This window comes from Dryas octopetala, chromosome 2, assembly GCF_963921425.1.
Source record: "Dryas octopetala chromosome 2, drDryOcto1.1, whole genome shotgun sequence".
NCBI classification, from domain to species: domain Eukaryota; kingdom Viridiplantae; phylum Streptophyta; class Magnoliopsida; order Rosales; family Rosaceae; genus Dryas; species Dryas octopetala.
The window spans coordinates 28,369,007-28,824,137 of NC_141367.1; the positions used below are offsets into that span (position 1 = coordinate 28,369,007).

A 455,131-nucleotide genomic window follows, 5' to 3' on the forward strand; every position below is an offset into this window, starting at 1 on the left:
TATAAGGTGGTGCCTGAAGCACTATTCTTGTTTTAATAATCAGCAAAGAATTGGTACAATTTGGTTTTACAGCATGTTAATTAAAATTCAGCATGTTGTTAATATCTTTTTTTGGTGAATAACATGTTGTTAATATCTTTAATCAGGTGACTGCAATCCTATTTTGTATTTATTTAGAGAATATTCAAATCTTTAAAAAAAAAAAAAAAAATGTAAGCCTGACCAAGCCCAGCCCAAGAACCTAGAGCCAGGTAGTTTTCGGGCCCATCTTCAAGGCCCAAAAACTAGAAATCTACTGACATCCTTCATCTTCTTGAAGACTTGGTTCTTTGCTTCCTTCTCCTGCAAGCTATTCCCAAATCCCAATCCGCCATGGCAACTCCATCGCCACCTCTGCACCTGTTCTCATTGCTCTCCGGATCGAACCGCATAATAAAAGCCCACTCCCGCCACTTCTTAGCCCTCTCAGTCCTCTTCCTTCTCCCTCTCTCTTTCTCCTTCATCGTCTTCCCAACCCTCCAAACCCTCCTCATCGCTCCATTTCCAAACAACTCCCAGGCTTTTGTCAAGCTCTTAACTTTTTCCCCTCGTCAACACCAACCCACCATCCCCACCAAAATCTTTGTTCTCGCTCTCGCTTTCGCCCTCTTCGTTTTCGTCTTGGCTCTCTGCGCCCTCGCCTCAATCACCTACAGTGTCTTTCACGGCTTCTATGGTCGACCCGTCAAGCTCATATCTGCTATCAAGTCCATTTCCGCTTCCTTCTTGCGCCTATTGGGTACCTTTCTTGCTACCCAGATCGTTGGTTTACTGGTTTTCCTTGCCTGGGGGCTACTCGTGGCTTTGGTAGGTGGAGGGCTTAAGCTGATGGGGGTTAATATGGAGTCCTCTTCGCCTTTTTTAATTGGGTTTATTGTTATTTTTATGATTCCTTTGGTGCTGGTTGTGCTGTATCTTCAAGTGAACTGGTTCCTGGCTTCTGTGGTTGTTGTGGTGGAATCGACTTGGGGGTTCCAGGCCTTGACCCGAAGTGCGAATTTGATTAAGGGAATGAGAGGGGTGGCCTTGTCTTTGGTGTTGTTTTTCTTGTTTTTATGGGCGATTTTGGCTGTCTGTAGTTCCGACTTGGGTTTGGATGGGGATACTGATGGGTGGAAGAGTTGGTTATTTGTAGCGCGAATTGTGGTGTCTTCGATTTTTCTTATGAATATTCTGCTCTATAATGCCGCGGCGAATACTGTGTTGTATATGTACTGTAAGGCTATGCATGGAGAGCTTGCCATGGAAATTGCTGAGGAGTTTGCTAGGGAGTATGTTAGCTTGCCTTTCGATGATGGAAAAGTTCCTCATGTTGTTTCAGTTGGCTATCCTTGATAGGAGGTCAGTCACCATTGTTATGGCCATAACAAATACCCCTTTTCTTTCCCTTTAGTGATTGCGATCCTTGTTAGTCTCGTTTATTTCATCCGAATTTGTGCATAGAAGAACAAAATCAAAGATATGTGAATACTGCAAATAATATGAGACTTGTAAATACAATGATGTAGTTTGATGTGTTTATGATGGTGTGAAATGGATGGCTATATTGTTTTCAAATTGGGATGTGAAGTGAAGCCATCATGCTTTTTGTTGCATTAGAATCACTAGCCATGTTTAATGTAAATCCACTTTAGGATTTCAGCAAGATGGTATGGTGTTTTAGTTTAGTAATTATGGTGGTGCCTCCTTGTCACATGATCAGTTCTATCTAATCATGATGCCGAATACATTGGTGCAATTTTCAGTTTTGATATTATGACGCTTCAAACTAAACATGTTAACTGGTCCTCATCTTTTTGTAGATCTTACTTGCTGTTTCTTTATCTAACATCAACCTATGAAGGAGGTGATACCGTGATACCATTTAATGATTTATCGATTTCACTTAAGCATACATAAAATGAGAACCTGCAACCCTATTCTCTGATGCAGAGTAGAGGAATGGAACCCTGCTATGCAAATGATATCAGCCTCTAAGTACTTCCGAAAACAGCTTGAATATATGATAGATAATCTCTGAAAGTGACTGTTTTAGGTTTCCAAGATTGGTCTCAAAGGCATGAGGGTTTTAACCTTTTGGGCAAGCTACTATCAAGTAACCCTCGCAACTAATATAATTCCCATAATTTGTTGCAATAAAAAAGTTGCTTGCTCATTTGGCTCTGTTGATCTTAAAGTTAGTAGGTACAAGATCCTTCACTAGCCTGGTTCAATCTGGGTTTAGGAGAGTTCTCTAGTTCTTGGAGTGGGGGGTTTGTAGCTTTGTTTAGGGATTTGGTATTTACACTATTACCAGCTTAAGCCAGGCGAGAGTGACCAGTTACTCAAGGAAGAGCAGCATGAATTTTGAGTGTCCAGCAAAGTTCTTACATTGAATTGAAAAAGCATTGTTTTGAATTTGACTTGTCTGATCTAATTGAAAGTGCATGTATGTTGCCTCCTTTAGTTGTTGCTATTCTGAACGGTGCCTATGATCTAGTGACTTGAATACAGGGGAGAGCAAGTGCCTTGGCATAGAACAATTGAAATCTTATCACAATGTATATGTTTGGTTGCACTAGTAAAAAAAAAGAAACATTCTCAATCCAGTGAATCATTGATGTAACCATTAGCCAGCTTTTTATGGACTTGGATGCTCTCTCTTTCCTCTTCCTAAAATGCTAGCAGTCCAAGTTGGACAAAGAAAAATCTGCTGCCTTTTTCCAAGAGGAGAAACCCTCCTCTTTCTAAACTGGGATCATGGTTGCAAACTGGATGGGACACTCCAATCCATTTAGATTCAGCTAGTGATGGCTTTTAGAATTTCGACTTGTCTATGACTCTATGTAGGAATTGGGTGGGTCATTTGGAGGAGCAATTGATTGCTAACGTTTACTCACTTTGAAAAAAATAAAAGACTGACACTGGTAGATGAACCTATGCAGGTAACACCTGATTTTCGATGGCTCTAGTAGTCTCTGAAAAGTTCCCATACACAATGCGTTGATGCTGCTACTATTATTGCCCACTAATACATTCTCAGCGGCAAACAATCCCCTCTCTGACCACGAGATGATCCCCTCAAAACCTGTCATTTTCCGCTATTAACTTTTTTATTTTTCCATCCAATAAACCTGAAAATAATGTTCTTCGGTGGCGATTGAGCTCGTTGGTTGAATGATTTTGTTATAATAATAACGTTGAATGATTAGGATATAAAGGAGAGGAGAGAAAAGGAAGGAGAGCGAGCACTTAGGTCCGCCTTTTATTAACCAATATGCTCGGAAAGAATTCTTTCACATTTTCAAAATCATTGACCATAACATAAGCCATCTATTTGGGTTGGGTTGGGAACCTTGTTAACAAAAGCCCACACGGGGACAAAATTGAGAATTAAGGCAGCATACAAGCCATTTCAGACAATACCATCACCAAGTATGTGCATCTCGGTTGAAACCAAATTATAAAATTTCTATACAGCGCATGTCATGCCCCCATGAAGCCCTGAAACTAACATCTCTCAAGGCCTATTACGACCCACAAATGAAAGAATATTGAACTGTTCCCCTTAATTAAATCAAAATGGCCTAAGTTTCATTAACTCACAATTGATCAGAGCTTTCTAGTGTTAGCCTGGCTAGAAGATGATGCTTTCAGTTTGACTACCCTTTCATCCTGATCAGATCCAAAAAGAAGGTTACTCCAGTTTGTTGACCTTTGGATGATTCTTGAAGGAACCCTGTCACTATCTTCTCCACCAGACGCTTCATACCCATCACTGGTTGACCTTGATAGTGGGATTCCCATCTGAGATGCTGCAACAGGTAGACCTGTCAGCCGCCTTGCCTCTTCAGCTCCTGATGAGGACACCCGAAAGGGATGGATGTCAGGTGAGTCTAAACTGCTCTCAGGAGAAGAAGCCACAATCCCTGTGGAGCTTGACATAGCTCGGCTTGTTTGGAAAGCACTCCGGGCTTCAAGCTGAAGAGGGGCCAAACTAGTTGATGTCTCGGTAAAACCTTTCTCAACAGCTTTAGCTGAACCCTTTGTTAAAGCCTCCACGGGAAGCTCAGCTGGGAGGCGCACCCGCTTGGTAGCTCGCCTTCTATTATTGTCAGGCCTTGGAACCATTCGGCGACCACTGCTGCCAAAGCTGCTGTCTCTTTCTAGTCCAAAAGGAGCATCACGTCTCACAGGCTGAAGGATCTTGGACTTGTTTCTTGCCTCTGCCGCGGCTTTTGATACCTTTTCTGCATTTAATCTTGCCAGAGTCCATGGACTGATCTTTACTGCTGTATTCTTCTTCTTAATTGGTTCCTCTCCCACCATTTTTTTTCCATACGAACTAACAGATCCAGTCTCAGGGGGTACAACATCAAACTGGAAGAAAAACAAAACAGCAAAACGGACTAATCAGCCCATTTAGTTTACATTCCTTATTTTAGTCTCTCAATTGTCACTGACTCACTGCAATTTTCAGTCTATTACTATAGCGACAAACTAGTGCAATGTGCCAATTTGCATACTTAATCAAAAAGTGAGGTCGCGAATAATGTCAAAATATAACACCCTGAACTTTCAGTAACAGAACAGCTATAGATAACGCAAATGCCACAGTTATCGACACATTGCAATAAAATAAACCCAGATAAAAGACTTCCTATACAAATTATTCAGGCAAAACTGTGTATTTTCCTTTTACTACTGCTTACTGTGCATTTTCCTTCTACTGCTAAGAACTGGGATAAACACAGATTGGGAAGCATTATAAGTTCTACTGTAGCAAAAGGGTGGGCTGGTCAAATTACCTGATCTTCGAGGAACAGTCGTGGAGGTGTACACCAAGCACCTCGATGGAAAGTAGTAAAGGAGCTTGCACTGCTTAATCCAGTAAGTGAGCTTGCAGGAGACATTTGGGGACTCTGCTGACCTCCAACTCCTTGTTGCTCTTGCTCCTGCTCCCTCAAAGCGATGATGTAATCATATGTGCTGATTCCCTATATCACATTCAGGTTAACATTATTAGCTCATTAATTTATTATATTCACCTAAAATAATATGCTGTGTGAAAAAGATAAGGTAGGGTGTCTAAGTGATACCCATTAGACAAGAAAATTGAGGTGAAACATACAAAGATATTCAATTGACAATCATTTCCTTGTCTAACAATGATTACTTTTTTTTTTTCACTATGAGAAGGAAGACTATAAATAAAAACACATTGAAGGCATTAAAAATGGATCCCAAAACTGCAATGATAAGCATGAACCCAGATGATTATAATCAAGATTTGATTCACTTGAGTAATATAAAAGAAAAAATTGACATGATTATAAAGGAAGCAATTGCAAAGCTAACCTTCTTTATAAGGAGGATGTGAAAAAAGAAAAGTTGTGCAAGTGGCAGGGTTGCAATCATAGCCAAGAGGGTGCACACTGCCTGCAAAGTTTCAAGCTTAGATTATATTAGTTCTAGAACAGAAGGTCAAATCAAATAAACTAATTCTCTAGATATAGAATTCATTCAGCTAAAACTAGCAATAGCCAAGAATTTAAGAAGGTTGATTAGGTATTGCAGCTTAATTAGAAAACAGAGACAATGGCAGAAGACTAACCACCACAATGATGAAAGGAGCCAGAGAGAAACTGCTTCCCAACTTAGAAGAGATATCCACAGAGTACTGCTTCTTCTCAATAATACAGCAGATAAGCACGAAGATTCCAGTTGTCCATTGTAAAATAAGCTGCAATCTCAACCCCAAGGTGCACAAACCATGTATATACCTGTCAATAATTAATTAAAATGATAATGATTTGAAAATAAAATGCTTACTCTGAGGTGATCTTCAGGTTCTGGCTTGTTGCTTTTGGGAATAATGACAGAAAAAACAGGATGAAGTATCCATATAAGACCAGGAATGGTTCAATATTTTTGACAATGATTAGAAGACTACTGAGTTGACAGTTAGGAAGGCCAATGGTGAAAATGAATAGGAAGAGCTCTAGGATAAATGAGAGAACGCACCACTGCCTTAAAGTCCTCTAAAGACCCCAATGAGTCAAAGTCGAGGCTTACTTGATTCAATACCATGTCATGAAATTTGACTGTAAACATTGCATACCATCTAGAATTTCTTTTTCGTTCACAACAAAGGGGACCAGAGATGTTTGTAGATGGCTAGAGTGAATGAGGCTATGAGGATCCTAGGGCCTAGTTTACCTGGAATCAGGGCAATCTCAAAGGACTAGTAAGGTTCACAAGATATACAAGAGACAACGTGTGAGTGATTGTAGGTTTGAGTCATCTGACCACATGAAATATCCCAAGGAAGGAAAAGGATGGAGGCTTATGCTTACCAAGAGGAGAGAAGTAACCATAAGGGTGAAAAATTGTCGGTAATTCTTTTTGCCAATACAATTGTTAAGCCACTACAAAAATCAAAATGAAAATTGCATTAGAGGAATTACACTGCAGAAAAAGAAAATATATTCAACAATTCAAGATCCTGTATACCCTGCAGTGATGATCAAAACGGTCAACACATTTGTCACAAACTCTGCAGTGCTTGCTATACTTGAAAACCTGCATGGGAACAATTATTTGAATCACGTAAACTTTATACACTATCAAAGCAAAAGCCATGCAATAATTTTGAGAGTGGCTAGTAAAATGGGATGCAAGCCATGTGAGCTTGAGAAGATGTTAAGACTACAATGATCCCCTAACAGGTTACTTTTACTCGAGCTTTTCTCTCTTTTTTTTAAAGGAAAATAAGAGGGATTAGTCAATCATAAAACAAAACCACTCTCATTTTTCAGTAGGACACGTCCTAGGTGAAAACAAAAACTAGCATGCAGAGTCGACACCCCCAATGAATCCTTCCCACTGTTTGTTATAGATTGTAGAACACAATTGTAACACTTGTATGGAGAAAAGCATGAACCTTGGTAGAATTCAAGTGCATTACCCACCTCAACTTCACACAAACTGCAATAGAACATGCCTTCTTCACTCATTTGTTGCACAGAAGATTCCTGACTTGAACTGGAGCAATTGCATATATAAGCACATGGAGAGCAAGCCAACAGGAAGCATGACGAATGCTCTGACGATGCATTCTTGTTTGCAATATCACTGGTGGACATTTTTGGAGTCGCATCTTTGCCCAGCACATCCTTATCCAGAGGTTTTCCTCCAACTGTTACAGAATTAGCATCATGCATTGATGATGTTGATTCCCCACATAGTTTAGAATCTTTTGTACTAGTATGCTTTTCATTGGCAGGAATGTTGAGATACTTCTTTGACCTAAACACTCCCGGATCAGCGGGATCAGCAGCTGCACACCAAATATATAGGCTGAAGACACATGTAATCTGAAAAGAACAGAGATGTTACTTTTTATTGACAAGAGAATATATGTAATATTTAATATAATGGACGTAATTCATGACAAGTGTACATGTACAACTTTATTAACTGGCACATCAAACACACTATTCAGAGCCTCTAGATTTCATGAATAAACACAGACAATCATCCAATTTAAATGTTTTCCTTAGTAACATCTTTATTTTTCCTTGAGCCTTTTGTCTAACTACTTCTTTGAATAAAAAAAATACAACAGCAATGCGAAATTAAAGTTTGGAATTTATTGCTTAAAAAAATGTTGGTGTGGATTTGAATGGTTGATTGACGCCTTGAAATTCAAATTACCTATCTACAAAATCACACAAGTGGTTTGATATTAAAGCAATGGCTGCACAGACTAAAAATATTCTCGGTTGAGCTTGTTTGTTCATCTATAGAGGGACTTGCAACAGTTGCAGCAATTACTTCAAACTTCCAAAGGACCTCAGAAATCGGGAGTCCCTACAAAGTACATATACAGGCTAAAAGACAAGAATCCCATTTCCCTTATCAGCTAAAGTGACAAGTTCATTACATAGTTGAAAGAATCCACGGGTAAAATTACCAAAATAAATTGAAACACACTGGAACGGGCAAGAACCCAGATTGGAGAATAATGTTTCAGATATATAAAACCACACGCATAAATCATAAGCCAACGAGTAGAGAAAGCACGGATCTCAGTTCTGAACCCACCAAAAATGAGTAGAGAAATCGAATAAAAGTATGGGATTTAAGGGAAATGGCTTACAAGAGGGGTGTAGAGGCCCATCACTATATACTGAAAAATCTTCCTTCCAACAAAAGGAGCAAAGAACACATAGAAAGCAAAGGCCAACGCCATAAACACAGCTACAGCCACCACCTTCAGAGACACAAATCAAAAACACAAACAAAATTAAGACATTGAAGTGGCTGAGCCATAACCAGAATGCTAAGATTTTTGAGACGATACCTGGAGAGGATGGTACGGAAGTTGCCACCCATGCTTCCTCATTTTCTGCTTGAGTGCTGAAGACCCAGATAGAGAAGAAGACAATACAATGTATGTAGCAAGAAAAAGAATGAGTGACTTGGGTATCTACCTATCTCTGTCACTTGTTTGTCTTTATTTTATTTTCTTCCTCCACTTTCCCTCATTTTCCGGGAGAAAAAAAGATAATTGATTCACTGTGGAACCAACCCAGCAGAGATTGCATGAACATTTTCCAGGAGGGTGTCTAATCAGAGAGAGAAAAGAGCTCTGAAAGGTGTGGAGGAGATATGACAGGTATGAGGTAGTGGGTTTTGGGAGGAATGGACAACAATGAGGAAAAGCTTTGTCTGGTTCACTCAATCATCATAACCTTAAGTTATGGAAGGTGAGAAAATGAAAAAGAGGGCCTAGCTGGTTTTGGGTTTTCTCTTGTTTCTTGCACCAGGGCTTTTTTACTTGAGCAAAGATCTATGACTGATTGACTGTAAACAAAGAAACAATGAGAGAGAGAGAGAGAGAGAGAGAGAGAGAGAGAGAGAGGTCTCCCTTGGTTTTCTTTCCTTGCCTATAATTACCTACAACACACCTTTTACTTTTCTCTTGTATCCTAGCGTTACCTTTTTTCCCTGGCCAAACCATGTGTCACAGCCTCACAGGCCAGTGTTGCAACAGACAGTTGTTTGCTTCTTCTTTTTGTAATTTGCCCACAACCCCCATAAAAAAGTGTTTTTTACAACCCCTTCTACTCTTATCTCTCTCACTCTCTTCTTTTTTGGTTTTTTTAATGTATTTTATATATGGTGATTTTCATGGATAATCTTCTCCTTGTAGAAAGGAATAGCACAGTTGTAGAATTTCTCCTTTTGAGCTCCTCCTCTATGTCCATCTTGTATTACCTGATGGGAATACTTTTTAGCTAATAACTCATTTGTAGGCATTGGACAAATACCTACTTGTATTAAATGCTGTTTTTTGTTTTATCAAGTTGTATGAATTATAAGGGGTGGTTGGAAATGGTCGATGCCTAGAAGAAGACCAAGCTTGGATCTAGTGGTCAAGCCAAGCCAAGCCATGTGTTAAGATTTAAGAATATGTGCTTATAAGTTGAGCAATTTGCAAGAAAGCAAAAGAACCCATGTTGGTCCTACTTTTCTTCTTTGTCTCTGCTGCTTTGATGAATGCTTAATATTCACGTTTGCCGTTTTGCACGCCATTAAAACCAATTAAGAGCTTAATGGTTCTATGCTGTCATAATGTCATATACTTGGACCGTTACCATATAGAATCAGTCTTGAAAAGTGCTGATGCGTGGTTGTCACTATATCATTTAATTTTGGGCTCAACTTGAACCATTATAATCAAAATGACTACATTTATATCTTTAGCTCAAGTGGTTAAAGACGAGCTTACTTAAATAACTGAGATATTCAAACATTAATTTGGTGAACAGAGTACAAAACCAGTGTTTTTTGGCCCACTTTCAATTGCCTGAATTGAAATTTGAATGTGCCATGTGCTGCCGCTAGGCTACAAATCAATTAGAGTTTCACGGGTTTTCGTATGTGACTAGCAGCCACAGCTGATGAGAAACTTGAAGAAAAGGCCAATACCAATTACCACATTCACAATGGAATGTCAGCTTCTTTTTTTTATCTAACATTAGAATGTCAACTTGTGTGTGTGTTTCTTTTTTTCTTTTCTTATTTTTTCTGGGTTTGTAGATTAAAGTGTTAAACCCAAAAGAAAAAAACAAAGGCATTCAATGCATGTCATTGCAAAAGAAATGCATTACATAAAGTTTTTAAACCCATTATATTTAAACAAAAAAAAAACATTATGAAAATTTCATATTATAAGGTAAGCTAATTAAGTCCATTCTTAACTAAATGTATAAGTCTATAAATTTACAATCCGAGGGTATAATATTGTTATGTTATGTTATGTTTGGTAAACTTGTTGATAACAGTTTGAGCTTGTTGGGTGTGTGGGGTTGGATTGGATATTAACAATTTCGGGAGGCCAGAGTCCAGAGGCAGAGAGACTGACATAACAGTGAGAAAAAGGGCAAGGAAGAGAGTGGTGCAGATTGCGAAGTGTTGTATGCTACAGAGTTTTTAAATCCTCCTTTGTCAATTTGCATTTGGCATTTTCTTGTCAGATTTTGGACTTGATGACACAAAAATGGAAAAATTTATAAAATATCATCCCATGCACCCCCCTCACTTCTCCTTGAGATCCACACAATGAGAAATCAATGGTGAGTACCAAACAGATGGGATCTCTAGCATGCACTTTACCACAGCAAATCCTAACTGGGTTGTAAAAAAAAATTTAATTGCCTTGTTTGGGTTAAAACTTAAAACTTAAAAGAGAAGGTAAATTGAATTAAATAATATGGGGGTTTACGTATGGAGCCTGACAGGGTTGTTGGGCTGCATTGAATTCTTTGGATCTCTATCTGTCTGTCTGTCTCGGGCCTCAAAACTCAAAAAGGGTTTGGTCAGGATATATGCCTCTCTACTCTCACGTATTCCAAGCCCCACCTCCTGATCCCCACTACGTTGACCTCAGAGATGCTTGGGACCGTTGATGTTCAACAGCACTGCATGGTCGCCTAGATTGTTGACCAATCGGACGGTCAGAAAAAATTCACACCGCCTTGTACTTTGCACGAGCTGTACTAGATAATCAATTGACACGTTCTTGGCTTCTTGCTCTTGTTTCTTTCCACGATAGGACCATTTGCAGAGATGATTTTTTCTATAAAAAAAAAATTTTTATTTTGCACAAAATCAATATACTTAATTCAAGGCAATTTTTTTCAGCGAATACTGAACTAGATTATTAAAGAGAATTTTCTATGAACCCATATTTAAATTGAGGGAAAAATATATTTTTAGTCACTGTGTTTTATCTTATAATCAATTTTAATTTTTGTATTTTTAAAATTGTCAATTTAGTTCATATATTTATGTTTGCAAGCAATTTTAGTCCACTACTACTAAAATCATCCATCTATTTTCTTCCATCACCGAGAGCAACACACCACCATCATCCTCACCTTTTTTTCATCCCTCTCTCCCCTATTAGCTTTCTCTCTTTCTCTCTCTATTAGGCATAATAGGTAAAATTCACTACAAATTCGCCGCCACAATTGGTGATGGTAGATTAAAATTACTTGCAAACATAAACACATAGACCAAATTGGTAATTTTGAAAATACAATGACTAAAATTAATTGCAAGATAAAACACATGGACTAAAAATGCATTTGTCCCTTAAATTAATGGAAGAACCAAAGAAATTTGAGCATATATTTTCTATGATATTTATTATTAAAAATAAATGAATCTCATAATGTGCCCATATTTAAATCAACGAAATACTCATCTATAAATTGGTGAATTTTTTTTATGATTTTAGCAATTTATTTTACTCATATTTTTGCATTTTTTTATAGCCACTGACTGTTGTTTTACCTCAGTCCAATATTCACATATCATATATTCATATGAACTCCACAAAAAAAAAAAAAAAATTGCAGTCAAATGTGTGTCTCAATCTTGATAAGCAAAAAAGGAGTTGTTGCTTTAGTGGAAAAATAAGTCAAAATTCAACAACCAGCTGTTACGAAGAAATTGCTGCTGCTTTCTTAATTCTTAGCAAATAACCAACCAATAAGATGAGGATTAAGGAGAGAATAACAAGGTGGTATAACCGTATAAGAGAACAAGAAAAGAAAACAGAGGGAATGGTACAAAAATTGCGTTTATAATAATAATATGGTCATTAATTTTTTTTTTTGGCCAAGTATATGGTCATTTATTTAGTTATCAAGAATTCACAAGTCACAACTTGATGTCAAACATGAACCAAAGCAAGAGGAGGATTTGACCCGTGACGACCCTACCCGCTTTTATCTTTTCCTTTTTCTAGTTGTTTAGGGGGCACGTGATTGGTGAAACCCGTGACATAGCTTCCCTATTGTTGGACTTTCAATCAATAATGGAATTTTTAATCAATTAGGAACTACCTTTCTTCTTAGATTTTGGCAAACACTTTATCCCTCCAATTAGACTAAGCTTCAATGTTTGCACTTGCTAACATACGTTCGAGCGTTTGCACTTTGCACTTACAAATATATATTTGTAAAGTGTTCGAATGCTCAATTACAATTGAAGTCATCTCACTCGCCTGTCCAATTTAGGTGTCACAAAACAACACCTACCCAACTCCGGTTTTTTTTTTTTTTTTGCTTCTACCATTGGTAATTGGGAATGTTACAAGACTTAATTTCATAGCTTTTCTTTTCTAGTAAATATTAATTTATCATATATTAAAAAAAAGTGTTGTACTTGGACCAATGAAAGTAATGAATCCATGTTATAGGGACCCAACTCCTCTATAGTCTATACAAGCATGGACAATAATATGAAAACTTTTTGTATGTAAAATGTGTGCGAGCTTGCAATTTGGATTAGCCAAATTTGGAAACCTTCTCAATTTTCCGCAACAATGAAAAGTAGCTTGCTTCATTTTAAGAGTGCAATTCGATGCAAAAATGTGCATTTATATGTAATTTTGGGGAAAAGTTTTCCTTAACGTTTTCACCTTTGTTAGCACAACTCTCTCTCTCTCTCTCTCTCTCTCTCTCTCTCTCTCTCTCTCTCTCTCTCTCTCTCTCTCTCTCTCTCTCTCTCTCTCTCTCATAAGTAGTAGGGCACTAGGGCCATCACACATTTAAAGCTCAGGGTCATTCCTCACTCTTTACTCGATGGTAAATTAAAGAAGGTGTGGGTGGTTGTCCTTTTGCTTTTGTTATATTATTACATTAATTACTTTATTACAAAGTTACAAACATGTGGTGCATTCAATCATGGCTAAGCCCCTCGCTATGGCTATGAGCCTATGACCCACCTCTTACATGCTCCCTCTGCCCATATGTCTCTTACCAAGTTTGGTCCCTGCGAAAATGAAATCCGGCCCAATTCAGGCCCTGATCTTGAGCCTAATTGCTTGTGCCCAGGCTTCTTACCAATCTAGCAAGATGACTGTGGGCTGAGCCCAGAAAAGTTCTAAGAGTTGTTGTGCACAAGTTTTATCCAATTGAATATTTTTTCACAATAGTTTAATTTGAATTTAATTCTCTCCCATGTGCTGCTTTACATTTTACAAGCAAGCTATAAATTTCAAGAACATGGGGATTTTAATGGTTGCAGCCACCGATGAAGCTCATGTTGTGTCTCTAAATTTTTATATTCTCTAGTCTAAGCCATTTATAACCTTTGTCCCCAAAGCACTGTACACGATAAGGTTATGGTTTCAAATTAAGGTCAAGGATCTGAATCCACAAAGTCCATATATTACATGCATTTCATCAAATATTACATAAACTAAACTGAGGTATAATGATTCTGTAAATGTAGCTATGGATTCTCTTACTTTTATTGGCCAAAAAAACTTGGTCCTCCTGCTAAAATGGGTTGAGTATTGTTCTATTTCCCTGAGTTTGTTAAAGTGGGTGTAGCCGTGTAGGTTTGGGCTGCAGGGAACAAATCAAACTAGAGGTGTCAAACGGGCCGGCCCGGCCCGGCCCGACCCGTTTAAGTTGAGTCCATCGTGCTTTCGTGCCGTGCTCGGGCCGGCCCATATAGTTAAGATCTAAGCCCAGCACGGCCCATGGCCCGCGGGCCATTCGTGCTCGTGTCGTGCCTTAAACGGGCCGGCCCACGGACCTATTTTTATTTTTATTTTTTATGGTGATAAAACTAATCTTATGATATTTTTTCTTATTTATAATTAAATATTAACATTATTTTTCATGAAAATTGAATATTTTTGTTGAAAAGTTCTTTAAAAATAGAAAAAACAATGTTAAAATAGTCGTGCCTAATTCGGGCCCATTTCGTGCCCGTGCTCGTGCCGTGCTTGGCCCGTGTCGTGCTCGTGCCGTGCCGTGCCCGATGGGCTAAAAACTTCGGCCCAGCCCGGCCCATTTAATCGTGCCGTGCCGTGCCTATTTTAATCGTGCCGTGCCGTGTCGTGCTCGGGCCGGCCCGACCCGTTTGACACCTCTAAATCAAACAGTGTAGCTAGTGCTATTGTAGCTGTCTACCACAACATAATAATTGGGTTGGTGATTTGGAAAAATAATATATATCTTGTTCTTGTACCTTGTTTTGTTGGGTTCCCTTTATTTCTTTTTTGTTCCTACATATAATCCAAGTAATTAAACTAATGTTTTTGCTGCAGATAATTAAACAAGTAATTAATGTTAGTTTATGGGTTATGATCAGTACTTCCCAGATGACCATCCACCAATTTTCCTAACTCAACAACATTAATGGCTGGGGGCAGGAAGTCTTTGGAGTGGGTCTAGAACTCAACAAAAATTGTTGACACCAAGAATAAAGAATTAGCTAAGTATCAGATCATCCTTCTGATTTTAATGTAGTTGTTAGATATTCTCTGTCCTCCTCCTCCTCAGTCCTGAGCATTGAGTGTGATTGCACCTAACTAGGATATTATTTGCTTCTTGATTATTTTTTTCTGGTACTTTATTGAATATATATCAGATAATGACATAAACTTATACAAAGGTGCATGGGAATTAGAAAATGCATACAAGAACTTAATAGAGCATCAATCAATTAATCTCTAAAATCTCATTACTACCTAGTTTTGTTCTTATAAGACATCAAAGTCTAGTTTTTCGTTTGATTATTTCTTCATTTGGTAGGTGGAAATAAGCCTTGACCCGAATTAAGTATCTTTTCTTTACGGCTTAACTAACTTTTAACACGGCCACACAGGTGGACTCGCTAGCTAGTCCATTTCAACTATATTAAGACAAATGCCTAATCAAAGACAAAAGCAACTAATTATTGTTTTTAAGATATGGGTTGCTTGAGTATCCCATTGTGATTAAGGACTTCCACTTACAACATTAATTGCATTATTTATGTTAATAAACTATTATTTTTACTCATACTCAATTTTTTTAATGCGCACAAGTTTAGCAATCATTAATTATGGAACATGATTTTCATGCATTAGAATTTTAGGACTACATATTTTGAAATTTAAATGCTTTTTTTCTTTATTTTATTTAAAAATAGACAGACTTCAAATCATTTTATAGATATGAGTTACCATAAAGATTAAGCTATTAAATTTTGCCATTAAATTTGTTTATAAGTCATACAATATAATGAATATATGTACTATAGACTAACTGAATTAATAACAAGCATGCGAAATTCACCATAGAATACCAAACTCTACTTAATTTTATTTTTTGCATTGATGCAGCCATGTAAGCTGCTAGTTCTATTAAGAATTCCAGAAAAAAAAAAAAAAAAAGAGCAGGTGGTTGTATTTGAAATAAGAGGTTGGTGGTGACTTTATGTGGTGGTGGAAAGACACGAGTGTTTTATTTAGAAAGGAGTCATGGTCAGTTGGCCACTTCACTTGTCCGCCGACTGATTCGCATGGACGTGCACAAAAAAATTAAACTCAGAGAGAGTCTCTGCCTTTGCCACTCTGCCATGATGGTGACCTTCCGCAGTACATGTAAAATATTCATCCAAAGGTGAGCATCACCACCTTACTAAATGCTTGACATCTGTCATTATTGTAGTTAACTATGGTCAATTATTTAAAATTAATATTTTAAAGAGTTTGATTATGACGAGAGATAAAAATAATTTAAAAATAAAAATCCATCAGCCTCAATCGATGTCATGAATTGATTGAGGCTCAAATTTTCCAGACGGGGTTGGGTAGGTGTCGCCGGCGTTGAAGGAGGGCTGCCGGAAAAGATGGAAGGGGAAGGGGTGGGCTCTTGCACATCGATTGGGGCTGAAGGGTTTTTTATTTTTTCATTTTTTATTCTTAATTTTTTTTTATCTCTCATCATAATTAACAATTTAACACTTAAGATATTAGTTTTAAAAAAATTGACTATAGTTAACTACAATAACCACATATGACAGATGTCAAACATTTAATAAGGTGATAGAGCAAATTTGCTCACAATATTCATTTATATTTTTTATCTTTTTTATCTTAATTTCATGAATAGCAAATTATATTTAAATTAATAAAATATTTTAAGATTACATGATGGTTAATATAAATTTTATTTTCTCACAAAATTGATGAATTTTGAAATTATATCTTATTTTAGTTACTAAGTTTAATCTACTTAATGATGTCATGTATTTTGGTTAATTAAAATATATTAATTTGACCATTTTTTTTTTCATTACTTATGAAGTTGTCCTTACTTTTGTTTAGGTTATAGAAATGAGGTGCATGGTACTTGAATGATGTTTAGGGTTTAAAAATGGGTTTAGGGTTTAGATTTAGGGTTATGGAACTTATGGTTTAGGTTTTAGATCTCGAATTTTGGATTCTAATCTTAAGTCATTTTGCTACATAGTAGTTAAACACAAATCTAATATAAATATAAACTTGAATAATAATATATGTTTATTAATATATTATAATTTATTTATTTTAGTCAATAATAACTAAAATAAATTTATTAAAATATAATTGTAAAAAATTTTATTCATTTATTTGTAATTAGCCTTTTTATGAATTTGTAACTATAGTTTATATAATAAAAAGAAGTTGGAGTAAATACCATGGAATCAAGTGCATTAGTAATGGCACGCAGACATAGTTGCAGTCACTTTATGTATAAATAAGCCAGCAATTAATTAAGTGGATCCAAAATAGTACTTAAACTAATCTATTATTAGAATATTGATTTGGTTGAAGATGGATATTTGGAGAGGCCAATGCATGCCATCGAATCAAGTGCTTTGAAATAGCCGAATTTGTAGTGAAATATATGGTTTCCTAAGTGCCAACTAATACAAACCCACCCACAAAAAGAAAGGCAAGAACGAAACCATCCGAATACAAAGGTGGTGGTGTTGAATCTGCGTGCATTTCCTGTGTTGATATATTTTCATTTGGAAGCAGAGCAGTTGGGTTGAAAAACAGGGGAGGGAGACGAGACCAAGTACAGGGAGGAAGAGGAGGCCGAGTTCCTCACAGGGAACGACGGTTGTCCTCATTTACATGCCCCAGTTCTAATCGTTTCTAAACCCTCAGGTCTCTCTCTCTCTCTCTCTCTCTCTCTCTCTCTCTCTCACCTTCTGCAATGATCTGCATGTTTCTTCTCTTCTGGGTTGTTTTAATTTAACATCATGTCTTTGTTGATGATGATAGTGTTTTCGATGTTCCTCTTTCTATCGTAGTTTACAATCATGCCTGTTGTTCTTTTTTGTGTCCTTTTTCTCTTCTTTAATCCACCCAATTCCTCTCTCTTTTTTTATTTTCTTTTTTAACTTTTATATACATGCTGTATCTATCTATTGAAGTTTATTAAGGATTTACTGTTTCTTTAATGTTTCATTACACATTGCAACTACTCTCTTTGTACCCACCATAAAGAAAACGAAGAAAAAAGAACTGATTAATTTATATTCATTTCTTTAACAATTAACATCATTACTGGTTCCCAATTTATCAGCCTCTCTTTGTCTTTTGCTTGCACAACTGATGGGGACTGGCGCAGGCCTTTTCTCCTATATATATATATATATATCCTACTTTCCCAATATTTCGTGTTCCATTTATCCTTGGTTTTTTATTTCTATTCACAATCAGTTAAAGCATATTGGGTAGTTTTGAGTTTGGGGTGGTTGTATTCAAAATTTGCACAGTTCCTTTCGTAACTATCAACTTTTTATTGATGGTTCTTCATTTTTCTTGTTGGGGTTATTTCTTCAGGTACTTTTTTCAAAGGTGGAGTTTCAAGTATGGCAATGTGAATTATTCTCTTGTAGTGTTAAATATCTACAGTAGAGAGGCAGGGGTCCTCTGTGGAGTGCATTTGAATTGAAGGTACGTCTGTTGGGTCTGTTACCTGTCTAATGAATATGTACACATGTCCTGAAAAAGCTTGTATAATGTACGTTTATAATTGTTTGGACTGTGTTTGTGTCCATGCCAACTTGAAAATATTTAGAAGGAAAATGTTGAATTCGGTCATATTTTCCCTTGCTAGTGTATAATTTGTTATTGAACTCCATATGACTGATTATAATGAATTGGGATGATGAAGCTTGCTCTTATTGTTGTATATCATATTTTCTTCAACTCTGTAATTTTATTGCCTTGCAGGCTAAATATATCTGTAGGTCTACATCCACTGTGCCTTCTTTTTTTTTTCCAAAGTTGGCTCATTACTTGTAGTGGTTTGTAGAAAGTAATTGTGATGGGTTCCTGTGCCTCAAAACCACATGCAACTATTAAAACCACACAGAAAAAGAACCACAGATCCAGCAAAGGCAGACGCCGGGGAAAGAAGAAGGTTTCCGCCGCCAATCCTGATGCACCTACAAGACGGTCTGTCAGTGAGTACGTACAAATTGACTTTGAGAAAGGTGCTGCAACCACCTGCAAGAGATCTGAGGTTTCTAATGGGACATTTCATCTCACTCAGCTTCAATGGAACCACAGTCAGATTGATGCAAATAATGGTGGTAAGATTCAAATGTTAATTGTAAGAATGTTTAGGACTTAGGAATTGGTTTCATGAATAAAGTTACAAATGAATAAGTGGATGTTCAAATCATGATTGAAGTGATTTCTGACCATAACATTTCAACTATGCACAGGGAAATGCCAAGGGGAAGCATGGTTTGACTCACTTAGTATGATGGAATCTGATTCAGACGATGACTTCTGCAGTGTACATGGAGGTGATGTACTCAAATCTCATCACAACCAAGTGAAAAATTCTTTTTGTTGTGGCTTTGTGAATGTTAGCCAACTGTAGTTCTTTCTTTTTTGGGTGTCAGATGGCTTTCCTTCAGTAGGTAATCCAATTGGGACTATCCCAAATGCTCAATTGGTTCAGTATGAAAAGGCATCATGCTTTGTTGATAAGGGATGTAAATATGAGGGGTTCTATGAAAGTTATCTGAAAATAGATGGAGGTGGACGCCATTCCGTAGAGAAAACCCAAGTCATTTGTAATGACAAGAATAAGCCTAAGATCATGCTTTCTTACAAGAGGAAATCCATGGACGACAGTGAAAGGAGTGAATTTTGTAAGTAACTAATTTAGTATCGGCTTTAAAATTTCAAATATCACTAATTTCTGATGAAAGTTGAGGTAGAATCTAAGTTCATGCAGAATTTATGTTAGTTTTCTGATTAGCATGTGATGCTGCCTTCTATTATCAAGTAACTCTGCTTCAATTTGAATTTAAGCATGCAATATATGCGGATATGCCTACATGCACACTGCTAGTCTGCTACAACACTGAATTTAACAAGTGGATGCACAGGTGCGCCTGAGAAATACATATTTCGTCCAAAAGCAGGACTTCGTATTCCTTGTTCAACCGAAGAGATGCCAACTCCAGGATCCTGGTCTGTAGTTGCACCTTCAGTTTTTAAGCTCCGCGGCGAAAATTATTTCAAGTATGTTAGCTGTTTTCTTTATTTTTTTTTGTTTTTTTTTTTTCTCATTGACTTTGATTGTCTAAACATGAAACAATTTATTATGCAGAGATAAACAGAAGTACCCTGCTCCAAACTACAGCTCATATGTACCAATCGGTGCTGATTTGTTTATCTGCCCACGAAAGAGAGATCACATTGCTCAGCATCTTGAGCTTCCTTCTGTAAAACCACATGATAAAGTTCCTTCCCTACTGATTGTTAATATACAGGTTCATTCTCTCTCTCTCCCTCTAATATATATGTGTGCGTGTGTGTGTTAGAGGTGCAATGTGATTACATTCATCATACATATCCTGACTCTGGTGGTGTTGTTGCAGTTGCCTACTTATCCTGCTTCAATGTTCCTTGGTGATGGTGATGGGGAAGGCATGAGTCTTGTACTATATTTTAAAGTTAATGAAAATTTTGACAAAGAGATATCTCCTCATTTCCAAGAAAGCATCAAGGTATTTATTTCTACACCAATTTTTTAAATTTTCACATCTCTGATTTGGGTGGTGAATAGAATATGATCTTATTTTGCCTTTTGTTTTCTGTCACAGAAATTTATTGATGATGAGACAGAAATAGTTAAAGGGTTTGCAAAGGATAGTGCAGTTCCTTTCAGGGAAAGGCTAAAAATTCTGGCTGGATTGGTCAATCCAGAGGAACTCCAGTTGAGTGGTGCTGAAAAGAAGCTTATAACTGCTTATAATGATAAACCAGTGCTCTCACGCCCTCAACACAAATTCTTCAAGGTAAAAAAATAGAATAAAATAAAATTCTTTTTAGTTCTCATATAAACCAGTGCTTTCATGACCTCAAGTTGAGCTTTAAACTAACTGGACCTATGCAATTTTATTTGACAGGGACCTAATTACTTTGAGATTGACCTAGATATACATAGGTTCAGCTACATATCCAGGAAAGGACTTGAATCCTTCAGAGACCGTTTGAAGAATGGGGTAGTTGATCTGGGATTGACAATCCAGGTACATTCACTCTGTTACCACTCACTTGAGTAACGCTAAAGGACTATATGTTTGGACCGTATTAGCTTACCACATTGGTCCCTGGACCTGCATTTCTATTTGAACAAACTAATTTACAGTGACTTGGGTTTTCTTTGGCAGGCACAAAAACAAGAGGAATTGCCGGAGAAAGTGTTGTGCTGTATGCGTTTGAATAAGATAGATTTTGTAAATCATGGTCAAATACCTACACTTGTAACCAGGGATGACTGATTTGAACAGGTGCCTGGATCCCTGGAGGGTTTGCATTTTAAAGGCCTATAGTTCTCCGGCCACAGAAAGAAAACACCATTCAACAGACTTGTTTTGTAAACATTAGATTACTGAGACCAATTGGTGCACAGAGGAATAAAAGAAAAATGAAAAAAAAAAAAAAAAAACAGCTTCAATATCTGTACCCATAAACTTTCTGTCCTCTGTGCCATTATATCTGTAAACCATACTATGGTAATCATGGCCACAAAGCTTATCAGAATGAACACCAATGTTGTAGGGTTTGGCCATTCAATCTAAAGTGCAAGATAGTTAGAGCCTCAAGGGGAAGTGCTCATGTTGTATAATTGGCCCAAGACCTTCAATTAATCCATGTAACTTTTTTAATGAGGAAAACCCTTATAACCCACTTCTCATCGGTCACAAAGACTTAAGTTAAACCTCGAATATGGGTAATCACCCGCAATTCAAATTCTGGTTTTAGCAACCTGATTAGTATTCTTCCGCAAGGTTGATTAGTCAAAGGTCACTAAAATTTTTGCTTTTCAACAAAGTCAGTATAGGTAGTTCTGTTATTGCTGTGTCAAACACACTGATCTTTTCCCAGCTAAGTTCTTGTCCAAAAAGGACTACCAAGAAAGAACGAAAAAGTGAAGTAGAAATAGGCAAACCAAAAGTAGTAATTATTCCTGAATGTTCAAACATCAATAAAATATTACCAAATGAAACAGTAAATAATCATATAAAACAACATTGATGTATTCCCATATACAAAAGAATGCACAGAAGTTATAAATTTTAATACAGTATGCTTCTTAACTAGTTTACATACAAGAAAAATTTGAACTAATTTCTTCCTTTCTTCTTTCCATATTACCTGTTTCCTTTGTACATTAGCAATTCCGTAATTGGGCCTTGATCAAAACTGTGGCCTGTAGTGAAAATGGGCAACCATCGCTTAAAGCTTTCTTCCGATTCGTGGAAATTCCAAGTTCTCCTACCCCTTTTGCTTGTTTTCCTGACTGAAACTTGTAGAAACTATGTTATTTGTTCTTCTTTTAATTGTAAACTTGCTATAGGCTGTTGGTCATTGTTTCTGATATCCATCTTGTTAATCAAGGCAGGCTTCTCAGTTCCTGGATTGACTGATCTTAGATTTGATGTATTGTTGTTGGCTGCGTAGTGGCTGCTAGTTTTAGAAGCCGGTACATCATGATTATGTTTGCCCTCATATGTTGTTATGACGGCTTTAGGGTCTGTCGAGGCTCTTTCTACATGCTTACGGACATTGCATCCCGGGAATGTGCATTTATAATAGCTCCTGTAGAATGCAGTAAGGACAGTTCAGAAGTTTTTTAAACCAAGCAACAAGGAATACACTCCTATTATTGAATGCCTTATCAGGCAACATAATTAACATCATGGGAATAGGCAATAGAAACTAGAAATTCAGCTCTATGGGAGGCTACCATCAGATAGAATATTTCTGGTCACATTGGTATAAACAAAGGAAAATCTTACTATATCATCAAACTCAAACCACTGATCAGCACCAACCTCCTTGGAAAACTCTAATATATTGTCTTAGCAGAAACAGCATATAAACCAAGTTTAGAAATTAGGATAAGCAATATTACCTAGGGTAAGGATTGCCTTTGACGACTTTCTGTCCATACTTTCGCCACCTGTAGCCATCATCTAAGAGATCGACTTCACTGGTTGTCTGCACTATGATTCTAGGCTCTGTCACAGTTCGATGTGAAGAAGCTGGCTCTGAATGCTTGACCTCTGTATTTCTGCAAAATTATAAGAAAGTTGTTAAGAAAGACAAGAAAAACAAGTAACATTATTAACTGCCCCACAAGCATGTACACATCAATATCTGCATAAAAGATGTACCGTCTCTTGGGGTCGGGTTCATCTTCATCTTTTTCGTCTACTCGGATTTCAGCATCTCCTACTTCCTCACTGTCACTCGTCCCAGATAAATGATCATGTGTTGCTTGGCTAGAATCCTGACCCTTCTTAGATATTGAATGAGGAGCTGTCCCTTGTTTTGATATGTTCAAATGCCCACCGTGAACTTGAGAAGCTAAATCAGGACTCACCTGAATATTTCCATTTTGATTTCCAGAATCCTTTGCACGTTTGGACTGAGGACGCTGATGGTTATGTTCGCCCTTGTAAATAATTTCAGTTATTTGGCCATCAATTGAGCGCTCAACCTTTTTCTTGACAGGACAATTCGGATGCGTGCATTTGTAATAACTTCGAGGAAACTCACTGCCCTTCACCTGCTTCTGCCCGTATTTCCGCCAATTGTAACCATCATCATTAGGCTTATCGACAGGAAACGAAGATGGTTGGGGTCTTTGATCAGAATGAGAAATATCGGATGATTCTTTTTTAGGAACCCCGGAGTTGGGCACTCCGGACGGCATCTCCTGGGGTGCCGTTGTATTGGAAGAAAAGGCTGAAAGCTGTGACAGAGATGTAGCAGGCGCTGCTGATGAAGAAGATGAATACTCAGTAGGGATATGCATATAGGATTGGGCTTGTGCAGCCTGAGCTGTGACCTGTGCTAGGGCCTGCTGGTGTGTCATTCCAAAGGGTCTCTACATGATTCACAAATCACAACAATAAGAAACCAATACAAGTTCATTGAATGCCAAACTCAAATTAATTTGCACTTTCCAAACAGGGAAATGTATTCTTGAAATCTTGGAGAATGATATGCTCATTCCTTAGCTTGGATTTGGAAAAACAAACACACCCTAAATGGTGGTACTTGAAAATAAATTAGATTCCAAGAAAGTGGCCAAGGATAAAGAAATGTAACATTATCTTGGTGTCTTTTCACTCAGTCTACCCCATGGGTATATGTACCACTTCTACAAGTACAAGTGGGCAAAGCAGATTGGTCAGAATGTACTCTATGCATAATAGGAGTACCTTATCCCCTTTTCCAAACAAACAAGTGAATCACTTCTAAGAACCCAGAATCATTGCCAGATTCCTCATTAAGCAAAATAATCCTTAAACATCCGAAAAAGAAAAAGTTTACTAAATTTTGAATCTTAAATCTGTAGCGCTTTAAATTCAAGCGAACAAAGCCTTAATTGCAACTACTTGTCGCCATTTAAAAAGGACTCAATCTATCTAAAATAATTTAACGTCTAGAACACTTCACTTTTACAACTTTCTTAAAATGTACTCCGGAAAAATCTACCAAGAACAAAAAAAACTGAAACTTTTAAAAAATGCCTAACTCTCTAATAAGCAAATAAGCGACGCTAACAGTAACTAAATAGAAGCAGTGAACGAGTCGAGTACCTGACCCGGCGAGTCAAGCAAGCCGGAAGACATCGGCGACTGGCCAATCACCAAACCGGCCGGTCTGTTCTGCTTGAACTGGAAATCGGAGCCGTCTTCTCCGTCGCCAGAGTTTCTCTCCTCCAGGTGCGGGAAGCTGGGCCTGGCGGCCGGAGACGACATGGCTCCGGCGAGGAGCTGAGAGAAGGACTTGCACTCGTCGCCGTCGGAGAAGAAGCTGGAGACGAGAGTCATGGGGCCTGGGCTGAAGCCCATGCCCCCCAAGCCCGGCCCACTAGTCCCGCCGCCGTCGGTGCTGCTGAAGAGTGTTTCGAAAGAAGAGCGCGGTGGGAGGGTGATCGAAGGCCGCGGAGGAGCTGCGGATTTCAACGGTGGCGGTGGCTTCTCTTCGTTCTCAGCCATGCGATCAAAATTAAAGAACCCAAAACCAAAGCGAAAAGCTTCAAGTAACTCTCGCTCTCTTGTACAGGTCGATGTTGTGTTTTTTTTTTTCGGCTTTGTGGATCTGAAATTCAGCTAAAAGTCCACGCTGCAGATACGAAAAAGCTCTTTCTTTGCGATTTTTTTTTTTTTTTTCTCTTTTTGTCCTTTTATTTTCGAGGGGTTCATTATTATGATTTCAGAGCTTGGTGTTGGTTGCTAACTGCCACCTTCAGACTCTAGCTTGAATGCGAAATGACGATATTGTCCCGAAGACTTTACGTAATTGTTTTGTTGGAGAATGCTCCAACTTTCAACTTTCAAGTCTTAAAATGAGAAGACATGAGCTAATTAAGTAAAACAGTGATTTACTGGACAACTACTTACTGGATATCAGGATTTTGGTCCTATTATAACAATCTTCGCTCCATTCCCTCCCACCTTCAATTACAAAAGTATATTTTCCTTTTATTTTTCATTCAACGTAGAAATTATAACTTTATTTATTATTTATTAAAGTATAAAAAATAAAGTAAAATATACTTTTTTGAAAGAAGATCGGAGGAGCTCCTCCTTCAAGTGATGGAGCCAAATATTATTGAATCAGTAAGAATATAGAAGGTGAAAATAACACAAAAATGTATACACGGGATCTCACTCGATCCTCATGTTCTTAATTAAGTGCACGTTTAATTAGGTTGTCACGAATAATCAATATAAATTTACATCTTTTTGCGCTTGTGACTTGTGTCGTGGTCTTAATCTTGATGTAATTATACATGTGGATGTGGGAGATGGCCGGGCCAAGTGAGTCATGTCCATATATTGCTGGTTTCAGTTTTGTTTTGGGGTTGCAACTTGCAAATATATTTGGAGAGTTGTCCAAAGTCCAAGAATAGGAATAATAACTGAATATATATATATATGTTATAAAAATATGAATACGATAATGGTAAATAGTAAATGATCGTGTAGATTATTATTGCACATGCATGTTTGACTGTTTGAGAGTAGCAAAGCAAATATTGCCAAAAATATGAAAGATGTTGTTGCGTTGTTGGGTATTGAAAGGATGATGAAATGGAAGGCTGTCACTGTTGTCTGCTGGGACAGTCGCAATCAGAAACTGGAAATACATGATACATGGAAGTAATATGTAACATATTGCAACTTGAGTTCAGAAAATTATAGTTTGTCGGTGTTGTCGCAAGGTTGTGCAGGTGCTTAGATTGGTAGTGGCCTTTGCTGTAATAAATAATAATAATAATAATCAACAAGCCAAGGCCCAAGGCCCAAGGTCCAAGGCCCAAGGCCCAACCAAGGTCACAAAAGTTAACAAGTACTCCCGACACTAGCTAGCTGGCTGGTGCAGGTGTGCAACCCAGACTGTATAAAATTAAGTAATTAATTGATGCTCTTTTATTTATTAATTTTTCAGACAACGTGCATTATATAATTTATATTATTTGCTACAAGAAGAGTTGGTGGCCACACATATTGTGGCGGAGGACTTGTTGTCCAATGAAGGCCTCCATGACCAGCCTCCACAGCCATGTCCACCACTACTCCAATGAATACGTGTATCCCTTCACTTACATACCCGCCACAAGGTCCGGAAGAGAAATCAACTCATTGTTTTTTTAGACAAGTGCTAGATGACAATCATGACACACATTTTTGTACAAAATCTTCAAAAATCATTATTAAATAAATAAATAATATATCTTATTATTATCAAAATTGTATATTCATTTTATAATAATAAAAAATTAAATAATTTTTAATTTGATTAATTTTTTAAAAGATATAATTTTTGAAGGGGGATCATGAATGATTTCCATTATGAGTCACTAAACTAATTATAATTAAATTTTCTTCTTCTTCATAAATTTAATTCTTTTGTAACCATGGTATATTATGGTGAAGAATGTTATCCACCTTCTCTATCGACTTTATTCTTTATTATTTTCATCATACAATGTAAATTTATGATCATAACCGTTCATTTTTTAGCTCTAACTATAAAGATCATTTCTGTAAAAAATTAACCAAATTGAAATCGTTTGGTTATATAATTGTAATCAAATAAACAGACGATTTTGGTAACAATTTTATTCACTGTTTGTTTATTTAATAACAATTATATGATCGACCAAACGATTTCCGATTTAGTTGATTTTTTATAGAGATAATCTTCAAATAATTATCTAAAAAATGAACGATTCTAATTATGAAAATAACTGTAGAATGAGAATAATAAATCAGAAGGTCAATGGAGAAAGTTGATAGCATTCCCCTATTGTGGTTATCCATTTATATTTATATATAGGTTGTGTTACGGTGTTAGGATCTACATTGATTATATGTTAGGCTAAGTAATTGATTATTGGAAGATTTGTTATGGTTAGGGGTGGGACTCAGGTCGATTTTAATTGAAAATCGACCCATTTTATAAGGTCGGTTGCAACCGACAACCGACCCAAAATTGTTGGTTTGATTTTTCTAACCGACCCATGGTAGCTAGTTCGAATGTCGATTTCGCTGGGAAGAATAGGCCCATCGCCCATGTTTGATTGAGGTTAGCTATGTGTGTGTGAGTTTGGCAAAAGCCCAAGCCCAACCTCCTCACTCTATCTGATCATACCACCTCCTCCCCCATCAGACTTTCTCACTTTCTCACTTTCTTAGACTCAGTCTCTAAGTCTCTCTCATCTTCTTTCCTCTCTATTTGGAAATCGTCGTAACAATCACCTCGCTCATCGTCTCTCCTCTCTCTCTTATCTTCTCATCTTCTCATTGAGGCTTGGGGAGCCTGAGTATAATTTGCTCTCCAGGCCCAAGATTTGTCATTTTTTTGGTTTTTGTTTTTAGGTGTACCATATAAGAATTGTTTGTGTTTTTAGTGAGGGTTTGTTGGGAAAAAACAAATTTGGGTCGATTGTCAGTTGCACCAACTTACAAAGTCGCATGCCTAACTATTAACCGACCCACAATATTGGATTAGTTGTCAATTTTAACAATTTACTAAAATCAATTGGTCGGGTGAGTCAGTTGTTTGGCCGATGTAGGCCCGACCCGATTCATTCTCACCCTTAATTAAGGTTGGCCTTTTGTGATAAACACAATTTGGCATGACAAAGACAATCATCTCCCTACACCAAATTTAAAAATAAAAAAATAAAAAATAAAAAAACATGGAAGGAGGAGTCTCTGAGTAAAGCAGTAACAGTGTTGACTGCGAGTCTGCAACCCAACTAGCACAGCATCTAAGACATTTGGGACGCGTACAGAACTCAGTGAAATCTCAGAGCCTCGGATCCAAACCCACACAGCCGCACCATGGAGAAGGGAAACAAAACTTTGCACCAAAGCGCTTCTGTCGATCCCACGAAATCGATTCGTTGCATCGTCAAACTCGGTCTGTATCTTCTACCCCTTCTTTTTTTATTCCTCTGTTAGAATTCATTTGCTATAGAATTTTATCATTTCGTGCTTGAGTCTTTTTCTCTTTAGCCTTTATCTGCCATCATTGATAGCTTTTCCACGGACCCAAAAAATTGGCTTGCCCAAATAAGGTTTATATGATTGTAGAAGTCCATTTGGGGGTACTAGATTAATGGGTAGCTGATAAACTTTAAGCCCTTGTTATATTTATTCCCTGCTTCAATAATGGAACTTGATGCAATATTGGAATCAATGTAAAGTTGAGCAAACACAGTTCGTTTCAACTTGGGTAATTCTTATGGTATGAGACGTAGTATTAAATAAGCTACTATGGATGAATTGGTTGTTCATCATAATCATGAAAGTGACAGATATTTTACTTTAAGCAGATGAAAAACAGTATTTTATAGATTGTTACAATATGATTTTTTGCGTAGTCAAGGAGGTGCAGCAATTACTTGCAAGAATGAATTAGAGACCATTAATGAAGAAAATCTGAAGACGGTTTCTTCGCAGCTGAGGCAATCAATGATTAAGGGGTCGTCTTCTGGGACGGTTCTTGGGATGGATTGGAGCAAGCAATCCGGAGAATCAGAAATTTCGTCTACTGTAGATGATTTTGAAGATCGACCAGCCGTGGACTCCAGCCCTTTTATAGTTGTTCATGGAGCAGGTTAGTTGCTTGGCTAAATTCATGAATTTAAACTTATTTGGATCAAAGAGTGAAAAACATTGTATGGCTTAATAGTAGATCTTAGCCATTTGAACTACAATGGAAAGAGCGGTCTAAGTGGATTGTGTCTTCACAGGACTTAATCTTTGAGGTAGCCTTTTCAATTCTAGTTTCTAGAGATATGCAATGGTCCAATATATAGTCTACAATGGTGGCTGCAGGTTCTTTTGGGCATTTTCAAGCTAGTAAATCTGGGGTTCATAAAGGAGGTTTGCACCGACCCCTTGTCAAGGCTGGTTTCGTTGCCACACGCATTTCTGTAAGATATACTGCCTTGTTGTTTTTGTCTCTTGCATATTATATGTGGAATACAAAATTTCCCCCATTTCCATGTTTATCGTGTTTGTTTCAATTATTTCAGGTTACGAACCTCAATCTTGAAATTGTTAGAGCTCTAGCCAGAGGTACTTATCTACCTATTACACTGCAACTTTGGAGCGAGTTTTTTATCTTTAGGAACTATTTCACCTCACCTAATGAATTTTTTTATGTTCTTTCTTTCAGAGGGTATTCCTTCCATTGGAATGTCTCCATTTTCATGTGGATGGTCAACCCGTGAAAGAAATGTCAGTATTTTGATTATGTTATATGCTTTGATTCTGAATTTATTTATGGTCTCTTTCCTTTGTATTATTTATTTGGGGCAGTTAACTATTTTTCTTTTTTCTAACCTAACTTTCCTGTTTCTGCAGATAGCCTCAGCTGATTTATCTGCAGTGGCTAAGGCTATTGAATCTGGTTTAGTACCTGTAAGTTTGTATTCTTTAATCAACAATGATAGTTTTAAGGATAGCATTACTATCACTTTTCCTGTAAGAGACAAATCTTCTGATTGAATATTGTTGTGTTATGACTGATTTATACTTAGTGTTGGTTTGTATTTTCTTTTCTTATTTTCCTTTGTGATTAATGTTGATTGTTATCTGTTTCCTAGGTTCTGCATGGAGATGCTGTGCTTGATGAATTACTGGTCTGGTCTCTCTTATAGAAGTTGATTTTCTTATATGCTTATAGTTAGCTTATACTGATGCCTTGTTAATTGCTTTTCCTAATCAGGATTGTACCATATTGAGTGGAGATGTCATCATAAGTCATCTTGCAGCCCACTTGAAGCCCGACTACGTTGTTTTTCTTGTATCCACTATCTGTGAAATGGGAAATTTTCATGCATTTATATTTTGGAAATTGACATCTGAAGACAATGGATAACTAGATAGCCCAAGAAATTGTTTCCTTGGTATTAGTCCTTGAAAAAGAGGCAATGCTTGAGAACTTCCTCTAGTAAACTTTGCAGGTCAAAGTGAACTTTAAGTTGTCTGTCCACTGACCCAAACTCTACACCTGTACCAGGAGAGTAAGAACGCCTCGTCCTTTCCTAATCCTAGACCTTTGATATTGAGATATCTTAAGTAAACCAAATCCTAACAAATTAAGGTCAGCTATGTAACTTCGTTTAACTTTTACCCCTCTTCACAGCCTTATCTTGAACCTGTTCTAATAAGTTGGGCATTACCATTTGATACTAGTGAATAAACATTCTATGCTTGTTTTCTTATTAATGTGGATTCAAGACTGATGTTTTAGGGGTATATGATCGTCCACCATCTGAACCCAATGCAGTACTCTTGAGAGAAATTGGTACGCAGTCAATTATAACCCTGGATTTTTACAAAAATGAATCTCTCTATTGATTTCTCATTTTGCATTGGCTTATCCAAAAGTTTTACCTGCAGCTATAGCTGAAGATGGGAGCTGGTCCATTGTGAGGCCAACACTTCAGAACATGAATACACAAGGTGAGCAAAAAAGAGGTATTTGAGTTTTCATATCACAGTAAAATTGAGTCAATGAAGGGATAATGTCAATCTGCCAAGTTGTACAAGGATTTATTTTAACTTTGGAGCGGGATTTTCTGTGGTGGCACTCTTTCTGAAGACTTATTTTCACATTTGATGTTACAGACTGAAGAGACTAAGGGCCCGTTTGGCACTGCTTCTTAGAAGCACTTTTATTTAGTAGCGCTTTTATCAGAAGCGCTTATGTTAAGAAGCACATATAAATTTTTATAAAACTTCTAAATTATTTATGCAAAAGCACTTGAAAGTGCTTCTTGAGAAAGCACCTGTCAGGTGCTTCTCAAAAAACCCCTTAGAAGTGCTTTTATAACTCAAAAGCACTTCTAATTATTTTTGCCAAACGCTATCAAAAGTGCTTTTATTAATTTTAAAGCGCTTTTAACAATTTTAAAAGCAGTGCCAAACGAGCCCTAAAACTAAGTGGTTCATGGCATATTTTGTTTCTGGGAGACTGATTTTCTTGTAGTGGAATAGCTATGACCAGTTGGTCAGAATCTGAACAAGAATTTGGTTCCCAATTACATATCTATGTTCAGTTCTAGATTGAAATAGGCAGAATATTGGATCTTAGAAAGAGAGATGGGATGCCGGCAGTGGGTGAGAAGGGGTGGGGTTGCTGGGTAGTGGGATGGGATTCTTGATTTATTTTTATTTTTCATTTTTTCAGTTTTTTATTCAAGGATAAAATGGGAAAATTGGGGGGTATGAATAGAAGCGCTCTTATGTATTTATGGTTTTCATTTCAACAGTTGAAATAACGGTAGCAGCGCATGATACAACTGGTGGAATGATGACCAAGATATCAGAGGCTGCAATGATTGCAAAGCTTGGAATCGATGTATATATTGTGAAGGTAATAATTAATACCTCACCTTGCACTCCTTCCCCACTTTAATGCCTGTTATCTGAGATACTTAGCTGCTGGGTACTACAGGCAGCCACAAGACATTCATTGCGGGCTTTGAGTGGTGAATTGAAAGGCAACATTCCTGATGACTGGCTTGGAACAGCCATCCGGTTTTCGAATAAATGATTACTCACTCACTCCATCTTTTTTTTTTTTTTGGTTGGATCACTCACTTAATCTGGAATGCTGGAGGTTTTAAACAGTCAACATTTGCAAAAGACGACAACTGCCTGTAATGAGCCTTACCGTACGAATTGTCCCAACACTAGATTAGAAATCTGATTTTCAGAAATTAGAACGAATTTTTCAGTTGTTGTTATACAAGTCGAGGAAACCGAGTTTTTTTAAGTAGGAAATACATCCAGGGATAGAAAGTGCTCAAATATTATGGGCTACCAAAAGTATTCGATGAGAGACAAATGAAGGATTAACATATTCATGGTCGAATATACAAATATATTATTAATAAATCTGTTATTCCTGAATATTACCTTGCAACACTATCACATTGCCAATTCTCAAGAAGCCAGAACCAACAACCACAAATTAGACACCACGAAAGCATGTATTCATGTTTATCTCCCAAGTTCCATTTGTTTGGCTTCCGAAAATCAAGATACATAATTGCTGCACTATTGCAATAATAACTAAACCGGAGAAGGAATGAATTAATCATAATTTTATTAAACCAGCACAGCCCTACTCTAGCCACAACCCGGTTTGAATCACACAGCCAAGTTCAAATATTGCTTTACCATGGGTTAACTGTAAGTAAATAGACTAGTAAGTTGCTAAAGATTAGTTTATCAACAAAAAAAAAACAATTAAACCCTAACAATTAACGTGATCAACAGACAAGAAACGATACGCAACCAAGAAAAGATAGGGTATTGGGGGAAGCCAAGAATAAATTGCAAGTCGGAAACAAGTAAAGGTACTATACAGTCTTAATATAACTTTACCAATACCATCAAATTGGGCATGGTTCAGCCAGTAAACAGAACAAAAATATTGATAATGACACGCTAATTAATGGCAACATCAACTTAAAGACAAGGCCACCTCTACTCAAGAATAGTTCCTGAATGGTGGTTACCCCAAGATACTATTAACCGTCCCCCATTTTAAATATCAAAACTAAAACATTCCAGAACAAAGTGCAACTACTTTGGTCCAATGTCCTTGAGAGCGCAAATCTGCTCCTCTCCCATGGCAGACATGACAGAAACAACCAGATCTTTCCCCTCACCAAAACCATCCTTGATCTGCATCAAATCCAGAAAAAAAAAAGAAAAAAAAAAGCAATTAAAACTACAGGGATAAAAGGCAGAAACATGTTAAGAAAGGTAGTAAACAGGGGGATTTTCACAGTAAAACATAGTGCTCAAGTTGCCCCAAGCCATTATTGACACTACCACATGCAAAATAAAAAATGAGTAATTATGTCAAAACTATTTCTAATTCAACTGACCCTACAATACAAATTTATACTCCACACACAGATTTTAGAGTCACTCTTTTATAAAGCAGACCTAGCAGTGTGGACAACACTGGTACAACTAAGCCCTAGATGAGACATACAATCACACCCGAACACAGTCAAAGAACGAGGAAGAGGCTGGTGTATCAGGAGACATTTCAAAACAACTAACCTGCGTAAGCAGATTGTCATCGGTTGGAAGCCTCAGGTCATCCTTGGTGTTGCCATTTTCAGTCAGCAGACTCACCTGAAATATGTAGCAGACAAATGTTTAATCTAATCATTCAACATATTGGGAATATCTAAACAACTCAGGCAATAATAAAACAAGGGAAAGTATGTCTTTGATATGAAATAGCGAAAGTATAATCTTACAAATCCATCCTCAGAGATATCAATCAGCTGGTAGTCAGTACGGTTGACATGGGGAACCTATGACACATAAAATACAAACATTAGTATATTGCAAGAAATAAAAGATACACTTAAATATCAGCCAAAATAAATATTAAGAGGTTTATACATCACAGTTGTGGGAGGAGGGAACAATATCCTCAAGCTTCTTGGCAGTGAAGATGTCAATACCAACAAAGTGACATTTAGCATGACCGTGCTTTCCAGTCTTGGAAGTGGAAACCTCCACAACCTGTAGCGAATGATAGGAAATTAGAATATGTACAAACAAAACCACACAAAAAATACAGACCAACAAACATATCCATTAGTTAATATTGTATTTGTGACAATACTAGCACAAACATTATGACAGAGATGAGAAACAACAACATAAAACAGTCAATTCAACACATAAAGTATCAGCAATAAATTGGACAACTACTACAATAAACATCTTATTCATAAAAATCCAGTGAATAATAAAACAAGAGGAAGTCAATTTCCATGGGCGATGAAACACACTCAAATTATATCTAGAAAGATCAGTTTCCACATGGTCCTATATTCTGATGTCTGATTGTTTTGACCAACTTAAAAAAAACGAATTAAATGATATCTACCTATGGCAAAGATCACAATTTTAAGCTGAAAAAAAATACCAACTACATTTACTGGTTATCAATTATATATACACCGCATACTTATGAAGGTAGAATGTTTTCAGATCGAAACATGCACATCACCAAACACATCACTACCAAGTCATTATCAAAAAGAAGTGTAAAAGGGAGTCACATCAAACAAATCAAATTGAAGAATTTCATACAACTTCATCGATCAGCTAAATACTACCAAATCACTCAAAAGAAAAGAAATCGAAAACCCAAAAAACAAATCCTACAATTAAATCAAACAAAAATCAAATCCGATCCCAATCAAACGATATTGAGCTCGTTATGATAAAAAACGAGATGCAGTAGAAAACATAGACGAAAGACCGAATAGAGAGGGCGAAGATCTGAAGACAAAGCCTAGATCGGAAGAGAATCGGCGAGAGAAGAAAGAGATCGAACCTTGCAGGGCCTGCCTTTGATGACAATGTATCCGTTCTTGCGGATAGTGCCGGCCTGCTGAGGATAGGTCTTGGAAGCTCCGGCGTCTCCCTTAGACTCGAAGTGGTGCTCCTCGTCCGACATGGCTGCCTGCTTGATTCTGACTATGAAGAGAGAGAGAGACTGAGAGAGGGAGAGAAGAGGAGGAGCGTGGGTTGGTGGAGAGAGGATATTTATATAGAGAGGGGAGGGCTTATTAGGAAGAAAAGGGGAGGAGGAAGAGGTGAGCGGAGTGAGTGTGAGAAAGCTTTTTAGGGTTTCAGGTGTCAACAAATATTTTTTTTTTTTTTTTTTTTCGGGTTTGTGGGAGGCGGTCAGGGACGATGCCCACCGTTGGATGGCTTGACTATGCTGTATGCAACTAATGCACCAAAGGATCTGATTTAATATTTTATATTGCGTTACCTTAACGCTACAATGTGGGTTTGGCACGTGGGCTGCTCATATACAAAGACTCTACTGAGATATTAGATAATGGACATAATTGCTGTTCGCTCTTTTGGCCTCACTACTCAAAGTGTTATTATAATCCTAATTTTAGGTTCTATTTATAGGTTATATTTAAAGATTATTTATGTAAAAAATATTCAAATTTGAAATTATCTAGCTATTGATAATCATTACTATCATTTTAATGTTTTATAAAAAAAATTGTGTTTGTTGATTTAGTTGGACACAATTCACTTATTAATAATTGATTAAACCATTTTTGATTTAATTATTTTTTGTAAGAATGATATTTAAACGAGAATTACAAAAAAACAATTCGAATTAAGTTGTGTATGGGCCCAAAATGGTGATAATGTAGTATTTTATTAACCGGTTAACTCTAAAACACTACTGATTACTGTAATATGCTTAGTATTTTGTTTTTCTAAAATATTGTTTTTCTTCTTATTATTATGGGCTATGCAATGTAAAACTTTGTGTTTGATCATAAAATTTCCATATTTTGTGATAAAACTAAAATTTTTTGTAAATTAACCAACTACTTAGGGGCCGTTTGGGATTGTAGTTGGACAACAAAAAATTGTTGTAAATGACAATTCTAAGTCACTCACAACAGTTTTAGTGTTTGGTAATAAAAACAAAAGTTATAGTGCCTCATAATTCTTGGTCACTCATTATAGTTTTGAAAAGCAGTTATTTACATGCTTTTCAAAACTGTTGTGAATGAAAATTGTTGGCCTCATTAATAAAATTTTTGAGTTGCCTAATATATCCTCAATTTTTATTCAAAATGACAAGATTATCCCTCATTTCATACAATTTCAATATCATGCCTATTTTAGTAATTATACACAACCACAACAATTTTACATTAAAATTTACCAAACACTTTTTGCACTTACAGTACTTTTAAAAATATAATTTACCAAACACTCAACTACTTTACTTTACAGCTAATTTACTTTACTTTAGAATTGTTTTACTTCATAGTTATTTTTTCTCACAGTAATACCAAACTAAGCCCTAATTTGTTAAATATCGTCCCAAATTCAAATTTTCCTTATTCGAATGCAAACGAAATACATTGATGGTATATTAGGAATTATATTCTTCATACCCAGTCTTGATTTTACTTTAGGTCTGGAAAACGGGTCGGTTACATCTTTCGGCTATGGTTCGAAATTGTTCAATGTTATGGACTGATTTGGTCCAACCCGTTTATGCAAGGATAAGGCCTGGAGTCTGGACTTTATATGATTTAAAGCCAACAGTTTATGTTATAGTTTTTCATTTAAGCTAAAGTAATCTGAAATAGATATTATGCCAACAAAGTGAAACCAGAATTAAATTTCATGGTCGAATGTGAAACAAAACTAAACCACAAGAACAAAAATATAAATTTGATGATGACAATAGCTTTAAAAAGATTGACAATGACGATGTTGTTTTATTTTCTTGTCTTTGTTCTTTAAAACCCATTTAGATATAACCTATGGATTATTTCACATATAATTGGCACCTAATTGAATGAGAAACCTAAGGACTTGACAACAATGCAATAATGTTGACAGGAGTAACAGAACTTAATCCAAGAGATACTCAACTCAAGCACAATGGTTTGAGAACTTTTCAGGATAATGTGTCAAGATGAATTTTACATAAGTTAAACATAACATTCTACAACATGTGCAATTCCTAAAATTCTAGCTTTGTAGTTTGACTGTTGTTCATCCAGTTCAGTCTGCATATCAAACACAATTTTGGTGGGATATCATAAAGCATTTCTTCGGTTCATAAAGGACAATACTTCCTATACAAGGATGCCACCAACACCATAAAGTTACACATGATCTTGAAAAGTTAGGCAGAAGTTTGATACATTTAGTAGTCTTGGTTCCATGGTCATAAGATCAGAAGTGACTTTTGCTTGAACAACTACCTGGACTACTATCTTGTGGTTCATTAATTACCTTCATCTCACTATGTATGGTTAGTTACTGCTTGAACTTCCAACTGAAATTGATCTCATGTTGCCATCGCCAATTTCATGTATGAATAACTGAGGAAGCTCTTCTCTGTCAAAGGGAAGTGCACAAGAAAAATAATAAAACAGACAGTAATGGAACAACGAGAACAAAATAGACAACAGTAGAAAAATTACTAACGTTTCATTAGCTTCCTGATATGTGTAGCTTGATGCAACAGCCAGAAGTTGTCCCCTGTGGTTGTATGATAAGGATGCCACACTATTAGGGTATGTGGGCAACTGAAAATATGTAAAAGTTAGAGAAGTTAAAGAAAAAGATTAGGAATCGAACTTGCTTCAACAATTACATAAACCATGTCAAGAAATTAAGGAAAAATACATTCACTTTGATAGCAGAATAAGCAAAGTCCACGTAAATTTAATGAAAAATACCTGAAATAGCCTCTTTCTGCTTTTAGCATCCCATCCAATAACATGACCCTCATTGTCACCAGTAACAAAGACGCCATAGATGCTAGATCAGAAACATCAAACAAAAGTAAGTTTTCATAATCAATGTTGGTCAATAGCGGATATAATTACACATACAGTGGATTGAATACAATGTCATTCACCGATGCCAGATGATATCTCCTATCAGTTGACTTCGGATGACATCGGAACATATATCTGTAACAAATGTTTAGAGCATTTATGAGAAAAATCCATAGAAAAAGTGTGACTCAACCCCCCAAAAGGCATTGAAACAATTGATTTTCTGTGTAACAATTGAGATATAGAAATAGAACCGAAAAGAAAAGGCATAAGGCTTAAGCACATATAACCCAAAATTTGACCTGATGTCATCTGAATTGGATGGACAGGAAATCTCCAATGCTACCCGTCCATCTACTGAGCCAACTGCAAATCCTGCAAAGACAATTCAAAGACTTCTGTAAGATACAAGTCAAGTAAATTTATTGTGATTGCAATGCAAAATAACAAGCAGACCTGGAGTTGATATAAAGTAGCCAATTTAAGAATGTAAACAAGTTCAACAACATTTTTATGATATTCTCCTGAGCTACTATAATTGCACATGGCTTAAACATGCGGAGCTACAAGGCGTAGTGTGATAATACCTTTAGCATAAGGAATCGAACTGACACACATTATCTGAACATCCATATGTGAATCTTTTGATTTAATTGGTCTTTCTAGGTTGCGCAAATCATACACATGTATTGATGCTCCAATGGCTACCATCATATCAAGACCTGAGAGTGACATGGACATCACCTCCGAATCCAGATTTCTTACACACACAAGACCCTTCACCATACGTGTGTCCCAGGACAATATCTTCTTGTCCAAACCAGCAGTAATTACTTGCGCTACAAAAATTTTAAGAGAATTTATTAACTATTATGTTCAGTGATGAAATCATAATTCATAACAGAAGACTGATCTATAGATAGCACTCTCAGCTTCTTGTACACTAAGTTTATTTGTTCAAATGTTTTCCAATAGACATGCCATAATGACCAAAATGCAGTTATGGCAATCCCTAAGATTTATGAAACTTTATGCATAAAGATCTTATAGTTGTCATTTAACGGCCGGGTAACAAAAATACAACCAGTATATCATATTATCATGTAGATATCTTCCTAAAATACCATATTTTTTTTTCATGATCACTGCAATATATATTTCCTAACAAGAAAGTGAATTTTAATGTCTGTCCCAATATCTACAGAAAGATTAAAATCAGAAACCAACACTTGCATAAAGTTTAACAGCTATATTTAGAAGGTAAATTAGAATCCAATAACAATCAGAATGAGATAGTAATAGTAGCTTACAGGATTCATCAGAATATCCAACGCATGTTGATATGTCATCATGATTTCCAATTGTGTCATGAATTCCAGAATGTAAGTCATACCTGAAAAACAGATAAAAGAATCCCAAAAAGGAGTCAGCACGTATTGTATTAATAATCAGAAAATATAGCCTCATCAAATGTTGCAAGAAAATATAAGAAACCTATATTTGTCCCATTGAAACATTCAGTTGCAAACAAAGAAAGAAGGGTTGTGTTTTTCAAGCCATCTAACAGCCACACAACTTTTTCTGCTAAATATTTCTATAAAAAAAAAAACCACAAAAACTGACAAACATGGAAAATAAATTATACTCTAAGAAATCACCCCTATGATCAAGAATGAAGCATACAATTCAGCTAAAAGAACATATAGAATCTTATAGGAACAGATTAGGATTGCATATATCTATGAAAGCCATTATTACCCATTTGTTAAAGCTACTACTAAACACAAGATTAAGACTGTGATTTAAGTTCATCTTAACTGCATCCCACTACAAAATGAAAGAAAACTCAATGTCTCACCTTCTAATGAAGCCGTCAGAACCAGAACTAAAAGCGACGGACTCGTTTTGGAAACAGCAATCGAGAAGCGCAGCTTCCGACGGAGCTTCTAACCTGAGCTGTGAGCTTTCCACGTCGTACAACCGCAGGCTCTGCACAAAGAATCAATTTTTATGTTTGAAAAAGCCAAAAGCGCGATGCACACACCAAATTGCTGAGCCCAAAAGGTAGAGTATCACTCACAGAGTCCCAAGAAGAGATGAGAAGGTTGTCTGATTGCGGAGCGAATCGGATTCTGGAAATTGAATCTTGGATCGGGTTTTCAAATTTCAAAGGAGCTCCGCTCATTTTGGTGCCTCAGAGTTAGAGACCTAACTCAATGCACCAAAACGGAGTATGAGCAAGGAATTGGACCGAAAATAAACTGATTTCTTCGCAGTTGATGAGAAATTTAGACTTCGATTGACCAGCAAACCCTAACCTGGCCAGTGCCCAGTGGAGATTTGGGAGCGAGGGAGAACTGAAAAGTTCCCGCTCAATGTGAAATAATATCAGGCGAATTTAAATTCAGGTCGACTGGTTATTATGCGCTTTTGGCTTTTTTGGTAAATATGATACGATTTGGTTTAATAAAGGTTTAACTAGTTGAACAAACAACAAGTGGATCCGTGGCGCAATGGTAGCGCGTCTGACTCCAGATCAGAAGGTTGCGTGTTCGATTCACGTCGGGTTCAATCCCCGTTTTAGACATTTGGGTAATTTCGGGTTGTGGGGTCCCACCTATGTTCCAATTTGGTTTTCATCTTTTTGTTTTGTTTCTGTAGATGGTTTTCATCTTTTGACAATATGACAAGGAATTGTCAACACAATTTTTGAAGAAGAACTTGCATGTACCGGCCCATCCTCTCTCTCTCTCTCTCTCTCTCTCTCTCTCTCTCTCTCTCTCTCTCCGTGACACCAGCCTGTCCCTATGATAGGGACAAGCAAGTTATTTTCCAATTTTTGTTCAAATATCTAGATTGCTGAGTCTCTTGGACTAACACATAGGTTACGCATGATTCCTGCTCTGCATGAGAGAATATCTTAATAAATGTCACAAAACACAAAGCATCAAGTGAATATCATAAACAGGCATGGATACCATAGGTCTATACCAGTACAGTAGTACACACACCCCGTATTATAACCAAAGCCAAAATAAAATCAAACCACGAATTCAACGGAACAAAAAACAAATCCCTAATCGCCTTACAGGTGATTTTCATATATATACAGAAAAACAAATCTGTCTCACTGGCTACGATCCACACATCTAAAAGAGAAACTTCTTGGTCTTGGCCAAACGCAATGTATTTCTTGAACATAGAAATCATTGGATTCTTTAGTCAGGAATGAAGAAATCAAACTTGACATCAACAGAACCGGAAGTTTCTCCAGTATCTATGTATTCAATGTTTGTTATTGTTCCAGTCTCATCTGCAACTTGATATTCTGGCTTAACCCGTCTTACAGGTACTGTGACAGAGTAAATAGTTCCGAGATCAGTATCAGTAGACACACTCAGCTGAACTTTGTCCCGTGATTCTATCTCGACAAAATCTGATAGAGCATGCACAATGTTGTTGACAATCTTCCGTTTAGCCTCATCACTAACTGCACATCGATCAGAGAAGAGGATCATCTTCAAGCGCTGCTTGGCAATACTTGCGTTAGAGCTCCTTCGGGATGTTGGTGATGGGAATATTATCTTCCAAGCCAAGTTTAAACGCTCAAAGAAACTCATATTGATGGCATTTAGGAGGAAGCTCTCGGCATCTTGGCCAATGGACTTTGGTGACAACTGAAAATCTCCAGTGAGTCGCTTGGAATGTAGACGAATATCACGTCTATCAAATGCCATATTGGGCCGATTTGGTGTAAATGCAGAAATGCTAGACCCTCCATTCAAAAAACTAGCAAAATCTACCTATAACACAGCACAAAACTTGGAAGTTGAGCACAGGAAGACATTTGCATATCTTATTAAGCCATCAGATGATATTTGACAATCAGGAGGGAACGAAATATTTCCACTTTCAACTAGGTAGGTTTTCAATAATAAAATGAAAGTGAGGTTTTCTTTCCCTTCATGAATAAGGAAAAAAAGTTTGGGACACTATCACTGCAACCATACAGATCACTGCAAATAAGTAACCATCCATAAAAAAACTAAACACTTTACCTAGAAACACTATGGAAGTTTTAAAGATAAATTAAGTAACAATGCACTATATGAAACCATAGCTCAATTGACAACTCATCGTACCCTCATCCCTGTTTCATTGACATCATGTAACTACAAAGAAGCAACACATGAATCTAGACTCGATCACCTACAGGGAAAACCCAATCCAATACAAGCAAATGAACAAAACATGCAGGTATTTCTAATAAACATGACCAACACCATAGTCGTCAAAATGACTATCACAACAAGTCAACAAGCACAATGTCAAGACTGCTTTCAGGTTTACCTTAAAAGCCATGCTCCACTTAGACTTTACTCAGTCTGCATAGCTGCATAGCACTTTCCATGACTCAACACACCCAGACTGGGAACTCAGAACATAGACAATTTTAAGTGAATCTGAACTAGATGAGCCACAAGTAAGAATCACAAGGACCCTCATTCTACCACCAAGTTATCATTCTCCTTTAGCTATCAGTCCAACAGACAAAACTCTCAAGTTAATGCGCATAAATAACTGAATTGCACCATTTTCTGTAAACTTAAGCTACTAAGACAGATAAGAACGTCAATATAATATTTCAAATTTTCTTTTTAAAACACACAAGAAATTTAACATAGAAATGAAGATTTATGTGCTTAGGCCCCAATTCTTAAATGATCCGTCTGCCAATTAAGAAAAAGTTGTACAGTCAGATATAAATTCAACATAATATATCCGTCTGCCAATTGTTAAATCTCACAGTAGCCCTCAACCAAAACCCAAATTTTCAGTTCATTTCTCACGCTTTCCCGAGAATCAAACAGCCCAGCAAGCGAGATACGAAGAAATGCATGAAACCCAGATAAATTTAGAGACAAAATGACATAAATACACCAGAATTAACACTGGGGAACAAAAGGGTAACAAAACATTTCAGACCTTTGAAGAGGGCAAAGAGCTCCGGAGAGAGTGCGTTGGATGAGAAGCCAGTGTGGCTGAGACCCTCAAATCCCCAAAAACAGCCATATTTCCTTTTGAAGTCCCTCTGTCTCTCACTCTGTTCCGATAATTGTCACTCCGCAGTCCTCACGCTTTTCTTTTGCTCAAAGGGACCGGCTTTCAGCCTTTCAAGGGTTCAGCTACAGACAACGGTAGTGTCGCTAATGACAGAAGACTTCACGTCGTTTATTTTAAGATATAAAACGACATGTCGTCCTTACCGAAACTTTGGAAACAAGCAGTGACGTACCAAAAAACCAAAACTTTGCTTCCCTTGAAAACCTTAACTTCCAAACACACTGTAACTAAAACTTCCAAAACCTTAAACTTTCAGTTAATGGGGAGGTGGAGAGCAGCTTCTCTTCTCCTCAACCACATAGCCTCCACAGCATCCAAATCTTCTCTTGCTGCCAAGCCTCTCCATCTCCCACCTCCTTCTTCAAGCTCCTCCTTCCCCACCTTCCACTTCAACTTCCTCAATTCAAGACCTTTCTCTGCAATCCCATCTCGGGTCTCCATTGACCCCAATGATTTTGACTCTGGGCCTTCCTCTTATTCTCAGAGCCAAGCCAAGGAAGACGAGGAAACCGGAAAAATTTCTATTAAAGCCTACTTTCTTTGTACCAGGTTAGCCGTTACAGTTCTTAATTATGTTGATTCTCATGTGGGTTTTGATTGTTCCGTCATAAATTTATGTGGCTCTGCCTCCATATGTGTTTATGGTTTGTTCAAGCTAATGACATCTCTTAAAGAACATGCCTTTAAGCTTTGGTTTTGAAATGAGGCCTTTAAGCATTGTTACTTTTGTTTTTTGGTTTAATGTCTCTATGCTTTTCTTTTTCATATTTTGATCTGTGATTCTGAATTTCGTTTCTGGGTTGGTTTCATCTGTCGTTCTCTCGCACGTTTCTCTGTTGTTCTGCCTATGTTCTTTATGATTTGGCTTTCTCAGATTCATGGTTTTCGCAGTATCAATTTGAAGAGCATGCAAGCCGAGCATTTAAGCAATGTCATTCCTGCTACTTCTCGTTCATCAAATTATATTGCCCTCAGATTTTGCGATTTCCCTTCAGAAAAAACTGTAAGATGATTCGTTAAACAATCAAATACTTGCCGGTTGAAGTTCTTGCTGTAACTAAATTTTTTTCTTGGGACCATTCCTCATGATATATATATAAACAACTCATTTTGGGGGCATTAAATTTGCTTTGGTGCTATGCAATGCATCGATTTTTCTTCGTTGGGCAATAACAAGAGGGAATTTGGAAACATCTTTATGCAATCCACGAGCAAGAGAAGTGTGGTTTAGGCTGCTTAGCCTAATTTGCTTTGACCAATTTTAAATATCTTATCCTAAATAAGTATGGAGTTGCAATCGCATATCTAATACAACATTTAGTATAATCAATATGACAGTTCTTCTGGTATCTTGTTGCTTTCATTTAGGGACTAGGACTCTGGGGGGATCCAAGTTACTGGCGTTACATGGTCATTTTCCAGTATGGATCTGCTGTTTTGTTTAATGTTGAGGATCATGAAGTTGAAGCTTACCTGAAACTAGTTACAAGACATGCTTCAGGATTGCTTCCAGAGATGAGGAAAGACGGTAAATTTCTTTATGAAGATCCTACTTCATTTGACTTCTAGCTGTGATCTGACACTTGATTTTAGTTCTGCTCAGTTTCACTGAGTTGTCAAATACTAATATTTTTACGGATAGTAGTGTGTTCCAAATTTGTAAATAGCATGAGGGTTTCATAAAATATGTTTTTCCTTACATATTAGCATCTAAGATGACCCGTAAATAGTCTGGATGAAGATAAAAAGTGTTGATCACAACTAGTAGTTTGACTTTATCATTAAATTTGGAACTTAATCTTACCATATCAGGCATCTCACATTTTACTTACATGCAATGGGTACTTCCATTGGGCTTAACCTTTAGATTGTACTGGATGATTGGGGTCTTGGAATTTCCCTGGAGAAGTGGCAGAAATTTTTTTTCCTTAAGAAGAGTAGGTCATAAAACAATGCTCTGATACCGTGTTGAGAAAGTAGGTAGAGAACAAAATTCATTAATTGTAACCCTAAAAGGGTTAAACAGAGTACAATTCTAATCACAATAAGAAACTAAAAAACAACCAAATCACTTAATTTAGAAAACTAGATTACCCCTAAACAAATAGGAAACTAAATATTGTAACTAAATTAGAATCCTTATTACAAATTTACAATGTACTTTTATTCTCAAACAGTCCAAAAATAATCTGCCTTTGCATGTTACCACATTCTTCAAATGGTGCAGTTGGAATTGTAAAACTACCTTGAATAGTTCAGTCATATAATTAATTTATACTAGTGTGCTCATTGCTTTTGTTTCCCATATTCTTCTCAGTTGTTCAGCTTTGGTATACTTATATTTATCCACATTTGTGTCTAAACAATTTTTCCTTGGCTTTTTAAATAAGATGATAATTCACTGTTTGGCTCTCCATGTGTCCTTGCATTAGATTATGCTGTAAAAGAGAAACCACAGCTGGTTGAGGATATGCAGGGTGGCCCAGACTACATAGTTCTTAAAACTCTGGACACTGATGGTATCCGCATTATTGGAAGTGTGCTTGGCCAAAGCATTGCTTTAGATTATTTTGTTTCACAGGTAATTCCTATCCAGTATTCAGTTTTATGTTTCCCCTAGCTCCGTTGTAGAAAAGGCAGCATTGTGGTGCTATCTTGCTTTCTTTGTAAACTAGAATTGGTGCATTAAAAATCTCTGGAGAACCTTCTGTCATGCTTGTAATGACATATAAACATCTCTGATATTTCTTGAAACAGAATCACATGTTGCAATGAGTCTTGGTCGAATCTAAACTTTAGATTTATGACAGTCTAAATCTTTCTCTATACCTCCCGGGGTGTGGCTCTCTCTCTCTCTCTCTCTCTCCAGATTGATGGTATGCTTGAAGAGTTTACAGATATAAATCGTGGCATGGAAAAGACTGGAACTTTCACAATGGATAAAAAGAAGCTCCTTCAACTTGTTGGGAAGGCTAACTCAACCCTAGCTGATGTAATTCTCAAAGTTGGTCTTTTTGAGAGGTAATACCATCGTACCTCTCATTGGTTGTTTTAAGTGATACTTCAGAATCTTGCCATATACTCTTTGCAATTGATAAGTGCCAAATTGTTCCTTCTGCATGCTGGATGATCAAGTTTTCTTACTGACCTTGAATATGGTTGTTTCTGCTCATTGGTTTCAACTTCTTCCCTGTTTATAAATCTTGGTACAAACTTATGTGAAATTTCAGCATATATACTACTGTCGTGGCTGAACAAACATCAGAATGACCCCCAATTTATTTCCTGAAGACAATTACTATGATTTAATTGACATCTTTCCTTATCTTTAGGCAGCAAAAATTTGGATATATAAGTTTGGTTCATAACCTAGCATTTGTCTCATATTCATTTGGTCTTCATCTATCAGATCAGAAATTGCTTGGAGGGATGCAAAGTATGCTAAAATATATGAGTACCTACGGGAGGAGTATGAGGTTACACAGCGCTTTGGAAATTTGGATTTCAAGTTGAAATTTGTAGAGGTAGTTTTTCCCTTCACTCACTCTAACTAAATATCGAAAATGCTATATATACATCTTAAATTCATATGTTCTTTTGAACTAAATCATTCTTTCCATGCAGCACAATATTCATTTCTTGCAAGAAGTCCTTCAAAACAGAAAGTCAGATTTTCTTGAATGGTGCATTATCTTCCTGTTGACTATAGAGAATGTTATATCACTATACGAGATTCTTCGCGATTCAAATGTGGTTCCTTTGTGATTTGGGACGCAGATGAGAAGAGTTGCAGTAGCAAAATTCACCATAGAAAATTCATTCGGTCTACAGAGAAAAGTGATTTTGTATTAATATTCTTTCAATGTAAGAAATTCTCTGATTTGCTCCTAATTAAATTGCATTTATCAAAATAGAGAAGAAGGTTTCAAGTTTCTGAAATCACTCCAGCAGAAATATAGAATGCGAATAGACTATATAACTATCTAGTATCTACTGACTCAACTTTTGCCCAAAATGGAATGCACATCAAAAGCAAAAGAAGAAGCAATTTGCATTATCCATCCCGACATTGATATTTATCCAACACCCAAAAAATGAGATTTTCAATAACCACATAACAGTGCTGCATTTGACATTGTCAAAAAGAAATGGCCAAAACAAAAAGAAAGCAGCCATATAAAGGCCTACTAAGTAAAAAACTAGCAAGAATTCAGCTCATCTTCCCACTAATGACAATGGTGATGCCCAATATACTCTGAATTCAGAATTCTTCCACTCTAACAGAGTCCCGTGGTGTTATGTAGACATCCTTGGGTCTCGACTTCTTTACGCCGGCCGTAAACCACACCTTATCGGACTTGGAACTTTCGACTACCACACTAGTCACCTTAACCCATACTACAACCTTTGTCTTCATCCCCTCTATCCCTGTGAGCTTTCCCCTCAGTAGAATTGCCTTTACCCGGGTTGCATACCTCACAACAGAGGAATCCTTGAAGCTAACTTCACATGCAGAGGGCAAGTACACAATCAGCTTTGAGTTTGATTCATTAAATTCATAACAGGTTATGTTCTGCGGAAAGAGCCCCGGTGGCAAGTTATAGTCTCGAAGGAGTTCCGGTAAGCTTTTTGGTGGCTTTCCTGTAGAAGAATCATCAAAGAAAGAAAGGTCATCTTTTGATCAATAAACATTATCATTTTTATGGTAGATGTTCATTTTGGCTTAAAGGAAAAAGGACTAAATGGCATTGTGTGGACTAGAAAGAGGTCTAACATGAAATGAATTTGACAAGTAATATCTTGCAAGAGAAAAAAGATGAATACTCATTTCAAAATATTGCCTCATCTGCACTTAAGCAAAACTATGGTAAATATGGTTCCACACCTTTTAGTTTGTTGAAAACCCATTTTGCCTTCTCCTCAACAGTATTTGAGAAAGTCTGCAACAACAAACAATCTAATCAATAATGCGCAAATACTTGCACAATTACTGCAGTCAGGATGTTTTTATAAAGTTCTGTCCTTTTTCATCTTTTCCTTTAAATCTTGGTTTTCCTTTTAATTGACTATTTTCCAGAGATGCCAACCATAATGGATCAACCAGAGAAATAGGAAAGTGCAAATATCATAAATCATAAGAACACATATAACCCTGAGATTAATCACTCATCTGTAAAATAAAAACCCTTAAATCTTTATTGCACAGAAAGGAACACAGCAATAGAATCAACCAAGATTAAAAAAACCCATCTTCCAATCTACTCTTTTTCAGCCAAAAACCTAACAGATCAGATCTCATCCACCGGTAATTACAAATGATGAAAAGCAAGATTAGAAAAAGTATGAACTGGGTACAGTTAGATTCAAGCCACATTACAGAAATCATCACCAGAAAAGGAAACAGAAACAATGACAAGAATATAATCAAAGCAAAAGCAAAAAGGGTACAAGATTAAACAAAAAGAGTGATGTCTAGACCATGAACACAAAATCTATACTCACAGTGAAATCCTCAGTGATGTTAGAGAACTCTTCTTTGGCTTTCTTTGAGATCCATAAGCTCCCAACTTTTAAGCTATTCACTTTTGTGAGAGCTTTCTCCATTCTCTTTCGTATGACTGTATGAGTACACACACTACTGAGTGAACAGTGAGTACATAAAAAGAGCCTCACTCACTGTCGCCAAATCTGAAGGTGGCGGATGAAGACAAACACGCGCGCTCACACTTATCAACAAAACAGGAACAGGAATAGAGTAAAGTCGCGATGTATCGTGCGGTGTTTCTGGAAACCCGCAACAGACAATCCCCCGAGTTAAACACTCTAGTCTGTAGAGGGTATTTCTGTACTTGCGCGTGAGTGGGCCACTGAATTTACTGCGCTTCGCATGCGATTTTTCACGATCTTCTAACTTTGCATGGTTCCAAGTTTCAAACTTTCGGTGTTGGATGAGGCTATTTATCAAATTTCCTCTTATCATATTCATACTAATAAAATTTGAAATATTTCTCAATTCATTAGTCAAAACTGAAGTTATTAAAAAGATTGTGGTCATTTTTTCTAGTAATTAACTATCATCCATAATATTCGAACTCAGAATTAACTCGGACAAAAAAAAATAAATGTCATACACTACATCAAATCAAATGTTCATTCCTTTTTTGTCATTTTTTTAAAGAAATTTGAAAATATAACTCTAGCATTATAAATGCCTCTTTCTTTTTAAGACCTCTCTAAACTATTCTTGGTTCAGACTTCAGAGAGACATTCATAATGCCTCTCAATAGCTGCACGGACGGGGCAGGTCGTCACAGCCTCACAGGTGTAAGATAAAAATACTGATGAGGAATAGTAAATCAATATCACCAACAAATAATTAAGAAACTAACTAAAGCGAATATAGGATCAAATTAACTTCTTTTTTTCTCACTCCTTTTTAGTCTTTTTTGGCTTTTCGGTTGAGCAAAGGTGCTAGGTGCACATGGTAGGGTCAAGGTCGCTTAATTTCCAGGCCATTTGACAATGACAAGTGTCTTTGGAGATATGCAGAATGAATCCTCCATGGCCTATATGAGTTGAGTTTAGCATCCAAGGACTAATTCAGAGAAAAGCCAAATAGATGACAAGGATGCTGCACATATAAATATTAAAAATTCTACTAATTAACAAGTTTGAATCATAAACTCGAAGTCATTCACATTTGCAACAAAATTATAAAATCCCAGCATGGGCTCAACTCTAAAATAGAAAACTGGCCAACTAGCTAACTGTGTTTTCTCATTTTATTCAATCCAATCTTCTCAATAGGTATTCAACCTGAACTTCCTTTGTCAGAGGCATGATCCATTCCCCATACAGATTGGCAACTAAAGGTGGCTTGATTTTATATACAGTGTCGGCTGCATCTTCCTCTTGGTTGATTTTCACCTCCTGCCCATATGTTTTAGTCTTCATCGCTACTCTCCTCTTGATGACTGCTTCCACTGATTCAAATGTCAGCAAGGCCATCAACTGAACCCTGTCCTGCAAGAACCACATACCAGCACAAGAAACAAGGACTTCTAATGTGAGGTAATGAATCACAAGCAAAACATGAAATAACCCACAAACCTAAGGATGATTGGATGAATAAGGGAGAAACTTTACTTGTGCTCTAATTGCATCCTCATATTCAGCAGGGGATTGACGAAATTTTGCCTCTGCAACAAATTTGCCGTAGTGGATTCTCTTCGAGAGTGCCTGTGGCAAATATCCAATATTGGAAGGAGAAGCTTCACTAATACCCCTTAAAATTTAACCCACCTCTCATTGGTCTATGAACTTTAAAATGCGACACGCAACTATTTATTTGTGTTTTTAGTTAGTTTTTATTGCAACTTACTGTTAAATTTTTCTTAAAAGAAGTGGTCACATGAGAATCATAACATCTATACAATTCACTTAAAAGTGGTTCAGTGGCTTACCTGCAAACAAAGTGTATCACAAACAGCAGCTGATCCACAATTACCATCATCTCCTGCTTTCACTAATCTGGGGAGAAGATCTCTAAAATACATATTCCAAACCTTCTTGTTTATATTAATTGAATCAGCATAAGGATGCAGAACCTAGTTGATATCAGAGAAAGGGCAAATCAGGAAAGAAATAACTCAGCAACAGCATCAATAAAAAGTTACTTAAACTTGTCAAATGAGGTCTTTGGGATATTTGAAAAATAGCCAGGTGGTTTTAGAAATTATATAAACTGATAAACATAGGTAAGTATCATGTTCTGTGTATAGCAATTACCTGTGGGTACTGCAAAGGAGGAAGCATTGGCTCAGGTAAGTATGCTGGGAAGAAAGGATGTTCATCTGGGCCCTTGTATCTGCCCACCTGGCTTGCAAAGTGAAAGGCAATTAAGAAAATTTATGGCGTCATGATTGAGGCTCCCTTCTAGCTTGCTACTTAACATTCATGAACAATAGGATTATAGTAGTTATATTAATCTTTTTTATCTCCTTTAGATTACCTGGGCATGGAGCTTTTCAGTTTCGCTGACCATAAATTCCACCAGTGACCCACGAAATCCTTCCATTGAGAATGCATCATGGTCATATGTGTCATAATTATAACAATACTGGGCCCTCTCCAAAAGGCTAAATATTATGCTATCCTCTTGTCGAATTAAAGAGTGTCTTATACTGTCTAGAGTTAAGATTTCACTCTCATCCACCCTTTTCTTTGAATATCTATACAAAAAAGGTGTAATATCAGTAGTTATGCCCAAAATGGCTAGATAAAATGAGGCAACATAAACCTCCTGATACATAGTTTTCATATTGAACTAGTTATGATATATCGAGTATAATATTGCAACAGAAATAAGTTCCCATGGATAAATTTCTGGCTGCCTGAATAAACATAACATGATTTTACAACATATACAGCATTTGGTTGGTAGACCCCAAGTTATTTTATTTGGAACAATAGCTCAATCGTCACGCTCAATCTCAAGCACAATAAGAGAGCAATATAAGTTGCAAATTAATAAGAACAAACAACAAAAGCAGCTCATATGTCATATGAACAGTAAAAAATGAGTCAGCTGATCATTTTTAAATCATTGTAAGATCACCCAAGAGGCCAAGACTGAACTTAACTAGCAGGTAAAATTGTAAATAGCTGCTGGACCACATTGGTAACCTCAATGGGTTGCTTTTGGAAAAGCTACCATGCCTGGAGTACAGTTCTTTGCAAGTACACTATTGTGGTAAAACTTTGACTAATCCAACTGAAAATCAGTGAATATAACCTCACAACCCTTTGAATTTTGAAAGCTATCTAAGATGGAATTAGATTGGTAAAATCCTCATGGGCATGCTGCTCCAAAACATTGCTGAAATTTATCCGAAACTTTAAGCGAATAGCTTAAAATGGAAATACAATCCCAATTTACTCTCTTTCAGACACACGTATCTTTTTCACTTAGAATATGCGGATATGCCCAATTCTTTGCTATTTATGATCCAAATATATGTATTATTCTCAAAGGTTCAGAACAATTAAAAGGAACAACACCACCACCAACAGTCAACAATGAAAGATGAGCTTAATCAGCAATAACATAGCACTTACCGATCAATGTAAAACAAACAAGAAACTGATCCATATAACGCACAGAAAATTTTCAGTACCTGATCGGAAAGGTTGAAGAAGAAGAAGAATAAATTCGGAGAGGATGGTACTGTTTTCCTCCGAGATTTGGTCCAAAAACATTGTGGGTGGTTCTGGAAATGGTCCGGGAGACCAAATGGGAAATGGGTCTGGGCGATCTTGAGGTATGGTGGGCTGAAGCGGTGGGCATTGAAGCTTTGAACAGCTTCGCGTCCATGGTGGTGGAATTGGGAGTGAGAGAGAAGGTGAGCAGGAGAGGAGTCGGTGGATGGCCGATCAGCGGTGGTGGGGTCGGAGAGTGTGGCGTAAAGTTATACGTATGCGTATCCCAAGAAGAAAAGTAGAGGAGTGTCGTATCGTACAATTGTCCAAGAAAAAAATATTTAATAAAAGGCATTGCGTATGAAGAGGAGTGTCGTTTCTGTCGTATCACGTAGGAGACGATCCGGATTTTATTAATAAAATGTTTTCGTACATCGAATTACACCCGTGATTACGTATCACTAACTGTCGTTTTGGGTAGGCTTACGTATCACTATTTAAACAGTAGTCCTTTTGTTGTCCGTTTTCAAATTTTATAATCCCTTTTCATCCCTAAAAATTTGTGACAAACAATACATTTTTAAAAAAATTAATAATATTTGTTCATCTTCCTTATTGGAAATGAGTTCATTTTTGCTTTTTGTGTTGATAAGCATTACCACTATGATGAATGGGTGACACGTGTCACAAAAATGTGGTTATGTAATACGTGCCATCTATCCACCATAATGGTAATGTTTACCATAATGAATAAAAATGAATTCATTATAATATTGTGACAAAAATTAATCAAAACTGTCAAATTAAAATTTACCAATATTTAACACGAACACACTATGAATAAGAACACGAACATCTATTACTAAGTACTAACGATGCCACTTTTCTTTCCTTTTTTCACTTTGAATATATGAAAAATAAAAAATAGGGAATAAGCCACCGTTGGAACCAATGCTTTCGTTTTAGCAATTTCTTTCACCCCCAATTTTGAAAAAGCTCGATTTTGAATCCAAAGATTACTTGGTGAATGGAACACATATGTCTCACCAGAAGAAGTATAGTGAAAGAGACTCCATAATAACATAACATATAATGATAAATCTAAAACAAACAAGAAATTGATGCACATGCATGTAACACAACAATTTCAATACATAATGGGAAAGGTTGAAGAAGAATAAGAAACTCGGAGAGCATGATATTGTTTTCTTATAGGATTGATCGAAAACATTATGGGTGGTTTTAAAAATGGTCCGAGAGACCAAATAGGAAATGGGTCTGGGAGATCTTGAGGTATGGTGGGCTGAAGCAGTGGGCATTGAAGCTTTGAAACAGCTTCACATCCATGGTGGTGGAATTGGGAGTGAAAGAGAAGGAGAGCCAAAAATGAGTGTGTCGTATATGTTATACGTATGGAGTATCCCAAGAAGAAAAGTAGAGGAGTGTCGTATCGCCTATAGGTATCCAACAAAAAAAGTATAGTGAAAGGGACTCCGTACATAACACCTAATGATAAATGTAAAACAAACAAGAAATTGATGCATATGCACGTACACAAAAATTTCAATACCTAATGGGAAAGGTTAAAGAAGAATAAGAAACTTGGAGAGCATGGTACTGTTTTCCTGAAGGATTTGATCGAAAACATTATGGGTGGTTTTAAAAATGGTCCGGGAGACCAAATAGGAAATGGGTTTGGGAGATCTTAAGGTATGATGGGTAGAAGCAGTGGGCATTGAAGCTTTGAAACAGCTTCACGTCCATGGTGGTGGAATTGGGAGTGCAAGAGAAGGAGAGCCAGAAAGGAGTGTGTCGTATACATTATACGTATGGGGTATCCCAAAAAGAAAAGTAGATGAGTGTCGAATATTTAATAAAACGCATTGTGTATGGAGAGGAGTGTCGTATTACGTATGGGTTATCTCATGAAAACGTATTTAATAAAACGCATTGCGTATGAAAGAAGTGTCATTTATCGTAGGAGACGATCTAGACCTTAATAATAAAACAATTTTGTCCATCGAATTACACTCATGATTACATATTGTCATTTTTTTGTAAGCTTATGTATCACTATTTGAACAATAATTAAACAAGTTCGTGTCATAATGGGTTCGTGTCATATTGTGTTCGTGTTCATTAAACATGAACGTGAATACGTATTACCACATGTACTGCTAAGTACTAACAATGCCTCTTCTTTTCTTCTTTCACTTTAAAAGTTTGAAAAAGAATAAAAAATAGCAAATAACAAAATTTAATGAGGGAAGTTAATGTAATTTCACATGTTAAAATTTTAGTTGGAAGATTAATTGAGCAAATTTGGACTTCAAATAGCAACGCTCCTATACTCATCCTTTCAAATCTCACCTATATAATCTTTACATTTATGGCAAAAACATACTTAATCTTCACATTTATCGTAAAAACGTGGCCTATTAAAAATATTCATCCTTCTCCTTTCAAAAATATAAAGAGATTCATTAGAAAATCTTTTTTATATCTTATAAATATTATATAAATTGTCTTTGGCATCTTCACATAAATACGGGCTGTCGTGTGTAAAATAAAATTGAGAACTTCTCTTAGAACGTTTCTATCAACTTAATATCCATACGGGATCAACAAGGTATAGAATCCTATTCTTAGCATTCTTGATCTAGAGAATCAAGAGGCTTATGGTTTTGTGCACGTGTTCGTGTGTATCTTTACTTACGCTATGCCACTATTGGTCTAGTGATATTTTTATTTTCAATTTTAAAAAATATCTCAAGTTCAATTCGATTCTCCCTCTACGAAATAAAAAAAAAAAACAAAAATTAAATTAAATATAAGTCCTTAATTACACTTGGAAATGATAAAGTGGGCAATGACTTTATAAATAACAAATTCTGTAAATTGTGTTCATGGATTCCGATTAAAAAATAAACACATTAACATTCTTTTTCCATAAATTTCTCTGCCTTCTTATAAGCTTTCCTCAAATATCCCCTAAATCTGACCAAATCAAGTTTGACATTCTGTTCCTTCAAGTAAATGTTCATAATCTCAGTGGGCCAACCTTTCTTCTGAAGAGCAAATGGGTTCTTTACTATCATATTATATTTTCCATACTTGTCCACTAAGCTACTCTCTTCCCCTTTAATCCTATACTCAAAATACTCCAAATTTAATCCCCTCCCTATCCTCGCATAAAACGCATCTGCAGCCCATTCCACCCCAATTGGAACCACCTGCACAAACACCGAACCTGGCCGAAGAAATAAGGCATGTGTAAGTGCTGCCCCGTGCACTCCCACCATCGCATGGCTTGAATTCAATAGTTCATAAGATTCATGCATTGATGTGTTGGCTGTGGGCTCAAACACAATTACCATCAAAACCCACATTCTTCATCACCTGAGCCACTTGGTCCTGGTTCATAATCATGCGTCCGCTTACATTGTTATGGCTTACTAGCACAAGTCGTGGTCGATATTTTGGATAATTAAAGGTGGGAATAAATCTTTTTTGTAACGGATATACATACCTATTTTGTCCAACTCTCTCATCATACGTTAAGTTATGTGATGAGAGATAAAAACATTGAATGTCGGACTTGTTGGATATAGGCTTTTTCTAGGAGCCCACGAAAATGTAAATATGTTTTTGAATTGGTTATTAGTGTTTGATTTATGGTCATGAAACCATGTGACATAAGGCCTATGTGAGCTGAAGGAAAACAATGGGTGGTGGTATCATTTCCTAGGGTAATGATAGGGTGCTTCGTGAACATGTCTAGTAACTCTGCATACTTACTAAGCCACCAATCAGAAGCTTCCGAAACCACAATCACAAGGTCTTGATCAAGGAGGAGTGTGTTGATAGTAATAAAGAGAGGGATGTTCCATCATTGAAATCATGAAAGAAGTTTCCTGTGTACCCACCAGCACTGAACACTAGGGCCGGGGCCTTGTGCTGGACTTTACACGATGGGCCTCGTGGGCTGGAAGTGAGTGTGATGTCCTTTATATGGCCCATTATGTAGTCCTCAAATTTTCGAGGGTAGGGTCGCACTCTTTCCACCAATGAGGATTGGGCCGAACTCATAGTGAATAATGTAGAGGTGGTTGGATCCAGAACAACTGGGCCGTTAATTGAGCAAAGATCATATCTTGGATGTGTGCGACCACATATAATTGAGCTTTCGGGTGTTCTTCCTGAAATCAATATTTAGTAAAAATACAGAAAAAAAAAAAAGTACTATGAAAAAACGAAAAAGCATACAGAGAGACTGGTAGTACAAGTAGTGACAAATTGCATGTAAGATCACTAAATCAATCTTAATCAGTTAGGCATTATATATGTTCTAGAAAAATAAAAAATCATATTATGTTAGTGGGAAAGTATACGTAATTAAAAAAAGTCAATGGTTTAATATATGCGTCCAATATTTTGTTATTGGGAATGGGAATTACAGCTAGATCTCCACGAGTTAAGTTGAGTAATAGTGTAATACCAATGTAATATGTATAAGAACAGCAAATGCTATTGGAAAAAAGTTGCACTCACACCTATTGAACAAAATATAATAAAGATCATTGTGCACGTATCCACGTAATTAGTTTTTTTAGTACTTTTGCGAATCCATAGGTAACATAACTGTAATCAGCCTTTTACATTTAGATTATAACCTTTTTTTCTGAACCAATGCATGTGTATATGAAAGTAATACTTAATATTATTTAAACTTCTTTTAAAATATATGCAAAAAAATAATAATTGAGAAGGCCAGAGAGGCGAGATTTAACTCTTGGCATGGCTCTTGATGTGGGAAGCAAAAATAATAGCAAAGCATACAATAATTAGAAGCATAAATAATAGCTGATTGATAGGAATTACATAACTGAAGGGAACATATATGTATATAATTAACCATGGAATTGGAGGATTAATTAAGATGTTATTGATTAAGCCTGTAATTAATATCATACCTTGAGTTTTTGTTGAATGGGTTGCAGTAAGAAATCTGGAGGATTGTAAGATGGTGATCTGGAATACAATAAAACAGAAGCAGAAAGCCAGACCCAGCAGCATAGTCGTTGAAACCCCTCTTCTTCATGTCCTTGCCTAGCTAAAGCTATCATCTCCCAAGTCCCAAGTGATCACTTCACTTCTAGTATATAACTAGATCGAGGAAGATGGAAGATCAATGGAACAAGTTGCTAATGGCTTTCAAGGAATTGGGGTTGTGCTTTCATTCACATTGAGAGACACAGAGATTTAAAACGTGGGATATATCATGTATGGAGCGATGAATTAAAAAAAAAAAAAAAAGGGTTTGATTCATTGGTCACATAATCATCCACATGGTTCCCTTATTTTAAGTGATCGGAGTTGGCTACTTGGTTAAATAATTTAAATTCAAATTTAAAAATATTACTTAATTACAAATTGCTTTAATTAATTGAAACCGTACAAATATTCTTATTTTTTCTCTATATTCCAAGAGATTAATCTTTTCTTTTTCTACACACCAAGTCACCAACCATGACTCATTATTATTAAAAAAACAAAAAATCAAACGTTCGTGCCTCTTTTTAACCAATTAACTCATAAGCTACATGCAAATTTGAGCTTTATGTGAAAAGATTCTCTAGTCATTTTTTATTCGTAATGTATAATTAATATCTGAACTTCTAATTTGGATGAAATTTTGGAAAATTTGATCGAAATTGCCCAGGAAAGAGAAACAGAAAAAGAGTGAAACAAAAACTGTTCTATCTCTAATTCTCTATCATGGCCTTTTCCATCAAAATCAAACTGAAGCCACCTGATCATCTCGAATATGCCCTATTTAGCTAGAACAACAAATGATCATTTCTCGTTAAAAATAAAAAAAATAAAAGACTTCAATTGTAAACAGAGTGCATATATATTCTTTTTTCCACTACATATACGCATATATAATAACTCTATATATAAATTGCATTAATTTGTTGCTTCCATTATTTCATTGCAACCAAAATACTAACCATCCCTGTCCATGAATTTCCTAGCCTTCTTATAAGCTTTCTTCAAACATCCCCTAAATTTGACCAAATCAAGTTTGACATTTTGCTCCTTTAAATAAATGTCCATAACCTTAGTGGGCCAACCTTTCTTCTGAAGAGCAAATGGGTTCCTTACCAATAAACTATCATTCCCATACTTGTCCACCAAGCTACTCTCTTCCACTCCAATCCTATACTCAAAATACTCCAAATTCAACCCCCTTGCCACCCTCCCGAAAAACGCATTCGCGGCCCACTCCACCCCAATCGGAACCACCTGCATGAACACCGAGCCTGGCCGGAGGAACAAGGAGTGTGTGAGTGCAGCACCGTGAACCCCAACCATAGCATGGCTTGAATTGAGCAATGCATAAGATTCATGCAAAGAGGTGTGGGTTGTGGGCTCAAACACTATTACATCGAAACCCACTTTCTTTATCAACCTGATCAATTGGGCCTGGTTCATGATCATGCGTCCAGTAGCATTTTTGCGGCTGGCTAGAACAAGGCGTGGCCGAGATTTTGTTGGGTCAGGAGCCCAAGAGATTTTGAAGGATTTGTGTTGGGCTTGTTGGTTATACACTTTTCCAAGGAGCCCACGAAAATGCATGAACGTTTTGGAGTTGGGCATTAATGTTTGATTTATAGTCATGAAACCATGTGATATGAGGCCTATATTGGCAGAAGGGAAACAATGGGTGGTTGTATCATTTCCAAGGGCAATGATAGGGTGCTTCGTGAACATGTGTAGTAAATCTGCATACTTACTAGGCCACCAATCAGGAGCTTCGGAAACCACAATCACGAAGTCTTGATCAAGAAGGATGGTGTTGACGGTGATAAAGAGAGGGATGAATCCGTCATTGAAATCATGGAAGAAGTTTCCCGTGTACCCGCCAGCACTAAATACTAGGGCCGGGACATTGTGTTCGACTTTACACATTGGGCTTTGTGGGCCGGAAGTGAGTTTGAGGTCCTTGATTTGAGCCATTACGAGGTCTTCGAATTTTCGAGGGTAGGGCCGAACTCTTTCTGCCAATTGGGGTTGGGCCGAGCTCGTTGTGAAGAATGTGGATGTGGTTGGGTCCAAAACAGTTGGGCTGTTGATTGAGCAGAGATCATAACGTAGAGGAGTACGATCACATTTGATTGGGCTTTCCACAGGAAGTTGCAAAAGTTTAGGAGAGAATGGCTCCGATTTACTAATCAACTTCATTCTCTCACGTCTTCTTCCTGCAATAAAGATTTAATAATTGTTAAATTAAATATATTATTGAAAGAGAAATACTTGGGTCCTCAAGTTTGAAGATCAAATGAGTCTATAAAATGATCCACCATAAGAGAGAATGACCAAATGCTGATATTAATATAGTTAGGTAGGTAGTAGTAGTGGACCAACTAAAATGTTGACGGAAAATCAATTACACAATTATTGTAATTACTAATTAGTTGGCGACGACGTATATGCAAATGAACACAGAATTTAATTGGGTCTGATGAAGAAATAAATAATAAATAAAAAAGGGAGAGGGGAGAGGGGAGAGGGGAGAGGGGCATATTTGATATTTCATACCTTGACGAGTGTTTGGTGATGAATATGCCGTTGCATTGAGAAATGTAGAGGTTGACGAGACAGTGAACTGAAAATCGATGAAGAACAAGCACAAAGCTACTGCTAGTGCCACCCCCACCAGCGCAACCCTTGAAACCTTCTTCTTCATCTCCTTAATTAATTAAGTGATATGATGAATTGATGATATATATGATCAGTTCCAGTACGTATGGATCATGAACTTGATAATAGTCTATATAGAGATGATGAAGATGGAGGGTGGCTCACAATCTTGGGCTGTACTATTTCTTGGGACAACGTACTGGAATATTATTTATGTATTTGAATCTGCTTTTAGAACAAAATTACCAGAGAGAGAGAGAGAGAGAGAGAGGGGCTAGAATTAGTCCTGGACTACTGTTGAAGTGTAGGACAAGATTAATATATGCGAACAACTTTGGACAGAGATCGAGCCATAAAAAAAGAAAAGATGAGGCCACAGTCGATCGCATAAGTAAACACGTTGTCCACTAAAACACTGAAAATAAAAAGTGAGTTATTGCTAGCTATAGGGACTGGTGACTTGAAGGAAGGGCGACATCTTATGCTAATGATTTTTGACAGCTTTTTTTTTTTGGGCCATGGAAGGAATATATATGAGCACTTAATTGATTACTTGGACTTGAAGAAATTAATTACTTTAAAATTAAAGTCATTTTCTTTAAGCACCATCCGATCAGATTCTTATACTTAAATGAAAAATCTTTAATTTTATTGAAAGTATGCATATATCAGTTATATCCAAGGTCCGTAGTGCCAGCTGTCATCATCTCCCTGCTCTTTGTTTAATTGCTTGGCTGTACAAAATGACTACGTACTGATTCAGTTACACATCTTGATCATAAAGGTGAGCAAGAAAAAAAATTAAAGTTAAAACTAACAAATTAAATTTTAAATAATTTAAACTTGCAATTGCAATAATCAATATATATATTCCATCCATCTCAATTCTCATATCTGACATATCTAGCTTGTTAATTAAAACAAAAAACAAAAAACTGGTCCTAATCAAGGTCATTCGCAATTCTGTGTTGGAAACAATTAATTTTGAATTCATCCAATCAATAACTGTAAAATGATTTCTTGAACCATAAATTTGTAATTGATTATCCGAAATTAATTAAAAGGCTGTAAAGCAGTCGCTCCTATCCTTCTCTGTCCATGAATATCTTGGCCTTGTGATAAGCGTTGTTCAAATACCAAGAAAACCTCTCCAAATCCAACCTCACATTTTGGTCCTTGAGATAAATCTTCATAATCTCCATCGACCAAGTGGACCCCATTTGAGCCAGAGGGTCCTTGACCACAATGTGATCCTTGCCATACTTGTCTACCAAGCTGCTTTCCTCTTCATGAATCCTATAGTCAATGTACTCCAACCCCATAGCCCTAGCCGGCTCTTCATAGCACACCTTTGACAGCCAATTGGTCCCTAGCGGCACAACCTGCATGAACACCGCGCCTGGCCGGAGAAACAAAAAGTGGGTAAGCGCCGCCCCATGCACACCCACCATTGCATGGCTCTTGCTAATCACCTCATAAGCTACGTGCATGTCGGTCCTAGATGATGGCACAAAAACAATCACATCAAAACCCACATTCTCCGCCGCTTGCTTCACTTCTTCTTCGTTCAATATCGCCCGTCCGACCCCAATGGTTCGACGGATCAAGACGAGGCGCGGCCGAGGGTTGGAAGACCCAAAATTGTGGTGGCGGCCACCGTGGTATTGGTGGTTGTGGTTGTGGTTTTTGCCAAAGGCTTTGTCTAGGACATAATGGAAATGGATCAATGTTTTTGGGTTGGGTAATAACTTTGGGTTTATGGTCATAAGCCCATGAGAAATAAGGCCCACACTGGCAGAAGGAAAACAGTAAGTGGCATTATCATTGTCAAGGTATATGATCGGGTGCTTGCTAAAACTCTGTAGTAAATCTGCATACCTGCGAACCCACCAATCACGTGCTTTGGATATCACGAGGATGGGCTCCAGGTTGTGAAAGATCGAGTGGGTCATGATGTAGAGAGGGATGAACCCATCATTGAAATCATGGAAAAAGTTTCCGGTGTACCCGCCTGCACTGAATACAAGGGCCGGGGCATTGTGTTGGAACTGGCATTGTGGGCCTAGTGGGCCTGAGGTGAGTGTGAGCTCTTTGATTCCCGCCATTGTAGAATTCTCGTGTTTTCGAGGGTAGGGCTTTATTTTTTCCACCAAGGTTGGGCCGCTTGATCCCGTTACGAAGAATGTGGAGGTGTTGGCGTCCAGAATTGCTGGACCGTTGATGAAGCAGAAATCGTAGTGCTTGTGAGAACGGGTGCATTGGATCTTCGTGGATGGAGGGGAGTGCAATGGTCTCGAATGGGTCGGGTCGTGCCCGCTAATTGAGTTGAATCTGACTGCAACCATTTTTTTTTTGGTGAAAAAAAAACCCATTAATCGCATTAGGTTTTAAAGATGGTACTCAAACAGTGAATGAAATATGTAACAAATGTACTGATGGTCCTCCCAATCATCAAAATATTTTAAATATTCATCAATCAATTTTTGGGTTTTCAGAAAAATGGACTGCATGGTAGAGATATACATAAAAAAAAAAAAATCGAATTGGGCCAGCAAGAAAATATTGATGGTTTGATTAGCACCAAGAAAATTAAAGAATGTGGAAGGTTTAATTGTGAGAGGGGGTTGATTGGCATACCTGGAGTGGCTGTGCGTGAATGAGTAGCAGTAGCACTGAGTTGGAAGTTGAACCTCAATTTGGATGAGACGAAATTGATATGGAAAACAAAGAAGAAGACCAAAAGCGCCAGCCAAAAAATGAGTACTGGTATTGAATCTCTCTTGTTCATATTGTTACGATTTCTTCCGTCCTCTTTTCCTCTGAATCTGATTCCAACTTTCTTGAAAAAACAGAGAATTATGAAGTAGTCTAAGAATTTGGTGATCTTGTGCTTGCAATTAGGACCAAGGTCAGCTTTCTTCACTGATCAATTAATCTCTCTCTCTCTCTCTCTCTCTCTCTCTCTCTCTCTCTCTCTCTCTCTCACGAAACCAAGACAGAAAGATTGAGAGGATGGGAGACAATTGCTGCTGGGATTTTTTTTGGCCTTCCTAATGCCGGGCTTCATAATAGTTAAGGGTCTGTTTGGTAATGGCCAAAAAAAAGAGGGTCTGTTTGGTAACCTTTTATATATTCTTTTGTTTTTTGGTTGTAAAGTAAGAGAGAAAATCTATGAGACAAGGACAGAGAAATGAGAATGGTGGAGACAAAAAGAAAAGAATATGATAATGATACGTGAAATTGAAACTATAAATGTTAAAGTTATTTAGAATTTTAGTTTTAAATTTATAAATCATTTTTATATATTTTCTCACTAATTAATTTAGTTAATTAAACTACCAAATCACTAATGCATTATGATTTATGTAGTCAACATACGCCATAATGCCAATATATGGTTGACACGCATGAAACAGCCTCTTAGGCTCTCAATATATAATGACAGCATCTAAGATTCTAAGGTTTGAATTCTATGGACGCCTTGGAAGGTAACTGACAGCCTCACTAATTGACTATCTGAGCATATGATGTAGCCATATTGCACATATGTAATCAAATTATATTTTAGATTTCCTAATAAATTTGTTTTCCATTCTGAATCTCTTTGAATAATAAATATGTATGAATTTCTATATAAGTTAAGGTCTACCTAGTTAATATTTTAATCATTAATCACTTTCTATGTACGGGTGCATTTGATATGGAAGGTTGGTCTCCCATAGTTATTCCCTCAATAAGAGGTGCTTGCATCTGTTTGGTCATAATTTCCTAATTCGATAGCCTCCTTTAAAGAACTTGTTTTAAAAAGTTCAAAAATGGATTTAGGAATTTTTGGTAAGATTTCAAAATTAAATTGCAGAGTTCAACATCTCATTTTAAGAACTCCAAAATGTGTTATTATTGTGAAAAGAAAGAAAGTATCATTATGCTAAGACGCAACATATAAATGATGGTCTTGCCTAAAAAAAACCTAAAAAATGGTGATAAGTAGGAGGGATATAAAACGTTATGGTTGATCTATGCAAATATCTTCAGGTGTACGGTGTACCCACCTGTAGTGGATAACAGGATTTGTACATTACATCATTGATTTAGGTCTCACTCGGACACATTGAGATATTGAATCGATACGGTGAACCCCACGTCATAGCAAAGAGATAAAGATGGAGGGCCCGCAAACGTAGAATGATTATTCTGACGCGGAGGGCGGTTATTGGACAATAATAAATTTTAGATTCGGGGTGGGTCCCACGAGTTTCAGTTTCGTCTGTTTTTGTTTCTGCCATAGAAAAATGACCATCAAATCAGTGATCAGTCAATCCATCAAATACGTAGTGATAGTGTAACAATCCACGGTACCTTGACATCAAAATTACCAAAGCATCCTTGCGTCACTTACAAAAATAAATAACTACGAATTACAATAAAGTTTTTATACCGTTGTAATAAAATAATTTATTATGTGTTATGAATTCATTTAAAATATAATAGATAACATTTCTTATTTGTTTTTTTTGTTGCCATTAACATTTACCATTTATGATATGAATATTGTTAGTGTTTGTAGATGTATTATAAATTAAGTGAATTTATTATACCAAATCAGCGTATCACGTAACTTTATCATTACATGTTAATATTTCTCAATACCACACTTTTACTCCATTGTAAAAAATGCATCTTTAAGACACAACGCCACTACATTACGTAAAACTTGGATTTTGACCAAACAAGTGATCATGAATCCTTTTTTTTTTTAATGAAACTTGAAAATAATTATTTAGTGTATTTAAATTAATAAGAAACTAATTAGCTATTAGTCTAATAGTATTTTTCTTCACAATATTTGAAAGGTTTTGAGTTTGACCACCCATCCTCCATTTTAAAAAAAACACAGAACTATGTATTTTTATGATAAAAATGATATATTAACACATTTTCTTTCAAGTATCTGGCATAGCTTGTTTATTAAAAAATCAAATATATATATAGACTTTTTGAACTTAAAAAATTAGGAATTTTTAAGAATAGTTAAACAATTTACACTAAGAACTAAAATCAAATTTACTTATCCAACATCCTTCCATCCAAATAAACCTTTCAATTTAGAATCCATAGCCTAGACAATGAGATACATCTCCCATAAGAATGATATAAAAATCTTAGAACAACATGATTTCCTTGAGAGATTAAGTCTTATCGATTAATGAGGATTGGTTGAATCACTAATAATGTAAGCACTAAGCAACAGAGAAAAGCCCACGTAGCTTTGAAGTGATTTTCTTAATGTGGCCTCACAGCACAAATGTCCATTAAATACCAAATTTGAAGACTTTATAACATGAAGCTGGAATAGCTCAGTTGGTTAGAGCGTGTGGCTGTTAACCACAAGGTCGGAGGTTCGACCCCTCCTTCTAGCGCCGAGATATGCTTTTTCTCATGATATTTTGTTATTATGGATCTGGGCCTGGATTAGGCCTTGACTCTTGAGCTTCCACATCCTTATTTTTTTGCGTGTTATTGGGGCTTTGCCTCCTCTTAATAAAAAATTAGATCTATTTATTTCTGGATGAATATCGAATAAACTGACAAAATTGAAATGGTTGATTGAATGCACTCGTACAGCCCAAACCAAAGAACCCAGCCTCTGCTGAGAAGACAAGTTTTGGTGGCTTCATCCCCAACTCAGCCTCAAATTACCTTGAGAGGTCCATTGACTTGGAGGCCAAAGTCCTTACCAAGCAACTTTGTATTATTAGAAGACCATGGTCCATATAATAAATGATCAAGTGGAAATGTTGGGAGTAGAAGCCAATCAAATGATTTGCATTGCATAGTGTACCAAACCAAGTTTGTAAAATGTGTAGTTCACCTTATAATGACTTTTGTGTCCATCAAACTTAAACATCATATCTTGCTTAGTTGTCCTATACCTTAAGTGACCATTCAATCAAGGGAATAAAATCCTATACCTACCAATTACCTTTTATCAATATACAAATAAATGAGTTAATTACACTTACACTCCTTGAGATTTATCGTCTTTTCATATATACTCCTGAGGTTTCAAAAATTACACATACACCTCCTGATCTTTCAAAACTATTGCATATAACCCCCTACAAAAGAAAAAAATAAATAAATAAAAAAGAAAATATTTGTATTGAGGTTGTACCTTACACCTTAAGTAATTTTATTAGGCTATTTCACTCCTTAGTATGTTTTTTTTGCATAATTTCTTATCATTTTTTGTCTCACTATAGGGGGTTATATGTAACAGTTTTGAAACCTCAGGGGGTGTATGTGTAATTATTAAAATCTCATGAGAAGTATGTGAAAAAATGATAAACCTCATAGGGTGTAAGTAGAATTAACTCATAAATAAATACATAAAACCTTGCAAATGACAGACATGACCTCTTAAACCTTGCATGGTAACTGGAAAATTTCACAGAGACACTACTCAAAGTGTGTAATGAATCCAGCCCATTTTTTTTTATCCTTGCACAACAATACATGGTAACCGATATCAATTTTGGGTCTGGCAGACATAAATGTTGTTGTTTAGGCAAAGCACACAGATTTAGGCAATTGTGAAAATGGAAAAGAGAAGATATATAAGACAAGGGAAGAGCTAATATTTTTGTTCATGTTTTGTGCTCATTCAAAGTCTTACATACAAAAAGATTAAGACCAATATTCTGCTGTAATAACTTACTAATAATTTTTGCTTGCAAATTAATTATAATCTGACATTTGTTTATTCTTTTATAATTGATTATAATAAAATATGAATTGTTTTTGGTACAAAGAGGCCAGGAATGACGATTGCTGAAAATGAATGTGAGAGACTGAGAGTGGATTGGAGCAGAAAATTGCGTAGTTTTATTCATAAAAGGACAATTATGGTAAATGCTGGGGCAGTGTTTTGACTAACTTTCTCGAAAAAGCCGGTGGAAAGTAGATGCTTTGCTCTCGCTTCTCAGATAATCAGATTCTTGGGAGTTGTGATAGGGAGACACAAAGAAGAGTGAGGGAGCTGAGATGCCATGAATGTGGGGACCCATCACTCATCAAGGGTATCTTCGTCAGACCATTAAAATAATGGCGTTTCCGTTATTTTCACTGAAAAATGAGGGCTGTTCTTTCCAGGGGCAATTCGTTTAGGAGCCCAAGAATCGTGGACACAGATCGACATAGGGATTTGAGAGAGAGAGAGAGTTATTGAGTTTGGAGATTGAGTGGAATTTTTCGCCGCAAGATCTCGGATGCGTGAAAGACATGTACGGATGGTGTTAGAATCTCCGTATTGTCCCTGTAGTATTACCCAAGTTTTTTTAAGAATCCCTTGTATGACGGTTGTATCCTTTCAGTAAATGACTGTTTGCCACATTCTATTATTCTCTTGTTGGATTTTATAGATTTTCTTCTTTCTTCTTAAATTGAATTATTGAATTTTTTTTTTCTAAAGTAAGGGTATCTTTGGATATACAAGGCAAATACGGCCGTTCGAACTATACTATTTTAACAACTGCAAATTATTAAGATAGATGTTAAAAAAATTAAATTAAATTTTATCTTCTCAAATATGTTGATAAATACCTCAAAATTTATATTTAACACAATTATAAAACAAATATTTCATTTGCATAAATCAAATTTTTAGATGTATTGTTTCTCACATTTTGTCTATCATACTAACCAGACTATTCAACTAACAATCGGTCTATTTTGGCCCTAGTCTATTAATATTTCTCTTTACTAATAAACATAAAGTAAAACTTGAATAATTTCTCCTTTTAAACAATAGAATTCGTTTCTCCGATGATGATATGTGTATATCCCTTTTCTTTCATACATATATGTTCACATGGTTCATACCTTTTCTTGTTTTAAAATATCTATATGCAATGGGACACATACACCCATTGAATTATAGATCTAGGAAACAAAGAGTTTGTGAATAATCAAAGTTGGTGACATCAAATATGCTAGCATTAATAATTTCCATCAAATTTATGCCTCTTTTGGTGATCCATTTGGCCACAACCTTATTTTGAGTGTCACAATTTCCTTGTGACATGCACTAACTACTATGTGGCATGCTTCATACCATGACAGCTATTTGATTGCAATAATTGACATGCCTAATTGTTGATAATGACCATTTATGCAACAAACGTCACCTACTTGTTTAATTTTTGGTACAAATAAATATGTAATGGGATTTTTTTTTACGGTCCAAAGCCTAAATTTCCATAACTTTGCCATAAAAAAGCCCACTGACTTGTCTATTTGATTGTTTTGGCCATCCTATTCTTGTTGCAGATATGCTTTTCACAAGGCTGGGGTTTCTGTTTCAAATCCTTTTCGGTCCAGGCACATGCAACAAATGGTGGGATAACAAATTGGGCAATTCTCAAAAAAGTCCAGGCTTGGTTTTGTATAAGTCTGATGAGCCTGTTGGTTAAGATTCAACATCAAAGTTATTTATCCAGAAAAAGACAAGTAATTAGACAAAAAGCCTGGGTTACAGTGTTGGTGGTTGTAAAATATTAAATATTTTAAGATCAAATTTAGGAGGATCTTCAGAAAAAGAAAAGAGAAAAAAGATCTTTGGCCAAAAAAAAAAATATAAGAGAAAAAAGGTCAGATTTTTATGAACCCTAGTAGGGTTTAAATTCAAGGGGTTCAAAAGAATGGGCCCAACGTGCTTCTCAGACCAAACCCCCCCTCCTCCAACCCAAAAAAAAAAGGAAAAGAAAAAAGATGTAACACTATTGCATACTAATACTTTCAAATATATATTCTTTTGGTAAGTCTTTGCCAAAATTATTACCAGCCAAACTAAACTGGCTATTGAAGTTGATTTGGTTGATTTGACAGACACTGCACTGGCGTATAAACTAAATTCATTGACTAAAACCTCCCATCCAGCTATCAAAATTTACCGTCAATAGGTTGAGAGCAGCAGTCTCGCATCGATTGGGTTAAATATCTAACATATATATTAATTGAATCTCCCTCATTTAATCTTAAATTTTAGAATTAATTGTCCAATATGATATTATGTAGGGGTGGGCGCGGTGCGGTTCGATTCACTTTTTTTTTGGAACCGTGCACCGTGCCAGACATGAATAGACGGTGCGGTTCGGTGCTTAAAACCGTGAAAAAAATAAAAAAACCGAACCAAACAAAACCATCTTGAATGCGGTGCGGTGCGGTTCTAACCACGGTTCTGGGCCTAATGGGGTCTCACACTTGTTTTTTTAAGCCTAAGTCCAATTATTTAATGATGCAAACCCATCCTAATTAACAAGTTTTGGGACTTTGGGGTTTGGTTGGGCAAACTAGTTTATGTAACTAGACTATTAGAGTATATAGAATATATAAAATTTTAAACTTTATGGTTTATGGTTTAGAGAATTAGAGATGAGTTGCAACCAAACCCTATACCATAAGTTTTAAATCCTTATACTATAAACCCTAATATCTTAAACCTTATACTATAAATTTTAAATCCTATACCTTATTACCTTATATGGCATATACCCTATATACACTTATATAGTATATAACTATATATTATACCCTATAACTATAAACAATTAAAAATTTTAGTATATAGAGTATAAACTATAAATAATATACTAATTTTTTTTTTTATATAGAATATAAAGAATATACTAATTTTATTATATAGGGTAATGGGTATAACTAAAATTATATACTAAAACATTATTAATTTATTATTATATTATATATCTATAAAATAGGTCATAGGGTTATATAAAATATATTTTAGGGTTTAAACCCTAAAATATAGCTATGTTAATATTAATTTCAATATTTTATTAGGGTTTAAGGTTTAGGGTCTAAAGTGTATAAAAATGTGTACAAAAAGTGTATAAAAAGTATATAAAAATGGTATAAATATATATAAAAAAAATATATAAAATGGTGTATATGACAATATGTGTATAAAAATATTTTAAAAAATATTTTTTGCAAGTATGCGGTGCGGTTAAATAAGGTGTAGAACCGGAACCGAAACCGGAGAGAAGCGGTGCGGTTCGATTTTTTTGGCGGTGTTGACTTTTTTTTATCAACGCGGTTTTTTGCGGTTTTTTTGCGGTGCAGTTCGGCCGGTTTTGGTTGTCCGCGGTTAATATGCCCACCCCTTATTATTATGATATTAAAAACCCTAAAACTAAGATATCATTAACAAGTTCGACACGTAAAAATTCTTAATTTTTTTAAAAATAAATAACTATTATGTGTGCTTATTAAACACTCAAAAGATAAATTTCACATGAAAGAGAGTGTTAACCATTTGGTATGTGTTGATTGATTTAAGTGTTTAATAAAATTATATTTACTTATTAGATTTATCGATCTTTTTTATTAACAACTGTGGTCTATAAGTTTTAGTTTTAGACTTATAATCATTTTTAACAAAATAAATATTAAGTATCATCATTCATCTATTACACTAAATGATTAGTAGAAAGTGCCATTTAATACAAAATATAATAAATTTGTGCAATTTCATTGTTGAAAGTTAGAAACTTATCCTCCATCCCTCAGTCAAATCACGGATAACTTTGCCTTTTTATCAATCTAGAAATTGGATAATTACGTCCTGTTGTTTTCACCCTAAACCCTAATGCAATAATGTACCTCCAAGATCTCAGTTCATAGGATCCATATACAAACGGCTCAACACAATATTAAACCGACCCGACCCGATCTCTTCACATAAAGGTACTAGAATTAATGGGGTTGGGTTTGTGTTAAAAGCTCTCCATTTAAAAAAATTATAATAATAAAGTGAAAATAATTGCTAATCTTTTCTGTTGGTCGACAGAAAAACTTGAACAATTTCCTATGTTTCCTTGATTTGATGCAAAGATTGGCATGCTGTAATTAATTAATTAATTTGTACAATGACCATGTTGTTTTAAATTCGTCTAGTTGAAGCCAATTTAAGATGGGGTTTCTATTCAAAGGAATAAATTAAAAACATTGAGTTGGCCCTGCAACTGTTTCTGAAAATAGTGTAGAGTAGATCTGAAGAATTCATAACCATTTATGAGTCCTGGATTTAATTGTTCCTAACAAAATGGTTCAAGTAATCCAAACCCTGCCTTCTATGATCTATCTTTAGAGCCACTCACAAAATCACCCAAAAAGTGGAAAATGAAAAAATGCATTAATTGACCAAAAATCAAACCATTAATAAAGGGCTTGAGTCAATCAAATTTGTGGGACCCAATCATTTCACCATAAAACCCTTTTGTGGGGCCCCTCCCATCTAGTTTAGCCAAATCTTCACTAGTTGGAAAGCTTCACACATTTTCCATGAAAGTGACCATGGGAATTAAAGGACCGCATTTTAGGTCTAAGGTTAGGAAAAGATGGGAAAATATCTAAGGATGATTAAACAATTACTTAGACTCGCAAGTCGCAACCAGTTATTTGCTCAACTTAATAATGATATGTGGACATAGTAGGTTGGCTGGAATAGGAAGTTTGTCTCCATGCTTAATTACTTAAGTTAAAAACTAATCTCTTACTTGCATTTAATAGTTGTTAGAAATTTTTTAACACTCTCAAGTTTGTCTTATATTCATTTTACACTTCAAATTTAATATTTTATTATACAGTAATAAACTGAAAGGGTAAATAATATTGTCTAAAAAAAATGAATGTTTGACTGATGACGCAATCGTCACAAGGGCCACATTTAGGGGTCCCCTAAAGTCATGAAATAAAATATTAATATTGCAATTAAGATTTGCAATGCAACCTGGTTTTGATTTTATTTTTGCATGCCGTAGGGCTTTGACAATGGACACCTCAACCTCCACATCTCTGTTACTCAGATCCAGTTTAGTTTGATGTCTAAAATTGGGATGCACTGTTTGCTTGCCCAGCTAGATATCCTTGTGCCCGCATGATCGATTGAGTTGTGCTTTTGTAAACCACTATGTTTTCGAACCCAGACACTATCAACTCCCCTATATATGGTCCAGACCCGACCATCAAGTCTCAACTCTTGTTGGGTTGCATTTTGCGGTCCCATACTATTTTCCCGGTTTATATTTCGCTTTTCTCTATGTGTTTTATTTACATTTGAATCTACTTTTAGGTTCATTTTTCATTTCCATTTATGATATTATCTGTCATTTTTTGCCCACATTTTGGATCTTGTTCATGGTCCCTCTAGCTGAGTTCAAAGGAAATGAGACCTCTGTGGCTCTGTGAGTCTTTGACAAGTGTTGATCAGTTTCATCCAATCCAAATTGGAATTGATCAACTGAAACCAAATTTCGTACATACTTACATTATTACCAAGCTAGCCTTGGTGCCTTTGCTAATTTGACCCCCTTTTGCATGGGTGGCCCAGGGCTTGCGAGTGAGGCAATTATTTCGAGCTGCAAAATATTAAGGACTCTCAAATTTTATGAATCTCTTATTTACTTATATAGTTATATACTAATAATGTACAATACAAATTAATGATCTTATTCTTATTGTTCGTCTCGGATCCTCAATCTCAAGATCGATTCAACTTTTGCTTTACATATATATGTATGATGCACATGGACATCATATTTATATTTTTCTAACATACACATGCATCATTGTGGGAAAAACTTATATATCCCCATGTTATAGTGATATGACATCCCTTGAAGAGAGAGATAAAGACAAAAGATAAGAGAAATAAAAAAAGAGTGAGAGAAGAGAGATAGAAGAGAGGGTAGAGATACCATATGATATCACATGGGGGATAAATAATTTCTTTTCCATCATTGTTCATAGTCAAAAAAATGGCACAGTTGTTACGCTAATATAGTAATATGTCTTAATTTCATCTACTTGAATAACTGATTTAACATGTTTACATGTATATAAATTGAATCCAAACATTAAAACATCATTTTATTTTTAATGAGAAACATTAAATCATTAAGTCACTTTTGTGAGTATGACTATTGTTTACATTAGTATTATTATTAATATTATAGTAAGTACTTTGTTGACGAAGGGTAGGTTAATGATAGATAAGGAAGGCAAGAATCTGATTTAAAGTGATAATAAAATTCTATTTTTCTGTTGGGAGCATTCACATGTCACTGTGTGCATAATGAGTGTTACACTCATAATTTACAAGGAAACAAGTTATATACAGCATAGCCATAAAACTGAAATTGAAATTTATAAGGTAAAATTCGCCATTTGAATTGAAATGTTTGAATGCTGCATTTTGCAAAAACAACTTTGGGATACCTCAGCAGAAAAAGATAAAAGAAACTCTAAGATAATTTAAACAATAATCGAGTTTGCAAATTTAGATCCATTTATTTTAATGCTTAATCTAATTAATTAACTTTGTCTCCTAATAGAAATATTATGCTCATTTTTTCTACATATAATATAGTGCTAGATATACCACATTTTTATACCATAATTTCATACCACCTTATGTGGCAACTTACATGGCATTCATACATTGGATACTAAATAATAAAAAGAAAAACCCAAAAAGAAAAATAAAAATTCTGTCCAATAAAGTAATGACACGTGAGATGGTATAAGAATGTGGTATAAGAAATGTGGTAAGTATAGCATTATTCTATCCTAAATATATAGTTATTTATTGCAAAAGATGCCATTAATGCATCAAGAGAAGTAAAAGTAATTTTGTCGAAACCCACAAGGTGGTTCTAGGTGCACAAAAAGGTATGAATTTGCTTGTAATAAAGTGCTAAACATTCTAATTGACATGGCACCCATCGTGTGATCTAAGCTGTCCTGTAAAATGAGCCACGTGTCGCAGGGTATTATCTGCTTTTTTTTTTTTAACGTGGTACAGTTTCTCAGTCCTCTCTCTCTCTCACTCACAAATGACAAATAGACTCGCTGTTACAAAAATCAGAGGATCCGCCAATCAACACCCAACAGAAGAAGCATCAAATCCCATTTCTCGTAAATAAAAGCAACCCAGAAGGGCATTTTATTTCCTGTCCCAAAACCTCAAGAAACCTCATCCTTACCACAGTATCAGGGGACCCACCTTTTGTCTGCTGTATTAACCAATTAAACACATCTTAAAATGGAAAAAAATTGAGTGCTTTGTACTAAATAATTAGACTTTTTAACAACCGGGCTCAGAAAGATTGTATTGTCAAGCTTTTGTTGTGCCTGTTGTTGCAGTAATATATGCAGGCGTTGTATATATTACTGTTTAATGCAATAATAATATATTAATGTTTTTTTTAGTATCTGATATCAGAGTCTATTTGGCTTATTTAAATGGTTTTAATGTTATTTTTTAATATCTGTACCAAAAGCAAGGAAGGTGGAGAGAATCTAGAAATGCCCATTTCTTTTCATTTCCTCAAAAACCCCATAAATAAATTATTCATATAATTGAATGGGAAAAATAAATATAAGGGAGAGAGAGAAGTGAAGAAAAAGCAGAGAATAAAAAGAGACCGGATGTTGACAAATTTCATGTCACTGTTCTTAGAAGGTCGTTTGTTTGTGTGAAGATTTCTTATCTGGGATCTCTCTCTAAAAAATAAATAAACTCATTCTCTCTCTAAAGCTCTATTCTTTCTTCCTTTTTTTTCTTAGAGAAAGAGAGAGAAAGAGAGAGAGTGGCCCAGCAGATCGAAATCTTCTCCTTTTCTTCAACCTGATGACGATCTAAGCTTCTTGAATGGTGTTGCAAAAGCACCCACTTTGTTGTTTCTTGTATAATTTTAGATATACAATTTAGCTTTAGCTGCTTTGCTCTTTTCATAGTGTGTGAGCCTCGGACTCTGAAGTCTGAATTTTCATGATGTGAAGCTTCTGCTGAATGATTTAATCTTTGGGAGATGTTGAGGAGAGCTGATAACAGGATGTGGGTCTGAGGTAAAATTCTTATCTGCTTTCTGGGTAAATTGATTTTTAGATACTTTTTTTTGGTGATTTGATTAATTGGGTTTTCAAATTATTAGCAAGTTCGGATAAATTGTTGGTTTTTTTTGGCTTGAACGTTTGGGTTTTGGCTTTATGCATTTGTTTCCTCATTGGAACTTGTCGACTTGAAGAAAAAATAATAATTTGCGGTTCTTTTCTTTTATGGATTGGTTTGTTGGATATTAAATTTTTTATGGGTAATTTTAGTCTTTGTTACTGTAGGCTCTGGATTTTAATAGTAGCTAATATATGCTAGTTTTGTTTGTAACAGGCGAGATCTGCTTTATAAACTTTTATTACTATGTAGATTTATTTCATCTGAAAGTTCATTCTCGATCATGAGGTTTCTAAAAGTCCCAGTACGTTGGTCTTCCTCCCTCAAATTTCGCTAAATACTGTTGATTTTATAAAATCATGTCTGGAATTGAAACAACTATGTTTTTCTTTTCACCTTTGCTGGCCTTTTTGAGTCTGCTTCCAATTGCATTAGTTAAGGATATTTCTACTCGCATTGTGAATAAAATAAGGAACTTTCTTATTTTCTCAAAACTCGCATTCATTAGGCTTAAAATTTGAGGGAATGGTTATTGAGTTTTAATTGTTGCTGATTCATGGAGGTTTCTATTGACGGGCTGATGATTTCATACCCATTGAGCCTAATGTCTTCTAGTTAATTATATGGTTGCCCATTCCTAATGCTCACTTTTAGATTGTAGAGGACATTCACAGATTTGGAAATCATAATTGAAGTGTTCACTTGTGTGCCTTTTGTCATAATTACGTGTTCACACATTTCCAATCAAGCTATGAACTCTTCTATTTTGGCATAATTCCTTCAGTTGTTGCTGGCTTCCCCAAGTAAAGATGTTCTTTTACACATTACCAATATCTGGGACATATGAATGAGTTTCAGGGAACAGATGTTCTCTCACAGGAAACAAGTTTCTTGGTGCCTAACTGCCTATATATGGGATAGCTTTGACTAACCTTCCATGTTCGCACAGTTACTGCTCAGTGTTTGTTCAGTGTTCCTGACCAGAAAAAACAACCATAGCTTGCTTTGTTAACTGTTAGTTGTCCCTTATGCAAGATTTAAGTTAGTCTAAGCAGATTCCTTATTCAGGCTAGTGTGTCATTGCATAAGAGATTTTTGTTTCTTGTATATATGTAACTATAATCCATTTCCTTCTTCAGTCATATTGAGAGCCGGGATGAGAAGTTCTGCTAAATAGAATTCTCTTACATGTACTTGATATTAGTTGCCCTTCTATGGTCCACCTATTTTCTGTTTATTATGTTTTAATTTTGGCACTTGAATTCTGCTTCATGGTTTTCCAGGAATGGGAACAAAAATGCAGTGTAAAAGCTACCTGCCAGGGTATTACTCAGTGAGGGATCTTAATGAGGATCCTAACAATTGTAGCTGGCCCTTGTATTATGGAGATAAAACCTTGTCAAACTGTCAGTATTACAATGGTTTCTTGCCAAGGGCCATTGCTGATGCTTATCCAGGGTATGATAAGGATGTAGTAAAGCAGACAATGCTTGAGCATGAGGCCATATTCAAGGATCAGGTACATTTGTTCTCAAATTTCTTATTTTCTGTGTGAGTATAGTTTGTTGTAAATATTGACATGCATATTATATAACCTAATTCATGTCAATATTTCTCAGCCCTTAACAAATGCTTCGTGATTTTATCAATTGGGTATCTTTGTATATTAATTCAATTCTATATTTAGAGGACCTTAATTTGCTAGAGGCTGATTGAACACTCAAGTTTAGCTTTGTTTGCTTATGTATCATTCCACTCGATATGTAGACACTTGAACATTTTTGGATTTTCATGTCATCCAGGTGTTTGAACTTCACCGTTTGTACAGAATTCAAAGGGACTTGATGGACGAAATCAAAAGGAAAGAACTACATAGAAATCAGATACCCTTGGAAACATCGATTTCATCAAGTCCCTTAGCATCTCAAATTACATCTGAAGATGCTCGGAAATGGCATGATTCCGGCTTTCCGTTGGTAAACTCTGTTTATGCTGGACCATCAATTTCAGGTGTTGAAGGCATTCATTCTCAATCTAGTGCCATTAAAGGAAACAGCCCCAAAACGGGTCTGTTTCCATGTCAAAATGGGGTTAGTTCAAAAGATATTGAGGTGATAGAGTCAAGACCCACAAAAGTGAGGAAGAAAATGTTTGATCTTCAACTTCCAGCTGATGTGTACATCGATACTGAAGAAGGGGAACAGTTCAGTGATGAGAAAGTTTCTGGCATGCCTAGTTGTCTGCCAAATACAAAAAATTGTAAAAATGCACCTGAGGGTGGTGCAAAGCTCTTTTTTGGTGATGGTGGGAAGATTGATTGCGAAGGAGATACTTTGAGATCTGATTCTTGTTCGAGGAAAACAAATGGTTTGGCTGACTTGAATGAGCCTATTCAACTTGATGAAACAAATGCTTCAGCATATGTTGATCCTCTGGGACCTGAGCCTATGCAAGGCCCTGATCTGGCTGCTAAGTCAAGGTCACAGCTTATAGGTTTGCAAAAGGAAATACCATTCAACTCTCATCATGTAGGTGATGGTATCCAGAACAATGGAAGTGGAAAAGGGTGGTTCTCCCAAGTTCTCGAAGCAGGTATTGCTTATTAAATAGGCCCCTTTTGATATTTTCATTCAGTGGAAGGCTTTTTGGATTCATATGTTCAATTTAGTATGTTCTTGCTTGTTTAAGAAGAAAAAATTATAAATATGAATATGCTACAAAACAACAAAATTTATTAGAAATATAAAAGAAATACAGGGATAAATTTGAACAACTTAAATTTGAGTGTTCAGAGCTGCAGGATCATCTCATTATTTCATAATTGACCATGCATGTAGTTGGTAAATCTGGCTGCCATTTGGTTGGCTTGATAGAATTTCAGGGTCTGTCCTGAAGTTGGAAGGCCATAAATTTAGAATTCTATATATGAGCATGCAGTATTTCTTGTTATAGAACTGTTCCATTGTAAAAATTCATTTCAGCTAGCTGCTACTGTTTTACAGGGCAAAGTAAAAGCAACCTTAAAACTGTTTCGCAATGTCTCCAAACAGAAAGGGTTCCTATAGCATCCCAGCCAATGCAGGTTTCTATTAACAATGCTCATGAACCCACTTTCTATCTGACTGATAAGAGCAAGGTGGATTTGTGGAGAGAGAGGTCAGTTTGTGGTGTGGAGAATTCTGAAATAAGCCATGAATTCTCCAATTATAAGCATCCGAGTACCTTTGTGGCTTCTCATATGCCCAGTCCATATGCCATACTTCCTTCCTCTGATTTGGCCAAGTCCTGGAGTCACTCAGTTTCATCTTGGGAAAAGCCAGGGAGTAGCTTAAGCCAGAAGTCAATATCAGTTCAAGTTCACCCATGTTTTAACTCATCTGCTACCTTGACTAAGAGTTCCCAGTCATCAGTTCAGAGCAATGGGATTTTTGGAGATAGGTGGCATCTCAACAACAGTTCTAGACCTAACCAAGGTTCTGGGAGTGAATTGCCATACCAAAATGGGTTTCACCATGGTTCCTCTTCAGGGTCTAAGGATAGACTAGTTCGCTTCCCTTCTCTCAGCTGTGACTATCAGAGCAGCAGTAACGATCATAATGGAGGCACTGAACACTTCACAAGTCATGGTTCAGCAACATACTTCAAGGGTTCAAATTGCATGGATGTGAAGTCTGCAAAGGAAGTAAACTTGAATGTGGCACTTTCAAACAGTTCATCTAATGAAGAAATACCCCATCAAGGTCTTAAGATTATAGGGGGAGAACAAAAGCATGAGGACCATCTTGCAGCTTTGCCATGGCTAAGAGCTAAGCCTGGTTGTAAGAATGAGTTCGCTAGTGTAGGCAGAATTTCAAACACTGGGGACCTGGGTTTTGTTCAATCTTCTATGAATAATTTATCCAACAAAGTTGAAGTTTCAAAGGATTCTAATCCTTTTTTTTCTCAGAATATAAAATCAGTTTCATACGGGAATGATGTTGAGGCCAGGAGGACTGAACAAGGTGACAACCCAAGTAATAGAAAACTTCTTGGATTTCCTATTTTTGAAAAGTCTCATATTTCTAAGAACGAGTCCTATTCTCTTACCTCCCCTTCAGTGTCTATTCCTCACCCATCCGAGAGTGAAGTGGAAAATAAGAGGAGAAACAGAGAACTGGATATCAACTTGCCTTGTGTTCCTGCAGCTCCTGACTTGGCTAGAAATAATGCAGCAGAAATTTTAGTTGTTGAAGAGGGAATGGATACAAAGGTTGCCCGTTTCAGACATCACATTGATTTGAACTCGTGTATCAGCGATGATGAAACGTCTTTGAAACCTTCTGCTGCAAGCACTAGTGTGAAGATTACAATAGAGATAGATTTGGAAGCCCCTATTGTTCCTGAGACTGTTGATGATGTCATTCCTGGGGAAGCACAAGCACCTACTGAAAAGCCACAAGAAATTTCTTTGGCATCACCACAACACACAGCTGAACCTCCTCAAGATGAACTTGTGAGAGTAGCAGCAGAGGCAATAGTTGCCATCTCATCAGCTGGTCCCCAGAATCATACGGATGAATCCTATTGCAATCCATCAGAAGCTTCTTCAACCGACCCGCTTCTGTGGTTTGTGGATATAGTTTCTACATGTGGGAATGATCTTGAGAGCAAGCTTGAAAATGTTTTGAGAGGCAAGGATGGTGAAGATATTGAAGAATCTTTATCAGAAGGGTATGATTACTTTGAATCCATGACTTTGAAACTGATAGAAACCAAGGAAGAGGATTACATGCCTAAGCCTCTAGTTCCTGAAAACTTAAAGCTGGAAGAAACAGGAAACATTTTACCATCAAATCCGCCCAGGAAAGGCCAGTCAAGGAGAGGGAGGCAGCGGAGGGACTTCCAAAGGGATATCCTTCCTGGTCTTGCTTCTTTGTCAAGGCATGAGGTAACTGAAGATCTTCAGACATTTGGAGGGTTGATGAGGGCAACAGGTCATTCATGGCATTCAGGATTGGCAAGGAGAAACTCAACAAGAAACGGTTGTGGTAGGGGTAGGCGACGAGCAGTGGCGAGCCCCTCTCCTCCTGTGGCAACTAGCCCAGCTTGCACTCCGCTGATACAGCAGCTTAACAATACTGAAATGGGACTGGAAGATAGAAGCCTAACAGGGTGGGGTAAAACTACCAGAAGGCCCCGCAGGCAAAGATGTCCGGCAGGTAATCCTCCATCTCTTCCTTTAACCCAAACTTAGGGAGAGGCTTTAACTTATTGATTGAGTTTTATAGAGGAAATTAGGGTGTTGTATCTTTGGCTTCAGGGGTTGAGGTTGCCATGGGGATTCCCCTCTGTACATTTCTTAGCCCAAAGTCTGGGTTGGCTTGATTTTCTGTCCTTGGGTGTCATCATCTTTGTATTGTTCATGAATAATGTTGCATGATTTATTCCCGAATAGATACCCCGTGTTCTTTTATTTGCGTATGCATTGCTTCACTATTCTGGGAATTCTGATTGTGTTTTTTCCATATTTCATATATGACTATATGAGTATGCCTCTTCTGGATTGAAACACCCCCCTCCTTTGATAAGTTGGTTTTCAAAAAACAAGTACAAACAATACATCCATAATGCAGTGAACATGTACTGTGGAAACAGCAGACAGCCAAGAATAACCAAGCACAGAGGAGAAAGAATAACCAAGCACTGAACTAATAAACGTTACTTAGAGAACAAAAGATGCTCATCAAGTAAAGAATAATGGAACTTGTTGCAAATGGCAAGAAAGTCCAATTGTCATGTCATATACTCATATGTATTGTTATTCAAATCTACATATAAATTATTTTCATTTTTATTTTTGAGAATATTTTGATAATTAAAAACTCAAACCATTTGTTAAAACTTCATGACCAGTGCGTGAAGTGTAATCCTTTTGTACAGATCAACCCTACAGAGAGAATGGTTGTCAAATGATTTAATATTTGAGCGTAGGATAGATCAGTTTGGTGCCACATAAGAATATAAAACAGGCCACACGCACCCACATGATCTGCCTTGTTTGTTTGTGATAAAGCGGTTTTAGTTCATTGTCTATCTTTTTGCAGAAATTTGGGAAGGTTTTTGGCTCAACATGTCCCACCAATACTTGCATTGACAAAGGCAATATTCTGACCCAATGAATCAAAAAATAAAAGGACAAAAGAAAGGGAACAAGAAGCTGTATTGGCATTGTTGTGTTCTATGCAATCTTGCCAACCTATTACTTTATCTAACCCCACCTTCTTAAATCTTAAATGATCGACTTTTTTAGAGAAAAAAGTTGATGTAAAGTTAATTTTTACAATTTTTAAATGCATGATACACAGTCCATTCTATTGACTTTCTCAAAAGCTATATGATACAAATTATAATGACCTGCAAAATCTCTTATTCCATTCCCCAATTGATTTCGTTTTCTTAATCACAATTGGCTTACAAAAAGTTCCAGTTCTCTGTCCATCTTAATGTCACTTAAATTAAAATTTTAAATAAATTATTATATGATGATATTTATTAGTAATATCAATCAGATACTTTTTTATTTTATTTTATCAAATCAGATACTTAAATTACATGTGCTTGATTGAAAAAATTAAAACTTCAAAGACCTAATTAAAAAAAACACCTAAATTACATGGACCAAATTATAGGTCATTTCCTAAAGATGGGGCCCTGGATTAATCACTTTCTTGATTTTCATCCCCTATATGTCTAATAAATCCATTTCATACCTTGATACAAATTTAATTAATTTTAAAAAACTATATATTTTGATATTACATATTTTCATTGTTTATGTTGAAAAATGAGAGGAAGGAACGTACGCGAGTTGGGGGCGCGTGGAGATGAGATGTGACAGATGGGAGTGCGGAGAATGAGAAGGAGGAGATCTTGCTCTCCTGTTGGTCCTGTTCCTGTACGCCGCGCGGCAGCAATCAGCATTCAGCAATATGGGGGCTGTCTGTCGGTGTCTGAGACTTTGATTCGGTAGTACGATTTTTGTGTGTCTGAGACTCTGTGTGTGTGTGTCGTAGTCAAAACTGTCAAACAAAAAACCAAGTCTGATGAGAGCGTTGGTAGATTAGATAGATACTCTTCCAGCTTCCCACCAATCACTTTCCACACCAACTCCCACTCTCACAGTCTCACTCACTTATTTTTTTTATTTTTTTTATTTTTTTTTATTGCATGCAAAGAGAATACCCGCCCCCACAACCACAGCCACAAATTTGAGTGGTGCTACTACTTATCTGTCTTTTTCACATTTTCTAGGCCCTGCACATATTTTACATTTTTAAGAATTCTTTTAAACAAAATTGAAAAACTGTCCTTGAGCTTTAAATTAATGATTAACTTTTTACCGAAAAAAAAAATATAATAATTAACTTCACTAAAAGCCATTCTTTTTACTTACGGTTGATGTTAAAAATTGGATCAAAGAAAATAAGTGTAAATGCCCACAAATACATAAGAACACAAAAGTTTATCAGAATTTACTTTATTTATAATTTAGAGTTTTCAGACTATGTATACATAGTTGGCGGCCGGTTTTCACTATAGTGGGAAGAGTGCTGCCAGGAATTTTAAATTTGTATATTAAATTTAGATCTCAAATACATATGATAGTGTGTCATAAATTCATATTAAGACCCACTCTAGACTTATTATTTACAATAAATAAAATACTTACACATGCACTATCACATCATTTAAGAATAAAATTTGAGATCTATAGCAAGCATTATTGTAATGAGAAAAATATTACATTTTACATAATGAGCTTTGTAAAAGTAGAGAGTGAAAATGAAATGCAATAGAAATGTGGGCTGGGGGCTGGGGGCCGTTTTTATAGAGAATTAAGGGCCTTCTACTTTACATTTGGGCCTACGTGGGCTATTTGTGGCGATAAGGCCATCACACAAACAATTATGAAGACTACACGCTACACAGTGATGACTTGTAATAAAGTCGATGTTGATTTTTGACATAATGCTCTCTACACAGTGATGAATTGTAATCAAGTCCTATTGATCCCTTACACAGTTACACCCTATTTATAAAATATATATATATATATATGCATGTAAGCATTACAGGTTATAACCATGTTAATTTTTATTAATTCTATCCTTTATTAAATTTTACAATAAAAAAAAAACTTAAACGAATAAACTGCACTGACTGTTTCAAAACAATCACCCTATACGTTGTGAGTCAGACTTATTGTGAGATGATGTCCTATGAAAAACTCTCTCAACCCATCGTTGTATCTTGTAAAACATAAATTATTATGGGTAATCAATAATTTTTCCTGGTTAAAAAGTAGTGGCCACTAGATATTTTTGTAATCTCTTGTGTTGGGTAGAATGTATGTTTTGTCTTAGATTAGTCATGTCCATTGTCTTGCCCATGAAACGGGACGGAATGGGATGTTAGGACATCGTTTTCATGATGCAGCAATCACCCCTATTCTATGTTTCCAATTATTGTATAGGAATAGTCAACCCTCTCTTTCTTATTTATAATTCATCAAAATGAAAAAAATTATAATTTGAAGATTCTCCATCGACAATCTTAGTTTATTTGTTTTGTTCTGTTGTTTTTTTTTTTAAAATATACATTTAGGCTTGGCCGTGATGGGCTTTACAAAAAGCCCGAAAATTAATCAGGCCTCAAGTTTCAGAACCCGTCCAAACTTATGGGCCTGAATAAGGACCCAAAACCACCTAAGTAAAGCTCCGTTTGGGACGGGCCGCGATAACACCTTTCGGCTAACTGCTAGGCTGCTACACATGTAAGACATAAATTAACTGCTATTCAAAAACTGAAAATTTCGCCGAGAAATTAAAAGAAAATGGGAAATTGATGATGATGATGGCTATGAAAATCATCTCTACATTGCATAGGCAAATATTCAAAAAGCCTTTACTTCAATGGAGGAATGTAACCCATTCCATATACCAATTGCCACCTTCAGAACCAACTGAACTTTCTCAAACCATAGCATCCACGCGCTCAATTCTTACAAACCCATGCTTCAATCTTCTGGTTTTGTGCAGAAACATCGATTCCCTCAAGAAAGTCCATAGTTTGCTCCTCGTACACGGCCTCTCCGATGATATTCTTTGTCGTACTAAGTTGATTAGTTTATATGGGTCATTTGGGTATGTCAAGTGTGCCCGGCTGTTATTCGATCAAATGACAAACCCAGATTTTTATTCGTGGAAAGTGATGCTGAGGTGGTACTTCATGCACAATTTGTATGGGGATGTTATGGGGTTGTATACCCGTATGAGAATATGCGTCAGAGAGCATGACGACGTTGTTTTTTCGATTGTGTTGAAGGCGTGTAGTGAATTAAGGGATGTCAATGGAGGGAGGAAGGTGCACTGCCATATTGTTAAGGTGGCATGTCTTGATAGCTTTGTGTTGACGGGTTTGGTGGATGTGTATGCAAAGTGTGGATGGATTGAGTGTTCTCGTGCGGTTTTTGATGGAATTCTTGACAGAAATGTGGTTTGTTGGACTTCAATGATTGTAGGGTATGTGCAAAATGATTGTCCGGAAGATGGGTTGGTTTTGTTCAATAGGATGAGAGAGGGGTTGGTTGAAGGGAACCACTTCACATTAGTGAGTGTACTTACAGCTTGTACAAAGTTAAGAGCTTTACATCAGGGAAAGTGGCTTCATGGATACTTGATTAAGAATGGTGTTGAACTTAACTCTTTCCTGGTGACATCTCTTCTGGATATGTATGTCAAGTGTGAGGACATCAGAGATGCTCGTTCCGTATTTGATGAGAATTGGACAGTCGATCTTGTTTCATGGACAGCAATGATTGTTGGGTTCACTCAAAGTGGTTACCCGATTGAGGCTTTGAAGTTGTTTACTGGTGAGAAATGGGTTGGTCTCTTGCCCAATTCTATTACCACTGCAAGTGTGCTTTCATCTTGTGCACAGTCAGGAAATTTGGAAATGGGAAGGTCAGTCCATGGTCTTGGGATTAAACTTGGGTTGGAAGAATCTACTGTGAGAAGTGCTCTTGTGGACATGTATGCAAAATGCCATATGATTGGTGATGCTCGCTATATCTTTGAAACAATCTCAGACAAGAATGTGATTGCTTGGAATTCAATTATTTCTGGGTGTTCCCAAAATGGGTCTGCATATGAAGCCCTCCAACTGTTTCATCAAATGAAATCAGAATTGTTCTCACTTGATGCTTTCACATTGGCAAGTGTCCTCTCAGCTTGCGCTTCCCTTGGTTTTCTTCAGGTTGGTTCATCCCTTCATGCTTACTCTATAAAGGATGGTCTATTAACTTCAAGCATCTATGTTGGTACTGCACTTTTAAACTTCTATGCCAAATGTGGGGATGCTGAATCTGCTCGTCTAGTTTTTGATGGGATGGGAGAGAAGAACACTATCACGTGGAGTGCAATGATTGGTGGTTATGGAATTCAAGGTGACAGTAGAGGTTCCCAAGCACTTTTCAGTGATATGTTGAAGAAGCACGTAGAGCCCAACGAAGTAATCTTCACCACCTTATTATCAGCTTGTAGCCATACAGGAATGGTTGCAGAAGGGTGGAAGTATTTTAATTCATTGTGCCAAGACTATAACTTTGTGCCCTCTTTGAAGCACTATGCATGTATGGTCGATCTATTGGCTCGTGCCGGAAAACTTGAAGAAGCCTTGGAATTTATAGAGAAAATGCCGGTTCAACCAGATGTTAGATTGTTTGGGGCTTTTCTCCATGGTTGTGGACTCTATTCAAGGTTTGATCTTGGAGAAGTGGCAATAAAAAGAATGCTAGAGTTGCATCCTGATGAAGCTTGCTACTATGTGCTAATGTCTAACCTGTATGCTTCAGATGGTAGATGGAGCCAGGTTAATGAGGTTAGAGAGTTAATGAAGCAGAGACGATTGAGCAAGTCCCTTGGATATAGCCAAGTGGAGACGGATATCAGAAATGACATTACACCGGTTACAGTGGCATGCTTTGCCTAGTTACATGGTTCATTAGGCATGTCTATACAATACAGAAAGTCAAGGTGATGACGAGCTGCAGAAATATTGCTTCGCCATTTTGGGTGCTTAAAAATGAAACATATTTGTGGGCGGATTATCAGTTCATGCATAGAAACTCACATCCATGATCTGGACGAATGGATAAAAATTTTGAAGTCCCAAGTGTAAGGCTCTTTTTCTGCAACCTCATTTAGTGGTAGTCTGGATGTAATTTTCACGAGTATGCTTCTTCAAACATGACAATGAAGAGTTATGGCATGCAATAAGACCATCCACAATGAGACTTCACAGCAGTGCATTTACCAGCTCATCCGTGAAGCTCCCTGTTGTTGAAGCAAGACTTCAAAGCTCCACGATGAGTGCTAAGAAAAGGTTGTGATGTGTATACAAGTGGGCTGCTTTTTATGGTTCTATAATAGTTTCTTTTAATCCAAAAGTATATTCTCAGCCTCAAAAAAAGAAGAGAAAATTCCAAAAGTACGTTACATGTTCTGTTTGCTACTCTTGAAAACTTACCTACACAATCTACATACAAAAAGTTAGGGTGCTTCTGCTCACATCAAATTCTAAGTTATCCCTTGGTTCGTGAGTTAGACTCTGGAAATTTTCCAAAAACCTGTAAGCCTCCCCCATTTGGGGATGAGAGGTATCTCCAGCAACAAATCTGTAAACTCGTTTATCAAGCTCAATGATACTGTATCCTGGGACCTTCCTTAGACCAATACGTTTCATCTTTCGTCTCACATTCCCAAATTGATCCCAGTTCCCTCCTTCAGCATATATGTTAGAGAATAAGGTGTAGTATCCAGTGTCATCTGTGCTAACATCTTTAAGGTCAATTTTAATGCTTTTAATCATGTCCATCCTGTGGTGGATTCGACATCCATTAAGCAGGGCGCCCCATATGCTAGCATCTACAGGGAATGGCATTGATTTGATAATTTCATATGCTCCGTTGAGATCACCAGCTCGACTTAGAAGGTCAGCTATACAAGCAAAATGTTCTGCATTGGGCTCAATACCGAAATCCCTCATTGATCTAAAATACAACCATCCTTTCTCAAGAGCTCCTGTATGACTGCAAGCTGAAAGAATATTCGTGAAGGTAACCTCATTCGGTTCCATTCCCGTTTCTACCATTTGAGTAAAGAGTGATATGGCAGCACCAACCTGGCCATGCATGCCATACCCTGCAATCATGACACTCCATGACACCACGCTTCTTTCTGCCATCATATCAAAAATTGCTTGAGCTGATCGAAGGTCTCCACATTTGGCATACATGTCAGTTAGAGCTGTATCAATATAGAGATCTTTCCTCACACCAAATGTTATGAGCTTGTGGTGAACCCATTTTCCCTTTTCAAGATAACCTATTTCGGAGCAAGCTTGAATAACACTTAAAATGGTGACTTCATCAATCTCAAGACAGTTCAAGTACATTTGATAAAAAAGACTGAATGCCATGACACACTGACCATTTTGAGAAAATCCAGAAATCATAGAATTCCATGTTTTGACACCACGGTGTTCGATCTTATCAAATATCATGTATGCTGAATGCACAAACCCACATTTTGAGTACATATCAATTAGTGAATTCAGAACAAACTCATGTAAATATCCTCTTTTTATTATATGACCATGTATCTGATGTCCAAGCTCTAAAAACCCCACCTTTCCACAAGCTGAGAGAGTACTTGACATGCTGAATGAATCTGGCATTAGTCCTTGGGTTTGCATCTGCACAAAGAGGAACAATGCCTCTCTGAACATACCTTTATGAGAATAAACCGAAATAAGTGTGTTCCATGACTCAACATTTCTCTCTCCAATTATATTAAGAACCCTTTGAGAATAGCTTAGTCCCCTAATTTCAGAGTATAATTCTAATAATGCTGATCCTAAAAAATCAAGGTCAGGGTCTACAGCGTTTCTAATAACAAAGCAATGAACAGACTTCCCTTCTTTGAGCAAGCCTAACCTAAAACAAGACAGTAGAACACACATCAAGGTTACTGAATTGGGTTCCACTTTAGACTCTTGCATCTCAATGAAAACGTCTAGTGCTTCCCGGAAAGAACCAGTTTGATTGTAGCAGGAAATCATTGTAGTCCAAGATGCAGTATGCCCACAAGTAACATTACGAAAAATCCTTTCCGCACTTTGCAAGTCACCACATTTAGTGTACATTGCAGCAAGAGAATTATTCAAAGGCCCATCACTTTTAATTTCCCTTCTAACAACATGACCATGTACTGACCTTGCTACTCTCAACAACACCAACTCCCCACAAGCCTCAGCTACACTAAGCATTATGACCGAATCCGGTTCAACACCTTCGGAGACCATCCAACGGAACACCTCCAACGCTTCACTCGCCTCTCCATTCTCCACAAAACACGAAATAACCGAACTCCACGACACCACATCTCTCATTGGCATTGCGTTAAACACCTTCCAGGCATCGTCTAAGCAACCCAGTTCCCTGTACAAACCAAGCAATGAGGTCTCAACCACAGCATCAGAGTCAAACCCACATTTTATTATCCTCCCATGGACTTTTCCACCAACACCCAGATCACCATAACCGGAACAAGCTCTCAAAATGGAAGGGAATATAAACCTATTCATGCATATTGCATGGTGCAACATTTTGTTGTAGAGCGAAATGGCTTCTTGAAAGTAGTGATTCCACACAAAACACTTCATAAGTACACCCCACATGAAAGAATCTGGGTTTGGGAAGGTTTCAAAGACTTGGGTTGATGATTGGAGGGAACCCATTTGGGCATAGGATTGTATGAGTTTGGTGGAGGCTTGTGGGTCTTTGTGGAGACCTGAGACTACGAGGTGGGCATGGAGTTGGGTGAGTGTTCTTAAGATGGTGCACGACCTGAATAAGGGTATGTATAAGGTCATAGCTAAGTGACATGGGAGATATCATATAGCCAAAGTGAGTTTAAGAATGAATACGAAGAATGAGAGTGTCCGACTCTCTTTCCCTGAGCTTTGGGTCAGAGAGAGAGAGAGGGTCGGTGGCCTTCAATAAAGGGTGGGCGTATAATTTACAAGGTAATATTTTTATTTTTTAATTGTTTTCGGTGCTCTTGGGGCCAAAGCCCAAAAGAAAACAAACTACACTACACTACTACAAATGTTATGGAAGGAAGAGATTCGAATTTGTCAATTTTTCAACAAAATTAAAAAAATATTAATAAACCAACAATAAGTAATTGGTATTTGCTGTGTCTTTTTTAAACAGCATAAATATGCAAATTTTCTTTGCCCATGCAAGTGACTTTTCAAGGATGCTTAGCCAAAAAAGTGATTGATCCCAGGATATCTATCCTCTTCATCAGGAGTTGACCATAATTGATTGTTTTGCAAGTAACACTATTTAATGATTAAGAATAGATCCCGGGGAACCTAGAGGTTACCATGGAACTGAAATAATAGCGCAAGGATTCCAAAGAACAGTATATGTACAAATGAAGGCAAAATGCCAGAAGAAAATTTCACAACTTCTTAATCTTAGTAGCTGCTTTAAGGCTTCAGTGAGATGGGTACAAACACAATAGAAACGGTCTCTCTCTTGATTTCTGCTACCTGTTTAATGATATATCCACATTCTAATTAGTTGGGAACCTATTCTCCACGTAGGGAGAGAAAAGGAGAGAACATATAAATTGGGTTCTTTGTAAATCGGGGTCTTATAGGTCTGTTGCTTTTGTCTAAGCATCACCATCATGCCCTTCATCTTCTGGATCAAAGGGTATTTCATGTCGGGGCCTGTTGTTCTTCTCTCGCAGTTGCTTGATGGGGATGAAATCCCCAGCTGCATCCATCCCATAGAATAAAAAGGAAATATATGGATGATCAAATCGATCCTGTACATAGTTAACAGCAGAACAGACCCAATTAACAGTGGAATTTCTCATTCTTCAAGGGAAATCCAATTCAATAAGAGAAAATGAATGTTAAAAAATAAATAAATGCAAAATCAAAAGAAGGGGAGACTACTACTCACCTTGTCTGGTTCGTCAGGGGCTAATAAATTTTCCTCAGGAACTGCAGCATAGGAAAACCAGCAAAAGCTTACAAATCAAATATATCTGACACAAGACATTAGAAATCCAGGCACTTGTACAATAATGTTTCAGCAGCTGAGATAACGTACAATTATTACAAATTTATATGAAATAAACTATGTGGTAACATAGTAAGAGAAACTGATTACAATGCCCAGAAAGCAGCTTTATGAAGGAATTGGGTCAAACAGTTAAACATTACCATATGCCACCAGAAGGTTGGGGTCCGCATGTACATCAACCAAAATCTGGCAAAAAATAAAGAAGTGACAATTGAAGATAGTATTTCATGCAAGGTTTGCTCACTCGGGGAAAGGGAGAGAAAAAGATAATCATTCAAATAAGAAACTATACACCACAGTAACTATATCATTACTGTTGTTATTATTCTTATTCTAATTCATTTTAATAGATCATATCAGAAACATATGTCAAGGTCTAATCAGGAAGGGTATAGACCAAGTTTCAAACCTGATAAAATGGCTGATTAGAACCCCGAGACAACTTTTCAACCTGTGCAGTTTCCATCCATGAACCTGATTCACAGCATACTGGATCCATTCCACAAACCACGGCTCGGTAGCCTGAAAACATAACATAAGACTTATGTAACAGAAACAAGCAGGAAAGGAAGAAACGAAACACATAAAATCCAATTCTACTTATTCACAGATTCTGTAAGGCTTTTAAAATGAATTGCCTAAATGCTCCCAACATGACTCTTAAGAAGCATTCCATTTGTAAACACAACTTACGTCGGAATTAGATAAATGAAAGATGAAAATTACATACCAAAAACTTTATGCCTCACTCTCTGTCCCAAACGAAATGAATATTTTGCATTTTCATGTACCAAAGCTTTTGCAGATGCGGCCAATGACTCTGCCTCCAGTTTGGAAATTTCATCTCGTAGCTTGGCTGCCAATGCATAATTCTCACGTTCAATTGCACTCTGCAGGTCTGCACTGTAAGAAAGGACAGAGAGGCAGTCTAATTTAATGTTTAGTCTATCCCATATGCCAATATAATTGGACCAAAAGAAAAGTAGAAAGAAAAACATATAGATTAAACCTTTCTAACTGAAACAAAACCTTAATCAGATACAAGATACCAAAAACTGGGACGTACCGTAGGCGAATGATACTTATAGTCTTATCTTGAGCCTCACTCTTTGGAGATGACCCCCTTTTTGCCTCTTGCTGCCTAATCACCTCTGCTTCAACCTTCCAAGAAGAATGCCTATTAGGCAAAGCTGCATATCTATTTGATTTGTAAATGAGGCTTATACATATGGGATGGGACATTTATGCAGACGTGCATCATGCATTCAGGTGTTAACTTAAACACCAAAAGATTACATTCCAACAATTCTTTTAAAAGTCCCAACATAGAGGCTGGCATAGATCACGTTAACAACACCTTTTGTTTCTTGTAATATTTGAGAATAATCCAAAGTTTCATCATCCGTTGTTCATAGAAAAGCTTGAAACACAATCTGTATTAATACTTCATACTGCTTCTCATGATTTTACTAAGCAAGTTGGAAATATGCATCCTTTATAGAAGCCTATAAGGGTGTCCCTTGTACTCTTTGCTTTGTGTTATAAGAGTTCATAGTTTGTTATATTAAAAGAAAACGCAAAGATATTTCAAACAAGCCATGCCCACCTGGTTAGCATTTCACTTATAATCAGGATGAGAGATCTAACCTCAGTCAGCTTGTTTCTCAGTTGTTGTGCAATATCATACTCTTCCATATTCAAAGCGTACTGCCAATGCATCCCAAAACAGAAAAGCTTGTTAGACTAACAAAATTGAGGCATATGTCACACGACATACCCTATATAAGATTAAAACCATAAAAGGAGCTCCATCAAACCTGTACTCGAGTTGCCAGGTCCAGCTGGAAAAAGAATATCAAAATATCTTCATTAGCACTCTCGCTTCGCTCTGAGCTTGCATCCAACCCCCGATCTCCCCCTTTAAACAGCCATCCAGCTTCCACCCTTACTTTCCTTTGTCTTAACACATTGGGGTTACCTTTTAAGAATACGCTTTGATCGCACAGATGCCAGATACAATGCCTTTCAATAGCAGAGCTTATCTGGGTTTTCCTCAGTAGCTTGAATTGCTTCCTCCACAAAGGCATTGATCCACAGACCCCACTATTTCGGGACGTAGTCATAGTGCTCAATGACAGACCTTGCACCATTTTCTTGCTGAGCAATGAGATACCCTTTTACAGTTAACTACCCTTCTTCTTCTTTTGCACTTTTGTACAGCAATATCAGCATATACAAGTGTACAGTAAGTCCTATAAAAAGACACATCCAATTAACATGGGAAACACTATATTTGAAGCAAATTCCACTAATGCCACCTAACAAAAAATCATTCAAGCATACAATACCAAGAAATAAACCACTGGAATGTGAAAAAAAGACAATGGAAAATTGAATTTCTCAAACGAATACACTTTAGTCCAACTTTCTAGCATGCCAAATTGAAAGTAAACAAAATCACATATACCCAATTGAGGACTCTTATCAAAACCTTATCTTTCTGTGCCATGTGTCATAATGTTCCTGATGTAAATTAACCCATTAAATCCTCAGTAATTGTGTTCTAAACATTACCAGAGTAATTCCAAAGCAATCCAAATCGACTAGCTTAAGTATTTGCTAATTGCTATCAAATGGAGAATACAAAGTGAAGAAAATGAGAGTATGTAAAAGGTGACCTCACCGGAGAGTTGCCGGAGCAAGCGAAGAGGCCAAGTTGGTTGGGTTCGCCTTGGTCTTCAAGATTTTCTAAAACTTAAATTTCCAAAATATATAAATTAGTGTGTGGAACACCCTCTAGACTTCTAGTTCTAGCTTGAGACCCACTGGGTAATTATCGCCAGCATCGTGGATTAGGATATGAACTGTGTTTATCTGGAAAATATTTTGACAAGTTGTATTAGAGAGCGAAAAGAAGAATTGAAGAAATATCTAAACACCTTTTTTTTTTTTTAATAATAATAAGAATAATCTAAACATTTTTGTTAGAAAAAAAAATACTAAGCACTTTACACAAGGAGATGTATTTTAAAACCTTTTATGAAATAAAAATAATTTTATAATACTTTTGGCATATAACTATATAAGTAGGAGAGAAGTTAATATTTGCTTCTGATAAAGGGAGAGGGATATAGTGGTAGTAGGATAGGAGAAAGAGTGTGAATTGAACTTTTTCATTAATAGATATCAGGCTTGTGAAATTATTGAAATTTTTATTTGTTACCGAAAAAATGACAAAATAATTTAAAATAAGGTGTTCCTTGTTAATTCGAGACAAAAACTAAAATGAGAGAGAATTATTAGTTAGGAATGAGATAATTGGGAACATGAAGTACTAAAGTAAAAATAATTTTGTTTCCCTTTTTTCCCTTCTTTTGGCATCTCCTTTTGAAATGAGCACGACCTAGGAAAGCCTCTCGCATCATGTACAAAGATTGCATGTTCTTGTGGTTGGTTTGCACGACATGAGCAAATCTCATCCATGGATTTATAAATGCAAGTTGATATATAGTGTCAATGACTCTTGCTTTCACAAAGCTCAAAACAACGAACTTGTATTTTATTGATGGCTCGTTCAAGATAATACAAGAAAGAATATTATTAATTTCCATCTTTAAACAATAAGCAGATCATTGCTGATTTGCTTCAAAAATAACATTAAAAAAATTGACATTTTTTTCTACACAATTAACAGACAAACTCAACCATCTACCTATAACATATAATAAAAGACAATAAAATCGAGAAATCACAATCCATGGACCTCCTTCATTGCCTGATGGAACTGTGTATCTGATGCTATGGTCGATGATAAACGTACTTTGTTCTGGGGTCCACAATAAGACCCTTCCCACCATTCACTTCCAAATCGTGCCTGCATTGATCATGGTCATCAAAATCATCAGATATCTGGTTACCTTCTATTATAGTCATTACATACAAAGTATTTATGCAAGGAAACTCAACTGGAACACAAAGTCAGGGATGGTCAACTGCTCACGAGGAACGTATCTGAAGAGCTGCAGCAATCTATCTACATATACCACTTTCTTCCATACCTACAAACAAAAGTTCCAAAACATTCACAAACAATTCACAACATCACTCTTTAAGTGATGGGAAGTCTTAATAACTAAGCCCTCACAAACAAAATTAGACATACCAGATTGTCCACAAACAATTGCAGTGCAAATATAGCAGCCTTCAGTCCAAAAGTTGGGTGAAGTACATATATTGCCTATACAAAGAAAACAAAGATCAGATACAGGATGGCAGATGGTAGATATATAATTGCTAAAGTAGATGCAAAAATTCAGTGGTGCCGGTGCCTACATGCAGATTACGTTGGTGTTTACGACCAAGTATTTGTTGTAATCTTCTCATCCATCCCAAGTCTGGCTGACTGCCATACATTCAGAAAAGCAAAACTCAATGAATTAGAAAGAAGCTCTGCATATAAATATAAACTATTCAGATACAGTTTACCACTTATATATCCCCAAGGAGTAATAATCAGTGATTGAAGCTCCACCAAACAATTTATTTCATCCTACTAATTAGTTCTACAATTCTTGTGAGAGTTAAAAATCTTTTTCATCTTCCAAGGAAATGGAACTGTCCCGTGGTGCAGAAGTATACAATAGAATTAAAAGCTTAAATTCACCCTAGAATTGTTTCAAGTGTTGAATTAAAAGCTATGAAGAACTTACAGCTGTAAAGATGCTGCAGAGTGGAAGTAAACAATAGTATAAGGCTTCTGTATCACGGGCTCAAACTCCTGTAAATCAATAAACAAGATACATATGTTATTAACAACAACAAACACTCCATAATATATGACATAATTATGCAACAAGCACCACAAAGTGAAGTTTATGCAGCTTATATATTTGCAGTTAGCATCAACTTGAATACTTCACTACCTTAACAACATAATGCACAAATCGTTCTAGATCAAGACATCGCAGCAGAAAATGTGCCCCCACAACTACCATTACAGGACGACCCTCACTGTCAACCCCGCCCCGGTAACTGAAATATAGAGAAAAAAATATACATTTAATTTAATATCAAATTGCAACACAAGGCACTCAATCCAAACTTATTCCTAAAATATTAATATGCTCTACAACAAAATAAGAACCTCCCTGCGGGTCATTCATTCATACACTTGCCTTTTCAGGATTATGGGAAACTGTTCTGCATAGTTTTGTCACAATAAATTGGAACTCAAAATTTATATATCCCACAAAAAGATTCATAAATTTTGATATTCAACCTCCATTTGCAAGGTATCTTGAATGAAAGATTAAAAGCTTACACAATTTTCATTTCTGCAATTTCAGAAAGATTAAGAGAATTTGCTTTAGCAAGGTATCTTGAATGAAGCGAGTATTCTTCTGCAGCAGACAATGGAGGCCCACCAAGGTCACCAAATCCAAGCATTTTAGCACAATTCCATCCACTTTGTGCTTGAGCAGTTTTTTCCCACTGTTCCTTGCGTCTCTGATCTGGATCTTTTATTAAGGACATGAAGGCAGGATCCAGATATGAATCCAGATATGATGAGCTCCTATATAAAAATCCTTCCATAAGTCAATTGGTGATTTAAACCAAAACAGCTAATGATAATTTTATATCTAGCAAACGGAAGCATAGGCTTGATAACCCACCAAAGCAAAGAACATAAATACACAGACATCTATGAACATTCATGTATAAAACATGGAGTTCTTCAATGGCATTCTGCAGTAAGCATCATGTAAACTACTCTTGATATTACTTAAAACACTGCTCTTCATTTTTCTGTTTAAAGCAAACTACTTCTAATTAACTGACCTTCGTACCAAGCCGACATCACTCACAGGAAGATCAACTGGAGCTTGGGGAGGCTTTGGAATATTCTTTTTAGGCAAAGGCTTTATCCTGATTTTACGTTCATCTATAATTGTCTCACCATTTTCATCACCTACATCAGCAGGAAGCTTTGACATGGCAACCTCCTCCTCAAGTTTATCTCGAGGAAAGTAAAGCGGAAGCAATCTACATTGGGAAAAGTTGGGGGATTATGAGTTCTCAAAATTTTCTAACATTCAAAATAATTGTAAATTTTTACAAGTCACATATATCATGATTTGCAGCACAATTTACACCTTTTGTATATCTCAGTATCAGTTGATGTGGTAGTACAAAAAACAACAGCTGCGATTTTATCTTTCTGCTTCTCAAGAAACCGCCGCACAGTCCCTGAACATAAGAAGACAATAGATGAAAGAAATATAATCAATCTTCTGTCAACATAATTATACATAAACAATTAAAATGTGGATGTATATACACAAATATAAATTTGAGTAATTCAGCATTTATATCGATAGGTACGTAAATTATATGTATCATGCATGCAAAAGACATGTATTTCACAAGATGGTGATCTTTTTGTCCCACAAATCTGAATGGCTCCACTGTAATTGCTACTATATCATTTCAAGCTACAACTCATAAGCAAAGAGGGCAAATATAAGAGATAGCAGGAGCCATCACCACATTGTACAGTATATAATCTGTTTTAGGCCTTCATAGTATTTGAAACTTTAGTTTTATTTATTTATTTATTTTATTTTATTTTTTTCAACTTTTCTTTGTCCCCAGTAAGATTAGTTTGGATATCTGATGATTGTTATCCTTTTCAGACCATGTGACATTTACGATGATGATGATGATTCTGTATATATAATCCTGCATAGGACAGTATTAGGCTGGGAATTTCTATTTCCTATGGATGCCCAAATATGCCCAATGTACTTATGCACTTCAAGTGATACATCATTACAAAGAACTTAAATACTGAAACATGTAAGAAAAAAACTCACTTATAGCGACATGGGCAGCTGGCTCACGAGGATAGTTCTTAGCCTCTGTATATATACACCCCATTGCAATGCTGCAATTATGTTTGTCAAACAAAGTGAGTTCCATAATTTTTTATTTAAAAAAAAAAGGAGAGAGAGAGAGAGAGAAGCACGGTAGATGAAAAGACTAAGAAAGAAAATAGCGTAGCCATCAGCTGCCAAGCACCTTTGCAGCCCATTTTCAATGAGAAGTTCAAGGCAAGAACGGTAGCAATGACTCAGAGCATTTTCTGCAGCAGTATGGTATTTCACTGCATACTTGGGGCCAACGGTATGGATAACCCTCCTGGAATAATATACAAGGAAAAAACATCTTTTTTTTATCCAAGAATGTTGTGAGCAGCATGAATACTAGGGCAAACACTCCTAACATATAAAAAAATGTTAATAAAAAATTAAAGTTCAGGATGCTAGAGCATAATATGCAACACATAAATTAAGCTAGCTCACTAAAACAAGCCTTATGCAGAATAAACACAAATTGACATATTCAAGATCCAGATCAAAGGATTTCTCTTTAAAATATATTCTGGCAGCCAAAACAGAATGGCAAAAAAAGTTTCTATAACCTCAACTAATGAAATTAAGAACAGACAAAAGCTAATAATAATCAACATATCCTACAAACTAACAATGTCTCTTAATTCCAGCCAGTAGAAACATACATGAAGAGTGCTTGGGTGCATAAATGAGCTTTCTGATATAATACTACATAGATTTCAGCTTCCTTTGTCTATATATATATGAAAAGTGTACCAATATACCCACCTAGCTGGAAGGTCATACGCCTTAGTAACCTTTGCCATCCCTGTTCGGCATCCACCCTGTCAAGAAACAAAGGTATACCAAATCAGTTGAGTCTGATATTAATTAATTTAAACAGAACACCAGTGAGAAAGCTTTAAAAAAAGACATATTTCAAGTATCAAGGATTGTATGACCAGTGTCTGAAGACAACATTCTACTGCAACTGAGTATAAAAAATATATATATTTCAATATAAAATAGCTAAAAAACAATCAATAATTAGAATACCAGTGCTGCACATTCTTCTGCAAGACCAGGTCCAGCTGCGGCATGCAAACCAGGGCTGCAGTGTGCTTCATCCATGTTCTGTAAATGATCAAATTGAAAAGCATGTCAGGAATAGTACAATTTGTTAGCCACATGCATCTATTAGTGGTTCAATCCGAATATGCTTGATGGTGTTTCCTGATTAAAGGCAACCTTATTGGCCCAAGGGTGGATTGATTTGAAAACTAAAAAGTCCTTAGAGGCCCAAGCATGCTTATTTTCAGGCCTGAGCATGCTCATAGTCAATGTGAAGCATTTTCCTCTCCCCACAAAGATATAATACACCCACAATGTCACGAGGAAAATACCGCGACCTTTCGCATTGCCCATAGTAGACACATTTTCACTGTTCTAACAAGAATTTATCATCATAGATTCACAAGCCAGTGCTCACCTCATTTGTAGAATTCACTACAGCATCAACTTCGAGATTCCATGGGTTCCCCCTCCACAGATATATCTTCGAATTAATTTCATGATCAACCGGAAATCTTGAAACTATCCCATTGCTGCCACTCTCCGCCCCAGATTGAGAAGTTAAGGGGTCAGGAAAATATGAATTCGAAAACGAAGGATCTTCATTGTCATATTCCAAAGAAGAACGATGCTCAGCATTGCTCCACCGTGGAACTTGATCTAAAGTGACCACATAATCCCCACTATCAGTTGGAGATCCACCCCGGTTTGCAGTCGTGGCTGCAGCCACAGTCCGGTACATTTTTGTGACTCCGAAATACAGTCACTCCCCTAGCCAAAAGCACTACTATACACCAGAACTTTCAAAATTCAAGCTTCAACTGCCACATGAATTCAACAATTCTAACCCAAACTAATCACAGAATTCCCCTGAAAAACAACAAAATGAACCATGTGACAATCAAAATAATCACATTCATATAAAAATAAGATCATGATTTTCATCTAAAAGTTTTACAATTTAACCAAAAAAAATTGAACTTTTATATAACCCACGAAAACCCATACCTAAGTTTACCAATTACAATTCCACGTAATCTCAAGTTAAGAATCACCTCTTTTTCTTGGCTGAGAAGCCCAAATTCAAATTCAAATTCAAACTCAGACAGAGCAAATTTATGTAAATCACAACAGGGACAAATTAAGAGCCACTCAATTTTTTAGCAATTCTCGTTTGGCTGTTGAGGAACTGCAGGAAAATGAAATTAATTCAATTTTCCATTACATATGACCAAACGGACTCTGTATGTAACCCTAGCCTGAAATTTTCAGAGAAAATCAAAGTTAAAATCGATTGAATAAAAAATTTGAAGAAATCGTAGAAGTCGTTCGGGAAGAGAAAGAGGAGAAGTACCTGTCGTGATTATACAGCTATTTTTGCTGAGTCGATGAGCTTGCAGAGCTCGTTTGGGCTTTGGCCAGAAATAGATTACGCGCAAATAATATAAAAATAAATAAATTAAATTATTAGCTATTTATTATTTTTAACTGGACTTTCTGTTATATTTGTATTTGTTGTCGTTTGTGTTGATTGGCTCAGAAATATCAGATTCCCCCTTTCATCTTTCTTAAATTCCTTGTAAGACCATTCCATTCTGATGTCTAGCTAAGAGTCTAAGACCAAATATTAAATCTGTGTTTAGAAAGGAAAACAGATTTTGAAGATTTTTTTTTTTTGTTGGTAAATAATGTTTTTTATAAATAGTAATGTGATGTGATGTATATTATTTTCATCTTTTGTTAACGTTTCAGGTGTGCTATTTTGATGCAAAAGTAGCACTCCACATCACCATGAAAGAAACCATAGATTTCATTTTAAGTCTGCTAAAACTCCCTTTGAAGCTTTGTTAACTAAGAAGGTAACCCTTAACTCCTTAAGTTACTTTTCAAATTGTTTTTCATTTTCCTACACCACTTTGTGAAATGGGAAACATGGGAATTGCATATTTTTGGGCCATAAGAAACTCACTCCATAAAAGTATGAATGTTTTAGAATATAATGTGCAATATTTCATTTATTTAAATATAAATTCACTTTAAACTTCATTTATTTTTAATTCGTATAATGATACGAATATTGTCATATCATTCGCTAAAAAAATATAGTCACTTTAGCATTATTGAAATTATATACATATATATATACATACAAACACTAATTTGTTTTGTTTCAAAACTTCTCTTTTTTAAATGTGAATATATATATATATATGTATCTTACTAATGAGAAGGAAATGACATTAACAATATTACCAATGAAGAAATCAATAGGAAACCATTACAATCAAATATTACAAATGGCTTCTAGTACCATGGTGCCATAAGAAACTCTTCGAAATTTGATTCTAATTACTTGGCAGAGTTGGCTGTGCTGCAAATCTAAGGACTAAGGAACAAAGCATGACACAAGCCTGCAGCATCAATGCAATAATCACTTGATACCAGCCTTCTCCTTCAACATTGCAATGAACTTATCTTTTTCATCTGGTGTCATTCCCTCTGCTGAGCAATCTCCAACACCCCATTCTGCCCCGCGTATGCAGTACTTGTCTTGAATTTCTTGACGGTTCCTGCACATTTTCAAGTTGAAATATGCCATAAGCAATTTACATATCAAAACGATACCAAGACACCTACAATAATTGTTATTTCGATATACATTGTCGGCTCATTAATTACTTTTCTTTGTTCAGCTTGGATTTTTCTAGTAGCCCTTGGAGTAATGGAGATGATTTGAATCTTGCATCATTTTCTGCATACTTTTTCTGGTTTTCTTCTGCAAAAGAATTGAATAACATTTTGTCATATATATCTCAAGCTTGTTCATTAGTGCTTTGTGGTTGAAAAATGAATGTGATATATCAGGTAGGAACAAACCATTGAAGCGATTAAGAAAGTCAATTTGAGGCAACTTAGGACCAGGAATTGATTCTATCCCAGTCGACCCTGATAGAAATCCAGCTTTAGCTGCAACACCAAATTGCTCACACAATAAGTTATGTATGTACTCTAAATGATTGATTGCCAAGAATATTCATAGTTTAATTTTCTTAATATCTCCCCATTTGTTATATATAGCTTCTGCTCTAATGATATAAACATCAATGATATATATTCTACTGAAATCTAAAAAATAAAAGGCATAGCTTATATAATCTGGGATGTTTCCAATTATATACCTGGATTTGAGCAGAGAAGAATGGCTGCTGTAGCAGCCAAAGAAACAGACCCATGAAGAAGAACTCGGCGAGATGGTGGTAAAGGAGAAGACAGCTGACGAGAGCTAGAGCTACAAACTGTGAGTCTTTTATAGATGCTTTGAGTTTGGACTCTCTTATGATTGTTACTGGGTTTTTCACAGATATCCAAATTGGTATATGAAATATGAAGCAGAGGATGGGAGAGAGCCGAGACTGTAGAGGAAACCATGGTTGGTCTGGTCTGGTCCCCCTCACTATTCCACAGCCCAAACAAGGGATAACAAGGAGGGATAAATAAATATTCACGCTTTTTTATCAACCACATAAAACACATAAAGTTGTCGTTTGGGGCATGTATGCCGAATTGGTAAAAAACGACATAGAAATTGCAGAAAACACATTGCTTTTATTCCTGAAACATACAATTACAAACAGAGAAAGCTTCAAATATTACTCATAGTCTCATACTAAACTATTGTTCTTCTTCTTCCATTCCTTAATGAGTCCCTTGAACATTTTCTCACGGCACCCACCAACTCCAGCAGCCTTCTTAGCCTCTTCCCCAACTCTTGCAGCTTTCACTCTCAGAGCTTCACTATGCATCAGTTCTCTAATCTTATCAGCAATCTCATCACCACTCACCACCACCTGATGATCATCACCACCCCAGGCCCAACTCTTGGCCCAAATCCCAAGCCCACTCCTCTCAACCACCTCGGCATTAATCTTTTGGTCACCGTGCTGTGGCCAAGCCAGGACTCTAACACCATGCCAAGCAGCCTCAACCACTGAGTTCCAGCCACTGTGGCTCACAAACCCACCCACTGCTCTGTAACCCAAGATTTCTCCTTGGTCCACCCAGCTCTTCACCACCAACCCCTTCCCCTTCATCTTCTCCATAATTTTATGTCCGATTACCTCATCATCTAAACCCTCTGCTTCCTCTCTGTCAACTAGCTTCTCCTTCACCACCCACAAGAACTTAAACCCACTCTTCACCAACCCATCACCCACCTCTCTGATTTGGGCTCGTGACAGAGCCGTCCTGCTTCCAAAGCTCACATACACAACTGACCCATCAGGCTGATCATCAAGCCACTTCAATGGTGATACTACACCCAATTGATCATCATCATCATCAACCTTTTCAAAGTCACATGGCATGAAGGGTCCAACAGCGAAAACCGGAGGCAACTCTTTGATTACTTTCCCACCATTGATTGCATCCAATGCCTCTGCTTCTACACCTTCAAACGTATTGACCAAAACCCCATTTAGTTTTGCGAGCTTTGGACCGTCCTCCATGAATATATTGGCGAAAAGAGAGTTGGGTAGAAGAAGCAATGGAGGCATTGACGATGTGGGTACTGGTGGATTAATCCCTGGGATTTGAAGAACATCACCCAATTGGGTAGCGACCGTGTGGTAATAAGAAAACAGAGAGAACATTCTGGCCGAGGAGGGGAAGAGAACGTAAGCAGGGAGATGATGATGGAGGGTTTCAAGAATGGGAATGAAAGGGGAGATCAAGCTGACGTCATAGATGATAGCAGAGGGAGGTGGCGATGATGGAGATGAGAAGAGAGAAGAAAGCAGAGGAGCGAGGAGGTGAAGAGAGCGACGAGCGGCTTCGAAGTGGAGCCAAAATGGGTCGGTGGAATTGACTGTGGTGGGGTCCAGGGGAAGGAGGTGGAACTCCAGTTGGGTGACTTGACGTTGAGGGAAGGCAGAGAGGAAGCGAGAGATGAGAGCGGACTCGGCGAGTGAGACGGTGGGTTGGGCGGTGATGAGAGTGAGCTGGCAGTGGTTCTGGGCGAGCAATGCGGCGAGTCGTAGAAAGGGGGTCAAGTGGCCCATGCCAGCGCTGGGGAAGAGAACGACGTGCGTTTTGGGGTGGAGGAAGAGGAGGCTGCCGGAGTCTGACATTTTTAAATAGAAATGAAGGTTGATGGGTTAGACAGGAAGTGCCTATGCATGCAGGAAGGGCTAAAGTAATTAAAGGCTTTCATTGTAATCCACAGAGATTTCATGAGTTAAGACAAAAGTGGGACCCACCAAATGCTTCAGTTCCTGTGGACCGTCAACCCCACCTACCCCTTTACTTTTGATCTTATTATTTTCCTTCTTCTTCTTTCTCAGGTAAACGAGGTCTGTAACTAATAAATTTATGTTCTTATTAAAAGAGGGCTGCTATTTGCACACTCTTTTCTTCTCTTTGTACACCTTTTTTTAAAATTAAAAATAAAAACTCAAGGGAAAAGACCATTTGGCCCTCCCCTCACCCACACACCCCATCCCCATCTCCCACCCCGTACACACCCCATCCCCATCTTCCCCCCCCCCCCCCCCGGTACACACCCCATCCATCCCCATCTCTCCGGCACACACCCCACCGTTGAAGCCCACCCCCACCCTTTCTATTTGGCCCGCCCCACTTTCTCTCCTTCCCTCTTACCCCGCCGACCACCGCACCCCCTTCCTTCTTGCCACCTCCCCCTCCTCCCCGCATGCACAACCCACTCTCTTTCCTTCCCTCTTACCCTGCCGACCACCGCATCCCCTTCCCTCTTGCCACCTCCCAATCTCTCCTCCCCCTCCTCCCCGCATGCACCACTGCCCAAGCAGACAGCACCACCGCCCAAGCAGACAGCCAAAAATTAAAAAAAAAAAAAATTGCAGCGGGTTCGGCGGACCAGTGCCGAACCCGATGGTTTCGTTTGACAGGTACCCGCTGAATAGAATAGGATTGTTCGGTGAGTACCTACCGAACCCGGTGCTTTCGTTCGCCGAACCCCCTGCAATTTTTTTGTGGGTGTGGGTGGCTGGCCGGTAAGGGGTGTTTTGGGGAGTGATGGCCGGCATCTGGGGAGTGTTTTCCGACCGGTGGGGTGACTGGTGGTGGCCGGAGGAGGGAGAGGGAAAGAGAGAGAGTGGAGCGGGCCAGGGCCGGGGTTGGGTTTCGGGGAGAGAGAAAGATGAGGGGATGGGGGTGCGGTGGTCGGCGGGGTAAGAGGGAAGGAGAGAGAGTGGGGTGGGCCGGGGCTGGGGTGGTCGACGGGGGTGGGGTGTGTGCCGGAGAGAGGAGAGGTGGTCGACGGGGGTGGGGTGTGTGCCGGAGAGAGGAGAGGTGGGGATGGGGTGTGTGGGTGAGGGGGTGTGTACGGGGGGGGGGGGGAGATGGGGATGGGGTATGTGTGTGTTTTTTTTTTTCTGTTTAGAAAGGGTGTGCAAAAAGAAAAATGGATGGGGTGTGTGGGTGAGGGGAGGGCCAAATGGTCTTAACCCTTGAGTTTTTTTTTTTTTTTTAAGAAAGGGTGTGCAAAGAGAAAAAAAAGGTGTTCAAATAGCAGCTCTCTATTAAAATAGGTTGACGCTGAAAAACCAACTTCACTGCTGTGGAGATGGCCGAGTTGGTCTAAGGCGCCAGATTAAGGTTCTGGTCCTTTCGACCAAAAAAAAAAAAGGTTCTGGTCCGAAAGGGCGTAGGTTCAAATCCCACTCTCCACAATTTATTACTTTTCTAATTAATTTTTTTGAACTGATTTTTGAGAAATTTTATACCTTGAGCAGTTGTTATAAAAATGGGTATTCCAAATTTCCCCATTTTTTTCTCATTAAAGAAAAACAAAAAGTTAAAAACTTTAGTGTTACTGACTTCAATTAACTTTCTTGATTTTTCTCTACTTTTATTCTAACTTTAATATCAATTTCCTTCAAGTTATGAGAGAAATAAAATCACTAATGACTTTTTCTAAAATTAATGGTAGCAAAATATTTGTTCATATACTCGTATAATAGTAGACTCTGAACAATTGTAAAAAAAAAAAATTTAAGTAATTGGTGAAGGCTAAACTCTGCATACTTTCACTAAAGCTAAAATTGAGGACAGGCAGCAACAAAGTCTTGGTTGAACAGTTAAAAGGAAAACTGCTATTTTCTCTTTGTTTCTATTGGTCATCAACATTACAATGACAATTTAAACATCACTTATGCAGTTCCTATTATCTTTTTCATACTGCAACTGGAATATCTCCACACAAACGCAGATTTCCAACAAGGCACACCTCAGTAGTCAGTACTTAGAATTTCCCCTAAACAAAGTTGGTCCAAAACAATCATCCTTCAAGCATGGCCTTAGCAGCATCAATCAATAATGGTCTAAAATCATTTGAAGCTCGACCAAGCACCGTGTATCCTTCCTTGTCTTCCACATCCACGTCTGCTCCATGCCTTATTAGAAGGAGTGAAACCTGTCAACAACACAAAAGAGCAGAGATTTGAGAAAACCTTGAATTCTGCTGCTTTCTGCTAGACTAGACTAGACTAGAAGTTATTACAAAGTTCTCCCTTGGCAACTGGTAACATAAAAGTACATTAGTTTCTAGCACATTGGAAAGGATAAAAACATAACATAAGGTCTCTCATTAGAGAAGGAGGGAAGCTATGCGAATGGTTCAAACCCTTCTATCTTTTTCAGAAATCCTCTTCATTCAACAAGTAAACAATAAATTTGAACATTTCTTTATCTTCCCATTTATAAACCAAAAGACATAGATGATGAATGAACAAAAGTAAAATTTATTTTGCTTTTACAATGGGCCTATTTGTCTGGTAATAAAAAAAAAAAAAAAGATGTATGGAATGCAGAGAATTTGGATGAAGGATTAAACACCACATGCGACATGCTTCATATTTCACAGGCCATCCAGCTTTACTGAACAGGTTAAGCACTCATCAACAGGCTCTAAAAAGCCAGGACCAAGCTCAATGTTTAAGAACAATAGCTCAAGAGGTCAATGTGAGGAGCATCCTAGTTTGGCTAGGCTTACAAACTGTTTACATACGCGTAATGCAGCTGGCAGCTAGATACTTTTGAAGTTGACATACTCCATAATTCAGTGAATTCAAAAATTAAAAAGTATTCAGATAACACTGCGTTCATAAGAGGAGTCTCACCAAATCCTATGTACATACATCCATGCATTTATATGTATTCATATTCATATGTATATGGTGAAAATTGTCAACGTCAACTAATGAGGAATCCACTCAATCCTACCTCTTTGTTATGGCAAATCACTGCACTCATAAGGGGAGTCTGACCCAATTTATCAACAGCATCAACCTCTGCCCCTTCCTCAATTAAAAATTCACAAACTTGTGATTTCCCAGTACTAGCTGCCCGGTGCAATGGGGTGCAACCAACCTGAGCGCAATGCATACCATATAATTAACAATTACGAGAAATCTCTAGAACATGTAAGCATGTTATTAGCACCTAATATGCTCATGTAAATGGATGTATAATGAAAGTAAAGCTCCTCAGATAAAACACTATAGTGTGAAGTTACAAACCTTGTCTTCCAGATTAATGTTTGCCCCATGTGAGATCAAAGCTTCAGCAATCTCCAACCATCCCTTGCTGGCAGCATAATGAAGGGCAGAGCGACCACCACCATTCTTTGCATTAACATCAGCTCCTGTTAAGTACAATGAATCAGAACACTGAGAATGCGCAATTAGCCATGTTCAGGCCCTTTCTGCTATAAATTAAACCCTATTCAAAGCTTAGCCCAATATTGTGTGGGTTTCTTCTGTAGCCAAACACACAGTGCCAAAATTGACAAGAAAAGCAGAAACTATGAAATCTGTCACCTCTACCTTTGGTTAGCAAAAGCTCCACTATTTCTGAGTTCCCAATGCTGGCCGCAGAATGAAGCGGTGCCCATCCATCTTCATCCGCACTGTCTATCACACTTTTTGATTCATCAGCAGCTAATAGTACCTTCACCACCTGACTCCGCAAAAAATCACAAAGTCATCAACTTTGAAGCAGACAGTATCAAAATTGAAGGCAACTGAGAATAATTTACAACATTATTTTTTGATTTTTCGATCTGAAGCGAAGCCAAGAAAATTTGAGGAATGTGGGAGAAGACGGACCTCGGGGTGACCGGAAGAGACGGCAACGTGGAGGAGGGACCGGCTGTCCTCGTTCCTGAGAGATGAAGCTTTGGCGAGCTGTGTTTGAGAGAGAGATTTGAACGCCGAGGAATCGCCGGACTCGGCGGCTTTGAAGAGGTCTTCGGGTTTGGTTTGCTGCTCCGATGGCTTTGGAGGATCGATCTCCATGTCCATGGCGAACTGTACGGACCAAGGCGGGGTTAGGGTTTTTGGGGGATTTTGACGCTCGCGCGTTTTGGAGTTCAGGTGTTCGGTTAACTTCCGGTGTACAACCGTGTACGAAATTTATAGTTTGTCCGGTAATTTTCGTGTGACAATTGGTCTTGTACAACAAGTTTTGGGGACTTGCGACTTTGCGAGTGATTTTGGACGCCCAGACTACTTAGGCAACTTTAGTGACAAGAAATTAATTTGGGTAATGATAAGGAGTTATTATACTACATTTGTGCCACATAATATGACTTTCTAGCTATCCTTGATTTATTTCACTTTCTCTCTCTTTAAATTAAAAAATTACATCATATAATATCATAAATGTAGTACAATAACATGATTTTCTAACATTTTCTAATTAATAAAAATTGCTTATCTCGTATGCAAATTAGCTTGTCAGAGAATTAGTCATAACTTATTTAGAATAATAGTTGATATTTATAATAATGTTATATTTTTTTCACTCGCAACATATTATTTCCTGAATTTAGAGTGTTTATAGTCATGTTATATTCTCATCACTTGCAAGTTGCAACATATTATTTCCTGAATTTAAAGAATTTTCTTGGAACATGTTAGGTATACATGATTTTGTTAATGTAATTTGAGCTTCCAGTAATAAAGTATATAATTTTCATACCCATACAAAAGTATATAATTTTCGTCTTTTTTCTTAAAAAAAAAAAAACTTAAATGTCCCCTAATTATTGAACATTGTTGAAATACTTTCCTAGTCCTGCCAAGCCATATGTTTAGGAGCTTCCAACATTATCCATAAGACTATAATGCAATAAATAAAAAATTATATAATAGAAGATGAATTTCAGAAAAAAAAAAAAAAAAATCTATAATGAAGAACAGGCAATGTAAGATAACAGCAACATTATGGTGTCACATGATGAAGAAATCTGCTTCAATTTCATGGCAACCTGTCAACATCGACACCGGCCAGCGTCTTGTACCCTTGTAGGACCATGAGCGTTAGCAATAATGATCAGATTAAGCAGACCTGCACTTTCTCATGCAAAACATACATATATATATAAGCTAATTAATAGTTAATAAACTTGAGCTAAGAATTAATAAGATGGTGTATGCAAGTGAACACGAAACAGGGTATTCCAAAGGGGTGACCTGAGAACACGAGGTGCATTAGCCGTGCCAAGCCAACACCACCTTGTGTTCTCAGTGTCACTCCTCTGGAGTGAACCATGCATCTGCTCTATGATTATATGAACTGGGATTGATGATGAGCATGAACAATATTGAACAAGGTTCAGATCCAGAAGGACCTCAGGTCCCACTTTTGCCACTTGGTAGTCCCAATTTTTAATTTATAAGGGTAGTGTGAAGAAGGCTAGAGAGACCTACCTAGCTAGTGTCACTATGTGGTCATTCTACCGACATCCATCATTGAATGTGATCATCCCCTACCTTAAATCATGGTTGCTAAATCACTATGTAATTACTAATTAAATAGAAATAATTATTCTATACTACATCTTTGCTATGAGTTTTTATTTCTAATACCATAATTATTAATATATAACAATCAAGTTAGTTTTATTAACAATCAGGTTAGTTTGACTACATGTTATTCCGTTGACTCCACCTGAGTGGGCTGCAATTACCATTTTTTTCTTATTTTTTGGTATTTCTCTTTCCTCTTTCTTTCTCATCGAGTCTCTCTCTTCTCTTTCCTCTGCTCTCTCTCTTCCCGCGATGTCTCTGAAGATCGAATTCTCGTCGTCCGACGAGAGTAGCTAGTGGTGTGGGTCTCATCCCCTTCTTCTCTCTTCCCTTTCCCTTCCCCAGCCTCTGATGTCTAGCTCCAAGTAGATCTAGCAAATGGTGAGGTTCATTCGATCTTCTCCTTCTGGAGCTTCAGCGCGTTTCAATGGCAACGTTAATTTATGGCTTGGCCGCGTGGGCAGCTTTGAGAGCCCGAACCTAGTTACCTTGGCTCTCCACCTCCGAGAGCTTATGGGCAAGGGATCTGCGGTTGGATGGAGGATTGGGCATGACCACAGCCCAAGGTATACTCTTACTTTGATTTATTATCAGTAGCAGGATCTTGATTTTTTTTTTTTTTTGAACTCAGTTTCTGAAACTGCAAGTAAAAATGTGAAACTGTAATTTTTAGAACTGCAAGTGAACTGAAACTGCAATTTATTAGAGTTACAAACTTGCACTTGCAATTACTAACTGCAAGTGAAATTGTAGTTTATTGAAGTTGCAGACTTGCAGTTGCAGTTACTATAGATAGAACTGTAGAATTGAACCTCTTTTTTTCGCTGTTTCTATAGCAGTTGCAGAATGATGCTTGAGAGTGAAGATGAACAATTGTCGATTTGGCAAAATTGAAGAAAGAGATCGATTTGGCCAAGAAAAGAAGGAGATCAGTTTTGAATTGTTTGTATAGTTGGTTTAGTTGTGATGCGTTGATTTTGATATTTTGGAAGGTATCCGCATGTTTTGGGTTAGTAAAAAATGTCCGCAAGTTAATAGAAATAAATTGAATATTTTTTATTAATATTTTTATTTATTAGTACCTTATAATTAATAAACTCAATAATTAATAAACTCAATTAAATACCGAGACAGAATCTGATTCTGGATGACGGTGGTGCGGTTAAACATGGGTGTGTCGGTGAACAGCAAGAGCCACATAAAAATGTGTGGCCAGCAGAGCATTTAGCTTGATTACACTCTTTATGACCACTGAAGAAATGAAAGCAACATCAGTGGCCAAAAAAAAAAAGAAATGAAGAAATGAAAGGAATATACACGCTCACAACATCGAAAAATAAGGCAAACTCACCTCTTACATATTTCACAACAAATCCATTTTCTCATCATCTTCAACCATCGGACCCGAGAGAAAATCCAGAACCCAGAAAAAAAAAAAACCCGCGAGCAGGGTCATGGCTTCAGATGCTTATGATGAGGATGGTCGCGATCGATATCAAAATCGCGAGAGAAAAGCCCCCAGCTATTCCGATGCTTATGAGGAGGATGATCAGGATCAATATCGCGAGAGAAAGGCCAAAAGCGGGTACCACCCGGAATCTCGCGAGAAGAAGGCCCCCAGCTATTCCGATGCTTATGAGGAGGACGATCAGGATCAATATCGCGAGAGAAAGGCCAAAAGCGGGTACCACCCGGAATCTCGCGAGAAGAAGGCCCCCAGCTATTCCGATGCTTATGAGGAGGACGATCAGGATCAATATCGCGAGAGAAAGGCCAAAAGCGGGTACGACCCGGAATCTCGCGAGAAAAAGGGTGGCAGCTCCTCGGAGAGTTATGATGAGGATGATCGCGGGAGAAAAGCGAGCAGCAAGACCGAGGCGGAGAAAAAGAAATTAGCGCCGTCGACGAGTGAGCTGATGGAGAGCGTGAAGGTGATCGCGGGGGCGGCGAAGGGTGATTTTGACAAGGCCAAGGTTTGTGACGCCGCCAACAACCTTCTAGATGCGGCCAGCCATTACGGGAACCTCGAGGAAAAAGGCTACGCCGGCTACATCGACAAGGCCGAGGGGCTTCTCCAGAAATACGGCGGCGAATCTGGATCCGGCGCCGCCGCGGCTCATTCTGCAGGAAAGGAGGATCGTGAGAAGAAAAAACATGAGTCAGCTGAAGGTGCAAAAAAGAAAGAGGACGATGATGAAGGTGGTGGCGTTGGAGATTACTTTAAGATGGCTCAGGGTTTCATGAAGGGTTGATTGTAGTTAATACATGCATTATCATAATTAATGCGTGGGATTAACTGCTTAATTGCTTCGTACGTGTTTAATTTAAATTATTTAATTGTGTGTGTACTGCGTCTAGTTTGTGTCATGGTGTGGATTGTAATTCTGATTGTGGATTGTAATCTATCTGTCTGCCGCTTCTGATGTGTCAAATCAATAATGTAATCATGTATCTCTTCTTAGCTAAATTAATTTCAAATTGCGAGTTTGGATTTTGTTTGGATATATTCTACTTTTGTACTATGGACATATTTCATTTCTTGAAAGCTCTTACATATTCATTGATTTCATATAATTAACTTGGGGTTTCTTGTGGATAAAATAAAGTCAAAAAGACTATAGTCCAATGTCATTAAGCTGTCTCTCAACATAATTTATGATGTGTATAGGAGGAGGATGTGAGATTCAAATGATTCACATCTTCTCTTCATAGTTCGTTATTTGATTTTTTTAAATATGAATTTCCATCTAATTTTCTTGAAAAACAAATTCTAGATCTTCAAGCATGAGCCCTACATGGTGATCAACTTTACCCTTTTTTATTATTTATTATTATTCTTTAAATGCATTACCCACTCACATTCACCATTCATGGATAATGACTGTGGGACATAATTAGGATTTTAAAGTAGAGTGGAATGGGTACTATATATTATGGACTTTCAAACTAATGGAGAGATGGGTTAGGTTGGAGAAGAGGTAGGGATATACATGTAGCTAATATAGCGAAAATACTAATCAATTATATAATATAAAGATTGAATACAATTTATAAGTCACGTTGGAATATTCTTTAACTAAAATAATGAATCATGTGCTCATTCAACACAAAACAAACAATTTTAGGAAGTAATTCTATTACTCTCTCTCTTGGTTAGCAGATAAATTAAGAAAAATTAGGTTAGGGTCATTAGGCTTTGGTCCAAACAACCTTTCGTAACGGTCTTTTTTTTTTTTTGGTCAATAGAATTTTCATTCAAAGAGAGCCACAAAGGCAGCCAGAGACAAACAACAAAGAACCAAATAAGCAAAGCTACAGAGACAGCAACAAAGAAACAAACAAGTAACGCTACAGGCCTAGGAGTCAACGAACAAAAGAGGGATTGAGTCACCCAACAAGAAAACACGAAGATGACACAGAGACCCCCCTCCGGTCCCGCGCCTTCAGTTGGGAGACCACCCAAGGTTCAGTTAAAACAAGGAGGGCAGGGGAGGCCATCTCTGGAGAGAACACCGACCAGGGAGGATGGGGGTCGAATGACCCAGTTGTCCGGGCACATCCTCCTTCTAGCAAGAGCGGCAATATGGTCTGCCGCAGAGTTGGAACTCCTAGGGGCCCAAGACCAGGAACAAGGGAAGCTAGACAAGCAGTTTTTGATGGCTGTGAGAAGCGGATAAATCCTCCATCTTCCTCTCGGGATTTTGCCATTGATACTTTGGATGAGCTCTTTGTTGTCAGATTCAAATAAGACTTGGGTGAATCCATTGTTCACCGCCAACTGGGCTGCTTCGAGGGCCGCCGAAGCTTCGACTTCGAGAGCAGAGTTGGCCATGAAAGAACGCGAGGACCCATCAATAATGTTGCCCAGATGATCCCGAGCTATTACTGCACTTCCTCCCCAGGATGAGATAGGATCCCATGAGCCATCAAGGTTTATCTTAATAATTCCCGGAGTTGGTGGAGTCCATGAAACAGAGGTGCTGCTATTTTGCTCTTGGGCATCCAAATTAAGAGGAGGGGTCCTTTTGGAAGAAGCTTCCTGGAATTCCATTGCTGCCCCCTCCGCTGAATTAGCGACCACAACTGGAGATAGAGGGGATCCCTCAAACACATAGGAACATCTAGCTTTCCAGATACCCCAGCACAGAAAGGAAGCCAGCGAGAGGCCCGAGTCGCGATCGTCATGGGGAAAATCTGCATTGTTAGAAAAAGTAGAGAGCCAATTTGCCATAGAAGAGAAAGTCATAAGGTCATACTTGAGAGCCAGCTTACTCACAAACCAGACCCCTCTTGACCAGGGGCAAAGGAATAAGACATGTTCTACAGTTTCTGGGTATGTTTCACAAATCGGGCATAATTGGGAATTCATAAGCCTTCTCTTGAAAAGAGAGTAGAACGTGGGTAGAGCATTGTGGAGGCATTTCCAGAGGAAAATTCTGATCTTGGGGAGGGTCTTAATCTTCCATAGAAGTTTCCAAATAGAATTGTCAACTCGAGCAGAGGGGCCCGGTCTAACAGGGAGGTAGCGGAAAGAGTTCAACCGAGAAAACTTATACCCCGAGCGAACCGAGTAGACCCCTGAAGGGGTAGCCTCCCAAATGAGTCTATCATCAGCATCTTCATCCCCAAGCAGGATAGACTGAATGGCACCAAGGGAGATCTCATTCACCACTCCCTGTAAAGGCCGAAGATCCCAGGATCTTGTTGACCAATCAATAAGGGAAGAAACATTAGTTGGAGCATGAGGAGGGATAGAAACTGAGCACGATAAAGGACCCCCTGGGAACCAACGATCTTCCCAAATGTTTATTTGTGATCCATTTCCCACTTGCCACAGAGCACCTTCAAGCAATAAATCTCTACCCACCAACATACTGGTCCAGGCCCAGGAGGCTCTAGCTCCTTTCGTTGCTTTAATAAAGTCACCATGAGGGAAATAAAGTCCCTTTAACACCTGGGCCCACAACGCATTGGGCTGTTGGATGAGCCTCCATGACTGTTTGGCAAGCAGAGCCTTGTTGAAGTCCAGCAAATTACGAAACCCAAGCCCCCCATGGTCTTTAGCCAGGCACAAAAAGTCCCAAGATTTCCAATGAATCTTGAATTCATCTTCCTGTTGCCCCCACCAGAAATTGGAGATACAGGAGTCAATCTCATCGCACAACCCTTTGGGGAATAAGAAACAATGCATAGGGTAATTGGGGATTGCATAGGCTATTGATTTGATCAAAACTTCTCTGCCTGCTTGGGATAGCACCTTTTGTTTCCACCCATGGATACGGGCCAGGATCTTTTCTCTGACAAAAGCCAGGGCAAGTTTTTTGGAGCGACCCCAAATTGTTGGAAGCCCAAGGTATAGGCCTGGGTTCTCTGTATGCCCCACGTTCAGAAGAGAGCATAGGACATTCCTTAAAAACGAAGGTGTGTTTGGGGAAAAGAATAAGTTGGACTTCTGAAAATTGACTTGTTGCCCCGAGGCTTTGCAATAAAGATCAAGAATTTCTTTTAATCTCACACAATTTGGGACCGAAGCCTTTAGGAAGAAGAGGGAGTCATCCGCAAAGAAGAGGTGGGATAGAGTTGGACCAAATCGGCTGAGATTAATCCCAAGAAGACGATTTGCAGCAATTTCATTGGAGATATAGCAAGATAGGACTTCCGAGACCAAGAGGAATAAATAAGGAGATAAAGGGTCCCCTTGACGGAGGCCTCTGCTCGGGTCGAAGGAGGAGCCAACTTTCCCATTGAAAATGACTGAGAAAGAAACAGTCCTTACGCATTCCATGATCAAATTTACCCATCTGCAATCAAACCCCATGCGGAGCATTACAAGCTCAAGGAAATCCCATTCCACCCGGTCGTACGCCTTATTCATGTCAAGTTTGAGGCCTAGTTCAAAATTCCCCCCACACTTCTTGAGTTTCAGGTGGTGAAACACCTCATGAGCAATCAAAATGTTGTCTTGGATTTGCCTCCCAAGCACAAAAGCACATTGGTGAGGGGATATGATTTCTGGTAAAAGGCATTTGAGTCTATTGGCTAAAACTTTGGCCAAGATTTTGTAAGAAAAGTTGCATAGACTTATGGGCCGAAATTGAGACACACTTTCGGGGTTAGGGACCTTTGGAATGAGGACAATGTTTGTTTGGTTTAACTGAGAAATAATAGGGCCCCCATTGAAGAAATCGATCGTTGCCCCCGTAACAATTTCCTTGATGATAGGCCAAGATTGTTGGTAGAACACGCCTTGGAACCCATCTGGACCAGCGGACTTGAAAGGACCCATTTGGGTTACTGCATCATGAATTTCATCTGGATTGAGGGGCTTTAGGAGATCGGCATTCATCTGAGCATTGACCACTGGTTGAATACAATGAAGAGCAGGGTCCATATCTCTAGAACCGCTGGATGTAAAAATTGATTTAAAGTGCCCTTCAAACTCGTTCCTTATAGAGTTTTCTCGATCAAGCCAGCAACCCGAAGCAGCCTTAATCTTCAAAACTTTGTTCCTTTGTCTATGTTGGAGCGTAGTGAGGTGAAAGAACTTGGAGTTTGAGTCACCCTCTTGGAGCCAGGTAACACGGGAACGTTGTTTCCAAAAAGCCTCTTCCCTGCCCCATAACGTTGAGATTTCCTTTTGGAGGAAGGAGCAACGATCGTTCATCAAAGGATTATCTTGAATTTCCTGTAGTTCAGACAGGTGGCAATCAATCAACAATTTTGAGTTCCCAAACTTCAGTTTACTCCAAGGAACAAGCTCTTTTTTGCAAGACTTCAGCTTTTGAACCCACTGCCAAGCTATGGACCCCGAAAAATTTTTTGCCCATCCCTTCTCTATTACACGACAGCACTCCTCGTCCTTCAACCAGAAGGATTCAAAGCGAAAAGGACGAGGTCCTTTCTTCACCTGGGGCTCGGTATGAAAGATTAGGGGGGCGTGATCGGACCCAATAATTGGGCCATGCAAAACAGAGGATTCAGGCCAAGCCTCAACCCACGCCATATTGACCAGTACCCTGTCGAGGCGGCAGCAAATCAATCCCCACTCGGGCCAAAAGCGCTTCCAGGTGAATTTCGGGCCCTTAAAACCAATATCTATAAGCTCATTATTGGAGATGAAGTCACGTAGGAACCTCCTCTTACCGAAATCCCACTGTCGCCCCCCAACTTTTTCCTGGGGACTAATGGTTTCATTCATATCTCCAATGCAGCACCATGGCCCATTAAAGGAGGATCCCATCAAGTTCAAGGAGTCCCAGAACTGAAGTTTTTCAGCGTCACGACAAGGTCCATATATCCACGATACTCGGGCTGCTTCCCCGCCGAGGGGGATAATAATAGAGTCAATCAAGTGTTTCTCTGATGAAAGAATTTCCACAGTGAGAGAAGACTTCCACCAGAGGGCTAAGCCACCACCTCTACCGCTCGTGTCAACATACCAACTTTTATCAAACTTACAACTCCTACGAAGCTTTTCCAATCTACTCCCTTTTGTCCAAGTTTCAGACAGAAAGAGAATAGAGGGGTGATATTTCCGGATGAGATTCCGGAGAGCTTGAACTGTCGAGTCTTGCCCCAACCCTCGGCAGTTCCAAGCGATGGCGATCATGACGACCCCGTGGCTGATTTTGGCCAGCCACCACAGCCCTTTCCATCATCGGTGTTGAATGTGTTTCGGTTGTCATGAGGTGAGGACACATTCACTTGCTTCTTTGCGAGGGTGTTGTCCAGCTTTATTGGGACCTCCACCAACTCGTCAGCTTCACCCTGAGAGGGAGTCCAAAAAACTCCAGAATTCTTCCTACCACCACTGCTTCGGCCTCGGCCTCGGCCTCGACCTCGACCACGTCCACGGGGTTGGGGGGGAAGACCAAGATTCTTTTGTGTTGGGGGTTTGGAGTCGGTGAGGGGGGTGAAGTCGGTCTTTGCCTGGTTTCGAGAAAAACAAAAACTGCGAGGAGGGGGAGGGGGTTGTGGGGTAGTGGCGGGAAAAGAGGGGGGGGGTTCATTTTTGGCTTTTTTTGTGTTGGAGGCAAAAGGTGTGGAGGCATCTTGTAGAGGGGTCTGGCGTTTTCTGTTGACAGCACTACTAGTTGGAAAAGGGATCTCCACCCCAGTGGGAGAGGAGCTTGGACTCGAAATTTTTGTGAGTGTAAGGGTAGAGGAGGTGTGATTGGGCTCTGTGGCAGGTGACTCCAACAGCAGAGGGCCATTAAACAGGGGAGAGACCGCTGCAAAGTCCTCTAACACAGAGGGGGTGACGATTAAGGGGGAGGGGAAGGGAGTAGGAAAAATGGAACTTAATGGGATGTAGTCAAAGGGTGGAGGCAGATTATCAGAGTAGTTCAAGGTAAAGAAAGGAGGAGGGTTGGTTTTCTCAGGGGGGTTTGAGGCTACCGAAGGTTTTTGTTTAGGTACGTGGGTAGAGTTGGCCGTCCAGGGGGTAGAGTTGGCCGTCACTTGGAAGGAGTTTGTGGGGGTTAAGGTTTGTGTCACGTGCCCCGAGGAGTTGTCAGCCGTTGACTTAGCAAAATGGATTGAGGAGTTGTCCCACTCGATCACTTCATGGGACCTAGGGATTTGATGAGAGGAGGTGGCGACAGGAAGGGTATAGCTAGGTCCAGCTTGATGACTTTTTGAAAAAGATTGAAATTTGAAATGTGTAGCAGAGAGGTTTGTAACCCCTTGGGATGATAATACTTGGCAGTGCACGCCACTACCTTCCAAATTTGCGCTGCACAGACTGCTGCGGCTCTGCTCCACAGTGCAGTCTGTCACACCAACGTTGTTTGACTGCATGTGACCCAAAGGAGCCGTTGTGCTCGGCCCGGCGATGCTGAGTGGCTCCATTATGTCGCCTGGGCGACGCCGGTTTGGTGGTTCACGCCTTTTGGGTTGTTGTGCAGACCCATACCCCCGTCGTGGCCGGCGGCGAACTGCTGGAACTGAGAGCCACTCACCATAAGCAACTCCTTGGGGGAGAGGGGTTGGTTCGAATGAGCAGCCTGAGCTATGGCCCAGCCTCCCACATCTAAAGCAAAACTTTGCTAGATTCTCGTAATTAAACTCCACCCAAGAAGCACAACCAATTTCACTCCTTGGTAAACTGAAGCCCGGAGGTAAGGGTAGTCTGCTGTCCATGAGGATCTGTGCACGGACAAAACTGCAAGCTCCATCTTCACTCAGGAGAGGGTCCTCAACACTTAGGACTTTCCCGACATGGTTTGCTATCAACCTGATATTACCCACGGATTGTTTATTCGGGGGGATTCCCCGCATTTGTACCCAGAAGCTAATGAGGTGGGTGGGGATTTCCTCCAGTGCCAGAGTGGAGGGCCATGGTTGCACATGGAAGTTGAACCCCATCACCTTCCAGGGAGACCCGTTGAGCAGTTTTTGGGTGGTTGTTTCGTCTTCCGCAGTGACAGTGAAGACGGGATCGTCTTTGTCGTCCCTGGTGGCTAGGCGGAACTGACCGCATGAGGAGAGGGCGTTCCGTATCAGCCCTTTTGCCACTCCTTTGTTTGGCATCCGAGATGCAAAGAGGGTACCAACCAGTCGAAACCCACAAGTTATATCATCAAGATCCAGAGATTCGTTCAGCTGGATTACTAGTTGCTGGGCACTTCTATCTTCTTCCATTAGGACTTTGAGATTTCTGAGGTGAGAGGGTGAGAGAGATCAGGAAGACTGAGACTAGCTCAGGGGTGGATAACCACAGGACAGTAAGCTCTCACAGGGAGAGAGAACGCTGAGACATAGCTCAGGAACCGTGTGTCAGTCCGAAATCTTATTAGGTGCAACAAAAATGAGGTTGGATAAAAGGGACAGAGATTGGGTTGTAAAACATTTTGCAACATCAAATGTAACCCGGATTTATTAGAAGTGAGGTATCAATTTCCCCCTAAATATCCTTTTCTTCTATGTTCGTCTACATTGTTGACCATGAAGTGGGTTGATCAATTTACCTGATGCAAAGACAAGGAGAAGAAGCTGAGCGCAGCATGTGAATGTTCTCGGGGATAGCTTGGTGTTCTTCATTCTTAAGACCAATAACTGTTTTTATTTGTTCTGTATTTCAGCTGAAATTCTGATAACCTTTCGTAACGGTCTAAACAACTATTACACCAAAACATCTACTCATAGTTGACAAAACCGATATAAAATTGATATTTATGTTATTGTATCCCACAAATAATTTTCAAATTTTTAATAATGTGATTTGTAAGAGGATATTAATATATTGTATATTCAAGTAGTCATTATCCAATAATATTTCTTTTCAAAATATTGGAGTGGTACTACACTACTACATTCAGAATTCAGATCCCCAAACAAAAAGAAAATTCGGCACGTCCTCATTCCTCACAACACAAAAATTACTAAAAAAACACAAGAAAATGCAAAATATTTATATGTCTTATCCCCAATTCGGGACTCTTCTTTTTCTCTTCCAACAAGACCCAACTAGAATCCTTGTGACACGGACTTCGCCACCTGGCACCCGGCATTTTTTAACAGCCCCGAATTCCAACGGCGCCGTTTTCACTTTCTTTGTCATTCCTGACAGTTGTATATATAATACATATCACGCTACGGCGATCGGAGAGACAGACAGAGGAAGCGAGCGAGCTGATCACCATCTTGGCTCTCTCCTCTTGTTCCCAAATCCCCCTGCAATTTCAATTTTCGATTTTTGTTTTTTTTAGAAGACAATTTTCGATTTAAAGTGATTAAGGTAAAGCTCTCACCTCGAATTCCGCTCCTTTTTTTTAATAAAAAATTTATAATCAGTTCGATGTTTGAATATACGTATTAACGCATATATATATATCCCAAATTTAAATGGTGAATTGCCCCTTATAAGAATTCTTAATTTCCATTGTCATCGTGCAAATTACTTGCACCCCAAATCATATGTCACTCAATTCTTTGCTGGGTAGTTCAATTCATAGCTCTTTATTGTTGACGTAAATGTTTGTTATTCAATTGGGTTTGGTGGGTACTTGTGGTAAAGTTCGGTTGCATGGTGAAGAAGGTAAGTTTCAATATAATAAAATTAGAGAATTGTAGAATATTTCATGTTCCAGATTGTTGTAATTTATGCTGCTTTTTCTAGGCATATTCAAATTACAAGGTGTCTAGCTGGAATGGAGTTTAGGACTCTCCTATCTGTAATAATTGGGGTGTATCTGGTGTAATTGGGTTGTCTGCTTGATGTATTTGATTCTGTATTTGTTGAATGAATTACTTATTCACAAGATAAGGGATATTCAAACTAAATTTACTTTTTCTATGTGTTATTTTATTCTAGAATTTGTTCCATAAACTAGCTTGTTGTTCACAGTGTACAGTAGAAGAATTTTTGAAGATTCAATTTTGTGGCTGAATGGTGTTTTGTGTTTTATGGTTTTACAGGTTAACCCCTTGTTTTGTATCACCCTTTTTTATTTGTTATGATGTGGGGTTTTGCTTCTAATGCGATCACAAGCATTGGACTTAGAAGAAGCTCATCAGAGCCAAGTCGAGTTTGTTTGGACTCCTCAGACGATGAAGTTTGCTCAAATTCAAGCCGAGAGGAAGGGTTAGAATGTCCTATATGCTTGGAATCTTTCAACATTGTCGAGAATGTGCCCCATGTCTTATGGTGCGGTCATACCCTGTGCAGAAATTGTGTCTTGGGGCTTCAATGGGCTCTCTTGAAATTCTCCTCTCAAAAATTTAAGATCCCATTTTTCATTTCTTGCCCCTGGTGCCACTTGTTGTCCTTACGGCTTGTTTATAAGGGTAATCTGAAGTTTCCTCGCAAGAATTTCTTTCTTCTCTGGATGGTTGAGAGCTATAATGGTGATAGGGTAAAGTTTGGTTCGGGCTTCAGTGGAGAAAATCAACAAACTTGTTCCCCAAGAGCCAATTTAGCTATTGGAAATCAAGCTGGAAATAGTAACCTGAGGAGGACCCATGCTAGTTGTCCTTCGCTGTCAAGGTATGATGGTGATAGTGGTGGTGGCCGTGTGGAGCGGAATCATTTCTCCCTTCACAAGTCATTGGATTGCTTCATTCACATTACATCCAAGTTCCCATTAGTCATCATGTTTCTTTTGATTGTCTTTTTTGCAATACCTGGTAGTGCTATAATTTTGGCACTCTACTTGCTACTCACAGTTCTTTTTGCAATCCCATCTTTCTTGATATTGTACTTCACATACCCTACTTTGGAGAGGCTGGTGAGGGAGATAACCTCGTGAGGCATCATCCGCTCCTCACTTTAGGGAACCTGAGAAACTTGTGGCTCCAGTTATTCACTTCCAGTTGTCACCCCACTATCTCGTCAAAATAGGGTCCATATCTGCGTACTTGACTCTTTGATATCCAGAGGCTTCTTAGATTATGTGGTATGTATACAGAGTGGAAGTTTCAAGAGTTTATGAAGCATGTTTTCTTGTGTATTTTGAAAGTTGTGACTTCCAATGATTGTCATTAATGTAACTACCATTGTTTGTTGGAAGTGGCTGATTTCCTATTGTAAAGCTTGAGTACTCTCAAGATCACTGCTCAAGTGATTTTGGAGGTGATATTGAAAATTGTGTTAGTGGATTTACATGCAGGCTTATTTGAAGTCCGGAAAAAATGACTATACGACTTTGATGTCTAATTTGTTGTCTCTTGATACTGAGCAATATCAAATTCTAAATTATTCATGAAGTCAGTGCCTTTTAATTGGTTTGTGACACGCAGGCTATACTTCATATATTCAACAATTCAAGGGTTGGATTTCAACTGGTTTCTTGACCAAGGCCCTGCATTTTTATTCTTAACTTCATTTATGGTCTTAACACCATTTGGATTTGTAATGATCTTTGACTTATTATCATATTATGCACTCACTATACTGATACTCTCCCGCCGTTCATAGAGAACTTTAAACGCGGTTTCCCCCTTTGGTTTGGCTAGTCTGTCTAATTATAGAGAACTTTAAACGCGGTTTCCCCCTTTGGTTTGGCTAGTCTGTCTAATTATTTCACTTTGTATGTGTTTTTAATATGGCATGGATAACCTTATGATAGAACTTCCATCTTATTGTGATTGCGCTCTGAATCGAATACAGAATCATGAAAGAAATATTTACATTTTCGAAAGTAGGGAGTATCTATAATTGTCATATATAGAAGCAGCAGCATGTCGTAGGAACTTTCCCTGTTCTTCTAATTGTATTTGCCTTTTCTTTCACCTTATATACTTCATTCCTGTGCCTCTCCTCTGCCTGTGCCCTAGCACCTTCTGCAATCTGTCTAATATATTCCATATCGCTGTTGTACTTTCGAAAGGCTTTTGCTCTTTTTTGATCTAGTTGACTCTGCAATTCTAATAAGTTGGTCATTGGTCCCTGATACATGATCAGATTATTAATTATTTGATAATTTGAAAAGAAAATAAAACAAAACCTCTGTTCTATCCAGCCGTTGTTTTGCTTTCTTCTTCTTCTTGGTCTCCCAGGAAAGTATTGTGGCGTTTTGCTTCTCATGCCTGACAATCATGACTGTTAGTTGGAAACTCTTGAGAATATATATTTCAGTTAATTTGTAAATAAGAGGAAGAACATCATATGATCTTTGATTTCTAGGAGGAAAGCCATACAATATTATTTTCTGTCAGTACCTCAAAAAGTTCAAATTTTTAGTTTTGGCTATATGTAACATGATAAAGAACCTAGATGACTTAATATAATGGCCAATGTTGAGTAGCTACCTTTCTTTGAGTTTAGCCATCTCAGCCTCCTCCCAAACATCTGCTTTTGTTTTTCCCATGCCAGGTCCTGTTAAACTCTGCCCCCAGCTTTCATTTGAAGGGACTGTAGGTTTCGTAGTGGTGGACAAATCGGGTTTTGGTGCTGTAGTTCCAGGTCTTATGCTGCCAGTGTTGTTCAATTGCTGATCAAAAGTTGGAGTTTTTGGTGCTGTAGTTCCAGGTCTTATATTGCCAGTGTTGTTCATCGGCTTATCAAAAGTTGGAGTTTTTTTGATAGATGGGGCTGGAAGGATGGCCTTTTCAGGGATCTTTTCGTTTGTGGCAGTACTTATTGGCACCTTACCATCTTGGTCTTCTGGATGAGCACTTTTAGTTGACCCTGCACCTAATACAGACCAAATATTGGTTCTAGTTTGAAAAGAATAACTGGGAACTCCATTTTAGTTTTCATAAAAATGTTATGCACATAACATATTATACCTGAGAATCGTTTGGAAACTCCTCCAGGTTCCGGCTTCAAAAGTGTTATTTCTTCCTTTTTGCTCTTGATCTTCCCCAAAGAGGTTTCAGGCTCACTGCCCGTCCTCTTTTTATCAGAGATAGCCGATTTTTCAATTGACTTAATGGCAAATGCAGCAGCTGCCACTGCGGTTGCGTGCTCTATTCCATCGGTAGAATCATAATCTTGACTCATCTGCCCAGAAAACTGTCTCTGGAACCAGTTCTGGGTTTTCCTTTTCTCTGCAAGAAACAACAACAATGTGTCTTATTCTACATCAGAAATTTGTATTGTCTTTTCATGGTTTGATAGAACCTGCATTCTTCTGTCTTGGAGATGTGATATTTTCTGGAGAAATACACTACCTTTAAAAGATTGAGTTTTCTGTGGTGGTATTCTTTGATCATTGACACTGCCAGACTGTTCCGTCTTCTTCTGTCCTACACCAGAAAATCTCACCCTAACAATGATGCTTAGTCATATATACGAATGGCTGAACAATGGAGATAATGTCAAATGCACACAAATAAATCGACCCAATACAACTGATACCGTAAATGTATGTATGTTGGAGTTGCGGACAAAAAAGAAAAAAGAAAAAGAAAAAAGAAGATAACATGCAAAGCAATGCTTATTTGTGTTGAATATTTAACAGAGTCAAGGACCAGAATACCTCATTTGCTTAAGTAGAGGCTCCATTCTTTCAGATGAAACTGGTCCAGAAATTTATTGTTTCTGAATAATGATGATTTGGTACCTATAGGGGGTGGTGTTTATTTGAAGGACAAGCTTAGGGAATTAAAGGAGAGCTTGTTTAAACTTGTTAATAGGCTCTTGTTAGGAGAAAGGCGGCAAGAAAGATTGTGTATACTTTGCATGTACGCAAGGCCTGGTTTGGATCTTAAAGGTCATTTTGGTGAAGGAAAGTATTCCTTCTTTCCCTTGATTCTTAGCTTTCAGACCTTAAAAAAAGAAGCATAAGTGGTCTCAGCTGGTAACACTTTTTAAGGTTTCTTTTATGAGACTTTGAGTTAAGGATGGTTAAGTTATTGCTTTTTGATTCCTTATATATATGCTCGAATGAATGCACCCTCAACCCTGAATATGGATTTTCTGCTTGTCTTGGCATTGTTTGAAAATATGGACTTATTAGTCTTTGTAAAATATATTCACTTCATCGAATAGAATTTTAGAGTTGCAATGCTAGTAAAATTCCAAGAAAGGTTATGCTAAACTTCTATTTCAGGAGAGTACTTAAAATTACGTACATAGCAAGACTGCAAGCCTCAGCTTACAGATTACACCTCTACCAATATCCTAGAGACCTTTATTCTAACAACAAACAAAAGAAAAAAGACTAAGAAAAAAATTTCTTCTAATTTTCACAGGCAGGGGCATCAAAGTCCTTGATAGATACAAAGACAAATGAATCAGGTGCAACACTGATGGCTTTGAAGGAATCTACAAGTTTTGGTTTCATCTCAGGTATGTCTAATGAACTTGTGAGATTCAAAGGAGCTCCATTGAGTAGCAACACATCACTTTGAATATTGCCACCTTCTGGTGTCAAATGATACTCTTCTCTTTTTGGAGCCACAGATTTTCTTTGAAATCTTCCCGGATAAAGATTCAAGTCAGAGAGAACCCTGACATCAAAGTTAGTAGAGTTGGACATGTTGATCAAAAGTACAGTGATCCCAGCCTGAAACAAAACATGTTCAGAATGTAAATATATTTGCTGAGATATATCATTTAAATGCCATGAAAAAGTAGAGGCTTGAGAATATTCGAGGTCTGAAACATTGACTAATTACCTGATGCTTTGAACAATGAGCATATGCACGCAAATATTTAGAGCCAGAATGATTGGTTTCCATCACTTTAGTTCCCATTAGGCGATCCCATAAAAGAGCACTGGTGCAAGAGAAAGAAAAAGTTTAGAAACAATATCTGATGATCAAACATCTCAAGATAATAACTTGATCACTTTATGTATCTACTTGAGCCAGAGATTCAAACCCGTAATAATCCGGATTAGGGATGAATGTTGTGGTGTTAAGCAGACCATAGTTCCCTCCAATTAAGGATTGTCTGCAGTAAACCTTATGGTTGAAGAATGATGACATGCCAAGCTGGTCCAAATACCTGTATATATTTCACTCAAAGTTAGTCACTCACATTTTGCTCAATGTTTGTGTGTGTGTGTGTAAATTTTTGAAGACAGAAAAAGGTCCTAAGTTCCTAACCAGAAGCCATCAGCAAAGGTATGTGAAACATATTTGCCACCACTATTATAAGCTCCACCTGATTCCCCGACCCAGACGTCTGACCATGGCCCAAACTCCTCGGTTGTCTTTGAGGCATCCTGAAATGTCTGAGCACAACTTTCCAGGAAAATTGGGTCTTGAACCTTATTGATAAGATTGGAATCAACACCTGCAATCATTTTCCTCAAATCAAATACACATCAAATCAAACCCTGAGTCCTCACAATTAATATAAAGTGATATATGGATTCTTTATACTTGTACCTGCACCAAGATTGTAGATGTGATGAGTTACTGCATCGATGACATCAGGTCCTGCTGCCATAAGGAAGGAGCCAAACCATTTTCTGTCGTAAAAGCCACCGGGGCCTAAAACCTTAGGTCGCTTAGAGGCATCTGGGTACAATTCTGTCACAAGTTGTTTGAGCTTCTTCATGTCTTTCCCATATTGCTCACTGTCCACTCTTGCAGAAACCCCACTTCCAGATAGCTCATTTCCTGTTAATCAAGCATTTGCACTCAATAAGTGACACAATAGAATTACATGATATGAAAGTGAAAATAAAAAGTAAATTCCTTTTACCAAGCTCATATGAATCAATCGGGTATTTCATTGCAGCAGTGTAAGCCATGAGTTCACGAGCGTTTTGGGAGTCCCAATCACCAACCCAATGACCTTTGTCTTGGGGAGACTCTTTCCTCCCATAGAGGGCATTCAACCCAAATGTGATCTTAGCACTATCAAGAATGAACAAAAGTGTGAGTTACTTGCAAATGCTTCTTCAACAAGCGCTTTTGAGTGAAAATTCAGTAAAAATGCAGTAACTTACTAAGCATACGTACTTTGATGCATTAAAGAAGTAATTGAGCTCATCCCATCTTTTCATGTCAAGGCAGCCCCCGCTGAACCCAAACATGCCAGGATTTTCTTTCTTGAACCTGTTGCAACTTGGAAATCCATACCCAAAATTATAAACGAGCTGATCTTGCAAGGAACCTCCAAGTCTGATTCTCATTGATTTGAATGCTGAAATTTTTATTTTATCAACTGTTAGTAGTTCTTCTTCGACACTTGAAAATCAGTGAGTGAGGAATGTAAATGGACTTTTTAGCTCTAGTACTCCAACTATAATAGTATTTTTTATTCTGAAACTTACCCTTGATAGCATTGAACAAGATTGTGTTATTCAAATCCTGCAAATGGACCCCAATTCCCAAGTAAGTTAAGTTCCTCATCAACTTTTTTTTATAAAGAAGATGACAAATTAAGTAAACAGTTAAAAATAAAGAAAGAAAAAAAAAAACGATATGTAACTACCAAATTGAAAAGGCCAGCCTTCTCCCAAGGACACTGATTGTAGTCACATTTGTCAGAGGGCCACCAGTCCAAAGTTGCACATATGAAATTATCATCTATGGTGGCTATTGAAGTTGCTGTTCTAATTTTGACTTTAACAGTATCAGCTGCTGAAGCTAATGAAAACAATGACACAAAGATACAACACACAACTACTCTCAAATAATACTCCATCTTTGCACAAATGATCAAAAAGCTAAACAACATTCAGAGATCTCACTCTTTTATAGAAATGATTGGATTGGATTTGTTTTGTTTTTTTGAAAGCATGATAATTATCTTCTTCAGTTGAATATTGATAAGATACATAGATTTGTTTATCTTTCGAATCATAACCATTTCCAATATTTGACAAAATTCATTTTTAGTTATTTGGGAGGGATAGAATTATCGACTTATCTTAATCTTAATCCATTACTTCACATTTCCTTATCATTTGACTTAGTATTTGTTCTTAACTTTCTATATATTATTTTAAATAATTCCGATGCTTATCTACTAACTACCACAACTGAGCACAAAAAAAAAACACCATAGCACCACCAAACAAGATTAAGGGTTGTAGTGATCGTCGACTCATCTTGTTAACCAAAACATTATTTTTGTTGGGTTTGAATGACTGTATTTGGGATGAATTATCAGTAAAGCCTTGAAAGTTTATTCTAGTAGGTAGGCCCAACACCCAAAAAAAAAAAAATTGCTAGCAGAGACGAGATCCATAGCCAGAAAAAAAAAAAAACAAAAAATGTATTGCTCTCATTGAGAGTCGAACTCAAGACCTCCCGCTTACTAAACGGGTGCTCTAACCAACTGAGCTATGAGAGCAACCGTGGTAAGGTACATCGAACTCCATAATTTATTCTAATTCGAGGCCCATCAATAAACAAGAGAGACCAACTCAACTGAGCCCAAACCACTCATATGAGGTGCTTCTCATTTTCTAAGATCCAATTTTTCTTTATAAAGCAGAATAGTCATTCCTCCCAGGCTTCCACAGTCCCACCTTTATTTTTATCAATCAATTATCAAACAAATGGTTTTGTCTCTACTTTCTATTAGTTAAAAGTGAGTGCCCATGTCATATATTAGCAGTAGTAGTAGATGCCTCCAACTATTAGAGAAGTGCAAGAACATGAAACACCTGCGGCAAGCTCATGCCCAAGTAGTCACATGTGGGCTTGGCAATAGTAGCTTTGCTTTAAGCAGGGTCTTGGCCTTCTGCTCAGACCCGCATCATGGAAGTCTTTCCCATGCATGGAAACTCTTCCAACACATTCCACAACCTACCATTTGCATCTACAACACCATGTTAAAAGCTTCCTTGCTAAAAAATGATCTCATCATAACCATAAATATGTACACCAAGATGTTACACAATGGGATGCTCCCTGATAATTACACCATCCCTTATGTGCTAAAGGCTTGTGCTAGGCTGCAGAGCTGTTGCCTCGGGGAATTGGTTCATGGGTGTAGTTTGAAATTGGGTTTTGTTTCTGATATCTTTGTGGGTAACTCTTTGATTGTTATGTACTGTGCATTTGATAATATGAAAGCTGCAAGGTACGTATTTGATGAAATTCCCAGCTTAAGTGTTGTTTCATGGACGGTCATGATTTCTGGGCATGCAAAAGTGGGTGATCTTGACACAGCAAGACTGTTCTTTGATGAAGCTCCTGTGAGAGATAGAGGCATATGGGGTGCCATGATTTCTGGGTATGTGCAGAACAATTGTTTCAAGGAGGGTCTTTATATGTTCAGGTTAATGCAGTTTACAGATACAGAGCCTGATGAGGCTATTTTTGTTAGCGTTCTATGTGCTTGTGCTCATTTGGGAGCTCTAGATATTGGGGTTTGGATTCACTCGTATTTGAATTGGCTTGGGTTGCCCTTGAGTGTTCGTTTGAGCACTGGCCTCATTGACATGTATGCTAAGTGTGGGAAATTGGATTTAGCTAAGAGACTGTTTTATGAGATGCCACAAAGGGACACAGTTTGCTGGAATGCTATGATTTCAGGAATGGCAATGCATGGAGATGGAGAAGGTGCACGTGAGCTGTTTAGAGAGATGGAGGCAGCTGGGGTCAGGCCTGATGATATCACCTTCATTGCTATTTTTACTGCTTGTAGTTATTCTGGCATGGCATATGAAGGTGTGAGGGTGTTAGATAGAATGTGTAGGGTATACAACATTGTGCCTAAAAGTGAACACTATGGATGCATAGTTGACCTTCTAAGCCGTGCTGGGCTCTTTGAAGAAGCAAAGGAAATAATTCAAAGAATACCTAGTTCAAGTAACCCCTCTGAAGAAGCAGTAGCTTGGAGGGCATTTCTTAGTGCTTGTTGCAACCATGGACAAGCTCAACTAGCTGAGGTTGCTGCAGAGAAACTCTTTCAGTTAGAATGGCACAGCGGCGTCTATGTGTTACTCTCAAATTTGTATGCAGCTTCAGGGAAGCACGGTGATGCCAGAAGAATGAGGAATTTGATGAGAAACAGGGGAGTAGAGAAGGCACCAGGTTGCAGTTCGGTCGAGATCAATAGAGCAGTTCACGAGTTCATTGCGGGGGAGAAAACACACCCACACATGGAAGAAATACAATCAGTTTTGGAGACCATAAACAAGCAGTTGGATTTTTCAGGCAGTGATCCATATTTATTTCTAGTTAACAATACATGATACAAATAATTTTTAAAGGTTCACTGCTGAATTCCTAACTCTGTAATTCATTGGAATAATTGATTAAGAGAATCAGGGAAACATCATCTTGAACATCCATACAGAATCCAACAAAACTTGTATCATTGAGATTTTGCTTAGCAAAAATTATCCATGTTTAGCACTGACAAAAGAAACACCAGGAATGGGTATGGAATGTTCAATTTGGTGCTCTGACAATTCCCGCTGTTAATCTGGATATTCTAATACTATGGGTTTAAGACATCCATCAATTCTGAGAACAAATAGGAAGCTCTGCTACTATTTACGATATAAGCAACTCCTTGGCGAGTTGGCAACATGGGGACTCATCAATGACTGCGAAAAAATTTATCAATACAGATTTCCATTTCTTTCGGAGAATATATGAACCCTTGTTTGGGCAGTACATAAACACAATTGGTAACAAATAAAAAATAGGTTGATTTCTTGACTAAACGAGAAATTCCGTGTCAGTGAGCTCAAGAATTTTGTGTATGCCTATTGGTTTTACACCTGGCCGGAATGCATTCCCTTCAATATACCTATGAAAAACATTCAACCAAGATATCAAACAATTTTCTGCATAATTTCAGGAATTAGAACTTTCCAAGTTCAAGAGGCAAGGAAACTCACATGTCTTTCAAGAATGGGTGTTTATAGAAGGCATCAGGAATTCTCCCTGAAAATTGATTGTGATCCAAGTACCTAAAATTGAATCAATGAACCATAAGCATGCAGGTGAAATCCATACAAAAAGCAGTGATATACATAAGAATGTAACAATAATAAACTGATAAATGCACCCTGATATTTCATTAGTGAATGTGCATGTGTGTTGCTAATAGATGCCAATAAAGACACATGCCAACCAGAAATGTGGGAGCAATTAAACTTGAAAATCTCTTGATGTAAGTACCCCTAAATACCAACTATTCTAGCACACATGTTAAGAGTGGAAATTTCATAAGAAGAAACTCACAAGTAAGTCAATCTAGGAATATGGGAAAGTCCTAATGGAACTACCCCAGACATCTTGTTGTAAGATAGGTACCTGTAACCAAAAAGGGGATTAACTCAACAAACTCTATTGCATGAGAAAATGTAATTAAATCTATCTAGAGACAGAGAGAGAGGCGTACAAGATTTCCAAGTTGGTCAAGTTTGCAAGCTGTGCTGGAATTCCTCCCGTAAGATAGTTGTTGTTTAGGTAACTACATATCGCAGTTGCAAAAAGAATCGCTTAATTTATCACTTAATTTATACTAGAGATGGAAGTAACTATTTATTTACCAACTTGGATTCACTTACAGGTTACGCAAAGCTGGAAAGCAGCCCTCAATGCGTATGAGTTCCCTAATAGTACCCACCAAATGATTATTACCAACGTCCCTATGAACAAATGGAATAACAATGACACGAATCAGTAATCAGATAAGATGCAATAACATTAACAATATGTGCAGAATCATGTGAATTTACAAGTGCCGAAGATTTTGCAGAGTTCCTAGTTCTGACGGAATTCGCCCGATAAGACGGTTTTCTTGCAGATATAGATAACGAAGATCTGGAAGATTAGCAAGATCCTTTGGAATTTCCCCTTTAAAATTATTGAAGCTTAGATACCTGCAGAATTTATTAGTTAATAATTTTTTGAATAGTAAATAGGTAAATCATAGTAAAACTCTTCAAGGTATCTAAATTCACTTACAGATGAGTTAAACTCTTCAGTTCCCCAATTTCCGGAGGAATGACATCTTGGAGCTTATTCCATCTCAAGTTACTGAGAAGCAGCAAAAATTAGTTAAGGACCTCAAAAAATCAAGATTCTAGTAGAAATAAGATCAAGATAATAAATTCAAGCTTGTGCACACGTGTTGGAAAAGGGTTGGGAGAAGAAATTTGATGCTCATGATTTAACTTCTGGCATCAGCCTATATGAAAAACTAGAATGAATTTTGTCAAATCTGTTCACCATGCATAAAATTTGCATAAAATCCCATCTCTAACTGTGAATCTGTGAGGCTATGCGCATGAGTTCAATGAAAAACAAACCAATCTCTAGCTGGGAGAAGAAATTTGATGCTCATGATTTAACTTCTGGTATCAGCCTATATGAAAAACTAGAATGAATTTTGTCAAATCTGGTCACCATGCATAAAATTTGCATAAAATCCCATCTCTAACTGTGAATCTGTGAGGTTATGCGCATGAGTTCAATGAAAAACAAACCAATCTCTAGCTGGGAGAAGAAATTTGATGCTCATGATTTAACTTCTGGCATCAGCCTATATGAAAAACTAGTTTGAATTTTGTCAAATCTGTTCACCATGCATAAAATTTGCATAAAATCCAATCTCTAACAGTGAATCTGTGAGGCTATGCGCATGAGTTCAATGAAAAGGAGTAAAGTACAAGGGCTGTACAGTATTTTGAGACGCTTCAATCGTCCAATCTGGGGAGGAATAGGCCCCGTCAACTTGTTGTTATGGAGATCCCTGTGACACAGACACAGTCACATACAGAAGATATAGCACATTCTTCAAAACAAAGATTAAAACTTTATGAAACTGAAACAACTGGGGGTTATTAAATGAGCATTTGCAGCTCATAAATTTGAGGTTTAGCAACGTCAATGAGTGATTAATGAGCACTGAAACATAAATTTATGTTAATTGTGATAATTGCGGATAAATTAAAGAGGTCTTACAGCCTAGTGAGATCCAAGAGATTGGTGACAGCAGTAGGGAAAGGCCCAACAATTGACACTGCATAAACCTCCCTGCAAATGTGCAAAGCAAAACCCAAAATTACTTTTTGTTTGTTTAAATTGAGTAGTATCGGTAATCGAATCCGAATCGAATGGCTTACAACTCGGTGACGACTCGGTAATCGCCTTGAGTAGAGCAAGTGACGCCGGACCACGGCGGAAGGTCGCCGTCTCCGCAGGGATCGTCTCCGACCCACGCGTAGACCACTCTCCAGCCGAGCGAGGCCTTGATCTCGTTCAGTGCTTTCACTGCCCAAAAAAACCAAATTCCAAATCAGAGAGAGAGAGAGAGAGAGAGAGATGAATGCGAGTGAAGGAGGGAGCGAGTCGAGGCCTTACTGTCTCGTTTGAGGGTTTTGGCGTTGAGAAGCACAGGGAGTAGGAGGAGGATCAGAGATGACGTGGCGAATGAAAAACGAAGCGCCATTTTCATAGATTGGTGAGATTCTAGATCTCTCTGAATCTGATCTCACACTTGACAGCACTTGAGAGTTGTATTCACTCGCATTTAACTCTTTGATACTCAATTCTGGTTTCTGAAAGCTTCAATTGAATAGTGTTTTTGTCAACTCTTTCACAAACACAAACAGACAAACTTGAATCTGAGCTTCTTCGATCTTCACTGAGTTTCGCCAAACGCGGAAAGAGAAACTACTCTGCTTTCGTCCGTCGGTGACCGTTTTTTTATTTATTTTTATTTTTTCTGATTCTCATTGGTTGGCCTCCTCTTATTTACCTACGGTTCGGTATGTACGGTTCGTTTTCCTGACGCATAATACTTGGTCTTCTTCGTGACTTTTTCATTGCGGACCTAATTAGATTATTACATGTGTCTTTTTCTTTTAAATTCTTCCATGTCACTAAAGTACGTATCTAATAATCTAGTTAGACCATATTAATAGAGGCATCCCAACTGTTTGAATTTGATGATTCACTGATTAATTTTCTTCTGCCTCATATGGGTTCAACCAAATATATTTGGCAACCATGGCTCATAAAATTACATATGGATTGAGCTTATTCGAATTCAATTATGTTGAACCCTATTGGCCTGTTGCAATCAAAACATTTTTTACTTCATAGGAATATGGAAATTAAGCAATTAAGTAGTGGATTTTACTTGTTGTAAATAAACTAATCCTAAAATGAACTTAGATATAATTCTATGAAACACTAGCCTATAATTTGGAATCTCTAATAGCCTAAACATCTTACAGTACTCTAGTTGACAATTAATGACATTTGTGTAAAAAACAACAGATATTGTTTAATCTATGTTATGTGAATATGGTACGAAAACATCCATTAATTACAAAGGTCGTGTACTCGTGTGTCACGGGATTTACCTCTGCATGCAGTTGTCTAAGTTCATAACTCTGCAATTGGTTACTCCTAATTTTGTATTTCAGAATAAAATTATTAATTTGAATATATTTATGACAGATAGAATACACTGTCATGAGACTCATGACTTTGAACATGTACTAACTATTTGGGGACATACAGAAAGTTGAAAGAAGAAGCTAAAGGAGTTGCATGCATAAAAGTTAACTAAAGAGGCAAAAGTAAAAAAATTGAGAAATTAAAGAGTAGAAAAACATGACAATATATAGTAAATTAAATTCATTCATATTCTGATCATATAGAACCAAATAAAGCATCAACCATATATACACGAAAACATTAAATGTGGACCTACATGGCACTTGGGAAAAGTCCATTACATGGTGCTAGGTAGCTAGCTTGAAATTTATGTAGCTCATGGGTTTCTTATGAATTCCACCCCCACCCAAATTGGAGCTAATTGGAACAAACCTCCAATCCGTGAAAGAACGTACACCATGTCACCTGGGCCATTTCCATGCTTGTTTTTTTCTGCTAGCTTCCACAAAATTGTGTGTCTTCTCAAACATAATTAGTAATGGCCGGAGTACTTAATTACTAAACAAATATAGAACAAGCATGGAAAATAGCAAAATAGGTAGCTAACGTATCTATATGAAAACAAATTAACTAGTACTAAGTAGCTAGTAATTAACGAGATACATATATATGGATCGACGACCAGAAAGAAGTTGATCGATCCTTGGATAGCAATGACTGATATATGATGATCAACTCGATCGATGGCGTGCTTGCTGCTTCTTAATTGAATCTTGAATCTTGAATCTTGATCATGATATATCATTCACCAGTCCCTTCCTTCATGTGTGTTGAAGAAATGGAAAGATAGGTAGCAAGAAATGCAAAGAAACGATAAAGAAGCTAATTAAGATAAATAATTATGGTAATTAATTAAGGAGCTAGGATCAGTTGTGAAGAGGGTTGGGTCCGGAGGGGACGAGTCTCTTCTCCACACCGTATCTTGGATCAATCTCATGATCAGCGGGGCCCGGTGGCGGCGGTGGGAGGGGTTGGTAGCTGTGGAGTTGAATGCACAAAGAACGTTGGGACGACGAATCACAAGGGTGCAGACGATGATGATGGTGGTGGTGGTGGTGGTTGTAATTATGGGGGTTTCTTGGGATACTACTGGTTGGGTCAGAGATGAGTCTGGTCGCAGATGCGAGGAACAGTAAAAGAAAGAGCGTGAATGCCAACACCAAACTAGTACTGGAGGTTGAAGAAGAGAGAGAGCTCTTCATTTTTGGGCCGGGACTGAGAGAGAGAGAGAGAGGGAGAGAGCTAGCTAGCGATTGATGAAGGTGAAGGTGATGGTGATGGTGATGGTGATGGTATAGTCAAGAGTTTAATACAGAGCAGCAAGAGACACATGAAGGACTATAATTGCTAATCACAAAATATATATATATATATATATCGGAGAGAGGTCACAGTTCACCATTGCCATTGGCCACTCCTGGAATATATATGTAGCATTGTTGGAGTCGGCAATTACATTACATTAGCCATCTCTCTCTCTCTCTCTCTCTCTCTCTCTCTCTTCACATGACTCGCGTAAATATGTATGTGCCCTTATTCAATCACATGCTTTTTATTCAAAATAATTACGATGCAAAACAAAATTTCAATTAAATTAAACCACCTACAGAGAAAAATAACATGGACAAAAACTAAAATGTGTAGGGGGCACATGGACTGGCGCACTGGGCTTTTTTGTTAGTTACAAACTTAGGATTGGGATGGGTTTCGATATATATGTCTTGGCTTCATCTCCAAACTATTCTCATTGGGTTCCAATCTCCCATTTCTTCACGACCCTGAAAAGACACAAAATAGCCCAATACTTTTTTTTCGTTTGTTTCCTCGCTGCCTGCACCTCTTATCTAATATTTGGCTATTCACCAATGACCAATCGCTGCTCGTAAATAAAGCTTCATATTACTGTCTATTTTGTTTTTAATTTATTTGTCTTTTTTGCGGCAATATCATTTTTCATAACAAAATACGTATGAAAAAATTTAGGAAAAATAGACCCCTCGTCTTGACTCTTGATTGATTGTGCATCATTCGATTTTTTTCTTCTTTACATTAATTGCTTATTTCCGGTTCACACCTGAATAACACATATTAATACATAATAACATTACAAAATACCTAACAAGAATATGCGTAAGAATAAGATATCAAACATTAAAAATTATAAAAACATTATAATATTAACATTATTTGGATAAATAGCACACCCAATTCCACATTAGCACAATGATCAATCATCGATCATTCGATCCTCATTAGCACAATGACCATTTCTCGAACACCCGTCGTCTTCCTCCTCCACCTCTTCACCGTCTTCACCATCTTCACCCCAACCCATGAAAAGGTCTCACTTTCTCTATCCCCAACCACCCTCTCCAACTCCGGCGACTCAGTCCACATCCAATGGTCCGGCCTCGACTCCCCCTCCAGCCTCGACTGGCTCGGCATCTACTCACCCCCCTCCTCCCACCATGACAACTTCATCGGCTACAAGTTCCTCTCCTCCAGCTCCACCTGGAAATCCGGGTCGGGCTCCATTTCTCTCCCTCTAGTCAACCTCCGATCCAACTACTCCTTCCGGATCTTCCGCTGGACCGAGTCCGAGGTCGATCCTAAACACCTCGACCACGACCACAACCCCCTCCCCGGCACCGCCCACTTGCTCGCCACGTCGGACGAGCTTCGCTTTCAATCGGATCGGGTCCCGGAGCAGATCCACCTCGCTTACACGGATCGCGAAGACGAGATGCGGGTCATGTTTTTAACCGCGGACGGTGGGAAGAGGACGGTTTTGTATGGGCTGAAAAAGGACGCGCTTGACGACGTGGCGGTGGCACGTGTGAGCAGGTACGAGAGGGAGGACATGTGCGACTCGCCCGCCAATGAGAGTATCGGGTGGAGAGACCCGGGTTTTATCCACAAAGGTGTCATGACCCATTTGAAAAAAGGTCTCAGATATTATTACAAGGTATAAATATAATTCAGTTCTGATAGTTCTTAACGAAATTGAATTTTTGAGAGGCTGAGATGTTGGTTATGTTTTCAGGTTGGTAGTGATAATGGAGGTTGGAGTGAAACGCACAGTTTTGTTTCACGTAATGGGGACTCAGATGAAACCATAGCCTTCATGTTTGGTGACATGGGCACTGCAACACCCTATGCAACATTTTCTCGTACCCAAGACGAAAGCATAGCCACTATGAAGTGGATTCTGCGCGACATTGAAGCTCTTGGTGACAAGCCTGCGTTTGTGTCCCACATCGGAGACATCAGCTATGCAAGAGGCTACTCATGGTTGTGGGATCACTTCTTCACTCAAATCGAACCCGTTGCATCCAAGCTTCCTTACCATGTTTGCATTGGTAATCATGAGTATGACTGGCCCTTGCAACCTTGGAAGCCTGAGTGGTCGAGTAAATTGTATGGGACAGATGGTGGTGGTGAATGTGGGGTACCCTACAGTCTCAAGTTCAACATGCCCGGGAACTCGTGGGAGGCAACCGGAACCCGGGCTCCGGCTACTCGGAACCTTTACTATTCGTTTGACATGGGGTCGGTCCATTTTGTGTACATATCAACTGAGACCAATTTTCTTCCGGGGAGCAAGCAATATAAGTTTATAAAGCATGATTTGGAGAATGTGGACCGGAACAAGACCCCTTTTGTGGTGGTTCAAGGGCACAGGCCAATGTACACAACAAGCAATGAGAGAGGAGATGCTCCTTTGAGGGAGAGAATGCTGGAGCACTTGGAACCTTTGCTTGTGAAAAACAAGGTGACTCTTGTGTTATGGGGCCATGTCCACAGATACGAGAGGTTTTGTCCTATGAATAACTTTACTTGTGGGAGCATGGGAGTGAATGGGGAGGAATGGGAGGCATTGCCTGTTCATGTTGTGATTGGGATGGCAGGACAAGACTGGCAACCCACTTGGGAACCTAGACCGGATCACCTGACTGACCCGGTTTACCCACAGCCACCGCGGTCTATGTACCGCGGTGGTGAATTTGGGTACACTAGATTGGTTGCTAACAAGGAGAAGCTTACATTTTCTTATGTTGGAAACCATGATGGAAAGGTGCATGATGCGGTGGAGATTCTGGCATCGGGACAAGTTCTTGGCAGTGCAGCCGGTATCAAATCAGTTGATAGTGGCAGTGCTGGTGCTGCTGGAGTTAGGAGCAGTGTGGAGTCCTCCTATACATTCTCATGGTTTGTTAAGGGAGCAAGTGTGTTGGTGCTTGGGGCTTTCATGGGGTATGTTGTCGGTTTCATTTCCCATGCCGGGAAAAGGCCTGTCACCGGAAATAGCTGGATTCCAGTGAAGAGGGAGGATGTGTGAGTTTCAGCTTGCATTAAAGCAGATATTAGCTATTGGCCTTGGCATAAAGGTTTGGTTTGGTGTTGGGGAACAAGGCCTTACCATCCCTGCAGTCTTGTAAATATTCAACTTTCTTCACATATAAGTATGATATAGAGCTGTATGGAGAAATTTATGCCCTTGGAACACGTATAACTGATAACCCCATGTGCCTTCTTAATATACTTAAAAGTTTCTGCTGCGAAGATAGTGAATTGGAGAAATCATTTGCAACAGAACAGAGTAAATGAAATATATGAACAGACTCATTTTATTGCATGCATATATTCCCAATGGGGGAAAAATTCAATGATGACATACAAATGTACAATCCAAATGGGGAAAAATTGAAAATTTACAGTAACTAAAGTTAAGTGGAAATTTTCTGTAGGTTGGTATTATAAGCCTCTTGATTTTTACTTCCCAAGCAAACGGCGTGTACGTTGATTGGCACCTTTCACTCGAGAGTTAAGCTCATCCACATCGTCAGAGAGATGATCAATAGCCTTGTTTTGCCTGCATAACAACCAGAAAAGGTATTATGGAATGAGCTGATCAAGAAACCACTTTTTCCCATTTAGAGAAATATATGCAACCATGAAGAGATGCACAGAGTAGAACAATAATATTGACCTGTTAAGTTCAGTTCCCATGTCCACAGCCATACCCTTCAAATCACCCAATATGTTACTCAAATCCGAAAGAGCATCATCTTGCTTTGCCTTCTCCAACTGGTATTGAAAATCAATCCAATATAAGTAAATCCTAAGAACATGTATGTAGCCATATTCTTGATAATCACAAAGGCTTACCTCGACTTGCTGTATGGCACCTGATCCTTCAGGAGGAGGTGTCCTAGAAGCTGACTGTCCTTTGGGATGAGGAGCTAAACCCAACTTTTCCCTCTCCATTGGGTTGTTTTCACTTTTTTTGGATGAAGCTGAAGCTGAAGCTGAACATGACCACCAATTACAGCATACAATACATTTTATCATGTTTTCAAGTTGTATAGAATATAAAGCACGTAAATTATAACAGAACCAAACCTGCTGTCAAATCCGGCCCTGAAATATCCCGGGTCTTCTTTGGTTTCCAAGGCATCGAGAACATGCCCCCAAGACCGTTTAAAAGTTTCTCACCCTGATTTACAAAATGTATGATTAGGTAAAATGGTAAACTGAGCAAAAGAAATGCTGCTCCTATTCCTATAGCACATACAACCTTACAAGGATTTCATAAAAAAATGAAAGCATGTACACTACAGATAACAAAATCAGAGAAGACAATACAAAAACTAGCACTTGATAAAATGACAGCATAGACAACAATGAGCTTACCCGACTCAAATCCTTATCTATATCGACAGCCATCATGTGAGTCCTTGTGATTTGGTCACCCTGCTGATGCAACATGTCAAGTGTCTTTGTAGCATCCTCTCTGATGTTCTCAGCAATCCTCCGGCAGTTATTAACACTCTTTGTTGTCTCCTCAGCCTTGTACACAGCATAATTCTCCAACTCTTGCGTACTCTGGTTCTCTAGTCCTCCCGAGTCACGAAAATCATTCTCGTAAGAAGCCGGAGGAGCCCCTCTTTTACCTGTTTTCTGATTGCTCATATCCGGCGTAATAAGCATCGGTTCAGAAGAAGTTCGTCTAGCAGTCATAAGAGCGTTCTTAGGGTCAGATTCTGAAGCAAGAGAAGCTTGAAATTCTGGCTCTACAGAGCTTTGCTTAGCAATCTTTGCAGGTGATTTCTTAAACCCAAACATTTTGACAACAGCAATACTTGTGGATAGATATCAAGTGGTTACTATTGAGTCACTAAATCAAAGGAATGGTACCTAAAAGCACACAAAAGGAAAATCAATGAGAATGTACTTATAATTTATTTCCAGTAAAGTAATGACACATCATGTGGGATACAAAAATGGAGGAAAAAAAATGTGGAACAACTAGCATTATTATTTATTTCAACTTCATGTTCTTAACATAATGCAATTGATTTAAAATTTGATCAAAACCATAACGGCCACCCAAACACAAGTACCATTGTGTGACTCCCAGATGGCAATCACAGAAGCTTAACACAATTCATGATCATCAAGATGTGAAAGTGAATAGCTATAAAGATCATTATTTCATAGAGAGAAAAAGAGAAATTCTAGCATATGGAGTAATGAAAATTACTGTAAATTATGCATAACCAACAAAAGATATTAGAACAATAAATGGAAATTCAAAACTAGGATATCCCAAAAGAACAAGAATTAAAGAAATTGGAATCCCAGAAAATACAATAACGAGAAAAAGAAAAAAGGTTGAGAATGATATCACAAACATGCCCACCAAAAAGCACAACATGGGTTATAATAAAGATCCAGAATGTACCTAGTAATTTCGATAAAAAATCGAAATTTTGCGAGTGTTTCACACACAAACCACCTCGTTTGGGTTTGGGATTGGGTTTGTGCTTGACAAAAAAATGGAGAGAAGCCAATGGTTTTCTTGACAAGTATTTATTTTCTCAGTCTGTGGCTGCGAGAAAAATCAGAGAAGAGGCGCCGCGCAAAAGCAGACAACTGTACGGCTCTCCTCAATGTCTCCTACTGCAAGTCCAACTTTGACTTCTTTTTTTGAGACCGTTGCCGTTGAGTTTCCATCTTTTTTTTTTTTTAAAGGATCATTATCTACACGTGGATTGAGGACCTCCACCTGGCAATAAATCCCAGATGGGCTTTTATTTGGGCCTGTAGGCGGAGGGGGTGATTAGCCCAAACCTGTTTCATTCTCCAATTGTAACTACGGACCAGTTTCTTGCCTGGAAGGCTGGAAGGATGGAAAAGAACAAAACAAAAAAAAACTTTTGTAGAAGGGTAATTTGGGAAATGTTTCAATATCTATAAATAAAAGAAAAAGTGTCTCTTTGCAATTTGAAAGGGTAACAAGCGAAGAGAAGGTGGTTGCAACTTTGTATTCATGGTAGATGGTAGAGAGAGTAGCTGACGATGGCAGGCCCACTTGTGTTGGCCCCAAGTGGGAAGAGAGCCAAGCAATCAAATATGTTTCATAGAATTTCAAGTAAAAGGATACCAAAAGATTGATAAATCGTTATCAACTTATCATGGCATTTCATTGGCTCCCTTCGCCCCAATTGAGTTTACTTTTTCTTCAGCATATCTTGTCAGTCCCTCTGGTCCCCAAACTACAAATTTCCCATTAACAAAAAAAAGAAAAAAAAGAAGCGTATTTGCACTTTATACGCTCTAAAGATTCGGAAACTATTTAACATTGAATATGTCTAGGATAGTAGGATAGAGTTGTAGTTGATTTTTTCGTTGTAGTATTCTTTGATCCTATAAAAAAGAACAAAGACTTTATACATTGGGTGTAAATAACAACACCATTATGCAATAGAATGTATAAAAACTTGTATAAAACGGGTATATATATTATATGTTTCTCTCATTATTTAACCTAGTAAAAAGAGTAGTCACATGTTCTTTCAAAGTTTTTCTCCTTCTAGAGAGTGGGAATAGCACTACCCACAGCATGATAAGTAAAATCTAAAATTGTGTGCGGGAAAACGACAAATCAATATATTTTCCCTCGTTTCTAACTTTCTAACATGGGGAAGAAGTTTACGTTTGTGATGAAACAGTGCAGAGCTGTACTTGCCCCTAAGAAAAAGAAGATAAGCAGACAAAACACAACACACTCTCTTTCACTCATTCTCTCAGTACTCTCTGAGACAGATACAGAGAGAGGAAGAGAGCAATGGCGACTTTACCATTCTCAGCAACATCCACACCATCAAAGTCAGCTGTTCATTCCAAGTTCATCTCAAGCTTCATAGACTCCAGCCACATACAGAGAAATTCAAGGCTCTTCTTGTTGATCAGAACCTCTGGTTCTGGCCCAGCAAGGAGAAAGCTCTGTGTGAAGAGCGTGGCTACTGATCATAAGCAAGAACCCAAAGATGTTGTCACCACCCAACAAGGTTTCTTTTCTCAATACCTTTCTTCTAAAGTTTTGTTTCCTTTTTTTTTTTTTTTTTCTTTTTTTTTTCAGATTTTTGGCTGCAATTTGGTAAATTTGCCATGTGCTTCTTTTACAAAGTGAAAAGGGTGATGCTTTCCAAGCCAAGCACAAAAGTACTAGTTTCCCATTTCAGCTGAAGTGGGAATTCACTTTGCTTCATCATTTTAAGCCCATCATAGTCTCATTCACTTTCAGAATTTCACTGCCCCATGGGTTGGATTTTATGGTCACCAGCAGAATTTTCAATCTAGTAGTCCCAACTTCGAATGTTATAAAATTGTTGCATTTATGCTTTTCTGGTACTTTGGTTAATTGGAATGCTACATATGAGTACTATGAAAAGCTGAATGTAAAGCAGGCATATTGCCTCTCAATGGAGTATCTACAGGTTTGCAATGGGTCTCTCTCTTTCTCCTGTCTCTCAAAATTACTTTTATTGTATATATTACTTGCTAATGGGTATTATACTATTATGCATCTGTTATGTTTCAAATTTTGTAGGGTAGAGCGTTGCTAAACGCAATTGGTAATTTAGAGCTTTCAGGGGCTTATGCAGAGGCTTTGAAAAAGCTAGGGCACAATCTAGAGGATGTAGCTAGCCAGGTCAGATTCACTGACCATTTCCTTAACTTATGATTTTATCATATGGTGGATCACTTATACATAAGTTTATCATAGTTTTTGTTCCACATTCTATGAATGGACTTGCCTAAATTATATGTTGCTAATTGACAGGAACCAGATGCTGCACTTGGAAATGGGGGATTAGGGAGGCTCGCTTCCTGCTTTTTGGACTCCCTGGCGACCCAAAATTACCCTGCATGGGGATATGGGCTCAGATATAAGTATGGCTTGTTTAAGCAACACATTACAAAAGATGGGCAGGAGGAAGTTGCTGAAAATTGGCTGGAGGTTTGATATGCTTTGCAATTTTATGAAAGAGCCTTACTTAATTTTCTCATGCTCTTAAGGCCTTAAGGGTGATTCATTGGCTTTAAAGGGTTACCATGGTATATGATTTCTATGTTATTTGTAATCTGTTATTTGATTGAAGTAACCCTTATCACTTATCAGATGGGCAGTCCTTGGGAAATTCCAAGAAATGGTGTTACCTATCCTGTGAAGTTCTACGGCAAAGTTATTTCAAGGCCAGGTGGAAATAGACTATGGGTTGGAGGAGAAAATGTCACAGCGGTCGCCTATGATGTCCCCATACCAGGATACAAAACTAAAACCACCATAAACCTTCGACTATGGTCCACAAAAGTTGCACCAGAAGAATTTGATTTACATGCTTTCAACACTGGAGAGCATGCCAAGGCATATGCAGCTCTAAAGAATGCTGAAAAGGTTCGGATTAGTTCATAATTATTAAACTTCACTTTTATATGATTGACTCACTAACTGCCATAACGAGCTAACAATGTATATTTTAATGTTTTATGCTGATTAGATATGTTATATATTGTACCCTGGGGATGAATCTGTGGAGGGGAAATCACTTCGGTTGAAGCAACAATATGCATTGTGTTCTGCTTCTCTCCAAGATATAATTGCACGTTTTGAAAGGAGATCAGGGGAGCCTGTGAAATGGGAAAAGTTTCCTGAAAAGATTGCAGTGCAGATGAATGATACTCATCCAACTTTCTGCATTCCGGAGTTGATAAGAATATTGATGGATGTGAAGGGCTTGAGCTGGAAGGAAGCCTAGGATATTACTCGAAGGTACTTCCTTTGATGGTATTTGTTAATTTGCTCAACTAATACGCACAGACACTATGTATTCAATGCTCATGCAAAGCTTCAAGACACTTAGATCAGATGCTTAGTAGATGAGCATCAATTTATTAGTTCTTTTGCTTCTAGTTGGTGCATTCCTTATGATTTGAGGTGCTCTCCTTACTTATACTGTTACTTATCTTTGAATTGCACTCGTTTATATATTTATTTTCATTCAATAACTGTTCTGCCAGAACTGTTGCGTACACAAACCATACAGTTCTACCTGAGGCATTGGAGAAATGGAGTTTAAAGCTTATAGAGGAATTGCTTCCTCGACATGTTGAGATCATAAAAATGATTGATGAGGAGGTAATTATATTCAAGATCATACAATTTTAATCAGAAATCAAATCTTCATCAATTATTCTTAATGTTGGATACGTATAAATGTGCTGAGGCACCTTCACATATCGTATTCATCATTCTGCAGTATTTTTCTTTGAAACAATAAATCATTTATTCTTTGTTATCTACTATAATGTAACATATGATGTCTTGACCAGCTAATTCATACCATTATTACTGAGTATGGCACGGAGGATCTTGACTTGTTGCTACAAAAACTGAAAGAAATGAGAATTCTAGATAATGTCGAGTTTCCAGACTCTGTCCTAGAAATGCTCCTTAAACCAGAAGAAAGTTCTGTGGTTGATCACATTGAGGAAGTTGATATTTCTGATAAAGAAACTAAAACCACTGATGAAGAAGGTCAACCTGAAGGACTGGTGGACACTGAGAAGAAAAAAGAGGTTACATTTGAACCAGATCCTAAACTGCCAAAGATGGTCCGCATGGCTAATCTATGTGTTGCTGGTGGATATGCAGTAAATGGGGTCGCAGAGATTCATAGTGAAATAGTGAAGGCTGAAGTATTTAATGAGTTCTATAAGGTATAAACATCAAATGACTACTTTTCATTCTTTGTTTCACCATTGACCATCCTATTCCTATACTAACTTGAAGTGTTACTGTTATCCTGTTACTAATTGCAATCTTTTCCCTTCACTAGTTTAATTTCACATACATTACTTCTGGCAGTTGTGGCCTGAGAAATTTCAAAATAAGACAAATGGGGTGACACCAAGAAGATGGATTCGTTTCCGCAACCCAGAACTAAGTAAAATTATAACCAAGTGGATTGGAACAGAAGACTGGGTGAAAAATACTGAGATGTTGGTGACCCTTCGAAAGGTAAAATGTCATATCCAAACTTGTAATTCATTGAATTAAATCAATTACCTTTGTGCTGAAACAATGATCAGTTTTGTCCATGTCATTTACTAATAGGATTAGTGCCACTTCTCAACAGTTTGCTGATAATGAAGATCTCCAATTCGAATGGAAGGAATCAAAAAGGAGAAACAAGATTAAGGTTGCATCCTTCCTCAAGGAAAAAACTGGTTATCTAGTCAACCCCGATGCAATGTTTGATATACAGGTCCTTCTCTGCCTATCAATTACTGCTTAGTTTCCTCTAGTCCTGTTTTCAATTAAATATTATACCAAGGAAGAAGGGGAAGGAACTTAAACAGAAGAATCAATGTTGGTACATGTAATATGCAGTTTAATTATAACTGTATATCCTAAATTAGTTTTTGGGCCATAAGGACTTTGCGTATATTGTATATAAGGAACTGTGCTTCTGAGTTTTCAGTAAAAGGCTGGTATCCAAGTCAAACTGTTGGCAAAGATGAAGCAATTTCTTTGTGCAATGAGATTGCCTCATCCTTGCTTTGCTCATACAACTCATGTTGATAATATACATACAGTAAAATATGTCTATCTAATTTCAGGTGAAGCGCATTCATGAGTATAAGCGGCAGCTTTTGAACATCCTGGGAATCGTTTATCGCTACAAAAAAATGAAGGAGATGAGTCCTGAGGAAAGAAAAACAAGATTTGTTCCAAGGGTATGCATATTTGGAGGCCGGAAAGGCATTCGCTACATATGTCCAAGCCAAAAGGATCGTGAAATTTATCACAGATGTAGGAGCCACTGTAAATCATGATGAAGAGATAGGTGATCTTTTGAAGGTAATTAAGTTTGGCTGATAAACATTGTTAATCAGTACGTCAAAGACACATCTCAACATATATATTTTGGATGAGTTGCTGAACTATGTATACATATATTTGATGTTGCAAGTATAGGTACGTTGTATTTGTTCCTGATTACAATGTGAGTGTTGCTGAAGTGCTTATTCCTGGTAGTGAGCTGTCCCAGCATATCAGGTTTCTAGATATCATTCCAATATTGCACAATTGCTTCATTAATTAATGTTATAATCAAATAATGGTTATGGTACTAATAATTGTGTCTTTGTCTGTCACTCTCAGCACTGCTGGAATGGAGGCCCGTGGAACCAGCAATATGAAGTTTGCAATGAACGGCTGCATACAAATCGGAACTCTGGACGGGGCTAATGTTGAAATAAGGCAAGAGGTTGGAGAGGACAACTTCTTCCTGTTTGGTGCTCAGGCTCATGAAATCGCCGGGCTAAGGAAAGAAAGAACTGAAGGAAAGGTGTGCATTGTATTTGCATATGCATGCTGTACGTGGATTGGAAATTAGGCCGGCCTATATATGAATCACTTAACCATAGATGCATAAGTTGTTTGATAAATGTTTTATTATTTTGGTCATATCTTAAACACATGAATACATGCAGTTCGTGCCCGATCCAAGGTTTGAAGAAGTGAAGGCTTTTGTGAGAAGCGGTGTTTTTGGTCCCTACAACTACCAAGAACTTATGGGATCTTTGGAAGGAAATGAAGGTTATGGGCGTGCTGATTATTTTCTTGTTGGCTACGACTTCCCCAGTTATTTAGAGTGCCAAGACAAGGTTGACCAAGCATATCGAGACCAAAAGGTGACTACTGCACACACACACATATATATAAGATAATTTTGGTGTTAATCGATACAATTTGATATGTTATTTTCTTTGATTTTAGATGTTATTCTTAATTGTTATATATTAATTCTATAATTATTATGGTACGTACGCAGAGATGGACAAAGATGTCGATCTTGGAACACAGCTGGTTCATACAAGTTCAGCAGTGACCGTACAATTCATGAATACGCAAGAGACATATGGCAGATTGAACCTGCTGCGTTACCATAAAATGATCGATCCATATATGCATGTATGTTTTATATAAAATTAATTATATTCTGTGGGGAATGCTAGTTTTTATTAGAGAATGCACTTCCCTCACCCTTTTAATTATTGGTTTTGTAAATCATCAATTCCATATCTAGGTAGGCAGCTATATATAGCTAGGACAAGAGTTGGAGATGGAGTTGAAATTAATCTCCTAATACAGTATGTGGAAACAGTTTAAACAAATAATGATAATGGGGGCCTTAAATTAGTTTGTAAATACTGTACAACCTGAGTAAGCTTCTGAAATCTGAATATATTCAGGGAAGGGTCTGTCCATTAATTCTGATTAACCTTCGGAGAATGGAGCAACCAAATCTAACCTTCCAACCTAGTTAGGTTGTGTGTTATAGGCATATTCATTCACCGAATCACCAACAGTATGCCTATCTAGCTAAACCCTATATATATAGAAATAGTTCTGTTTTTCTAACTATAAGTCACTAAGATATAGTGGCTTCTCTTAACAACTTTAGAAAAGCTAGCTAGATGGGGCCTATTAAGTGCTATTCTTTGAAAGAAATTGATCACTTTTGAATCCAATCCAATTAAGCACATTAGATTGCAGACAAGACGGCACAGATTGTTCTATAGCCGAAAGACTCGAGAGAGCTACATGTTTGGGGTAGTCCTTGTTAATTTGGCTCGCATTTGAAGATTTCATGGTTCATGGGGGATTTCCATGGTATTCTAGGATGAAGTTAGGAGTCCAAATAGGTGTTGGAAGGTTATTAATTCCTGGTGCGTTTTGGACTTCATTTTAGGCAAGTTTTGAGGTTTTCCTTGTGTATAAAGGAAACTTATTTCCTACTCAAAGTTAACTTTCTTCCTACTTTATCTAGGATTGTAATATAAGGCCTATGGTTATAAATAGGACCTTAGGGGCTTAGAAAAACGTGAGAGAATCAGATTAGAGTGAGCAAGTCCTTAGGATTCTTGGGAGGCACACAATCTAGAATTGGTGAGATCAAGATTAGGTAATTAATCTTGGGGGAGAGATCTAGGGTTTTGGGAAACACTTTGTGAAAGGGTGTACAAGGGATTTTGGGATTGGGTTATGTGATTTAGTCCAATTGTAATCTTAATACTTATTATTCTCATAGTGAAGAACGAAGATCTCTCCCGGGGACGTAGGCAGGAATTTTGCCGAACCTCGTAACAAATCTCGGTGTGATTGTGTGTGCTTGTTGGTTTATTATTTTCTGTTTTCTTGGCTGTGTTTGTTATTTATCTTTCATCGAATTATTGCTTGTACGCCGTGACGGTGGGAATTAGGATTTAATTCTCAAACTACATCAACAAGTGGTATCAGAGCCAGGTTTCGTGTTCATCGATCGTGGTTCCGTGTTTATCGATCGAGGGTAGTTTGTCATGGCAGCGGGAAGTAGTGGTGTTTCATCCTTTAAGGTGGAGCAATTTGATGGAAGAGGTAACTTTACTCTATGGCAAAAGAGAGTGAAGGATGTCCTAGTTTCGCAAGGCTTGGCACGCGCCTTGAAGGGAAAGGAAGAAGGAAAGCCGGCAAAGATGACAGATGATGACTGGGAAGACTTGGAGTGCAGGTGTGTGAGCACGATTCGGCTTTATATTGCTGATAATATTATCAACAATATAGATGAAGATTCTGCCCCGGAATTGTGGAAGAAACTAGAAAAGCTGTATTTAGCTCAGAAGTCTATGGCCACAAAGTTGAATCTGAAGCGGGACATATATAAGCTGAAGATGGAAGCGGGTGCAAATCTCATGGATCATATGAACGTGTTCAAAGGACTGCTAAATCAACTCGAAAGAGTTGGGGTAAAGATTGAGGAAGAAGATCGAGCCCTCTTACTTCTAACCTCACTTCCTGATACATATGACAACATAGTGGATATCTTCTTGTATGGTAAGGATACACTGAAGATGGAGGAGGTCGAGTCAACTCTCTTGTCTAGTGAAAGGAGAAAGAAAGTTGAGGATAAAGATTCCTTGTTTGTTGCTCATGGTCAAGGAGGAAGGCAAACTACCAAGGGTTCTAGTGATAGCAAGGCTAGATCAAAGGGTAGTGGTAAGGGCTGGCAGTGCTACAAGTGCAAAGAGTGGGGACACATAAAGAAGGACTGTCCGACTTGGAATAAGAAGGATGGTCATGGCTCTACAGCGGTAGCAGACTATAATGAATCTGGAGAACTTCTCACAATCTCTATAGGTAACACTTCTTCTCATGGTGATTGGATATTGGATTCGGGTTCTACTCACCATATATGCTCTAGGAAAGAATATTTTGAAAAGTTTCAAGAATCAAAGGGAGGATCTTTCTCTTTGCCTGACGGGTCCAAAGTTGACGTCATGGGGGTTGGAACGGTGAAGATCAAGATGTTCAATGGGGTGGAGCATACTTTGGGTGGAGTCGCTTATGTCCCAAAGCTACAAAGGAATTTGATATCCTTGAGTAGGTTGGATTCCAAGGGCTACCTGGTTTTGATAGCAGGTGGAGTCATGAAAATTACTCATGGAAGCATGGTCCTAATGAAGGGAGAGAAGTGTGGTGGTTTATATCGTTTGATAGGAACTCAAACCTCGATGGTTGGTTGGAAACGAAATGCACAAGAAATCAAGCGCTTGAGGAAGGTCTCGTTTGCGGGTACAGCAGAGACGGTTGTGACATGTTTCCAAGGTTCAAATGATGGTGAGAAAGGAGATCCTACTGGAAGAGGGGGTGAATCGAGGCCCCTCTTCGGTGCTAACCGGTAATTGGTTACACGATGCAGCTGCACATAGGTATTGGCCGTGCGAATCAAGGGTGGACCATAGTTTCTTGATTCGGGTTATGTGTAGTTGGTACAAGGTCAAGGCCAATGGTATTTGGTGCAAGGTAATTTGCATGATATGCTCGCCAAGGTGGAGATTGTTGTTAATTTGGCTCGCATTTGAAGATTTCCTGGTTCATGGGGGATTTCCATGGTATTCTAGGATGAAGTTAGGAGTCCAAATAGGTGTTGGAAGGTTATTAATTCCTGGTGCGTTTTGGACTTCATTTTGGGCAAGTTTTGAGGTTTTCCTTGTGTATAAAGGAAACTTATTTCCTACTCAAAGTTAACTTTCTTCCTACTTTATCTAGGATTGTAATATAAGGCCTATGGTTATAAATAGGACCTTAGGGGCTTAGAAAAACGTGAGAGAATCAGATTAGAGTGAGCAAGTCCTTAGGATTCTTGGGAGGCACACAATCTAGAATTGGTGAGATCAAGATTAGGTAATTAATCTTGGGGGAGAGATCTAGGGTTTTGGGAAACACTTTGTGAAAGGGTGTACAAGGGATTTTGGGATTGGGTTATGTGATTTAGTCCAATTGTAATCTTAATACTTATTATTCTCATAGTGAAGAACGAAGATCTCTCCCGGGGACGTAGGCAGGAATTTTGCCGAACCTCGTAACAAATCTCGGTGTGATTGTGTGTGCTTGTTGGTTTATTATTTTCTGTTTTCTTGGCTGTGTTTGTTATTTATCTTTCATCGAATTATTGCTTGTACGCCGTGACGGTGGGAATTAGGATTTAATTCTCAAACTACATCAACAGTCCTAAGATGTTTCGATCCGAACCGTTCAATTTTTACATCTTCATTGATAGATCATCCTTGCAAAAAATTAGTCAAATCCAAAATCATTTGCCTATCTAACTTTGATCAAATAAATGAACGAATCAAATATTTTCGATGAAACCATCCATTTGTTTTATCAAAGTTAGATAGGCAAATGATTTCGGATTTGACTAATTTTTTGCAAGGATGATCTATCAATGAAGATGTAAAAATTGAACGGTTCGGATCGACACAAAACGACTCGTGTGGGCCCCAACAAGGTCATACCTCAACATAAATAAGTTGAGGTATACCTCAACAGAAGGAGCCTGTATATATATATATATATATATATGAAGTGGATATTAATTTGCTCGAGGTAGCTTGCCATTTTCAACTGATTGATTAAGTTCAAAAGTACTTCAGGAGAAGCTACCCCTTTCCTCATTCATTAACTATATTTAAAAAAAAAAAAATATTGAAACTTAAGTTATTCTAACGATCCCCTTCAAAGTTCTCTTGAGATTCCTAAAGATAAACGTATAATCACCATTTAAAGTGGACTACCTAAAGATAAATGTATAATCACCATTTAAAGTGGACTAAAACTGGCCGCCTAACATTTGGAGATAATATTATAAATATAGAAAAATGCCTGGGAATATGATTCCTTTAATTATATATAAAAGTGATTTTGGAACTCATTAGTCTTGATTTCTTTCTTCGTGTCACATTGACAGCATATATAGCTCACCTATGATCATCATGATTCATGACCTAGAGTTCCTAACTAGACCAACAACATCACTTTTAAACAGATCGAAATTTAAAGTAACATATATTACTCATTGCTAGCTTAAGCTACCTAGCTAGATACTGTAATAATTTTTATTTTTTTGGTCGGAAGATACTTTAATAATTCGATGGCTTGCAATTGATGTAATTTACACTGAAAAACTAAAGCTCATAAAGTGTAAATGTCATGATATTGATATAATTAAGCTAGTTAGCCACTTATACATATATTATATATACGAGCGATTAACATAGACATGACTAAAAGAGCCTAAGCATGAGAAATCATAGTGGTACGTACCCTAGCTATATATACAAGAATGCTCTAAAATTAACTGGCTAGTAAGTTAATACAAAACTAACCACCTTGTTGAGTCCACCGCACAATATATAATATAGATTTTATGATCGTCATGTTCAGCTTCTCCTGATCGATTGTCAATTGACCAATTTGTATTTTTTTTTATCTTCTTTCAATTACCAGTTTGTGTTTCTTAAATCAGAACCATATCACTTACTATATGCATATAATAATTAAGCTTATGATGTGATTGAACTAGTTAATCACTACGCAGGCTCTATCTTTAAAAGGTGTGAAGCCTTTTTGAAACAAGTGGAACCTGCTATATAGCCGATGGCTGATGCCAATGGCATCGAACTTATGCCTTGTGATCGAGAAAGAAAAAAAGAAAATTTAATTAAAAATACAAGTTTTGCCGGGTGGTCCATATATATCCTTAATTTCATAGCCAGGACATAAACAAAATTATCATAAAGCAACCCCACTTAATTATTTAAATTGATTCTATGATATAAAGTTAAAGTTAAAGAGATCGAGAGGTATAGTGTACTCCAACAATTATTTGTGCATGAAATAAAGCTTGCATATTTTGGTTCATGCATATACATATATATTTAGTATATTTCACTTCTTGACATGCACATATTGGTGTGAGCAGTTGAGATTCTACAAAACACGATATCTTTTGGTGTGGATCCGATGGTTTTGTATGCATGTCACTTTCAATTAGGGTTTTCCCAAGGGAACACAAAATGGTTGTTCAAGCTATAATCATGGCCCAAAAAAAGCTAGAATCATGGCACTTGCCTCCACCATGTATAAGTGTAATGATGATATTTTACTGACTATATATAGAAAACTTAATTATGATGGTGAATTGGTGATTATGACATTAACATCAAGGTTCAATGCTTCTGATCGATTAATGGGTATAAATTGTATAATACATTTCACCCACTTTTGCTTATTTGCAATTATAATTTGTCGGTGTCGGCGACACAAATACACACACACATATATATATAAGGAGGTTTTCGCACTCCTTTTTTTTCCATTTGCACTTTTTTTTATTTTTTTAAATGTTTATATATATTTTTATTATTTATTTTCCACATATACCCTTAGGCTTTAATTATAGAATGTCACCTATGCAACATTAAATCCTACACATTTAATTTTTTAAAATTGTCATAATAATATATCTATTTCTATAAATCTTTTTTTAAAAGGAAGAAAAACTTATGTAATTCTCTACACTTCTGTCTGTCTTCATGATATATAGTACATTTCTCTTTTCTTATTAAGCTGTCATGTGACATTCATTTTAAAAAAAAATCAAATATGCTACAAATAAATAGTGGTTGCTTGGCATGGGAACATTTTTCTTGGCAGTGTCAAAAAACCCAAAAATAAGGAAGTGGACTAATTGAAATCCCCGATTAATTTCATATTACAAAACCCACCATCAAAAGAAGAAGATACATAAATCATGACCCTCATGAAGAAAAGGAAAAAAATATGACAAGCTAAATATTTTTCTAATAAAGTATAGAATGATGATTGAAAACACGTACAAGACTGGTTCACAAAAGAAAAAAAAAATGGCATAGAAGACAAAGAGATGCAATATGAAGAAAATACGACGAGGGAGAGAGAAAATTACTTATTTTTATTTTTTTTTAATAAGTATAAGAGAATTTAGGAAAAAATAATCATTACTGAAAGATAATTAAACTAAAAATTCAACAGCCATAAAAGGTAAATTTGGAAAAATATACAAAATACATTAAAAAAGGAGATGGAGTGCAAAGGGAGAAAAAATGAGTGCGAAAATCGCCTCACTATATATATATATATTCTTAATCGTTCCCTCGTTTTTTTCACTTTGCTTACCAAGAATATTCAAGCGAAGATTTATGTTGTATTGATCAAATCATACTTCATGCCGCTCGAGTTCAAGTTCATAAATCTTAACCATTCGATCTCAAATTTTAGTATTACAAATTCAATCAAATTATACATGTTTATAACTTTTAAGAGTATTTTTCTCTTTGGATAACAAAAAAAGTAAAAAAAAAAAAACTTTTAAGAGTATTTTTAGGTTAGTGAAAAATTATGTGTGATTATAACACCACATGGAATATGCTGATGTGGTGTTATTAATCTACTCAAATTATAACATGTATATAATTTTTAAGGGTATTATTTAGGGTTTACGGTTTTAGATATTAATAATTGTACATGTATTATAATTTAAGTGAATGAATAACACCACATCAGTATGTCACATGGTATTAGAGTCACACACAATAACTTTTCAATTTTAATTAAAATTTTAAATAATAATAATTCTATACGTATTATAATGAGTGCTACTATTCCCACCCTCGTGTCCTATTTTTCACCCACCCTATAATTTCACCCCCTTTTAAATTTTAAGAAATAATAATCTTTTTTCACCCCTCAATGTCCCTAAAATACCCTTACTAATAAACACTATTTCCGCCCCCTTTCTTCCTCTACATTTTAGTTTTTCCATAAACCCTAAACTCTATTCACCCACCAAATTTTGAACCTATGTACAACCTCATACATACTCCTAGATCATATAGGAAGAGAGTGAGAGAGAAGGGGGTAAGGTTAAATTAACCCATAAATATATTGTAACTTTGTAATGTGTCCAAGAACTTTTATGTTAGGGTGGGACGCTACTCTGAATAAGAGAAGAAATCAAACAAAACCATTAAAAAACAAGGGTGGTTTGGGAATATATATGAATGATCACTACAACTAGGGGTGTGTTTCGACCGGATCGGATCGGAAATAGGGTGTTCCAATTCCAATCCAAAAAATTTTGGAATGGAATTTATGTTCCAATTTCCATTCCAAAAAATCAGAATTTCAACATCTCATTCCGATTCGGAATTTTCGGAATTTTTCGGAATATAACATTTTCGGAACTTTCGGATAAACATTTGAAATTTTCGAATAAAAAATCAGAATTTTCACATTTTCATAATATTTTTTAGACCATGTTCGGATTTTTTTTTTAGAATAATGATGAAATTAACAAACAAAAAAAATTAAAAGACAATAGATTATGATGCATTTCAATATATATTTATATTAAAATGTAATTAAAATATATGTCCAATTTAAAAAGAAAATTCAAAATATTAATTTAAATAACATTTAGAACCATACCATCCCATACCATTACCATAAAAAAAAATCTAGAAAAGAAGGGGGAAAAAAAAAGATGCAATCTAGCAAGGTTTTCATTGCTAGATTATGTATGATATATATTGTGTATGTTTAATAGTATATATTATATATTATAACATACATAATATATAAGAGAAATAAATGTCATTATGAATGTATAATAGGCTTAATAGCACATATCTTAGAGGTGGGGGATTAATCTTTAGAGCTCATCCAACATTGTTAGAATAAATGTCACTAGTAGATACATGTTACTCACACACACACATATATATATATCATGTTACTCATATATATATGTGTATATAAATACATGTTACTCAAATAATATATATATATCATGTTTGAAATTTTGAATATAATAAGCTTAAATATTTAGTAATTAGTCATTACAATTGGTGGGATATTCCAGTTGGAACAACTGTAAAATTGCCTCATATCTTCAATTCCCCTCCCTAATAAAAAAAAATAGTAATTACATGTACGGAAAAATGTGGGTGTTTGTGTTACCAACTTACCATTTATGTTATTATGATACACATATATTTATAATGTACATATGTTTATATTAATATATAGTATTAGTCATCTTTTTAAAAATATATGTTATATGTATCATACTAAATAAATGATAAAATATATAATATGGAATAAATTGGCATAATTTCAGAAATATCGGATCGGAATGCCTTCGGAACATTTCGGAATTTTTTGGATCGGAATTCGGATCGGAATCGGAATTTTCATAAACATTCCAATTCCAATCCAATTTTTTTCGGAATTTTCGGATTTCGGCATTTTCGGATTCGGCATTTTCGGATTCGAAATAAAAATGGAAATTTTCGGATAGGAATCGGTCGGATTCGGATTTTCCAATCCAAATCACACCCCTAACTACAATAAAAAGGGGCTTATACCACAGTTGTATTTGCCACTGCCTAAATCCAATGGAAAATAACATGTCATAACCCACAGGTAAATAGTTAGCTATGGTGATTAAGTTAAAAACCACAGACTAACTATAGCAAATAGCTATAAAGCCACTGCCGCGTGTGGTTTTTACAATATTGACTACAGTGCCAGTGGTATTTAATCCATTGTGTCAATCATAAGTTCAGCTTTATGACCGAAACACTGTTGCATAGAGAAATTCCCACGCCTTTTGTCACAGACCCAGTTGCAAATGAGTTCCAAATCAATCCTTTTGTCAAATAATATCCAATGTTCTGACAAAAAATTTTGTATAGAAAATACCCAACGCTTAACTCACTATCCCGATGGGACCTCAAATAATTACTTTCAATAAAAAATTCAAGTTAAAAATAATATTAACCAAAATACACTAAAAATTCAAGTTTTCCCCCCATAAAAATTCAACCATCTCCATATCCAACCGTAGATCTCCTTGTAGACTCATTTCTCTCTCTCCTCAAATCCTATTCTTTCTGTACAAATTGTCACTCCCATCTTTCTCTGAGTCTCCCCCTTCTCTCACGCAACTTAGCAGAACCAATGAAAAATATATGGGCTTTACCATTTCCAAAACTCAACAGGCGCCAGAGAGCTTCAAGAAAGAAAGAGCATACATCTTGAAGAAAGACAAGGGGTTGAGGAAATGAGAATCCCAGAGGCAGTGCATTGCCACCGCTCTGCTGGATATATTCCATGGAGACAGCGCTGGTCCCTATGGGACCAGAATGCTTCTATCTCCAAAACCCCAGTGGAATCGCCGCCACCTGACGCTGGGAACTAGGAGAACGCGTGTCACGCGCCTCCCTCTAAAAGACTTTCTGGCGCTACTCTGTCACTTATGGCCGGTGACCTATCGCCCCTCTCTGCGCGCCTTGAACCATCACTTGTTGTTGGTTTTGTTTATGTATAGTATTGTGGCGGTACAAGTTTTCTCATAGTTTTTTTTTTTTCATTTATGTATTACCTCCTAGATTTACTTGTGTCCACTGCCTACTTATCTTTGGGTCGTTGTAAATCTTCCAGTTTCCCCCCTTAATTTGATTGTTTTATTCAAATATTTTGTGTTTTTTTTTTTGTGAGAAATCTCTTTTGTGTGTTGGTGAATGGGTTGTTGATTGAAACATATTGAAGCTTGAACATCGTGAGAAATCTCTTTTATGTTTTGGTGAAAGGGTTGTTGATTGAAACATATTGAAGCTTGAATAGTGAAACTAGTTTGGTTATGTGTTTTATTATGTGTGTATTATATGATTGTAATGATGCTTTTGACCATAGATAGAGATCATGGAGTTTTAAGTGGTGTTGGTGAAGGGGTTGTTGGGCCTGGTGTTGTTAGGAAGAAATTGATCTGAGGAAGATGATTGAAGAACATGACTTATCTGATCGAGTTCCAAATTTCCAATTAATTTTAAAATGTAAGATCTATATGGAAATATATAGATCCATGGGATAAAAACTAAAAAGCAATAAGGAGCAATATATCACTGGGTATGGGCTGTGGTATATAAAGCTAACATGACTACTGTTGTGCATTTAATGCACAAATGCCAGCAAATTCGCAAGGAAGTTGTGTCAGGCGAGAAGCAGTGGGTATGTGTGCATAACAAATACCACAGTCAATTTCTGGTGGTATTTGACTTTTCGATACACCCGCAAGGACCACTGATGTCCTTTATGTGGCATGTCTGTGGTAAATACTCAAAATATCACAGGGGCTCAGTGGTTTTTGTGCAAATACACCACTGATACTGGGGAGTGGTATAAGACCAATTTTCTTGTAGTGGATGGAGACAAGATCAGATTTTGGAAACAATATCTTAGAGTCAGATTGTGAATAAATCTCTGCAGAAGAAAAAGAAATAAAAAGAAATTATTGTTCATAAATCCAAAGTGATTTTCCTTGTATATTAAAGTGTGAAAGATGAAGAGAAGATAAAATGAGTTTAGGCGGGTGTAGGAATTGGGTGGGTAGAATATCTTAAGTCTTTAGAGGTCATTTTGCAAAAATTAAACAAGCTAGTGATCTATCAATATTGTTATGAAGTGATGAATGAGAACAAAAAAATATATATATATAGGGATGGAAGCACTCATTATAGTTTGAGTGAATATTAATTAGGATGACCTAAAAAACATTTTTATTTTAGGATAAACAATTTCAGTCATATCTTGAAAGCGAACGTAGGCCAAGAGTCGAGAAACACAAGGCAGAATGGTCCCCTTGCAATATTACTCGCAAATTCTTGAGTCCTCATTATTAATTTGCTAGAAGTACAATCAAACAGCTAATTAACACGCATATTTATTGTAATAAAGTGAGAATCTGATGACATGATCTCAAATCACGATTAGCGCTAATTAATTAATTAATCACCAACATGAACAGTAATGTAGGTCGAGAATAGTGCAGTAATATATCGATCCCATTTAAATTGTTTTTGGTGTAAATAAATATTTCTTGGAACTGCTTGGCCAAAAAAAAATATATATATTTCTTGGAACTGTACGTACGTATGTACAAACATATATTTAATTAATAATTACATGTATACGATATGCAAATTAATAAGCAACAAAAGCGAGTTGGCGTAGGTTTGTCATGAGGGAGTGCATGAGTCATGAGTCATGAGACAAAAGCTCCAGGCCACGCAGTATCATGTTTCTTTGAATTAATTTCCAAATTGCTTCTAATCTGGAAGTTTTTTGTTTTTCTATTTTCTACCAAAATTTTCTCGTCATATATACATAGTTGATTTGATGATGTTACTTATCAAACAATCGAGGTGATTCTGGATTTTCGAGAAATATCCATGTTTTAAGCTTTTAGCGAGTCACTTTAGTTTTCTTCTTTTCCTTAAAGTTCAACATATTAGTGATATACATTCATTATTTTATTGGGAACTATCCATCTTTTTCACCGACTTTATACTTTATTATTTTTATTTTACAGTGTAAATTTATAATCGAAACCGTTCATTTTTTAGATCTAACTGAAAATCATCTCTAAAACAAAAATTAACCAAATCGGAAATTGTTTGGTTATGTAACTGTGATCAAATAAACAAACGGTTTTAGTAACAATTTGATTCACCGTTAATTTATTTATAACAATTAAATAATCAAACGATTTCTGATTTAGTTAATCTTTTACAGAAAAGATTTTCAAATAATTATTTAAAAGATAAACAGTTCTGATTATAAAAATACATTATAGAATGAGAATAATAAGATAAAATGTCGGTGGAGAAGGTGTATATCATTCCTTTTATTTCATTTAGGATTGCTAGGAATCCAAATCAAAAGAAAATTCTAAACAAATGATTCATGTTTTAGAATTACAAATATAACTCTCCAATAGCATTTGAATTCTTCCCAAATAGTGGTAGTGTTCGAGTATCTCTAAAAGTATACAAGCATTATTCAAGAATTATATTTATAATTCTAAAAAAAAGAATAAATGTCTTAAAAGTACTAAAATTTTGATTAATTTAAAAAATTTCTCCACCCAAAAAACCTCTAAGCTAGTCTATTTTCAGATGATCCAACCTCCATCATTCGGCCCGATTTTAGCAAGGGGTCTATGGATATATATATATATAAATTATAATTACTTGTGTAATAGATTTTCCTCGAAAATTAACTTGTATAATTTAATGTTCGATCATACGCATAGCCTAGCTAGGTTGGCAAAGACCAAAGAACGAGCCAACTCCACCGCTTGTTCTTGGGATATGATGAGCTTGGACAGTTGAACCCATCTTGGCCTATAGCCTATATATGCTAATATAGACAACACATAAACCGGTCTTTTTTGTTTGGCCAAGTCCAACACATAAACCGCTCTATATATGAAAGATTTGCACGGTGTTGGGCCTGTTGGCGATGTTTTTGTCGTGCATTTAATTATTAATAAAAAGATTATTATTTATAACAAGATAATATATAATTGTCTCAAAAAGTAACAAATCATCAAATAATAGAATCGGTGGAGCCAATTCAACCATGAAATCATTCGATCAGATTCTTTCTTCACAACAAATAATTCAAACTACTTTGAGGCTAGTTTGTACTATTAATTAATTAAACTTTCATTACTAATCAGCCTGAGTATAAAAAGTTAAGCAAAAAACATAAAATTCGGAACAACCCATTTCACTATATATGTGCTCTAAATCTAGTCTTCAATATTGTAGGTCAAGAATTATTAAGGCAACGAGTCCAACAGGGTTACTACTTACTAGGATCCCCAATATTGTAGGGCAGGGGATTCGACCCACCAAACCAGTCAATAGCTAGAGCCCTACATGATATATAATCAAAGTCCCACAATCCCACAAGTGGACGATTCAAAAGATTTTAAAAGCCTTCATGGGTGATTGTAACCATCGATCCCAATGCCCGACGTACCCGATTGTTTATCTCTACAAAATCTTCTGAAATAACGTTGTGGGTCTCCCCACCCCTCTAGTAATACACGTGCGATTAATTCAAAATAAAAGCAGGTACATTGTGCAACAATGGAACATGAAGCAGGCAATCCTTGCACTTTAGTTAACAGTAAATAATCCCATAATTAAATAAACAATTTGTAAAGTTGAGTTGAAACTTGAAAATGATGTATTGATGTGCTTGCTTGAGGCTCAAGTAGTTTATTAGCAAATTAAGATCGAGATCGATTTTTATATCTTATCAATCTATCTCTCTCTCTCTCCCTCTCCCTCTCCCTCTCTAAAAATACTTTGGCCTTTCGGGATGAATTAACTAATGAGGAAATAGCAAGCTGAACTTTTATTACAGGTAAGAAAATGTGTCATGCACTTTTGATTTTGTTTAATTTACTGTTAATTAGGGCTTTTTTTTTTTCGCTGGATAATTTACCATTAGGTTCGGTACTGTTACGTACTTGGTTGTCTTCAGTATATATAACTAAATTCAGATAATCGTGGCAAAAAAAAAAAAAAAAGTTCAGTATATCCTCCAAAAAATATGACTTTCTACCTCATAGCATAGGTCAATTAAGGAAAAACAGTTGGGACGAGGTATAGCCGCCCATTTACCCTTTCTCTGCTCTTCTTCCGCTTATGCTGGGAAGAAAGTGAAAGCCAAGGTCCTCTTCTTCTCCCTGACCCGTCAGGGGGGAAGGGCCTTCTCCCTCATTTCTTTAATCAGTTTCAGATCCAGATTTATCTTCAGATTCGGTGAAAACATGTGACTTATTTATTAGTGAAGTAAGATAATTATATGACCATCGTGTACTTGATGAGTTTGGAAGGACAAAAGACTTCCACGTCAAAGGTTTTCAATATGGACCATGTTTTTGCTTGGACCAGGAGATATTTCAACACATAGATTATGGCTTCCAAATTACTACTGTATTCATCGATATATCGAAGACTAGCTATAAACCACGGTAGGGTAGGCCAGCTACTAATTAAACTGCTTCACCACTATTAATTAATACTCTATTACTTGGTATCATTAATTAAACTGCATAAAACTTTCATCCAAGGAGTAATATATAATTAAATTATGAGGGGGCTATTCCGACCATCCAAGCATGCTGAGTTGATCACTTTTTTTTTTTTTTTTAATTTCAATTTTATCCTTAAAATGAAAAAAAAAAAAATTGTAAAAACCCAGTCCACCGGCCCCACCTACTAGCCACCACCCAGCCCACTTGCGAACGCCACAGCCGTGGCGGCCCCACCTACCGGCGCCAACCCTCTCATCTCTCTCTCTCTCTTTCTTTTTCTCTTTTTTCTCTTTGCCTATATCCCTCATCGGACCACCATGGTGGCCGGCAACTCCATGAACCTCTAGATCGGAGGTCGGCGGTGCAAGGGGGTGGAGAGAAGGAAAGAGATGGAGGGGGAAGAAGAGAGAGAGATGGTCGGCAGTGTGCAGAGGGTGAGGCTAGGGTTGGGTTGGGCTGGGCTGGGCTGGGTGGGTGGGTGGGTCGGCTGGGGCTGGGTGGTGGGTCCGTCGAGGAAGATGGAAGATTGGGTGGTGGGGTGTGTCCAAAATTTTAATTTTAATTTTTGGGATTATTGAGTAAGGGTAAGATTGGAAGATTTAAGAAAAAATAGAGATGGGTGGTCTGAATAGCCCCACTCTTAAATTATTTTGCATTCTTAAATGATTGAAGAAAGTGGCTCGCACTCTTAATTTGAGTAACTGTGAAAAGACTTACATTTAATTGGCTCCTACATTCTATTTATAAGAAAAATAAAAAAGAATTCCAAACTCAAGTTGAATTAGTTAACCACATATATATATATAAGAGACTTGAATTCTTGCCTTGCTTCCTGTAAGGCTGGTATTAGGCTCAAATCTAAGTTTTTGAAGACAATCTCTCTATCTCTCCCTAGCTACTCTTTTTCTCTCTATTTTATTTTCAAAGACTCAGATTTAAGTGTGATAACAACTTTATAGAGAAGCAAGACACATATATGTCCATATATAAGAATGAACAAGTTCCAATGATTTACTCGTGTTACCGTTAATATTATGACAATTATTAGTATAGATGGGTGATGTAAAAATGAATGAAACATGATTAATTATTGATGTCCAAACAATTTGGTCACGTTTCATGGGACTATTGGAGCATTGGCCATAATATAATATAATATTAGTATTGCAATAAATAGTACAAAATATTAAATTATTTTTGATAGTAAAAGTATATACATGAATGAGATGAACGGTATCTGTTGGATGAGTGTTTAGCGTAGTACTGTGCGCGTGGGGGCCACTTGCCCCGCTCCTGTCCCGGTCGATGAGTGATGATCGAGTCCGTAATGGTGATCCATAGTCCATGCTTAAATATCAGCCTCGCGTACTATTAGAGGTTGACGCCCATTTTTCTAACTTATCTTTTTTCTATTCCTCCTCTGTCTTTCTCTCTTTGATTCCTTTAATCCTTCCCTTTCTCTCTCTATCTCTATCTGTATGCAACTCACCCCATCAACTGTGCCTTGACGAGACTAAGCTTTCCGAGCCCCTTCAAAAAGTTGTAAACACTACGCGTCCTTTCCAACACCCCAAAACCCTAACCCTCTCTCTCTCTCTCTCTCTCTCTCTCTCTCTCCTTCCTTCCTTCTTCAAATTCATGCTCAATCCTCACCGTCGATTCACTCAATTCCAATTCACTCCACCACCACGGATCATCCTGCACCACAGTTCTCATGGACGACAACGCCAAACGCCGCGATCCACCCACCGACTTCACCACTCACTCCACCTGGACACTCGACTCGGCCGACAGCGTCTACTTCTTCGCCACCGATAGAGACACCACCATACTCAACGAGTTCGGATGGAATTTCAACCCCGACGCTTTCGCCGGGGACGAGAGCTCCGATTTGGCGGGAAACGATCTCGTGGAGCGCTTTCCGCCCGAGAACAGCAGCGCCGCCGCCATACGGAGCTCCGAACCGGCCCCTGCCGTTGGATCCACTTCGACAAACCCGTCGATTTCTTCGAGCTCCAGCGAGGATCCGCCGGAGAGGTCTACGGACTCCGGCGGCAAACCACCGCCCGAGATACCGTGAGTAGTAGTGGGTTCCATGATCATCATATTCATATCCATGTTAATGGCTTAATACGTAATTAACTTTCTTTTTCGTGGGCTAAAAGTGACAGGTTATCTTACAAAATAAATGCGAAAATGAAACTCGCGCAAACTCCTCGTCCAGTCGTCCGTACGCTCTAGAAAGTAGAGAGTAGAAAGTAGAAACTCATGAGCATATTAAATACAGTAAGTTCATGCAAGTTGGGCTGTTAGGGAGGCATTTTCGTAATTTCGGAGAGAACAGTGGGTACGGTAATGCAAATTGATCAAAATAAAGGGGCTTTTCCCGATTCTGATTTTTCTGTACTCGAACAACGCCGTTATTGCGGCGGGAATGGCGTGCTATAGCTTTTCACGCTTTCGGGGAATCATTTTGTGTGTCTCGTAAATTACGTAAATCGGTAAATGTGTGTGGAAAAAAGTGAGAATATGGCGGAAATAAAGGAAGTATATGATACTCAAATTTTTGAGCATCGATCAAGATACTAATCACCTTTTTAATCACTATTTAAATAATTGGGGGTTGCTTTTATATTATTTTTTAAATTAGGAACAAAAATATAATTACAGTCCTTAATTTCATGTTCCTTGTGAGTTGTGAGTGCTAGGGGTTTCTAGCATTTTGAGTCATTATGTGAGCAAATGCAAGTGACATATTTGTCCCTAGGTTGCATGACATGATGCCTCTTGAAAAAAGTGTGTTGGGTGATCATACTTCTGCTATGGGATTCCTCTCTTTATTTTGTGGTCCATATTTTTGCATTATATATATATATATTTCTTCCTAATAATGTTGGCTTACAATTATTACATGTACGATATTACTTTTAGTCGCCGAATATGGTGATCAAGCACGGGTTCATGTTTGGAAATGATTTGAGCTTGTTTGTATGGATTTAGTCCAAGTTCAACACTTCTTACATTTACATTTTGATGGTCCTAAATAAGCTATTGGTATCTCTTCACATCAGCATTAATTTTATATACCAAGTAAATTAATTATAAGTGTAGTTCACTTTACTAACACATTAATCAAGTCATTGCTAAACAAAAAGCTGTCATATATATACATATTAAGTTGATATACATTAATGTTTGATTCATTTTCTAATAGTTTATACAAGTTTTAGAGTTTGGTGGTTATCTAATATAATATTAAGTTGATTCTCATCCTCTTTCCCTTGTATTTTTGTTAATTTATAAGGTGCCTATATATATGTATGTTATAATTATTGTATCTCTGCTTTCGTTTGCATAATGCAATTATATATAACGAATTATTCTCTAATTGTTTAAATGAGAAAAACATTTATGGTTACGTTTCCAGAAATTTTAACAAGGATTATATATAATACAAATTACATTAATTTTAGATTATTTATATGTAAAATATAATGAAGTCATCGTATATTCCTAAACATTTGGTTTTAAAAACTTTTTTGATGAATTTTGTCTGGTATTTGATACATTAATATAGCTAGCTAGATTGCTACACTTCCATTGGAATTAATTGTACTTCGTTCATATATATATATATATATATATATATTTCTTTGCTTATGTACTCTGAATTATAATGATATATTTAATTTGGTTCTCTCACTCTAAGTTAACATTATCAACTAGATCAGTGCGATCGACTTCACAGTTTTTATCAATCTTTTTAGCAGCAGTTTATGGATCATCTAAATGTTAAGCCTCAGTGACTGTTACTCTTCTTTGGTGGCTGTTACTCTTGTTTAGAAAGTAACATATTGTCATTTAGTATGTAACTTATTGTTTTAGTCCATGACTATTGAGGCTCATGTATTTACTTGTATATAAAGGGTATTTACCCAGGTAATAAGAATCACGGGAATTCTAAAACTCACTTCCCGGGATGCGTATTAATCCATTTCATCATGGATAACAAAACATTATCAACATCACCCGGCCGGTTTGCTAGCTAAACAATTTTCCTACTTCCCTAATTAAGGGAGTAATATATATATATAGTACTGGAGGTCAGTAGTATTAATGGATCCTCTAATTATAAATAGCTTCTGTTGTGTTGAATAGATTCAATATTTGGTCACATAAATGTAATTCCATGAGCTACACTTTAAAGTCTAACTCTTCAACTTATCACAACAACAATAAGATAAGAAATCCCTATACTCTTCTATTCTATTCCGTTAATTTGTGTAAGAGAAAAAAAAAAAAAAAAACTTAATTTGAAACACTTTTAATTGTACTTTTTTGAATGGTTGGTTTGTTCTTTGAGATTTTCAAGATCGATATTGTTTTTATTGTGACAATTGTAGGTAAAATAAATATTTTGTAGGAGTAAGGTTATAAAAAAGAAGGGGCAGAAGCGGATCCGGCAGCCAAGATTTGCATTTATGACAAAGAGTGAAGTCGATCATCTTGAGGATGGCTACCGTTGGCGGAAATATGGACAAAAGGCTGTTAAAAATAGTCCATTCCCAAGGTGTGTGCCTATTTATATATCATCAATTAATTAATCTCTAATTTAATTCCTGATATTTAATTAATTAATTTGTTATATATGCGTACGTACGCATGCAGGAGCTACTATCGGTGCACAAATAGCAAATGCACAGTGAAGAAGAGGGTAGAACGTTCGTGTGAAGATTCGAGTATTGTGATTACTACATATGAAGGCCAACACTGTCATCACACTGTTGCCTTCCCCCGAGGGGGAGTCATTAGTCATGAATCTGCGTTTCCTGCAGGGCCCGCAGCTGATCCGCCCTCACAATTCATGTATTATCCCACAATTATTCAACCCCGACAAAGTATTAATAATCATCCGCCTAATATTCATCATCATTTGACACCAACAACAACAGGAGGAGGAGGAGGATCCCACTGCAATCTCAATAATAATCCAGATCAACTCAATATTCCTACAGATGAAGGCCTTCTTGGGGACATTGTACCTCCTGGGATGCGTATTAATCCATTTCATCATGGATAACAAAACAAAAATGGTAATCGATCTCACCAATATTCATTAATTACTTAATTTAACTAATTAATTAATGCATATATGAATGAAGATCGATCATGCTACTCTTTTGTAATGCATATATGCCTAGCTACGTCTATTTTTGTATGACTCTTGTTGTGACATGTGTACGTACGTACATGTTAGAGATATATATATATATATATATATATGCAAATATTAAACTGTATAGAAGAGAGAGAGAGAGAGAGAGAGAGAGAGAGAGAGAGAGAGAGAGAGAGAGAGAGAGAGAGAGAGAGAGAGAGAGAGAGAGAGAGAGAGCTGTTGGTTTAGAAACCCTAATTCAAATCATGATGAAGCCTAGCTAGCCTACGAAACATATATCAGTACATTAGAGAGAGAGAGAGAGAGATCAGCCCATGCATATTGTTATTTTGGGGACATGAATTAAAGCTACAATTAATCTAGCTATTAAATTCTGGAATCTGGGCATGCCAGGATCACCTCTTTTTAATTAAAGAAGTAAAAGAAAGAAAAATAAAAGCGTGAAGTATGAGTGGTTTTTGATCTCTATATGACTAGCGCTATATATTAGAACGAAAATATATCCACCACCAACATATAATCTGTATATAGTAATAGTAACGGGATACTATATATATGGTACTGGTAGGCCAGTATGTTGCTTGTGATAGTTCCTTACTGTTTCTTTGTGGCTATAATTGATATGCATGCACCACTACTATCAACATCATGTACTTCTCATTGGCTACTACACTTAATTGGGATGTACGTAGTACCTAGTGTCTGTTTGGTTATATAATTATCCCATCTTTAATCACTGTCCACTTTAATTGTGATGCTTCTTATTTCCACTTTTGTGAATGTGGAAGATGACAGAGAAACGTACCATCTAATTATTATATGTGCGAAGTTCATTATTACTTTTTTTTTGGCCAAGTCAGTGTGAAGTTCATTTTTAACTTAATTGATATATAGTCATCGAATTTTCATCTTTTTTATATTAAATCTCCCTTAACTGAAACAATATGATATATTACATAATTAATCCATACAAATGAGCTGACCCGAGTTAGTACTTTTTAATCATCTACGCCAAAAGTGAATAGAAGAAAATGAAAGGAAAAAGAACTCATAGATAGAAACTTATGATGCCATTCATATATATATGACCTCATTCTCATTCACCATATATGGCACTGAAGAATATTTGCAAAGCTTGATAACCCTAACTAGCTAGTGTGTAGAATACATGTGACATGCCATGCCATTTATCACACACACACACACACACACATATATATATATATGCTATGCTATGCTATTGATTAATCCGTACGTTATATATCATCTACAGGCCAAGCATGCATGCGGTGGCAGTGCAGTGCGCCAGGCGCAGTATATTTGTCAGCTTAGTATTTATAAAGGGACCATGCAACATGCATCTTCGATCCAATTAAGCTCCAACTGATCATCATTCATGAATCATGCATGAGGCATATATATATATATATATATATGCATGATTCAATATCACAATTAATCGGAAGTGAAAAGTGTGCCGTACAGATCGATTCTCTTATTAATTCATGTCTACTTTCCCAGCCGCACGCCGGTATATATCGATCAGTGATCACGTACGTTGGCGGCCGGTCCACCCAACCCTTAATTAATTAGTTAATTGCACTTAATGTCCATGTATTTTAACAAATGGCTAAGATCTGATCATTAATTCAGACTAACTTTTTTATGATGATGATATTATGTACATATTAATATTATTATTGAACAGATTTTGAAATTAATTAAGTTGTTGTTTACATATATGTATCATGTACCTGTCTCCAGTTGGATATATAACTAGGTTTATCCATCAATTAATTTTCTACTAATGAGTTCAGACTTTAATTGTTCACCAGATTTAATTAATTTGTTTGATGGATCCACTTCGAAAATAGTTGTAATTCGTCATTACTCATTACCTAGGAAGGTGACTGTAAATTGCCCTAGTAATTAAGTTGTAAGTTTGTAACTAGATCGAGGTTGTCTAAGTTAAGTTTGGTGGACTTGCATTCATGTTGCTTCAAATTCAGAGCTAGTTATAATTAATAAATATATTGCCGACACTGTTTTTCCCAGTTCCTTTTCACTTTAATTACCAATTTATATACATGTTTACCTTAATCTTCGGCAATTACGGATGGTTTCCAGAAATAGTTTGTTGTCGCCTGTAAAGCCAGAGACATATATATATATATATATATGTTGGCAGAGTCACAGTCACACCGACTGTACGGCTCCTCCAATTTGGCAGTGACAGCTAAAGAGCGCCGTTTTACCCGCCACTATGGACGGGAGGAAATTCCATTACACCCCTGACCTCACTCTTCTCCATTATTATCATATAATGCTCATCATTTTCCGGTGGCACTCACTCACACAGTTATGTGGGTCCCGTCAATTATATATATAGTTATGCAAGTTCTTCTATTGAGGTATATTTTATTTATGTTGAGGTATGACTTTATTGGGGCCCATATAAGTCATTTTGTGTCGATCCGAACAGTTCGCAATAATCATCTTCATTGATAAATCATTCTTGCAAAAAATTAGTTAAATCGGAAATTATTTGCCTATTTAACTTTGATAAAACAAATGGACGGTTTCATCAAAAATATTTGATTCGTTCATTTATTTGATCAAAGTTAGATAGACAAATGATTTTCAATTTAGCTAATTTTTTGCAAGGATGATTTATCAATTGAGATGTAAAAAATAAACGGTTCGAATCGACACAAAAAGACTCGTGTGGGCTCTAATAGGGTATACCTCAACATAAATAAGTTGAGGTATACCTCAATAGAAGGAGCCTGTATAGTTATATACTCTTATTTATTTATCTATTATTTAACACTATTTATGTTTATTGAGGAAATTACAGATTTGGTCTACTTATTTTATAGCTAGTTCAATTTTGATCCACGATCTTTTTTAAGTTTTGTTTTGGTCCACTAATTGTTCTACTTGTTCAATAAAGGTCCAGATTTGTTTTCTCAAATTTATCACGCCTTTTACCCTCTTAAATCTCAGCCAAATTCAGCAAACATATACTTATTTTAAAGCTATGCATCTTCTATTTACAACCATATAAATATTATTCAAATCGGAGTTTTAAAACTCAAGATAATTGGCCCCAAAGTAGGGGCCCCAAAAATACCAATTTTTCATAGAAAATTTTTCATATTTTTCAAACTTCACCAAACTTTAGTTATCTTTTATTATAATACTCCAAATTAGTTCCTATGACTAAAACATAATGAAATATAACTTATACTTCAATTATAATTAAAGAAAATACAACTAAAAAAATTTAAAATCATAATTTAAAAAATATTGTAAATCAAAATTAAATAAGGTATATAATAAGTTAACCAAAATTGAACTTCAAAAAAATCGTATACCAAAATTGAATTAAGCATAAAATAAGTAGACCAAATTTATAATTTTTTCTTATATAATTTAATCTTATTACAGTATTAGTGGGATAATTTGTCAAACAATGTAACAACATAACACAATATAATCGATAATATATTTAGATTTATAATCTAGCTAGTAATTAATACACCAAAAGTGTACACATATATATATATTTTTTTTTGCAATATATGCAATACAAAGATTCAGCCTGCATATATTATTAAACAGACGTCATATTTGCGTTTGTTGTGAAGGAGGTTGAAACGGTCTAGTAAATCGATCTTGCTTTGAAGTAGAAGGAGTGGGGGAGCCAATTAAGAATCTGATGGCCTCTGAAAATGGACAACAAAAGAAGTGGGGCCATCAGACCATGCCCATATATACTACTACTGTACGTTACTGTGCACCTGCGCTTCCAATATTAATCTATATCCATACATTATTCTTGAGCCATCTCCATCTCCATCTCCATTAAAGCAAAAGTAGCAATTGACTCTGACTCGCACAACAAAATAATATATAATTATATATATATGTCCTATTTTAGGTGATAGAGGAAACATAATGATTTCTTTACTCGACTCGGTGATACTCTTTTTTGTTTTTGCTAAAATATTTTTCGGTCAATTGCTAAAAGATTGAAGTGACAATTTTTTATGTGTTTAATTTTTAGAATTAGCTTAATTGGTGAGAACGCGTAAAGTAACGAGTCATGATTAAGATGGATCAAGAGTTGGACTCTCTCTAATGTAACCAAGATAAATTTTTTTTTTTTTTTGGCCAATTAATGTAACCAAGATACTTAACGCGTCAACAAATTTCTTTTAATTTGGGCCTTCCTAAGTTCTTGGGATTAGTCTGATTATTGTCTACAAGTTTGAGCTTGAACGTAAGCCCATCTAGGCAAGACCCAGCCCCTACAGTGTGCATAGGCCCAAAGAGAGGATCCAATGGTTTCCTTTCAAAATGAATTTTCTCATTTTAAATAAAGATCATGAAAACTATGAAAGACTAGAGTCTTTTATCTTCATTTTCTTTTTTGTTCAACAGAAGATTTTATAAATTTGTTAAGATTTTAGCATCATTACCTGTTAAAAAACATAATATATACTCTTTGATGTATCCACGTTGTAGGATCAGAAAGAGCATGACAGAGATGCCCACCAAACAAATCAGAAACACAAAGATATACCCTACCTTAACTGTTAGGTAATACATTAACATCATCTTTTGAAAAGATAAAAATGGACCAAGAGCTATTACCTAGCACTCATTCTTGGATTTCTCGGATTAAATGCAATTAACCCCTCTATTACCAAAAGAATAAAGTATAACACTGTAGAACATAGATGTAATATGCCCATTTAAATCAGGAAATAAACCACCCATAGTAATAATGGACTATACCCTTAGTTTAAGAAAAACAATGGGTTTGAAAATTTGGATAAAATCATATCAAAGTAGTCAGCGTGGTTGTTTTTGGTCCATAAAGTAAATTGAGGATGACAAATGAAAAGCTTACCTTAGAGAATGCAATGTGTATTTGGAAGACTTGGTGTTTTCCAAAAGTGGTGGTTGAATACATTAAGCGTTCAATTTAATCCTCAAGCTAGTGGTTGAATACATGATGCACAATCCCATACGAGTTCATGATTCAATTTACATAAAGCGTTGTACGTTGATACTCCTCAAGTGGTTCTTTGATTCGAGTTGATGCAATATTGCAAGCTGACTGGAGCTTTTATGGGACAAAAAGGGTGGTCCTGAGGCTGATGAGGTCCTCTACAGAATACACACTCACTGGGATAATGGAAGGAAACAGAGTTGGAAAGAAGGAAATAATACACAAAAAAGACATGGTGTGCTGTGTGCATGAGAATAAAGGTAAAGTCTCTCATCACGTACTAGGTAAGGATATAGGGTACATTTATAAAATGAGAGAGATAGACACGTAAAGCCTATAAGTCCAAAAAAAAAAAAAACAGAGGATATAAATAAATATACATATCTCATATCACTGAGATGAATTGTAGTGCTTAGGTGCCTTAGTGGGTAGGTGCTATGCAACCACCTTTGAACCACATTACTTCTTCAATAATGAAAAGTGGCATGGTCTTTGATTCCTCATGAATCCACAAACTAATTATCCCTATCCAACCTTCATGCTTAAAATTTATCCCAATCCACAAAGTAACAACCCCTCATGCTCAATTCTATTGCAGAGAATGTCTAAAGCAAAACTACAAGGAAGAATGGCTTCAAAAAATCTCATCTGTAATCATAATACAGAGGTGAAAATATAAATCTGAAGGAAACTTCTCTCCCAACATTTGAAGTAGCACTTTTTAGCATTTCCCCATAAAAGCCGGTGGTCCTTGGTGCTTTTGGGAAAAACACTTTCAACAGTGAACTGGTCCTAAGTAATTACAACCCGAATAGGCTACAATTAGAAGTGGAATTGATTATTAAAGTTAAGAAGCAATTAGTCCTTATTTCAGTTTTGTCTTTTAATTTTTGGGGTCAAAGACTTAAAGCCATTGGTCCTTGGTTATGGAAAGCGACACTTTATCAGTAAGTGGTTTTCATAAAAGATAGGTAAATTACAAGAGCACATAATCTCTCCTGCATTCACACTAAAATTGTTGTTAATATGGTTTTCAACTTTTACCCTTTACTTTTTTGTTTTTGCTTAATGATTAAACTTTATAATAGAGGCTATAAAGCCTATAATTAACAATTTGATAAATAAAATAACATTTTGAGACATTCCAAAACAGTACGGAGAATATATAATATTTAAAATGGGAAGAGAGAGAAATTTAGTTCCTATATGGCTAAACGGCTATACCTATAAGTCTCGGAAAAAAACAGATCAGTGCACTAAAAATGAGACAATGCAATAAATTATTAGAAGTTTAGAACAAACAAAAACCTAAAGAAAATGAAAAATGCAAGAATAACTAATTCTTCCAGTCCATGAAAAATAAATGGAACCATTACCTCTGCAAGGCATCTTTTTGAATCTGGGGCCCAAGGGAAAACAAAAATTTCACCACATTGTCTATAGACTCTATACTTTCCTGCATTTGCATCATTACAGAAAAATGGCAAAAGTACTTATAAGCAACAGATAAGACCCACCAAAAATTGATGCTTGTTAGTTTGTAGCTTCTTCAAACCTACCATGACATGAACCCAAAATGCTGATCATTTGCTTCTTCCTCCATTGGAGCTGGTAGATTAAGATCAAATAGAGCAGTAATTTCAGCCTCATGAGGGGCTTCAGGTTCTTGCCCAAGTACCACAGTTTTGACTTCACAGCCTCCAACAAAATGGGACCTCTTGTGACCCCCTAAAGCTTGGCCTGACCTGAAAACCTTGAAGCAGAATGGGCACTCATGCCCCTTGCTCTTCTTAGACCCTGAATTTCTCAGAGCACTGCCAGATGGGTTTTGATCAATTGGGTTTTTGCCCCTGCAAAGCTCAACATGCTTAGTAGTACTCTCAGGTGTTGGAACAGGGGAGACATCAGTGTCTATGCTGTTTTCCCCACTCTCATACATGGACGCAGAGTAGACATTGGTCTTTGTATGACTGGCTCTGTGTCCCCCAAGAGCCCTGTGAGAGTGGAAGGTCTTGTTACAAGTCAAGCATTCATATTTGCTGCTCTTTCGACCATTTTTGCAGACTTCAACATTGGAAGAAGAGCCATTCAAGTTTTTTCCATAGGAGCCCCCCAAGAATGGTCTGTGAAAACCATTCTTGGTTGTCTTTCTCAATGCATACCTTAAAGAACCTCTGTCTACTTGACCATAAGCTTCTTCAGTTGACAAATCCTTACCTATTTGAGATTTAATATGAAACCCCTTTCTTAATTTAACATCATGGGTTTCATAACCCTCAAACCCAGATCCAAATTCTGCTTTAACTTTCTGAAATTCACCATTCCTAAGAAACCCATCAACAGAAACATCTGAGTCAACCTTCTTGGGTTCATGTCTAAAATACCCAGAATCAGAATTGTCAGAAGCAGTAAACTCCTCAGACTTCTTCAACTTTTTGTCTCTTGCTCTCTTGATGCCCATAATATCATTCACTTTAGAGGCACAATTCAGACCTCCCTTAGTACTAACCCTCATATCAATAGATGATGATTTAGCCTCTAAAACCACTGAGTTGTTATCTGAAGACTCAGCAAATGAATTCAAACCCCCTTTATGACCAGTATCCCTAGACAACATCATCAAACTAATAGCGACATCTTGTTGTTCTTGCTCAATCCTAGAACCAGAAGAAGAACCGCCATTCTCCATAGAAGAGTAAACATCAAGATTCTCATACCTCAATCTCTTGAAGATCCTTCTCTGCCTTGGAGCAGAGGTGGTCTCAGTATCTGACTGACTATCCATTACCAGTTTCTGCTTCTCACTAGTGTCTGAGATTTCTTCTTCAAGCTTGTCAATCAGCTTCTCTTTCTCTGAGTGACAAGCCATGTGACCACACAGAGCTTTCAATGATTGAAACCCTTTACCGCATTCTTTACACACCTTCCCTTGCTGTAATTGAAAACCAGTGCCTGAATCCACAAACCTCCAAGTTTTCTTGGGATTCTCTCTGAGACGATAACCAGAATGCCCACCAGCTTCAGACCCTGAATCTCCTTTGCTCTTTCTCACACCATCTGGAGTTGAAAGCTTCACTATCCTAGCTTTAACCACTTCATGATCATCATCTTTTTCTTTTTCCCGAGTTGGTTTCTTGTTCAAATGGGTCCTGATGTGACCACCCAAGGACTTCCCACATGGGAACCTCTTGCTGCAAAACTTGCACACGAATTTCTTTTTCTGATTCTGATCTTCTTCCATAGTTAGGTTCCAATTTCGATCACTCAAAATCAAAAGATACCAAGTAAACAATACAAAATCAGTAAACCATGCCTTACCTCGAATGAGCTTCAGTGCAGCATTCCATTCAATGATCTTATTCTACCAAGACTAAGAGGACCCAAATGGCAGAGAAACAGAGGAACTGAGGGGCTATCCCAGATCGAAGAGCTGAAGAACAGATCACGAAGTTTCGTGCTTTTTTGCAGGTGAAGAACAGATGAGAATCCAAGTGTTGAGATGTGACAGTTTTGTGAAGTACGAGATCCGACCAACAAAAAGGGACCCTTTTAATTCCATATCAAAGTACTCTCACTCACAAAACAAAATCCCTTTTCAATGTTCAAAAAATTTATTGGGTTCAAATTGAAAAAATAAAAAATTTGAGAAATGGGTCGGTAATGATGGCGATGAACAGGCCTGTAAAAGCCAATCAAAGCTAAACCATGACTGTTTCTTCTAATATATATCTCTCTCTCTCTAATATCTCTCTCTCTCTCTCTATACTTTGTGTTGTAGTTGGAGGAGAATTCCATGCATGGAAGCAAAAGATAAAAAAGGGAAGAAAAGATTGGCAGCACGTGTAGTCAAGCGAGGAGAGTTCGCTGTTGAAATGGACGGCCAAGATTGGTGGCTATGTTTTGAGTATCCCAAGGTTCAAGGACTAATATTAATATGTATGCCACTACTAGTCCTACTGGATATGGCACAGTGAAAAAAACTGAAACATCCAAACTATGCCTTAATTTTGTCTTTTGCTTGTAAACTAGCACAAGCGAAAGGTCAGATCTTTCAACCGTTATTGGCTCTTATAAGCTCCCTCCTCTCCCCACATTGAAAATGAAATTTATTTGCATAGAGGGACATGTCAGCATTTTTTGGTTTTTCTTTGTTCATTGCCTTCCTTCCCCACTATGTATGAGCATATGACTACTAATTTGTAAACTGTTCATCATGGACTGGTATGTCTATATATCCACACTTCCATATATATTTGTTTGTTTGTTGTTAGTCCACATTTTCATATTATGTTATGAAAAATCTATGTGCGAAATCAAATTGTAAATCTAGATCATCAATCAATTAAGTTAATTATTAACTAAATATGTGGTTTATATTCACAGTTAGATAACATAAGTATATATATGGCAATATATAATTACCATATGTGTGACAATATAACTAGGTGATTATATCGAGAATCAGCCTATCAAACATGCCTTTTAAACCGATAAGAAAAATGTACAAGAGCTTTAGTAAGGCTCGCATAGGCTATGGCTTTGAGCTCATCTGGATTTGATAACGTCAATCCGCTTACTCTGGCTCTGCTGGTGCAATTGGGAATATCTCTCTCACCTAGCTAGTCAACATTACCTCATTCATTCCTCTAATTTATCCCATGTCTGGAAGTGGCAACAAAGGAAGATAAAAGAGGATAGGCGAACAGAGGTGGAGGCGGGTCACGATTTGTGGTCAAGACGGATAATGTGGCGACGAGTGACTTCCTGACCCAGAAAAAACTCAAGCAGGACGATGGCAAACAAGATAAACTTGCCAAGTTTGATTGATATATGGTACTAGAGTATAAGCTTGAAAAAGGACCTGTGAGAAGCCTTTTGCACCAAGCTAAGGAATGCAAAACTCGGCTTAGATCAGAAGGTCCATTTTCCCACGTAGTTCGTCGGTCCGCCTGAAACAAGAACTCAACTCCCCGATTCACCGAACCGACAGGAAACTCCCTTGACTTCTTGAAACAGGAACTCGAACTCATTGACCTAAGACTGTTCATTGAACTCGTTCTGCTTCATCAACGAAAGTATGCTATGGGTTGTTGCTTAGTCACGAGAGCTCTGCTGCCCATGCCCGATATATACACTAATTATAGTACTAAGACTTTTATCTTTCTCGATCATTAATTAGGTTGATTATTAATTGAATGTATGGTCTAGATTCATCCTAATAAGAGAACACCACTCACTATAATATAATGGTTAATACAAAAAGTATTATATTATGCAAAATTTCATTCTAAAAAACAAAAGTATTTTGTTATAGAAAAAAAAGATAATTAGACTTGGGTCCTTTAGAAAAATAATTTTTAGATGAAGACTGGAGGTGTTTTAAAAATTATAAAAAAATCTTTTTAATTCATAATAAAGTCTTCTCCCGATTTGAAGGTATTTTCCCTCCATAGAGTGAGATTTGTAGAGACTACATATTATGTTTTAATCTAAGAAAGATTCATAAAATGAACTAAACTCTAAGTCTCGCTTAGTTATTTCTAGTGCAGTTCCTTTGATCAAGTCAAATGTGCGTTGTAGATATTCACTTTTGTAGTGATCTTCTTGTCAAATATGCATTGCAGATATCCATTATTTAAAAAAAAAAAAAAAAAAAATTCCTGCTTGGCATCTTGCAAAATACATTATTCTTTCGTGGATCTTAATTTCTGTATAAAATATAGATCTTCAATTGAATAAAAAATTACAGCTGTGAGAGAGAAAATTAAGAGAATATGAAATTCAAATTTTAGCCGATCTTAATGAATCTCAACATTTTTTACCCAATATTGCTCTCTTTACATATAAGCTTACAATACATAAACCATGATTTTTAAATATTTTCAGGATTGTTTGATATATTATCTTGTAGTTTACCAAAAGGTGCCAAACTACCTAAGGATTTCCACCCATTTTTTAAAACCATTGACTTGGAAGATAAAGGCAGGAGTCTCGCATTAGCAAAATAGCAAGTAGTCTAGTCACGTTGAATATGGGGTCACCCAATGCCCCACTCTCTGTTGATCTATGAGTCTATGACATGCCTTTCTTATAAGTTATAACCCCATTGAAATTTGAAACCCTGCAATTCTGCAACTGTTACAAGAATTTTGTATGGTCAGAACCACCTCATATGACATACAAATAGTTGTATATGCTTATATGTAATACGGAGAATTTCTTTAGACCCTCCACCAGTTATCTATGTATCAAATGTTGTGGTCTACAGTTTTACTTTTCTGTCTAGAATTTTTCTATTCGTCGTATCAAATATGATTACCTCATAAGAGGTAGGTGCTCCACAAAATACAAATGACGGGAATATTCCACTGAGAGAACTTTAGTATACACATGTACATTAGATTCGATGGATTTTGTACAAAAAGAAACACTGGATATCAAAATCTCATGTGCTTCAGAAAAAAAAAAGTTCCCTTGCATAGAAACTTAGATGCTAACTTCAAAACTTAGCCACCTCACAATTGAGGCTGTACTGAAATTACATAACTACTACTGGGTTAAAAGAATTATTTCGTAGAGCCACTGGCCACTAGCCACTAGCCACTAGGTGGTGCCTTTTGGTCATCCCTCATCTTGTAATCCCCCATGCCTTTATCAAATATGTCTTCAATCATACTCCATGTGGGTAGAAGATCAGCACCTTTCATGGGGTCCATTGGGAACCTGGCATCCCAAACTTTAGCATCACAAGGCTCCAAAAAATACGCATGACCCACTCCATCATTAGATGCATCAGGTTGGCTATGCAAGCATTTACTACCATCACTCTTAAATCCAGTGACTTGTAAAGCAGCACTGGCATCAATTTGACCACAAGAGTCATGCATATTGGGCTGGAACTCAAAAGACACGCACGAGTCATCTTGGAAATCAAATTCCTCCCTGGTACACCCTGGAATCTTTTCCCCATTCTGAACTACAGTATCAAATTTGCCCTCATCAATCGACTTCAGCATGTATGATTCTGCTATCTGATCTATCCCACCATCTTCTTCACTGGCATCTCCTCTACCATGTCCCATACCACTATCACCATCACCATCACCATCACCATCATCATCATCACTATCATCTCCTTCAGAATACTCCTCTTCATGGCCCACATGATCATCTTGATAATCAGGAGACTCAATAACAGAGTCTTCATCATCTTCTGCAACTCTACTATCATTTCCATGCCACTCATCATCATCACTGTCTATTTCTAGTATATTTGATCTGTTCTGAGCAGCCCTCTTACGAAGCATGAACACATTAAAATAATAGCTGACCAATTCCCTTTTACTCCGAGAAGGGAACACAGCAGACAAGTGCTTCCAAAAATTCCTCCCCAAGGATGCAGGATTGGAGTAAACAACCTCAAGAAAGGACCGCTCTTCTTCTTCACTCCATTTTCGTGCCAATTCCTCCCCCATGTCATAAAACCCCAACTTCACAAATTTTTCATTTCCAAGGGTTCTTCTAAGTTTTTCACGTGCTTCCATGACATGCTGCTCCACACACCTAACCATACCTGGGTCCAGGCAGCTACAATCTATTCGGCCAAGTCCAACTTCATCACACTCATTTGCTGACAGGTTTGAATCAGGCATTGGAATGACACAAGTCCCCAACAGCTTTTCCTCACTATCATTATTAACAACTTTTTCTGATTCCAAAGAATGCACGGAAAAGCAGTTGGGATTACTCACATCTTTCTGATCCAAATCTTTTATGCGTTTGCATCCACTCCATGTTGGAATACTGGCTTGATGATTTGGTCCAACAGGAACTTGTTTTCTTGGAGAGCGATCCAACAAAGAGGAACCAACATCCTTGAAAGGAACAAATGTTCTCCGTGGGAAGTCAAATTCGAAGTACTCAGCAGGAGCTGTATTATAATCTTCTCCAGAACCAACATCTTCTTCACCACAACTTCGGGTGACCAATGAGAAGGGAGCACCGATCACATAACCCTTGTCAACAGATATTGAATTTTCAGCAACCGTATATTTTTCAAGCACCTCAAGCCACTGAGATTTACAAGTACCACCCCCATCCACGCCTGTTATACCATTTATGCAAAATAAGATCAGAGTTCAATGTGAATCAGTCAAAACAGCTATGTTCAGTCAGTTAAAAAGCACACCAAATTAGCTGCACAAAGTAAGACATGAAAATCACTTAACACAAGAATTTCCTAACCTGAAACATAAGTTTTTCGGGGTGCACTATAACAGGAAACTTCAGAAAATGGAGCAAGCTTATCACTGAACTCAAGCTGTCTTGGGTGCTTAAAAGGAAGCTCCTGGAACTCCGCATCATCAAAGGGCCTTTTGAATCCCATATTAAACCTGAAGGAAAAAAAATTCAGATCTATGACACATTTGAAAAATGCATGCTAACACCTACAACAATACTGCCTATGTCACTAGCGAAAGTACTTTTTGTGTCATAAGACTCATAACAGATTTTCTAAAGCCAAGAAGTGCACCCATGCATGCTGCTAATCTACAACAGCATAACTTGCTTTCAGTTGTTAACTCACTTAAACCAGAAACCAAAAAGCTTCATTGAACAGAGACCATTTAAACCATTTATATTATTTCACTGGAGCACAAACAGCAATGTAAGCTAACCAAAACACTAACAAAATACTTTGAACAATATCAATACTTAAGCTTAATAATACTTTCCATTCATTAAATTTATTTTTCAGAATAAGAGTAATAATGATAACTGATGGGGCAAATAATAACAACAGAAACAAGAATAAGATTGTACCTCCACAAATTCTTCAAAATGCAGATGAGCTGGGAACAACAAATGAAGGCTGGACGATCGAAAGAAAACGCTAGATGCCTTAATTCATACAATTGAACAATGAAATATAGACAAAAATAAATTTATCAATCTTAGGAATCGTAACCCCAATCCAATTTGACCAAATAAAGAAGCTGAAAAAAATTCCAGAAACCCTAACCCTAGGTTCGCAATTCACGAGCGCAACCGATAAATCGTTCAAAAAAATATACGAAATAGCTACACAGCGGTGAAAGGAACAAAACCCCTATACGAATTTACACAACGAACAAATCCTAACGAATCGAACTCTACGAAACCCTAGAAATTCGAATCGGCCAAAAAAACTGCAAAATTAGGACCGAATTAGAGAGGGTAAATAAAGAATACCGAAATTCGATTCCAAAAACGTAAGGTATTGGAATATTAGAGGGCAAAAGGGGCGGATTCAAAATCGAAACCCTAGAATTGTGCGAGAACAACGGCTTGGCTTAAAATTGGGATTAATCAACAGAAAAGATTGGGAATTAAACAGATGATTGTCCGATTCTAAGATTAAGAGAAGAAATTAGGTGAAATCTGAAAATAAAATTAGGTTGATCTGCGAGGATCGAAGGAGGTAGACGATGAAAGATAAAAGCGTACGGTTCGTGCTTTTTTTTTTTTTTAAACGAGGCGGTCCGAAAGAGAAAAACCGGGTTAATCTGATACCGAAAGGGAGGGTTGGTATGGGCTGGAGCCTATATAGCCTAAAGGGCCGAAACCGGCTCTTGTGTAGCCTTGTTTTTTTTTAGTGCTGCTATTTGTACACCTTTTTCTTCTTTTTACACACCATTTCTTAAAAAAAAAAAAAAAAAAAACTCAAAGGAAAATACCTTATACCCCATCAATTTTTCTTTTTGCACACCCTTCCTAAACAGAAAAAAAAAAAACACACACACCCAAAAATCACACACCCCATCCCCATCTCCCCCCTCCCCCCCGTACACACCCCCTCACCCACACACCTCCTCCCCACCTCTCCTCTCTCCGGCACACACCCATCCCCGAGCAGCCTACCACCACCGGCGACCACCTCACCCTCTCTTCTTTTTCTTCCCCTTACTCGGACCACCTCCCTTCCTCCAACAAGCTCACCGTCGCGCGCCGGAGAAGAAAACATAAAAAAAAAAAAAAATTGGATCGGGTTCGGTGGACCAGTGCCGAACCCAATTGTTTCGTTCGGTAGGTACCCACCGAACAATCCTATTCTATTCGGCGGGTACCTGTCGAACGAAACCACCGAGTTCGGCACTGGTCCGCCGAACTCGCTGCAATATTTTTTTTTTAACTTGTTTGGTTGTCTGCTTGGGTGAGAGGAGAGAGGGAAGGAGATAGAGAGAGAGAGAGAGATAGAGAGAGAGAGAGAGAGGGAGGAGCCGAGGAGGGGCTGCCGGGCTGGTTATGGTGGCTGTTTTGGGTGGTGCTGCGCGCGGTGGTGGTGCTGCGAGGAAGGTGGTGGTGCTGGTGCGAGGAAGGTGGTGGTGGTGCTAGTGCGAGGAAGGTGGTGATCGGGCGGAGGGAAAAAAAACAGAGCAAGGGGGTGTGTACGGGGGGGAGATGGGGATGGGGGTGTGTGGGTGAGGGAAGGGCCCAATGGTCTTTTCTCTTGAATTTTTTTTTTTTTTTTTTTTTCAGAAAGGGTGTGCAAAAAGAAATTTAGGGGTGTGCAAATAGCAACCCTCTTTTTTTTTTGTCAAACTAGTGTAGCTAATTACGATAAGGTCCCTACTTAATACCCGGATCCGAATTGCAAATGGGCCCCTTCCTAACCGAGTTTCTATATTTTAGCTCATCGCCAAATAGTTAAAAACTAGGGTGGACATTAATACCGGAAATACCGTCCCGTTCCGTCTAATTCCGTCCCGATCAGTCCTATCCAAGACACAAGAAACCATGAAACCTGGAGAGCAGCATTTATGAAATCCTTTTGGGGATAAGTATAGAAGCAGCATTTCTTTGGTCACCTTTGCCATTTTACCTAATCATGCATTTTTAAAACAGGGTGAGAAGATTTTAACTAAACTTATTCTATAGAACTTGAAAACATCATGAAAATTTATTGTATACTATAAATAATTGGGTTTTCATCTGGTGATCATCCAGAAAAATTGAAAACAACCCAATGCAGAGGGAAAAGTATGGTTTACCTCCTCGAAGGCTCAACCCAAAGGACTAGGACACCTCCTCCTGAAGCATCAAGTGCCTTGCAGCAAGTCTTTGTGATGATCAAGAATATGGCTACATACAAGTTTTTAGGATTTACTTATATGAAATTGATGATGGGTACCAGTTTGAGAAGGCAAGCAAGATGATTCTCTTTTAGATCCAAGTAACATTTTGGGTAATTTGAAGAGTATGGCTGTGGTTCGAAAAGTCGATTAAACTTGAACCAGCACATCTTTAATAAATCTATTGAACAAGCACATCTGTACTATTATAAAGCCAAGGCATCACTTATTTAATTTGCATCTACTCAAAGTGATGATCTTCCAATCGAATGCCCATGAAGGCGATCTGCACCAACTCATGAGGCTGACAAGCAACCAATTAGTTTTCTATTTTAGTTCACTGAGTATAGGGTGCAAATATTGAATGTCTACTCACGAAGAAATTACTAACATAATTAGGCAAAATAGGAAGATCAATAGAATTATAATTTCTTGGTTTCTGATATTATTACATTAAACTAGAGAATAACAAATTCAGATATTCCACTAAGCTAATGACAAACTCAGTCACTGTATTATGGATCCTATTACAAGTAAAATAAGCACAACATAACCCCAAGTGTCTCGGAGTAGGGGAATAACAGATAATAAAATAAAATAAAGGACAATGCACCCACTCAGTAACAAACTTCAGTTCTAAGAACTGAAGACTGAAGACTGAACCCTCCAGGGGATCTTCAGATAATGTGCTTCTCAACACTTTATGCCACTGCAGGCATATCCTTGAGCCACTCATCCAGTGGCTTTCCAATTGAATAAACAATAAACCCAATTTGCCTCAGCTTCTCCATATCCACAACGTTCCGTCCATCAAAGACAAATGCAGGCTTCTGCATCTGATCATAAATCCTCTGGTAATCAAGACTTTTAAATTCATCCCACTCAGTCAGGATGCAAATCCCGTGAGCATCCTTTGTTGCCTCATAAGCATCCCATACTACACTAACTTGCTTCACAGCAGTGGGGCTCAAAGGTTGCAGATGAATAGGATGGTCCCAATCAAACTTCTTCATAGCAAGATCCCTCTGGATCTGCTCCTCATTAACCTGTGGGTCATATATGCTCAACCGGGCCTTGTCACCCAACAGCCCTTTACACACATCAATGGCTGGGGTCTCCCTAGTGTCACCAGTGTCCTTCTTGAAGGCAAATCCCAGAACTGCAATCTTCTTTCCTGAGACTGTGTTGAACATTGAGGAAACCACTCGGTTAACAAACCGGGACTTCTGGTAGTCATTAATCTTAATGACCTGTTTCCAGTAATTTGCTACCTCAGGAAGGCCATTGCACTCGCAGATATATACTAAGTTCAAGATGTCCTTCTGGAAGCAAGACCCACCAAAACCAACGCTGGCATTCAAAAACTTAGGTCCAATTCTAGTGTCCTTGCCAACAGCATGTGCCACTTCAGTGACATTTGCACCAGTTGCCTCACAGAGTGCTGATATGGCATTAACAGAAGATATCCTTTGTGCCAGGAAGGCATTGGCAGCAAGCTTTGAAAGCTCAGCAGACCACAGATTAGAGCAAATAATTCGTTCTTCAGGGACCCAATGGGCATAAACTGATTTGAGAGCTTGAATTGCCTTTTGACCTGCTGGGGTTTCCCTACCTCCAATGAGGACCCGGTCTGGATTAAAAAGGTCTTGGATTGCAGTTCCCTCAGCAAGGAATTCGGGATTGGAAAGAATTTGGAAGTTGATGCCTTTGCTGTTGTGAGTCAGAATCTTTTCAATTGCCTCAGCTGTTTTCACAGGGACTGTTGATTTCTCGACCACAATTTTGTCAGACTTTGACACATCTGCAATCATACGAGCAGCACTCTCCCAATAGGTAAGATCAGCTGCTTTGCCAGCTCCAAGACCCTGGGTTTTGGTAGGTGTGTTAACTGAAACAAACACAATGTCTGCCTCCATAACATGTTTTTCAACATCGGTGCTGAAGAACAGGTTCTTTCCTCTGCGCTGTTTCACCACATCCTCAAGGCCTGGCTCATATATGGGGAGCTGATCACTATTCCAGGCACTGATTCGTGGCACAGAAATGTCAACAACGGCTACTTCAATATCTGGGCACTTAAGGGCAATCACAGCCATAGTAGGCCCACCGACATATCCAGCTCCAATGCAACAGATCTTCACCATCTTTTTAAGCTATTAACAGCCTGAAAGAAGAGTAGATCGCAATAATGGGATAAGCTACATTATTTTCAAGCACTAAAATAGTAAATCATTGCCTTATTATAGATGGATCTTGAAAGACAAAATGTTTCTGACCAGCGATTACTTTTTATTAAAAAATAAATAAACAACCAGACACATTAATTGGTCAGTTAATCTCATGCTTCCTCAGGATGTGAAAGATAGAAACTACAATCTTTACACTAGGAAAGAACTAGCCAAAACAAAACAAGACAAATTGAACTGACAAACAAACAAACAAATTAATTAATTAATATAAAGATGTCAAGCTTTATTGCTGACCAAGCTTCATAAATTCTATGGAGGAAGCAGTATGATATCTACAAATAACCGGGAAATAAATTGGTCAGTCATAGAAAAAGGCTTATTCAAGGAGAACAAGGACCTCTTCAGCTAGTTAGTTAAACAAATTGAATGAATCAAGGTTCTATTACTCACAAACATACTGTCACAAAAGCTTAAAACTATCTCCATTTCAAAGAATACTATTGATTCAAGTTGGTAAGGTGGCTAGCATGATTTTCATTTTGAGTTACAACTAAAACAGAGCATCATAGCAAAGTGCTTGAGAGGAAAAAATAAGATCTATAAGTTAACTCGAGGAAAAGCGCCTTAAATTTGCAGATCCACGAGTTTAAGTGGCAGTGAAGAAAATTCTCAAACCCAATAACCCAAATCTAGAATGATAAGATTCACAATCCCACTAAGACAATTGAGGTCAGTCATATTCAGATCTACATCAAACGGTGAGAGAAAACACAAGGATCTGCAAGATCCAGCCCACCACCGACAATATAACAAAACAAGTAAAAAAGCTGCCTCAAAAAGGAGCCTGAATTACACAAACCTCCCACATAGAAAACCCAACTCATACAAATCACGAAAACCATCATGAAATCAAATCAAAGACCCAAATGAACAAGAATGACAAAGCTCAAAGTGCCCAAACGAACAAGGAATGAAACAAGCAATGGGCAAAAAGAACCTGAATTGCGTTACCTCGTGAATGTGATGGTGAAGAAATTGGTGGAGTGTGTAGAGAAAGTGAGAGATCTGATGCAGAAGAATGGGGTAGAAGGAGAGGAAGAAGGAGGTTGTTTTTCGTTGCTGGCGAAGAATGAAGGAGATCTAAGGGCTATATATACGCGGACACGGTCCCATTCCTCAGCAGTAGCCTTTTTAGATCCAACCACCGAGATCTTCGTGACGCACAGCACTAATACTTCTATACCCCTGCTACTTTTGTCTCACACGTTTTTCACTTCCACACATCATCATCATTTGCTAACCCAAAAGGGCAATAACAACAACACCGAAAAAACCACGCGGTAAAAATAAATTGTAACTTTGTACCCAAAACAACAAAAATTCTAAGTAGATAATTCATCTATTTTTCATCTTTTTTAATAGAATAGTAGACAAAATTTTCATTTGACCCTGATACCGTACTTTAGTGTGAATAAAAAAAATTTATTACACGCGTACTCTAAAGTCTTATATTTTAAAACTTATATATGTATTATAATTTAAATAAATTAACAGCACTGTAATATTTTCATCACACCCAAAAGTCTTTTCTAGAATATCAACATGTCTTTGATTTAAAGCTATACTTTCAACTCATTTATATGTTATAGGGATATTTACCTATTACTTGTAAAAGTAAGTATTCAAAAATTGCATGAATTACCTATAACTGGAATGATAATTTTAATATTTTTTACTTTGCAGTTTTTTTCTAAAAACGTACATCTTGCAAGCCATATATCATTTTGGAGGTGCCGAGCTCGATAAAGACACCTTTAATTTAATTAAAAGAAACATAACTCACAATGAATTGAAAATTAGTTTTTACGTAACGTGATTAATTATTAAAAAAAAAAATAGAAAGGAGAGAGTGAACCTAACCATTAGAACTTTGGTGGGACTGGGACCATGATCAAGAACGAAAAGATCGAGTAAGATGGAAGGCATATAATCAAAACATGTATATCGACGTCGTAAGAAGTTGCAATATTTGTAGGTACAGATCCGAATAGGAAGGAAATTATTATGTACTGAATAATTAATATAAATGTTTGTTGATGTTGGGTCGATCAACATAATAAAACTATTTAATTAATATTAATATTAATGTGGGAAGATTAGAAAACCTTTGGAGTTTGGAGGGTATTTTTAATGCAGACGTGTAGGACACTTCGAGGTATTACCTATTAATTAAGAGAGAGTGACCTAGACGAGGAAGAGGAACTGTCCTAAAATTTAGGGTCCACCTCGTCCACCCTACCCATATGATTTTAGATTCCAACAATTATAAGTTCAATTATTTATTTAAAAAACTTAAATGTTGCAATAATATGTCCCCTCCAGTCTAATAATGGAGTTGCGGGTACTTTTCATGTACAGAATTGAATGCCATATTAGTGTCTTGAGACTCATGTTGTTGATTAATTACTGACGTCAATACCTTTCAATGTGCGGTCACAATTAATTGCATTTAGTATTGTTTGCATTTAGATTTGGCAAAAAATTGTTTGCCCAAATTTCAGAAACAAAACAGGGGTTGAATATCTGTACCACGTTATACCAATTTAAAACATGTTTTCCGACATTATAATAAAAAATATAATTAGTTCAAACGTCTAGGGTGGTGCTATCTCAACTGACTATGTTGATTGTTGCACCAGCCGACTGGTAATTCGATCAAACCTATCAGGGCAAATTCTTTACACATTAAAGCGTAGTGAGCAAATATCAGGAACTTGTTTCCATTAAAGTCATGTTTTTCTTTTCATAGAACCATAATGTTGTTTTTTATTCAAAATATTTACACAGAAAAATGATCTCAAATGAACACACTAAAAGTACACATGGTCTATGATAGCTTGTTCCCACAACAACATGAACTGCAACAAAGGAGAACCCTTGTGTATTTGTTGACTTGGGGTGTAAATGCAGAATTTCAATATTATCAGTTCATCACCTTATGTTAAGTAGAAGTCAAGAAGTTCCGGAACCATTGAACAGAGTTCTTAGGGTATCTCTTGAGCTTGTCCTTATAATCAATGAAGTAGAGACCGAATCTAGAAGTGTATCCAGCAGCCCACTCCCAATTATCCAGTAGAGACCATACAAAATAACCTTTCACATTGCAGCCATCCTCTCTGCATTCAACAAAAACAGAATAATATTAGCTTCTAGACATCGTAATATGGACATGGAGAGACTCATAGCTTGACAACCACATTCAGGAAAAAGATTGTCAGTACTTGATTGAAGCTAGCAAGTTTGCTAGATAGTCATGGTGGTATTTAATCCTTTTCTCATCCTTCAGAGCATCCTTAAGGGAAATGAATGGGCTATTTGGGTCATCCATGCCTGTCAAAGAATGAAACGAAGAAGATTAGTTCATGATTTTCCCAGGAAATGAAAAGGAAAATCAGGTAAGCACGAAATGTCCCAGCAAATGAACACTCTTCTTTTTCAGTCCTTTCTATTTGGCTCTCAAAAGATTACCATTTTCAGTGATAATGACTGGAGGGTTGTCATACTTTTGCTTGATGTGGTTCATTAATTTTCTCATCCCCTTAGGCACTATGTATAACCATATAGAATTTGCCTGCAATTTTACATGAGCAATAATGTACAATCAGTTCAAAACATCAAACAATAAGAACTGCACTTACGAGATTTATCTGTTATATCAGTTTCCACTGAGTCGTTAAAAAAAAGGTGGAAAGGACATACTTGCATGTGTAACTCTACTACATACCTTGTCTCCAATAGCCTTCCCATTTTTGAATGCTGAAAACAAGACAAAAAGAAAATAAGATTACAGAATTCTAAAAATTGGAATTTGAATTCCCTGTCTGTGAGTTGGTGGTTCCAATAACTTAAGAAATAACTGGAACGTAGAACAGTTAATTTAAGAGAAATAGGTAGTGTGCTCAATTTGAACTTACGAAGGGTAATGGCACCAGCGTCTGCAATGCTGTCATTGAGTAGAACTCCAATTAAACCAGTAGAATTGTGTCTAGCATAGAAGGTAGTATAGTGATTAATGCCCACAAAATCCAATGACCCCTTGATTACAGTAGACTGAGATTTGGAAAAGGTTGGCAGCCGGTTTCCAACTCTACTTCTCATAGAGCTTGGATATTCCCCAAAGATAAAAGGCTCAAGAAACCTGTGATTACATCAAAGTGATTACATTCTAGGACACTTTCTCTTCAAAATATGACTTTGGGAGTATGCACCTCAATAAAAAATTTAGTCTTATTCATTCTAAATTAAAGAATAATCCAAAAAAGGTTTGCTCTTTCTTCTGTTTAGATGATTTTCTAACCAAAACGCCATAAGTGATTTAAGGTTACCAGCCAAGCTGAAAATCTTGGGCTCTTTTAGCTGCTTCAATGTCTTCTGTGGAGTTTGTTTGTGGTTCAAACCAAATAACATCAAATGATGCCCCAACTGATCCTTGCTGTTTTGACTGCAAAGGAACCAAGTAGTGTTAGTAACCGACTTTATGCACACACAGGTAAGTGCTTAAACGGGACATGTGTGACAGGCCCTTGAATAAAAGATTGGTTCAATAACTTGCTTTGGGTTGCTGCATTACATATATTTGACTTCCCTCACCTCTCTTCCCAGTTCCCAGTTCTGGTTTAGTTGGAGAGAATGAGGTGGTATTTGATTACTTCAATATTCCATCTTCTTACCTTATACTTTCTCCTGTAAATATCAGCCACAGTTGCATGAGAGAGGATGACATTGTGAGCAACTATGTAAGGTTCAGTCGCAGAGTTTCCAGCCCTGCAGAAAACGTGAAGTAATATAGAGCACCTTCCAGGTGCCTGGAGGCCTACATCATATCCTTGTATGGCAAATGTATGTGGTTCGTTGAATGTGATCCAGTGCTTCACTCTGTCACCAAATTTTTGAAAGCATGTCTCCGCGTATATTGCAAAGTCCTTTCTGTAATTGACTGAGGTCATATGTATCACTTGAATCCAAAAAACATCATTAATCAAACTTAGAGAAAGTAGAGGTACAAAATTGTGAACATTGTTTACATAATTTCAGGGCTGAGCCATGCCTTGTATCTGTCTTCCAAGGCTTGAGGAAGGTCCCAATGATAGAGGGTCACATATGGTTCAATTCCTGCACATGTAACAGCGCATGTAACATCTTGTAGAATAAGGGGGAAAAAGAAGAAAATTTATGCAATATGATTCCATCCTGATAAGAACTGGTGCTTGAAATCAACTGCATATTTTGAATTGGTGCTAGCCCAACAGATTAGATGGCAGAGCTTATTCATGGATCAATATCAAATTCATGTCTAATGCACAAGACTCAGAAATTATACATGAAATTTTGAGAATATTGATTAATGAATGTGTAAAAGGTGGTACCTTTGGCTAGCAAAGAATCGATGAGATTATTGTAGTGATCAATGCCTGCCTGATTGATTTGCCCAGTTCCATCTGATATGTTAAAAGCTCACACTTCAAATTTTTAATCTTGTATATTCCAAAAACTATCCAAATCTTGTTTGTATAATAAACAGTAACTCTTAGAACTGCTATAGCTTACTGGGGAAGATCCGAGACCAAGATATCGAAAACCTATAAGCATCCATTCCCATGTCCTTCATAAGTTGTACATCTCCCTGCAAATAATTTTCCATTTATATATAACAGACTTAATTAAGATGTCATTATTTCTCTTTAACCTAAAAAAAAACTGAGAATAGTTTGAGTAGACTTGCATTATACAGGTGATACTGATCCACAGCAACATCTGCATTACTGAAATCAGTTATTTTACCTGCAGCAGAATGTAAGGGATTAGGGGCCACAACAATAATCAATGCATTAAGAAACTTAAATTTGTGCAATATATAGGCAGAGAAATTTGACAATGGATTTGAATCCTATTAAGCTTCTGCTAAATTCCTAGATGATTTTCATTTTTCAATATAATTCATCACTCAAGTTCAAATATAAAAAGGAGTTCCAGGATATATGGTAACATCCAAAGTATAGTATAGCCTCCAAAGTGTGGCAAAAATAATGAAAACAAACAATAAAACAATAAATCATTACCAAAAGAATGTGAAAAGGTGTCCCAGATAGAAGGCCCCCTTCCGCCCTCTTTGACTGCACCTTCATACTGACAAAACAGAAGAAATGTAAATAATTTGTATTCTAGTTAATTTCAGAGGATACAAACTATGGTCACTCCTTTCCGGACTCCATGACTTTGTGGCCTCAGGCCCTCAACCGTCATTTCCTAAGTGTTTTTGTTATTTTACCTAAAAATTACTATGATTCAGATGACACAAATATATGTACTATTTTAATTTTCTTTGACTTTTCAACAATTACATTCCATTCCATTCTATCTTCACGTGTGGTTCACAGTGAATCTGCAGTGACCTTACAGTTCTTAAGTCAATGAAGAAAAGATCGAATAAAAGTATCACATGCAAGCCCAGAAATCCAACCAATGAATGGAAATAACAGAAATGAATTTATTCAGAAGAGACCATTAATACCTGGAAAGCAGAAGAGGCAGTCCCGAAAACAAAACCCTTTGGAAAGCTACCCCTGTTAATATCCGACTCTGACAAACATGTTGGCAACCCAGTAACCAATACAAAAGCTATAGCCAAGGCAATGCCTCTTTCCCACACCATAACTTCTCAATGGGTTTATAAAGATACAGAGAAAGAAAGAGATCAGCTTCTAAGTGAGATTGGGAATTTGGGATTTAAAATATGCATGGAACAGACAGAGACCCCAAGAGCGATTTCAAATGTGTACAAATACTGAGAGAAAGAGATATATGCGAAGAGAAGTTAGGAAAAGATTAGAGATTTGTAATTAAGGAGACAAATGTGAAATACTGAAATGGGTTGTTGAGAAAAGGCAAAAAGATGGTGGTAGCCAATGGCCAAAGTGGTGCTATATATATGGGCGTGGTGGTGGATCCAGAGAGAGAATAGAGAGAGAGAGTGGGTGTTATGGGGAAGAGTGGCAATGAATGAAATTTGAAAGTCTGTGAGTTCACACGTATTCATACTTGAAAAGTCATGCTCATTGCTGCACCATCAGAATTGAGATTACTTTTCTATATTCCCCTTTTCTGTGTCTTGGTCCTTTTCCTTGCCCTTTGCTTTTATCAATCGGGAATGGATTTATTGGATTGGATTGGATTGCTTTCCACCCTTTCCTTGTTCCGGAATGTATAACATATGTCTAATCAATATGTCTTTTCCTCTGTTTTTATTATTAACTCACTATGATCTGATTGGCATTCCCACCTAGTTCTAGGGATTGCATATTAATATTAAAATATATCTATAAGGAGATAATTTTATATAAATCTAAAAAAAAAAAACGAAAAAGAGATGATTTTATATTAATAAAAGAGTTATTAAGTTCGAATCTCCCGTCCAAGTTTAATATCATTTTGATCCATTAATGAAATATAAAGAATATTCTAGTTATTCGGAAATTTACTAGTCTAGTGAGATTTTCTTTATTTTTATTTATAGATGTTATATATCTATCCTCCTAGTCCTAGCTAAGATAAAAAAATGCCACTTTCTATTATTTTTAATTTTACTTTTGTTTTTACATTAACAATCTATACGTATGTTGTATGTTGTGCTTGATAATCTCTAATCAACCTTATTAAAATCATTCTTAATCAATCAATAAGCTTAAATACTTGAGAAGTGCAACTTTTTTTTTTTTGGTAACAAATTAGATCAAAGGGGGATGAGAGGTTAAATTGAACTTTGGCCTTGGTGTGAACTTTAAGTATAATACACAATGTAGAGATGAGACAAATAAAAACAACCAAAACTATCCAACATCAAACTGGAGATGGTGGAAACTGATCCCTCAAGCATGTCTCAAGATAGAGACAATTAAGCAATCGAAGCATAGTGGAGCATGCAATATAATTATATCCTCCAGAAAATATGTGAATCCACGTACCAAACCACCCATTAATAAAGATATATAATGAAGTATTGGAAAGCCAACCGTGCACTCTGCACATATAATGAAGTCTTCGTTGGTTTCCCATTACTGCATGCATGTTAATTTGATCTCACACTCACATAGTCACATAGAACCAGTCCCTAGCTCTTCAACATATATGAGATTTGATTAATTAAAATTAATTTTTCTTAACTTGTACATATCGTATTACATATATTTTACCAAGTATGACATCCTTTTTGGATCGAGGTCGTGTAAGAACACTTTTTAACTGATCCATTGCGTGAGTTGATCAAGATCAAAAAGGTTTTTGCCTTTATGATGCCATTTCGTGCTTGGGTGATTGATTTAGGACAGTATGGGATTATGGGATCATGACCTTGATCGAATCTTTGGTTCTAGCTTGCTTGTGTGATGCATCTTCTTAATTAAAGATTAATTAAAGTAATTAGTTTGCCTGTTGTCTATGAAACGCTGTAGCTTGAAACTGCTGGAAAGTTGTTTCGAAAGCAACCACTAAACCTAGAGTGTTAACGAAGGGACACATGGATAACATGTACATGCTAGCATGCATGTGATGTGTCTCCTATTCATGGCCTTCAAAAGTGATTATCGGTTCCACAATAAGTCCAAAGCATGTGATTATGTGAAAGTTAATGAATTAAATTATAATAACGTACGTACCTCTGACAGTCTCACTAATCACTAATGGCTAATGCCATGCATATATTTCCATGCTGCCCAATGTCATTATTGCTCTGGACATCCCTTACCTATATATATATATATATATATATATATATAATGCCAATTACGTACATTGCATATTTTGCTCCTCGCAGGGTTAATACATGTATATATAATACATTTTTTTAGGGACTTTGATTCACCAAAGAGCCACTTTGGCCTTAATTAGTTTAGAAAAAGATGTCACGTCAGAAGCACTGACAAATTCTCTCACATCGATCACTTGGATATAAAACATAGGTGAGAAGAAGAATTAGGATATGCTTAAGACGTACGACATTAATCTAGCTAGGTAAATTTACGTTTAATCCACTTCGATCACTTAATTTGCATTTTGTACTTTTCTATATTTGTATAGTAGCTTCACCAAGTTTTCACATCATGCATGGCATATTAAGGGCTTACAATTGTGTTGCTTAACAAAATGAAGTTGGGACGTCAATTTTAGAATATTTGTGAAATTTAATAATCGCAAAGGTGATTTAAACTTCGAAGCAATGGAATACCGAATACGTATTGTAGTGGTAATGATTGTACCACAATATGATGAGTAGTTGAGTACCTTACATCATCAGTATGGTGTGCTAAAACTGACCAAATTTTTTATTTTTTTTGTCAATTAAAACTGACCAAATTGATGTCCTCATTTAATTTTCTATACAATATATGTTTTTACAATAACAGCAAATTAAGGCAATAATTCGATTTCATATTCTCTTCAAATCTTTTGCAATTGACAAAAAGTGGTACTTTATCAGTAAAGTTGATCCAAATATATGGTCTTAAGTCTTAACCAAACAGGGGCGCTAATGTTTTCAGATTATTATTTTTTGGGAGCTTTTTATTTTACCCATTAAATTGTTCAGCACACTCATCTACTCTTCTCACCCGCGTGAAGATTTAATTTTGCTTAAAGCACCTCCACTACAACAAATATGGCCTAAAGCCACCATGAAAATAAACTATATTAGAGTTAGTGACAATTGATTCATGTCATTGCCACTAATTAATAATTTGGAGGAAGTAAACATTATCCACTAGCCCAAAAAGTTGCTACTGTCCAACTATTAACAATATAAGTTGATTAATGGGTATCAAACCTCAAAAGGGAAACCATATAGTAACCAAACTAGAAAATTGGTGGGAGATTTATTCCTTTCCCACAATAATTCCAACTAAGAGGCAAATGTGGGATTAAAAAGTTGTCTTAATTATCCATTTTTTTTTTTTTTTTGTAAGAGACTTAATTATCCTTTGCCACTTAAGGTTTAAAACTAATTTTAGAATGGTGATTGGAAAACGCCACCAGCTACCCTTGATAGACATTTTCCAGCTCAACTGTATCAGGGTTTTAAGGGTAATTTAGTAACTTTCATCCTAGGGTTTACTTTCAACTTCAAGACTTCAGATATTTTTCTTATTTTCTCTCAACCCGCCTCTCTCTCTCTCTCTCTCTCTCTCTCTCTCTCTCTCGATCGAACTGGTCCGAGCAGAATGTCGTCCGGCGACTTTGCCAGCGACACCACCCTCAAACTGATCGTCTCCTTCTCTTCTTCGACTTGGTGGTGTCTGATTTTCAAAAAATACAACAAAAGAAGATGGTTGAATTTCAACAGATCCGATCGTGACGATTTGCCGATTTCGATGACGCCGTGATGTCATACCACCACCATCTTCTTCTCCTCGTCATGGTGATTAACCTAATGACCTCCGATCATTCACCCGATCACCGTAGCCGGCCGATCGAAACTCTAGAAAGCGTGACTTTTCAGTGCCGATTTTCGGAGAGTCCGGCGAAGGATGGTGGCGATTTCAGATTGGGTTTTATCTCCATTCCATTTTCTTTCCATTTATTTTATCTTTTATAAATCCATAATTTGTTAATGTGTTATTTATTTCTTGAGTTGTATCCGATTTAGTGATTTTGATGTTAATTTGCTCCAATTTTGTGTCTCATATTTTGGGGTTGTTATTCGAACCGACTTTGCCTCCCTCTTTTCAGGTATGTTCTCAGCTCAACCACCATTATTAATAGTTATTAGGCTGGTTCTTCATTTTTTATGAAAATTATTAAAAGTTATTAGGCTGGTTCTTCATTATTAAAACTTGCGAACTAGAAAAAGAAATTTAGGAAGCAGCTATGTGTGCAATAGAGCATTTAAATTATAGGTAGTGACTGCTATTCTCTTAAGTCATATATATTGGATATCATATTGCTCCAATGTAACAATCTTCATGTTTTGACTTTTAAATAGCTAGTAGTCAGTGGCTAGTTTGTCTGTGATTTCAGTTTTCTTCTATCAATGACTCTGCCCGGTGAAATTGATACACAATTTATGAAAACTATAATGTGAGAATAGTATATGTGATGGACCAATATTCTGATCTACTTGGTGTAAATTAAGTTTGTTATGAACAATATTCTCTGTGAACTGTAGGATTAAATTTTGGAAGGCTGTTATGAAGGCAGCGGGATCTAGTACTCTAAACAACAAAAAATGCAAATGTCAGTGAGTTGGTGATAGTTCTAGTGTACATTAGATTATTTTTTTTCTCTGTATACATTAGATCTTTATGATTTTGGCAATGTGGGGGTTCTCTATTTATGAGGGTCACATGGTGGTAGTTTTACTCTTTTGGTTGTATTATTTTGTAATTGGTGTAAAGAAAACTTATGAATTCCTGCATGGAATGAGTTGTAATGTAAGATTCAATTGACATATTGTTCTGTGGTCTGATTTTTTGCATAATTCTTGCTGCAATGCAAGTATCAGCAAGCACCATTTGAAAATAATAGGATTGGAAAAGGGTCGATCTGCAAATAGCCCAGAACTAAAAAAATGCAATTCAAATAGCTGCAATTTTATTTTGGTGGGAAAATGCATTTTGAATTCTAATTAATTAGTCACCAAAGTCCATGAGGCTTTCTTTTAATTCAAGTTGCTCTTCACCAATAAAGCAGGTATTGCAACAATGGTGAGTCTCTATTTGCAACTACCTACAGTATTGGTGGAGGCAAAAACTGTCAGTAGTGTTGGACAGTTCTTGTCTCAAAATTCCACCATTCCAAAAATTTAGTTTGGGTAGCCACATTGCCACCCCTTTCTCTGCAACAAACAGCTTAAGAGTGACTTCAGGGTGGTTATTGATTATTCAAACCAATCTTTAGTTGCAAATGCATCAATAGATAATATAAAACAATAGTGGATTTAAGAGAATAATGGTGTAGTGCTCTATAATCCAACAATTATCCCGATAAACCCACTTTTGACCCCCGCACCAAACGCCCACAATTTTCTACCAACACTCCGCGTAACCAGTCTTGACTCTTGAGTCTGAGGCTGGGATTGGGCCTTCATGCTTAGTGTCTCTTGGCCCAGTTCTCTTGGTGTCACTTGCCCCAGGTCTTTCCTTTTTGTTTCAGCCTTGGGTCTTTCCCTATATTACGAAAAAAAATGCTGAACCATCATCACCCATATACAGTAAAACTTTCATTAACCGGGTATAAATGCTCTGCGTTTATCTATCTCACACGTTATATAAACATAAAAGAATGTATTCACTGTGTTAGGTAATTTCTTTCCTAGCCCCAGCTAATTGTTACCGCACCATCCCACCGTCCATAACTACTTTATGTTTTTTCTTAATGATTTTGATGAGGAGAAAAATTGTTTTTGCAGTGTAGCATGGCTTTCTATTGGAGATGAATTGATGCTTTTTAACATGAGGTTCAGGGTTTTTTCTTTTAACTTTTTTTTTTTTTTTTACATTGGTGAATTCTTTGACTCTCAAGGTATGATATGTGACATATGTCCTATACTTTATTCTTGTTTCTTTAACTAAGGGTTTAAATTTTGAAGTTTTCAGTGAAATTTTGCCGAAAATTTCGATTTTTCGGAGGTCCGAAATTTTAATACTAATTCGACCAAATTTCGGTAAATTTTGACGAAATATTCGAAATTTCGGATATCCTAAATGCAAACTTTTTTGAATTTGAGAGAAATTTTCACAAAATTTCGCTTAAATTTCGTCGAAATTTAGAGAAACTTCGACGAAATTTCCCTCAAATACCCAGCAAACTGCAAACCCCAGCCCCCAGCGCACCAAATTTTCCTCAGTCCCTCAGTCCCTCAAATACCCAGCCTCACAATCTCACCTGCATAGTCGTCTGCATAGTCGTCGGCGCACACCTCCATCGATCTGAAACCCGATCTGCAGCGCCTCCTCTCTCCTTCGTCTTCTCGGCTCTGTCTCTTCTCTCTCTCTCGCCTCTCTCCTCCATCTTCTCGGCCTGCAGCGCCGTTCTTGGGCGTCGCTATCTTCTCGGCGCCGTTCTCGGCTTGCAGCGCCGTGAAAATATTACTGATTGAGCAATGAATTTGTGGGCGCCGTTCTCACTTGCAGCGCCGTTCTCGGCTTGGTGGGGATTTTGGAACGTGAAAATATTAATACCCAAAATGGAAGATTGAGAAAGATTTTTGAGGTGACTTTTGCGTGAGTAAAGTTAAAGTTGGTGAACCAAATTTACTGCATACACTGACTGCTCCTTCTCATAGTCTCTGAGGCTGAGATATGAATAGTGGCATCGGCCATACTTTTAATTGCAACCCACTCACTGCCACTGCCAAGTCATACGTATGTATTATCAGTATGTGTGCTTTCCATTTAGATTGAAATAAAAGTATAAAACTCAGCCTAAATTCATTTATTTTGTCACATATATACTACAAATTTCGTAACTCTAAAATTATTGATAATTTAGAGATTCCTTTATTAATTCTGTTTATGAGAGTAGCCAGATAGAAAAAAATATAAATATTTTATGTGTAGTTTTAGGAATGCCTACCAATTGTTGGGCATATAAAATAATAATATTTTTGTTACAAATAAATAAATTACAAAATGGTTCTAAATGAAAAAAAATTAATAGTTGGTGCCATTATTGTAATTCTTAGCCAACCAAGTTTTTTATTTTTTATTTTAGAGAAAGCCACCCAAGTATTATATAATGCACGATTCAGATAAAAAAAGAGAGTATATAATGCCTGATTACCATTAAAAAAGAGAATATATAAATTGTATGTGAGAGATTCCCGGATTCCTTCTATTTTATGCGTCATCAGAGCTTTGCGTTTTGGTTCACAATTACAACACATACATCTTTAAATTCATATCATTAACTAAATGTCTATTCTACTGACATGTCTACAGATTGTTTTATTTGGTAACTGATGGATTGGCTTCATTTTGAGATTTCTCTTGAGTTGGGTTTTTGTCTATTCAAGCTGTGATCAGATTCTACTGGATGATCTTACTGTGTTTTACAGTGCCATCAACCCGTGACTGTAAGTAATAGTGTAATAGACTAATCTAAAGTTCTAAACTCTAAACTGTTTAATAGACTTAACGAAAAGTATAAATGTCTAAATTAATGTATCATGTATTGATGTATATGAGTATATCTGTATGTATGAGGTTGAGTATATCATTTACCCATTTTTAAATATTATCTAACATCAATTGATCAATATCATATTTTGGGTTTACATGTAAATTATATTGATCTTGGGTTGATTTATATAAGATAAATTATATTGATATTGGGTTGATTTATGGGCAAAACCCTCCAATATTCTACCCACCACATCTGCCTTACTTGGTTGAGTCTGATAGTAACTCATTGGCACAACAAGAAACAAACTCTTCAAATGAGTATGCTTATGGGCAAATTCAACCACAACAGGTTCCTGATCCATATAGTTGGCATGTTGGCAATTACATGCAAAATTATGCTGGAGAAGTATCTTGGGATGATTATTCTTCACATTACACCTACTCTGGACATGATGATACTGAAGACAGCAGAAATTTTGAACCTCCTAGAAACTCTATGTGGTATTGATTACTTTTGTAATTCATGTGGCAATATTATAGTAAAAATAAAATTGAGGTGTTATTGAAGTAATTATTAATTAGTGAAGCATTTTTTTAACAGTATTTGCCTCCAGCGCGCATTATATTAATCACATATCACATGAAACCTACCATATAATTTGGTTTTTTTCAATGTTTTTTATCAATGTAGTAGATAATATGTTAAATAAACATATGGTGAAGTTTCATTAAAAATTTCCGTATTTTGATAATAATTTCCGTCGTTTCCGTCGAATTTTTGTCGAAATTTAAAAATCTTCGAAATTTCCGTCGAAATTTCCTCGAAATCCGAAATTTTATTCCTTGACTTTAACTATCTCACACATTTTATAAACATAAAAGAATGTATTCCTGTGTTAGGTAATTTCTTTCCCTACCCCCAGCTAATTGTTACCACACCATCCCACCGTCCATAACTACTTTATGTTTTTTCTTAATGATTTTGATGAGGAGAAAAATTGTTTTTGCAGTGTAGCATGACTTTCTATTGGAGATGAATTGATGCTTTTCAACACGAGGTTCAGGGTTTTTTCTTTTAACTTTTTTTTATTTTTACATTGGTGAATTTTTTGACTCTCAAGGTATGATATGTCCTATACTTTATTCTTGTTTAACAAAGTCTTGCCATCCATGTCCAAAATTTTTTAATCTATATTTTCTTTTGGAACCATGAGTTTGTATTTAAAAATTCCAATCCAACCTCCAAATTTATGTCGAAGAGATACTCTATGACTAGAATATTTGCAAATGATGTTTTTTTCTTTTTGTTTGCATTACTTGTTGATAGTATAGTTTTAAGGTTTATAATTTTTCTTTTGTTTAGTTGAAATAGGTTTTAGAGTTTAGATAGTATGGTAATATGATTTTGTACAAGACTCTTATAGGATACCATAAGATTATAAGATTTTTTATTAGAATGGTAGTGTGATTTTGTGTAAGACTCTTATAAACTACTATAAGATTATAAGATTTTGTGCAACTACTCATATTTCAATGTTAGAATAAGTTTTATGTTTGAATTTTATTCTTGTAGATAAAAAAATTACTGGTAGTTAGGATTTATTGCATGTTGGTAGATGATCCAAAGTATCTAAAAAAACAAGATGATCAAAGTATATTTAATTTGTGTACAAAAAAAAAAGTATATTTATTTATTTTGAATCTATTTTGTTTTTATAGGTAATTTTATTGAAAGGTAAAATTGTAACAAAATTTACATTTTTATTTTTGGTGAAGGTAAAATTTACATTTAAATTTACAAGAATATTTTGAAGCTATTTGGTTAATAAATTAATAAGAAATTAATTAGTTATTTTTGTATTAATTTATTAATTAGTTAGTTTAGACTTTAGAGCGCTCTCTTAAATTTAAGGCATAAATTCAATTTAGACACATAACTATACATGCTATTTCAATGGGGTCCACGAACTTTCAAATATTTCAAATATACACATGATTTATTATGTAAATTGAAAAATAAAATTTCGTCCATCAATTTATTAAGAGATCAGTTAAATGTCAGCATGGCTTTTGCTAACGAGGATTAATTGGCGACGTGACACCAACTCAGCATACATTTCCCGCCAAATGAGCAACACATGTCCACTTGACACGGGTCCACACACCCATCACCTCATTCCCGCTCGTCGAACGCTCTCTTGACCATTTAGTCTCCAAAAACCATCACGTTTTCCCCCAAATTAGAATATAAATATCTCACTTGTGTTCAACAAATGAGAAAGAGATGATGAGTTTGTGGACCCGTGTCAGGGGTTAGGTGGACCTGTGTCGCTCATTTGGCGGGAAATGAGCGACACGGGTCCACCTAACCCCTGACACGGGCCCACAAACTCTCACTCTCACTCTCTCTATTATTATTAAATTGTGGGCCCGTGTCGCTCATTCGGCGGGAAATATTTGCTGAGATAGCGCTACATCGTCAAGTAATTCCGGTCAGTAAAAGCCAAGCTGTCATTTAACTGATCTTTCAACGAATCAATGGACAAAAATTCATTTTTCAATTTAGATAATAGATCGGATGTATATTTGAAATATTTTAAAGTTCATGGACCCAGTTGAAATAGTTTATATAGTTATGTGTCTAAATTGAATTTATGCCTAAATTTAAATATTAATTTTCTTAATTTTTTTTTTTCCATAAAATTACGGTTTAATCTATTTAGGGGAAAAATCTCAAACCCCATTCGTAATTCCTTGCAGCTCTTGTGAAAAAATGGAGGACGAAGAAGAAGCTCCACCTCTCGCAGTTGAAATTGACCAACTAGTTGAACCCAACTCTAACCAGCAATCCAATTCAACTGGTCCCAAAGACGACGACGTTTCGGTTGGTGTCACCGTCATCACTGGCTATCTCGGTGCGGGCAAATCCACTGTAAGCTCAATTCTTGTTTAGCTTATATTTTTCATTTAGATTTTAAATTTCCATTTTTTTTTCAAAGAAAGATAACAGCTTTGAGTATGTTTTATTGGTTTGTAATACTCAGCTGGTTAATCATATAATAAATTCTCAACACGGGAAGAGAATTGCTGTGATATTAAACGAGTTTGGTGAGGAAATTGGTGTTGAAAGAGCAATGATAAACGAAGGAGATGGGGGTGCGCTTGTTGAAGAGTGGGTTGAGTTGGCAAATGGGTGTATATGTTGCACTGTCAAGCACAGTTTAGTGCAAGCACTAGAGCAACTTGTACAAAGAAAAGAAAGGTTTATTTAAAAACTATAATGAATTTTGGCTGTTTCTTTTGAAAATCTTTTTATAGTGATGATGATGATAATACGCGGGTTCTTGGTTTTCTTTGGCTGTAGACTTGATCATATATTGCTGGAGACTACTGGGTTAGCCAACCCAGCTCCGCTTGCATCTGTTTTGTGGTTGGATGATCAGCTAGAATCTTCTGTCAAGCTTGATTCAATTATCACTGTGAGTTCAGATATGATGTTATAATTTGTTTTGCTAATTCTGTCTAATCTGATGTTTGGCTTTTGTTATTATGTTAGTGTTCAAATTTTGTGTCATTGCCTCTGATTTATCTGTTCAAGTGTAATATGATAGGACACATTACATGCCACTGATATTAGATATTCAGAGTACTATTAGCCGTTAAAACTTGACTTGGTAAATGCTTACTTAACTGCATGAAGTGTAGGTACACGTCTTATGACTTTTCCATGGTATGTTAGTTATGTTTCTTTGGTTATACTGTTTTATGTATTTTTTAAGAGCTGCTCTTGTGTTCTGTCTTTTCTTTAGAGTAATTATACAATTTATATGTTACTTTGTGAGTAGCAACTGTTTCTTCTTCAATGCTTTTAACAGGTTGTGGATGCCAAGAACCTCCGTTTTCAGCTCAGCGAGAATCAAAGTTCGTCTTCATTTCCTGAAGCATACCTTCAGATTGCATTTGCGGTATTGTCACATTATCCCTCTTATGAAGACGATTTGTTTAATCACATTAGAAAACCTGATTTATGGTACTGGTAGTTGTACTTTCATCTGTTTTGTCCATGTGTGTGTGTATCTGTGCATGTGCATATTTCAATATTTTTTTTTATATTTATATGCTGGATTGTATTGTGCTTGCACTTCATATCTTATGAGTTTGGCTGTTTGTTGTAGGATGTTGTAATTCTTAACAAGGTTGATTTGGTTTCTCCAGAGGGCTCTGCCGATGTTCTGGAGGAATTGGAGAAGGAAATACATAGTATTAACTCACTTGCTAAAATCATTCGTTCTGTTCGTAGTCAAGTTGACTTGTCTAAGATATTGGACTGCCAGGCCTATGATGCTAAGGTTAGTCGTGCAGATCAATGTTCATCGTTTGCTTATTTTTGTAGTTCATACTGATGTTTAAATAATATTCCTCAATTTTTTCCTTCTCAGCACGCTACTCATTTAGAATCATTATTGGAAGAAAGTCGCGCTTTATCTACCCGGGATCTCCATGATAGTGGTGTGCGGACCTTATGCATTTGTGAGCCACGGCAGGTTGATCTTGAGAAGGTATTCTTGTGCAATAGTTATAATATGAATTGTTTGAAATCAAATACCGTTGACTAGTTGGTGCTGTATTAACAAATTTTCAGAAAGGTTACCATTCATCACATCTTAGAAGTGTAGACGTCTTTGTTAGTTGGATTTTGTCTTTATCTAAGAAATTTGATTAGCTGACTAAGTTCTGGGAATTAACATCAGTTATGTTTAAACTAAGTCACTAGGCTGAGAGCACCAACAGTTATGACCTATTTATGGATTTCTGCGGCTAAAACTGTGGTAGAAAGAAATGTGTCACTGACCTTATACATTTTGGATATGAATCTGTTCAGTTCAGTTCAATTACAACAGAAATATCATCTGCTTATTTTTGTTAACGTCTCGTTGATGGAATTTTTTGAAAATTTCTATATCACTCTATAATGTCTGATGGTCTTGGTTTTAAAGGTTCGTTTATGGCTTGAGGAGATTCTTTGGGAGAAGAAATATGGCATGGATGTATATCGCTGCAAAGGGGTGTTGAGTGTTCACACTTCCAATCAGCTACATACTTTGCAGGTACTGTTTAATGTTAAATTATGTGACTGCTTTCTCTTAAAAAGTTTAGTCTTATGCTGCATTTGATCTGGAGGTTGTGCACTTGATGCTCTAGCTTAGTTCCTCCAGAGTAATTGACTGGTGAAGAATGGGAATTTTGCATGGAGAAAATTATTAATTTCCTTTTAAATCAAATCCCATTTGTTCACTGAGAAATCCTAATTTCAGCCAGGGCATGTCCTGATTTGATAATCCTGTACTTATAAAGTACGCTCTTTTCAATTTTCATTAGTATTGAGTGCAGTTAAGGAGTTGCTCTGTTTTAGTGGCCAAAAAAAAAAAAGAGTTGCTCTGTTTTGCTAGAGCCAAGATATTGTCTGTTATTTACATATTACATAAAACTTTTTTCATCAATATTTGGCAGGCAGTGAAGGAGATATATGAGATCGTTCCAACTCGTGATTGGAAAAAGGAAGAAAATCCGATGAACAAGATAGTGTTTATAGGTAAGCCTCTACTCCCTCTACGTTTTCTCAAACAACTCCATTTCAATTTATTATATTTATTCCTTTTTTTTTTCCAACTTGCAGGCCATAACCTAAATGAGGATGTTCTTACCGGGTCCCTTAAAGCTTGCGTTGTTTGTTGATTTAAACGGTAGAGATATGGATACCATTATGTTAGTTTGTTGATTTAAACGGTAGAGATATGGATACCATTATGTTAAAGGTTACGGAAAAGCTCTTAATGGTGACTTGGTAGAATCAGAATACTGAACTCATGCTGCTTCCAACAAGAAAGCACTATTTTGTAATTGTTTTCTAATGGGAAAATATGGAATAAAATGAAATAGATATACCTTTTGTTGGTTAAAATTACTTCCCATTTGGAAGCCATTACACATCTATTTTGAAGTACGAATCAGCTTCAATTAAATCAACATTCAAGGGGTAATATCCCTTGAAGGCTTGAATCAAACAAAACTGGGTCTGAATGTTTACAATGGATAAAAAAAAAAAGACATCGGCAGGACTAAAGTCGATTTATTATTTCTATATGTCTATAATAAAAGACTAGACAACTTGATTGTCTATTTCCACGATATCAATTTGGTTCTCCATCTTCTACGCAGCCAAGTGATTCATGTTTTATGCGGCTAAGTAATTCTGGTGGAAGTTCAAATGTGCGACGAGGGACTGCATTTTTGTTTATAATTCGGCATAGCACATACCTCTCAATCTGAAGCAAACAAAACGTTATTAGCCAAACAAATTAGAAATTCACAAGTTAAAACAAAAACATTAAAATAAGTATTCTATATAATTTGTGGTTCTAACCTTTGCCCTTATGCTGTCATTGAGGATATGAACAGGGACTATACTGGGATGAAGTCGGTATTCATACATTTTAAAGCTGCTTTCGATCCCATTTGGTGGCTGTCCTTGATAGAAGACCAAAGTTTTTTCAAACCCAACAATTATGTCACTTTTGCGATCTGGAATCTCTACTTCCTCACCAATTACCTTCCAATAACCACCCCTTGTAGTCCTTTTAGTTATCTTTCCCTTCTTACTGTATATCTGCTTTATATAGGTGAAGTAGAATGCCTCGTTACCGTTATCCCCATGCCTGAAATCGTCTACGAAACACACAATAATATGCAATTAGAGTTTTTACAAAGGAAAGGTTTTCCAAATCACATAAACAAAACAAGGATTGAATTCTCTAACTGTGCAACAATAACATTAAGAATAGAGTAATTTATCATTCAATGAATTTGGATATGTTAACAAGGAAATAAAAAGCTAGAGTAACTACACTATTAGCATATCCAAAAGGGCATCCTAGCACAACTTTCAGGGGACAAAGCTTTTGTCTACTCTTTGCAAGCATAAGAAGTAATGGTGAAGACAAAGAATTTTCAATCAAACAAGAAGAGTTATGATTAATGAACTAGAAATCCTTCTTACCAATAGGTAGCTGAGTCGGATCATGCTCATAAAGATCAACTTCTTTTACGACGTTGGTAATAGGTAGCACACGACCCAGAATTTTATTAGACAGATAGAAGACAACTTGCTCGTATTCGTCTGGAGAAAACCGATATCCCATTGGTAAGTTGAGATCTTCTTCTTTCACGCCCACTTCCACCTCCGAAGACTGCAGCAAATCAAATACTTGGTCTTCTTTTTTCTCAGTGAAGGCCATGAGGACAATGACAACAAGCCAGCTGAACATTGAGAATCTGACTACTGTTTGGTTGTCACTGTGTGAATTATGAGAGCCTTTCGTCTTGTGAACCTACATATATAGGGAAGACATAAGAGTGTTTTAGAAAGGTTACTTCACTACGTTACATGAACCTTCAAGGTATGTAGGTGGCTTAGGAACCCATAAGAATACAACTCCTAAAAGACCGACTTCTAAATTTTTAAGACAACCTCGTACCTTAGTATTTTCTAGATCCTATATTCCTATCTATGGTCGGAAGCTAACACAAACCCATATATAAGACACAATCCACCCCAAAATCAAATCCACATCAAACCTAAGAAGTTAGAACTCTCCTTTATAACACAATCAAAAGCCCTACAAAGCCAGTATGAAGCATTCATAGTGAAAATAATCATAATAACAACAACAATAAATAATTATAATTATAATTATAATAGTAAAAACAACATGTCAACAACAAATCAGTGCCAAAAACGATGGAAAAAGTTTGAATATCAAGAAATTTGGCTCACCGGATTTGAGTATCAGTGAGAGTGAGGAGGGCACAGAGAAGATGGGTAGGCCTTTTGAAGATGTATGCGATACTTTTGAGGAAAGGACGGACGGTATTTTTTTGGTAATTAATTAAAGATTTTGATGATTTTGCGCATTTATGAGTCGTTGTAGGCCGTGCCAATTCGAATTCTCACGGCTTGGTTCTCAAGTAATGAAACCGCCGAAACTCATTCCAAAATTTCAGATGTGTGGGTGGGTCGACCAAATTTGGGTTTTCGGACACGACCCATACCATTCATGTCGGTCCACAAGCCCATTTTTTAAAAACTTTTTTAGACTTAAAAAAATTCTCTTGTTTTACTTTTTTATATAATAATCAAATATTAAGATATTTTGTTTTTTTAACTGAATTAAGATATTTTCGTTAAAACATTGAATTTTTTTAGAAACGAAAAGGACAATAGTAAATGAATTCTTTAATAACAAAAATAAACAAGTGGTGCATAGTATATTTATAATTTATATTCGTATCGTATCATGTTTGATAGATTATTTGGTTTGGCCAACTCATTTACATCTATCATGTTTTTGTGAGTGCTACCACTTCGTGATGTTATGTTTGTGCTTATTAGTAGATAAGTTATTATATGTGACATTAACATTATATGGTGCATTAATATAGTATTATAAATATATTCAAAGTATAATTAAAAGGTATATAATTATTAAAGGTAAAAGTTTAGCGAGTCAAAAAAATAAAAAGAATAATAGTTTAGAATTTAAAAATAATACTTCTACGTGTTATAATTTAAATGAATAAATAATACGAAATTAACATGACATATGATATTATCTCATTAAAGTTAATTTGTAAATGTTTTTCTAAAAACGAATATGAATAAAATCGAATGTGAATTCGAATAAAAATCCTCCTCTATCTAAAAGCTTAATTAATTATTATTATTTATAACTTTAAAAGTTTTACTAAAAGCGAGCATCAATAAAATCCCTCCTCTTTATTCGACCGGCGTCGTTTTGCCTGGCCCCAAACCCTTGTATTGTTGCAGCAGAGCAACCTCTGTGTCGCCAATTTCAAACCAAAAAGCATGAGTCTTTGATCTTCTCTTTCACTGTTTCAGCTAAAAGCAGCTTCCGCTTCTCGCCGAAGAGGTACTTCTCAAGCTCTGGCTTTCTCATTTTCTTTGATTTCCCTTCTTATGCATGAATATTTTGATAAATCAATTTCTTATTCTCGTTTTGATTGAGTTCATTTTGTCGTTCTTAAGTCTCTAGGGTTTTCTTTTCATATAATTTTCCATACAGAGTTTGTATATGGTCGCTGTAATCATTAATTAGGGTTCTCTGTCGTCAAAGACTTTGTTTGTTTAACAGAAAATACTGCTTAAAATTTATTAGGACTTGGTTTGTTTAGCAGAAAATACTGAAAGATTATTCAGAGATTTCTTTTCCTTCTCATTCTCTAATAACAATATTCGATACTAGCTTTGAGAGTGCAGAGTGAAATTCTTGACATATGAACTTTACTACAGTGGAATTTTTCAATGTAACAAACAAGGCATCACATCTGAATATGATATCCCTGTTCAATTTTGATTTATAGCTTTGGTAGTTGGAGTAGGGACTATCGTAATATCCGATTAAAGAATTCAATATACACATGCTCGCTTGCCTATACTTACTACATACTATGTCATTCATACTGATGGATAATTCTGTGTATGTGGACTAGCAGCTATTGTAACATTGCTTTTGAGTCCCAAGCTGTTCACATTTTATTTTTGGTGGAGCATATCAGACCCATTGAATTGTCTAATTAAAAGAAGCCAGATTCTTCTGCAAATGGCATTAGTTGTAATTTGTGGTCAACCCTGCAGTGGGAAGTCAACTGCTGCACTCTGCCTAGCCGAGGCTCTCAAAGAATCAGGATCAACACAAATAGTCAGGGTTATCGATGAAACTTCCTTTCATCTTGACCGCAATCAGAGCTATGCCAATATGCCTGCAGAGAAGAATTTAAGAGGGGTGCTAAGATCTGAAGTTGATAGATCAGTGTCAAAAGACAATATCATAATAGTAGATTCTTTGAATAGTATCAAGGGTTATAGGTACGAGTTGTGGTGTTTGGCTCGTGCTGCAGGAATAAGATATTGTGTGTTATATTGTGATGCTGATGAAACCCATTGTAGAAAATGGAATGAAGAGCGCAGGGAGAAGGGAGAAGCTGCTTATGATGATAAGATATTTGAAGATTTGATAAGAAGATTTGAGAAACCGGATAGAAGAAATCGGTGGGATTCTCCTTTGTTTGAGTTATGGCCACATAAAGAGGGAATAGAAGCATCTTCTGCTGCCATTCTAGATGCTATTTCGTATTTGACAAAGAAAGCGGACTCAAAGTCACGGGATGTTAAAACTTTACAGCCAACTATCGCAACACAGAATACACGGTTTTCTGAGGCAAATTCTCTGTATGAGTTGGATAGAGCAACACAGGAGGTGATCAATGCTATTGTGGAAGCACAATCCCAGGCACTTGGAGGACCTTTAAATGGAGTTGCTGTCGGTCAGGGGTTACCACCTGTCAATATTTCAAGATCAGTAGGGCTTCCAGAGCTTCGTAGATTGCGGCGAACTTTCATAAAATTGACGGGGCAAACGAGTTTAAGCGGGCCCCCACCACCTTCTGATGCAGACAATGCGAAGAGGATGTTTGTTGATTACTTGAACAGGGAACTGGAAACTGCCTGAAGGACAAAAACAAGGGTGGTGCTAGAGTTTTTGGGAGGTGTCTCTCAGTTGTCTTTGTACTGCCAATCTAAGTTGCGCCATGTTCTTGGGCATGGATGAATGGTTCCTGCTTCGACGGGAATTGGTATGTGTTTTGCCTAGCACTATACCATTGTCTCTTGTTCACCACTGTACTACCAAACCTACAGTGTATTAATTTTTTGGCCGAACTACAATGTATTATTTTGAAAGTGCTTTTTTCTCGCTCTCAAATTTTCCTTGTAGAATTCTCAAGTTGTGTTTTCGTAGTTAATAACTTAAAGATATGGTCCTGAAATCCGATCGCTTAACTCTATCTCCATTTTCGAGAGGGACTTATTCTGTCTTGTAGATGACCAAGTAGATTTTGTTTACTTGATGCAGTTGCTGATTAATTCTTTGCAAATCAAGGGATTCCATTTTCTTGCAAAAGAAAATGGTTTGATATGGTTGTGGTTGAGTTTGGGTTTAGGTTGATAAATTCTGTGATTCCATTTGGTTTTGCATTTGCAACCCATTTAGCCATATTGAATCAAAACCTTTGGACAAGGGATGATCAGAGAATATTGGGGATGTGTATACAGATTTCCTTTTTCAAGAAACAAAAAACCCACTGTACAGGCAGAGAAAGCCTGAGCGGCACATGCTTGATGTTAAGGAATTAAACCATGGGCTATAATTGGCACAGCTCACACTCTAGTAGTCCCACTCTGGATCTGCCAAAGGCTCCAATTGGCAAAAGTATAATCAAAAGTGTTTATAATAAGTAAAAAAAAACGATGGTGAGCGTAACTACCAGCTGGGACCAACCTTATTCATATAATTTTCTGTTCTTATAATATTTTAATGGGATTTGGCAATTTGTGTTTTGTCCAAACTCCAAACACAATTCTTTTCATTTTTAAACAGCACCAAACAAATGTGACCGGCGCGGCTGCACTTTCTTTGGTTTTCCGGGAATGAAAAGGAAAAGTAAAAGAAAAAATAAAATAAAAAGCAAACATTTTTGACAATGACGTGCTTGCAATGGTATACAAATACAATACAATTGTAATTATTGGAGAAGGGTAGACAGGAGAGGAAGATAAAGATTAGCCAAACGCTGTCTTAACTAATAAATCTACATATCAATGACGGCTAAATCACAGCCATCGATTCTGTTTCTACACAAATCGGAAGGCTAGGATCGTTGGCATACGTCATAACGTAGACATAAAAGTATAAAACAACCAAACCAAAACATTAATTCGGAAAGTAAATAAAGTTCAAAACACAATAAATAACAATGATTCTCGTTAATTAATTTTGGTTTTTATATTATAAAATTAAATGATTGTTTTTGTCTAAATTTGCGAGCCTCTGGATCTGATTAACACTGACATATAAATAAAGCTGAACACGAACACAACACACAGACTCAAATAACTAGAATTCCTATAAATTTGGACTTACATTAAAGTTAGACTCTTTCTATGTTTTGAGGCTTTGAATCTCACTCTTCAACGACCCATAATCGGTAAGCATTCCCAAAAACCCTAATTCACATTATATTTTTGACATGAGTTTTTTCCGTTGCTAAATTCGAATCAATTTGGGTTTGTTACTTTTTGGTTATATATGGGATGGTAGTGATTTGTTCTGCTTTTGATTGGATCTGAGTTGAAACTTCTTTTTTCTTTTTTTCTTTTTTTCCATTTCGAGATCTGGGATTTGGCTCACTGTTATGTGAAAATGGAAAGTGATGCATTTGTTTTGTGCTTATTATTATGCTCTGTTTGGTTGCTGGGAAGCGTGGAAAAATGAAATGGGAATTTTGGGATCTTGTGAGTGGAATCTGCTGTAAGAGTCAGTTGTAGTTTTATCCGCAACCAAATGGGACTTTTTCAGGACATTTAGAGCTAAATTGATTTGGTGGATCTTTGGCTTTTGTTGCAGGTTGGTCTTGGTTGAACACTTGTGGTAGTCCGTTTCTTTCAGAAGTTGGCATGAATTGGTGGTGCTCAGTTTGAAATTTGCCAATCCGTAATTGAGTACTGAATTGTGTTGGGCCGTGATCTTAATTTTGTGTCTGAGTTAGGCTCACGATGGGTTTACAGGTTAATCTAAGAGTCTGATGGCACAATCACTTAGCGAAGATTTGCATATGTTATTGGGGAAGAAGTGGAAAGTATTGTTTCAATGCTTGTAGGAATTATCCGGATTCACGGTAATATATATAGATGCTTGTATGTTATGATAGGTTATGGTTTCCGCTGTTCTTGGAGATTTAAGCTGAAGGACTTGGTTATTTAGTGGGGTTATTTGGAATTCTTAAGACGGGGTTGCACGATTTGGACATGAGAAGCTCCTGGTTCAATAAACTCTCTCTCATTTTTGGCCCTAGACCGCCACTCAACTGGTTACTCTTGTGCCTCGTTAGTGTACTTGCACTAATTGCAGTGTTGGGATCATCTTCTTCAAATGTGTTTGACTCTTTAACTCCCACTTCAGTACCCGACATCTATACAAACTATAGGAGGCTAAAGGAGCAAGCAGCAGTTGATTATCTGGAGCTGAGGTCTCTCTCACTGGGGGCTAGTCGACAAAGAGAGCTTCGCCTTTGTGGCAAAGAAAGAGAAAATTATGTGCCTTGTTACAATGTTTCAGCAAATCTTTTAGCTGGGTTTAAACATGGGGAGGAGTTTGACAGGCATTGTGAGGTATCAAGAGGCACAGAACGGTGTCTGATTCGCCCTCCTAAGGACTATAAGATCCCCCTGAGGTGGCCAGCTGGTAGGGATGTGATATGGAGTGGAAATGTGAAGATAACCAAAGACCAATTTCTTTCATCTGGCAGCATGACCAAAAGGTGCTTCTCAGTTAAAGCTCTATATTTGATGGCTTTAAAAAAATTGATAACCTTTTTTTAGAATCAGTGGTTTAAAACATTTAGATCTCTCAAATCTATGCAAATTCTATCAGTGGTTTGTGAGTGAATAATTATTTCTGTGCATCTTCATTCTTCAACTTTTCAACAAACTATCCAGGTTGATGTTACTAGAAGAAAATCAAATTGCCTTTCACTCTGAGGACGGTTTGATATTTGATGGTGTCAAGGATTATTCTCATCAAATTGCAAAGTTGATAGGTTTAAAAAGTGACTATGAATTTCTTCAAGCCGGTGTAAGTCTTCTTTCTGAATTACAGTTTAATCTGTTTTTACTTTCTAGGGCAGTGTCACTGTTGGATTTCAAAGAGGCCAGAATTTATTGAACAAATGCCTGTATTGTTTTGTTATAGTCCAAAATCTAAGTTTATGCTGGAAGCAAAATACCATGCAACTTTTGCTTCTTGCTTGTGATAAATATAAAGCCTGATCTATCTTTTGCATCATTTATTTTATTTTTCTCTATGTAAACTACAGGTGCATACTGTTCTAGATATTGGCTGCGGTTTTGGTAGCTTTGGAGCTCATTTAGTTTCACTAAAGGTAATGGCTATTTGTATTGCGGCATATGAGGCAACTGGCAGTCAAGTTCAGTTGGCCCTTGAGAGAGGTCTTCCAGCAATGATTGGCAACTTCATTACAAGACAGCTTCCATATCCATCACTGTCATTTGAAATGGTTCATTGTGCTCAATGTGGTATTGTTTGGGACAAAAAAGGTAATTTGGGGATACATTAGGCATTTTTTCTTATATTACGGCTTAGGGGTTGAGTATCCCCTCTCTCTAATTACCTTGGAGGATGGGTTTGCTTTGCTTTTGTTGAATATCATTCCCTCTCTTCTGTAACCATAATTAATTCATGAATCAGATGGGATATTGCTTTTAGAAGTTGACCGGGTACTCAAGCCTGGAGGATACTTTGTTTTAACCTCATCCACAAGCCAGCCATATGAAAGTTCATTGGGTACAAAGAATAGCTTGTTTACACCAGCGGAGGAACTGACTGAGAAAATCTGTTGGAATCTAATTGGTCAGCAATATGAAACTTTTATCTGGCAGAAAACTGTGGATTCTAATTGCTATACATCTCGGTGAGGATAGTAACAAGATCACATGGTCTCTTGTGAATTAATTTTAGTTTCACAATTGGAATTTAAGTACTGTTTAAAGCTTTGTACTGAGCCCTTGAGTTAGTGTATCGGAAGAGCTCCACTTATTTTTCTCTTGAACTGAAAAGGAACCTTAGTAATGCTTTTCTTTTTGTTCTGTATTTGTAGCAAGCAGGGTGCTATACCACTTTGCAAAGAAGTGCACGAGGTTCGATCATATTATAAGCCCCTCACATCATGCATAAGCGGGAGTATGAGCAAACGCTGGACTCCAATCAGAAATAGGTCCTCTAGTTCCCAATTGAGCTCAGCTGAGCTTGAAGTTCATGGAAAGTATTGTTCCATCAACTTCTTTTTTTTTTTTTTTTTTTTCTTCTTCTCTCTCTCTCTCTCTCTCTCTCTCTCTCTCTCTCTCTCTCTCTCTCGGGGTGGTTGGTTTCCAATTGCATTACCATTTTTACGTTTGTTATATCTGCTGAGAACAGTCAATTCTTTGCTCATTCATGGTTCTGTGCCAGCATATTGATACCCTTTTATCTTTGCAGATGTTCAGCCTGAAGATTTCTTTGAAGACTTGCAGGTTTGGAGATCAGCTCTAAAAAACTATTGGTCTTTGCTCACACCCTTGATTTTCTCTGACCACCCGAAGAGACCAGGTGATGAAGATCCATTACCTCCATTCAACATGGTACGCAATGTAATGGACATGAATGCTCATTATGGGGGTTTAAATGCTGCTTTGCTCGAAGAAAAAAAATCAGTGTGGGTGATGAATGTCGTGCCTGTCAATGCTCCTTATACCCTTCCTCTCATACTAGATCAAGGTTTTGCTGGTGTTTTGCATGACTGGTAAGTTGTTGGTGTCAGTTACTTTATAAGCTCTGTTGGCTAAGTTGATATTAGAAGCTTCTTTCAGGGAAAATTCGTCTAGCTGTTTGTGTCTGTGTCAGTGTAGCTCAAACGCACTTTTATTTATTTGTTTTTCTTTTGAAAATGCTCAACTAAAAATAAGGTTGACACACTGTGAATGTTAAGAAGCTAGGATTCATTTGCGCTCTTATATCCTATTTTCTTCTCCTTTCTATCAATTCCCCTGCAATTCTATGTTCACTGCCATCTAAGTTCCTTGAGGTAGAGTCATAGTTGTGATCAATCTGTTGATACAGGTGTGAACCGTTCCCCACATATCCTCGGACATATGATTTACTGCATGCAAATGGGCTGCTCTCACATCTCTCTTCAGAGAGGTGCAGCATGATGGACTTATTCTTGGAGATGGACCGAATTCTGCGACCCGAGGTATTTTTTATTTCTTTATTTCTTTAGTATTGCTTGCCATATTGGCATGTGATATGTCCCTCAAGGCCTCAACAAGTCGATTTTGTGATATTTTCTGATGCTTTAGTTATAACTTTCTTCAATATTTTCATGTTATGTGATGAAATTGACCATTTTGAGACATGAAATTATGACTGGTTGCCAGGGATGGGTTGTTCTCTGTGATAAAGTGGGAGCTATAGAGATGGCCCGCATGTTTGCTACACAAATACGTTGGGAAGCAAGGGTGATTGACCTTCAGAATGGCAGTGACCAACGTCTACTTGTTTGCCAAAAACCATTCGTGAAAAAATGATTGTTTTACCTCAGGAGGTCTCATCATTGCGGAAGTGTACAATTTTGTTTCTTTTCTTTTTACTCTGGTAATTTCTCTCATCTTTCAAGAATCCAATTTTACATTATGACCTGATTTAGCTGTATTGAGTTATCAGCCCTATGACATAGGAGCTTAGAACACTAGCAGGGTATTTTCCTTGAGCCGTGACTTGTAAGGAGCGATATGGGGTTTGGGTTAGTCTGTTTTCTGATTCCTTGGAGAGTGTCAAATGCACCCAGCCCTGCAATGTTCAAATAGGTATGAGCTGTTTACTTTGCTTCCCTATTAAACTTAAATCAGCTTTTCAATCTTTGTTTTCTTCTTTTCCAAGGAAAGCATGGAACCTAACACTTGTCCCCCCCCCCCCCCCACACTGTTTCCACCCAAACAAAGAGAGGGTGTGCTTTGGTATTTAACTGTCATTTTTGTGTTTTAAGATACTAATTCAGCTTTCTTTGCTATGAAACAAAGAAGGTAGGTTGCCTTTTGGTATTTAACTATGTCGTTTTTGTGTTCATTACCAGATTATGATCAATTTGGCAACAAATATATAATACATGCTCAGAATCGGAAGGACCTTGAAGATGCTCATGAGTCATGGCTGATGTGGGAGCATGTGGAAACTGTAGATTAGAAGGCTTGGCACAGAAGTAGCTGCAACTCATTTTTTGTTAAGGCATTTGTAGCAATTCATTCATCCATTTTTTTTTTAAATTTCTTTATTCATTATGATATTGGATTCACTTTTTTGTAAGAACAAATCACACTCTTTGAGTAAAGAATGTCATATGTCCACGAAATGTAAGATTTTAGATTATTTGGTAACTTTCTCTCTCTTTGTTGGATTAAATAAGTAACATTGGTCATCATACAAAAGTAGATGGATGCATGGTAGAAAAGTCTCTTGACACAGCTAGTTATTCTCTAGAACTTAATTGCCATAGCCCATTTCACTCGTGTTTTGTGCTAGCTTCTGGTTCATCTTACATTATTACTTTGTACCTGGGTATGGATGTTCTTAAATTTTATTTTTAATTAAAAATGAGCAAGGATAAAAGGGAAATTATGAAATAATAAAATTGGTTTTGTTAAATAAATAAATAAGGATACACGTGGTCAAACTGAACTGAAAACTAAACTGCAGAGATAGAACTGAAAAACCAAACGGCGTGGTTAGATATCGGGTTTCCTCCTCCATGGGATGGCATTAACTGGTTTTCCGCATTTTATTTTGTTAGGGTAGACAAAAGTGTCTCATTTGTAATATTGAAAAGTTAAATTACAAATTTTGTTATTTATTTTTCCCAGTGAGATTAGGATTTCCGTTTTCTTAAGCCACTACTTTTAATGTCTCGCATCGATTACTATCAAAGCATCCTTTCCTTGAATTGTTCTTTGCTTCTTAGTTTCCTTTTTGATTCTGGATAAATTGTCGAAACTCATCGACCATATTGCTGCCGTTTGCAAGTTATGGCATTCTTTTGCACGAGACTATCATCACCAAGTGCCCCCCGCTCACTTAATGCACTTCCCATGCTCTTGATCCCAAATGAATGCCAAGAAAAGAGTAGCCTAACAAACCGAAAAGTAGTATACAAGGAAAAATCTGCAGCATTCAGCTACGAGTGCCTTATAGTAAAAGGTGTTGTGGCTCTAGCCATGGTTGGTTGGCCACAATAGATATTCCAACTTCAACAGACCGAGGTCTGATTATAGCACTCCGAAAAAAAAAAGGAGAAGTAGGTCAGCGAAGGCTCTAAGTAGAGACCTGGGTTGGTCGCTTGTTTAGGTCTTCTTTGTTTATGTTGGCTGTGTAATATGTTCATTACGACTAAACTTTGTTTCGAGACAAACTGATTTATGACTTGTGCTTTGTGTTGTGTTTGCTACTCAAAAGTTCACTAAGCCCGTTTGGGATTGCTTTTCAGGCCCTTAAAAGCACTTTTTTAAAATTTTACGCACAATTGTGTTTGGTAAACTAAAATAAACCCGCTTATCTTGACAGCAATAGGTCTCATACAGCAGCTATTACGTGAATATTAATGTGTTTATTTGATACTATTACGTGTCCTAATCCTTTACCCGACCCACCATCAGCACTTAGGCTAATCAAAATGACTTCATCTTATAATAAAATTTGCTTACTATTCCTGGATTAAAAAAAAAAAAAAATCCATTCTTGCCCAAACTTTGTGCACAAATTTTGAGGTCCACCATTAACTGTCAAATGGATAAGTTAGATACCGATCTGTTCTTCAAGGCAGAAGTTCATCTTTGTTTCACTATGAAAATGACAAGTTCAGTAACATCATCATAGTCACCAGGATGAACACCCAAACCTTGGATTCCATTCAAAAGAGTACCAAGAGAAAACATGAAATACTGAAAGGGAAGCACGCTGGCAACTTATCTAATGAAACGACGGCTTTAATAAATCAAGGCATACAAAAAAAAGAAGAAAAGCGTGGAGATCAGATTGATTTTATTTACTCTTCCTTGTCTTTCAAAATGGTTGGGTGTTTCTATGGAAAAACTATAATAATGAATCCAAAAAGAAAAGAATACCATCGTCTTGTTTGGATGGTGGTAAATGTTGACAGGCTTGCTCCTACACCACCAGCAAGCCTGTCAACATTTATGCACATGCTCGAAGATGGGACAGGTTCTTTCGTAGTTATGCACATGTTTGTAGATGTCAATGTCAACCTTGTACTTCTGCCAAAGTTTTTGGAGGCTCTCCCTCCCCATTGGTTCCTCAAATGACACTTACAAGAAGAACATCCCATGTTGCTTCTGCCTATCGACTGATACTAAGCAGTGCTCAATAAACTTGTCTTGCTCCGTTCCCTCACTCCAATCGTGCTCTGTGCCTGCTATGCAGAAGTGAAACATGCCATAGTCAGTGGAGTACCTGGATTAAGAAACATCATGATCAGAACATAATATTTCCTGAGCATCTAGAACAAGTGAAAGTAGATGATGTAAATAAAGGTTACTATTGAATAATATGCATATAGATAGGTATACCAAAACTTAGCCCTGTTCTCAGTGGGAACATAGAACATATTTTCAGCCAACACACCACATTCTCCTCCAGTAACCATGTTCCCATTCCCATAGAAAGAACCTGACCCTGGCCAGTCACGTTCATGGTTGCCACTGAAAGATAAAATCGAAAATCACCGAAATTACAGAAAGATGAACTCTTTCTGAAACAAGTTGTGTGATTCAACAATGACAAACCTTGCAATCATGTAAAGAACAGTTGATGCTATTGGCTCAAACTGTGCAGTAAATTGGTCCCATTGTGAAAGGTAACCATTTGCGTAACATATATTCCCAATATGGAAGACAATATCAATGCTTTTCAAGTCTCGAATAAGCTGCTTAGTAGTGTTAAGAGAGCCTCTCTGGTAATTGTTATATTCATTGGAGCCATCAACTTCATCCTGCATAGTGAAAAGTTAGAGTGAGCAAAACAGAAACTACATGAAAGTGTTTGGCCTCCATAACCTTACCATAAGAAGGTAATAACATTTTGGGCATCCACAATTGCATTGAATGAAACAGAAATTATTTAAAGAACAGGTAAACAAAATCCTAGTTTACTATGGATCATTGTTTACTATAATGTGCACAAATGTTCCAAGATAGTTCAAACCTTTCCCACGTCACCAAAAATGACTACATTGTAAAGAATTTTGACCAGGATAAGGAGATGCTTTAAACTGATACTCTTGACTCCAAATATATGTACCATTGAACAATCTATGCCCGGCTTGTATGTATACCTGCAAAAACTTAAGCTTCACATTAAGTGGTGACTTATCATAAAATCCAACTTCTGATGGTGAAACTTTTAACATTGTTCTCATCTAATAGTTCATGGTTGTATCTTAAAAGTTAAAACTCATGTCGTAGGCAAATTAGCATCAAATTCACTCCTCTTTCAAGAGAATCATATGCATAAGTTTAACAAACACTCTGTTTGGCCACAACTCCTTCATAAAACTAATGTGTATGAATCCAGGGTCACGCCATCCAACCGTTCTTGCAGGTGCACCTGTGCATGTACATTGACAAGATAAGCTGTAAACCCACAAGTTTTAAGAGGTTTTAACCATACAAAAATTTACCTTTGAGTCTTCATAAACCCTTACATGCTATGAACATTGAGACATGTTGGCAGAGGAGATGGTAAGCATGCAGCTGCTTTTACTATTATGAAAATGTAATGAATTGAAAGAAATATACTTACCACACATGCTATTACGATCAAAAGTTTGCGTCCCAGCTGGGGAACAAATATATTTTCCTCTTGAACCCCATTCAACAAAAGGTTCTAGCTCATGGATCCCATAGCCGCTTGTCCATGTTGCAGTCATCTGAGTTTGAGTACAGAACCATATTATCACCTGAATAACTGTTATCTTAAATATATTTTCTTGGAAAAGTGTTAGTAGTCATAAAATGTGGGTAGGATAAAGAAAAAGGGTCAACACAAACTTGTGCATACATGAACATTTTCAGTGGGAAGGAAAAGAAATAGGGTGTTATGAAAACCTCTCCTTAAAAATGCATGCAATAAGATAACCTCTTTGTTCTTCTCATGTGCTTTGTGTTTTGAGGATTGCAACAAGGGGAAATTGAACTTACTTCATTCCATGCGTTTACTTCATCTTAAATAAAATTTGCTTATTATTCCTGGATTAAAAAAAAAAGAAATTTCCATTCTTGCCCAGACTTTGATGTCCTCCATTAACTGTCAAATGGATTTATTAGATACCGATCTGTTGTTCAAAGCAGAAGTTCATCTTTGTTTCACTATGAAAATGACAAGTTTGGTAACATCATCATAGTCACCAGGATGAACACCCAAACCTTAGGTTCTATTCAAAAGAGAACCAGATCATACATAATTAGAATGAGAGGTATTGCAGAAGATTCTGCATGGTACTAGCTAGCACTCCATCTATTGATCAACTCCACCGCCATCCATCCCACTAGCACAATTCATAGTACTACATATGGATAAGACACTTAGGCCTCGTTTGGTGCATATGATTATATAGGATAGGATAGGATAGGATAGGATAAATAGCAAAATCATGTGTATTAAAGGAAGAAGATTCTAACTTAAAGGAAGAAGATGGAAAGGAGATGGACTAATCATAGGGGAAAACTTATCCCTTCCAATCCCCCCAAAATGGTGGGATTAGGGGGGATAAGTTTCCCCTCATAGCTAATCCATCTTCTTCTTTTAAGTTAAAAAACATCGTTCATTTTCTTCCTTAAACACACATGATTTTGCCATTTATCCTATCCTATCTAATCCTATGCACTAAACGAGGCCTTAGTTGATCTCATTGCCGGTACACTTGGTCTGCATAAGAGACTTAGTTGATCTCAGTAGCCTTTTTCAATATGCCATGCTTCTTTTTATCATAAGTTGCTTAACGCCCATTTGTATTCTCCAACCTTTTATCTTCAGCTTTACCCTTCCCATCGGTCCATCCTGAACCTTCACCAACCGCGACCTTACCCTGAGATGAATCACTCATATGAAAACTATTAAAGCCCTGAATATTTATTCCATGGAAAGGGGCACAACAATAGAATCAATCAAAACTTCCAAAAATGCTATAACAGTAAAATCTACCAAAAAAAGAAAATAAAATATGCCACAACTTACTTCCAACCTTTCCATTAAGCATCCCTAAACCCCCATTCCTCCATTTTCATATACATCCAAAACCCATCTTCCAACTCGCTGTTTTTCAGCTAGGAACCTACCTAACAGATCAGATCCCATCTAAAGGTAATTAGAAATGACTAATGCAAGATTAGCAGAAAATCATGATCTGGGTACACTTTATTTAATCCGCAATACACAAACCCCTTACAAGTCAGGGCTCAAGGAAAATGCCCTACTGGTGTCATAGGGCTGATAACTCAATACAGCTAAAATCAGGTCATTGCACTACATTTCATAATCTAAAATTGGATTCTTGAAAGATGAGAGATATTACAAGAGCATAAAGAAAAGAAACAAAATTGTACACTTCCGAAATGATGAGACCTCCTTACAAGAACCCCAAATCACTCCTTACAAGTCAATGATCATGAACTAGGAACACTGCATTCAAGCCGCAATACACAAACCCTCTATCACTCCTTACAAGTCAATGATCAAGAAAATATCCTTGATCAAATTAGCTAAACTAATAGAGCCAATAACTCAATACAGCTAAATCATATTAGCTAAACCAAAGAGTAGAGAGGTGGACAAGAAAAGAAACCAAGAACCGAAGAACGATATTTCATGACATGGTTTTAATGTTGTGGCTGCCTCCATAGTCTAGAACATGCCAACACGAAAGAACAATCAAATTAGCCAGGCTGAGGAGGCTTACCTCCATGAAATAAAAGGGTTTGCTGGCAATTTTGAGATTCTGCAACTATGTGCCCACTTATACATGATACGAGGGGCATAAAAGAAAAGGGAGTTAAGAGAAAAGAGTCAAAATGTATATTATATATTTGGTAGAGCCTTAGAGGTGTGCAAAAATACTGAAAGATTGAGTTTCGAACCGAACCAAATCGATCCGGTCGATTTGGTCTGGTTTTTTTTTTTTTTTTTTTTGGGATATCAAACCAAATCAATCCGAATTTTGTGATTTGGTTTTGATTCTCAATATTGAAATTTTTGGTTTTAACCGAACTGAACTATTACTGATAATATATATTTATTTTTATATATTAATTAGTTTATATATGATTTTAATACCTATTATAGAGTAAACAAAATTCCCTATTATAGTTTATATGTGTTTGTATATGTTTATTATAGTTTATAATTTATAGTTTATATACTTTATAGTTTATACTACTATATAATTATATTATATAATTTTAATACCTGTTATAGAGTAAACCAAATTCCCTATTATAGTTTATATATGTTTATTATAGTTTTTAGTATAGTTTTTTTATAGGCTTATAGTATATGTTTATAGTATAGTTTATACTTTATAGGATTAGTCTATAATTTATAGTTTGTATATACTATATTACTAGGGTATATATATATATATATACTAAAACAATTATAGTTAAGAGGAAATTACAAATTTAGTCCACTTATTTTATACCTAGTTTAATTTTGGTTCACAATCTTTTTTAAGTTATGTTTTGGTCCACTAATTGTTTCACTTGTTCAATAAAGGTCCAGATTTTTTTTTTTAATTTGGTATATCTTTCACTCTATCAAATTTAACCCAAATTCATCAAATATATACTTGTTTTAAAGCTATACATTTCTTCTTTACAACCATAGAAAGATCATTCAAATTAGAGTTCTAAAACTCAAGATAATTGACCTCAAAGTAGGGTACCCGAAACTGCTAATTTTTCAAACTTCACCCAATCTCAATTCTCTTGGATTCTAATACTCCAAATTTGTTTTTATGACTAAGAAATGATGAATAACTTATACTTCACTTATAATTGAAGAAAACACAACCCAAAGGAATTAAAGTCACAAATCTAGACCTTTATTGAACAAATGAAATAATTAGTAGACCAAAACATAACTTAAAAAAGATTGTGGACTAAAATTGAAATAAGTATAAAATATGTTAACCAAATATGTAATTTCCTCTTATAGTTAAAGTTATATATATGGTTTAGGGTATTAGGTATAGGTTGAGTATAATAGTATTGGTAATTGGTATAGAGTATACTAGTATAGGGTATATGAGTATATGAGATAAGGTATAAGGTATAGGATATGGGGTTTGGAGTATACAAGTTTTTATCTGGTTTCCGGATAACCGAACCAACCGAATCAACCGAACTAATATTCTCGGTTAATCAAACTAGTCGGTTTAGGCTAGATTTGGTTTGATTTTGGTTCTCGAATTGGCCATTTTGAAAATGTTAGTTTGGTTACAGTTATGCCTTTGTGGTTCGGTTTTTCGAATCATGCACACCCCTAGTATTTAGATAAGATGATCCCAAAACTACAATTAGTGCGAGTAACCAGATGAGTGGCGGGAGAGGGTTTATTGAACCAGGAGCTTCCATCAGGCATCAGTAGACTAGTATAGTGTAGAATGTGATGAGCTTCATTTTTAATTTTTAGCAAGTTTTTCGAATCATTTTTGTTTTTTTAGCAATTTTAAATTTTGCATCTCAAAAAGAAATATAAAATTAAATTTTGAGCATTAAAGTTTTAAATAATTGGACTTTAGACCCACTATTTTAACAAATCAAATATTTATACTAGGACTTTTTTAGCCAAGCTCTCATAATTCTCATTGAATGCAATGATCTTCTTTTTTAATTTTGAGCTTTTTCTTTTTTGGGTTGAAAGTTTTGACTTTTGAGCATTAAGGCCTTGCGGTGTACATAATAGCATTTATGCCTCATATGTTCTAACAGAAAATTTACAATTTATCCCCAACATTTTAACCAATCAAATATTTTTAACAAAAAATATGTCTAATAATTTTGGGTTACAAATTGTACACGTGCTTTCCGTAATCCGTATAGGCCTATACATTACCCCCAAAAATTAGGGTAGAGGGTAGTCTATCGGTCCTAGAATTGAGAACCCAGAATCAGATCTCGCTTGCTCCACACTCACGGCCCAGCTCAGGTACTTTGGGTACTCTGACTTTTTTTTTTTTTTTTTTCTTTTGTAAGAGAATCTTCCAAATAATCACAGTGTATTCATTCTCTGATATGTGTTTTTCTGGGTTTTTTTTTTTTTTTTGTACATTCATGCTTGGAATTTATTTGAATCACAGTAAACTTTGATGGATGCTTTTTTTTTTTTTTTTTTTTTTTTCATTTTCACCAATTTTACAGATAGAGATGTGTTTGGTTGAAATAACAAGTAATAGAACTCGATTCTTATTTATCAATTATAGCACATAAAAAATGTCACAAACACCTTCATGTTTAAGTTTTTAACATAAAACCTAACATCAGAGGGAAAATCCACATGAAAATGATACCAAAACAGGGCATTTGAAAAATAGAGGTTCCCTTCTTCTCCCCACCAAATCTCAAATCAAAGGGTTTGCACTTCTTCATTGGGTGCTGGTGTACACGTAAGCAACCCTGCCATTGGAGCCATAGGACAACCTTCTTTGCAGTTTTTCACATCTTGTGGAACACTGATTTGGTCCGAGCCGTCAAACCTCCATAGCAAGAACATTCGTGATAAAGACTATTAGAAGTCTAACCTCAATTCCCAACTAAGCAGAAAAAAAACCAAAGAAAAAAAAAATTGTTAGAAACACCACCTTGATGTTTAACATAAGAGCTAACATAAGAAGAAAAAGAAGCACAGAAATAGCTAACATAAGAAGAAAAAGAAGCATAGAAATAAAATCAAAGCAGTGCATTTAGCAGAGAGAGAAGTTCCCTTCCCCTTCTTCCCCATGTTCCAAGAAATCTGCAGACAAATACAGATGGCCCAAAAGGTCATATGAAAATCTACAATATACCTGCTGTAATTCTTATTGCTTGTAGTTTTGATGTATGCTTTTCCCTTGTTAGTTAATTGTTTGGAAGGTGAGGGGCTAAATGGTCAGTGCATCATTATTCATTAAAGATATCAAAATTTTCAAGTCTAAATGTCTAATTAGTCTAAATTATCAGTAGCGTTATTATACAATTAATACTACTTGCACCAGACAGACTAATACTTCTGGGTTCCTAGGCAAACTTCATACCTTTAAGGTTAATGCAATGCAACATCAATGAAGGAGGGTTGATATTGACTTCTTTTCTTTTCCCTGTATCTGTAGGGATTCACAATGGCATCGCCGTCTCAGGTTCAGAAGGAAGAAGACACAGGAAATTTTTTTGATTTGCTGCAGATTTCGAAAGTTCCACACTCCTGCACAGAAGAAGAATGGCAGGCACAAATAGTACCAGGATACCGCTGGGATCCTACACCATATGATCTGATTGTCTTTTATCTGGCAAACACGCTCCTCAACCGCACACTACCTATAACCAACCTTGTGAAGGAGGTTGAAGTATTTAAGATCAACCCAAACATGCTCTCGAATGGTAATTTCAGACCTATTTCTGTTCATTAAATCAACGTGTTGTTGTTTCTTTAAAAAAATATCCACTTTTTTTGTTTTGTTTCATAGGGGATTTCAAGCATGGGAACAATCATAATGAAGCATTCTACTTTGTAGTACTTGAAAAAATGTAGTCGTTTTCGGACTATACATAGGGCTACAAATGGGGGTCGATGGATAGTCGTGAGCAATGAGGAAGAGAAGGTAACTCGTCCCGACACTGGAAAAGTTGTTGGCTACGGCCAGTCCTTGGAGTTCTACCAAGGAGAGCCACCGAACATGAACTGAAGCGATTTTTCTGCCCAGGAATACAGGATAAATCCTGATATAATTCCTGAGCATCTGGTGGCAGCAAATGCTGTTCTAAAGAAAATGGTTAGAACTAAAAATTCTGTAGAAGACATCTTGAAAGCCTTTGTTTTTAAACTGCAAATTTATAATTTGTTTGGTTAATTTTCTTTCTTTCAGATGAATGAGTTGGTCATAGTTCACATGCGCCCCGCCCCAACCCCTCCCTCCTCCCCCTCGGTTGCCGGCTCGGACACGGATGCAGATGAGGATACGGAATTGGACGTGAATGCAGATGCAAATGCAGACCCGAACACCGAGTCGGAGTAGGACTCAGCCACCCTCCTCTCCGCATCAACTTGAATAACATTTGAATTAGATTAGCTTATGAAAATGTTGGACCACTACTTTTGACTGAGTTATGCATTCTCCTACCAAGTCCAATTACACCATTTTATTACCGTCGAGTGTTATTTCTTTTATTTTGTCTGTACTGCTTGTCCTTTCAAGAATAGTAATAGGTTGGATCTTCGATATGTGTTTGTGTGAGATTCTTTCTTATTTAGCAGCAGCCTATAAAGATATCCTTTTGTAAAACCCTACGGTATGAATGAAATCAATCTGTCTTTTACTTCAAATATCTTTCTTTACTTTTCTAGTCCCAACATCTTGGTATCAGAGCCTGGTCAAATCATGGGCGACAAACGGATTTGACTAGGCTCTGATTTGACTAAGATGTTGGGACTAGAAAAGTAAAGAAAGATATTTGAAGTAAAAGACAGATTGATTTCATTCATACCGTAGGGTTTTACAAAAAGATACCTTTATAGGTTGCTGCTAAATAAGAAAGAATCTCACACAAACACATGTCGAAGATCCAACCTATTACTATTCTTGAAAGAACAAGCAGTACAGACAAAATAAAGGAAATAACACTCGACGGTAATAAAATGGTGTAATTGGACTTGGTAGGAGAATGCATAACTCAGTCACAAGTAGTGGTCCAACATTTTCATAAGCTAATCTAATTCACATGTTATTCAAGTTGATGCGGAGAGGAGGGTGGATGAGTCCTACTCAACTCTTCGACACTTTCTGACTCAGTATTCTCAGGGAGAGAGAGGAGAGTGAGAGGAAGAAGATAATGGTCTCGAGTCGCCGAGAAGTGGCCGGAAAAAAAAAAAACCAGTGAGGGCAGGGGATATGGTCGCACGCGAGGAGGAAGAAAAGAGAAACATAGGGGGGGTGAAGATGGAATAGATATTTTTGTCCTTAATTTTTTTTATATTTTTTTTTTAGTTTTTAACATTTTAAAATGTTTTGGATTTTTAAATTATTTTTAGTCTACGTGGCATTCACGTCATTAAAAAAAGTTTAGTTAGCAAAAGACACATAGGCACTTAATTAACAGACATCTATTTTTCAATTTAGATCATAATTAGGGTAGTAATGTGAAATATTAATTTGTTTATGAATCTAATTAAAATGACCTATACAGTTAAGTGATTATATTGAACTTTTATCATGATTTTAATTCCATGCATCCAAGCAAAAAAAATAAATAATAAATTTAAATTTTAGGCAAAATAGTTTTGTGATTTTATGATTGTATCATTATATTTTTTAATTGCAAAAAACAAATTAGAAAATATTATACGGTGCTCTGCTCACCTACCAAGTTCCCAACTTTTCAAGAAAATATTATGGTTTTATAACTATTCACTCTCTTTAAGGTAATATTTTACTATAGGTATTAGTGATGATGCCCTCAGGAGAGGGAGGACAAGGAGGGAAGATTTTTGAAAGACATGCCCTCACTTTATTTTGGGTAAGAAAATTTATTGAGAAAATTAAATTAAATTGAATAGGTGATGCTTACATGTGGCGATTTATTACTGGACTGTGACACCAGATTCGCAAGCTGACCCGGGGTCACTGTTTCGTGTAAGTTTCTCCCTTAAGTAAACAAACGAAAGTACAAAGCCCTTCACAACATCAGAAGACAAAAAGAAGAGGACCAAGAGACCAAACACAAACACCCCCAAAACTAAAACTGAAGATCAGATCTAACAAGATGGAGAAACTCTCTCTCTAGTGGATCGAAGACGAAGAAGGATGGATGGTGATCGAATCCAGTTGGAAAGCTCAGAAAGCAAGCTTGGAACACCTGCCTTACAGGTAGGATATTCTTTTTTTTTTTTTTTTTAACTGACTAAGGATAAGCGGAAAGTATGTTCATATATATATATATTGTTTATCAATTTCGCATTTGTTTTATTGAAAAGTTCAATTAAAAATTTTGTTATTTCCTTTTCACTTTGAGATTAGGAAATCCATGTTCTTAAAGGATTTGTTTTCAATTGTTTATATAAAGAGGCCACTTCTTTTAATGTCTCGCATCAATTACTATCAAAGCATCCTTTCCTTGAATTGTTTTTGCTTCGTAGTTTCTTTTATTGTCGATCTCTATTTACTGTTTCTTAAATAGGATTAATTAGAATTCATGTACTTAGGTCTGAAGAAGAAGTCCTGCATGTCGTAGAAAAAATAACAATATGGATATAGTTCGCTTCAGCAGTGGTTACCTATCAGATTCAGAATGGGCAGGCCTTCCTTTACCAGTTGTGTTTTTAATTTTGGATAAGTTGTCCGAACTCGTTGATCATATTCGTTTTGCTGCCGTTTGCAAGTTATGGCATTCTTTTGCAAGAGACTATAAGCATGCAGTACCCCGCTCACTTAAGGCACTTCCCATGCTCTTGATCCCAAATGAATGCCAAGAAAAGAATAGCCTAACAAACCGAAAATTAGTATACAGCATTTCTCAAGGAAAAATCTGCAACAATAGTATTCAGCTACAAGTGCCTTATAGTAAGAGGTGTTGTGGCTCTAGCCATGGTTGGTTGGCCACAATAGATATTCCAACTTCAACAGACCGAGGTCTGATTATAGCACTCCGAAACCCCTTGAGAGAAGCATGCCCAATTCGTCTCCCTCCCTTGAATGTCAAGATCAAAAAACATCACGCATGCTACTATGAGTATTATGTCCGAAAGGTTATCTTGTCTGCTGATCCCACTCTGAATTCAGATAATTATGTGGTTGTAGCACTCTACGGTCAGGACTTCTGTTTGGCTTTCATCAAAAGTGGCCAAAAAGATTGGACTTATGCCAACCCACGGAGGTGTTTCCTTGCTGATGCTATATTTTATAAAACTCGAATCTTTGCAGTTGGAAGAAGGGGAGATATCATGTCATGGGATTTTAATACGAGTAATAATCCTTCACAGCCGCCAATAGCAACGCTACATAAATTTCCGCAGCCCAACACACATTATGATGTTCAGGTATATCTTGTGGAATCTAGTAAGGGAGACCTATTGTGTATCCAAAGATTATATGAATGGCCGAAGCATGCCTCCCAGAAGTTACGGACTAAGAGCTTCATGGTTTACAAGTTGGTGTTCGACAATAACTGTTTGTGGGTGGACGAGATTGAGGTAACAAGCATTGGAGATGAGGCTCTGTTTGTGGGTGACAATCATTCGGTCTCTGTTTTGACTTCAAACTTTCCTGGATGCCAGCCAAATTCCATATATTTCACGGATGATTTGTTATCATATTATCATGAATTGCAATTTTTTGATAATAGACCATTTTATGATATGGGTATCTTTAACTTAGAGGACGGAAGCATCACACAGCATTACTCTCTAAATCTTAATTCGCAGAGGTACATACCACCAGCGATTTGGGTTGAGCTGCCATTGTTTCTGGACTCTGCTAGCTCCTAATGCGCTCAATCAACTGATGGTCGTCAATACTTTCCTGGTTGGAAGAGTTTCAACTTTGAACATGGACCAAGTTTTGTCAAACGGTTATTGCATATCATCCCACTGACATTGTCGTAACAGTTTCTACTTAAAACATTTTTTCCAGTAGACGCAATGCCCAGATTCATTGTCCCATGCCAGCTCCCAAAGCCTGCCCGTTGTGGACTAGTATTGCATAAATTTTTATTTTTCGGCCATAAGACTTGTATTGTATAAAATAAACACTAGAGATTTCACTATTTATTTTATATATGATTTTATTTGTTTGTGCCTTTGTGGGCTTGTATTGTACAGGTACTTGACAGGCCTTTTTTTTTTTCAGTTGAGTCTTTTTTTTTTTTTTGTTGTCTGAAGGCGGAAGCTATTCCGACCACACTTCATTGCTGAATTGACCGGTCTAACATATTTTGAACAAATTTATTTTATTTTACCCTTTCTTGCAAAAAATTATGGAATCATCAAAATCCATTCAGTAGCATACCACCGAAATATATTAAGGAATTTAGCAACATACGTCCAAATATAATGATAATATTCGATATAATACTACTAAATGTCTTTTCATTTCTATTCGGTGGTTACTTATTAAAAACTCCGCCAATGTTCGGCAGTTAAGTACCGAATAACCACAAACATTTTCACAGACAATTATCAAATGAGATATTATTGGTGTTAAGTTATTAGGACTTTATTTGTTATTGGGCTTGTGTTTCGGTTAAGTTTGTCAACTCACAATCAGAGAAGAGCTTCTTCACAGCCCTCACCCGATGATCCTGGTATGTTTCACTTGTATTTGCTTATCCCAATGATAAACATTAGAGTATGGATATGCCAGTGACAATCATACAAACACCTTTCAACACGTACCTGTACATCCATCTCATCTCATATTCTCATCAATGAAGATGTTCTTAGTATAATCATCACTCATAGTCATTCAGCCAAATAAAATCAACTCAAAATAAGATAAACTTGTTCTAAACATGCAAATCAATTGAAACACATCCCTTCAGGTATCCAATTGTAAAAGGGGTAACAAAATCTGTTAACAAACTGGCAGCAAAATTCAGTTTTCATAAGCTATCTAATTCAAATTATTAAAGCACTTTGTAGGGAAGCAGATCAAAAGCATTTATAGCCTTGACAAACCCACACAATCCTTCTGTAACACTAGATGTTATGGTGTATTAATCTCAAATTCATACATCTAGTGTTTCAGAAGAATTGTGTAATTTGTGTGGGTTTGTCAAAGCTATAAATCCTTCTGATTCCCTACAAACTGCTTTAATAATTTGAATTAGATAGCTTATGAAAACTGAATTCTGCTGCTAGTTTGTTAACAGATTTTGTTAACCCTTCTACAAATTTGGAATGTGTTTCAATTGATTTGCATGTTTAGAATAAATTTATCTTATTTTGAGTTGATTTTATTTGGCTGAATAACTATGGGTGATGATTTACTAAGAACATCTTCATTGATGATAATATGAGATGAGATGGATGTACAGGGTTCGTGTTGAAAGGTGTTTGTATGATTGCCATTGGCATATCCATGCTCTAATGTCTATCATTGGGATAAGCAAATACAAGTGAAACATACTAAGATCATCGGTGAGGGCTGTGAAGAAGCTCCTCCTCTGATGTGATGGGTGATGGGTGATGGCTGAACCAGGCTCATGCAGACCGGCTGAGGCTGTGTATCATGAAATTTCCATCTTCCAAATTTTAGCTGACTAAACACCAACCACAGAAAGTAAGAGGAATTAAGTAAGAGGAATTGGGCAAAATCAAGAAGATCTACTTTGCTGTTCTCCATAACTTAAGAAGGTCCTACAACACCAACCTTGTAAGTTGTAAGGAAGGCACTTGTTCGAAGCTTGCTTTCTCCATCTTCCCAGATCTCATCTGATCTTTCTTAGAGTTTTGGGGGTGGGTGTGTTTCCTTCTTTTTGTCTTCAGATTCAGATGTTGTGGCGAAAGGGTTTGTTTTGTACTTTAGTTTTGGTAGTGTCCTGCTGTCAGTCAGCTTTTTTTTTTTTTTTCTTTTTTCTTTCTTTCGTTTTCGCGATAAGCTAACCAAAAGCATGTGCTCTGCCGTATGTGTACAGTGTACTGTACGACGTCGCACTTTTGCAGGTCTTTTACATGACCAAAATTTGCCAAGGGGGTCTTTGATTTTGTTGAGGATTCTTTCTTCCTTTCGTGCTATTTGACTGGATTTTGTTGAGTACTTTCAATCAATTTAATACTAATTTTAAATTTTTCTCAAAGAATAAAAAATCATACCTTATTTAAATTGATTCAAGACAACAACAACATAACTTATCTCACATTAAGTGTAATCGATCAATAACCAAAACTTCTCAAGTGTGAGATAAAAGGGTTTGGTGTAAGTTTTGTTTTAGAAATTTGGGAATAAAGGGATTTTTGGGTTCTAGGTTCTTTTTCATGTTGGGGGTTTTATAACTCTTTTTTTTTTCCTTTAATTTACTTAGTGTTCGTATGACTAATCATCTCGGCATAACGACAAGTCACACAAGGCCTAACACCATGCTGTTTGGGCCTAGACCCAAAAGACTAAGCCCTTCCTGGGCTCCTAACCCATGACCTACTAGGCTCCGGCCTCATGGGCTCCGGCCCCCTGGGCCCCGGCCTCTTAGGCTCCGGCCTCCCAAGCTCAAGCCTCCCGGGCCCCCGGCCCGTGTCAACTCACTCGAATCCTCGAGACCGGGGCCACGTGGCGCTCCTACAGTGCAAGTCACCACAAAGGACACGTGTCGTCACCGGATTGGTTGACACTCCTCCAAAGGTACTATAAAAGAGGTACCTTCTGTTCACAAAAAGACAACTGAAATCATTATTATACTATTCACTCACTCTGCTCTCAGATCTCTCTGAACACTGACTTGAGCGTCGGAGGAGCTTTGGCCGGCACCACACCGGTGTCCTTCCCGCTCACTTTTGTGTACCTGTGCAGGGTGCTCTGGATATCATTCTCTCTCATTACTCACCAGTCGGACCCAGCTACCCGTTCCTGCCCCACTTCGACGTGTCATCCGCTCAGTGGTGGGTCAACGGGCCTACGTGGTTCGACTCGACGTTGACTGCTTTACCATTTTTGAGCATCAACACTTAGTTAAATTAAATAGGTAAATATTTAGTTAATGAGTTTAACAAATTAATGACCTATATATTTTAATTGGACTATTTTTACTTTTGAATTGAAACTTTTTTTTTAATATATATATATATATATATATTATTTGGGGGCCTAGGCGACCGCCTACTCGGCCTATCCTTATGGCCAGCCCTATGAGCATGGATGTCTAATGGGCAAAACCATATATTTCTAAAACATGAGCAGAACAGCCTACAATCTACATGTGCAGAAGCAGTCACTCACACCATATACAAGAAATTAAGTTGAAACTTAAAAGTCTAAAGTATACCCAAAAACATTACTAAAAATCTTATCTTGATTCTATTATCATTGAATAGCTTGGTCCATGTTGAAATTAAGTTGAAACTTGTCCAACCAGAAAATCAATTAAGTGTTAATGATCAGCTAGCAAAGAGGTCCACTAAAGTACTAAACAGCGTCGGCTGAACCCAAATCGCGGGTGGTATGTACCTCTGCCAATTAGGATTTGTTGAGTAATGATGTGTGATGCTTCCGTCCTCTAAGTTAAAGATACCCATATCATCGCATGGTCTATTATCGTAAACTGGGAACTTACCAAATAATAACATATCATCCGTGTAATATATAGAATTTGAGTGACATCCAGGAAAGTTTGAAGCCAAAACAGAGACTGAATGATTGTCACCCAGGAATAGAGCCTCATCTCCAATGCTTTTTACCTCAACCTCTTCCACAATAGATCCATTTTTGTCGTCAAACACCAACTTGTAAACCATGAAGCTCCTAGTCCGTAACCTGCCTTGTGTATGTTTATAAATTCTTCGAATACGCAATAGATCTCCTTTAGTTGATTCCACAAGATAAGCCTTAAGATCTTCACATGGGCGGGGCTTCCGAGGTGTAAGTAGCTTTGCTTTTGGCGGCTGTGAAGGTTATTACTCGTATTAACATCCCATGAAACAATCTCTCCCATTGTTCCAGTTCCAGTTGCGTAGATTTTATTTTTATGAAAAATAACATCAGTTAACAAACAACGCCGTCGCCCAACGTAAGTCCAATTTTTTTGGCCTCTTTTGATGAAAGCCAAGTTGCAATCTGCACTGTAGAGTGCTATAACCACATAATTATCTGGATTCAAAGTGGGATCAGCAGACAAGATAACTTTCGGGACGTAGTGTTCATAGTAGCCAACCAAGGTATAACCTTCTCGAATCTTGACATTCAAGGGAGGGAGACGAATCGGCCATGCTTTTCTAAAAGGGTTTCGGAGTGCTATAATTAGACCTTGGTCCGTTGGAGTTGGAATATCTATTGTGGCCAACCAACCATGGCTAGAGCCACAACACCTCTTACTATAAGGCACTCGTAGCTGGATATTATTGCTGCATATTTTTTCTTGAGAAACGTTGTATACTAATTTTCGGTTTGTTAGGCTACTCTTTTCTTGGCATTCATTTGGGATCAATAGCATGGGAAGTGCCTTAAGCGAGCGGGGGTTTGCATGATGATAGTCTTTTGCAAAAGAATGCCATAACTTGCAAACGGCAGCAAAACGAATATGGTCGATGAGTTTCAACAAATTATCCAGAATCAAAAAGACAACTGGATGAGGAAGACTTGCCCATTCTGAATCTGATAGGTAACCATCGCTGAAGCAGCTAACAATATCCATATCGTTTCTACGACATGGCTTCTTATTTAGACCTAAGCACATGTCGACAATAATATTTAGTATTTACTAACCTAGCTAAAAGTTATAAAGAGTAGAGCTCCACAATAAAAGAAAATAAGAACAAAAGAATCAAATATACCAAGGATAAGAAAATAAGTAAAGAAGAACAGAAGGATGCTCTTTGATAGTACGTGATCGATGCAAGACATTAAAAGAAGTGGCCTCTTTATATAAACAATTGAAAATAAATCCTGTGAGAACATGGAAATCCTAATCTCACAGGAACAAGGAAATAACAAATTAAGTATATATATATAACCAATTTTGGTCTCTTATTAAGGGATCGAATCCCTTAAACTATTATAATGTGGGAAACCAATTAGAACTATCCCATATTGGCTCCAGATAATAAAGAAGATTACAACGCACACGTCACTAAATTCACATGTACAATTGAAAAGTGACTAGAACTAGAAGCTATCAAAGTCCATTGAACGTAGGCACAACCCAAATCGCCTGGTATACACCTCTGCCAATTAGGAAATGATGCTCTCTTCGTGGGTGACAAACTGACAATCATTCAGTCTCTGTTTTGGCTTCAATTTTTCCTGGATGCCAGCCAAACTCCATATATTACAAGGATGATATGATATCAGATATTCAGATCATAATAATTTCAAAGCTTATGATAATAGACCATTTAATGATATGGGTATCCTTAACTTGGAGGACGTAATTAAGCATCACACATCATTACTCTTTAAATCCTAATTGGCAGGGGTACATATGGTCATCAATACTTTCCTGGTTGGAAGAGTTTCAACTTTAAACACGGACCAAGCTTAGTCAAAAGGCTATTGCATGTCAACGCACTCACATTGTTATTTGACTAGAGTTCAGCAATTAACGAATGTTTTAAGACACTAATTATGCTTTCTTTGCTATGAAATAAAAGAGTTAGTTTGTGTTTTGAAATTTAACTATGTCGTTTTTGTGTTCATCAAAGCCTGTTCGTCGTGGGTTTGTATTATATAAACAGTAGAGATTTAATATTTATTATATATGATTTTATTTGTTTTTGGTTTAATAGCTGCCCTATATTGCAAATCACCCCACTCCATCTTTACTTGTTCAAGCCTAAAACCCTGCCATTGTATTGCGTTATAATTATAGTCATATAAACATACCTAACCTAATGATACTTGTATTTTCTGATAATGCCATTCGAAAACAATCAGTTCAAACTTCAAACACACCATAAGGTCCATAACCGAAGCACATATTTCTACAAACAGAGCATATAAAAGCTCTCCTCATGGATTGACTGCTCGATTTCTTCTTCTGTCTCTCGTGGCCATTTTCTCGCCGTACCTCTGAAATATATCTGCCAAATCAACCAACCCGACCTCCCTCAATTTCTTCCCCACCTCCTCAAACATTTTCACCCCTTCCTCATTTGAGTAGTAATGCAAAAATCGATTATAATCAAATCTAGGCACCTCAACTCCTCTTTGAATCCCTCTCTCTACATACTTGGTCGCTTCTAATGACTTGCCTGCCTTAACCAAACCACCAACAAAAATGGTATCAAAATTCACTAGAGGATCCGATCCCTTCCTCCCTCTCTTCCCCAAATGCCCCTGCAGTAACATGATATAAGTGTGCATGTTAGGCTCACACCCCTTTGCTATCATCTCCCTAAACACTTGGGTTGCTTCGCGCAGCTTTCTCAACTTCAAAAGCCCCTTCATCAACCCATGGTACACGCTAATATCCGGTTTCTCGATCCCTTCCACAATCTTATATCCCAAGCTAACTCTACCTCTTGCTAAAAGCCCGTAAACAAGTGACGCCAATGTCAAATTATCTGCGTGCATCCCTCTCTTGTGCATTTCCTCGAACACCTCATGAGCTTGCTCAATCTTACCCCTTTTACACATCCATTCAATCACAAGCCTATAAGTTGAAAGACCCAGATCATCCAATCTGTTCAACCTCATCATCTGAAAAACCTTCATAGCCTCAACATAGCGATTCATCTTGAAAAGGGTCTCCATCATTCTCTCAACAGCAGCAACATCCGGGCCGAACCCTTCATCCACCATCAAATTCCAAATCTTTGAAGCCTCAATCAAATCACCCACATCACAAAACCCCTCAATCAATCCCCTATGAGTAACCCCATTAGGTCTAATCGACTCCTTCAACTTAAAAACCACATGCTTAGCCTCAACTACAAGCTTAGACCCACAAAGACTCTCGACCACCTTATTCAAAGTTTCCAAACTATACACAAACCCATACCCATTCATCACATGAAAAAACTCGACACACTTGTTCAGCTCCCTGGCCTTGGCCAGAGTCTTTAAAGCAATAATAAAAGTTTTGTCATTGACCAAACGACGTCGTCCCATCTCATGGAGCATGTCCCAGAAGAGTTGGATGTTCCGGGACTTGCCGATGACGTCGACCATTTTGTTGAAAGAGACGGTGGTGTGAGTGAAATGGGGGTGGTGGGTTTGGGTGTAGAGGAAGAAGAGGTAGACGGGTCGCCATGAAAAGGGGAAGGTGTTGCAGACCTGGAGGAAGAACTCGTGGGTGAGGTTGAAGTTGAAGGAGTTGAGGTTTGAGTGGAGGCGTGGCTCGGGCGAGTTCTGTTGCTGGTAGAGGATGGTGCAGACTCGGACGAGGTGGGCAGGGTTGACTGGGGATGGGGTGGCGAGTTGTGGCTGCTGGGTTGACTCGGTTGTTATGAAGCGGAAGAGGTTTACGAGAGGTTTTGCGAGGCTTCTTCTTTGTCTGATTATCATTACGATGGTCAATGATTTCTCGTGTGTGTTGGACTGTTGGTTATGACTTATGAGTTCTCACTTGTTGCCAAGTGGGCCTCTAATGGGCTGAGTTGTGGTCCTTGGAAAGTGGGCCAACTAGCAGGCCCATGACTTGACTTAAAAAAACATTTATAAAAAATATTTATATTAAACTGTTAAAATTGTCAAATAAATTGCAATTAAAATATGCTGTTCTGAGCATCAATGAGTCTTCTTGTTGCTTCGCGGCAGATGGGGTTTTAGTTGAAGATGCCAAGTTTCATTTGTTGGGTTTTGAATCAGTGGTCTATTGCTACAGCAGACGAGAGAGCAATAAGGCAAAGCACCTTCTTGCTCAACATGCTGTGTCACATGTTGGTTTCAACATTTGTTTTGATTATTTGCCAAGTTGGCTTGCAATAATTATTCATACCGATGCTATTTGAATAAAGTTACAGCTTTTTCTATAAAAAAAAATGAACATATGCTAACAAAATTTTAACAGAGCTTTTATGAATGGTAGTATAAGTTAAAAGGGAAAAGATTGATAGAAATTGGGGGAGAAAGAATAAAACAAGCCAACACCATACCATTATAAGGAATTACAAAATTGGAAATAAAACATTATTTATTTATTTTCATCTAGTATTGGGAATTTAAATTTAAGACATCTTTTAACATTGTATACAAAAATACTATTAACCCAATAAGTATTCATATTATAAAGCTTTTTTTTTGTTACATTGAAGGTAATCCAACCTAAATCTAGTCTAATTATAACCTTTTCTCCATTTACATTCACCACTTAGACTTAGGGGGGTGTATTCAATTAAGATTTTAATGGACTTTTGTAGAGTTTTTAAAAGTCATTGACTTTGGTAGAGTTGATGGATTTTTAATGACTTTCATAAACTCCACATAGACTTTGACAGAATTCTATTTAGAGTTTCTCTGACTTTTTTCATAGATTTTGAAGGATTTTTATAGACTTCTAATAACTTTGATATAATTTTTTATTATTTATTTTAAGATTTCTCTAATATGTTTTTTATTTTTTTGTCCTCCGTGAGTGAATGAAATGGGGATGAGCTTCAAGACCGAGATGCATGTGTTATAAATTGTCCTAATATTGCAAACAATATAAAAAGTTGGGACTAAAATTGTAGGGACCAAAATTATTTTGTTCCATAATTTATTATAAGTGTTCTGAATTTTATGTTTTTATGTTGTTAGACTGTCAAATATTGTGTTTTAACGAGTTGTTAGAATTTGTCTAATTGAATTGACAGGTTAAAAACATTATATGATGTGGTGGTAACATTATTTCTCAAATTATGAATTTATAATCTTGTGATTTTGTTGAGAACTTAAAGACTATGAAGTGGTTGGTTTGAATATCTTGCTGTTACATTGTATTGTGGCAACGCTGTTGGTTCCAACCCAAGATGAGGAGTCAATTAAATATAAGAGAAAAAGAAAATTAATATAAGAGGATATAGTAAGTAGAAAAAAATAAATTAAGAGGTGGGTGAAAAATAAGATTAGGGGGTTTAGCATCACTCTTTAAAAAATAAATAAATACAACTTTTTTAATATTTGAAATCCTTTGAAATCTGCAGGAGGAACCCTGGAGAATTATTGACTTTGATATAACATAATTTACACTACAAAGTTCATGAAAGTCTTTTAAAGTCTATCATTTAAAAAAGTCAATGACTTTTTGAATACCATGTCACTTTATAAACTCTTTAAGGCCTCGTTTGTTTCACAGGACTGTCTTGGCTTGGACTAGCTATAGGGACTGGCATGGACTGGCTTGGCATGGATTAAGCTAGCTAAGAACTGCCTTTATGTTTGGTGCAGTGCAGGACTAACAACCTGGATAATGAAAATAGTCATGTCCTATGTTTGGTGCAGTGCATGACTAACAAGTTGGAAAATTAATTTTTGAAACAAAATCATAAATCCCCATATTTATTTATTTAGAATAAAAATGACATTTTTGTAAGAATAGATAAGAGGCAATTCCTATATCATAGAGGCTATCCAATCCAAAAACTAGAGAGCATTTCCAAAACCATGTTGGATGCAGAACCTAGATCCCTGAATTTCAAATGACATGTCAGCAAGCAATTGTAGAACTGCCGAAATTGGATATCACTCATGTTATGGGCTTCATCGACATATCTTTGAAGTTTTCTAAGCTCATCTCTTCGTCCATTTCTCTCATATATTTGTGCCATTAATATCAAAAGGTTAGCATCAGTTTTCACACCAACTCGAGGCATCATGTCAAGGAGCTGCTCTGCTTTCCTAGTTGTCCCAGACAAGAGACAACCAGCCAAAGCAATGTTGAAAGCAGTAGCATTAGGCTTCATAGCAATTAAAGGCACATTACACTTCTTACGTGGGTCAATCCTATTATCTTGGAACAAGTAACCTATCTCAAGAATCAGCTCGGCAGCAAGGTAAGCCCCTTGAGCTGTTCGAGACATATGGGCCAAGATAGCAGACCAAGCAGAAACAGGGGGAAATTGTTCCATTTCTACCATCCTTCTCAAAACTGTTGATGCAGGAATGGGTAATCCAGCTTTGGCAAGACCAAAAGAGAGATAAATGAGTGTCTCCTTCTCCAACAAGTTCTGTTTGCTTTCCTCAACAGCCTGTTCTACCAACCCATAAGCCTTCTCAAGCCACTCGACTTCAAAGCTTTCTGAAAAACTAGTTAAAAGCTTATTCACAACAGATTTCCTAGGAAACCCATCCATCTGCATATGTTGCTCATGCAACTTCCATGCATCATCTAGTCTATGCTCATCAATTGCATTCTGTATCTCCTCATTTAATTTAGCCGGGTCTCGAGCCTGAACCAAGATTGTTCCCGCCGCAATTGAAAAGAAATTCACTTGAAGAGTAAATTTATACCCTATTCTCAAAACAACATCTTGTACATTTGAGTTTGCCAAAGAATAAGAGCCAACAAACCCAGAAACAGATCCGGAATTTGAATAAGCTCGAAGCTGGAACCCCAAGACCCGAGATACACTATAACTAGCATCACCAAGTAAAAGATATAAAGCAGATGGGCAAACTGAAGCTGTTCGATGGCTGACTATCCTCATGGACAGCATCTTAATTCTTAACCACACAGAAAAGTTTAACACTCAGCTCACTACCAACAAAACCACCCTTCAATTTTGCCGATAAATATATTTTTTATAGCACAACTTCGCATGCCCAAAACTGGGTTGAATAAGTATTCAATGAACAACTTGGGGGTATCAAGATTGACGAATAAAAAAGCTTATCGCTTCAAAATTGTGACAGACTGCATGTAAAATATTAATCACATTGTCAATTAAGAGAGAGACCCTTAGTTGAAAATAGACAGAATATTCACAAACAGACTGAAATACAATTCCATTTTCAGTGCAAATCAATCAGGAAGGGAGAGAGAGAGGTACTGACATGGTTTGAAGTCCAGGGAAAAACAAGAGTGAGAGAGAACTAGAGAGCTGCGTGAGGTACTTTCTATTGAGGTAGAAGAAATGGGTTGGGTTGCTGTAGAAGATGAAAGAGCCAAATTACCAGTCGCTTCTGCCCAGTTCTTCTCGCCGGTCGCCGCTGCCCAGTTCTTCTCCTCGGTCGCCGCTGCCCAGTCCTTCTCGCCGGTCGCCGCTGCCTAGTTCTTCTCGTCGGTCGCCGCTGCCCACAGTGATGAAGTCGCCGCTGCCCACTTTCTCCTTCAGTTTGTTGTCGATATGAAATTGATAGAAGTGTGTTTTGGTCTTAGGTAGACCCAGCTAAGGAGGTTCTTAGCTAAGAAGGCTGATTTTCACGGGTTTCATTAAGCTCAGCTAAGAAGGCTGATTTAAGTTGGACAGGATTCACTAAGCCCTGTGTTTTTTAATCCTAAGCTCACCAAACATGGGCTTAAAGTCTTAACTAAGACTGTCCCTGTTAAGAAGGTGAAACAAACAAGGCCTAAAAGTCTTAATTGAATACCATAGACTTTTTAAAAGTCTTGATTGAATACCACCAGACTTTTATAAACTCTTTAAAAGTTTTGATTGAATACCACCAAACTTTTTAATTCCACCAAAGTCATTTAAAATCCTAATTGAATACACCCTCCTTAGTGTTATACCCTTTCACAAAACTATCAGGAGTGATAAAAAGCATTTACCATCACATCTATAATTAGAGTTCTATTCTCTCCCTTTTCCTTTGACTTTTTTTTTTTGATAAAAAACTTTTTCTTATAAATAAAAAAGCTAGTGGAATAATTTGGTTGGTGATTGAAATATCAAATATGGGACTGATTAGTAATTTGGTACTTGCACAATGAGTAAAGCATGTAGAAATTGCAGATGGAATAAAATTCCCAAAAAGCCACTCCGACATAAGGGATAAGGGCAAGCATGCAAAGGCCTCCTCCTCACAGAAAATCACAAATTGCGCGCTTCGCTTCCTCATTCAAACATCCCAATTCCCAAACGGACGGTCGAGATCTGGTCATCACCACCCCACAAGTTGCTCGATCTTTAACACCGCGTCCTTCCCTTATTTAAACCCACCCTCCCCATTTTCGTCGCATCTCAACCCCCTCCCCTATTTCTAGTTTTACCCATTCATCGTCCTCCTCCTCCCAAACCCGAAACGATCTGCTGCGACTCTTTCCGCCTGTCGTTTTCGCTGACTATCTCTCTCTGAAACGATGTCGTCGCCCGAGAAGGAGAGAGAGACCCAGGTTTACATGGCCAAGCTCGCCGAGCAGGCCGAACGTTACGAAGGTCACACACACTCTCATATCTTTGCTCTTTTGTTTCCTGATCTATTTGATTTATGGTTGCGTTTTTTGAATAAATGTATTGATATGTCAAAGCTGGCATTGATCGGATTGTTGAGTGCTTCAGCATTGTATCGGATCTTACAGTGTTAGTATGAGATTACGAATGCTTTTTTCTTCGTTTGATATGTGATTTTTGTTGCAGTGGATTTAGTTCAAAGTTTTCATTTACTGTTGCGTTTATAGATTTGATTAATATGTTGATTTTATCAATTAAAATCTAAAGGAATATACTGTTTGGACAAGTACTGATGGTGGTGGTGGTATGGTTTTATGCGTTTGATGTACAATTGCTTCCAAAATAGTCAATTATGTTTTTAGTGTTTGGCTGTGTGGGGATTTTTGTAGTTTCAATTGACATATACATGGGTGAAAAATTATGGAAAATTGTTTATGTATTATGTTGAAGAAGATGGAAACTGTTTCGTTAGAATTAATAGTCGGGGAAATGAGTGAGTGACTATCTTTGGAGACGAATGTCTCTGAAATATCGCGTTTAATTAATGATGCAGAAATGGTTGAGTGCATGAAGAAAGTTGCAAAACTTGATCTTGAGCTGACTGTGGAGGAGAGGAATCTTCTGTCTGTGGGATACAAAAATGTGATAGGTGCTCGACGGGCCTCTTGGCGCATCATGTCTTCCATTGAGCAAAAGGAAGAGTCTAAGGGGAATGAGAACAATGTCAAACTGATCAAGGGTTACCGCCAGAAGGTGGAGGAGGAGCTCTCCAAGATTTGCAATGACATTCTGTCTATCATAGACAAGCACTTGATCCCCTCTTCCACCTCTGGAGAGGCCACTGTTTTCTACTACAAGATGTGAGTCACATTGTTCCAGTTAATTTGCTCTATCTTGTTTATTTATTTGTATGCATGGAATATATTCCCTAAGATAAAAATTGCAAAGAGATATGGTGATAAGTATTTTTGCTGCCTTGAATGCAAGTGGTGCACATGTTATGGGATCAGGGGATTTTCTCCTTTTCTTCCTTTAAAGATTACTGTGTCCTGTGGTTCTGTCACGTTATTTTCTTCCATGTTTGTACTGACATTCATAACAGTGTATTTGGAATTGATAATTTTTTTTTTTTACTAATATGTTATGGCATGCGTGTTTCAGGAAAGGTGACTATTACCGGTATCTGGCAGAGTTCAAGACCGACCAGGACAGAAAAGAGGCTGCTGAACAGTCACTCAAGGGATATGAGGTATGTTAACTCAACACTCTTAAGTTCACACAAATGATTAATCAATGCTTACATTGTTTCATTCTTTACTCTCACTATCATCTGATATGCTCTCTTATTGTCATCTCTCTGACAGGCTGCTTCAGCTACTGCAAACACAGATCTCCCATCAACCCACCCAATCCGTCTTGGTCTAGCACTAAACTTTTCTGTGTTCTACTATGAGATTATGAATTCTCCTGAGAGGTACTACTTTACATTCATTGTTATCTTTTGCTTATTTCCATTTAAATAATTCCTGATATGTTGTTGTTATTAAAAACTTGTAGGGCTTGCCATTTGGCTAAACAAGCTTTTGATGAGGCAATTGCAGAGTTGGACACCTTGAGTGAGGAGTCATACAAGGACAGCACCCTTATCATGCAATTGTTGAGAGACAACCTCACTCTCTGGACCTCTGATTTGCCTGAAGATGGAGGTATAGTATAGCTGGATACCGGATTAACATGCTTTTATATTTTGAGGAAATTACGTATTTTAAATTGTCAAGTAGCATGCATTTATAAGATTAATCATTCCAAATAATTGGAGTTCCTTTCGTTTTTAACTTACTGTACAATTAGAAAAGACTTGTATTTATCTTCAGCTCTTCTTTTTGTGAAACGGACTTGCTGTTGCTGAATGGATGCAGGTATAAAAAGCTGTATGAATTCATAACACTTTTGGATAGTATGTAGGCAAAAGTGTGTGCTACACACTCCAAGGTGCCTGTATCTATACAGGCACTGATATTGTAATAGTGTACAACTTTCCGTTGCGAAACATAATAATTCAGAAACAAGTGTATAAACAGTGTAAGTTCTTTTATGCAGGTGACGACAATTTCAAAGGTGAAGAGTCCAAACCTGCTGAACCTGCGACTGCGGTAAGTACTTAACATGTTTTCTTTGGGGTTGCTTGGTATTATGGAGTTATCAGTCAGCAATTTTAACCTTTCACTTCCACGTTACTGAAAATGAAATAAAACAAAATAAATGGATTTGCTTGCAGACTTGATGGGGGAATCTGAAATAACCCCGGCACATGGCAAGTGGAAATTCTGCTTTGCAAAAGACGACCTTTTAGCTTTTCTCACTCAGTTTTCACGAGGGGATTGACTCAAGGACTTATACATTTTCTTATGATATTCATCCTTCTAGGTTTCGAAGAAGATAGGATTTGATCAATTGTCTGCCCTTTTTTATTTATAATTTATTTTTGGTTTACTTGCTTTTGCTACTTGTTCTTTTATATAAATTTATGTTAAGCAATGGATGCATTTAATTTTTTTTCGTCTTTATATCTTTATAAAACCTTCCATACTTTGTGCCACATCCTTTTTTTTTTTTTTTTGGGTCTGGTGCCACATCTTTTGCTGTGCTTCAATATATTTCAGGTCCATTTTGAAAAGTAGCCAGAAAAGGACCAATTGTCTTTTTGTTGGTGCTTGCAAAGTTGCAAGTCTTCTGGAAAAAAAAGAAATTAATTTCTTTTAGTTGGGAGTGGGCAACAGTCAGCATTTAGAATTTTACTAATCTCCTATGCCTATGCGGACCCACAAAAAATAAACTATGCTAATATCTCTCTTGATCAATTGATGGTTAATTAAGATATAAGGACTTTCCTTTCATTCTTAAAAAAATTACACAAACCTTTAAAAAATAGAATAATTTTTAGTTACTGAACACAGTGTTATAATTTTCAGATGAGTTTCAATATTGAAAGTAAAAGTTTCACTTTTCTTGTGAGTTTTTACATTGATAGTAGTGAGTGATAATCGAGAGGAGCCAATGAGCCATTAACACTCCATGTGAGGAGTAACTGAGTAAGTTTTTTTTTTTGGCCACTAAGTAACTGAGTAAGTTAAGTTAAGGGAAGCCTTGTGAGCAGACTCCCCTTAACAATATTCATACATGTCATAAATTTTCAAACTTATATATAAAATGGATTGAGAAGCTATAAAGAAGATAACTGCGACAATTTTTTGATGAGTGTAAGAGGGAAAAGTAGATAACATTTCTCTTTCAAAAATATTTTTGAATTTGGCTTTATTACACTTTACTTATTTGAACTTTAAGTTCAATTTTACTTTACCATCTAAAAAAAATTGCGTCAATTTACTATTTAAATTAAAAATTTGTTGCAATGTACCACTTCTTGCTTATTTTGTCTAAAATTTTGTTAAAACTAAAGGTGTTTTGATTTTTTCAAGTTAGTTTTTTAATGTATTAAAGCAGCTAAAGTATGAAAAAACCATTTTTTCTAACAATAGGAACTAAAAAAAGACCAAAACATTCTTATTTTAAAAAAAAAGTTTAGACAAAGTTAGTCAGAGGTGGTATATTGCAACAAATTTTTAATTCAAGTAGTAAATTAACACAATTTTTTTTCCAGGTAGTGAAGTGAGATTGAGCTAAAAGTTCAGATGGATAAAATATAAAAAAGCCTTTGAATTTTGCTAGAACATGGGAGAGAGATTAGTGTAACTTTTAAACATAAGAAAGAGACTTTGTCATTTAATTAAACCTCACATATCTTTCTAATACACTCAGAAACAAAAATTGAAAAAGATCTTTTTAAAGAGCTGTCAGGAATGCGACCATTTGAAAAGCTACCCTTATGGGCCTTATCTATTTTTTTTTTTTGGCAAAAATAAAACAATTAACCGCAACTTTGAAGTCAATTAATTCTCATTACATCTTGTCTACAAACCAAGGAAGGAAAATTTGTGACAATATATAAAGACTATTTAAAAGACCCGCTAACTTGGAGAAATTTTTTTATGTGACAATAACAACATCTGGGATCATGTGTATAATCATATTCTAACTCTTATCCTTAAATATTGTATACATGTTTAATTTAAGTGAATTCGTAACACTATGTATATTAATACCATATTAATATGCAACATAGTATTTAAGCTGCACAATAATTTTTTGTGACTTGACAAATATATCCATACCTAAATATTATTTATCTACTTGTTAGCAACCAAAAAAAGAAAAAAAAAAACTAATATTCATTATCCACTTGCAAAATTGCATTTTTTTCCATTACGAGGGCACAGAAAAAATTTCCTTTATCCTTCTCAGAAAATTACGTGAAAATGACGGGGGAACAACTGATGAGCAATGCCATCATGTCATTATCCAGCAAAACGACGTCGCCACTGAAGAGATGAATCGCCTGAACCCCCCCCCAGAGAACTGAAAATACATAATTGCCCCCAAAAAGTCACAGGAGTTTTTATATATAGAATAATACAAACAGAAGAGTTTGTACTTTGTACCCACATGACTTTGAGCCAAAATCTGCACTGGCATAACTTGACCAAAGGGCAAAGGCAAGCAAAAACAAAAGAAATTCATATATTATTTTAAACCTGATGGCATATATAGGTGTCAGGTTTGTATTCATTTCATTTTATAACATTGTTTTTATAAAAACGAAAGGGAAATATCATACCAGTTAAGCAATTTATAACGACCCTAACCCTTTCCAAACTTTGAAGCATCATCAACCATTCAACCTTCCCTTTTGAGGTTTGGCCCTCACTCCTCAGACACTAATTAACATTTTCTAAATAAGCTTCTACATTATTGCAAATAAGTTCAAACAGATAACTTTGAAGCATACCATCACCAGATAACATAGGTTGAACACAAATAAGTTCAAAACAAACTATGAGTCTATACAAAAACAATCCAGTTATGGCTCTTCCTTAACGAAGAAACTTTGAGGTAAGCAAAAATCTTCCTCGTGATTCAAGATTTTCGTCTCGTCGTCGTCCGGTTTCTGAAATTGAAAGGAGAAAGGGTTAAAATGCACACTTCAATAGGTTCAAAGAGGAACAAAATATAGACACATAATTAATCCAAATCTCTTTGGACTATTTGAATGTTTCACAAGGAATATTTTCAGTAATTGTTACATCAGAACTCTCTCTCTCTCTCTCACACACACACACACACACACATCAAACTGCTTTATATGTGACCCCCACCACCTACACAACATCATGATCAAATATTTCCTCTTACCTACCCTTTTCACTTGATTATGCCTACATTCTGAACTATGCAGCTCGTGCAATGCAGAGATGCACAAGTATCCAGTACTTTGAGAATTATTCTTCTTGAATATATATAAAGATTTCTAGGTACTTAAAATCTCATACTCTGAACTTGGCATTTTGATTGAATCTACTACACAAGCAATTATCAATGAAAATGGGGATTCAAAGTTTTCAACTGGTAAAACAAAATAATACTTGGCATAAAATTAACGAAAATAAAAACATGGAAAAACCGAGTATATCAAATTAATTAGTTACCAGCATTTCCAAGTTATAAAACCGATCCAGCAACTGTAGAACCTCATCAGCAGAGAAGTTTCGATCAAAGCTGTGAAATAAAACAGCAAGTGTAAGGCTACATACATCAGAAAATGGAGGCTCATTGGAACAACTGTTATAAAACCCCATGATCAGAAATGTGAAGCAGAACAAACCTTCTTCGTAGAAACTCCATTAAACCATAGAGGACAAAGTGGCGATGCATGCCTGCACACGAACAAGTTGTTGATTGCTTATCTTTTTACAAGTAACATGATAATTTAAGAACAAAAAATGGAATTTGATTTGTCTTTGATTGTCTTATTAATTGCTCATTGTGTATTAACTCCTCGACATAGTTTCTTCCAATGTGGAAGTTGATTGCATTCATTCAATGTTTATTATATCTCCCTCCCCTTATATTGACTTGGACCATTAGATTCCAAATTCAATTCAGTAAAAATGATAAGTATACTTCTGAATTTTTATTCTATCAACACTAAAAATGATAAATTTCACTCCAAAAATTAGTACCAACAAGGAAGATTGACTACTTGAGCATTTGCTGAGTGCAAAAGTTTTCCATATGAAGATTGAAGAATGTGATTACACACTGATGCTGCCTAACCGAAGATTGATACTTTTCCATACAATTCTCACCAAACCACTCACATAAAATAATCAAAATTTGAAATCCAAAGATAAGGGAATCTGTTGAACACAACAACTATAAGCTAAAACTTATATTATGTGAAATAAATTCGGAAAAACCTGCCTTGTAATTTCGCCGGAGGATAAATCTCAAGAGCTTCTAACAGTCTAAGCTCCAATTCAACCTGTGATTGCTCCTATTAACCATCAAAATTAATAAAATTAAAAATTAAAACCAACATAAATCTTAGAATATATATATGTGTGTGTTTGTGTGTGATAGAGAGAGAGAGAGAGAGAGAGAGAGAGAGAGACCTTGGGAAGAGAAGAAGCAGAGGAAGGGGGAGCTTTGCATGGAGAGTGCACAGACATGCCGTCTTGTTCCTCTTCTCTTCCTTTGCCACCACCTTCCATTTTATTTATTTATTATTATTATATATATTCTTTTACTCTGGAAAAAGAAGCTGAATATGGAAAATGAAACAATTTGCAGTAAAATATTTCAAATATTCTTTAGGTTAAACTCAATTTGGAAAATGATTCAATTTTCTTTTTCTGTATTTTTACTTTTGTTGGCTAGGTTTTCCGTCTTGATCCAAAACGCTCTCTCAGATGAAAGCGGTTATGTTATTGGGCTTTTGGAGCGGGCCGAACTGGACGTGTTGAGTACCTTGAGTTCAGATGGGCCTTCAGATAAGCTCGGACCAAGATGTTGATAGAACTCAGCCCAAAGGAATTAAACATGTTTTGAACAATTGGGCTTCTGATGAGCACTAATTATTCATGTAAGCAAAAATGAAGATAAATAATCTTTTTTTTTTGTACTGAAAAAAAAAATGAATTTGTCTTTTTCTTATAGCAAAGGATGAAGAAAACAAATATGCTCCAACAAACTCAAGTGTGCTAAAATTAGGTGAGCTTTCAATTGTTTGATTTGATAACTAATTTTAATGCCATCAAAATGGAATTTCTCTGGAAACTAATTAATTATTAAGACATGTAAGATCAATGTGTTTACTTTTTATAGTTCATTTGTTCTCTTATTATTTATTTGTCAATCTTGTTGATTATTAATTTTTATTTTAAAAAAATAAGCCTACAAACGCCGCCATAAGTTGTTCCAAGAATATTCCAATCAAAATTGAACGGCCACTGACATATTGTTGTAAATGATGACAATATAGAAAGGGCAACCACAAACAAAAGAAAGGCAACGACCATGGCGCGCCAATAATGTAGGCTGACAAAGACAAGCCAATTCACCCATCCTTTTGTAACTGCTTTTATTGCATACGTCCAACATCATGCGCATATATATATATTTACTTTTTTTTTTTTTTAATATTTACATTATAAGGAAACGAATCATAGATCTAACCTAATTTTAATAATTTTTTCTCACTCACTCTCACTTACTTAAGATAACCCTAATAACTTAGTTTTTCTTTAATTTAGTGTACAAAATATTTGTTTTGATTCTGTCAGTACCAATCATTATACTTATTAATTTAACTCACCATAACCTAATCTTAATAATTTTTCCTCACTCACTCTCACTTACTTAAGATAACCCTAATAACTTAGTTTTTCTTTAATTTAGTGTACAAAATATTTGTTTTGATTCTATCAGTACCAATCATTATACCTATTAATTTAACTCACCATGTTTATTGATACATGGAAGTCTTTGCCTTCTCTTTCTAACAATAATGAGACTCGCTTATATGAGAATTAAATTCTCAAATCCATCTATATAAATTATACCTTTATTTAAAAGAGGATACAATAATTACTAATTATGTGAGTCTATTAATGTAATTCAACAAAAATCAAATAATTCATTGGTTTAAGTAGGCGTTAGATTCGATGACCTAACTATCCAAATAACAAACTTTCATGATTCACAAATCATAAGTTAAGTTACAAAGTCAAGAGTAATACCACGTTAAATTTGGCGGCTATTGCTTCCACCTGTACGTCAATCGTCCTGGCTTCTATTTTGAAAGGCTATCGCTTCCATTTATTTATTCATGAGCTTCAACTTTTACTTCTTTTTCTTTTTCAACGGACACCTTTTTGCCTCTTTGTTACCCTATTCGTTTTTTGTAAAATTCAATTAAACAACACAAAAGTGCAAATGGGTCAAATTAAGATTTGTGGGTTCGTTTAATCCAAGCGCCATTGTTAACATTATTTTTTTCTTTTTTCAAATAGAAAATGAAGAAATAATGTGATTCCAAATGCTACATGAAAGAGCATGGCTTATGAAACACATGAAACATGATATAACGCCATGTGTTTGGCCTATAAAGTCAAATATCTAATAAGTATCTTGTTTAAACCTTTTATTTATTATATTTTATTGTGTGGCAACAATATATATATAGAGTAACTAGCTATATATGTTATTTTGTTAGATGAAGCTTGAAGTACATATTCTTTTCTCAATATTAAAATAAATAAATAAATCATTTGAATTCTTTATCTGTCTATGCGCATCACATAACCCTTTGTAACAAAAAAACAAAAGAGTAATTTAGGTAAGCTTAAGCTAGAAAACAAAACCCTCTCCAAAAAATAAAAAAACTAGACTACAAAACAAAAACAAAGAAACAACTATGCAAATATGCAAATATGCCAACGACTCTCTAACAGTCTCTCTCTCTTTCACTATCTGTTTGATCAGTTAACAGCTAGTCTTTCACTCTATTATTGTTAGTTTTCAGCTTTAAGCCTTCAAACAAGCTCTATGATCTCTCCCCAAAAGCTTTCAACTCCATAACCCCCAAAACTCTGAGACTTTTGCTCAGAAGAACCTCACTCCCAACACAAACCTCTGGGTAGTAATTGTTTTAGGTTCTCTGTTGCAAAACTTTCCAGTTTCTCAAAACCAGCAATAAATTTTTGGATTCTGTGCTATCTGTCTCTATATTTTTACCAACACCAACAAGTTTGAAAAACAAGGAAAAAATGGAAAAAAGAATTGCTTTGTTATTTCTGTTTTCTCCGCTTCATATATAATATAATTTATATAAACAAACTCATCTCCTCGTTTTCAACGTTGATATATGCTTTAGTATCACTCTTGTACTGTTTTTGCCTAACTACTCAAGCCCTGCAAATTCGTTGACAATCTGTTTGGGGAGGTCTGAAAATGGCTTCAGTCATCAACCCAGTTCACTCTCCAATCCGTACTAGTCAGTTTTCTTCGTTATACTTAAAACCCAATAGGATATCGCCTTCTTTTGCTGTGCTCAAGGCTCGGTCACTTTCTTCCCAAACCTCAAGCTTGGCCTTTTCGCCGTTGCCGGAGAAAATAACACCTCAAACATCGGTTGAATTTTCCGGCAAGGCCTTCAGATTTTCCGGTTTGAGTCAGCAGCTGAGACGGCGAGGTTCTGTTGAATTTCCGGTTGCTCCGGCTGCAGCTGCCGATGCAGAGGGTGCTGAGATTGAGATTGCAGATGGGTTGGACTTGCTAGTCCTTTTCTTTCCTCTTTAGTATTACATTTTGAATTTTTTAGTCATGTGTTTGGTTGCTGAGAAATGGAGGGAAAGAAAAGGAAAAACAAGAATTCAAGTTTCATGGGTTGAGCTTTTAAAAATGACCCATTTAAGATTAAGTTAGTGATTTTCTTTGGTATAAGTGCAGGTATGGAAAGCCTTCAAAGAGCTTTTTCGACAAATTTCCTTTCCTGATAACTGGCTTCTTTTTCTTTATGTGGTGAGCAGTCACAATTTTCATTAATTTCTGGTGATGATTATTTATTTCAAGAGGGTCAATGCAGATGTTCATGTTTTGTGCTTTCTATTCAGGTACTTCTTAAATGTCATCTTCAATATACTCAACAAGAAGGTCTACAATTATTTCCCATATCCATAGTATGTTTATCCTTGCCAAATGACTTGTTCTTGCAAACACATTCAAAAATACTTCACTGAACCTCATTGCTTCAGTCTCACATTTATTTTGGTTTTTGTATAATTTCATTGTTATTCACAATTAGTGGGATTTCCCCCTTTTTTGCAGTTTTGTTTCTGTTATACATCTCCTTGTTGGAGTGGTGTACTGTCTTGTTTCTTGGGGTGTTGGTTTACCGAAGCGGGCAGTAAGTATCAGTTTCTGCAATTGTTATCTTCTCTCTTCAAGCCACAATCCGGCTTCCACTAAGTGGTGTAAATTTTCCATGTATCCAGCCCATTAACAAGGAGCTCTTGGCACTACTGACCCCAGTTGCAATCTGTCACGCCCTTGGACATGTCATGTCCAATGTTTCATTTGCAGCTGTTGCTGTGTCATTCACACACACTATTAAAGGTATGATATAACAATGTTGGATATTTAGTTTTACGTTGTGTTCAGTTGGTAAATGAATCTTGCAGTTCCATTTGAGTTGGTTAATTTTATGCAAGCATGGTCATGATACTTTACTGATCTGTACCTTTTCATATTTAGTAAAGATGAGAGGCAACCAAGTTTATAACAGTTTGCTCCAAACAAGAAGAAAACAAGGTTTATTATAGTTTCTGTCTTATGTATTTACTTTCTATTTGTCCACAGCCCTGGAGCCATTCTTCAATGCTTCTGCTTCTCAGTTTGTTTTGGGTCATCACATTCCATTGTCCCTGTGGCTATCATTGGCCCCTGTTGTTATTGGTAACTCTTTAGTCTTTGATCTTCTTCCATCTTATTTCTTTATTTCTCTGACATATTGATCATATTACTCTCACATGCCAATTATAGCACATACATATACACGCATGCATACATGGACAAATGTATGTGTGTTCGTAGCTAATTTATTAGAGCTGAATGGCCAGCGCACCCCTTCAATTTGAGTACAGCATAGAGTCCTCTTGTATATCTACTGAAGTTAACTTCTATCTTAGGTGTGTCAATGGCATCATTGACTGAACTTTCTTTTAACTGGCTTGGCTTCGTTAGTGCAATGATTTCAAACATTGCATTCACCTACAGAAGTATCTATTCCAAAAAAGCAATGGTAAGCATCATCTAATCAAGCCTTTTTTTGTTGTGCAGACTAACCTCTAAAATAGGATGCCACTTAATGGAACTTATATAATTTTTTTCTTCATTATTTGTTTCGCTAATTTAAGTATCTTTTGACTTCAACAGACAGGAATGGACAGTACAAACTTGTACGCTTACATTTCAATAATTGCTCTTGTGGTTTGCATCCCACCAGCAATAATTGTATGTTTATTTTTCACAAAAATGGATTTTTAAGTATAGACATTACCTTTCATTCACCAAAGATTTTCATACATAACTGTTGGATGCTTTGTTTTGATGTCAGATTGAGGGACCCCAACTGATGCAATATGGTTTTAGGGATGCTATAGCCAAAGTAGGCCTTTACAAATTCTTGTCTGATTTATTCTGGATTGGAATGTTTTATCATCTATACAATCAGGTAAGCTATTGACATATTGCATATAACTGCTTCTTCAACCTCAACTATGTCCATTTTGTATTATTAACTACTTCTGGGGTTACAATTGCAGCTTGCTACCAACACTTTGGAACGGGTTGCACCACTAACGCATGCAGTTGGAAATGTGTTGAAGCGTGTTTTTGTGATTGGATTCTCCATTGTTGTGTTCGGTAGTTGCTTTTACCTTTTGTGATTGGCTTCTTTGATATACTGCTTGTTGCTTACCCTATCCAAATCATGTGCAGAGTTAAAAATAAAAAGTATGTTTCAATATATGTGAGTTCCTTATAGGGCTTTGTTTAGATGATTTTAACAATGACTATGACAAATTCTATATCCTTTTGGACTATAAACAATGTGTATAACAAATTTATACTGTTTGGCACATTAATTTCTCAAGGTTGAAGATAACACAGTTGATGAACATGACTAGGGGTTTATTATGTCTTCATAATTGAATGGTTCCATATTTGGCAGGCAACAAGATCTCTATACAAACTGGGATTGGTACTGCAATAGCAATTGCTGGTGTTGCCATCTACTCCCTAATAAAAGCAAACATGGAAGAGCAAAAAAAGGTAGAGATTTTTTAAGCCTTAACTACTTCATCTTTGCAATGCGGTCTTTACCTCACTCTTGTAATGTAGTGAATACATTCCAATTCCATTTTTCTTTTTGGTGATAAACTTGTTGTTCCTTTTGAGATTGCCATTTTGGCTTGAACTCACATAATTCTTACATTTTCAGAAGGCTGCTGCATTTTCCACATCATAGGGAAGTGTAGCTTTGGATGAGGGTGATAAGTACAGAGTTGATGCTGCTGTTTGAATTTGGTGGGTCTACTTACAAAGCTTGTGGTTGATGCTTAACTGAAAATAAAAGCTCTGATCAGAAATAATGGGAAAAACAAATAATATTGAGTCACAACTCACAAGTATCATCAGGAGATTGCGAAATTGAAAAGCTCATTGAATTTTGACTGTTGTTGTATCGTTCAATTGTTGTATTACCAAATGTAAGTGATCTCCAAGGAGACTTATCACTGTTGTAATAGAAAAGCACTTTTCATCTTGCTTCCAAATTCTGAACAGGCCTACTATTTTAACAGAATTTTAATGCTAAAATAATCGAAGTGTTGCATACCATCCCTACCCCCCCTCCCCCTTTTGGAGAGGTCCAAGTTCAACTCCTTTTCTCAAATTAAAAAAAGAAAAAAAAAAAATCTATCTCTATAGAAGTCTCTCACTGGAAATACAAAAAAATGCTACATCCATCAAAACAAATCCTAAAATTCACTTACCTTTTGTTGTTTTATTCTTTTCAGAACTTTCACCCGTTAATGAAATTCATTTTTCTTCTATGGAAATTGAAATAGTTTAGGCAATAATACTGATGGTCTCTTGCATCAACCTTATTTGTATATTACCTCATTGTGGCATGATGAATGCTAGGATAATACAGCCTCCTAGCCCTTTATTTCTTGATTTTTCTTATTCATTTCGTTGTCCTTTGTGCTGGAATTTTGATTATTTCTTATAACCTTTAATTGATGCTAAATTTAGTGCTAGTAATCTACAAATCCTATTCAAAAAGTTGATGCAAACAAAAAAGAAGACATGCATGTTCAACAAGGCACAATTTCAAAGTTTTCAAAAGTGAGAGAATATTAACAAAATTTGGAATAAAAGGAAAGCAATATATAAAGTACTAAAAGAAAAAGTAAACAAAAGCCACTATAAGTTTATAACACTGAAATCACTTGAGAACTTTATTTGTGATATTGGAAATACTGGGGTCACCATTCAACTGCATCAATTATGCACATCAAAAGTATACTCCGGGAGTTGTTTTTCCCAAATCTCTAACACAATAATTACAGTGTCATTTATAATGTGTGCTTCCTATAATCCTAAACCTTAAATAATTCAAAAATGGTTGAACAAACTATTTTGAGAAAGTACAAACAGCACCAAGAAAGTGGTGCAAATTCATCTTTTCTGATGGAAATCAAGTGACAAAAGGAGAACATTCAAGAGAAGTAGCACACACATAACTAACAAAAAGCATCAAGGGTGTGTCAACATCTAACTATAACTCCTAGGCATATTCAGTACTGAGAGTAAATACATGCTCCTGCGAATCTCTGCACCCATTCGAATATTGGACCTTTTAGCCAAGGATTCCACACGATCATCACTCTCAATGTCCATCTAACCATAACTCTTAGGCATAATCAGTGCTGTAATTGAGAGTAAACAACATGTTCCTGCGATTCTCTGCACCCATTCGAATATTGGCCCTTTTAGCTAAGGATTCCACACGATCATCACTCTCATAGTCCATCTCTCGCAGACATCGCCTTCTGACCTTTTTTAGCGTTTCTTTTGATGGTTCAAATCCAGCATCTACCTGTCCAAGGGTTTGTTATACATTTATAAGATTCTTCACAGAGGCAGCAAAACATATACCAAGGACAATGTGAACCCATCAAACACAAAAAGAATGCAGTTACCATGTCGTCAATCACAGAGAGGGCAGCTTTTGGATCTCGGTTGATGAGATGAGCATCTACAAGTAAAGAATATGACTTTGCATTGGGTTTGACACACAAACTTACCAAATGCTCAAAAACTCTTGAAGCTTCAAAAGTCTGTCATACAACCACAGAACTAGTTTAGAAAGGTGGTAGCATATTTTATGTGCGTGTAATGCATATGCAAACTCTGACACTGCCTCAGGCACTAATGCAGCATATGGGTGTAGATGGAGGCCCTAAGAAATACATTTTTCTGCCCCACCCTTATTAGCTCCACACCAGAAGGCAGAGCCAGTCCTAAGAATATGCCGTGGCCAATTTTTTTTTTCCCCCAAGATCAACAGAACTACAAAATCCTTCCAATGAGACTAAGCATTATGGGGGCAGAACAGGGATATTCAAAGCATATCACACAAATAACAGTACCAAGGCCCAGTGAGCTACCAAAGTCTAAGAGAGAGAAACAGAGAACGAGAGACTGCAACCCACCTTCTTGAGCTTTCCAAAAGCATACATAAGAGCATTGTAAGAATGAATATCAGGGGTCAATTCAAAGGTGGAACTAATTGCCTCAAAAGTTTGGTAAGCACGATCAAGGTCCCAGATGTTCGCACAACCTAATATGATACAGTTCAAAGCTGCCACTGACTTGTACGGAGGGTCCGCATGACTCAGATTCTCTAATTGAAAATATACCTGGAGAATATCAAAATGTTCTGAGTTAGAAAAGTTCATAAAAGCATTCACTGCATTCAATTCACATACATCATACATGACATCTATTCCTTGCCAGTACATTAAGGTCCATAGTATATTCCTCAATCAAAATAAATATATAAATTAAAATACTACAATAATGGACCCAAAACTGAACCGTTCTCCCACCCCTTTTTCTGACAGACAATTGCAAGATATATTTTAATTCACTTGTTATTTTGCATTGCTCTGATGCTATAACAAGTTCCAGTGTGTTAAACAGTGGCCTTGAGAAACCTGAAAGCTTTATTTTAATGCGACTAAACAATTCCCAGTGTTATATAATGAGAATCAATAGTTGGCAGTTGTGCATGTGCAAAGTTTAAATATGCATGATAGCATCACACAAATCTGCAAAGAACCTGACAGTTGATTTTTCAAAAAATTAGGTGTCCAAATTAAATAGGAAGATATAGAACTATAGCTAAGAAATGGTCTAAACTTATTACTCAACATGATTCAAGAAGACTTAGTGTTAGCAGATAGAAAGAAAGACATACTGAATCCAATGTTTCAAAACCCCTCTTGGAGCATGCCACAACCAACGGATATAAAGTGGTAAATGGAGAGAAAAGTTCCTCTTCTGCTTCATTATCAGAATTACCATAAGCAGACTCAAATTCTTGAAGAGTACTAAAAGCTCTCTGTAGACTCCCCAAAGATGCAAGGGCACATATCTTCCCAAGGTAAGCTTCTGGATTAGGGGCCTTCTTTTGACGCAATGAGCGTCGTAGGATTGCCCAGGATGCATCCAGTAAAGTACTACTATATGTTCTACCTGCAGTTGCAAGTGCGGACACAAGCACTCCTTCATCTACAGAAAGAAAAACGGCGGGTCTTGCTTGCTCACCCCTAGCAATCCATTTGGCCATAAACTCCAGGGCATGGAATGCTAACTTGCTATTATCTGCTTGCAGAGCAACTTCTGCAATATAATTGCACAAGTTCCAGGGTGGACAAAGAGATTTGTTCTGATCCATTGACTGATAACACCAATACGAACAAACATGCATAAGTGAACATTAAGCAAAATTTTCAACTCCTCACCCCAAATATCTAGGTCTGAATCATGTACCTTACACTTGTCTATTATTGAAACCAAAATATCTAGCTTTCCCTTATTGACACAACCTTGTACGCATTCTCTAAACACCGCAGTTGACAAAATATAACCAGATTTCAAAGTTAAATCTATATATTTTAAGGCAGCATCAACTCGGTCCGTTTGAAACAGCATGCCAACAACCAAGTCATATGACTCTTCATCAGGCTGAGATTCTTTCCCTGTCTGCAACATCCTGATACATTAAAGTGAAATCAACTCATGAAATATAAACGTACGCATTCACTAACATATGACATATCTATCGAGAAGATAATCCTCACATACAAGGGTAAATGACAACATTATTCCATTAATACCACAAACTCCTTTTATAAACGACTAAGCCAACATCAACGGTATAAGTTTTGATTAATTGCAAATCATCATTTTACTATACAAAAACACATGTAGCCACAGCTTAACAGAATCATAGTCGCATTTATCAAAGAGCTAACCGTTCCAGCAATTTCTCGGCGGCCTCAGTTTCTCTGGCCTGATGCATTGCCTTGAGGACGAGATTAAACGACGCCGTGTTGGGGATGATGGCATAGTCCTCCATTTGAGCTACCAGATCCAGCAACTCCCCAGGTGAGGCTCCCATCATCAAATTGGCCCTCAAGTAATGGTTGTACAAGTTCACATCGGGCTTATTGGGCTTCCCATTCTTGTCCAAAGACCGAATCCAAAACTCGAACAAGTGCTTCATGTCTGCCCAGCTCTGTGACGTCGTCCAATCGGCGAACACGTTCAGCAGGCTCTGCACGTCAAGGGTTTTCGATAGGGCTTGAATGCGAGAGCTAGGGGACTGGCTGAGGAACCCGAGGGGGAGAATCGACTGAGTCAAGGACGAGTTGTTGGGGATTGGATTGCGCCAGTTCTCGTTGTACAGAGGGCTTCCGGTGGCCGGGTTCGGAGGGAGTGGGGTCGAGGGGATGGGGTGAGTTGGCTCGGCGAGTTGGGGCTCCTGCGACAGAAATGTGAAGGTGGTGATGGCCTTGAAGCTCCCCGGGTTGGGGTTTAGCGTTTTGACCAGGGTTCGGGTCCGCGTGAGGATCGCCATCTGGGACGCCATGGATGAAGCTCAGTGAGTGAAACTACTGGACTGTGCTTGGTTAGGGTTTTGAGGTTTGTATCATGGTCACTTGGTCGGTGGGGTGATTGGTTATCCTGGTGCGGCCAATTCTGGGAGGGTGGTATAGTAATTTGAATGTTCTAATGGCATTTTAGATATTATCTGAAAATGAAGTGGCATTGTGGTTGATGCTGTCTGTTCTTTGGGTCCAAAGTCCGTAACGTTTCGATGGGTCTGGTCTCAGGTCGTTTTGAACAGTCAAGCCCACTTTTTGATGGACTCGCCTGGTTTGAAGTTCTAAAAGCACCAATGAACAGAAACTAAAAAGTTTATGGGCTCCACCTTTTGGGCCTATTTTAGCTTTGCAAGCCCATAATGTTGCTAATTTTCTTTTAGATCAACAAGTATACATCTTCCTCAAGTTCTTCCCTCTTTAACTGAATTGCACTACATTCTACTAGCAAGAACCCAACAAGAACATATAGCTTGGACTACTATTATGCATTTTGACCAAAAAATAAAAAGGACTACTATTATGCATGCATTCTACTGGCAAAAAACTCTCATTTATACTATTTATCGGCCTTTTGATTAAAGTCTTATATACGATAAGAGAATGAATTGTAAATTTTATCGTTATCCTAAAATAAATTTTGAAAAAGCTTGAATAAGTATAAGAATAAACATTTTCACAAGCTTGGATATCCATGTGGCTGAAGTACCTAACAGGCTAACAACCTGTGTGGTAGGGCCATACAGATCAAACCCGACAAGCTTAACAACGAGTTTAATGAGAACATCATCACATGGTTGGACTTGGATGTTGGTGAAGATCAAATCATCTCACTTTTTTTGTCCTATCATTCCATAACCATTTTTGAGTTTTTTTTTTTTTTTTTGGGTGTCTGAATTTCATAATCTAATAAAAAAAAAGTGTTTTTCTTTTGCATGTGCTCGTGTGTTTGGGAAGAATGTTAGGAGCTAATAGCTAGGTAGCAAAGGGGGACTTTTATTTTACTATAACCTTTATTGTTGAAGGTTCTTCTATTCCATTTAGAAGAAGAAGCTAGAAAGATAGAGAGGGTGAGCATCTTGCCTTTTGCTTCTGTGGTCCAATTATTCGATCTCTTTTGAGTCGGTAGGAATTTCCAAATCCCCGATCAAGCACTGTAAAGACTCATCCAATAAAGTCATCTAAAAGCAACCGCAGAATTTCAAAGAATACTCACTAGTGTTTCTCCTTTTCGCTCCACCTAATTTGGTTGCTTGCATGACCCCATCATCAATAAAAGTTTAATTACTTAGCTAATGATCTCTGCTATATTGCCAATCTAACAGCATATATTAAAATAAGAGTTTATTTAATTAATTATTCAAATACACATTCTAACAACCTAACATTATTTAATAAAAAAACGTACATTTCCCAAATTCTTTAATCTTTTCAATCGTGTGTTTGGTGTTATTGTTGCATACACCGACATCGTGTTTTTCCTGCATAAGGTTTTTTCCTTCTGTGTAAACTTTATGATTTCCAGAAGATCAGCATAAAAGACTTGCCAAGCTTGGTCAAATATTGCATTGCTATGATGACTACTGCCTAGACATCATAATTATATAGCTTGTGTGCAGTGCAGACTTTGTGAGTCACAGCCTGAAGGTGTCGAGTCATCACTCCCTTGGTCTTGGTGTTCGTAAAATCTATTTGAAATACTATGTTAACATGTGTGGCACTGCTTGGTGATTGGCCTCATAGTAGAGAGAGGTGCATCAGCATTGCATACCTTGGAGTTAAAGCTGTTACATAGGTTGAGTATGTCCGCCAAAAGCCAAATTCCTCTGCAATTATTAAGGAAGAAGAGGTTAATTACCCATTAAGAATCAAATATAAATAACAACTAAAATGTTGGGCTTGGGTTTTATAGGATATATCACATGCCTAACTCATTATAATAATATATTAGGTTGGATGTAACATAGAACAGATGTGATTGATGGTGTTCTCAAAAGGGCATGTTTATTAATTTGTCACCATTTAACAAATATTTGGTCATATATATTCATGTGGCCAATCCCAAGATTAATATAGTTCGTACTTATTTAGCGTCAAGTATTTCTACTGCTCCCCTAAGTCAATATTTTCATGCCAAGGTTTAGATGGGAAAGGAAAAGAGAAGGTTTAGGTTTAGTAGCTGGGATGATCTATCATCACAATTGCCTGGCTTTTATAATGTAGCTTTTTCGCCGAAAACTTTTTTATGTAGTTAGAAACTTGGACTCCACGGCCAAAAAAAGAAACTTGGACTAAAAGATGAACGGAAAAAAGTAGCAAATCCAATCCACCCATATGTACCCCAACAAAAAAAAAAGGGTTAATTTAAGTTTAGTATCTCAAGTTTGCTTCAAATTTCAATTTAGTATCTCATGTTTAAAATTTTGCAATGTCATACGTCATCTTTCTAATTTATTGCAATGTCATATCTCATCTTTCTAAGAGATCTTTTAACTGCTGATGTGACACTTACATGACACTCCAATAATGATGACTGGATATCACATGATTTGATAACAGGCCACGTTATGCCACGTGACATAAAAATAATTAAAAATCTAGAACCATAGTACATAATTATTAATTTTTTTTCCTTTCAATTTTTAGATTTTAAATTATTTTTTATGTCATGTGGCATAATGTGTCATGTTATCAAATCACGTGATATCCAGTCAGCATTGTGGGAGTGTCATGTAAGTGTCACATTAGCATCGAAGAGATCTCTTAACAATCATACTGACAGAGGTATGATATTGCAACAAATTGGAAAGATGATGTATGACATTACAAGATTTTAAACATGAGATACTAAATTAAAATTTGAAAGAAATTTGAGATATTGAAATGAAATTAACCAAAAAAAGATTGATACATGCGCCAAAATGATATGCTGATGCCACTCAAGGCAATAGAGGACACACCACAGTGCTAGCTCATTGTGACAACACATGGTGAAAACAAAAGATCTCCATGAATGAACCTCCATGGTGGGACAGCCCACAGAGTACCAACCTAAACCAGGTTGGGTTAACTTTTAATCACCCACATGAGTTGAGTTTAGGACCGTTTGAACTTTGAAGGGTATCACAAACAGTCAAAGTACATGACAAAAGCATCATCAGCTTAGCCAGCTTGCTCAGTTCCCCAAAACACTCTTCTCCACTCTTAACAAATATAAACTATATTATTAACTATTAGTCTATTAAATAGCATTTTGCCACATAATCTAAAAAACAAGCTTAATTAAAAAGGTTTAAAATCATATCAAATACAGATATGCCCACCGTCCTTCCTCATATTATTGTCTGGTACTCTGGTGTCTACTAGAAATCTCCATCCTCCACAATACCATCTCTCTCTCTCTCTCTCTCTCTCTCTCTCTCTCCCTCTGAAGCTCTCTCTCTCTCTGAAGCCATCTTCATTTCTGAGTTCTACCAACTCCCATAAAGGATAGTTACTCCCTATAATCTTGCATCAATCATGCCTGCTAATTTAGTGTATATAGTGCTTTTCTTGGCCCTGACAGGCCATTCAAGTAAGCTCCTGGATTATTCTCTGTTCTTTTTGTTTTTTGTTTCTTTTTAATTTTCCCAATCTTAGATGTGAATATTGTAAATCATCACAACCCCTCTTATTTCCATCAAGGGAGAATTTCTGCTTAAAAAGTTATAATCTTTCTTCTGTTCTGTTTTCTTACTCCATCTAATGAATGTCTCATGATCACACCTTTTTTTTTGCACATCACAGCCTCACAGGGCATATATAGTGATAAGAAGAGTTCTTGTTCTTTAAAGTGTCCTTCTTTCTTATTTTTCTTCTTGAAAGTGGCTAAAAATTCACGCTTTAATTACATTTGGGTCATGAGTTTAAGTGGTTTAGTGTGAAGTAATTAACTGTTGTGGGTGTTTTCCAATTTCTGGAATAGGTGCTACTTATTGCGTATGTAAGGATGGAGTGAGTGAACAAGCCCTTCAGAAGGCACTGGACTATGCTTGTGGAGCTGGAGCTGACTGTACCCCTCTCCTTCAAAACGGTGCTTGTTACAACCCCAATACTGTCAAAGATCACTGCAGCTATGCTGTTAATAGCTATTTCCAAAAGAAAGGTCCAACCAATCCATTGAACTGCGATTTTTCAGGCGCTGCCACACAGAGCCAAACTGCTCCTAGTAGTAAGTCCCTTTTAGGCCTCTCACTTGCTAGCACTACCATTTTACAAATGTATTTGTTTTTCTTTCTAATCTTAGTCACTGATTTTATTTTTCTGTTTTCTTCTTGGTGATTAACAGCCGCAACTTCTACTTGTGTTTATCCTTCAAGTACCAGGTATGTGTCTGTTTTTATGTCTGATATTGAATCTTGCCTTGAGAGTTTATGTGTGTGATATTATGAGAGTACAAATGGGGATCTATTTTCCTTGCCAAAATTCTTTTTTTTTCTGCAAAAAATTTCATTTTGTGAGGATGATGGAGATTCTTTTGTCAAGAATCTGATTCCCTTCTATTTTCTTCTGTAAATTTATGTGGGGTTGAGGTAGGTACAACCTCTCACTTTACACTTGTATGGTAAATTTACTTATACTTAAATGGTAGATTTGAAATGGGTTTTGCTTGAATAAGCAACAACAGCTGCTAAAGTAATTTTCAAGAGGGGTTCACGAACATTTTTGGACAATAATTAAAAAAAGTAGATCCATCTAGAACCGTGCTTAGATTGATTCCATCTCAGCACAGATCTTAGCTTGAAAGTTGTTTGACTGCCTATGATTATTTTCATACTTCATGATTGATCTTTACTCTTTTAGGGGTTATGAAATTCCTTTATTCATGCTTTTATACATAATTAACATGATGAATTTGTTGTGCTTCTCTGTTTTTCAGCCAAGCAGGGGCACCTACCTCCACTACAAACTCAAGCACAACTCCAAGCACAGGCACAAACTCAAGCACAACTCCAAGCACAGGCACAACTCCAAGCACAGGCACAACTCCAACAACTCCCTCAACAATATTTGGAATAAGCCCCAGTGGTGGCATCACTGACAGTGGTGTGGCTTCTCTCTTTAAACCCACAAGCTACTTGTTCTCCTCTCTAGCTTCAGCTCTCTGGTTTTCAGTGTTTTTGCTGCTGTGGGGCTGAACCCATTGACATTGGTGGTGTAATTGGTAGGGTTTGATGTGTGGATGAGATTTTGCCACGGCAGGAATATGGTGGGTGGGCATGTAAAATGACATTTGGTGGGTGGGCATGTAAAATGACATTTGGTGGGTGGTGTAGAGAAACATCTCACATCTGCAGAGACAAACCCCCTTTTTAACTTTTTTTTTTTATTTTTATTTTTTTGGTCTTGGGTGCACCAATGTGAAAAGCTGGGGAATTCGATTCCACTTTGAGTGGGGAATATGATATGAGATTGATATGACGGCTAGTGAGAGCTATGGGGGGTAGAACGTGATCGATCATCTCTTCTTTTTAGATTTTTTCCTTTTGTATATGTATGAGAGCCCAGTGCAATATTTTTTAATTTAATGGAAACTATGCCACCCCATCTAACCTACCTTAGCGAGTAGTGAGTATATTTATGCTATTAAATATTGATGGATGTGTATTTTGACGTTTGTGCCATTGCTTATTAATTTCTTTCACCTATAATTTAGGCTTACAATCAAACTACGTAGCATAATGATAAATTATCAAATTTGTGACCGAACTTTATTGGTGCACCAATGGCCAAAAGAAAAAGGAGGAGACTGGCATTTGTTCATTAGGTCAGATCATAGTTTGATAGATTTTACATGATTTTTTTGGCCAAGATCGATTTTACATGATTGATTTCGAAAAAGGGAGGATTTTATCAAAACCCATCAAATTGGATTGATTATGAATGCTCATAATTGTAAAGGATCAATGCAAGATGTGAGGGAGAGTGATCAAGGAAAATTTCATAATTGCAAAATGTGAGGAAGTGCTCAAGAGAAGTTTCATAATTTTGCATTAAATCCCCATCTCTTTCACATTCCACATTAATTCCGCATTTGAGGAAATTTTCATAATCTCAACCTTCCCAAGCTCTGTTTATTCTTTACCACATTCGAGTGTTCGATGAATAATAACCCTTTTGTTGGACTGTCAAATATTGTATACATTTTCTTTTTTCCCTATTATTATATATTTGGTGCTGCAGATTTTCTTGAACACAAACACAGGCTAGGACATGCCCGCTTTGTGTAAACCCATCAGCGAGGAATAATTGAATTTGACGTGCATGGCCGAAAAGGTGGAAAGCAATCCCATAAAATATTTTTAAAGGTACATGACGTTTAGACTACAATGTTGGACCTTTGGAGGAAGAGGACTCGTGAACTACCCACCAACCCATATATTGCCACAAACTCTGAAACTTTGGAGTATGACATAAAATGGACTTACATTCATGACAATAATCAGTGGACCCTGGCGCTTAAATCTCAACTTCACTACTATGTCAATCCTTTCTGTTACATTTGGTGGTGTTATTTCTTTACCCATTAATGTTAGATTAAGCAATTATTGCAACACAAAGTGTGAATTGGCTTTTAAAAAAACGCTTTTGTCCGTGATCCCTGAATAGTAGTACTAAAGGGAATATGAAACCGCCCAATCAAATTTTAACATAATGTGCAGTAAGGTCAAAAAGTTCTACTCAGCTTCTTAAGAAGAAGATTCTTTTCCAATAGATTTCAGTGGCGAAAAGGCAAGCACATCTAGTTGCATATATGGCAAAACAGTAAATGAAGATGATCCTGATACAGAATTACAAGCGAATCAATGCAAGTAAAACTGCTAGTTAGTTCTTCAACTAATGAGGTGCTTGAATATCATCACATGGATGTAAAATACATCCATTTTTTGTCTGAGTTTTGAAAAGGATACCTTCATATATGATATATCTAATGGGTCATATATCTCACCATGCTACAAAGGATGGATTGTCACCTCGAGTGTCACCGTTAATGCAATTCAGGACATGAATCTAGCTTTTAAAAGATGCAAAATGCCCCCAATTTATAAAATATATGACAGGATATGAACAGGTGAATGCTGCGAAAGCATGAGGTTGGAAAACAACTAAGTTCAATATTATTTAAGCAGGGATGAAGAGTAAACCTTCAAATTTGAGAAATACATTGAACCTCTTTGCGCTGATATTCTTGAACAAATTCCACAATCAATTTAGCAACAGAGCTTGGCTTTTCCACGTGAGGAATGTGTCCGCAATCTGGTATTTGTCGTATAATTGCATTTGGCATTTCACAGTGCAATCTCTGCATTATATAATATAAAGAACCACACTGTAGTTATCCAACCGTATAAAACTGTCATGGTGGAAAGATAAAATACTCAGGTCAAAACAATACCCAAATAAGGGAAAGGAACAATTTGCACTATCAAAATTTCTCTTCAAATATCTTTGGACAGATTGCTCCCAGGTATATTTTAATCAGACAAGAAATTTATTTTTGTGTCGTGATCTCTATTTATTCCTACAGAAAGAATAGAAGTACTACCACTCCAAGCTTGTTGCTAATAATCTGATCATCCTCACCCCATATGATAAGCGCCCTCTGCTTTACCTGTCGAACAAAATGTAGAATTGTAGATGGCATTATAAGACAAAGCTCGGGTTTCTGACATTCTAAAACCAAGAAAACCTAGAATCCAAGGGCATTTCAACACGCCTATTTTTTTCTTTACTTTTTGTGGTGTGTAAGAGTAGAGAGAAAACCTTATCCAATCAAATGAAAAACATATTAATTGATTTTATTCCTCTTGGCAAGGAATTAAATGATTCATGTGAGTATAAAATTACAATCTCTCTCTTTTTCTCCTTTTTCTTTTCTCTTTTTTCTTGTGAACTAAGGAACTTGTATAATGTATTAAGAAAAATAACAAAAGTGCCATATTTGGCACAGGAATAAAAGTAACTTACAATGTCATGCAAGAACAAAATTGAAGTAAGCATCACCTATTTACATTGGCAGAAGGATACCTCTCCTATATGCAGGATTGATTTTCAAAAAGTTGGCAACTAAAATGACAAAAAAAAAAAAAATGAGACGTACCTGTCCTATCTGGGCACTAACATCATAACCCCCACTTATCATGAAATCCACAGTTGCATCCTCCCACCAAGGAAACAGACAATGCAAGCGGCCCACCTAGATAAGATTACAAGAAACAATAGCATTAGGTCTCTCCAGCCTTAGAAGATCCTAAAAGTTCTGGAAATAAGAAATTGTAAGAATATACATACATATATATTGCAGTATCCTTTTTAAATAAAAATAGCAACTTCTTTGAGGTGAAACCCTTACATTAGTCCAATCTATGAAGGTACTGAGTGACATGCCACTGAATGCCAAAAAGTTTACATAGAAGCGCAGTGGGATACTCTTCAATAAAGAAACCTGGGTAAAAAATGGGCCTGTAGTCATTGTAATGATGGCATCACATACAAAAGTTCATAAACAGTACAAGATGCCTTCAAATCAAGAGAAAATTGCCTAAGTTATATACGCTCGGAGATAAAGCAAAGGGATCATGAGATAGTAAGTACTCATTTTGAGGATACTGACTGATATGGATAGTGGAAATGCAATCCATGTAACTAGAAAATTAAAAAGCAACGGGTTCATAAAATTCAAAGATGGGACCAAACAAAAAGATCCAATGGAACTGTAGTAACTTAATTAGGTTACACGCAACAAAGACTAAATGTCATATCAAGGATATAATTCAATTTAAAAGGTCACAGAAACAAGGCAGAACCCCCAAAATAAAATGATAAATACGGCTTTGGCAATGAACAAAGACATTATGACCTGCACGAGGACATGGCCATAACAGAAAATAGGTGAAAATAACATGTAGATAACAAGGGATTTGAGGAATTAGTCAGTTGAGTAAACACTCACTCCAGCATAAGCTAACATTTTAGGTAAGTTTGCTAGATTTCCCATTCCTTCTGTATACACACTTGCATCAACCAAAACCAGCCTTTCAACCTGAAAAGATAAGCTAAAAACTTCTAATTTTTGAAACATTAAAGACACTAATTATAACAGCCCTGTTCAATGTATCACTTGGAATTTCTTTCCAAATGAACTTACAGTGCATAATTCTAAGATCAAATACTGGAAGCACTTACAGCTTCTGGATGGCTGACTGCAAAATCAATTGCAACAGCAGCACCAAGGCTTGGCCCAACCAATATCATTGGCTTTTTAATGTAAGACTTCCAAAGCTGTCGTGAATTTGAAAAAATAATTCTTAGTCTCAAATTAACAGATGAAAACAGAGTCTATTCAATAATGCCAGGGAAATCTTCTTACCACAAATAACTGGCACAAACTTTTCTTAATTCAAAAGGAAGGAAAAAAAAACACCAATGACAAGTCGCATTCGAGAAATAATAAAATATACCTGAAAAAAATGGTCACGCTTAGAGGCAACATTACAGGAGGGAAGTCTTTCTGACACATACAAGGAAAAAAACAATTAAATTAAAAATTTACAAAAAGGAAAAAACACAAAATATAGAAGAGAAAGTAATTAAACAAATCCCTTTTTGGTCTCAAACAATTTAGAGGAGCAAACCTAAATCAGAGAAACCCCAACCAAGAATATCAACAGCCCAAGTCTCCAAGCCAGCTTCCTCAAGCAATGGATAAGTGTATCTCCATTCTAAACAGGAGCTGAATAATAAGAGGCAGTGAACTCCAAATACACATACATATATACTAACAGACGTACAATTATCTTAAACAATAGTGTCACTGTCTTGCATTGCATGTATCAGGTACCTGTCAAAACCATGGAGAAGAACCACTGGACTTGTCTTGCTCTGTAACAATGGCTTCACACAACTACTCATCACACAATTTTCTCCGAAGCTCACCTGCATTAAACCCAGAAACAAATGACTAAATCAAAGATTACTTTAAAGAGCAAAATGGAAGAAATGGGGGAGCTAGAGGTGTTACAGGGAGCCTCTCGATTCGTATAGCGAGCTTCCGGGCAAATGGGTCTTTGATGTTATCGACCTCTTTGGGGAGGAAAGATGGGAACCCAGCGGACCGGACCCTGAACCCGGTTTGGGTTGTGCATCTCGTGGCAATAGGTGTAGAGCCGCCTGTGAGGGTTAGCATGTTTCGTCACCCGTAGGGGAAGCTTAACATCTGGGGGTGAAATGCTGTGCTTTGTGTGTGTATACTCTATCCCGAGGAAGAAGATGGTCGTGTGGTGTTTGTGGGCGGGTGTTTCTTATCAAGACGGTGCGTTTCGTGCTTGACTTGTTTAGAAATTCTTACCACTCCACTTAATCGCGCGACGGGCGCGTGTATGGTTATTCAATTCTCTGAGTGTCCCCAATTTAGATTTCATTAGATTTTAAAAGTTCATTGAAATTTAAGTGTTCCTAATTTAGATTTTAATGGATTCTAATAAACTTTAGGTGTCCTCAACTCAGATTCTAATAGATTCCAATGGAATCTAGGTGTCTTCAAAAAGTCATAGATTTCATTAATGGTGCGTTTGGATGAAGTAGTTTGAAACTACTAAGGAATTCACAAATGACGGAATTAAAAATTACGTGATTTAAAATTCTAGAATTTGTAAATTCTCTTGTTTGGATAAATGTAATCATAATAGAATTTTAATACGAAATTTATAGTAGTTTTATAAAAGAGTGATGGTAATGGTGACAACAATAAAAATGATGCTTGTGGTGAGTTGACGATGGTAGTAGGGGTGATGGCCCACGAGCAGTGGGAGAAATGGTGGTGGCAAAAATTGGGGTATTGGAGGTGGCGGCAACGGCAACATTGGCGGTGGTGGTGATGGTGGTGGCGACGACAATGGTGGTGGTGATGGCACTGGTGATGGAGACGGTGGTGGCGGTGTCAGTGTCGATGGTGGTGGTGGTGGCAATGTCAGTGGTGGTGATGGTGGCGGCGATGGTGGTAGCAGTAGTGGTGGCTGTGGTGGTGGCGGCGGAGGTGGTGTCGGTGGTGGTGGCATCCGCGGTGGCGGTGGTGGTGGTGGTGGTGGTGGTGGTGGTGACGGTGGCGGCGGTGGCGGTCGTAGTGGTGGCAGAGGTGGTGGTGGTGGCGGCGGAGGTGGTGTCGGTGGTTGTGGTGGTGATGGTGATGGTGGCGGCGAAGGTGGTGGTGGCAGTGGGGGTGACGGTGGTGGTGGTGGTGGTAACGGCGGCATGGTGCTAGTGGTGGTTGTATTGTAATTAATTGGCAAGGTGATGGGTGGACATGACTTTTTTTTTTATAAAAATTGGAATTTTGAAAATGACACCAATTTAGGTGGAATTTAAACTTGGAATTTACAGCCTTCAAATCCCAAGTTTTTTTCCACATAGAATTTACAAAATTCTATAATTATGGACCCAAACAAGGAAATTAGAACATGTAATTTCTTAAATGCTGAGTTTTGTTTAAATTCCAAGTTTTTTTTCTCCATCCAAACACACCATAAGTAAAGGATTTTAATGGATTTGGTTAGATTTGAATGCATTTTTTACACATAACAAATTCGATAAAAATTCCACCAAATTCCTTTGGATTTTAATAGATTCTATGGATTTTAAAATCCATTAAATTTCTTTAAAATCTGAGTTAGGGACACCCCCCTTAAATAATAAGAATTTACTTCTTGTTTCTCTTGATGACTTTTTTTTCCCTCTCTTTTAAAAGAGACTTTTTTCATCATATGAAATGTTTCAAATAGTCCCCTGGCCCAAAAAAAAAAAAAAAATTTCAGATAGTCAAGTTGGGCATCTTTAACTCATATTTGAAAGTCATGACATATAAACACATGTTTAGTTAAAAGTTGGGTTGCCTGATTATATTCACGACAAACATGATTAACATATGACAAACTTAAATCTATGAAAATGAGTTTTGGCCTCCTCAAAATAAACCATCAACGCTCTAACTATGATCGGCACCATATAAACAGGGGATAATGCTTTTGAGACTTTTCAAATTGGAGAAATTGTTTGGTGTGATCAATACACCGTCATGTGGGGTAACAAGTATATGTGTCATAATATGGGTAACAATACCCTTATACGTTGAAATTGTTACACAACGTGACGGTGTATCGATTACATAGAAAAAATTCTCTTCAAACTGACCATATTTAGCTGACCATGTGCTAAATATGGTCAACTTTTGGGATCATCATTAGAATATACTCCTTAATTGACTATACAACAGCTGACAATCAAGGACGAATCCACATACAAAGGTGGGGGGTCGGACGACCTCCAGGCGGCCAGCCGAAAAGCCCACAATATCTCATCTTTCTGGACTGTGACCCCCTTTCTCTCGACAGCGACCCTCACGACCACACAAACAGCTCAATAGCTAGCCTTTTTCTCTCAAGCTGAGAGAAGCCGCCCCTCGTCGGACTGGTTTAAACCAGTTCCATAGCTAGCCTTCTTCCTTAATTAAACTTCCCAAAACTCACACTACACAGACCCAACCCCCACCATAGGAGCCGGTCACCTTCCTTAATGTGTTTGTTGCTTATTTTACAAATTTATTCTTATTAAGTAAAATTTCGTTTACATGATGTTTTTATCAACTATGGACAATTTTGGAAAAACAAATATTTCACCAAACTGACTGAGGGCGTTCCCTTTAGATGTAGATGAGGTATGGCTTGTAGGACCTATTTCATATTTTATTTTGATAATCAATATGTATTTAATAATTATATATTTAAGGATGATCTATGCAAAAAAATTAGACAAATCGGAAATCGTTTAACCATTTGATTAAATAAGAAACCTTTGTAAACTTTAGGATAGGCATTATCATTTGGCATGTCGGCCTGAAATCCAACGGGGGTCTGCCTGACCCAACATGCCAAAGTTCATTTCCACCCGAGACCCGACCCATCTAAGCCTACTAAGGCCTGGCCCAAAAAGCCCGACTAAGGCCTACCTATAGACAATATTAGTTTTATGATATTATATATTATATAACTAACATATATTATTATGTATAATTGATAAGTATATGTCATTATATTCTTACTTTATTTTATCTTTCATGTAGCTTCAAATTGTGAAGTGTAAATAATTAGTAAGAGTGTAGATGTAAATAAGAACTTATCTATCACAGAGATAGGTGACGTGATATCACCGCTAGAAAGAAAGAAGGGTCCCAAACTTCAATGTCTCAACCTTTTTTCTCTTTAGTAGTGATACCACATCACTTTATCACGGGAATAAGTAAGTTTTTCTCGTGAGTGTAAGTATAAGTTTAAATGTACATAAATATAGGCTTGAAAATGTGCCTAAATGAGCTTTTTCATTAGGCCGGCCCATCTAAGCCCGCAAGGACAGACCCGTGTGGGCGGCTTAGATTCATATATTGTGGCCCAAATCTGGCCCGGTCCAAAATTGTCTCCAAGTTCGATTAGGCCCGGTCCAATTATGATTCCAAAAGTATAAATTCCATCAATTTTCCCAATCTCTTACTCTCCATCTCTTTCTCCTTTATTTATTAAAAAAAAAAAAAAAAAGGGAAGGATGCAACAAGACGATTTGGACCACAAGCAGTGCAAAACTTGCAGTCCGATTTGGCCAATCAACAATGTCAGTCAAGTTTGCGTCTTGGATCTCAAATCCGGTTTGCCAATCAACAATGTCAATAATAGGGATTTTTTCGCCGATGAAGATGACCATGATCAAAGGGTAAAGTTATCTCCTTTTCTATTGGAATCAGTCTGAATTAGGGATTAGGGTTTCTAATTTTTTGTTTGCTTTGTGCTAATTGAATTTTGATTGGTGAATGCGCGTAGGCTAAAAGAGCTTGTATACAGTACGAATCTTCGTCAGAACAAAATATCAAAAATGGTTACCTATACCATGGGTAAGTTGTGTATAGCCAATGCTTCATACTCTGACTGACTGACTCTGCTGTTTAGTTTCACTATGATATTGTGGTTGCGTTTCTATGCTTATAGTGATTAATTTCATGTTGACAGATAGTTTATTATAATTATATTCCTTTGTTGATAATTTAGAGTTGAAAGATGTCTACTTTGAAGCTTGTATTTTGAAGATAGAATAAGCTTCATTATAATTATAATGCAGTCACAATTCCCATCATCCTTAAAGGAAATGATTGTCTTAAACTGTTTATATAAAGGATCACTTGTGCTAATGTCTCCCAAATTACCATGGATCATTATCAAATCTCTGCTTAGTTTCCATTGTTAATTTGGTTTTATTGTCGATTTTCTTTGCTTGTTAATTTGGTTTTATTGTCTGTCGTGTATGTTGTTGTAGGAACATGGCTGTTGCCTTGAACAATAGTAATCCATCAGTAATATCATGGCCAAGTCTTCCTCTACCAGTTGTGTTTTTGATTCTCAATAAGTTGTTGGAACCCATTGATCATGTTCGTTTTGCTGCTGTTTGCAAGGAATGGTGTTGTCTTTCAAAAGGCTATAATCATGCAACACTGAGCTGGCGTGGTAAGGCACTTCCGATGCTTGTCATCCATTCTATTGATAATAAATCTAGACTAACAAGGCAAAGACTGTATAGTGTTTCTGAAGGAAAGATCTGCAACAATATTCAATTTCAAGTGCCCTATAGTAGGAGGTGTTGTGGTTCTAGCCATGGTTGGTTGGCCACAGTAGATCAAACAGACCAAGGTCTGATTATAGCATTGCACAACCCTTTCAGAAAACTATGTCCCATTCGTCTCCCTCCCTTGGATGTCGAAATCCTAAAACTTGATATACTTGACTATGAGTATCACATCCCAAAAGTTATCTTGTCCACAGATCCCATTCTGAATCCTAATAATTATGTGGTTATTGCACTCTACCGTAAGACTTCCGAGTTGGCTTTCATCAAAGCAGGCCAAAATTATTGGACTTGCATCAAGCAACCATGTCACTTTACTGATGTTATATTTTATACAAGTCAAATCTATGCGGTTCAAAGAAATGGAGCCATCTATTCATTGGATGTTAACAGCAGTAATAGCCCTTCAGAGCCACTAAAACCAAAACTACGTACACTTAAGAAGTGTTCGTTACCAGGTGGGGGTGTGCCTGTTTGGACATATCTTGTGGAATCAACTAAGGGAGACCTATTCCGTATTCAAAGATTTTATGAAGTAAGAGAAGCTGTTAAAATTGTAGAATTAATAAAAGGTGTTAAAATTAGGAAGCGACACTGGACTAAGAGAACATGTACTAAGAGCTTCAAGGTTTACAAGTTGGTCTTTAACAACAAAGACGGATCTATTGTGGAAGAGGTTGAGGTAAAAAGTATTGGAGATGAGGCTCTATTTGTGGGTAACAATCATTCGGTCTCTGTTTTGGCTGGATGCCAGCCAAATTCCATATATTACACGGATGATCAATTTGGATCCTTGAATGTTTGTAATATTTGGCCATTTGATGATATGGGTATCTTCAATTTAGAGGATGGAACCATTGCCAAGCATTACACAATGAAAGATAGCTTTCGGAAGGATTACATACCAGCTGCATTTTGGGTTGTGCCAACGTTTTAGGGATTATGACAGCTTCTAGTCATCTTAATTGATTTTTTACATTGTTCAGTTGTAAAACTCTCAATCCATTTTATGTTAATTAAAGGAGGGTAACTGTAACTCTCTATTTTATGTCTTACATACTGGCATTTGGGGTTATCATCAAATATTACTTATCGTTCTAGAATTTGAATGGTTAACATATTATTGTCAATTGTCATCATTGCCATCTTTTACTGGACCTTAGCCTTGCTAATTATTTTATGAGGGATCCTCCCTTGCTGAGTTCAGTATCCTCAAATATTTTTCCCTGTTATTAACTTCTTTAATACATTGCCCGATTTTGTTTTCAGCATAGTGGAATATCTCAACTTGCTATTCTCTTAATGCAATAATATCAGAAACCAAGAAGGTGTAGTTATACTGATCTTCCTATTTGGCCTATTTATGTTAGTAATTTCTTCATGAATAAAAATTTGAGTAGTTGCACCTAAGGAATTAAATTTCGGATTTTGAAGAAATTTGGACGGAAATTTTCAAATTTTTAAATTTCAACAAAAATTAGACGGAAACGAAGGAGATTACTGTTAAAATATATAAATTTTTAATGAAATTTTACCATATGTTTATTTAACATATTATCTACTAAATTGATGAAAAACATTGAAGAAATCAAATTATATAGGTTTCATGTGATATAACTATATAAGGTGAATATAATGAGCGCTGGAGCAAATACTGTTAAATAAAATTAGTATAATGAATAAACAAAATTATTATATTCTTTATACTGTATAATTTAATTATACACTAAAATCTAAACCTTAATACTCGATATATTCTATATACCCTAATACTCTTTATACTCTATAATTTATACAGTAAATCCTATATACTCTATATTATTTAGGATATTAAATTTTAGGCCATTTAGGATACTTTTAATTATTTTTTTTATATAGAAATGTATTAAATTTTAAGGTTAAAAATAACTAAATTAAATCTCAAACCTTTTTTTTTTCTTTTCAATTGCCCAAAGACCTCAAACCCCCCTTCCTTTTTTTTTTTTTTTCCTCCGTGCCTTTCTCTTCAATCTTTTTTTTTTTTTAATCTTTCCTTCCTCTTTTCCTGTGCCTCTCACCTAGCCAAGCTTTGTCTTCAATAAGTGTAGCAACCCAAATTTTGGCTTATGGTAATTTTGTTACTTAAATTTTTCAAATTTGTTTTAAGGTTTGTTTAAAAGAATTAGAAATTTCTTTAAATTTATTTTAACTAACTTAGACCTTTGGTTGTGGTTCTAGAGCTTAGTTGTGTGGAAATAAATTTTAGAAAATGAAAATTAAGAATTTGGCGATTATTATTTTTTTCAGAATTAAATTATAAGAGTAAGATTTTTCATAAATTTTTTTAAAAGCAATTTGACTATTTTGAGGTTATAGGAAATTAGTACTCATCAATACGAGTCTGTAGAATTTTTCGGTGAATTATTTAGAGTCTCAAATTATTTTTGGTGAATTTTTGAAGTTTAAGAAAATAGAAAATATGAAAATTTCGATAAATCTCGATAAATTTTAGTAAATTTCGGCTAAATCTTTCTGAAAAATTATTAAATATATGTTTCAATTTCGAAACCCTAAAAAAACGAAATTTAATCTTAATTGCACCCTAAACTCGAGTGGACTTTAATAAAAATGTCAGTCCAACTAATTGGGTGGTTGTCATCCTCATGAGGAAATTGTCGATGATCCCATACTGGAATTTCTTCTTCTGGCTCTACTTATTTAAGTCACGATGATGCACCCCGTTATAGGATGAAATAAATCATTTTATAGAGGCAAAAGTTCAAAACACAAAATTCCAAAAACATTCTGATAGTGTAAAAAACTCATACAAAGTTTGAGTCTGCGGACCGATAATAATTAATTGGTGAAATGCAAGTCAATAATCAAGGCCCAAAACTTCAAATGAGAAAGATATGGCTCACATAAACCATTATATCTTTCAACAAATGGCAGCCATCAGTAAAAGTGAAGGGCCAAATCAATGAAATCATCATAAAAGGTTAACTATAATTAAACGAAACCTACGACCACTCCTCATCTCTAGTTTGCTACCCTCGACATGGAAGTCCTAGTTCCAAAGCTGACATGAACACTGACCTAAATGGTTGATCATCAAGCCATGCCAGTTGTTGGCTTTTCTCAAAGATACATGGTGCAAGTGGCCCAATGGCAATCACTGATGGTAGACTTTCTTATACTTTACCCTCATTCAATGCAGTAAATGTTAATCAAAATTCCACTGGATTCTGTCCTTTCATTGTCATTCTCTATGGAAAAGGTCTTCGGTTGCTCTAAAAGTGGTGGGGGAATCCATGGTTTTGATAGTGTTACTAAGCCTGAAATTTTGATATCATCTTTAATCTCACGATTCAGACCAAGCATGGTGGGGAAGTATACACAAAATTTCAACATTTTGGCAAATGGTGTGGAGAGAATATGGTTAGAAGGGCCAACAGAATCAGTTATAGGAATAAATTTTGGAAGGAGAGCTACAGGAGTACATTTTAGATCGCCAGACTCTTGCATTCTAAGAGAAAATTCATTGATTTCAGAAGAGCAGATGCATCAACTGCACCGAATGTACATGCTTATGTGATCAAATAGCCGAGGTCTATGACCAGCAGATGCATTGGATATTAAGAAAGTTTGAACTAACATAATATGCTGATATGTCAAAATCAAAATTACTTTTGTTCACTCAAACTACTAGCTTAAGCATAGCCATGCTTAAACTTTCCTATAGGCTATAGCTCTAATTTTTTTTTTTTTTTTTTAAAGGAATGATAATTGATATAAAGAACCTCAATAGACCATAACTACTTAAACTGAGATAAGGCCTTCTTTCTATTTGTTTAACCACTAAACCAAATTCGAACTTGCACCATTCTGAATTTTGGTTGAGCTACAACTCCAGTATATATTTTTAGATTGACCAGTGAAATTCATACAACATATCATGTCAATTGCAAATGAACAATGATAGACAAATTGTGTTTGAGCAACATTCTTAACATGTCAACAGAAATACACCAAACAAAATAATAGATTTAGGCAGGTGGTCACACAACTAATAAAAAGTATGGTACAAATTTAGTCTGTTGAAAATGGAAAGCTATTGCAAATGCCATATAACATGTCAACAGAATACACCATACCAAATAAGGCAGATTTGCAGCACATACTTGCTTAAATAACATGAACAGTAATTCACTGAATACTAGCTTACCCGCTTGTATTGCTAACTAGCTTTAGAGTCCCATTTATGTCAATGCCAACCAAAGTGGTATACACCAAACAGAGTCTCATTTATGTCCTTTGTAAACGGTCCCGTTTTTCCTGTTCCTGTTAGAAATGCGATAACATATTGAAAAGACATTGCCCTTAACTAAAGAATTGTTTCTTTCGAGCATTTTATCAAACATTTTTTAACCATATCCCTTTTCACATTCTGTTCATTGAATTCTGTTCTACAACATGTGGCAATGTAAGAAACATATACAATAAGTGGTTCACAAATCAAAACAGGTGACAATGAAAGAAACACATACAATAGGTGATTCACAAATCACAACAGGTGGCAATGTAAGAAATATTTACAGTAGGTGGTTCACAACAGGTGGCTACATAAGAAGCTTTTGGTAATTGTGAAAGTCACTCAATTATCATCTAAGAGAATGAAATTAAAAAGTTCAAATAGGTAATTGTGAAAGTCGCTCAATTATCATCTAAGAGAATGAAATTAAAAGGTTCAAATAAGTAATTGTGAAAGTCGCTCAACAGTCAATAGCTTCTCCTTCTCTTTGTCAAATCCCAGAAATACGCGCACCTTCCAAAAGTTAAAAAAAAAAAAAAAAGTAAATAAAAATTAATTAATAAAAACAACAAATAAAAGTATTAAAATAAAAAGAAATCCAACTGATTCCACACAGAGATGATACCTGCGCAGCCGCAGAGATGCCACACGTGTCCAAATGGGTCCTTAAGCTCAACACGAGTTGGATCATCCTCCACTTTCTCCTCCTTCAGAAGAGTCCAATCGAACTCCCGAGCCTTGTTTAGACTAGTTGTCAGGTCTGAGCATTCAAGCTCGAGAAAAAGATTTGGCTGCGGGCGCACTCTGATCAAACTGAGAGAACCAAACAAACAGTAATTAAAATTTCCAGTTTTCATAAAACTAAAGTAGTAATAATAGTTCCATTTTACCAAAAAAAAAAAGTAAGAATAGTAAGGAAAAAACATTATAAAAATGTACCTATTGAGATCAGGGTCGTCTGGGTCGTCTCTGACGGCAACACGGTAAGAATCCAGGAACAATTCAGAGCAAGTGTGTCCACCAAAGAATACATTGAAATTAACCTCCTGGGCACCAAAAACAGTTCCATACTGTTCAACAAATTGGCAAGTCTGGGAAGTCCTCACCACCAACTGTGGAGTCACTGTCGTGATCTCCGCCTTGTCCAATCCGGCCTCCTGCTTCTCCTTCGATTGTTTAAAAGCCTCAATTCTCATTGCTGCCTGCTTCCTATTGAGTGATTCTCTGTACATTTTTTTCACGGTACTAAGTAAAACGTGACTAACTGTAGCCCAATCCGTTGAGAAATCCTTTGCGACAGCCGATGGCTGCACACAGATGAAATCCCCTCCAGCACTTGTAAATTCAATCATGAGATTCTCTGCAGTATTGGACTCGCAGAATCCAACTATTGTGCCTTTATAATTATACTTTTCCCGAAATCTTTGCACAGTATCCTGTCATTCAATTTCAATAAACCGACACATCAATTTTATTTCAATATTTATTTTATAATCAAATTAGAAAATAAAAAAACAAATACCCACCTTCTCTTTGCCATCCACTTTAAACACTATCGTGTCAAAAACAACACCATCATCCTCGGTCATACCTTCTTCTGCAGCCCTCTCGAATATTGTAGCTAAAACCGCCTTCGGCGTTCCTTGGTAACGTTCAAAAACCTCTTTGACATAGTCGCTCTCATCGCTCGTGAACCCGACGAGCAACACTTCCTAGTGCCCGTCCACCGCAATCAAAAAACCCTTATATCCAATACCGCCTTCCAGAACGATTTAAAATTAATTAAATTACTAAATATCCATAAAGAAAAGAAGATACAAATTAATTACTAAATCAAAAAAAGAATCTAAGAATTTCTAAATCAAATCTTAATAAGCTAAAGCTACTGGAATCATGTAAGCCATTGGATCATGGTCGGTCAGATTAATGAAGTGCAGAAGAAACCTCTGCATAGGAAAGCACAGAATCATCTTTCTATTTTCTCTCTACTTTCTTTTTCTGTCTAATTTTCTCTTCTCCCAAACACTACTCTTCTACTAATCTCACCGAAAAGAATTACAAAACGCAATGCGAATTGATAAATTAATTAAAATAACCTACAAATTAATTACTAAATAAAAAAAAGAAGCTAAGATTTTCTAAATCAACTGCATAGGAAAGCACAGAATCATCTTTCTATTTTCTCTGTACTTTTTTTTCTCTGTCTAATTTTCTCTTCTCCCAAACACTACTCTTCTACTAATCTCACCGAAAAGAATTACAAAACGCAATGAGAATTGATAAACTAATTAATAACCTACAAATTAATTACTAAATAAAAAAAAAAGAAGCTAAGATTTTCTAAATCATATCTCACCGAAAAGACTTACAAAACGCAATGACAACTCTCATCGAAACAAAACGCATTGAGAAGTGATAAATTATTCAATATAACATGTCTCAAAAAAAGAAAATAATTATTAAGAATATCGATTATTTACCTGTGGAGTCAGCGAGCTCCCATATCTGCCCGAAAGGGTCCGAAATCCTAGCAATCAGGACGCCAGGTCGATACACGTCTTCCACTATGTTCTGGACAAGTTCACAACCCAGCCGTAGAGACTTCACCACCGAAGAAGCTAAGTCCGTAGACTCAAGCTGTAAACAAAGAGCAGGACGCTGCGGCTGAGTAGATGTTGCAGATTCTGTGATAACAATGATCTGCGAGCCAATTTTGATTTTACCGTTGGCCAGAATCTCAGCTCCGAACAACTCTCTGTAAAGAGCAGAGGCCTCCTTTGCTGACTTCACCAGAATATGTGGAGTCAGCTTCTCTATCACCAATTCTTCCATGAGTAGATCTGAGAGCACAGCACTGAAAATTTGAAAGGGAGAGAGAGAGAGAAACTGAAATTTGAAATTGTTAAATTGTGTGACTGATGAGGCGGGTGAGAGAGGGTGGGGGTATTTTTAGAATGGAGGGAGAGTTAGTTAGAGGAGGGGAGTTTATTTATTTTATTTTATTGAGAAGTTTCTGGATCAAGGCGGGAGGGTGAGTGCAGTTGTAAAAACAGAGTATGATGGTTACCATGCATGGGTATGCCCAATTCTTCATATTTTTTGTAATGCTTATTCCTTATAGTTAGTTGATTATCATCATCTGTCACATATTAGTTTTCCAAAAATGCAGGCTGCCACTCACATTTGTTATACATGTGCATGAGACTTATCTCGTTTTAAATACTTCAATTCCTCTTCTAGTAGACGTAAACTCACGAAAGTAACCGGATTAGATACAATCCTTGCGTCTGCATATGGGTATAGAGGTCAACTGGGAAAGCCTAGTAACTAGTAAGCGCCCTCATCACCAATTTGAGAATACCCAGTAATCATCCAAGCATAGACGGCAATGTCTCTCTCAGTTATTTCATCCAACACATCCTCAACATTGACAATTCTAATGAAAACCCATCTAAATTCAGACAACCATTGAAGGTGATTTGCAAACCATTGATGCAAAACCAAGCTTTTTGTTTTTCACGGTCATCTCTCTCGTAGGGGGATTAGGGACTACGAATTTTTGAGTTTACCGCCAACCAAAGGTTGCGGTCCCCGAAACGGCGTCGTATGGCCCAAAAGCGGAAGAAGGGCCTGCTGCGGCAGCCCAGGCCCAATGGGCTCGCGGGCAGTGGGCTTTTCAAATAGCCAAATCTGATTACCTAAAAAAGGGACACGGAAATTGAAGGAAGGAAGTTAGGAAAAAAGAGCGTAAGACTGACTGAGAGCTCAGACAGTGTGAGAGAAAGAGAAAGAGAGAGAGAGAACCGCCATGGATCCTCAGCACCAGAGACCAGGAGCTCCACAGCATCGGCCTCAGCCACCGGCTCAAGGAGGAGGAGGCGGCGATACCTCCGCCATTTTCCTTGTCCTCTTCGCTTTCATCGCCATCTTCACCATGGTAACCTCTCTCACACTTTAACTTGTACTTTGCTCTGCTCCTTCTGAGAACAATGGCTAGGTCCTCTTTCATCGCTTTAATCAAACTCGTTTTTCACTACCGATTTGATATTTTTGAGTGTATTTTTGCCATCGCATTTTAGGTTATGCTTTCGAGTTGAATACACATCTTTAAATGCATACTATATATGGAAATTTTCATCAATTTGTTGTCACTTTTAAGTTTGATTTGGTTAAGGTCAAATAAGTGCTCTAGTTTGAGTCTAATGTCTCTTGTTAAGGAATTTGATGCATGATTTATGTTAAATATTTACTATGAAACCCAATAATGTGGAAACTAAGGATTTTTTTTGGTATTGGACTGAAGAAGCAATTATCTCATTGATTGTGATTGTTAATTGTAGTGTTTTTGAGTTAATACAGGTTTTCATATCGGCATATTCAGTTTACTGGTCAATTACAACATAGATGAACTTTAAGTTAGTTCCAGTTGGATTTGGAACGAGCAGTATGCTAGTTCCATAGTGATGGATGTAATATTTTGAATAATAGTTTTGCTAATTGTTATGATATGCTAGCCAGTGAACTTCAAGTAGTGTGCTAAATTCTTATAAACTGGGATGCGCTGATATAAACAGGTAGTGGTTCCATCAACCACAACTCTCAAAAATAGCCTATCCATTCTGCACCAAGTCCCAGAAGGTCATGTTGGCGTATATTGGAGAGGAGGTGCTCTTCTAAACACTGTTACAGATCCAGGTAATTTGTAGTGAGCAGTTGCTTCCATAGGGCTTTAACTTTGCCTGCTTCTCATTATTTTAAAAATTCAGGTTTTCATCTCAAGCTGCCTCTGGTAACCCAGTTTGAACCTGTTCAAGTGACCCTTCAGACTGATCAGGTAAATTTGGTGATCTTAGTTTTGGAGATTGAGGATTTCTTATTCCCATTCTTATGCTTGAAACCTTCTGTCAAAAAATTGCAGGTGAGGGATATTCCATGTGGTACAAAAGGGGGTGTCATGATCAATTTTGAGAAGATAGAGGTAGGGCTATGAGATATTACTCTGTTAATGTTACGAGAAGTCTAATTTTAATGTCCTCAATTTAATGCACTGATTGGAATGCCTTTTCAGGTTGTAAACCGGCTCCATAAGGACTATGTATATGAGACACTTCTCAACTATGGCGTCCAATACGACAATACATGGATCTATGACAAAATTCATCACGAGATCAACCAGTTCTGCAGCTCGCACTCTCTTCAAGAAGTCTACATTGATGTCTTCGATCAGGTAAGGTGGAATGCTTTTTTTATCTGTAGTTTTTGTACACCTTGTTCTGTTTGCCCAATGCAGATAACAGCGGCTTACTTTTTTTTCCCTTTTCTTTTGCGATGTAAACCTAAGGGTTGTGGAATTAGGGTTGATATTTCCCCCCCTAGGGTCATGCTTTCTAAGATTATGTCTCCACAAAGGAGCTGTTGATTAGGTGCTGTGACGTTAATATTTGTTGAGCTTCTTATGCTGTTAGGATCTTTTGGTACTTCACTTCTTTTTTATATAATTTGTGGAACATCATGTTTTAATGAGCTATTTTGATATATAATATTTGTGGCCTGAATATTTTTATCTTTAAGTTATATCCAAAACCTTATCACAACATGCATTTCTGTTAACAAAACAATATATTCATCTCTTTCAGATTGATGAAAAGATGAAAGAAGCTCTTCAGGGTGATTGTACACGTTATGCTCCAGGTATTGAAATTATCAATGTGCGTGTCACAAAGCCTACCATCCCAGATAGTATAAGGCGCAATTTTGAACAGATGGAAGAGGAACGCACCAAGGTAAAGATAAGAATAGTTACTTTATTTTCATTTATTCATCCATAAATTTGGCGCAACCATTGAATGATTACTAAAATAGGACATTGTGATTTTACAGTGAATCAGACTCATGCAATAATTTATTTATTCTGATTTTACTTCTTGCTTTCTAGGTTTTCTTTCAAACTTTACAATTTTGTTCTACACATTTTCCTGAAACATTGTATTTCTTCATTACAATTGAGACATAACTCTCATTTGCATTCAATTTTACCCTTCCAAGTTCTTGATTCCCAAACATACATGCATGTCTTAACAAACATAAATTTGTTATAAGATTTTAGGATTACCCTTCACCCGAGTTACAGAATGCATCATTACATTATGTGTGTTGTACTGTGTAGGTCTTGATTGCCATAGAGAGACAGAGAGTGGTGGAGAAAGAGGCAGAAACCAAGAAGAAGATGGCTATCAGTGAAGCTGAGAAGAATGCCAATGTCAGTAAGATTCTCATGGAACAAAAGTTGATGGAGAAGGACAGTTCCAGGAGGCAGGAAGAAATTGAAAATACGATGTATCTAGCTCGGGAAAAGAGCCTTGCAGATGCTAGTTTCTACCGGTGACATATCCATTCTTGTTTTCAAGCGAGAATATATTTATGTTATTTGTGTGAGTGATTAATGGTATTACTCTCTCTCAATTTCAGGGTCATGCAAGAAGCTGAAGCAAACAAGTTGAAGCTTACACCACAGTTTCTTGAGCTGAAATTTATCGAGGCCATTGCTGATAATACAAAAATTTTCTTTGGGGACAAGGTCGATCTCTGTGTGTGTGTGTTGTGTGTGCTGTTTGTATTTGTGTCATTTTGTTCAAACTTTACTCAGTAGCTTTGCTCTGCAGGTACCCAATATGGTTTTGGATCAGAGGTTGCTGGGGAACTTTTTACATTCCAGAGAGGTGTCAAAGGAAGTGCCCAGGGGAGATAACTCAGAATCTGGGGAAGATAATCCAGAAGTTCAATTTGCCTGATCTAATTGCTATTCCTAATGTTTGGGTAGGTACATACAAACTGTGAACACAAAAGGGAGAAAAAAATAGTCATTGAGTTCTGCAGCTAAAGTTGTTCTAATTATTTCTTTCGGTTGAATATCCACATTTGGTTTTGTATTTGCTCTTTTAGAGCCTAAAATCTCAGGTGACTATCGTATTATATAGATGCCATTCGTACATTACCTTTTTTTTCTCTCTCAAATCATATATTGGTGATTTCGAGCAAAGGGGCACAGAAATTGAAACAATGAAAAATGAAAACCACACTGGAAAATCGTTTTCTGCAGTTATCAATTAATAGCAATTGGGTTCATGTTAAAAAACTGAAAGGGTTGCTGCCATGGACCCCCCTTGTTATGGACCTTGGTTTCCTTTGTGGTTTTGGTTTTCGACATGGGTCAGTGATATGCACTCTTCTGGTTGGAAACTTCCATTTGTGACATGCCCACTGCGTACACGCATGAAGACGACCATGTGGTATTGATGATGAATTGAAGATGTAGTAGCAGGGCGCATACTTACTACTCTGCTCAAATCTCAATGCTCTATTTTTTATGTCGGTTTTGTTTTATGTACGGTCAAAATCGATATATATTGGTCCAAACAAATAAATTAATTCGGTTTTACAAATTGAACTGTTTGATTTTTATATTGGTCATGCTAATAGTGTGTGAAAAGCTAGTTCTTTTCTCTTTTAAGACTTCCCGTCCAACTTGGGATGTTCTCAAAACAGAAGTACAAGTTAAAACCACCCACTAATTGTATATCTTAAACCTGTTATGGTTCATGCAACCTCCATTGTCTTCTATTCTTCCAAAAAAGAAAAAAGTTGAAGAAGAAAAATTCTATAACAGGAAACTTTCGTATGAACTCAAGACAGCTCCTATTTTCCTTTGTTTTCCATAAAAATTATTTTATATGTTTAATTATGGGTTAATTTCAGCTAAATACCTCAAGTTTGTTTTAAATTTTAATTTAGTATCTTACGTTTAAAATCTTGTAATGTCATGATGAACCTTATCTTTCTAATTTGTTGCAATGTCATACTTCTGTCAGTATGATTGTTAAGAGATTTATTAAATGCTGATGTAGCACTTACGTGGCACTCCCATAATACTAACTGGATGCCACATGATTTGACTAGAAATTGAAAAATAAATTATTAAAAAAATAAAAAATTTCCAACAAATTCCCAAAATTAATGAAAAAGTTCTATAAAAAATGCTAAAAAAAAATTCATTCCCAAGAGCCATAATATTCCACGCCCCATTCTAAGTTTCTAACCCCCCAAAAAAAAATCCCAAAAGAAATAACTGAATTAAAAAAAATAGAAGAAAATATTTAAAATTTGTATAAAAAAAATAATAATTGAATTAAAAAATAAATAAAAAGCCCGGCTGCCTTCCTCCCCCCTCCCCCTCCCCCGCCCCAAAACCCTCCTCCCTCCCCCTCCCCCGCGTCCACCACCCAACCCACTCACCTCCCAAATATCGAGAACAGTTACTTCTGTAGCCCAATTTTAAACACCCAAATCTTCATGCTCTTCACCATTTTCACAACAACCTTAGAACCAAACCCACAAATACCAAGAGCTTCACTGACCCATTACCAGAACTAGTCCGAAAGCACAAACTCCACCATACCCACATCTCAATTTCCTTGATTTGACTCCATACCCATATGCACCACCACCACCACCACCAAAGCAGCTGTTCCAGAACCAACGAAACCAACCCATTATGGGAGCTGAGAAGAAATGGCTTCTAACCCTCTTCTCAGCCACATTCCTCTCTCTCCTCCTTTTGCTCTCTTCCATCTCCAGCACGGTTCCCACTACCCGCCCGCTTTCGCTTACTTATCGGGCGGTCGTGGCGATAGGGGTCGGATCTTCCGGCTACTGCTCGCCGTATACCATCCGCGAAACTGGTACTCGTTGCATCTCTCAGCTGATGAATATGAGAAAGAAAGGCCAATTCTGTCTCTTTTATTTTATTGAGTTCTTTCAATATTTTTAGGGGTGTCCCAACTTAAATTTTATTAGATTTTAAAAGTCCAATGAAATATAGGTGTCCAAAACTTAGATTTTAATGGATTTCAATAAAATTTAGGTGTCCCCAACTCAAATTTTAATGGTTTTCAATGAAATCCAGGTGTCCTCAAAAAGTCATGGCTTTCATTAAGTGAAGGATTTGAATGGATTTAGATGGATTTGAATGCATTTGAATGCATTTTTTACACATAACAAATTTCATGAGAATTCCACCCAATTCTTTTAGATTTTGATGGATTCTATGGATTTTAAAATCCATTAAACTTTTTTAAAATCTGAGTTGAAGACACCCTCCTTAGATTTTTAATTAATTTTTATGCCACGTGACTTTCAGTAAGTATTGTGAGAGTGTCAAGTCAATATTTAATAGATTTCTTTAACAATTATACTAACGGAAGTATGATATTGCGACAAATTAAAAAAATAGGTATGACATTACGAGATTTTAAACATGAAGTATTAAATTAAAATTTAACAAACTTGAAGTACTAAACTGAAATTATCCTTTAATTATTGTGGGCATTCAATCATTCATCCAGTTGCTTGCATGTGAATTAATTATTTTTGTTTCGGCAAACATGAATAAATGATCTTTAACATTATTGAGGTGAGTCTCACTATAACAGATTAACCAAATACTGTTTAGTTTGAGTAATGAGGTCTTTATGGTTTCTTCCCATATAACTTGAGGTTCGATTTTTTCGAACGTACCTATTTAGTTATTTGTTAGAGTTTCTTGTCTTTCAAAGATTGAGGTCCTAGTTTCTAATCCGAGTCCCACAAGGAATTTTTGGGTATTAAAAAAAAAAATAAAAAAATCCTTTCATGGATTAGCAAAACTCAGTTGAAAGATGAAAACGTTCATGTGACCCAAGTTGATATTAATTCCTACGTTCTTATTTCCTTTTTTTTTTTTTTTGCTTTTTTATTAAAATATCACCTAAATTATAGAGAGTATGCTCAAATATCATCCTTTTTTTTTTGTTAATTTATCACCTAAATTTTCACATATTGGCCAATCTATCACCTACCGTCACTTCAGTTAAATTTTATGCTTATTTTAAAGATATTTCCTTCAATTCATATAATAAAAGCATTTGAAATATTGAAAAAAAATTCTAATTAAACCCACTAGAAAAAAAAAAAAAAAGACTTTTAAGGGTAGTTCCTTTTTTTATTTTTTAAAGTTTTTTTTACAATTATATTTTAAAAATAGTTTTAAAAATAATATTATTTTTTTATTGTATTCATGGACAAAATGGGAAGTTTGGAAAAATTTTGGATGGTTTAACATAAAAATGGATATCAGGTGATAAATTAGTACATATTGATAATTTCAAGTGATAAATTGGTAAGAAAAAAAGTTTAAATAATATGAAAGTACACTCTTTATAATCCAGGTAATATTTGGATAAAAAAACCATCTTCTTTTTTTTTTTGCTGACAAAAAATATGGACTTCACAATTGTTAATTTGTTTGTTTATTGAAGTCAATATAGTTGTTCCACTTTCTTTAAGCGGTGACATCATTTCAGGCAATATGTTGACTCGTATGGCCATCGGTCCAAAAATAATTATAGACGTAATCCAGATGTAGACATTTAAGAGAATCCAGACTAAAGATTCCAGTTAGAATATTGATATTCTTAACTCCATTCTAATTTCTACGTTTTTTTTTTTTTTTTTGCTTTTTTATTAAAATATCACCTAAATTATAGAGAGTATGCTCAAATATCACCCAAATTTTTTTTTTGGTTAATTTATCACCTAAACGTTCACATATTGGCCAATCTATCACCTACCGTCACTTCAGTTAAATTTTCTGTTTATTTTAAAAATATTTCCTTCAATTCATATGATAAAAGCATTTGAAATATTGAAAAAAAATTATAATTAAACCCACTAGAAAAATAAAAGACTTTTAAGGGTTTTTTTATTTATTTTATAATTATATTTTAAAAATAGTTTTTAAAATAATATTATTTTTTTATTGTATTCATGGACAAAATGGGAAGTTTGGAAAATTTTTTGATGGTTTAACATAAAAATAGATATCAGGTGACAAATTAGTACATATTGATAATTTCAAGTGATAAATTGGTAAGAAAAAAAGTTTGAGTAATATGAAAGTACACTATTTATAATTCAGGTGATATTTGTATAAAAAAACCTTTTTTTTTTTTTTTTGCTGACAAAAAATATGGACTTCACAATTGTTAATTTGTTTATTTATTGAAGTCAATATAGCTGTTCCACTTTCTTTAAGCGGTGATATCAACTCGTATGGCCATCGGTACAAAAATAATTATAGACGTAATCCAGATGTAGACATTTAAGAGAATCCAGACTAAAGATTCCAGTTAGAATATTGATATTCTTAACTCCATTCTAATTTCTAAGAGATAAACTATTCAGTATTCAACGCCTTCAAAGTTCAAACACTGAAACTGTGAAACCATCTTAGAATATTGATATTCTTAACTCCATTCTAATTTCTAAGAGATAAACTATTCAACGCCTTCAAAGTTCATACACTGAAACTGTGAAACCGCTATATCCAGCTACGAGTTCGCTGTCTTCTCTCATTCATGGCCTTACTCTTGCATGCTCAGAAGCAAGAGTTTGTGTTGATGGGATTTGAAAGATTCTCAAGTCCTCTAAGAAGAATATGAGATTCTGATTTTTTTTCTTCTTTTTTTTTTGGCTGCTCTAAGAAGAATATGAGATTCTGATTTGTGATTGTGACGTGAAAAAAGATTGTTGGCGTCTGCTGACGCTGCTTGGGTCCAAATTAGTGGTGGGTTCATCACTTTTTGGATTGGTTAGTGATCCTTCTCAACCTGTAACAACTTTCCCAGATAATTTGGCTTTTACTTTTCTTATTTTTGCTTGTCTTTCTTATTTTTGTTTTCACACTTGAATACGTTGAGTTGTGGATGTAAAAGGCAATTCTGGTGTTCCTCAGAATTGGGTTTTGCTCTGTTATGGTATGTATGTAGTATGTACCGCTAATTTTATACCCTTGAATTTGACGCCATAGTTGGTAGCCTTTTGACTTGCAGATGTTTATCCACTTATGCACATATTTGATGACTTTTTCTCTTTTGGTCCTGAGATATTTTAGTCTTTTCAGTAATCAATGCTTTCTCTTTGGTGGAAATCCTAGTCCAAATGTTTCATATAAGTGAAATTTCTTTAACCTATTCGTTGTCTGAAATTATAGCAGATTTATTCATGAGCTAGGAACCCAGTGATACTGAATCTTATTTGTGATGTGCAGGATCTTTCTGGTGTTCCTCTGCTAATTTTTGTACCATCTGAGTGGAATTTGTGTAGTGGATTAAAAATGTATGTGGTGGAAAGCAAAGGAGGAGCTATAGCATGCATGCTGCTTGCCTTGCTCTTCTTGGGCACATGGCCTGCTATCTTGACTCTCCTAGAAAGACGAGGCCGACTTCCTCAGCATACTTATCTTGATTATTCAATCACCAATCTCTTGGCTGCTGTAATTATAGCTTTAACTTTTGGTCAGATTGGCAGCAGCACACATGAGATGCCTAATTTTATAACTCAACTTGCACAGGTGAGTTTAAAGTTTATTTTGTGGTTCAGACTTTGTGGAAATGATTTTCTTTTCTTCTTACTGTTTTGAGCTTTTTATGGTTGTTATGTGAATCATTCATACTCCATAGCTTGAATGCTATATAAACCCAAATAGCCACAACCCAATTCTCACGCCTGCGAAAGGACAGAAATAATGAGTTGTTTTGAGCTGATGTTTCTTATCTTTATATCAATGAGAAAAATCTCCTGAATCTGAGAAGGCTACTATCGTTTTAATCAAACTGTGGCCAGGACCTGGCCATAGCAGGCTTTGGATCTTGATTTGCAGTGACATAGTTTCAGTTACAACTGTTTTTTGAAGCATCTCGGATGACATGTGCAGGATAATTGGCCCTGTGTTTTATTTGCAATGGCAGGCGGGGTGGTCCTCAGCCTTGGAAATCTAGCAACACAGTATGCTTGGGCTTTTGTTGGTCTGTCAGTGACAGAAGTGATCACTTCAAGCATCGCAGTTGTGATAGGTCTCTCTCCCAACACTTGGATGTATTCATAAATTGTTATGACTATGTACTAAGTTCTAACATACTGGTTACTCTCTTCCTTCTAAATGTAACAGGCACAACCTTTAATTACTTCTTAGATGACAAAATTAATAGAGCAGAGATTCTTTTCCCCGGTGTTGGTTGCTTCTTGATCGCAGTTTGTCTTGGCTCTGCCGTTCACTCATCCAATGCAGCTGATAACAAAACAAAACTTAACAGTTTGCCAAGTGATCACATAGATGGGGAAAAGTACGTTTCTTCTGCCTCAAGATGTTATTAAAGTTTCAATGGGTTGGAAACAAGTGTTCATTTTACTGGTTTTCCTAGTTGATTAATCTTTATTGGAAATTCGTGTTCATTTGGCATCACACCAAGTTTAATGTTTTGACAGGGCTTCACATAGTTCCACGATTCCGGATGAGGGTAAGAAATTCTTTGAAGTTATAACATATCACTCTATACTTGTGTTGTTACCGTTTATGAGATGGTAGTTCCATATTTTGTTTCAATATCAGCATCCACAGCTGGGTCGAAGGATCTGGAAGATGGAAATGAATCTGCTCTGAAGGCAAAGTCTGGGACTGCAGATTTTCTTGTACAGCTTGAGAACAAAAGAGCAATTAAGGTTGGTGGTTCCATTTCACATTGCTTTTCTCTTTCAATGTCTGATGCATTAATGTGTGAACTTCTCTATTACAATGGGTATGATTCTACTTGTGCAGGTTTTTGGGAAGAGCACTTTTATTGGACTGGGGATAACTTTCGTTGCTGGACTTTGCTTTTCTTTCTTCTCACCTGCATTCAACTTGGCCACAAATGATCAGTGGCACACTCTGAAGGAAGGAGTTCCTCATTTGGTTGTCTACACTGCATTTTTCTACTTCTCATTATCTGGTTTTCTCATTGCAGTCATTCTAAACATAATCTTCCTTTACAACCCTCTACTGGACATACCCAGAACATCATTCAAAGCCTATCTGAACGATTGGAATGGTAGGGGCTGGGCCTTATTGGCTGGTCTCTTATGTGGATTTGGAAATGGTCTCCAATTTATGGGAGGTCAAGCTGCAGGTTATGCAGCAGCTGATGCTGTTCAGGTTGGTTTCATGACTTAAACACATGGATGTATTGGGGTGATTTTCTTAGTGGGTATTGTTCTCTTGTCAGCTATATGACATGTTATGCTTGCAAAGTGTGAATTTGGATCACACATTTTAACAAAAGTTCACCTAATCAATGATCCAGATTAACAAATTGAAACCTAACATGTAAGACTGTTTGACAAGAGAAAATTTCCCTTGTCTTAGTTATGTTTTTACTCATTGATGACCAACTTATCTGCTGGTGAGTGATGCTTTATGCATGTTTAGTGAATATAACATTATTTATATGAATTTGGGGTTGTAATGGCAGGCACTTCCACTTGTGAGCACTTTTTGGGGCATCCTGTTTTTTGGAGAGTACCGAAAATCATCACCGAGAACATATGTATTGCTTAGCAGCATGCTGTTTATGTTTATTGCGGCTATTGCGGTCCTTATGGCATCATCAGGGCATCGAAAATGAATACTATATTGTGTAAGAAAATAAAGCTATAAATAATTGATGAAATAGTCAAGCAGAAAAATACTCCAGCTGGTTGGTGAATATTATTGATTGTGGTGTCATGGGTCATGAAGATTATTGATTGTGGAGGTGCTTCCATATATCTCACGGAAGATTATTCTCACTTTTTTTTTTGGTTAAACAATTATTCCCTTTTGATCTTTGGTGAAAGATGTAGTTTACCCCCAAAAAGAAAATATGGGGCAGTTATTTAAAGATTCTAGTGAAATTTGTACCAATGAATAAGTCCAGGTGATATCAATGTTTCGATGTTTATGGTTTTTCTTCCCCATTTTTATTTAAGCACATGGTCAGCAAGGCAAGAAAAGTACTTCTCTGTTATTTCTGTTCAAGGCACATTTGGATAAGATAATAATACATTTGACATTTTTTTCCCTACTCCTTTAAACTGAATCATGCGAAAAAAGCCACATTCTCTACGATTGTAAGTTACTGTGAATGCCCAACTCCTACTTTCAGCATCAGATAGACTGACATTCTCTACCATTCTGGTCATCTCCATTTGCACTAGCAATGGGATGTGTTGGTGAAGTTGACAAGGTACAAGTAACGATTTATATGCTACCCGTAAACTAACATAAGATGAAAATGCAACATTTTGCTGCCCAAGAAAATTCTTTGCACCAATGTTAAGACAGGGTGAGACCCTTCTGCCAGTACGCAGGGTGAAATATAACAGCCGTATAAATCCTGTGTTGTTGTACACCGTCTAAATTTTTTGTATTTTAACAGATTGACCCAGACACTATCAATGGCGACCTCCCTGTCAAAGCACTTTAAGTCAATATCAAATGCCATCACTCGCACCTCTTTTCAACATTTTAAAGAAAGCTACTAGTGATTACCTAGTCAATCTTTTCATCTGAAGACCCACAGGTCCAGTTTGCCTTCCAAATGATCGTAGGTGATAAAAGACGTTCTGCTTTCCAACCTGATGCCTTTAACTGCAATATAATGAAAGGAGTAAAGGGATAAGATGCTCAGTGATCCAGTTACCTTTCTATATTGAAACTTTAATTAATAATGTTTCATACTCTTGAGGTTCTAAAAATGTTAATAAGTGACTAAATTAAATTCTAAAATAAAGTACCTTCTGAATGAAAACATCATAATGTTTATCCATCCATGTTTGGCTTTCAGCATGAAGAATTCGGTGTTTATCCCTGAGATTTGCCATAGCCTTTGCATGGAAAAATGACTGCAAGACATCTGTGGAAGTAGAATCTTTATGCATAACAATGCAGATGGTTCCTTTCCTCTCCATTAGCAAGTACTTGGCTAGAAAGACCAGCAGAGAAACAACAAAATAAACACCAAGGTTCATGGTTGAAATTCATTTGTCGGAAGTAGAGAGCAGACATCAACCTTTCTTGTAATGAGATCCCGCAGATTGCAACATGTCCCTCCTGATTAAGATTATCACCCTAAATGTCAGTCATATACACAACACTAAAACTTATCAATAGCAGGGATGACTAAGAGCCAGCTCAGAGTTGCTTGTGTTACAAAAGTATTGACTTTTTTTTTTTTGGTCCAAGCAAAAGTATTGATTATCAAGCCACAATCTTGAATGCCAAACATCAAAAGATATGCATAATTGCATAGTAGTGATCCAATGGTGGAGCAGGCTCCCACAACAATTGTTACAGATAACAGAAGTGGTACCAGAACATTATTGCTCTTCAAACATTTGGTATGAGGTGACAGAGGATTCCTATGACCTAAAGGCAAAAGAAGTTTAAGACTGAGTAAAGAAACTCACAGTTCCAGGTGATTTAGTGAGGAGACCCTGACACCTAAATGTACTTCCACATGCATTGAATTTCTACTCTTTGAGCTCCATGAAGATGCCCATATGGGTAATACATGCTCCATGTTAGAGACCTGTACAGGGGAGAGAACTGGAAACACATTCAGATGCAGGCATTAAATATCACCAAAAGAAAATAAAGATGAAAATGTCAAATACAAAGAAACTGAGCTGGCCTCGAGGAAGAAGGAAGATTCAACTGCATACCTTGGCCAGTCTTCATAAAATGCTGCAAAAGAATTGAGCACCTCTGAGGGTTCAAAGAATTTAATGCAAGGCACCGGACAGCCCTGTAGTTCGCTGTGCAAGAAAGACAAGTATCACCCAACAGGTCAAATTCAAGACATAAAGAACCTCAGTTTCTAATTCAGATAGCACAAGTCAACAAAAGACGATTAATATAGGATATGTGGTGTTAACTTTGGTCAGTAAAACCCTAAAACTTGTTTTAATTTCATGTAAGATTTTATTTCAATTTTTATCTGTTTCAAATATATATTCATTCTATCGCAACCAATAAACTTCCACAGCAGAAGTGCCAATATAAAATTCAAGTTAAGTATTCAATCGGGTCAAATTCAATTCTTGATAAAATCAATGGTCATGAACATTGATGGTTTATTTTCCATTTTGTCCTATGGCATAAAATTCCTTCTTCCCTCTCCTCCTATAAAATCTTCCTGCATTCAAGCAATGAGATCTAGGCACCGGAATGGATATCCCTTGTCTCATAACTCTTTAGTCTTTCCACATTTAGTTTCTTTATGTAAAAATAAGTTACATCCTTGTTGGTACAGAAGCAAAGAAGTCTATAATATATCTGTGATTAACTTTACACAGCATTGTCCTACATATTGAACAGTCACTATGGCTTCTAGAAGGTACATGCCAGGTTTCACAATCTAAAAATGTTTACATGTAATCATAGCAGCAGGACTTACCATACATATGGAACACGGTGAGAGACAAAAAAGAGAACCAAATAGCTAGCGGGTGTCCCATAGTAATGCGAGCAAGAAGCATACCCAATGCCATACCAGTCATTGTTGCCACCGTCTCTTGACTTCCTTCCTATCAATGTACCAAAAAAAGGTTAATGGACAATACTAGCCAACATATATAAGCCAGTCCTCGTCTAACAGTCAGAACCATTGTGCTGGTACCTTGGCAGATATATCTGCAGCATTACTCTGAAGAGCAAAATGTTGTGTCAAAGCAGCTCTAGTTGCTCCACTTGCAACACCAGCTAAATGAGAAGAAAAGTTGGAAAACAGTAAAAATTAAAAAAATTCTGATCAAGCTCTCTACTGCATTTGTTTGACCTTTTATTTGATGAAAACAAATATTTGCAGAGAGATGATAAAGGTACAACTGCCATTCTAAGATTAAAGAGAAGAGGAATACATTAAACCAATCATAGTGTCATTGACAGCTTTAAATGAGTAGCACATCATATAACTGAATTGATAAATTATTCAACCACAAGCAACAGAAATAGCATGGGCAGATACAAACTCATTTTATAAATATAACATACTTGGGCAGTAAATAAAAACTATTATCATATTATATTCAAGGTATACAGGAACTTACTGAATGATCTCGATATGCTTCCTAAACAAACAACAAACACAAAAGCCGATGGGAACAAGGGTGAAACAAGGTCCATCAACATTCCTGCAACCAAATAGCAGCCGTTCTTGTCATTTTAAAGGATACATTAAACAACAGCAAACAACAGATTAATGTGTCCATTCACATTCAAAATTGTCAAATGCTGTCAGTCCATGCACACAAGCAAAAGATAGCACAAGGTTCTGACAACGATCTCAACTTATAATTGAAAACAGAAGTGGTTAAGTCATACCAAGATCATTCATAAGATCTGCAACTAAGCGCCACATTTTGGCATTGCTATCCAGATTTGAGCCCTGAAGAACAAGGGGACTTGTAAAGAAATGATGAACTTAGGATTGAGAATTCTTAGAAAGAGTGAACATAACGGAACCACTAGCCAAAGACACCCTGTACTAGTAACTAAAAGAGCATCCAATGTCACGAATACATGAAAGGGTAGAAAAGTTTCCAAAGGTTGCAATGTAAATTGTGCACAGCATGAGCAATAGAACAAGAGTATCGCACCTGATAGAAGGTGAATAAGATACCTCCAATCATTCCAGTCAAGTCCCTCAGGAACCACTGCAACATTTTCAATTTTGAGAAAAAAAAAAAACCATTTACTATGCATTGCAAGCTCGAATACTCAATGAAGCTTCCTCTTTCACCCCAACAGTGATGCTAAAAGTAGAAAACATTTACCTGAAAGGTGGCACCAATCACAGTGGCTGATTTCTCACCGACCCCAATAGCACTCAGCAGAGCCTTAAGAGTGAACAAAACACACGATTAATGCATTTAGTAATCAGCTATGGAACTTCAACAAGACTATACAGTAAATGAGAGCTTACTTGTGTAGAAAGCATGGTCCGTATGTAAGTGGAAAGACCCTTGAAAAAACAATTAAGAAATTAATTATGCTGTATAATTAGCACTAATGATCAGCTAATTTTATTGAGCAGAGCAATAGAAAGCATTAGTTGCAAATATTTGTACCTGGAGTAAATCCCAGACTTGAAAAGGGACATAATCCGGAGTGACACTACTAGGAAAGCCCTGCATTTACGAAAACGCCAAAATTAAAACCCAAAAAAAGAAAGCCCTTTTTATCTTCTTAAACAATAACAACAATGACAAAAGGCAGAAAATTAAAAAAATTAAAAATAAACAGAAAAGGCTTGCCTCAGGTACAAATGCTTCAAGAATTCGCCTCCAAACATGGTGGAACCGACTACCAGATCTTCAGATTTGGAGTAAAAAATTGAACTTTTATTCGTAAAGAAATGAGTGAAAACATAAACAAAAAGCACAGAGAAAAGGAGTAACCTTTGGATGGAGAGTGAAGGAGACGCAATTATGGTGGCAGTTTTAGAGAGTTTGGTCGCAGCTGAGCCATTCCATTCTTCCACTATAATCTCTGATGTTGTTGATGATGACGATACTTCCATGGACGATTGAGTGAGATTCTTACGATCGGAAAATTCGACGTTGTAGATGCAAAGTATTACATTTAAATAAAAAAAAGTTAAATTATTCCGGGTGAAAAAGTTGGATTAGAAAAAAGCGCTAGAAGGAGGGTTCGAACCTCCGACCTTGTGGTTAACAGCCACACGCTCTAACCAACTGAGCTATTCCAGCTGTTGCTTTTGATATATTAAAAACTTAATTTTATAATTTATTCATGAGCTTTACAAACTCGGACAAACCACAGAATCATGAGCTCTACAGACAGGAGAACAGGGGAGGAAGAGAAAGTTTGAGTCTTTGGATCATAGAATGTGGAGGAAAGCTCTCACCTTGCTTCCACAAAGAGCATTTTCCTCTACCCCTGAAATCCCAACCCTCTACTCCTTTCTCCAACCTTCAATCTTTGCCCTTAAAAAGGACCCACCTCCCTTCACGCAACCCCACTCTGACCTCCCAACCCCACCTCCCAAAACCCTAACCCCAGCTCACAGAACGTCCCTAGAGACCACCCTCCACAAGTCCCTTTTGACCCACAACACTGATGAGGCGTGGAAGTCCTTCAAGACCCTCACTGGCAGCTCTGCCTTCCCAAGTAAGTCCCTCACTAACTCTCTCATCACCCACTTGTCCTCACTCGGGGACATTCACAACCTCAAGAGGGCTTTTGCTACTATAGTTTATGTTGTGGAGAAAAATCCAGGATTCTTAGACTTTGAAACTCTTGGGACTGTGTTGGATGCTATGAAATGTGCCAATACTGCTGCACCTGCTTTTGCTTTGATTAAGTGCATGTTCAAGAATAGGTTTTTCTTGCCATTTAGTGTATGGGGCAATGTTCTTGTTGAAATTAGTAGGATAAATGGTAACTTTGTTGCGTTTTTACGGCTTTGGGAAGAGAATTGTAGGATTGCTTTGGATGAGAAGTTGGAGTTCATGAAACCGGATTTGGCTGCTTGTAATGCAGCGTTGGAGGGGTGTTGTCGTGAGCTTGAATCGGTGAGTGATGCTGAGAAAGTTGTTGAAACCATGGCGGTTTTGGCTGTTCGGCCTGATGAATCGAGTTTTGGTTTTCTTGCTTATTTGTATGCATTGAAGGGTCTTGAGGAAAAGATAATTGAGTTGGAGGGTTTGATGGGTGGGTTTGGTTTTTCGAATAAAAGGGTGTTTCAGAGTAATTTGATTAATGGCTATGTTAAGTCGGGCAAATTGGATTCTGTTTCAGCAACTATTCTACGTTGTCTGAGAGAAGGAGATGGAGAATGTTTGAATTTGGGCGAAGAAACTTATTGTGAAGTTGTTAAAGGATTTCTTACAAATGGAAGTGTCAAAGGGTTAGCGACTTTGATCATTGAAGCTCAAAAGTTAGAGTCTTCAACAGTCGAGGTTGATAGATCAGTTGGGTACGGTATTATTAATGCTTGTGTTAATATTGGATTATCAGATAAGGCACACAGCATTCTCGATGAAATGAATGCTCAGGAAGGTTCTTTGGGGCTTGGTGTGCATGTGCCAATTTTGAAGGCTTATTGCAAAGAGTATAGAACTGCTGAAGCCACTCAACTGGTCATGGATATTAGTAATTCTGGGCTTCAGTTGGATATGGGGACATATGATGCTCTAATAGAAGCATCCATGTCAAGTCAAGATTTTCAGTCGGCTTTTTCTTTGTTTAGGGACATGAGAGAAGCTAGAACATATGACTTAAAGGGGAGTTACCTAACCATAATGACAGGCTTAATGGAGAATCATCGGCCAGAGTTAATGGCAGCCTTCTTAGATGAGGTTGTTGAGGACCCTCGAATTGAAGTGGGTACCCATGACTGGAATTCAATTATTCATGCCTTTTGTAAAGCTGGGAGACTAGAAGATGCGAGGAGGACTCTTAGAAGGATGGTATTCTTGCAGTATAAGCCTAATGACCAGACATATTTATCATTAATTAGTGGGTATGTTTCTGTGGAGAAATATTTTAGTGTTTTGATGCTATGGCATGAAGTGAAGCGAAATGTTTCAGTTGATGGAGAGAAGGGGCTTAAATTTGATCACAACATGGTTGATGCATTCCTCTATGCTCTTGTTAAGGGAGGCTTTTTTGATGCAGTAATGCAAGTTGTCGAGAAATCTCAAGAGATGAAAATCTTTGTGGATAAGTGGAGGTACAAGCAGGCATTCATGGAAACCCATAAGAAGGTTAAAGTGTCAAAGTTGAGAAAGAGGAGTTTTAGAAAAATGGAAGCACTTGTTGCTTTCAAGAATTGGGCTGGTCTGAATGCATGAACTCAGGCAGTGCTGGGAGAAATTTTTGTTATTTTGAGCTTCTGCTCCCATGATTTTGACGATCATATTTATTTGGGAGGAAGTGTTGTATAATTGTCGCAAATGACAAGAGTTTAAAATTTGAACATAAGTGCAGCAAAGTGAATAAAATGAAGGATTCTAACCAGGCTCTGCGTGCTGGCTACAACTGAAGGCGTTGGCAACGGAGAAGATTAACTTGAGAATCCACTGAGATATAGTTTTTCTTATTTCTCAGTTGGATTCTCTTGGCTTGTTGTCTTGTTGAATAAAGAGCCAAGCAAGCCTCACCATATTTTTCAGGTCCTGACCGATGCAGTAGAATGGGGAACTGACTTGGTTTCCAAGTATATACAATGTCACAGTTAGTTTTCAACTAAACTAGATTTCTGTACTTTTCTTAGCAGTGGTGGCTGAATCAATAAAGAACTATTCAAGTAACTTTGTATTACCTGGGTTAGATTGCCCAAAAAAACTCATTATATTTTGTTTTAAAATTGTGAAGTTGTTTATTTGTTATTGCTTTTAGTTACTGCCTTGCTAAAAAGCTTCTTATCCAGGTAGGCTTTACCTTTTTTTGTGTGATTATTATTTCCTTATAAAAAAAGCCACCTGCCACTTCTTTTGTTTCATGCTAGCTCGCATCAATTAGGTTAATTAGCATGAAGCATTCTTGTTCTCTGCATCACATATATATAGAGGAATAGCTTTTTCGATCCTCTGCCCGTGTTGTTCCTTCCGAGCCTTTTTCTTCTTTTGTTTTGTTTTGTAGGAACATGGCTGTTACCTTCAGCAGTCACATATATGCAGAATGGGCAAGCCTTCCTCTAGCGGTTGTCTATTTGATACTAGATAAGTTGTTGGAACCCATTGATCATCTTCGTTTTGCTGTGGTTTGTAAGGACTGATGTGCTCTTTCAAAACACTGCAATCACACAACGCGACGCTGGCATAACATGCTTCCCATGCTCATAATCCCTACAAAATCTCAAGAAAAGAGTAAACTGTACAACATTTCTCAAGTAAAATTCTACAACGTTGAGTAACCAGTAGTGCGTGATAACAGTAAGAGCGATTATATTTATGGCTCTAGCCATAGCCATGGTTGGTTGGCCACAACGGATGTACCAGACAAACGTCGCCTTCTGGGTTATGGCAGCAGAGTCATGTTGATGTCACTGATCGAGTAGAACTGAACTGATGCGATTAAATTAATAAGTATTTTTTTTTTCTAGTACAGAAGATAGAGTACTGACTTATATTTATTTTACTATTTGGAGTTGATTTCCCTCCTTTTCTATAAATCCAACTAATGCATATTGCTTTATAGCTAGAACCCACAAAAATAGGCTCTGCTTTTTATGAAGAAAAATAATAGCTAGGATGTTGAAAGTAAGAAAGTAATCACCTCCACGAAAAAAAAAAAACAAACACTCCCCTTGCTTAATGTGACACCCTTGTTGGATTAGTACTCTTCTTCATCTCTTCATTTCAAGAATCCCCCAACTCCTCCACAAACCCTTCTTATACACCTATGCCTTCTGCCTCCGAAACCCTGTTTCTCATCACCATCTTCCTCTTGTTTCCTCTCCACACCCTCTCTTCCATTACTATCCATAATGCAGGCCATGCCATCCCTATCAATGACACGTGTCATGACACATGTGGTACAATCCCAGTAAAGTTCCCATTTGGTACTGGATTTGGCTGTGGCCACCCTGACTTTGTGAGATACATCAGATGCAGTTCAGGGACACTTCAATTCTCTACAGGAACTGGTATTTACATCGTTTCCTCTATAGACTACCCTAGTAGCACTATCATTGTCACAGACCCACTTATGTCAACCTGCTCTTCTATGCAAAATTCTGGTAGTTTTAGCTTGGACAGGGCCAGCCCTTTCACTATAAGAGAGGAGAACATCTTTGTTCTGCTTGGCTGCTCAACAACATCTCCTGTGTTTGATCCAAATGAAGATCTATGCGATACCGGATCCGGGTTCCGGGTATGCAGAGGGTTGTACTCTTGCAAGGGGGTGGCTGGCATTGGGTTGCAACAGAATGCACCGATTTCCACATGTTGTGTTTATGACTCTGCAGTTGGGTTTGGGTCCGGTTATGCTTTGGATCTCCCAAAGCTTCAGTGCTCTTCTTATACATCAGTTTATGAGTTCGGAGACGAAGGGGATCCAATGAAATGGAGATTTGGAATTTCTTTGCAGTATAATGATTCTTATTATACCAATGGATGCAAGAATTGTGAAGACAGTGGTGGCTTGTGTGGTTTTGCTGGTTTGGACCAGTCTTTCGCTTGCATTTGCCCGAGTGGATTGAACACCACCACAAATTGTTATGGGCGAGGTTAGTAATGATAATGCTATAACACCAGATTTACTCTTCAAATAGGTGTAAGATGCATACGTTAGTATCTTATTTGTTGTTATAAATAAATAAGTTTCATAAGGGTTTTATAATTAAATTATTATCTCTGATAATATGATTAGGGTATGCTTGGAGTGGGACACAGGAACAAGAAGTTCAAATTAAAACCATTATTGGAGGTACGCATACTGGCTACTTGGACATGCCTTTTTGACATTTTTTTTTTTTTTGACCAATTACCTTTTTGACATTTTTAACTTAGTGTTCATTGCCTTTCCTCACAAAAGTCTATTTTTTGTCAAAGATTCTTTTGACAGTGCAGAACTTTTCAATTACCATTATTGCCTGCCTCTTCTTCTTATCAAGTGCTTATGTTTTATGGGAAAAATTGTTGCACACAATAGCTAGTTAAGTAAGCAAGCAGCATAGTGGCCAAAAAAAAAAAAAAAGTAAGCAAGCAGCATGTGAGGGGTGAATGTGAAAGAAATGATATACATAATTAAATTAAATTTTTGGGTTGTAGGACTGTTGCTCTCATGGACCTTACTATTCAGAAGGAGCCGATAGTTTGGTCCAAGCTTTTTTGGGTACACAAACTGCATGCACAAGAAGAGTGCTTCAAGGGCCGTTGGAATTATCAAGCTAGCTACCACATATTGGGTGAAACCAGTGGCTTTATGTATGGCAGCTGTAATACTTAATTCATATGAAATGACATGATAGCTAGTGCACATGCAAAGATGCAATATTCTATATATATGTTCATTTGTCTACAAGACTATAATGAATGTAATCTCACTTCCTTCCTTTGTGGCACTGATAGTGACAATCATGTTCCCTTTGATTAATACAAAGACGGAAGAATTTGACCGGAAAAAAGCAGACAAAATCATCACAACGAGTAGAAATTGTCTTCCCATGCGGATCTGCATCTAGGATGGATAATGCACTTCTTGCCTTCAAAAATTTTTTTTTTTTGTTTTTGTTGACAACATAATTAATTTTTGCTAACAAAAATACCCATTTTATATCTATTATTTCTTAAAGCTTTCATCCTATCAATAATTCAGATTGATAGTCTAACAATACAACGTACTAGATATCTAGTCATTCAGAAAAATATTCTTCAATACTCATCAATCCAAGAAATCACGTTTCCGAAGAAACACGGAATTTATTCAAATAATAATAAAAAACAAGGGAGTTATATATAATAATAATAAAAGATAATAGAGGAAATTATAAAGATTTAGACTATTAATTATCCATCAAAACTCAAAATAAGGTACTGCAATGAGAAATCAAAGCCAAATTAATAGTTACATAGCAGAGTAACTATGCAAGAACATAAAAAAGACAAGCCTACAACAGGCAAGTAGGCAACTGCATGCCCATTCAAATATCTGCAACGATAACTTCAACCTCCACATCAGGTAACATGTCTATAGTTGTAACCTGCTTGACCACCTCCGGGGTGCTGAACAGGTCGATCACTCTTTTGTGAATCCGCAGCTCAAACCTATCCCAGGTGTTGGTTCCTGTATACATACATATATATATATATATATGTCTATATTAATATTTGGACTCCCAAATTAAACTACATGCTCTAAAAAAGAAACATTTTTTCACTGTTCACGACAAGATTCAATAACATAAACCCGTAACAACGAGTTAATTTGTACGTTATTTATCAGGAGTGAACCGTGAGATTTTTCCTATTATCCAAAACATTTGATCTTGACAACATGTACGTAGATCTCATTGAGAAAGACTGAATTAAATTATTAATCATAAGTAAAATAAAAAATGTATACCTTCTCCACAAGGGGCCTTCCGGGTAGTGATACGTAGAACCTTGGTGGGCATGCGCACTGGACCCTTAACCCTAAGCAACCTTTTCTTGGCGCTGTTCACCAAAGCTTCACAAACTAGATAATATATATTACACCAAAAATCTATATTAATTAAGGAAAATATATAGATCACAAAAAATTGAATTAAAATACAAAACTAATTAAGATATATATATAGAGATAATCAGATTAAACCTTTCTCGAGGTTCTTGACGTTCTTGGAGGAGAGCGTTATCCTAATCTTACGAATCTGCTCTTTGGGTTCCTCCAAACCAAGCTTAGTAGGCTTCATAGGTGCGTATGCTGCTGCCATTGCCATATTTTCTTCGTTCCTCGATCTGCTTAATTAATATTGTTTAATTAATTGTTAGTCTTTAATTTAGTAGTACTACAGTACTACTGCATGATCATGATCATCAAAGCATGTTGTATCTATATATATAGAAGAACAGTAATATGGAATTATGGAATAATTAACGCACAAAAGAAATAAGAAGAGAAAGGATTAATCATGAATATTATAATCGACCATGTGCACATCGTTTGCTGCTGCCATTGCTATATATATATTTTAATTTCTTCAATCCTCTGGTTAATATTAATGTTTGTTAATCACTTAATCTTTTACTTCATGTAACAATATATTGGAAGAACATATATAATTATGAATGGAATTATGGAACAACTTAATCATGAATACGTTACGTACCCTGCCGCTGGAAGACTTCCACCTTTCGCAAGAATATTGGCACGAGCCGCACGAACCTTCTTGACCTGATTAATAAATGTTTATATTTTTTATATATATTGTTTGTCTGTATATATGTGTTAGGGTTTTGATACATAGCCTCTAAACCTACTTCTTTTTTTGGGTCTACTAATAAACTTCAATGGTTCCTGATTGGGTCTTCCCTATGGCGGCCCACCACAGCACAGAAGGCCCATCACCAGTGGCCTGCTTTAACCTGATCTCTCTGCCGCGGAGGAGAAAAGGCATTAAAACGGTGTCGTTTCGCTTCAGCCGCATTTGCAAAGCAAAGCATTATATAACCGTTGCTATTTCGTCTCCGCCACGTGTCGTTCACAACCCGGCTATAAAATCCCGGACATTTTTTAAGCGATTCGGTGTTGACTTGCCATATAAATCAATACTTGGGTCACCGAAGGTACCTCAAGGTTAACTTATTCCTTTAAATTTCGATTTTGGTGATGTATATCAGTATATGATCATAACATTCATTTTTTAAATAACATAAAATTAAATTAATTAGAAATTATTTAATTATATAATTGTTATTAATTAAATAAAAAAATAGATAATTTTTAATTAAAAAGTAATTTTTTTATTTAATTATTAATTTTTTTATTTAATTAATAATAATTATATAACTAAATAATTTTTAATTGAATTAATTTTTTATAAAGAAAATCTATAATAAATAATTTAAAAATGAACAATTCTAATGATGTGTTGGCATGGCCGAAATCAAAATTTGGAGAAAAAATAAGGTGAAGGTAGCCAAAGGTGACGCAAGTATTGTTCTAAATCTGGATGACGATGGAATCTTCTTCAAAATATTCGCAAGAGCTCACTTGCAGTCATCCATAAAAGCCTTGTCAAGTTGACACCCAATAAGACACTACATTTCTTTAGCTTGAGGCTTCAGCTTATCATCTTTTCCGACAGGTCAGTCCTAAGTTCTACTTCATGTGTTGTTGTTGCTGGAATTTCAATACCCATTTGCTTGTTTTGTGGTTTTTCAGCTACCTGTTTACTTTTATGCTACTATATTATGAATTTGGAAAATGGGTTTTCCATAATTTTCAATTGACTGTCTGGGTTCTATCTTATATTGTAGGCAGGATGAGAAAGTTGGAACTTTTCTTCTTTGCAATCACACTGGTTCTTGCAACCCTTCAAGAGGTGAGGTCTCATGGAGATCAGCCTTTGTCGAAGATTGCTATTCACAAGACAGTGTATGCAATTCATGACCAAGCTTATGTTAAAGCCTCCCCTACACTTCTTGGACTGAAGGTGAACTTCTAAGCACACCAAGTATTTGTCATTTGAAGACTGAGTGCCACTTCAAGCAATTGAATTTAATTTTGTCAAAATTTCTACTTTTGAGCACTTGCTGTGTGTTGGTACTGATGCAATTTTTCCTTACTCATTAATTCAGGGGCAAAATTCAGAATGGGTGACATTGGACTTCAGTTCTCCACACCCTTCAATTGATGATTGGATTGGAGTATTTTCTCCTGCCAATTTCAAGTAAATAAATTAATGGAACTTTATTTAGCTAAAGTCAACTATTGGAAACTCTAGCATGTTTGTTTTTTCTCTCCGATGATTTTGCTTTTGTCTGTCTTGCTTTATAGTAAACTAAAGAGCATTGATCAAATTGGAAGAACTTGTTTGAATTTGCAGTGCTTCAACCTGCCCTGCAGAAACTCCAAGCATGTCTTCTCCATTATTGTGTTCAGCACCTATAAAGGTTAGCACAGTGCTGCTTTTCCATGGCTAATGGCTTCCCAGCATGCTTTAAATTGAAGTGGATCCAGAGATGCAGAAGTGCATATTAAATCTGTTTTACTTTTTATTTTTATTTTCTGCAGTACCAGTATGCAAATTACTCCAATTCTAGGTACAAAGATACGGGGAAAGGTTTCTTGAAACTACAGCTGATTAACCAGAGATCAGACTTCTCTTTTGCACTATTCTCTGGTGGCTTGTCAAAGGTAGTACTTTTGACTCTTCTATAACTGGCATGTTATGTCGATAACTAATATGGCTTCTTGCATTTACAAAATTTCAGAGAACCAATGGCTGTTATCTATTGCCTTTGTACTTGGTCTTACATTCTTTTTTCTAAATAGAGGTCAAAATTGACCTTTGGGCTTTGGTTTAGGAAATTTCGTAAGAGAGAGATTATTCTACCAGCTGCTGCTTTTTTTCTATCTACTTAATTTTCCCTTGCTGCAATTTATTTATCTGTTATCTATTCATTTTATAAAATAGCCAAAGCTGGTGGCAGTATCAAATAAAGTAGCATTCACAAATCCAAAAGCTCCGGTTTATCCACGCTTGGCACAAGGGAAAATCTGGAATGAAGTAAGTACACTTTCTTCTTGGAGATACTCGTCCTGGTGTACAGAATATCACATTGCAATTTCCCCCCCCCAAATGTCACTTACATCTCTTTCCACTGCAATGTTGTTCTTTGTCCACAAGCTTGTGGTCAACAATTCCTCAAGGAAATAATATCTTTTTGACCTGATATTTAGATGACTGTTACATGGACAAGTGGATATGATATCATGGAAGCAATGCCTTTTGTTGAATGGGGTCCAAAAGGAGGAGACCTTGTGCGATCCCCTGCTGGGACACTGAATTTTGATCGAAACAGCATGTGTGGTGTGTTAACTTTTTCTTCACACGTGAACCTGTTTTTGCAATATATCAGGGAGTTAGCTCAAAATTCTAATATTTCATTTTTTATGTTGTTTTCTTCAGTTGATAAATGTTTTCATATGTATATATATTAATTATTTAAGACATGACTCATCTTAACCATGTATATGCTATATACACAGGTGCACCAGCAAGGACAGTGGGATGGCGAGATCCTGGATTTATACACACTTCCTTTCTGAAGGAATTGTGGCCAAACACAGTGTATGCAACATTTTCTTCTAGTATATTTCGTTGCTCTTTTGATTTTGTATAAATTTTATTTTTTTAGTGACAGGTCTGCCTTCTAACCTTTATTTTCTTTATCTATTGATTAGTTCAATTATATAATTCAATTTATTTTCCAAAGTTTAAATATTATTCAACTCTCAAAAGCATACTAGGATAGGTATAAAGGGGACTCATCCATGATTAATCGTAGTATGAGCAAATCTATACTTAAAACCATTAACATTCAGCTGTTCATGTACATGATTCTTGATGATAATGTAGGTACATCTACAAGGTAGGGCACAGATTGTCAAATGGTTCATATATTCTGAGTCGAGAATACCAGTTCAGAGCCTCTCCGTATCCTGGTCAAAATTCTCTTCAACGTGTTGTCATATTTGGTGACATGGGAAAGGTTTGGGCTCTCTGACAAAACTGTATCCATATAGAATCGCACACCCCTGTTTTTGAATATCCCACATGCAGCATAAAATAAATTTTTTTTATATGACATAAAGTAAACATGTTATTAGTTCACTCTTCTTGATTTTTCAAATTTAGGGTATTATCACATTCTTATTTCGCTGATCTGTGAAGTGGTCTATGTATATTTTAAGTCTATGAGGATGAACAAGCTGCTTTTTTTATTTTTTATTTAACAGGATATCAATTACTGGAATCTTTGTTCACTTCAAAGTTTTGCTGCTTTATGTTTTAAGATTTAATTTATGTGGACAAATTTTTGTTAATTTTATCATAACCAACTCAACAAACTTACATGCAGTTTCTCAAGTCCTTTGTTTAAACTTTAACATTACAACCTTGCAGGATGAAGCTGATGGATCCAATGAATATAATAATTTCCAGCGTGGCTCTCTCAACACTACTAAGCAGCTTATCCAAGACCTAAAGAACATTGATATTGTCTTCCACATTGGAGATATATGTTATGCAAATGGATACATTTCACAGTGGGACCAATTCACTGCACAGGTTGAGCCAATCGCATCTGCTGTTCCTTACATGATTGCAAGGTTTGCCACTACAATACACTTCCAAGGCTTGTATAAAAATCTACTTTTCTTCACTTGGTCTTATCACTTATGTGCTGATCTATGATATTTTCTTCCAGTGGTAATCATGAGCGTGACTGGCCAGGATCGGGATCCTTTTATGGGAACTTGGATTCAGGCGGGGAATGTGGTGTCTTAGCTGAGACCATGTTTTTTGTCCCTGCTAAAAACAGGGCTAAGTTCTGGTATGGAATAATTCAAAGACAACCTGTTACACAGGGTTAGGAACTAGTCTTGAACGTTATTAGTTTTTTTTTTTTTCAGGTATTCCACTGACTATGGCATGTTCCGATTCTGCATTGCCGACACAGAACATGATTGGAGAGAAGGAACGGAGCAATACAAGTTCATTGAGGACTGCCTAGCATCGGTTGATAGACAAAAGCAACCATGGCTGATCTTTCTGGCACATCGGGTTCTGGGTTATTCTTCTGCGAGCTTTTATGCGGCTGAAGGATCATTTGAGGAACCAATGGGGAGGGAGAGCCTTCAGAAACTATGGCAGAAGTACAAGGTTGACGTTGCCGTATATGGCCATGTGCACAATTATGAAAGGACCTGTCCCATTTACCAGGTACACCATACCTCTTATGCATTGTTTGATGTGCCCTGTAGATTGAATTTCATGCTACATGCTGAGGCATGAATACACTCTTTAACATGTTTTGAAAACTTAATACTCCAGGACCAATTGAGTAGCAGCCAAAATATTGAATCCATTCATCTTTGACTTAAAATTGAACTATGAATTTATTTCCTTCTGCAGAATATATGCACCAGTAAGGAGAAACACTATTACAAGGGTACCTTGAATGGGACAATACATGTGGTTGCTGGTGGTGGAGGAGCAAGCCTTGCAGAATTCGCTCCTATTGAAACAGCATGGAGTGTCGTTAAGGACTATGATTATGGGTTCGTCAAACTCACGGCATTTGATCGCTCGAACCTGTTGTTCGAGTACAAGAAGAGCAGGGACGGAAAAGTTTACGACTCTTTCAGAATATCCAGGGATTACAGGGACATCTTGGCATGCACTGTTGATAGTTGCCCAAGTACCACACTAGCATCTTGAATTTTGACTATGAAGGGAAACGTGCTGGTTGTTGAATAATGATAACTTCACCTCATCAGGAAAATGAGATAGAGAATAATGATCATGTGCTGGTGGATGCCTTTCTTTTTTGGTGAGACTGGTGGATGCCTTTCAAATCATCATTAAATTTTGTAGAGCTCCGTGGACCGTTGCATATATAGTGTATAACAAATTAACGATAAAGGATTTGTTATCCTTTTCATTTTTAGATAATTTTCTTCATATTTAATTTCTTTTTTACTTCCATTTTCACTTCTTCTTTTTATTTATGTATAGTGGATTGGCTTTTATCGTTTCAATTTTGCTTGGGACCCAAAGAAAAATAGCTTAGAAGACGTGTTACTAACATAGAAGTAACATATAGCTAGGTTTTTTTTTTTTTTTTTTTTTTTTTGTCATAAAAAATATGGCTAGTTGGGTTGACGGTATTGGTTTAACTGTGTTTTCTTGCAGAGATGTTCCAAATTTGAATATTTCTTAAAAATAAAAGGTGACACTTAGAAAATTATCTCCGTCTAGTAATTAAAATAATTCTTTAAAAAAATTAACTGCTTTAGAAAGTAGACCATTGTATCAATTCCATGATCCTTCCACTCGTCGTATGATGTCGTCATCGAAAAGTCCGGCAACACAACACCGACCACTTCCTGTTTAGTTTTTAGTATTTGTTTATTTTGATTTTTTTTTTTGTCACATTATTTATTTGAAATGGGTAAAAATTAAATCTGTAAAGGCAGCAGAGGACTGTTTGCTGAAAGCTCTATAAAATGGGAGCACAGTCGAATCTTCTTTTAGATTCCAAAGTTGTTGCAATCATTGGAACTGACTAACCCATAATCTTATACTTGAACCGCATCACTCTCCTCTTGCACTCAGAAACCCGTAGTCCTGTTCAGTGTCTCAAGTTTGTAACCTTGTTCCGTTGTTCTTACTTGAGATTATTGATTGAATGTTTGGATGGTGTGTGGGATGAAAGAAATAAAACTAAGGTGGGCAATTCTGCTGGTTCTTGCTACCCTTCAAGAGGCAAGTTCTCATGGAGAGCAGCCTCTTTCAAGAATTTCTATTCAAAAGGCAACCTTTGCTCTTCATGACCTTGCTTATATTAAAGCCTCTCCTACACTTCTAGGATTAAGGGTAAGCTTCAAAAATTTTGTGTTTGTTTATCTCTTTCTCACTATTTATTATTTGCACTCATAATTTTGAAAGGGTAGTTTGGTTTTGATTGCCTCTTATGGTCTCTAATTCTACAACACCTTATGAAGTGGGATGGTCATGTATGATATTATTGAGTCTTCTAAATTTCTAATTACTGAGACAGAATTTAGGTGTATTTGGTTGATGGGTTTTTTTTCACTGTTTTAGGGGCAAGACACAGAATGGGTGACGCTGGAATTTGGTACTGATAACCCGTCGATTGATGACTGGATTGGGGTATTTTCTCCTGCTAATTTCAGGTAAATAAGTGCTCTTGTGTTGCCCTTCTGCCTAAATTTGGCTTCAGTCAACATTTGAACCTTCTGGAATGATTTTGTTTTAAATATTTTCCTTAATTCTTGTGTTTTGTGGTTAAATTCAATGGAATTGGGCTGATTGGAATCAATTCAACTTCACCCTTTTCAGTGCTTCCATATGCCCTGAGGAAAATTCAAGAGTTTATCCTCCATTGTTGTGTTCTGCACCTATTAAGGTTCGTCCAGCACTACTCTGCAATGATTTTTTTACATTGCTTCTTCAGCTGTCTTTCCTTCCAAGTGTAAAAAGAGCTACAGAAGTAACATGAAACTGTTTCCTTTTCCAGTATCAGTATGCAAATTACTCCAGTCCTGAGTACAAAGACACGGGAAAAGGTTTCTTGAGGCTTCAGCTGATCAACCAGAGATCGGACTTTTCTTTTGCGCTATTTTCTGGTGGTCTATTGAATGTATGGTGAAAACTGTCTTGGCTATATTGTCTGCATAGTCATGTGATAACAAGTTTTTCTTGAGAACTATCAGTGGTTTTTATGCATTGGCTTTGTTATCCAAATACCAGCTAGTCAATCTTGTTGCATGCTTATAATCTAGCTGAAAAAAGGCTTCTTTTGCAACTATGTAATATTCTCCATGTTTTTGTCTCTTTCACATAAAAGATTAGTTTGAGTACTGTGGTTTTTCGGCAATTGAACCTTTGATTTAATCGTGAAGCTGCAATTTTTATTCTTTATTTTATTTTTAATAGCCAAAGGTGGTGGCGGTCTCCAATCTTGTAGCTTTCTCAAATCCAAATGCACCAGTTTACCCACGCATAGCACAAGGAAAATTATGGAATGAAGTAAGTTCAATTTCCTCTTGTTGCAATCCTCAAAGCACATAGCACATGAAAATAATAAGGAGGCTATCTTATTGCAGCATTTTTAAAGAGAGGTTTTCATTACACCTTATTTATTTTCCTTCCGACTGAAAACTGTGCATCTATGCACAAGTTTGTGTTGAACTTTTTCTTTATCTTAACCAGGTTTCATGACTACTAACGTTTCTTTCAAGAAAAATATATTTAAGATAACACTTATTCAGGTAATAATATGGTTCTGTACCTAAACTCAGATGACTGTAACATGGACAAGTGGATATGGGATCAATGAGGCAGAACCTTTTGTTGAATGGGGTCCAAGAGGAGAATATATTCGTTCCCCAGCTGGGACGCAAACTTTTGATCGTAATAGCATGTGTGGTATGTAACTTTCTTGTAAATTTATCCTATTTTTGTATGGTTAAAGCCTCTTAAAACTTGTGGGTTTACAGTTTATCCTGTCAATGTACATGCACAGGTGCACCTGCAAGAACAGTTGGATGGCGTGACCCTGGATTCATACACACTAGTTTTCTGAAGGAGTTGTGGCCAAACAGAGTGTATGTTTAAATTATGTATGATCTCTTGAAAGATGAGTGAGTTTGATGATAATTTGCTAACCACATGAATTTTAAGATGCAACCATGAACTACTAGATGAGTACCATCTTAAAAGTTTCACCATCAGCTGTTGGATTTTATGATGAGTCACCAGTTAATATGAAGCTTAATTTTTGCAGGTATACATACAAGCTGGGGCATAGATTGTTCAATGGTACATATATTTGGAGTCAAGAGTATCAGTTTAAAGCATCTCCTTATCCTGGTCAAAATTCTTTACAGCGGGTAGTCATTTTTGGTGACATGGGAAAGGTTTGAACTCTCTTGGAACATTTGTGTGCATATAGTAAACCAAATCCTAGTTTCCTTAGGATCATTGTTTACCTTTCTTTAAATAATTGCTGTTTAATTCAATGAAATTGTGGATTCCCAAATGTTATGAGCTTCTTATGGTATGGTTGTGGAGGCCAATCACTTTATGTAGTTTCTGATTTCCGTTTAATCTTTCTCCATGCAGGATGAAGCTGATGGTTCCAATGAATATAACAATTTCCAGAGAGGCTCTCTTAACACCACTAAGCAGCTCATTCGAGACTTGAAAAACATTGATATTGTCTTCCATATTGGGGATATATGTTACGCAAATGGCTACCTTTCACAATGGGACCAATTTACTGCACAGGTTGAGCCAATAGCATCAACTGTCCCTTACATGATTGCAAGGTTTGTCATTGTTTAATAACACAACTTGTTTCAGCAAGAGTTTGTCTCTCTCTGATTTCGTTGATTTTCAATTTTTCCTTTCAGTGGCAACCATGAACGTGACTGGCCAGGATCAGGTTCTTTCTATGGAAACATGGATTCTGGAGGAGAATGTGGTGTGTTGGCTGAAAATATGTTCTATGTTCCCACTGAGAACAGTGCTAAGTTTTGGTACGGACCACAATTACCTATCCATACACATATTATTCAATAGCAACCTTATTTAGTTTGCAGGATTCAATAAATTTGGGAACTATCTAGTTTTATGGAGAACAGAGAGAGAGAGAGAGAGAGCTAGTCTTACATCTTCTATTTTCACTTGTTCTAGATTCGTAGGAAATTTTATGTTCTGATCATGATTTTTTCTTAATCCAGGTACTCCACTGACTATGGCATGTTTCACTTCTGCATAGCAGACACAGAGCATGATTGGAGAGAGGGAACAGAACAATACAAGTTTATTGAGCACTGCTTAGCATCAGTCGATAGGCAGAAGCAACCATGGTTAATCTTTCTGGCACATCGGGTTCTGGGATATTCTTCTTGTAGCTATTATGCAGAAGAAGGGTCATTTGAGGAACCAATGGGGAGGGAGGACCTCCAAAAACTTTGGCAGAAGTACAAAGTTGACATTGCCATCTACGGCCATGTGCATAACTACGAAAGAACCTGTCCCATATACCAGGTACATTTTCTCTTGTTCATGCATTGATGATTTGAAGGAAAATAATCGCAACCCTCATTCCATTACATCGAGATTCTACAATTAGTAACTAACGATAGAAGTGTTGTTGTCTCTTGGTGACAGAATATATGCACCAATGAAGAGAAGCACTATTATAAGGGCAGCTTGAATGGAACAATACATGTGGTTGCTGGTGGTGCAGGAGCAAGCCTGTCAACGTTTACCACCCTCCAAACAAAATGGAGTATTTTCAAGGACTATGATCATGGATTTGTCAAACTCACAGCATTTGATCACTCAAACCTCTTGTTCGAGTACAAGAAGAGCAGGGATGGACAGGTTTATGACTCTTTCAGAATATCCAGAGATTATAGGGACATCTTGGCCTGCACTGTTGATAGTTGCGCAAGCACAACACTAGCATCATGAATTCATGATCTGGTTATATAAGTAAATATTTGTTAATATAGAATAAAATGAAAATCTTAAGATGTATATTTATACCAGGAGCGTTCGGCGTTCCTGTGGCAATTCAATGCACCTGCATAATTTATAATATCAAATATTGAGATAATATCCTCAATATTTATAGGGACTATATACACTGATATTAGTCATTAGATGTAACATTTAATATCAATATTAAATATCAAAAATTTAATATATTTCTTTCAAAATTTACATCTAATTTTTCTCAATATTTCCATTGAATTTCCACACTCTTAATATTTTCATTAGCATTTAATATATGCATTGCAACTTTTTTTAAAGTGTCAATTACAAATAAATTAATAAATATTTTTAATATTACAAATTAGTCAATGAACTTTTTCATAATTTTATTTTAGTCACCATTGACCAAAATAAAATAAAATAAAATACCATAAATCAATAAACATACATTATTATGCAAATTTAGATTTGTATTAGGTTTGTCTTTGATTGTTATGCAGCAAAACGGCTTTGGGTTTAACTCGCGGGTTTTGAGCCTGAGACCTAAAACTTTAGCCATAAGCTCTATAACTCTAATTCTAAACCATAAACCACATTTTTAAATCCTAAACTTTGTTTATATATCTAAACTTCATTTCTATACCCTAAATCAAATTCAGGGTAATATCGTAATTTTATACTCATAAGTAATGAAAAAAACGGAATAGACAAATTAATATTTTTCAATACATCAAAATATATGACATTAACAAGTGGATTTAGCTTAGTGACTAAAGTGGGATTAAATATCAAAACTTATTGGCCTTTATGAGAAAAGAAACCCAACATGGACCATTATGTAATATTGAAATGTTTTATCAATTTAAATGTAATTTTCAATTTTTTTAAAAATTCCTTTTCAAACAGCACACATAAATAACGTAATAGAAAGTATCAAAGTTCCCTAGCCAAAAAAAAAAAGTGAGACTCATTTTGGCTTATACAGTTATACCAACTCCAAAATCCAAATTGATACGTTTGACTTGTTTGGACCAAAAATGGAAAAAAAAGTTAAAATAGAAAACAGGTAATACTGTACAAGCCAACAGGAGCACTGGACCAGGCTGACCAGCATCCCAATTTCACTATGCATCTCTAACCTGGCCGTTACTTGTAGCCTACTAAAAATTTTATTCCTACCAAACAAGACAATGGTATTCTTTTCTTTTGGATTCATTATTATTGTTTTTCCTTAGAAACACCCAACCATTTTGAAATACAAAGAAGAGTAAATAAAATAAATTTGATCTCCATCCTTTTTCTTCTTCTTTTTTGTATGCCTTGATTTATTAAAGCCGTCGTTTCATTAGATAAGTTGCCAGCTCTGCAACTTCTTCATCAACCTGGAAATTGGTTTTGTTTTCTTGAAGCCTGTTCATCAACAAGGACAATCATATTGTTGCATTTCTCTGCCAAGTATTTGCATAAATGGTTTTACAGGGAAAGGAAGGTTTATCAGAAACAGTTCATGGACAATCCGAAATTCTTGGTGATTCAGTAATGGGTTCAGCTTCTACTAGTGGTGGTGATGGTGAAGAGCGTTTAGCTTCAAAAGAAATAAAAAGAACTGGGGATGGGATGGGGAGGCTGACCGAGTCTTCTGGTGAATTGGTTTCTGATTTTGTTGTGACAGGAAAAGCTGCTGGTTGTTATTATGGACTAAAGAAAAACAGATCTCTTAGGATTAGGTCTAATGGGTATTCTTTTAAAGCACTTAATTCTATAGGAAGTTGCTCACTGGCTCAGGTGGTGTTGTATTGGGAGCATGCTAGAGTGGAAGAGGATGCGTATAGTTCATGTACTTCACCATGTATTTTGACACTGAGGCCATTATTGGTTCATTTCAATGAGGTGTGGTTGGAAAGTGAGGAAAATGAGGTTGAAAGGAAATGTGGCTTGAAAGAGAGTCAGGAAGAGCTTTTGGGTTCATTTGAGCAAAGAAATTGGAAGCAAAATATGGAAAAGGCACATCGGAGGCGAAGGCGGAGGAGATGTAGCAGCTCAACTACAAGGGTGTCTGATGGACAGTTCCATTCACAAGGTTCTAGACTATTCTTATGTTATAATGAACTTGCTATCTATACATGTTTGCTCAAAGTTCAAGTCTTTATTTACATGATATTTTGTTCCTTCTCAGTATACATTGTGCTTAAATTTCTTTTACTTTATCAGGTTCCCCAAATGGCATGCTTCTTTTCTTTGTTGGAATCACTGTTGGAATCATGTATACTATTATTGCTCATAAAAGAGAAGTTGACAAGTTAAATGAGTTGTTGAAGCATACTCAGAAGTTGGTCCAAGATTTACACGAGGAGGTAGAGATGAAAGACTCGTTTAAATTGGAGTTCAGTAGTGAGGGTTTTGAATCCCAGGGAACTGAGAAGCAAACCTCCCTCAATGGCACACCAACTGCATTGTCTACTGAGCAAGAATGGGAGAAAATTGAGAAGTCTGAAAAATGTGTTTCCAAAAAGCTCAATGATCAGAGGGTAGATGATACTGAAGGAATGAGCAAGATTGAGGCAGAGCTCCAAGCTGAACTAGAGCTTTTGGAACTAAACATCAAGACATACAGTTTAAATAGAATATCAGATGATGTGGAGGTAATTATGCACCTAAATCATTTTAATTATTCTGCGTATTATTTGTCTTATCTTATTGCAGAAAAGCCTACGATCCTGCTATGAGAAACCCAATTGGGTTAATTCCTAAAACAGACGTGAAAGCTCATAACGACACCACGGTCGACTCTTGCCTTTCCCTTTCTTGAATAAAAAAGGAAAATTAAGAACAACTTTACAATTTCTTTCTTGAGAAATTGCATGTCAATTATCACCATAGTTTACAGCAAGAAGGTTTCTGTGGTTATCAATGAGTACTTGTCAAGTTGAGATAAAAGTTCAATGGTGTTGTATATACAAGCAAGGAAAAAAATGAATTTTCTTTAATGTGGTATAATATTTGTATAATTGGACTTTTCTTTGCAGCTGGATCCTGAGCCAAACCATGATGTAAGAGTACTAAGAGGGACCCCCACCAATTACATTCACAGGGCAAACAAGGCTGTGTCGCCTAGGGAGCTGAGTTTGTGTCTATATGAGGTGATTGAGTCGAGGCTTGAAGCACGCATCATGGAGCTTGAGACAGCACTTGAAGATAGGGAAAAGAGGGTGCCATTCCATGGATTTGGAATATGTAATATCTCAGAGGGGCTTCAAGGTAGAATCTTCATGCCCAAGTTATCCCAATCTTTATGCATGAATGTAGTGACATGAACCAATGAGGCTAATGAAGAGATTACCAAGATGACTTAAACAGATGATGGATGGATGTACATACATATGGATGCATGTATGTATGTTAAGCTGAAGAACACATTAGAAATTTAGCGAGCAGCCTAGTCAAAGTGTGTTTTTCCTTTTCCTTGATTAAAAAAAATAATCCAAATTCTTTTTTCTTTTTAAGAAATCAAAATTCAATTTCACTGAAAGAATCTGAGTCTTCATTTTCATTGAAGTAGTTTGCTCTATGTACTTTACAATGGAAAGATCCTTTTGTACCTAAAATAAATCAGGAAAGAGAAGTACAAGAACCCACAGGCAACACCAGTAATAACAAGAACCCAACTGAATGTAGATGGATTATCAAAAACAGAAGCCTCAAAATTCATTCCAAATACCGCTGTAACAGAAGCAAAAATTGTAGCCATGAAGGTAGCTGCTGTAAGAAGCAACTCAAATTTTATCAGATGGTTCTGAACATTGCCCTGTCCATGAACAGAGTGTATTAAAATTCATTTGTAAATATATTATAGTAATTCAAAGAAATAAAGGGAAAAGGCAATCAATGAAATAGACAAATACAAGTTGTTAATCACTCCTTACCAATTTAATGTTAATCAGATCTTCAGTATCATCAATGTATTCTTTTAGCTGCATCAACAATACAAGAAACCAATATTTCAATAAGTGTCCGCATAACTCAACTTTTCCAAAAAAAGAAGAGTGATAATGCCACAGGGTCTCTCTCTCTCTAAAAACCTAAAAACTATAAATGTATAATATATATATATATATATATTCACTGAACAACAAACATCTCATACCGATAACAACTTGCTGAGAGTATGGTCGATCACAACAAAGTATGCTTCAAGCAGCATTTCCAATTGATCAATGTTTTCTCCGCTATTAGATGAGCTAATTAAGCTTCCATGTCTGCTTGAACCCACAATACTGCTAAAAGCTCTTTGCAATTTCATTGCTCCACTGATTGACCCCACTGGTGAAACAGGAGCAGATTTTGAAACCGCTCTTTCCTCACCTGAGGTGTTAGTTTGAAAACCAAGGTCACTTAAGGGATAACCCTCTGACCTTTGTTTCTTCTCAGTTAAGTACATCTCAGCCATGTCACCGTCATCATCCATGAGATGTTCTATTTCATCACGGACCTAGAAAAAATTAAAAAGCAATTTTATTGAGGAGATGGAAAGCATACAGATATTATGAAACGGATGGCTCTATTGGCACCCAAGTTTTTGCTCACTAAGACTCCCAAATTTTTTCCAACTTTATAAATCCTATTTTACCCTATATATACAAAACATTTGATATATATATATAACTCCCATTCCCCCTCCCCCGCTGCTCCCCTTTTAAAGATATTTTAAGTTTGAAAAATAGAAATAAATGAGGGTAGAATGAAAACATCAATACCTTTAAAGGGAGAGAGCAAATTTTAGGGTGCCAATAGAATCACCCTTACGAAACTAAACATATTCTATCATCTTTTACCTTCTGAACTCGTTGATTCAAGGCAAGGAGGTGGCCTTTGAGCCTACGCACACGCTCTAGATTAAGAGTGTTAATCGATGTTGCTAGTTCATCCAGCACTGGGTATATCTCCATTGCCAGTTCTTTTACCTATCATATTAATGAACTTCATTAATGTAATGGATTTGTGCTGATGATGATTCCTGCTTCATTTTCCTGGTATTGTTCAAAGTTTTCTTCATATGATCTAAGAACTCATAATTCAAATATAGATAGTTCTGAAAGATAACATTTACATGACTAAGGACTTTACCGGTTTGGTGATAACTATACCTCTGGAAGTAGTGAACAAAAGAATTTTCTGGGGTTATCTAAAACATAAATGCAGCATGTACCAAATTTAGTTGAAAGTTTTGTGCTGCAGAGAGATGGATACCTGAGCATCTAGAGACATGCAAGTCAGTTCCAAAGCCAGCTCCAATGCTCTAAACTCAAAAGGCAAGTCATCTGAATCAAATTAGACTCGTTGTCAGAAATGCATTCAACATTTAGTTTAACTTTGATGATTAAAAAAGTTAAAGGAATAAAGAAAAATCTTAAATTTTGGAAGAGAACAAGTTGTCACTTAGTGGAACCCCTTTTTCCTGTCAAATAACTAAATAAGATATTTTTTTAGGAATGGCAAAAAGGGTTATCACTCAGATACATGAGAAAAGTATGAGTAAACCCCTCAAGCAAATAAAGGCCATCAGGTATTAGGTAGAATTAGTTTCCTAACCAGATTGATCTTTGTTTGACTGAAGGCGTTTGCACAATTCAGACTTGTACTGAACAACACATCCATCCAGGGAATTCATCAGGATAACTTCATCAGCTGTGATTATACACCTTATCTGTTCAAGATTAACAACTATAGCTTTCTCCCTTCCTAATATTGTAGAAGGGTAAATGAACAAAGGGTCCAAAAGTCGGAGATCTCTTGCAGGCAAAGAACAATGTCTCATTATAGAAGCCTTGTCAAGCTTCAAAATGTTTGAGTTCCCAAATGGATCAATCTTTATCCAAGAACGACTTCCATGACCTCTCTTCTTCAGTGCCTGGATACCAGCCGACCCACGAATTCCATTTGCATAAAAGTGAACACTTCTGGTGTTATTAGAAGAGGTGGATTCTGGAAGTTCAGACGGAAGTAAAGGGGATTGTGATTCTTCCATTGGATTTTATTCACCCTGCTTTGGGTGCTAATCCAGAATCTGTAAGAAGACGACGTACATGTTGGGGCATATTAAATGGTACCAAAATTCAACACCAAGCAACCACAGCCATGTTTGAGCAAGCTAGATATTGGTGATTGTATGTGTATGAAAGCGCAACCACTATATCGATGTTGATCCATGTTCTTGGTGCATGCCTAAAGTAGAATCTGAAAAAATGTAAAGTGAAAATGAGAAACCCTTTTCAATTGATTGTTCCAAAAAGTAAAATTTCATGAATGAGAGAAAATAAGAGTGAATTTATGCACGAATCACAATGCTGGAAAACGCCACATTGAATGAAGAAAGTAACTAATATCAATTGATGAACTCTTCTGGGTACAAGGAAGAAGAAAATGGAACTTTAAAATCTTAGACGCCTCATGTTTGAGTCTCAACAAGAGACTATACCACAACTCAATTGAGTCTGATATTGCCAATGTGGTTACCATATGAAATTGACTACACTAAAGGCTAAATAGGACATCAGAAATGAAACCCAGAAATATGGTTCAACTAACTCCAACCCGGATGAGAAGTAAAAGTAACACGAACAAGTTCGATTTCTAAACTGAAGTGAAAACTCAATTAACCTCATGTCTTTTTGTGGGTTCGGAAAACCCAGAAATCAAAACTATTTTCCATAAAAGGCATGTATTAAAAATTTAAAACTCTCAAGCAGGAGCACCCAAACCCAATCCGCACCAGACATCAATTTCCACAAAAAATCAAAGAATGAAAACGAATACCCATCAGTTTAAATGATAATTACTAAACAATCAGATAACCCCATTGAGGGGAAATCAGCGAACGACAAAGAATCTAAGAAAACCCAGATAGAAAAATCAAATAATAGCGAAAATTACCTCGAGAAAAGTCAAATAATAGCCTGGGAATGAGAGATGCGCGATAGCTGAAAGTTAGAGAAGCAGAGCGTGTGCAGCGTGCTCCCTATCTCGATTAACAGAAAATCCCAGAGATATGCTTCCAGGAATCACCATCTACATCTTTGTCATTCTATTTATCAGTATTATGTTGCTCTTTGGGTCTGCATTCATTCTACTGTGTTTGTTTAAATTGTTTTGTTCTTTATGAATTTTAAATGTTACCAAAACTAGCACTAATTTATTATTTAATCATTTGTCCTTCGGTCCTTCGGTCCTTCCAGATAAAAAACAAGAATAATTATGGCCAAAGTTGAGATTCGAGAATATTACAAGTTTAAAACAAAAGGTTAAAAAGTCAAGGATATTATAATCCTTTTCATAAAAAAGTTGCGTGACTAATATATTACCACGTCGTATATATTAGAATGAATTTTAAAAAATATTATTTAAAAATTAAGGTTTTAAATTTTGTTTTAAATAAATTGATGTGTGTATAATTTGAATGAGCTAATGCCACTAACATAACAATCACATGTATACAATTTCTCAACTACTTGCCACTTGAAAGCTATGGAAAAACATTAGAACTCATTAAATATTACGTTTTATTTTGTTCGTTGTTTATACTTTTTATGATTTTTTTAAGGTTAGTGAAAGATGTCCACTTTTGACATCCCCATCGAAAACTAGCCTTTTTTTGAATTTTTTCTTTCTAAACTATAGTGTTATTGTCATCAATTAATGGTATTAAATAATAATAGACCAAAGTAAACTTTTAAAGTTAATCTAAGTGGTGGGAGGATATTAGAACTGAGATATGTTAAGGATTTGACCTCTCTCAATGTAATAAAAAAAGATAAAATATACTAACATAACTTATTTATTAATCATATCTTTACAAACTAAAACCTTCAAATTCAATTCATACAATACTAAAGAATATACCTAAAGTAATCATTTTATTCATAACATATCAATTGAAACAACAAACTGTTAGACAGGGGCGTAGCCATTAGTTGGTTGGCCCAAATGTTTTTTCATTTTTTACTTTGTAATTTTATAATTTAAATTATTTTAGCCCACCTTAATCTCAATCTCTAACCCACTTCAGTCTCCATCTTAAGCCCAATTCTCTTTTCTGATTTAACTCATTTATTATAGTTCTACTCTTTTACAAATTTAGCCCACCCAAATTTTATATCATGACCCCGCCTTGTTGGTAGACTAATATTATTTCGCTCTATTTTTAACTACTCTACCTTTTTTTTTTTTTAATTTTGGGGCCATAACTACTCTACCTTTTTGAACCATGGAAAGCTGGTCATCAGGTCATGTATGCTGGGCTCTTCCCAATGTTAGCAAATTGTATCATTTACGTTCACACGCACATTGTATCGCTTACACTGGTATCAACTATCACATAACAATCGATATTAATCAATTCACTTACAATTGAATTTGAGTCATGTTACCTTGTCATGATTAAAATCATGCAAAATCTTGTCACAAGTCACAACTCGATATAAAATTATCCTTACAAACTAATTACTGACACATTGTGTCACTTACACCGATATAAACTATTATATAATGATCAATATTAATTAATTAACTTACAATTGAATTTGAGTTATGTTATCTTGTCATGTTCAAAATCATGCAAAATCTTGTCACAAGTCACAACATGATATAAAATTATCCTTACAAATTAATTACTGATTTAGTAGTATTTTCATCTACTTAATTTTGAAATCATCCTCCCAAATATTAAAAAAATAAAATTCATTCCATCTAAGATGACCCTAAAGTAGCTTTACAAGAAAAAAACAAAAGTGATGCTATTTGTACACTCATTTTTCTCTCACTAAACACCTCTCTCTCATTTATTAAATTACAATTAATGACCATAATACCCTCATTACATACCCATCACCACCTCCAAGTCCAGACCCACCTCGACCCCACCATTGTCGGTGCCGCCCTATCGCTGATGGTTCAAACCGACGATCGGCCTCCCCCTTCTCTTTCCCTCTTTCTATGTCTCTCTCCCTCCCCTCTGTCTCTTTTTTGCCTTTCTCTCCCCTATCTCTTTCTCCTTCTTCTTCCCTATTAAGGAAAAGGCCAGCCCCGCCCCACCCCTTCCCTGCCTCGCCCTGCTCAGTCAAGCTCCGCCCCACCCAACCTCGCCTTACCTTGATCCGCCCCACCCAACCCAGCGGCAACGCACAGTGAGATCAAGGTCGGAGGTGGGATCGTACTTGTGTGGCTAGGTTGGGTTGAAAAGCCAGAGAAAGAAATGGAGAGAAGAGAGAGGGGAGATAGGAGAAATAGGGAGAGAGAGAGAGAGAGAGAGAGAGAGAGAGAGAGAAAGAAAAAAAAAGCGGGGAGAGAAGAGAGGAAGGAAAGGAAAGGAGAGGAAGGGAGGCCGGCTACTGCCGGAGTCTGCGTTGGGGGTGGGGTGGGCTGGCTGAGTTGTAGTTTTTTTTTTTTTTTTTAAATGTAAATGAGGATATTTTAAATTTTTTTAAGGTGTTTTTTAAGAAATTAGAAAAAAAAAAAAATTTGTGTGGTGAGAAAGGGGTGTGTAGTGAGAGGAAAATGAGTGCGCAGACAACAGCACTAAAAATCAAAGTGTATTTCCACTTACTGAAATGATCGATAAATCCTCATACTGTGACGTGGCGCCATATAATAGCTTGAATCCGAACACCCGAATCAGAACCCAGCATACAGGAACGTTTTACCATCGTCCAAAGAGGCGAGAGTAGTTAAAGATGGCGCGAAAGGCAGTGATCGTTAGTTACGGAGGGAACCCAAAGAAACGCCGAAAATGTCTCAAGGCCTTTCATCATCAGATTTTGATTTTCCCACGCGCAAACCCTAATTTCCCAGTTGTCATTCCTTCATTACTATTTTCATAGCCCCTACATTCCCTTGCAAAAACCAAAAACCACAATTTTCAGAAGTTCAACGCCAACAATTTCAGTCTCAGATATTTTTTTAGTAATTCTAGCCGTTTATTTCAGGTGCCTGCTTATTTTAATTTATTTTTTGTAATTTAGGGTTTATAAATCAAGGGTTTTTCTCTGTCATTTTATTTTTTTTGAATATCTGGTTTTTCGAAGATTTATGAATGCTATATTTCTCGGGCATTTTGTAGATATGATTGAGTTGAGGGAGGAGCTGCTGATTGCGATGCCGCTTCCAGCACGTTGATTATTGCGGCTATGCGCATAGGGTCATTTGGAATTGGGATCCAAAGGGCCTTTTTGTAATGATTCGAGTGAGTGTTTTGCCTTCATTATCTATTTGCTTGCCTTTTCAAATCAGTTTGAATTTAGTTCTAAAATTCATCTCTTATATCTGAAAACAAATTTCAATAGTTGATAGGGGATGTTTTTTGGCCATTGAGAAACTTCATTAAAAGAAAGGAAGGGAAATGTTGAATTTTGGATGTTTGCACAAATGTGCAAATGTAGAAATAATATCTGGTGCAGGTAATTGTTTACATAATAAAATCATGAAATTGTATATAACTGGTATGGGCTTAAATCTGTTGGTTGGTTTCATAACCCATTCATTTTGAATGGTTTTATAGTTGTGACTTGTGAGTTGTGAAAATTGATAATGACATGTGTGTTGGCGTATTAGTATACAATGCTCCTATATCTAGATGGGCATGCTTTGCTTAAGGAAGCAATTTTTCCAAACTTGGAAATCCATATTCGGTTCACACAATCAAGTTGGAAATCCATCTCATTGCGCTCTTGATTTATTTTCTGCATTCGAAAGAGATAATATCGACACTTGAAACCAAGCTGTATCAATTATTTCTGTTATGAAATTTGTTTTGGGCATGTTTCAGTTATGGACATGGAACATGGCAGCAGAAGCAGTAAGCATTTGGAAATAGTTCTTGATGGGAGTGGAGGCAGTAAGCACTCAGAAACACATCCAAAGGTTCTTGAAGGGAGTGGAAGCGGTAAGCCCTCAGAAACACATCCAAATATTATTGAGTCAGGTGTACATCCAAAGGTTCTTGACTCAGAAACACATCCAAGGGTTATTGACTCAGAAGCACATCCAAAGCTTCTTGATGGGAGTGGAGGCAGTAAGCACTCAGAAACACACCCAAAGGTTACTGATGGGAGTGATAGCAATAACCACTCGACAATACATCCGGAGGCTACCGCTAATAAAGGTGCTCTGTGTGCCTCGTCCATGAAACTAATCAGTTTTTCCTCTTCATCTTCAGCGGCATCAGAGTTGTCATTGGATGATCTCTTCCAAATGGACACAAATACAATCACCACTTCGACGCACATCACTTCCCTCCCTACACATCATGACCTCAGCTCTCTGGGTCCCGCATCAACATCTCAAGTTTCTGATGCCACTGATGGGTCGATGGTACATGATATATCACCAACAGAATCTCCTTCAATCCAAATGATGGAACGGAGTGAAGGATATGATCCTTACAGGATCCCAGCTTCTGTGTTTGAAAAAAGCAAATCCAACAATGAATTGGAATGGAGTGTTGCTTCCAATGAGTCGTTGTTTAGCATTCATTTAGGCAACAATAGCTTTTCCAGAGATCAAATACTTATGTCGGGTGATTTGGGTAAATCTGGGGAACTGACCAAATCAGGTGAGTTGTTTGTGTTTAATCCACCCCCTCCAGTTCCGGAGGTAGAAATTGAAAGAAATAGTATCGAAGAGGGGAGGGAATCTGGAGCTGAAGGAGTTGCTGATGAGACCAAGAAGGACACTGCAAGTACAAGTGCTGAAGATCATAGTGAGGGAAGGGTACCACCTCCTGTATCCTTAAAATCCCCTAGCCTCTCCCGCCGTTCTGATGGGAGTGGAGCTAGCACACGCTCTTTTGCCTTTCCAATGTACGTCTATATGCATTTTCTAATGTGAACTATGCATGGATGTACCCTGATTTTACATATGTACTGTGTATTTAGGATGGGCATACATGCAGTATTGTGTGCATAGTACAGAGTTTGTGTTCATACAATAATTTCTAGTAGGACAATGCTATATAGTCCAACTTTTCTTCTCAACTTTTTTTTCCCGACTGTGGCATTCTTGCATTAGACTCTACAAGAGTTTGTTTGTTTTTTATTTTTTATTTCTAATGCAATGATGTGGAGTGCATATCATGTGCCACATAGATTAGAAAAAAAAAAAGTTTGGGACAAAGAGTTGGTATAAGTAGCATTTTCCTTTCTAGTATTATTCATGCTCATGTAGGCACAAATTTCAGACATGCATGTCTACAGAATTTGGTGTGTGTAGGAGGCATCGTCTGTACGCATGCTCATGTATGTATATTTGCATGGAAGTTCCCAAACCTGAAACTTTCTATTTTATTGGCTAAGATCCCAAACCTTGAACTTAGTCCATGAAGATTATACCCTTTGTTTATTGAAGAAGAAAGAAGCATGCATGGCCGTTGAGCTACTGTTCGAATTGTAGCTGGCCGTTCTGCTACCCTTGGAACTGTAGCCAAAAAAAGAATGCGTTGTGATTTTTCAACCATATTTGCATGTCTCTTTAACTATAGTGGTCATCGGTAGTCCGGCTTTTAAGTGAAAACATATTGTTTACATTATAACAATATCATTTTTACTGGATTATCATGTAAATATTTGATATCTTTTCACCTCACTTGCAATCTATAGTAACTGTTATGTCCATTATGACATGGCAGATTAACAGATGGGATGAAAACTTCTGTGAAGGTAACACAAGGTACTGAAGAGCAGTGTCTGGAGCCACCCGCAGCCAAATTATTGAATAAAAAAGCAACTAAACCAAAAGTCACCTATTGGTTTCGTTGTTTTTCTTGGTGCAAGTGGGGTTGTTCTTGTCATCGTCGGAAATGGTATTGTTGTTGTTATTGAGAAATGTAAGTGCTATGGATGTTGTAAGCCTCCTTCTTGTCCATTATGAACCCTTAAGATACCTGTGCTGAGAAAAGCATATATATAGTTACACCAGATTGTTAGAAAATTCAATCACCGATGGAAAGTCTGCTCAAACTGCAACAGTTCATAGTTAGCAGTCTTTTCTACATCAGATATCTAGTTGCAATTATTTCTTCTAATATTCTAGTTTCAGGTGCAGATATCTAGTTTCATAGTTTGGTGTATGCAGACATGCTACATGGTGTGACTGTAATTGTACAATAGGCTTAATGTATCTTATAATACATATAGGATATAGCATTAGCATACAATAGTGAAACTTGTGAGCTCCCTTATTTGATTAGTCTCAGTCAAGTCATCTAGTGTGGAGCCCTGCATACTACACTAAATATGCCACCGGTTCACATTACAAAGTCATACGATTGTACGTACAACAAAGAACATTTTAGGCCTCTCCTTTGCCATATCAATATCATAAAAGGAATGTGAGCAAGTGCATGCTAGTTGCTGTGTGACAACTTTGAAGAAAAATTTTGTGTGAAAATGCTCTGTTCCAGGAAGAATGGGTGCTACCAATTACACAAAAGCAATCTGCCAATGTTGACGTACGGGAGTATTATGCATCAGAGCCCAGATCATGGGATGGAAGCAGATTTTAATATGCAGGATGGATTTGAATTTTGACTGACTGAGCATTCCAGCAGCATCAGCTGCAACTTCTTGATTTACCAGGCATGTCCGGACTCCTCAGTAGAGTGCGAGCTCATCAATATTCAAAGAATTCTTTTTGTAATGTATATAACCAATTTCACTTCCATATTTGCAGGTCCATCGATGAAATAGGATCCACAGGGGTCCTTTTAATTATTTTGACTTGGGATATACGCCTCTTGTCGAAAGAAAAAGAGAGAGAATGCTATATGTTTTTCAAATAACGCTGTCACTGAATGCATTGCCATTTCGTTGGGTCTTTTTTTTTTTTTTTGGCCATGGTTGGGTCTCTTTCTTTATTTATCCTCTTTATGAGATTATCTCTATTTTTTTTTTTTGGTCTAGAGATCATCTTGTATTTAATTTAGAGATAATTAGACTTAGGTCATTTAGAAAAACAGTTTTTAGATGGAGACTGAGGGTGAGGGTGTTTTAAAATTTATAAAAAAATTATTTTAATTCATAATAAAGTTTTTTTAATTTAGAAGAAAGTTCTTTTAATTCATAATAAAGTCCTTCTTTGATTTGAAGGGTATTTTTTTTCTATTTGAAGAGTATTTCTTCGATGCTGCATGTTAGGTTTTAATTTCGAGATTTTGGGTAAAGCCCAAAATCTTAGAGTTAAAACTTAACATAAAGCCGTCAAAGAAGAAAAATAAAAAGATTTAATTAAAAATTTTAAATCACTACCTGTTTTAGTCTAAAAAAAATTCATAAAATGAAATAAATTCGTCATCCAAAATTTCAGAGTTAAAATCTAACATAAAGTCGTTAAATAAGAAAAATAAAAAGACTTAATTAAAAATCTTAAATCACTATCAGTTTTATTCTAAAAAAGACTCATAAAATGAACTGGACTTTAAATCTTCTTTTAATTTATAAGAAATGAATCGGTAATTCTCTTCTCCTCACACGCAGGGATGCTAAGTGATATCAAAGTGTGGTCAAGTTTTCCATTGCCTTTCACCTATAAATAGGAACCTGGCCTGTTATACCTTTATTAAAAAAAATCATTTCTAACATGAGTAAAATACATTATCAGATACCATATTAGGGCAGTACAAGTAGTGGGTGTTGGATTGGCGGGAGAAATTGTTACCCCTCTTCGCATGGTACCATCAAAAGTTTTTAAATAACATCATTTTCTAAATTATGGAGAAGTCTTAAGTTTGAATTCTCCCTTTTCCACTCTCAGATTAAAAAGAAAAAAAAAAACTATTGTTTTGCTGAGACTCAAGGACTTGTTGCTATTCTTTACAAATGGCTCCAATAAAAAGCAGAGAGAAAGGGTGATTTTTATTTTTTTTTCCTTGGGCAAGCTGAAATGCTGAAATGCTATCCTTAATTGAACCCAGGACAGACTTGACTTTTATCATATTCATAGGGACAAATCATAGACACGAATTCTCCTTGAAATAATGAAGTGCCGTTTCTACATGAGTGAAGTGGCAGATCGGGGAATTTCGCAATTTTTGGCGGTCAAAACTGTCCTAACCTATTTCGGGCCTGGATTGGGCTGTGCATTATCAAATATGAATTGGGCTTGGACTTAAAAGTCCCTGGCCCAAAAACCAAGTTGCCATACCCTCCTCATCTCCTCCATTTAGAGGTGTCAAACGGGCCGGCCCGGCCCGTTAAATTGAGCTCATTATGCTTTCGTGTCGTACTCGGGCGGGCCCATATAGTTAAGACCTAAGCCCGGCACGGCCCGCAAGTCATTCGTGCTTGTGCCGTGCCTTAAACGGACCGGCCCACAGACCTTTTTTTATTTTTATTTTTTAGAGTGATAAAACTAATCTTATAATATTTTTTCTTATTTATAATTAAATATTAATATTATTTTTCATGAAAATCGAATATTTTTGTTGAAAGGTTCTCTAAAAATAGAAAAAACAATGTTAAAATAGTCGTGTCTAATTTGGGCCCATTTCGTGCCCGTGCTCGTGCCGTGCTTGACCCATGTCGTGTTTGTGTCGTGTCGTGCCCAATGAGCTAAAAACTTCAGCCCGGCCCAACCTATTTAATTGTACCGTGCCTATTTTAATCGTGTCATGCTCGGACCGACCCGACCCGTTTGACACCTCTACCTCCATAGATATGTGCTGCTTGGCAGCTCAAGAATTTTAATTGAACTTAGTCTGAAAAAAAAACACTAAAACTTTTTTCGTTCAGGAACATTTTTGCTGATGTTTGAGCTTTACAGTTGAGTACCACTTCTTATTAGAGTGTTGAGTGTTGGAATTCAGAGGACAATTTGAAGAGGGGAGAGGAAGAACAAAGTGACTTTACAGCGCCGGTACACATTCTTTGTTGAAATTTTAAGCATTGATTAGCAAATAGTTAAACACTCATCTCAAGCATTGCTTCATTTGATTACTTACTTGTGTTTTTTTTTTTTTTTCTGTTGTTCGGGTTTTCATCTTCGTAGCGTATTGTAAATAATGTGTTTGAGGAAATGCCTCAAAGGACCAATATTTATATATCTTCTACTGGGTCTTGCTTGTTGCTTGTTGGGTTATTAAAAATGATAGAAAATAGTTTTTGAGCATATGGGTGGGGCTGTGGTTTGTTGATTTCGGTTTTTGATATATTTTTTCACAATACCTGCTTATGAACCTCCAGTAAATCATTTAGCTTCTAAGGCTTTGGCATTTGATAAAATAGATGTATCACGCTTTGTCCATCCCATTTGGAAGATTTATGCATATACGTACACAAATTGGTCGATGACATCATAATCCCATGAATTAGTAGCTTATGCCAGCATGCTCTACCAACTGTAAGGCATTTGTATCTGAAATTTTTTTAAGTACATGTCTGGAAAAGCATTTGGGAGATAAACAGATTATGAATAAATCTTTGTTGAGTGAAGTTTGAATGGAATTCAAAGTTCTGTCTCAATCGCTGATGAGAAATATTGTTTTTCTTTCATATTTTCTGAATTTTAGATGGATGTGTTGTTAAAGGACCAGATATTTGCAACCCATGCACTTGCTGGTGTAGGGTCAGTGACATTAAGCACAGCTCTTACTTACCCTCTTGATACTATCAAAGTCCTTATTCAGGTTTGTCACTCTTTGCCTACATTTCTGATACTTTAAAAGTTATTTGCTTTATGAAGAGCCATGTAATAATCTGCCTATAACCTGAATCCTCATTTATTTTCATTGAGAGAACAGGTTGGTTCAGGTTCTAGTAAACAATTGACAATTACTCAGGTTTTAAACAGAGTTCAATCTTTTTCAGGAAATTCAGGTACTTTCTGAATTTCTTTTAATTCTATCAAATACCATTTTGTTTTAATTTTTCATTTACACTGTAAGTCAACCAGAGTGAAATCCATGAGCTACTAATCTGTTTCTATTCTTTGGGGAAAAGGTTCCAGGTTATATCCTTTCCAATGACGGTTCCCTCTTTACGCGTGCAATATGATTCTCTACATGCTCTGAATTATCTGAATGTTTAAATTCCATGGATGGTTATGCCTTTGGTTTTAAACTGATTAGATTTTTGGGCTTACTGATTATTGTTAAGTTTGGTCTGTAACACATACTGTAGGTTTGTACAGTGGTTTTCGGTGGTTGGCGGTGGGAAGAACTTTAGGCGTTGGAGCTCGCTTTGGGACCTATGAAATTTTGACGGCCTTTTACAAAGGTATTTCTCTTTATTTTTTGTAATTAATAATAAACATGTGAATTTACATGGATAGAATGGTATATCAATACATAGCACCAAAGTTTATCTTTGTTACATTTGATTTACAGCTTCCGACACATTTTGTGGTTGCAAATACTTCTTTGACAGATGGTCGAGAAGATAACTACGTCTACATCTCTGAGGCCTTCTTGGCAGGACTTGTTTCTGGTGCTGCAGAATCACTAATAAGCTCTCCCTTTGAACTTATAAAACTTCGTGACCAGGTGACCTCTGCTTCTCGCATTCCAAACTTGGCCTCTCTCACAGAAAAGGGAGCTGTTGCACCTCTGATTCAAAGATTACTGCATGGATATACTCCAGACAAGATGGCATTAAATCATTCTGTTGGCCTTTTATCCACCCTAACAACCAAACATCCCAATATGATGAGTGCTTTACAAGAGTATCCATGGATGATGACTGGATCTGGGAGGCCACCATCCTTGTTCAGTGTTAGGAAACCATCTGAAATCATCTCTTTGGAAGGATGGGGTGCATTATGGAGAGGTCTGCGGTCAGGAGTTGTTAGGGATTCAATTTTTGGTGGCATGTTCTTTTCTACTTGGCAATTCCTGCACCGAGCAATGCTTGACTGGAAGGCAGTGGGGATGGATCCGGAACCCAGGTATTAAAGGAAGTTGCTATGACGTTGCCTGTATCTTAGTTTAATCACACCATCGAGTATCATTTTTTTTGCATTGCTCATGTGTATGCATCTAATGCTTTCTTCAAGATGTCAAATCCTCAGATAGGAGCGCCTGTAGAAGGAATTGGCATAATTTTATGTTTCCCTTTTTCTTCTGTTGAAGTGAACTTGCTTTCTCTTAGGTCGGATGATGAAATCGGTCCGCTGTCTCCTTTGGCTGCTAGTCTTGCGGCTGGAGTTTCTGGTTCAGTTGCTGCAGCTGCTTCTCATTGTTTTGACACTGCCAAGTGTCGATCACAATGTATTGTGCTGCCCAAGGTATGCTACTTGTTATTTTTAAAGTCTGTCTGCTTTGGTTCTTGTATGATTTTGGTAAGGTTACTATGATTATAGTATGTTGTAAGTTTGTGTTTTTCTGGTGGCAGTTTGTCTCTCTGGAGAGGAAGCTTCTGAAATGGAGAGAACCAGGGAATAGGTTTGAGAGAGTTACAGGGATCCACCCTGCAGACAGAAATCTCCTGTTCCGTGGCCTCGGGTTGCGGATGGCTCGCAGTGGGATTGCATCATTCATAATGGTGGGAAGTTATTTCTTGACTGTGGATCATCTTGTTGGAAGAGCCAATTAATTGGCATAGAATGCTTTCTTAAAGAGAGACAATAGATAGAGACAGAGAGCTGGATTTGTGTGATTGTATAAGTTTGCTGCTTTGTTATCTCAATGAAACTGGAACATCCAGATAAGCAAAAGGCATTGATAATACAATACTTTTTGGGGTTTAACATGAACAAAATCTTTTCTCCTGGTGTAACTTGTATGTACACCACCTCTGCATATTTTTGTTGTATGGTCCTCCCTCCATTTTTATAAAATAATAATATTTTTTTGGGAGGCGCTATTGACACTCCAAAAATGTCATCCTGCATTACTCTTCTAATTTTTTATTATTTTAATTTGATTTCTTCCTATCAGTTATCAGATATATGATGATGGATAATTCCATCTTTGTTCTAGCTCAATTCTGTTGTGAATCAATTACATGAAATGAGTCCAGCAAAGAGATTGCCAATTGTTATATTGCACAGATATCGCATAACTGGTGGACCTTCCCAGGATCTTAAGAACAAGGCTTTGCTAGAGAGTTGGAAAAGTCTGGTGCACTTTACGCTACTCCAGCTGGTTCAAATGATGATTGGTAAGTTTGCATTTCTTAACCTATAAAATTGTCAGATTGAGTTGTTAGACATTTCTGCATGTTGAAGAGGAGAAAAAAATTACATATACAAATAGTTGCAGCATATATATATACTGCAATTTGTTGCTATAATTTAAATCATTTACAAAATGAAGCTCATTTATCTGCAGCTGCCTGTGCCTAAAATGTGTTCCCCATGTGGTTTATAGGTACTGGTTGTACGCTGCTGTTAATTTTAAGTGTTTGCTGGTGACAAATGATGAGATGAGAGACCACTTGTTCCAACTCCGAGGGACTAGCTTTTTCCAAGATGGAAGAAAAAGCATCAAGTATCATGCTTGTGCTGATTTATGTGCTCGTGTTTTCATTATCTAGAAGAACTTGAGGGGATTGTTTCATTGTTTGGATCCAAATTCAGATGCATTCCCCAATTTGTCAACGATAATAAGCAAAAGAAACAAAAAAATTGAAAGGGCATTGAGCAGTTCTTGGATTTGTTTTTTAGATAGTATGGTAAACACCAGGTAATCGAGAAAGAACTTACGCAATTATATTTATTCATACTTTGCAGGTTCGGTTGTCTGTCTCGAGGCGTGGACTTAACCTTCATATCCCTCCCCCATTTTCAATTGTAATTCAGGTGCAATAATCAGCACAAGCCCTGTTAATCCCTTTTTGCCTTTGGTTTTTGAGGATAAGCATAACATTTTGCTCTAGTAGTATGAAGTGTTAATACACGTTGCTGAATGCATTGGTGGGTGTTGTAAGAGCATTCACAATGGTTGTTCAATAGCTCAAATTTTGGCATCATCTATTGAACTGAACTGCAATTTTACTTGCAATCGTACAGTTCAATAACTTCAGATCAATAACTATATCTTTTTAAATGTCACTTGTTTATTGGTCCTTTTCTTTTTTTGGTTCTCTCTTCTACAAACCCATGTGACATGTGGGGCTCTTGTCTGGTTCTATTACAATTTGTACCGGGGTGCTATTTCATGCACCCTCTATTACAATTGCATCAATTGCAATGAACTAACCTACACCACTGCGAGTGGATTTTAATTAATTAGTTTAATTTCGTGCAATAAAACTGCATTGAACACCACCATTGCGAATGCTATAAGAGGAAGGGGATTGACACGTGCCAACAACCACAGGTGATGACATTGAGACTCCATGGCAGTGGCTGTGTGCCACCAGAGCCAGGGATACGAAATAGAGGGAGATATTTTTAACATTATTATTCATTTTACACTATGATTCACCATGCCAGAAGATAAGTTTACATATTACATTTTGTATGAAAATGCCCTGAACGTTAATCAATCATTTCTCAAATAATCTATAAATTTATTGTAGTGTACTTATGTTTTAATTTATTGTACCTTCTGATCAGTTAACAAAATTTCTTATGGTTTATTAACATAAGATAATGGTTATATGGAAGATTTGGATTTTAATAATAAGTTCATATTTTATGGATATATTGAGAAACTATTGAATTCATGATAGATCCTAATATTTTCTTCACTTTCACAGTGTAAAAATTTTTATTTAAAATAATTAGATATATTGTTTCATTTGAATTCTTTGCACAAATTGTTGTCAAAATAAAAATCTTTTTCTCCAGCGAAAAAATAAATCGGAGTCTTCTTCTTCTCTTCTTGTGGTATTTTAAATATTTATATACTGGTCATGGCACATTAATATTCTAAAAGAAAATTAGCTCAAAATTTCATCAATTTACTCTTATGATCTTATCAACCTCAATTTTCTTTAATAGCTTAATTATTGATTTACCACCCAAAACTGTAACTCATTTCCACTTTACCACCTGAAAGTTTTTTTGTCCCAGATTACCACATGTAACTTACATCCGTGTCCCATTTTACCTTGTTTCGTCAACAATTCCGTTAATGCTGACGATCTAGCCGTTAATGTTGACGTGGCGCGCTAGATGTGCGCCACGTGTCACATTTTTTTATTTTTATAAACTTTAAAAATTAATTAAAAATAGCTCCGAACTCAGAAAAATACACGAAAAATTTCTACGGACTCGTCTTGACTAGCACTAATTTACTATAAGGTTAAATTACCAATTTGCCCTCTAAAAATTTCCAAAAAAATTAGAAAGTCCAAATTTGTTTCTAAAAAATTAAAATAAATTTTCCTCTATTAAATAAATTCTAGAAACAATTCTAGAATTTTCGTAAACTCTTGGACAAATTCTCAAAAATATTTTGAAAAATTACCAAAAGCCTGTTTTAGAGAATTATTTTGAGACTTTACAGAAATTCTAGAATTTTTCTAGAATTTATTTTATAGGGAATTTTATTTTCCTCTAAGACTGAGAGGTCTTTTGGGTAGCAAGTGTTCACAAAAAAGGTATTGTTAGTTTTTAGAAGACTAACGGTGCAGACCTCATATTTTTTGGAGTTTGGGAGATTATTTTATGAATTTCCAAAGAGTCTAGAGTATTTTAATTTTCTAAAAATAAATTTAGACTTTCCAAATTTTTTGAAAATTTTTAGAGGGAAAATTGGTATTTTGACCCCATATTAAATTAGTACTAGTCAAGACAAGTCAGTAGGAATTTTCCGTGTATTTTTCTAAGCTCGGAGCTATTTTTAATTAATTTTCAAAGTTTATAAAAATAGAAAAATAAAAATAAAATAAAAAAATACAAAAAAAGATGTGACACGTGGCGCACATCCAACGCGCCACGTCAGCATTAACGGAATTGTTGACGGAACAAGGTAAAATGGGACACGGGTGTAAGTTACAGTGGTAATCTGGGACAAAAAAACTTTTAGGTGGTAAAGTGAGAATAAGTTATAGTTTTGGGTGGTAAATCGATAATTAAGCCTTCTTTAATTGACCAAAAAGAATCTTAATTCTCTTTTTTTTAAAATAAAAGTGAATATTATTAACATATACATGCGACGTGGATAGTGTGAAGGAAGGGAGGAGGGAAGAGAGTGTTTTATTTTTATTTTAAAATAAATAAAGATAAAATCGATATTATGAAATTTTTGAAGTGTAATGAAATAATAGTTTGAACTTAAATAGAATTAAAGTCATTAAAAAAAGATTCTTTTTCCCGTGAATAAAAAAGAAAAAAGAAAAAAAGAAAAAAGAAAAAGAGGAATGTTGTTAACGGCAAGATTATGTAGCAGAAGGTGGCAGATACAGACCGCCACCTAGACAAGCATGCACGGACCCATTATCCGCATGGTCTTTACAAGCAGCAGCCATGTGTTGACGAGCTTATGCATTCATTGACCGACAAATGGACCCCACTCTCACTCTCCTCACCCATTCGTCAAAGTCCACTGGGCCCCACACACCCTCTCTGAGTCTCTCTGGCATTGCCATGAATTTTCCAATCAATCTAACAAGTAGAAGAAGAAAAAACATCAACTTGAAATAACAATAAACAAAGAAGAGAAAGCACTCCAACCTCAAGCCTCAAGACCTCAGTTAGAACCTGAACCAGAAGTTAAGACGAAGAAGAAGCTGAAACACTGAAACCTCAAAACCAAAAGCAAGGTTCTTTTTGCCTTTTCCTTTGTTCTGAGAGACCGTTGTTTTTGAGAAAATGAAATGCCATATGCTGAGCAAAACCGTGTTTTCCCTCAACGTCTTCTGCTTGTTGTCTTGTTTTGTTCTCTCTTTTGTTTCCGGGAAAACGCTTCTGTTGTCCGACAAGTCGATTTTACTTGAGCTCAAGAGCTCATTTTCAGACCCAGATGGGGTTCTCTCTAGCTGGAGCTCGAGCAACTCCGATCACCACTGTTCGTGGTTTGGGGTCTCCTGTGACTCCAAATCCAGGGTCGTCTCGCTCAATATCACTGGCAGTGATGGAAAAGGAGGTAATTTTCAAGCTCTTTCTTGTTCTGAGACTTTGAAATTTCGATTTCCGTTTAATGGGTTTGGGGTTTGGAGGACTAGTTCACCTAGTAGTGGGAAATTAGCTGGAAAGCTTTCACCTTTGCTTGGGAAACTCACTGAGCTTAGAGATTTGTCGTTGCCTTACAATGAAATTAGTGGTGAAATTCCTGAGGAAGTTTGGGGTTTGGAGAAGCTTGAAGTGCTTGATCTTGAGGGCAATTTGTTGGCCGGGAAGCTGCCAAGTCGGTTCTCGGGTTTGAGAAAGTTGAGGGTTTTGAATCTTGGGTTTAATAGAATTGGTGGTGAGCTTCCCTTTTCGCTTTCCAAATGCATGGATTTGGAGGTTCTGAATTTAGCTGGTAATGAAGTGAGTGGAAGCATTCCTGGGTTTTTTGGTAGTTTTTCAAAGTTGCAGGGGCTTTATTTGGCTCAAAATAGGTTAAAGGGGTCGATACCATCTAAATTCGGACGTAATTGTCGGAATCTTGAGCATCTTGATGTGTCAGGGAATTTCCTTGTTGGGAGGATTCCAACTAGTTTGGGAAATTGTCTGCAGTTACGGACACTTTTGTTGTTTTCGAATACATTGGATGGTGTGATTCCTCGCCAAATTGGTCGGATTCAGAGGCTTGAAGTTCTAGATGTTTCTAGAAATAGCCTTAGTGGTCCAATCCCCGCTGAGCTTGGAAAGTGTGTCAATTTGTCGGTTCTTGTCCTATCGAATCTTTTTAATTCGTTTCCAACCAATCAGAATACAAATGGAGATTCTTCAGTTGAATTATCTAGTGGTGTGGAGGAAGATTACAATTATTATGAAGGCTCCATTCCGGAGGAAATTACAACCCTGCGAAATATGAGAATACTTTGGGCGCCAAGGGCAACCCTTGAAGGCAAGCTTCCAAGCAATTGGGGTGGTTGTGAGAAGTTGGAAATGGTGAACTTAGCTCAGAACCTTTTCAGTGGAGAAGTCATTGGCGTGTTTGAAAGATGCAAGAAGCTGCATTATCTAAATTTGAGCTCAAATAAGCTAAGTGGGAAGCTTGATGAGAAGCTTCCAGTTCCTTGTATGACCGTTTTCAATGTCAGTGGAAACCTCATGTCTGGACCTATCCTCAAATTTAATTCCGGAGTGTGCCCCCATGTGCCCCCACATTCAGATTTTGTCCCAGAACAAAATCCATCATTTGCATATCAAGTGCTCTTTACTTGCAGAACTCATCTCGATTCCCACTTACCACTTTCTGGTGCTAGTTTCACAATGATTCACGATTTTAGTGGTAACAACTTCATTGGTCTAATCAAAGACCTCCCTCTTGCACCTGAGAGATTGGGGAAGCAGACTGTGTATGCATTTCTTGCTGGTGGGAACAAGCTCACTGGACCATTTCCTGAAAGCTTACTAGGAAAGTGCGATGGATTACATGGAATGGCTATTAATGTTAGTAACAACAAGTTATCAGGTCGCCTTCCTTTTAAGATTGGTGTGATGTGCAGATCTCTTAGATTCTTGGATGCCTCTAGAAATCTATTATCTGGCTCAATACCTCCAGAACTTGGGTATCTGAAATCTCTTGTCTTTCTTGACTTGAGCAGGAATCAGTTGCAGGGTCAAATTCCAGCGGCTATCAGTCAGTTGAAGTATCTTAAGTATATGTCCCTGGCTAATAACAACCTTACTGGTACAATTCCTGCTAGCTTTGTGTGGTTACACTCCCTTGAAGTGTTAAGACTATCTTCAAACTCTCTTTCTGGTGATATTCCACAAGGCCTTGTGAACTTGAAAAACTTAACTATTTTTCTGCTTGACGAAAATAAACTCTCTGGGCACATCCCTTCAGGTTTGACTAATGTGAGATCACTATCTACATTTAATGTCTCCTTTAATAACCTGTCTGGTTCATTCCCATTGAACAATAATGTAATGAACTGTAGTGGTGTCCTTGGAAACCCTTTCCTTAATCCATGCCGTATTGTTTCGCTAACTGTGCCATCTTCAGATCAGCCGGATAGTAATGGGAATACACAAAATAGCATTGATTCTCCATCAGAAAATGGAGATACTGAAAATGATGAGTTAAACGGGTTAAACTCAATTGAGATTGCATCCATAGTATCTGCATCAGCTATTGTTTTGGTTCTTCTATCTCTTGTTATCCTCTTCTTTTACACAAGAAAATGGATACCAGATTCCAGGGTCCAGGGTTTAGAATTTAAAGAAATTACAGTTTTTACTGATATTGGAGCTCCGTTGACGTTTGAGAATATTATTCAAGCAACAGGGAATTTTAATGCAAGCAATTACATCGGAAGCGGTGGATTTGGGGCTACTTACAGAGCCGAAATCTCTCCAGGAACCATAGTAGCTGTAAAGAGGCTTGCCGTTGGAAGGTTTCATGGTGTTCAGCAGTTCCATGCTGAGATTAAGACCCTTGGAAGGGTGAGACACCCCAACCTGGTGACTTTAATAGGTTACCATGCCAGTGAAACTGAGATGTTACTCATATATAATTATTTACCAGGAGGGAATTTGGAAAATTTTATTAAGGAAAGATCTACAAGGTCTTTTAATTGGAAGATTCTCCACAAGATTGCTCTGGATATAGCCCATGCACTTTCCTACCTGCATGATGTGTGTGTTCCGCGTGTCATACACCGTGACGTCAAGCCAAGTAATATATTGTTAGATGATGACTTCAATGCTTATTTGTCTGACTTTGGATTATCTAGGCTTTTGGGAACTTCTGAAACTCATGCAACAACTGGTGTGGCTGGAACTTTTGGGTACGTAGCACCAGAGTATGCTATGACCTGTCGTGTGTCTGAAAAGGCTGATGTTTACAGTTATGGTGTGGTGCTGCTTGAACTGATTTCGGATAAGAAAGCCCTTGACCCGTCATTTTCTTCACATGGAAATGGTTTCAACATTGTTTCGTGGGCATGCATGCTGTTACGAATGGGTCGGGCTAAGGAGGTCTTCATGGAAGGGCTATGGGATGCAGGACCGCATGATGATCTGGTGGAGATGCTGTACTTGGCTGTCACATGTACTGTTGAGACCCTCTCCATTAGGCCTACAATGAAGCAAGTTGTCCATAGACTGAGGCGAATTCAACCTATTTCGTGCGGTGGATAATGACCAGACTATAAATATAGAGGTAGAGGTAACCTAGAAGTATAGAAGGTATGACATGCTTGTAATTTGTACATTTTCGCCGCAATCACATTTTGTGGATCCCTCAAATTGGGCTCTGAGTTTGTTTTTTTCTCTTGTAACAAGCATATTTCTCCTGTGCTCAGAAATTTATGAAACTTGCATTTATACAAGTATGTCTCAGTTTATTTGCAATTTAAGTATAATTCAAGTCTAAACAGAAAAAAGGGTAGTGGTTGATTGTCTTGTAATGCATATTCATTTATTTTTCCCTAATATGCTGCTTCAGGCTTTGCATGCAGTGATATGAAATCACATTTCATTTCTATAATTAAGTTGTGGTTCGTGCATTTCTTGTTAATTGACAAATAACAGGACCTGATGAGTTTTTGTTTGCAAAAGACACCTGAAAAATGCTTCTTATTGCAAATAAATTGGAAGATTACCTGCTGAGGGTGCGATGGAAGTTGAAATATTTCACCTAGTGGAATAGTGCTCAGATGCAGATGAGTGATGTCCATAACTTGGTGAGTTGGTGTGCTTCTTTCAAGTTTTATATACATTATACCTGATCTTCTTAGGCCATCCAATCTTTGATGATAGAATGATTCATTATGACCTTAAGGAACAACAGATACATAGACTAAAAGGTTTTGCCTCTCTTTCTGTAACTCTTTACCTATTGTAGCTTAAACTGCAACTCTCTTCCTACAAGAACTCCTAGTTAAGTTTTTTTTTTTTTTTTATTCTTGTTAGATGCACAAAATTACAAATATATATGCTCATTGGATGGTGTTGTGGGTAACCTTTTGTGCCTTTATAGCCTACTTGTAACACAACCCTGTGGCTGTCGAGATTCTTTGTTGTTTTCCTCCATAAACATCAGTCCCTTTAAAGGTTAGTTACAGCTTGTATACACCGTTGCACCTAAGAATTTCTTGCCTTTCATCTCACGTTTATCTTGCAGCTGATCTTCATGATAGCACGTTGATATTTGATATTGCAGTTAAGCAAATAAACAGTACTCAATTTGGAATATTATGCGTTCTTTCTTCACTGTGTCCAACTACTGTCCATGGCTCAATAAAAATGAAAACAAATAGATATGGAAATAAACATGCGTCTCAAATCTCAATCCTTTTTTTTGGGTAATTAATGAACCCTCAATCCTATTTGTAGGAGGCAATTATTGATGCAATCTAATGTGGATGCGTTATTTTTTTACTTTTTGGAGACAGCGAAGGTCCATGTCCATTCCTTGGAAATTGTTTGGAGCGCCCAAAAGGCTAAACCCTAAACTTTTATTTTTTAAATAACCAAGTTTTTAATTAAAAGAAGCTACCAACAAGAACATTAAGTAGCAATATTTCATGTCCATAGACTGTAACCCAAAAAGAACCAGCAGACTTACCATTCTGAAAAAATAAAATATAAATCATATCCCCATAATTGCTTCTTTACATTGTTGATACTAAGGAACTAATAAAAGAGGAAAAAATGAAACTCGGAATGGCAGACACAGCCTACGAAGTAAGAAGAGGCTCTTCCAAACCATGAGCTAAAGGTTAAAAACAAAAAAGCCATCAATTTTGGATTGCTTCTATTCCACAATATTTGAAGAAGTAAGAAGAGCCGTTCCGCAACGGTCTTGAGAAACCTTCCATTTTGTTCCTTACATCAGATGGCTGTACTTGGTAGAACACTGGTAACACCACTTGCCCCTTTCTATTTATGCACTGAAGAATCTTCAAAAGTTGGTCCAAGCTGGCACCATGTTGAACAAGCATACTTTGGTGAAAGAATGACAAGGGAAATCCTTGACTCCTGAATTGCTTTTATGAGTTCTGAGCCAATGGAATTTCCTTTCTCAACGTCTTTGTCATCTCTGAAGCTGACAATTCCGAAGATTTGGGGGACTCATTAAGTGGGTAAGCTTGACAATAAGCTGAAACTGCTCTTGAGAAACACAACTCAATATGGTTCCCACTGATTGCGTGCAATGGCTTCTTTAAAAAGACAGGACCAACCACTGATTGAGCTATATGCATTCACATATATACTGTTTCTCAGTGAAAGGCTTTGTGTGGATGGTTCTATCCAAGTTCTAGGCATCTTCCGAGTAAAAGATTATTAAGATGTTAACTGTTAAGGACTTTAAATCTCTTGTCATGGTGGTGGAGTCCATACTCAAAACCACCCATCCAACACGCAAATTGGTCCTTCGCCCGTGAAAAATTCTGCCCCTAGCTTTTTCACCTTTGTGAAAATTCAGTGTACTTAACTAGCTAGTCTTAACTCTCAAGTACCCTTCTAGGAAAATAATTGGAAGCTTGGTTTATTGCCTTATGCTTCCTCATTTATATTTTAGATAATAAATTTCATTCTGATGGCAATAATGATGATGGTATTAGATGCAAGAATTGCAATTGCCGTAAGAACATTACATGCATTTTCATAGTACTGTGTGATAGGAGACAGCAGAGTTACCATTCTTAAAAAATCTCATATCCCCATAACTAATTGCTCCTTTAAATTGTTGATACACTCTAAATTGGCAACAGGAGCAAACAGAAGTGGAAAAATATGAAACCCAGATCAGCCCACACAGCCTAAGAAGAGGTGCATTTAAAAGTCTCTTCCAAACCATGAACAGTTATTATTATATACATTCCATTTCTAGACCTTACCAAGAACAAAAAAAAAAAAAAAAGGGGAGGGGGGGGGGAGGGGGGGAAGAAAAAGAGCTTTCAATTTAAAATTACTCCTTTTTTTGTTTCTATTCCACAACCCCTTATTTGAAGGGGTACAAAGTAATAAAGGAGACCTCCATTATAAAAAGGAAGTAGCAGCAGGGTTCATAACTATATGCCTAAGTGGGTGAGTGACATCACTTCCACCTGCATGCTTGACAAACTCTGCTGGAGAAAGAAAGCTGCCATGGCATACACACATTATTCTTACTTCCTCTCCCTTCCCATATCTGTATAGTATGCCTTCTACTGTTCTACCATTAGGACCATCTCCTTTTGTGAAAACACATGGCATATCTTCCAAAGCATTCATCGTAGTTTCCCTTGAGCCATTTTCTATATCAGCTGATCTGGAAGTTCTGCCTGCATCCTCAGTTGTATGTGTCCCTGAAGAACCAATGGCGTCCTGATTACTTCGTTCTTGCAACATCTGGTTACTAGCAGGGCTTCTTGCTTCCCCACAACTGCTGGATCCTGTGATGTTAAGGGAAAACTATAAGGAAAAAGAAGTAGCAGTCTTTCTTCTTTGTTCCAACCCCTTCACCTGTTGTGTAATCTTATTGATTTCAAATTCACAAGATTGATATTAGCAATTTGGAAATTTAAAATCAACATTCTCCAGTGTTATAGTACGTAAAACCTCTCTGAACTACATATAAATCTATTGCAGTTAACTCTTAAGTTTTCACCTTGACAAAGACAGAAAGAAAGAAACTGGCATCAGTCAAGAAAACAAAATCCATATGCTACCTGACTCCAGCAAAAGGATCTTCGGCCACAAAACACTATAAACCCACTAAAGGATTTCAGACTTGCTCACTGGTTCAAGGTGCAAAGTCAGGGGGCCTTTACTTTCCTAGATTGCTTATACCTCTTACCAGTACTTTTTTTATTTGTCCCCAATCCAGGTTAACAAAACTCACGGGAGGTTTGCTCTTAAAAGGATTTTAATGTGTGATATATTTTGGAAAAAGGAAAAGAAGAATAATAATGATAAGTAATTGTACATTATAGTGCTTAGTAACAGGATTGCCTTGCGTGTGCCACTGGTACTGGTTCAAGGTCTAACAAAACACCACCGTTCCTCAATTTTTAAAGGATACAAAGAGCATACTTAGTTTTCTATTATAGGGTAATTAGCTGAAGCAGACTTAAGAAATGTTATTAAGGTCAAACTTTCTATAAATCTCAATCCAACCCACAAACTACATCTGAGAGCCGAGTGACCACCACATAGATCAATTTTGAGACATGCACATGTCAAATTCCAGCTTGTACTTTCTAATCACCCTCTATCGAATCCATTGACATACCTTGAAAATTACGACCATACAGGTTAGAAATCAGTGCAGAAAGTGGTGCGATATTCTTGTAATGGCTACTACATTAAAAAATTTCTAAACTTAGCTGACCGGCAGAGTGATCAGCAGCCTAGTGTTACGGAAATCTAGCCAAAAGACACATCCTTGTACATGAAGTTATAATAAAACAGTAAACAAGCAAAGACTTAAACTGATAGAATGTTGATCTAGCAGCATCTGTTCACATGTTGATGATGTGGGTTTCGATAAATTGAAAGTGTATTGATCATGCTCAAGCAATACATTTAGACCATAGTGGAGCTAGTCATTACCACCAGTTGCCATACTAGGGAGATAATCATGAGTGATATTAAGAAGCTCTTATAACGCAACAGTGGAGGGACCTGTAAAAGGCATAAATCAGGCAAGATGCTCTGAGGGAGTCCAACTTGAAGAGTGGAGCAAGTACCAAAAGTTAAATTCAAACTTGGGTTCAATTTAGCTTGAAAGTGGAATCCTTCAACTTATTTAATTGAAATATGATATGACACCTACCTGTCTCCCATTTCCTTCCCCATAAGGTATAGCTGAGTAGCTGACCACGGCAACAGTTTTTACCTTGCAATTGGCTTCAAAACTTGGTAATTTGGGTATGTGCAGGGTGCATTCAATTGTTGAATACAATGCAAATGATTAATATAGAATTAAAAATATGCACCTCAGGGATAACCAACGACAAAGATGACAAGAAACCAATATGCCTTTTGCAGTATCTGTAGGGTAGTGCCAATCAAAGGTGTTGTACTCGCATCAACAATACATTCAAGAAACCGATATTAGATTAACGAAAAAAATATGTTCCAACAGGGATGTTCTACTGCAAAATATTTGACCGAAAGTTTATAAATAAGAACAGTTGAGCTCTAACAGCCAATCAACATAATCCAAGTTTTTGGCAAACTTCTCCACAATGGCCAGAGCAATTTTAAAAAAATTATGCGTGGACTTCTATACAAGAGTCGGTTTTAGAAGTATGTCCAGGCATCACACTTGAATAAATAGAAACATGGTTGTAATTGGCTCTTTGTGATCTTTTCCACAATCCTTTTTCTAATCAGCTTATCTGGGAAATAAACTAATCAACCTAAAACAACTATTTACATTAGTTGAGGTGAGTAACTCACTTTCGGAAAAGAGTGCAATATATGGCGTAACATTTAAGACACTGTACTCTTTCTTGTTCCCAATTTTTCTCAGCAACTAATTTTGCATGACACTCCATTAACTAACCTCAGAGAGCACGTGACTAAAACACCCCACCTACAGCAAAGAACAAAAGAGACCATATGGGAAACCTAATAGGCCATCTTCTAAAAGACCTGGACTTGTCCTATTCCAAAATTAATGAAAAGCCACCTAACCAAAGCAAAATCAGGACATGAAGCTCAACAAAAAATCAATCAAGCACTAACCAACTGAATTTTAATCCAAAGAATTCATGAAATTCAAATTAAACAACTCATTTAACAGAAAGTACAGAGACGAAAAAGATGAGATACCTTGAAGAGGTTTACTCTCCAATTCTGACATCCCTGATGAGCCTCCTTGTGACTCCATCGAACTCTGCGAAGTGGGTTGTAGTCCAAATCCTTGAAAACCACCCAAAAGTTCAGCTTTCCCTTTTGCCATTGCATCCACTCCACCACCAAGAACAGCCTGCTTAGCTGCTGCAGCCCAACTGGGAAATCCGAAAGGCGGCGCCACCTTTGGATTAAGCCTATTCGCCGCCGCATGCGGCTGCTGTTGTTGCTTATCCCTCAAATTGGGCCCAATTGGACCTTCAAGTTCGCGCCTTTCCTCCTCCAAAGAGCACCCTTCTTTCTCAGCCTTTGAGTTCCTCTGCTTCTCCGACCTTCTTCGCTTCGCCTCCAATCGTCTCAGAGTCTGCAACTCCTTCCTCTTCCTCCACTCCTCCTCTGTCTCCGTCGGAAGTGAAGATGTTCTCATCAGACCCGCCGCGTACGATGCCGGCGCCGGAGTCATGGAATCGTTGTCTCTCACAATCGGCATCGTCGTAGCAACCGACGAAGATCGGACTAGCTTGTTCTTGGCACTCTTATCGACCCCAAATCGGCCGCCCAGAGAAAGCCCAAGATTTAACTCGAGCTCATCTGAATCTTGTTCATTAGACTCTGCATATCCGGACTGCTGTGTGTTGCTGCTACACATTAATCTCTGCAGCAGATCTCTTGGGTACTTCTCCATTTGCAAAGATAGATTTTCCATTGCTCTCCTTCGACCTTCATTAGCTTCACCCATGTTTCACAACTCAGAAGAAAAAGAAGACAACAAAAACCAAAAGGAGTATATGTATATAAATAGTTATATACTTCAGCAGCTATCTATGTCTTTGTAGATTCAAGGAATCAACACTCTGATCTGGTTCAGAAGGACCCAACTGCACCCATGTTTTCAATAATGCTCAAGATAGGGTGCACAACACACGCTTCAGTTCAAATCCCATATTAGAAACGACCCAAAAACAAATCTTTATGAATCATCACTCTGATAACTTGTTTCCCAAGTGATATATTCGACTTAAATACGAAAAATCCCAGAAAAAATCGCTAGGAAAAACAGAGGAGGAAAACTGAAATCTAAAGAAAAACAGAAGAAGCAGAGAAAACAAAGGAAAAGTGGAAAACGAAAAGAAAGCAGAGAATGAGGGGAGAAATTGGTACTTATTGAGTTCCTATAATGCCCTTGGCGTTTTGACAAGAAAGTACTTGGGAGGAGCCAAGTGGCCGTCTCGAGGAATGCCAGGGCGACACGTAGCCTGACTGGCATTGTCTTGTTGGCGTCTCTACCAGCAACAAGGACGTTCTTGCCGAAACAAGTGTCGTCAGGAGAATGAAGGAGGCAGAAAAGCCCACGTGTTGGTCTAAGATGGACAGCGTTTTGCAGACACGTGGGCGGGACTGGTTTGGCCCCGTAAAGCTTCGGCGTAGGTTTTGGTCGTCTACTTCTCCTCCTCAGCTCCTCTACGTCGTGTTTGTTTATTGTTGGCCGCTCTAAGCTGAGACCTTAGCTGTCGTCTTCAATTATTTGACTCAACTGCAGGGAGTGGTCGTTAGCCCACAAACGTGTCAAACATTATTCAGATTCTTAGTAGTAAAATAATAAACTGGTCAGATTTAAAGATTAAAAGTATGTTTATATCATATCTGTTTGTATAATAGAATTTCTGCTTTATACTTCAATTATAAAAATTAGATATTTAGTTTGGTTATCCTAAGGTGGAGGTGGAGTCGGATTGGTTAACTTAATTCATCGGGCTTTTGATGATTTGCACTTTCTATATAATCTTATCTCTAGTTTATGTGACTTGTTAAACTTTAATTGAAGTTTCTCATTATTCCACATTTACAGCGAGAAAAATTTAATGGATGATGCTCTTGCTACTGTTAGTTTCAAGTTGGGATTGGGTCATCATCTTTTTATTATGCCTCTTTCAAGTCTTAGGACTTAGGAGTGTCTTGCTTGAGGATTCTTTGGGTATTACCAAGACTATATTTATTCTAAAATAGTTTTTTTGTTGTTTTCGCCCGCCATGTTACCCAAAAAGAAATAGATATTTCTATAAATTTCAGACTAAAAAGTACTAATGTTGAGTACTAAGTTACATATGTTGAATACCAAATATAAAATGGTAAATACTATAGAATACCAAAAGTGCCAAAAGTATATACCAAATATAATAAATTTTGAATACAGAATGTATAAATTTTGAGTATCAGATATCAAAATGTTGAGAGATGAGGTGGACTTATCTTTTTTGTTTGGGATTAATGCCAATTTAGTTACTATATTATTATACTTGTATCAGTTTGGTTTCTAGACTTATAATTTGAAAAATTTAATTTCCAAACTTTTTTAATTTTGTCAATTAAAATTGTTTAATCAATTTAGATTGAAATCAAATGAACATGTCTGGGGCTGAAATGTGCGTGAAGTTATGGTATAGTTTAGAATGAGAATTTTGTTCTTAAAAAGGACACGTGACTGACACATGATTTTATGCAAACAGAGCTTTAGACAGAAAGTGTGTAAATTGATTGAACAATTTTAATTGGTAAAGTTGAAAAACTTTGAGAATTAAATTTTTCAAATTAAAAGTATAGAGATTAAATTGATACGAATATAATAGTTTGAAGATCAAAGTGAGATTAATCCTTTTTTGTTTTAGTTTTTAGTGAGGTCAACGACTCAACATTTACCACAAAAGTGAACGAGGAACAAAGTAGGAATAAATCGGCGAGTAGGGTGTGTGATACACGTACTTCCAAACAAGAAACATGTCATCATGAGTAACGAAGTGGGACCCGCTGTGACAAGTTGCGCTTTCCTACCCTAGAAAAAGTAAAAAGAACTAGGTGGTACGTGTCAGAGATAACGTACATACCCACGTGTGGAAGTGGGTGGGGCCCGCTCTGTTCTGTGTAGGCTTGTAGCAATCACCAACTCATGAGAGCAACTTGTTGCCTGCATTTATGGAGAACTTTTTCTTGCCTTTTCTTATTTTAAAAGAAAAAAATAAATCTCATAGAAAAAAAAATGATCAGAGAGAGAGGAAAGGACAACAAAGAGGGGATCTTCAATCTTGGTAGGATGATCTGCTAGGACACGTCATTGATGTTGACATGGGGATGAAAGATTCTCCGACACATTTGGTCGCCACGTGGTGGTTACAAGAAACTTGGATAAAATTTAGGCGATCTTTGAAATGACAAAAAGGCCTCCAGAAGGAGTGAAAGTATGGCCCCAAAAAAAGTGTGGTATGGAAAAAGCCAGAAGGAGTCATAAATCTGAAATCAGAGTTGTTTTTGTTTTCTATAAAAAAGCTTTCAGGCAACCAATTATTAGACAAAGGACTTCAGACCCAAAAGAAAATTGACAAACGACCTTTTTGGGTACAAATTTTACAAACCCTTTCGAGCACTAGCAGATTGTGAATTACCCCCTAAGTTTTCGCATTAGATTGTGAATGTATGACATGAATTGTCTGTACCATAGTTCTCCTGCAAAGAACTTCAACAATGATTTTTCGTCACTATCTAGTCCACACATAACTGAGAAGTTTCAGATTTCTCATGTGAGGTGGTTTCAAGATGTTAAGACGGAATAACCCCAAAAAAAAAAAAAAGGGAAATCCAGCAACACAATTATGAAACTTCCCATAAAATTATTCCACAAAACTATAGTTACAAAATTTTTTAATTAAAAAAATAAATTCAAAATCAATAGACGGGAAAGAATCAGCTCATAAAAAACTCTAACAATCAATCATAAGGTCAAAGACCTACGGTGCTGCTTCCTAAACTCTGCCTACAAAAAACACCTACCCTATGAGATCTCGCCTAGAAAGGAAAAATCTTGCAAATAAGCTTCTAACTGGGAGTCGCAACCTAATTCAAACCGCTGCTACCTTCACTGTTTGACGAGCAACTTTTCCACCATTCTGATAAGACCTCTGCTGATAAGTTTCTCCGTTACGCCCGCCATTCCCCCTCGGTTGACCTGAGAACTCACCCCGCTTCTCAAAATCATTTCCTCCATAACCACGGCCTCCGCTATAGTTCCCGCGTCCTCCGCTATAGTTTTCATGACTATAGTTCTCACGGCCACTGGTATAATTCTCGCGGCCCCTAAAATTGTCACTTCGATACCCACCCCTTCCTGAAGGAAACCTTCCTCTATCATTGTTTGCTGCAAAAATAAAACATCATGAGCAAAACAACAGCATGGTAGCTCCAAGCATATTTAGAGTGAAAACAACACATTTGAATCTTTTACTATAAATATATAAGGTTTTAATTACACAATTTTCAATGATTTTGACACAGTTACCGTTTCATAATGTTTTTGTTCTATGTTCTTTACCCAAAAAAAAAAAAAAAAAAAGAGACAAAGATGGGAGATGAGAAAGAGAGTGAGGAAAAAAAGGGAGAATAGATAGAATTGAACTAAAAACCATTTAAAATTGTTTTTATTTTGAAAATCATTCTATGTATTGGTTATCTCTTCTCTATCTCATCACAATTTCCTCACTCTTTCTTTATGAAAAAAAAAAATAGATCACAAAAAATAAACATGTTATCAAATATTCAAATGGAACCGGAGTGAACGAAACAGTCATCTTAGTCTAAGTATTCATGACAAAGACAATGAAGACATGGTGGAAAAAAGAAACTAATCTCTACAAAAGCACATAATTCAGGAAGTAATTCAGACAGAAAGATTAATTTATTTATTTTTCTAAGAATTCAGGCAGAAAGATGAATAATATATTTCAACTTGCCTCGTCTTTCTTCAATAGATAGCTTACGATTGCCAAATGGGATAGGAGATGCCTGAAATAGTACATGCATGTTAGATGTTAGATACGGTTCTATAATATGAACTTGCAAATATATAATTAGCTAGCTGCATTTTAACAAAATGAGAACAAAAAAATCTTTATGTTCTTGCTAGAAAACCAAAACTAATAAATGAAAAAAAAAAATTCTAAGCCATTTTATGTTAACTGAAAATTAAACCAAGGCTTTTCAGGCATACATATGCACAGTGTACAAGCTTGGTTTCAAAGCACTTCTGAGGACATCAAGTCACAAGGGTCTAACTGCCAGTTCACAAGCACAACACATTCCTTCCCCCACTTCATAAAATCATTTTTGAACTTAGAACATTAGCGTGTGAGCAATTAAATCATTGTACTGCATGCACAATTTGTATTTCTCAAAAATATGAATATATCATACAAAATCTAATGAAGACTACAAGGAGATATATTCAGACTGAGCCAAAATATGCAAAATACAGAGCTTATACCTTAAGTGCACTTTGCATGGAGCTAGCAGATTCAAATTCCACAAACCCAAAACATGTTCCCTGATGCTGGATGTACGAGCATAATACAAAAAGAGTAAATACCAATAAACCAAAAGGCTCGGATTCAACATGAATAAAAACTAAATATAAACCAGACCTTATTGCTTCTAACTTGAATCCCACCACTCTTGATGGATCCAAACTGCTTAAAAGCCTTATCCAACTCTTCACCAGTTGCATTCATAGGCAAATTAGCAACAAAAATTGCATGGACTTTAACTGCAACAATGAATACAAAAGATACAATATATAAATAATTTTTGACCTAACAGTGAGAAAGTTGCATAACACCACCAAACAGGTGCATTGAGAAATATCAAACCTGCAGGAACATTTGCCTTTTCCACAGCAGTGTTGTTTCTGGGAGGTAAAACTTCAGGTGTTGCAGGCGCACGGGGCCGTTCAACAGGTTTAGGTGGGGGTGTCCTAACCATGAATGGAGCTTTATTCTCAACCATGTCATTCACCTAAACCAAACAGAACATTAGATGATAAGTATAATTTTAGTTATACCAACTACAAGACAACCAAAACAAGAACTCACCACTGATGCAAAAGACTTCTTTGGAGTATCCTTCTGACTTGTAGAAGCAGCTGCCTCAGTGACTTGGGGAGCAACATTGGGTGCAACATTGGGAGCAATATTGGGTGCAACATTGGGAGAAACATTGAGAGCAACATTCTGTCTTGAATCAAGAGGATTATCAGCAACAATAATTTTTTCAGTAACAGATTCCTCACCATTCTCCAACACATGATTGACTTCATTTCCATTGGTATCATCAACCTCCACAGATGTAGTTTGACTCAGCACAGGCTGATCAGCAACACCAGAAGACTCTGTAATAACTAAGAACAGAAAACCCATAAATATTATAGGGTCCATTAACTTTAAGGTACTCATAGCCCAAAAAGTTAACCAAAAGCATCTAATCTCACAAATTTAATTTTAAGGTAACATCAACCCACCCACAACCATAAATTTAATTTTCATATAACATCAACATACCCAGAACCACAAATTTAATTTTCAGGAAACATAAACTCACCCACAACCCAAAACAGTTTCAGCACTATGCAAACAAATTTAATCGTAAACCGTTTCAATTTTCACTGCAGTTTCAGTTTTCACTCGCAGTTTCAATTATGAGGAACACTCTTATAAATTCGCAGTTTTAGTTGTCTGACACAGTTAACAAACTCAAAAAGTCGTAGTTTCAGTTTGCATTTCATTTTGCAATTTCAGTTCATAATTTCAATATTTTTTAGATCTGAGTTTCAAATCTTTTGACAAAAAAAAAAAAGAGTTTCAGATCTAAAAACATGGCCCTGGAAGCAGAGGAGCAGAGTGCTAAGAGGAGGAGGAGCCTAGGAGGAGGGACGGTGGCGAGAACGTTGGATCAAATCTGCCCAAAAATAGATATGTCCTCTGCCTCATCGCACTCTCCCAATTTTGAAAGATGTTGTATGGGTGCTTACTTCTTACGTTGACTATAAGGAAAACAGCAACAAGTGTGTGTAAATGTAAGCACCCACATTTGCAGAGTTTGATGATATGATGGAATTGTGATATTGATTGATATGATGAAATGAGTGATATATTATGCAAGAGGAACGTATATAGAGAAGAGAGATTGATGTTGATGATGGATCAAGAAAGTAGTAATAGCAGCAGCAATCATATTTAGGTGACCTGATTATTAATAAAAGGCAAAACTAGAGAAAGAGAAGTGACATGATTATTAAAAAAAACTAACCAAATTATTATATTTTACTAATAAGGGTATTACACGTTAAAAATAATAAATAAAAGGTAGCCTAGAGTAATTAATTCAATATTATATTCCAAAGAAAAAAAGTGGTAAACTATATTTGAAAATCACCTATTAATGGACACGTAGAGCTTACCATGGTTTAGGGTCAAAGGAACTATATTTTCATCAACATCAATATTTGTCTCATCATCCACGTACTTAAAAATATCATTCATGACAAAGTACCCTTTGTCTTGTGGGGCTAAAAAGAAAGTTTGAGTAAATTTTCTTCTCAAGTTGTCATTCCCAGTTAAACATCCAGTCACTAAAACAATCACCCCATCCTTGAATGAATACTGAGAATCAACAGTCAATATTTGTACTTGATAATTGTGGTACTCCAAGGAGAGTATCTTGTCATTGATGCCCTGATTTCAAATAAAACATCTAATTAAATCATCAGACATTTAAAATCTGGTTAAAATGCACAAAAAAAAAAAGCTGCTATAACATCCCAAATTTGTCATCTGAACAGAGAAACAGGTATATCAAAGTTTAAATTTTCTTAAAGATTAAAAGCCTGTACCAAAAAAGGGGAAGGGGGAAGATGGCAACATTAATACTGCCCAACAGTGAGCAAGGCAAACGAAGCAGATGAAGAGCAGCATATTGCAACCATATTAACAATGCAATCCTCTTCCCATCTATAAACGAAGATGGCACAACCTACCAGATAGCTTAAGACCCTCTTTCATCTGAACTGAATCATATAACTTAAGTAATTTACATATATACAATTCCATTGTCATGAATTTACATGCATTTTATAGCCACCAGTGACTTCATACTGTGCTTCATCAAAAAGTTATGAGAACCAAGTAATGATCTTTTGTGAGACACTATAAAAACCTATTTACAAGACTTACTTGTACGGTTGCCACTGACGTCATTGTACCATCTTGTTCAGGCCGGCTCAGCAGACTTGACTCGGTGTAAAATTTATGAACCTTTTTAGGCGATTTATTAAGATAAAGATAATACTGCTCAACAAAAGCGTTGCCCACTATCTCTGCGCTTGGTGGATCTTCTGTTGGATTTGCCATCTCTGCATCAACAAGGAACTGTTATATTCTATTTTCAATCACAATATTAAATTGAAAATATAAACCCAATTTAAAATTCAAATTTTATATTCTTCATAAAATTTTACAATTCATATGATTTTTCGTTAATAAGTAAAGGGATATTTTTTTATAATCATTAATCTCTCCGAATCAAACACAATGTGAAATAAATTTCAATGACTTAAGCGAAGCAAAACCAACAGATTTGACTGACGATTAAGTAACCCAAAATATTCCTAAACAACCAATGCAGCTTCTACGTAATCAAGGTGAGTGCTGTACAGTACTGGGATGATCATGACCAAACGGGAAAAAACCTAACCCTAAGGCTCCATTGAATATAAATAAATATGTATATATTATTATCAGTATTATTAAAACCAACCCAACCCAAATCTAAACTTTGTTTTTGATTGAACACAAATCTACAAACTTTGCATCATCAATCATCATGCCTGACAAGGAACAAACTGGATTTTAAAACAAATCATAAACAAAATAAATTTTTGGATCTATAAACAAGAATTGAGCTCAAAAGATTACCCGCATGGTTATGATACAATGCAATCAACCAAAAAATCAATAATAAATCTATAAAAAAAAAACCCTACCGGCAAAATCGACCACGCCAGAAGGTCGAAGGAGAGAGAGAGAAGCAAAGCAGCGCTGTGTCTGCGGCTCGAAGAGAAGAAGAAAAAAAAAAAAAAAAAAGGAAAAAGAGAGTAATGTTTGGAAGAGACGGAAAGGGTTGAGATTTATAGGGATTTTTTGGGGTTGGCCAAATCCGAGTCCGATATACACTCTTCGACCGACCGTCTTGGTTGGAGTTGGAGGGAATTTTCGTATTTTCTCTGCGAGTTTTGGTGAGTGGGGTACACCCACAGAATCACAACGTCGATGGTACGAGGATTTTGATGACACGGCTTCGATTTATTTTTAGAATGGTGGAAGGGATTGATCCGACGGCCCTGATTGATGGAGTTGGTGCCACGCTGTGTGTAAAGACGGTACCTGATATTTTACAACAGTAAGCTCCGCGGAAGGTGGGCAATGCATCAAACGCGCCTAAGAGGGAAGGTGAAAATTATTGAATCCTTTCAAGGAAGGAAATCAAATTGCCAGATTTTTTTCTTTTACCACAAGAAATTGCCAAATTGAGAAACGCTTTGAGAAAAATTAAAGAGAATATTAGTTTCAGTCGTTCACATGGCAAGTTGTATGGATCACATCTATCAATAACTATGAGTTATTAACACACTTATTGACGACCAACACTACATAGCCTTTTATTAAATGAAAAAAGTTATAATAATTTGTGCCTGTATGAATAATGCAGGTAAATTTTAGGCATAAATTTAATTTAGATACATAACTATATATGTCATTTCAATGGGATCTATGAACTGTAAAATATTTCAAATATACACCCGATTTATTATCTAAATTGAAAAATGGACTTCCGTTCATCGATTTGTTGATAAATCAGTTAAACAACTTGGCTTTTGCTGACGGAGATTAATTGGCGACGTGGTGCCAACTCAGCATACCTTTCCTGCCAAATGAGTGACACATGTCCACCTGACACGGGCCCACACACCCATCACCTCTTTCCCGCTCGTCGAACGCTTTCCTGACCATTTAGTCTCCCAAAAACATCATTTTTTTCCCAAATTCAAATATAAATCTCTCACTTGTGTTCGACGAGCGAGAAAAAAATGATAAGTTTGTGGGCCCGTGTCAGGGGTTAGGTGGATAAGTGTCATCGTGTCGCTTATTTGACGGGAAAAGTTTGCTGAGATGACGTCACATCGCCAAGTAATCCTGATCAGCAAAAGTGAAACTGGCATTTACCTGATCTCTCAACGAATCAATGGACGAAAGTCATTTTTCAATTTAGATAGTAGATCGGGTGTATATTTGAAATATTTTAAAGTTCGTAGACCCCGTTGAAATAGCATATATAGTTATGTGTCTAAATTGAATTTATGCCTAAATTTTATTGTGTGTTCTGTATAGTCTAACTATAATTGAAATCTAAATGTTACCAAATTAGCATAAACTCATTTTGTTAATATCTATTCATTCTTTAGGTATGCTTCTTTTTTTGGTTAGTATCTTGATAAAAATTGACATTACATTGCAATTTTTTTGTATAACTAAATTTAAATTTGGAGGAGGATATCAAACTATGACTTTGTGGATACAAATTTGCTCTCTTTTACTTCCATTGTATGAAGAGAGACTTAATATGATAATATTTGAGAAATTGATTATTAGATTATTGTATACGACAAAATTTACGGTTGAAGTTTGGTGACATGAATTTGTAATGTTAAGAAGACCTCATTTTGATACAACACTGTGTACCATATTTCTATCATTATTGTTATACATAAGTTTTTTACTGCAACAAATATTGAATCCATATATCGCATAGCAATAGTACCCCCACATGCATGTCATGACATAGATGTTATATATAAGCCATGCATATATTTATAACAATTATAGCACATACAATGACTAATTTCTCGACTGGTCAATTTTTATTTAAATTATAAGGTTGTTATTACTTATTAGATTGTCAAACGATTAGTGTATTTAATTTAAATTTCTATAATCCAACAATTCAAATATGTTCATGTTGTTAAACAAAAATATCAATGCTTATATTTTTCATGAAAACTAGCTTTTTTTTCAATGCTAACTCTATAATAAGTTAGCATCCATCAACTAGCTTTTTTTCTTTTAATCAAACAACACTGAGAAGTGAGAACTAGGTTTTTTTTTTGTTCTTATAATCAAACGACATTGAGAACTAGCTTTTTTTTTTTTCTTTCAATCAAACGACACTGAGGTAAGAGAAATTCAAACTCGAGACTTGTAGTCTCGCAATTATTGACTAGTTATAGTAGAAAACTTTGAATTTTATGATGAAACGGCTTGAAACCGTGATCTAAGAGCTGTGTTTATAATTAAGATGCGAATGTGTAAAAGTCGAAAAACATAGCCAAAACCCTTAAACCCCTCAAATCACATAGCTAGAGATGTGCGGAATCGCTCTGATAATCTGCGGCATTCGTTTTGATTTATCGTCTCTGCTTCTCGATACCGCCACATCTCCAGTCCCCAAGTCCGAGCAAGTCGGTCTCTTTTTCGTTTCTTGTTCAATAATCAAAGCCATTTTGGCTCAGCCATTTGACTAATAACTACCTTTGTTGGTCTTGTGCAGGTACTGTTCACCATAGACGACCTCAGAGCCGCTTTACGGAGGAGGGGTCCCGATAGCTTAGGCAGCACGAAGCTGCTTCTCCATTCAACTGTTTCAAGTTGTGTCCCGGAGCGAGAAATTGTGACTTGCATTGAGGGTGTGGAGGGGTCTGATTCTGAAGGCAAAAGCAATTGTTTCTCTTTGGCAAATGAACAAACACATCATGTGCAAAGCCAGTTCTGCACCGTACCCAGCTCTGCAGCTGAATTGCTCTTCCTTGGTGCGACTTTGCAGCTCAGGGGAGTAAACCCAGTAGTTCAGCCCTTGATAGATTCGTCTAAGAATATCCTTGTTTATAATGGTATATAAATCTTTTGTTTCTTTTAGAGATTTGCGTTGTATTTTTAGAGTTTGCTTGCTGTTGTGTATTGAAGTTGGGTTCTTTTTTGATTGTTGTTTTTGGAAGGTGAAATATTTGGGGGAATAGACATTGCCAGTGATGAGAATGACAGTGAAGTTCTTATCCAGTTGCTGGGAGAGTGCTGCTCTTGCAATCCCCATTTGCATCAAACAAATTATTTTGATGATATGGGTAAAGGGTCTGTCCCAGATGTTCTTTCCAGGATCAAAGGGCCTTGGGCTATCATCTATTGGCAGGTAACTCCAAGTGGTAAGTTTCGTTTTAGTTTTGACTAGAATTTGCTGCAGAATTTGTCTTGTTAGGGATATTGTTTATGAATTCCATATGTAATTCCATGTATAGGAAAGTTCAAGAACTCTGTGGTTTGGTCGAGATGCATTTGGTCGGCGGAGTATTCTTGTTCACTGGCCGACAGTGGAAGACTCTCGGTTTCTGCTATCGTCCGTATCATCTGTTTCTTCAAATGAGCCTTCTTCTGGTATATATTTCTCGGTAGAGCGTAACTCGTCTTGCTAATTTTGAAGCTAAATCTTGAATCTTATGCAAAGAGAACTGTCTTTATTGATTAATGTCAATGCACTGTAGATTTTGAAGCTGAAAATGGAACTACCAAAGTTTGTTTTTGGGAAGAGCTTTCATGTGGGATATACAGTATATCTATTGATGCCCCAGATCTTGACGGGTTTTTGGTTGGTGAAGTGAAAAAGCATGAATGGACTAATGCCATGCTAGAAGAACTTATAAAATGGGAGAGAACTTCTGTTGAACCCAAACACGAAGAGTTGCATATTTCCCCTTGTACGATGCTAAGAGGGCAATGCGATATGCACTCAGTTAATTTGGATATAATGCCATCTAAATCAGGTTAATATCATCTATGGTGCAGAAAGTCTTATCTTTTAGTCAGAAAAATCTAAACTTAATTCAGCATGATTTTAGTTTGGGTGTTGTTGTCTGAGATTGTTATTGTGCCTTTTGTTTTGACTGAGTAGGGCCTATACAAGCTTCAACTTCAGTGCCAGCACAGACTGTGCTGATTGCTTTAAGGGAATCTGTTAAGCGTCGCTCTTCACTACATACAATTTTTCAGGTTCAGAACTCTTATTCTACTGAATCATTATTGTTCTGGTTGTATGTTCTAGGATACTTTTAATAATGAATGATGAAGTACTTTTAACTTTTTGTGGTTCATTGGTGTGGTTTGACTCCAAATTGAAAGAAAATATCTTTATGGATTTTAGCTTGGATTTTTGGGAACTCTGTGTATATGACAGCATGGGAGGTAGGCGGTAAGTGATTTATATATTTTGGTATTATTGATATCAAACACTTTTGGTTGGAATAAATAGGCAGGTACACATGATATGGATAAGGAACTTGTACCGGTGGCAGTTCTTTTTTCTGGTGGATTGGATTCTATGATAATTGCAGCATTATTGCATGAGTGCCTAGATCCGAGCTGTAAGTGTTGCTGCATAAGCTAGGTCAGCAGTCTTTTGCCTAATGTTCAATGTTTGCCTGAAGAAACTCTGTTTACGTTTTGCATTGTGGAATCTTTGTGTATCAATCTTTTGCTGAGTTGATTTTCTATTTAAATTTCTGTTGGCAGATGAGATTGATCTACTTAATGTGAGCTTTGATGGTCAGTCTGCTCCTGATAGAATCTCTGCTAAGGCAGGAGTAAACGAACTGAGAAGAATTGCACCTTCAAGAAAGTACACACTAAACTTTTCTCATGAGTGTCTTTGTTTAAGGTTTATTGGCTCAACATGTGCATAAAATAATATATTTTGCATAATTTATGTTTAGTATGTTAGCACATTTGAACTTCATTTAAAGGTTTTGATATTCTTTTTTTTTTATTTTTTAAATTTTCATTTGAAGGTTTTGATATCAGCACAAATTTGGTTCTTTGCTTTGTGCTTGTGCTTTATGAATTTGGGAAATGCTAAACACAGTCCAGCGCCAACCTGCTTTATGAAGAAGCGTTTATGGTCCTTGTACTCAATATAACTTGGCGCTGGATTAAAGTCATTGATGGAATGATAGGTTAATCTGTCATCTTGTTTATGGTGTTCCTTACTACATGGGATTGAAATGCAGGTGGAAACTCGTGGAGATTGATGCTGACTTATCAAAGTTGACCTTTGAAACAAAGCATGTCTTGTCGCTCATAAACCCTGCCAACACCTACATGGTACCCATTTTCATTCTATGGTTTAGTGTAGTTTGCATGTGTCCAGGATACGTTTGCTGCTGGTAGTTATATTCTTATGTTGTTATCACAAGTATGTTTTTCTTTTCAAAAAAAAAAAAAAAAATCACAAGTATGCAACATGTCCCAAGATACATTTTTCCAATAGGTAAAATATTTTATTTAGTTTTGTAGGACTTAAATATAGGAATAGCTTTATGGCTGGCTTCTGGTGGTGATGGATGGGTGTACGAGGAAAATAGCAAATATAATGTTGAGGATCCTCAATGTGTCAAATACAAGTCCAAGGCTAGAATTGTCCTTGTTGGTTCCGGTGCAGATGAGCAATGTGCTGGCTATGGTAGGCACAGAACAAAATATAGAAGTGGGAGGTATGCAAATATATTGTTGTCTTGTAGAGAATTATTGCATTCTTTGGGGTATTCATTCTGGTTGTCTAATGAGTTATCAGTTGGCTTGGACTGCATGAGGAAATGAAATTGGACATGCAGAGAATTTGGAAAAGAAACCTTGGGAGAGATGATCGGTGCATTGCTGACAATGGCAAGGAGGTATTGCTAAGAACTTGGACAAATAATATTTATTGTCTCCTTGACTTGTGCTATGTGTTGATTGTCTAGTCTTAATTTATTCTAGGCAAGGTTTCCTTTCTTGGATGAAGATGTTATAAGAATTTTACTTGGGTTTCCACTCTGGGAGGTTACCAACCTTGATCAACCAAGTGGAATTGGAGATAAGAAGATTCTGAGAGAGGTCAGTGCTAATACCTTTGTTCAGTATTTGAGTTGCATCATTTGACCCTAAATTAGAACTGTGTGGAACCATGCAAAACATTGGTTATTCACTCTATTAGAAAGCCAATAATTTTATATGTTTATGGTTACTTTTGCTGATAGGTCAAGGCTGTCAAGCCCTTTCCCCCTTTTCTCTTTGGGTTTCTTCTCCCTTTCTATTTTCCAGAGCCTTATCTCAAAACACTTTTTCATAGGTCTACTTTTGCACTTAATGTGTACTGAATAAAATGCTGTCAGGCTTTTAAAGTTGTTATCTGAAATGGTGAATCATGACCAAACGCTAAAATGCTTTCCTATTATGTGCTATGAAGGTTGCAGAATTGCTTGGTTTATATGAAGCTGCTGCTCTGCCTAAAAGAGCTATACAGGTGTTAGTCTTTTCTGTGTCTCTCTCTTTTTCTTTTCCCTATTTTTTTTGGAGCTTGCACAGAACTTTGAAGGATTTTTAGAATTCAAACATCCATGCATCTTCTATTGAACTTTTAATTTCAATTTGCCTTGTACTTGTCCTTTGGTTTTCTTGGAAATAGTAAATCCATTCCCCAAGATGCATATTATTGGATTTTCAAGATGGATTGAACTATGGTTTTGTTTGTTTCTAGTATTATGATATTATCAGGGGTCTATTTTTTTGAACAATCGTGAAAATAAACAAAACTAATTTTATTTGGTGTCAGTCATTATAAATGTCACAAAATGTGATGAATTAAACTTCAGACAGCAGCACATAAAAGCTGGTTATGTACAGACTGTTTTATAGTTAATGTACTTATCCAGAACAGTTTTATAGTTAATGTACTTATCTTTACTTTTTTCATTTCTCTTTGATAGTTAAGGTGATTTAATCGTTGAATTTTCTGCTTTTCTTATTTAGTTTGGTTCAAGAATTGCAAGGGAATCAAACCGAAAGAATTTTGGAAGTAACCGTGCAGCAAATCAGGCATCTGCGGGAAGTGCAGTAATTCACAAGCGGTCAGACATGGCTTAGTGGGATTCTTTGATGCAAGGCCAGAGACATGTTTACCTCTCCATCTGCTTTCAGTCTGCTTAATTCTACATGGCTGTCTTTTTGTGAGTGTCTTGGAAATGATGATTGTGAAGGAGTCAGAAACCACATTGCTTTATGCACATTTGCATGCATCTTTGATCTTTTTGTTCCTCTGGTGTTTAATTACATACGATTATTATGTCGTATTACTTTGTATGATTGGATTTGCAAAAATTTGGGCCTTTCGTAATTGATCTGGTGTCTGATATTATGCAATTTTTGTGGAAGATCCCGTTTGCAACTATGGCTTTGAATAATTATCGCGACCGCGGAAGTTTTGAAAAATTACATTGGCAACCTTATTGTTACTGGCGTATGTTGAAAGTGTTTTTCTCAAAATTTGAGAGTCGAACACTAAATTGTAAGCTTTAAAAGAATTATTCTACACCCTAAAGTAATTCACCATAAATAAGTGTACAACTGACTTTAAATTTGTATATTAAAAAAGAAAAAGAAAAATAGAGATACAATTACCCTTAATAAATCATGTAAAAGAAAAAACACTGCAATTGCCTACCGGAAAGAAAAATAAATGAAAAAAAGGGTAATTTACTAATTTGTCTACTTGTCTTGAGAAAAACAACCAACTATATTTGAAGTAAATGCTCGAGCGTCCATGAATAGTTCTCCTAGCTTCTCCTGCCTTTTGATTGTTTCTAAGAGAGTAAAGTTTGTTTGGACTAGGGACCAAAAACCTTCATGTTGCCGAAGACTTCTACTAGGACTTGGATTTTCTGCCTTGCTCCATTGCAAAGCTAGTACCAAACTCAAATTTGAGCTTTTGAAGACAATTGATTTAGATTTAAGCTTGATACCAACATTGCAGGGAAGTAAGGGAGAAGATCTAATTCTCTTCTACTAATACCTATATATCAATCATAGGTAATTAACCATAACATATTTGAATGACATTTAATTACATCAATAATAATTTGCCGCCGTATTAGTGTCTTACATATGACAACAAGACAACAAGGTGAACAAGATCATAAAATAAGAGCCATTCAACGATTGTAATTAAAATGTTAGTTGGAAAATCAAATCTGTTTGCGAGCTTTTTATGCATTATGTATGTTATGGGGTAGATGAAAGGCTTAAGTTGTATCATAGGCTCACAATTCTTGTTCTACTAGGGTTTGGAGAGCTGGTGTATTTTTTTTCTTTTTTCTTTTTATTTTATTTAAAGTGTAGAATTGAGTTTAATGTTATTAAAAAAAAAGTAGAGATACAATCATACAATGAACAAATTTAGGGGAGGGTACGAATAGAATTTCCCTCACTTTTCCTTTTGAAATTTTGTTTTTGTATTTTAATTTTGGGCAGTGTGTGTGAATGATATTTTCAACCTTTGAAGGGTCTAATTGCAATTTTGCCTGACCTCCTCCTCAGTTCTCTACCACGTCTAGCGCCGTTAAACGGTGACAGTCACAGTCACAGACAGAGCTTCTCCTTTCTCAGGTCTCCTCTCTCTGTCGCCGAGATGGAGAGCCATAGCTCCTGTAGCAGCAATAACACCAATAACAAGGACCAATGGAGAGCAGAGGAAGCCATAGGTGGCAACGCTGAAGCTCTCCAAGCTCTCAGAGAACTCATCATCTACCCTCTTCTCTATTCACGTGAAGCACAAAAACTCGGTCTCAAAGTAACACATAAGAACACTCACTCTTTCTCTTCTGCTACCTTTAGTCTTATACCGCCTCTAATATCCATCTAATTCAATTGGGTTTCTGGGTTTTCCTTCAGTGGCCTCGAGGTTTGCTTCTCTACGGTCCACCAGGCACAGGAAAGGTATTGAATGGTCCTTTTTCTAAGGTTTTTACTTGTTTGCTCATTATTGAAGTTTAAAAATTGGTTGCTAATTTTGCGTTTATGAAATTTTATTTTTCTCTCATGTTAGACAAGCTTGGTACGTGCAGTGGTTCGAGAATGTGGTGCACATTTAATTGTCATCAGGTACCATATTCCTACCCAATACTTTGATCTTTAATCTCTGCTTTAATCTTCGCGGTACAAATAAAATGATGTGTTTTGGAATGTTACTCTTGACTTGTAATTAGTTATATGATGTTATGCTCAAGTGTTTTAAATTTCTTATTAATCTCTGTCTTGTTTTGATGGTATTTTCTAAAGTCCACATTCTGTTCACAAAGCACATGCTGGAGAAAGTGAGAGATTTTTACGGGAGGCATTCTTAGAGGCGTCATCGCATACATTGTCAGGGAAGCCATCAGTTATCTTTATAGATGAAATAGATGCACTCTGTCCTCGCCGTGATTCGAGGTATTTGATTTACTCTCTAAATGAAGATGGATGTTAATTGGTCCTTGAACACGCTTGCATTGTCTCTTTATTATTCGTTTCTGAAAAACTGTTACTTGTTTGCTTCACTTGTTCCTTGCTGGTTGTTATCTTTGTTTACTCTTGTCTTTTAACATGTTTAAGTTATGTTTGAATTGCAGAAGAGAGCAAGATGTTCGTATAACCTCTCAACTCTTTACATTGATGGACTCCAAGACTTCCTCAACATCTGTACCACAAGTTGTTGTTGTTGCATCCACTAACAGGTATTTTTATTCTAGAATTTATGATGTGATTTTATCTGGTTATATACCAGTTGATAATGTGTAAGCATTTTTTCAATATATGATGGTTTGATGAGGGCTATGATCTGTTATTTCATCATGGTTTTAAGCTTTCCTGATATTCTGTCCTTGTTAATTTTTTTCCTGCATTCTGTTCATCTCATAGCCAATTAACCAATTTTCAGCAGAACTAAGTGGCTGTTGTATTAGACAATTTTATTCCTTCTATGCTATTTCATATTGTTTTACTAAATTTACTAATATCTGGTTTCTACATTCAAACTACAAAGAGTTGAAGCAATTGACCCAGCACTAAGAAGGTCTGGGCGTTTTGATGTTGAAATTGAAGTTACTACACCTACTGAAGATGAACGCTTTCAAATTCTCAAGGTGAGAATGATTCTTTCCGAATTTTGTAAGCAATCTGGGCTTTTGCGGTACTGTCAATCAACCTCTCAAATTACTACCCATTATTATTATTTTTAAATCCAGTTGTTTTTCAGCTAGTTTAATAGAACGTTGGAGAGGGCGAGAGATATGGGTGTTAGATATAATTATAACTTTGCTAGTGATTGTTCAGCTCTACACAAGAAAGGTTCCTATGGATCCCAATGTTGACCTGCAAGCCATAGCTACATCTTGCAATGGATTTGTTGGGGCTGACCTGGAAGCTTTATGTCGTGAGGCTGCCTTGTCTGCAATGAAAAGGTATTCAGATGCCAATAAAGATGGTGCGTTTAGCTTATCAATAGAAGACTGGAAGCATGCAAGGTCTGTGGTTAGCCCAAGTATAACAAGAGGTGTCACTGTGGAAATCCCCAAGGTGACTTGGGAAGATATAGGAGGATTAAAAGACTTGAAGGTGTGTAAATTTTTGTATTCATTCTGGTTTGGAGTCTGATGGTACTAATTATACCTTTCTCATTTACAGAAAAAGCTCCAGCAAGCTGTTGAGTGGCCTATTAAATATTCTACTGTGTTTTCAAGGCTGGGAATATCACCCATGCGGGGAATTCTCCTCTATGGTCCTCCAGGATGCTCAAAAACCACCCTTGCTAAAGCTGCTGCACATTCTGCCCAAGCTTCTTTTTTTTCCTTGAGGTTTGAACTTCTTTTGTAGTCTTCAAGAGGGATATATTAACAGGAGAATCTTAAAATGATTGACTTATTCATGGTACCGATTTAGAATACTGTATTGGGTTGCTTAAATACCTTTTATTTTGTTTGGGCTGAAGCCCATTTCTTAGGATATATTTCTCTTAGAAATTATTCAAGGCTGAAGATCATAAAGTTAGGTGCCTTTTTTCCAGATCAAAGGGGTAGGTGAAACAAAATGTGCAATCTCAAAAGTAAAATTTAGTGTCAGGCTGATTTGCTGAAACAAAATGTCACCTTTAATTATTCATTGGAAGGAAGCTGCTCACCTTAAAGGCTATTTATGGTTTTACAAATACAATTAGTCTGTTGACAAATTAAAGAGTTGCATGCCTGAATCTCATAAACTTTGAATCAGTGGTGCAGAATTGTTTTCAATGTATGTTGGAGAGGGTGAAGCTTTGCTGCGCAATACCTTTCGGAGAGCTCGCCTTGCAGCACCCAGCATAATATTCTTCGATGAGGCAGATGTAGTTGCTGCCAAACGGTTAGTCTGTTGCAGTTATCCTATACTGTTCTTTGTAGGATTAACATTTACTATGACTTAATTTTTATGTTATGTTGTCTGGAAAAAATTTACAATCTAATGAAAGTTTCCATGATGGGCTCCTACAGAATACATACAAGTTCCATAACTTTTTCATCTTCCTTAAATGGCAGGGGTGGGAGTTCAAGCAACAGCAGTACTGTTGGAGAGAGGCTTCTATCTACTTTGCTGACTGAAATGGATGGTTTAGAAGAGGCTAAAGTAAACACTATATCCCATAAAATTATATTACTTTCGAATAATTTAATCAATCTGTGAGAGGTATCGATGCTGCATCAGTTCTCATTTTCCATGGTTTTAAAATTGTATTCTCATTTGTTTTATAGGGAGTCTTTGTTTTGGCTGCTACAAATCGTCCTCGTGCAATTGATGCAGCATTAGTTCGCCCGGGGCGTTTTGATTTGGTAAGAAGTTTGTTCTGTCATATGATTTTGCCTTGTTATTACTCGCAAAATCTGGCATGGTTTAGAGCTCAGTTACTTGGTGAAATTGTAGGTGCTCTTTGTCCAACCACCGGATTTAGAAGGTCGATATGAAATACTTCGTGTACATACTCGGAACATGAGAATAGGAGATAATGTTGATCTCAAACAAATAGCAAAAGACACTGAGCACTTTACAGGAGCTGAGCTGGAGGGTCTGTGTAGGGAAGCTGGAATAGTAGCTCTGAGGGAAAACATATCTGCCACTGTAGTGTGCAATCGTCATTTCCAGACTGCAAAAGACTCTTTAAAGCCAGCATTAACCAAAGCAGATGTTGATTCATATTTGGCTTTTGGTTCTACTGCTTAGAACTTAGAATTAAGTGCTAAGCATACGAAGTGCATATTTGGCTTATGCATACATACAGATCAAACCCAACACCATGTACTAACCACTACCTGCAATTCTGCAAATGTTAGATTAGATGCGTGCAATTTTTGCCACATTGTTCGTTTGTTAGAGCCCTCCATCTATTTATTTTCTTTTGTTTCAGGTGATATAATATCCGACTTTCAAGTTTCAACCCAATCAAAAATAAAAGAAAGTGATATTTTCTTGATGAAAAATGGGATTAAATATGAAGAATAAAATATTATTATATTGACAGAGGTGGGTTTGGCGCTCCGTATCTCTTTTTAATCTGTGATGTTTTTTAGGTTTTTTTATTGTATTTATTTTGGTCAAAAGTCAACATATTTATTGTATTTAGAAGTTCGAAAAATTAATTTGTAGCAGGCCATAACCCATCCCAAACCCCACCTCAGCTTCCAGGCCTAGACTTAATTAGCCTAGCCCTCAAAGCCCACCTCTACCAAAGTAAACTTTAACTTCCACTTTTACCCTTACTCCATTACCTCCGTTTTCTTCTTATTCGGTTATGTACGTATCTTCTTGAGTGATTCTTCTTTGGTCTCTCACCCTCTCAGTCCCACACTATTAAGAAGTCTCTGTGAGCTTCAATGGCTCAAGGACGGTTCAACAACTCTACGAGAACCCCTAAACGCAAGCTCCCTGGTGAACACCCAAACTCAAAGAAGAAACAGGAAGAAGAAAACAAAAGAAAATGCTCATATATTTCTCATAACTGATAAGTTTCAATACAAGAGACTAAATAAGGAATCCTAAGCCTAAGGAAGGGAAAACGTGATACCTAGCCACATGGGCACCTGACCTATTACAGTAATTAACAAGGATAAGGCCTAAAGTAAATAAAGATAAAGGCTCATGACAACCTAAGTATAAGATAAGGGTCCAGTATATCAGCCCAAGTATAGTGGGGAACTCATCAATGCCACCCCCTTCAGACAAGGCCTGTCCTCAGGCCTTAAAAATACTGAAGCTGCATCTCTCTAGGTTGCATCTTCAAGAGAAAAACCAGACCACTGCACCAACTAATGTGTGACTAAACCACGGTCCAAAATTTTCTCAGGAACCATCTTCAAAGCACCAGTATCAGTGACAGGCGGTAAGGTGGGATGAGAGACAATATGCTGCCCGAGTTTAGCTTTTAAGCAGAGAGACATGAAACACGGGGTAATTAATAAGGACAAAATTGAAAAGGGTTAAATACAAAAATAGTGCATGAAATTTACATTGATTTTCAATTTGGTTCATTAACTATAAAAAGTGTCAATTTGGTTCACAGATTTTTTAAGTTGTAACAAAACAGTACAAACGTTAACTTTCACCAGAAAATTAACAGAATTGGTCACATAAAAATGTGATGAACGGACTAAAATACACCAAAAAATGTGGTCACTTGCTGTCCATACGACTAGTTTTCGTTAAATTTTTTTATGGAAGTTAACATTTGTACTATTTTGGTACAATTTAAAAAATTTATGAATCAAATTGATACTTTTTATAGTTAATAAATTAAATTAAAATTCACTGTAAAGTTCATATTACATTTTTATATTTCAAAATTATATTTTGTCTATAAATATAAAAAATGAAAACAAAAAAACAAGTTTCGGAGTGAAACCAAACGCACCCTAAATTTTCGAGTGTACTTGCGAGTTCTGCATCTTCGCTGATTCTTCTTCCTTCTTCGGTCGCTCTGCTCACTTCCCAGTTGGGCAGTTTCAACTTCCAACCCACTATTACTTTCTACTTTCTGAGCTTCAATGGCTCAAGGACGACTCAAACACTCTACAAGGACCCCTAACCGCAACTTCCCCGATGACAATCGCAAAGTCGATGTCTTTGCCAAGTAAAGCTTATTACTTTCTGTATGGTTGCTCAGAAACTCGGGAAAAATGACAAAATGAAATTGCTTTTTTTGGTTATTTAATTTCAAATGTGTGGTTTTAATTTTAGGAGGCAAAGGATTGCGCAGCACAGGAAGTCTCTCCCAATAGCTTCTGGTATTAGCTGAGACCATTTACTAAATAATCATTAAATTTTTTTTTTTTTTTAAAGGTTTATCTTAGAGATGAATATTGGTGTTTAATTAGTTGAGAAACGGCTCGTCGAGGAGGTTCAGAAATATGATACTTTGATTATTGTTGGTGAAACTGGAAGCGGAAAAACAACACGTATGTTTTATGAATTCACAACTTATATTTAATTATGTTTCCGCTTTCCGTTTTTATTTTGATTTTGTGCCAAGGATTTTAAAGTTTATTGTGCTTAGCTTTCAATTTGATGGTGTATTCCCTGTGATATGTTTTTTAGAATTACCTCAGTTTTTGTACAATGCGGGATTTTGCGGTGATAGGAAACTCATCGGGGTAACTCAACCTAGGCGTGTGGCTGCTGTGACTGTGGCTAAACGTGTTGCTGAGGAATGTGGCGTTAATTTGGGTGAAAAGGTTGGTTACTCCATCAGATTTGATGATGTGACCTCTAGTTCAACAAGGATCAAGTACATGACAGATGGATTGCTACTGAGGTAAAATTTATATGCAACTTTATTAGGCCGATTTGTTTGCTCTCTAATATTTTCATCTAGTAGCTTCATTAACATATTCTACAATCAATTATGGCATATGCACCAGACAGTTGTTATTAATAAATTGCTCTTTGGTCGTATGTTCATTTTGGAGTCTGGCTAGGTTTTGGTTTAAGTCAGAAAGTAACATAATATTACCACCTGTGTGCATAAAAATATTTACCCTGCCAATTATTTTTTATAAGAAACTTATCCACAAACTTTAAGTAAAAAAAATATTTATGAGCTTTTTGAGATAACATATCTCTTGAAAACAAATATCCGTGGTGCTTTGGGGAATATGAGTGAGAAGAAATGAGATAAATAGGTGAAGCAGTTGGGGAATATATGGACATGGACAAGGAGGCTCAAATATTACATGAAAGTTTGGGAATTTTCTGATGTATTCTTCTCTCTTGGAGGTATGAATAAATAGATACAGTCTAGGTCTAAAACAGGACTAAAGCAGTGAATAAAACAAATACAAGAATTAAGCCTAAACTATTGGGATTTACATTTAAGAGAGTTGACTAGAGAGAGCTATACAAGGTAAGTCAGAGAATAAATAAATGGAATTAATGAGGTTGTCTAACATTACATATGTTGCATGGTTGTAGTAGGGTTAATATGTGTACCTATCAAGATTTATCATAATTCACAAATGTTCCTCCACTCCCCTTTCTTTCTCTCTTTTCAGGTCTGAACTGATATAATGTTTGGTGCACTTTCAGGGAAGCACTATTGGATCCTTATCTCTCTAGGTATTCAGTCATTATTGTTGATGAAGCTCATGAGAGAACTGTCCACACTGATGTGTTGCTCGGCTTGCTGAAAAATGTACAAAATGCAAGGTCAAAATCTGTCAATAACCACCAAAATAATAAAAACAAAAAAACAAATGATGGCATGGAGTTGGAGAAAGAAAATGGTGCTCAGTGCTTCAGTTTTCTCAAGCAATCCCAAGGAAGGACCCCATTGAAGTTAATTATCATGTCTGCCAGCTTGGATGCACGAACTTTCTCTGAGTACTTTGGTGGTGCAAGAGCTGTACACATCCAAGGGCGACAATTTCCTGTGGATATATTTTATACTCTTCATGGTGAACAAGATTATCTAGATGCTTCATTAACTACCATATTTCAGGTATTTAGTGCTCTTCATCGGTATCTCTGTCAAGCAAACTTTTGCTTGCAAGTTGTAAGTTTGTTTGAGTTTATATGAGTGATTAGGTTTCATCTCCTTTTGCCAAGGATAAAAGCATCATTAGCTTGTGCATACACAAAAACTGTTCAGTACACCTTCTGAATCTATTTGTGGTTTTGTTTTTATAACTTGATAACATGCCCACTCTCTCTCTCTCTCTCTCTCTCTCTCTCTCTTTTTCGGAATGCTCTTGAATGCAATGCTTATTTCGTATTCTAGCTATTCAATTTTTTTGCCCATCAGTTTTTAAAGGAATTGATTGGAAATAGCCTTTCTCATTATGACTTAAACTGACTTCGGAAGTATTGAAGCACTTTAAGTAGTCATTAGACCTTAAATGGTGAAATTCCTAAACAATGTTCATGTTCTTATATATGTATCTCTGCGCCATTAGATTCATCTGGAGGATGGCCCTGGTGATATACTTGTATTTTTGACGGGTCAAGAAGAAATTGAATCTGTGGAAAGACTTGTCAAAGAAAGACTTAAACAATTACCTGAAAGAAATCAAAAACTAGTGGCTGTTCCTATATTCTCATCTCTTCCGTCAGAACAGCAAATGCGAGTTTTTGCACCAGCCCCTCCTGGGTTTCGTAAGGTAACTTAATGTTGTTCATTAGCATTTATACTGTATTAATAGTTAGCGTTCAGATGTATTGTGATTGTTGGCATAAGAAATTGATAATATATATTCATTTGGGTAATCTCCAATCCTGTTGTGTTGTTCTGCTAGGTAATATTGGCAACAAATATTGCTGAGACATCAGTGACAATACCTGGAATCAAGTATGTTATAGATCCTGGATTTGTAAAAGCCCGTTCTTATGATCCGAACAAGGGGTTGGAATCTTTGATTGTTGTTCCTGTTTCAAAAGCACAGGCTCTTCAAAGGAGGTAGGCATAGTTAAGAGGACAGTAAAATTGTCAATTTAACTTTACGTTATATAAACTGTTTATGTTTCTTTGGAAGCTCATTTTATAACACTTTGAAACAGCGTAGCATCATTATCGGTAAATTATGGTTGTAATCCAATTTAGTTGATAACCCCTGGATATTTCAACTGATGCTTAAGAACAGATAATTTTTAATGATGAATGATTTTATTGTGCAGTGGACGTGCAGGGCGAGAAGGACCAGGGAAGTGCTTCCGCCTCTACCCAGAGATTGAGTTTGAGAGACTTGAAGATTCGACAAAGCCAGAGATCAAGCGGTGCAACCTCTCTAATATCATATTGCAGCTTAAAGCTCTGGGTGTTGATGATATCATTGGGTTTGACTTCATAGAAAAACCTTCAAGGTGAAATCTTGAATAGGTTCTGTTTTGTTTTTTTTTTTTTCTTTTGGTGATGCCTTTTGGAACTTGTGATGGTAGAAAGCAATTGGCTAATTTAGTGGATTTTTTTCAAGCAATTAATTCGTCTAATAAATATTTGCTTTCTTGTCTATCAGATAAATTTATCATACATGAATCTATTGTACATTTGAACAGGTCGTCCATTGTCAAATCACTGGAGCAACTGTACCTGCTAGGTGCTTTAACAGATGAGTGTATACTATCAAATCCAGTTGGGAGTCAGATGGCTCGCCTTCCCTTAGATCCTATCTATTCAAAAGCTCTAATCCTAGCAAGTGAATTCAATTGCCTGGAAGAGATGTTGATAACTGTTGCGATGCTCTCAGTGGAATCTATATTTTTTGCTCCCCGTGAGAAATTAGAAGTGGTATGTGTATGGATTATTACCTGTATGTCTCCTGTTAATTTCTCAAAGATTATATAGAATTATTGGTTGAAAGTAAAATGAAAGTAACTTGGGTGAGTTATTTGTCAAAATATTTATTTGCAATGTGGTGATGGTAAGAAAATAATCCAATAGGTATTGGTGTTCTGCAAACAATCTTGTCTATAATTAAGATGATTCAGGTGAGCTAGGCTATTTGATTAATTGATTGGATGAATTGAAGCAGAAAATTCATGAATGGAAATCATGTGGATGGGTTTGATGACAGACAACTGGTATTAAAAACACCAATCTTGGCAAGGGCTGATCACTTGATTCATGAAAATGAAGTTGCTGTTTAGTGCAAGGCCTTGGTGGATTAACATTCCATTCTTGAACTGTTATTCCCAGTTTCCACAGGTTTATGATCTCACAATATGGAAAACTGTTGCTCCATAATCTTGTTGCTTTACACAGATATGACAAATACTGTTCTATTGTACTTACATTTTTGTTTCAGCACCTCATTCCTGTTAAAGTGCTTTATATATCTTCCTATGGCCAGGCAAGAACTGCAATGAAAAGCTTTGCAAGTCCAGAGGGAGACCACCTCACTCTGGTTAATGTATATCGAGCGTTTGATGAGTTTTTGGAGAAGAGATCAGGTCTTAGTAAAGAGAAACATGAAAAAGTTCTCAGGAAATGGTGCAAAGAAAATTTCATTAATAGTCGTTCCCTGAGGCATGCTCGTGACATTCACAGGTTGGCTATTTATATTCCTAGTTGAGTTATAGATATATTTCTTCTGGTCTCATACTAGATTCATTAGTTAGAAATGGGCAGAATGATTTTCTCCTTTCATTGAATTGAATATAAACATATTACAATAGTCATAATAAGGAAAGTATGAAAATCAACTATACTAATAGCTAATTACAGCTATCATACAACTAATAGCTAAATTACAGCAGCTAATATACAGCTAATTAACTAAATAGCCTATTCTAGTCTTCACATGCTAACATCATTACCACCCCTTGGGAAGATCTGTATGTCTAAATATAGCGTATATCCTACGCTAAATTGAATAGGTGCTTTTTTGCAGCCAAATTCGAGGAAATGTTGAACAAATGGGTCTTCGTGTTGCCTCTTGTGGGGACGACATGCTTCAATTTCGAAGATGTCTTGCTGCCTCTTTCTTCCTCAATGCAGCCTTAAAGCAGCCGGAGGGAACATACAGGTCTTGAACTTACTCGACATGTTTTGAAATTCTTTTGGCGGGTTTCTTTAGATTCCGAACTTTTACTCTTTCACTAGGACAACCTTTGTAAGTGAGGATGTCCTTATAACATCTGAATTGTAGGTCATGAGGATGTCTATTATTTAATTGTCTCCTTTTGTCATATAAGACCTTTCACAGTTACTTAACCAATTGACAGGGCTTTAGCAAACGGACAGATCGTCCGGATCCACCCGTCTTCCGTGTTGTTCCGGGAAAAACCAGAGTGCATAGTTTTTAATGAACTAGTCGAAACTAATCATAAATACATCCGCAACACAACAAGGATTGATTATTTATGGTTAGCTGAGCTTGCTCCTCAATTCTATGCCACGCAGAATGAATGTAGTGCAAAGAGGTATGCTTGATTATTTTCATTGCTGTTTGGATGCATTATTTGGATTGAACTTATACATGTTATTAATTTCATTTTTACTTATGTACTGCATACCTTATCATGGATGTAATTCTCTAGTTCTAATCTTGTTCTCTTCCGTAAGATATCATTCTCTTCTTTGTCACAGATGATATAAGATATACTTCAACCTTAAGCTCTTACAATTACAATATTACATGCAGGCATGGGTAAGATACTTCCCACCTTGGATCTGCAATGTCAGATAACTTGGTTGAAAGCTCCACTGTAATTCTCAAGTTTTGATGTCTGATTCCTGGCATAGGTAACATATCTATATTGTTTAATGTTGTGAAAATTCACTTTTTGATGAGTTACTCAGAATGTGGACCTTGATGGTGATGATGTGTTTGAGGTCCATCTGTTGTCTACTTGTGAAGTAGCAGATTTTTGAAGAGCCCCTTAATCTTGTCCGGCCATTGATTTATACAACTAGGAGGCTGTTCAAGAAAGCAATCTCCTGTAATGGCTTTTTTATGGCAATATGATGCTGAACTAAGCTGGCTGTTGCAGCTGGGGCATCTAAGCTTGACTAAATCCATGTTGGATACCAGTTATAGCATCCTACATGTTCCGGTGAGAATACGACTTAAATGTTGATTGATGGGATGATGACAGCCTTGTACCAAGTCAGGAGGAAGAGGTTTGCCGTTTGTGAGATCACCTTTTCAACACCCGAAGGGCCTGTACTTGCACAAAATACAGGAATATGTACACTTATAAATCCAACAAATTTATTCTCTTGTGAGTATTATAGATTTCTGAAGCTGGGTCAATCATGTGAGTTTTTCGAATCCGTAATCATTTCTAATTGTGGAGAAAGACGTGTGTTATGGGTATAACCCCCTATTCTCACAAAATCACCTCATATGTATGCTAGTCTTGTGAACACTTCTGTGAGAGTAAGAGGGTATATTCCATTACACAATTTTTTCTTTTAATTGCCAAAGAGTTCTAACGTCAGATTTGTTAACTTATATTATAATCATCACAAGCATAAATAGACACCTTTAATCCCACAAAGCGTCTGGTCTGGCTATAGCACCTTTGGAACCTGACCCTTCCAGGAAAAATAAAAAGAGCTAGACAAAAGAATATTTGAATTCTTTTGTTTATTAACTAAGGGGATTGAATTAGCCCCATTCGAATCTATTCCCCCATTTCAAAGGGCATTTCTTTGACTTTAAATTACAGGAAGATTCATTTTAAAATTAAATTTGAAACACACACCCTCTTGTCCTCTTAATGTTTCTTATTTTTCTCATTTTTCACATTAAACTTGGGTCAAAGCAATTAAACATATAAGAAATAGGAACACAACATATATAATATATTAACAGAAGAATGACCTGATGTCCTGTTTGTTTAAGAGGGTCAAGTCTAACCTGGCGTTTTCTTGGGTTGTTGGGTTCATCACTTAATCCAAATCCCTTGTCATGTATGACATGCTGGACTGCAACATCGGGGTCAAAGTCAAACTTTGTGTTTCCTCTATATCGAGTTTCCTTCCATGAAAGTTAAGCCCCCTGTACTGTATAGAAGCAGACACACTCAAGGACCAGCAATACTATAAGCCTTTGCATGAAGCACCACTTTTCAACTGCGACTTTTTGAAGTCACCCATTTCGTACCACACACAGCTTTATTCTAACAAAAAACAGGACTTTAGTACTGTGCCTGTAAAACACATACTTGAGCCTCTCTCTCTCTCTCTCTCTCTCTCTCTCTCTCTCTCTCTCTCTCTCTCTCTCTCTCTCTCATTCTCTGAAGGGCAGGCCCAAATGGGAAACTCATTGAAATGCTTCTCACCCTCACCCAAGCCCAAGGAGGTGACCACCAACTTCACAAGAAACTCCTCCAAACGCTCACCATACTCTTCACCTTTCTTGGCCTCTACTGGTAGCAGAAGAAACGGTGGTTCAACCAAGAAGAAAGAGAGTCTGGCCGATGACTTGCTTATTCAGCAGCAAGCTCTCGAGGCGGTTCTGCTTTTCCAGAACCGCCATAAAACCGGTTCATCACTGCCCTTCAACCGGTCCACTTCTGTGGTGTGTCCTGCCCCCGGTCCAAAGAATCAAACTTTTACCAGAAGCTCCAGCTCTGGCCAGCGTTTGCGTTCAGATCATACTCTCATTCATCCTCTTGACCTTATTGATAAGCAGGTTTGACATGGAATTGCATGCACTTTAGCTTCAAAGTTGTTTAATTTCATTCATTTATTATGGGAAAATAACGACTGGCTAATTCATTTATTGCATGATCTACTTTTAAGCCTGAGAATACAATGAATGATGTGAATCTTTAGGAATAGTGTTTGACTAAGTTGGTCAACGCCATGGACCAATTCTTGGCAATATCTGTATGGCTTTATACATTTATGCCTCAAATATTTTCCTAATTTTGGATTTATTTTCATGATTTTTTTATTTGTAGGATTTAAAAACTGATGGTCTGGAAACCAATCATTTCATCCTGGTTCATGGAGGTGGATTTGGTGCTTGGTGTTGGTATAAAAGTATGACACTTCTAGTAGAAACTGGGTTCAAGGTTGATGCAGTTGACTTAACAGGTTCTGGAGTTCACTCATTTAATACAAACAGCATTACAAGTCTTGCACAATATGTAAAGCCACTTACTGACATCCTTGAGAAGCTTGAAGATGGGAAGAAGGTTTGCTCTCTCTCTCTCTCTCTCTCTCTCACACACACACACACACACACACACAATTGAAACACTTTAACACTTGTAATTGCAATCAATCACAGATTCACAGGCTTATATATATTGATGCTACATCTATTTTGATGCCATTAAAGAGTCCTCAACAAATTTGCAGCTCTCTAAGGGATGAAAGATGATTCATTTCATAATGTACTATAAATAATATATTTTTACCCACTAAAATGCAGGTAATTTTGGTTGGACATGATTTTGGTGGCACATGTATCTCATCTGCAATGGAGTTGTTTCCATCTAAAATTGCAAAAGCCATATTCATTTCTGCAACAATGGTAGCTAGTGGACAGAGTACTCTTAATCTGCTCTCTCAACAGGTATGTCCTCCACCCCACACTATACTTCTTTTCCCAGATATATTTTGTGTTCCTCTTCATAAATTGAACTACTTGATCATATTATTGCAGACAGGCTCGAATGGTCTGATGCGACAGGCTCAGAAATTCTTGTATGCCAATGGGAAGGATCAGCCTCCTACTGCTATTGATCTTGACAAAAAATTTGCTGAAGACTTACTGTTCAATCAAAGTCCTGCAAAGGTATAAATATGCTTATAACATGGCCAAAAATTGATTGCCTTTGAAAATGTCATTAAGTTCAGTGTTTGATATTGAAGCTGTTGTTCTTTGCTCCTTCTTAACCAGGATGTTGCACTGGCATCAGTGTCAATGAGGCCAATCCCTTTTGCACCAGTTACAGAGAAGCTCTTTCTTTCTGACATGAACTATGGCTCTGTCAGGCGGTTTTTCATAGTGACTCAAGAAGATCATGCCATAAGTGTTCCTCTACAGGAGGCCATGATACAATCAAACCCCCCAGAGAAGGTTTTCAGACTTAAAGGCTCTGATCATGCACCTTTCTTCTCAAGACCTCAGGCTTTACATAGGATATTAGCAGAGATATCCCAGATTCCACCAAAGTTAGATCTGAGCTGAGCTCCCATTGCACCAGATCTAGCATGTTACAGAACCCCAGCACATAATATATAGGCTTCAATGTTGAGTGTATATAGTAATGGATCAAGCATCATCATAGTCTTGATAGTAATGTTTTCTTGATATGTTAGATTGTCATATTGTCAATATTGTCAATAGACATTGAATATGCAAATTATTTTGTAATGAATTATTCAAATTAATAATATGACAAAAGGACATTACTAAGCATCATGTATGGATATATAATTTAGAGAAAAGCAAGGCTACTCATTATTATTATTATTAGAGCAGCAGTAGCATCACCATCACCATCATTTTACTTGTATAATTTAGCCTTGAGGCATGGCCTACAAATGGAATGTACCAGCAGGAGGTTGCGTCAAATGCCTAACTGGCATAACGTTTTATCCTAATTACTTGGCTAAGCATCAAACTAATGAGTAATGTTGAGACTTGAGACTTGAGACGATCAACACCACTCATTATTGGCGGGTGGTTTGTTCGGCCGTCGGGGTTCTCTATTATATGCCATATGCCTTGTCCTCAAATGCAATCCAACAAATGATGAATAGTTATTTATCTAATAAAAGTTATAAATTTTTCGATAATGCAACTTAAACAATTGGCCAAGAATCTAAGAAAAATCATAATGCAAATATTTCATAGGGAGCTTAAATTTTTCTTACTTGAATGTAGGATTACCATTAAATTAAAAGTAATGCTAAAGAAATCATGTCATAAAAGGCAAGAAGTGATGCTTTATAATTTCACCACACTCATGGTTATTATTTGAGACGGTCTTCGGTGGGGCGTGCCCCAGTGTGGCAGCTCTCACATGAGGTGGGATCCAAGTAAGAGCTGCCGCATGGGCATGTGGATCCCACCTCATGTGAGAGCTGCCGCATGGGCATGTGGATCCCACCTCATGTGAGAGCTGCCGCACTGGAGTATGCCCCATACAAGATTAATGCCTACTATTTCATTTAGTCCAAGCAATTTAAACATGTTTTGGACCAAATAACATTACTCTTATTTGTTTGGAATTTTTACTATGACTTTCTTGAATGAGAAGATAATAAATTAATTAATAATAATTAGTTGTCTCCAGACTCTCCACAATATTGGAAAGGTTAGAAATTTAGAAATTTTCGTTTTTTTTTTTTTAATAAAAAAATAATAATATTAAAAAAAAAGAAAAGGAAAAAACAAAAATTAGTTGGGGGAGTCGATTCAATTTGGTTAGATTAAAAAAAAAAAAAGGTAAAAAAAAAGAGCGACGTTATATGTATTTAGGAAATTAAGATTATATAACATTATAATTTATAACGCATGGAATTAGCGTAGCTTTTTGGTGTGTCAGTAGCTAAGGTTCACTGTGCTACACTCTCTTCTGCTTCAGAGCTTCGACCTCCAGATCTGATCCCAACAACCAGGTACCCTACTACCCACTCCTAACTCTAATCCGAGATCTCTCCCTCCTCTCTGGGATTTAGCTTTCAGCGTTTCAATCACTCTCACTTGTGCTTTCACTTCCTTACCTTTAATTTCTAATTTGGTGTGTAATTAGTGATTTTTGGGGTGAGATTATGGACCGGCAATGATTAGCTTGGTGTGGTGCATTTCTTTTGGTAGATCTATATGTTGCTTTGTGCTAGAGTGCGATTCAGACATTTTTTTTGGCTTCGATATGCGATTTTCAGTGTGTACAGTTTATTGTGGATCTGTTTTTTTTTTTCCCTTTCTATACTAAAATGTTCGTGCATGTGAGCCTACATTTAGCTGAATTTATGCTGGTTTGTGTTCTAAATTGGTTGAAATATCAATTACTTAGATAAAGTATATTGGGTCCTCTTTTTGGTGGTATGTTGTTGAGGACTGGTGATTATATATTAAAATTGAGTGAGTCCATGCTTCTTACCTTCCTGTCTTGCGTTTTGTGTGTTATAGTTGTTAATTATTTACGTTTATCAACTGATCAGAGCCCTTTTGTGCAAGTAATGGCATGATATGCTTGTGGACTAGTGAGTTTTCACAAGGGTTCCCAAGTGTGTAATGTGCTTTGGATTTGGATTGTTTACTTAGACCTGTAGTCTCGTCTTTACCCATGAACTATTGTGTTAATAGCTTTTGTAAATTACTAATTCCTAATGGAAGGAGAATAATAGAAAAAAAAAGACCAGACTTTGTTGAAAATTACTGTCAATGGCTATAGTGTTGCTTACTGCCTTATGCCCTTAAACCTTGATATTAGTTAAAGCATATATTAGATATGAAAAATGAAGCTACCAAAGAACTGTCTTAGTCATTTCTGGCAGTGGGATGCTTTTCTTACAAAAAAAGGGAAGAAAGAAAAAGAGCACTTGTTGAAAGTGAAAAAAAAAAAAAAAAACATGCGAAAATAAAGATAAGTGGAATAGTTTGGCCAACCAAACGTCCCATGATTGATCCTTCTTTGTGATGAAGCCAGAAGCCTACCATCAAGTTGATGGTGTAGATTCTAGAAGACTTTTTTCACTCATATTTATTGTGAATGGTTGGTTTTTATTAAATAAATCCAACACCTTACAGCAGCTAAACTTGTTTGGTTTCAAAGTATTTCAAGACATTGAGGCAAATAGTGACAAAGTTCTTGTGAGAATTGTTCCTGTTGGCATATAACTGATGGAATATGTTTGAGGCATCCTGAAGGAATCAGCAGTATAGTTTCTTGCTGTGTTCTTTTTTCGGAAAAACCGTTCTAAACATCTGCTTGTAACACAGAGTTATCTTAGAAGAAGTTGGAGAACATGGGTCGTGGAGTTAGCAGTGGTGGGGGACAGAGTTCGTTGGGATATCTTTTTGGGAGTGGAGAGGCTCCAAAACCAGCCACCAAAAATGCCCAAGCCGCCGCAAACGAAGTGCACACTGTGAATAATGAGCCTGCTTCCAAACCTATTGCTCCTACTCCTGCTCCTGAACCAGTAGATATCACCAAGCAGATACCTGCTGGTATCCACAGTACTTCTTCAAACAACTACATGCGTGCAGATGGCCAGAACACTGGAAACTTCATTACGGTATGATTCTCCTCATTTTCTCTCATTTTTCCCATGTAATGTTCATACCCTTTTTTTGGTTCAGTCAACATATACTCTCTCTGTTTTTTTTTTTTTTTATAATGTTTTTAATGTCATTCATAGGATCCCGAATTAAACGACATGTAAAATAAGGGTCTTGATTAACAACTTTAAACATCTCAGCATATTGCTAATTTGGAAAAACATTCATTCTTCCCTCCCTCCCTCCCTCCCTCCCTCTGGTGTGTGGTCACTTATTGTGCTAGTGTCAATTTTAAATATTAACTTTTAAGCCTGATTATTAGAGGACCATTTTAAATAGTCGGCTAATATTTTCATAGGGATAAATCAATGACTTTATAGTTTCTGATGCTTATGGGGTGAGACAAAAACTGGGTTTAGTTATACCCATATAAGTTTCTCCAAATAGTTCTTTATTTTATGATAAATTATCCAAAGTGCTTCTGATGCAGTGATGTTATATCTTTCTTGAAAGTGCTTACTCTTGTGTGAAATCCAATGGCACACTTGAGACAGAAGCTGTTTGCTTTGAATAGATTTAAAATTGACACATAGGAGGTTACTTTGCTGCTGGAATCGACTTTTTCTTCTTTACTCCTCCATCCTAAACTCGTTTTCACAGCCTAAAACATTGTTGGTTGTATTGTTTTTCATTTTTCTTCCCTGTTTTATGTGTAATGTGTCATTACGACGGCCATGTTGATTTTCCTTGTGTGTAGGATCGACCCTCAACTAAGGTCCACTCTGCCCCAGGTGGTGGATCTTCCCTGGGTTACCTCTTTGGTGGACCAGCTGGTAACTGAGACATGCCTGAATAATGTTGATTTTTGTGGAACCCCTACTTTGGATGAGACAATGTGTTCATCCTTTTATATAAACAATGAAGACTATGGTCCTGTGATGTAATATAGGTGTTGTGGTTGTTGGGATAATTCAATCAAGAGTGCTCTATTTTAGATGCATAAAACATCTGATACAGATTTCTTTGTCATGGACAAGCAACATTTCAGTGCATATTTGATGTTTTTCTTAATTTGCTTTGAGCACTATGCTATATTTGGTAGGGGTTCATTCTGTTTACTTGACAATTGAAACCATGTCATATTAATCTTATCTTCGGCCTTCACCTGTAGCCCTTTAATTGAACTATTTACTTTGTCTTTGCTCTTCTCCACTCTCTAGCTTTCTTGCTGTTTCACTCTTTTGGTTATTCCATTTGTCGGGACAGAAGTTTTTTGACTCGTCTTTTTTAAATGCGAAGCTGCTTTATTGTCAGTGTTCGCATATTTGGAAGTATCGCCAAAAAAATCTCTCACCGATACCTGCAATATGCATTGCCATGCTCATCTGATCCATTAAAGAACAAAAAAAACAAAAAAAATTGTGTACAACCTTCTCATATGCTAACTACGTGATATGCGAGAAGAAAGTTGTATGGATCCTTTTAAAATACAGTTGCTTAATTTGGCATGCTTTCTATTCATCATACCCACGAGTCTCTCTTGTTCCAGTTTCCACAGCAAAATAATTATTAAAAAAAAAACCAGTTTCCACAGCAAATTACTTCCAAAGAATATGTTATCATTCGAATAACCGAAGATTTCACATTAACAAAAACATAAGGCAGACAGCTAAGCAGAAAGTAGAAACAACATGGATAACTATGAGAAAGTTTTTCTAAACAAGTGCCATAGACTTATATGTGGAACATGTTACTTGATTAGATAATAGTAATAGTGATAAATAACTATTTCAAATTACTTGATTATGAATTTATCTTAAAAAATAAGAATGATTAGGGTAGACAAGAGGCTTTACTCTGCCTTCAGGGTTCTTCATTCTTTCAAGAACTCTTTCAAATGCAGGCTTCCCAGTTGTCTCTCCAAAAGCTGCTATGAGGTCAGCTCTTCTTGGGTCCAGCAATGCTCCCACAGCTGAACCAACCGCCGGTTCAGCCGAACACGAGCACCTCCAATCATGACAACTATCCTCCTTTTCTGGAATTATCAACCATTACAAACAAATTTCAGCAAAAACACTTAAGCTTTACACACACAAAACCAATTGTTTCACAAACAGTTTATAAGCAGCAAGATATGAAGTATTGAGAATAGCATTCAATGAAATGTAATTTTTAAAATAATTTTCTTGATTGAAAAACCCATTTTTGTGAATCGTTGGCTGTTAATTTCCTTTATATTCGAAAATTAGCTAATAAAAAATTAATGCTATTGGGGGTGTAACTTCACGATCCTTGAGGGTTACTAAGAATTTTTGCGACAGAAAGAAAAAGGGTATTTAATGTTAACATCACAAATGCCAAAACTTCTATTAATTTTCTCAGAGACCAAATTTGAAAGAAATTTTGAAAAATTCGGCAAAAAGAGAACACACAATGATTTTGAGGAAATCTATGTTAGTTGGCTCGCTGAGTTTTAGTACGATCAACGCTATCACTGTTGAAAAGCGAAGCGAATGAGGTTTGGGTGTCACCGTTGGTCACTTGGTCAATTACTATAAGGCACTCGTAGCTGAATACTATTGTTGCAGATTTTTCCTTCATACCGCACCCGAATTAACCCTTGGGCTGGAACCGCAAACACTAAATGGGCTTGTCAAAATCCATTGGGCCCAAAAGCGGAGCCCAATAAGTGCATCATCGTCGTGCTCAACAGCTGGTTCCAATTAGGCAGAGAGTTGCATCCAGTTCCAGTTCCAGTTCCAGCTATGGCCTTCTCTGACAGCTAACACACACGTACACGACACACTCTCTCCCACGACACACTCTCTCTGTGTGTGACCCAATCAGAAATGGACTTGACCCACACCACGCGCCGGACCCGACAAATCCCGCCGAAACCCGAACTCTACTCAACCGTAGTCGTCCACGACGATGGTGACTCCAACTCCGAATCCGAGCGAGACCTAAAACAGCGACGAAGCAAACCGCAACAGCAGCCCAAGAGCTCCGACCCAGAACCCGACCCGTACGCCCCAATGGTCTACAAGAACAACAATTCTCAAGAAGAAGACGACGAAGACGATGACGCATCTCTTCCTCCGCTCCTCAAACGCCTCCCCAAAGACTTCGGTGGCGGAGCCCCGCTCGATTACTTCGACGACGAAGAAGACGAAGAAGAAAACGGCGGAGATTTCGGTACGATGATCGTCAAGCCCGGCGGTCGCAATAGGACCACCACGAGGTTGTCACGTGACTACTCGAGGCGAGCGAGTGCTGACGAGGACGATGACGGAGATGGAGGTGGGTTCTCGACGTTTGTGGTGAGGTCGTCGAGCGAGAGAGAGTCGTCGTCGGTGAGTGGGACCGTGGTCCGGAGTGCGAGCGACAGCGCTGCTGGTTCGACGATGAGTAGGGCGGTGGCTAGCATGCAGGCCTCGTCGGAGTTAGGGTTTGGGAAGCAGAGGAAGGGCAGTTGGTCCTCGCAGCAAAACGAAGAGCCTCGCCAGAACACGAAAATGTCGTCGAGTTCTATACCCGAGAGCGTTACCAGAGAAGACCCGACTACAAAGTACGAGTTGCTCAATGAGCTTGGTGGGTACTTGTAGCTTTTAACTTCAATCTGTTTCAGCTTTTCCTGCATTTGAATTTGGGGATTGTTAAATTTTGCTGAGAATGGCAGGGAAGGGGTCTTATGGTGCGGTTTATAAAGCCAGGGATATAAAGACTTCGGAGCTGGTGGCAATTAAAGTCATTTCATTATCTCAAGGGGTCTGTCTCTGTTATCTTTTTCGGTTTCTTATGCTTTTTAGTTCCATTTGGTTTGAGTTTGATATTGATTTTGATTTGTTTTTAGGAAGAGGGATATGAAGAAATTTGTGGGGAAATCGATATGCTGCAGCAATGTAATCATCCCAATGTTGTTCGGTACCTGGGGAGCTACCAAGGAGAAGAGTATCTTTGGGTAATGGATAGGATATGCTTTCATATGTTTACTGGTGAAATTGCTAAATGATAGAGCTGTCATTGGTTTCTTGTATCGTGTTTTGGGTAATGCAAACTCTGAGACTGAGACTACAGATTTTCTGGGTCTTGGCAGATTGTGATGGAGTACTGTGGTGGTGGAAGTGTTGCCGACTTGATGAATGTTACCGAGGATGCTTTGGAGGAGTATCAAATTGCCTTCATTTGTAGGGAAGCATTGAAGGTATGGTCAACTTTGATTGGATTTAAATTGAACAATTGCAACTCATTAAGGAGTATCAAATAGCCTGCACGAGGAAATGCTCAATGAAGTGCCTGTAGAAAGCCTTAGTTTCTCTGTTCTCTAGGGCTTTCATATATGAACACAATTGAACAATATATATGGCTAAACTATCTGCTGTTTACTTCATATGTTGTTCATTTGAACAATATTTGTTTTGTGTAGGGCCTTGCTTATTTGCACTCGATTTTCAAGGTCCACAGAGATATTAAAGGTGGTAATATTCTTTTAACTGAACAAGGAGATGTCAAATTGGGTGAGTACGATTATCATTCATTTTATGTAGTGGATTCTCTTAAAAAAATAATGTGGAAGCTTTTGTAACACTTGAATCATGCTGATCTTCACAGATGATGATGTTCATACTCTGTTGAGTATTCTTATTAAAATGTGTGCTAAAGTACTCTTTATTATTCTTTTCAGTTCATGTGAAGTTCATATTTTTCTTGTACTTTTAGCAACACACTGACTCAGAAATTCGGTGTATGACAATATTTAGGTGATTTTGGGGTTGCAGCACAGCTTACAAGGACCATGTCAAAGCGCAACACAGTATGTCAATTGCTTAGTTAAGATGTAAATGTCATAGCTGCTGCACAATTATTTTTACTTTAACTTAATTTATTCAGTTGCCCTAAAATTTTCACTCAATGGACCAGAAGTTGCTAGTAGTTTGCTCTAAGTTCTTATGCGTAGTGTTTTCTTCTTTTTCTTTATAACGGGTGTCTTGCTGGGATAAATCATTGGGGTGGCTACCAAAGGTGTTTATGTGGGGTTTTTGAACACACGATGGCTGTGGTCCATGAGACACAAAGCCTGTGTGTACTCACCATCTCCTCAACTCCTTAGGCTTATTTAGGTGATTTGGTATTGAAAAAAATCAAGGGACTCTCATGATTCCCTAGACATGCTTCAATATAAACAACAACAAAATTGATACAAACCTCTGTTTTGGATAGGATGGAGAGTAACAAACCTTGGCTTTTGGTGATATTTGTGCTTGATACATGGAATTCTTTTTCATTTTCTTTTCATTCTCAGTTCATTGGCACTCCACATTGGATGGCTCCAGAAGTTATTCAGGAAAGTCGCTATGATGGAAAGGTACAATTTCTGCTCTGCACAGACTTTTACTTCCTTTGTGTTGCTTCTTTCCTTCTTCTAGGCCTCTATACAAAAAAATTTCTTTTGTTTTTGTGCACTACTTTTTGAGATAATATTGTCATGATGAAGCCCTTAACAAGACTGACTTCTTGGTATGATTTCTGTATTTTTGCTCCAGGTGGATGTTTGGGCTCTTGGTGTTTCTGCAATTGAAATGGCAGAGGTAATATATGCCAGCATGTTAATCGCTCTTTAATTCTGTGGAAAATTTAAGAGGTGGCTGCTTTTGAGTGTTTTCTTTTTTTTCCCTTTTTTCTTGTGGCAGGAAGTGTTGGGGGGGGGGGGGGGGGGGGGGTTGTAGGTCATGTTAATTCCAGCCTGAGTTAACTAAGTTCAGTATTAGTGGAGTGAATATCTTGAGTTCTCACTGAATTGGATTGTATCACTATTGTGTCCTAAATAGTGAATGCTGGTTTAGCTCCTGTGAAGAAATAATTGCATATGTCTTAATGACTAATTTCATTCCTTGCGCGTGGGATCATGACATTCTTAGTAATGGTTGTTGACATGTTTTCCTTTTTATAATTTCAGGGGCTCCCTCCAAGATCTGCAGTGCATCCGATGAGGGTTAGTCTTTTTCAACTTTCAAATTTTTTACTTACTAGAAAGTCGAAATACATTTTTGCTTCGTCACAATTTCATGGTTGCATGTTCAATTGGAACATGGGTAACAATTTCTATGTTGTGGCATATTTTTTTTATTCAGTGCTTTTATTGACAATAAGGTTAAGAGATGGCATTAAAAAATTGGATGTTTCAAGAGGAATGCACCACGGAGATGGTCCTTCATACATGCATACAAGCATGCATTCATACATACATACATACATCACGGAGATGGTCTCTTTGCTCTGGTTCTATTCTTTTCTTTTGGTTTCAATTTTTGCAAAGTAGTTCAAAATTGGGTTCTGCGGTCAGGTATGAAGTATGAAAATGCATTCTCCTTTGTGTACATCCTACTCTTGGAAATGTACATGCTCTTATATTGAATTCTTTCCACTAGAAGTAGTAGAGTTGGCCCCTTGAGTATGCAAGTAAAATCCTTTTGTTTCTTTCCCATCCCATCCCATCCCACGTTTCTCCCCTTATTTTCATGGGTTGAGCTCTAGTGTCCTGAGTAAAGGCTAGGGAATTAAATGCTGGTAATGTTCTAATGGAACTCTTTCTTATGTATTATGAATTGTATATATTTGGTTTTACACGATGTTATGGGAAATCCAGATTCTGAAAATGTTGAAAAGCTTCCGCAAAATCTACTTAGCAAAGAGGAATTGAATATTGCAGCATCCATCTTTCAATTGTTTTTTATTTTTCCCAAGTTGAATGTTAATTTGATTAAAAAAATTTCTTCTTTCCTTTGTAATTTTTCCTTTTAAAATCATTGCTTGATGAAGGGATATGTAACCTATTTATTGTCTTTTATAGGTTTTATTCATGATATCCCTTGAGCCAGCCCCGATGCTTGAGGATAAAGAAAAATGGTCTGTTTTCATTCTTTTGTTCTGTGATATTTTTCTAGCAATTCTTGAGGACAGTAGCCTGTAAAAAACAGTTCTCTTGACTCATCTAGTATCACAAATTTTAAATATCTTTCTACCATACCTTAAAGCATTGTTGGCTTCAAACAACATAATTTTTGTATTTCTTGTAAAAGACATTTTACATCAAATGCACTGAACAATATAAATATTCATTTGGCCAAGGAATATGCTTGACTGATATATTTGCGGCCTTTGCAAATATGCCATGCTTCATGACAAATTTTAAATGAAAGCCTTCAAGATTGTTGCTTCTGTTGTAGTTGTTACCTAAATGTTTCATTTGGAATTCAATATAATTGTGCCACCAGGATGTCTATATGACCCACTGCTGTGGCTCAAACTATAGAGCATGCACTAAACATAAGCTTATTGCTTGAAGAGTGACACTTTGTGTGGCCCTTAACCAAGCTGCGACTTGAATTCAATCTGTTTTTCTTTTAGGGGGAGAGAGGGAGGGGAGGGGGGTTTGCAATAGAAGTTCACATTAAACTTTTAGTCTTTTAGGAGTAGAGTTCTGCTGTAAACTCTTACAATTGCGAGTTCCTAAACTCACAATGGTTCTAACTTTTGTCATGTAGATCTCCAAAGTTTTGTGCTTTTTAGGGTGACACCTTGTGCTCAAAAGATAGTGAGCATCCTATGAACTTGGGTTGTCTCCTTTTGCAGGTCCCTCGTGTTTCATGATTTTGTAGCAAAGTGCCTAACAAAAGAACCTCGTCTACGCCCTGTTGCAGCTGAGATGTTGAAGGTAGTCTTAATAGTGAATGTCTATATGTTTTATTAATAGGGAATGCCTATCAACCATTTTTTCCCATCTTGTTTTGTTCACATATCACTAAAATCAAATCCTTTTCTGCAAGAATCAACTTGAAACAACAATATATACGGAAACTATTAATGACACTCTTGCAAGCATACAGCTCATGTATGGTGTAATTATATTTACCTCGAAGTGGATTGAGTTATCTGCATTACTAAAAAGGAAAAAGAGCTGGCTTAACCTTTATCTAGTACTCATTGTCTTGCAATTTTGTGCCTTTATTCTGAGTTAACAATACTTGTTATTTAACGCGCAGCACAAATTCATCGAAAAATGCAAATGTGGTCCCTCTGCAATGTTGCCAAGGATTGAAAAGGCAAGGCAAATTAGGGCCTCCATGGCTTTGCAAGCTCAAAATCTTGCTCCAGATGAACGGGAAGATGGTGTATGAAATGCTCCTTTTGCTTTTGTTATCTCTCTGTGCATGTTTGTGTGAAATCATTCATCTAAATAAGCAATTCTTAATTTGAAACAGACACTGGTAGCTCCCAAAGTGAATGAAGATTATGGAGATACTGTACCTTCAAGACCTCATAATATTGGGCTTCAAGCCGCCAATGAAGCGTCTACTGCTGGCACGTTGTGGAAGCAACACATATCTGATGATGTGGAACTGGCTGGGGAAGGTATGTTTGTTATTTGACTGAAATCTTCTAGGTGTGCTATACATCATTAATTCATTGCAACTCAAGCTATATTAGAAACTAATATTGTGAAAATATCTTTAGTAATATTAGTGTGGATGGCTGATTTGGCTGGACCTACATGGTTTTGGCTTGTGGCATCTACTCAGACATCTTGAATAGGTTGAAATACGCAAAGCTTTGATAAATAAGAGAGAGAAAATAAATATGCAAATCTAGTTCATGCTTGCATATTGAATTCTGAGCAGAGGCGTTAAGGAACACTTATTACTTTTTACACATTTTTTTTTTTCGCAATTGTATGAAATATGATAATGAAGTCACATGAGGGCCTGAAGACTTACCAGATGATATGTTCTCTCAACAGACAACACTAGATTGCTAACTGCATAATGGTGCACTTACTTCTGATAGTGACATCATCTTCTGTTTTTTCTTATATAAGACATTACTTGATGTTTGAAACAGTGCGGTTGCTCTAGTCATGTTGTGAGTCTCTAAGACTTGTTGGCTAATGTATCTTAGTGAAATGATACTGTGAGCGCATGCTTATCAATTCCCTTGTTTGAAAATGTTTTTGCTTATGGGGCAGCGAAACTGGCCTTATAGGATATGATCTTCTGATGTATGTGAAACCTATGTTTAACAGGTAATTTTGGCACCTTTATAGTTCACGGTGGAGATGAAAGAGATGAGGCTGCTACTCAGACACAAATTTCTAATGTCAAAGGACCTTCACCTGCTCCTGGACTTCTTGAAAGCCCTTCCAGTGCTGGAACAGGAGGTAAATTGGCCGAGCCCAGGTAATTTCTTCATTATTTGTAAATTTGCTTCAGAAATCTTTTTTTTTGAACTATTATTTTTTTTTAAAGAGAGGGGGGGGGGGGGGGTTTAGCTTGTGGTAAAGCCATTTTGCTCGTGTAGTTCAGCTTGCTTTCATACAGTGAGCTCAGAATTTTTTGCTTTGCTGTCTTTAGTAGTTAGCCATCAAAATGTTACAAAATTTCCCCCCAGAGCTGATATAGATTATTTGATTGGAGCACACTGAATTATTGTGATATTCTATCAGGGTGGAAAATGCAAGAGGTGTTGCCGTAAATAGAATTTTGGTTGGAGATCCAGCTACACAGACCTTACAGGCATCTTCCCTAAAGACAAAAGGCATATCTCAAGCACCACTTGATAGTCCAAGCAGTGGCACTTTGAAGAATGAAACTGTCAGCCGGAAAGCTTTTGCAATGCAAGATAAGGTAATATTCATCCTGAATTCTGATGGTTACCAGTTGATAGGTGAACTGTGTCTTATGTACTACAATCGCTATAGAAGCAATTAATGATCTCTTTATTGAAAAATTCCTGAAACACACATCATCCATCCCTCTTAACTACCCAACAATCCTGGGACACTGCCATAGAAAAACCATCTGGATCAGACTTTTCCCTACCACAATCAAACACAGTCCTCACTTCTTCCTCCGCAGGCGGCATTCTATCCACTTGGCTCAAACCTTTCCACTTGAAAACCTCCCCTTCTAAGGGCCTTAGAAATGTGTGTTGTCAATGCAAGTATTTAATTGCTTTTTCTCATTGTCATGGCAGCTTTGGTCCATATATGCAGCTGGTAATACTGTGCCTATTCCATTTTTGAGGGCAACAGATATATCCCCCATTGCTCTCTTATCAGACAATGTTCTTGGAGGCATGGATCAGGATAATAGTGGAACTGTAGCCATGGAGGCACTACAGGAGCTTTTTACTGGTGATGGACAGTCTAAAAAGGGACGCAGAGGGCAAAATGAGGTCCTCTCTCTCTCTCTCTATCTTTGTTTGTGAGAGCATTCTTTGATCATTTGATGTGCTGCAGATTCCCCTCCCTCCAAGTGTTTACAAAAGGCTCTTTTCGAGTTCGACTCTATTGAATCTTGCACAAGCTTTAGCCTACCACAAGATGTGAGTCAACCAAATTGTATGAAGTGTGTTTAAGTTCAACTCTTGTTTCTGTTTGTTGTTCTTTACTCCCCATATTTCTTTTGCAATTTTGCATCAGGTGCTATGAAGACATGCCGCTCCAGGAATTGCAAGCAACACAGGAACAGCAGACTATTCAAAATCTTTGCGATACACTACGAACCATTCTCCGATTGTAGGCAAAGTGTAATTTTGTTTCTTTTTGGTGATCTATATTTTAAGTAGGCTAGGTCAATTATGGGCGAAAGCTGGGTGGCAGTGGGTAGTCCGTCCTGTCTCTAGTTGTGCAGTTTCGATGTACATGTTCTGTCTTCTTTTTGCTTTATTCAACTTCTATTTAAGTAAATAACTTCCCTTGTACATTACACCCAAACGAATAATTTTGTGCAAATGAAATTTATCAAAGCTTTTGTTTTTGTATTTTTAACAATTTACCTTGTCGGTAAACCCTTACGTTATAAAGGAAATGAAGCAATTTATATTAACTTGATGGTTTCGTTGGAGATTTTAAGTTCAAATTTTATAAGCGATAGTTAATTAATGAGCAAATTACAATTTAGTACCTCAACTTTATATGTTGTTTCAATTTAGTACCCCAACTTTAAAACCTTGCAAAAAAAGTACCTCAATTTTTATTTTGTATCAATTTAGTACTCCAACTTTAAAACCTTGCAAAAAAATATCTCAACTTTCATTTTGTGTCAAAATAGTACCTCCGTTAGTTTTTCTGTAAAAATAGCAGGGGTATTTTCGTCTTTTCCTTAAATTTTAAAAATAATAATTTTTTTTGAATAAAAAAAATTAAAAAAAAATAAAATTAAAAAAAAAATTAAAATTAAAAAAAAAATTTTATTTTGTTCCCTTCCCCCCGCCCCCGCCCCCACCCCCACCCCCACCCCTCCCCTCCCCTTCCCAACCAGCCTTTCCCTTCCCCTTCCCAGCCAGCCCCCACCCTCCCTTCCCCTCCCCTCCCCAGCCCGCCCCCCTCCTCCCCAGCCCATCCCCACCCACTCCCCCTCTCTCTGCCCGACCTACCCCTCCCCCCACCCCAGTTCTGTCGCACCCCCTCCCCCAGCCCCAACCCCCGTCGCACACCCCTGCCCCTCCGCCCAGCCCCGTCGCACCCCCCAGCCCCAACCCCCGTCGCACATCCCAGCCCCCGCCCCCCTCCCTGCCCTCCCCTCCTCCCCAGCCCATCCCCAGCCCACCCCCACCCACTCCCCCTCTCTTAGCCCGACCCACCCCTCCCCCCGTCGCACACCCCTGCCCCTCCGCCCAGCCCCGTCGCACCCCCCAGCCTCAACCCCCGTCGCACATCCCAGCCCCTCCCTTCCCCTCCCCGCCCTGCACCCCTTACCCAAAAAAATTTTTTTTTATTTTTTTTTTTTTTAAATTTGTTTATTCAAAAAAAAATTTATTATTTTTTATTCAAAAATTTTTTTTTTATTTTTTAAATTTAAGGAAAAAACGAAAATACCTCTGCTATTTTGACAGAAAAACTAATGGAGGTACTATTTTGACACAAAATGAAAGTTGAGGTACTTTTTTGCAAGGTTTTAAAGTTGAGGTACTAAATTGATACAAAATGAAAGTTGAGGTACTTTTTTGCAAGGTTTTAAAGTTGGGGTACTAAATTGAAACAACATATAAAGTTGAGGTACTAAATTGTAATTTGCTCTTAATTAATTAAAAAAAATGTTATAATGATTGGTAAGTTGGTAACCAAAAAAAAAAAGTTTATTAGAGAAATATCAACATTATCTTTTCGGATACAGATTTTATTTTTTTCATCTATAATCTTCTGAACAAAGGGACCGTCAAGTTATTAATTCCGAAATTGAATCAAAAGCATAAACTGAGAAAAGAGAGCGGAACCGACAATACTAGAAAGACAGGGTCCCTGGTGAGTGGTGACACCGTCACAGTCGAGAGAGAGAGAGAGAGAAGAATGATGAAGCTACAATTACACGGTGCTCGCAGGTGGCTCGCCGCCTCTTCTTCATCTCTCAGAAGCCTCTCTTTCTTGACAGCCCACCCAACACATCAAACACCCGCTTTCCTAAACCCGCCTCCTCCTTCTTATTTGTCTTCGCTTTCTCCTTTGGTTGGTTTCTGTCTTAAACCCAGTCCCAGAATATTTTCTTCTGCTACTCTTCGCTTCGTAGACACCAAGTCCTCCGAGGATAACCAAGATGACCCTTTACAAGGTACACCTCTATTTCCTCGTTTATCTGTTTTTCCCTTTTTTTTTTTTTGTTCTATTATATCTATCTAGCTTCTCTAGTTGGGAACCCCCCCTAACTTTTTTTTTTTTTCTTTTTTTCTTAAATGATTATTTGTGCTTTTGTGAATTGTGAGTCAATGTTCATTCTTCCCCTGCATTTCCATAGCAACCAAACTGGGCATTAATGTGAACTATACTATGTTTAAGCTATTTTGAGATGTCCTTGGGACAAAGTACTCACGCTCCCTTTGGTTACTAGTGATCAAGGTCACAACTTCAGCGGTTGTTTGTTTTATTGAAAAAAAAAAAAAAAATCAGTTCAGTTCAGTGTTTGTTGCTTATCAAGGTTACAAGTTTCACGAGCAAAAATGGACATGTATGATTCTTAGTTCTGTATATTTTTCAGAGTTCATTATAGAGCTGCGCTGCTGCCTTCTCATGCATATGTAGAGTTGTGATACTGTCATCTGCTCATGCAAGTTTAGATTTTCAGGCGAAGAAATTGAAAGGGGAGGGACCTCAGATGATTGGGATTCGTGGGAAGAGGGAGGCACCACAGATGGGTGGGAGGAAGAGGATGTTGGTGAACCTGAGGTACATGTTCTGCCTTGAACAGCTTGCTTGCTCAAACTTCATTTTAGCTTTAAATTTCATGTTTCATTTGATGCTAGTCTTCGATACGTATAGGTTGGAGATGGAGGTGATGGTGGTGGAGTGGTGTTGAATGATGTCCCCTGGGGTGAGCGGGCTCTGTCCATTGCTAATGAAGTCTTAATGCAATTTGGTGATAACATGAAGCTCTTCGCTTTCAAGACTACTCCTCGAGGATATGTATATGTGAGACTGGATAAACTGTCAAACGAGTAAATCTTCTGCTCTTTTTGATGAAAAACTTATAAGAACATCTGAAGATACAATATGTTCAACTTTAGCAGCTAAAAGAATTTTTTCAGTTTAAAAGAACTCATTTTCCCATAGACTGCAAATGAGAGTTAACGCATGCTTAAAATGAAAGCACTTAGATTCTCAGTTTCCTTCAGTTGATTGTTTGATGAAGGCTACCTATCAGAAAAAATAGGGGAAAAGAAAAAACCTTGATCAAGGCCTTTCTTTTTTGGTTGGTTCGGCACGATTGTGTTATAGATGGAGAAAAGTTGAAGTTTCAATGTTGAACATTAAAGAACTTTTTCTTCATATGTGACCACTAGTGATGTTAACACTGTGACATAATATTTTACTTTTATCAGATATGGGTGTCCCAGCATGGAGGAGCTTGAGAGCTACAGTCAAGAATACAAGAAAAGATTAGATGAAGTTGGAGCACTTGGAGAAATACCTGATAATTTGGCTCTTGAGGTAATAAGTTGCTAGCTGTTCTTCTGTACGTTTTCTCAAACAAGGCTTTATCATGTGATTGAAAGTTAATTTGGTCCATACAAATGTGTAATGTGCAAAATTGCTTCTTATTGTTGTAGGTATCATCTTCCGGTGCAGAGAGATTACTAAGGGTACCAGATGATTTAAATCGGTTTGAAGACATGCCTATGAGAGTTTGCTATGTAGAAGATATGGACTCTAAATGTCAAGAGAAGGATGGAGTGTTTATGCTAGAATCTATCGAGACACAGTCAGAGAGCTGTGTGTGGAAGTTGGCAAATGTGAAAGAAAACAGAGACCCTACTAGCAAAGGCAGACCATTAACACGTAAACAGAAGGATTGGAGATTAAAATTGCCATTTTCAGTCCATAAAAGGGTACTTCTGTATCTAGACTAATGAAAATAGAAAATCTAGTTGGATTGTAGAACTCAAGTTGCTAGAACTTTGTTATGTTTTAGTTGAAAATGTTGGTTAGGAAACACAGATTTTAGCAGAATTCTGGTGTTGCTTGCACTTTCTATCCTTCCTGGAATTTTGTTTCAAGCATTTAACACAATTGAAGTAACAACCTCATTTTTCAAGCGATTTATGGCATTGAGTTTGGATGTAGGGTTTTTAATCCAAGAATGCATCCAATGGTCCATTTTCTCATTTAATCCTTGAGCCACAAAATGCCACACCTATGTGCTTGTTTTGCCGTGTTGAGATTCTTTTCTTTTTTGGGCCAGTGTTCAGATTCTCTTCTGTGGCCAAAGGTATCATTCCAGTTCCTGCCACGCCTATTTTGGAGGTTAACTTTTGGTGGGAGTTGTTTGATGCCTCAATTACAGTCTGTCTTCCTGTTACAAAACCACTAATGATATTGTCAATGTGAGTAAAAGTCATACAAAATGTAGATCCCATTCTGCAATTACAATGAGAAAAAAGAAAAGAGAATCTGATGTCGGCAACTTGGTTCATTTGAAGAGAATCTATGGGAATTTTCAAATAAATAGAGAGATAAAAGGTCACTGTTTTTATAAAGTAGACCAAGAAATGAAAGAAGGAACGGTTTAAATTGACAGCGTGAATTGAATAAAGGCTTATGGGTTATGTGAGTGGGATAGGTACTGTTTTGTCTTTGTGGCCTGTGGGATGAGGTGGTTGCTTGTCGGTTTTCGGTTGCTCTCTCATCCTCTCCATCTTGGTTGGATTTCAATTTTGTTCAGTTTTAGGCTAAGAAAGAGCCCCTACACATGCACACTGACTCTATGAATGAAGCTTTTTGATCCTTGATCAATCTTTTCTTTTGGGTTATCAGTCATCACAGAGAAAAACAAAAACTCATTTGAAAATTACAATCTCAAGGTCATAGTCTTGGTGATTGAGACGGAATATGCCTTTGAAATGATGAAGGCTGATATGAGTGGGAAATACGCATGGAGGATTCATTCACTCATTCATTCATTCATTCATATGGTGCAGAAAATGCACGTCAATTGAAAAGAGAACAAGTCCATTTTGGGAGGACCCCAAGCAATAGAGTAGCCTCATAATAGATAAGTGGACCACATAATGAAAACAAGTGGGTTCTTTCAGCTTACGTCATCTGATTTAGACCTCTCTTTTCCCCACTTGTTTGACAAATTGCTAATTAGGTTGCTCAACCCATTTGGCTGCAGAAGTTGCTGTTCATTAACGTTGAAGTTCCAAGTTCGTTAACATCTAGCATGTGGGAAAACTTGAACGTATTGAAACAGCAAATGAACCCTGGCCATTCAACCTCAAATCAAGTAGAAATATCTTCCAATATGTGGGGAAATTATGTGACCCCAGCACTGGTACCCAATGTGATCTCCTTGAATCATATATTTCTTACTCTGAAAAATAATTGTGCATGCGCAACAATGGGTGGTATAGATTTTGATGAGCAACAAGTACTACCCAGCAAAACATTAGGGAGAGAGAGTATATCTTAACCATGAATTAGACTATATATAATATGCAGAAGAAACCAAATTATAATGCATAGTCTGTTATGCCAAAAGTAGATCAACATAATTGATTGATTGTCCCACTTTTAAATTAGTACACAGATAGACCTGAAAACAGGGATCCAACTGAACCAAATGAAAGAAGAATCCTTAAACGAAAAGTCTGTCTAAATTTAACAATATACCAAATGCCTTTTTAGCTAAACAATTAGAATGGAAACCCAGCTTCTTCGGGATGATGGGTTCTAAGACCAAACATATGTGTCAAACATAATCAAACAGTTGCTGTCATAAATATTGGTTGATTGTATGAGTCACATGGACTTCCATGTCAATGTCTGTACCATGACCAGCAAATGGGGAAGGGTGTGCGTCTAATGGACATTGGACATAGCTCAAGATTGAAGCCCCTTTAGCTTAGACTTCTAGGCTCATTTCTTTAACCATAGCTTGCAACACCCAGCTAGATTTTGCCTTATTTTTTAGTTTCCTTGGAATATTTTAGGACACGTTTATTATATACCACTTGGTACAAGTTGTTAACTTAATGACTATATTACTATCATTGTAAAATAATGAAAGATACCATTTGCAGTATGAAAGATTACTTTGAAGGTGAGAGAGAGCAAAGTTTGGTGAAGTTACATCCCCACACGTTTGTACTTTATCTTAATTTTCCCTACATAAGGCATCTTATCAATCATTCCAACGGCCAATTTGAAGTGAGTTTGTGTTAGTGTTGCTTTCAGCCATAACCACATTGACTATTGCTTTGTTGGCTTTTTGACAATATGGAAAAGAGCTTTTAAACTCACCCAAAATTTCTCTTCCTTGTAAAGGTGAAAACTATGTGCTGAAATGTTGAGGAAATTAATGAAACATATTGAACCAAGGCTATGATAGAAAATCATAGCATAAGAAGAATTGAAGAAATAATTAAGAGACTTTAAAGGAGAGTTGTCATTAACACTTATCTGTGTCAGAAATAGTTAAGAACTTAATTTTGAACTACAAATTTTGGGCGTGATAAGTATGTTACTATGTTCTGCTTTCCAATTAAAAAAATTTTGGGATCAATTAAGACCACCAATATCCTAAAAAATTGTGCTTTTGTGAGATTATGTTTTGGCAACAAGTCAACAACAATGGTCTAGAAGGACTAATTACCCTTAATATAAATTAGGACCACAAAATTTTGATAATGTCTTTAGCTCCATTGGATCATAATAGATTATTTGTAATAAATGATTGAATGCATATATTATTGGCAAAAAAATAGTTAATGTAGGCATATTGATCGATATAACTTTTAGAAAACCAATGGAAGTGGCAAAGGGAAAAATAAAATAAAATAATGGCTGTATGGTCAATTTTGTTGTCCCCTATTCAATGGCTCAATAATTGTCAAGGAGAGGTACAAAATGAAGGAATCCCAATGAGCTCTGATTTAAGGATGATGAAATTTCCATTAAAGAATGAAATTAAAGAGCACAGATACATATGAGACCATGAAAATAGATACTTGATCAAGTTGGAGCAACAGTTAATTACAGTGTCATTATCAATTAATAGAAAAGAAAGTACTTAATTAACTTTTTAAATATGCCTCCATTTTCTAATGTAAGGAGAAGAGTGCTAAAGTTGAGAAGTTGCTCTCAGAAACTAGTTGAATATATGGGAGTGGCATTTGAGAGCATTATGAGAGGTGTTTGTTTCTTTGTCAAACAGTCAATGTTAGAATCAACAGGGTGAAGGTGTCAGCAGAGCCATGGTTCATGACTTCATGGTTGCTGCTTCTCCCCAAAAGGGGTAAACAATGTAAGACCCCATCAGTTGTGTCAGGCTTTGATAATGCTAAGATTCTTGAACTGGGGTAGGGAAGTCTTCGATTTGTCATGATGTGGGGCATTGATTTGTTGTTGGGGGCTTTATACTTTTTACTTGGAGTTACTTCTTTTGCCATGTTTCTTTGATTTTGATAGCATGAGATTCCAAATCTCTCTTGATGTGTTTCATCATTATTGTATATATGTTATAGTACTTAGTTATGGTGGAGGTTGGAGAAAACCAGAGAAAATGATGGCTGACATGATATCTTCACTATAAACAATTAAACACCATGAAAGATGACATAAAGCTGGTTTATATGATTTAAGGAATAGCCCCTCAAGACCTTCAACTAAAAAGAAAATTCAAGCTATGAAATTGAGTAACAAATAAAAGAGCACCCCTAATTGAGTTGCAGTACTCAGAAAGCCCAACCCAGTGGCTTGGAGACCATAGATCTTAGGTTGATCAATGGGGCTGATTGTTTTGTTTACTTGCTAAACAAGCCAACAAGGGGGTGCCCATAGAAATAGTTCATATGTATTCTCAATTTGCATGTAAACAGTAGATGACTATGTGGGATCAAAGAGGTGATGGGTACAGGGTAAGTAAGACACATAATTATACATCAACACATAAAAAGTGTAAATAGCTGCTTTTGGGGAGACAGACACAAATAAATTTAAAAGCAAGCAAGCAAACAACGGAGAAGGAAGCCAGACTTAAGAAAGGGAAGTCTGAGAAGATAAAAACGAAAACTACTTTATTATTATATAAAACTATGAAAAAATTGTAAAATTAAGATGTACACCTCTAATATAAAACTATGAAAAAAGTTCATTGACATAAAGACATCCCACATAAAATGATTCTAGACAATTTATTATAATATGAGAATTCAATATAAATAATATTATTGAGAGTGGCCAACAAAAAAAAAAAATATTATTAAGAGAATTCTATTTGCGAATTGTAAAGTATATCTTTATTATAAAGATGAGATTATATAATAATTAGGCATAAATTCAATTTAGACACATAATTATATAAGCTATTTCAACGGGGTACATGAACTTTAAAATATTTCAAATATACACCTGATCTATTATCTAAATTGAAAAATGAATTTTTCTCCATTGATTCGTTGAAAGATCAGTTAAATGACAGCTTGCTTTTTGCTGACCGGGATTAATTGGCGACGTGATGCTATCTCAGCAAATATTTCCCGCCAAATGAGCGATACGGGCCCACAATTTAATAATAATAGAGAGAGAGAGTTTGTGGGCCCGTGTCAGGGGTTAAGTGGACCCGTGTCGCTCATTTCCCGCCAAATGAGCGACACAAGTCCATCTAACCCCTGACACGGGTCCACAAACTCATCATCTCTTTCTCGCTCGTTGAACACAAGTGAGAGATTTATATTCGAATTTGGGGGAAAACGTGATGTTTTTTGGAGACTAAATAGTCAGGAGAGTGTTCGACGAGCGGGAAAGAGGTGATGGGTGTGTGGGCCCGTGTCAAGTGAACATGTGTTGCTCATTTGGTGGGAAATGTATGCTGAGTTGGTGCCACGTCACCAATTAATCCCTGTTAGCAAATGGCAAGTTGACATTTAACTGATCTCTCAATAAATTGATGGACGAAATTTTATTTTTCAATTTACATAATAAATTAAGTGTATATTTAAAATATTTGAAAGTTCGTAGACCCCGTTGAAATAGCATATATAATTATGTGTCTAAATTGAATTTATGCCTAATAATTATTTATCAAAAAGACATATAATTATTATGCATTACCCTATTGAAATAGTTGGTTTTTGTTTTTGTTTTCCATCTTTTTTTATATATCAAAAAGAATGAAGACTTTCATAATCCTAAGTTGTTACCCACTTACCCTACCCTATCATAATCCTCATTTTTTTTTTTCTTCTTTCAATCAATTCATTCTTATCCTATATACCCATTTTCTCTCTTCCTACTTCAAGGAGGAAAGGTAGTAGACTAGTAGTATAGTGTATGTAAGGTTGGAAATGTTGGTAAATTAGAAGATAAAACCAAATCTCATCAATCCTAAATGCAAGGAGTAAAATTTCGGTTTCGAGGAAATTTTCGATGGAAATTTCGACGGAAATTTTTGCGGAAATTTTGGTTAAAATTTCGATTTCGATAAAATTGGACAAAAACGACGGAAATTGCTATCAAAATATGGAAATTTTGAATGACACTTGACCATATGTTTATTTAACATATTATCTACTATATTGATAAAAAATATTGAAGAAACCAAATAATATAATAGATTTCATGTAATATAAGGTAAATATAATGCGCGCTAGAGACAAATACTGTTAAATAAAAATAGTTCACTAATTAATAATTACATAAAAATTACCTATTTTTAAGGGATATTTAATCATTTTGAATCCAATTGTCCTTAAAACATATGTGGACAAATAAGAAAATAGCATGTATTGTTATTTTCTAAACCACTTAATCCAATTACCAAAAACAATCTAAATAGATTGTGAGATCCCGAAAAGTTGGTTTATAATTTATTTTGAAGTAAATAGTGATTTATTGATAATTATCTTGTTAATTCGGAGATATTAGAATTTTTATGAGAAATTTTGGAAGGAAATAAATTAATTTGAAGTCGTAGAAAAATAAAATTTATCAAGACGAACTCACGAGATTTTACAAAACGTTTTTCGGACCTCGAAGTTAATTTTGGTAAGTTATTTGAATTTTAAGTGATTTCGGCAAGTCATTGAGGAACAATAAAAATTAGAAAAAACTCAGTCTTGATTTTAGTCTTGTTGGAAAAGTCTCGGATCAACGAGCGCATAGACGCAAATGAAACGTGTTTTTTTTTTTTCTTTTTTTTTCTTTCCTTCTTCCTTTTCACCCGTGACCACCCCTGCTCTCCAATCTTCCCTTTCTCTCTCCAGCCTTCATTTTTCTTCTTTTCCTTTAGTTCTCACGCAGCAGACATTTGACCAAAAAAAAATCTCACGCAGACAACACTCCTCCCTCCCCCCTCCCCCCTCTCTTCTCTTTCCTCTCTCTCCCTCCCTCTCCCTCCCCCTCCCCCTCCCCGATCTCTTCTTCCGGAGCTCCTCTCCTCCCTGGATCTCCTTTCCCTCAGGCGACAGCGACCTCTTTCTTCCCGATCTCTTCTCTCCCTCCGGCGACGGCGGCCCTCACTCCCTCCAGTCTCTGCCTCCCTTCAGTCTCTACGCCAAATTTCAGCGAAATTTCGCCCAAATTTCGGCGAAATTTAGAGAAATTTAACAAAAATGTGCTTGGAGCATTTTCAAAATTTCGGTCGAAATTTTTCCGAAAAATAACGGATCTGTGATAAAATTTCGGGATCCCCAAAAAACGAAAATTTCGCTGAAAATTTCGACGAAATTTTGCTGAATTTTCGAAATTTCATTCCTCTCCCTCCGACGACAGCGACCTCTTTCTTCCCGATCTCTTCTCTCCCTCCGGCGACGGCGGCCCTCACTCCCTCCAGTCTCTGCCTCCCTTCGGTCTCTACGCCAAATTTCAGCGAAATTTTGCCCAAATTTCGTCAAATTTCGACGAAATTTCGGCGAAATTTAGAGACTTTTAACAAAAATGTGCTTGGAGTATTTTCAAAATTTCGGGCGAAATTTAAGCGAAATTTCGTCAAAATTTTTCTGAAAAATAACGGATCTGTGATAAAATTTCGGGATCCCCAAAAACGAAAATTTCGAAATTTCATTCCTTCCTTGGTCTCGCTAAATGGATAGAAAAAGTTATAGTGATAAATGCTCTGTTTTAGGCTTTTAGGCTTACAAGACGAAATTACTAGTGGTACATTTGTCGCCTTGAGATATGGACAAGTGTTTAGTTAGTTTTCCACGACTTCACCCATGCTTTACTTTTTCCAAAAACAAACACCAGTTATGCAATTCTGGTTTTATTTTGCGATATAAATGAAAGAATTTGAAATGTTTTATAAATCGTGGATTAATTTAAAATGTTGATGGAGATAAATGTATTTGAGCCAAAAAAAATATATACATTCCAAAAAAAAAAAAATATATAACCATCTATTTATTATTATTTCTTCTGTCTCTTCCTTCCATTTAGCAGAGGATATAGGACGGAGGGTTCTGTAAAAGAATAGTGAGAGAGAGAGAGAGAGAGAGAGAGAGAGAGAGAGAGAGAGAGAGAGAGAGAGAGAGAGAGAGACAAGGGTGTTTTTAATTTTTTTTTTCTTTTTTGGGTCTATCTAATTTTATCCGTTTACTTTGAACTTTGAAGAGAGAGTTACTTTTGTATGTGTGTTTTGTCACGATCGTTGGATGCACGTGGAAGCCCGGAAGGTAAATTCTTTATCAACTTCTAGTGAAGTTTTTCTTTAATTTTTTTTTATTATAATCAGTAAATGGGTTTTGGAGTAATATGATGATGCTATATATATTATATAATTATTTCGTGTTGATACCCATCTTCCACCTCCGTCAGTTTCTTACTTCTCTGCCACCCCTCTCTTTCTTCCCTCTTCTTCTTCTTCTTCTTTGTAAGCATCTGTTTCTTCTTCCTTTATTCCTGTTCTGCTGTGCACTGCTATTTGTTGCAGTTTCAGTTATCTTAGATTGCAATGGCATTATATGTTTCCTTTATGTTCTTGTATATTTTTTTAACTTGCTTGCTGTAATGGGATGTGAGTTAAGATTGTTTTGTGATCTGGGTATGTCTGCTTTTGCTGAGAAAATTTATAAATTTAATAACTTTATTTGTATGTTGGCTTTGATCTTTAGATTATGATCATCACACCCTCTGATTTTGTTGCAGTATTGAACTCAATTAAGACTCCAAGCGCACAGTGATTGTTTATTATTGATTATGTTTGATGAGTCCTTGTTGTTATATAAAATTTTCTCGAATTGTGAATTTCGTGGACTGTAAATGATATAGCTTTTTAATCCCCTAATTTAATTCAAAGCCCATGAGCTGCAAGTGGATGGCTATATCATGCTTTATTCCTCTTTCTTCTGACCAATTATCAGAAAAACCTTTTGTTGTTCAGATGGTTGTTATATAGTTTTGTCTGGTCTTCCTTTTTGACCAAAAATTCAAGGTAACATTGCTTTTATTCTTTTTATTTTAACTTTTGATTCCTTTTTGTGGCAATAGTACAGTTGAACTTGTTGGAAGCATGGCTCTTTCCGGGGTTCATAAAGGTAGAGAGTTGAGAATTCATGAAAGTTTGGATGAGCTTGGCACTGATTTGGCAGACTACATTGCTGAACTATCAGAGGCATCGGTGAAGGAGCGGGGTGTCTTTGCAATTGCTTTATCTGGTGGTTCTCTCATTGGCTTAATGGGGTATTAGTGCTTTCCTTCTCCACATCTGATTTCTTTGGTTTTATGATTTTGGTGTTAATGTATAACTTATGGTGGAAAAACAGGAAACTCTGTGAAGCTCCTTATAACAAGACTGTAGACTGGGCCAAATGGTATATATTTTGGGCTGACGAGCGTGTTGTGGCAAAAAACCACGCCGATAGCAATTACAAGCTTGCAAAGGATCGCCTCTTGTCTAAGGTTTGTATGACTATTCTTATGTCTTTTCTACTTTCCCAGCCTATTGTAGGCTGTATTTTGTTCTTGAAGTAATTGAGGCAGAGGAAAGAAAAATGGTAGACATTGGTTGTCTTGCCTTAGAATTTTGATGCTTTCTTCTTTCCAATCTCTCTCCTACTGAAAACCAAAAATGTGTTGGGTCTCAAATGTCTTTTAAACCATGGTGTACAGTTCCCTTAATAATTATTTATGGTGTACAATTTGGATCTTGCAAATCTAAAATGATAAGATACTATGGAATGAACCTTCCCATGAAATGATGGATAATACCATTTACATTCTTTAGCAATTTTCAATTCTTCCTACTTTACCCTGTAACCCTCTCACATTTCATTATTATTTTATCCCATTCCATTTCATTGTTCATTCCACGACCTTACGTGTTTCAACTCTTTATACTGTGATGAGGTGTTCTGTGATTCTGCACCCAACAATTGTGAACTAGATCTAAACTGTTTGTCATTATAATCCAGTCAAGTTTCTTGTATAAAGAAACTCATTACCTGTTGCTGATTTCTACAGTTTCACTAAAATCTCCATTTCATTTTCAGAACCACCTTATATGTTGCAGCTATCTTCTGGTAACAAGTTTTGCAGATAATTGGCTTTCGTCAAGGATCATTGCCGCAGATTATGTTGGTTGCTTCTGTGGTCATTTATTGCATCTTAAACACCATGAAGCTACTTCACTAAGCCTTCCTTTTGCAAAAAGTCTTTACTGAGATGGACATGTCTCTGTTCATCTTTGATTTAGTTTGTTGTATTCTCCATTATTACCCATTTTTAAAGGCTTGAAACATTTCCATTTAACTGAATTCTAATAGCTTTACTGTGGTCTGCTTGGGGTTGACTGCTGATTTCTTTTTCACCTTTCTGCTCCATCTAGGACATATCCTGTGATAAATCTTTGATAATGATATCTTGTCATGGCACCTCAACCCTCATCTCTTTTAGTCTTCCTCTCAAGCTGATGACGTTTTTAGCTTGAAGCTTGTTACACTGCATTAGTCTTTCTTGCACAAGTCACAGCCATCTTGGGCGACTTTTTCTCACCTTGTATAATTGCCACAGCCTAATGATATATATGATGGAAAATAAGGTTATTTTCTCAGTACTCATTGGGGCTGCATTAGCAGAGAGAAACTTAAAATATTGAGATAGGAAAACCTTTTGGAAAGAGTTTTGATGGTGCAGAGGTCAGGAAGAAATAATCCGGTGCCAGAAAAATCTGTTTATATTATTTCGTAGTTTCATCAGAATTAAGTTATTGTAAGAAGTACGTAGAAGACACTACTTATGATATAGACTGCAACTTCTGAACCTTGTGACGATTTATTTTATTTTCCCTTTATTGGTTATGATGTGATGTGTTCTATTTTCTCATTAATAAATTTTGCTGTTTCAACTGGTATTGGACAACCTACCAGGCTACCACTCACTTGAAAAAGAGTGATTAATCTTTATGTTTCTGATACAGACTTCTCTAGTGATTAATCTTTGAAATTTGCCTTTTTCTTTCATTCAAAAGCTTTTAGTTGAGAATGGTGTCTAGATTTATTGCAATGTTTATTCTTTTAGTTCTGGTAAATTTCAATCATCCATCTGTACTCTCATGCTCATTCATTTTGTGTTTGTAGGTACCTATTATTCCCAGTCATGTGCATTCTATTAATGATTCAGTGTCAGCAGAGGAGGCTGCTGATGAGTATGAGTTTGTCATTCGACAGTTAGTGAAATCTCGTGTGATCAGTGTGTCTGATATAAGTGACTGCCCCAAGTTTGACCTCATCCTCCTAGGAATGGGCTCTGATGGCCATGTTGCCTCGTTATTCCCTAACCACTCGGTTCTTGAGGAGAAAGATGAATGGGTAACTTTTATAACGGATTCCCCCAAACCTCCACCGGAGAGAATCACATTCACTTTGCCTGTCATCAACTCAGCATCCAATGTAGCCGTAGTTGTGACAGGTGACAGCAAAGCAGAGGCTGCACACCTGGCAGTCGATGATGTGGGATCCAACTTCCCATCAGTGCCTGCAAGAATTGTCCAGCCACTGAAAGGGAATTTGGTGTGGTTTATGGATAAGCCAGCTGCCTCAAAACTTGATGGTTCTCAATTTTCTGCCTAGGGTCGATCTCTTCCTGTCAAAGTGTATGTTTGTATCTAGTGGAGGGATTCGACACCTGTGGTTCTGTTTCTTTTTCATTAGTCACCTTTTGTTCAAGCTTTGGGTTAATTCCCCATTTTGCCTCGTCTTCCTCTCTTCTCTAATGGGGATGCAGAAGTGTGATTACCCTTTTGTAAGAAAGAGGTCAATAAAGTTGGGGTCTTAATGCAAAAGCCATTCCTGGTTCTACTTCCTAATAGGAATGACTGAAGGTTGGAAGAGTAGCCCTAGTGATATTTTGCAAGAGCCTTTTTTTCCCTGGTCCTCTGTATTTTTCTGTTTCTGAAAACCAAAAAAGAAAAAGAAAAAAAAAGAAAAAAGGTTACACTTAGAAAACAGCTTATTAGAATTTGACACCAGGATGCATCTTCAGAACGTTTTTGGTGGTACCAGATCGATCAGTGATGCTCTGTAGTTTGTGTATTTACTTCTCTTTCGGTTCTCATTAACTGCTTGTATCCCCAACCCCAAGGAACATGGATAAGACAATACGGGTAAATGATTTTTGGATGAACTTGGACTATATTAATTAATTAAAAATAAAATAGAAGCCATAACATGAAGGATAAGATTATATTCACCATTCACCAACGCAGCTCCGAGTCAGCTTGCAAACCTTTTTCTGGTGCTTTGGTAATATCCTTTTGCGGAAACACGTAATGATTGATTGGTGAGCTGAGAGCTGGTAATTGTGACTAACCCCCCCCCCAACATTGCAAATTTGCAATTGGGTAAGCGTGTGGCTTACCGACAAGCTCTGAAGTTCTAATATTTTATCATTTTAACTCTCTTGCAGCTGGCCTACGTAATCCGCTATATTGTTGGTAATAGTACAAGTACAAGTACAAGTTGAGCTGCATTTCTCAATACTTCGGACTTGATATTTTAACAATCTTGCTTAATTAAGAAAGTGATGTACCAAAGGAATCAAAGGAAAGGGAAAATTTCTAATCCTACTCTGAGGTTTGACATCACACTCTTCTCACCTACCCTCAACCACCCCAAATTAAGTAATGAAAACTACTCAACATCTCCAATCTTTTTCAATGTAGTGACACTAAAACGTGTGGAATACACTCTTACGGATAAGATTAAGATGATTCAAAATATTTCCAATGTCCATAATTAATGCATTTGTGAGACTGAAAAGACATGTAACATAGCTACATTAGTGCTCCGACAAATTGTACATCTTTAGGTTTGATTATAAATGCTATCCATCAAATACAAAATTGGGATAACAAAATTAGAGCTGCATGACTACATTCTAGTTTTTAAACAGAAGAAAACTAAAGCACTTGCTTCACTCTACAAGAACAGTAATTTTTTTGGCCTGTCTAAGGTCTACAACTCAATAAACTCTATTTATCAGTGTAAACACCTGGCTCAAGTTACAGATTCTAATGTGCGATATTCCATTTCTGTTAATGACCTTATACCATCTGGATCAGGAGCCACTTCTTCCATTTCTTCTTTAGGAGGGAAGCCACGCGCACGCCCAAGCAACCATTGGTCTATGACCCCACAGTCAATTGCATACTTGATTGTGTGCTCCAAATATTCTCTATCAGTAATTAGATGTGGTTGAACTGTCAACATTCTCATGAGAGCTGAAAAGTAGTCACGAAACAGAACTTAGGAAAACTGGGAAATGCACTCTGAAAGTGATGCCATATTATTAATGACAAGAATTGATTATATGCATCAATGAATTTCTACATAATGCCATTCACCAAGAGGAGAAAAAGAAAGAGGTTCTTTTGTTAAATGACTGTGCGACTGAAACTTGACAGGAAGTGCACCAAGCCACTAACTGGAATCTAAATCTTACAGCACAGCACTTCATTTAAAGAATATGCATGTAGATATAAAGTAGAGGCTTGTATCAGCATTTCTTGTCTGAACCACCACTATCCCCAGAAAGAGAGTAACTATAATGGAACACTACAGAGTCTACAGGCTTCTCCTGAAGGTAGCACTATGAGGCACAATAAATAGTTCTTATTTAGGAGTTCTGGAAGTTGCCGCCCAAATGCAGGGCTAAGCAGGCCCTACATAAAAGAGGGTCACAAGAATTTTACTTTCTCGTTATTTAGCGGCGGGACCTACTCTCATAGTGAAAACATCAGTAGATATGCTAGGTCATAAGAAACATCAATAGAATGCAGATAACAAGAGTGTACCTGCCACAATGCCATCTCCTGATGCTGACATATCAGAAGTGAAAGGACTAATGGGGGGATCCTCCATCCCGTTAATAGCACCATTGTGCTCCTTTGTGTAGTAGTGTATCTTAGAAGTCCCATTTGTCACAAACAAAACCTTAAGATTTTCATGCCAAAGTGGAGCAAGCACTTCTGGTTTATGATGGACAAATTTTGATCTAGCATTATTTTTGGTGTCAAATTCCTCAGAAGGCTGGATCCCACATAGAAATTCAAGCTCTTGCTTAGTAACTTCAATAATATCAGCAAGATTCCACACTTGCTGTATGAACAACTTGGTTTCTTCATAAGACTGCCATAGTGGTAATGGAAGGTTTACATCATAGAAAATAACTCCTCCTAGTTTCTTTGAAATCTTGATTGCTTGCAGTGTAGTTGACCTCATGTTTTGATCAAGCAGAGAATGTGTGCTGAAGTAGAACATCTTTGCCTGCGTGAAAGGTTGTTAGGTTGTTAATAGCTATCCATTACTGGGACCACACAAGTAGCTAACAAATCTAATGCATACACACTCAAAGTGAAGTAAATTTAGATCATGTCTTATGATTTTTTTAAGTTATGCTTCTTTCTGAGTTATGCATATGCATGGAAAAACTGATCAAAAGAGGTTGCAAATATTAGTAAATTTGTAGAAACCACAGTGCCAATGGTATAGAATGTCAGCCTTCTAAATTCCACAAACCTCGAAAGTATAACAAAACAAACTGATTATGGGACGCTTTGTGTGGATGTTGCTAAAACCAATTCCCAACCATGGCTTACGAGTAAAATATCATACACATTTATCAATTGGAAGAAATCAGCTATACCATCTAATAACAAGGACCAACTATAAAGTTATTTTTTTCCTAAGTGCCAAAAGCTTTTACCTCCTTCAGTACATCAACATTGATCTCTGACTTTGATAAAGAATCCTCAGCACAGGGTTTGATACAAGTCAATCTCAATCGACCCCTTTTACTAATCTTCATCTGTGATACTGCAGTTGCCCTTTTACTATCAACGCGAACAGAACGGGTTTGAACATTGTTGACATTCATATAAAATAGCATGGCCTGACCATATTCATCATCCCCAAGTTTTCCCATGAAAGCTACCTTGCCACCCAAGCTTGAAAGAGCAATTGCAACACTGCCTGCAGATCCCCCAGGAGACCTCACAAATTTTTCTGGGGCCCATAATGCATCTTTCTTTCTTTCATGTATTTCATAATCTATAAGTCTGTTGGCTGGCCTTCCTGAGGGCACAAAAGCATGTTGTGCAGCTCCAAAGCAACAAACAAGAGGAGGCCAACCATAAGTGTACCTGATATCCTCTCCCTCATCAATTTCCAATTCTAGGTCTCCCTCACTCTCATCGTTCACATTCACAATGAATGTAGACTCCTCAGAGTCACTAACTTCAGCTTCACTAACCTGACGCTCAATATCATCATCTTTCTTCTTAGTTCTTTTCCTCCTTACCTTCTTTTCAGTTTGTTCTTCCTCCGTGCTTGTACAAGCAGATGCAGCTACATATATTAAATTACAGAGTTAGCATACAAGATGATAGGTATATACATAACAAGACTGAGAGAGCAACAAGGGGGAAAACCTTTCCTACGAGTTCTTCCACGGGTTTTCTTGGAATCCTCACTAGATGCAGAAATGACGTTTTCCTCACTTGAAGCATCATTATCACTCACTGTTTTCTTCCGAGTTCGTTTAGAAGTCCTAGATGTCTTTTTCTTCACAACAACCTCATCTCCAATGGATGCCTCTAGACCTGAGGTATCTGAATTTATCTTTTTCGGGGTAGCAGCAAGGCCCCATTTTTTACTGTGTATTCTAAGACCCTGAAATTGCACAAGGTCCAGTGACGGGTTATTGGGACAACCCAAATGGCACCTGCAAATTTCAGTAAACAAGTTGCTTACTAGTAATGATTTGGTAAGTAAGCTGAGGATAGTGTATTTTCATTTTGGTCGAAGATTACGAAGTACAAATAGTCTTAGGGGTTTAGAGGTTTAAGTATCTTATGGTTCTTTTCATGGCTTTTATCTTAAAAGTTAAAAGCAATCAACAAAACTCTACAATTATGCAAACCCATAAAAGATTCCTCATTGTTTTCATTTTCGTTCTTTCTTAATTTTCATTTCTGCTCAATTGGGATTGTCATTTGAATAAAGAGCAAAAGAACCACATGGGTTTGAAATAAAAGACTGTATTTCGAAGAGAGAGATAAAGAGAGAACCTGGGTAATAGGAGAAAGTGAGTGAAAGAGAGAGACGCCATTGACAGAGCTACCATGAGCTCAACTTCTTCGTTGCCCAACTATTGGGTGTTCCTATTAGCTATGAGAGAAGCGATAAGTAAGTGCTTGAAGGGTTGGAAATTTGTCTTCACTTTCACTCTTTCAGTAAACAAGTCCAAGTCCAACAGCTTAGCGGGAGAGGAAATAGGATGAGAGCTTTGCACGTGCGTATGGCGTGCGGGTGAGACGTCAAAACGGTGCCGTCTGCTAATGGGGATGTGTTGGTAAGGGCATGATATCTGTTTCAACAGTAAATTTGAAGGTTTGGGATGTAATGTTTTCATTAGTTCTCTTTAACTTTTAAGTTTTGACCCATGTCCAAATATCTGTTTATTAGCAGCGTGACAAGCTTATCAGAAATTAACTTAAAGCCTCTCCTAACACAAACACATGGAACCCATATGATATGATGAAGTAATACAATATGATAATGTTTGTGAGCAGGTTGCCGCTTAGTTTCATACAAAAAAATGAAACATACTTTCACGGAGAGGAGGAAGACGCCCACAGATGAAATCATAGAACTACCCAAGACTCAGTTTAAGCTGATATCACAGGCTATGGTCCACCATACTATGATCCAAAGCATCCATGAAAGGAGTCACTATGAAAAAAAAACACCTCACACACAGTCACACAAACCCTTTTAACAGTTCTAAAAAAGGATCCCTAGCTATATGAAATTAACAATCAAGTATTTGTTTCATTGTCAAAGTTTTACAAGAGAGCTTGACAAATTACAAGGATTTGATGAAAATAAAATGCACATTTCTCTCTCAACTAGTTGTTCTGTTTCAAAACCTCTGCTTCAGCCATTGCCATAGGGTCATCCTTGATCACGCTTTCCTCTTCTTTTTCCCCTTCTCGATCTTGTGTCATCTTTTTCCTGTGCAACTCTTCCGCAGCCTGCATGGCAGCCTTGTTCTCTGCTTGCATACGCTGCATTTCCTCTTCTTGTTGCTGCCGCTCAAACCATGTGTCTGCTTCTGCCCAAACTGCACAATACAAAAAGAAAAGAAACAAGTTAAGCATATAAGCATACCTTAAACTTCAGGCTTCATTGAAAACGAACATCACCTTCAAAGAGGGAACAGTTTAAGTAATTCTAGTTTAGTGCAAGTCCAACTTCATCTTCGAAGATGTTACTCAACTGTTTCTAAGTTAATCTTATCTTTCTTTTTCTTTCAATCTTTCCTATACACTTAAGAGTTACATTCTTCTATCTTTGCTTAATTTCATAGCTTTAATCAAAGTTTCTTGGCAAATTGATGTACAATTTTCTTTGAACTAGGAAATTCCCAGACCTTACCTATGACTATAAAAAGCTAAGCCAATAATGAATCTAAGCAAACTTGAATGCATACCCAGAGTGAATCCTAAAACCCTAAACCCAAATTTAATAACGAGTGCAACCAAATCCAACAGAACATCAATCTCAGATCCTAGACGAAATCCAAACCAAACCTAATAATCAATCAATCAATCAACCCATCTGAACAAATTAAGCTAGCAATCGAAAACACCAAAATAAAGGCGCAAGACTTACTGGGCTGAGCTGCCCAACCCTGTTCACCACCCTTGATTTTCTCAGGGAGGGCGTAATTGACGGTGAGGACGCGGCCGTAGAGCTCGGCACCGTCCATGTTGTCCATGGCGGCGGCGGCGTCCTCTCTCTCCAGGAATGTGACGAAGCCGAAAGAGCGGTGCTTCTGGGTGGCTTGGTCGAGCGGCGTCTTCACGTCCTTTATGTCGCCGAAGGGTATGAAGGCCGCGTGTAGAATGGCCTCGTTCACCTCCTCCGCCAACCCTCCTACGTACAGTGTGTTCTTCTGCACTGCTTGCTGCGCCATTGATTCACTCTTCTTTGTTGTTTCTGCTTCTTCTTCTTCTTCTCAAGTTTTCACTCTGGTCTCTGTGCTTATGGGCTGCGTCTACATAAGAGCTGCTGTAGTGGGCTTTAAACTGGAATGGCCCATTATTGTTCAGTGGGCTATCCATCTGTGATTAGGATTTAGAATTACGATTAGGGATTCTAATGGTGTGTTGGTCCTGTTGGATGGAGAAAAAAAATTTGGAATTTAAACAAAACTCAGCATTTAAGAAATTACATGCTCTAATTTTCTTGTTTGGATCTATAATTATAGAATTTTGCAAATTCTATGTAGAAAAAAACTTGGGATTTGAAGGTTGTAAATTCCAAATCTAAATTCCACCTAAATTGGTGTCATTTTCAAAATTCCAATTTTTATAAATAAAAAAAAGGTCGTGTTCACCCATCACCTTGCCAATTAATTACAATACCACCACCACTACCACCATGCCGCAATTACTATCACCACCACCGCCACCTACGCCGCCACTATCACCACCACAACCACCGACACCACTTCCGCCGCCACCATCACCACCTCTGCCACCACTACCACCGCCATCGCCGCCACCGTCACCACCACTACCACCGCCCGCTGCCACCACCACCGCCACCACCACAGCCGCCACTACTGCCACCACCGTCGCCGCCACCGTCACCACCACTGACACTGCCACCACCACCACAACTGACACCGCCACCAGTACCACCACCACCGACACTGACACCGCCGTCGCCGCCTCCATCACCAGTGCCATTACCACCACCACCACCGTCGCTGTCGCCACCACCACCACCGCCAATGTTGCCATTGCCGCCACCTCCAATACCCCAATTTTTGCCACTACCATTTCTCTTACCGCTCATGGGCCATCACCCCTATTATCATCATCAACTCACCAAAAGCATCATTTTTATTGTTGCCACCATCACCATCACTATCACTCTTTTATAAAACTACTGTAAATTTCGTATTTAAATTTCATTATGATTACATTTATCCAAACAAAAGAATTTACAAATTCTAGAATTTTAAATCACGTCATTTTTAATTCCGTCATTTGTGAATTCCTTAATAGTTTTAAATTACTTCATTCAAACGCACCAAAATTTGATCATTATTAGCCTGAAATTTCCAATTTTATATTTAGAGGGCTGCTATTTGCACACCCCTTTTTTTCTTTTTGCACACCCTTTTTCTCTTTTTTTCTCCTACACACCCCACACACTTACCTCAAATTCAAAACCTCTCAACACACACCCAACCCATTACCAAAATACCCTCATTTCATTACACACCCTCCCCTCTTTCCCTCTCTTTTTTCTCTCGTTCACACCCCCTTTCCCCTGTTTTTTTTTCCTTCTTCTTCTCCAACCCTCCCCCAGCCAGTCCCTCCACCCAACCCACCTAGAGGTGTCAAACGGGCCGGCCCGGCCCGGCCCGACCCGTTTAAGTTGAGTCCATCGTGCTTTCGTGCCGTGCTCGGGCCGGCCCATATAGTTAAGATCTAAGCCCAGCACGGCCCATGGCCCGCGGGCCATTCGTGCTCGTGCCGTGCCTTAAACGGGCCGGCCCACAGACCTATTTTTATTTTTATTTTTTATGGTGATAAAACTAATCTTATGATATTTTTTCTTATTTATAATTAAATATTAACATTATTTTTCATGAAAATTGAATATTTTTGTTGAAAAGTTCTTTAAAAATAGAAAAAACAATGTTAAAATAGTCGTGCCTAATTCGGGCCCATTTCGTGCCCGTGCTCGTGCCGTGCTTGGCCCGTGTCGTGCTCGTGCCGTGCCGTGCCCGATGGGCTAAAAACTTCGGCCCAGCCCGGCCCATTTAATCGTGCCGTGCCTATTTTAATCGTGCCGTGCCGTGTCGTGCTCGGGCCGGCCCGACCCGTTTGACACCTCTAAACCCACCCAACCCACCTAGCCCCTCAACCCCTTCCCTCTCCGACCAACCTCCCTGCATGCAGCACCGGCCACCCTCCTCAATCCCTCTCTCTCCTCCCCGCATGCAGCAGCACCACCTCACTCCCTCCCCCCGTTTCACCCGACCCACCCAGCCCATCTCTCCCGCACCCTCCCTGCACCACCTTCCTCCCTCTCTCTTCCCCGGCAGCACCACCTCCCCGTCACATTCTCTCTCCTAGCTCCCTTTCTCTCTCTCGCGACTCCACCTCCCCGCAACACCACCTCTCCTGCAAGCTCCACGAAGCCCAACTACCGGCTCCAACTCCTTCCAGCCACCTTGTGCAGCACTGAGCTCAAACACCCGCCCGCCCAACTGCCTGGTCGCATCGTCGATGGAGCAGCTGGGCACTTCTCCGGGGTGGAAGCTCAACGGTGCGACGCGGGAGTGGCGCTGGCAGCAGCTTGGCTCTGTTAGAGACAAGACAGAGAAATGGAGAGAGGAGAGAAAATGAGGAGGTGACCGGTGGTGGTCTCACCTCTCGCCCAAGCAGAAAAAAAAAAAAAAAAAAGGTGGCAGTGGTTCGGCAGACCAGTGCCGAACCCGTCTGTTTCGTTCGACAGGTAACCGCCGAACGAACCTAGTTTGTTCGGCGGTTACCTGTCGAACGAAACCGACGGGTTCGGCACTGGTCTGCCGAACCACCTGCCACCCTTCTTTTTTTTTTTCTATTTGCTTGGGCGAGAGAAAGAGAGAGAGAGAAGAATGTGGTAGTGGTGGTGGCTGTTTTGGTGGTGCAGGGGCTGGGGGGGTTGGTGCAGGGGCTGGAGGCCTAGGTGGGTTGGGTGGAGGGGGGAGGCCGGAGGGGGAGGGGGAGGGAAGGAGGGGTGGGTCGGGTGAGGGGTTGAGGGGCTAGGTGGGTTGGGTGGAGGGGCTGGCTGGGGGAAGGTTGGAGAAGAAGAAGAAAAAAAAAAAACAGGGGAAGGGGGGTGTGAACAAGAGAAAAAAGAGAGGGAAAGAAGGGAAGGGGTTTATTGTCTTTTTTTTTTTTGAGTTTTTTTTTTTCTAATAGGGGTGTGCAAAAAGAAAAAAAAGGGTGTGCAAATAGTAGCTCTCTATATTTATAAATGTATTCAACAAAAAAAAAAAAGTTGGTGTCAGCCACCCCATTGCAGTCTGTCACCTTTATCCCGAATGAGGGCAACCCCCCAATTTATTAGCGGAGTGGCCGACCAGCCACAGACGGTTTTTTTTTTTTTTTTTTTTTGAAGTTTTTCATTATTTTGTAATTTTTTTAATCAATACACTCAAGGGTAAATGTAAAATTTTATATTTTTTGTTTTTTTTAGGATTGGATGTGCTGATCAAATTCTTGAGTGTATTTAGAAGAATCATTATCCATTCCAATCCTAGTACTTGAATCCACCCACATGAATGAAGAAATCATTATCAGAGGTTGGGCTTCTTTCTCACCAGCTTCAAGCATTTAGTGCATTCAGAATTAAGCATTTCTCAGCAGGTAATGAAACCACAAACAAACAAACAAGTCATGGATTCCCAAATTTCAATGACATACATCTCCTTAAAATTTGTAAATGTCATATTTGAAATCCATACATCAATCTTTCAATCACAATACGCATATCCTCAATACTTGTGAAGATTTAAAGTAACAATGGGCTAGTTCTTTCAGTTTCTATTCTCCTAATTGTTCAAAATTGTGATGACTACTTTCCTTTAACAAGGGCAAAATTGTATTGAATCACTTCTTGCGCAAGTACAAGAAGCCAACAACCACAGAGATGCCAGCAACCGCCGCAGGAACAGCCCAGTATTGCTTTGTCAAGTTCATGAGCTTTTGAGGATAATCAGTTGGTTGATTCTTAGAGATGATCTCAAGCTCCGGAATGGCTGAGGAAGAGGTGTCAAGCTCTCCAATGCAAAAGGTTTCCATGAGCTCCGTTGCACTCTTGCTATGCCCAGCATCTTCAAAATCATCAGTGGCATCCCTTCCTTTAATGAAATCAAATGACCAACTCATATCAAGAACTTATATTTGTATCTACATTGTTTTAGATGATTAGCTGAAACAAATTCTTGATAGTGCAGTCAAATAAATTGAGAAAATTATCCCAAAAGGAAGCTTAGAAATATACCAGTTGCAGCAAGGACTACATCATCTCCACCAGGGTGGTCGTCCAAATATGACGAGACATCGTACACCTGGGATTAACAAATACACTATATGTAAATATGTGTGTGTGAGAGAGAGAGAGAGAGAGAGAGAGATCAAATATTCCTTTCTATGAAATATGATACATAGTATGCAACCATGACCAGAATAAGACATGATGATAGCAACTTTAGGAAACAAGCAACCACAAAAAAAGTAAAGTCAAATTCCTTGATTACATATAGTCACAACTCATGAGCAAACACAATCAAACTGATATCTTGAAAACTGATTTCACAATGGGAAATCAAGGCATTATTTGGATGATATAATGCCCTCCTATATTGATGGGCTGTCCTCATTCTGCAAACTCCAAATCCCGTATAGATAAGACAACAGAGAAACCAAGATACTGAACAAATTCCAACTATGGAAAATGGAACTTATACAAGTGACCCAAATTCAGACAGCAAGCAGTAACCCAGTGGGCCTGAACTACCACCCAGGCACTTGTTTCTTTGCTACTGATGACAAAGGCAATATGAAAGAATGCATTATAAGAGAGAAGCCATATGAGAACTTATAAATTCCAAAGCACAGTGAGAAGCAATAAGTGGATTGTTCTACTGACCAACCAAATGTGTACTTAAACCAGTCACCAGTTCATTTATGAAAAAATTGCTTTAGGTAATTTCCAGTAGAAAGCCGGATACAATTTAACAGAATACAGCAAGCTTCATAATCTATATGTTTATACAATGAGGACTATTCACCTGTAGTATAGATGATTTTGTGAAAGAAGTTAGGAAACTGAAAGGATAGGAAAACCATACATACAGATCAATCCTGATAACAATCTAACCAAACTCTATAGCCTATAAGTGTACATTTATGATTAAAAAATTTGAAAACAAACTCTATAATATGACACAAATGGTAGTAAACAGTAATATACCCGTTAAACAGATTATGGGTTTTCCCTGTAGTATTCCTAAGTCTCACTCTTTGACCTTCAATGACCTAAGATTAAAACATAGTGAACAATAACATCTTCAAACAGCTTGAACCTCCCTAATACATAACAACCCAAATTCACAATACTATATAAGATTAGCTACAGAGCCAAACTACAATACAATCAAGGATGTGAAGTAGAGGCAATACAGATCTGAAAATAAAGTCATAAACATAATACCCACAAAGAAGAACTAAGAAAACAGCACAAACAATCAATGAAGGTGATGTGGTTTGGCGTTTTACCTTCAACTCATAGAAATACAATACAATACAATACAACACAATAGTCGCTCAATGGCCACGAAGATATATGATTATAAAGAGAAGGGTAGACTACCTTGCCATCAATGACGACCCAGCAGTTGTCTTTGGTGTTGTGCTGGGAGGCTTCTTGCATTGTGTACAGCTTCGTCAGCGTCGGCATCGTTGCGGGTTTGGTCAACCAAGCTCGGAGGAGATTCTTGCCTCCTGGGTACCCCTACCAGATATTCTCTCTCCCTGTCTCTGTCTCTCTGTCTCTCTCTCTCTCTCTCTCCGTCTGTTGAATCTTCGTTGGGCTCAACCACTGTAGAAGGCCCAATGATTGATAGCCAGCGGCAGAAAGAGAGAAACCTAGGTATGACTTGCGCTTGCGTGGAGAGGAGGTTATTGAAACTATTTTAGTGGGCTGGGCCTCGATCTAGGCCCAACTGTAGGCAACCAACTTATGGCCCAAATAGGGTCATAGCCCATTTCAGGTTCGATTGATCGGTCAACTGCCTAAAATAAGTCTGACATATTTATATTTTCCAAAAATTCAGGGAAAATAAGATAGTTAGTGCCTTAGTGGGAATGTGGGATACATAAATAAAAAAAATTACATATACTACGAAGACAAACCCCACCTTCTTCGTAGAGTGGAACCCGATTCTCTCTCTCTCTCTCTCTCTCTCTCTCAGCAATGGCGGGAGCTTCGATCCGACCCACGCCGATCCTGAAAGACGAGCTTGACATCGTGATCCCGACGATTCGAAACCTGGACTTCTTGGAAATGTGGAGGCCGTACTTCGAGCCGTACCACCTGATCATCGTCCAGGACGGTGACCCATCAAAGACCATCAAGGTCCCCGAAGGCTTCGACTACGAGCTCTACAATCGAAACGACATCAACCGCATACTGGGTCCCAAGGCCTCTTGCATTTCCTTCAAGGACTCTGCTTGTCGCTGCTTTGGCTACTTGGTCTCTAAGAAGAAGTACATTTTTACCATCGACGATGATTGCTTTGTAAGCTCCCTATCTCTCTGTTTTTGCTTGTTGAAAGTTTTCGGCTCAATTGGTTGGATCTTGATGTTTGTATGATATGGGGTTCTGGGTTTGGAATGGTTTGTTTAAGATTGTAGTCGATATTGGAATTTGCGTGTCAGTTTTGCCTCAAAAGTTCCAAGGCAATTTGCTTTCTTTGTTTGTTGGTGGCATTATTTTCTGAGTTCTGACATTTATGGGTGATTAAACTGAAGCATATTGCTTGTGATTGTGGTTCTATTTTATTTCAAAACAAGTGTTTGATATATATATATATATATATTTTTTCACATTTGCCCATTTTCTGCTAATTAACTTAATCTGTTATGAATTATATGTGATTCTTGTTATCATTTATAAAGGTTGCCAAAGACCCATCTGGAAAAGAGATCAATGCACTCGAACAGCATATAAGGAACCTGCTACATCCATCAACTCCTATGTTTTTCAACACTCTTTATGATCCATACAGAGAAGGTGCAGACTTTGTTCGTGGATATCCTTTTAGCCTCCGTGAGGGCGTCCCCACTGCTGTTTCTCATGGCCTCTGGCTCAACATCCCTGACTATGATGCTCCCACCCAGCTTGCCAAGCCTCTGGAAAGGAACAACAGGTAATAATGACTTATGATCCCAAATAACAAATACTGATTGTATGCTTCTCTTCCTTTCTGTTTAAACTGGATTACTACTGACAAGCCGGTTCTTACCTAATTGTCTGTTCATTTCTTGTTAAAATCTTTTCAGGTTTGTTGATGCAGTTATGACAATACCCAAGGGAACCCTTTTTCCTATGTGTGGTATGAATTTGGCATTCAACCGCGAACTGATTGGACCTGCAATGTACTTTGGACTCATGGGTGATGGTCAGCCAATTGGAAGATATGATGATATGTGGGCTGGCTGGTGCATGAAGGTAACTTGAATTGTTTCTTTATTATTTACCATGTTTAAATCCATTGAGTGTTTCGTAGCTACTTAGCGTTATTCTATATGACAATAACTAACAAGTCACAAGGGTTACTTGGTGGTTTAAATTTATTTTGGTGAAAGTATAGATGAGTTATGTACTTGTACATTAGAAGCTTTGAAGTAGGTGGATTTACCACCAAAGTTGTGTATAAGATAGCACTAACTTGTGGTTTTGATTATTACGAAAAATAAAATGGCATATTTGATCTATAGTTCTGTCAGTGGTGCCTTTGTGTGTTATGGGGGATGAATCAAGATTATTTGGCATGAAAATCAAACAGCCCCGTAATAATTTACAGACTTTGAGGCGATGCCCTGAGAAATATAGTGTGAGTAGGTTCTTTAGTTCATCTTGAATGCCTTTTTAACTTTCTAAATGATTCAACCTCTGTATTTTGGATATATTGATTGCCAATTTACTTTGAACCTTTGATCATCATGAGGGGGAAACTTAAATCACATTGATATGCTTGTAGGTTATATGTGACCATTTAGGATATGGAGTCAAGACTGGTCTGCCCTACATATGGCACAGCAAAGCCAGCAATCCCTTTGTAAACCTCAAAAAGGAGTACAATGGTATCTTCTGGCAAGAGGAGTTGATCCCCTTCTTCCAAGCTGCAGTCCTTCCAAGAGAATGCACTAGTGTTCAAAAATGCTACATTGAACTCTCTAAGCAAGTCAAGGCTAAGCTTGGCAAGATTGACCCCTACTTTCTTAAGTTAGCAGATGCTATGGTTACTTGGGTAGAAGCTTGGGATGAGCTTAATGCATCTGGAGAAAACTCTGCAAAGCTACCCAATGGCCCAGAAAAGTAGATGTTGATCAACAGTAATTTGCCTTAGGGCTTCAGATTTGGTAGTTGCTTAGTGTTTTAACTTAGTATTTTTATTACTATTATTATTATTATTGTTACTATTATTATTATTATTATTCATTTTAGAAATTTGATATTTTTTCCTTGGATGAAGAAGCTTGAGAGCATTTTATGTACTTTGGCGGATGTAGTCTTATCTTTAATCATTTGAATGGCTCATATGATCAGATTGTTGTGGTTGGGAAACATCAATCTATTTGTGGCATTTGAATTCGAGCATGGTGAGTTTGAAATTTGAATTGAAGATGGTTGAAAAATAGTTGTCTGTGGTCCCTTTGCTTGTAATGGCTCTCCGAAGTGGTAATGTGCTTGAATTCAGTTAGCGCTTGGAATTTTCAAGGAAGTTTCGTGTCCTGGTTTGTCACTTGTTCAGGACCTTATTTGTGGATCATTCTATAATAAAAACTTTAACTAAGAACATGTTTTTTCGATGTTAGGTTATATATAAACAGCTGAAATATAATGAGATATTCAGGCCAAAACAAAATAATAAATATATTGAGATTCTGTTCACCTATCGGATGTTTCAGCCGTTCATATCTAATAGATGTGGACTTTTTTTATCTAGAGAAGGACGAATTCGTACTTAGAATCTAGAAATACTATTAAGGCCTTGTTTGGTATCCAATTCAAAAAAAATATTCAAAAACATGGATTCATTTTTAAAATATGAGATTTTAAATTTAGTTTTTAAAATTTGAAAACCAGTTTGGTATGGAATTTTAAAACTATTTTTAAATTTTAAAATATTTGAAAACTTGTTTGGTTGATATTTTTTAAAATAAATTTTTTTGTTTTCAATGTTGTTTTGTATAAGGATTTAGACTTAGAATTTGAATCCAAGACTCAATACTCAAACTTCAAAACTCGAGATTCGAGAACCGAATCTTGCAATCCCGGATCCGAGACCCAGGACTCAGGACTTGAGACTCGATACACAAGGTTTGTATCTTAAGACTAGTAACAAAATCAAAAATCGAAACTCGAAACCCGAGTCTCAATGCTCGGGACCCGATACACATGACCCATAACACGGGGGCAAGTAAGTTATTTTCATACTCGTAAGCCAATAAGCGAGGCCTGGGACCCGATCACAACTCAAAAAAATCACAAAAATTCCACCTTCCCCACACCCAATTCAATCCCAATTGGCATCAGTCACATATCTCCTCAGGGTACCTGAATATTGGTAAATTCCACAAACCCCAAACCCAACCAACATGCTTTTGATTCCAATTAGGCCTTTACTGTAATTCTAAATGAAAAATCGCAAAGGTTAGTTCAAAACCATAATGAAATGAAATTGAATTATATCATCTCCTTTTTCATCATAGTATCTTGTCTCTTTGCCAAAAAAAAAAATTACACCCAAACACCCACCAAAAAGTACTCGTGTGATGGAATCAAGCAAAAACCAGAGAGATCAATCCCCCTCTCTTCCTCCTAGATCGGAGCAACAGAAACAAACAAAAAAAATGAAAAAAAAAAAAAAAAAAACAAATGGCTAGTATTTATTGAACAGCTCGAAGCTATAAGCTTTTGCAATTCCACCCCCACACACCCAGTCTCCTTCTTTGAAATTTAAGGGTTTGGAAACATTGTGTCGTTTGGGTTAATGGCGATGTCGAACACTATCACCGGAGCAAAATTGAAGGCTCTGTTGAAATCTTCATCGGCAACAACTTTTCTTTGCCGAGGTTTTCAAGGCCCGTTAGGAGTAGAAAAGAGAGATGGAGGAGATGAAAGGAACGATGAAGCAGAGAGACGAACTTGAGAGGCAGAGAGAAAACGATGAGTATAGAATCCCAGTGAGGCAGAGAGTTCACGAAAGAAAAAATACTGTAAAAACGATATTTTATTGTTTTTATAAAATGGGTTGTTTTTGAGTTATTTTTGGATATTTATTTTAAAAACTGAGCTGCCAAACACATTTTTTTAATTTAAAAACTATTTAGTGTTTTTAAATACAAAAAACTGTTTTTAAATCAAATACCAAACGGAGCCTAAGGGTTTGCAAATATATAGACTTTATTATAGGGAATTTATTTGGTGTGGTTTGAATTTGAACTAAGAGTTGGTAATTTAAAAATCCGGACCCTACTTTTTATTACCTTCAAAATTATCTTATAAAATAATTTAGTGACCATTTTAAAGATGGATCCAGCTTAACCCTGGACCATTAATTGGATTCTTCAAATTAAAAATAGAAAGAAAATCCCCATATCTGTTGACGAGACCAAGCTGAATGGAAAACAGTATATAGGAATTTAATCTGCTGTACTAGGACAAGAGAAAAGTATATATCTGCACTAGTTCCAGTGTATCAAGTGTAAGATCAGTCTCTATATATCTCAGTTCACAGGCATGAGACAGAAAAATGACTTGTTTGCTTGTCAATTTACAGAAGATTTTTTTGAGTGCACATAAACCAGCAATTCATTGCCCCCAGCCACGGCCACAGCACCTGACCTTGAATCATCGATAGCAATACATGAAACACTGTCACCTGAGACCATCAGAAAATTACACTATATAAAAAGCAGAAAATAGGTAAAATACCTCAGCAGCTTTATTTGAATCCGAGGCAGAATGAACCAAAATAAAAATCACAGCAAATGTAGGTCTTATAGTGATGCATGTTTGTGGAATGAAATCTTCTGTGGAATGACTTGATGAAGTGCTGCTTCTAGTATCAATTGTTTTCCTTTATGGTTCTACTTCTAACATTGTTATGATAATAACGATTGATGCATTGCATACCTTTGAAATGATGCATAGCACCAAGTTTAGTTCCTGTAGATAATTCCCACATGTACACTACTCCATCACAAGTACCACAGATTCCTTGACCAGCTAATGCACCAATGACAGCAGCCCTGCATAGCGAGTTCGAAAATCAATAAACAGCTGAAGTTGACATATTTGTTTGTACAAGAAACACATGCTTGAGGTATTTGAAGTTTAATAGTTTATCTTCTTTTCTGAAGTTCCAACTTTACTCAATGTATAATCCTTCAATTTCATGAACTTCAATGGCCTGAAAAGTTCAGATCTGAAGAATTCAATTCCAGTGTATGAATATAAAAGGTCAACGCACCTGGGATCCAGTGGACTTCCAATGACCACTATATCTTTCACCAGCAGAGCAAGCCTCCACCATCCCACTGGATTTGGGTGGCCATCACCTGATATATAGTCTTCTTGAGCATCAGACGAGGATGAGACAAGAAGCCAGACAGCAACATCTTCCCCCTCTATTGAAAATTGATCCTCAAAGGTTGCAGCCATCATTTGTTTGACATGTTCTTCCATTTCGGAGTAGCTGGAAGCAGGGAATTTCATTGGCCAAGTAAAGAAACTGACAGGAAAGAATTGACAAATTGAAGCGCTTGATGCAGAGAACCTTGACACAAGGATGCATTTAGAAATATCCCTGAAAGAAACAAACTGCTGCCTTTTAGTACTAATCAAATTTACAGAAATGAAATTTTTTTCTTGGGCTGATGCCGATTAGCCAATATTTCCTTTTTCTGATAGGTATTTTTTCATAAACTAATTTCAATAACAAATAGGTCAATCACAAACCTACAACCTATTATATTCGCAATTCATATAACAGACCAACCTGCATCTGATATGAATTAGACAACAGAATTTATGGTGTGAAAATTTTGATCTAAAGTGTTAGACTGATTATGTTCATTTTGTTGATCCAGATGAAAGAACTAATGTTTCACTCAAAAGGCAATCCAGACCAGAATTCCATATCAAGTAACACAATTAGGATCCATCATCAAGTCTATATGATTCTACATACTAGTGATACTTCACGAGAATAGACCACTTGTGTGCAGTATGCCTTCTGAGTAGGTTAAGAAAGCCGTACCATAAACTGAATTCACCACGACCATTATGGCCAACAACTAGATGAGTAGAATTTGGAATTCTCTTCAACTCCACTATGCCAGGGGAAATGCAATCATCATCTGGCATAACAAAACTCTCTATCTGTGCACTGCAATCATGGAATTTAAAGTCCAATTAAACTGCAATGAATAGATAGATATGGAAACAGCTCAAATTAGCAAATAAATGTTGACAAACATGAAAATAGTAGACAATTTATTGGGTTCCATCAGATTTAAACATGATTGGTTGCCCATGAAGTCGGAAAAATGAAGCTCAGACCAACACAAGTGTGCACTTACTACATACAAATAGACATTTCCTAAAGTTATAACAAGTGCCACTTCCCCACTGAACCAATGGTTGATGTGCATTGATAGCAGTCAATAGTCAAACATTGGGTTGTGACACAAGTAAACCCATTATAATGAAAATTGCACTTAAAAGTATGACGCCTACAATTGTATCAGAGGTGTTGAGAGAAAGGCTTTAGAGACTCACCTCCATGTTGAATTCATAACCCACAGATGCAGTCTGCCACTCTCTCCAACAGCAACAAGATTATTAGGTTCACAAACCAAGAGACATTGTAAACTGTCTACTGCTTTCAATCTTGCCACCACTGAAACATAACCAAGTTTTACTTGCACAATCTTCACTGCATTCTCCTCAGAGCAGCTTGATGCACATGTGGAGCACAAACAATGGGTCCTCCCTTGCCTGAGAACATTTTAAAGAAAATTATTACTAATAACTTTACTCTCAATTCATGATACTTACTAAATTCTGCAAAGATAGTAAACCTGCAGTAAGGTGTTTGAATGCTATCAAGTAAAACAAGACACTGCCCATCTGGGGTGAATTGTAAAACAGATCTTTCCAGAGCAACCTAGCAAAGAGTAACACATACATCACTCAAATTAACAATAAAGCAGACAAGCCCACCAACCAAAATACATATAAGAACTTACTCTACCAAAATAATCCTTTAGAATCGGCAATGTTACTGATGTGTGACCAACAAAAGAAGGGTGTCCAACCCTTGGTTCCTCAATTGCTACATTGTAGATGAAAAGGCTTCTGTCCTTATCAACCAGAAGGCCACAGAAAACACAAACATAAATTTCATTCCCTTTTGTGCTCAACAATACTGACAAAACAGGAATTGGAAGGGAATAGCACCCCACAAACTCAATAATGCCCGCTAGTTCATTATTAAGTTCCATACTGTGAGGCTTCAAGTCTGAACTATATGGAATACCATTGGGATTAGAAATGGAATTCATTCCCTGTTTCTGAGATGCTTCAGGGTCATTTAACTGTAGGAGGTTCTCGTGCCTAGCCACATCCTTGTCAACATGGTTTTCTAGTGAAACAGACAAATGTAGAGAGTATGAAGTAGCTTTTTCGTTGGAGGCACCAACTAATGCTTGATCTTGTAATACCACAGGAGCCATACTGTTTAAGAGACCTTTAGAATTCGTGGAAGGCTTCTCTGCATTCAAACTGGAATGTCCCACAATCTTGGCTTCAGCACAAAATGAATCTTTTTTATAGGAATTTTCATCAGAACCTATCTGCAAAGTCTCCATGGCAAGCGAATTTTCTGTGGCAGGATATGTTTCAGGCACACAAATTTCTCCATTATTTCTGCATATTATACTTTCTGAGAGTGGACCACTGTAATTTCCTTTAATAGGACATACAGTTCTAACTTTTCTCTTTGTATATATTAAGCTTGGAGCTTGAGTAAAGGACTTATTTCCAGTTTCTGCAACCTCTCTCTTAACAGAAATTTCCTTCTGTGATATTTTTGAAGAACTCAACATGCCTCTTTGGTTATCATCAATTATATTTTTGGCTGAATAAATAGAACCAATACTTGGGTTAGCTAAAATTTCATAAGAATCAGAGCACATTAGACTTGGGGAAAAAAACAAAATAGTGATATGGAGTTCAGATCCCTAAAATTGTTCTTAACCTAATAATGAAAGAAGAAAAGGGTTAATTTCAGAAATGATGAAAGTAATAGTACTATTGAGTATAGGACTTCTTTCTCCTCACTAACAAATTATCATAAGACAAAGGAGCTAAATTATCATTTAATATTATCTACTTCAGAAGCTAGTAGAAGTAGTATAGACACCTCATCTCACCAACTAGACTGAAAATGGGTACTTTAAGTAGACATAGTCAAGCATTTGAGAACCGAACAACAAATAAACTGGAACAAGTTGCATCAATAAAATTACCTTCAGTAAGATCGACTGTAGTTTCATTCCTTTCCTTAGAATGGACATTAACACCTAGTGAGCATTCGTCCCTATTAGCAGATTCATCCCTTATTTCTTCAGAAAAGACTCTCTTACAAGGAGAAGTGCAAACTGGAAGAGACTCAGATATGTATGCGCCACATTCCTGAAGCCTCCCAGTTGAAGCCATGCGTTCTTCCTCATAAGACAAGATATCTTTGCTTCCACTGGTCTCAAGATGACCATCTACAGCCATATCAGAAGAAGATATCATGTGGTTGACCAGATGGTCACCATATTGATCATCCTCTAAACTGTCAGGAACAATACACTTTGTTGGAAAAATTGAACCAATATCAGTATTTTGGGTATACATCTTTTCCTCCTTTGCATCTTTATTTACGGTAAGCATTACACCTGCAAGTTTAAAAAGAATAATCAACCATCCACAAGAAAATGGTGCCAAAATATTGTTTGGAATCTTTAACAAATATTCTAGGCAAAGTTTGGATGAAATAAAATAACACCAGGTGTAAACAAACGCAAAAGGCTAAATGTAAAACAAATAAGTTTGAACAATTCACCATGGGATGGAGCATTGGTGTCATTAATTTCCTTCTGAGATTTCACCATACAAGGCAGAATTTCCGAAGGGCTAACAGTACCCTTTTTCTTCCTTGATCCCTTCTGGAGCAGAGGAATAGCTTGCGGAAGAAGAAATGTCATCATTGACTTGGCCATTTCCTGACCAACTGAGTCAAAATCACTCTTTTCAGAACTTGCATTTGATTTAGAAGTGGATGTTTCTTCTTCTGGACGTGATTCATTCATGAACCCTTCAGAAATGGCCACATCCAAGTCACTTCTATCCTGGATTGTTGGAGCAGAATCAGAAGTTTTATCTGCATGTAAGTAGTGGCAATCATTACACGTACAAAGCGAAAAACAGTGATCAATTACCAATACTGGAAGGCACAAGCTGGGGCAATCACACTGGAACTACATGATATAAAACAAGTGGATAGTTCATGATTACCTTGTGTAAAATCTAAGGTATCAGGAGCACAAAGGTCAACATCAGTAAGACCTTGACAATATTTTGGAACTGTAGCATCTATATTTTTGTCTTCTGGTGCCATTGGAAAATCAACCTGGTCCACCTTGGTATCTTGAGACCTATCAAGCTGTGAGAAGTTAAGAATATTTCTCGTTCAAGAATAACTGACTATTGAACCATGACATCAGCAAAATTGCCTACAAATGGACAGCTTTTCTAAACAAGCATAAATAACCCTTGTTTGGACTCAGTACAGTGATGTAAGTACATAAGTGTTAGAGGATATGTGAAAGCATATGTTATCAAAGATATGGGGATCAAAGGGGAAAAACATAGTAAAGAAATTTTCAGCTTCCTTTGGGGTTTTGAGGGGAGAAGAAAAAACAGGGAAATGTGCTCACAGTTTTTCTTTCCTCCACAGACAAGTTGCTGGCGACCGCAGTAGATTTACAATTTCCAGAACCAACTAGAAGGCTTGCTTCTTCAGGGAAAGCATCCTTCCCAGGATGATTGGAGAAGCCAACTGAATCCAATGGCAAACCATCTTTGGCTGAAAAGTCACTCTCTTCTTGATGAACATGTACTGTATGCACTAACGGTGGCAATACTGCTGGGTATTTACAAACGTCATACTCTTCTTCCAAAGAAGTTGAAGGCATCCCGTTATTATGATATCTCTTATTCCCTTTTATTGAATTTGAAGCCTCACCAACTGATTCCAGATCTTCAGGTCTAGTTCTTTTAGTGCTAGCACAACTGAGTGACTTTGAATTTACAATTTCACGTCTCCTACTTCTCTTCCCTGTAATTTTTGGTCTTTCCAAGTTTGACCATGCATCTGGGGAGCGACCATCTACATTTGTTCTAGAAGCTCCATTGCAGACACTCGAGGGTAATAAACTCCTTTCTGCTGTTCCATTAGTGTTTACTGCCAGTTCCCGAAGTAATCTCAGAACAAATGGATTTTTAAACCCAAAAAACTGCATATGAAACACAAAAAGAGGCAATGTTCGGATTACCACTAATTACCTGTTTAAACTCTTGCAGTAAATGTCGAGTAAAAAAATAAAATAAAAGGGAAGGAAACCTTATGCTTTCTAGCGGACAGAATAGTTAAATACCATGATGCATAGAGGTGGATCAGAAACGACACCACTTCCAATAGACGAGATCAATTAACAAGGTATAAAAAGAAAATAACCTACAGCAGCAAGAACAGAAATAAATTTTTGACAAGTTAAATCATGAGTTGCAATTAATTGAACATGTAATGGATGACTAACACAAGAAGTCCTCGTGTAGCAGTCACTAGTTAATGTGTTCAGTTTCATACCGACTGAATCCATAAAGTTTGGTGAGTACATTTGTTTACTTACTAGACTCTTTTATTCTTTCTTTCTAGGAGTGCTCATGGGAAGGTAACAACATAACCCCAATTGTTCATATTAAAAGCAACTCTGAAATAAACTACTTATGAAAAGAAATCACTATCTACCTCCACACCATCAATCTTGCCCGAAAATCTCTTCCCATGCCAAATCTTCGTGCGGGGGAAACATTTCTTCTGAAACTTCTCCCATGCAATATCTGGGGTTTGCCCGGAAAATGATTGTCCATCAGCAGAAATAATCTGCACATGTATAAACTATCTTTGTATTTATCCTTAAAAACAAGTAGCAACCAAGAACTAAATATCATTAACAATCAAAACCAACAGTTCATGGCTATAGTAATGGGCCTAATGGCTACACACCGAAAATAAAGGTCCTTTTGGACCTTCTTGAATTTCCATCTTGTAGATGATCCCATTATGAGCTCGAACAGCCTGATACCCAACCGGATAAGGATACCGATCTTTCCCCTACAAAATAACATAATTCAGTGAATTGCAACTACAGCATTAGTTAATGTCCAAAGAATTATAGTGCAAATAAACACAATGAGTGATTCCTGATCTTCTGAGCACAATGAGGATTATCGTTTTTGTTTACTAAACTAATTACTTACTGTAATTTAATCAAATCATTCAATTCTTATGAGCATAAGAATTGCAACTCAACACTAATAGTACGAAGCAACAACTAAGCACTTGAAGAACCTAAACCTCTTTTTTCGGCGTCAAAAACAAATAATTTTCGATTATAGCTCCTAACGTTTTGGCATAAGTTCATAAAGCTTGAGTAATTAAATACGAAATTTTTGAAATTAAGATGAGGAAATTGGAATCGAACCCTGGAGGAGCTCCAGTACTTCTTGTCCCAAGCTCCATTGTAGAGCGAACCGATCGAGGTGATTTCAAGATCGTCTGGTTTCTCCTCCGCTTTAGGTTTTCTTTCTTCGACTTTAGCCTTCGTCATTTAGGTCGGAGTCTGAGTTTTCGAAAGGACAGCAAGAAGCTCCGAATTATTCATTTATATATATATATATTTTTTTTTTTAAACAAACAAAGAGAGGGGAGACGCGGGATTAGTGGCGGGAACGAAAATAAGAGGGTCTTTGTGGGCCACCATAGGCTTGAGGTAAAGATTATCTGCGTTTGTACGCAGGTATGTGACCGCGCAATATGATTGGGTAATTGGCTGGAAAGTTGAAATAGTCATTTAAAAGTTGTCATTTTATTAGTGCGTGCTTTTCTTTGGCTGACAGACCACCAAAGGAAGCGTGACAAAGAAAACACGAAACCAAAAAAAATTATTTCGCCGTTGCCGGGGATCGAACCCGGGTCACCCGCGTGACAGGCGGGAATACTTACCACTATACTACAACGACTTTGTTGTTTGAATTCGAATCTTGTCAGAAATTATAGTGTATTGATACAGGCAAGATTGGAGATCCTCCAAAATGAATAATTCTTATTACTTAAAGCATAATCCAAATCATTATTCACATAGGCCCACTTGATGTTGACTAGCTGGGTCTATATAATATAGTCCTTAATATGTAAGTTGGTTTTAAAAAAAATATATATATAAAAAGTTTAAGCTATTAAGAAATAAGAAGCCATCTAGATCAGTTATGTATATATACACAAATCAAGCGAACACCTTTTCAAGGATAACTCCAAATGAACAATTATTTGACAATCTAGGACACGAAAATTGTAATTATTAAATAGCGGACAAATAATGTATACTAAATGGTCTAAATTAACGTAACATATACACACAAAAAAGAGTAGGGCAGGCGTCTGGAACTAAAAGAATAGATATCAAGTCCACCACCATGTAGAGAAATCTCAAAGTTGATTGTAACTTAGACTAAAACTATCGAAAAATGCTTAAACACGAGTTTAATAGTAAACACACAAGATTTAATTCTAATTGGAAGAAAACAAAAAACAAGAACATTCAAAATTATCCGAAACTACTAAAAACTTGAAATGCGATCTTATTCAGTTATTCTTGTAAGCAGCATAATTTGGCTAAAAATTAAGTAAATTTATAACTACGATATGATAGTATAAATTTCATCATTCTTATCGGATATGAGTACAAAGTTACACTCATTTAAAATTGTAGCTAGATGCTTTTGTTGAATTGTTTGTTTCATGCCGTTACATAAACTAATGCCCGATATGTTCTACTTTTACATATAGATGATAGTAGGTAGGAAGAGGGTAACCTTAAGTTGAGGGAAGTGTCCCACACGTAGGCTCAAATATAGGCATAGCCAGAGGAGGCTAGAGAGTAGAGAAATGGTGGTGATCGATGACATGCATGCGTGGTGTCTAATCCCAAATTCCCGATACAGGCACAAAATGAGGGTGACCATAGATCTAATGGGTGTGTCCAAATATGTTAATGAACAGAACCACAAGGATCGAAACTCGAAGGGTGTGAATGAAATGACCAAATGGGTTGGTGACTTGGTCTGGTCCGGGAAGTGGTAACTAATTAAGGTTGAAGATAAGGCATTAGAATCTCGTGGGCATGCATGCATTTAACAAAAAGCGTCCAATCCAGGCATTAAACGTATCAGAGATCGATGAGGTGCAGAGAAAAAAGCAGAAGCAGGCATGCAATTGATTACTCCTATCCAGTGCTATCCTTTTTTCTCTTGGTCTGTACAACATCATGATGAATATCGATCGGACTAATTAGGACTGGAGGGGAAAAGTTGGACCTTGGGAAAATTGCTTTATACTAGCAAAGAAAGGTGGAGATTCAAGTGTTAAAATGGCTTTATTTCCTGTTTGGGAAACTCATGGAATAGTCCCATCACAAAAAATAAAAAAGGACACCAAACAAAAAACCCATGTCCTGGCCTGGCCTGGCCTTGCTGGCTAAATATGATCTCGATCGATCCTCCTAAATTTATTCATTCACACTGTGTGGGAAGTGACATGTGATTTTATCAGTGGTCTCTTTCGGATTTCCCTGTTTAGCATTGCACCCACAAAAGAAGGAATGGAGCACAGGACCCATTCTCTTCACTAGAGTACTACTATCTCTTCAATTTTTATTCATTCAACTTCGATCGGCTCCATGGTCCCAACTTAATTATTTTTCTTTCACTCAACTCATTTTAGCTGCTAGCTGGTTACTAGTTCAATAACTGGCTCCAAACTCCAATTCATATTTACTACAGGCTGATGTGCAAGACGATCGAGGTGGCTGATCGATATGCCTGTCATATATGTTGCCATGTTCAAGACTTCAAGTGTGTGGCATTGATATAAAGATTAAACTATTAATTGTTTAGAGAGATCTGATTAGTGTATACATTATTAAGTGTAGTATTAGTATTAGAGGCACCAACTAAATTTTTTATCCAAATTAATGTAATATTATTTCATTTATTTAATAACTAGATCTACTATAGACCTCATTTATTTATAGCAAATAAGAAACTGTCATGTTATCCTGGTAAACAAAAATTTGGATAATAGTTGGTGTCTCGATCTATTACCACTACTCGGTCTTTTATAAGTGGCTATCTAGGTGGGATTTAGATATATATATTCTATATTGTCCTTATGTTTACTTGTTATAAATACTTGTTAGTGTTAATCATATATGTAATTAAATTCAAATGTTATAAAGACATATGTAGTACTGTAACATCACTCACACCCAAAAAATGATACAAATTAATCATATCATTTGATTTTAGATAATAAGTGTAAAAGTTAAGTAAAAACAAGTAAAGAATAAATCTAGATCTAATTTACACTCAATAGCTCTAGCTATCACCTTATTCAATACAAAATGAACTTGAAGTTATTAGGTAAATTAAGAGACTCGTTGAGTATATTAAATTTTACTAGACACCTAGTCCAACCAACGCGGGACTAGCTGGTACTGCTGATCGATCAACAACTAGTTTCTTGAATATAGCAAGATTTTCTTTTTGTGAATTGTCCTATATTCCTAGCTAGAGATGCTAATAGCTAGGCAATAGGGTATATGATATATCTTTCGAATGGGCAAAGTGGCTTCTTTTGTATTGGTTCTCTGGTGGTCTTATATATTGTAACGATATATATTTTTGATGGGACATGTCCTCAATTGTGGGGCTCTTGTTAGATGAAGGGGAAATACGAAGATTTGATATATAGAATACTTTTTCTCACTTATGATGATAATCAAGCTATTCACACTAAAAAAATGAGCATCTTATTAGGTTAATTTGTCCTTATATATCTCTTTATCCATTTAAATACCCTGTTCTTGCGCTGGTTAGGGCACCAATTAATAGATGATTAGAATGACTTGTGGAAAAAAATAAAAGGACCATTATTTTGGTACAAAATTTGATTGATGAATTGGTTGAGCTTAATTTGGAAGTATCCAAGACAAAGGGGAACCAAAATCTAATTTTTCTCGAGAAAATGGGGAGATATGTATATCTTGGTCAAAATCTTTAGCAAGGTTTGTGGGCCATACGCGCAAGTGAGGTCTGCAAAGTGCTTGCACGTACAAGTACAATTAATGACCAGGGTATAGTAAGTAGTCTTTTTTTTTTTTTTGGTCAAAGAAAGGGTAGTAATTAAGAAGTCTAGATTTTCTTTTTGACGCTCGCTCGCCCTACACTGTTTCATTTCACCAGAACCATAATAAGTACCTCTATTCAGCCTTCACTTGTTATCACAAACCCCGAACTTTCATCTTACTTTACAAACCCAATAGAGCTAGCTAGCTCTGCTACGATCGAATCTAAACCACAGCTGCTTCTTCTTCTTGGTCTTGTCTTGTTCAAGCTTAGCATATTTTGTGAATATGAATCTAGAAGAGAAAGTGAGCATGGACTTGGTTCAACCATCTGAGCATCTTTGCTACGTTCGGTGCAATTTTTGCAACACCGTTCTTGCGGTACTTAAACTAAACTAAACTGAATGAAACCATGCATAATCTCTCTCTCTCTAGCTATCAACAATATATATATATAATTAAGTATCAGTATTAATTTGTTAAGTAACAGTGAAAGATATATATTTATGTTGGCGTGTTTGCGTGTGTGTGTTAATATACTGATTTGTGTAAAATTTATTGTATTGTACATGTATATATGTAGGTTGGGCTTCCATGCAAAAGGTTGCTGGACACAGTAACAGTGAAATGTGGTCACTGCAGTAACCTCTCATTTCTCAGCACCAGACCACAACCACCTCCACTGCAACCTCAATGCCTTAATGATCACCCCACCACCTTGACTCTTCAGGTAATTAATTAATTACTTTCCAAGTCGATCTCCTTCTCCACCCACATATATGATATATATACACATATACTCAAAACATATCTATATATATATATATATATACTCTCAAACATATTGCAGTAGTATCCGTCCTTCAAACTTTATATTGTGTACGTGAATATTCCTGCATTTTTCTATATATTTGGTTTATTATAGGTTAATCTAGTGTTTTAATATATATGACAAACTTGCCAGCTATAATGACTAAGAGAAGGTGTACATGTATATCCATTTTAATTAAATATCTCAATGCATGGTCATGATCATGAGAAGCAGGGGTTTTGCAATGATGCAAGAAAGGGCGGCCATTCCTCATCATCATCCTCATCAACCTCAAGCGAGCCACCTTCCCCCAAAGCACCCTTTGTTGTGAAACGTACGTATACTATAACCACATGTTTAACTTCGCTATGCATGTACTCTTGCTTCACTAATTAATTTATTAGTTATTAATTAATTATATATATATGTTCAACTAATTGTTTTGCAGCACCTGAGAAAAAACACAGACTTCCATCTGCTTACAATCGGTTCATGAAGTAAGAGGATCCAAGACCTACATCTTAAATTAATATATATTTGACGCATGCTTTTCATCTTCACATTAATACATGATCATGAATTAGCTAGTAATGTTAAGCAATATATATAATGGATGTTTTGTTTTGATATATAGAGATGAGATCCAGCGAATCAAAGCAGCAAACCCAGAGATTCCACATCGAGAAGCTTTTAGCGCTGCAGCCAAAAATGTAAGTTGTGTAATGTGCGCATAGCATAGATTTTTTATTTTTTTTTTTAAGAAGTACTACTCCAATTCATTATATATAGTTTATAATTTGAAATCTAACTATATAGCTGTGAATTAATGTTATATAATATAATAGTGGGCAAGGTACATTCCTAGTCCTTCATCAGCTGGATCATCAGATTCTGGGAGCACCAACAACGTACGTAAGACAATACCTTGTCCATCGATCTACTTTGATATGTCAAAACTTTTTTTTTTTTTTTTTTTTTTTTGTGGTTTCAAGTTCGGTTTTAATATCCCATATGCCTTCAGATTAATGCTTTCAAGGGCTCAGATTCTGCAGGAATGAATGACGTCGTTCCTATGTTCTAGCTGCCAGCACAACACCATGACATGGGACACTTGAAAATTAAGAGCTAGCTACTAGAGCACTTGATCAGCATGCATGTAATTAACTAAGTTGTTTAATCTTGTTTAAGTACTCGTGTTAGAACTCTGTCTCGGTTTTTGTATCTTAATGAACTGCATAAGATCGAACAATATCAATTAATTATTATTGTACGTTGGCATTAATGAGTACGTACTACGTACTGAGTATTAATTCTAATTTTGTAACGTGGCTCAATCCTAACTAGCCAGTAATTATTATTCATATTGCAATATCGATAATCGATGATGCATGCTTCTATTAATTACTTTTTGAATTTCAGTATTTACGTACCGTTTTCTTCTTTATGTTTGGTACTAGGGTTGAGTACTTGCCCCTTCTTTTTTGATAAAAGTTTATGATGGTGTTATTACAAGGCCTTTGCGGTTTACAGGTTGGTGGGCTTTATCCCGGCCTAGTGCGTAATGGCAAATAAGTAATTACCCAAGCTTGTTAGCAGAGCTGGACATTTGGGCCGTTAAGATTAGTAAGGCACGAGCCTAAACTTAGCCCATCCATTACTCAATCCTCATACCCATACTACCATGTTTTCTTTCCTTTATTTTAGTTATTTCCCTCTAATACGTATATATTTTTTTTACCATTTGTCTTCATTAAAATATGATAACATATTAATGGTATAAATATTTTTTTTTCTCATTTACTTTATATATAATATTAATTATTAAATTATTTATAATCTCAATATAAGTTTTATTATTAGAAAAAATTAATGGATCCGACGGTCAATTAGCTGACGTGGATGATTAATCGTGCTCTCAAAAGTCAAAAGACTCAATCAAAAGAGGTCACTAGTCACCACTGACGTCAAATAATTGCAACAAAACAATGGGGGCTGGGGGGTTGGACGCATGCGGCGCATGCTATTGCCCACAATCCACATGCAGACGGATATGCACAATGATTTTTCTTTATTTTTAAATCTAATATTTTAATTGTTGCCTCAAACACAAAGCTTTTGATTATTTAGGCCCAACTTGTAAATTGCACCCATATAAAATAAAGTAACCATGATTCCATTGAACTACACTACTCTTGTAGTCTTGTAGCTTTGGAAATAGTTTTATTCCTTCCACAGCTCATTGCATCATATACAAACAGTGGGCAGTATTGGTTGGTGGCTTCAAATTTGATGGGTGGATGAGGTGGCCACTCCACATTTTGCTTTAATTGGAAGTGATTAAGGCTCAAAGGAATCAGGACCCAAAAAAAATAAAAAAGGCTCAAAGGAATACCTAAAGAGGGAAGACTCTGCTTTTCCCTGAGGGCTTCAGCCTTGCGATATATATAAATATTGTGCTAGGCTTGGGCTGGTCACAACTTGCAGGGTGTTGAAATAATTTATAAAAGGAATAAATTAGCGGAGGATGTATGACAAGCATGGTACTTAGAAAAGAACTTAGATATCCTCTCATTTGATACCACATATAAAATATTTGTAACTTTTGGATTACTTAGCTTATTTAGTTTAGTTTTAGTTAGTTTTTTCAGGTTTTGTTCTTTTTGAATTTTTTTCTCTTAAATTCTCTTAGTTTCTAAACTCTTTTTTGTTCAAAGTGTAGTGAAAATATATTTACTATCGCTGTTTCAGTTTGCAATTTTAATTTAGCGCTTGTTGAATATTTTGTGGATGGGTTGGATTTGTGTTAGTTTTATTTTTTAATTTTGAGTGGGTTAAACTTGTATTAATTTCAATTTTTTATTGAGTATTCTAGAATGTTATTTGTAAGTTAAATTTATGTGTTAGAATGATTTTGGTTAAGATTTTAATTTGTCAGTATCTTGAAATTAAGGCACTCTTGACAACAATAAAATCAACCACCCTATAAAACAACTTTCAATGAAATCCACACAATTCTCTACATGCACTAATGTTGGTGCCTCCATTCCATTTTGCACAATGTTTTGTGCCTGCAAACTTATCCATGCCCAAATAGATAGAAAGCAAGTATAGTTTGAACACCATCGGAGTAAATAGAACCAAACGATACACTAAACATGTAGTTCAGTAACTTAAATCCTTGGATTAGCATAAAACAAATTCAATATCAAGCTTGGTTCACTTTACTACATCAAAATCCAGATAGCTTTTTTTTTCTTTTTCTTTTTTCTGTTATTTACATTCCAGAAAAGAAATGTTACTACAAATGGTATCTAAACCTTCTACCAGACTTCTATAGAAAAGCACCAATGTAGTTAGAATGTCTGATGCAGCAAATCCAACCTGCATCCACAAACCTGCACAAACATTAACTTCATTTTTCACTAAATCCTCGAGAATATACTCCATAAAGTTATATAATGCGGAAACAGAGCCAGGCATTTGCCGCATTTCATGGTTTTTATTTATTCCTAATATCTGCAACATTTATCTATATTATGTAATTCAAGTAGAGACAAGTATGCAAGGCATGATTAGATTGTCTTTACACTGATACTAGATTTTGGATAACCTTTTCAAGCAAAGAATTTGCTTTGACAAAGTTTAGTCAACTGAGCTACTTGGGTGCTGTGAAGGATGCTACACAGTTCTGTTTTTAGTCTCATGTCAATTCTTTCCACCAATTTGAACATCCACTACCAATTTACCAAAGGTCTAGATAATACATGAATTTTCAAGCTGGGAATGCATTCCCACACTCACAGGGGTGACAAAAAAAACAAGAACAGTTAGTGGAAACATTCACATTGTTGCTTGCATAGTTGCATGCCCCTCAAGCGGTTGGGAAACTGTAGAATTCCCCATTTTCCTGTTTAAATTGCAAAAAATCTCTCTCTCGTTCCACTCTGTGAAGGTGTGATGACAATTGGAGCAAATCAAAAGTTGGTCCACGTTCAGGAGAAAGACAATGCTCGGTACTCAAACAATCTGACTCGTGAAAAGGCCTATCTGTGTGAAGTTGGACTTGGAAGTCAGCTGCATGACTAGAATCAGAAATTATTACCGACTCCATCTGGTCAACTCCCATGGAGTTCATCCTACATGGGTAGAACATGTTCGGTCCACATTTTTCCATGGATGATACCCTTGAAGGCTTTTCATAAAGTTGACCAACACTGTGATGGGTACTTTGCATTATCAGGGGAATATCCACTGGGTTTCCTGCTGAATGGCCTGATAAGTTCTGTGAAGGAGCTGACAGAAGAGAGAGAGCACAACTGGGGTTTGAGGCCCCAGATGCTTTCTGAATGGTTGATGCTGAATGAAAACCAGAGCATTCATTTCCTGATGAAGGAATTCCCGAAGCATGTTGTTTCCCGAGGCCATGCAGATGGAAGAAAGATTGTGGAAGCAATTGCCTGTTTGTTATGGGTATTGAACATTGACTGTAAGTTGAACCATCTTCAGATTTGATATGTCCATACTGGTTAGCTTGTTCGTATTCTTCTGGATATAGAATGCCATCTGGAAGTAAATCTGAAAAGACAAAGGGTGTTCTCTTTGGCAGGGAAGCTCTTAGATATCCAGTGCCTGCCAAACCCATATAAAAGCAAACAGTAAAAATAATAGCTCATATCCTTCCCCAAAATTACTCCTATAGATTTCACATTCAATATTAGTTTGAGTGGTTTAAAGGGTTAATCTGGTTATTATAGGCTTATCTCAGACACATGGACCACGGATATGGATGATTAGACAGACAACATATATTCACGTGCAGAAGAAGTGCTTTGCTCATACTTCATATCAATGTCTTGAGAATTATATTTTGCACACAATTTTAATCATTAATGCCAATTAGTGTGTATGAAGTGGATTGTAGTGGTCTTTATTTCTTCTCTTCAGAAGTTCCAAAATCAACTTTATAAAAGTCCATGACTAGAGATAATTAAAAGGACCTCTATAGGTGGCTGATGTGGCCACTCCCTTTAGCTTTGATAGATGGAAAGTTCTTTTTGAAAACAACAAATTATAGGTAGAACATGGCCTGGTCAGAAGATTCAAATATAGTGGACTAAAGAATACCATAAAGTTATCTGCTCTTATCGCTAAGTTCGAGCCACAGAAAAACTCAAGCAGCAAGGTCTGTTCCACCAAAATATTCATAAAAATATATGCCCCATATTTGGTCCTAGCATCTTGCAATCTTAGAAAAACTTATCCCCTTTCATTCTTTAGCATTTTTTACTCTCTTTCAATGAGAAATCATTAAAGAAAACATGATATTCCTACGAACTCATTACAAGATGAACAATGGCAATGTGCCAATACCTTAAACATGCTCCCTACTGTATTTGATAGTCTTCAGAAAGTAACACAAGAAAATGGATAAAGCTGTTTAGTCCTTATGACACAAGTTATATGGGTCATTTTTAAGTTTTTCCTTTTTCTAACTGCAAGATGGAGTTGCAGGTTCATAGATTACCACAAGAAAAGATAAAAAGGGAAAGAAATAAATCTGAACTGTAAGAAAAGTTTTCCACAGTTAACAGTGTACACTTTAACTACCAGAATAATACTTGACAAAACAAAACCATAATGTTGAAAGTCGTTCACGACAAAACAAAGGGAACATGCATCATGAGAAGATTATCAACACTTAGCAAATTAGTGTAAAAGGTAAGTAATACATAAACAAGAGTAAAGTACACATCATTTATATAATCTAATGGCAATAAAATAAAAACATTAAAAGAAATCTAGGTGAGTACAACAGTGTACGTTTTTATTTTTTATTTTTTCAGTGTTTAACCAGCATTATAGTACAACAGTGTAAGTTTTTATTTTTTATTTTTTCTAAAGATAAATTTTGGGTGTGTTGGGGTGAGGCATATCACAAGCAGACTGGATATATGGGAGTGTTCATGAATCATACCTTGATATGACTGAAGAAACTTATGTGGTTTACAATTGGGGGCATCTAGTTGAGACTTCCTTCGGCGTTCATTGTGGCCAGCAAGGCGTCTACGACAACTGCGCTTAACATCATCAAATTCAGCCAGCAGATGAAACCTAATCACAGAAAAGATATCATTGTTCAGTTATTGCAATTAAGCACTATAGCAGAGCTTGGGTGAATATAGATCTTTAAACTATATATAAAAATAAAGAGGATATTCAATAGGTTCAATGTTCATCTGTCGGATGTTGAATAAAAACCATGTCAAAGTTGAGGAACTAGCATTAGAGCAAATAAAACTACTTGAATTTTCTCAAGCCCAAAACCTCATTTAGTTCATATCACTCAGAAAAAATCCTACACAAATTAAGATTAAAGAGCGTCATATTTGGAGTGAGAAAAAAAAATCACTGTCCAGTCCATTCAGTTCACTTAAGCTTTATTTGAGTATCACAAAGGTATAGAAAAAGAAACAAAAACGCATGGAATCTTATAAAGGTTTTATAGTTGAGATTGGAGTTGAAGTTGTAAAGATACATATTTCTTACAATTTTTCAGCCACCAAATAGAATGTAAAAGGGAATCCATCTCACACCATGCGCATGGTATCCTAATATGTTCCAAATCCTAGGAGCAAATATTTAAGTGGAGTGCTGAGTCTGCAACACAACTTTCCTTGTGCCCTGTTAAGGTGCCTAACTTTCTTAAAAAAAAAAAAGGTGGGAGTTCCGGCCAAAAAAAAGGGGGTTGGGTGTGGTAGATGCGATGCCCCCTTTTCACATTTCTTATCTCTTTCTTGTCACTTTTATTCCTCAGGCTCAACAAAGAAATTCATTACTTAACTACAGAAAATTAAGAACAGGCAAAGCAAAGTGAAGGCAGAAGGAGAGTTTAGAAAACAAAAAGAAAGAACACCCGAACCTGCTACACTGCTGACAAAATCTCTGTTCGATGCCATTCACAATAACTTTGGCAGTCTTGGAGTGAACATCACAAACTCTATGCCTCTTGTGGTAATCCTTTGAGGAGCTAAGGTCCTTGTGACAACCATGAACTTGGCATGTGGGATTGTGAGAGTATGAACGCCTTGTGCGAGCTCTCTTTGAACTCTCTTTCAGATGTTGACGATTCGATTCATCTTTGATATCAGCCAACCTCCCTAGCTTCAAAGCAATTAGTGGTGAGTCCTGGCTGTTAGATTCAGTCACCGGACTCGAAAACTTAGACCAAGATTCCCCTTCACCCAAAGATGAACTTGAAGTAATCAAACAAGAAGGAGAAGCTACAGTAACATTACTAGAATCATTACCAACCACACCACTCAAGATTTCCACTCCTTTGTTACAATGAAAAGGCTTTCTCACTGTGTCAGGCAATCCCAATTCCATGAACTCCATGCTTTCAACCGATTCTTTATCGAAATTAAAGCAAGTTTTGTTATCCCATTCTAGCAATGCTTTTTTACTTCTTGGAAATGCATCAATTGGTATATCAATTTCATCAAAAAACAAAGATCCTTTCCCTTCTGAACCGAAACTCCAAGACTCCATAAGTAGAACAGAGTTTGAGCCAAAGGAATTATGCAGTTATGTTAATGCCTACCACAATCCACAGAAATCAAAGTAAATTTCCATTTTCAAAGAAATCAGAGGAATAGGGAATGCAAATAAATACATGTTGCGTTCATGGAAACAAATAAACACAGGGAAGTAAATAAAATTACAACCATTGTGGAAACAAAATATGAAAATAAAATCAGTAACATCAACAATCAAAAAATTATAAATGCCCCAAAACTAAAACAAGGACGCTGCATGGAATTAAACAAACGTTACAAACCCATATCGTAAAAAGACAAAATCATAGCTCCACTAGCTAAGTAGCCCAAGAAATCGTGCTTTGTTTGGTTGCTGAGAAACCAGAGGAACAGGATAAAAAAGTAAAGTTGATTGCTTGGACACACAAAAAAAAAAAAAAAGGAAGAAGGAGAAAACTGAGCAGAGGAAAATGCATAGCTCCAGCCTCCAGAGGTTTACTCCATTTTTGTTTTCGTCGGTTTCCTCAGCAACCAAACATAGCCTCACGTGGAATTTCTACACCAACTCGGCTACAGAGTATAGACGGAGGAACACAAACGAAAATATACCCAGATAGAATCAGATATTCCAGCGACTTTTATATTTGAAATCCCAGGAAAGAGACTAAAATGTTTTGAAATTCAAACTGTGCTAAGAAAAAGCTTAGAGGAAGAAGAAGAAGCAGATAAAATATCATACTATAAAACAAGCAAAAAAGAAAGAAAATAAAATACCCATTTCAAGAAATAAGTTAAAACCCATTGACATGTATAGGCGTATTTGGGTACTGAAAACGTTACGGGATAAACATGGCTGTTAAAAGATTCACAAATTTTCACCTCGTTTCTTACGGTTTCTGGGGAACCAAACAGAATATACAACGGAGAAAGACAGCTCAAAAAAAAAAAAGAGTGAGAATGAAAGATGGGTGGGAGTGGTTTTTGCATACCAGATGAAACAATGAAGGCACTGAGCGGGAGAGAGAGAGAGAGAGAGAGAGAGTTTTTCTTTTCAGGTTTATGGTGGTGAGGTCGAAGCTGATACACTACTGGGAGTCAACATGATTTCCACGACTCCGTCCAAAAGCATGTCGAGGTCTTTTGTAGCTTTTAAGAATTGAAAATTGGAAATGTGAAATTCCATTTCTGTACACGTCTCTTTCTTCTTATTACAGGGACAAAGTGGACGATTTGCTTCTTCTAGGCTCTAGCTGCTTCCTTCTCCAAACAAATGGGTTGAGTTGATTTGATTAAAGTCTTTAAGATAATTAACTCATTCACTGTGTCACCAGTCACCAGTCACCACAACTTTGGGTTTTGATTTTGACTTAGTTTCCTTCATAATTGATAAATCCCTACCTATCTTGTGTTTTTGGTAAGATTTTTCATTATTATTAAATTTAGACAAAAACAAAACATTATCATATAATCTAGTATTATTATAATTTGTCCCTGTCTTATTATAATCATATAATCTAGTATTATTATAATTTAACAATCCAAAGTCTTCTCTGAAAATCATCAGCCTAAGGAATCGATTCCAATTCTTCCGATAACGTATTAAAATGCGGCCATTATAACTATGATCTTGATCCCATTTTAAGTAATTAATTGGGTTATGCGTTGATGCCATTTATAATAACTTATGTTTTTCTTCCAAAAGTGCTAATTAAATTTAACTTTTGAATTTTCAAGCAGGACTTAGGACTTAAAGTATTATAGCCATTTGCCATAGCCATCTTCCCCAATAAACCCATTTGCCATTCAGTCCCAACTTAACCTATATATGAAGATGATTCTTGGGGCAATGGGCTTTTACTGAAACACCATTTTGGGTTCTTAATTTAAGTGCCGTGACAATACCTGCAGCTCTTTTGTCCTATCTTAAGAGTGGCTGCTCTATGATACAAGTGTTGCTTTTCGTTTGTCTTTTAGTTTCTTGCTTTTGTTTGCAAGTTGGTGCCCCTATGAAGTTTCAACTTTCAAGTAATTATGCAACTATAAATCAATTCGTTTCCTTTTGTATATAAATGATGTGGAAAATTAATTATGACATCTCAAATATTCGAATTAACATGAAGTTGGAGCACAATATTAGAACATCCAAACATTGTGTAGGCATTGTTGGCATGTGGATGTATGGTGGCTAGCTCATTCATCTATAAGTTTGCGAGCCATCTGGTCGGTGACTTTCTGAATGTTGCCAAGCATGCCTTGCTATATTTGTGCAACTAGTGGTTCTTTGTTAATAATGATGAGGGACATTTTAATGGGTCACAATTAAAGATTTGTATCATTTGTTGATTGATAAAAAAACTGTGATTAAACGTGTGAAGATGTACAATTTGATGAAAATAATATTATATATTACATGTATATCACTATTTTGATAGTGAATACAGTTTATCTATACAAATAATTTTTACCCATGTTAAATAAACGATGCACATATTGTAGTAAGATGTGATATATCTCATATTTGTTAAATTCATTATTGCTGAAATTGTTGGGTAGGCTGGTTACTTTGGTATATGCTGCAAGCTAGAACAAGGTACCCTTTAGTCTATTTTATGAGCACATGAAATGAAGCATACCAAGATCGTGAGTTCATCAACTGATCACATGACTTGCTGGAAGCTTGTAATAGGAGAAGGGTATATCGGTCAAAAAAGAATTAAATGAAGCGTTAAAAAGAAAGAAAATAGGAATTATAGGATATGTTGTGGATGGACAGGTGATCGAGAAGAGCCCTGTATGCCATTTGTAGGGATTGGTGGGCTTACGCGTGTCCATTATAGTCTGGAAAAAGCTGAATATAGGTGGGAGGAGTGAGCTGCTGAGTACTGTCCTGCAGCTGCTAGTCTGCTCTGCTAGGTCACACCGTTCTGGAGCCAGTTGTCCATTTTCATTACCTGCTTCTCATTCAAAAACACCAAGCCACAAAGCCCTTGAGGATTTTCTTTTTTTTTTTGTATTATATTTATAGTGCATTCATTATCTTTTAACTTTAATCCCTCAAATATATTGGAAAATTCCCAATTTTTTTTTTTTATATATATTGGATCAAGATTCTGGTATATATTCTAAAAAAAAAAAAAAGGGCTTACTTTTTAGAGTTTAACGTTAGGCAGTGATGGATACCGACTTTTTTTCATGCATTTTTGTATGTGAAAATTGAGGGAGGCCTTGTGGCACCAACCACAAAGGTGCACACCCATTGGCATTGCAGTGCAACATTTGAGGATGTGTATATAATTTCGTTGTGGAAAAAACTTGAAAAAAAAAAAAAAAAAAAGCTGGTGTTGCGGAGACAAACAAGTAGTGAACATTTGTGATGCCACACAATATTTGGTATACAATTGTACACAACATACCCAACCCACATTCTATGAATCCAAGTGCTTTGGATTTGGGTGCGTGTGTAGGCCCACAGGCCAGAGGAAGGATGACCTCAGCCCAACTCCTTTGGCATCAGGCTGGGCCTCAGCCCAAATGGTAAACCTGTTCTTCATCTACATCCAGGATTTGTTTCAACAAAAAACAAAAATCCACCTGCCCATGGCTATAAGCCTATAACATTTATTTTCTTTTTACATGGGTTTTACTGTTTACACACAAAAAAAGGATAATTTTCATAATAGATAGGGCTCATAGTTGTAGGCTCATATACCCAAATTGCCTTCTTACTCAACATACACTCACATGCACACAATCATTTCATATAAAAAAAAGTGCAAACAAAGAAAGCAACTTAATGTTACCATGGAAAATCCTTGAAGCCATGCTCATAAGAAGATTTGAAGAAATAAGTCAAGATTTTAATATTTTTCCTCCAATTCCTCCACAATGTGAAGATCTCACTCTGGTGTGTGTGTGTGTGTGTGTGACAGGAATATGTGTTGTGTGTGTGACAGAAATGTGTGTGTGTTAGTAGCTTGTTAATCAAACATTTCACAAAGAAGGAGCTAGCATAGCAAGGGAAGGATCACCAAGATGCAAAATTGAAAAGTATAGCTTGTGTATCCAACAATAGTTACATGTATAGCTTTTAACAATGGCCATACAGTTTTTCTGGGACTTGTCTGATTTAACCAATATTGCCATGTCCATAAGTAGCAGACAAGATTGAGGGCATTTAAATGTTACACTTGGACTTGGTTGTCATATTTAATTTCATACCTGATATAATGTTTACAGTTGCCATGTCCCATTCACAACTCACAAGTCATATACACTACTAGGCAAGCTCAGCTCAGTGCTCACAGAGTTCATCTTGATCTGATTTCTGCTTCAATTAATTCTGTTCCCCGACTTGAGGACAACCTATAAATTGTTTGATCCTCAATTCCCTCTATCTAGTCCAAGAGACTAGCTTGGTCATCACTTTGAGTCTTTGAGGACTCATGATTAATGTGTGCTTAATTGTAACTTGTTAATTACAATCATGCCTTCCATTATATTATGTTTGACTATGGATGGATGGATCGATATCAAGACATACATATAGATATATATATATATATATATATCTAGCTGGCTTAATTTGAACATTGATAGGAGTCCGAGAGGAACCTCCCACATGTCGAAATAAATTAAGAAGGTTGTTGTCTCTGCTTTAACTTACCAGCCAGATGTGGTGGCACAACACAAAGTCAAAGGCATCTTTGAAATTTCCAGTGCAAATGGTTCTTATTAGGATTAAGTTTGCTGGTTTATATGGCATTAATCTGAGTTATGAGGTGTTGATTTCAGTGATTTCTGCTATGGAATTTCAGGGCTGATGCTTGTTGTTCTGTCCATGCCTGTGCATGCTTCCTAACATTACCCCTTATGTTAATTTAGTTGTCTTTGGTTTTTAAACTGCTACCCTGTGTTAAATGCTGGTTGAATTTGTGAGTGAAACACAATTTAGCCTTGAGTGTGTGTCTGGTGGTAAGTGAAAAGGAATACATTCTGAGAAATTCTTGCATACAATGTACTAGATAATACTCTTTTTATAATAATTGATTACGTGATTAGAACATGCAGATGTGATTGCGAGAGAAACATTATATATATATATATATTGTATGCAAAAATTTCCCCCAACCCAAAAAAATAAAAAAGGTTTATGCCTTATGGGACCTTTAATATGTGATGTGGGTATGGGTGTTGAAGAAGTGGCGCCAACTGAGTCGATTTGATTACTTGGGGTAGCGCAATTATAGTGAAGGGTTACTGGGAAGCTTGAGTTCTTCACTTTGGCAGATAGCTTTTATAAAAGAAAGTAGAATTGAATTTGATTGTCCACCGGGAAAAGCAGGGCATCTCTCTCTCTCTCTCTCTCTCTCTCTCTCTAAGGGATAGGGTCAGGGTATGTGGTGTGGGGATGAAACTAAACTTTACTTGGGTCACAACTCACAAAATTAACATCTCCATTAAATTTTTGGAGTAGGTAATAAGTAATTGGTCCCTCCACGCACTCTGGTAGTTACATGCTCTGGTCGTTGGCGCTTTTGGTGCCCCATGCATTCATTCCCCCAACCTATTTCAATCATCATATATAGGCTTTTTCGTTGCCATGCATGCATCATGCCTTTTTTTTTTTTTATCAGTGTCATTAACTCTTTTTCTTAAAGGCTATCCAAAACCAAAAGGATCATCATCATCATCATCATCATCATCGATCCATCGATCCACCTCCAATTTTTATATAATTCTTCTTCAACATGCGTACTGGTCACGCATATAAGCAGCCTCCAAATTTGGCAACTCATGAATCATGCATTTCATATATATATATATATATATATATATATATATATGGCTTAATTAAATGTCTTCCAACTTTTAGTTAAGTAATTGTAGCTAGCTAGGCACATCAGTTGATCGATGAGAGTCTGTTAAAGGCCAATTAATTCACCATATTTGTTTTGGTGAAGATGGAGACCCATCCTTGTGCAAAGCGACAATACCATGCCCAACATCATCAATGTCAGTTGACTACCTTGCTATGCATACATATATGGTGTTTGTTTTGTAGCTAGGGACTAGGGAGAGCTAGCTGCTCTTAAATCTTAATAGGCAACGTTATCGTTTTTGGGTCTTACATTAATTTTGTGGATGTACTTGCTCTTGCCTCAATACATACCTGGAGAAAAGGAAAATTTTTGGTTTCATTAATTACTCTGAATCAAAGTCTTCACAAGTTGGGGGTTAGCTTTATCTTCGAAATGACGTAATTAATTTGGCCTTTTCTAACTAGAATCTAGATATTAATGGAGAAAACAGAATAAAGGCTTAACTAATTGTGTTTCTATTGTTGATCATTTGATTAGACATCAATATCTATATCTTAGATTCTTAATCAATTTTAGGTTAGCCTGTCAAAAGGTTGATTAAGAATATCCATTGAAATAATCTGTCTGTACGGATCTAGAGAGAGATAAATTTTCATTTCATTTTTGTTCTTCAGAAATATAGGATAAACAAGGATAAAATGAGTCACCCACCAAACCATATATATCCCATTACATACTTGCATGCAGCTGAGAACGTCCCATAAAATTATTAATTAATGTATTAAACATGATTGCGCTCGTTAATTGTCCAAAGTCATGAAAAGTAAGACATCACGCACTTCACATGCTGTGATCATCATATATATATATGGAGCTAAATTTCACTTTTGGATTTGGTTCACGTAGTTTAGGTCAAAATCTATTATGGTGTATGTAGTTTCAATTATTCTAATTTTAATTATGTATTTTATAAATTGATACAATTTATGGATATGTTAGCATTTTCGTCTATTAATTCATTAAAATTGTCATTGAATCGCTAAATAGTTTGTAAAGTACATGACAAAAACGCAACGAATTTGATAATTTAACGAACAAAAATGCTAATGTGTCCTTAAATTGCAACAATTTATAAAATACAGAACCAAAATCAGAACAATTGAAACTATAAGAATCAAAATAGAATGTAGCCAAAACTACAAGAATCGGCCAAAAGTGAAATTTAACCATTATAGTGCCTTAATTTGTTTATCCGTCCGTTAATCTTGTGCAAAATTTCATATGATTTGATCATGGCAGAAATGGCACGGCACCATCTAATTTTGTTTATGAGTATAACATTTTTGAATTAATTAGGATCGAGCATTTTAGGTTTTAATCTTAGTATTTAAAGTTATAATGATATAACAATTAAATGAAACCATTTTAGAAACAAAGTACAATATCAGTAATATATATAGCAAAAGATCTGATTTTCCAGCACTCCATGACATGGTGAGCGAGTAGTGAACATTCCTCATATATATATGTAGAGCTCCAAAAGTAATTAAAGCAAAAGACAAACAAACATTCCAAACTGTACATATACAGAGAAAAACAATATTGGAAAGATTAACTTTCAGACAGAAGATAAGAGATATAAAAACCAAAATCTAGGGAATTTAGGTGCTTTAATTAATATCTTATTCAAAAATTGTTTTAAAAATTTTCTTATTAATTCCATCTACAAACACCGTAGAGAAAAAAAAAAAAACAATTTTCAAAAAAGATATCAAACCGGCCAAGACCTTATTTCCTTGTCGACCACATATCCATATCCATATTCTAACATAAATGTAATACTAAGATATGTCACATAGAAATCGATTACTGTCACACAGCTATGAGGCATTGGAAATTGGGGTTCCCCTGATGTTCTTGATGCTATCCACGTTGGTGGTTTCATACACAGGCAGGCCGCTTGAGTAATAACCCAAGTCATAGTTCTGCAACTCAAACAGATCAGAGCTTGAATCACTCTCTGCTCCTTCATCATCATCATCAATGTTGAACCGATTTTTGAATCCCTTGTTATCCTCTGAATTAGAAGGAACATATTTGTACTTGTCTGGCAAGCCATGAACCTTGTATTTGAATTTGTCATGATCATCCAACCAAGACAGGTCTCTGCAGGTTGACCTTTTCTCATCCATGACCTGATCATAATATTGCAAGGCTGAAGATTTGACATGGCCCCCATTAGAGGTCTTTGACAAAGCAGAGACCAGTTGCAGCTGTTGAGGCTTGTGATCTGAATTATTATAGCTTGTGAAGTCTCTGTAGCTCTTTGAGGTTGGTGTGAGTGCATGATTACTATAAGGAGGAGGAGTTCTGAACCCTGTAGAGCTTGAAGAAGAACGCATGGACTTGGGATCCCCAGCAGTAGTACTGGATGTGCTTCGAAAATGACTAATGCTGCTCCGCCTTCTCCGCCTTCCTCCACCACTTGGGCTGTCGTCGTCGAGGTCTTTCATAGACTGTGTGGTGGTGGTGGACTTTGATTTCTTCTTGGAACCCGACTGGCTGAAAAGAGAGTTCAAGAAGCTAGCCAGCCTCCCACCTGGAGAGCTTGGCTGCAACTTGTATTTGATTTTTTGTTTGATATTTTGTTTTTGATCGAGCACAACGTGAGGATGAGACTGCACGTGAGGAAGCACGCCTCTAATTGGCACAACGTCCAGGCTAATCCTACCTCTTCTTGGCCTCTCGTCTTTCATCATCTTCTGTGTCGAAAACGTACTGTTATTATTGTTGTTGTGGGTGCAGCTGCTGGGAGCTAATTCGTTGTATCCGGAGAAATACCGCGCAGCCTCAAACACGTCCAGCTCGCCGGAATCGTTCCTTCCGTGGAACGATTTCTTGTGTATCTTGTCGGCTGGGTCTGAGACTGAGAGTCCTGTACTCATGGACATGCTTCAATGCTTGATGATCAATCACAACCTCTAATATTAAGTATTATGTGTTTATGCAACCAACTTGTTTCAATAAATGTCACTGCTGTGGAACCTATTTAAGGGGATACAAGTTGGGGGGATAGAGATGGTACCATAAAATATGGTTTTGTGAGATTGTGGAGAGATTGATGGGTTCGAAATCATTGCTAGTAGTGGGAACTTCGCTTTAAAATAATCATCAATTGCGTTGTCTATATCTATATTATAGGGTAACGCTGTTCTTACTCTTCCCTTACATTTCAATACTTCTTATTTTAAGAATTTTTTAAAAAATAGGGAAACTTTACTTTTGGTCAATGTAGTTTGGGTTAAGTTTCATTTAAATTACTGTAGTATTAATTAATTGTTCTTATTTTAGTTCATGTAGCTTATAAATTGTTGCAATTTAAGGACACGTTAGCATTTTCGTTCATTAGATCATCAAATTTGTTGCGTTTTTTGTCATATACTTTACGTCAAGTTAGCCTTAAAAATAATAAATTATTAATTGATAATAATTTGAGAATGCAAATATATAGAGACTATACGATGGAGGGTGTTTTTGGAAGAGTGCCACATGATGTGAATTTGTGCTTTAGTAATAGATCGAAGAGAGTGGGGTATAACTAGTAGAAAGGAAACAAAGCTTTAATTCTATCCTAGCTTCTCTCTCAGGCTGTAAAATTAATCAAATGAACCAGAGGTTTAAGTAGTAGTGATGGGGATGGTGGGGGAGGGCAAAGAGCTGTGCTTCATTGGATTCTAGGGCTTCTGAATTTCGAATCCTTAAGGTGGGAATTGGGGTCTCAAGTGGGGGTGTTGGCTATGGCCTAGCTATGGGGCTATAGGCATGTACTGCATGCCTGCTGACTTTCATGTGCATGTCATTATAGAATTGGAGAATTTGTTGGTAGATGCCCATATTGATATTGCTACCCAGTGGCCAGTATACCCACCTTTTATGAGCTTTGAAGTCACTCTTTATTTAATAAATAAACAAATAAATAAATAAAATGAAAGCTAATTTGTTAGCCAAGTGATTTTTGACTGGCTTAGATTGGCTATGGCCCAGTAATATTTGGCTGCCTCCTGTGATTTATATATGCATGGCCCGGTAATATATATCTGTCTGCCTCCTCCTCCTCCTCATCCTATTCGGGGGCATTTTGGTTTTAGTGTTACTTTGAAGCACAATTATCTGGATGTTAAGAGAAGTTATATCTAGCTAACAAACAATTTATCTATACTACTAAATACGCGTAGACTAATGTTGCTAGCATTTTCTGATATTACAATTGCAAAATTATGCTAGACACACAATCATATATCTATGCATAAATCATTAATTCGTGAATCACAAATTCACAAATTCATCGTAGGACTCAAATCAACAATTGTCAAGTACTTAAAGGACAATATATATATGCATAGAACTACATGGGTACGTAGTAGCCCATGCAATTTTTTCTAAATAAGGTTAATAAACTTAGCCCACTCCAACCCATGCATATATAACCTAACTCACTAGCTCACTCTTTATTTAAATTTGTTGTTGAGTACCTATTTACGCTCGAGTGACTATTGCTAGCATTCTTTGACTCACAATTGCCTCAAGATCGCTTTAACACATGGTGATGTGATCTTAACTAAACTGAGGCATATCACATATGAGTGGATCATGAGGCCTTGTAATCTACAACATGATTTCTTAGTAACTACAACTAAAAATATGCACTAGATCATATATCTATTGTACAAGTCCCACCAAAGGAAAAAGAATTATTGTGGGAGTGGCCTTTTTATGAGCACAGAACACCAGATCGACATGCATGATCGAACAGTCTTTAACTTTCTATCTTTTTCCTCTTTTTGATATATCGAGCTCCTTGGTTAGTCAATCGAAATTTGGCCCATTGAGACATTAAATTCACAGTCCCCCATGCATTGGTATTGGGCTGCCAGCAGTGTCCGTGTGCGTACGTGCGATCTTACGAACCAGGAATACACACGTACGTACCCTTCATGTGCATGATGTCATTTACGACCACAACCAAGCAACCAACACCGACTTTGATGTATCAATTACCTAGGTTGATATATCGATCTAGTTATCTAGCTAGTTCCGTCAAATTAGAATAATATGGAGGTTCAAGTAGTCAATGTCTTGGCTTCATCAAAATATGAAAGATTTTCATGGTTTTCAATTCCCTTTCTATTTGCTTTTACCATCATCACGCAAATCCCCCACATTAATCTTCATACGTACTCAAAAGACAAAAATTAAAAATTTAAGCTATCGAATTAAAAGACTTAATATAGAAGCTCGAAAAATATAAATAACTTTATTTATAGGCATTTAGGCCAACCAATGTAGATCTGGTGGTCAACAATCTTGACCCATATATGTTAAAAAGAAAAAAAGGTATATAATCATCTCTGCCCCTATTAAAATCAATGGCTATAAAAGCAATATTGGTATGGTAAATCATGGTGTATGAGGATCATGAACTCCTTATTCAATTTCTTACATATCATCGATCTGGTAGTAGTATCGGTATATATATATATATATATATATATATATATATATATATATATGATCATCATATATATGTTTGGCGCAACTAATTAATTAATTAATTAAGTGGTCCTATATATACACAGAGAGTTTCAAGTGTGAGATCTGTATTTGTGGGATGCTAATGTAGGGCTCACTCCATATTGTATTTCAATAATCCGAACCGTCTATTTTTTAAGTTTATATTCAAATATTATCTTTGCAAAAAATTAAGTAAATTGGAAACCATTAAATTATCAAACTTTGATAAAATAAATAGATAAACAAAATATTTTCGATAAACACTTGAAATGGTGATCATTCAATCAACGGTCAAATGATTTCAGATTAACTTAATTTTTTGAAAGCACGATTTTTCAATAAAGACAAAAAAATAAACGATTACGATTATCGAAATACAATTTGAAATGAGCCCTACGAGGATCATAGGGATAAACCTAAATGGCCACTATGTCATAATTCAGATGCATCGGTTGTC

General features: G+C 36.9%; 77 protein-coding genes, 2 long non-coding RNA genes, 6 other non-coding genes and 6 pseudogenes across 112 annotated transcripts; 44 read left to right on the forward strand and 47 right to left on the reverse strand.

Moving 5' to 3' along the window:
• Positions 1-338: 338 nt before the first annotated feature.
• Positions 339-1,558, forward strand: LOC147295183 (uncharacterized). Its single transcript, XM_086233300.1, has one exon. It carries the CDS (start codon positions 373-375, stop codon positions 1,372-1,374), a length of 1,002 nt encoding a protein of 333 aa, XP_086089426.1. The 5' UTR covers positions 339-372; the 3' UTR covers positions 1,375-1,558.
• Positions 1,559-3,446: 1,888 nt separating this feature from the next.
• LOC147295184 (DHHC-type zinc finger family protein) lies at positions 3,447-8,941 on the reverse strand. Its single transcript, XM_086234323.1, has 9 exons — positions 8,384-8,941; positions 8,180-8,293; positions 6,990-7,394; positions 6,532-6,600; positions 6,375-6,446; positions 5,633-5,761; positions 5,377-5,457; positions 4,827-5,015; positions 3,447-4,398 (listed from the first exon to the last, which is right to left on the reverse strand). The coding sequence occupies exons 1-9, from the start codon at positions 8,423-8,425 to the stop codon at positions 3,631-3,633; spliced, it is 1,869 nt and encodes a 622-aa protein (XP_086090449.1). The 5' UTR covers positions 8,426-8,941; the 3' UTR covers positions 3,447-3,630.
• Positions 8,942-17,325: 8,384 nt separating this feature from the next.
• LOC147295185 (beta-hexosaminidase (DUF1336)) lies at positions 17,326-21,472 on the forward strand. Its single transcript, XM_086232220.1, has 11 exons — positions 17,326-17,530; positions 18,212-18,325; positions 18,605-18,966; positions 19,102-19,185; positions 19,285-19,536; positions 19,777-19,912; positions 20,001-20,163; positions 20,272-20,400; positions 20,497-20,691; positions 20,803-20,925; positions 21,067-21,472. The coding sequence occupies exons 3-11, from the start codon at positions 18,699-18,701 to the stop codon at positions 21,175-21,177; spliced, it is 1,461 nt and encodes a 486-aa protein (XP_086088346.1). The 5' UTR covers positions 17,326-17,530; positions 18,212-18,325; positions 18,605-18,698; the 3' UTR covers positions 21,178-21,472.
• Positions 21,473-21,841: 369 nt separating this feature from the next.
• Positions 21,842-25,106, reverse strand: LOC147295186 (putative WRKY transcription factor 3). Its single transcript, XM_086230727.1, has 4 exons — positions 24,511-25,106; positions 23,077-23,792; positions 22,815-22,973; positions 21,842-22,498 (listed from the first exon to the last, which is right to left on the reverse strand). Exons 1-4 carry the CDS (start codon positions 24,910-24,912, stop codon positions 22,216-22,218), a joined length of 1,560 nt encoding a protein of 519 aa, XP_086086853.1. The 5' UTR covers positions 24,913-25,106; the 3' UTR covers positions 21,842-22,215.
• Positions 25,107-28,082: 2,976 nt separating this feature from the next.
• LOC147295187 (Amino acid kinase family protein) lies at positions 28,083-32,619 on the forward strand. 4 transcript variants are annotated; one of them, XM_086234533.1, is made up of 12 exons: positions 28,083-28,348; positions 28,891-29,047; positions 29,269-29,366; positions 29,469-29,511; positions 29,612-29,673; positions 29,800-29,856; positions 30,042-30,077; positions 30,164-30,241; positions 30,679-30,745; positions 30,841-30,918; positions 31,713-31,816; positions 31,898-32,619. In XM_086234533.1, exons 2-12 carry the CDS (start codon positions 28,903-28,905, stop codon positions 31,994-31,996), a joined length of 867 nt encoding a protein of 288 aa, XP_086090659.1. In that variant the 5' UTR covers positions 28,083-28,348; positions 28,891-28,902; the 3' UTR covers positions 31,997-32,619. The 4 variants fall into 4 exon arrangements, with proteins under 4 accessions (XP_086090659.1, XP_086090658.1, XP_086090656.1 ...); XM_086234532.1 differs by having other exon boundaries at positions 28,084-28,348; positions 28,812-29,047; XM_086234530.1 differs by having other exon boundaries at positions 28,084-28,348; positions 28,817-29,047.
• A 141-nt stretch (positions 32,620-32,760) lies between these two features.
• LOC147295188 (eukaryotic translation initiation factor 5A-2-like) lies at positions 32,761-35,091 on the reverse strand. Its single transcript, XM_086234535.1, has 5 exons — positions 34,820-35,091; positions 33,874-33,996; positions 33,726-33,782; positions 33,523-33,597; positions 32,761-33,135 (listed from the first exon to the last, which is right to left on the reverse strand). The coding sequence occupies exons 1-5, from the start codon at positions 34,940-34,942 to the stop codon at positions 33,034-33,036; spliced, it is 480 nt and encodes a 159-aa protein (XP_086090661.1). The 5' UTR covers positions 34,943-35,091; the 3' UTR covers positions 32,761-33,033.
• A 1,965-nt stretch (positions 35,092-37,056) lies between these two features.
• Positions 37,057-40,123, reverse strand: LOC147295189 (Transducin/WD40 repeat-like superfamily protein). Its single transcript, XM_086234534.1, has 9 exons — positions 39,910-40,123; positions 39,688-39,818; positions 39,140-39,222; positions 38,417-38,668; positions 38,132-38,204; positions 37,884-37,964; positions 37,728-37,809; positions 37,474-37,574; positions 37,057-37,383 (listed from the first exon to the last, which is right to left on the reverse strand). The coding sequence occupies exons 1-9, from the start codon at positions 40,012-40,014 to the stop codon at positions 37,299-37,301; spliced, it is 993 nt and encodes a 330-aa protein (XP_086090660.1). The 5' UTR covers positions 40,015-40,123; the 3' UTR covers positions 37,057-37,298.
• Positions 40,124-40,328: 205 nt separating this feature from the next.
• Positions 40,329-40,400, forward strand: TRNAW-CCA (transfer RNA tryptophan (anticodon CCA)). The gene has a single exon. It is a non-coding gene; the product is annotated as a tRNA-Trp (tRNA).
• Positions 40,401-40,759: 359 nt separating this feature from the next.
• On the reverse strand, positions 40,760-42,982 carry MINE1 (homolog of bacterial MinE 1). The gene is made up of 2 exons (XM_086232346.1): positions 42,816-42,982; positions 40,760-41,632 (listed from the first exon to the last, which is right to left on the reverse strand). The coding sequence occupies exons 1-2, from the start codon at positions 42,900-42,902 to the stop codon at positions 41,048-41,050; spliced, it is 672 nt and encodes a 223-aa protein (XP_086088472.1). The 5' UTR covers positions 42,903-42,982; the 3' UTR covers positions 40,760-41,047.
• Positions 42,983-43,189: 207 nt separating this feature from the next.
• Positions 43,190-46,856, forward strand: RRG (sporulation protein (DUF155)). The gene is made up of 7 exons (XM_086231325.1): positions 43,190-43,502; positions 43,845-43,956; positions 44,322-44,481; positions 45,386-45,534; positions 45,823-45,974; positions 46,363-46,477; positions 46,578-46,856. Exons 1-7 carry the CDS (start codon positions 43,213-43,215, stop codon positions 46,716-46,718), a joined length of 1,119 nt encoding a protein of 372 aa, XP_086087451.1. The 5' UTR covers positions 43,190-43,212; the 3' UTR covers positions 46,719-46,856.
• A 130-nt stretch (positions 46,857-46,986) lies between these two features.
• Positions 46,987-48,719, reverse strand: LOC147295193 (DUF538 family protein (Protein of unknown function, DUF538)). The gene is made up of 3 exons (XM_086231326.1): positions 48,456-48,719; positions 47,839-47,893; positions 46,987-47,594 (listed from the first exon to the last, which is right to left on the reverse strand). The coding sequence occupies exons 1-3, from the start codon at positions 48,555-48,557 to the stop codon at positions 47,215-47,217; spliced, it is 537 nt and encodes a 178-aa protein (XP_086087452.1). The 5' UTR covers positions 48,558-48,719; the 3' UTR covers positions 46,987-47,214.
• Positions 48,720-49,607: 888 nt separating this feature from the next.
• CM3 (chorismate mutase 3) lies at positions 49,608-52,443 on the reverse strand. The gene is made up of 6 exons (XM_086233010.1): positions 52,130-52,443; positions 50,965-51,184; positions 50,742-50,828; positions 50,417-50,560; positions 50,100-50,192; positions 49,608-49,976 (listed from the first exon to the last, which is right to left on the reverse strand). The coding sequence occupies exons 1-6, from the start codon at positions 52,324-52,326 to the stop codon at positions 49,740-49,742; spliced, it is 978 nt and encodes a 325-aa protein (XP_086089136.1). The 5' UTR covers positions 52,327-52,443; the 3' UTR covers positions 49,608-49,739.
• A 2,641-nt stretch (positions 52,444-55,084) lies between these two features.
• LOC147295195 (xylan glycosyltransferase MUCI21-like) lies at positions 55,085-57,682 on the reverse strand (annotated as a pseudogene).
• A 442-nt stretch (positions 57,683-58,124) lies between these two features.
• LOC147295196 (xylan glycosyltransferase MUCI21-like) lies at positions 58,125-59,904 on the reverse strand. Its single transcript, XM_086234111.1, has 2 exons — positions 59,757-59,904; positions 58,125-59,416 (listed from the first exon to the last, which is right to left on the reverse strand). Exons 1-2 carry the CDS (start codon positions 59,902-59,904, stop codon positions 58,161-58,163), a joined length of 1,404 nt encoding a protein of 467 aa, XP_086090237.1. The 3' UTR covers positions 58,125-58,160.
• A 1,036-nt stretch (positions 59,905-60,940) lies between these two features.
• Positions 60,941-62,646, reverse strand: LOC147295197 (xylan glycosyltransferase MUCI21-like). Its single transcript, XM_086234405.1, has 2 exons — positions 62,486-62,646; positions 60,941-62,210 (listed from the first exon to the last, which is right to left on the reverse strand). Exons 1-2 carry the CDS (start codon positions 62,644-62,646, stop codon positions 60,941-60,943), a joined length of 1,431 nt encoding a protein of 476 aa, XP_086090531.1.
• A 2,558-nt stretch (positions 62,647-65,204) lies between these two features.
• Positions 65,205-65,278, forward strand: TRNAN-GUU (transfer RNA asparagine (anticodon GUU)). Its single transcript has one exon. It is a non-coding gene; the product is annotated as a tRNA-Asn (tRNA).
• A 9,183-nt stretch (positions 65,279-74,461) lies between these two features.
• LOC147295199 (T-box transcription factor, putative (DUF863)) lies at positions 74,462-80,341 on the forward strand. Its single transcript, XM_086234161.1, has 4 exons — positions 74,462-74,786; positions 76,173-76,408; positions 76,692-77,481; positions 77,892-80,341. The coding sequence occupies exons 2-4, from the start codon at positions 76,175-76,177 to the stop codon at positions 80,120-80,122; spliced, it is 3,255 nt and encodes a 1,084-aa protein (XP_086090287.1). The 5' UTR covers positions 74,462-74,786; positions 76,173-76,174; the 3' UTR covers positions 80,123-80,341.
• Positions 80,342-83,740: 3,399 nt separating this feature from the next.
• LOC147295200 (Pentatricopeptide repeat (PPR) superfamily protein) lies at positions 83,741-85,930 on the forward strand. The gene has a single exon (XM_086232358.1). It carries the CDS (start codon positions 83,773-83,775, stop codon positions 85,915-85,917), a length of 2,145 nt encoding a protein of 714 aa, XP_086088484.1. The 5' UTR covers positions 83,741-83,772; the 3' UTR covers positions 85,918-85,930.
• A 523-nt stretch (positions 85,931-86,453) lies between these two features.
• Positions 86,454-88,940, reverse strand: LOC147295201 (Tetratricopeptide repeat (TPR)-like superfamily protein). The gene has a single exon (XM_086232357.1). It carries the CDS (start codon positions 88,858-88,860, stop codon positions 86,464-86,466), a length of 2,397 nt encoding a protein of 798 aa, XP_086088483.1. The 5' UTR covers positions 88,861-88,940; the 3' UTR covers positions 86,454-86,463.
• Positions 88,941-89,422: 482 nt separating this feature from the next.
• On the reverse strand, positions 89,423-93,090 carry LOC147295202 (uvrB/uvrC motif-containing protein). Its single transcript, XM_086232298.1, has 9 exons — positions 92,775-93,090; positions 91,909-92,343; positions 91,739-91,798; positions 91,158-91,252; positions 90,822-90,994; positions 90,501-90,613; positions 90,232-90,277; positions 89,969-90,009; positions 89,423-89,828 (listed from the first exon to the last, which is right to left on the reverse strand). The coding sequence occupies exons 2-9, from the start codon at positions 92,239-92,241 to the stop codon at positions 89,673-89,675; spliced, it is 1,017 nt and encodes a 338-aa protein (XP_086088424.1). The 5' UTR covers positions 92,242-92,343; positions 92,775-93,090; the 3' UTR covers positions 89,423-89,672.
• Positions 93,091-93,743: 653 nt separating this feature from the next.
• On the reverse strand, positions 93,744-99,560 carry LOC147295203 (appr-1-p processing enzyme family protein). The gene is made up of 16 exons (XM_086231868.1): positions 99,407-99,560; positions 99,061-99,311; positions 98,471-98,922; positions 98,038-98,115; positions 97,771-97,826; positions 97,169-97,288; positions 96,964-97,034; positions 96,244-96,337; positions 95,930-96,133; positions 95,412-95,663; positions 95,014-95,122; positions 94,801-94,868; positions 94,424-94,493; positions 94,254-94,328; positions 94,058-94,149; positions 93,744-93,965 (listed from the first exon to the last, which is right to left on the reverse strand). The coding sequence occupies exons 3-16, from the start codon at positions 98,792-98,794 to the stop codon at positions 93,890-93,892; spliced, it is 1,689 nt and encodes a 562-aa protein (XP_086087994.1). The 5' UTR covers positions 98,795-98,922; positions 99,061-99,311; positions 99,407-99,560; the 3' UTR covers positions 93,744-93,889.
• A 727-nt stretch (positions 99,561-100,287) lies between these two features.
• Positions 100,288-101,545, reverse strand: LOC147295204 (uncharacterized). The gene is made up of 4 exons (XM_086234083.1): positions 101,232-101,545; positions 100,930-101,019; positions 100,732-100,828; positions 100,288-100,622 (listed from the first exon to the last, which is right to left on the reverse strand). Exons 1-4 carry the CDS (start codon positions 101,479-101,481, stop codon positions 100,484-100,486), a joined length of 576 nt encoding a protein of 191 aa, XP_086090209.1. The 5' UTR covers positions 101,482-101,545; the 3' UTR covers positions 100,288-100,483.
• Positions 101,546-101,698: 153 nt separating this feature from the next.
• LOC147295205 (UDP-glycosyltransferase 708G1-like) lies at positions 101,699-103,413 on the reverse strand. The gene has a single exon (XM_086234082.1). It carries the CDS (start codon positions 103,176-103,178, stop codon positions 101,715-101,717), a length of 1,464 nt encoding a protein of 487 aa, XP_086090208.1. The 5' UTR covers positions 103,179-103,413; the 3' UTR covers positions 101,699-101,714.
• Positions 103,414-104,647: 1,234 nt separating this feature from the next.
• On the forward strand, positions 104,648-104,759 carry TRNAL-AAG (transfer RNA leucine (anticodon AAG)). Its single transcript has one exon. It is a non-coding gene; the product is annotated as a tRNA-Leu (tRNA).
• Positions 104,760-105,093: 334 nt separating this feature from the next.
• LOC147295207 (Ankyrin repeat family protein) lies at positions 105,094-107,586 on the reverse strand. Its single transcript, XM_086233234.1, has 5 exons — positions 107,196-107,586; positions 106,914-107,046; positions 106,608-106,732; positions 106,312-106,458; positions 105,094-105,502 (listed from the first exon to the last, which is right to left on the reverse strand). The coding sequence occupies exons 1-5, from the start codon at positions 107,388-107,390 to the stop codon at positions 105,368-105,370; spliced, it is 735 nt and encodes a 244-aa protein (XP_086089360.1). The 5' UTR covers positions 107,391-107,586; the 3' UTR covers positions 105,094-105,367.
• Positions 107,587-110,224: 2,638 nt separating this feature from the next.
• Positions 110,225-111,403, forward strand: LOC147295208 (nodulin-related protein 1). The gene has a single exon (XM_086233849.1). The coding sequence runs from the start codon at positions 110,354-110,356 to the stop codon at positions 111,149-111,151; it is 798 nt and encodes a 265-aa protein (XP_086089975.1). The 5' UTR covers positions 110,225-110,353; the 3' UTR covers positions 111,152-111,403.
• Positions 111,404-119,307: 7,904 nt separating this feature from the next.
• On the forward strand, positions 119,308-121,788 carry LOC147295209 (RING/U-box superfamily protein). Its single transcript, XM_086233118.1, has 2 exons — positions 119,308-119,637; positions 120,318-121,788. The coding sequence occupies exon 2, from the start codon at positions 120,356-120,358 to the stop codon at positions 121,145-121,147; it is 792 nt and encodes a 263-aa protein (XP_086089244.1). The 5' UTR covers positions 119,308-119,637; positions 120,318-120,355; the 3' UTR covers positions 121,148-121,788.
• A 216-nt stretch (positions 121,789-122,004) lies between these two features.
• On the reverse strand, positions 122,005-123,961 carry LOC147295210 (Remorin family protein). The gene is made up of 6 exons (XM_086234141.1): positions 123,821-123,961; positions 123,513-123,607; positions 123,129-123,389; positions 122,649-123,033; positions 122,345-122,426; positions 122,005-122,256 (listed from the first exon to the last, which is right to left on the reverse strand). Exons 1-6 carry the CDS (start codon positions 123,844-123,846, stop codon positions 122,059-122,061), a joined length of 1,047 nt encoding a protein of 348 aa, XP_086090267.1. The 5' UTR covers positions 123,847-123,961; the 3' UTR covers positions 122,005-122,058.
• A 463-nt stretch (positions 123,962-124,424) lies between these two features.
• LOC147295211 (heparanase-like protein 1) lies at positions 124,425-126,945 on the reverse strand. Its single transcript, XM_086234042.1, has 9 exons — positions 126,733-126,945; positions 126,572-126,608; positions 126,258-126,441; positions 125,998-126,152; positions 125,679-125,912; positions 125,394-125,583; positions 125,167-125,292; positions 124,962-125,061; positions 124,425-124,849 (listed from the first exon to the last, which is right to left on the reverse strand). Exons 1-9 carry the CDS (start codon positions 126,943-126,945, stop codon positions 124,523-124,525), a joined length of 1,566 nt encoding a protein of 521 aa, XP_086090168.1. The 3' UTR covers positions 124,425-124,522.
• A 577-nt stretch (positions 126,946-127,522) lies between these two features.
• TRNAT-AGU (transfer RNA threonine (anticodon AGU)) lies at positions 127,523-127,596 on the reverse strand. Its single transcript has one exon. It is a non-coding gene; the product is annotated as a tRNA-Thr (tRNA).
• Positions 127,597-127,785: 189 nt separating this feature from the next.
• Positions 127,786-129,524, forward strand: LOC147295213 (pentatricopeptide repeat-containing protein At5g66520 pseudogene; annotated as a pseudogene).
• Positions 129,525-129,779: 255 nt separating this feature from the next.
• Positions 129,780-132,930, reverse strand: LOC147295214 (uncharacterized). Its single transcript, XM_086233240.1, has 11 exons — positions 132,576-132,930; positions 132,338-132,485; positions 132,177-132,248; positions 131,893-131,964; positions 131,178-131,249; positions 130,949-131,092; positions 130,778-130,858; positions 130,609-130,680; positions 130,449-130,520; positions 130,103-130,174; positions 129,780-130,011 (listed from the first exon to the last, which is right to left on the reverse strand). Exons 1-11 carry the CDS (start codon positions 132,667-132,669, stop codon positions 129,921-129,923), a joined length of 990 nt encoding a protein of 329 aa, XP_086089366.1. The 5' UTR covers positions 132,670-132,930; the 3' UTR covers positions 129,780-129,920.
• A 2,780-nt stretch (positions 132,931-135,710) lies between these two features.
• Positions 135,711-138,242, forward strand: LOC147295215 (Purple acid phosphatases superfamily protein). The gene is made up of 2 exons (XM_086232127.1): positions 135,711-136,644; positions 136,723-138,242. The coding sequence occupies exons 1-2, from the start codon at positions 135,940-135,942 to the stop codon at positions 138,016-138,018; spliced, it is 2,001 nt and encodes a 666-aa protein (XP_086088253.1). The 5' UTR covers positions 135,711-135,939; the 3' UTR covers positions 138,019-138,242.
• A 76-nt stretch (positions 138,243-138,318) lies between these two features.
• Positions 138,319-140,609, reverse strand: SNAP30 (soluble N-ethylmaleimide-sensitive factor adaptor protein 30). 2 transcript variants are annotated; one of them, XM_086232129.1, is made up of 6 exons: positions 140,425-140,609; positions 139,374-139,877; positions 139,083-139,176; positions 138,849-138,982; positions 138,670-138,767; positions 138,319-138,552 (listed from the first exon to the last, which is right to left on the reverse strand). In XM_086232129.1, the coding sequence occupies exons 2-6, from the start codon at positions 139,803-139,805 to the stop codon at positions 138,453-138,455; spliced, it is 858 nt and encodes a 285-aa protein (XP_086088255.1). In that variant the 5' UTR covers positions 139,806-139,877; positions 140,425-140,609; the 3' UTR covers positions 138,319-138,452. The 2 variants fall into 2 exon arrangements, with proteins under 2 accessions (XP_086088255.1, XP_086088254.1); XM_086232128.1 differs by having other exon boundaries at positions 138,849-138,988.
• A 1,182-nt stretch (positions 140,610-141,791) lies between these two features.
• LOC147295217 (alpha-1,4 glucan phosphorylase L-2 isozyme, chloroplastic/amyloplastic-like) lies at positions 141,792-147,220 on the forward strand (annotated as a pseudogene). Its single transcript, XR_015120394.1, has 15 exons — positions 141,792-142,135; positions 142,329-142,462; positions 142,576-142,677; positions 142,810-142,986; positions 143,149-143,424; positions 143,528-143,799; positions 144,048-144,165; positions 144,360-144,746; positions 144,895-145,047; positions 145,166-145,294; positions 145,650-145,890; positions 146,012-146,088; positions 146,194-146,380; positions 146,526-146,726; positions 146,867-147,220. The product of XR_015120394.1 is annotated as an alpha-1,4 glucan phosphorylase L-2 isozyme, chloroplastic/amyloplastic-like (transcript).
• A 15,595-nt stretch (positions 147,221-162,815) lies between these two features.
• On the forward strand, positions 162,816-168,328 carry WRKY57 (WRKY DNA-binding protein 57). Its single transcript, XM_086231599.1, has 4 exons — positions 162,816-163,426; positions 165,774-165,920; positions 166,019-166,443; positions 167,800-168,328. Exons 1-3 carry the CDS (start codon positions 163,065-163,067, stop codon positions 166,428-166,430), a joined length of 921 nt encoding a protein of 306 aa, XP_086087725.1. The 5' UTR covers positions 162,816-163,064; the 3' UTR covers positions 166,431-166,443; positions 167,800-168,328.
• Positions 168,329-172,882: 4,554 nt separating this feature from the next.
• On the reverse strand, positions 172,883-175,461 carry LOC147295219 (uncharacterized). 2 transcript variants are annotated; one of them, XM_086232901.1, is made up of 2 exons: positions 173,106-175,461; positions 172,883-173,002 (listed from the first exon to the last, which is right to left on the reverse strand). In XM_086232901.1, exons 1-2 carry the CDS (start codon positions 174,785-174,787, stop codon positions 172,993-172,995), a joined length of 1,692 nt encoding a protein of 563 aa, XP_086089027.1. In that variant the 5' UTR covers positions 174,788-175,461; the 3' UTR covers positions 172,883-172,992. The 2 variants fall into 2 exon arrangements, with proteins under 2 accessions (XP_086089027.1, XP_086089028.1); XM_086232902.1 differs by having other exon boundaries at positions 172,903-175,461.
• Positions 175,462-177,892: 2,431 nt separating this feature from the next.
• LOC147295220 (ELM2 domain protein) lies at positions 177,893-181,079 on the reverse strand. The gene is made up of 3 exons (XM_086232986.1): positions 180,370-181,079; positions 179,791-179,939; positions 177,893-179,650 (listed from the first exon to the last, which is right to left on the reverse strand). The coding sequence occupies exons 2-3, from the start codon at positions 179,930-179,932 to the stop codon at positions 178,143-178,145; spliced, it is 1,650 nt and encodes a 549-aa protein (XP_086089112.1). The 5' UTR covers positions 179,933-179,939; positions 180,370-181,079; the 3' UTR covers positions 177,893-178,142.
• A 1,985-nt stretch (positions 181,080-183,064) lies between these two features.
• On the reverse strand, positions 183,065-186,010 carry UGD1 (UDP-glucose dehydrogenase 1). 2 transcript variants are annotated; one of them, XM_086231524.1, is made up of 2 exons: positions 185,858-186,010; positions 183,065-184,821 (listed from the first exon to the last, which is right to left on the reverse strand). In XM_086231524.1, exon 2 carries the CDS (start codon positions 184,799-184,801, stop codon positions 183,359-183,361), a length of 1,443 nt encoding a protein of 480 aa, XP_086087650.1. In that variant the 5' UTR covers positions 184,802-184,821; positions 185,858-186,010; the 3' UTR covers positions 183,065-183,358. The 2 variants fall into 2 exon arrangements, with proteins under 2 accessions (XP_086087650.1, XP_086087651.1); XM_086231525.1 differs by having other exon boundaries at positions 185,844-186,001.
• A 1,600-nt stretch (positions 186,011-187,610) lies between these two features.
• Positions 187,611-192,061, reverse strand: BGLU40 (beta glucosidase 40). 2 transcript variants are annotated; one of them, XM_086233670.1, is made up of 13 exons: positions 191,418-192,061; positions 190,966-191,032; positions 190,625-190,687; positions 190,454-190,525; positions 190,273-190,344; positions 189,931-190,018; positions 189,577-189,832; positions 189,232-189,347; positions 188,821-189,044; positions 188,631-188,662; positions 188,375-188,477; positions 188,128-188,236; positions 187,611-188,022 (listed from the first exon to the last, which is right to left on the reverse strand). In XM_086233670.1, exons 1-13 carry the CDS (start codon positions 191,556-191,558, stop codon positions 187,848-187,850), a joined length of 1,518 nt encoding a protein of 505 aa, XP_086089796.1. In that variant the 5' UTR covers positions 191,559-192,061; the 3' UTR covers positions 187,611-187,847. The 2 variants fall into 2 exon arrangements, with proteins under 2 accessions (XP_086089796.1, XP_086089795.1); XM_086233669.1 differs by having other exon boundaries at positions 190,454-190,529; positions 190,629-190,687; positions 191,418-192,060.
• A 9,706-nt stretch (positions 192,062-201,767) lies between these two features.
• On the forward strand, positions 201,768-204,929 carry LOC147295223 (Cobalamin biosynthesis CobW-like protein). Of its 2 annotated transcripts, XM_086232269.1 has the most exons (10): positions 201,768-201,946; positions 202,059-202,276; positions 202,379-202,493; positions 202,890-202,979; positions 203,190-203,363; positions 203,454-203,573; positions 204,012-204,122; positions 204,526-204,607; positions 204,692-204,741; positions 204,785-204,929. In XM_086232269.1, the coding sequence occupies exons 1-10, from the start codon at positions 201,788-201,790 to the stop codon at positions 204,791-204,793; spliced, it is 1,128 nt and encodes a 375-aa protein (XP_086088395.1). In that variant the 5' UTR covers positions 201,768-201,787; the 3' UTR covers positions 204,794-204,929. The 2 variants fall into 2 exon arrangements, with proteins under 2 accessions (XP_086088395.1, XP_086088394.1); XM_086232268.1 differs by having other exon boundaries at positions 204,692-204,895.
• Positions 204,930-204,936: 7 nt separating this feature from the next.
• Positions 204,937-207,003, reverse strand: LOC147295224 (NAC transcription factor 29-like). Its single transcript, XM_086232270.1, has 4 exons — positions 206,849-207,003; positions 206,072-206,402; positions 205,439-205,740; positions 204,937-205,340 (listed from the first exon to the last, which is right to left on the reverse strand). The coding sequence occupies exons 2-4, from the start codon at positions 206,337-206,339 to the stop codon at positions 205,206-205,208; spliced, it is 705 nt and encodes a 234-aa protein (XP_086088396.1). The 5' UTR covers positions 206,340-206,402; positions 206,849-207,003; the 3' UTR covers positions 204,937-205,205.
• An 857-nt stretch (positions 207,004-207,860) lies between these two features.
• LOC147295225 (KTI12-like, chromatin associated protein) lies at positions 207,861-209,945 on the forward strand. The gene is made up of 2 exons (XM_086233517.1): positions 207,861-208,001; positions 208,585-209,945. The coding sequence occupies exon 2, from the start codon at positions 208,692-208,694 to the stop codon at positions 209,598-209,600; it is 909 nt and encodes a 302-aa protein (XP_086089643.1). The 5' UTR covers positions 207,861-208,001; positions 208,585-208,691; the 3' UTR covers positions 209,601-209,945.
• Positions 209,946-211,011: 1,066 nt separating this feature from the next.
• Positions 211,012-216,126, forward strand: LOC147295226 (putative methyltransferase PMT5). Of its 4 annotated transcripts, XM_086231449.1 has the most exons (11): positions 211,012-211,134; positions 211,554-212,466; positions 212,645-212,780; positions 213,022-213,262; positions 213,414-213,636; positions 213,823-213,982; positions 214,199-214,503; positions 214,821-214,953; positions 215,138-215,354; positions 215,437-215,566; positions 215,833-216,126. In XM_086231449.1, exons 2-9 carry the CDS (start codon positions 211,955-211,957, stop codon positions 215,285-215,287), a joined length of 1,860 nt encoding a protein of 619 aa, XP_086087575.1. In that variant the 5' UTR covers positions 211,012-211,134; positions 211,554-211,954; the 3' UTR covers positions 215,288-215,354; positions 215,437-215,566; positions 215,833-216,126. The 4 variants fall into 4 exon arrangements, with proteins under 4 accessions (XP_086087575.1, XP_086087573.1, XP_086087572.1 ...); XM_086231447.1 differs by having other exon boundaries at positions 215,138-215,566; XM_086231446.1 differs by lacking the exon at positions 215,437-215,566 and having other exon boundaries at positions 211,013-211,134; positions 215,833-216,124.
• A 1,689-nt stretch (positions 216,127-217,815) lies between these two features.
• LOC147295227 (putative inactive purple acid phosphatase 1) lies at positions 217,816-220,254 on the reverse strand. Of its 2 annotated transcripts, none has more exons than XM_086232384.1 (3): positions 218,552-220,254; positions 218,336-218,467; positions 217,816-218,181 (listed from the first exon to the last, which is right to left on the reverse strand). In XM_086232384.1, exons 1-3 carry the CDS (start codon positions 218,761-218,763, stop codon positions 218,157-218,159), a joined length of 369 nt encoding a protein of 122 aa, XP_086088510.1. In that variant the 5' UTR covers positions 218,764-220,254; the 3' UTR covers positions 217,816-218,156. The 2 variants fall into 2 exon arrangements, with proteins under 2 accessions (XP_086088510.1, XP_086088509.1); XM_086232383.1 differs by having other exon boundaries at positions 217,816-218,219.
• Positions 220,255-224,243: 3,989 nt separating this feature from the next.
• On the reverse strand, positions 224,244-225,445 carry LOC147295228 (uncharacterized). Its single transcript, XR_015120391.1, has 3 exons — positions 225,052-225,445; positions 224,720-224,771; positions 224,244-224,571 (listed from the first exon to the last, which is right to left on the reverse strand). It is a non-coding gene; the product is annotated as an uncharacterized LOC147295228 (long non-coding RNA).
• LOC147295229 (uncharacterized) lies at positions 225,255-226,161 on the forward strand. The gene is made up of 3 exons (XR_015120392.1): positions 225,255-225,394; positions 225,481-225,786; positions 225,880-226,161. It is a non-coding gene; the product is annotated as an uncharacterized LOC147295229 (long non-coding RNA).
• A 1,549-nt stretch (positions 226,162-227,710) lies between these two features.
• Positions 227,711-229,734, forward strand: LOC147295230 (F-box protein At2g26160-like). The gene is made up of 2 exons (XM_086233693.1): positions 227,711-227,877; positions 228,213-229,734. The coding sequence occupies exon 2, from the start codon at positions 228,255-228,257 to the stop codon at positions 229,491-229,493; it is 1,239 nt and encodes a 412-aa protein (XP_086089819.1). The 5' UTR covers positions 227,711-227,877; positions 228,213-228,254; the 3' UTR covers positions 229,494-229,734.
• A 3,359-nt stretch (positions 229,735-233,093) lies between these two features.
• LOC147295231 (F-box protein At2g26160-like) lies at positions 233,094-234,346 on the reverse strand (annotated as a pseudogene).
• A 1,270-nt stretch (positions 234,347-235,616) lies between these two features.
• On the reverse strand, positions 235,617-237,156 carry LOC147295232 (Pentatricopeptide repeat (PPR) superfamily protein). Its single transcript, XM_086234144.1, has one exon. It carries the CDS (start codon positions 237,154-237,156, stop codon positions 235,660-235,662), a length of 1,497 nt encoding a protein of 498 aa, XP_086090270.1. The 3' UTR covers positions 235,617-235,659.
• A 1,859-nt stretch (positions 237,157-239,015) lies between these two features.
• On the reverse strand, positions 239,016-240,988 carry LOC147295233 (pentatricopeptide repeat-containing protein At1g03100, mitochondrial pseudogene; annotated as a pseudogene). Its single transcript, XR_015120654.1, has 2 exons — positions 240,625-240,988; positions 239,016-240,484 (listed from the first exon to the last, which is right to left on the reverse strand). The product of XR_015120654.1 is annotated as a pentatricopeptide repeat-containing protein At1g03100, mitochondrial pseudogene (transcript).
• A 784-nt stretch (positions 240,989-241,772) lies between these two features.
• GRF12 (general regulatory factor 12) lies at positions 241,773-244,422 on the forward strand. The gene is made up of 7 exons (XM_086233612.1): positions 241,773-241,949; positions 242,518-242,824; positions 243,126-243,213; positions 243,329-243,438; positions 243,522-243,670; positions 244,065-244,117; positions 244,243-244,422. Exons 1-7 carry the CDS (start codon positions 241,874-241,876, stop codon positions 244,246-244,248), a joined length of 789 nt encoding a protein of 262 aa, XP_086089738.1. The 5' UTR covers positions 241,773-241,873; the 3' UTR covers positions 244,249-244,422.
• A 2,297-nt stretch (positions 244,423-246,719) lies between these two features.
• On the reverse strand, positions 246,720-248,799 carry LOC147295235 (chromatin modification-like protein). Its single transcript, XM_086233613.1, has 5 exons — positions 248,534-248,799; positions 248,343-248,415; positions 247,744-247,795; positions 247,568-247,637; positions 246,720-247,029 (listed from the first exon to the last, which is right to left on the reverse strand). The coding sequence occupies exons 1-5, from the start codon at positions 248,630-248,632 to the stop codon at positions 246,943-246,945; spliced, it is 381 nt and encodes a 126-aa protein (XP_086089739.1). The 5' UTR covers positions 248,633-248,799; the 3' UTR covers positions 246,720-246,942.
• A 2,090-nt stretch (positions 248,800-250,889) lies between these two features.
• LOC147295236 (triose phosphate/phosphate translocator, chloroplastic-like) lies at positions 250,890-254,819 on the forward strand. 2 transcript variants are annotated; one of them, XM_086232002.1, is made up of 12 exons: positions 250,890-251,686; positions 251,871-251,942; positions 252,035-252,100; positions 252,249-252,327; positions 252,416-252,536; positions 252,780-252,875; positions 253,109-253,221; positions 253,356-253,433; positions 253,537-253,653; positions 253,745-253,844; positions 254,152-254,252; positions 254,422-254,819. In XM_086232002.1, the coding sequence occupies exons 1-12, from the start codon at positions 251,373-251,375 to the stop codon at positions 254,446-254,448; spliced, it is 1,284 nt and encodes a 427-aa protein (XP_086088128.1). In that variant the 5' UTR covers positions 250,890-251,372; the 3' UTR covers positions 254,449-254,819. The 2 variants fall into 2 exon arrangements, 1 of the variants encoding a protein (XP_086088128.1); XR_015120358.1 differs by lacking the exon at positions 254,422-254,819 and having other exon boundaries at positions 253,537-253,646; positions 253,743-253,844; positions 254,152-254,184.
• A 601-nt stretch (positions 254,820-255,420) lies between these two features.
• On the reverse strand, positions 255,421-259,228 carry LOC147295237 (Tetratricopeptide repeat (TPR)-like superfamily protein). Of its 2 annotated transcripts, none has more exons than XM_086231943.1 (6): positions 258,527-259,228; positions 258,042-258,264; positions 257,467-257,949; positions 256,700-256,906; positions 256,187-256,324; positions 255,421-256,083 (listed from the first exon to the last, which is right to left on the reverse strand). In XM_086231943.1, exons 1-6 carry the CDS (start codon positions 259,141-259,143, stop codon positions 255,898-255,900), a joined length of 1,854 nt encoding a protein of 617 aa, XP_086088069.1. In that variant the 5' UTR covers positions 259,144-259,228; the 3' UTR covers positions 255,421-255,897. The 2 variants fall into 2 exon arrangements, with proteins under 2 accessions (XP_086088069.1, XP_086088070.1); XM_086231944.1 differs by having other exon boundaries at positions 255,897-256,079.
• Positions 259,229-262,544: 3,316 nt separating this feature from the next.
• On the forward strand, positions 262,545-264,751 carry LOC147295238 (uncharacterized). The gene is made up of 4 exons (XM_086231945.1): positions 262,545-262,730; positions 263,121-263,366; positions 263,484-263,520; positions 264,075-264,751. Exons 1-4 carry the CDS (start codon positions 262,676-262,678, stop codon positions 264,331-264,333), a joined length of 597 nt encoding a protein of 198 aa, XP_086088071.1. The 5' UTR covers positions 262,545-262,675; the 3' UTR covers positions 264,334-264,751.
• A 1,171-nt stretch (positions 264,752-265,922) lies between these two features.
• Positions 265,923-269,490, reverse strand: LOC147295239 (alpha/beta-Hydrolases superfamily protein). Of its 2 annotated transcripts, none has more exons than XM_086232909.1 (10): positions 269,217-269,490; positions 269,037-269,131; positions 268,831-268,928; positions 268,657-268,706; positions 268,382-268,477; positions 268,149-268,238; positions 267,549-267,641; positions 267,297-267,392; positions 266,742-266,807; positions 265,923-266,498 (listed from the first exon to the last, which is right to left on the reverse strand). In XM_086232909.1, exons 1-10 carry the CDS (start codon positions 269,379-269,381, stop codon positions 266,343-266,345), a joined length of 1,005 nt encoding a protein of 334 aa, XP_086089035.1. In that variant the 5' UTR covers positions 269,382-269,490; the 3' UTR covers positions 265,923-266,342. The 2 variants fall into 2 exon arrangements, 1 of the variants encoding a protein (XP_086089035.1); XR_015120492.1 differs by having other exon boundaries at positions 266,428-266,498; positions 267,488-267,641.
• A 3,279-nt stretch (positions 269,491-272,769) lies between these two features.
• Positions 272,770-274,908, forward strand: LOC147295240 (putative F-box protein At1g44080). Its single transcript, XM_086232908.1, has 3 exons — positions 272,770-272,950; positions 273,058-273,128; positions 273,548-274,908. The coding sequence occupies exons 1-3, from the start codon at positions 272,786-272,788 to the stop codon at positions 274,788-274,790; spliced, it is 1,479 nt and encodes a 492-aa protein (XP_086089034.1). The 5' UTR covers positions 272,770-272,785; the 3' UTR covers positions 274,791-274,908.
• A 6,980-nt stretch (positions 274,909-281,888) lies between these two features.
• Positions 281,889-285,135, forward strand: LOC147295241 (SPFH/Band 7/PHB domain-containing membrane-associated protein family). The gene is made up of 9 exons (XM_086230604.1): positions 281,889-282,081; positions 282,719-282,839; positions 282,911-282,978; positions 283,063-283,122; positions 283,213-283,371; positions 283,781-283,927; positions 284,311-284,525; positions 284,613-284,721; positions 284,807-285,135. The coding sequence occupies exons 1-9, from the start codon at positions 281,953-281,955 to the stop codon at positions 284,933-284,935; spliced, it is 1,137 nt and encodes a 378-aa protein (XP_086086730.1). The 5' UTR covers positions 281,889-281,952; the 3' UTR covers positions 284,936-285,135.
• Positions 285,136-289,457: 4,322 nt separating this feature from the next.
• On the forward strand, positions 289,458-292,996 carry LOC147295242 (ureide permease 1-like). Of its 3 annotated transcripts, none has more exons than XM_086230603.1 (8): positions 289,458-289,803; positions 290,287-290,589; positions 290,953-291,091; positions 291,187-291,361; positions 291,504-291,535; positions 291,628-291,737; positions 291,835-292,209; positions 292,526-292,996. In XM_086230603.1, exons 2-8 carry the CDS (start codon positions 290,353-290,355, stop codon positions 292,676-292,678), a joined length of 1,221 nt encoding a protein of 406 aa, XP_086086729.1. In that variant the 5' UTR covers positions 289,458-289,803; positions 290,287-290,352; the 3' UTR covers positions 292,679-292,996. The 3 variants fall into 3 exon arrangements, with proteins under 3 accessions (XP_086086729.1, XP_086086728.1, XP_086086727.1); XM_086230602.1 differs by having other exon boundaries at positions 289,459-289,827; XM_086230601.1 differs by lacking the exon at positions 289,458-289,803 and adding an exon at positions 289,857-289,993.
• Positions 292,997-293,103: 107 nt separating this feature from the next.
• On the reverse strand, positions 293,104-297,692 carry RUS3 (root UVB sensitive protein (Protein of unknown function, DUF647)). The gene is made up of 16 exons (XM_086230600.1): positions 297,492-297,692; positions 297,348-297,405; positions 297,162-297,221; positions 297,017-297,055; positions 296,868-296,930; positions 296,691-296,747; positions 296,416-296,479; positions 296,142-296,225; positions 295,712-295,794; positions 295,490-295,619; positions 294,756-294,848; positions 294,501-294,639; positions 294,104-294,144; positions 293,829-294,016; positions 293,584-293,682; positions 293,104-293,501 (listed from the first exon to the last, which is right to left on the reverse strand). The coding sequence occupies exons 1-15, from the start codon at positions 297,611-297,613 to the stop codon at positions 293,584-293,586; spliced, it is 1,320 nt and encodes a 439-aa protein (XP_086086726.1). The 5' UTR covers positions 297,614-297,692; the 3' UTR covers positions 293,104-293,501.
• Positions 297,693-297,729: 37 nt separating this feature from the next.
• TRNAN-GUU (transfer RNA asparagine (anticodon GUU)) lies at positions 297,730-297,803 on the reverse strand. Its single transcript has one exon. It is a non-coding gene; the product is annotated as a tRNA-Asn (tRNA).
• Positions 297,804-297,908: 105 nt separating this feature from the next.
• LOC147295245 (Pentatricopeptide repeat (PPR) superfamily protein) lies at positions 297,909-300,455 on the forward strand. The gene has a single exon (XM_086232090.1). The coding sequence runs from the start codon at positions 297,942-297,944 to the stop codon at positions 299,907-299,909; it is 1,968 nt and encodes a 655-aa protein (XP_086088216.1). The 5' UTR covers positions 297,909-297,941; the 3' UTR covers positions 299,910-300,455.
• An 831-nt stretch (positions 300,456-301,286) lies between these two features.
• On the forward strand, positions 301,287-302,958 carry LOC147295246 (LEAF RUST 10 DISEASE-RESISTANCE LOCUS RECEPTOR-LIKE PROTEIN KINASE-like 1.5). The gene is made up of 3 exons (XM_086232091.1): positions 301,287-302,287; positions 302,431-302,487; positions 302,832-302,958. The coding sequence occupies exons 1-3, from the start codon at positions 301,462-301,464 to the stop codon at positions 302,873-302,875; spliced, it is 927 nt and encodes a 308-aa protein (XP_086088217.1). The 5' UTR covers positions 301,287-301,461; the 3' UTR covers positions 302,876-302,958.
• A 592-nt stretch (positions 302,959-303,550) lies between these two features.
• On the reverse strand, positions 303,551-304,968 carry LOC147295247 (small ribosomal subunit protein uS10y-like). Its single transcript, XM_086230553.1, has 4 exons — positions 304,874-304,968; positions 304,360-304,502; positions 304,126-304,239; positions 303,551-303,846 (listed from the first exon to the last, which is right to left on the reverse strand). Exons 2-4 carry the CDS (start codon positions 304,481-304,483, stop codon positions 303,704-303,706), a joined length of 381 nt encoding a protein of 126 aa, XP_086086679.1. The 5' UTR covers positions 304,484-304,502; positions 304,874-304,968; the 3' UTR covers positions 303,551-303,703.
• Positions 304,969-305,667: 699 nt separating this feature from the next.
• Positions 305,668-310,256, forward strand: LOC147295248 (putative inactive purple acid phosphatase 1). The gene is made up of 13 exons (XM_086230552.1): positions 305,668-305,851; positions 306,024-306,199; positions 306,345-306,436; positions 306,593-306,659; positions 306,781-306,903; positions 307,184-307,276; positions 307,450-307,579; positions 307,759-307,840; positions 308,129-308,261; positions 308,675-308,880; positions 308,979-309,104; positions 309,184-309,493; positions 309,686-310,256. Exons 2-13 carry the CDS (start codon positions 306,029-306,031, stop codon positions 309,989-309,991), a joined length of 1,839 nt encoding a protein of 612 aa, XP_086086678.1. The 5' UTR covers positions 305,668-305,851; positions 306,024-306,028; the 3' UTR covers positions 309,992-310,256.
• A 510-nt stretch (positions 310,257-310,766) lies between these two features.
• LOC147295249 (putative inactive purple acid phosphatase 1) lies at positions 310,767-314,933 on the forward strand. Its single transcript, XM_086231170.1, has 12 exons — positions 310,767-311,149; positions 311,378-311,469; positions 311,636-311,702; positions 311,814-311,936; positions 312,233-312,325; positions 312,598-312,724; positions 312,822-312,903; positions 313,083-313,215; positions 313,421-313,626; positions 313,711-313,836; positions 314,041-314,350; positions 314,474-314,933. Exons 1-12 carry the CDS (start codon positions 310,970-310,972, stop codon positions 314,777-314,779), a joined length of 1,845 nt encoding a protein of 614 aa, XP_086087296.1. The 5' UTR covers positions 310,767-310,969; the 3' UTR covers positions 314,780-314,933.
• A 1,337-nt stretch (positions 314,934-316,270) lies between these two features.
• LOC147295250 (uncharacterized) lies at positions 316,271-318,184 on the forward strand (annotated as a pseudogene).
• Positions 318,185-318,321: 137 nt separating this feature from the next.
• On the reverse strand, positions 318,322-321,967 carry MGT3 (magnesium transporter 3). Its single transcript, XM_086231686.1, has 7 exons — positions 321,734-321,967; positions 320,393-321,037; positions 320,051-320,121; positions 319,636-319,764; positions 318,948-319,292; positions 318,727-318,774; positions 318,322-318,608 (listed from the first exon to the last, which is right to left on the reverse strand). The coding sequence occupies exons 2-7, from the start codon at positions 320,826-320,828 to the stop codon at positions 318,378-318,380; spliced, it is 1,260 nt and encodes a 419-aa protein (XP_086087812.1). The 5' UTR covers positions 320,829-321,037; positions 321,734-321,967; the 3' UTR covers positions 318,322-318,377.
• Positions 321,968-324,436: 2,469 nt separating this feature from the next.
• Positions 324,437-328,664, forward strand: LOC147295252 (suppressor SRP40-like protein). Of its 4 annotated transcripts, none has more exons than XR_015120901.1 (5): positions 324,438-325,037; positions 325,620-326,652; positions 327,477-327,674; positions 328,251-328,425; positions 328,520-328,664. XR_015120901.1 is itself a non-coding variant. In XM_086234516.1 (5 exons), exons 3-4 carry the CDS (start codon positions 325,622-325,624, stop codon positions 327,667-327,669), a joined length of 1,224 nt encoding a protein of 407 aa, XP_086090642.1. In that variant the 5' UTR covers positions 324,438-324,780; positions 324,915-325,037; positions 325,620-325,621; the 3' UTR covers positions 327,670-327,674; positions 328,251-328,664. The 4 variants fall into 4 exon arrangements, 3 of the variants coding, with proteins under 3 accessions (XP_086090641.1, XP_086090642.1, XP_086090640.1); XM_086234516.1 differs by having other exon boundaries at positions 324,438-324,780; positions 324,915-325,037; positions 328,251-328,664; XM_086234514.1 differs by having other exon boundaries at positions 328,251-328,664.
• A 1,843-nt stretch (positions 328,665-330,507) lies between these two features.
• Positions 330,508-334,270, forward strand: LOC147295253 (Mitochondrial substrate carrier family protein). The gene is made up of 8 exons (XM_086233331.1): positions 330,508-330,700; positions 331,353-331,469; positions 331,584-331,659; positions 331,963-332,058; positions 332,209-332,725; positions 332,929-333,064; positions 333,172-333,939; positions 334,149-334,270. The coding sequence occupies exons 2-7, from the start codon at positions 331,353-331,355 to the stop codon at positions 333,370-333,372; spliced, it is 1,143 nt and encodes a 380-aa protein (XP_086089457.1). The 5' UTR covers positions 330,508-330,700; the 3' UTR covers positions 333,373-333,939; positions 334,149-334,270.
• Positions 334,271-337,356: 3,086 nt separating this feature from the next.
• On the forward strand, positions 337,357-341,255 carry RPK1 (receptor-like protein kinase 1). Its single transcript, XM_086233208.1, has one exon. The coding sequence runs from the start codon at positions 337,541-337,543 to the stop codon at positions 340,964-340,966; it is 3,426 nt and encodes a 1,141-aa protein (XP_086089334.1). The 5' UTR covers positions 337,357-337,540; the 3' UTR covers positions 340,967-341,255.
• Positions 341,256-343,562: 2,307 nt separating this feature from the next.
• Positions 343,563-347,726, reverse strand: LOC147295255 (ninja-family protein AFP3-like). Of its 3 annotated transcripts, none has more exons than XM_086234278.1 (3): positions 346,595-347,726; positions 345,591-345,664; positions 343,920-344,208 (listed from the first exon to the last, which is right to left on the reverse strand). In XM_086234278.1, exons 1-3 carry the CDS (start codon positions 347,352-347,354, stop codon positions 344,071-344,073), a joined length of 972 nt encoding a protein of 323 aa, XP_086090404.1. In that variant the 5' UTR covers positions 347,355-347,726; the 3' UTR covers positions 343,920-344,070. The 3 variants fall into 3 exon arrangements, with proteins under 3 accessions (XP_086090402.1, XP_086090404.1, XP_086090405.1); XM_086234279.1 differs by lacking the exon at positions 343,920-344,208 and adding an exon at positions 345,054-345,439; XM_086234276.1 differs by lacking the exon at positions 345,591-345,664 and having other exon boundaries at positions 343,563-344,208.
• Positions 347,727-350,244: 2,518 nt separating this feature from the next.
• Positions 350,245-355,718, reverse strand: LOC147295256 (nuclear transport factor 2-like). Its single transcript, XM_086232432.1, has 9 exons — positions 355,473-355,718; positions 354,664-354,842; positions 353,892-354,165; positions 352,528-352,832; positions 352,306-352,450; positions 352,081-352,202; positions 351,924-351,989; positions 351,394-351,445; positions 350,245-350,801 (listed from the first exon to the last, which is right to left on the reverse strand). Exons 2-9 carry the CDS (start codon positions 354,838-354,840, stop codon positions 350,506-350,508), a joined length of 1,437 nt encoding a protein of 478 aa, XP_086088558.1. The 5' UTR covers positions 354,841-354,842; positions 355,473-355,718; the 3' UTR covers positions 350,245-350,505.
• Positions 355,719-357,864: 2,146 nt separating this feature from the next.
• On the forward strand, positions 357,865-362,777 carry LOC147295257 (Asparagine synthase family protein). Its single transcript, XM_086232753.1, has 14 exons — positions 357,865-358,004; positions 358,094-358,433; positions 358,539-358,729; positions 358,836-358,971; positions 359,079-359,357; positions 359,486-359,583; positions 359,843-359,954; positions 360,103-360,208; positions 360,597-360,690; positions 360,883-361,079; positions 361,160-361,259; positions 361,345-361,461; positions 361,814-361,870; positions 362,377-362,777. The coding sequence occupies exons 1-14, from the start codon at positions 357,909-357,911 to the stop codon at positions 362,488-362,490; spliced, it is 2,037 nt and encodes a 678-aa protein (XP_086088879.1). The 5' UTR covers positions 357,865-357,908; the 3' UTR covers positions 362,491-362,777.
• A 1,152-nt stretch (positions 362,778-363,929) lies between these two features.
• Positions 363,930-367,811, forward strand: CDC48B (cell division cycle 48B). Its single transcript, XM_086233235.1, has 12 exons — positions 363,930-364,192; positions 364,294-364,338; positions 364,448-364,503; positions 364,681-364,830; positions 365,010-365,114; positions 365,423-365,522; positions 365,713-365,994; positions 366,064-366,233; positions 366,646-366,774; positions 366,948-367,035; positions 367,161-367,238; positions 367,330-367,811. Exons 1-12 carry the CDS (start codon positions 364,031-364,033, stop codon positions 367,624-367,626), a joined length of 1,662 nt encoding a protein of 553 aa, XP_086089361.1. The 5' UTR covers positions 363,930-364,030; the 3' UTR covers positions 367,627-367,811.
• Positions 367,812-369,300: 1,489 nt separating this feature from the next.
• LOC147295259 (RNA helicase family protein) lies at positions 369,301-375,627 on the forward strand. Of its 4 annotated transcripts, XR_015120383.1 has the most exons (14): positions 369,301-369,529; positions 369,637-369,683; positions 369,774-369,854; positions 369,994-370,210; positions 370,981-371,392; positions 371,847-372,050; positions 372,186-372,346; positions 372,565-372,750; positions 372,943-373,174; positions 373,737-373,933; positions 374,277-374,411; positions 374,611-374,808; positions 375,030-375,130; positions 375,246-375,627. XR_015120383.1 is itself a non-coding variant. In XM_086232314.1 (13 exons), the coding sequence occupies exons 1-13, from the start codon at positions 369,444-369,446 to the stop codon at positions 375,037-375,039; spliced, it is 2,166 nt and encodes a 721-aa protein (XP_086088440.1). In that variant the 5' UTR covers positions 369,301-369,443; the 3' UTR covers positions 375,040-375,627. The 4 variants fall into 4 exon arrangements, 3 of the variants coding, with proteins under 3 accessions (XP_086088440.1, XP_086088441.1, XP_086088442.1); XM_086232314.1 differs by having other exon boundaries at positions 375,030-375,627; XM_086232315.1 differs by lacking the exon at positions 369,301-369,529 and having other exon boundaries at positions 370,037-370,210; positions 375,030-375,627.
• Positions 375,628-375,723: 96 nt separating this feature from the next.
• LOC147295260 (putative methylesterase 11, chloroplastic) lies at positions 375,724-378,652 on the forward strand. The gene is made up of 5 exons (XM_086232317.1): positions 375,724-377,027; positions 377,299-377,535; positions 377,775-377,918; positions 378,009-378,140; positions 378,246-378,652. The coding sequence occupies exons 1-5, from the start codon at positions 376,647-376,649 to the stop codon at positions 378,534-378,536; spliced, it is 1,185 nt and encodes a 394-aa protein (XP_086088443.1). The 5' UTR covers positions 375,724-376,646; the 3' UTR covers positions 378,537-378,652.
• A 1,178-nt stretch (positions 378,653-379,830) lies between these two features.
• Positions 379,831-382,785, forward strand: LOC147295261 (protein SPIRAL1-like 1). The gene is made up of 3 exons (XM_086230566.1): positions 379,831-379,972; positions 381,300-381,595; positions 382,336-382,785. Exons 2-3 carry the CDS (start codon positions 381,326-381,328, stop codon positions 382,417-382,419), a joined length of 354 nt encoding a protein of 117 aa, XP_086086692.1. The 5' UTR covers positions 379,831-379,972; positions 381,300-381,325; the 3' UTR covers positions 382,420-382,785.
• A 1,433-nt stretch (positions 382,786-384,218) lies between these two features.
• SIK1 (Protein kinase superfamily protein) lies at positions 384,219-392,396 on the forward strand. The gene is made up of 18 exons (XM_086230565.1): positions 384,219-385,169; positions 385,258-385,346; positions 385,432-385,539; positions 385,675-385,782; positions 386,005-386,095; positions 386,339-386,391; positions 386,881-386,943; positions 387,122-387,166; positions 387,535-387,570; positions 388,429-388,484; positions 389,211-389,292; positions 389,621-389,749; positions 389,840-389,990; positions 390,658-390,811; positions 391,078-391,258; positions 391,608-391,808; positions 391,873-391,958; positions 392,056-392,396. Exons 1-18 carry the CDS (start codon positions 384,428-384,430, stop codon positions 392,153-392,155), a joined length of 2,475 nt encoding a protein of 824 aa, XP_086086691.1. The 5' UTR covers positions 384,219-384,427; the 3' UTR covers positions 392,156-392,396.
• Positions 392,397-393,782: 1,386 nt separating this feature from the next.
• Positions 393,783-396,166, forward strand: LOC147295263 (uncharacterized). The gene is made up of 5 exons (XM_086233485.1): positions 393,783-394,183; positions 394,694-394,794; positions 394,888-395,063; positions 395,448-395,556; positions 395,676-396,166. Exons 1-5 carry the CDS (start codon positions 393,925-393,927, stop codon positions 395,973-395,975), a joined length of 945 nt encoding a protein of 314 aa, XP_086089611.1. The 5' UTR covers positions 393,783-393,924; the 3' UTR covers positions 395,976-396,166.
• A 7,695-nt stretch (positions 396,167-403,861) lies between these two features.
• Positions 403,862-407,580, forward strand: PGL1 (6-phosphogluconolactonase 1). Its single transcript, XM_086234266.1, has 4 exons — positions 403,862-403,933; positions 404,551-404,742; positions 404,826-404,961; positions 406,638-407,580. The coding sequence occupies exons 2-4, from the start codon at positions 404,573-404,575 to the stop codon at positions 407,127-407,129; spliced, it is 798 nt and encodes a 265-aa protein (XP_086090392.1). The 5' UTR covers positions 403,862-403,933; positions 404,551-404,572; the 3' UTR covers positions 407,130-407,580.
• Positions 407,581-408,311: 731 nt separating this feature from the next.
• On the reverse strand, positions 408,312-411,783 carry FLN2 (fructokinase-like protein). Its single transcript, XM_086232873.1, has 5 exons — positions 411,626-411,783; positions 410,987-411,279; positions 410,263-410,903; positions 409,352-409,823; positions 408,312-408,778 (listed from the first exon to the last, which is right to left on the reverse strand). Exons 1-5 carry the CDS (start codon positions 411,679-411,681, stop codon positions 408,555-408,557), a joined length of 1,686 nt encoding a protein of 561 aa, XP_086088999.1. The 5' UTR covers positions 411,682-411,783; the 3' UTR covers positions 408,312-408,554.
• Positions 411,784-412,338: 555 nt separating this feature from the next.
• On the reverse strand, positions 412,339-413,610 carry LOC147295266 (ATPase E1). The gene is made up of 2 exons (XM_086233786.1): positions 413,232-413,610; positions 412,339-412,680 (listed from the first exon to the last, which is right to left on the reverse strand). Exons 1-2 carry the CDS (start codon positions 413,533-413,535, stop codon positions 412,466-412,468), a joined length of 519 nt encoding a protein of 172 aa, XP_086089912.1. The 5' UTR covers positions 413,536-413,610; the 3' UTR covers positions 412,339-412,465.
• A 3,399-nt stretch (positions 413,611-417,009) lies between these two features.
• On the reverse strand, positions 417,010-419,171 carry LOC147295267 (cytochrome b5). Its single transcript, XM_086233452.1, has 3 exons — positions 419,001-419,171; positions 417,630-417,696; positions 417,010-417,486 (listed from the first exon to the last, which is right to left on the reverse strand). The coding sequence occupies exons 1-3, from the start codon at positions 419,085-419,087 to the stop codon at positions 417,236-417,238; spliced, it is 405 nt and encodes a 134-aa protein (XP_086089578.1). The 5' UTR covers positions 419,088-419,171; the 3' UTR covers positions 417,010-417,235.
• Positions 419,172-419,542: 371 nt separating this feature from the next.
• Positions 419,543-422,006, forward strand: LOC147295268 (putative UDP-arabinopyranose mutase 2). Its single transcript, XM_086231295.1, has 4 exons — positions 419,543-419,927; positions 420,308-420,558; positions 420,692-420,860; positions 421,393-422,006. The coding sequence occupies exons 1-4, from the start codon at positions 419,604-419,606 to the stop codon at positions 421,732-421,734; spliced, it is 1,086 nt and encodes a 361-aa protein (XP_086087421.1). The 5' UTR covers positions 419,543-419,603; the 3' UTR covers positions 421,735-422,006.
• A 2,180-nt stretch (positions 422,007-424,186) lies between these two features.
• LOC147295269 (DNA binding protein) lies at positions 424,187-431,365 on the reverse strand. The gene is made up of 14 exons (XM_086233962.1): positions 431,240-431,365; positions 430,762-430,869; positions 430,504-430,638; positions 429,410-429,988; positions 428,988-429,135; positions 428,536-428,853; positions 427,952-428,368; positions 426,671-427,560; positions 426,503-426,588; positions 426,201-426,419; positions 425,680-425,808; positions 424,891-425,226; positions 424,554-424,669; positions 424,187-424,299 (listed from the first exon to the last, which is right to left on the reverse strand). The coding sequence occupies exons 1-14, from the start codon at positions 431,363-431,365 to the stop codon at positions 424,187-424,189; spliced, it is 3,720 nt and encodes a 1,239-aa protein (XP_086090088.1).
• Positions 431,366-431,705: 340 nt separating this feature from the next.
• TRNAD-GUC (transfer RNA aspartic acid (anticodon GUC)) lies at positions 431,706-431,777 on the reverse strand. Its single transcript has one exon. It is a non-coding gene; the product is annotated as a tRNA-Asp (tRNA).
• A 3,449-nt stretch (positions 431,778-435,226) lies between these two features.
• CRC (Plant-specific transcription factor YABBY family protein) lies at positions 435,227-436,830 on the forward strand. The gene is made up of 7 exons (XM_086231244.1): positions 435,227-435,319; positions 435,522-435,668; positions 435,978-436,083; positions 436,198-436,246; positions 436,384-436,459; positions 436,595-436,657; positions 436,786-436,830. Exons 1-7 carry the CDS (start codon positions 435,227-435,229, stop codon positions 436,828-436,830), a joined length of 579 nt encoding a protein of 192 aa, XP_086087370.1.
• Positions 436,831-439,274: 2,444 nt separating this feature from the next.
• Positions 439,275-444,390, reverse strand: LOC147295272 (Squamosa promoter-binding protein-like (SBP domain) transcription factor family protein). Its single transcript, XM_086231309.1, has 4 exons — positions 444,274-444,390; positions 442,669-443,345; positions 441,724-441,860; positions 439,275-440,378 (listed from the first exon to the last, which is right to left on the reverse strand). The coding sequence occupies exons 2-4, from the start codon at positions 443,295-443,297 to the stop codon at positions 439,621-439,623; spliced, it is 1,524 nt and encodes a 507-aa protein (XP_086087435.1). The 5' UTR covers positions 443,298-443,345; positions 444,274-444,390; the 3' UTR covers positions 439,275-439,620.
• Positions 444,391-450,619: 6,229 nt separating this feature from the next.
• On the reverse strand, positions 450,620-452,254 carry LOC147295273 (suppressor). The gene has a single exon (XM_086231310.1). It carries the CDS (start codon positions 452,052-452,054, stop codon positions 450,984-450,986), a length of 1,071 nt encoding a protein of 356 aa, XP_086087436.1. The 5' UTR covers positions 452,055-452,254; the 3' UTR covers positions 450,620-450,983.
• Between the last annotated feature and the right edge of the window lie 2,877 nt (positions 452,255-455,131).

Bases quoted from the DNA above. Each gene is read 5' to 3' on its own strand.
- LOC147295219 (XM_086232901.1), bottom strand. From the start codon at position 174,787: ATGGAAGAAGATCAGAATCAGAAAAAGAAATTCGTGTGCAAGTTTTGC.
- LOC147295199 (XM_086234161.1), top strand. From the start codon at position 76,175: ATGGGAACAAAAATGCAGTGTAAAAGCTACCTGCCAGGGTATTACTCA. The intron at 76,409-76,691 runs GTACATTTGTTC...CATGTCATCCAG, and splicing joins AGGCCATATTCAAGGATCAG to GTGTTTGAACTTCACCGTTT. The intron at 77,482-77,891 runs GTATTGCTTATT...ACTGTTTTACAG, and splicing joins CTCCCAAGTTCTCGAAGCAG to GGCAAAGTAAAAGCAACCTT.
- LOC147295245 (XM_086232090.1), top strand. From the start codon at position 297,942: ATGTGGAGGAAAGCTCTCACCTTGCTTCCACAAAGAGCATTTTCCTCT.
- RRG (XM_086231325.1), top strand. From the start codon at position 43,213: ATGGGGAGGTGGAGAGCAGCTTCTCTTCTCCTCAACCACATAGCCTCC. The intron at 43,503-43,844 runs GTTAGCCGTTAC...TGGTTTTCGCAG, and splicing joins GCCTACTTTCTTTGTACCAG to TATCAATTTGAAGAGCATGC. The intron at 45,975-46,362 runs GTAATACCATCG...TTCATCTATCAG, and splicing joins AAAGTTGGTCTTTTTGAGAG to ATCAGAAATTGCTTGGAGGG.
- LOC147295196 (XM_086234111.1), bottom strand. From the start codon at position 59,904: ATGAAGAAGAAGGTTTCAAGGGTTGCGCTGGTGGGGGTGGCACTAGCA. The intron at 59,417-59,756 runs GTATGAAATATC...TCTTTATTGCAG, and splicing joins ATCACCAAACACTCGTCAAG to GAAGAAGACGTGAGAGAATG.
- WRKY57 (XM_086231599.1), top strand. From the start codon at position 163,065: ATGGACGACAACGCCAAACGCCGCGATCCACCCACCGACTTCACCACT. The intron at 163,427-165,773 runs GTGAGTAGTAGT...AATATTTTGTAG, and splicing joins AAACCACCGCCCGAGATACC to GAGTAAGGTTATAAAAAAGA. The intron at 165,921-166,018 runs GTGTGTGCCTAT...GTACGCATGCAG, and splicing joins AAAAATAGTCCATTCCCAAG to GAGCTACTATCGGTGCACAA.
- LOC147295189 (XM_086234534.1), bottom strand. From the start codon at position 40,014: ATGAGCGGAGCTCCTTTGAAATTTGAAAACCCGATCCAAGATTCAATT. The intron at 39,819-39,909 runs GTGAGTGATACT...TTCTTTGTGCAG, and splicing joins TCATCTCTTCTTGGGACTCT to AGCCTGCGGTTGTACGACGT. The intron at 37,965-38,131 runs GTCAAATTTTGG...CATTTGTTACAG, and splicing joins TCCAATTCAGATGACATCAG to ATATATGTTCCGATGTCATC.
- LOC147295210 (XM_086234141.1), bottom strand. From the start codon at position 123,846: ATGGAGCCTCTACTTAAGCAAATGAG. The intron at 123,608-123,820 runs GTATTCTGGTCC...CATCATTGTTAG, and splicing joins CCTCTACTTAAGCAAATGAG to GGTGAGATTTTCTGGTGTAG. The intron at 122,427-122,648 runs GTAGCTACTCAA...CATGATTGTCAG, and splicing joins ATGGCTAAACTCAAAGAAAG to GCATGAGAAGCAAAACGCCA.
- LOC147295261 (XM_086230566.1), top strand. From the start codon at position 381,326: ATGGGTCGTGGAGTTAGCAGTGGTGGGGGACAGAGTTCGTTGGGATAT. The intron at 381,596-382,335 runs GTATGATTCTCC...CCTTGTGTGTAG, and splicing joins ACACTGGAAACTTCATTACG to GATCGACCCTCAACTAAGGT.
- LOC147295249 (XM_086231170.1), top strand. From the start codon at position 310,970: ATGGTGTGTGGGATGAAAGAAATAAAACTAAGGTGGGCAATTCTGCTG. The intron at 311,150-311,377 runs GTAAGCTTCAAA...TCACTGTTTTAG, and splicing joins CTACACTTCTAGGATTAAGG to GGGCAAGACACAGAATGGGT. The intron at 311,703-311,813 runs GTTCGTCCAGCA...TTCCTTTTCCAG, and splicing joins TGTGTTCTGCACCTATTAAG to TATCAGTATGCAAATTACTC.
- LOC147295200 (XM_086232358.1), top strand. From the start codon at position 83,773: ATGATGATGATGGCTATGAAAATCATCTCTACATTGCATAGGCAAATA.
- LOC147295183 (XM_086233300.1), top strand. From the start codon at position 373: ATGGCAACTCCATCGCCACCTCTGCACCTGTTCTCATTGCTCTCCGGA.
- LOC147295223 (XM_086232269.1), top strand. From the start codon at position 201,788: ATGGAGGACGAAGAAGAAGCTCCACCTCTCGCAGTTGAAATTGACCAA. The intron at 201,947-202,058 runs GTAAGCTCAATT...TGTAATACTCAG, and splicing joins TCGGTGCGGGCAAATCCACT to CTGGTTAATCATATAATAAA. The intron at 202,494-202,889 runs GTGAGTTCAGAT...TGCTTTTAACAG, and splicing joins AGCTTGATTCAATTATCACT to GTTGTGGATGCCAAGAACCT.
- LOC147295205 (XM_086234082.1), bottom strand. From the start codon at position 103,178: ATGTCAGACTCCGGCAGCCTCCTCTTCCTCCACCCCAAAACGCACGTC.
- UGD1 (XM_086231524.1), bottom strand. From the start codon at position 184,801: ATGGTGAAGATCTGTTGCATTGGAGCTGGATATGTCGGTGGGCCTACT.
- LOC147295211 (XM_086234042.1), bottom strand. From the start codon at position 126,945: ATGGAGTATTATTTGAGAGTAGTTGTGTGTTGTATCTTTGTGTCATTG. The intron at 126,153-126,257 runs GTACGTATGCTT...CATTCTTGATAG, and splicing joins TACTTCTTTAATGCATCAAA to TGCTAAGATCACATTTGGGT. The intron at 125,584-125,678 runs GTACAAGTATAA...AAATGATTGCAG, and splicing joins CATCTACAATCTTGGTGCAG to GTGTTGATTCCAATCTTATC.
- GRF12 (XM_086233612.1), top strand. From the start codon at position 241,874: ATGTCGTCGCCCGAGAAGGAGAGAGAGACCCAGGTTTACATGGCCAAG. The intron at 241,950-242,517 runs GTCACACACACT...TTAATGATGCAG, and splicing joins GCAGGCCGAACGTTACGAAG to AAATGGTTGAGTGCATGAAG. The intron at 243,214-243,328 runs GTATGTTAACTC...TCTCTCTGACAG, and splicing joins AGTCACTCAAGGGATATGAG to GCTGCTTCAGCTACTGCAAA.
- LOC147295204 (XM_086234083.1), bottom strand. From the start codon at position 101,481: ATGGTTTCCTCTACAGTCTCGGCTCTCTCCCATCCTCTGCTTCATATT. The intron at 101,020-101,231 runs GTATATAATTGG...TTGGTGTTGCAG, and splicing joins TCTTCTCTGCTCAAATCCAG to CTAAAGCTGGATTTCTATCA. The intron at 100,623-100,731 runs GTAATTAATGAG...GAAAATGTGCAG, and splicing joins TCCAAGCTGAACAAAGAAAA to GAACCGTCAAGAAATTCAAG.
- LOC147295242 (XM_086230601.1), top strand. The intron at 291,092-291,186 runs GTCTCTCTCCCA...TAAATGTAACAG, and splicing joins AAGCATCGCAGTTGTGATAG to GCACAACCTTTAATTACTTC. The intron at 291,536-291,627 runs GTAAGAAATTCT...TTTCAATATCAG, and splicing joins TTCCACGATTCCGGATGAGG to CATCCACAGCTGGGTCGAAG.
- LOC147295188 (XM_086234535.1), bottom strand. From the start codon at position 34,942: ATGTCGGACGAGGAGCACCACTTCGAGTCTAAGGGAGACGCCGGAGCT. The intron at 33,598-33,725 runs GTAAGATTATAC...TACATATTTCAG, and splicing joins ATATCTCTGAGGATGGATTT to GTGAGTCTGCTGACTGAAAA. The intron at 33,136-33,522 runs GTTAGTTGTTTT...GATTTGATGCAG, and splicing joins ATGACAATCTGCTTACGCAG to ATCAAGGATGGTTTTGGTGA.
- LOC147295230 (XM_086233693.1), top strand. From the start codon at position 228,255: ATGGATATAGTTCGCTTCAGCAGTGGTTACCTATCAGATTCAGAATGG.
- LOC147295193 (XM_086231326.1), bottom strand. From the start codon at position 48,557: ATGGAGAAAGCTCTCACAAAAGTGAATAGCTTAAAAGTTGGGAGCTTA. The intron at 47,894-48,455 runs GTGAGTATAGAT...TTGTTGTTGCAG, and splicing joins ACATCACTGAGGATTTCACT to ACTTTCTCAAATACTGTTGA. The intron at 47,595-47,838 runs GTGTGGAACCAT...ATTCTTCTACAG, and splicing joins GGTTTTCAACAAACTAAAAG to GAAAGCCACCAAAAAGCTTA.
- LOC147295184 (XM_086234323.1), bottom strand. From the start codon at position 8,425: ATGAGGAAGCATGGGTGGCAACTTCCGTACCATCCTCTCCAG. The intron at 7,395-8,179 runs GTAAGCCATTTC...TGTTCTTTTCAG, and splicing joins TGGGCCTCTACACCCCTCTT to ATTACATGTGTCTTCAGCCT. The intron at 5,458-5,632 runs GTTAGTCTTCTG...GAAACTTTGCAG, and splicing joins CTCCTTTCATCATTGTGGTG to GCAGTGTGCACCCTCTTGGC.
- LOC147295273 (XM_086231310.1), bottom strand. From the start codon at position 452,054: ATGTCCATGAGTACAGGACTCTCAGTCTCAGACCCAGCCGACAAGATA.
- SNAP30 (XM_086232128.1), bottom strand. From the start codon at position 139,805: ATGTTTGGGTTTAAGAAATCACCTGCAAAGATTGCTAAGCAAAGCTCT. The intron at 138,989-139,082 runs GTTTGGTTCTGT...GGTCATGTTCAG, and splicing joins AGGGCCGGATTTGACAGCAG to CTTCAGCTTCAGCTTCATCC. The intron at 138,768-138,848 runs GTAAGCCTTTGT...TTTCAATACCAG, and splicing joins GTGCCATACAGCAAGTCGAG to TTGGAGAAGGCAAAGCAAGA.
- LOC147295227 (XM_086232383.1), bottom strand. From the start codon at position 218,763: ATGCAGGATGAAGTTGATGGCTCCAATGAATATAACAATTACCAGAGA. The intron at 218,468-218,551 runs GTTTGTCATTGT...TTTATCTTTCAG, and splicing joins GTTCTTTACATGATTGCAAG to TGGCAACCATGAACGTGACT. The intron at 218,220-218,335 runs GTATACCTATCT...TTCTTAATCCAG, and splicing joins GAGAACAGGGCTAAGTTTTG to GTACTCCACTGACTATGGCA.
- LOC147295256 (XM_086232432.1), bottom strand. From the start codon at position 354,840: ATGGCAAATCCAACAGAAGATCCACCAAGCGCAGAGATAGTGGGCAAC. The intron at 352,833-353,891 runs GTAAGCTCTACG...TTCTGTTCTTAG, and splicing joins TCCTTTGACCCTAAACCATG to TTATTACAGAGTCTTCTGGT. The intron at 352,203-352,305 runs GTTTGATATTTC...TCATTGTTGCAG, and splicing joins AAAGGCAAATGTTCCTGCAG to TTAAAGTCCATGCAATTTTT.
- LOC147295272 (XM_086231309.1), bottom strand. From the start codon at position 443,297: ATGGAGTCTTGGAGTTTCGGTTCAGAAGGGAAAGGATCTTTGTTTTTT. The intron at 441,861-442,668 runs GTTCGGGTGTTC...TTCTGTGATTAG, and splicing joins TTTTGTCAGCAGTGTAGCAG to GTTTCATCTGCTGGCTGAAT. The intron at 440,379-441,723 runs GTATGATTCATG...TGGGTTTGGCAG, and splicing joins GTTTCTTCAGTCATATCAAG to GCACTGGATATCTAAGAGCT.
- LOC147295257 (XM_086232753.1), top strand. From the start codon at position 357,909: ATGTGCGGAATCGCTCTGATAATCTGCGGCATTCGTTTTGATTTATCG. The intron at 358,005-358,093 runs GTCGGTCTCTTT...GGTCTTGTGCAG, and splicing joins CAGTCCCCAAGTCCGAGCAA to GTACTGTTCACCATAGACGA. The intron at 359,584-359,842 runs GTTCAGAACTCT...TGGAATAAATAG, and splicing joins CACTACATACAATTTTTCAG to GCAGGTACACATGATATGGA.
- LOC147295252 (XM_086234515.1), top strand. From the start codon at position 325,622: ATGGACATGGAACATGGCAGCAGAAGCAGTAAGCATTTGGAAATAGTT. The intron at 326,653-327,476 runs GTACGTCTATAT...ATGACATGGCAG, and splicing joins CGCTCTTTTGCCTTTCCAAT to ATTAACAGATGGGATGAAAA.
- LOC147295240 (XM_086232908.1), top strand. From the start codon at position 272,786: ATGCAACAAGACGATTTGGACCACAAGCAGTGCAAAACTTGCAGTCCG. The intron at 272,951-273,057 runs GTAAAGTTATCT...GAATGCGCGTAG, and splicing joins AAGATGACCATGATCAAAGG to GCTAAAAGAGCTTGTATACA. The intron at 273,129-273,547 runs GTAAGTTGTGTA...ATGTTGTTGTAG, and splicing joins AATGGTTACCTATACCATGG to GAACATGGCTGTTGCCTTGA.
- LOC147295269 (XM_086233962.1), bottom strand. From the start codon at position 431,365: ATGACGAAGGCTAAAGTCGAAGAAAGAAAACCTAAAGCGGAGGAGAAA. The intron at 428,854-428,987 runs GTAATCATGAAC...ACTTACATGCAG, and splicing joins TACCTTAGATTTTACACAAG to ATAAAACTTCTGATTCTGCT. The intron at 426,420-426,502 runs GTTTACTATCTT...AAATGTTCTCAG, and splicing joins ATTCAAACACCTTACTGCAG to GCAAGGGAGGACCCATTGTT.
- MGT3 (XM_086231686.1), bottom strand. From the start codon at position 320,828: ATGGAAGAATCACAATCCCCTTTACTTCCGTCTGAACTTCCAGAATCC. The intron at 320,122-320,392 runs GTTAGGAAACTA...AATTTGATTCAG, and splicing joins GTCAAACAAAGATCAATCTG to ATGACTTGCCTTTTGAGTTT. The intron at 318,775-318,947 runs GTATGAGATGTT...TTGTTGATGCAG, and splicing joins CTCTCAGCAAGTTGTTATCG to CTAAAAGAATACATTGATGA.
- LOC147295215 (XM_086232127.1), top strand. From the start codon at position 135,940: ATGACCATTTCTCGAACACCCGTCGTCTTCCTCCTCCACCTCTTCACC. The intron at 136,645-136,722 runs GTATAAATATAA...TTATGTTTTCAG, and splicing joins GTCTCAGATATTATTACAAG to GTTGGTAGTGATAATGGAGG.
- LOC147295247 (XM_086230553.1), bottom strand. From the start codon at position 304,483: ATGGCAATGGCAGCAGCATACGCACCTATGAAGCCTACTAAGCTTGGT. The intron at 304,240-304,359 runs GTTTAATCTGAT...TATATTATCTAG, and splicing joins CGTCAAGAACCTCGAGAAAG to TTTGTGAAGCTTTGGTGAAC. The intron at 303,847-304,125 runs GTATACATTTTT...GTATGTATACAG, and splicing joins GAAGGCCCCTTGTGGAGAAG to GAACCAACACCTGGGATAGG.
- LOC147295203 (XM_086231868.1), bottom strand. From the start codon at position 98,794: ATGTACCGGACTGTGGCTGCAGCCACGACTGCAAACCGGGGTGGATCT. The intron at 97,035-97,168 runs GTGCTTGGCAGC...ACATAATTGCAG, and splicing joins ATTGAAAATGGGCTGCAAAG to CATTGCAATGGGGTGTATAT. The intron at 94,869-95,013 runs GTAGTGAAGTAT...ATTGATTTACAG, and splicing joins TTGTGCATTATGTTGTTAAG to GAGTTTGAGCCCGTGATACA.
- LOC147295214 (XM_086233240.1), bottom strand. From the start codon at position 132,669: ATGAAAATGGCGCTTCGTTTTTCATTCGCCACGTCATCTCTGATCCTC. The intron at 131,250-131,892 runs GTACAGCCCTTG...GCTGCTTCTCAG, and splicing joins TTGAAGCGTCTCAAAATACT to TAACTTGAGATGGAATAAGC. The intron at 131,093-131,177 runs GTAAGTGAATTT...TAAATTCTGCAG, and splicing joins CTGAAGAGTTTAACTCATCT to GTATCTAAGCTTCAATAATT.
- LOC147295253 (XM_086233331.1), top strand. From the start codon at position 331,353: ATGGATGTGTTGTTAAAGGACCAGATATTTGCAACCCATGCACTTGCT. The intron at 331,660-331,962 runs GTACTTTCTGAA...CACATACTGTAG, and splicing joins ATCTTTTTCAGGAAATTCAG to GTTTGTACAGTGGTTTTCGG. The intron at 333,065-333,171 runs GTATGCTACTTG...TTCTGGTGGCAG, and splicing joins AATGTATTGTGCTGCCCAAG to TTTGTCTCTCTGGAGAGGAA.
- LOC147295201 (XM_086232357.1), bottom strand. From the start codon at position 88,860: ATGACCTTATACATACCCTTATTCAGGTCGTGCACCATCTTAAGAACA.
- LOC147295197 (XM_086234405.1), bottom strand. From the start codon at position 62,646: ATGAACAAGAGAGATTCAATACCAGTACTCATTTTTTGGCTGGCGCTT. The intron at 62,211-62,485 runs CAACCCCCTCTC...TTTTTTCACCAA, and splicing joins GCCACTCCAGGTATGCCAAT to AAAAAAAATGGTTGCAGTCA.
- LOC147295238 (XM_086231945.1), top strand. From the start codon at position 262,676: ATGCCTGCTAATTTAGTGTATATAGTGCTTTTCTTGGCCCTGACAGGC. The intron at 262,731-263,120 runs GTAAGCTCCTGG...TTTCTGGAATAG, and splicing joins GGCCCTGACAGGCCATTCAA to GTGCTACTTATTGCGTATGT. The intron at 263,521-264,074 runs GTATGTGTCTGT...TCTGTTTTTCAG, and splicing joins GTTTATCCTTCAAGTACCAG to CCAAGCAGGGGCACCTACCT.
- LOC147295266 (XM_086233786.1), bottom strand. From the start codon at position 413,535: ATGGCGCAGCAAGCAGTGCAGAAGAACACACTGTACGTAGGAGGGTTG. The intron at 412,681-413,231 runs GTAAGTCTTGCG...TGTATTGTGCAG, and splicing joins GGGTTGGGCAGCTCAGCCCA to TTTGGGCAGAAGCAGACACA.
- LOC147295225 (XM_086233517.1), top strand. From the start codon at position 208,692: ATGGCATTAGTTGTAATTTGTGGTCAACCCTGCAGTGGGAAGTCAACT.
- LOC147295185 (XM_086232220.1), top strand. From the start codon at position 18,699: ATGGGTTCCTGTGCCTCAAAACCACATGCAACTATTAAAACCACACAG. The intron at 19,186-19,284 runs GTGATGTACTCA...TTTGGGTGTCAG, and splicing joins CTTCTGCAGTGTACATGGAG to ATGGCTTTCCTTCAGTAGGT. The intron at 20,692-20,802 runs GTAAAAAAATAG...TTTATTTGACAG, and splicing joins CTCAACACAAATTCTTCAAG to GGACCTAATTACTTTGAGAT.
- CRC (XM_086231244.1), top strand. From the start codon at position 435,227: ATGAATCTAGAAGAGAAAGTGAGCATGGACTTGGTTCAACCATCTGAG. The intron at 435,320-435,521 runs GTACTTAAACTA...GTATATATGTAG, and splicing joins TTTGCAACACCGTTCTTGCG to GTTGGGCTTCCATGCAAAAG. The intron at 436,084-436,197 runs GTACGTATACTA...ATTGTTTTGCAG, and splicing joins AGCACCCTTTGTTGTGAAAC to CACCTGAGAAAAAACACAGA.
- LOC147295246 (XM_086232091.1), top strand. From the start codon at position 301,462: ATGCCTTCTGCCTCCGAAACCCTGTTTCTCATCACCATCTTCCTCTTG. The intron at 302,288-302,430 runs GTTAGTAATGAT...TAATATGATTAG, and splicing joins CACAAATTGTTATGGGCGAG to GGTATGCTTGGAGTGGGACA. The intron at 302,488-302,831 runs GTACGCATACTG...TTTGGGTTGTAG, and splicing joins AATTAAAACCATTATTGGAG to GACTGTTGCTCTCATGGACC.
- LOC147295236 (XM_086232002.1), top strand. From the start codon at position 251,373: ATGGCTTCAGTCATCAACCCAGTTCACTCTCCAATCCGTACTAGTCAG. The intron at 253,654-253,744 runs GTAAGCTATTGA...TTACAATTGCAG, and splicing joins TTTATCATCTATACAATCAG to CTTGCTACCAACACTTTGGA. The intron at 253,845-254,151 runs GTAGTTGCTTTT...CATATTTGGCAG, and splicing joins ATTCTCCATTGTTGTGTTCG to GCAACAAGATCTCTATACAA.
- LOC147295209 (XM_086233118.1), top strand. From the start codon at position 120,356: ATGATGTGGGGTTTTGCTTCTAATGCGATCACAAGCATTGGACTTAGA.
- LOC147295208 (XM_086233849.1), top strand. From the start codon at position 110,354: ATGGCTTCAGATGCTTATGATGAGGATGGTCGCGATCGATATCAAAAT.
- LOC147295255 (XM_086234276.1), bottom strand. From the start codon at position 347,354: ATGGGTGAAGCTAATGAAGGTCGAAGGAGAGCAATGGAAAATCTATCT. The intron at 344,209-346,594 runs GTATCTCATCTT...TTAACATCACAG, and splicing joins GGAGAGTAAACCTCTTCAAG to GATCCAGCAGTTGTGGGGAA.
- LOC147295237 (XM_086231943.1), bottom strand. From the start codon at position 259,143: ATGGCGTCCCAGATGGCGATCCTCACGCGGACCCGAACCCTGGTCAAA. The intron at 256,325-256,699 runs GTGGGTTGCAGT...GTTGTATGACAG, and splicing joins CTTTTGGAAAGCTCAAGAAG to ACTTTTGAAGCTTCAAGAGT. The intron at 256,084-256,186 runs GTAACTGCATTC...ACCCTTGGACAG, and splicing joins TCTCTGTGATTGACGACATG to GTAGATGCTGGATTTGAACC.
- LOC147295235 (XM_086233613.1), bottom strand. From the start codon at position 248,632: ATGGAAGGTGGTGGCAAAGGAAGAGAAGAGGAACAAGACGGCATGTCT. The intron at 248,416-248,533 runs GTCTCTCTCTCT...GATGGTTAATAG, and splicing joins CTGCTTCTTCTCTTCCCAAG to GAGCAATCACAGGTTGAATT. The intron at 247,638-247,743 runs GTTTGTTCTGCT...TTTATTTCACAG, and splicing joins ATGGAGTTTCTACGAAGAAG to CTTTGATCGAAACTTCTCTG.
- LOC147295187 (XM_086234530.1), top strand. From the start codon at position 28,270: ATGGAGAAGGGAAACAAAACTTTGCACCAAAGCGCTTCTGTCGATCCC. The intron at 28,349-28,816 runs GTCTGTATCTTC...TGCGTAGTCAAG, and splicing joins TCGTTGCATCGTCAAACTCG to GAGGTGCAGCAATTACTTGC. The intron at 30,919-31,712 runs GTATTTGAGTTT...TCATTTCAACAG, and splicing joins ACAAGGTGAGCAAAAAAGAG to TTGAAATAACGGTAGCAGCG.
- LOC147295232 (XM_086234144.1), bottom strand. From the start codon at position 237,156: ATGATAATCAGACAAAGAAGAAGCCTCGCAAAACCTCTCGTAAACCTC.
- PGL1 (XM_086234266.1), top strand. From the start codon at position 404,573: ATGGCTCTTTCCGGGGTTCATAAAGGTAGAGAGTTGAGAATTCATGAA. The intron at 404,743-404,825 runs GTATTAGTGCTT...GTGGAAAAACAG, and splicing joins TCTCTCATTGGCTTAATGGG to GAAACTCTGTGAAGCTCCTT. The intron at 404,962-406,637 runs GTTTGTATGACT...TTGTGTTTGTAG, and splicing joins AGGATCGCCTCTTGTCTAAG to GTACCTATTATTCCCAGTCA.
- LOC147295220 (XM_086232986.1), bottom strand. From the start codon at position 179,932: ATGGGATTCAAAAGGCCCTTTGATGATGCGGAGTTCCAGGAGCTTCCT. The intron at 179,651-179,790 runs GTTAGGAAATTC...ATGGTATAACAG, and splicing joins CCGAAAAACTTATGTTTCAG to GCGTGGATGGGGGTGGTACT.
- LOC147295207 (XM_086233234.1), bottom strand. From the start codon at position 107,390: ATGGACATGGAGATCGATCCTCCAAAGCCATCGGAGCAGCAAACCAAA. The intron at 106,733-106,913 runs GTAGAGGTGACA...TGTACTTAACAG, and splicing joins GGAGCTTTTGCTAACCAAAG to GAGCTGATGTTAATGCAAAG. The intron at 105,503-106,311 runs GTAGGATTGAGT...TGTTGTTGACAG, and splicing joins TGATTTGCCATAACAAAGAG to GTTTCACTCCTTCTAATAAG.
- LOC147295268 (XM_086231295.1), top strand. From the start codon at position 419,604: ATGGCGGGAGCTTCGATCCGACCCACGCCGATCCTGAAAGACGAGCTT. The intron at 419,928-420,307 runs GTAAGCTCCCTA...TCATTTATAAAG, and splicing joins CCATCGACGATGATTGCTTT to GTTGCCAAAGACCCATCTGG. The intron at 420,559-420,691 runs GTAATAATGACT...AAATCTTTTCAG, and splicing joins CCTCTGGAAAGGAACAACAG to GTTTGTTGATGCAGTTATGA.
- CDC48B (XM_086233235.1), top strand. From the start codon at position 364,031: ATGGAGAGCCATAGCTCCTGTAGCAGCAATAACACCAATAACAAGGAC. The intron at 364,193-364,293 runs GTAACACATAAG...GTTTTCCTTCAG, and splicing joins CACAAAAACTCGGTCTCAAA to TGGCCTCGAGGTTTGCTTCT. The intron at 366,775-366,947 runs GTTAGTCTGTTG...CTTAAATGGCAG, and splicing joins GATGTAGTTGCTGCCAAACG to GGGTGGGAGTTCAAGCAACA.
- SIK1 (XM_086230565.1), top strand. From the start codon at position 384,428: ATGGACTTGACCCACACCACGCGCCGGACCCGACAAATCCCGCCGAAA. The intron at 387,167-387,534 runs GTAATATATGCC...TTATAATTTCAG, and splicing joins CTGCAATTGAAATGGCAGAG to GGGCTCCCTCCAAGATCTGC. The intron at 387,571-388,428 runs GTTAGTCTTTTT...TGTCTTTTATAG, and splicing joins CTGCAGTGCATCCGATGAGG to GTTTTATTCATGATATCCCT.
- RUS3 (XM_086230600.1), bottom strand. From the start codon at position 297,613: ATGGAAGTATCGTCATCATCAACAACATCAGAGATTATAGTGGAAGAA. The intron at 294,145-294,500 runs GTGAGTTTCTTT...AATCTTAATCAG, and splicing joins TCACTAAATCACCTGGAACT to GAGGGACATGTTGCAATCTG. The intron at 294,017-294,103 runs GTTGATGTCTGC...TGGTCTTTCTAG, and splicing joins GGGATCTCATTACAAGAAAG to CCAAGTACTTGCTAATGGAG.
- LOC147295224 (XM_086232270.1), bottom strand. From the start codon at position 206,339: ATGTTCAGCTGGCTTGTTGTCATTGTCCTCATGGCCTTCACTGAGAAA. The intron at 205,741-206,071 runs GTAAGAAGGATT...TGTGTTTCGTAG, and splicing joins TCCGACTCAGCTACCTATTG to ACGATTTCAGGCATGGGGAT. The intron at 205,341-205,438 runs GTTAGAACCACA...TGTTTGCTTCAG, and splicing joins ATGACAGCATAAGGGCAAAG to ATTGAGAGGTATGTGCTATG.
- LOC147295259 (XM_086232314.1), top strand. From the start codon at position 369,444: ATGGCTCAAGGACGACTCAAACACTCTACAAGGACCCCTAACCGCAAC. The intron at 372,751-372,942 runs GTGAAATCTTGA...ACATTTGAACAG, and splicing joins TTCATAGAAAAACCTTCAAG to GTCGTCCATTGTCAAATCAC. The intron at 373,934-374,276 runs GTTGGCTATTTA...GCTTTTTTGCAG, and splicing joins CATGCTCGTGACATTCACAG to CCAAATTCGAGGAAATGTTG.
- FLN2 (XM_086232873.1), bottom strand. From the start codon at position 411,681: ATGGTAGCTCTGTCAATGGCGTCTCTCTCTTTCACTCACTTTCTCCTA. The intron at 409,824-410,262 runs GTAAAAGCTTTT...CCTTTCACGCAG, and splicing joins ATGTTGATGTACTGAAGGAG to GCAAAGATGTTCTACTTCAG. The intron at 408,779-409,351 runs GTACACTCTTGT...ACTACTTTTCAG, and splicing joins AGGAGATGGCATTGTGGCAG to CTCTCATGAGAATGTTGACA.
- LOC147295267 (XM_086233452.1), bottom strand. From the start codon at position 419,087: ATGCCGACGCTGACGAAGCTGTACACAATGCAAGAAGCCTCCCAGCAC. The intron at 417,697-419,000 runs GTAGTCTACCCT...TGTTAATCCCAG, and splicing joins GGGTCGTCATTGATGGCAAG to GTGTACGATGTCTCGTCATA. The intron at 417,487-417,629 runs GTATATTTCTAA...ATTTCATTAAAG, and splicing joins TGTAGTCCTTGCTGCAACTG to GAAGGGATGCCACTGATGAT.
- MINE1 (XM_086232346.1), bottom strand. From the start codon at position 42,902: ATGGCTGTTTTTGGGGATTTGAGGGTCTCAGCCACACTGGCTTCTCAT. The intron at 41,633-42,815 runs GTCTGAAATGTT...GCTGTGTTATAG, and splicing joins GCTCTTTGCCCTCTTCAAAG to GTAGATTTTGCTAGTTTTTT.
- LOC147295186 (XM_086230727.1), bottom strand. From the start codon at position 24,912: ATGGCTGAGAACGAAGAGAAGCCACCGCCACCGTTGAAATCCGCAGCT. The intron at 22,974-23,076 runs GTACATCTTTTA...ATAATTTTGCAG, and splicing joins GAACCCGACCCCAAGAGACG to AAATACAGAGGTCAAGCATT. The intron at 22,499-22,814 runs GTAATATTGCTT...TGCATTCTACAG, and splicing joins AAAGGCAATCCTTACCCTAG to GAGCTATTATAAATGCACAT.
- LOC147295239 (XM_086232909.1), bottom strand. From the start codon at position 269,381: ATGCTAACCCTCACAGGCGGCTCTACACCTATTGCCACGAGATGCACA. The intron at 269,132-269,216 runs GTAACACCTCTA...GGTTTAATGCAG, and splicing joins TACGAATCGAGAGGCTCCCT to GTGAGCTTCGGAGAAAATTG. The intron at 268,239-268,381 runs GTAAGTGCTTCC...TTATCTTTTCAG, and splicing joins CAGTCAGCCATCCAGAAGCT to GTTGAAAGGCTGGTTTTGGT.
- RPK1 (XM_086233208.1), top strand. From the start codon at position 337,541: ATGAAATGCCATATGCTGAGCAAAACCGTGTTTTCCCTCAACGTCTTC.
- LOC147295202 (XM_086232298.1), bottom strand. From the start codon at position 92,241: ATGGTGCAAGGTCTGTCATTGAGCACTATGACTACGTCCCGAAATAGT. The intron at 90,995-91,157 runs GTACGTCCCAGT...CCTTTCTTACAG, and splicing joins ATAAGTATCATTCGCCTACG to TGCAGACCTGCAGAGTGCAA. The intron at 90,278-90,500 runs GTTTGAAACTTG...ATTTTTTGCCAG, and splicing joins CTAATCAGCCATTTTATCAG to ATTTTGGTTGATGTACATGC.
- BGLU40 (XM_086233670.1), bottom strand. From the start codon at position 191,558: ATGGTGTGGGAAAGAGGCATTGCCTTGGCTATAGCTTTTGTATTGGTT. The intron at 189,348-189,576 runs GTAAGAAGATGG...GTTCCTTTGCAG, and splicing joins TTTACAGGAGAAAGTATAAG to TCAAAACAGCAAGGATCAGT. The intron at 188,663-188,820 runs GTAAGTTCAAAT...TCTTGTTTTCAG, and splicing joins CGCTGGTGCCATTACCCTTC to CATTCAAAAATGGGAAGGCT.
- LOC147295241 (XM_086230604.1), top strand. From the start codon at position 281,953: ATGGATCCTCAGCACCAGAGACCAGGAGCTCCACAGCATCGGCCTCAG. The intron at 282,840-282,910 runs GTAATTTGTAGT...TTAAAAATTCAG, and splicing joins AAACACTGTTACAGATCCAG to GTTTTCATCTCAAGCTGCCT. The intron at 283,928-284,310 runs GTAAAGATAAGA...TGTACTGTGTAG, and splicing joins TGGAAGAGGAACGCACCAAG to GTCTTGATTGCCATAGAGAG.
- LOC147295263 (XM_086233485.1), top strand. From the start codon at position 393,925: ATGATGAAGCTACAATTACACGGTGCTCGCAGGTGGCTCGCCGCCTCT. The intron at 394,795-394,887 runs GTACATGTTCTG...CGATACGTATAG, and splicing joins AGGATGTTGGTGAACCTGAG to GTTGGAGATGGAGGTGATGG. The intron at 395,064-395,447 runs GTAAATCTTCTG...TACTTTTATCAG, and splicing joins CTGGATAAACTGTCAAACGA to ATATGGGTGTCCCAGCATGG.
- LOC147295226 (XM_086231447.1), top strand. From the start codon at position 211,955: ATGAGAAGCTCCTGGTTCAATAAACTCTCTCTCATTTTTGGCCCTAGA. The intron at 213,983-214,198 runs GGAAAGTATTGT...TTTATCTTTGCA, and splicing joins CAGCTGAGCTTGAAGTTCAT to GATGTTCAGCCTGAAGATTT. The intron at 214,954-215,137 runs GTATTTTTTATT...ACTGGTTGCCAG, and splicing joins ACCGAATTCTGCGACCCGAG to GGATGGGTTGTTCTCTGTGA.
- CM3 (XM_086233010.1), bottom strand. From the start codon at position 52,326: ATGGACGCGAAGCTGTTCAAAGCTTCAATGCCCACCGCTTCAGCCCAC. The intron at 51,185-52,129 runs GTACTGAAAATT...TTTTTTGTATAG, and splicing joins TCTTCAACCTTTCCGATCAG to ATATTCAAAGAAAAGGGTGG. The intron at 50,193-50,416 runs GTAAGCCACTGA...TATTTGCCACAG, and splicing joins GTGATACACTTTGTTTGCAG to GCACTCTCGAAGAGAATCCA.
- LOC147295248 (XM_086230552.1), top strand. From the start codon at position 306,029: ATGAGAAAGTTGGAACTTTTCTTCTTTGCAATCACACTGGTTCTTGCA. The intron at 306,200-306,344 runs GTGAACTTCTAA...TCATTAATTCAG, and splicing joins CTACACTTCTTGGACTGAAG to GGGCAAAATTCAGAATGGGT. The intron at 307,580-307,758 runs GTGTGTTAACTT...CTATATACACAG, and splicing joins TGATCGAAACAGCATGTGTG to GTGCACCAGCAAGGACAGTG.
- LOC147295260 (XM_086232317.1), top strand. From the start codon at position 376,647: ATGGGAAACTCATTGAAATGCTTCTCACCCTCACCCAAGCCCAAGGAG. The intron at 377,028-377,298 runs GTTTGACATGGA...TTTTATTTGTAG, and splicing joins TTGACCTTATTGATAAGCAG to GATTTAAAAACTGATGGTCT. The intron at 378,141-378,245 runs GTATAAATATGC...CTTCTTAACCAG, and splicing joins TCAATCAAAGTCCTGCAAAG to GATGTTGCACTGGCATCAGT.